Source organism: Lonchura striata, chromosome 8 (assembly GCF_050655825.1).
Source record: "Lonchura striata isolate lonStrDom1 chromosome 8, ASM5065582v1, whole genome shotgun sequence".
In the NCBI taxonomy this organism is placed as follows: Eukaryota; Metazoa; Chordata; class Aves; order Passeriformes; family Estrildidae; genus Lonchura; species Lonchura striata.
In genome coordinates, this window is record NC_140710.1 from 22873946 (window position 1) to 23419916 (window position 545971).

Sequence of the window (545971 nt, forward strand, 5' to 3'; positions counted from 1 at the left end):
GGAGAATTTTATTGCCATCCAGGTAATAGGAGAAGATGTAAGAGTTGAGTTTGTTTGGTTTTTCTCACCTTCACGGGTTGTTACTGCACAACCATGCATGACATGTTGTTCCCCACCGAGGTAAAGGGAACAGATTTCAGAGTCTATATGGAGGAAAAATCCTTTGAATTCAACCTAATAAAAGACCCAGGCGCCTGATTCAGGATGTCCGTGGACCTTGAAAGTTATTATTACACAGATGTTCTGTTCCTACTAAGAAAACATCTGCTGCTTCGACCATTGTCAAAGAAAGTTCCTAGGATGCTCCAGAATGGACTTTCTCTTCTAACACGTGTTTTGTCCCTTGCAGTGTTTCCCCAAAAGAGCATGTGCTCATGTGGCTCAATGTGATGAGATGTGATTATTTCATTGTACACAAAAGGAGAAAATGGGACCTTGTGTGTGTTAAACAGTGAATAAGGAGTTGGTACTATTTCTACTCCCTTTGCATTAAGACAAAACCCTAGGTAAACATCTTCCAAATGTATATATTTAATCATTAAAGAAGCATTTACAGTATTTGCAGCCAGGTCTCCAGAAAAGATGTAGCCAGTTCCTGAACAGAAAGGGTCGTATCTGTTATCTGGCAATTTTTCTGATACGTATAATTTACTGGCTTTATCCCAAAGAGGGCTGTGCCCTGTCATTAAATGGCCTGTGAAATAATTCTGTGTGGGAGAGGCCTGAGGAGGTTTCCAATCAGGTGCATCGTCTTGACAAAATTGCTACTGTCTGCCCTCACAGCAAACCTGTTGTCACTGCAGTGAGAGGCCACCCAGCTCATGCCCATCAGAGTTTTAAGAGTTAAGTTGCTGTGAGTGTCCAGGAAGTCCTGCTGGATAATGCTGTGATACTGCTTGCTTTCTCTCAGCAGAACGTCCCCATTGGCAGCCCTGGTCTCGCTGCCAAGCGTGAGCAGCCGAACGGCGTCAGCGCCCGGATCCGCGGCTTCGCTCCCCCAGCTCTGTCGGATGGCATTGGGCTGAAGTTCAGCTGCTGTTGTGATATCAGCAATACCAAGAAAGGTGTTTGGTCTTCACACTTCTCTTCGTCATTAATAATGAGTGCAAACGACTGTGGCTTTATTTCCATTTCTCATTTTCAGGTGGTAGTTCTCCATTTTCTTTCTCTAAGATTTGTTTGAAATTTGTAAATATTTTTCCAAGTAAACTCTTTTCAATTTCCAGGTGCAGATCATCACTTTTAGGTAGGGCAGCAAGGTGACGAGAAGTATAAAAATAGGTAATCAAAGATATTGCTGTAAAAGAGATGGTGAAAACCTGGAAAAAGACTTCTCTTGTTGCATTCCATAAGAGGGAAGAATCCACTAGAGTAGTTCATGTTGGCAGCTGTGAGAGGATGCACAAGAAGCACAGATACTTTATCAGAAGAGCAGCTAATTTGGAATTGTTTTCCTCTGTGACACAAAGATAAAAGCCGCCTTCAGGCTTCTGATTCTTCAGAATTCCTTTCATTTTCTTATTGTTAAAAGAATCCTATTATTTCATTTTAGAATAAATTGCAAAAATTTTTATCAAAGACAAAAAATTTTAAGAATTTCTATGTTAAATTTTTAGACTTTTCTTCCTAAGAGAAATACAGTAAGAAAAAAATGAAACTAAACAAATACACTATTAATTTCATCAGATAGAGCAGAAATTATTCAGATCTATATTTAAATACTGAAATAGATGTAACATATAAAGACATTTTAACTTCCTGTAGGCTTTACAAAAAGTTATCACATAATTGAATCATCCAAAGTTAATGAAATATTTTGATTGATTATGGATTTGTAGCATTGGAGGCTATTATGATATTTCCTACCCATTAAGCAGCAGAAGGGGGTTGGGGATTAAGGACCCTCCCTATTCCTCCTCTTGTTCAAACAAATCTGCTCCAGTGACAGCTCTCCAGGGGCCACAGTACCTGCAGGGCATGTCCAGCTGCTGGAGGTTGGGAGAAATAGAGCATTAGTATATTCTGTGATAAACTGGTCAGTAGTTTCATGCAGCTCACATGTACCACACATCTATAAAACATTAAGGACACAGCAACTAATAGCTTAGTTCTAACAATCTTCCTTCTTATGTTTTTAGCTCTTTAGAAACTGTATATTTTGGCATCATAACATATTAAACATCCAGGATCCAAAAAAAAAAGTAATGTAAGAAAGAACATGGTCACTATGACATCAGAAGTCAAGAGCCATTTCTGTCTCAATTAACTGTTTTATTGGTATTTGAAATATAAGAATTTCAGCACATGAAATTAAAAGAGCAGAAGGTAATTTTCAGTGTTCTAAGTGTACTTCTGTACTGCAGTTTTCTTGATGAAGCTAAAAATATTTTGTCAAAGTCTTTGACTTCTGTTGGTTTTGACAGTGCAATTCCATTAGCTGAAATCCTAGTTCCACTGTGGAAAGAACAGAAACTTTGAAGAAGACTTCGCTAAGAGGCAGTTAAAGTATTTATTGTTTCAATTTGATTGAGTTATTACAAGATTAGTAGAAAATTCATGCTGGTAAAGAGTACTTGTGTCTTCAAAAATAGTTATAGTTTGTCTTGGTTATGAATTTTTAAAATGCCAAGAAACACTCAAAATACAATACTCCTATTAAACTTCTTCACAGCAAAAAGAACAATACTTTAGAAATAAATGCTTATCCACAATAATTACCCAATTCATTAAACCAAAACAATTGTAATTATGAAAATTATTTTTCTAAAACCAATTGTGTAGCAAAATGCAGTGTATATTAGGTTGCCTTGGGATACACTGATTATTCAGATGCACGCATTTAACTACATTCAGATTTTAAAATTACTTCATATCTGTTAAACTACCCCCTGCCAATTAGGCATTATTAATTAATAAAAAGGAAGATGACTGAAAAGGAGTAGAGAAAAGCAGGAAAGGAATTAGAAAAAAAGGTAAAATTAATATGGTACTGTTTCTTGACACTCCTGTTTATATTATCTTTTACTTATTTATTAGAAAAAGACAGCTCTGAGAACTCTTGAATGAAAATCTACCTTACAGTGTACTAATTCCACCCTATCCCATCACAGATTTTGGGAGGACATAAAACTAAGAAAACTAACCCCTCATATCGTAGCAATGCTTTGATATTTTCCCAAATTCTTGAAGTAATGAGTTTTGAAGTGCAGGCCATTGAAGGTGCTCCCACAAATGACAAATTTCTAAGTAATCTTTTGAGGAAATGCTAGGTGTGTTTGAAGGCTCCAGAAAGCACAAGGTAGGGCTGATTTCATCCCAAACCGCCAGCGGGCAAGCAGATCCCGGCATCTCTGCTACCTGGCCTCGGCTCAGTTTAGCCAGCTTTTAGGCAGATTGATGAAATGGTCATAAAAGGCTGAGCTGGGGAGTGGGGGAAGAGCAGGAGGTGCCCCCACCTGGGCTGAAGGCAGCGTCTCCTGCAGAGGAGCTCTGACAGCACAGGACAGCACAGGACAGGACAGGGCTCTGCCGTGCCCTGCCGCCCTTCTGGCTCTTGGGAGCAGCAGCTGTGCAAAGTCCCTGCCCCACCTCCTGCGGCTCTCTGGGGGCTCCCAGGGACAGCCCTGGGGTCTGTGAGATGAACCTGTAACTGCTCCACCCCTCTCGCTTGAACCTCTGTTGAATTTCAGTCCCACGTCCCGCAGGATTTGGAGGATGACCTTGGGCATGGCAGTGACACTTGCTCTCGGTGGTTGGAAAGAGAAGCAGAGATGTTGCAGTTTGTCTGTACGAGTTTCTTATTGGGTTATGGGTGAAAAAAAGCTGTCTTGAAACCACCCAAGCAGCAGAGAGCTGCTTGTGCTCCCTCTTTCCTGCACCATTTGGCTTCCCAAGAAGCCAGGCAAGCCTTCTGTGGTTACACATAGGAACTCACCTAAACATGTGCTGCTGAGGTGTGACACGGATCGGTGCTGGAGAGAAGAGTGAGGAAATCGAATTATCTTGATATGTATTGTTGGAAAGATCTACATTCAGTTTTTCAAAATATAAAATAAGATTTCTAGGAGTAAAAGAGATGGTCTGTGATCCTTAAAACCACTGCCTGTTACAATGATTACAGCAATTTGAACAGCAAAGGGCTTAATTAAGTGTGAAGAGAATCAAGCACTTTGCATAAAGCACTAAAGAAGTAGATTAATAACAATTGCACGTATTTAAGGACTATATGGAATTAATTTAAGAAATGTATAAAGTATTTATCTGCTAGTGTGGTGTGAAATCTTTGTATATGTCCTTTTCTGATTTAAATTATGCCTAGACTGAACTAATCTCATCAAAATCCTAATTCTACACAAGAATAGCACTCTTTTTTCTCCCACTGGAATATTAATAATTTTTTTCCTAAAAAAACCAAATGTGTGAAAAATTGAAGACTTATTTTAGGTTCTTTTTTTTTTTTGTTTTTTACATAAGTGCACTTTGGATTTAAAAATAGTCTCCAAAGGGAAGTGAACAGCAACAGCTATCCTAGAATTTGCTTGTCTCTAGTTATCTGCTATATATTTTTTTTCTTAAAGTATATACAGAAATATGGCTGCCATATAATTAATCACATATAAACAGTACTGCTTTTATGGAAGTGCATTAAAGCTTGTCATGGGACAAAAAGGGAGCACACTGTCTGTGAGAAGCCAAGAATTTCTTGTTAGTCTAACAAAAGTGTCCTGTCAGAAGACAGCTACTAGTTTAATTTGTTATCAGCAAAGTGGGGAGTGAAGAAGGGAAAATAGTTCTACATGCAGCCCCTGGTATCTCCTTCTCTCATGTCACATTCACCTTCTTTAATGCCCCTCTGGGGGGTCCTATGAGTTGGTCCTATGGCACCAACTTTACTCAAGGAGATGGACAGGGAGAGGAGTTTGTGGCAAACTGCCAGCGCCCCACAGTCTCCACCAGAAGCATCCCGACATTGGTGGCAGTGCCTTTGCTACCCAGGAGTGCCAATTCCACGGGTTTTGCAAGACAACACTTTCCTTTTTCTCTCTTGGTTCTCAGTTGCATGTGAAGCCTGATTTTATTACATTTGCTTTGTTGACCTTGGGTAATTCCTCCTTGTGTTCTATGACTAAATGACTATGACTGAATCCAGCTTTATGCAGCTGCCAACAGTGCAGCTATTCTCATAGCAATAAGTAATTAGCTATTGGTCACACTTCTCCTCGGTTATCATCCCACACCTACATTTCTCTATACTTCTATATCAGGGCCATAAAAACATACTCAAAACAGAATAGCTATTTGCTGCACAAATACAGACAGATAACTAGCAGGTATTGGGCCACATGACTGTGGAAAACTAAAATAATTGAGTAACAGGAGGTAATTCACTACACAATTTGCTGTTCCAGCTTTAAACAGCTAGAACAAAGGTCCAGCCCCTATCCTGTTGACTGACCTGGTCACACAGTATCTGTGTGCTTGGGAGCATAGTGCAGAGAGTAATCTAATAATGCTACAGCAATTTGTTACCCATTTATCTGGGCTTGTGTTTGTTTTGGTTTGTATCTAGGGGTTCACAAGGGAAGTTATGAAAGGTGCCGGGTGATCAGTTTCCCTTAGAAAATGCCATTCTAGTGGCACAAGAACAACACTTTTTTACCAGTAAAGATGCTGAGAATTGTGAGCCAGTAATTCTGAGGGAAGATGTCCTTCACAGTTTTTAGGTTCTTTGGCAGATGTATATACAGAATATAAGTGTTCATCTAGATAAAAAAAGTGTGAGGTTGAGAATGAAAGTTTTTTTAACTGTTGGACAGTCTACAGATGTCTATAGAGAACTAAATAGATACCTTAGCATGGTTTTTAGACCAGAAGTCACCCCAAAATGGTACCAGTTTTAACCATGTAATTTCTGACTAATGTCTGCATGTACCTTTCTAATCTGTATTTAAGTAATTTAAGCCCTATAACCTTCCAAATAAAATAAAAGGTAGCTTAGACAGAGGTTGGAAACTTGAGATACAATATTTGTTTGCTGCAGTTAAGAATCTGGATTCTTAACTAAATTTATTGTGGGGACAAGAACCAGAACTGCATCACTATTCTTTACTAACTTCAGTACTTGGCTAGGTTTTTATTGGAATTGGAATAAATTAGAATAGCTATTTGTATTAGAGATGTTTAGCTAATTTATATTTTATAATTAAAAGTTCTGACAATAAGGAGTTACTTCGATCAGTTACAAGAACAATTAACATAAACTTAATTATGGATGTTTATGTGTGGGTTGTTCATAAACAACTTGTCTGCAGGATTAGTGTCTCCTAATGCCTTATGTGCAGCCCTATAAAAGCTGCAGGATGCTGAAGTCTTTCTTGCCTCATCTCTTGGTTAATCATGAACTTCTGTAATTCAGCTAAAAATGACATTTATAAAGCTCCATTATTTGCTAGCACATGAGCTCCTGGTTTTGTCTGCACAAGGGGATATGCACATGGGAAGTCCTGAGTGTTTCTGTTCATCTGCTGCAGGCAGTAATTCAGGGGGCTCGTTCACTGCAGGGACCGGGACCATTCCTGCACCCCTGGAGCCGAGTGTGCCTCATGTTCCTCGGTGCAGGGACTGGCCACAGGATGGCAGAACACAGGACCAGGAAAACCAGAAGCCCCTGGGCTGGGAAAGGCCCTGAAGCAGCTCTCTCCTCTCCTGGATAGAGTGCTGCCTTCATCTCCCTGCGGGTGCTGCCAAATGTCACCCCTACACATCAGGCATGAGCAATAACTGCTCCTCAGATCTGCTGAAGATGAAGTCAAAATGTCACCTCATTTGTGTGCTCTGCCTCAGAGGTGAGTTCAGGGGAGATGGGCAGGAGCTGGCAGCCTTTCCCACACAGCTGCTGCTGGGAGCACGTGCAGAGCACTACACAGAGACCCTGAGAATCCCCCAGTGAAAACACAGGCACCAGTGGGTTTTTGAGTGCTGTGAGGATAAACTGGAGATTAGTTGAGACTTTCAGTTTTAACTCTATACATCTGAATTCCAGTCCATGTGCTGTTGAATTTGGTAAATAATTTCACTATCTAAAGCTACACTGTATTTTATGAGACACAAGGTGATGCTGACCACTGGAGCTCCTAGAGTTGTTGAGAGCTACCTGATCCAGGCACTGGTTTTACCATCTGTATTTTTAGGTTTCTAAACCTTTAAAGGTAAGCTGCCATAAATGAGGGAAGAAATCATCTTCATTCAGGGCTTGTAAGGAAAAATATGCAGAGAATTATATCTTACTGCAGAAATTATGCCGTGGATTCCACACAGATTAAATCCTAATTTTTAGACAATTTCAAAGAAATGCCAGCATAGTGATCTACTTACCTCTCATCATCTAACTTGGCCAAAGACATCTGCAAATCCAGATGCAAAGGTGTATGGTCCTCTGGAATAATTGTTTCAAAACCACATCATCATGTTTCATTTCTAAAATGAGAAGATGCAAAGAGCAGGGTTAAATAAAATTTAAAAATGCCTTTACTTTCCTGAGTGAGAATATCTAAAATATACTCTTCCTGACAAACCCTTCACCTTTCTGCTGGATCCCCAGGGATTTACTCTCAGTCCTGACAGTCAAGAAGGATTAATTTAGGAGGTATTTAGCAAGTTGTCATATATTTGCCACTGTCAGGCAGTTGCACTGTCTTGTTTGGACAGGTTTCAGCAAAATGGGTTATTAAAAGGAAAAATTTTGGCATGCAAAAGGTACTTCAAAACAGGTACTTCTTACAAGTATTCTTAACCCCAAAATACCTTCTGAGCTGATTTTTAAAAGAAATTCTGGGTAGGAAGATTTTTCTCATATTATGACTTTGCATTACAAGGGGAAATAAGGTTTAGTACTGTGTCTTAAATCCTCCATAAGGCTAAAAATAAGCATGCACTGAAATGATCCTATTAATCATACTGAACTGATGGATGACTATAAACAGGATTCACTTTTCTGGCACTCACACAAATGTTACACAGTAGAAAGAAGAGTTTTCACTGGGATGAAATGCTCTACAAGCTGTACTTTGGTTATACATAACTAGTTTAAAGTATTTGTATGTATAGTTCAAAGAGGAACTAGTAATTCTGTGGGTGTAACTGGTGTTCCTTTATCGTACCTTAGTCTTAGCTGGCCCTGTAGATGGTGCTGTAATATCACTGATAGCAGTAGGATTATGAGGCTATTCACTTTTGTCACTGGCCAATACCCAGCTCACGCTACAGAGTAGTCATAAAATCCATGTTATCAGTCTCCATAAAACCAGCTGGTAGTACCAGTTCAGATTTTATTGGAAGACTGTCTGGTTTACAGCATCTGAGTTGGCCTTCTTATTGTCCACAACAGCCAAATCATTATTTCCTACAATAGATTCCTCTGAAAATACTCCACTGTAATAAAATAAGAGATTTTTTTTATATTCCTGTAGAAAAAAAAAACCCTAAAACGTCATTTTAGTCTGGTACCCAAACAAGCATTACTTTTATGTCAGCAAGATTTAAAAAAGTAGCCTTGTGGTCTTAGAATGTATCATGCAGTCTTTACAGTACATTTTTGAGTACTTTAAACATCAAATGCAGAACAAGAAAGCAAATTTGGAGTATTTACCACTAAACTTCATCCGTTCAGAATGAATTTCTGCATAAACCATGCCAAGAAAAAAATGCATGTGTCTCCTATATTAAACAATGGTTGTGATGACTGAGCTGATTGCACTGAAATGATTTCATGGGTATTTTTTGGTTCAAAAGAAGTTTCACTTTCTGTGGACAGAGTTCCTGAGTTAGAGAACTCAATTTTCAAAATCCCTTCTAGAAAGCTCAAAGAAAGTGTACTTTCCTGGTCATTAAGGAGAGCACAGGCATAGAGTGAACCTTTATCAGGACACTGTACTCAGTCCATTGTACTTAACACAAGGAGGTACTTTTTAGTTCTTCGATCACCTCTCAGACTGGATTCTGAAATGAAGAATAAGGTGCCCTTTTCCTTATGTCATGGTGTTTACAGTGGAGTAGGTTCCTAGCACAGTTTTGTGGATCCTCTTGACTGGATTGGAGTTCACATCACAGGAGTTGTGTGAACGTGTTTATACAAGCATAGTTAGTTCACATAATTTGTGAGCAATGGAGCAGGTTTAATCTCTAGTTTTCTTAGACACTGTAAAAAAAGATAAGATCAGCCATTAAAAATATTAGCTTTCAAACATGAAGTTAAACTGTTACTTCCTTTTCAAAAACTCAGAACATTTTCATCACAGTTCTGGATTATACTGCTATGTTTTAAAGACAAAATTATGATGGCTACTGGGAAGTTATGTGAGCAACAGAATTGAAAGTTATGAAAAATTTATTACAGCACATTTGAAGCATATGGCTGACCTAGGAAAGCGATGATGTCTGCAGTGTTCTAAAATTAGTATACCAAGTGGTAAAAACCTATGACTTTTTTTGATGACTTGCATTATTCTTCAGTTATGCTCTCCCTATTTGTCTTAGTGGTTTCTGCTACACCAAATAATGTAGTAGCTGAAAAAAATGTAGCTAAAATTGCCTCAAGGCAAGTACAGAAAGAATTATTTAGACATGCATATTTTTTTTCACTGAGTTCTAATGTTCTTCCATTTTCTACCACATCTTGTGCTCCTATATTTTGTTTACATGGTCTGTAAATCAGTTTTGTACTGCAGATCACTGTCACATATAACAAGAGCCATAGTTTTGAAATGTAGGAGTTATTTGTCATAACATGGAAGTAGCAGAAAAAGGGAAGCTACACTCAGCAGAGAAAGCAGTAAGTAGAAAGCAAAATTAGTGATGCTGCACAGACTTTCCCAGTTCTCAGAATTAGCACTTGGTTGGGTATTTCTCTCACAAAGTTCCCAAAGGAAGAAAGAGCAACTATTCCCTGCTATCCTCAGAGGATCAAGTAATCTAAAAAGCAAAGGCTCCAACTCTGGAACTCCGTGACCACTCACAGATTTCCTCCTTACTGTGCAAGCAGTGAGGTGTTTTCAGCCTTTGCATGACTATCTGAAATGCAACAGTGTGGCACTAGGGAGGGGAGCAGAGCATTGAGAGCTGTAACAACATTAACGTGTGCTAAACTTAGAGATTAGCAGGTCATTATAAACAAAGGAGCAAGATCTTTGGAAAATCTGACAGTATTTTAATATAAACTTGCTTGTTCTTTATGATTAAAATTGAGGTAAAGAAAGTTTATGGAAGTAATAAAGCATTCTATTGTTTTTACCTATGGCCAAAATAATCAATTAGGAGCTTCTAGCTAAATGTTGATGAAAAAAGCATGTCCTTTTTACAAGCTGTCTGTTCACTTTACCTGTGCATGTAGCAGAGTCCCTTAATTCACCTCTTTTGGTGCCATCTCCATGGTCTTAGAAAAGAACTTTTCCCTTCAAACCACACTGAGCAGTGAAATGAACCTGGGTTTCACACGTCCCAGGATATTGCTTCACTTACTGAACCCATACACACACACTCCTACTTTTTTTTTTTCCTTTATATCTTATATTTAAGGGCTGCAGAGGGGAAAACCATCAATTTTCAAAAAAAATATTAAAATATTTTGATTGTTTATTAATACAGTTGATACATTCTCAGTATAGGAAAATTTTCCAGGAAACTCTCAGCATTAGTAAAAATACTTGAGACGTGTTCATGAAAAACTAAATTTCCTTCTCCTAAGAGCATGGTGTGACAGAATGCAGCTTTTGTCCTTCCTTTCTTTTATATCTTGCTCCTGAAGTGTGGGAAATAATCAAATTCTTAAGAGCACCCCCCTAATTTCTTATGCACAACTATGCCAATACCACAATTTAGAATTGCTTATGATTTCCTTCCCTATAGGAGCTGCCATAGTCACTTTATTTCATTGTAGAAACAGTTTTGTAAATAATAGTAAATGGTTCTTCTGCTAGACAATTCACATTATTGCTCACAAGGGCCATCAAGTTATGGATGCACTAAAGTGCAGCAGGAAGAAAATATCCACCACCTTTGAACTTATGACATGTCCAAAAATCTTGGAAATTTTAATAGGCTGTGATGTATTTTGCCACTGCAAATGACTTTCCTAACTCACTGTGCAACACATGATTTAACCATTGCCAATCTGTTCTTGGGATCAAAGGAATTAGTTTAAAATGCACTTTCTTGATATTTACAATGCCATCCTCCCATAAGTAGAAATGCATGGAGAAGAGATCCCTTTTCAGTGTGAACTTCAGCAAGCAGGGTGAGAACCAGTTTGAGAAGCTTTTGAAATAGCCCTAACAAAATGTCACAGAAGCATTACTTCAGCTTTAAGGTAGTGCCTGTGTGTGTCTGAAGATATAAGGTAGGCTGTAGAACTATGTGAAGCTGTTATTTAAATCAACTACCATTTTATTTTTTGCTTCTGTTTCCAGCTTTCCTCTTCTTCATCCAGTTTTAATTTAACCTTTATGACTTCTGTAAGAATATTTATGTGAAACTGAAACCCTACCCTCTCTTAAGAGGACACATCCTGATCCAAACCCAATGTTCTTAGCAGTTTTAAATTTGGTACAGAACAAAAACAATCCTAAAGGATTTCTTCTGTGCACATACAATAAAATGTGCAAACCACTCTATGAAATAATACATAAACTTTATTTCCTACCTGTCTAACTGCACTGCGACATGATATACTTTACATTAGCTATTATATCTGCAAATTCTCATTTTCTCTGTCAAATGATGCATGAAAGTGAGAATCACTGTAGCTTAATGGAATAAGCCTCTTATCAGTGCTATATATCAAAGGCATCCCTCTCTGAACACCTAAGGACAGAGGGATCATATGTTCTGAAACAATTGCACTTGAATTCACAGTAGGTTGCTGGGTTTGAGGTTTTGCTGCTCCTGTTTATTTTTCCCTTGCTGTGGGGACAGTGGTCATTGTTATGCTGTTATTTGTTCTGTACAGGCTTAAGTGTGCTGGGGGTCAGCAGGGGATTACAGATAAGGAATGATGTCAAGAGGGACTCCTCTGTCTTAAAGAAGACTAGATTTGTCTCTATTACTCAAGTTTGGAAAAGCAAAAATGTTTGAAATAGTTTATATAATAATATCAATGACTGGTGTAACAGCATTGACATAATATGAATAACATAATAATTAATGATTGATGAAGCGGCCAAAAGGAGGCTGAAAACAGTGTTTTATATCCAAGGCTGTTGTCACATTGGTTATGCCCAAAGAACAGCAACACAGGTTTGGGGTAAGCCACAAGGAGTAAAGAGGCAGGAGAGGGAAGAGAAAGAATTCAAGTCCATGACTACCTTGACCTGGGCTGATCTCCTCTGCATCTCTTCTGAGCCTGTGCTAACAGGATTTTGTAGCTGCAAGGCAGACAGCATGATTCAAGCACCATCCTGGAAGAGAGACAAACAGGTATATGTGGGGTTGTGTCTTTCATTAATTAAAATAATATTCCAAATTTACTTTTGAAAGGGCAGAGGGAAGTCCAGGGCTGTGTAAAAGGTTTCAAACAGCACAGTAGGAATTAATTCAGAAAACTTCATACATGTCCTCTTTTTGCACATTGTTGTGCAAAACAAACTTCAGCTGTTATTTCCTTTAATCATACCAAGTTTTGATGTGGGAGAAAGTGAGTCTGACTGAAGGTGTTCAGCTGGCTGCCTACTATTACTTCCTTTTCCAAAGTCCCACTTTCATTATAAATCTGCATCTTAGCATCTTCTAGCTCTATGGAGATTTAGCTTATGCAAACTCTGCTTCATCTTAGTTGCACCATCTTTTGGATTCAGTCAAGTGGTACTTGATTCTTTTTTCATGGGAAAATGATTGTTATTATCCTGACTTTAATATTATTCATACTTTAGAGGATGTGTTTCTTGTCTTGAGAAAAGGGCTGTGTCCACAACATAGTCTATACTCCAGAACTTTTGACCTCAGTCTAATTGTTTTTTGTAATTTCCTGGTTATTCTCTGACATTGCATTTATCTGGGATGATTATCTTGTCAAATTCAAGCAGTATCCAGATGAATCAAATAAAGAGTGAATTATTTAAGTGAAATTTGACAAAGTTTGAAAAAAGTAATAAATATTTGAATATTTATAAGAAGCTGGACAAACAAATTTGAAAAAGTTTCTGCCTTTGCAGCAGAGTAATCCTGTAACACTGTGCTCATGAGTATTCAGTTCACAGGTGAAGCAGCGTGAGCAAGAATGGGACACAGATGGAAAAGTGCTGACAGAGGTATGAAGGGACAGTACAGCTGGAGGCACAGAACTGATATTAATTCTTTTTTTTCTTTGTGAGGCCATGAAGGTTTTATTTTTCTAACCCTTTATTCTCAGTTCAAAGAACATTTGACAAGGGCTGACTTGGTGAACCAATCTTTTTAATGTGATTTATAGAATCAAGTCATGAATCTTTAAACCTGGTGATATAAATTGTCTCTTCAAAGTATCATGAATTGCTGAATATTATATTATTTTCCAGTTTTAAAAGTTCTGAAGCAGAGTGCAAAACCAGCACTGTATGGTGAATGCTGTCAATTACACAACACAAAATCAGAACTGGTCCTGTAGTTTACATGTGACTTGGGACCCTAAGTAAAGAGGATCTGTAAACTGCAAATCCAAGAATAACACAACCAGATTAATAAAAAGGGCTGAGTGTGATGATAGAAATTAGTAATAAATACTGAAATATTTCCATCATGTTTAATGATCATACATTTTCTATTTCAAACACTTCTGAACTATGCTATTGCTTTGAAAATGATGAGCTATTTTCTCTCCTATACACATCTACTTATGTTAAGAAATGGCTGACAATCAACTCTCCTTTCAAAAGCCACATTATCTCTCCAGGACCTGCTTCCTCTGCAGGTGAAGTTGCCTTACCAGTTCAAGTATAACAAGTGAGAATGCTGGAATGAATAAAAGAACTAGTGCACTTAGCAGAAACCATGGGAAACTGGTCAAAAATAAGCAAGGAAAAAATAGATATATTTGGGAAAAGGTGAAAAACTACTTCATCCTCATCAGTATCATAGCAAAATCCATGCTTGTCTCAATACCTCATTACAATGACATCATAGAAGAGAGAGCATAACCCTATAATCAAACCAATTGTTCAAAGCCAATAATCACTGCTCACACCCCATTTCCTTACTTGTGCAACCCTAACTCCAAGGATTTCACACTGATAATGAGATCAGAATCTCACTTCCCAAAAAAATAACCAAAAAACAACAAGTGATGAAAGCCATAAAATGCAATTTAAGGGGAACCAAATTGCAGCCACAAATCTGTGGAATTAGAAAAGAGTGCAGAAAATGAAGCCCATGTTTCATGGAGGATGTTTAGCTGCCTTTCACTGCCAACAGATAACTGACTCTGTTTTATTCTGGTTCATCTGTCTTTTCAGGAACCACACACCTGGATGAGCTTATCAATGCAAGTTATCAATTTTAGCTGGCAAATAGAATAACAAACATATTTTAAAAAGACAAAGAGCCTCTTAGTTTAGGTCCCAATGCCATGTTTTTCATCACTGTTAATAAGAGGAGTCAAGAGAACAACTCTGGATGTGAACAAATGTATCTGTGATATTTTCTGAAATAGATCCCATTCCTTCCCAGCCCTGTCTGCACTGATTACTTACTCATGCTCCTTCCTCTTGTTTATGGTCAGCATTCTTCTCCATTGTGATCACATAATTAACACTTCTTATTTGTACTGTAAAGAAATTCTGCAGTTAAGTATAAACATAAATGCTCTAAAATGTTAAAATATATTTTACACCTTTTATTTAATGTCAAATAACACTATAATTCCATATAGTGGAACATAGCGAGACCCAGAAATAAACAAGAATGTCCACAGAGATGTTAATTTGCATTAATGAAACTGAATTATCTGTTTCATTGCTGTATGTAAGACACAGGTCTGACCTTAACTGAAAATAGATAACTTATAAAGGAGCTTTGTTATGTTTTGTTTATCAATATGATAATTTGTGGGGGGAGGGGGAGACCATAAGGAAGAGCTGCACATACATTTTGCATAAGAAACATATGGGATCAGAAAAATTTTTTGGAATTCAAGTAACAAATGAGTCATCAAAAACCCTACAGGAGGATAAGCCTGAGTCCATATTTTTTTCCTTTTATTATTAGTTATTTCTTGAATTGTAGGTGACAAAAGGATTCTACGTATTAAACAAAATTTTTATTTGAAAATGCATCACAAGTCCTTGGTATTTTCAGCTAGCTATTCAGCTAGATTTTCAGTTGGCTAGACATCCCCCAGTCCACCAAAAGCCCCTGTGCTAACAGGACTCCAGATGCCCCAGCAAGCCTAATCCTGGTTGTTGGTTTGACTTCCATCTCTGCCAGCTGAATCATTATGAGGCAGTGGCCACATATGCCCTGTAGGATAATGTAACCCCCTATTTTCACTTCTTTACTTTTCAATTTACTTCCCCATCCCTACTATCAGCTCCCTTTTTGCCCCCTTTCCATGTTTTTTATCCACTCTGTCTCCTAATTTCTAATCAGCTTCTGCCTCTGGAAAAGGCCACTAGAAACTCTTGATTCTCCACCAGATTACAAATCTCTCCAAGCTTTCAGTAAGATACCCCAGGCTTGTGTCTCCTCCTGCCTGACTTGAAGTGCACCTGAGGGAAAGTCTGTATTGCTCTCCCAGGGGGGCTGCCACATTTCACTTGCAACTCCAACAGAAAAACACCAAAATGAATAGTTTCAAGGAGATGTAAATCTTTCTGTCAGGAGCTTCTCCTCAGCTGTGCCCAGGTCTCTGCCTGGTTCTAACCAAAGCCTTTTATCCTCCTGCCTTGCTCTGGGCATGCAGAGAGTGAACCTATCTAAAATCCAGAATTAAGGAGTACAGATATAAAGCTGCTGTTCCTTCCCCTGACTCACTGCAGGGACTAAACACTGATGATAAAATTTTTAAAACTATAGAGATTTTTTTTTCTTTATCCCTCTGATTTCAATAGGTATTTATCAGGGGTTAGAGGATGCTCAATCAAGCATTAGCATAAATTAACCAGGTTGAAGTAGGAAAACCAGTTACAGGCTGGTCACCTAAGCTGATCCCAATCTTACTGTAAATCCAAACAAACAAACAAACAAACAATAAATAAATACAGATGAAGACAGAGGTTTTCCATTGCTTCACACTGGTGGATTTGGTCTCAAGCACTCAGTGGCTCACTGCTATCACAGTGTGTGATCACTTCATGCCTGTGCATGGAGATTAGCAAGCACAGGGATTTGTTTCACCCGACAGAAACACAGATTGGCATTTGGGCTGGGGGCAATGGGCAGTCAGGCTGCAGGGGCAGCAGGGTGGGGAGAGCACCAGAGGAACTGGTGGCAGCAGGAAGAAGAGAAAGGGGCTCACTGCAGTCAGGGCTGTTCCTCACTCGTGCCCCTCTGCTGACCCTTTTATCATCCCACAGACTGCCTCCTGCTAGCTCCAGTATTTGCATCTGTCACTAGGACTACCTCTCTCTTACCCCAAAATAATTTCTGCATTATCTGAATATGAGGAAGATCTACTTTTCTCCTAATGAGTCACCTGAGTTAGTGGGGGTCACCCCTGGCTGGATTAGAAAGGGGAATAATGTTAGTTCTGGCAGGGAAGAGCTTTCTGTGGTCAGAAACAGCACAAACACTCTATTAAATAAAGTATGATATGACTTAATTTTTATCCCTAAGTGTACCAATATGAATGTCTGGCAAGCCAGGACAGTAATTAATAGTATCTGTAAACAATATTATTTGTTTTGATTACATTCATAATTCTGAACCATAATGATGGAATTGCCAAAATAAACAAGTTTTTTTTTTTTTTTACTCTTCCTCCATGTTCATATAGCCCTGATTTCTCCAGCTGCTGACATTTTATAAATGTCATAGTTTATGAGGAAATAATAAAACCCCAGGTAACACCACACAACACCATGACCTTTAGCTGAGGGATTGCTCTAAGTTCTTTAGTAAGCTCAGTAAAGAAATTCAGAGGTGAAAATTCAGGTTCTAGGAAGTAATTGAAGACTTCAAAGGTCACAGATTTTCTCTCTGTGAGTCAGACTCAGAAGTATCATTTTTTTTTCTAACCTGATGCTTGGGATTTGATTTTGCTAATGACCTCCTTTAGCAACAAATGATAAACAGCTTTAACTGGGAATGTGAAAATTTTCATTATTATTTGGAACTGAATTTGTTTATCGTGACCAGTCTTATCAAACCTAAAGGCATTCCCACTATTAGGATTTTTGCCTAGGAAGATTTTGTGAATATTCCCACAACAGTATTTCTGGTAGATCCTCTTAAAAGATACACATTGGCATTTAATGAACCATTCCCAAAACACTGCTAGAGAAAAATGGATTTTGCTGATATTTAAAAAAGATCAGAATCACTTTGAAGACGTTTGAATTCTGCCATAACTTCAATAGATGTTTTGACATTTGAAGGTGTTATCATAACTTACCTGTCATGCAATTTGAGGTAGAATCCTCCTCTAGAAAGAATATGTGTTCTTCCCATGAGCCTAGGCATGTAGATCCCAGCAGAATTACACAGATTTTTAATCCCCAGACTTCAAGAACTGAGGAGAGTGCACCAGTTTAGTTTATACTGCCTAGAAAATGGAATTGGACACAGAATGTCAGCTCTTTAGATTTTCTCTTAGGACAGACATTAAACCACTTCTCACCACCAAGACAGTTTATGCAAAGCTGCATGAAATGTAAAGCTACAATAACCAGAAGCAGTAGAACTAAAAACCAGCTAAACAACTAATACTTAGCCAACAAATCACTATGGGTAGGGAAAAGAGAAATAGAAATTAGCATATTGTATATAGGTATTGATGAAGTAAATCAGGGCAGTGCAGACTTAAAATAACTGCTGTAACAGTGCCACAAAGGCAAGAACAGTCACAGGTTTTCTGTGTGCTGCATTTGAAATAAAAGCAGGAGTAACAAGCCATCCCCTAGGAAGTTATGGAACTGGAAACTTTATTATAGATAGCACAAGAGACAATGGACAACTTCTTCCAGAATGAAGCATTGCTAACCCCAGAACAGGCAGAGAAGTGATTTAGTGTAAATGAGACACGTATGTTGCAATGACATAAAATTTCATAGAGATTGGTGACACTGGAAAAAGTGAGTGTCAGGTCACTGCTACAGGACAGTTTTCATTTTGTTCAAATGGTCTTAAACCCACAACTTGTGCTTTAATACTTCTTGGAAGGGAAAACAAAAATTATGGCTTAGGGATAGAATAGGAAGTTTGAAATACATTCAGAACTTGTCCTGGACAATCACTTCAGCGTGAGCTCACCTGAGAGTTGTGGTTTAAGTCATGGACTTTCTGCATACACATATAAAAAGAGATATCTTCTTACCTGGATGCACTGGCATCCTCCTTCCTGCCCCAATCACGACTTCCAAAAGATTAATTCCTCACTTTCAGAAAAAAGTGGCAATTCATAGAACAAGAGAGTAATTCACACTTACCTTAGCCTAAGGTTTAAATGACTTCACTCAGCTCCTAAAGCATCTTGATCACGATTCCAAAAATCCCAACAATTGACAAGTGATGAAATGAGTTGGTTGATCAAAGCCTGAAGTCAGCACTTTGTTGCAGAGTCTGCCATCTGTTCATTACTGTCATGCAAGGAACACACCAGCTTGCTGCTGGAATGGAGTGAATTGTGCCACTGCTGGCACACACACTTAGGAGCACTGCTATAATACTGATAATTTTGTAAGAGGAAAGGAAGCATTTGAGCAGTTTGACATTTATAGCTCCAATGAGCTATCCCTGTTAATGGTGGTGTGAGCACTGGGGGCCTCTGAACCCTCCAAGCCATGCTGCTTTTAGATAAGAACAGAGAAGTCAGTTCTAAAATAAATACTAAAAGAATTCACAAGTATTTTTAGCACATGGAAAAACATCTCAGTAGTAGGTCACTTGGTAATTCCATAGAGAAATTTTAGTGTTTTGGTGAAGTAAAGCATCCTGTAAATATTGCAGAAAAAGGTAACCACTGCCTCACTATAACTGTCTCTGAATTGTAGTGGTGTAATTTTTAAACATTTATTTTAAAATATCAGAATGCCATCAAAGAAGCTTCTTTACCAGCTTCTTGTGTCTATAATCTCCAAATGCCTGAATTGTAGGAAGAAATTTCTGTAAAATTTCTCACTATGCTAAAAATTCCTCTTCCAAGTCCTTCTCCATTCACATTTAATGAATGTCACTTTTTTGCAGCTCACACTTTCAAATTTATTAAGTCTGCTTGCATTTCTTTTTTGTCTAAAGCCACAGTTTGTGCTTAGAAGCCTTTTGCATGGCATTGTTGCTTGGACCTCAGGAAAATGAGCTATCACTACATCTCAGCCCTTCACTACCCACATATATAATGGATTTTAGAATGAAAGAGTCATCAGAAAAAGAGTAGGTGAAATCATAGATTTGCCTGTTAATAAGGGAACTCTTGCACTCACACAGAATAATTTTAGGGAAAAGCCTATTTTATACACAGATATAACTATCTCTTCCTTAAATCTTGAAAAAGAAATTTGCTATTCCAGTTACCTACTTTTAGATGTAAAATCCACATAAAATTATGATTACCATTGTACAACAAACAACACTACTACTGATAAATAATAAAGGCTTTGCCAATGTAAAAAATGCATTTCTTTAAACTCAACATGCAATGATTATGAAAGACAGCATGAGATTTATCTCTACAGATTTTGCAGCGTGACTCATTCATAATAACCTTTAATACTCTCCAACAAAAATCTGCTAAAAAATTTTCTGTCATAAAAAAAGAATATTTTAAATATACTTTACACATCTAACGCAAATTTATAAATTAATTTTTTCTAGAGTCGTATTTTGCACTTGTATTGCACATCTTAAAAAAAATAAATTTGGTATGGCCTCACAGACACCACCAGTGTTAGGTCATGTCACAGTTGTGGCTGAATACAATAATTGCTGGGCATTGGAAAGGAGGAAGACAGCAGCTTTCCTATGTAGAGCAGCATGTGGAAAGCATTAATTAGAAGTTATTAGGAACCTAATCTGAAGGACATTTAAGGAAGGTCAGGTGAAACCTTTTCAAAGAGGAAATGGAATATGAATGCCTCTCTGTTGCCCCTTCCATCATTAAGCACTCATTAGGAGGTATGATCAAGGGAGGTGCTGGAAATCCTGACGAGTTCCCTCAGCCTGTGCAGCAGCTGGTTAAAGATCTTTCTGCAGTAGATTGAGCCATCTAATGAGATGGTCTGATAAAGATTTCAAGCAGAAGGAATTGTGTTCTTCAAAAATCCTCAGAGACTGAATTTTCTTCTGTGTTCGAATATTTTTTTTGTGACAAGAGAAAATGAATTCCTATATAAACCCATTTGTCCCTGAAGGAAATTAGCTTTGTAAGGGGCAGGGGTCAGGAAACTGGAATTCTCTATTCAAGATTCTCTAGTAAGAGAATCTGTTCAAGGTATTTTATTATAGCTTTGGCAAGAACGAGAGGGAAAATATACCCTGTTCTCATTCTTGAGGATATCTTGCAAAGATTTGCTGCAACAGCAAAGCAGTGCTCTGAAGCAGCATCAGGGAGACCTGAATTTTTCCTGTGAGCTGTTGAGAGGTCTTAAGGTGGGCAGATGGAGGTCTGATAACACAGTTCCTATGAGGGCTCCTGTTTCAGGAGGCTGTGGATGAAGTGGAAATCTCTGCTTATCCCCTCACTGATCCATTAAATCCTTCACTGGTTCACTGATCATCTTTGAGGGTAACTTCAAAAAGTTCCTGTGGTTTGTAGGAGTTAATGGCTTTGATTCCCCAGTGCATCAGGGGTTTGGGGTTTTATTGCAAAGGAGACAGAAGCCAGCTGCTCTGGGATCCAGCAGGGAACATCCCTGCAAGTCACTTCAGGCACCTCTGGCTGCAGCAGCGCCGGGCTGTGGCTGTATGAAACAGCCAAGGAACCAAGGATGCTCTTTGGGCTCCTGTCCCAAGAAACCCTTTCAGAAAAGGATGTCCTGTGGGACCTGCAGGATTATAAAATAGACTTCAGCCTCCTTGGCTGATAAATGGTTCCCATTTAGCAAACCTGTGGACAGGGATCTCTCCACAAATGCCACGTTCTTGATGGCTCCAGTCACAATTCTGACACCTCCTCAGAGCTGGTGCTGCCTTTCCTCTCCACACCTGCTCTGCCCCTGCACCAAATCACAGATTTGAATCAGCTCCTCCAATCCCATGGTGGAGATGTGATAAGGTTACTTCTCTTGGAAGTTACTGATTTCTGCACAAGATATGTCAATATCTAGAAGGAAAGAATAATCCTAAGAAGGGAAATGGGTGCTGCTGTCCAATCCAGGTGCAAGGGAATGTTTTTAACCAAGTTATTTTTTATTTTCTAATTTATTTTTGATTTTTGCTACATTAAACAATCAAAAGCAGTTCAGATTGGCTTTCACATGGTACCATGTACTTGTTCAGATATAAAATTGAAGGAAACTAAAAAAAACAACACTTAAACTATCTGCTCAAAATAAAGTTTATTTTTGTATTATTGTAAGGTTTTCAAACCACTTTACTATAAAAATATCATAAGTAACTGGCATGTAAAATTTTGTTTAAAAAAAAAAATAAATTCAAAAATTTCAAAATATGAAGAAAGGTATTTTGCATTGCTTCCCATTTTCCTTCAACTAGGACAAAAATACCTGTGCATTCAGCTCTATAAACTCATCAATACAAACCCATGGAAAAAAGGTATTCAAGGAGCAGACATTCTCCTGGCACATACCTTCATTGTCAGCTTAGTCATAATTTATGAAGAAAAGAGCTTTCACTGTCTCCCAAATGCAGCAGCCACTTCAGTGCACATCATTTTATCTGAAACAGTGAAATTACTCAGTCTCGATTGCACCACTGAAACAGCCATTTCTGCTAAACATTTGCAACAATTATTTTTTGAATGACATTCAGAGATAAACCAAAAAAATATAAAAGTCCCAGATCGATATAAAGATTTTTAAAAAGCCTCAGTCTTTTGGTTAAGAGTTTTCAATTGCTGGCAGCAGCAAACTTTTTTTTTTTTTTTTTTTTTCCTGGAGAAGCACCTTTGTCTTTTTCATGATTGCCTTAAGACCTGTATCCCATCTTCCTCTCCAAATGATATTCACATTTTCAGATTTTTCCTCAGAGCTAGTGGCAGAACAAGAATTCCAGTTGACTAAGATTCTGAGAATCTAAAATATTATTTTGCTCTGATTCTAAAAGAAAACATTATAATTCATTAAGGCAATACATTTAGCTAAAGACAATTTGTTTTGCCCCAAGCAGATGATTTTTTAAACTTTATATTTGGTATTATAACACCAAATACATCCTATATAACATTATACTATATATATATAAATATATATAATATATAGGAAATATATAATATTATAAGTTAAAAATAAAAAAATAAAATTTGTTCTAAAAAAAGTTATACTGGTTGTAATAGAATAATGAATGTTTCTAGGCACTTTTCCTATTTTCAGGTTTTTTTTTTTTAAACACATTTCTAAGACAAAAACCTCTGTTTTTAATTGAGGATTTTGATTTGATTTGGGCCTCACAGGAAGAGCTGTGGTGCATTTCCTGCCTGCCTCAGTGAGGAACTCTTGCCACTGTGGGGTTGGGGCACTGAAGTGTCCAGTTTAGGGTGTCCTGTACAGACATGGCCACACCAGAGGTGCAGTTGTCCCCTGCCAGATCGGGCTGATTTCCAGATTTCCTATGGGAAACCTGGGTGTACCCTTAAAAAATATCCCATTCTCTGGTGGCTCAACTCTGGCTGGACTCAGATGTCCTGCAAGAGTTCCCAGGTATGGGATCCCTGAGAGGATTTCATTTAGAGCCAGCCTGAGAAGCTTCATGTGGACAAAGCTGCTGTTAGTTCTTGCCAGTGATTCTTAAATATTCTGCACATACCACTGTGTGAGTGTCAAAGCAAAGTGCAACAAGAAAAATGTTTGTCTATTCCACACAATGCTGTTATTACATTGATTTTTTTTCCCCAATTTCCTGTTTTGGAAATCACTTAAAGTCCTTCATGTTTCAAACATCACAATCCATGCTCTTCTGAGTGACAAGTCCATCTCCCTTGCAAAGTTCCTTGTTTGACTTAATACAAAAGCATAACCAGCACCAAGATATTGATAGCAGGAATGGCTTTTCAGTAAGATATCTTAATGCATTTAAAGTATTTTTAATGGTTTGTTTAGTGGAACTTATCAATATTTATGTATAAACTAGAAATTCTAAAAATATCTATACTCAACCTTTCAAAATCCACTTGGATTTTTTGAGGAGCATCAGGGATTGATACATACACTTAGATTTACTGTGCTCCATCACCATTGTGTTCAGGTAGGCAACATTTTTATTTATTTGCAAACCTTGTGCAAACAAAGTCCAGAATGTATGAAACAGAGCTTGGTTCTGTGCAAAAGCACCAACTTGAGCCCTTACCCAACAACACAGGGAAATAAAATGCATGTTCTGTGCAATAACACATTCATCTGTTTGCCTTAGAATTATACATGAGAAGGGAATTATGAAAAGTTATACATCTGGAACAAAACAACAACCCTTTTTTTTTTCAAATGATGATTAAGCATCCTCCTTCTTCCAGGAACTGCTCACTAACTATATGCAACCTGCCCGTGGGAATATCCCAAAGACTACAGTTCCCTCAGTGCCATACACCAAATATTCCATATTGCAGCAGTAACCTAGGTGCCCTCCTCCAGGTCTATCTAAAGCTGGCCATGCAAGGAATACCAACAGGAAATCCAGCTTAATTATTTTATTGCTTTGGCTCTTCTTAAGTCATTGGAACTTTGCTAGTATCAGCTTTTTTTGCCTCTCAGGGCAAAATCTTTACACCAAGAGAGGATAAGATCCATCCTTGAAACATTAAATACTTGTAGTTTCTACCATAAATCAGGAAAATCTTTCCTTCCTTCACTACCCTTCACATAAAATAAAGATTTATAATGGGCCACTAAAGAGAGTGTGAACAGAGTCTATAAATGTACAGCTCCTCACAGCAGATTTTAAATGTTTATTCACAACAACCTGGAGATTGAGGATGCTGTTTCTATGTTCAGGCTTCTGACAAAGATGAACATTTTAGTCCCAGGGTCACATTCTCTACTTCCACCATTCTTCCAAGACAAAGGTTTGGTTTTTTTTTTTGTTTGTTTGGTTTTTTTAATTAATTTATTTATTTAAATCCCTAATTCTACCTAGTGCCCTTTCATCTGTCCATGTAATTTTCTTCACATGCCCATCTACCCCTTTTCCAGAAATACAAGCTGCTTTTTCATTTGGCCGCTGTACTGCACTTTGGGAATGTTCTCCATTCTGCCTGAAATGTCTTGGATTTGTGCAAAGTGCTCTGTTATGTAGCACTGTCCCAAAGTGAATGATTAGGACCCTTTGGTCTCTCTGTGTGGCCCCCTCGTGTCTGTCACAAAACTGAGGCCATTTGCTGGGTAGAAGATGTACCCAAGTGTACCAGGAATGATTTGTTCCACAAGATGCCACGATGTGACAAGTCCTGTCAAAGTGAAGATCATTTTCAGTTATCAAGTTAACACCTGTAATCTAAATAGTGATTAGGCACACCAAAGAGAATGGCTCATCAGTTACACCCTTGGAGTTGGGAAGCAAATTCAGAATGGTTTTAAAAAGGTCCAGTTTTCCACTACTTGGGAAGAGATTTTCCCTCTACTTCAGAAGGACAATGAGTGCACTCCATGACCACTCATTTTAATTATGAGAGGCACTCATTGCTTCAAAACCCCAATAATCTTATTTCTCCACAGAAGAAAAGGCAAGTGTTCTATTAACTTCAAGAATTATAATCCTGTCATTAATGTTTTTTTTATCTACAGAGTTTAGGCTGCTTTATTTTATTACACATAAACCAACACATCACAGGTTTGACAGTGGGTTGTATTGAGCAGACAGACACACATCTTCTTTTAGACAGATTAATGAAAGGTTTTATGAAGGAGAGAGCTCATTTAGGAATTATGTCTGAGGCTGCATTGCAAAGTCTTGTCTGCACGAGTACATTAAAGGTGATAAAATATTTAGAACTACTTTAATGAGTCTATTCTTATCTCTAAAAAAAAGAGAGGGGGGAGATTCATGCAGTTAGTACTTAATGGAAGAGGTTTATGTGCTGATGTGTACTGTTTTGTTAACCTCCCTCTAGTTAATTCATTATCTATTACTGAAAAGGCCTCTCACTATGCTAAGAGATTTTCTCCTGTAAGCTGGGGCCAATAATTAAGAGAGTGAACTGCCCTGGGTTGACACTACCACCAGTATCAGCCATGCCTCTCTGTGTCATCTACTGCTTACAGGTGCAGCCATTTGTCAACCCTTTCTTTTACAGAAAAAAGAATAAACCAAGTGAGAAAACCACAGATAAAGTAGTGCAAACACTGTGCAAAACCTGCAGATAATATAAAAGAGTACATGGACTTAAGTAAAAGAGTTTTTCATTAGCTCTGGTAAAAATATGAGGGTTTTTTCATTAGCTTCAGTGCTTTTATTCTAAAGCAGATTTTACTGGAAGAACTTCTGCCAAATTAACTTCTGTTTTAACTGAGAAAGTCTGGAAAATCAGATCCTTTTCCTTTCATTTGGCTCATTCTCTTCCAACAATGTGTTTTCTGGTGTTTAAAAGTCATACTTTTTAAAATTTACATTTATTCCCTATTTCTATTAACTTTCACCAATGAAGCATGGTACACTGGATTTTCTATCAAAATATTGCTGGATTCTCTTCTATGAAGAGAATGCTGGTTTCTTTTCTATGTGACAGAAATGTCTTAATGGCAATGAAAAATGTATTTTTTTCACATTAAGGCAAAGCATGCTGTATCATTAAAGCAAGGGACTGAGAATTAAATGATTGGGGGTCATCGAGCAGCTGTGGGCAAATCATTTAGAGCAGCCTTCCCCAGGTCATTGAATCAGACAGCCAATTTAGAGTTCACATATGCAACATCCATGAAAATCAGGTCAGTCATCTGCAGTGCCCCTATCCCAGTTTATCACTCATGCTTTGTGAGATAATGGTAATCTCTGTGACAGTATTTCTCCCTATCTGAGATTCAAAATGTTTTGGGTCTTTCACAAAAGTATCTAATGTGGGTTAATTAATTATTTAATGCACAACTACTACTAAGTAATTAAACCACTTAAAGATCCACAGATGAAACTCTGCTGCTAATGAAACTCTGTCCATAAGAAGCTGGTGCTAAGGAACGTGCAGTTGTTGGAAGCAGTTCTAATGAGGTCCCAGCATACATCCCTCACTTCTCACTGGGGATAATAATCCATTTGGATTGGGGAAAGAATGGTAACACGTATTTATGTCTTCTTTCATGATTACAAGCAAAAAGGGTGAAAATATACTGCTCGTCCTGTTGCTGCAAATTGTGACACTGAAGGGCTGACAATTGCATTTCTATGTGAAAGAAGACATTAAAGGTTTAGAAATATTAGAGAAGAAGCTGATTTAGAGTGTAACATTATCCCCTGACCTACTACATATAATGAGTAATGTGTTCTAAAATTAGAGAGCATGTCCAGGCAGGATGTGGAAAGGTTATGTCGAAATGATGCAGCATTATTAATTGCTGACTATTCGAGGCAGGTTCCAACAGAAGGACACTTCCTGCATCTTTTAAGCTCTTTGTCTCCCATTTCCTACAAATATGCAGTTTTAGAGAAAAACATTTCTACCGCTTTGTTGAAGAGTCATGCGACTTACCTAGTGACTTTAAAAATAAGCTACAACTAGCTGCTGTCATAAAAATTCTGGGTTTTGCAAGTTTTAAATTCAAAGTTGAATACTGTAGGTCCCCTTTTACATGCAGCACTCCTCATTCAGCAAGCAGAGACCTTATCTGTGCCCTACAGATCAATTTGGCCTCAAGAAGGCTGTGCTCATGAGTTATCAGTGTAATCATGTCTAATTATTTTACAAGTGCCTACAAAGCTGAAGAATATCCAGGTTAAATCATATCAAAGATAATGACCTCGACCAGAACTTTAGAACTATACCTCACACTGGAAAGCCTTTGATGCACAGGCTGAAGGAGACTCCAGCTCCCTTTTTTCCACAGCTGAACTGTCTTTGCTGAGAAGCCATTCCTCACTTCTATTATCAAACAAGAACTTGAAAAATGTTAGAAAGGTTTGCAAAACAAATGCAGAAGTTGCAGCAGCATCTTAGAAGTACTTTTTGAACAGTAACCAGTGCCTAACATCATAGCACATTAAACACTCTTTCTGCTCCCTATTTCCTCTTATACCAGATACTTGCAAGAGCAGCACTTTAGAAATTTTGTACACTCTCTTTTCACTTTGAAATCAAGCCCCAAAACTTTCTGTCAAACCAGCTCATTAGTATAAAAAGACTCTCCACAGCTAAAAGCTGTGTGATATACTTAGCACATCATGAGGGCACAGTGTTAATTGTTTATAGCAGTGGAGATGATTTTGCTGTTTCCTTTCCTGATCACCACTTCCACAGAAAAATTCATGATGGCTATTGCGTTATGTAAAATTGTATTCAATAAAGCCTTTCTTTAGCATTTTTTTCCTCCTAATGTACATTGGACATAGTTAATGTGAAATCTGAAAACTAGTGTCACATCCCTAGTTCTGTTTCCATGTAATTGATTCAAATATCATATATAATTAGAAACTATAGAAATTAAAAATTTTTATTCTTCCTGATTGAGGTAGGTTAGCTCTGTCCCAGCTGAGCCATCTTAAATCTTCTGAGATGCAAATAATATTTGAGGATCCTTCCATGAGAAATGTTATAACATATAAGGATTTTTTTCCCCATAGTGGATCATGCAGTATTTAGTTATTTCCGTAATTTAACACATTATATAATGCAGTATTGGAAACCATCAATGAAACAAACACTGTTTCATGATCCTTTAGCTGACATGGTAGACTGGGTTCTCTGATATTTAACTGTGTGATTTTGTTTTAAAAGACAGTTGAATGGAAACAGTATGCTGAAAAAAAGCAGCTGAGAAGGAAAAAGGAAACACCATAAAGTAGCAACTTACATCTACAAGTCAAAGGCAGCAATAAGACTGCAGCATCTGAACAGGCAAGAGCTTCAGAACCTGCAATCATCTTCAAATCCCAACAAGCAGGAGGAGACTGAAGTACTTCTGCACATTAGAACAGAGATAGCTTTTAAAATGAACACACAAGTGTGCAATGCAGAGAAGGGCCTACAAACCTTGGGAAGCACAGAGGATAAATTCAGGCAGCATGTTGACCTTGTTATTTAGTAATGTAATTTGGTACATAGGAGCATTTCAGTTAGGCTTAGATTTTCTTTCTTCTTCTGAACTGAGAGTGGGTTGCCCTGTGGCATCATTCACAACCAGAAGTACAGGAAAACATAGCAACATATTTAGTCAGCTTAACACCAAAATATAGCGTGACAATTCCACAAGTGCTGTGTCCCTCAGCATCCAAACACTGGTTAATTGTCACATCTGGCAACCCTGAGAGGAAAGTACTGGTTCCACACAATCACAATTGCATCTTTGGATTGCTTTAAAAACAAACAAACAACAAAAAACCCACCCAAAACACAAAAAACCCAGAGAGGGGAAAAAAACCAAACCAAACCAAAACCCCCAACCCAACCAAACAGAAACCCAAACTCACAAACACCCCAAACAGCTCCAGAAACAAACTGGTCAGAAAGAAAAAAAGACTGATGGTAATATGAAAATTGCTTTGATAAGGGAGTACCATAAAGTAGAAATTGCTATTTTCATTCTCAAGTGCAAGCAAACTTTAGATGGAATGTCACTGAATATTGGGGTTTTAGATCCATGGCCACAGCTGCCCAGTTGTGCACTTGCAGACTGTTACATAACCTTAATGAAATAAAACAAATGCAGTTTCTTAAGATCCTTCACAATCCACTGAGGATTCTTCATGCTGTGCCACAAAATTTAAGGTTGAAAACATGAGATCCATGCAAAAGGAAATTTATTAGTATTAAACAATGAGAACCTTAATTTTCATATCTTAATCTAAAAATGTTTTAAAATGGTGATAGAAAACCCAAAGTCTGTAAATCTGGATGCAGAACAATAAATCTCCCAGCAATGATCTACAAATAATTGAAAAAAAATCTCATCGGTTTCAACAAACTGTAAATCAGACTTGAGTATACTTGTGGATAATAAACTCCTTTATATGTATTTCATATATATGCATCTTTTTAATCTGTACTTTTATACATTCAGAAGATGAAAAGGGTGGGAAGTGCTACTTGCTGGATTTTTTTCCAATTCATTTTCTCTCTCTTGCTAATCAGTTCTCAGTGATCTGACTGTGAAAATATCACCTTATTTTTCACCAATGAGATTTTATTTCTGAATACAGCATCACAGATCTGGAATAGGTTCAGCTAGGGAAAACTAAATCACCAGGTCTGAATGCAAAAGAAATCTTAGACACGCCAGGTCCTAATAAAGACCCTCAGCCTTAACAGGAATGGAGGATTCTTTTGCCTTTCACAAATTCTTCCATTAATTAAACACACAACCTTATAGGTCACACAACTCTAGAGATGATTTTTTTTCCAGCCTACTGCCTGTTTTACATTCAAAGAACATAGAAAATAGCATTTTTGCTTATGAGTTTGCAAAGCTCCTGGCATAATGGGAATATAAAAGCAAAATGTATGCTCTTCCCCTGAGCACTGGGGTTTGCAGAATGTGTTTTACATGTTAAGCAATACTGACAAAGTGATATTTTTAATCTCCCCACAAAACACAGGCTGGTGCTCCCAGTTGCCCCATGAGCAGCCTTTCTCTAAGCAGTTCCAGTAGCATTATTGGAATTCTACATGCATAGGTGGCTGTAATTCAGATCAGCTGATTAGAGTCTGCTTTTCTAGGCAAGAAATCCTCCCAATAAAAAATAAAAAAATCCTACATTGAAAGCCTGAAAGATTAGGTCCAGCTAGCCAAAAAAACTCTAGCTGAGCAAGAATTCAGAGAGAAAGATAAAGGATACCATGAAAATCAGTTTGCATCTTGTTTTTAATGTAGAAATTCAGCTGTACTTTGATTAGGCATTCAGACAGCTCTGATGGCCTTCTGACATTTCTAAACTAACTGGAAAAATAGAGAAGATGGGAGCAATATGATTGTATTTTAAAGCATAGCTTACTAAAATGCACCTCATGCAGTTTTTTTTTTTTTGTTTGTTGTTTTAGCTTGGGTCTTTGTTTTGTTTTTTGCTGTAAGAAATATTTTATGAATAGAATTGATTTCTTTACAAATATGCCACTAATGGCATTTTAATTACATTTATAATACAGAACAAGGCTAATTAAAGATGGCAAAAAATTGATTTTTACCAGTGCTATCTTTATACAGCAATAGATAACTGCAACTTCACTAATATGTGATTTTAATTTACTACTGTCCATTTTATCAAACACAGTTGATTAACTGGAAAACTGAATGGATTTCTAAATTTAGGTCTCAGTTGCCAGTTGGCAAAAATTTTGTGAGATGTGATTTCCATTGCAGTTTCTGCTGTGTACAACAAAGCTGTTATCACTCAGAAGGTAAACTACATACAGGCTCACAATTTAGAAGACACTTAAATCTTTGCATTTTGCCAAATTTATTTTGTAACTTTATTAGTAGCAGGCAGCGTAATTCTGCCTGTGTCACTGCATCCAACACAACCAAATCCACAGTGTGAACACAGCATTTTCTAAGAATGCTTTCTCTTCTAATGCTTGCTATGAGCTTGATCTTGTCTAGTTTGGAAACAGGGAGGACTTTTCAGCAGTCCACTCGAAATTGGAGGGGTGTGGAAATCAGATATCAGCAGGAAATCAAGGGGTTTCTGGATTTTCTCTGTGTACAATAAGATGAAGGAGCACATCTTTTATGTTCAAAACAAGTAAGGCAAAGCTCCAACTCATCAGCACATGCAGCAGCCTTGCTGTAATAGGGGGTGAGGCTGTTATTGGTGAAGCAATTTATTTCTAAGGACACGTGTAAGTTTGCATTACATAGATAGCAGGATTTAATAACAACTGTATCTCCCCACAGGTAATTGACCATAATTCTGTCATTTTTATCAACAGGGGTGTAATGTTGTCATGTTCCAGTTCCAAAGAATACACCATTAACTTATTATTACCAAATAGTCTCCATCAAGTTAATTAGACCTAATAGCTGAGTTAAGTGATAGCACTTAGTATTTATGGCATCATGCACTTACACTCGAAATCTGCAGGCTCTTAATTTGTCTGTAAATGCTTTGTTTGGGATACTCTGGGATTTTCTACTTTACTGCTAAGAGGTGAATCACAGTTTCCTTAGGCCTCAATGAGTTCTGTCAGTTTTAAGGAAGCTTTTTGCCCTCCCTCACATGGCCTACTATTGTTAAAGGACAGGGTCTGTAAAATGACAGCATTTGCCATTTCAGAGCTCTTTAACCCTCTCCAGCACACTGTTTAATCCATCACTTTCCAAGGGATCATGCGAGCTCTCCAGCCAGACATTCCCAGCAGCACAGCTTAAATACCCCTGTAGGAAATCAGGTTTTTCTGCATAGTACAAAGGACACAGAATGAAAGCAGCAACTTTCCTTTAGCATTTGTGACTGCTAAGAATTTAAGCTAATGCTGGGGCTGGACACGGTTTAGGAAAGTTGTCCTCAGAACCCAGGCAGAATTCAGGAGAAATGGAATAAAGAAATGTAGCTAATCAAGGCTGGTACTGCCCGTCCTCTATGCAGAATTAATATTTTTAGAAAAGGCAAGAAAAGAAAGCTCAATCCAGTAAGAGGACAGAGAATGGGAGAATGGCTGAGGCTGGAAGAACGCCCTGCTCAAGCAGGGTCACCTGCAGCAGGGCTCATGCTCATGTTCAGGGTTTATGTGCTCTACAGATGATAAAGCACCAACCCTGCAAGCCTCTACACTTGTAAGCCTGCTGAAGACTGTGGGATCTTTGCAGCAGATTTCACCTGAGCTCATCTCACCCAACTGTTTCCTGAATGAGATATTTTTATAACTCAGGCCATTACTAGAAGCAATTCTGAGAACAACATGCTAAAAGCAACCCCATACCAGGTTGCTTTACCAGGATGAGCAAGAGCCAGTTAATTACACAGCTCCCAAATGTCATCCTTCTGGTATTTTAGCTTGTTTGGTAAGAATGTTGGTTTTGTCTAATTGACTAGAGGTGAAGGGTCAGACTTTGATACGCTCCATATACTGATCAAAAAATAAAATGTTAAAGTACAAACACATTTCTGATCATCACCTGGGGACTACAGAAGATGTGTTTAAAGCATTACTGGCTGCTGTGAGGGAGAAGTGAACCCTCCTAAAATCAGGAGCTCTGGGGACCTGAAATTTAGCATTAAAACCTTTTGCACCTAACTGCAACCAAGGACTGGCCTAAGGACAGTGTTATGCACTTAGCCTAAGGACTTCCACACTGTGGATGTCAGAACCTCAGAGAAGCAGTAGCCAAAGGCTCAGGTCTTGTAGAAAAACTCCTCTTAACATCACAATTCCAAAATGTGAAATTGTTTCTTGCAAACTATGGAGAGGTAAACTGGATTTTTTGATCTAAGGGGACAGCAACATTTTGCATTTATTATGTAGACATAGGGCTATGAAAAATAAGTGTCATCGTTGACATTTGCTACAGTGCATATTCCCACAGGCCTGTGTAAGGAAAAATCCTTAGGATAATGAGACCATTCAAAAATTCCATTTCATTGCAGACATCCTCTATTTCCAAGGCTAGGTTCTTATCACATGTTGTTTCAGAAATCCTCATCTGCATATCTATGAAATACCCAAGTCAGAACTATATACAACAATTAAGCAACATAAAGACAAAATTAAATTTTTAAGTTTTAATAAATAACCAGATGTATTTAGAACATGCACTTAATTTTTTTTTGTCACGTGGTCTCCAAAAACTGCAACAATAAGAACAGAACCAGAACAAAGCCTGAAATGCCAGATTGATTTAATCTGGAAAAGTGAGGATTTCTGCCTTTGAACTTCGATGCAATCTCCCAGCTATACCTGACATTTACTTTCACAGAATAAAAATTTACCTCAGTGATGTGTCTATGGAAATTTCTGACACAAGGTGCTCATTTAGGACAGCAAACATTCTAAAACCTGTAAAGCAACAAGAAACTGAGTAACCCTCTGTTTAAAGGTTCAGATTAAAACTCAGGAATAAACCTTATTATAAAAATGGCGAGGAAACTTGTTTTTGAAATAAGTGTGGATTTAATGTTTAAAAAATACGTTATGTTTATATCAAAATACTTTTGGCACGGCTCTCTGAATTTCAACAGTGATGTACATACATCAAAACAGAAATCCACATCTTTCTTAACAGCTTGCCACTCACCCACTTGGTGCTGCAGATGGTACCAGAATGTTTTCCTAAATATCTAAGATTCTCTAAGACAGAAGAGATGAAACAGCCTTTCTTCACCAGGAATCAACCTAAGTTTAGCTTTCAATTGTGACCTTTTGTATTTTCAACAACTGAGGAATAGGGAAAATTTGTGTTTCATCTCTGTGCTTTTTCATCTCCTTTTTCCTTTTGAAGTATAAAGACAATTTCCAGCCAGTGTAGTATGCTAATGGCTCATTACATCTCCAGGCTAGGAAATGCTGCAGCTGCACAGTATTACATGGGTCTGCTGGTTCCCAAATTAATGGGAAGATTTTGATGTGGAATCCTGTAAGGTTGACTTTGCTGTTCACTGAGTGAAAGCTGTGTTGTCTCTAGTGTGACAGTCAGACTACCACAGAAATACAGAAACAATTGGGTCAGAAAAGAACTTTAAGATCATTGAGGCTGATCATTATCCCAGCACTGGGTTGGTGGTGAACAGGGGTTCACCACCAAACCATGGCCCTCAGCTGCACCTCATTCATTCAAAATCCTCCAGGATGGGGACTCCAGCACTTCCCTGGGCAGCCAGCTCCAGTGCTGACATCCCTTTTGGTGCAGAAATCTGGGAGAAGAGACAAACCCATGGGTGGGTGAGCGGCTCAGGTGCAGGACCTGGCACTTGGCTTTGTTGAGCTTGGCAGAGCTGACCTTGGCCCATCCTTGCAGCAGCCTGACCTCGTGCAAAGCAGCCCCTCGGATAAAACAGCTGCTGTTTGACACCTGCTCCTACACACCTGGAGAATATTTTATAACTCCAGAGCACTTTAGGAGCATTAGAAAAATTCACTACATGAGCCAATCAAATGGGAAGGAGGGGATTTTGCTGTGATATCTGCCAATATCAGAAAATAAGTAAATTCCTTCAACATTTCCTTTTCCACCTGAAGGAGTAAGAAAACTGACCAGCTTCGGAAGTTTGTCAGCTGACACTCAAACACAGGTAACAAAACACAGGATGACACTAAAACTCGTTTTGTATAAGGAAGCTGGGACTGGCAAAGGTATTTTGAATGTAAAATGATCCGTTCACTGCTTAAAATTCACAGTGAAAAACATTATAATCATGCAGGGGCTCTTTGATGGACTGCGTGAAATGAATAGGTGTTAGCTATTGATTTATGATGGAAAACAGACAGTTCTCCCTACTAAATATCACAACCTGGTTACCACTTGTCCTGTTCTGAATTTTAATAGAATTGACACAGGTTTAAAGACATTTAAACTTGAAAAAAAAAATCATCACCAGGTGCAATAGTTCCATTTATAAGACTTGAAAATGCAACAGGAATTGTAAAATAGGAACTCCTAGCTTCTATTTCCAATACTGGAACAAAACCTACTGCACAGCATTCACCAGGGGAAAAAAAATCTGTTAACAATTGTGATTATCAACCATTACCCTTAAGTTGTAGAAAAAGAATGATTCTGTAATGAAAGTTAAAAAAAGTGATCTACTTGGCTTCCTGCCTAGTCACAGTGATCTGTTGCTGCCGAGGCAGGACGGGAATGAATAGACTCTGATTTAGAAGGCTGTGAGAGTAAAAATTCCTATTTGTTTAAAATACACCGCTCTTTTATACAGAGCTTTGCAGGGATCAAATCCATTGGTTCTGAAGTGAAAACAACTTACACCATTGGTGCAGAGTGCTTGACACACAGTGATAGAACTTAACTATAAACAATGAGAAAAATAAGAGAGATAAAGAATTATTTACATTCTTTCCCAGCACTTTCCCAGGCCTCTGCCTGGCTAGAAACTCTCAGTTTCTTTCTTTGACTGAATCTGAAACCCACAGTGGTCCATCAAAAGTAGAAATGCCATGAAATAATGAATCTCTGACTTAATAGCTCTTAGATACTGTATCTTCCATCTCTCTAAAAAAAATGAAAAACAAATAATGTTATTACAGAAATGATGTTACCAAGTACTGCAGTAGAACAGCCCCTACTCATCAGGCATTAAGGACAAACAGCACCACAGGGAGTCAGACTTTGGGCTGATCCTAACTTTGGGCACAGTTTAATCACGTGTCATCTGGGATGAGAATTGCTTCAGCATGGCCACTCTTGTGTGGCAGCAGAGGGCAAGTAACAACCAAGACAGAAAGCACAAATAGGATAACCTATGCAATGAGTAAAACCTGGATACTCAATGGAGAAAATGACAAAACGATACCAAGGTAGTCTGCCAGTCCAGAAGGTTCAGAGAGCCACATACAAGAAATGTATGAAATGTCTGCTTTCTGGCAGAACAGCCAGTCATAGCTGAAGTTGCAATCCTCAAAATATCTAAACACCTTCTATCTAATACTAGAATTGAGTAAAGGTACCTAAATAACCATCAAATTACTTCCTCTCAACAAGCATCAAAACTTTTCCTCGTAGGCTTGAACAGATATGTACTATGTTGATATAGATGAGCAGCTTCAAGGAAAATCAGGATTCAAAAGAAAACTTATGCAAATTTAAGTAATTCGAGTTTTTTAAATAGCTGAATTAGTCCCAGATATTTTAAAGATATTAGGAATCTTTCCAAATTAGAGGGGACAATAATATTTTGACACAAATAGCCCTAAGATGTATGCTTCCTCAAAATGTTTTAGAAGAAAGACAAATTGCTTATGTCTTTAATTGCATGAAGTGTGTGGGGAAATCATTAAAGTATATACAGGTAATTACCTGGAGTATGGATGAGAAGACATTTAAATGTCAGCAATTTCATTAACTTTATAACAGAAAACTGAGAGCTGGCAGAGCAGAGGGTAACAAAGCTGAGTGGCTGTCATTAGGGGCTAATAGAGTGTTAGGGTGGTTCTGGTTCTGTGAAATTCTGTAAAACTGGTTTTGAGGTACAGGCAGAAACACAGCAATGTGTGTGTACAAGTTACCAACATCCTGAAATCATCCCAGTCAGGCCCACTGTAGAAAATTATTCATGATATTGTGATTATTGGCTTTGCTGCCTGAACTCTGGTTTATGGACAAGACACAAAGATTTATCATGACAATGCAAGTGACTCGTGCTTTTAGCAGGGCTTTAATCCAAAATCTACTTTAGAAAATAAGAATGCTCAGTTTGTGCAAACCCTACTAGGAAAGCATGGGGTACACTTCAAGGCATTAAAAGGACGAGTTAAAAATTCACAGTGGTACTATGGTTAAGCAGAACATGCTTCAGCAATGGAAAAATTAGGGTCAGCTTGGAAGACTATAAATGACAAACAAATTCATTAATTTTAGAGATGAATAATTCAGATACAAAATTCCTATCAGTAGTCCAAATTTTCCATCTTTCCTCAACCCCACTTTTTCCATGTGGGGGAGTCAGTCTGCCTACACAAAGTGGTGTCAGAAAAAGCGACATGCACTTGTTCAGAATTTTCTTCCTTAAGATGGGTATTTCAGTCCTTGTTTTCAGAGGACAACATGGGATTCCAGTTGGAATCTCCAGTCTATGGAGATCAGTCTTAAAGGATACAGAAGTCACAATCATCCCTCCCACAAGAAAATATTCCCAACCCAACACAATGGAGCAGATTCAAGTGATCAAGGGACAATTCACTGCTCCCTCTTGCTGGAGCAGAAATAGCAAGACTGGCAACCATAATTCTGTGGCACAAATTACAGTACCACATTCTGTGACATCAAAATTTAGTTCATGTTCTGTCATAGTAGTGCTTATATACCAATTAGTTACTACAAATGTGATTAATATACTTTATACAGATTAGCAGGTCTAGTTGTTTTAAAAGCATTTTAGTTTTTGTGTTTTGATTTAATGGAGTAATATATGGAAAGAATGTGTCTTGGATTTCTTGAAGGAAAGACACTGCATATACCCACATAGACAAGAAGTGTTTTTGGGGAAACAATACTGCAGATGCTGTAAACACAAAATCATTTAGATTTTGATCAACATCCTGAACATTTTGTCAAGAAGCATTAAGACAAATCAGTAATCCAGTGACAATGACAATACCCCAAGTATTTTATCTACCCTATTGATAAGAATAAACAATTACAATACAAGCAAAACATGAATTTTTTTCAAGAGCACAATCCTCGAGACAAAATCAGACCCCAGAAAGGTGTTGTTTGTTATTTTTTTTTTCCCTGAAAAGATAATAAAAAATTAATTCAACATATTATTTATTTGTCCCTGTTATTCAGGTCCTGAATAATTAGAACAGAGTTTTCATCCCTTGTCAGGCAAAATAATGTGTGGAAAGCTAATGATGCCACCCCCAAAATATCATTAGGTTCTAGATGGAGAACATGATTTATGTATGTTATGGAAGCATTTACTCCAGGGATCTTTTTCAAGTCAGCAAGAGCAAAATTTTGTTCTCTGATAAACAGAAATGTAATGACAGGCTATTACTTTTGGGTGGCTGAAGTTTGATTTCCTGCAGTTACAAGGAGAGTCTGCTTTTGTTCTAATAGCATAATATGTTTCTGTGGTGGAAATAATTAATGACTGCAAACTTTGGCCAGCACTGCACTGGCAACTGTTCAGTTGTATTCTTACACATAGGTAAGTTTTGAGTAAGTCAAATTCAACCTACATTTTCAGAAAGCAGCAAAGAAAACTTACCTCCAATTCCTGCATATTCAAAGACTTTATACCTGGGCAGAAAAAAAAAAAAAAGTTTTACTTTTCAGATCTGTTTAAAAATTAGGTTCAGTTACTTCTTTAGTCATAAAGAAATAGCCAGAGTAGTATTTAATTCCTGAGAAAAGATGAAGGTCGAGAAGTGCCTTCACTCACAGCTATTACTACAGTACTGTGCCATCACCTACTGAGCTGAGCAGCACCCTGTGAAGGAGGTTAACTGGATGAAGCTGTTCTTAAGTCCCAAAAGAAAGAGAAAACCCAATGATCAAAGGTTTGGAGGTTTTTCTCCCCTTCTCCCATCCCCACCAGTAGCAGCATAATTTGCTCCACTAAAGCCTTAAATCTAAGGGAAGCATGAATCCAGGCATCTAACTTTTCCAACGACTTTACAAGTGAAATGCTTCAATTAATAATCACAGAAAAAATCCCAAACTACTTGCAGATAAAAAAGCTTGGGACTTGCACACAAACTCACTTGGGACACACGGAGTGAAAGGCTAGGCAGCTCTAAGGTGCAGTTTACAAATTAATACACCATGCGACAACAGCCTCTTTAATTTGGGTCAGGGTAACCAAAAGTTTGGTTGTTAACAGAAGATAAATGAAAATTTTATACCCCAAAGATGCAAAAAACATCCACAGAGTCCTTACCAATTATGAGCTGAATACAGGTTAAATACAGTTGTTCCTTATCTCCCTACTATGGAGTGCTGATATATGGAAGAGAACATATGTGAACTTTCAATGTGCTATTTTCTTCTACCAGAATGTAAGCAGTGCTAGAACTGCCTGCTTCACCACATCAGCTATCAACCACCCTTCTCATTTCATATGACCCTGGAGGTTTCTCCCTTTCCCTTGTGAGGCTGCCACACATTTGGCAGTCTGAGTGATGTGAGGAGTTTCTAGCACAGAAAGTGTCACTGTCAGCACTGAAGGCTATGTTGCTATGACAAACAGAGGAATATTATCCACAGTAAAATATCCAAGAAATGTCAAGTTCAGCAAAAAGGCCAAAGTGTTTAAAGTTATCTCATATTCTCTTTCTCTTCTGACCACAATGTATTAAAATTATTTGGTTAAAATTCTCAGTGAAATGTGACTTGATAGACAATAACAACTGAGCGCTTGCAGAAGGCATCTGCAGAATTAGTTTTGAAAAAAGAAATTTAAACAATACTGGGCATAAACGTTTTCTTTACTAATAAGCATTGAATCTGTATATTTGTATACCAAATCAGTTATATTTGCATTTGCTCATTTCACACCTTCATCAGACTGATGTTAATACAAGTAACCTTAGGGTATGAAGGAAATTAAATTACTGAAAGTATCCAAAAGCATTTTGCTAACCTCAAGCTACTTGGCAAATAAGGTACAGCTCTGCAGACTTTTATTGTGAAGTAATTATTATAATTTACATTCTCGGCTCTTACAGGTACATGTAGCCAAATGCTTCTAATCCCTTGGGTCCAGTTATCTCATGATAATCATCATGCCAGTTGGTGCTATATTGAGTTTTACTCAAAATACAATGCTTAAAGTTAAAACCAACACTTTCTGAATCTAGAGAAACCTGCAAACTTTTTTTTTTTTCCTTCTGGGTTACTATGTGAGATGTGAAGTCCTTCATAAACAGCCTGTCAGATGTGAATTTCTTTCCAGAGGTCAAAAACTGAGTGTAGTTTAAACTGTTTTTAAGGAAAAAAAACCAAATTTATTCCTCCAAAAGAAAAATCATTCCAGAGCTGGTAACTACAAGTGGTCACAAGACAGGTTACAAGTAACTTGATAGCATCAACCTTTATAAATGATAAGGAATCACTCCTGACCACTAGAATATTTTCTTATTACATGTGAAAGGATAGAGTAAGGTATGTTCAAACCTGAGTGCAAGGTGAAACCACTGAGGGATGCACAGGATTTTTCAGATCAGTGAAACAGCAGAACCTTCTTCTGCAAAGTTTGGACTTCCCTCCTGGCACTCTGAATTTCCAGCTGACTTGCCATGCCTGCAATGGCAAAGGAAAACTTTTGTGAACCACAGGAAACTGGCATTGTACATCTGCTTTGATCAATAGTGAGATGTGGCAATACATTAGGGAGAACCATTTCCACACAGAAGTAAAGTAAGTTTACTGAGAAGTGAAATAAATTTGCAGAACCCATTATACAAAGTCCCAGATGCCTAAAGAAGTACTGGTGTAAAGAATGCTGATATGGAACCTGAATGAAAAATATCATCACACACACTACAGAAATCCACAGCTCCTGAGGGGATATCTGTCTGAAAACTTCATGCAGAATCCCAAAAACTGCTTACATATGCATTTCCCAGCAAATAGCAAGTTATACTATTGTCACCTTTTATTTTGAATTTCAAAGGCTTTTGTAGTGTGCCACATTACTGAGTACAGGGCAGATACATTTCCTTGGAGGGCAGATGTTTAGGTATCTGGATTGCCAAAAGTGGAATACAGAGATTTGAATCTGGAAATCTCATCTGTAACAAATACTTTGAAACTCTTCAAAACAAAACAAAACCAAAAAACAACCCAAACCCCAACATCCTCAGTCTACATTAAATGATATTATAATATTATCCCATTTTAGCCACTGAAATGAAGAAGGATTTCTGCTTTAGAAGTGACAGAGTTTTCCATAACTTGTTGATCTGTCACGTGATAATTTGCTTTGCAAACTTCAGATATTGTAGCACTCACACTGTAACAAGTGTGAATGTGGTACCTGTGTGCTAAATAACTTGGAATACTTGCTCTTTTGGTTTTTTTTAAATTTATTTTGTTTTACCTGGATTTATAGCACAGGACCAACTAAGACCCTTGAAAGATACAGCAGAATAACAAAGAATTTTACCAAATAGTCACAGATTGAGTGTGCATGCCTAGATCTGGTTCATCGCCAGATGAGCAATACATTAAAATACATTAAAAATATAGTCAGAACTAAGACTTCTTGAAACTTGGACTGACTTGCCATAAAAATATGAAAAACTTGCAGAAAAGAATATTTTAGGGCACAAAAATAGTATATTTGTGCTATCAATTTTACTTTGTGTTTTCACTGTAAACATCAGCCACTGCAATAATTCACATTTTAGAGAAAATGTGTAGGCTAAAATATCTTTTTCTAGAAGTGACCAGATTCCTGCTGTCTTTTGAGGAAACATTGCATATAGAACAAGAAAACCTGTCGTCATTAATGTTCGAGACAGTCCAGCACAGAGAATGAAAAAATAAAAGCGTTATTTTTTCCCCCCCATATTCCGTTCCAAATCTCACTGAAACAAATAGAAATATATCAAGGTGTGAGAATTTGCAAGAACAGCCTGTAAATCCAGGAAATATCCCAAACTCATGCTCTTAGGAAGCAACCCAACTGCATGGCATTCCTGTAGAGCTCCTGTATCTCACACAACAAATAGAGTTAGCACTGCCTGTCTCGAGCAGGAAGCTCAGCAACTTTCAAACTCATTGTAATTGTGTTGCATCTGGCACTTTTTAACACTACTCTTTAAGTTGAAATTAAATTTTAGCCTTGACAAAGCTTAGTCTCTCCCAGTTCTGGGAGAGAGACCCCATCTGAATCTCCTCTGGCACCTCAGCCTTACCACTGCTCAAAGCATTGGAGCAGGCAGCTGCTTAAACACCATCAACTGAATCCTGCTTTCATTTTTTACAGTCCTTTACTCTTAAAACATCAAAATTGTTTTATTAGATTTAACTTTGCCCCTTAATCCTGGAATCTCAGACCTTTACTGATGTCTCACATCTCAATATGGTGTTCCTCATGATCCTCACAAAGAAATTCCTTCTTGCACCTTGTAAATGCTGCATATCCTAATTATTACCTCAGATCTGGATTGAACTGTTAAAATCCCCGTACTGAACTGGTGCAGAATCTCAGACATGACATGAGAAACCAGTTACTGAAGATTTTTAGTATCTCATCAACCAATGTGGTAGGATTTGGCCTAGAAACTAGCCTGAAACCCACCCCTCACTTGCTGAGACAGACTAAGAATAGTTTAAGAGAGCACACAGTTCTTACCATCTCCAACATTATTTATTGTGAACTAATTCACATGGTAGCAAGCAGAGCCTTTCTATTATTTAGAAAAATGAGAGTCCTTGTGGTGCACAGTTCTAATATATAAAAATGTTAAATTAGGAAATTAGCATTCTAATATATACACTTTTTCAAATCAGTATTTTAGGTAGCAGGACTTCATTGTAAATGCAAACTCTACTTCAAAGTCAGTGGAGAAGTAATAAAATTCATATTTTTTCCTGTGCCCCAAGAATTTATGGTGGTTTACTACTGCATCAAAATAGCATAATTATATTTTACAAATATTTTAGAAATTTCTATTGAAGCTGAAAATTAAGCACTTTTATTGAATACTCCTATGCTAAAACACTATGCAAAACACATTGGTTGTTTAATTCCCATTACAAACTGAGAGGCAATCCTGGAGCTAAAGTATGCCAAATATTGAACCTGAGTTCAGCCACTTTGGGTAAAGCAAGAGTTTATTTTCATGGAATGATGGAAAGAAAATTGAGGCTTTTGAGAAGCCTGGCACTTTTCTGCTTTCAACTAATACGTAAAAAGAATAAATATAAATTAAAAAAACCTGCCCACCACATTTCAGTCAGCTTTAAGTAAACTCTGAATCTTTCTAGTTAAACACCTCAGAAACTCTCCAATGTACCTAAAGCATTTTATTTACTGAGACCTATGGCAATAGAGAACACATGTCCAAGGTTTATAGTTTGGAGCTTTGAAAACACAGCTGAGCAGTATTCAGAATAATCTTTTCATTTAAAAATTGGCTTAGATCACAATGCTGTGATGAAAAGAAAATCTTTTTTAATAGAAAACAATTAAATTTTTGTTCATCTGATGCAGTACAATCATGGTTACTCTGGATAAGAGGACAAACGGCCAACAGCCATTTGCTCACTGACAATTTGGGATCAGAATGGAACACCTTTACATCACTATGAAGAAGCTGCCAGAATCAAATATAACAGACACACTGTACAGGTAGAAAGCCACCAAGATGAAATTTCACTTTGGGGAGGTAGCTGCAGTGACAGGCATCTTAAACTTCTTGGAAAGATGAAAATAAAGGTGATGAAATCTGAAATCAGGAACCTTCCCTTATAATTACTCTTTAAAATAAATTGTTTTGTTTAGGTCACAACAGCTGAAAAATTCATTCTTCTAAATGGCTGTAGTGATCAGTAGCACATAGGTATTTTTAACAGAAAAAGTTAAATATCGTGGTGTGCCCAGCAGAAGATCAAAATTTCACCTGGTATAAATTTGTTTAGTTCTACTGACTGTCAAGAATTTCATTTATATCAGTGTACCTAAATCTAAACAAGTTTGGGTCCATCAAGACATGTCAAAACCCCAAAGTATCTATAATTAGAAAAAATATTCTCATTTTATTACAGATCAACATTTGTGTAGGAACTATAACTGTTACTTCACGTCCATTTCTATCCTTTGGACTACTCAACATGAACTATCAAACAAGACCAAGCTAGAGGTTTTGGGGCATCTGAGGAGAACTTTGTTCGCATAATTAATCTTTTTTGATAATTTTTTGCTATTCACCATACAGTGATCAACCACCATTTGCACTACTGTAAATACTTTCATTTCATGCCACTAACAGAAGGATTTATTTTCCGAATTTGAAAGACATCATTAAAAGGTTGTCTTTTGGTATGAATAGAAATTTTAAAAGACAAACAAAAGAAAATACGATGCATTTAAGAAAGAGTGGGCAGTTAGAGGGACAGACAACAAACCATGGGCCAACTTGCACACTACTCTAGTATTTCTCTCAAATTTGAAAGGTAAAGTATAGAAGGCCCTGCTTGAAGAGAGTCAGATGGGTGATTTCCTCAGAGCATAGAGAAAGATCGCTTCTCTTTATATGTATTTTTGGTGAAAAACACTTTCAACTGTGTGAAAATGCGATACCTTTTTCTCATGATCTTAATTCAATCTGCCTACCCCACCATCAGTGTGGCTTTATGCCAGATGCTTTTCAGTCATTACTTCATGAACAAAGAGCAACATGAAGAAAGTATTGAAGAGTGTAAGAAGGATTTAGGTAGCAATTTATCCAAGGTGTCTTTCCAACAGTGAAGTCAGTTATCTCAGCATGGCCAATTATCTTGATCATGTTCCCTCACTCAGCTGTGCTTTAAGCTCACCACTGTGTTCAGGTGACACAGGAGGGTCTGTGGTGAAGAGCAAGACAGAAATTGTCATTCAGAGAGCTCTTAGGCAGCTAAAAACCCCCAAAACCACATTTACAACAACAAAAGACAACCCATTTTAGCAAATCTCTTTGTAGATAGCAAAAAATTCCATGTAGTTGAGGAGGGGAAAGTGTAACTTTCATTGGATATATGTCTTATGTTTTCACCTGATCTATTAACTGCATTAACAGTGATCCACATCCATTAACAACTGTACACATAGATTGATAACAAATTTTGTTTTACAAAAGTCAAACAGATAAAGAAAATATTCACATAGGGCAGAAAAGGACAGAATCTGTTCCTCAAATTATAAAGAGTTTCCATATACTAGGGAATGGAGAAGGAGAAGAAAAAATTTTCATTACGTAAATTTGGAGAGTGACTCAAGTCCAGGGATATAACTGTTTTAAAAATAATATTCTATAAAATTAAAATATTTTTCGTAATTACAATAATGTCTTTCTCAATTTGAGTTGCACAAATTGAAACTGTGTAAATGCAAAGGCTTTGAGATAAGGCAATGGACTCTCATTCAGTAGAATTTAATTTGATGTAGCTCTAGTAATTTAGCTTGTAGCCTGCACTGAACTACAAAGTGAATTTGTCTAAACATGATTTAAATGTATTTTGTGTATTTTTTTATTCTGAATTTTAAAGGGAGGAAAAGAGATGGATTTAATTTTTTTCTTGCATCAAGAGATAATTTCAAAGTGGAGCACAGAGATTTGCAGACAAAATGCTTTTTCAACCTTCAAATCCAATGCTTTTGTACTGGTTATTTTAATTATTAGCAATCAAATCCAATGCTTTTGTATTGGTTATTTTAATTATTAATAATTTTAATGAGGTTGAAATTAAATATGGCAGTTGACACACATTCCAATCAGTGTGTGTAATTGGTTTTAAGTAACGTTTTAGCCCAAACAGGAATTTGAGGTAGTTTGTCATATTACATGAAAACACATATTTTCATAAAAAACTATAGGAAATGCAACAAGATTTTCTAAGTTCTAGATAATAGTTTCATTTGTCTCTGAGAATAGTTATGCTATGAACAGAAAAGCAGAGATGACTGTCAAACACAGGTAATTATTGCAGAAATACGCACTAAATTGAAGATTTCCGCTTGCTAGTATCAACTTTGGGATAAACAAACTCAGTTCCTTGGCTTTTGCAAGCAAAGCAGAGAAAAAAAAAAATCCTGAAATTCAATTTAATTATTCCCACTTAATGACTGGCATTTTCATCAATGACTACAAACACTATAAAGGAAAAAAATCTGGGCTTCTGTAAACTTTTCATAGAATTTTATTCAAGGAATGGTTAAATAGTAATCCCCCTGTGGACCATGTATAGGACAAAATCTTCACCCCTGCAAGTTGGGAGCCATTTCAAAGGCAGAGTATTTCATTTCTTTTGTCACCATTTTCTTCTCTCACTCATGACTGGTCAAGTGACACGGTTTGACTCATGTCCAGGAGGAGAGAGCAGAACCCCAGCTGTGGGAGGGTTTGTGCACCCCCTGTGCAGCACGGGCCCGGGCTCTAAACGTGCTGTGCACATTGCAAAGGGCTGTTTGCTGGTGGAGCACCGTGACCCCGCGGCCCTGCACAGGAGACAGAACACTCAGGAGATGTGGGGTGCTCATGCTGCTGTCAAACAGCCTGGGAACAAACTTCCATGGAACTCTGGGGTCACTAGGGAAGAGTACAGCATGGCTGCCTGTGCCTGAATAAAGCATACCAGGACCACAGAGCTAATGCTCCAGACCTTCACGGATCTTATTACATTCTCTTCAAACTTTGAGTATTTCTGCACAGAAGGTTTGACCCATTTGCTTCAAGTTCCTACTCATACTGCACTGCTGCCTGAGGCACCAAAACACCCTCTTTATTTGAGCTGACCAGATACAAAGAAAACATTTCTCCTTTTGTCAAGGTCAAGAGGTGCTCATCACCATTCCTAACCACTCAGGCCATTGCCTGTGACTATTTGCTCTCAAAGTCTCTTACGAGCTACAACTAAACTCCTAAATGTGGTTTTCCTCATGAACTCCTCAGAGCTGACCAGTTTGTACAGCATCAGCTCTGCAGGAGCAGGTCAGGAGGTGCAGGGAATAGTGACCCTCCTCACAGCAGCAGCACTCGCTGCTGTCACACCTCCTCTGAGAGAGAACAAAGCAACTAAAGACCTTTCTGTTTATTCTCTGTTTTAATCCCAGATTTAAGCAACCTTCCTCCCACAGCTTGCCATCTTTTCACTTTCTTTGCCCCTTTCCTACAAACTTTGCTTTAAAGTTGAGTTTCAAGGCAGTGGAAGAAGGAGCTCCAGCACTGCTGCAGAAAACACCCAGAGTGGCAGCAATTCAGTTCTTCCACTGAAGTAAACCATGGCTTAGGTAACAGCAGCCAGACAGGAATGTTCATGTCAGAAATCTATTAGCAGAATCCAACTTTATTTTATGCAATGAACTACCACAGAGATTGCTAGCATTGCTCTGGAAATACTGCTCGTTCTCAGCCAGAATCTAAATTTCTAAGTGTAAATATTAGAAAAAACAGCTGGGCCGAGTCATTTTCCAGCACCTCACCTCTTTATGAGGCAACAAGTGTGATTTAACAGCAGGTGAACAAAGAGAAATCATTGTTATGATGATGCCAACCCACCATCAAAATCTGAGTTTCTGGTTCTTGCCTGTTGGTTTGAATGTGCCTCCCAAGGACAGTACATCTCCTACAAGATATCAATGCAGGTGCCAATTACAATCAGATGGGCCAGTCAGAGGAGAAGTGCCCAAGAAGCTTGAAGAAAATGTGTTAATTTGTACAGATAAAAGCAGTATCACCCACAATTCCTGTAAGTAGCTTGTATGTGGATGGTATTGCTTGTGTTTTCACTTTTTCATGGTGGCCCATAAAATCCAAAAATCACATAATGTTTTCATTTACATTTATATTCTTTAACAGAACTTTAAAAATAGAAATCTTACTATGAACTGAGCGTTTCAACTGTAACAGTCCTTCCTCATCCCCCTAATGGGTTTGGCTTGCTGGGACACAGAGCTGTGCTCCAGCTGTGAAACTGCAGCCTGGAATGCCAGAGTTGGCCTGAAAGGGTGGCTGAATCCAGGTGCAGAACATTAAAGACAAATGCAGATTTCCCTCTGCTCTTTTTTCCTTGTAGCTCCCCAGAACAGGTGAATGCTCCCCCTCTCCCTCTGTGTGTATGGACTTTCAAAAATTCATAATTTCCAGTGTCTGAAAAGACATAAAATGAGGGCAGTCATCCTTTTAATAACAGCAACTTTGACAGGCAGGACTTGGACCCAGGGCCCTCAGAGCATCACAGAGAGAGGGGCAGGCAGTCACTGCTGCCATCCTCCAGGCAGGGACACACTCCCATTAAAATCACAAGCAGCTGCACTTTAAGAGACATTTGTGCATTACTAAGCAACATACTGTAATAAAGAAAAATATATTGTGCTGCAGCAAGGATTATGAAATACCTAAGAGAGCACTAAAACATAATTAATAGGATATTGCAGATTTATAAAGCTGTAATGACATAAATTTGCTGTTCATCATTTAAATTAAACTAAACAGTTGTATGTGCTCTTCACAGGCACTGTAAAGGCAGGTGAGCTCTTTCAATACCAATATTTTTCTGAATATGGCTTTTGCCTACAATTAACGTGAGGGTGACTCAGAAGCAATCCTTTATATTTGTGTTTTATGGAACCATCTTATCTGTGCAGAGATGGGCAACAAAAATTCATAAATATGGTTGGTAAAGAACATTGTTTATCACAAAATGTTTAGCAATAGAGTTCAGAATTTTGACTTTTCAAACTGGTGAAAGGTCTTTAAAGAAAAAGTAAAAATTGTGACTTATCCATAGCAAGACAGCACATGACAAGCCAGGCTGTGGATTAGGAACACACTGACTAATTTCACTCGTGCAGACAGCTGCAGCACAGGAATGCACTCCTGGTGAAAACTCAAAATATTTGCTAGGGACCACTGAGGAGCACGCAGTGAATGCTAAATTCACAGCTGGCTCTGTGCAGTCAAATGTACAGCTCATAACCACTTGATCTAGAGTTCCAGAGTTGCTCTAATTGCTCAGAAAATTTCTCTCTGAATTTGTGCATCAGAATGAAAACAAAAGCGTTACCTCATGACATGTCATAATTTGAAAAACATAAGGAAAAGTATATTCAAAATTAAGATGCTTTTTTCATTGCAACTGAGTATATCCATCTAGCATTTTCCTGCCTGTCACCAATTCACTCCAGGGACTTTCCACAAATTTGGGTAATGAGACACCTACAGTCAGTTTGTGCTGACTCTACATGGACCTGTGCCAATTCACACAGGGGAAGAATCTCCCTTGTCACCTCTTTATTTGTTACCATCAACTCTCAGCTATATGAAGACCATTTTAATGCCTTCGGTCTAGTAAATATTTTACCTGTTTTAAGGCAGGGTTTGCAGTGTTAAACATGTTTAAGATGAACTATTCAACTGAAATTAACCATTTGATTAGATTCAGTGTGAAAGGTTTTTAATTTTGTCAGGATTTGAGAACAGATTGCTCTCACTGAGAGAGCTTTTCACACCTCTTAAACCAAAGATAATTTAATTTATAAATGACACAAAGGGAAAGGAAGTGCTAAAGCCTAACTTTAATCTTTCTTGTATGGTATAAGATGATTGGTCAATAATTTTTCAGTATTTTTATTTTAAGAATTTTAGAAAGATAAGTATAAGTTATCCTGGTAGTTTAATTTTCCAAAATCCCTTTCTTTCTTGCCAGATATTCAGGGTCTTCTGCCATTTTCCATTGTGAGCTTCTCCAGAAGCTCAGCAAAACCAATGAATGTTCTTGACAGGCCCTCCATTATAATTTATAATTTTTAGTAGCTGAAGTGGTTTTGCCTCACTAAAACTGACTGTCAGATAATTCCAAATGACCAAAAAGTAAAAAGACAGGTGGCCAAATTCTGAAGCAACAGAAGATGAAAATCAAGTATCCCCATGATACATCCCATGATCTAGCTCCCTAGAACAGGAGCATTCACCTGTTCTAGGGAGCTACAAGGAAAAAAGAGCAGAGGGAAATCTGCATGTATCCACATGATACAGACATTGATTCAGTTTGAAATTATGGTTTTTTTCAGAGAGCACTAACAGAACAGAACAGCAAAACACTCCTGGGAGCTATGGCTGTGGAATAACCTCAAGTCAGAATCAGCTTGGGTGGGAAAAAGGGGCACTACTCCCACCAGGTAAGAAAAATAGCTTGGGAAGGAAACAAAGAAAGCTCGAGACAAAGAAACAAACAAAACCCAACCAAATAACCTATTTCCCCCCTAAATCCCCTAATACCAGTTTCTGAGAAAAAGAGTCAATCACCTCAAATCTCTCATTCTGGAATTACCAGGAATGCCATATGAAGGCTAGAAATGAACTTCAGCTACTCTAAATTTACAGGGAATTATTAAAATTGCATCACTGGAATGATGCCAGTTATGTACATATTGTAAGTGTTAAGGAGCAGATTAACTAAAATGAGAAAAATACTTAAAAAACAAATCTAGAAAAGTTTTAGTGAAGTAATCTAAATGGAGGTATTTGGTCATAGAACAAATTTGAGTATTTATTATTACCAGTATTAAAGAAATCCATATTTGCGATCTGTCAGTTTTCAAGATGTTATTTTTTGCTCAGCTTATCTTCAGAAACATTTCGGATCCTGTGATACAATCCAGAGAAACTTCTGTGGGAATTTTAAGATTTGTGCCAGATTAAATAAAATAATTTGTGTGCAGCTTTGGAACAACAAGGTTGTATTTGAAACGTGTCCTTTATCTTTACTTCTGCTGTGACCCAAATGAAAGAAAATGCCAGTTCTGGGCTCCCAGAGGATGACAACTAAAGCACAGATTCCCAGTCCCTGTGGCTGAACAAATGGGGATACATCTCAGGGAAAAGATTCCTAAGCGTTATGGAAAAATGAAACAATATCTGCATGTATAATCAAGGCATTTACAATCTAAAATCTTGGGAAAAAGCTGAAAATCATCTAGCTGTGAAGCAGAAAGCAACGCATAAACAAACAGGTTGCAGAGCAATTTAGATTCAAGAAGTGATGTAATTCTCATTATCATTCATGTATCACAGGCAACTAATAATGGTATCATGAGGCATGACTTTTTTATTAGCATAATTTTCTTCTTGATGCTACCATTATGGCTGTCTTATGTTGACAAATGACTGCTGCCCATTCCTACATCTGCTCCCATCTCCCTTAGACAAATTATTTTATGTTTCTGTCCTACCTGAAACAAAAACACCCCCCCCCAACCAATCATTTTTGTTTCATTTCTGTTTAATTACTTTGTTTTCTATATGCATTTATGCCATGTTTTTTTATGGTTACAGCTAGTTGAATTACACTGTTGTATGTTGAGGATCACAAAAAATTTAATGAGCGTTACCTTTGAGAAATATTAATTCTGCTTCTTACTAATAATTATGGATATATATTCTACTGTGTTTTGGTTGGGATGTACTCTGAGTGTATGCTGATTTTTATATGGGGAAAACCACCTGGAAACAATCTTTAGATTAAACAATTACAATAAAACGTTATTGTATTGTATTGCTCAAAGTTCCATGCAGTTGTTAAATTAATGCAATTTATCTGCTCTACAGCAGAGTTACAATATCCAGAAGCTGTGAAGATGGTGTTTAAAACACAGCTATCATTCTAGGTCAGATAGATTTTCTAGGAGTGTGGGCCCTACAAAATGAATTTTAATACAACAAATCCCATCACATCCTGAGCCAGGAGTTTGAACCAAAGTTTCCTCCAGTCCTTGAAGTGCTCCATTGGTTTCCAGTAATGCCACCTACTGAGGTACTCTCCATGGAAATTAAAGTTCTTTTCATTAGAGGCTTTTCAGCAGAGTGCTAACAAACCCTTAAGTCTGTAACATTGTGTTCTTTCTGAGGAAAATCTATAATTTCTGACAACAGATCATTAAAAATATATGATATAGCATAATGCTTGCATATTCTCAGTATTTATTAAAAATATTTCTACTGAATTCATTAACTGGCTTTTTAAGGATTCACTAATTTTTTATTACCTAAAGATTTTTAGCTGGTGAGTAAAAACTCCATACAACTATTAATAGTAGTGGCAAAAATATTATGTTGAAAATTTATTTTTCCACTTTTACTCATAAGAAGAAAGCAAATTCACAAAAAATAAAGACAAGAAAATGAAAAATAGTTTACCCTTTGTCCTCCCAAATCAATAGGTTAATCAAAAAATCTTAAATTACATGACATTGGAATGCCCTGCAGAAACAAGCCACTCCAAGATCTATACTATCTTTACCAAGGACAAGATAACCTTAGATTGGGCATGTTGTGTACAAAATTGATTGGTTTGTTTAAATAAAATGTTCTTAGGTTAAATGAATATAAAACCTATCACTAAATAGAAAGTATACTATGATTTTGCTCTACCAAAAAAAATTGTTTAAGCATTGAAGTTAATGCACATAAATTTGATGTAACTTTCTTAAAATATTTAATAATGTCATCATGCTAACTTAGAAACCAAATGAAACAAGAAACAAGAGACAGTTCCCTTAAATCTCAAAAATAAGCTCTCCCTCCAAAAAGAGGGAGATCAAGCCATCAACAGTTTTGCTGTTCTGTGGTAGGAAATAAGGAATTAATGAATGCTGGAAACTCCTCTGGAGCTGACATTTGTGCACCTCGCTGCTGCCAGACAGTATCAGGGCACAACCAAGTAGACAGATTTTCTGAAAGTGTGTTTCTGTACTGTACAGCAGAAGAGTTACCTAAAGAATTTCAAACCATCTTGCACGGTTGAGAGTCACTGGTTGCTGGCTCAGGTGCAGTAGGTGCATGTGTTTATCTCTTATTTTCATGGCAAAGCTCATGTCATGCCCATGCATTCTGCTCCACCATGAATTTCCCAGGCTGTTCAGATCCTCAGCTGGGAATGCAGAGCTGGTTTTGGTCATTGAGACACGAGTCAAAAGACATCTGAAGCAGGCTCAGAGGTTTGCCAGCTAAATTCTGCTGCTGCAGCCTGAGCACGGGGGCTGCCTGGGGCTCAGAGGTGGCCGAGTGCTGCTCAGGGGCAGGACAGGAACCCAGCACTTCTGACATGGCTCTGGGTGCTTCTGACAGGCAGCTGCAGCCTGCCCAGAGCACATAACAGCTTTTGCAGGTAAGAATTGAAGAGTTTCAAAGCAGCTTGGGTCTTGCTGCCAACGCAGAGCAGCAGGAGCAGGAAGGGGATTAGCTAACATACACTTAACCCATGAGACAGGGGCTAAATCAGCAGCACACAAGAGCAGCAGGTTGAAGGCCCATGCAAAGTCAGACCTTGATATCTACCCAAAAGTCCATTTTCTGCTGTTTCAGCAGCAAAAATAGAGATTTGCCATCATATCAGCCTGCCCATGTAGCTGCCCCTCGCAGGGCACAGCTCTACAAGGCACCCATCAGAGAGACAGCAAAGAGAGCCGAGCTGGGTGAATCCAGCTTCTCACACCCATCAGCACTTGCTGCTCAAGACTGAGCAATAGCCATGTTCAAAAACAAAGAGGAATTTCTGGCAGAAATCCACACAGTGCAGTACTGGAGAGCAATGCACTTATCAGGAACTAGGAGACTCTCACAGCCAGGAATTTCTTCTTACACACAGCTTCTCCATAAAATGAAACATTATCGAAACATTTCACTATTGAAACATTGCACCACAGAATGTACAACTGTTGAAGGCATTTAAAACTGGTCAGCCCAATCACTGTTTATTTAGCTTTTTCATTTTGTTCCCTGTAGATTTCTTCTGATGGTGTACAAGCAAGCATGTTGCTATACCAGAGATATGAAATAATGAGCTAATCACAAATATTAATTTAGTACTATAAAACAGCAGCACAATTACTGTTGTTACTTTATATTCATTATAATAACATTATGCTACAAATCCTAAAAAGCAATGTATAGATATTGATACTTGATTAATGGCAATTTTTCCTTGCTATTTAGTTTGAATTCATATACTTTTCATAAAGTTCAATACTTCAAATTACTTTCTAAGTTTTCTAGCATCAGGCACTAAGATGAGAGCACAACATTTTTCTGAAGGGATTAAAACACTGAAAAACTTTAATTATTTGTGTGTGTGTGTGTATGCATTCAGGGAGACTGTCAAAGATGGTGACTAATAGCAAAATCAGTATCTGACCATAATTCTGTATCTCACCCTAAACGGCAAAAGCAAAACTGAGATTCTAGGTTATGAGCAGCATGGAAGCAATAGTCACTCAGCTAAAAATAGATTTAGGTTGAACTTTGAGGGTTTTGAGACGTCTAAAGATGGTAACATTTTTGTTTCAGTGTGATGCACCTTCCTTGGGTTCTAAGAATTGCACATATTGTGTCTAACTTTAACTGTCTCAGGGAGAAAAAAATCGACTTGCAGCTTCAAATCTCAGATCTAATAGGCTATAGATTCTGGCACATCTGTCATTCTAACAATGATAAAACTGGCTGCTCTGAGAGCAGATCTCATTTTCCTAGGAACTCCAACAGCTGTTATCTTAAAAGAAACAAAAATTGAGATCTTAGCTGCCTTTTAGCTAAAGGACTCGTTACTCTGATGACTGCTCATCATTCCGTCCTCTTCTATTTTTAAAACTAAATTATACATTTAACAAATTTTAAAAATCAATCAAACAAACAGCCTGTGTGAAGAGGCTGGGGGACCCAGCACTTTCTTCCCTTGTCAGTAGCTTCATAAAGAGCTTAACAGACTTTTCCTGTCTTCCTGCAGGGAAATGGAAGGATCAAAGCATGTAGGATTTTCAAGACTACGGAAATGAAGACCCACAGCATCCCACACCATATAAAGTGAAAGGGTTTAAAAACATGATTTCTTGAAAATGCTTTCTCATGTAAACAGCATGTGAAGGTGTTTGCAAACACCAAAACTCAGAAAGAGAAAATTAATAACTGAAAACAACAAGTAAAAAACCCTTACAGTTAAAATTTGCTTCCAAAATCAGTTAAGTTCATGGGATCCAAAAGTGAACAGGCAAAAGTCAAAATGCACTGCTTTTTTTTTTACAGAACTGGACCTCAAAGGCTTAGCATTTGTACACAAGGGATGCATTGCTCACTCTTACCTCTATTGTCACATTGCCAAAACCAGGAATTAAAAATAAGGTATGATGTTATTCAATTTTCTGTTTAAAGCTCTGCAGACATAGAAATCACAACCAAACCACATTCTTTTTCCAAAATTATCACCTCAGTGTCTTCCCAATAGCAACTAGCAGCAGTATTTGAAATCACAAGCACCTACATCCTAGTAGAAATGTTATAGCCAGTCAGAACACACTCCAAAAAGCCTGTTACTGCATGAAAACCAAAACACCAGCACCCACAAGAAAAGGAGAGAACTTCAGGGAGACTCTCCAACAAAATTATACAGCTGCTCAGTGGTCCTGCTTCCCCCAGTGCTGCAGGTGAATCCCCTCCTGTGGAAATATTTCTTGGCCACACACACCACGATCTGCCTGGCTGGAAATTCTTGCCTGTGAAACAGGGAGAGCTGGCATGAGCAGAACAGTGGAACACTCAAAATTGCCTTCTGTTTTTCCTATTGGATTTCTCAAATAAATTACATATCTGGGAGCTGTAAGTCTCTGGGTAAGTGGTTTATTACAGTGTTTCTACCTTTCACCACCAGCTTGTGTCAACCTGCAATCTAAGTGCTAGGTGAAGAACTTGTCCAACACTGTTGCTGCAATAAATAAGAATTTAGTTAAGTGTTTATATTTGAAGAAATCAGTTTCTAATGATATTCAAAGTCTAGTTTTCCAGTTGAACAGCTGTTCAGTTGAAATGAGTGAAAGAGTTCAGTTTCTGGATTCCCAGCATCTCTTACAAACCTGAAAACAGTCTGACTCCTGTGCATGGCACATGGAAAGCTCCAGGCGTTTTTCACTGCAGTTTAAATTTCTCTTGATCCACTTATAAAGAAGATGGAATAGTGGAAAATGCATCTTGTCAGATTTTCTTTATTGCATTCTTGTAAACAGGCCAAAATCCCACTTACTTCTTACAGAGACTAAACATTTAGTTCCTTGGCAAAGATCAAAACATGAAGTGAAAGGAAAGCCTCAACGCGTCCCTTGGAACAGCAGGCAGCATTACAGAGAGACCGACTCCATTCCACGAAATGAGAGGGCAAGAGACTGCAAAAGTCCTCTCAAAATAAACAAGTTTTTAAACTGGGAGAATCCCCCCTAGAATTTCACAATCTTCACAGGCTCAGACACAGCAAAAGAATGAAAGGCAAGAAGTTTGCTTGACAATCTGTAAAGACTGAGAATGTACAGGTTTAGAGAATCTGGACCATGCTAGCAAGCAACAAGGATTTGCAGCTGTAGTCTCTATCTTATAGCCTTCTCTTTCAAAAGGCATGTTAAACGGAATTTTCTTTTTATGTTTGTTTCTTTCTTCATTGCACTCACAACAAGGCCTGTCAAGATGTCCTCAAGATGTATCTTGAGGATTATGCAAATATTATCATTTTCTACTGTGAAGATGAGCTTCCACTGCACATCTTAAGGACCAATTCACACTTATTTCAGGTGGTGAAACTTTTCTAAATTCTTCATTGCAAGTGGAGAATTGGACTCTATTTTCATATACAAGACATCTTTATAGGCACTGCAGTTATAATAAAGTTTTCTGACTCATAAACTGCACTGATTTGTTCTGGAATCAAACAATTCCTAACATCAGGAAGAAAATCCTCATGGTTTGCAAGTTAGTTACTGGGTAAATCCACAAGCATGTTAAAGATGACTTTCAAAGCCTACATTAAAACAACCATCAAATACTGCAACCTTCCAATAAAAATCAAATATTCTAGGCTATTATCTAAAGCAAAGAAAACCATTTCACAAGTGCACTGCCAAATGAGATTGAGCATGATAATATTTTAAATTAAATTGCGGTGTCTAAAGTTATTGGTAATTCTCACCATTGAGAAGATGTACAAAGCATTCATAGAGATCAAAGTTCCATGAAAAGAAGGAAAAATATCTAAAAATTATTTCACATGTGTGAAAGACGATGTATAAAGGTAATGACTACACTTATAAAAATTACCTCAGAAGCCTGAGCAGTTTCAAAACTCCAGGACTTCTGTAACACCTTTTATTCTTCCTCCCTTCTCTCTGTGACAGGTTAATAAGAATTTTAATACTAGCTTTTAGATGAAAATACTAGCTTTAGATGAAACCCATATTGCTCCAACTTTTTGAAAACTACAGTAAATGGAGAGTATTCAAAGATAGGCATATTAGATATACTTTCACTGTATCCTGAATATTGCCTATCTCATACAATATTGTTTTGAAGATAATGAATTGGGTGCTATGACTATTCATGCTTCTATGGCACTTTATGACATGAATTAGTTAATTTTCTTCCTTAAATGAGTCTGATAGGTACAAGAGGATAAGAAGTTAAAAGAAACCTTAATACAGGTAGGTTCTTTATCCCTGTTCTTATTGCTAAAGACAAACACTAGAAGAGCCAGTTATGCCTGCAGATTATTCAATTTTTTCCATTTTTATTCTATTTTTCTGCTTTTAAATTAATAAAATTAATTTCATTAGTTTAAGCTTTTCAAGTCCTGAATAATACAGAACTGGACATGACTGAATGAGCACAAAAATTTTACTCCTTTTTCAAAAGGACACTTTTCATAAATTAGCAGCATAAGCTCTGCTGGGAACGGTTCAGCCTAAAGAGGAGTTTTGCTGGTAGGCTGAGGTTAAATGAATGGCTTTTGTTGCATTAATGGCATCCCAGGTTATAACTTTAATTGCAGTGATAGTGTAATGTGTTTGAACAATTTATAAAACCAAATTCCAATCCTGAGGTTTGAACTAACCTTTCCACCTCTTCAACACATGCAAACAGAAAGTGTGAAAGGTCAAGGCTGTAAGTTGTTTATATGAAATGATAATGAAAATAACCTCAGGAAAAAAGCCACCAGCAAGATCTAGAATAGAAATTAATCATCTGCTTCTACAAAGAAGCAGCTTGCTGCATCTGATCCAGTAAAGCATTAAACTTTAACTATACTGGGACAGGGACTGTTATCCAACAGAGCCCTCAGCAGTCAATTGATGTAAATGCTTCAGGTCATAAATGATGGTAAAAACAGCTACTGAGGCCTATGGTCTTTATAACTGAGCATGCACGTGCACATACTGCATGCAATGAAAGCCAGCTATGAGTTCAATAGTGCTACTGATTTAATGAAAACAAAATTGCAGTTAAGCACAAAAATACAGTCGTATGCACTTTCAAAAGAAAGGATATGACAATTTCTTAGTGCTTTATTGCCCACATATTTTTTATTTTGGTGGTGGTGATAATGCACAGTTATGTACAGTTTATGTACTCAGTGAATCCACAGAGATGAACCAAGAGAAGCTTCTCTGACTGAAAAAACACTCAGCCAAGCAGGAACTTCAAAAGCCCATCACCACTATGAACAGAGTGTTTCTAGTTCCAAAGCTAGAGAGGGGACAAGGGCATCTAAATTCAGTGAGAGCTCATAATCACTTCACATGGTTGAAGCTGGAATCTCTTGCACACCACCAGAGAGTCACAGTACACATAATAACCAGCACAATACAGAAATGCCTGCCAAAATATGAACCTCTGACATTGGGCAGGGTGAGAAAGGTGAGAAAAAGCACTGTTCCAGGGGGGTTTAGCTGCAGAAGCTCTAGACTGAAACCCAGCAGTTATAAAGAAAAAAAAAGAAAAACTCCCTAGGTTCCAGATAACTATTTTGTATGCACCTGATAATGTGTGTCCATTTGTTACTTTTACCCTTTATTCTTCTCCTGTAGGTGACGTTACTAAGCCTGGTACAAGTATTCATGGGAATAGCATTTAAATCATTGTTCCCTCACAATTTTCTATGCTTGACTCTCACTGTAAGCCCTTAAAGCTTAAAAGCCCATAACTCTAAACAGCTGCCTTGTTAAACAGATATTTTAACATCTTATTGTTTATTCCTCCACATACAATGTAGTTTTCTTTCAAAATTATACTTTTCTGGTATCTTCAATTTTACATCTTTATTCCTGGTCTCACCTTGCTAATAACTAAAATTCGGGTGCATTCTAAACTCTCACCCTCAGCATCATGACACAACAGAAACTGCAGCTGTGGCAGCCAGTGCTGCAAGACTCAGCTGCAGAGCCTGCTTTTATTGGTGTGACTCTTGCTTGTGTTTGACTGGTGGTAAAACTGGGAATAATCCAAAGGGCATATGCTAGTTCTGTTTGTTTTACACTCCTGCAATGCACTGACTCTGGTGTCACAGCTACTCCTGATTTACACTGCTACGAATCAAACTGCAATCACAGCCTGGGAGTACCTCAGCCAGCCAAAACCTGGCATTTCCACATTATTAATGTTCCAAATAGTTAATGTCCTACTTATTTTTCAGAATTCTTTGCATTGTAGTTTTCATCTCCGCTGATTTAGCTGTGTAATTACTTTTCAGTGGTGGCAACAGAGAACATGCTTTCTCCTTGCTAGCAAGAAAGCATTCGTTTTGCCACTGAGGCAGAGTAACCAGAAGTGCCAAAAAACCAGAGGGGGTAAGAAACAGGCCAAATGATAAATAATTCAGTTCAAGAAGCTCATTTTTTGTAATTTTTTTGTCCTCCCAAAAATGCTATTATAGGAGTAAAAAAAAAAAATCATGTATCAACTATCAAAAATCAAGTGAAAGAAATGGTAAAAAGAATTAAAGGAACTGTTTCATAATCATAATTATTTAATGAAGTTTGGGTGTGGAGAGAGCAGAAGAGGAAGTCAGGGTATTCTAACCACAACTATTTGCCATAGCCATTTATGAGCTAGCTACTGAAAGGACACTGTTGAGCCTCAAAACTCCCAGAGATGGCCCAGAATTGAGCACTGCACACTCAAAGCATTTTGGGGGAGAGTATTTTAAAATGTATTTTTCAAAAAAATCAACTTAGTCTGTGCTAGATATTGTCAGTGGGACTGAGGCAAACCACAGAGAAGCTTTAACTGAAGCACATTTTCAATTATTTACTTCAGCCACCAACAATAAACTGGTCACGGCAACATGAAACTCATTATGAGCTAATTTATACTGCTGAGCTCTGTGCTGCTGCAGTTAGCCTGATACAGTGCAATGTACAAGTTCTCAGCTGAGGGTGACTATGTCTCCTAACAGGCAGTTTATGTTTTAGGATTACCAGTCTAATCCTATCAAACTCAATGCTGCCAATATGCAATCCTGATTAATGTTAGTGTTTTCTAAGAGCGGCGCCAGATCAAAAGTCATCAGCAGAAGTCAAATGAAAACCCCTCCTTGGATTTTAAATCATACATATTGAATATAAATTTCTGTATTATCAAGATTTCTGCTTCCACAAATGGAACACAGTTTGGTGGAAAAAATAAAAAGGCCATAAAAATGAAGCAAATTATTTTTTTACTAGAGCAAGAAACCAATAGTTTCCAGCTCAAGGACAAATCACCCAACCAGTAGAAAGGGATGCAGTCATTACTGCTTTACTACTTTTACAGTTAATGCATAAATGTAGGAACTAGACATTATGGAAGCCCTTATCTAGATATTCTGCCAAAAGCAATAATAGGATTTTTGCACTTAAAAAGGGAATTTAAACTCTTAAATACAAAATTGCAATTTCCTGTTTAAGCCATAGAGATACCTAAATTAGTTGGTTGAGAAATGTGCCTTAAAGATCTGCTGGCACCTAAAATTCTTCTCAGTATTTTTTTGCAAACCTTTAAATGTTGACATGGGCAAATAACTCAGTGCTTAAGACCAGTCCAGATTTTATCAACCTGCCATAGTGAACTGCTCTAGAACCACTTAATTGTGCAAACATTTTGTGATCAAATCTTTCTCAGAATTACACCGTGTGGGGATAGGAAGGAAAGGTAAAAAACAAGGGAAAAACTGTTTGTTTTGCACATCTGCTCTACAAAATGAATAAGACTCAGAGTATCTTTAATTTTAATACAAATGTATCTGTTTCGTATCTTTAATTTTAAATGTGAAAGTGTAGAAAAACACATACCTCCAAGACTGAGTGCATCCTAAACATTCTCCATTTTCTGTCAGCTTCAACAGCAGGAGTGACAGTAGGTGAGTATGAACCATGACTCTTGTGCATCAGCAGGTTGAGCTGCCACCTTTGGAAGAGGACATTGTGATTTGGTTCCTCTGGTGGCATTTTTTCAAACCTATTTTCCATCAGACAATCACTAAATAAATTATCCCATAAGGTGGGGTAGGGACAGAGCCCTGCAACTCCTCAGGGGACAGTTTTAAACACGAGCTCTAAATTTAAATGTGCGACTGTACATTTCCTTCCTCTCCATCTCAAAGAAGGGGTTTTTTCCCCTTTTCAAAGATGTGCAGCCATATGAGATGAAAAGTGCAGTTCAATCGATCTCCAACACTTCATAGAGAAGTTTCAAACACATTGCTTAAGAGAGAACTTTTCCACAGTCCCTTCAAAGAAAAAACTTGCTTTTAGGTGTCAGCTTCAGGTGACACTGCATGCCTCTGAAAATTTGGCTGGAGACAGATGCCATCCTGCTGGGTTTAGAGTGCATTTCAGAATGAAAGAACAAAATGATGAAGACTTCCTCAGTGGTTTTCTGATCAGCACAAAGACTGGGTTTTATTCCAGTTTCACTCTAAGGGGACAAACTTTCAAAGCATTGCTTAAAAGCAAATACCTAACACCAAAACTCTACATGATTCTAGACTATGGTTTTAGGGAAGAATTCAGCTTTGGGGAGATGAAATAAAGGATTTTAAAATTATGCCTATTATTTGGAAAACTCATACTTTCAACCCCTTTCAAGACAAACTTTTCACATCACAATATTTCATCTTCCAAACATTTAATCATATACCTGATTACACATTAGAAATTAAAAGCTCAATCTTCAAAGCCCCACTGATTTTAATAAGAACATTTATATAAAGTCATGATTAATCTCAATTTTTGAAGTAGGAAAACTACAGAACAATTAAATTGAGAGTGCTAAACAATAATACAAAAATATTTTGAGAAGGCCTTTAAAATCAGAAAACTCTTTTTGCTTGCAGAGGACATCTGTCACAGACTAATGTGACTGAGATGCACTTCTGAACACAAACACACAAAATGATGCACAAAGCATTGTACATATCCAACAACTCTTTGTGAAGACTGTATTGAATCACCTCACTGAAATGGGGAGAAGTATTTGGAGAGAAGAATATAGATCCTTTAAAATTATTGTGCCTGTGCTTTTTTTCCTCCATCAATGTGTTAAAGGCATTGAATAATGATTACATGAATAGTTTATGGTGCATTTTAGTGTTGGTGTATGTAGGGGGAGGAGTGCAACTATAATCAATTTCATTTCAAGGAAAGACATACTTTTAAGAGACACCTTTCACACATGGCATGAAAACAAGAATCTGAAAGTTTCATACACTGTGTAATTTAAAGCTTTTAAGTCCTGAAAATTCAATGCAGCTGCCAATTAAAAGGTTAAACTGAAAATTATTGCATCAGTATGAGAAAAACCCAAATGAAAATTAGAAAATCCAGTTAAAGGACAAATCAAGCACAATCATATGATTGCATATGAACTGATCAACACATCATCTGTCTTCAAAGAGGTCTTCTTGCTGAAGAAGAACACTTTATTTATTGCTATGGCTTATTAAGCCCTGTCACTGCTATTTCCAGGCTGCAGACACCTCTCCCCTGAGAACTGCACTGAGACCAGCCTGGAGAATTTTGACAAAGCAATTAAAGCTCCAGATGTTCAAAGGGCTAATGCATGAATGAATGAATGAACCCTGGCTAATAATTCCTCCCAGGATCATCCTCAACATGGAACTTCATCGTTATGGGGTGACTGTGGTGCAGAGAGGTGGGAGTGAGGTGAACTCACTTGGAACTGCTCCTCTCAAGTGTGATGACCAGTCTTTTGGTTGGTCAGGAAAATGTACACGTTATTTTCCTCCACAGAAGTTGTTGTAAATTCTAGAAATATTAATATTAGCTCACCATCCTGAAGAAACTTTCAGATTTGCACAGATACTAATCCAGTTTTAAGTGGTTTTTCTATCCTGAAAACAAAAGCTTACAGCTTTAACTTTTTTGATTTTCAATTTTATTAATAGAGATAAATACAGAATCTCTTCAGCATAGAAGTGATTTAAATTTTTCTTCATTTCTTTTCAAGAGCTAAGCAAGTATTACAGCATCAGTTTTTCTAATCAGCCTAAATCCTCCCTGTCTCACAGGAACACCCACAGATACTGATAAGGGCCAGCAAAGAAAGAAGGTGATCAGCATAGAATATACACTTCTCCATCATGAAAAAAAAAATGCATCACTGTTTAAAATCTCAGGTCTTAACTGGCATGAAAAGAGCTTCTGAGGGAAAAGAGAGCAAAAACTGATACAGATTCTTCCCTGCAGTGGAAAAAAATAAGATAAGGTTTACTGCCATAAGCAACAAGAAAAATAAGACTGTTATTTGTGAGGGTAAGAGTTTATAAGAATTCACTGGGGAGGACTGCAGCTTAGTGGGCATATATAAATTTGTTCTAAAAAATAAGATGAACTAAACTACCAAGACAGACTGAGGAACATGGTGTTAAAGAGATAAGTATTGCTCTACAACAGCATTAGCAATAACTACCACAAAAAAGCCCCAACCATCCAAAAAAACAACCCAAAACAAAAAAACCAAAACCACCCAATGAGAGTAAAAGCTTGGGAGTTTGCCCTAAAGAAGAGCTGACTCTACCCTGAACTCCTCCTTGTCTCCATGGCTGATGCAGCACGTGAACAGCAGCTCCACATAAGGCTGCTCCTGTTTGCTTTAGTCAGTTCTAGAACATTTTGCTTTTGCTCTGTGCTGTTGTCCTGCAAGGATGGATAACTCGTGCATGAGACCTTTCAGACTGCAGGGTTCCAGCACAAAGCCTGTCTCAGTGGGGAGTGGCAGTACCCCAGGGTGGGATGGCAAATTGAAAAGACCCCATCACATCCTCCCAGCTAGTGGGGCTCCATCACTGGGGGCTGCAATAAAGCAGGGACCCACAGCAGGCCAACAAGGCTCTCTGCTCAGATTTCCCCACAGCCTCACCTGCCTCTGCCAAAGATCTTGGGAATTCATACATGGAACACTACAAACCCCTATGGACACCTGAGTGCAAGAACTTGAGGTTCAGATATGCTCAACAGCAAAGCTCCTATTCATATATGCCACAGAAAATCAAGCTATGTTTATTTAGCTGTTCATGGTGACTTTTAATGCTGCTTTAAGGAGTTAAAAATTTATTCCAACAGCCTTATTCAAACCTGGCTGTTTGTGGAAAAAAATACAGAAAAACTGCAATAGGAAATACCTACAACTGTAACACCTTCAAACCTTAGCCCAAACCATCCCAAACCTTAAATGATTTCCTGGACTATCATTCAAGAATCATTGCTCTCTTCAAGGGAGTATTCCTAGGTTTTTGCAGGATACACTGTATGCTTTACAGGATAACGTTGTATTATTTAGCATCTACTTTAATTATAACATTTCTTACTTTGTCAGTTTAATCTTATCACTAGGACCATTCACATTTCTTGTCCTATTTTTTTACAGCAGAATTTAATTATTTTTGACACAATAAAATATAATGCACATAGTAAATTCCCCTTTTATTCCTAAAAAAGGCACTGAGTGAAGCCACCGGAATATGACCTGTGCATCTTAAGCATATATCACAAACCAGAGCAAGGAAATCAAAGTTCATAACTACCAAAATGAAAAGCCCCAAATGCTCAAAGCAGTTTTAGGCTCTTTCCAACCCATGCTGATATTTTCCCACCCATGTCCAGGTTAAAGGGAACAAGACCCCCAGCAGTTCATTTTTGCACCTCAGTGTGTCTGTCAGCAGCCTCCTTCCCACCGTCATTACTGCAAGAGTCCCATAGCAGCCAGTGTGCACAAAAAAACCCACTTGTCTATGGGAAAGCACAGAAATGGATAATTCTATAAACCCCATTTTTCCAAGCAGAATATTATTTAACAGATCATTAAACCTTTTAACATTGTAATGTTGGGACATCACTGAGTCTATACTACAATGGAGCTTCTGATGATTGTTGTTGCTTTATAGAAAACAGTAACATGCTAAACATATTTTTAGTATTTTTTAATTTCAATACTACTAAGCTGAGAGCATGTAGAAGACATTTTCATGGCTGAATAAATATCTAAAAGAAAATGTTTTGTAATGAAAACATTAACACAAACTTGAATTATCACACCGTTATGAAAACTGTTATCCTCCTTTTCACTGTGATAGATGCTATGGTGTTTTAGGATTTTCTTACTGAAAGGAAGAGTCCAAAACCCCCAGAGAGCTGTCTAGCTTGTTCTTCCCCACCCTGTGTCTGTGAAGGTGATGAATCCCATTCAAATATGTTGCCCTTCCTTTGTCACTACTGAATTTCTTATAAGTTTTCCATATTGATCTGGGATCTTGTTTGCTTTTATTGGTGTTGTTTTTGGGTTTTTTGCCATTCTTAAATGATCCATCAGGGGATAAAATATCTTCTAATAAAATGAAGAAGGTTTATGAGGTTCATTAAGACAATACAAGTTTTTAAGCCAGGCACTGTAAAAAAATCCATATTTATTTAGTCATAATGACCAATACTCTGAGAAATCACATCTGAAAGAAAAAAAACTGTGAAGTTGATTTAAAAGGAAGAGAATAGTATACATCAAATATTCACTGGCCCCCTAATTGGTATTCATGTCTGTTTTCTCTTACAGTGACAAAGGAACATGGCAAATGGGGAAAAAGCTACAAAACCAGCAATATTTAAAATACAGATGTTGCTTAGCTCACCAAACTCATTATTTTCTTCTTTTTTCCCAGGCTATAAACAGCATGCCAAGGAAAACAGTTCTGTGTGTGGGCATTACTATGCATTAATATATTTTACAATTTTCTGAGGAACCATTTCAATTCAGTGCAAAAAATGCTGGAGGCAACTTTGGACTATTTGATTTTTTTCCAACTGAATGGCTTTATAACGTGATCCCAATAACTGTCAGTTTTATCAAATAGCAGAACTTTTCCATTTACTAAATTCTGCTTATTTGATTAATTTATGTTCTAGATCACTTGTTAGTGTTTCAGTTTGTCTCTACTCCACAGATCATTCCAAGACATCCAGCAGGAAACAGTAAATCAAAATTACTCCACTCTTCACTAAGTGTGCAACCATCTGAATCCATTAATTATATCATGGAGGCATTTCAAATGGTTCACATTTCATTTAAATCAGGCTACTAAGACCTACTTGGAGTAATTTTACAGAGATTTATTCAGGAGTGACATCCTATCTCACATTACCCTCTGTCAACAGGCCTTTGCACCCCAAGAAGCCTCTTCCCCTCAATATCACAGCAGTTTTCTCTGGGATAAACACACCACCAAAGAGAATGCAGCTCAGAAATACGACAGAAATCAATGCTAAAATGTACTGGCAGCTCGCACATAACCCACCAAAAGTGCCACCATTTGGAAAAATTTGATCTATATGTTCTGGCATCACAGAATTAAATTAGGTTTTCAGTAAGTCACTGCTTCAGTCAATTGCAAGTGTCTGTTGCCACAAATTCAGTTGGTGTCAGAGCTGTCCAGTGAAGAATCAGGACCCATTTTAGGGGAATGTTTACCCCATGAATACAGTCCTGCTATCTCTGCTGCCTACCTTGCCTGTGTTCTTGGCTTCAAGCCATGTTTACATCCCTAGATGCTGGTCACAAGGTGCCACAGTGCGTGTCCCTCACCTAGAGGAACAGTGACACGAGGAATTGACAACTCAGTCGCTGCATTCTTTAAAGAAAAGTCATATTGCTGATACAAAATAAACCCATAAGGGGTTCAGAATGTACTTATTAGCAAAAGGAGTACAGTAGTTGCATCCTTGCTGAGAATAATTTCCAAATCTGGTGCATCTGCAACATACCAAGCTTGATTTCTTTTGCCTGTTTGGATTTCTGTTTCTGCAGAAATGTGAGCATAGAAAATTAAAATCTAATAAGAATAAAGGAGGTGTAGATGTGTTCAGAAGTAAGAATTATCTGCTTCACAGGAGAGCTTTATACAAATGGTGAGAAAGAAGAAAACAAAATGGTATACACCCATTAGTTTAAAATATTTAGCTACTAGTTAGGATTATTAGTTAAGTGCAAGGTGAAGTACAGATAATGACATCATCACTGACAGAGATTTGAATAGTTAATCAAAAGAGTTGAAAATTAGACCTGTTAATAATTAAGTATAGATTTGACGAAGGAATTATCTAACTCTGAATATGAAAGAAAATCTGAAGGGTGAGGCCATCCCTGAGTGCAGCTGTACAGTGGATGTGATGCTCCTTGGCTGGGATAATTTTCAGTCCTGAACTTACGCAAGGCCTAGCCAGGAGGAGAGTTCCTGAGAGGGAAAGGAGGAACACAAGAGCACAGAAACAAAAAAAATGGAGACCTTGCACTCATTCATATATATAATGTATGTGTGTGTGTGTGTCTGTGTGTGTACACATGCACATCACAGCCCATCCCTGTCTGCCACATAACAAACCATTGGCTTCTCTGCTGACAGGCTCCCTCCCTGCTCCTGATTCCTGTTTGCAGCAATGCATGGCACTGTGCAGCTCCTCACTCACAGGCTTAAGCCTGTACAACACATGCCATTAGGTGGAGAGAAACCTTTACCAGTGATTCTAAGAGCACTTTCTATTTTGAAAGACTTTGACAGGTCTTTTCACATTAAAGGCAAAGGGGAACTAGTGTAAAAAAATCATTCAAAGCAGGGGATGTCTCAGGCTGGCTGTCAAATGGTTTGGAGCAAGCATAAAGGCAGCCAGTTTTAATTGGAAAAGCAAGGTTATCCACACAGGTTTGGACAATGCCTCTCTCTTCAGAGAGGAAGAAAGCTTGCCTGTAAAACTATCTATTACACAAGTCTGGGATGGCAGAAATACAAGAATATTTCCAGAGACTTTGTTCAATCTGGCTTTGATTTGGCTAATCTCCTCAGAGACCTGCAAGGCCAACTACACAAGCTACAAAAATGACTAAATAGTTTAAACCTCACATAAGGCTGACACTCTCAATCAGTATCTGTTTTGTCCAGTTAACCAACAATCTCAATTTTAGCTGTCAGAACTAACGGGATCACATCTGATAATATTTAATTCTACTTCAACCTTTAAATGCTACAGCATTTCAGGCTTTCATAAAGGAAACTTGAATTTTCACTGTAGTGTGGCATACTTCAGAGTATGTGTACACATATTTACAGCCTAGTACATAATGAGAGGCTCTCATTCACCCTCAATGTTTCATGGTCTTACATATTTTTAAATGATGGTCACAGATACAGGAGATGGAATAAACATTTACCAACTTCAGACATTAGTTACTTCTGAAAACTAACAACTTCTTAAAAACTATTGATTTGTAGATTATTACAGCAGCTGAAAGGTGCCCTTTGATGTTTCAAATTCAGGGTATTCACTTAGTAGAAGGATTGGTGGCTAAGGAATTACTTTATTTAAACTGGTAATCCATAATTCTGTGCGTGATAAGAAAGGTTTCAGTTGCAACATGCATAAACAAGAAATCAGCAAAGACCAACATAATCCCACATATATAAATACTGTGCAATAATGGTCTGTATATGACAAATTCCCGTGTGTGCATAGCAGCCAAAATGCCTCACAAACAGATCACAAATAGTCCTCAAAGAAAAATCAGGGAAAGTTAAAAAGACTCCCCAAATAATTATTTGGTGGCTTACTCAGGTCATCTCAGAACAAAATTCTCCATGCAATATAAATAAAATGCTTTCAGAAATTCATTTTTAGGAAGTCTTTAAATGTGAACTGAGTCTGGGACAGTCCTTGAACCTAAGTCCTCACACTAATTTCTACCTGTGGTTCCAATTGACTCAATTTCTCTGCACACTCTGGTCCATTTTCTAGGGAACTTTAAACATTTTCTAGGGAACTTTTAAACAAAACCATGGATGCAGAAGTCAAGGGCCTCATGTCTCAGATCTATTTTATGCTGTTACACAAAGTGCAAGAGGACATTTCCACTGGTAAAGATGCCACTTTTTCCTCCTCCACCTGCTCTTGCACATTCCCCACCTGCTCAGGGTGGCACTCACCCTGCTTGCATTGCTTTTGTTGCTGAGAGACCAATTTTACTCTGCCACCAGCCAAGGAAAACCTGTCAGAATCCATCACACTCTGCAGGCAGTGCTCTCTCATTTACAAGCTCTCCCCTTCTCCTGGAGACTCAGAGAGATCCCTGCAACTGAACTAAGTGAACATAACACAGTGCATCATAAGCCAGCACCAGAATCCTCATGGCTCATTTCCACAACTTCCAACAAGAGATTAATACATTTCCCAGCTATTTCCTCAGATTTTCAATACTTTTTGGAACACCTTAGAAAAACCTAGTGTCGCAAATGGAAATGTTAACAGTGCATGGAAGAGACGCAGCCTCACAATTTTGCTGTGAGCAAGCAGCATTATCTACAATCTTCCTCACCAAAACGAAATCTTAAATAACCAGGTGACTGGTCAGCTTTAACACTGACTGAAAAAGGTGCATAAATGAGAAAAACACACTCTGGGAAGCATGTAAGAGAACTCAGAAAATATCATAACCATTAGCTGTCCAGATGGTGCACTTACTGTTACTTAGCTTTGAATCATGAATTAAGCAGTACAGAAAATTCTTAATCTGCATTTTCAACAAGAGTGAGTCTTTTCCATATGATTCCAATATTAACTACAAAATAATAAAAAAAAGATAAGTTTATATTCTTTTCAGCTTTTTTTTTTTTTCCCTAGTGAACCTTTGCTTCTTCAGACTTTAATCCATGTTTTCAGGCTGTCCTACTTGCAGAAATTATGATCTGTCTATACAGCTGGTGTGCTGATGGTTTTTAAGAAAAGAAAAAGTTGCTGAATTTCTCTCCCTAGCTCTTCTGAGCTCTTCAGTGCTTCAGACCACGCAGCCATATCATATCTGTGTGATATCCACAGATATCACAAACAAGCAAGACAGGAGAACAAAACCAAACCACTTGTGGTCAGACAGGCTGCAGCTTGTACCAACAGCAGTATCCACAGTTTAGACAAAACTGCAGGACTTTATGTTTTTAAATATAATATATTTTGAGAGAACTCACAGAAGGCTAGCATTCAAATGGAACAGAAAGCTACTAGAAAACAGGGATAGATTTGCCCTTTGACAAAATCAGTCTGTCAGAAAAGGAAAAAAAGGAATAAACCTATTTTTAAGCTACTAAAGTACTGAATATATCACTCACAATCCTCTAAAGAATTCCACAGATAACAGTCCAAGAAGCAGTTCAGTCCCATAGAGGACACTCTACAGCCATATCTGGCTTTATATGAATTTGAGTCCTTTTTTCTAGAATCATGTACAACTAAATCTCACAATTATTTTAATGTTCCACCTATTTAGGCACACTCAGTACTATTCTGCCTGATTATGCTGACACACAGATAGTGCAGCCAGCAAAATCTAGAGACTCATCATAAAACACTACTATGTTTCATGAATAAAAGAGCAGCAAATTGAATAATGATGAAGACAGGTTTGCTTTAGAGTGAAAAAGAATCCTGCTCTGATGGAATCCAAGATATTTTGTCATTGTTTCCTAGCCAGATGTCTGTCTTTATACTACGGATTTAAATCCCAAATATATACAAATTTATTCAAATTTCACCTCTAAAAAATTCCCTTTTATTTAAGAGAAGCCTACTGGAAACTTCTTTTCCATTCCCAGCTTCATGCAAGGTACTCTGTTTTGAGTGTACTTGTTACAATGCAAAATATTCTATTTTCAGAAAGACATCCTGCAAGTCCAACCTTGCTCCTGCCTCTGGCTTGAAAATTTAGAAGAAAATTGGACTATCCACCATTATCCACTGCAGAGGGAACAGCACCGGTGTGATTGTGAAACAGCACTCATAGACAATTGCATAAAAAACTTGGCAACAGAAGGCAATGAAGAACCTTTTAACCTTACTCAGCTGATAGCAGAGATTGGTTGCAGGACTTTTAAACTTTTGATTTTGTTAGTGAAAAGTAGCAGAAAAATGTACCTGTATCTTCAGTAGACATATCTGCATAACAATGTGGGAGCAGTGTTCAAAATATTGTCTTGTTTAGTAGCTGAAAATGTTTTCCTATCTTAAATATTTTCAGTTATCCAAATGAATGACATAATCTGTAAATTCCCTGCTAAATGTAGCCTCTGGGCTTTTTTATTTTTTTTCCCTAAAAAGTGCAATCAGCCCTTTATTTAGTTTATATGAAAAACATCCCTGGATTCAGCTGTGCTGTGCATCACAGGTGAGGAAAATGAAAACAGGTGCATTTTAAACTGATGTTTGCCCAATTTACCTCATGAATTAAGGAATATATTAATAGAAACCAGATGTAACATACTAAATACTCACAGATTAAGAAAATATTAGTAAAATATTCACTGTACAATGAATAATTTAAAGCAAGATTATTTTGGAGATTCTTTGCTATCCTCATTTCTGGGTCACAGATTCTCTTTGTTTATTAAGACCTTGTCATTTGCTTCTTAGGAATATCCTGGAATTTTAAAATCATGAAGAATGTAAAGAATTTACAACGTAGGAAAATCAAATCAAAGCTTTCCATTACTGTACCAGATCTACATAGAAACTATTTGAGAAATCAGTATTTTTCAGCATTAGTTATTATTCTTTTCTAAGGGAAAAAAACCCTCCAAACCCCTAATTACAACTCTTTTTTTTTGTTCCTAGTCATTTGAAGAATATTTCTCTGTCAGAGATTAATGAACCAAACCTAAGTACAGGACCCTTCTTCTTTTTCTGAAAGTTGCCTTTCTAAAATCCTGAAACATTAAATAAGGCCAAAAGAATCCCAAGAATATTAAATGGGTAAATTACAATCTTGGTTTTCAGATATTAAAAGCAAATATACCCTTCTCATTTTTTTTTCTTGTAGTTAAACTGCCACTTTTCTCATAAATATATCCTTTTATTTGCCTTCCTCTCTTCCTCCTGAGGCATTCAGTTGAAATACTCTGTGGCACATCAACTGATTTAAACTTAGCTACAAAATGGGTGTACCTGTCAGGAGTATATTTACTTTGAATATTACACAATTAGAAACCACGAGAAAAATGAAATTTTAGCAGTCTCTTTTTGGAATAGAGTGACTGAACATGTCTGAAGACAGATTAAATAAGGAATTACATTAAATTGTTGCCTAAGATACAAGGATTTACACAACTGAACAACACAAATTTTTTTTCAGTTTTAAATTTCAAAGCCAACCAACTAAAATTGCCATCACCTGCTGATTATCCAAAGCCCCCAAATCATAATTTTCCTGTATTGACTCCAAAAAGACTCTAGGCTCCAAAAATGCTCGTTTTTCTGCTTTATCCTGACAAAGAATCTCTCACCCTATTTCCATCACCATCTTCTATGCATCTCCTGTTCCTGCTCTAGTTTTTACTGCAAGTTCAAATATAAAGCATTCATTCTCTATTTAATCCTTTGCTTCTCACATCCTAGTTTTCTCTTTCAGTGCTTTTTAGCATTCAAATCAATTTTTTTCATTGCCCTCTTGCCTGGGCCACCCTCCTTAGCAGGTTCCCAGCATCAACAGACCCTCTGAAGTTTCCCTTCACACATGTGTAGTGACCTTGATGTAAATAAAATCTTTATGACTCTATGGTTCTTCTTTAAGAACTGCACTGAGAGTGCTTCAAAAATAATGATACTTCTGTGTTTTGCATTTCACATAATGTATTTCCCACCACAGCAAACACTGTAGATCACAAATGCACTTCAACCACTGGCTCACAAAACTAAAATGCAAGAAAAGGAAGCACTTTTTCTCCTTTCATATTTGTTAAGGTTTGCTTCTATTAAAAAAAAAAAAGAACTTATTCAAACCACATCTACAAACAAAATATAAAAGCTGATTAGGTATAACTTTCCTGAGCTTTATGCTGTTAAAAGTTGATAAAAGTTTTCAAGATACAGTATTATCACATATTTCCTCAATATAGATATATATATTTGTTTTCATAGCAAAAATATCCTCAATATATCAAAAGTACTTTTGAAGTTAATAGTAATACTAATTTTGAAAAAAATCCAAACACAAAGTAGCCAGTTCCCTTTGAAAGATATCTTCTTCGTGCTGCTGCAAGTACATCTTTGAAATGACATTTGCTGTTATCAAATTAGTATATGCCATTTCAAAGGTATGTGTATTTCCCTCCTGCTTTTTTTCATTTAGATCTCATTGTACTCTAGCTCGATTCAGGGTCCATGGGTCTTTAAATCTACTCCTGCAAGGTATGAACAATCCCCGAGTTTTGGGCTTTGGAATCACAGTTCTCTTTTTGAAGAAAATTAACTCTTTAAAAGACCAAAAGATACAACCCCCAAGTTGAGCAGTAGAAGCAGCAACAGGAAGTTGATCTAATTAGCCACAAAAATCGGGCAGGTTGGAAAGACAGGGTGAATCAGTGCTGGTTGTATGCAAATTGATCTGAGGCATACTAAATTTAATATAAAGATGTTTTGGAAGACCTTTTCGTCAATGACCACAGAAAGTTCCATCTAAGCCAGCCCTGCAGATAAGAGAGATAAGGTATTATGGTCTGTGCAGCAATAAGGATTTTTCTTAGAGGAACAAGGATTTTCTGATTAAAAGGAGGATTTTTTTCTCATTACTTCAATAATCCCTAGTGTTTTTCCAATACTCATAAGTCTTGCTTTCCCTTGCAAAAGAGAAATGAATTTTCTTCAGTGAATAAAAAATGAGTTATCAATCTAATGGTTCTGATCATATACTGGAGTTTCAGTATGCTTACATGTTTACAGTATTTACATGTTTCCCCACACCCTGATGTTAAAGGCAGCAACTTTTTTCAATGACTTCATGACATTGCTGACAGCCTTGCCCTTACTCTAGAAATACCACAAAGCACTTTTGTCCTTCAATTTTTATCTGTTGATGCCCCTCACTTACTCATCTTTTCACCATTTAAAAGCATGAATCGGTGTAAGCTAGAGAAAGATGCATCTTTACCTTGGTTTCTAGATTGCTTTCTTGCACCTCACTAAGTCACAGTGAAAAACACACAGGATACTGCAAGTAGGAAAGAGAACCCTCCTTTCCTAGAGTCCCTTGCCTAAATGACCCCTAAATGGACAACTCCCTTCCAAGGGTCTTTCTCAGCAGGCAGGAATCCCCAGGGCTCCCAGAGCAGCAGCCACGTCCCGGGGGCAGGCAGGAGCATCCCTCACCTGCCAACGGTGCCTCCCTGGGCTGAAGTGATCTGGAACCTCTCGCGTGGATTCATCCTTGGATTACAAACCAGCACCTCCCATTTGCGAAGCACAGCTCTGAACTTCTGCTGCTTTTCTTCATTCTAGCCTGGCTCAGACCTTCCTGGGGTAGGGACTGCAATATTTAATCAGCAGTCAAGCTCTGTCAGGGGCAAAGGCACAGCATTTTTAACTCTCTGCATCTTTATTAAATCTAATTCAGTTTTGCAGTTGCTACCTTCAAACTGGATGCTGCTTAATTCAGGCATCAGATAGCTAGAACAGCTATCCCCTCATTAATCTGTTGTTTGATTAGGGTGGAAACTGCTATGGCAGAAGAAGGAAGACAGCAGGCTGATGTATTTGGTGACCTAAATGGTAAAGCCCAAAGGAAAATTGAGAAGCTAAGAACATTAGGAGCATCAAACTTCAAACACCTTGCACAGGTGACTGTGGAACCTTATATTAGTTTGTCATTTTCTGTGCAGAGATATTAAGAAAATTGAGGTTGAGCATTTCAACAGGAGTTAAGAAAGTGAAAACTACCCTCTTGGTTGCAACCATATTTTCCAGGGAAACATGTCCTAACCTTGACAAAAGCTATAAAGAGAAAACTATTTGCTAAACATAGAATATTGTGAATGCTGGGCTAAATCTGAGAATATTAATTTCATCTCCCCCACTGATTCCAGAGCTTCAGAGGACTTATTTCTCCAACCAAACCAGTTCACCTGTTTTTGCCTTCCTGTTTTGCTGAGTATTCTCAGGCAAAACCAACAGTCTTAATAGAACATATTTCATGACTCCCTAGAATCTAGTTCTGAGTTACAATTAAAACTGAGAGAAACAGCTGATCTCATTTGATCACTGCTGCTATTTCTCTTCATATTTATGCCTTTTTCATAGTCCTACTTTCCAGTATCTATTGTCAATACCTATCCTTGTTACTTCAGTCTGAAGAAAACATCAATTTGACTAGAATTACAAAAATGAGACCATTAGTTACTGTGAAAATATTTTCCCCCTCCTGAGCACAATCAAGGAAAATCCATACACTGAATATAGGTAAATATTAAATGAAATGCCTCAACAGCATGGGAAAATACTATATATCATAATTCTCACTTGTTGAAATGGATGCTTGCAGTGCAGCATCAGCTTCACATAAAATGTTGAGTTAACTTTGTCTGTCACACAGGAACTCTGAGGGGGTGAATGTTTTCCATCACATTTTAAGCACATGAACAGCAATATTGTACCAAATATTTACTTGATAAGTTGCTTAGATAAGTTTGCCTGAGGCACCAAGTAAATGATGTTTTATCTCCTCTCAATGTCAAGTACACAGCAATGCAGGGAATGAAACTACTGTACAATTTGACAAAATTGGTGCTCTGTTATGGCCATACCTAACCATTGAATATCTGCTTATATTTTCTTCCTCCTTCAGGGTTCATTACATGTGTATTTGAGGAAAGCATGTGCTCTACCAGGCTGCCTTCTCTCTGAACTCTGGGGAAGGGATGACTGCTCATCACAGCAGTCACCTCTTAAACCCAACTGTGCCCAAGGCTGAGCGGGCAATGGCTTGTGCGTGGTTTATTTTGTGAAATAACTGCCCCCAGAATGTTCTGTATATTGTTTCAGAGTGAAAAGGAAGAACCTGAAGGCCCACAGAAGTCAAGAAAAGCTCCTTTCATTTCCCCAGGTTTTGTTTCAAGTTTTATATGCAGGGGACATTGGCTTTTTCTGTACATAGTCAGTCATTCAATTGCATAGGAAATTATTATTTACCAATCTTAAAAAAATAATGTTTCTATATCTTAGCTCTAATACAGCCTATCATGTAAATCTGTAACTCTATTTAGGCATTCAATAAATCACATCTGTATCAGCTCCAAGGAGTATGCAGGGATTTGAAGATCTGATTGGAACAATCCAGGGTAACAGCCAAGGTTATTATGGTCTGTTTGGTCAATCAGGCTGTAATGTGTGAGAATTTGGTGTTCAACTCAGGGAATCTCCATGAGATTTTAACTAATCCTTGAAAAAGTCTAATGTCATTGTGTCACTATCTTCTGTGTCTCAGTAGTTTCACATATGAGAGAGGAAAACACTCAGTGATTTCTTTCTGATTATAGCAGGGGAGAGAAGAGAAGCTACTGTTCTCTCCCCTCACTGTATCCTAATTTTTAGTTGGGAAATTACAAAAGTTGCTTTCCTAGAACCTGTATCTAGGACAGAGAAGGGTAGTGTAATAAAGAGGGTTATTGATACCTGGTATTTACATTTATTTATGGATTTACATTTATTAATGAAAGGCAAAAAAATCTACTTCACTACTCCTCTTTATACAAACATGGTACAGGACATTTCTCCTAAAAACTGCACATTTTGATGAGCACTTTCTGTCCAATCATCTTGAATAAATCTTTTACAAGTAAGTACAATGATGGTCTTAAAATCATATCTCATTTTACTTTCCATTGATCTAAAGAAACCCTGCAAATGAACATTTCCCCTTTCTCCAGCAAATATATGTGCATTAAAAAAAAAAATCTATTTATAATTGTTATCTTTTGTTTCATCTGTTACTGGCATTCAAGCAGCCAAGTTAAGTGTAATTTGGTTTTATCTGAAGACACATTTCCTGACCAAAAGAGCCTCCTTTCTCCCTAGATACTAATCCATATATAAGAATACTATGATGTTCCAGCCTCAAGCAATTTAAAAGAACATGGCCATCTGTTAAGTATTACTTGAAATTATGCACTGGCATCTTTACTTGTTGACACACACACACAAAAAATAATTTAAAAACCCCCACAAACTAAAAGAATCCAGCCCCAAACTATCACATATTAACAAATTTGGGATTGAGAACAACTCAGATTAGTCTTCACTGTTCTCCTTCCCTTTTAGGGTCCAGAAGCACATTCCACAGGCTCTACACAGACACCTGGAGATGCTTCCAAACTTTAGAGAACTGTGTTTTGTTTTGCAATAAGTGCATAATATCTTGTATTACTGAACATGACTGCTTTAGCACTGTCAAATGTAAACTGATGAATTTACTTAAAATATGGTTCTCCAGTAGAAACTATTTAAACCTTTCACCAATAAGTGTTACTCAGGATATTTCTCCCATTCAAATAACAAAACAATTTATAATCGGGTAGGAAACAAAATAGGCATTGCAGGAAAGGCAGATTGTTTTGTTTACTAAGATGGCCATTTGTGCTGCAGGAGTCGTGTTCCAGATGAAAGGCACTTTCAGCTGCTGTCAGGGGAATAGAACGTGGAGAGCCACATTATGATGTGGTACTCTAAGATGACAAGGTGACACGCAAGGGAGTCAGCGTGGCCCAGCAAGGCTTCCTGTCGAGTGAAGCATTACAGATGAAATTGTCACAAGCACACAATGGCTCCTGAGCTGACACCAAGTGACAGAGCAGTGTACTCCCAGGAGAGCAAATGTTGGGATTTCTTAGAGCATTCTGTCAACAGGGGCAGCCTGCATGCATTGCACAGAAACATAGAGGAATGCTTTCATAAATGAGATAGCAAAAAACCTCATTCATCGCATCACACTGCCTTGCATAAGCTGATGGGAGCCTCAGAACATACCACTGGCTTCTCCAGCAGAGCCCATGCCTTTGGGAATGTCAAAACCAGCAAACAAAAGGAAGTTTTATGCCTGCAACTCAGCAACTGAAAACCAGCAGGTTTCTCTGGTACAGGGCTTTTCTTAGGTCTCAGAGGCTGCCATGCTTTGTATTTCTTCAACCGTTAAACAAGATGATCATTGACTCCTTTTGTCCTGTGCAAAATCAAATGCATGGATGATTCTTAACAAATAATGGCCTCTCAAAGGGAAGAGAGGAATGCTGGACTCCAAGAAATGCCTTCAATGGTTTTAACTTTTAAAACAACAGGAAGGAATGTTAGAACCAATGGCCTAATAAGGACTGAGAAAAAATACCCGAAGAAAGTTTGGGGTGTCGCCATTGTTCATGACAACAGTGTTGGGACAAGGACAGGGTTGCAGCTTGACTCGGGGCCACACTGTCACAAAAAGTGGGACACTGGCTACAGCAAGAACTGGCAAAGGGCTGAGACAGAAGCCTGGTACAAAGGAACAGATCAATGTTTAGTGAGAATGTTCAAAACAAAGCTCTGCATCTAAAGGAAAAATTGTTCTCTGGAATACAAAGTCAACAGCTTGGAATGAAAGGTCCAAGTGCAGAGAATGCTCAAAGAGACAGGACAGAGCCTGGCCTGTAATCCTGTATTTGAAAGAGACAAATCCCATAGCACAGGCTGGGAGATAAATAATAAACAAATAAATAAACTGGAATAAAGGAGCCAGGGAGAAAGCTGTGGGCATTAAGTCTGCTTAAAGGACTTAATAGCAAGGGTGTTTTTTTATTTTCTTTCTCCTACTTACCAAACTCATCCACACTATGTTTCTGGACTACATCAGTCCTTATAATTTGTAAGGTTCCCTGATATCAACTTTAACATAGCAATAAAGCACACCCCAAAATCAATTTCCCTACTACGACTTTTTGTTAAATTAACTTCTGCTTATTCAAGACCCATAATATTTACGTGCTTCTGACTCAGACTTAAACCCTACACCACACCATATCAATTATTTCCAATTGCATGCTTTAGACAACTATTCATTGCCACTGAAGTCTCAAAATGTACTTACACAGTTAAAATTAAGTACATTACTCTACTTTTGGACTGAGGTCACAGTTTAACACCCTGAGATTGATTCTGTAAATCTACACATTGAAAACAGTACCAAATAAAGCCTTCTTGAAGGGAAGGCAGGAAAAACCAACTCTGGGTAATTTTGCAAGAAGATTAATCCAGTTATAAAATAATAATTAAAGGTAGGAGCAAGCAGATCGCTAATTAGGAGAACACTTAATCACCTGAAAATATTCTTTAAACATAATGGTAAAGCAACTGGCAAGTGACAAGGACTGTTCTGGAATCATAATAAAGGCTATTGGGACTACATCAAAAGAAAGTTTATTTAGCATAGCAACTGATAAGACCTTTCATATGCACTAAATACAACTGAAATTCTTATTCATTGCATAATCAAAAACATGTGTTCCTCCTCTATGCTACTAGTCACCCTAATACAAGTCTTACGAGTATTCCAGGAAAATAGTTCTGGTTGAAGGAGGGGTGAAAATGGCGATTTACAAATGGCCCTTCTTCCCAGTTAAAATTGAACAGTGAATTCTCCATCTTTTCTGACACTCTGAAAATGTTGCTGTAGAAGAACTAGAGATTTCCCCATGAAATGGTAGAAGTTGCAAAGTGGGGAAAAACAGTGTCCTTCATTCTAACCACAACTTTCCTCCACAGACTGTACCAGCATGCTGTAACACAGGACCTGCCTGGTGACAGAACAGGAGTTGCTGAAAACACTGTTAAGCTCCCTGAGTGGTGACTCATTTTGGAGTAGGCAGGCACAACTAATAGAATAATAGTTGATTTTACAATGTGATCTAACTTAAACAGTTTGACAAGATAAAAGTTTGTGTGACATTACCTAGTAACTTTGCTTTGGCATTAACACAAGAAAAATGTAGCAGGAAACTGAGCAACTTTAAAAAACAATTGTTGCTTCGTTATTGTCTTGCAAACAGCTTATTCTGAATCAGTCATAGTGACATTTATTTCCTTCTCAGTTATCACCAGAATGTTTGACAGCAAAAGTACATTTTAATCTGTTGTGCAAATGCTTCAAATTCATTTATATCCTAAAACTTATTTAGTCAATTTACCTTAGTACTCACACAAACTTTTAAAAATAGCTGTAGACCTATTTTCCTTCTCACAGATGGACAAAGTTATTTTGCAGCTCATTTAATTTGTCACAGATACTGAAAGGAATGGCAGAAGTCATTTACTTGTCTGTCACATGGACAAAATTTGACTACAGTTCAGTTCCTGTTCAGGACTCCAGATTATTTTCTGCAGTTATAGCTCTATAAAGAATTGGAATCTGGGCTTGATACTAAGCAAATATTCCAGAAAGACTGAACCTCAATTACTGAATAAAGCTACTGGAAGTTTTAAGTGAATTCAAATATTTTCCATGGGGACACAATCAATTTTCAAACATTTCAGTTAGCTGATATGCAGAGCTATGCAAAGAGAGCTTCCAGTCCAACCTATCTGCCAGATTGTCACACAGACTACTTCAGATGTGGGAAAAAAGTCTCTCTGATGCACCCTTCAGCAACCCTCAGCCTTGATGAAGGTTTACTTTGCTTTTACTTTTTTCCTTACAGACATCAGACCCACCAAAGCTGGAAATCCAAAGCTTAAGTACCATCATGACAGACTAGAGGCATGAACCACAAACTGGAGAAAATGAAACAAAAGTGGGAAGGGGAAGACTTACCCTGAACATGTTGCAAGCACAAAACAAGACCTTCCCTTCAGATTTGCTGACCCTGGCAGGGCAGAACCTGCAGTGTGTCCAAGGGCCCAGCATGGTCCTCGTTCAGCCACAGCTGAGAGGTGTCAGGGTTTCTCTGCTCTTTTGCTGCCCCTCACACTGAGAGCTCCCTTCTCCCTGCCTTCACTCACCCATCCCACTGAGCCTTCCAGCAGCCCCACGGTGTCCAGGGTCACCCAGGGAGGACAATCCCAAGCCACCTCCCTGCAAGCCAGCCAGCCACGGTCTTTGAGAAAAACCCCCGGAAACAAATAAAAATCACGAATTCTCCATTACAATTGACATGAAAATTAACAAGCTAGAGCTGTTTTTGGGAAGGTGCTGATGACAACAGGTCAGAGCAGAGCACACTGTACACACTTCCATTTATTGTTCCCATCAGCTTCTCCCATTTACTTCAAAAGCTCCTGTCTCAGGAACTGCCACCAACAGTCCTGCACTATCTGCCTTACCCTAAAGCTTTACTTGGAGCCTGTAAAATACCCGAGTTTAACTTGTTCACAGACTTCTTCAAACCTAGACTGCACACTGGAGATTATTTGGTACCTTTGTGGACAACAGCAGGAAAATAGATTTGAGACTTGGGACAGGTAAGGACCATCAGGGAAAACCAGATCAACACCAAAAGTTTAGAAAAAACCCAACCCTCAAAATATTAATTTTTACTCTGGGTATATATTCAACATTGAGTTTTCAAAGGAGCCTTAAAACACAATGAGATATGCTCCCTATTTCCAAAGGTCTTTAAAATTCTAATCTTACCTAGTGGACAGAAAACCACTAAGTTCTGCAGCAACTTTGTCTTTAGAGGGTTTTAAGATGATAACACATCAAGCATTTGTCATAATGTCAACCCAAATTGATTTACAAAACTAAGATTTAAAATATGTTCCCTCCTTTAAGATCAAAAAAGTTGGCTATTTCCTACAGATAAAGTAAATCCTTTCTTGTTCTCTTTCTTCTGTATTTATTTACATATGTTGGTTTAATACTCTGCTGATCAGTCATTACAAGTCTAATTAATAGATGCTTATCTAATCTCCAAATCCAAGGACACGCAACAAACAAAAAAAACACCAAAAGCCAAAACTCCACTAAAAACCCAAACCTATAAAATCTAATAAAATGCCATAGAATTTGAAAAAATTCTAAACAAAAAATCACTTTAAAAATCAGTAAAAGCTGTTCAGTAGTTTTAGATAACACAATTTACAAAATATGTATGCTTAAAACCAAGGAGATGAGAAATTACTGACATCTTAAATCCTTCACAGTCCACATGAAAAACATAAACCTGATACTCTAACATTTAAATGCATAATTCTTACAGCACCAATGGATTTTAGCCATACAATAAAGTATTGCTCTTTCATTATTCATCATAGGCTATACTAACAGTACAAAACTCATCCAAAAAATAATCGAAAAATCTACATAAGCACACAGTGACATGGTGTTCAGCATAAAATGGAATTTTCAGGACATTATTTCTCCCCTGCTTAAAATTAGACACTGATAACTGCATATATAATTTCTTGAAAAAAGTTATAAACTATTTTTTCTCTACAAAAACCCATGTGAATGGAATTTTTGACTTCTCCTAACCAGTACATTTACCAAAAAAAAAAAAAAAAAACCACACAAATACCACATATTTATATTAAAATGATATAAACTATGGCAAAATGCAAGCTGAAGTTAAGATCACTGTGCTTTAAGTATCCACCCAGACACCCGATAAAAAAAAATGTCTCGTGTGGCAGATTATCTTGCTTTTAAGTGCTTATGTAATGCAGAAGCATTACTGGTCTCACTTTGGAAATTTTAACTGTCTTTCAGCTTAATTTTTACCAATAATAGGTTCTTTATGAAGGAAATATAAGAAATATAAAAGTTTGAATTCTGCAGGAGCACATTTCAAAGTTTAATTTCAATAATGTGAACCTATATAGAAATGCAACTAAAGCACAGCTCCTAAGCATATACATGTTTAATGCTCAAAAACATTTTTACTGAAATCAGAACAGGAAGAACTTTAGGTTACTTACGATATAATGGATATAATTACAATGGATATAATTTCACAATCAAAATTAACATTTGCTAAATTCAACAATAAAATATACCCTCCTCAAATACAGCACACATGCCTACAGCAATATGTGCGTGAATAAATGGATATTGTCAGTTTTGCTGAGAAAGCAAAAAGAAAAAGTGAAACAGATGAAATGAAGGAAGTAATCAGAATATACTAAGTGAATATACTGGCATAACATTATCATATAGATATTTTTCCAATTAAGTTTTGGGGTTGCTATATTAGGACTTTTGTAAAGTCCTAATTAGCTGATCCAATGCCCTTTAGTTCTCATAACAATGGTAATTCATGAGACTTACTGCACACCAATTATATCTCCCAGTAGAAATGACTTGCAGAACTCTTGTTTTCCTGTATTAAAATGACAGACACTACTTTGTCCTTCACTATTCCCTTGGCCATAAAAAATAGATCTCCTTGGATTTTAATGAGGTTAAAAAAGGTACAAATTATAATATACATATAAAATATTGTTTCTGAAAATAAATCATTTGATAGATCATTTATAGCTCCTAACTTACAGAGATGTAAAGACTGTTAATATGAAATGTTCTATGTGATAAAGAAGTTACCCTCCTGCCTTTCTAGCTCTTCTGGCTTGCTCATATGAACTGAACTTTGAGAAATTTTCTTCTTTTTAACCTTCCCCCCCACCCCGGGAAAACAAAACTTACATGTTTAGACAAAGAAGATCATGTATAACCTTCTCTTTCCAGTTGTACTGGGAAGTACCTCACACCTCCTTCTTGAATCACAAATGTCATATTCACACAGATTGCAAGCCAAGTGCAGGTTGTTCTCCAGAAGACAAATTACAAGTAATACAAATTCTGGGCTGACTCAGCGAGTGTGACCCGACAGAAGGAAATCCAGACTCACTTGGCTTGTAAAACCCCTCAAGATCATGGAGTTCAACCTCCAGCTGCTAAGCCAGCACAGTGTGGCAGGATATGTATCCTCACCTGTCTCTAGCACAGACAGGTGCATAAAGAGATAACCTGGGCTGAAAGGACCAGCAAGGGGCCATCTCTGGTGCCAAAAGGGCTCAGAATCAACATCTTAGTCTGGGGAGAGGATGTGGGAAGAGATAAATGAAATATTCTTGGCTGAGAGACACTGTTGTACAAACTATAAAAGACACGTGAGTTATCACAGAGGCAGAAGCCTTTTACACCCTAACAAGAGTCTGAGACTTCTCCCAGAGTTTGGACAGAGATTTTGTGTTACTTCCCTGGGGACTGAGGGAAAGGATCTCGATGTGTGCCCCACCGACCATTGGATGGCATGGTACATTGAATGCTAAGTTACATTATTGCTTTGCTAGCTTGAACATTAGCAGGTATTAACTTTAACCCAGTGCTGCATTTATTTACTAGTAGGTTCTTTTTGTCCTTATTCCTGTGTAGTATTAGTTTAAGACTTATGTCTGTTAGTTTTTTGTCTATTACCTAAAAAATTCATTCTGTAACAGACCAAATCAGGCATTATTAAAGAACTTGGGAATTAGGGTGGGCTTTGGGATGCTTCAATAAAGCTCCTGCCTGCTGCCAGAGGCCTGGGCAAAAGGCAAGGGCTTATCCATTACACCCATTCATTACACATAGCCAAGCTACCACTGAACCTCTTGGAAAAACCCCCAGGAGTGGGGACTAAACCTCTTTGTGGGAAGATCTGTTCCAGTGCTACATCACCCTTCAGGTGAAGGTATTTCTCCTAATACCCAATATAAAACTGACAAATAATACTTTTATGTCCAGGGACATCATGACACTACTTCCCAAAATAATCTTTGCACATAAATATTATCCTTCACACCCATTATCCCTCCATAAGATTTACAAGAATGCTGTGGGCTTTAGACTGCCCAAGTTTTCTTTAACCCCATTCCTTTGGTGATATTTTCTAGAGAAGCAGATGCATAACCATAGCAAACACATAGCATACAATCATCTTAATCGCTCACAAACCTACCATATTCAAGCCAAGAGTAGCTGTAGTCCTTTATTACAAAACTGGAAAAAAATATAAAATAAAAATATTTGTAATGAAATTATCTTTTGGTTATTATAATTTCATTTCATATCAGAAATTTCCCAGAGCAATTATTAGCCACAATACTCTAGGGAGAAAAGTAAGAGTGTTGCCTCTTGTGGGAGTCCACTTCTGTTCCTTTTCCTGAGGTTTTCTGCTGTACTTCAATTCACTAAAGAAAGATCCTTTAATGATCTCTTAATTTCCTTATTAATTAAATGTCCTGTAATATTTTGTATAGCCTTTATTGATCCCATTTGTCTTATTCAAGAACGTTAATCCAGTACCCTTTAGTTTAAAAATTACTTCACTGGTATCCCCAGAGAGCTGATTCTTGCACTTCTGTGTGCCTTTATGCCAGAACTGCAATTACATAACTGTGAGATTTAACAAATCTCCCATTATCTAGATATTTTCATTGAGGAACCCAATTTTTCTTTACTGATTTCTTTTTTTTTTTAGACAAACTAAACCTAATGGAAAGTTGCTTAAGCAGGTGCAGACCACCAAACAGCTTTTAGCATATGTGCAGTTGATCATTACTGTACTTTATTCACACAAAAGCAGCAATGGATTAACTCAACTTTCAGATCTGGAGGTCGCTGAGAAAGTAAAGTTCTCCCTAGGCAGTATGAGCCGTCTTCAGCCCACCACACCAATCAGTAACAAAGCATTAAATTCTTCCTAGAATCCAGACCACCATTACCTCCCACAGCTGCACATCCCTGACAGAGACATTTGGCTTTCTTATGGGCTAAAGCCAGGTCTTCGTTCACTCTCCTGGTTTAATATTACCATTAAGCATTATGGAAAAGCGGGGACTGCAAACAACTCTGGCTCAGGCTTGCAACAGAAACATAACAATTTGCAAAACAATAAATATTAACTGGCTCAGTGCCCAGTTTTACCAGTGTGAGAGGTTAAAGATTTTGGACAGCAAAGAACAGTTTATCAGGTACCCCAAATGCTCTGCAAATTCAGAGCAGGGAAGGTAGGCAGCAATGACTGCGTCAGCTGAACGTTAGTTCAGGGCTCTGATTTCTTGATGTGTTGTGCTCTGAAATGGCTCTTCTAAACATATGGCTTACCTAATTGAGGGTTTGGACTAGCACCAAAATTACAAATTGCGTATGCAGGCTGAAAATACAATGATATATGCATTACGGGAAACCAAAAATAGAGGATGAGACTGAGGGATCATAAAAGCAAAAGAAAGAATTAATTATGAGGAAAAGAGAAGTAGTTAATTAAAATCACGAGCTTACAATCAGAGCTGGAAAAACTAAAACTGAAATCCCAGCAACTCGGCATGCTCTGATTCACATCCAAACAACTCCAAACACAGCTGTGAGAAGGAAATATGTTCCATTTGCCTGCTCTTGCAGGCATCCTCCCCATGCAGAGAAAATGCACGAGCAAGCAGTTCCAAAGTGACTGTGCAGCACTCTGCGGGGCGTGGAACAGCCGGAGCAGCACACTGCATCCTGCCTGCGAGCTCTGCTGGAAGGGCTGCGTTGCACAGCTCAAATGCTTGCCACAGCATCCTGATAAATGTCTACTAATGAAATGCACTTAACCAGAAACACTGACTGGGAACAGTTTAGAATCAACCATTACGTCACGCTTCCTTACTGATATTGATATAAGTGTGACAGCTGTTTACCTAAACAGCCTGTTCTGAAACACCTCTCGTGCTGATAGAGTCCTGAATTCATCTGAATTTTTTTGTTTTGACTACAAGCAAAGTTTCATTTTCTATTCACATTATTCAGCATTAAACCTTAAGGCAATTGCAAATAAAAAATATTCTCAGAAATCTAAGTCACAATGACTTGGGTTTTTTTCTATCTCCTTATTGGGTTTGCTTTGAAGGTTTTTCTGCTAGTGCAATTTCTTTCAGCTCACTTTTGTTTGATTTTTCTGAAACTTTCAATGCATTATTAAAAACAATTTTTACCTGGAATACATAATTGCCTGTTTTTTTTTTAATCATATTAGATGAAAAACTCAGATTATGGAATATAAAATATCTGTTTTCACATTAAGCAAATCCAAATCCTATAGGCAAGCAAACTTAAAAATTTGTCTCCTATACCATCTTTTTCTCATTTAGAACAGCTAGGCAGAAATGAATAGAGTAGCACATTATTAAATATTACTACTTTTTCCTGCATTTTTGTGGACTAAGGAATGCAAAGCTTTAGAGGACAACACCCCTTAAAATACAGTGACAGATGGCAACTGCATATATGTGTGAGAAGAATCGGGTCTGAGCACAGAGAAACACAGCATCCCAAATGCAGTAAACAATTACCCTTTATGCCTTTCTGTGTTTGTTTTTGAAAGCTCCAGAATGTACTAGGTAATACTAGAGCTAGCACTAGAAAATGCTGTCAGCAAACACACTGGAATTAAGGAGAATGCCTAGGAAGTTTAGCAGCTCACTTCCATGGAAAGAAATAGAGCAGCTTGAGAGGAGGGATTGCTGAAACTCTGACTTCCCAGCACAGCTCATGGCTGTTACAGGAATTCTCTGGGTGAGACTTTCAGCCAGTCCCAGATTCCCTTGGCAGCCTGTGCCAAGCATTTACCACCTGACAGGTGCTCCTGAATCCTTCAGTGGTTCCATAACATTGGAAGAGGGACAGGGATGTCTTAGCAGCTTCCTCAGGTAGCCCCTGGTTTAGAAGCAAATTCTACCCTTTTTCAGTAGAGAAGAAGACACTTTGTCAGAAGAGACCTCCTGCAGATGAAAGAATTGTCCCATATGGCTCTCTCCTGGTGAAACAGTGTGATGTTTTGCACAGAACTTCAAATAATTGAAGGAAACATCACACACAAATTGGAGTCATCAGGCAGAACCACAGGCCAGCTGGATAGACAAATTCAGCAGAACAACAAAACTGTCCAGGGAGTCTTAGCTCAATCCATCAAGTCACCATGCCAGGATCATAAGATTATCTAAATAAGCTTCTTATTTTAATGAGCTCCCAACTCTGAGTTCAATACAATGAGCCCTTGAGAAGTTTCAGGTTCTCCTGAGAATCTTCAAACTTGTTTGTATTGTTATGGCCAAAGGTAGTTGTAAACATCATGTGACTTATTCCTCACTAAATGATTCAATTCACTGATGGAGAATTGGATAATATACACAATACAAATACATAATTTGTTATTATGGGCAAAAATCTAGGTATGTCAACGTATATGGGAGTCTAAAAACTAGTTATTCACAGTGGAACAAAATGAGTTGGGAGAACTTTCTGAACTACAGAATATAGTTTTTATTGGTTTTACTAAAAAAGCAGAGTTATTTAAAGCTGATGCTACATGAACCTGAAGGGTGGAAGGATGAAGGTGAGAAAAACAAAGTGCACAAGAGCATTACACCATGCCATGGAAACAAACACTTGAGAAGCAGAAAATGGTTGGTTTTTAGCCCAAAGTCAATGCCATCCTCTCTAATAAAACTAAAAACTGTTAAGGAGCAAGTTAAGTTGAGACATTGTGATATGGGCATGAGTCTACAAAAGCTGGTGACAGGTCTAGAAAAAGGAAGTAAAACAAAAAACTATTTATTTCAAGGTGAATTGCAAAAGCAGAAACTATTATCAACTAAGGTGAGAGGATTCTGTTTTCAAAGTAATATTCTCTGTGATGCTTGAAAGGTTCCTGGAAGTATTTTACACTGCAGAAGTTTTGAGATATAGTGGTTTGGAGAAGAGGAAGAGGATAAGTGGAGGACAGTTTACAGATCATTTTTCATTTCACAAGAGTTTAGACTTCAAAGCTATGTTATAATAATGCCTGCTTATTGGGAGGGAAGGGTGTGTTCTTTAATTGAAGTTATGTAAGCACCAAATACTTAGGAGTGGGGTTTTTTATAAACATTCATCAAGTTCAATTAATAAAGGTGGGAAAAAAATGTAAAACCTGACTGTCAGAAATAAGACAAACTAGAAAAATTGCATTTTCTTTCACTGCTCAAAATTCAGTACCTTCTTGTTTTCTCTAGTGCATCCATCCAACTTCAAAGATCGGAATTTTAAATGGTGATTATCAGTATATTCGAGAGCACTCCCTTAATGACACCAATTAAAATAATTTGGTATAATTGGAGGGGGAGACTTAAGAGAGTTCTATAGTTTTAGACTACCTGAAAAATCTCAATTGTCCGATTAAACTCACACTCAAAACAAAAAACAAACACAACCAAAAAACCCCAAAACAAAATTTAAAAAATCCAAAAAAAAGCATATTCCTACTTGCAAAACCCAAACACATATTTCAAATTTTTTGCTTGAAGCTCTCGAGGCTTCAGAGTTCTGTTCCTTTTCCACTGCTTACAGTTATTTCATGAGCAAGCCATGCACTGCACACAGCACTTGGCCAGCTGAGCATTTTGTCTGCCACTTCCAAAATACACATGGCCTAATTGTCATTCAGGTATTCCACTTTGGAGATAGTAAAAGCTGTGGCTTTTTATAATTTCTGTATAAAAAATACTTCACAGTCTCCCAAAAGTCAAAACACAGAAATGGAAAAGTGGAGTTCTCCATGTTTTCTTTGGTGTTGAACTTACTGACATAAACAAGATTCATGATCTAACTTCATTCTCAACCAGCTCAACTCTTTGTAGCACCCACCCAACCTTTGTACTCCAGGCATAAAAAGGTAAGAACATATAAATACTATTTAACTTGCATTATTATAAGGATCAAAGAAATGCATTTCAATGTATTGCATTTTTACTGTTCCAAAATTGAAGTTGTAAGTACAAATTAATTTTTTAAAATATTAATATTTAATTTTCTTCAATTCAAATAAAATATCTGCCTCACTGCAGAAGCATGTCAGGAAAAGAAAGAGTAACTGTTAAGTGAATCAGAACCTGAGCACACTTATTGAACGCTAGACTTTGTTATTCTAGTGTCTAAGGAAGAAAAGCAGCTCATTTGAGCCTCCTACTAAGAAGTAAATAGGAAGAGTTAGTAAGACAGAAGCAGTTAGAATAGTAGAATGGAGAAAAAAGTAACTCCTTTACTGTGAGGGGGGTTAACCTAGCAAATTCAGGATTATTCCTGAAAGAGTTAAACAAAAACAACTTGGACTGCATAATTTCAGTGTGTTGCAAGACACAATCCAAAAACAAAAAAAGGTATTTGGTAAGAGCATTATGAGTTGGACACCAGGGGAAGAACCTCTGTCTGCCCCCCAGCATTCTAAAAACACTGATTGTGGTTTTGAAAAGATCCATTACTGCAATAGATAAACAAGGCTTTCATAAATTTATGCACTAGATAAGCATCACTTATCTATACTTTTGGTCTTTTGCTATTTCAAATCTGTTATTTGATACCTGGTAGTTTGCTTTGTGACTTTATCAATGAAAGCCACAGTTTATAAATGACACACAGAGGAAAAACATCCTTTTAATGGAACACAGCTAAGCTTTTTCTCTTTTTTTTCCTGAAGACAAATTGACAAAAGACAAGTGAAGCACACTCAGCTGACAATGATGCAAGAAGTATAGGAAACAGACTATGAAACAGGTATTTAACTGCTTTTCTCTTTAGACAACAAGGATCATCATTAAAGAGAAGGATAGTAAATCATTGCAAAGAAGGCATGTGCTGTAAATCTTCACATCCTATCCTATGATTTAGAAAAGATGTAGGAAGAGATTTAAAAATGAGAGGAAGTCAACAATCTGTACCAAATGGCTTGGAAAGAACTGGTTATCCTTCAGGGAGGGATAATTATCTCTGGCTATATCCATACTGTCTTCTGCTGGCACCAATGTGTTCCACAGTGTGAAACAGATGGTGCACACTCTCAAAGCTTCGTGGTCTTACTGGGATAAACAAAGCCATGAAACACAGGAATAGATTGTGGGGACAGAGAATTTTGTATCCTGAGAAGCTGGGCTAAAGAGAGCTCTCATTATAATCCCTGTGCAAGTCCCATTACTAGAAGAACATAATCTTTGTTCTCACATAAGAATGGGGCTGTTTATCTCGCCTCTCCCACTGCAGCCATCTGCTGCATCAGAACTCAGCAGGTGACCAAGCATCCTGGAGAACCACTGGGCTGCTCCTTCCTCCAGGGTGGCTGATGGAGAGGTAACCCCAAGAAATTGTCCCAAAGCCTCTTTAGCTACTCTCCTCCACTCTGGTGAGAGCCCACCTGGAGTCCCACTCTGGAGCCCTTGGAGTGGGACAGAAATGGATCTGTCAGAGGGCTGCAGAACCATAAATGTGCTGAAAGGGCTGGAGCCCCTCTCCTAGGAGGGCAGGCTGAAAGGGCTGGGCTTGCTCAGCCTGGAGAGGAGAAAGCTCTGGGGAGACCTTAACACTTTCAATGCTCAAAGGGGGCTTGCAACAGAGATGGAGACAGACTATTTAGTAGGGCCTGTGGCAATAGGACACCGGGTAGTGGTAGATTCAGACTAGGTGGAAAAAAGATATTTTATACATGTAGAGTGGTGAAACACTGAAAGATTTCCCAGAGAAGTGGTAGATGTGTCAGCCCTGAAAACATTAAAGGTCAGGTCAGACACCAAACTCTGAGCAACCTGATTTAGTTGAAGATGTCCCTGTTGACTGCATGGGGCTTGAACTTTATGATCTTTAAAGGTCCCTTCCAAGCCAAACGATTATAAGCTATAGAAAACCACAAAATCAGAAGAGCCGAAGTTGGAAGGGGCCTTTAAAGGTCATCCTGTTGAAACCTCATCCTCAAGCAGAGGCTTCATCATCTCTCCCTCCATATAAAAGGATCCTAGAGAGGGTTGAGCAGGACTAAATATTTCCTCTTTGTGTGAGCAGGAGCTCATTGGACTTAACAAACTGCTTCTTTTTGATGCACTATTCATAGAAAACCAAAAGAGATGAAAATTAGAAAAAACTAACACTGTCTTTAACACCTAGTTATTTAACCTATTTACCACAGTTATTTAACACCTAGGAGTGACCATAGAAACCACCAAATGCAGACAAGGCATTTCTTCAGCTGGGGTTTCCCTTGAGAAGCTGTAAAGACAATCAGAAAGTTTTTACTAAAATGGAAAGAGAAATAAGTTAATATTTCCTCAGAGGTGTTTGAAAGGATCTCAGAAGCTAAGCTGATGGCATAAGAAAAATCTTAAAAGATGCTGATTTATTCAGCATTTATTTTTTGTCTGTAAGATACAAAATATCTTTGAAAGGTTAGAAATAGTTCTCAAAAATAAACTTGAAGAGACCATTCCATCTAATTAAATAGTGCTATAAATCCTTATTTATGGGTCATGATATAACACGATTCTGTAAAACTGATTGAAACAGTTCTCAAACTTTGAATCATGACATCAGCATTTGGGCAATGTATTACTTAAAAATTTTCCATACTTCTTAGTCAGAATATTACATGAGTGTTTATGTAAACTTTAGAATATCACATTGATTACAGAATTATTTTATGCATTGAAAAACCTATCAAATTTTCTGAAGGGAAAAGACCTGCAACACAAAACAAAAATATAAATATTTGAAAAAATTAATAACTGGGTGATCAATTGTAAGTCTTGCAGAGTAGCATGGAATTCAGCAGTCAGATAAGAGAAAATTTTGAATTGTACCACAGAGGATGTTGCAAGGTGACCAGATGGAAATAACACTGCCATGAGATACTGTTTTTGCAATCACCTTTATCCTCTGGTTTTTGAATGAAATAATAAATGTCTGCTAACCTCTACAATTAGCAATTAACAATATTTAATGAATGCATAATAGCTTACATAAGTATGTAGTAAATTTATAATATAAATTATTATTTAAAAATTTATTTGTATTTAAATTTAATATAATAATTTGTGTTTTTTATTCAAATTTATTATATAAATTATATTTAATTCCTTAGTTTTGTTACACCAGAGTTATTTTAGCTGGAATGTTACTGAAAATAGTTACCTACTAGTTATTGGTAACAATAACTAGTACAATGAGACACTGGCATTCTCCAGAACTGAAAAAGAAGATAAAGAAGAAAAAGATGACATCTTCAAGAAGAGAAGATACTATTCTAGGTAAAAAAGGAAAAAATTCACATCATAGATAATTGGTCATTCTTGTTCCAGATAATGCCTTCAGGCTTTTCTTTCTCTGTGGTTTACATTAACAATAATTCAAGAATGAAGTGTTTTCCTGGAGCTTAAATTTCAACTCGGCTCCATTCTGTTGGCTCTTCTATGGCTTCCCTGCTACCAGAAGTCAGTGACTTGGCCAGCGTGGGTGGAGAGGAGGCAATGACAAGCGCAGGGTGCTCGGGGCTCCTCTGGGCAGCGCGGTGGCAGCGGGCCCAGCGGGGAGCGAGCACTCACACCCGAGCACGCCTGCCCTGGGATGGGCAAATAATGCCTGCTTGGAAACTCCTCACAGCTGATTCTGTCCTTGCAGTGCCAAAACCCTCAGCTCCTCTCAAGGACAAAGCTCACAGTGCCAAGCTGTCTAAAAGGTGACTTCCCGTAGATAGAGGCTTCCCCCCTTTACGTTTAGAGCCTTAAGGTAATCAAAAAGACATACGTGGATTAGAGAATACAAAACAAGCGTGAAAGTGTGCAAAAAGCTGAGTTAATGCTCAATCCTTTCCCAAGGGATTCAAACCTAGAGTGCTCCACAGTGCAAGGAGGTTTTTATGAACTCATGCACCTAAAACTGACATAATGGAGACAGCATTTATTGCTACAGAAGGTTGGACCTGCTGACACATTCAGTCTCCCTTGCAGAGCTGCTACAACATAAGCAGCAGGTCAGGCCATGGCAAACTGCTGGTGATGTTCCTGGCACAGAGGAATACCCACTTTGCACGAGAACAGCAAATGGCTCCAGCCCCAGCTGCAGACCAAAGGCTGGAGCTCAGACTAAAGGCACAGAACACCTCCTGCTGTTTGCTGGGCACTGCCACACACAGCTACAGCTTAGAGGAGCTGCAAAACCTGCAGGACATCTCATTTGTCTGAACCAGACCTGTGGGCATGAGGAAATGGGATAAAATTATCAACATTCCTGTTCTCAACACTGGGAGGTACTCATTTAATACAGGATTGATATTCAATGGTATTGCTCATTTTTCCAGACCAAAAAGTTCATCTTGTTAAAGTTATTTTCCCTCTAAACTTTAGAAATTACTTTACATCTTGGCAGCTTAAACACCACCTCATCTCTCCCTCCATATAAAATGATCCTAGTCTTTCCTTACCGTTCATTTTAATTATTCAAGAACTCAACACCTTAATTACATGAGCAGAAATCAGTCAATTTACACTGGATTTGCCATCTACAAAGCTAAGGATAAAATTATGAGATGTACTCTATAAGCTATAGGAGTAGAGGTTTTTCCATTTCCAGTTTTCCTGTGGATGAATACAGAGGAATGCTATCTTGTACATTTTGGCCCATAATAACCCAAAGGGGCTCTGTGCAGAGAAGCCTTCATATATTATCTACTTGCAATTTTGCCAAATCTATTTGTTTTGAAGAATCTCTCTGTTCCTGCTCATTCCTCCTACTTCCTTAGATAAGTTGTTCTGGAGGAGGCATTCCTCTAGGCCTAGGTAACCACATTTCCATTGACCCCTGAATTTCCATCACTGATGTGATGTCAGCTGAACCCAATAAATAAATTAATTGAAATGCTGATTTGAAACCCAAGCCATCAATGGAAAAACACATTAAAGCCATTTTTGAGAGGACTGAATCACATAAAACGATAACAAACTTATAACTCAGGAAATAATTAAAAAGAGCAGAAATTAATTAATGCTTTTAGTTTAATGGAACACAGTTCCACTACATCAGGGTTAATAATAGCCTTTTTTCACATAAATAATACTAATACAGTCAAACAAACCAATTGCTTAAAGAGCTACGCATGTGTTTAAAATTCTGCTGGAAAGCCAAATTTTTAGATGACATCTGTGTTTTCAGACCCTTTAAAGGCTGTAGGATAACCAATAGATTTTAGCTCTCCTCAAATGAAAGTATCAAGAGCAAGCTAAAGGACAGGCTGCTGGCTCTGAAGCACATCATGCAATGAACTTATTCTTGTGCTTAATGAAATGCTAAACCACAATGAAGCCTAGAGTCTTAAATAATTTCTGTTAGAACTAATGAGGAAGAATAAACTCAAACTATGGCTTTTTATTTACTTGTGTTCATAGAAATTAGAGGCCTTGGGGCATTTTCACTTATAAGTTCAGAATATTGTTTTACTGTTGCTGAAAATTTCCTTTTAAAATGGTATTTCAATACTGAAATTACATTTTCAGATGTCAAAGTCACAATATTTCTTATTTTTTAGGACTAATGCCCTTCCTGCCCTAATATCTTAATATATCAGCACAATATGCAAGTCAAATGTAATTGCTATAGATTTGCTATGTAACTTTCACAGTTCCATCAACCACATGTTCCAAGTGTCACTTCATGTGTACTCATGTGATGTACCACAACAGTCCTGCAAAGGGCAATGTGGATTTCTTACAAACACTGAGGATCTTCTCATTATTTTGTAGCCAATAAATATAAATATACAGCCCAGGCTTTTTTAAAGAAAAGAAATACAGTGTATATCATTATGATACTCTTTGCATAAATGTCATGAATTGAAACCCTTTGCAGGACAGCACTTTTTTGTTGATTGGAAATCTATGGAACAGTAGCACATTTTTATGGGTTTCAAACTCAAGAACTTGCTCAAAGTCACAGCTTTATAATAAATGTATTTCTTTTATGAAGGCAGGGTTGCAGGTGTTGGCATTTATCTCTCTCTTTATCATTACCTATATTATAAGTGAAAAAACCATTCATATTCTTGTTTCAAAGCGCAGAAAAAGGTTCTGCCCTGGGTGACCCAACATTTAGTAAGGCTCATGAATCTCACAAGCAGAAAAGAAAAACGGAAAATTTCTTCCCATCAGATAACAAAAGGGAATATTAAAAGCTTGAAAATAGATGATAAAAAGGTTTACCTAAATCTTTCCTATTCAAAGATAGGGGTCTTTTCATGGCATTCTTATTATAAAAACTGTAAAAGTGCATTTCATCAGATTTTCATAATTAAATCTCTCATTGTAAGGCGCCCAATCATACATTAGAAGCTCTCTACAATGTGAAGAAAATTATCCTGCAAGCTCTTTGAGTGTAGTTTTTTCAGTCACAAATAGAACGTAAATGACATGCCTTGATAATTAAGAAACCTAGACTCAGATTTCTAATATCATTATTATAATTCAAATTCTGGGAAGGCTATTCAATGTCTTACACCTCAATGAAGAATTTCAAAGGATCAGCCATTAAGCTGACAAATACACTGATAAGTACTTTAAAATCTAAGCACCATTAAAAATACCATCTGACAAATCAGCATTAAGAATGCTAAAATTTAACATTTTTCAAAAAAGTAAATAGAATTCCAACTTAGGCAAAAAATAAACAATAGACAGTTAACTTATGGTAATGAATGGCCCCAATGTATGGGGTACTTTGCATTCCACCCAGAAAAATTACAAGTTTTAAACTATAGACAATAATCTGTATATATTTCAAGTATAAACTATAGTTTGTATTGTTTAAACATAGGTTTAATTGCATCACATTGAGCAATGACCTCTTTTTAATCAAAATAAACCTTCAGTGGGACTGTTTAGATATTGCAAAGTTTTGCTGAGGGACTCTGTACTGTACTGAGTGATGTGGGCACACCCTGGCCACCCCCTGAGAACAAGGGGCTGATGCTCCAGCGCACTGCTCCTGTTTTTCTGCCACTGCCCAAAGCAGCATCATCCCTGCACTTCCTGTGTTTCATGCAGCATTCAAAACCACTCAGCCATGTACAAAGAAATCCCTGTGTTGCTGCTGCTGCTGGGAATTCTAACACAAAGTACAGAAGCACCTGTTCTATCACAGCCTCCAATATTCAAACCCTCTTCTATTCAGCTGTATCCAACATTTCCATAGGGGGCAAACTTGATGCACATTAAGCATACCTGGTCACAAATTTCTTCCGTTTGCTCTGTCTTCTTCAATGTTGCTTTTATTTTTTTTTTTTTTTTTTTTTGCTAAATATCACCAAGTATGCATGTACAAATAGAAAGCGTTCTCATACAATCAAATTATCTACTGCCTTTATAAGAAGTACCATGTCAAGCATTAACTAGCAGAATTTTTATTAAGGAGATTTAGTCCTTCCTTTGGCTTTTAGTCCTTCCTTTGCCTGTAAAACTGTACTGATAAGGAAAGCCTGAATTTTCAGTCTTTTTTTTTTTTTTATTCTAAGTGAAATAGATTAAGTTTTGAACAGATAATGGTTCATGCAGAAAGCACTGAATTGTTGAAAAAATTATTCTGCCAAAATATTAGACACAATATTGCCCTGTGAAAAAAGACCATTAATAAAAACTAATACTCAGAATGACGCAAAGGGTCAGACTTGGAGATATTTTCTAAAATTAAGACCTATGGCATTCAAAGCTGTATTATTATGTAGCTAATTGGATCTATACTGGATGTTGATGGTAAAGTACTCCATAATGACTTTTTTTTCCCTCCACAAAAGCCTTGGTTTGGTGTTGTTTACTACATTTGAATAAAACTTTTCTTTTTTCTTTTCTGTTCACATTAGCTGGGTAGGCTTTTGGCAAGGGTGTTCCTTCTCTCAGGGCAAGAGGGAAAAACCTCTTTTGATGACATTTCAGTGTCTCCATGCTATCACAACTCCAGCAGGGATTGTGCTCCAAGGATACCCTCTGTCTTTCCTCAGGAGGAGAGTATAGCTGACTACCTTGGACTTAACACCAGCTACTCTGAATGAAACAACTTCACTTGTCTGCATTTACTGGTGTTGCACTCAGGAACAGCAGAAGCTGCAGAGCATAAACTGCTCCTGCTCGGGCTGACAGATCCTTCAGGATCTTTCCAGACACACGCTGGTCTTCACCTTCTTGTCTGGAGAATGCCAGCTGTGACAAAGTATGCAAATTTAATTTAATGCTTTAATGGTTTGTTTCATATTCATTAGGGAGCATTATTTTTTTTTTTTAATTAACTTTGCAAAAGATGACTTCTGACCACTTTGAAGTTGAACACGTGTTTGCAATTCATAAACATGCCAAAGTCAATACCCTGCTCTTTCTGCTGACAGTTTTTAGACATTACTGTCCTACAGCAGATGGCTGAAGAACCTAATAAAGTGATGTTGTACAAAAATAATCCTGGCCCTGGAGTTATCACAAAAAAACCCAAAACAAAACAAACAAACAAAACCCCCCAGAAAACAAAAACCCCACCAAACAAAACAACTGAATAAAGAACTCCCTATCTAATACACTGATATAATTCCTGCAAAGAATTTAATGAGTTTGTAACATACTATCAAGAAGTCCTTCACTGGATCAACAACCTCTCTGGGCAAGAAAACCTGTAACTACAGTAAACTCAGATGGCTTTTACTGAGCCCTGTCCCTTTGTGACCCGGGCACTGATAGAAAATTCCATCTCTTCTTTTTCTCAATTATTTCCTTTCAGGCTCCTCCTGTTGAACACTTCCTCCATTCCTTCCTTGAATCACTCCATGTGCCCTCATTCTGACTGCTTCCTTCCACTTCCCTGCACTTCAGCTAGGGACAAAAGACAAGCACAGAGCTTACTCAAGAACTCTGGGTAGGTTAAAGATGAACTGATGGCTTCATAGAAATCTAAAGGAAACTCCAACTGAATCAGGTTCCTCAAGTTTGGCTTTACTGAAAATCTCTGGTATTTTGGGGGTTTCTGTTTGGTGGGTTTGGATTATTTTTGATCTGTTATTCATCATTTAATTACTTGAAAATTGGAATCATAATCCTAAACTTAAAACATCACTAAAAATGCAATTAAGCAGGCACTGTGGGCGATTTCCTCTTTGTTTTACACCAAAAAACTGCATATCCATGTTTTGACAATATGATTCTTGGGTGTTATTTTCCAGTTTTACTTAATCTCACAGTGCAATTACTGTGGCAAATTGCTGCTTTTGTTTGCTAAGTCAGACCAAACAGTTGTCCTCTTTCCTGAAATTCTTAATTACAATGTAGGCAGAAATCCTAAATTTGTTTTAGATTTAATTATTTAATTATTGAGATGCTTTTTTTTGGTTTTGCTTTTTAAGTATTATTATTCTGAACTTCAGATCTGAGTAAATGTACCAATACTGTATGTTAGTTCAGCCTGCCATTCTACAAAAAGCACCACTAAGAAACAAAGACAAGAAGACTGAAAATTTAGAAAGGGACAGGATGCCATGGTGACACCACCACAGCTTTAATGCAGAACTCACTGAGGACAATATTTGTGGCTGGACAAGCCACACTTCATACACAGAATGACATTAGGCTTCACAGTAAATATTCACAGATTATTTCTGAGCACTCTGTGTGTGCATAATGAAAACACTCTTAACCTCTGAGAAGGAGGATTATTAAAATCACTTCTGCATGAATAACAATTATTTAAAAACCTGACCAAATCTTTACATTTTCCTTGCATGTGTGATTTGAATTGACTCTGCTGTGAGCCAATCAAATTTCAGCTTTTAGCTTAAACCAAAAATCTAGTCAAGTGATAGCTGACATTTTTCTTCTTGCTGCAGTTTGCCTGACTGCATGTTTGTTTATTGGAAGTAGTAGTGTTTAACTCACATGTCAAATACAGAAACCTGCAGAAATATACCAAAATATAGCAATAAAACTCACAATCCTCTTTGGAATAATATACACATATTAACTAAGGAAATTTGGGAATGCATTACCTAAGACAAATGAGTAGTTACTTCAATTTTTTTATGTTCCCATTGATATCTGGGGTCCCAGGGAAGCCTAAATGATGCTTGTATGCCCAAACTGTATGAAAATAAATGGTAATGTATATGCAGTGAAGTAAGACAGCACCTAAATATTTAAGATCGGGTAAAAAAGTGTTTCATAGCCCTTGTTCTCACAATATAGCAAGTTTGTTTTAGTCAGGAGTTTGTCTCCTACTTCTAAATCAGTGCATTTATCTACATAAAAAGAACACATGCTCATGCCATTGCCCTTCCCAAACACATTTTCCAAAACACTCTGTATTCCTATTTACTGGAATACTTGTGTAAGCACATAAACATAAATATTAACTGAAGAAAGGAGATAATAGAAAAATACCATATTTTCTATTTAGTTTTTATTTCATATGGGATAATACCATCTTATGAATTTCCAGTTTAGGGGGGGTGCAAGCAGCAGCTTCATTTTTTGCTTCGTTTTGAAAACACAAAGCATTACAGTGGAGGACTTGGGTCAAAGACATCAGACAGAGAGAAATCCTAGAAATTAGTCTTCATTAGCTTCATACCCTTAGACAGGCAGGAGCACTGGCTACAGGAAGGAAGAAATGGGTACAGGCTGGGCTTAAACAAGAGCCTAAATGACCTCCCTGAGATGTCCCCAGCCTCAGCCAAAGAAAACATCATGGTAAGACTTCTAACACTGCAGATAGTTCTAAGAGAGATAAATGAAGACAGCAGTTTGTGAATTCACCGAGTAGACTGAGCCTTGAATTTGCCTGTGCAAAATGGTTTCTTTAATCTTAGATTAATAAGTAACTAACATGAAGTCAAGGCTGGTAATCAATTACGGCAGCTTCCTAGCAGTTACAAACAGATTAGGCTTAATGGCCTCATTTCTGCTGTCAGGCATTCGACTTCTTTAAGAGACACAAGAACATTACTAGATTTGAAAGAGAACAAAGGAAAAGAAAAAAAAATAGTAGAGGAACCACTCAGTTGCCATTTTGATAAATTCCAGGTGTTTCATGCTAAATACCAAAAAGGTAATAGAAATATAATGTAAATCAAGAGTCAGCAAAAATGAAATCAATAATGCCAAAGATGTCTCAAAAAGACTGAAGTAGAAGTAATGGTGAAATAAAACATAGAAATATGATTAAAAGAAACACCCCAAAGAACCAAAAACAATATTAATGTTTTTATATTTGTTTAGGTTTTGTCTTGAGGGCAAATGAAAAATTTGGACAATATTCTGCACAAAAATAAACTAAGAGGAATTAACACACTCTAGTGCTTTACAGAGAATTGTGGAATTATTTCCATTTCTTTAAACTTAATTCTCCATGTGTAATGAATATAGGCAAAGTATTTTTTCTCTATTTCTTAGAGCATTCTTCAGTACTTCAGTCTTCACATTACAGCAATACAATGAATAAACATTTTAGTTAGTATTTTAAAGCTGAAAAAAAAAGAGAAGTAAAACTATCTTAGCTGTACCACTGCCAAGAAATACAAGCCATCTTCCATTTCTTCTCCTTTCAGGAGAAGAAACAGGTAACCCAGTCCTAACTGTTTTCTTATTTCTTGTTTCCATAACATCCCTTCAGCAGAAGAAATTTTCCAGGAACAAGCTTTGTTCTTTACAGCATCAAACAAAACTAAACCTTGTTGCTAACAGGGATCAAATATAACAAAACCTTTTCACATGTCAGGCAAAGCACTTTTACTATAGTAGCAATATTCCTATTAACCACTCTGAAAGAGCACAACAAGAAACTTTGAGGACTAGAGGCTCTTTCAGGGTAGTTTGTATGAGACGTAATTTTAATTTTGTTTCTGAAATATGCATGAATCACAGTAAAAAAAAAAAAAAAAAAAAAGAGCTTTGTCCAGAACTTGGCCTGGACATTCCCTCCTGTTCTCAGAGCTGTGATTTCAAGGGTGAGGGAAAAAAAAAAAAAAAAGGATGCAAACAAACTATTTGGCATAATTTGTGCCAGCTTTTTCACCCAAAACATTCACTGTGGGTTTTGTGTCTCTCACAAAGCTCTTGGAAAGAGACTATGTCTCAGTTATTAGAATTAACACCTGATTTTTTTCTACAACCTGGGAATCTACAAACTCCTGGGACTAAGAGCTCACTCTCAGTTGGGAAAACTGAGCACAGCACCAACCTTACACACAAACAGCTACCTCAGCCAACAGGCTCTTTCAGGAAATATTTTATTGCTGCAAGCATGCATCAAAATGGCATTAAAATTCAGTAGAAGTTAGATGACTAATTCCTATCAGAACTCTGGAAAATTCCAATTAATGAGCTTGGGAACATTGAGGCTAATAAGTGAAAATGTAGTTATTTTTAATTAAAAGGCACAGTGCTAATAAGGACCACGAGCATCACAAAGTGCATGCAAAGCAGACATCAGCAAAGCAGAACTGGCCCACAAAACTCCTGTGGAGTGGCACAGTGGCCATTTCCTTGAATCCTTTTCATCAGCACTTGACTGCTTGTTTGTTCCAGCAAATTACATTTTGTTAGAAAATATCAGTTTCACTCGGTGGGAATGACAAAAGATCAATAAAGTCACAAACACAGGGAATGTATAATGAGCTCCTTCAGAGCTGGGAACATGGACAGTGTGTATGACAGATTGTTTCTGTGCTGCTGCACACATTGTGACATGCTCAACAGTGCAGCTTTTGCACTTCCCAGCTTTCTTTAAAGAAGAAAATTAGACCACTTCTGAAAAAGGTTTGTAAAAACTTCCATATTGAGGTTTGCAGATTGAATAGAAAGGCAATGTTCACAAAATTCTCTGCTTTTTTCTGGTTTTTCTGATGTGAAACAGACCCATTGAATCATGTCCAACAAATTGAAAGCAAAATCAGACTGAGATGAGCAAATGAAAGAGCCCTGCTTGAACTGTAGGGAGTGTATTTTTGAAAACATCAAAAGTCACATTTGTGTATCTTAAAATGAAATATTGTGACAGTCTCCTGCAATGATTTTGGCAAGTAAAGCAGAGGGCTGGCTATAAAATATAGCATAAAGGCACAATAGTCAAGACATATAATCTATAATTCTTGGCCCTCTTTGATTCATCTCCTTAGTACATTGTATAGTTACATGCCTCTCAGCTGTTTTAGCTAAACAGTCTCATTTAAGAATAATTTATCCAAATTAGAGCTTGCATTGTATTTATCTCTAATATTTATCCTTGCAGTTCCAGCCATCTTCCACACATGAAAATTCTCAGATGCTTTTGAATTTACCAAGCTTTTAACTACATCCACATTTAGATTTGTAAGTAGAACAAAGAACACAACTTGATTTCTCTAGCTCATGGGAGATCTATTAAAATAAAATATCCAATGAGTCTGCCTGTGGTTTGAGGAAAAAAATTGTGAATTGTAAATAAACTTTAATTTTATAAAAGTGACATATTTTAATGCTTCTATAAATATAGCTCTAATCCATTAATGTGCAACATTTTGGGCATGTCAGGCAACAAGCTGTGTATTTAATGACATTTATTTTACCAATTTAATAAGGCTCTCTTCCAAGTATTCAAATGTTCCTCTGAAAACAGCATGTAAATCACTATAAAATTATATTTCATAGTAGGAAAAAATACTAGAAACTACAATAAAGGCTTAAATAACTTGCCTGAGAAGCCATCCTTTAATAAACAAATGCACATGTAGATTTAAAGCAGCCAAGCCAAATTTGAATTGATTGAATCTCCTCAACATTTCACTTTCCTGACAATGCATTCCTGCCCATAAACCAAAAATAAAATTTGTTTTATTATTTTTAACCAACCATACTATACACTCCCATGAATTATTTATGTTAAGGGTTTTTGTTCCCTTTTAGAGTTTTTCCCAAAAACTGGAAAAAAGTACACTAAAATCCTGGGGGTCAAACAGAAGCCAGAAGTAAGGTAAAGGAAAAGCATAAGTATTTTTAAAATGTTTTCCTAGTCCTCTATGATGTTTCTGCACACACAAAGTGCTTGGCAAGTCTTTTTTAGAGGAGAGTCCCACCCCTTCAGAATAGAGTCAGCACGGTGGTAGAACACTCTAATTAAAGGGATTACTGCCAATATTATAATTATTATTACTTTCTGTGCATCGCTATAAAACACTCGGGTATTCTCCAATTAGTACACGAGCAAAATAACAGTGGAGTCTTTGTGCATGGATAAAAGCATATATGCAGCAATGAGGTGAATTACAGAGTGACTTCAGCACAACCACCCCGCAGGTCAGCCCTGAGCCCCCTGCAGACAAAGCCCACGGGCTCCATGGGTGGCACTGGTCACTCGCAGGTGTCCCCTGGAACCTGCTGCAAGGGACGATTGCTTGTCCAGGGAGAGAGAGAAGTACCATAATCCTGCAGCTATGTATGGTGCAACTACAACAACTGTAGAAAAGGCTGTTTTATTGAAAATATAACGAAAATACATGGCAATAACTAGAGCTGATGATAGTTTTGGGAGACTTGCATGTCCAGGAAGAACAATTTCCTAAATTAAGTCCTGAGTGCCTTGTAAAAGAGGAGGAAAATTGAGGGGTTTGTACTTTTTTCTTTCTTTAAGCCATAGGAATTCATATGCTGGTGATTGCTCCTAAAGGGATCAGAGCATGCTATAGAATAGGAATTATCAAATTATAGATTTCAACTTTCCAGAGGCAGAGTCAATCTCTAAGGTGTCAACATACTTTACAACCTCCTGGGCTCTTTAGATAGCAGCACAGCATATTAACAATCTGCTTGTGTGTTTTCCTCGTAGGCAACAAATCTGCTTTCACTTTCCTGAAACAGGGTTAAGACTAAAGCAATTACAAGAGCTGCATCACTTAATTTTGATGAGCTCTTCCATCAGGCTGCACAGGACTTCATGTGCTTGGGAGATGGGATTCCTGAAGGTATAGGGCAGGAGGTTTGCTAACAAAACAACAGCTGCATCTCACTACTTGGGTTAAACACCTGAGCATCACAGATGCTAAAGATGATTTGGGGCAAGCCAGTGATTCTGGAGGCTCTGTAGGATTGTGTTGAAGCAAATCTACTGAGAAGGAATGCACTATGGCTGTCCTGGATAATTTTGAAATTCATAACAAAGTTCTGAATGGGAAAAAAAAATTCTAGCATTTTTAAACCCAAATTCTTATACTCAGTCTACACAACTAGGAAGTGCCTTTCAAAAACACATTTGGGTAAACTTGTAATTATGAATGGAAAAGTGCTCTTAAACCTTGGTGAAGAAAGCACCAGAGAGAACAACACCCCTAACAGCTGCTGGCTTTCACACGTAGAACTTGTTAAGTACAACTGACACATGGTTTCATGCCACTGCCTGTGTTCCTTTCCTGGCTCATTTTTTCACAGGAGGATGCTGATGGAGAGGAGGAAGAATAAGCTGCTGGTTTTACAGCTCCTTGCAGAGAAATTGAATCGGTAATAAGAGTCTGCACTGGGAACAGAACAGGTTTCTCCTACTGCCACCTTCCCAAAGAACCCAACCTTTTCCAGCCACTGGGAGATGTGGCAGGGAAGATGGGGGCAAAGGGCATGACAAGTTCAGTTCTTGTTTGGGAACTGCCAGGTTGCTTCAAACACAGCTTTCAAAAACTAATCTGGAAGGAATTTTCCTGCAATAGTGACTCATGCTTTTATGAAAATATTTTTACAAATCTGACTTCTCAGATGGTCTTAAAAGTAACTATAGTCTTAGTGTCATTTGGTGCTGCAGGAACAAGCATAGAAGATAGCATGGAAAAAATGAAATTGAATAAATTAATGCAAAAGCAATTATCAAGATGCAATGAAGCCACCCTTCCTTCTCCCACTAGCACTACTGTGCATAAGCAGGTGAGTATTTAATGTGCTGAAACTCTGGAAAGTTTACCTTGCACTGCTGTATTTCCTGACTGACTTATACCTTCTGATATACAGACTTCTTCAGTGCCTTTATTTCCAAAGGAAGGCTCAGATGTGTTATTTCTGGTATTTACTCAGTCCTGTTCAAGTCACATCTGTGTCACTGCTGAGGCACCTTTTACACACAACACTCAATGTCTCTGCACTGCTATGTTCCTGAGGCACATGGGGATAGAGAGGACATCTATCAGTAAGAGAAGTCCCAAGGTGAGAATACAGTTCTGTTCTTGCTGTTCAACTCACACCAGAACTGGAGTCTTCCACTGCATTTCAGTCCTTGTGTGCAATCTTACAGCTCACTGAACAGCAATTAGTTATGAAAGGGGAGAAGCATTTTGGCTGGAAAAGACTAAGATTATCCATTCATTTTTTGCTCATCTTCCAGAAATTAAATATATACAGTCCTAGGTATGTAAAACTGCTGAGAGAAAACATTATTGCCCTCTCAACTGAACATGAAAGAAACTTGACCATAATTAAACAGTTTCTCCAAGCAATCATGGGTATCTTCTGCCATGTGCTAATGATGGCAGACTTTACATCAAAGCGCTTTTCCTACAGAAAGATAGAGATATTAGTCCTTATTCTTCCCTAGAACTCCTAAATCTGTGTCAGAAAATACAAAGAGGGGAGAAAAGGGAAGTGTGTCCTCCTTACACCCTCCTTGTTTTTTTTTTTGCCTACAAACATGTCCTTCCCTCTCACAGCAGAGCAGTTCAGGTGAGCAACTCCATCCTTCTCAGCCTCCTCCTTTAAACAGGAACTTACAAACTACTGCTCTACCCCACCAGTCTGCTTTGCTCAATCCAGTTAGCAAATGCAGATAAATTCTAAGCTCTGTTCCTTCTGAATCACTCCATGCATGCCGAGTTCGGGGAGGAAGATGAGCGTGGGCAGCATTGCACACAACTACCCCCAACCGACACCTATTTCTACACCTGAACTTTTTTACAGCAAGGGAAATTCATATTTACTCCCTTCTCACTTCTTGCCTGAATCCAAGATTCAATGCCTTTCATGTCACAGATACATGGGAACATTTCATAAACAAAGTTCAAGCCTGTGAAAATCAGACAAAGCATGGCATAAACAAATAAATGTGCCATAAATTTAGCTTCTTATCTCTTAATTTTCTGCATTACCTTTTGCATCCTAATCCTGAAGAGCAGGTTTGTTTTCAAACTCTAAGTCTCTCCAAACTTGTTTGGCACCAAAACATGAGGTAAAAAGAGCTCCTGGCTACTGATAACATGTCTGTGTTCATGCCTCCATTGCAAACTGCCTGTTTTACCTATCCCCTAATTTGTCCTCTCTTCAGTATATAAAAAAACCCAAGGTGGGTCAGAACAACTCATTCCATAGCCCCTGGCTAGGGTGCAATCTCATGTCCCCATCTCATGTGAGGCTCTCAAATTTTGGCATCTTTAAATTTCCTTCAGTTGCTTTGTTTTTTTTTTTTCTTAGCTTCTGTTTTTTTTTTAATGAAAAATTTGATGAAACTAGAAGGTAATCTCTTATGAAAGTGTCATGGGATAACAGAATAAATTCTTACCTTATTTTAATTAGAACGTGAATCCTACTGAGTTTAATTATGTCTTATTATAAATTTGACAATAAGGACAACCTGCCAAAAAAGACATTTTTTTGTTTGTTTTCCAGGAAAAGCTGTCACGGTCCATTTGCATCTCAGATTCACACGACAATGTACTTTGTGATTTAAACTTTGTTTCATGAACTCATAAATACGACAAACAAACCTGACACACCGGGGCTCAACCCTCTGTGGGCCAGACAGGTCTAACACGTGAATTTCCTTATTCACCATTCCAGTCTTGAGCAACAGCTGCACCAGCTCCGGGTTTTCTGGGGCTACAATATTTACTAGAATTGGACAACATTTACTGGAATAGAATATTCACATTTACTAGAATAGTCGTACATATTTTATTAGAAAAATCAACAATTATCTGCTCATATTTAATTCCTACTACTTAGTAATTTCCATGTTAAAATGTATGATTTTGTTTTTTTCCCCCACAGCACTAATAAAATTCTCCTGTTTCTAAACATAATTAAATGTCATAGATGTAGCCAATTCAGAAATATTCTAAATGTAAGAACCTTTATAACACTATATATTACATCCTTATTGAGATTTCATGATTCATAGCAGTAATAATTTACCTGCATTTTTTTCAATATGTTGATTAACAGAGAGCTAAATTTGTAGCTTCATAAACAGCACTACAGTAATGTGTATACTAGACATGAAAAATAATTGTTATATTAATCTTTTTACCTTACAAATATGGTAAACATGAGAAGTTATATTTATGCTTTCCCAACTCAACTCTTAAATAAAAAATATTGTTTTAATTTCAACTGCATTTAAAAAGAAACAATCCTGCCATTCCTCTCAATTAGTACCCTCACTAATGGATTTAGCAGTCCCTTAAAAGCAATTAAGTGGGAAAGTGTTACAAAACAACTGTTTTCATTTGCAAGGCATTAGAATGGATCTGAAATTTTCCTATAAACAATATTTGGCAAAAATAATCCTCTTAAGTATAAAAGAACCTGAACAAGAAACGTGTGCAAGAATACAGCACTAACCTTATTACTGTCTCAAATAGAAAGAAATGTTAAGGAGTAATAGAGGTGGAAAGTAATAAAAAATTCTTTTGGAAAGAAGTTTCTAATAAGAAATGCTGAATATTCTAATTCAACTTCTATGAGTATTTAAGTCTATTAATAATGTGCTTCCTATTCTTGCTTAGTTGATCTAGAGAAAGAAATTACATAAAATAGTTAACATTTGGGGAGGGGGGTCAGAATACTTATTTGATTTATATGGCATAGCAATATAAATTAAAACAGCAAACCTCCCAACAAATTTAGATGCAAATTTATTGAGTCATAGCTAAATATTTTATGTACCTTACACATGATTTTCCTACGCCTTTTTTCTCTGTTGATGACCTTGTTTGGTAGATTATGAAAAACATATATAGGGAAAATTAGGGAAAGAAAGCATGAAAAGTTACTACTTTTTTTTCCTTTTAAAAACAAAGATCAGTGCAAACCAACAAATACAATTTGAAAACCCAAAACAAACCACAAAGCAAAGCAAAAACAGAAGTAATGTTCTCGTTTCAGCAGAGGCAGGAATACCAGACCAATCTTCAGCTGAATCAGACTTAGGGGCTGCCATGGATTGAAAACTGACCCCTTGTAGCGAGATGCTGAAGGAAGGTTTCTCTGCAGGATGCACCCAGTGCCAACATGCTGGCTCCAGCTCCAGCACCTCCCCCAAGCAACCCCAGGGGCAGTGGCCCATCCTCCAAAGCAGCCTGATAACAACACACTTCTGATCTAATCCTTCTGAAATGAAATTTCTAAGCAGAAAGAAATTATTTCCATACATGTTTTAAGCAGCTCACATTAAACCCAGCATTATGGCACATAACAGTTGAATGGATGGGCAGAGTCTAACAGGATGAAGTTTAACAAGTCCAAGTGCCAGGTCCTGTGCTTAGGGCACAGCAGCCCCTGCAGCACTACAGGCTGGGGACAGTGTGGCTGGACAGTGCCCAGGCTTCAATCACCGGCTGAACGTGAGCCAGCAGTGTGCCCTGGTGGCCAGTGGCTCCTGGCCTGGATCAGGAACAGCGTGGCCAGCAGGACCAGAAAATCATTATTCCCCTGCACTCAGCACTGGTGGGGGCACACCTGAGTGCTGTGTCCAGCTCTGGGCCCTCAGTTTGGGAAGGATGTTGAGATGCTTGAGCACATCCAGAGGAGGCAACGAGGCTGATGAGGAGCTTGGAACACAAATCCTGTGAGGAACAACTGAGGGAGCTGGGGTGTTCAACCTGGAGAAAAGGAGGCTCAGGGGAGACCTTATCACTCTCTACAACTCCTTGAAAGGTGGCTGTGGGCAAGTGGGGTTGGTCTCTTTCTCCAGGCAGCACTGACAGAATGAGAGGACACAGTCTCAAGCTGTGCCAAGAGAAATACAGGTTGGATATTAGGAAGAAGTTCTGTATAGAAAGGGCGATAAAAGTCTTGGCATGGTCTGCCCAGGGAGGTAGTGGAGTCCCCATCCCTGGATGTGTTTAAAAAAAGCCTGGATGTGCCACGGTTTAGTTGAGCTGGGGCATGGGCTGGACTCAATGATCTTTAAGGTCTCTTCCAACCCATCGTTCTGTGAATTCTGTGAATAAATCCTCATATTGCACATATCCTGCACAACCATTTCCTTGGTATCAGACATTTTTGTAGCCTCACATCTCCATGTATCCAAACATCCAAGCCATCCCTATTTCTGCCAGGGTTCCTTCTCCTGTGCTGCGGGGCAGCAATGCAGTTGTTTCTGCTGGAGCAGCTGCACGGCTCCAGCCCAAGCCCCGATTGCAGCTCCCTGACCAAGTCACTGTAGGATCAGCCCTGCTGCTCTGTTTTTGTGCAGTGACTCAGACACTGCATAGCTGCACAAACAGCTGCACCCACTGCTATGTGCTCCTCATTCTCCCCCATGCCAGCGTGAAATGAAGATATCATGGAAAGCCTACTAAGCTGCTCTGTATTTTATACATATATATGCAGATATAATGTGATTTATTGTTAATGTAGGGAATCTGAAGACCAGAGCATTATCTTCCACCTTCAGATAAAGCTGTGCTGCCAAACCACAGAGCATTTTCTAATTTGCTGTGCAGTTAGGTCTTGTTTACATACACAATATGTTTAATAAACACCAGGAGACATCATAATGCACAGAATTAAGGCAAGGGATATTCCAAATAAACGTGATTTTAAAAGGAGAAAATTATGAGGATACTTTAGGAAATTATATGCTAAATTTCAAATATAACATATGGAGACTTGGTGTTTAAACCCCCTAATGAGCTCCTAACAGCGTTCAGACTCAGAAGACCTTGCTAATCTAAGAACCAGTGATGACAGAGACCACTTGGACCGAGTTCCCAGAAAAGAATATTTCCCTGCCTCATAATAATGTATTTATTATTTTTAAGGAGCAAAACTCCCTCTTGCAAACATACTTTTTCATAATCCTAATTAAAAAAAATATTAAGTTCGGGACATTTACAAGTATTTCAGAAACACGAAGTGTGAATTCCTCTCCAAAAAGTAATAAAGACAGATGAGCTGCTGAGGAGAACAAAGGTAAATAGACCTAAGAGTAGTAAACCTAAGTGAAAAGGGGAAAATATTCATCCAGGGAAGTGAAGTGATGGCATTGAAATACATGGAACTAAACCTGTGGAACACAGGGAGAACTAAGGAAAAAAGTACATAAATCAAGATCAGAGCATGTAAATCAGGTAGAAGGAAATAAGGTGGAAATGAGGAAAAATACTCTAATAATACAAATTCATTTTGGAACACATGACAGCTAATGGGAGAAAAAAGCCATTTAGCTATTTTAGTTTGTGAAAAGGACAACACACTGCAAAGTTTGCTGATAGATGGACAGAGCCCATGGAAGAACTGTGCCAGCTGTCATTGCCTGACTGCTGTTCCCAACAGGGAGAGCATTGTCCTCTGCAAAGATCCCCAAGTATTGATTTCTGAGAGAAAGAAAAGGCATTTTCTCAGTTAAGCACCTCATAATTCAGCATAAAACAGAAAACTGCACTCTGAAAACATCTCCACTCTTTACTCAGAATTACGAATTCTGTGCTGGTTTAAAGTGGTTTGGATTTAGGCAAACGTGTAGAACAAGGCAGGAAATAAGGAAACGACCCTATGGGAGCAAGAAATCATCCAGACAGATCAACTCACTTATGCTGCCTCGGTTTTGGGGTTTTAGTGGCTGGTTTGACAGTTTTTTTTTTCTAGCAGAGATGTCTCACCTAACCAATCAACATTATCACCGTCTTCATCAGTGAGGTCTCGGCTCTCCAAGCCAAAGTTTTTGGGGAGTTTCAGAATGAACAAGTCAGAATACAGTATCTTCTACCTAATCCTATAATAAGTGTGGTCAGGAGTAACTTTGGGACAGACCCATAAGAGACCCTGAGTACCTGAGCAGAAGCAGAATGAGCCCCACAGCCCTGGAGCATCTGTCTTTGTGCAGCACAGCTGGAAGCACTGTGCTGAGCCACTGGACCTTCCTCCCAAAGCACACCACCTTGCTCACAGAGCAGGAAAGCAGCCATTTGTTGTGCCTGACATTATAAAGTGCTCTGACATCAGCTCCATTCAGCCTCCATGCTCAAAGCTTGGTCTCCAGACAAGCACAGCTTAAAAGTACACCTCTATTAGAAAGCACCAAGGTTTTTTGTTACTACAGTGCTTGTTATGATTTAGGACACATGGAATCCTTCCTCCTCCACAGATTTTTCACTTTTACAACTGGTCTCCTGGGTAACTTGAAGGAGGCAACTGGATGGTTTCCAGGGTTACCTTTCAACTCCAGGGTTTTGAATGGATATAGTAAATTAGTTATAGAGAAACATAATAATTATTAAAACATAAAACCAACTTCATTAATCCTTTGGAAAAAAAAATTCTCTAGATGCTAGTTATCCTATAATTCACCTACAAAAATCTCTTCAACAAACAAAACCAAGCTGAGATTCCGGCCTGAGGCGCAACACGGTTCTCATTTAAGAAATCATTACTCTTAATTTTGAAAACCCTAAAGGCTATTAGGAAATATCAGTGCATGTGAATTGAAATATCATAAATTTCTGATATACACACTATGGTTTATAAAACACTGAAAAATTTCAGAGCAGTTCTTTATACAATATGTGGTCTGCACTCATCCTCCTTATTCAACCTCTGTGCTAGCATGATTTGGAGTTCAGCTCAGTCACAACATAAGCCTGATGGAATGTAATGACAACTCAGATTATATCTGGCAAATATAATTTTTATTCAAATCAGAAAAATGGATTCATTCTAATTTAGGAATCTGGCAACATAAGGAAAGTGGCATTTGCAGTACTGCCAATTTTTGAAAGACTTTCTGACTGATTAACCACATAAGAACAATAGGATTCTGTATTCTTAGAAATTATGAACTAAATTACATTTTGTTTCCTTGTTGATAGGTTAGTTGAATTCACCTTTCCCTACAGAAGTATTCTCCCTCTATAAGATAACTACTTATTTATAATAGAACTATTAGCCATGTATTAGAAAAGTATTTTCATGCATATAACATCCAGCTGATAAACAATTTGGGTTTTTTTCTCCAGAATCTCCAGAAGTTTTCAAAATAACATTTACCTTTAAAAAGGCACCCCACAAATACACAGCAGGCCAGATAATTGTTTTCCTACTCCTTTTTTAATCCAGAGCAATTCTAACACACTCGCTACAATTTTTATAAGTTCACATCACAGTAATTGAAATTTGAATCTGGATCGTTTTTTCAAATACAACAGTTGTTTGTTCAGCTGGTCACACTTTTGGAAGTAATTTCTAGTTTTTTAAAATCATGTCAAATGGATCCATCTCCCTCTCCTGCCTCTCACAGAATGAAATTTAATTTTCTGTAGCTCAGAAAATGTCCAATCCTGCAACGTCCTGTGCCATTTTCAGAGAACTTATCCATGTCAATCTTGTAACAGTTGAATAGATTTTTCGCTACACTGACATCAGCTAACTGATATACTTGTAGCAGCTACCCTGCTTTGAAATTAGAACAGGACAAGAGCCATAATTTTATTTAGCTCACTCATTACAAGATTAGTTTCTGGCATTACCCCCCAGAATAAAACATGTCTGGAGAAAGAAGTTAAGAAATTCCCATGCATCTATTTAACAAATTTGTAAAAAAATTCCATACAGATTTTACATCTAGCCTGAAACTGTGTTGACAAAACACCCTGTGTGACTTATACTGCTGAAAGTGCACCAGGGAAACATCAGTGGAAACCAAGATTTGAAAGGAAATGCTTGCCCAGGAGGAAGTTAAACAGAAATGTGTGGCATACACCAGCAAAGGCTCACAGCCATCCCTGACCACTGCCCTCCCAACTCCTTCCATAAGGGATTTTCTCCTGTAAGTGGGATTAAGAGATCATTTGCACTATTCTACTCTTAAATCAGCCCCAGAGAGGAGCTCAACATCAGAGAGGGCATCATGGCTTATTTGTCTGAAAGGTGCTTGGCAGTGGTTTCATAGTTACCTAAGTTAAAGGTCTGTATGCAACTGTGGGGCCAGCACGCTGCTTTTAAGACCTGTTACAGTTTCACTGGAAGTCTTCTGGAAACAGCAGCAGGTTCTAAAACTGCCTTAGAGGTTTACATTAACATGAACAAACTGAAATACCATCCAATAGCCAAGAATCATAATCTATAAAGTATGCAAAGGTAAACTGAGGAACTATGAAATTAAACATTAAGTTACTCATTGTAACTTAGCTAGAGTTTGTAGAACAGCATGTCCCCAGAACCTCTCACAATCACATAGAAACTCAGCCCTGCCCCAGGCACCTCAAGAGCCCCAGTTTAGACAGGAGCCTGCAGCTGCCATCACACCAAGGTTGCTGGTGTCCATCACCAGCCACACCTGCTCCTCAGGGTTGAGTGATGATGGATTTTGTGTCCACTGGATGGCCACAGTACACAGAGTATCATCATAAAACAGCAGAAAGCTTCATACCTCTTCAGAAGGCTGCAAGCATCCACCCTTCCTGTCCTTTAGCCCAGCCTTTTATCCCCTCATGTTCACACATTGCACTGTGTGCCTCTGCTCCCTTTGGTGGCTGCTCAGTGCCCCTGGACACTCCCTGGCTCATTGCTGTCAGTGCTGCTCACCTGCTGCTCACAGCTGAGCCCACTGGGGATGAGGCTCCCACAGCCCCATCCCAATCACCACACACTGTGTGCCTACAACTGGGAGCCCCTAAGGGCTGACCTACCCCCCAAAATATCAAGTCAGGTTTGTTTAGCTGGGTTTGATGGTCCATGAGGAACGTTGGAATCACTGCTCATGAGCCAGTCCTCCTTGCAAGGCCCTCAGCCAGCACTCACATGGCTGGTTATGTCTGCCATGGCTGTGCTATCCCAGCATCTGGAACCCAGGGCCAATAGCCAGTGCCTGCCCTTCCAGTAGGATACAGCAGATGTTTTACATTCATTCATACAGGTAAAGCTTAACAGGTTCAGTGTTATTTGTTCAACACTGCTGCTCACAAGGTATTTAGAGAGCTTGTATCCTTTCATAGCTGCATAATTCTCAAATATTTATTTTCTTGCCTATTTTACCCCCTTGCACAGCATAATCAACATTTACACCTGAGGAAACAATGCTTCATCACATTTTTTTATTTCAGGCCATTTTCAACCATCCCTTTTACTGTTTTCATGGAATCACTGCAATGATTCAATAGCATAAAAGGTCTAATTCTGTAGAAAGTTCTGTTCCACCTATTGTAAGAGCTAGAAAATTCCCTATTTCCCACTTTGTGTATTTGGTGTAACAGACATAAATTAAAGACATAAAATTATAATGAAGTAACATTACAGACAGTACCCACACATAAGAGAAAACAAAAGCCAAAAGCCTGTGTTATTCACAATTGGTGGTCACTTAAAAAAGAGTATGTGACAGCTCTGGCTGAAAACAGTATAGAAGCTGAAAACCTCAGTGATTCAAGGCTTTGAAGTCAATGAAGTGCAGAGTCAGGATCTTATTCAGCAAGATACAGGAATACATGCCTAACTTCAAACATCTAAGTAGGCCAGCTCAATTTATCTGCATTATGGCACCTTTATATAAAAATGCAAATGAGAATCAGATACATCTACTTCAAAGAGCATCTCCTGAAAGTACTCTGAAACCAGATGGGTTCAGAACTGAATTACACACACTTTATGGCCATGTGAAATCCTAGGAAGGTGCTGCCTTATACTTCAGTTCCAGGCGAGGTTATTCTGTGCTATTTCTCAGAACCACTTCATTTGCACATTTCTGGGCCTCTCAGAAGATCATAGGCTTCCACCTGAGTAACGAGGCAGCCTGAGTTAGAGGTGGTGTAATATAACATTACATTCCCACAAAGATCTTCGCATGCGAAAAAGCCTCCAAACTAGTTAAATGCAAAAATGATATATGAATATGAATTGTCAGATGCTCCTGGTCTGGAAGGATGCCGATTTTAACAAAGCAGAATCTTTGCATTGTTCAAAAATTTAGAAAACAATAGCAACATGTAAAATATTATGAAGCAGAGCTTCAACTGGCAAAAACTCAATTTGCAGATCTGTGCAAGTACTGTCAGCTACAAACATGTGTCTGTGTCAAACTGCAATGAAAAGGAAGATATTACTTCATTTACTAGAGGTTATGAATATTTGATAGAGACTTCTCTATTACCTTAATGAAATCCCTCAGGGACATAAAAAAACAAAGTTAGCTCAGGGTAGTATCTCAGCAACACAGTCAACTTAAACCTAAGGTGGTATTTGTTCCTCAGTGCAGAACATAAAATGAATTGCTTGGTACAAATAGTTTTATAAGTCAATGAAATTAGCTTGTAGACTGTTTTAAAAGGTTTTGGCAGTAAGATGAGTTTACTAATGCCAGTAACTTTGGGAGAGTGCAGCACTATATGGGTGCTGATGGCATTATATTTGCCTCCTTTGTGCCACTGGTGAGGTTCTAATGGGATTGTCTAACAAAGACATAAAATAACCTGATCTAAGAGTCTAGTCTGTATTTCACAGGGTTTAGTAATTTCTCAAAAGTGTTGCAAGGACAGGCTAGATAATGGGAAAGTTAGAATAAATTAAGAGACAAAAAAAATTTGTGCAGCATGTAGACTGTGCACAAAAGTTTGAGGGGAAGTCTGTTACCTTGAAAACTGCAACACTGCATGAATTCTCTTACTCTGCATCCTGGTCTGCTATTTTTTTTTTTTTTTTTTTACAAACTGTATAATTTAAAAATTTTGTTCAGATTATAGGGGTTTATACTTGAGTTTAAAACAAATAATTTAAAACTACAACTACCTTTTTCTACCTTTCTATGCATTTTCAGTCTATACATGAACTGATGTTTTAATTTCTTTGCTGTATCACTGTTTCCTATATGTATTTGTAAAAGACACACTAAACAGTACAGATTTTTTAAACCACCTTTTTCAACTGGCCATTTCTCATACTGTACATCAGGTTTGCCTCTTAGTGCTCTACTCATCTACTTTCTTATTCAGTCACAGTTTCCACTTATGAACCTCACTGGCACAATGTAAGGATGAGCCTCAGTCCTGCAGACACTGAAATTACACCTTTCAAAAGACAAGTGCTATTATTTGCATTACTTTTCTGGGGGTGCGAAACATAGTTCAAGCTAGCATATATTTTCACTGAATCAACATATTAAGAAGGTAAAAAGAGAATCATGTATTCATTACCCTCTCCACCCAGAGAAGAAAACACAAAAATATATGCAAACCCAAACAAATACTCCCAGAAGCTTTTGGGGTGTTGGCATTTCAAATAAATTTACTGTGCATTCCAAAGACATAATACTGTATTTAGCACGCTACTGGCTGAAAAAGTACTTCAAGGCATTTTACTTCCATAAGATGTTCACAGCTTCAGTAGTTTCATCACCTTTCAAACCCTCCCAAAAAATGGTATTGCCTCCCAGCCTTCAAATTTTTTTGATTGTATTCTGGAAGAGACAAGAACTTGAGTTTTTAAGGAAAATGGGCAAATAACTGTTTTGCTAGTTAAGGCACTGAATTTCTATTGTGCATTTATGAAATATGACATCTTTAGAAATTTGTTTTGATCCTTAAAATGAAAGTTTAAATCATTGTAAATGTCACTACTTGTCTGTGTACTGAGAAATTATAACCATTCACTTCAGCAGGGTCTTCATGTAATGATTTACCAGTCCCTCTTCCTCTAATTTGAACTATTTTTTGCCCCCAGTCTCAAACTTTTTCATGCTGTACTGTTCCTCCAGTATTCATCTTCGCTTTTCTTGCAATGATGTTTAGACATCTATCAAATTCTGGGGTTTTTTGCAACTTTGTTTTGTATAGCAACAAAACTTCTGCAGCCTATCTTGTATTCACAGACATAAAAATACCGTGTAAGGTATTCTCAATCCCTCATTATTGTATTACCCAATCTTCACTCTATGAATTTTTTTCTTATTCTGCAGCTGTAGATGACATTATATTTCCCTATGTGTGCTACCAATGACAGTGAGTTCAGGGAAGCTCAGATGCAGAAATCATACTTGGCTGTGTTGTCACAACAATAATCCTATGGGAGCAGCATAGGCCTCTGAATGATCCCATTTTTAATGTTCACTGCAACCCAGGGTCTCTATCTTAGCACCACATTCTCCAGTTCCAAGTAGACAGTGAGCAATAGAGCTATTTCTAAGCTCTAGACCTGTCATTTCATGCCACCTCATTAAAGGTTGTTTTTAAATACCCCACGGACTGTACAAAACATCCACAGAGCACAACTGAAAACTGAATTTCCTCCATTGTCAGCAAGAAGGCTCTACTGCAGTGCAGTCCCCCTGCAACAAGAGGATTGGCAATGGACTGAAGCAAAATCTTCCTCTTTAACAATCTGTACTGCCTAAGTACTGTAAATGCAGTCCTGGGACTTGAGTGGTGCTGCTGTGAACAGTCTCAGGTTCATTAAGGCTCGCAAAGCGCTGCATTGCTAATTCAGGGCTGGCAATGGTACTTCTGTCACATAATGGACAGCTGCAGAGAAAAGGGACCATTCAGGCTTCTGATGAAATGGCCCCATTCAGTGGTTTCACTTGCCATTAACTGAGGAGATGCTTCTCTCAGAGATTAATTGAGAGAATGTTTGTTCTGCAGGCATTTATGACCTCAGCTACCCCTGCACACATAAATGTTCAACCAAAACTTTGAGCGCTACTAAAATACCAATCCAAAGACTATAACAATCAAAATAAACAAGAACTAGAGACAAGAGAACTCAGAATAATGCATAAGGTGATTCTGGAAGGATTGCATTGCAGCAGCATAAAATCAATTCCAGTCATTCAAGTCTAAAGGTTATTCTCAGGATCATTCAGTGAGTGTTTGTCAAAACACTCATTTGTTGACACATCAGAATGGCACTGTTTATCAAATATTGATAACCTGTATCATCATCATCCCCTTATATTCAAAACAGAACTATATTAGTGGACAATTGATCTCACTCATATCAGATTGGTATTTCAAAAATCCGAACCTTAAGGAAGAAGTGAAGGCTAAGGAATACAGAGAGCAACAGAATACAGAAGGTCTTTGAAAAACAGAAGTGAGCCACAGATGTCACAGGCTATAACTAAAGTACCATTTTTGGCACAAAATAAACAGAAAGTAGTGGCTCTAATGTAGAATGTATGCATTGACACTGCAACTGACTTTTTCTCTGCACATTTGATTTCAACATGTAAGCTGAAGACAAATCTTGCAGGGTTAACTGTGGCAATTGCCACATCCTAAACTTTCTCCAAGGCATAAACTAACACTTTAGCTACCTGCATTGTAAAGAAATATTAGTGTTATTAAATATTGTTCATTGCTGATTCTACTTACAAGCATATTTTGAAACAAAAAAAATCAGCAGGGTCATGAGGACTGTTTACAAAAGAAGCTTGAAAGTCCTAATGCTGTTCTGAACAGTCTATGTCCACCCAAATACTTTTATAATATCACTGAAATAACACAAGACAAACAAGCATTGCCAAGAGCTGTCTGAGACACTCTTTGATCCCTTTGGGAATTACCTCCACAACAAAACAGCGTTTGGGTTCCACCACCCAACTTTATTTTTGCTCTCCCTGGAAGGCACTGTCACACTCTGGCTCAGCAATGAGCTTACCTGGGTTAGTCTGTTGTGACCCAGAGAGATTCTTTCAATACTTGGTAAGACTAGTCAAGGTTTAAAAGCAAAGTACATTGCTGTAAACCAATAATAGTTTATTTCATATGCAACTCTCCTACACAAACTCCATCACTGTTGTGCTAAATTGTTTCAAGAGTTGCAGCTGCTAAAAGATCAAGTGATTGTACATATCAGTCCTTCATAAACAACACAAATAGAATCCCAGCAAAGCTTTGATTGAGCTCAGAATCCCAAGTTTACCTCCTAAATCCTATTTAATAAGCAGTGTCTGAATAGGATCAGTCACAGCATTTGCCCCAGTCATTGTCAGGGATACTTTGACCTCAAACAAGAAGTTTACTGAGCTGCTTGGTAAGTAACATACCCATAATGATAAATAGATTTGTTCTGTTTAAAGACACCTGGCCTGAGTGTGCTATAAATACATACACATCAACTTTTAAATCTTATGGCTCTTCCCTTGGTTCCACTTCAAATTATTATTGTTTCAGAAAATAGTTCTATTAATTTATTTTTTTTTTAATTTAAAAAATTTCAGCCTGATCTGTTTCTGGATTTCTAATCTGAGATGCAGATAGGAATGGGAAGGATCTTTAAAACCCAATTCTCTTATACAATCAAACACCTGTGCTTATCTCTTTCTAAAATATTTCAGTGCAATTTATTCTCTACAGCACACACCAACAAATAATTCTTTTTCTCTCTCCCTGTCAAAGGGCAAGGCATGCACCAACAAATGCAGATCATCAATTTTCATATGATGTTTTCGTCCTTCTCAACATTCATAAGTAATGCTTGGTAATAGAACATTTTTTGCCCAAGCAACAGGACAAAAGACAACAAAAACATATAAATCATACTATCACTCGATCTGCTGCTGGATTTTTGCAGCCCCGACTCATGAAGGCAAGGCAAAAGCACTGACAAGAGTCCAGAAGATTTCCATGAACCTTTACAAGAATGTCAGTGACTGACATCAGTTGAGCATTTATTCGACTCTTCAAGAAGAGATTAACCAGGGCAAGAGCAAATATATCTGCCCATTTTCAATTGATTCAGCCTTAATTAAGAAGAATGAGAAAAAGACAAGTGCATCTGATAGCACCCTGTATTACCCTTTCATATGAATTTTGGTCTTAATTCAGTTTTGAATGCTGGAATAACCTATCTGATCCCTGTGAGGGCTCCTCTTGTCATTTGCCAAGTTCAGTGTTTGTCTGACAAAACCCTGCAGAAAATATTGAATAAACAATCATGAAAATGAGGAACAGATAGAGATTTATGAACACAATCTGCAGAAAAGGAGATCTTCCAGGTATGCCATTCATTAGAGCTCTGCATATAAATTCCACTGAACTTCAAGGAACAATTCTGATAACTCTAAATTGCATGGAAGCAAGGGCCTTCACTCTTTGTGGTGCATCACTGGAGCAAAAAGGCTCCTTACACACTTACAAGATACTGAAGGATAACTTGACCCAGCCACAAAGAGACCTCACTTTGATTAGTCACTGATGAGAAAAAAAAGCCAAGTTGATGTGATTAAAAGGAAAATTCAGTACAGCTACATTTATAATTGTGTGCATGGACACATTTTTGGAAAACACTACACTACTGACAAACTGAGAACCAATTTCAGATTGAGTTAACAAATGCTACAATAGGAATAAATTTTCATAACATTTATCTATTAAATAAATACGTAAACCACTAAACATGTAGAAAGGAGAAATTGAAAAGAACAATAGAAGTGAGTTATCTATACTTGAACTCGATATTAAGATATCACAAGCAGCTCCAGTATAGTTTATTTCATTAGCGAATAAGAATCATTCCAACTCTGTATTGTTTGAATCCTTAAACCCAGTTGGCTCAGCTCAATTTCAAGAAAGATGACACACCCATAGAATTATCTAACCTCCAGAGTTTGATACAAAATAATAACCTTTTTTTTCTTAGCACATGAGTGATATTCATGAATTTAAACAAGGATTAGAACTTGAGCTGGGATCCAGATTTACAACCGTACACAGATTTAATTCTTGCTTGTTTTCAATACTGCAGGCATTTGTGTAGCAGCAGGCAAGAGCCGTGCCAGCTGCATTGTTTACTCAGAAGGCAGAGAAGGAGCTTCCTCCACCCCTTTGCCTCTCAGCCCCTGTTAGCCTTCATTTCTCTTCCTAGAAATAGTATCATGTCCTTCAAAATTGAGGGCCAGGGGTGTGCTGGGGAAGAAGGGGCTGAGGAACAGAGAGGTTCCTCAATTTAACTGTATATTGTAAAAAAAAAAAAAAAAAGCACCATATTTTCAATTAATTATAACGTTTGTTATATTTCATAAAAGCCCTCTGATTTATAGGATTAGACTGCACATACATCTGTATTTCACTGAGCAAATAATTCCAAGACAGAGACAGTGCCTTGCATAAATCTCCTGACAGTCAAACATGTAACATTAACAAAGGGGTAGCTTCGATTAAGCCTCACTGGAATATCCTTCACCCCATACAGAGCAACTTCCAGGTTATGAAGCATTCTTAAAGGACCTTTGGGAGAAAATCAGGTAATATTGTGCCCTGCTACTATCAAAGTGCAAGGATGTGTAGCACCTATAAAAGTGGGTTGTACCTAAATGGAAAGCATTTATTTTCTAGCAAGTAGGTAGTCAACAAATTTCAGCATCTGGTAGCATGACAGAACTTGGATGCAATGATTTTTGAGCAAGAATCTAGTAGAGTTTTTCCTCATTTTAGCTGTTGGGGTTTTTTATGTGTATGTGTTTGTGATAGAGACAGCTTCCTCATGCTATTTTTCCTCTTCCCCTGCTGAGGAGGTGAACCTCATCTTCCTCTATACAGCACAAAGACATTTATTCTTAAGATAGCGCTTGTGGATTTGTTTTGGAAAACTTGGACACTTTAGGGAATAAACCCTTACAAACAGAGCAGTTATATGTAGGAAAGAGGCCTCAGCTCAGAAAGAAAAGCTTCTAACATGCATAAATACAGCACTGCTAGGCTCAGGGCTCAGGCTATTTCAAACAGCTGTAATTTGGCAGCTCATCCCTCAGCAAACACTCAGAGCCAGCAGCCCCAGTCTTCCAGCAAAACACTTCATTGTCACTGATTCAGCCATCACCTGAAGGTGCATACATATGTCCAGCTTTTGCAATCTGCAGCTTCACAGGGCAGAAAAAGGCTGTCAACTTACTCTGATTCACATCTTTTTTCCTATTCTAAATCCAGGTTAAATTGCAGCTGGCATTTGTAGGTGATGCTTTTCCAACACTTCTTCCTCTACACTGTATCTACCAAAGAAAAATTGCTCTGACTGCTCACTCCTGTGGAGAGCCTTGCCATGCCAACAAAGCAGTACAGACGCAATGGACATTGTTCTCAGGTGTAGAAGTCAATATTCCAAGGGAAAAAAATGCCAATCAAAGGAAAAAAAGCCCATAAAAACCTAAGTCTCAAAACCAAAGATAGAAGAAGGCATTTTATCCCTGTACCTTTTTCTCTACAGAAAGAAGACACAGCACACAAAAATGTCAAGGAAAAAAAAACCAAAAAACTTGGTAATAGAAACTGCTCAAGACTGAAACTGAAGGAATAGCTGCAAGATGAAAAGCCAACACTTCAGAACAGCTACACCAATTTGTATAAAGTAAGAATTAAAATTAATTTTTCACGTTTTTGATGATTCTTAACAGTTGTAAGAAATAATACCCTGCACAGCCACTAGAAAGCCTTGGTACAATATTAATTTCATCAGGATTTTTCCAAAAAACTGTATTTACCTAAAACTTTAAGGAGAAAGCATAGAGAAAAGCAGCAAAAGTACTACAGAATTAAACAGAGACAGGACTGCCTTTTCCTAATAAAACTGACCCTTGAAACTTTATTTAGTTTTTAAATTGATTTGCTTCTTTGCTTTAAAACTGTTAATTTAGTGGTTTGTTCAAAACAGAATAGATTTGCTGCTCAGAGAGTTGAACAGAGTTTGGATAAAACTACTAACCTAGCAGTAGATGATAAATACAATGTAGACCACAAATAGAAGTTTCTAGAATTCTATCCCTGTTTCCACAATTCAAAATTAGAAAGCTGGATTTTAGCCCTCTATATACTGCCCAAACCTTTGGTTTACAGACCAAACAAGGAAAACTCAATGCCTGAGCTAAATGCCAAAACACTCCTGCAGCTTCTGTTCACTCCTTACCCTCCACATGACCTAGAGAGGTAATTTGAATTATTCCATAGACTCCATAGGAGACACCATCAGCTTTATGTCAGTCTCCTCCATGTCTGGAATCAGGGAGCTCTTTCCCACAGTGATAAGTGGACTCTACAGGACTTGGCCTGCCTTTCCCATATTTTTCCTTGCTAATGTGCAGGAAAAGACACAGGCCTGCCAAGGGTATTTAATGAAGTCTCCATAAAAGACCCCCCAGCATGCAATTCCATGATGGTTTGCATTGCCACCTAACAACATTTTGTTATGCACTGCTTTCAGCTCAGTAAAATGGGTATACAGAGATTTGTAACACGCCTTTAAGGAGCAACAAATATAGCTAAAAATTAGTCTGAAACTGTGCATGGCTATACATTAAGGCCATATTAAATCCTATTCCTGAGAGACAGCTCAAAGTACTGTTTCTGCCAGCTTCTTGTCTTCTGTCATTTCTGATTACTGATGCAATATGTGTCAATGTTCAATAATGACTACTGAAGTCTTCATGCTTGATTGCTTAGGATGTCATAATCAAAGTACAAGCTTTATTAATCCTCTCATCAATAGAAGCCACAGGGTGTCTGTCACATTTCATTTGTGTGTGCCAAGAGTAAATAAACTGCAGCAAATGAAGAGTGTGTTTATAAATATGTACAGATGTCAAGTGCTTTACACAGTTACCCATGCTGCTGTTTCCTATTATAAATTTCCAGACTTTACACAATACTGATTGAGCCATACTTGAAGATATCTCTGTTTGCATGGATATTTTACACCAATTCTGAATAAAATAAAAAGAGAAACTATTAAACTAATGGCCGAGTGGGAAGAATATCATATCTCAGTCTGTCTCACAACATTTATTCAGCTAGCAACTGGTTATTAGGGCAAACCACAACATCTGAGAATCTGATTTGCAATGACAGGCCAATGTACAATGTGTTAAACATTATACTTTCTGGATTTTAGGCATTCAGGTAAGAGATGGAAGGTACTGTGCTCAGAAGTGCACCATGCAATCATTGCACTTGGCAAGCTGGAGTTACTACAGCTTTATCAGGACTGAGGGAAGCTCACTGAGATACAGAGCAGATTATAGTGGAAGACAAAGCACGACTAGCTCACTTCACACAGGGAAAGTTCAAGGCAAGAGGAGATAATGTTATTTGCTCATATCCCTGTGTTTTCTTCCTGGCTCAGTTTCTTGATTTGGAACATAATGGACTTGCAAAAATTTGTAGCAATCCACCAGGGTCTTCACAATAACAAATTATTTGGCGATAAAAACAGTAATCAAAATTATCTGTAATTGACCATTTTAAGGTGATGCATGCAAGATAAAGATAGCTGCAATTTATGCCTGAACACAATGATTCCTGAACATTAACATTCAAAAATGAGACTCAGGAGTTGAAATACATAGTTCTAGTGGGGAAAAAAGAGTGATCTCAGTAATGTTCAGAGAGCAAACCAAACACTATTGACTCACACTGCGTGCAGAGAAGCAGAGCCAGGAGATGAGATGCAATAATATCATCATGCAAAACCATGGAGCACTTGGATTCTGCCTGCTGTGGCAGCTCTGATTCTCACATAGAAAACAGTGAAATGAAGATCTAAAGAACAAAGGCATGGAGGATCAGTGGCAGGAGATCAGTGCCATATGCAAGGAAAAATGAAATAAAATAGGACATTTTAGCTTGAGAAAAAATGACTGACAGAAGAGAACAACACAGCTTAAAGAAATATAATCACAAACGTCTCTGAGAAAGGTTGTAAAGCTTATTTGGTCCTTCCCACTCAGGTGAGAGAACAAAACTAGAAGGTTGTGAATGCTGAAAGCTTAGATGGCTTCAAAGAGTTTTTCAAACAAATACTGAAGCATAACCCATCCAGACTAACATAAGAATAGGAAAAGTCAGCAATTTAATGTCTCTAGGAACACAGCTGGAAAGAAGAATGCATCTATCCATTGCCTTAGTTTTTTCACTGGGAAATCATTGGGAGTACTTGCCTGAGAAAGATCACCAGGCTAAGGGATGTTTAGTTTAAGAAACTAAGATTAATTTTCATTTTTTACATGCATTAAAATTACTTATGTAGAGTTTTTTAATATTAAGAAAAAGAAACAGATTATTATAACCCTATTTACACAAATATTTCCAAACACTTGGATTCCAAAATATCCAACCAAAAAAAACCTGGTATTCTAATGCTCAGAATCAAAATGAAGAGCTTTAATGCATATTAGAGGTCTCTGCATTACTGACTTATTTTCACTGGCTCAGGTTGAAAAGGGGGCAGACATGGCTGCCAAAGGAAAGGATAATGGAGAAAAACAGGAGAAGTGGAATGACGAAGAAAATACAGAAGATGGAAAGCAGCTTTGTGGTAGAATGGATCAGTGTACCCTCCATGCTGCATCGAAGTCTGAGTGCTCAGTTTAGAGCTCAAAAGAGGAAACAGGACAGAGTGAAAAGGCACCTTCCCGCCCAAAGAGGGAGGCAATTCTGTGTGTGACAGGGAATAAACTCCACCACAAGGCAGTCCTGGAGGCTTGTGGTGCTTGTGTCTGCCCAAGATCCCCACTAGTGACCGTGTGCCAAGAGCTCCTGGGGGAGCAAGGCAGGCTGTGACAGAAACAGGCCTGGGGGATCAGAGCACATGGCCTGGACATGGCTGGACTCCTCTGCAGAGATCACATGTATTCCTAGCCAAAAGAAGGAGAACAGACATTGACAGCAAAATCCCACTGATGCACCTCCAGGGACACTAAAACTGTATGTGAAGCAAATGAAAAAAAAAAAAATACAACCAACCACAACACTAAAAACCCAAACAAAACCCCACCCCCCAAAAAAACCACACTGTTAATTTAAATTAATAAATTTATGCAAAAATACCTAAATTAATTCACTTTCTATTAAACTCGTGAATGCAATACCAAATCATGGCTCAAATCCTAGCTCTGCTCATGGGCACTACAACACTGTTTTGTTGATGTGACCCACTTGGTGCTCCTGCTCCGTGTCTCCAGTGAAGCCTGAGGTGTTGCCAGGTGCAGGTCCTGGATTCTGTAAGCTCAGTGTGGAGCCTTGCAAGGCCTCCTAAGAGATGCTCCTCAGGTGTGCCTTGCCTGAGCTTCATTTGGTGCAGCTGTAACAACAGTTTTTCCAGTTGAGTGTTTATCACCAATTTTGCTCACACCTATCTTTCTATATATATTATATCATATATAATGTATGTTTCCCTTGGCCTCTCAACTGGATTTTGAGTCTAACATTTTGCATGCAGTCAATAGTTTAGGGAATCATAAACAAATGGAAGCAAAGATAGGCTCTGTTCACAATTTTGATTATCTGCTCAGAGCAACAGTTGTAAACACCTCTCATGGTATCTCATATTTCAGAACCATTTAGGTCCCAATTATCCTCAGTAGCATCTAATTAACGCCTGCTGTTCTCTACTAGAAGTCAACAGTTATTTCTAAATTTATATCCCTTTTATAGCCTGACACCTGAAAGTTAGGAAAATAAAAACACATTTTTTACTGGAATTAACTCAAAATTACCAGTTAATTCAGGTACACAATACATGAACTTCTTACATCATCATTCAGAGAAATCAGACTTTGCTAATATACCAAGGGATAGCTCCTTCTACAAACACACTGAAGTAAAGCTTTCACAGTACTGTATGAAGTTTTGTTTACTAAATGGTATTCTGTGGGTATAAATAATTAAGTCAAATACAAAGATGGTAGCTTGTTAAGAATGGAGAAAGCCACAATTAAACAGTTTTTAACCATATGATACAGTAATGATACATAAAAGAATAAGAAAAGCCAATAAAAACATATGCAGTCAAGCTACCATTTTATCAGTTTCTCTGGCTCTCCTTTCCTGCAGTCACACACATCCTGTGGTGTATCTGAGAGATTACAACCTGCATTTCTTTTGTCTTTAGGGGGAATGGAAGAAACCCAACAAAACAGCAACCAAACCAAAACACTAAAACTCATTAAAGAGCACTCTCTTTGAGAAGGAAAAAAAAAAGCAACAAAAAAGTTGATTTGTGATGATTTAACAGGAGCTGATGTTGTGAAAGTCAGAAAGTCAGTTCTTTTGTAGATCTTTGTAGCCAATGGAAATTTAAAAGCTCTTGGTATCCTGTTTACCCAGCATATTACACAACAGATTGGTGTTCCCCTGCCTTCCAGCCATACTCTTTTAGTTAATAAAAGTTTAAATTAGACATGTCTGTAATTTCAAAGGCAAGCTACATTTCAAGACACAGTCTTTTCAGGTTAACTGATACAAGGACAGTATTTTTTTGCTAATAAATTTGAAACCCATTTTCAATTTTCTGGCCTGTACCCAATCAGGTACATGACCCCACAAGAACAGCAATATTTTTTGTATCTTACTTAATCATATGTCTGCAAGGAAAATAAAATCTCCTTAAATCTTAGAACAAAGAGTTAATAGATAATTATGTCATGAAGCTTTCAAATGCCTTATCCAGGATGGAAGATCAGGCTAGATTTCCTGCTTTCAGCCAGAAGCTAGCTAGCCTGTTGTGAGGATTGACTGACAGACTGCTATGCCAGCAAGGCAAAGCCAGTTTACTACACCAGTTTAGCAGTACTTATAAGTCACTATGCTTGTGCAAAATTTTCCACTCTGACCCCTTTAGAAACACAAAGGGGCTCTGATTATTCTCCTTACATTCTGGTAATGTCCTTGTTAGCTCTCCCCTCCTCAGAGGGTCAGAGTGACCTGACCTGGTGTCTTCACTTCTGCCCTTGAGTTCATTCTCCCAGGGCCAAAAGCTCAGCTCCTGTGGCTGTCTGCTCCCCAACAGCCTGTCTATGCAATTCCACTGAACCAGAAGCAAACCATAGACATAGGAAAGTCATAGAGATGGATTACTGCAGTATTAATTAGGTAGGATATCTCACTGGGTCAATTCAACACAGTTGTACGAATGTTCTCATTTGTAATACAAACATTTCTGAATTTTGTGGGTTTTATAAACAGAGATTCAGGGATCATTCCCCATCACATGCTGCACCCCTGTGCCAAGTATGTCCATTGATTTCAGTAGGATATTCAATGTGTAAAGTGCTAGGATTGATGAAAATATATGGAAAATGCACAATTTCCATACTATTATTTATTTACGTATAATTTCAGTCTAAATTTATGTATGATACCAGCATTAATAGCAAGGATTCTTATCTACATCATATCCTACTGGAGAATGCAGTTTGGTCTATAAGACTAACAGGTGTGGATCAGGAATTTTCATTTGCAGACCAAATAGAGGGTATGGAGGCCATTCTTAATTTTTATTCCTACACAAACAGGCAAGAATGATGCATCTTTTCTACCAGTTAACAGCCAGCAGATTTGAGACAACACATTCTATCAGAAAAATACAGTGTTAGATCCATTCCAATGCATTTTCCATCCCTGTCTAACAACAGTGGAGCAAAGGCAGTGCAGGCCCATGTCCCAGTGCATCCATAAAACAAGAATTTAACCCCTCAGAGAGGAGGTAAAACTCCAAAGAGTAATTGTGTCTGTGGCACATATAAGGACCAAAACAACATCTGCAGTCCCACTGCACTTTCTCCAAGCTGCTTGTGGAATTTAGTGTAATCAACTTATTTGTATAAGAGCTATAACTGTATCATATTTTTTCCCTAAAGGAAAGCAAAGGAATTCACCAGAGCTCTTCATATCAATAATCCCATGGCATTTTACATGTATGCATTTCAAAGTACTGACTCCTCTATAATTTAAAAAATCTAGATGAGTAAATGCTTAATTCAGTTTAGAGGATTCTTAAATAGCAATATTTAATTTAGTCCAATGGGAATATTTTCAAAAACTTCAAAGGAAAGAGAAAAGGAGCTCCCAAGCAGATAGGGGAAGGGGAGGTCACAGGGCCACAGAATAAATAGAGCTGTTGTTCCAAAATAGACAAGTATATTAATATACTTTTCTGTTATATTTACTATTTTTAGTTTCCACTCATAAATTAGGTTATGTTGTAATTCTATTTTTAGATGAATCAATATTTACTAAAATAAATCTGCACACATTCTTCTACTACCCCCATCACATTTCCCTATAAACTATATCTGTATGAATTATAGAAAGCAAGCCACTGAATTACTATTTCTTGGCAAGTATTACTAAAATTAAACACATATACTGATACTGGGGAGGTTCCTTTTACTTTTGTGTCTTCTGCATTTACCCAGCTCAATGCTACTCATTCTGAACTATTAAATAAAATCCTGAAAAATGAGGCAGTCTGTTTCATATGTTCTATTGGTGTTTTGTTCCTGTCTTGCTGTTTCAGCCAACTGATATAGCTGCCAAAACCAGATGCTTAATATTTGGTAGCATATAATAATATTTGTAGTATTATTTATTCAAGTGTAGTGGATATTGAGTTCTATCACACTGAAGGTTTCACAAGTATATCATCTCACAATTTTCAGTATATGTAAAAAACCAAAACACACAAACAGGATCCCTTGAGTTATAAAAAATGCTTAACTTTATGCACGTGAATATATACGGACATATTTCCTTCTGGAGTTGACTATATTAGAAAACTGCCATTTCAAATTTTTTTCCCAGCTAGGTTGTTGCAACATAAAAATCTTGTGGGGTTTATTCCTTTCTTTAAGGAGATCTTAAGTCAGAAATTATTCTATATCCATGTTCCTAACAGATCTCCTGGGAATTCCTTTCTAAATTCAGCAACACTGGTTCCAGCAAATGCCATTCAAAGATCAAAGAGAGACACCCTGAGCCAGCACTACACCAAGCAGATGTTTACTCCCAGCACCATTTGCAGCAATGAAAGTTGGCACATATCAAAAAATCAGTGCTCTTACATGATGATGCTAATTTTTTTCTCCATCTTGAATACAATCTGCACAAGAGAATAACCCAGAAGAACTACCTCTAAGTTGGACTAAATGGATGTGAACAAACAGAAATATAAGCACCTTGTAAAATATTTGAACAGATAAAACACCTTGAACTAAGCAACCAACCGTGTCTGGTTTTCTCTCAAATTCAAGTTAAGTTCTCTGTAACAGACAATCAGAAGTCATATACTCTAGCAGCCACTTCTCTTTGTCATTTGTGAATTCTAGTCCACTAACAACTAAAAAGATTCAAAAATAATTAATCTGTTTCTATTATTTATTTCTCAATTTCAGTTCTTTTGGTCTTTACTCATTCACAGAATATCTCCTAGACTATCCTGAAACCCATCTTCCAATATGTAAGCTTTTAATATAATCATCCAAATTCTGAAAATGTTCATCTGTTGTTATTCTGCTTGGTTTTGAAGTTAAAGAACTCAATCATATTTATTATAGCTGATTTTAGCAATGTATTTATTTAAAAAATTATTTTATGTTCTTCCACATAATAAAGGTATCTCAAACAGCTCAGATGGTGATATATTTGCCACAGCATCCTAATGGCAGCTTCAGAAACAAAACTGTCAGACATTTCACAGTGTTGGCCAGGGATGTTTCGTGTATTCCAGCCTGGCAGTCAGTTTATTGGTTTAGATGACTTTGTGCTGATAATAATTGCTCTGCAATATTTGTTCAGCTTTGCTTGGGTAAAGGACAAGTCTGGTCTGAGGAAATTCAGAGCAGGTCAGAAGGAAGATGCTTTTAGTACTTAAAGCATCAACATTTCTAAAACAAGCAAAATGGCAAAGATTGAGAAGCATGGCATTAATACATGCTTCACACCACTACAGAGATTAAAAATGGTCAGTCATATTCATTTTGAGGTCAGCAGGACTTTATTCAGTATTATCCTGCATTAAGATCTAAACTTTATCCTACCTTGCAAAGCCAGGAAAAGTTTGTTCATGTTCATCAAGAAAAGACAACACTGTAAGATTACAACAGTGGATATGGCTGACAAGGTTATTCTTAACAAAATCTCATCTAAAAATCAAATAGTGAATCCTATTATGTCTCTGAATGGTTAATAATTTATTCTAGAACTGAAGAAATATGAATATGAACTGACCTTGGAATCCTGAGGCTGCTGACAGGGACACTCCCTGAAAAATAAAACAGCATTTAGATGTGTTATTAGTTATATCAAAATTCACCCATATATTGCAAAGAGTAGCTAAGCTATTATGTAGACAAAACATTTGAATAACAGCTTCAGTACATTCTAGAATTACATTTGACTTTAAGCACTTACTTATCTGAAAATTATTCCTTGTGCTATCAAGGGGGAACTTAAATGCACCCCTAGAAAAAATTGAAAAAGTTCTACCACATATTTGTTCTTTCTCTTGCAATTTCATTTTCTAATCAATAAATTCAGCCTTTTTCTTTGACAGTAAAGCACGATTAATTTGAAATAATTTTCTTATTCAATCTGATAACTGTGTAAAGCTGTAAAAAAAACAAAACCAGAGGAACATATTTTAAACTAATGGCAGAATTATAACATTAAAATATAAGTAGACTTAGAGATATCTATAATAAAGTCCCCACTTGTGCTTAGATTTTTGATAAATGGACACAAACTCTATGGAAACTTTATTTAATAAAATACATTTTTTATTGAAAATGAGGACCATTTGCAAGAATAAGTTCTGTCTTTAATTTTAGTTCTGCATGTAATCATATTTCTGCCAAGTTTCCCTGAAATTTTCAGCTATACAGGTTTTTCTTTATCTCTTAATCTAAATTAATTAATTGCGTACTTGTTATACTATTTAAACAAACCTGCATGAGCAAGATATTCCTGAACCTACCCTTGTTGCAGATAAAAGTGAGAACAAAATATAAATTAATAGGTTTCTGGGCAGCAAACATCTGATGTCATTTATTTTTTAACAAATTTATTACCTATGCCATGAAATCCAAAGTTACCAAAATTATACTGGAAAAATGTTATTTTTAGAACTCTGCTGAGTTTTGTTATCCAAAGCAGCTTTGTCTTAGCCAAATGTCACAAAAGGACACTTGACCCAATGAGACAGTGAAGGTCTATAAAAGAATCCTGCACTCTGATGCAGTGCCAGTGCTCCAGAGTGAAGAAATATATCTGATTTTAAAGCACTTAGGGCACCTGTAGTGGAAATTAATTTGGAATAATATATAAATAAAGTCTATTAGATTCCACACAAGTTCTAATGAGATTTAGCATTAATAGATTGAAATTGATTTACTTATGCAGGCTTTAATATGAGTTTGAGGACAAGAGAGATCTGCCCTGTCTTACTGCACAGCACTGCAGGAGAACAAATGTAGGTTGTTTGTCCACAGACACAGTAAAAGCATCAGCAGATTTCTAATTTATTAGATTTTTTTATTTATTTGCAATTGTCTGACACATTCAAACTTCCAAAACAAATATATAATCTATCAGTGAAATTGTATTTATTGTATAATACCAACACAGAGTTGGCATCATAAAGTTAATTTATTTCAAATGTGGGCAATATCTGTATTAGCACGATTGCTTTCTGTACCATTTTCCTTCACTCACATTGCTTTTTGGAGAGTGTGTAGATAACAGGTTTCTTGTTCTAAAATCATGCAACTTTATGAACACTGCAAAATATTTTAGCACCTTTAATACAACTTCCAACCAGTAGTAGCCAGTTACAGACTGTGCTACTTAATTTTCAAATGTATTTGGCACTGTTTTAACAGGAAGCTCCTTGTTCTAACATAAACAGAAGTTTTCTGTGCATTCTTATTATGATTTATTTTACTTTTTCTCAGGCACCTGCAAAATATACATGTCTCAGGATCAAAAGCAACCTTTTATAAAACCAAGAACTGCTATCTCGTCTTTTCCCTAACCTGATCCTGAGAAGGAAAATCTTTGTAAATTCTGCTATTTTCTGCTTCAGTACAAGAGTTTGCTGTTTCTGGGATACAAATACTGTGTCCATCTTTAAGTGCAAGGAAGCTAGATGGAAAACTACCCAATCTTCATCAGTGTGAGAATGTGACAACTCATCCAACTGAAGATCAGCTCTCTGGAGAAGAATTTGAAGATTATTAAAGCTAATTAGAGAGTGGCAGACAAGTTGGTTAAGAGGACATTGTAGAGATGTGTATACAGGAAAGGATTTTTGACAGCACAGTCTTTGAGCAACATCTGAACAGCTTGTAAAATGAATTAAATATTATTAACATTTTAATAACAGGGTTGGCTTGTGGGTGGCAATGGGGAACCAATGTCTGAAAGCTGCAGGGAAGCTGTTGTCAGACAACTCGATCTTACTGCCCCAAGGTAAAACATTAACAATTCAGTGGGCATTTTTGTTATGCCACAAATGACATGAATAAAGGTGGCCAAAGCCAAAGCACAGGCAAGGTCTGTCTTTTAAAAGGTTTCTTTGGGCAGCAGAGAAATATTTTTCTTTTAAAAGGTTTCTCTGGGGGGTGGGAGGGGAAGGGGGGAGGTGTTGCTCACAAAAGAAGCTTGAAAATGTAGAAATTGTAAATTAGTGTAGGGGCAGTTCATCCTGTTTATCCTCTACCTGTGCCACTGCTGCTTGGCCACTGGTAGAAATGCCCATTATCTGTTTCATTTCTACAATCACAAAGACTCAGAGCTCTGAACACTCAAAATCCAGTTCTCCAATATAGGTTTGCTAATAAAAATAATCATCATGAACCCTTTGCTTTGGGACAATAGCACTGGTCAGGTTCAGGTTACCTCCTCACCAGATGCACATTCACAACCTTACTGCTGCAGCTGATAAAAGAATATTGTCCAGTTACAGAAATCAATTAGGATCTTCAAGTCCTTTTCAAGTATGAATAGATCAATTTAAAAAGCATAGACTGATAGAATTTCTCTAAAACCATTCTTAAGAAATACTACTAAATCTTAAAAGTCAATGGCCAGTGCAATAATGCATTAGGAACTAAGTATTTAAAAGTTTTAAGTATATTACATATTAATGTCTACAAATAAGCACATAGGCCTGGAAACTCTTCTTACATTAAATTTAGAGTGCTGTAGTATCATAGATTTCTGAGACAGTCCCGATTCACAAGCATGCAAATGAGAGGAGAGGCCAGTCCAGAAAACATCATCAAGAAAGATTAGGAAAAATAACCAAAAGGCAGATTTCTTTCTTCTGTGTCAGATAACAATTTTGATGTACTGCCTTTTTCTTTTTTTAAGATGAATTAATCCAGTGGGATTTGTTGAGGAAAAAATGCCTTTTCAAAGTAGCAAACATCAGTGCCTCAGTAGAAAAAGAAAACTCTCTAGTTGTAATATGCAATAGAAAAGGTTGGCCTTTCAGTACACTTTGCATTCCTGACATGCAGATACACATTAATGTACCAGCTCGGTGCTCTAGTAAAAACATCTTTTCTAATTCCTAATCCAGCCTCCCAGAAATGAGTGTCTGACACTAAACCCCTTTAAACTGTTTAGGCTCTCAAGTGGGATTTGTGTTTTATATGTACTTGTCATTGTAATGGAAAACACACTGTCCTAATGCCAGGTTCTTAAAGCAAGGAGGGTCCTTTACAACAAAAAGCAATTCCAGGATTTACAAAGCAATGGCAGAGAGGTTTCTCTTAAGGATGGATTTTAGCTAATCATGTAAAAGCATTCTATGTATCCTTTTCTAATGCAAAATAAGGATGACATTGAGGGTGCTTGGGCTGGGGTTCTGAGCAACCCTGTCTACTGGAAGCTGCTCCTGCCAATGAAGGGAGGTTGGAATGCAATTATCTTTAAGGTCCCCTCCAACTGAAACCATTCTATGACATTTCTCTGAAATGCAATGTATTTATAAAAGCTTTGGTTGATTATGGAAATAGGCATAATTACGCAATGGAGACGTGAGGCTATCTGTGGAATTACAGTCACAAACCATTCAAATTCATGAACTCTGTGTATATATGCAAAGCTGAAAACATCATTGGAACTTCAGCAGAAAGCTGGTCATTGCTTCCTTTAGTCTGTCTTGAACTTCAGTTCCTAAGGGTGCCTGTCATAGGGTGATACTCCCTAGTCACTGACTTAAAGCAGTTTCACTGAACATGTAGCTATTCTAAAATGCAAGCACTGAGATTGAGGCCTCATTGTCAGGTCACTGGCAATAAAGTCACCTGTAAAATGTATGTGATAGTTGATGGAAGCTCTTCAGCAAGGAAAGCCTTTATAGCCTTCTTCAACAGCTCAAACAAATGGTCATCTACATGTACCCAAACCTTAAGGGGAAAACCCTATCTCCATGAATCCCAGGAAATTACTGTGTAATCTCATAAAGGGGGAAAGAACACTGTGGGAGGTAAGGAAGTCCATTCAGAACATTCATTGAGATGCAACTTCTTCTATTCTAATCCCTAAAATAAATTGTAAAGTTTAAATGCTCCACACAATCATTTTGGGCTTTTTTCAGGCTGTTTGTACATTGAAACTAAAGTCATAAACATGAATGAGGATTAAATAGCTAAACTGATGTATTAATCCCTGCCCTTTAAAAGATATAACCCCAATGTCTCATATTCCCTCTCCTAGCACCTTTAGTTTGTTCTTGGAGTTTTGCTTTCCACTTGCCATTCAAATGCACTCATTTGGCTCAGCAGACTAAGGAAGTGGAAGGAAGGAGTATGTGGCCAAGAGTGAAGAAAGACTTTAAGAGAGTTGGACCTCTCTTCAGGGACCATCTAACCCCTACCCTGTTATAACCAGCTCTCCCTCAACAGCAGAGGGTTTCCTTTGAGTTGACAAACCAGATACATCAGTTCAGTGCAAACACCCTCCTGAAGTGACTACATGGCCTGTAATACTCCAAATCCCTTATTTGGAGGTACCTAAGGTGTGCTGAATGGGATGGGACTGTTAGATCTTGTTCTGTGTTTGCTCATTCTGCTGCAGGCAAGTAGCACAGAAGGATTCTCAGCTTCTGTGAGAGGTTTCAGTACACATTTACCTGACAGTGGAAGTCTGACAGAGCACAATTAGACTAAAATATAGCTCTCAGAACAGGCTGCTCTACAGACAAGCTTGTCTCTGAATCAAACCTAGAAGCTTTTCCTGTGTATAATGGCAGTGTGTGTACTCAGTATAATATTTGCCACACAAATGATATCTGGAGACATGTCAGATGCTTGACCAGATCCAATTAGAAACCAAGGGAAAACCACAAGGATCCAACCATCAGAACTAACACACACTTCTTTGGTTTTAAAATACATCTTACAGAACCTTTAGCAGTGTCATTAGAGCAAGACTAGCAGCCATAAGTTACTGTTTCATGTAAGATTAAATGACATCTTTCTATTAACGAGGAAACTGCAACCACTGTAATGTACATGGTCCACTCACAGCAGGGAATTCTTCACTGATCAGTGCAAACCCAAGAGGATTTCATGTCCTCCTTGCAGAGGTACAGAAGGGGAAAGACAGCACTCAGCTCTCCTCACTGCTGAGCCACAGCCAGTGGCAGCAAGGCTTTGATAACAGTGTATTGTAAATGCAGGTGAACCCAGTGGGAAGAAATGATGATATCTGACTCCAGTTCACAATGCTGAATTATTTCTTTGTTATAACTATACTAAAATACATTAATATATTATTTAATAGAGACATTAAAACTACAAACCTACTTTTATGTCTACCATATCTAACTTAACAACTCATGACCCTGTTCTGGAGAGTCCAGCCCCAGGTGGATTGGGTTTGCCATCAGGCTCAAACAATCCTCACCAGAATCCAATCAAGCAACCAACCCAGGCAAACAATTCTCCAAACACATTCCACATGAGGAAAACAAGGAGCAGAAATAGAAATTGTTTTCTTTCTTCTCTCTGTGCTCCTCTCTGAAGAAATCCGAGAGAGAAGAATGAACCTGCCGTGCACGGGGAGATGCTGAAAGAGCCCCGGGGGTTAAAGCCGAGTGTGACACAGGACAGGTCACGGCCCCGGTGCCACACATGCAGCCCTGCAATGCCCCAAACTGTGTCAACACTTTGTGCTGCACACAGACCAATTACTAATCATCTTTCCCTTCTTTCCTGCTGCTAACAGGCCTACAAATAATGCTTTAAAACCACTCTCTGAGACCTACCCACATAACTTTCAGAGCAGAAACCAAAGTAACATAAATGATGAAAAATCATTTATATTTCAAGGTGAAATGTCTTTGAAATGCACAGAAAAGAAAAATCCTGGTTAAAATTAATCCAGAAATACCACTGGATTGAGGTCACTGCAAGGATCCTATCTGGATTTGAATCATGCAAAATAATCAATTAAGAATCAAATTTAAAATAAATTCAAAAACAAGAATTTATCAGTATATATTCAAAAGCATTCATACAAATGTATTTAGGTGTTGCAGAACACTTACCATCACTCTAGCACTACTAAACAACTATAAATCTATTTAACTAACCTGTTAAGGGGATTTTGGATCTGCTCTGTGCTGCTAGGGAATCAAAACAGCTGGAGCACAATGACAACTCTGCTTGTGTGAAGACTGGGGATGATTAGGGTCTTTAATAGGCAGCTCTTCCTGATATTGCTATGTGAAAAACACCCCCCAAACATCTACATAAAACTAATAGTGCAGACCTAATAAATGTATTATAAGAAGCATGAAGTTTGCTCTTAAGGCTTGCTTCTCCCTCCAAAGTGTATTTGAATGCTGGTCCTGAAATAGATCTGCTCTGCACTTATGGCATACAACACTTGGTAATGAAACAAAGTTTAGCCAAATATTTAAATATTTTCTCAACTTTAGGAGAAGGGGTCACTCATAAACCTCTTATATACCATGTTGGAGTGAAATTTAAGCCTAGATATATGCAACACTGCTAAACCTTCCAGCCTTGTCCAGTATCAGATTGAAAGAAGGAAAAATCCCCCCTGGTTACATAAAATACAAAAAAAAAAAAAAACACCCAAACAAAAAAAAAACAACCCAAAAAACCCCACAAACAACAACAAAAAACACACACACAACACACACACACAAAAACCCCACAAAAAACACCAAATCAAAGAAGGCAAAAAAAAACCCCAAAAACTTTAACAATAACTTTAGCAATACAACAAATACTGTTGAGTTCTCAATTCAAAATTATCTTTCTATGCACTCCTGTTGTATGTCACTATTTTAATTTCACTCACACATAAAACACCTTTACAGCTACCTGCTGATCAGAATCTGACACAAAGTTGTGCTAAAAGAGTTTTGGCTTCAATAATACATATGGTTTTAAAAAATACTATATATATATCTATATAAATATATATCTTGTGTGCATCTTATCTCTTTGAAAAAAAGTGATTTTTTTTTTTCTTTTTAATGTAGGTTTTCATTACTTGCCAAGTGCTTTTGGTCAGCTGTTTATAGAAATCCATTTCTAATACAATTTTAAATATTGTGAAACAGGCAAAATTTTTTCATCTGTGCTCTTTCATTGGACAGAGAAAAATAATCAATAGTCCCTTATTACATGAAGACACAATGGCAGAGGTTAATAAATGTGAAATGAGTTCACCCAAGGGTACCTAAGAACAGGTAAGAATGTGATACACCAACAAGTGGCATAGCTTTCTACTACAGCTCTGCAGAAGCTTTATGTTTGCTATTTCACCTAGAGAAGAACATGAATGATGACTCTGGATTGTTACAAAATGTAGGTAACAGGTAGGTTACCTACCTAGGCAGGTTCCTAGGATGGAAGAAAGCCAGGGAGGGTCTAATACAGAGCACCTTCAGACACACTGATTACTTATTTCACATCATCATGTATATAATTACATGTAATTTATTCCAGTATGCATAGTTACATGTGCATGGAAGCTGTTAAGGCAAAGAAATGTCTGAAAGAAAAGTACAAACTACTTGTAGTACCATGCTTCATTTCAAGCTGGTAACTGAAGCTACATCAGTGAATTTCTGTCAGCAAACTCCAACTGCATCAAATGCTTCTGGACCTTCAGCTTATACAGAATTATGATGGCTTCAATTCCAAATGCAAAACTTGTAGAGGTCACGAAGAGCCATTTGTCAAGAGAATTAAGCATATAACAATTTGAATCATTCCAGAAGCTAATGAGGAACTCTAGCTCATGCTGCAAACTATAGGAATTAATACAAATGCACTCAGATCCACCTCATCCAGCCAGCTCTGACAATGAAATGCAGCACTATGGGCTGTGAGGTTACCCTGCCAGCACTGGCTTATCTTTGTGTTTCAGCTCAAGGGTCTAAGAAATCACACAGTTTTATACTGTAAACTCTGTACAGGACCATGCAAAAATAGATTAATACTGGTTTGTTTCTGCAATACAGCCACTGCATGGCTATAGCTCAGTGAAATCAGCAGCATTTACAATAAAATCAGGTTTTAAAAGACTTCTAGAATGCATATTGTAATTTCTTCCCCACAACATTTTACTATCACACTGAGTAACAACCAGTTGGAATTTACACTCATCTCTTACTTCAAAATGATGAAAGGTCAGGCTTGATCACAAGTTCTCTACAAAAACTGCAGAGCAAAGGACAATGACTAATACATCAAACTAAACATTTGAGCGAAGTGAGACTCATGGAAGCAAACCCCTTCCTTTGAGAACCTGGAGACACTACAGTATAACAGGACAGTTAAAAATCAGTAATTAATTCCTCATTTATTTCCACAACAAATTACAGACATTTGGAAAACAGTAATAAATTTAAAATGGCTAAGACATGAAGATGAATGCACATAATCCCAACTTGATTACTTGGAAAGTGATTCAGAGGTACACTACAGTTGTTTTAGACTAAGAAATATTTTATTTGATTGTAGTAAGACATGCGGAAACACAAGGTGAGGACAAATATCTTCAGCAGACTTTTAGTAAGACCAAGCAAGTAATGTGGCAAGTAGTTTTTAATAAAGATATTTAATATATGCTTTAAAGTCTAACCAGAACTTAAGATAAAATGCTTTATATAAGGCAAACTATTTTTGTAAGAAGTAGGAGAGAAATCAAAACTATGAAAAGTGTCTAGAGAGGAGGAAGGGAAAGAAGCCTAAAAATCTTAATGATTAAATGACAAGTAAGGTCCAGATTAGACTACATCAGATCTGAAAGATATGGAAATCTTGAGAATTAATGACTCATTATGTGACCAATAACACTTGGAAAATGAGTTCATAGGAGAATAGAGTGTAGGGAGTATCACATCAGAAGGAAATAATCTCCTACCAGGGAACATACAGAAACCCATGAGTGACATATGAAGGGATTTCTGACCTATTCAGAAATCAGGCTTTTGAAATTTTCTCATTAAAGAACAACTGTTTTGATAGTCAAACAATCCAATTTATTCACCAGCTTCACTGAAGTTAATTACTCCACCTTACCCTGAGCAACAAAATTAAGGGGAGAAGAACAGCCCAGCCTCTATTAATGGTGCTGTAATATTGGAACTACAACCAAGCATTTTCCTAAAAGAGAGGAGGACTCCATACTCATTAATTTTCTTTCATGTGCTGCAAGCATTGCAACTGCAATGTCACATTCTCTGGTTTATACTCTCTCCCTGTTCTAAAGAAGTAGAGCTCCAGCAGTTTCACTGTAATCAGACTTTGCTACTCATACATACTTTTCACTAAATTTCTAGGAAAAATAAAAATAAAAACAAAGCTGGCATGAAATTAGGTTACACAGTATGAAATTATTTACAGCAACCCTCCAAGCCCTGCACCAGGGAAAGTCAGAGAGTCTGGGACAGCAGAATTTACACACCTTGACTGTACTACATCTGGAGGTCGACAGCTGGTTATTATGTACACCTAATTTACCCATGCTGTAAATACCACAAGTAGAGAAATCTATCCACCTAAGGCTTGTGGTTCAGTTGGTTTAGTATTTTATGTTTATAACAAAATGTAGAATAAATTATGAGCAACTCTTCCCCACACTTCGTCAGCAGTGCACAATGCTCCACAGTTTAAACACACTAAATAAAGCATCTTTGATCTAATTACAAATTTGGCAATAAACCTGACACCCAATTGTTTTTGAAAACAATTGCAATGATAACTTTACATTCCAACAGTTCTTCGGTAAATGACAAAAGGTATTGAAACAATTTGACTACAACTGACAACAAAGGACTACTTACAGTAGGAAAAAACTCCCAGCAGGCTAATTTTCCTCAAGCAATGATGGTGGAGGTATAACTGACACTGATGAAGGCTTCCAGGATCAGGATTTATTGGCCTTCAGTGCAGCCTGTTATACCCTTCATCTTAAATGCACTGCACCTGTGTGCCCTCTGTGCCCTCTGTGATTGGTCAGTGCCCCTGGGCACTCATTACCTTTAATATCGCTCACCTGTCCTGCACAGCTGCAGCCAATTGGGGATGAGGCTCAGCTGCAGCCCCACTCCCAATTACCCACACTGTGTGCCTAAAGGGATACTGAAATTATTGACTACATACTAACTCAAATCCCAAGAAGAATACTGGAAAGTATTCTTAACAATAATAATTGGCTATAACAATAGCCAATAATAATAATAACAATAATAATATTTTGCATACCCATGCTAATTCTCATTCCGCATATGCAAACTGTGACTTCAACTTTACAATGGCCTTATGAGGATGTGCCTAAGCATAATTAAATGAAAGTAAATTGACTACAGACAAAAGCATTTGAGGAGAAAGACTTTCTAGATAATAGTTCTCAATCTCACTGAAAAATGGCAGGTAAATATTCCAAATAAACTTTCATGTTCCATTTTGATTTTAATCATCCCCATGTATATACAGAAATGCTGAACAAGTTTCTCTTCATGTTACTTCTAGGATTAAAGTCAATTTTTCATTTTCTCACAATTCTCAGTGCACAAATCATAGAAAGGCCTGTGTTGGAAGGGACCTTAAGGATCATCTCATTCCAACAGACCCTTCCTCCATGGACAGACACACCTTCCATCATCCAAGGCAGCTCAGAGCCCCATCCAGCCTGGCCTTGAACACTTCCAGGGATGGCTTATCCACAGCTTCTCTGGGCAACCTGTGCCATAGCCTCACCACACTCTAAGAACTTCTTCCCAACCTCTAATCTAAATTTCTCAGCTTTTGATTTGAAACCATTCTGCCTGGTCACATCAGAAGTCACTTTCCCCTTTAAGTGCCGGAAGAAAAGAAGTAATTGAGGTCTCCCCAGAGCCTTCTCTTCCTCAGGCTGAACAGCCCCAGCCTGTCTCTGCAGGAGAGGAGCTCCAGCCCTCTGAACATCTTTGTCTTCTCTGGACCTGCTCTAAAAGATTCAGATTTAATTTTTTTTTAATCAAATGGTTTAGTATTTTTTGGGCTTATCAGGCTTATGCAAGAAACAGGGTATAAAAATCAACTGGTATTATACTTTTTGAAGAAGCCAAGTTGAGCTGTTATCACTGTCTCCTGTGGCCATCCATCTTCACTCTAAAGGAATATGATCCAGAAATTTTACAGATATTTCCAAAAATTAAAACTGACATCTTAAAATGAAATATTAATATTTTCAAATTCTTCAAACTTATTTTTAGTGAGCCAATTATTTTTAAAACTACTTTCTTCATAGGGAAGAATATATAACAAGTTGGGAGTTTTTAACATCTGGGAAGAAATATAGCAGTAAAAATTGAAAAATCCCCAAGGTTCTGGAACTACTTAGAGAACTCATTCTAAACTCAGCTGCCAACAAAAGCAGGTCATTACTCTGCCAACTTCAACTCACTGAGATGGCTAAATCAAGCCATCATTTTTTATTCAGCAAAGAGGTGTGCAAAGAAATACAATAAGAGCCAGACTAAAATTCCACTACCTGCCATCAGTCTATTATGCCATTACATTTTTTGTGAATATATTTCATCTTATCCAAGTGTTCACCCTTGCCCTCAGCTTGTTTCTCTTTCTCAGACATCACTTATTCAGATTGCATGTATTTATCTTCCTAATGTTACCTCACAAATCATTTTCTGAGATAAAAATTCTTATTTTTCTTCATTCTCTCTTCATTCTCTCTCCTCCAGCTCATCTCTTTTCAAACAATTGCATTGGTTGTCATTGAATGCAAAATCTTAATAATACATTAAAAAAAGGCTGATTTTGGTGGTGTTGAAGACAAACAAAACTACACAGCAATAGTTGGGTTTTTTAAAAAATAATGATTAATGACTGTAGCAGTTTCTGGAGAAGTTCTAAGCAATCTCTCCCATGGTTGTAAATATTATCTTCCCATTACTGTACATTCCTCTTCCTCTGAGTTTTATTTGCACCCCATATGTAAATATAGCACACAGAGAATAGAAAGATGCCTATAAAGCAAACATGGGGTGATATACTGGCATTGAATAGGATCTTCTTTAGCTTAAGGTATAAAATTCTATGACAAAATGAAAAAAATCCAGGTTATCTCTAGAAATGGAATCTCTCAATTTCCTTATAAAGCATCTGATTCTCCACTCACATAAGTAAAAAGTTACTAATATAAAAAAGGTATTAGATGAGATTCGAAGCTGAAAAGCCCTTGATGGGTCAGAAGAACTCAATTAAGACTAAGCACAGACACTGTGTGCACTTGCCACAGGCTTTTATCATTAACATTGTAAGAGATCATTTAGAATCTATAATACAGAATTATATGCAGTGGATCTGTTAGATATATTATTTATATGCTTCATATAGCTGTAACATGCTATATATAGTTATATTTATAGCATAATTGCAATATATTATGTATCTAACATATAACGTAATATATTACATCTCTCATGTAACATAGGCTACTACATTACATATGCTATACATTTAACTTGTGAGTGTATGTTTGTGTGCACCACAAATCTCAAGCAGAGCTCCTGCTGTTTACAACACTTGCTGTTATAAAATGTTATGACTTTAACATCTTCAACCTCAAAATTTGTGCTCAATTAATCTATTGGGACTGTTTTGAACCTGATGGACTTTTTTCTGTTCTTATTTTCCACAAATGATTTTCACTCTCTAAGCTTGGCCTTAAAATCCTCCTTAAGCTGCTGGATGAATTTTGCTGGCCTGTCACCCCTGTAGCACTTTTTGCTAAATTGTGGTACACATTAACTCCAATATAATGTCAAATACATTACTCTAAAATAGCTCTTTGACATATAGAATCACCAACCCAGTTAACCAGGTTAACCTTTTATCTCTTTCTTCCCATTTTCCTTTAAGCAGTTTCTTCTCTTAAAAAATACCTTACGAATGAAATTTCCTGGATGCCATTCTTACATAGAGAAGTTAAATGTAAGTCCATTATGATCTCTAGTACATCTTGAGTCAGATCTAAATAATTGAGTGCTACATGTACTTTTGAAGATTTCCTGACTTATTTCTCTGAAAAAGACTGACTCAAATTCTAGATATGTCACAAAGAAGCATTCTGTCCTGATATGACATTTATTCAAGATTTATGAAGTTAGTTGAAGCTTGTCGTTATTACTGTACTTTGCAGTCTCCTTAATCTTTTGTGCTTCAAGTTCTTTCTCCCTTACCATCATTGCATGGAAAGAGTACAGACCTGATGTGATTCTCTCTGGAATTGGATATTACACTTAAATCCACAGAGGCTCTGTGGTACTGCTGAAAGAATCATCTTAACTCTCTGATCTGACTCTCTCTTTTGATATATCATGCCCATCATGAACTGTAAAATCCAGTATAAAGGTACAACAAAACATCTATTTTGGAACTATTTGATCAAGCATTCCTATCAAGATGATGATTTTATCACTGTGCTTGTTTCAATGCACAGTTAAATTCAGTCATTTGAGAACAGCCTGTAGGAACAGAGCATTTATGCAGAAGTACACGTGATGAGGTCTATTCATATGTACCTTAACTGAAATTTTGTAAAAATATTCTTTTCTCTTTCCTACTCCCTTACTTGCTTAGTATCTGTGTGCTTCACCTTTTTCTTGGAATAAGCAGGATTTAGAACTTAATCCTGAAATTAAAGACCCTCCTGTACCATGTGCTATTTGTCTTAAGTGCCTGCATCCAGAAAATGCTTTAAAAATAACACAACAAAGCATATATTATGTTAGAGACACCTAGGAATATTTAAGAGATAAAATAAACCTGTTCTGGTCCCTAATTTATCTTTCTTCTTTTCTCTTCACTCAGTTATACAGGTTTTGCCTTCTCTCACCATGATTATACAGCCAGGTACTGTAATACAATAATTTATTTCTCCTTGAGAAGAGAACTTATAATCTACAGATATGTATTTCACATTTAAATTTTATAAAAATGAATACTTTCCTTGAAAATGTGAAGACAGTAGGTGAAATAAAGTCTGTGTTAATACACAGTTCTAGTTCATGCGACCTGAATGAGAAAGAGTAATATCAAACATGTGAGTATTGTAAATTCTGAAGAATATTCACTTGGGTTACAAACTGCAGACTGATGACTGAGCTCATAAGTAAAAGGCAAAGAATCTGTCACAGTGTAAAGCCAGAATTAGGGTATGCCAATAGTTTTTCCAATTCACTGATATTAATGACATTAGGATCAGAAAACTAATGGCCATATTGATTGAAGTTTTGTTTGATTTAAGTGCATTCATAGGCTAAGAACAATCTATTTGTCTACTTATTTCTACTAATCACAAACACTTGAGATGGTTATTTAAACACCTTTATAACTGCCCTGCAGGCCCTCAGTGTTCTTTTCCTGACATAATGTGTTTTTCTGACTTTCCCATTATGTTTGTAAAGACAGCAACAAAAAGAATAAAAAGACAGAAATTCCAAATAGCAGCTGCCTGTAGTTTGTTTTCCATTACCCAAATTGATTTATAATGCCTGTAAGATGCATTTCACTGCAGAACTCTCTATTGTATAAGCACTCAGCAGGCTCATTCCATTCTGGTTATAAAGCTTGAGTTTCATCTCAGGAACTCTGTATCCTTCAGACACGGAGAGTTTACAATTCCAAATCCTACGGCATTGATCACAATCATTAGGGACTGAGAGCACTGAGCTGAGAGGTGATTTGCACCTCAGAGAACAGAGAGATTCAGCCCCACTCAGTTAGTTCCCAGTGCTCTCAGAGCAGAGTGGCACAGAGCTCTCAGAATGGCACAGAGCCACCAGCAGGGTTTGTTCTGGAACCTGCAAATCCTCCTGATCCGAGGAAAGCCACTGCACCGTGCCAAGAGCAGAGCCAGCTGGCTCCTGAACACTGAGCACCAAATCCTGAGCTCTGAATGCCCAGCATCTTCATGAACGCCACTCAAGTCATCTAATTCTACTAACAAGGAGTGTAACTTCATTCAAAGTTTCTGCTAAGGAAGTTTTGTCTTCGTATTACAGCTTGTAATAAATGGCAAACATCCCCAGATCTAAAAGTGTATGTCACTGCCAAAGCTTTTCTGAAGACAGCTTCCAGAAATCCCCCAAGTGCAGAGCATGGCAATTTGAATAATGTTTAAAAAAGTATAATGCCTCTGCCACTTAGTTATACAATCATATCTCTGTTGGCACTCAGTTTTCCTATGAAATCCATTCAAATGCCCATTGTTACCTAAGAGGATTCACTTTTTTCTTGCTCTACAGCATTTTCAGGAGGAAACAAGTTTTATACAAACATTTCTATAACAGATTAATAAGTTGTAAGGTTTTCTAAGCATGTACATTTGGACAATGCTGCAATAAATGTATGAAATTCATCCAACTTGCTCTAATCCTTTATAGAAAACAGAGTTGAAATATATATTAAGAGGAAATAATATATATTTCAGAAATTTAGCAACTCTCTGGTTGATTCTGTAGAACTATGTTCTAATTTCTCAATAGACAGCGATAAAGTAAAAATCTGTGCATTTAGCACAGCGAAATGAAGTGCTTTTTTCTCTCAGTATTATTCTGGATGGAATGGCAAGTCAATAAAAAAAGGGCATCAATGCCATGTCAGAATAAGTCATGAGCCCAGTATTCAGTGTTGTTTCATAATTCAGGCTTGAAGATGATTTGTACATCAAACCAGAGTTTGATCATAGATCCTGCAGACCCATAAATCATACAAATCAATTTACCAAACTGAATCCATGGGAATTTAAAGAAAAGTAATAAAAGATTAAAAAGTAAAATAAAATAAAATAAAATAATTATATTAACACAATATAACATAACATAACATAAATAACATCCAAAATAGTATTTTGAAATGTTCACTTTCAGTAATTTGATGGTGCATTGACTGTCATATATACAACATCACTATACACTTCTGGGTGTTTTAGCTCATTCCTTTAACCCTAGATTTATTATATATTTATTTATAAACATGTCAGCTTTTTAACATATCCATTTAATGAGAACAACTTTTACCACATGCTTTTTTTCCATGATAAGATTTGGTAGGAATAGATAAATCCTTAAGTAAGTGAGACTGCAGGCATTGCAGCTTCTTGAGATACAGTGAAAGAATAAAAAGACCAGAGTCAGATAAAACCATCTACTATTCTTTTTTTATTACAACAGACTCTTTGGAGAAAATATTCTCTTTCTTTGCCCAAAGCTATATCCAGCCCTGCCTAAGGCAGTTTCTAAACTATTGATAACTATTTTTTAGTCCTAACATTTAGGAATTAATAGGATTCCTAACTTAACACTAGAAATGAACCTGCATTCCTAGTTTTCAAACATTTAGCAATTATACTTAGGGTCATTAAGCAATTCAACTGTAACTTATTTGTTGATATTCCAACTTATTTGCATCAGTCAGAACTATTGATCTCAGTTCTGACTCTGACAATTTGCTTATTCTTGGGAATGAAGAGTGAAAGATCCCAGATTAACCAGTCTATGGGTCAGATAGACAAATCTACATATGAGAGAGAGAGAGAGAAAATTATAATCTTTTCTCTGTAAAAAAAAATTGGAAAAATATTTCACTGCTTAATGATGAAAATTGCCCTTAACTGAGTTAACAAAGATAATATCTCCTGATCTTAATAGTAAAAATTATAGCTGTGGTTGAACTGCTAGTCAAAAACAGGGCTAAAAAGGGCTAAACAGTCAGGAGTCACAAAGTTATGAAGTCACCCATTTGATTTCATTAAATCAAGAGAGCAAAAAATTGCTGTCATTTGTCTCAAATCACAGTAACTCCAAACTTTTGGAAATAAAGACTGGATGTGTAATTGTACAACTACTCTCCTGAAATAGTAGATCCTAAAAGTCAGGACTATTTCCAGAACTGGAGACTTGAAGTAGAGCTTAACACTTCTTCTTGGCAACTGTATGGTGTTTTAACAGTTGTCATCCCCATTATTTTTGGCTTCAGGGATCTTTTTAATTAGGCTCATTAGTAAATAAGGCAAACAGTCCATGAATTCCAGAATCACAAAGTGTTTATAATTGGATTACATAACTTTTATGATTGGATCTTCTCTTTCTAATGCAAATTTCCATTTGGGAACTCTCTGGAGCAGCTAATGATTAGCTCTCTGAGCAGCTCAGACTTACTTATTCTTTGATATTATCCACGTAATGCTTTAGGAAAATACTTACTGAGATGGAACAAAATACTGCATTTCAGACTCAGTGTAGTAAAGATGAGGAAAAAAATAACTAAGCAACCAGCCAAGAAACCCCAGAAGTAGTACACTGAGTTCAGTGCTGAGCTGATTTTCAATAACCCACATAGAGGAAACAGGTAACCCTGGGAAACGGTCCTGGCTCACTGTCATCAGCAGTTTTCAGAGAGAAAGGGGGTTTGTTCAGGAACTGGGACAATGAATTCTCTTACATAATCTTCATTTTCTTCACCAGTTCTTTCCGTCACCTTCCATGACAGAACTTTTGTATGCTGGTTAACACAAAAATGCAAAAGCTTTTAGTCCCAGTTTCTCATTGGTTGTTGATGTTCTGCTGACTCTTGTTCATGTTAAAGAAAATCAAAGCAGAGTGACACAACTCTCCTGCAGTTGGTTTGTTTGTAAAAGGCTGAAGTATTGTCAGCTATGCCAGAATCCATGGCCAGGAATACATTCCTGAGAGGTGCACTTTCCCACTGGAATTAGCTGGACCACACAGATTTGGTAGATATTCCCAATCTACTTCCCAAAAAGGTTACATGCACTTCCTTAATGCCACTTCTCAGAACAATCTCTAAGGAAAGCAGCAGATAACTTAGTATTTTATTTAAGAAATGAGCATAACCCAAATTCATTTTATGATTTGTTTTGATCCCCACTTGCCATTACAGTACAAGACTGCAGAGAGATTTCCAGGTTTCACTTATAGGAGATTATTTTTAAAGGGTATTTAGAGATATTGCTACTTCAACCACAGAATGGTTGAGGTAACAATAAACAGCAATACCTTATTCATACACAAAAATAAGTCTATTGATATCTGAGAGAAGTGTGTTTTTTTCTTGAAGAATTGACAAAAAGAAATTCCAAGCACAATTTCTTTTTTTTTTTAAATCTGCATTTTTTTTTTCCTTCAGAGCATCCTAAAAACTGAGACAACTGAAAGTCCATCTACTAAGAACAGTCAAAAAAGTGTTATTCATCAGTTTCAGTGCCTCCCATCCTGACTTCACCAAGTTTCTTTCACCTTTTTTCCCCAATACCAACTCGAGAGTACAAAGAAAATTGCTGTATAAAAGTGTGCTGGCATTTAGATGGATTTCTGCATATAGATTAATATGTTAATTACACTCATGAGCTGCATATAATAAGATTTGCAGAGAACACTTAATGCTAGCCTTGACTAGTGGATGTATCCAAACACATCAAGCTCTTTTTTAAACTTGTCATTTATATAAACTTACAAATCATTTAAAAGGTGAATTTTCACTTGTTGATTTTATTTTTTGCCTGAATTTATTTTTACCTCTCTTTTTTTTTTTTTTTTTTTTTTTAAGAGAGTGTTTTTTAAATATGACAACCTAAGCACTAGGAATTGCCAGGTCTGATAAAGCAGATTAAGTGTAAAACCAGACAAGAGGAGAATCATCAATACATCTTCATGATTAAGAACATTCCTACTTTATCTGGTGTTCTAGGTTGCTGCTACTTTGTTATGGTCAGGTATACAATAGTAAGGCACAAAATACCTCCATACATTTGGGTCAAGATTTTCAAAAAAAGTTAGACAAAAATTCGTAAATTTTCAGAGGATAAAACATTCTGAAAAGTTTTGTCCTTTTAAAATCATGGAGAAACAAAAACTCCCAAAACTCTGGAAAATCCTAAATATATACTGCATATATGCTATACAGTTACCCTCCTTCCACCAATAAATAGGTTATCTATGTCAAACAGTCTGTAAATTTAAATGCCTATGGAGCTATAACAATTATGAGTTTCTGTAGGTATTTTTAAACTGAATTATGTTTAACTGAATATTACAAAACACAGCAATATGTTAATTACGCATTTTTATCTATGCAGTAGAAGAAGTGCACAACACTTGCTCATGTTAACAGTGCACGTTTATCCCGATAAATCCAGTGCTGAAGTTATTTCAATATTGAACAGTTAAGTCCTCAATAGGAATAATTAAAAATCTTTCAACTGTAATAAAGAAAGCTGAAATTTTGACTGTTGGGGAGACATGGGAAGTTCTCTTACTGGGTGATTCAAAGATTTCAGATATATGTTTGTGTTGCTGAAATTTCACATCTTTCAACCAGATCTGAGGCAAGCATTCAAAAGAAACTTTTCTTCAAAAAGAATTAAAAAAAAAATAAATAAGAGGTTAGTGTTGGATGTTAAGTTTCTTTGTTGTCCATAGGGAAAACATTAAGAGAATTTATAGATTAAGGAGAAAATATTCTAACAACAAGATAATATTTTGACAGTTTCACTGACATTTTTTTTTCAGTGAAAATCTTTTTACTGTTTTTTTGGTCACATTGCTTGAGGAAGGACAAGGTGTCAGCAGAGTGGGGCTTCAGCTACTGAGAAGCCTCCTACTGCCCAGTCTTCTCAGGGAGCTTTGGTTTATGAAACAAACACCAAGAATGGAATAAATTAATAGGAAATCTCCAAGCTTTTCAGCACAGCTGAAATTCCACCCCCTTGGTACCACATAATGCTGACTAACACTTTATTTCCTCTGCTCCACCTAGTGCCCTGACTTGCTCCCCAAGAAGCTGCCATTCTTTTCCCCCACAAATGTCCTGAAAAAATATCTACTAGCAACAGAATTTAAAAACCAGGAAAGATTAATTGTTCTTTTTCTCATTTGATTCTATGTACCCTGCAGTAATACTGTATTTGCAATGTTCAAATAAATTATAAGACGAGCTCTCTGGTCTTGAAAATTTTTAGGGATGGCATTTTTACATTTTAACATGATATTCCATAACTCATTCTATTACCTACAGACACACACACAATATACCAGTGGCATGCCTGCATTTTTTCATTCCCCCCAGCTGCCTCTTAGATCTGTCTCCTTCCTTACGGGTGCTGCTTTGTGATTTTACAAGTTCTCCTACTGTTTCTATCAAGGAAAGCCTGCTTTTCTACTCAAACAGCTGCCCTGACCACAGAGATGGAATATACTTATATTTGTCTTAATAATTTAATCAGTATTCAGTATAACCTGCAGATTACTAAGAATTCATGTGGTGTTCACATGAATGTCACAGGTTCTTCCACAAGGGTTCCACTGTAATCCAGCACATTTGAAATCCAGTTGGCACCATGGCCTGATATACCTGAAAACATCTGAGAAAGCAAAGATAAAATGTCTGTTTTGAGACAGCACCATAAATTGTCATATGACATGAAAAAAGAGTAACTTACAAATCAGCACTGCCCATTAATAGTCTAGTCAGGAAGCATTAGAATGAGAAAGACTACTCTGCATTTTCCATCCATCCATGTACCCAGACTCCATTTTCATGATGAAAGAGGGGAGGAAAGACCCATTTGAAACTGTTTTGATCACTTATAATTTCTGAACAGGAAGACTGATCTGTACTCCTTCCATATATTAACGGATGAAAAGGTTCTAACAATACAACAGTCAATCTGAGTTTCATTAAAATAGATTAGATTAGTAATAATAAACCTTAATCCCTTCCAGACTTCATCACTAACACTTTTCAGCTGTCAGCAGAGCTGTGCTTAAATCACTGCAAACGATCCAAGATATTCAATCCCCACACATATCCATAGGGATGGAATGGAACTGCTGTATCCATTATTGTAAGTGTAGTGTAAGCTCTCACAGATATTCCCCTTAATGAGAGGCTGCTCTGGTTGCAGACACCACTCACAGTGACAGCTACAGTATGAACAATTTATTACTCTTTGGTTTTGAAACTAAAGCTGTTTCTGTGTTCAGTGAATATTAATACAAGCTTGGCAGCTGGGCTGAGCCCCAACTGCAATTCACTGTGGCTGTGGAACATCAACATTTCATAAGTTTCATGATCTGTGCATATGCCCCCAAGAGTTCCCTTTTCTCTGATGAAATACTGAAACTGCTGCCATAGAATATTGTTCTCGATGGTATAACACTAAGTAGTAAATTTATTCTATGCAGCTTTTTTCTCATTAGGCAAAAAAACAAGTATCACCTTACAAATTGGGGAGCTTTCTCATCCAGTCATCACAGGTGCTTTCAGTTTTAATCATCCACTTTGAAAAATATGAACAATAAACAAGCCATTAAAGTATCATTAAAAAAACAAACAACCTGTCCAGACTAAGTTCTTATATAGTGAATTTTCTTTAGAAGTTTATTTTCTGGTAAAATAATATTTATATTAGTCATGCCACTGATATGCATGAGTAGGATACCCAAATCATAAAATAACAAAGGGATTATTTAGTTTGATCATAGGATTTATGTTTGTTGCAGCTGAAGAAATATGCACAATCCAAGGATAAGTTAAATTAAACAGATTAGGATATTTGGTGATAAGTTTAAATAGCTTTAACATGCTTGTTTGCTCTTAAATTCTATTAACAGTAAAGTCAGACCACATTAATACTGAGGAAAATGTCAAGCCAGTAGCAGTGTTTTAGCAGCGAAAAGTAGTTTTTTCTTGTATTTTAAAAACTGTAGAGAATGAATTTATTACAGCATGGAAATACAGAGAATGTACTATCTTTTGACATGCACTATATAACTAAAATGGAATTACATTATGTAACAAAAGTGAAAATTGTTAATCAACCCTTTATCAAATCACATGTCATAAGAAGGCCACTTCAGAAATGCTCTTTCTATTACCTGCTGTCATGGAGCAGCACCACAACAGTAGCCTGACATTCAGTGTCTGTAGAAAATGATGAAGTACCTGATGTAAATTCCATGCACTCCCAATATGAAATTCACTGAGAAGGAAAAAAAACTCTTGGTGCCTTTATGATGAACCTCTCAAGCTGATTTGATAATCTTAAGGCACAATTTCAATATATTTCCTTATATTTTTGCCTGACTTAGTGGATGCCTAATTTCCATAAGGATTCTGAGAACCACTTGAATTACCCTTTATTCTTTTGGTGATAATCTGTAATGCTCATGCTCAAAAAAATTAAAGGGTACCCATTCAGCTGGCAGGGAGCTCAGGTGATGATATTTCAGTTAGATTCATTGGGTTTTTGACCAGAGAGGAACTTGTAACAGTACTCCCTGGTAATATCTGGGCCAGGACACATTGCACCTCACACTTCTGGAACCCCAAGCTGACAGAAGCCCCTCATCTTATACTGGAGTGTTCTGGTCCAGCACAAATCCAGGGGATCACTGTTTCTGTTGACAATGCCACACCTAGCAAGAGAGAAAGTATCTGTGCTCTGTACAGAGTTTTGCTTTTTTTGTTATAAAAAGGACAAATTCACAGCACCCTGACAGCTCCAGTCAAGTTCTCAAGGAGAATTTTTAGTGCCCAGTACCTGCAGTTATATCTCTCTGTTAGTGTCCACCAGGGACTTTCAAACATGGGGCTTGTCTAAGGTCACTGACCCCTAATTCACATAACACACATAACACACAAGAAAACCCAACCAAAAAATAATCAACCAAACAAAACTGCATGACAGAAAAAACCATGAGTGCTGATATTAGAGAGGCATAGAGTAAAGCCAGTTTCTCTCTCTGCAGATTCATTTTTAAAGCGCCTGAAATATTATCCATGCAATAGGAACAGACTGATAACTGAAGGACATGAAAAGGTCACACTCATTCTCAAAACTTAGCCTTTGAGCCAAACTATTTCACATCCGTGGAGACTTACACCCCATATATTCTGAGCAGTCTGCATTGACAGCAAATTGTGTTATATTTTGAATAATTACTCTTTCTTGGCTAAGATAATTGTGGTTCAACACTGGCAGCACATAAAATCCTAATCCTTTATCGCTTTGGCACCATGATTTGCTTTTGAAAGTCATCTTGATGTGTAATAGGCCTCCATACCATTACATGATTTGTTTCTTCAAGTGTTTATAACTCAGTAGAGCACAGCACCTGTAATTTGAGAACTGGAAAAATTTCAAGAGCCTGTTTCAGAACAGCACTGAGGTAGATGAGGCTACATCCTCAACTGTACAAAATGAGTCTCCATTAAACAATTTCTTTACCAAGAATCGAATCGTTTGCTATGTCAGAGAAAAAAATTAAATACAACTGTTTATACTTCACCTATTATTTATAATTTCTGTCTTAAGTAATTATTATAATATCTATTCTATCTTCAGTCATTTTTGTAACTCTCATACTTCTCCTCCTAGGATTAGACTATGTAGAAGTTAGACTGATGACAATTATGACTTTCCAGAAAAACCAAGTCAAATAAGTGGTCTGAGTTTCTTTAGAATTTCTTTTAATTTCTTTAGAATTACTTTTTTCCCTCTCCCACACAGTAGGTACCCCACAATATCTTTGGTATTTCTTTTCAAGGTACTTCTGCATTGTTTCAAAAGTCTTTTTGTAATTCCCTGGCTGCTCCTCAGTCTGGATGATGGTCAGCATCATCAGCACCACCTCCAGCAGCACTGCAGTTTCTGCAGATGCTCTCAGACAGTTTTGCCTGTTCCAGTCACACAGAGTTAATCTCACACCAGCTCTTGTTCTCCAGATCAGCCTTTCGCCCCTGCCCCCAACGAACATCTCAGTGTTTAGCTCAAAAATGGAAGCACAATACGAGGAAAAACTTTGGGAAATAAAGTCAAGGCAGTAGGTCAAACCCACAAAAGCAGATGTGAACATAAGCCTCACCTGCATTGAAACATTTGGTCCTGAAATCCATAGCAACTTCTTGGAATAAAATTAAACAAATATAAATTATTTATAATTTAATACAGTGTTTCAGATTATAAGAGCATAAAAATAAATGCATTTTGTAAATAACTATCTTTGGTTTTATTTCAATTATTACACTCCCTCATGCTTCTTAATGAGAACCAAGTTCATCAGTCCTGATGCTGTGTCATCTCCAGTGTTGGAAGAAAGCTTTTTCAATAATAAAAAGATTCTCACAGGATATAAGTGGGTCATATTTAAGTGTACATTATATGAAGTATAGAGCATAAATGAATATACAAATAATTTTTATTACGGACATTGGCAGAGTTGGATTGAAAGGTCTTTTGGTTCCTTCAGTCTGCGTATTTTGATTGGATTTTGTGAAAAAAAGGTATCTGAACACAGGAAGAACTTTAATTGGTCATCAACCTGAGTATGTCATACATTAATCACCAGATTAGAAAAAACAGAGAGAAAGAAAAATGTAAACATTTAGTGGAACAATTACCATTACTAAACAATTGTATAATTACAAAAAAAAAAAAAAAATTAGCCAGTATTTGCATCTGTTTAGTTAGAAAACTCTATTATGACTCTCCTCCACTTGTTACACAAAGCAGAAGGAAAATAAGATTCATTGTTCTCAGGTTCTCCCCAGATGTACTAATCATAATATATGTTTCCCCGTTTGGAAGAAAATGTGATGAAAACAATCTTAGTGACTTGTACCTTATGGTCCTGATTTTGGACCATATTTTCTAAGCATTTTAAAATATGGAGCAAGCTGGAATGTAACAAAGTTTACTGTTGCTAATTGGTCATGCAGAAAAGGTCTGACATCAAGAAAAATAAATAAGGCCTTTTTAAGCAGAGTAATAACTGCACAATTAAGCACCCTGTTCTACTGGTGACATAATGATGACGCTATTGCCACCATAATTAACAGCCTATGGATCTAGGAAAACTAATTAAGTCAGCTGAAAGACTTCTGCAGCCTTTCCAAATAGTCTATTCCAAACTTAACCAAATTACTTTTCTGTACTGACACACAATACTTTCTTCATCATCATCAATTGGTTTTACTTTTTTTCTAAAATCAGATTATGATAAAAGAAAAAAAAACCTGTGTATTTGCTCCAAAATGCAGTATTTTTATAATTAGCCTTTAATTATTTATGACTTACGAAGGGAAAATGAAATAATTGATAAGCAAGTATTTTGATAATTGTAATTAAATATTGGGCACTTCTGATTACATATGCTGACAATGCTGTCAGGGAAGGCTTGCTCAGAATGTCTATGATGTGCTTTTGTTTCAGTATTCAATCATAATCAACAATTCCTGCAGTAGCAATAGTTCAAAATGGCCCCAAGGCCCAATAAAAAAGAACTGCTGAGTTTGTGACCTTGATCTTTAGAAAAGGTAAAACGTTTTTAGACTGGATCTGAATAAGAATGTTGTCAATATGCTATTTAAGAGTTTTAGGATTTTCAAATACAACATGTAATAACTTTGATAAAAGACACTTCACTTTATTGCAGAACTTAGTCTCCCTAATTAGGTGTAATTTGCTCTAGTTTTCAGTACACAGCCACTAAAAAAACAAGATAAATGCTGCAGGAAATGTGCCATGACCTTTTCATTATTGCTTTGTCAGGACATCTGTCAAGGGACTTTTGCTCCTTTCCAAGGCAGACACTGCAACGAACTGGAGTAGGGAATAGCTTGCTCTTGGTAAGGTGCCAGACTGTGCTACCAAGTAAGATTCATAATGTACTGCAGTCAATAAGATATCAAGGTACAAGGTACAAAATAACCCCAAATTTATCTTCTGAAGCAGGAAACATCAACAATTCACTGTGCATTAAAAAGGAAGATACAAAAGGACAAAAAAAGATCGCATGTGCCACAGCCTTGCTAATATTATCTATGATTATATACTCTACAATTTTTATTATGCAAATCCATTTCTGAGATGTTTTAATAAGAAATTTCATAATAGCAACAGTGTGAAATGGTGGCTCAAGATACACAGAAGAAAGGGTACACACAGCCTGACACAGTTTTCTCACAAAAGGAAAAAAAAATTGGTTGGATTTATCGAATTCTGGCAAGCATAATGGTTATTGAAAGATTTTAGGAAGCTGCTCAAACCAGTCTGTCTTCTGAGGTTAAAATGAATTGTTTCAGGGACAAAAGAACTGTGCCAACAAAATTAATAACATTTTTCTAATGCCTGTTCTATAGTAAAGAAAAGAGTGACAAGCAGAGCCTATTTCAATATGTTTACATTTTCTGTCCTCTTCATCTTACCCCTAAAAGAATTGCAGAGTAATAGAAGTACAAGATACACATCACAAGTGGTACTGACAGCCCTCTCTGCTGGGAATGTTTTAGAAACTTGTTTATCAAACCCATCACAGGCATGGAACAAGCTGAAACTTTACAGTAATTACCTGCTACAGCAATATATTTGCAGTCAAATATTTGCCACTTTTTATTTTGTAGAGTCATATCTTTACTCAACAAAAATTTACATTTGAAATACCTACAGTGCTCTTAAACTTTTTACTGGTAATTAAATGCATTTCCAGTATAGCTGTCTTTTCTCCTGATGTTTCACTTAACCTGTTATATCTCTTGTTTAATTAAGCTGCATTCTTAGGAAATTAAATAATCTCTTGCAAGTTTATGGATTCTTTCTTCAATAAAAATTATTTTAAAACTTCCTATTTTAGTTAATACCTTCAATTTCCAGAGCACACAGGAGTCAGGACATTTATAGCAGAAGGCAGCCAGTTACTGAAACACTGAGTTCAGTCCCACATTATCAATGCTATCAATGCTATTGTCATACTGTTTTCAACTGCAGAGCCCCCAAAGCTATATAAATAAGTATAAATGAATAATATAAAAAAACAATTCCAGAAATTTTCTCTTGTTTCTTAGTATACTGGGGAAGAATGCAGGAAGGCTGCTTCCCAGAGTGACACTGACTGCCATTGAGGAATGACACTATGATTTAGTAAATAATTCCATTCTTATTTAATTCCAGGCAAAGTTTCTAATGCTTTCTTGTTCCCCAGTCAGCCCACCCCCATCCTCCTCTGCCCTCTAACAAGGAAACACCCAGGCAGTCAGGCTTAGTTACAGCTCAGCAGACTGGTTTATTGTCATTTTCTAACATGCTTTGACATGTCTAGTTCCTATTATTTTCTTAAACTTCACACACAGTGAATAAAGCTGAACTTGAGTAGAAAAACAGAGTTGAAATAATGAAAATTTGAAAAATCAGGGGGCATATTAGAGTGAGAAGAGGACAAGAGAGCAGAAGGTTGCACTGACAGAAGTCACCTCATCAGTGCTGTCAGCCAGAGGAGCACTGGGGAGCCAGCCCTGGGTGTGTGCAGTGGTGTCTTTTTCCCCAGCTGGTTTAGTGGATTTACAGGTTTTAGGTGGGGAAATGGTGCATAAAGACACAGGCTCTACCAAGAGCTGTGTGAAAAGAAGCTGCTCCCCCAGGAGCTGATGGGGTGCCTGCAGCTGCCATGGCCTGCAGGAGAGGAGTGTGCTCCTGGTCTAGAACACTCGAGGAGTGGTTGTAAAGCATTTATGGAATTGTAGGTCTTGGTTAACATTTTGTGCAGGCTGCTATAGCTACCAGGAATGACTGGCTCACTAACTGACAGTTAATAACATGCAATTAATAAATCATGAAGCTGCTCCAAACCTTACTTCTACCAAGCCGAGTTAAGCATTTTTCCCTGTGACAGCCTAGCCCCGATTTTCATTTTATACAAAGCTCTGCTCTGTGTGCTTGCCCAGAAAAGCTGGATGACACAGCAGGGTGTAAATGAGAGATACCTATACTGCATCTCCATACTACAGATATTGATCCTGGCTTGAAAATTGTGCAGGTGGAGCTCTGTACCTGTCTCCAAACACAGCAGCACACTCCAGCTGTGCGCTGCTGTGTGAGCAAAGGGCACAGAGAGGAGCTGTTCAAGGCACCACTGTCTCTTACAGCACCCTGCCAGGTTTTCAAGAGCTCCTCAGAGCACTCAGGCTCTAAGCAAAGCAGCTTCTGACTGGATTTGTAGTTACAGTAAATACATGACTAACTCCAGAGGACAAACCAGGGATCTGAGTTCACCTACAGTGAGGAAGTAAGAGAGATTTATTTCTGTAAAATTTATTCAGTCTATCAAAAAAGATCATTACACTGATATAAACTGTTAGTGTGGAAGTTACACAGATACATAAAAGGTGGCACTTGGAATATCCTGACAAAATGAGGTGCGATAAGTGCTGGCTCCACATTTGTGGTCTATTGTTCAGCACTGGTGCTCTTTCAGTGAAGACTTTACAGTTAACTGGCAGGAATCCTCAAATCTAACAAAAAAGGAACAGAGCTGAGCTGAAATCTTCTTGATGTAAATAATATAGGTCAGTTATAATCATCTTTTTGATCTTGGAATATAACCACCTGCCGAATAACTCCCATTCCTCCTACCACTGCTAACCTTTCTCTTTACTATCCAGAAGAGGATTTTTTTCTTCAAACTTACTCATACTTTAAATAAAAAACTATAAATATGCAACGTTATAATCACACTTTCACAAAACTTTGGAAATAGGATAGGTTCAAGAGAAATTAAGTAAGAAAATTTAATTTCAATAAATAAATTATATTAAATATTTTTTGTAACAATGTAGAAGCCACTAAATTTGAATTTGCAAAATATTTTATAAGCTGGTATTTTATCAGTTCATATGTAGTAAGCTGCATTGATTTATTTTTTTTAACCTTTTACCCCTAAAGTTATTAAAGTGTTCCATTAAGTCTGGACAGCTTTTGATCACCTTCTACAGAGAAATGAGTAAATTACAGCAGCCAGTGGCTACAAAATCCTTCTGAAAGAACCATGTACAGATAAAACCTAACACAAGATATAAATGTTTAAATTTAAGAGGGACTCAATCGTGAAATGAACTTGGAATAGAGAGCAGCTGCACAGTCTTTGGTAGTTGTTTTTTACATTATACCACAAGAACTTTCTCAATGACACCTGTATCACCATCATCACATCCTGTAAACACAAATCTCTTGGCATGGAGTCTCAATATACAACAAACCAGTGGAGACAAAAGAGATCTCAAACTAAACATTTGCTTTAGGATATCACAAGTCTCTCAAGGACCCTACAGACTGATATTACTTTTAATTAGGTGTCACTTAAGAAGTTTTTCCCAGTTTAGATATTATAACCAGACTAATACTCTGATGAGTGACTTTCTCACTAGAAATAAATTAAATTATTGTCATAGTTGCAGATACATAAAGATTGAGACAAAGAGTAATGCAGTGGAATAATCATGATGAGAAGCCATTTTTACTAGATGGTAAACCAGGCACAAATAGAAAACAATAATCTTTGGTTTTGACTAAATATAGAGTTTTATATAGAATAAAGAAAAAAGTGGTTCATGTTCCTTAGGGACAGGAAAGGATACTGGGAAGTAATGCCAAAGAGAGCTCCGGGAATCCCAAGCCCAAGCTGACAATGACAGTGCAGAAAAAGGTGTTAAGCAGAAGTTTTGCTGCACATTGAAGAGACAGAACATCTACTTTGTGTCCTTGTTTGCCAGGACAATATTTCTATTGGACTAGTGGCCAAGGTCCTCAGTGAAAAAAGTGTTGCAGAAACTGGGAGGGTTCTACTGCAAATGTCACTGAAAAGCTGCAGGACTGAAGCATTTGGCTCTGTTTACTTGAGAAAGATGAAAGACTAACCTAATAATAACAATAATAATGTATAAATAACAATACGGGGAAAAAAAGGGTGAAGAAGTTCAGCCTCCAGGGGTTCTTACGTTATGCTCTTTAAACTTAACATGAAACATTTTGGCTTTTTCCTTTTTTATAGGACAAGAGGGAGCGATTGATTAACACCAATATTGCAGTTATCCCTTGACCTTTTGCCATAACTTTGCTGATCCTGTCAGCAATCATACACATATTAATGCAGTTTGTCTTTATCATGGGGATTGCAATTGTTCTCCCACAGCAAATGCAAGCAAAACAGTGCATTTTTATAACGTGCTTATTTCTATAAGCCAAATTGAATTTATTATATTCAGCATAGCACTCATTGCATACAGATGAGTTCTCCAATTATGTATTTATGTATAAATAGCTATATTACATATTTCTGCCTGATTTTGAGGATGAATAGGCTTTATTTAGATTTAGGGAGATTGTGATTCTGCTGCACACAAGGTAAAACAGCCATCATGGAAGCATGGTCTAAGATGACTTGGAATAGTGAAAAATTATTAATTTGAGCCCATCCTAATTATCATGAGCAAAACTGGTGTGAGCAAAGTGGTCTCAACAGTAAGCAGACTCATTGAAAAGTATCAGCACAAGTAAACTACTGGACTTTCAAACACCTGTTGTGTTATTTAGGAAAACATTTTGGTCAAACAATGAAAAACCAAACAGAATCCCCTTTCCCCCCAAAAATTCCCAACAAATAGAACCCCCCCACCCCAAAATGCTGATCAAAAAATAATTTTATCACAAATATCATTGAACTGTTTGAATTGCTTTTTAAAAGCTGATAAATAGCTCAGAGAGTTTTTGATATTCTTTTTTGGATATATTCTCTACAATTGAGAAGTACATCAACAAATAAATCAAACAAAATGCTTCATAATTCGTTTTCACAGGAATTGATAAGACTATGTAAGAAAGAAGCGTCATAAAAATAACATCACTGTAAATTACCTGAGAATTGAGTATTACAGCACTTGCTTCTGCCAAACTGGGTGTACTTGGCCAGACTGCCTTATTGCAAAGTGTCAAAGCAGAGCTGCTGGGAAAAAGGTCCAGTTCAGCACGACTTCAAATAATTGTTTGATACTCAGATAATGATTATTAAATATGTTTTACTATCCTGAAAATAAAAAGCAATCAAAAACAAGGAGGAAAACACATTGAACCAATATTTCACCTCCAGTTAATTGAAATCTTATCTTTTCTCTACACTAACATTTCTAGAGATAAGAGCTGATATTTTTAAATGCTTTTGTTAAATTAACACAATCCAAACCTCTACTACTTTCAGTTCTCAGCCTGAGGGTACAGGTACCAGGAAATGTCTCAGAGCACTGAGAAACCTCTTATTATTGATGATTGTACAATTTTTTGCCCATGATAGCACCTTGACTTCTTTCTCTTTTTGTTGTGACAGATAAGCCTAAAATATTTCAGAGTTTGAAATGGAAGATAAGCAGTAAGCAGCAAAATGATTGATGATTATTCAAAGCTTATCTGAATTGCCCATACTTCCTGAGACCAGTGTGTGTCATAATATCTACAGTCCTTCCAAATTCCAGACAGTTCAGAAGTACCTGGAAAATTGTTTTTAATCTCTGTATGTTGGCACTTTTATCTTTGCAGACTTCAAGTAAGACCTGCAAATGTAAAGCTCTGCACAAGTTTTTTAAAAAATAAAATACTTAATATAAATCTCTATCTTAAACAGTTTTAATTTTGAGGACTATAATCATTTTTGTCTGGGACTCCTCAACTGCCATGCTATCCTCAGTCACAGTCCTGCCATATGACTGGCCAGATGATAAATGCTATTGGTCACATCACATGTTTTTGCATCTTTTCAGATTATTTTTCTATATTTTAAATGCTTTCTTTACTGTAGCAGCAAATCATATATTAAAAAAAAAAATCAAGCTCTGTCATGGGAGAAAATGCACACAAAAAAAGAAGTTGCTCTCAATATTGAGGAAGTAAAAAAGCCAAAACTGCTATAAGTTTCTTCAGAATAATTAATTCTAGTTTTATCCTTTGCATTACAGAAAAACTGGAAAGCATTTTCAAGATAGGAGAGTTAAACACTCCAAGTTACTCTGCATTTTCAGCTGTGCTCCTGACTAAAAACAGAATGAAATCCTTAATTTAGAATGTCAACCATTGCAGGCACCCACCCTCAGCTCAGCCTCACATGTCCTGGAGAAAATTACTGTTCTTAGCAAAACCAGAGGGATCCATTCCTGCCAACCTGCACAGGGCATCTTGAATTCTGAATTGAGGAAGAAAGGAAATGGATTTATTTGCCCGTGGTGTTTGTGTTGCACTTGTAACACTTTTCAGCATTTAGTGCTCATGCTGAATGTCCAGGAGTCATGTTTAGAGGTTTTTCAAGGTACATGATTATTTCTTTCCCTTTACATAAAACTTTCTCTCATTTGGACACTGTATGCTTTTCTCAGGGATTTAAATGTATTCTATGGTAGAGTCTGTACTGCCTCATTTGAAAAGTCAAGCACTTTATCTTCTAGTCACAGAGTAAAATCCTTTGAATTTCAGAAAATGTTCCAGGCACAGTCCTCAACTGTACACATGCTATTTTGGCTTTAATCACTGCACTAGGATCTAAGAATGTCCTGGAAATTGGAACAGAAGCCAGTGCATAGAACTTTTTCATAATCATCTGTTGTCAAAAAACATCTTTCCCCTTCATTTCCCCACCCTTGATTTTCCCAAGATCAAGAATTTATATCTAAAATTTGTATTCAACACTTTGATAATTTATTTACCAACGCGGTTAGCAGAAATCAACTGTCCTTCCACTTGCACATTTATTTTAACATTTGAAGTGCTTTGTATTTACTCAGGACTGGATTACCCAATGAATTAAAACAAAATAGATCCATGTGGCAATATCCTTGTTCTTTGAAACATGTTTTCTTTTAGACCAATGGACTCACAATACTGAAGCTTCAAGCTGCCCCCATGTCTGAGTATTCCAGTTCCTGCCAAGCCATATGGCACATCTTTGAGTGTTAATGATTTTCATGTTCAGTGTGAACTCTTTGAAGTAATGCTGCATTTGTCTTTGATATAAAGTAGCCTGATATAAAATAGCTTAATTAAAATAGTTTGATATGAAATAGCTTAATTAAAAGTTAATTGAGTAAGTTTTCAGTGTGCTGTAACTATAGTTCTTCAGCACCAAACTTTCCAATCAGGACATATTTTTAATTGATAGAAGTGCTACAGTGCTTTTAGGAAATATTTTTCAATTAATTTGGAAGTGTGGTTGCAGTTAATAGAATCAATGCCTGTTGCTATTTATCTTCAGGGGAATGCTTTGTTTCTAAGCAAATTAAATCCCAAAGGACAGAAAGATGTATTTTACCAGGCTCTCAATATGTTTTCTGTTTGAAACAATTGCAAATGTGCTGGTTGCTTTGAAAGCATATAATATGACTTCAACTTCTGTGCAAAAGGCTGTGAAAGACATTTTGAATATACCATTTCCCAGGGGAAGAAAATCCATTGGAACAGAAATAACATCAAGATTTCCATGAAAAAGCTAATATACACTGCAGTCCTGATGTTAGTGTGACAGTGCCTTCCCTCTCCTGTCATGGAATTTGCTCATCCTCATCAAAGCTGGACCTGTCTGCGTAGGTGACAGTCTCTAAACAGGCTGCCAGCACGTGGGCACGTTGGGAAGAGCTCCCACAAACCTCCCCAGGCACGAGGAACAGCAGTAGCCCTGCAGCCAGGAAGGATCCCACCCTGGGGTCACCCAGCCTTCGGGCAGGGCTGCAAAGGGCTGGTGTTTGTGGCAGCAGCGCTCCCCGCAGAACAGGCGATCCTCTCGGGAAGCCAGCCCAGAGCACCCCTGAACAAGTCACCTGAAGGCAGGACTGTCCAAGTGACTGCTTGGCTTTGGTCAAGCACTTGTCCTGCAAACCAACAAAACAGAATTGAAATCCCATCCCACTGGATCCAAACCTCATTTGGTTTCTTGACTGACAAGAAAATGTGCATCTTTCTAGTGTTTTGCAAGATGTTTATGAATTGACTTTCAACTGAAGAGGATTTACCCTGTCAAGCCAGAGGAAGGTGTGTTTTGTGCATGTCGTCCAACAGCTTACTTATCCCTGGTCAAAAAATATTTTATTAATAACAAAATAACCTGTGCCCACACCTCCCACATCTCTGAGGCCATTTCTTCTCTATAGCACATTTCTTCTCTCCCTTTTTCCTTTGGGAGTCAAGCCATTCTTTCATCTGCCCCAAATTATGTTTCATTCCTGTTGGTGTAAGAAGTTAGCTATGCCTTTTTAACTCCCAAACCAGAAAAATCAAGATAAAAGCAGGTTCACATACAAAAAGGGCACAGCTTTAAAAGTTGATGTTCAGTGGCACCCAACAGCAGAAATTCACCACTCACGTGTCTAATACTTTCTCAAACATTGCCCATCCAATTTCCCCTCCCCAGACTTTTCCTAACGTCACAATTTTCCTGCTCATATTCTTCTAGGCCTTCCCTTATCTCTCAGATCCTGATGCTCTGATCATTGCAAACCACAGAGCACTCCCTAAGTTTTTCCTCCCTGGAGGCCGAACTGTTAGTCCCTGCATGAAGTATGTGTGACATTGTGATGGATTCTTGGATTTAATCAATCCAAGATCTTTGGATTTAAGCAAATTTTAACCTTACAGATGTGATGATTGCATTAAAGCTAGCAAACAGTCATGCTTCACTTTCCTTAGTTAAATATTAATAGTAGAAACACAAGAAAATCTATCACTTAAAGGATGCTTATTAAGAAAATTATCTCCTTTCTCTCAAATGTCATGGTGAGATGGCACAGATGCCGTAAGGTGCTTAAGCAAACGCTGTTAAGTGTGAAGGATTTACTGTGCAACAATTATTTACTATGATATGCCAGCATCTCCTTCAAGAAAAGGTGAAATGAGCTGGTGGAATACAAAACACTGTACCATGATTAATGAACAAAAGTAAAAAAAATTGGTCACTTATCAGGTAATATAAATTCCTTAGAGCCAAAGAAAGGATGACCATAATAATTCATGAATAATTTATATAAAGATAAACCATTTGCAACCATAATCAACCAGAAATGAGTAGCTATTCTGAGCTAATTGATGTCCCCATTGAAGCACTGATTGACAGCCTTGCACTACTGGGCACTGAGTAAGAGACAGTCCACAGAGGGCAGTTAAGCAGAATTAGGTTGCCTCCTATTTGAAAGCTGTGTGGCTTTTCTCATTTGGAGATTTTGATATTCCTGTGACAGATGGATTATCTGAGAACAGTTTATGGACAGCTGTAGTGTTTCTACTTACAGCACAGCCAAAAGCACACATAAAGTTACTGTAAAAGCTTTTTCAGGAGAAGTTTGATACAGGGTTGAGGTCTATAATACAACACACGCAGTTATAACCATATTTGTCTTTCAAAGAAGAAGTGACACTTTTCCCCTCTAGCTTTTCAAGTTTGACATATTTCAACAAACTCTGTATCGTCTTAGTGTTTCCTCCCCATAACCATTAAGCTACTTGGAAAAAATATTATCTGTATTGAAATCACTACATACCAAACCAGAAAACAGCACCCTGAATTCAAGTATACCTAAGGTGCAATCTATGTCAGTTACTCTTGTGGTGCAGTTCATTATTCAGAACATATTAGATTAGAATATAATGAGCTATAAAACAAAATATAAGAACAGTATTTTGTTACTAGCATGTTAACAATAATTACTAAGTGTCATTACTACTTTTGTTGTTGTTTTAAAGGGAAATCATTGCATTATTCATTTTTATCACTCAGTTATCTGCCTCTTCCTACTGTTTTTCTTCCTCTCCTTTACATCAGAGAAGATTCAGTGCAGCAGCACAGAAGCACAACAACTTGGCGATGTGCTGCTCATCACAAATTACAACTAATATTTCACTGCTTTGCTAAATGCAAATAGCAAGGACTTGAGGAAATCATTAAAAATATCTTATTCTGAATTTTGGATGGTAATTGAGCATATAGAGACAGCTAAGTCGTTACTCATTTTTCTAGGAATTAAATAATTCTTGGTTTGAATTAAGCCATTTGAAATCACTTCACTAGCTAGTTCATGGAATGCTGTGTTTAATCACTATCCATTCAGATAGGGTAGCCAGCTTTCATTAAAACAGAAGGGAACACATCCTACTTCAGATCATCCAACAAGACTTGGTTCCTACATCGGGGTTTAGGACTGAAGCTAAGTTTGGGGCAGCTGTGTGTCATCTGAGTCAGGGCAGGTGACAAATTCCTGCCTTCCATGCCTAGGTCAGAACAAGCCTGGGCTGCAAAGTGAGCAATGAGCCAAAGAGCTCCTCCAATTGTCTGTGTGAGAGGTACAGAGACACCAGAAACATCTGCCAAGGCCTGAAGCTCACAAGTGTCTCCAGAAGACCTTTTTTGTTTCTCTACCAGGAGAGCAATATGTGCACTGTTAATGCTGCATGTTACACACTCATAAGCTAGGATTTTGGCCCCAGTATGACCAGTATGGAGGGTCCCAAATCCAACTGGATGGAAAGCCGTGGCCCCAGTGTGCCTCTGCAGCAGTTGGATTTGCTGTGTGTAAGGACTGTGGTGTGAGAGGCCACAGCATTTCTCAGAATGTGATCAGTTTTGAAATAATACCTGTGTAGTTAGAGCCTTAAGGTTTTTCCCACGAATAAACGTTTTAGAACCACAAGCTAACAGCAGTTAGAAATGGAAAAGGCTTGGCTAATCACGTTTATACAGAGATAAGAAAATAAAATCTTACAAATTCACACTCTGAATTATATGTTGAATTCACTAATAGCGCTCTTCCCAGGAAGATGGCAATTTGGACAAATATTGTGAAAGATAAAATTGTACTTGTTTCATGGCAAGAACACCAAAATTGAAGTTGTAGTAAGTAGTAGGCAAAACCAGCTTCCTGGGTGGTAGTGTGGTCCATAATTAGTGTCACCTCCCACAAAGTGAACAATTTCCTGTCTGCAATCTGCACTTACTATAAATGTGAAGAGATGGAAAATCAATGTATCTTAATGGGCGTGTTGACTCATTTATGGCTGGGTTAGGTTTACAAACTGTCTGTGGTTTTTATTTTCTTCTGTTTACGTTTGGAAGGCTGACTCAATCAGCAAAGTGAGCAAACTACTGATCTCTTCAGGAGATTACTTTCCAGCTGGCTGAATAACTTCAGAAGAAAAACACCCTAACACAAGTCCTAATGATTTGTTTAGAGACTCTCAAAACTGGTAATTCTGCAAATGCAGGGACACTTCCATCTACTCTGCAATCCTAGGTGCCATTTAATGATTGTTTTTAAATTCCTAGGTGCTATTTAATGATTTGAGTGGATTACTGTTTGGTTTGTGTGTTTAGGTTTTTTTTAGTCTACCAAGTGTCTCCCTTCACTGAAGATATTTGTCAGGCATTAAAAGAAAGGGGGATTGGGAAATACCAGATATTGTTTGCAACTGTCTATTTTGTAATTTTTATTCTGAGTAGACCTATGGTTAAGAGAAATGTGAAAACAGTTGATCATTAAAGATTAATACTGTGGGAGATTACACTATCAGATAGAACTGCATTATTTATAGAAAAATACATTAATTTTCAAACCTTTTTTCAGACAACCACTCTACTTATGGATTTGAAAATTAAATTGCACTTGAATTAAGGAATTGGCTCCTACCCTGTTATTCACTGTCAAAGGTGCAATCCAGAAGATTTATAGCAACATAAAGAATTAGATGAGCACAAAATTGAAACATTCAGCAGTGAAAGATATCAATTAAAAAATGATAAAAAACCCCACACCTGTGATGTTTTATTCAGTTGCACAGTGGCTCTGGCTGTGGCAAATTCTGCTTAATAGAGATGGTACAAATTAAAAAAGTAAAGCAACTGTATTTCACATTATTCATATTTTTTTCCAGAAAGACCTATTTTTCACAATCTCAGAATTTGTTATCATGCCTCTATCTCACAGATACAATTATTTTAGGAAAAGAAACTAAAAACATATGTGATAATTTCTGGCAGTAGACACAGAATCTAACTCTTCAAAGACAAAACAATATAGATTTCTAGCATCCTAGTACTCAGATTTTGGGATGATGTCAATATGGCCTTTTATAAATTAAGATTCTTCTGTATATTTTTATAATTTAATGGCATAGAACTCATTCTGGCAAGCTACAGGGTGGCAGGCAACATTCTTCTTTTCTCTGACTCTAAGGAGTCATTCAATTTAACAGAAAAATCCCCTCAACTCCACATTAGGATCCTACAGAGATTTTGGTAATAGGCTGTCAACATTTTCAGTTTCAGCAATTACCCAAGAGATGAATTCTTAATGAATTAAGAAGGCTGCTAATTTACTGGAATTGTCTCATTGTCCATACATTCAGTACTTTTTCTACATGCAGAAATATTTCTTGCTCTTTTTTACCCTTCCCCTGATAACTGTTAATCAAATTCCATTCAGATCTAATTTTACTTACATACATTTCTGCTTGAGGAGATTTGTTTTACTGAAATAATTTTCAATAGGAAATTAGCATTTTTGGAATGTCTATTTTTTGGGGGGGGGGGGAAAACTCCATGACATATTAAAAAAAAAAAAAAATAAAGAAAGGACAATGCAAACCCCTTGCTTCCATTTATAATAGAGCAAAATTAAGTCTTCACTCAGATCAATTATGTTTCTATAAATATGTAATCACGGTATAAGGCAGCATCTTCATCCAGGAGCTCTAACTGATCTTTAAACAGACTCTGTTGGCTCCAGCCTCTTGCCTCCAGAGCAGCAGGTTTGTGCAAGAAGAGATCAGTTCAGTCCCTTCAAGGCAGCTCCTGATTTAGGAGAGCAAAGTTTCTTCTGCCACCACCTGAAATCCCAGGCTGGCATCACCTGGGTGACCAAGGCATTGAGATCAGAATGGAAAGGAGGAACCCATTCTGACTGGGATTTTTATTGGGAAGCAGTCTCCCAATAAAGCATGGAGCAGATCCCTAAAACTGACTAAATAAGTAATGAAAAAGGTGTGCTCAGATATTCAAGAATACTTGAGAAATGTTTTCTTTTGTCTTGCCTCATACAATTGCATGGCAAACTGTAAGTGTCAATGTTCTTAAAATGAATATAAAGACTGCTTTCTGCATAGCCCAACTACAAACATAAAATAGGTGCCAAGGCAGTGAGACAGATAGATCTTTCTAGTAGTTTTTATTTTTGTTTTTTTAGGTTTTGTTTAATAATTTAGAGATATATTTGTAAGATTCCTTCTGTGTACTGCCAGACTTCCCAAAATTCTCCATGGATTTCAGAAGCATCAGCTCTGCTCACTTCCACTTACTGGGGTATGTACAGAGCTCCCAGCTTTACAACAGTTCTGAAGCTCTGAACTGCATTGTCATAGAGAAGTAAAAAGGAACAAAGATGCATGCCTGCATTTTGTTGTGCTTTACAAAAGTCAGTAGCAGAAGTGAAACATTATCTGGAGTGTACCAATAACCCATATCTAGCAAACATTATAAAACACCCAAATGCCCAAGGATCTAAGTAAAAAACCGTAGCAATTTTTCCCTCTAACTTCAGATAGAGTAGAACCAAAATTAAACATTTTTCTACTGCTGGGATGAAAAGGGCAACCCTTTGACCTCTATAATATCTGCAATTATGAAGTCATTAAGGGAGTCTAAGAAATCAAAGAACTAAGTGAATTGATAAATTTGCTGAAGTGCTTCATGAAGGAAATTATGTCCACCTATCACAAGAAATACTTAATAACACAGTATAAAAATGATTCAGTACAACTCTGTCAGTGACTTTACAGATGTGTCATGCTACAACTGCCTCAGTCCAGGCAATATGACTTGTCTTACCCTTTCTAAAATACTTGAAATAAACATTTCTTTACTTGTTTCTAAAGTTAAAAGACATTTGAAGAAAGCATCTTTGATTTTTTTATTACAGTATAACAGCCAACAGCAGACCACTCTGCAGCTGTACTGCACAAAGACAAGCTCTGTCCAAAGCACCTCACAACAACAAAACAAACAAACAAACAAAAAAAAACCCAAAAACAAAAACAAAAAAAAATCACAGACAACGCATTGTACCCTTTTTAGAGATGAGGGCCTGGGGCCCAAACACAGCAAGACCCTTAGAAATAGAATTTTCATCAAAGACCTCAACTGAATACAAACCTCTTTAGGTCATATTGCCACTGCTCAGGCTTGCTTTTACAGCCAACTGTGGGGCTTTTATTTGTTATTTACTTTTAAAGCAAAACAAACAAAGGCTGTAATACCTATTGTTACTCTACAAATAAAAAAGAAATCAAACTCAACTTTGTTAAAGATATTGACTTAGGAAGAGACTGTTCAGTACACAATACTTTGTTGCAATTAATAATTGCCAGTACAAATCTAGTTTCTTTATCTTTACTGCAATAAAACATTCACTGCCATTAAAAACATTATCTCCATATTAGTTACAAAATCATCAGTTCTAATAATTTGCTAGCTGCCTGGGAAATAGAGGCTGTTAATATTCATATTGAATTATAAGCTTTTCATATAGCCTAAACAATTATTGTAATGAATGTTTCAATAGGTGTGTGATATTGGTTTTCAGATATATTAAATTATTCAAATTGATTGTAGCCAATATGACCTTAATTTATTATATTGCATTATTACAATGTAATTGCTTTCCCCATATTTGGGAAATTATTAAGTGCTGCGAGTTCCCCACAGCACATGGCATCCAGCTCAGGCAGCAAATGCAGGTATCACTGCAGTGTTCCACAAGTGCAGACGTCTGGGAGTGGGGGATGAAGGATAAAGACCAAATAACATCTTATTTCTAGGGCTGAGGACATCATAGAGGTGTTTCTCTCCCTCCCACCGTGTCCCTTTTCCACTGTAGGACCCGAGTTTAGGCCCAGGTACAACTTTTCTTTGCTTGGGATTATGGCAACATCCTGGACAATATTTCACAGCTCCATAAAGCAGAAGGACCACAGATGACCTTCAGGTGTCAGGCACTCAATAAAAACCTCCCATCCTGTCATTTGTTAGAAATCTGACACCATGACTTACTCTGAACTGAATCTAAATGAAATTATTTAGGGCTTGGATAATCAGACTCATCCCCAGCGGTGTGATTGAACTTTATCTCATAGCAGTGTGTGTCACATAATTATGACAAAACTCTCCTCCTTCCAATGCTCTCTCTTCTGCTGGTGGAAAAGCAGAATTGAATGGACTTATATATTAGACCAGATATCATATTTTTCTGCAAACAAATGCTATTCTGAATCCTCCTAAGTTTGATTTAATAAATAGACTCACTGATAGTTATGTGAGCAAAAGCCTTTTGCTACATTACATGTTTTCTGAAACGTCTCTAAAGATCAGACTTGCACCCTTGTGGCCATATTTTGGATCTACAAAAATCAAGTCAGACAGTAAACTCATTTTTCATTGAAGCAACAGAGCTGTTCTGTTTCATTTTTCTTGAGAACTTAATCATTATGATCATATAAACTCATTTTCTTACATCCCTTACCTAAAAACTACCCAGGCAGTAAGTATGTTGGTATTTTACCAGCATTTATCCCTTGCCACATTGTATAACTTAAAGCTGAGGCCATTCTTTCCTAGGACCCCACAAAGAAATTGAAGAAATGGGGCTGTTTCAGACTTGGTTTCCCTGAAGATTTGCTTGCTTTGCTATTTATGAGTTCTAATAGGTGTCAGTCCCTTTAATTGAAAAGATGCTGCTTTTTCCAAAGCACCCCCAATTCCTGTGCATAATTTTATAAATGTCTTTTTATTAGTTCCTAAATTCCCTTTCCACTGTGGGTCTGCTTTAGGGACTTTGGTAATTATCTAATTTACCTCCAATTCTGACCCCTGGGTTACTGGCAGGAAACTGATTGCCCTTTACCTCTTTTTCTATTAACTGCATCCTTAGAACTGAAAGAATAAGCCATCATGAAATGAAATTACACAAAGGTTGGCTGTGGGGATGGCTTTTTTCTTCCCATGGTATTAGTTCCATGTTAACTTTGATTAAACCAGAAGGTGGATCCAAAGACACTGGTGGACTTTGCCAGTGTTTACAGGCCCAGAGGGCTCCATATCATCCATAATCTTGATACCATGGACTTCAACAATGTTGAAAGCAACAATAGCTATCCAAAACACTATGGAGTTTTTTGGTGTTGTTTTCAATTATTCATTTAATAATTTTATGAAAAATTTATCAGAGCTTAACCGTTTTTCTACTATGGAAAAAGAACCTGAGTAAACCACTCCTAAATCAAAATCAGTATCCCATGATCCCAGCAATGAATATGACAAGTTATTTGTTAAAGCAAACAATTTAAAAATAAGAAAGAAAATATAATTGTAAAAATTAATCTTCAGAGGGAGGGAGGCGAGTACTTCTGAGTAAACTAAGGAGGCTCACATACAAGATTTGCAAATAGAAAATGCCATAAAAGATCTGACAAGTTCTAAATTAATGGCATTTCCAGTCTCAGTGAATGCACATGACTCAAAGTGCATGCTAACCTATTGAAAAAAATAGAAAAAAAAGGAAAAGATCCTGATGTTTACTTGTTTTTCACATGGAAGGCAGCATTTGAAAGCTCATTGAAATCCTTTCCAATACTCTGAAACAGTTCCCTCTGAATTCAGTGGACCTCAGATGAGCCCTCTGGGGAAGAAAAGGTGGGTAGATAAGGTTTACAAAGCATAGTTTTGATTAAAAATGGATTTTTAAGAGGAAATTAAAACAAAAAGAATTGACTGCATTTACATCAATTTTGGCACAGGTTCATATGAAATGCTTTAACCTGCACTGACAGAAATTAAATGAGTAATGGTAAGAGATTTCAAAATAGAATAGTTTAAAGAACCTGGTTAAGAAATGTCATTGAGGCACCTCCTGTGATGAACACCTGCCAGAGACTGTGACAGGGCCCTTCTGAACACTGGAGTTTGGAAGCACTGCCTTTGTGCTGATTAGCAAACTCAGGTCTGGGGGAGCAAGTGTGAAATTGTTGCCATTTGAGATTTCCAGCTGGGTTTTGTTGAACAAATAACAGTGAATTCAGTTTACAAAGCTCCAATCTTACCAGTGGTGTTGTAAGGGATAGAGGATGGCCACATAATCATTGAGTTTTATTTTGCCATTTTATTTCTGTTTCATACACAAAGGTGAGGCTCACAGGACATACCTGGCTGTGCCAAAGCTACTGGCTGGGAGTACTACCCTTTGAGTCCCCTCTTGAGCACACAGGCCTCCTTAGGGCTGAGCAAAACCTGCACATTTACATTTCAAGGTTTCTAATGCCTTGAGGGCATAATTAATGGCCAGGCACAAGTACATTGAGTTTAAAGGAACCACCCTGCAGGATTGCTGGGGAAAGAGGAGACAGAGTACAAATGTATATCAGCAAAAGTCTGTGTTCTTGTGCAGCCAGAAGACAAATGCAAGCTTATCTCAATGGCAGGTACTTAAGACAGTTTTCTCCTAATAGTGGCTTTTCTCTTTTTAGAATTCCAAGGGCTTGAGGAGAAAAGATTGGGTGCATTTATTTTATAGGAAAGACACTAAAACACATGGCCCAGCAGGATAAAAATGCTTTTCCTTCCTACATTACAATGCCAGTTTTCTGAGTAGATGTGAATACAGAAAACTTGAACTAGACAGATATTGCTTGAGTTCTCAGTACCATCTCTAAAATCAACACTAACAGCTTTTAATTGCATTTTAATTGCCTTTTTTCTCATAGGAGGCCACTTTAGACACTGAGCACATGTGCAACAAGGGGATTAAGCTTTGAATTTCTGCCCTGAGCCACATGGCTCTTTCATGATCCTGAGCTGGTCACTTAACCTTATGTATTCAAAATTACCCAAAGGATTGCAAAGTAAAGAAACTGCTGCAGTTACCTTGCTGTAGAATGTTTCTTCCACTTCTCTGGATCAAAATGGTGACTGTGCAGGTTCTCTAGCATTTCTGAGATTTCTGTAAAGAAATACAAAATATTGTAAAAAAACCCTCTGAAGGAGCACCCGAAGCAGCTCCATGAAGGAGGATGAGCATGAAGGAGGTGAGTGCAGCACGGGCTGTGCCCCCACCAGCTGGCACCACCCCACAGAGCCTGAGCAGGGAGAGCAGGCATGGGATGGATACAAGAGGCAGCCTGGCACACCTATGGCACAGCCCAGGGAGGCGGCCAAGCTCCAGTGGAAAACCAGCATGGAAAAGGGGAGGCAGGGCATTTAAAGGCTACAGCTGCCCTTGGGGCCATGACAATACCCAGGTGCATGAGTTTCAGAAGTGAGATGAATTAAATAGCTGCAATCTATCTAATTTGCTCTTTATCAACACAAAAGAAAGCTGGCCCAATTGCCAGGCTGTCCAGGAGACAGCCAGTAATGAGATGACAAGAGCTTGGCTGGAGTGGAGAGAGCTCTGCTGGCAGAGCTTGGGGAAAAGCTCGTGGAGCACCTGCTCCCAGCATGGCTGGCTCCAGCTGCCACCTCCACATTCACAGCAGTTTTATATGCAGCAGTTTTTCTCCTGAAAGGAATGAAACAATCACATACAATCTTTCCAAGGCACGATGTTTCTTTTAAACATTTAAAAACAGCAGAAAGGACCCATCAGAAAATCAAGAAAATGAAACATAGCTACCAAGATACAACTGTGACTTTATACACTGAAGATGCAAATTTTCTCTGTGGATATGATCAAATAGTTTGCTGGGTTTTAAGAAATAACTTCCTTCTGACTGCACACAAGAGCACTTTGATAAGACTGTGCTACCAGAAAATTCATTACTTCAAAAATATTCAGGTGTGGTAGGTTTGGTGCATGTAAATAAGGATAAAGACACATCAATACAACCTTTATTGCTACATGCTAACCCAACAAGATGTTGGGTAGATCATGCTTTTACCTGCATTACCAATACTTTCTGTGAATACACCACAGAGAAAAAAATATCAAAAACACTTAATTGTTATATATAGGTAAAATGTTATCAAAGAAAGCCATTGTAAAATCAGGCCTTGCTGTCTTGGCTAAGATAACAGCTAGCCTGTTAAATTCTCATAAGAATTATAAGAAAGAGAACCAGTTTGCATAACAATCTAGTGAGAAAACAGTTTACACCTGCAAAAATAAGAAGTCTATCCCATGAGAATCCGTAAAGAAAAATTGTAAACTGTCTAGAAAAGGAAGGTTTTGATGGACATGTACACTAGCCATCACCAACCAATGAACTGAGTTTCAGTGCATTGTTAACCAATTAGATTTAACACAGAGCCTTCTGATATCTCTATAAATATAAGTTGATTGAATAAAGATTGGGGTATTCTGCATGAAGAATTAAGTGTCTTGTCTGTCCCTACTGAGACACTTCATATCTCCCCAGTTCCATCTCTGTATACTGGTATCTACTACAGATCTTGTACAGTCAAAATCTCATGTTTTACAGAAAAAAATAATTATTTTTCAATGTGAAAGGCAGAAGCAAATGGAATTTTAAAGCCCTTTTTGCTGTAATAATAGCTCTAATTATTTGTCCCCATTAAAATTTTCCACTGACAAACTTAAGACCAGTTTTTATAAGCTATTCATATAATATTATTTGTCCTTTCCAATATTCACAAAGAATTGTCACAAGCTCAACTTTTGGATACATGACAGAGGCAGAGTAATATTACCATTAATTACTGTAATTAATGCAAATTATACAAACCAGTAAAACTCCATTACCAAAGAAATAATAACCTTTAAACTGAAAATATAACAGCAAACTATGAAGCTCAGCTCATAATGGCTTAATTGTGACAGAAAGAATGCTGAGCAGTGTTTAGATTTTGGTTCTACATGCTAGAGCAGCTAATAATAAGTGGCATAGATTTATAGATAACTAATATATGCATACAATATCAGAAGTGGTATTCTGTGAAGCTGCTCATAGACCATTTGTTTTATAGGATTTGATTTTATTATTTACACCAGCTATTTTAAAAAGCAGTGCACAGTATATTTCTCACAGAGGAAAATATGCTAGCTTAATCCCTGTTTGAATGGATAAACTCCATTCTCCCCTGTTTTAAATCACTAGAGTAGGCTATTCTTACAAAATTACTAGAGTTTCATAAAGCCCTAACTTCACACAGCATGCCCAGCACGTCAGTAATTTTGAGGGGTTTTGGTGGGGAAACCTGCTTACAATTTTAATCTAGATTCATTAGTTAAAGGGTCAGGAGTTTGGGGTTTTTACGGCTTGTATTATTTGTTATATAAACACTATGATAAAGATATAAGAATTGAAATGGCCTGCAAAATTATGAACCAAATCACAGTTCATGACAATCACCTACTCCTACTGAAGTAAAAGAATTCAGTATTTTGTGTCAAAGAATCAGAATTTCACCAGTGCTGTATTCAGATCCAAGATGAGAATTTTTAGCTTCACAGCTTTTGTTTTCAAGGCCACCCCTCCATCTTAGTCCATATTCATCTGAACTTATAAATTGGGTGAATACTAGGGATTATTGTGCTAGGTTATATCATTTAAACAATTACTTTAGGACATCTAGAAAGTCACCTCTTGAAGACAAACCATATTTTACTTTTGAACTATCAGCTCTGAAACACCAGCTTAGCGGAAAGTTGTTCTGAATTTCAAGCAGTTCATGGCCTTGAGTGTGCAGGTTTATGCAAATGTTATATATCTAATGGAATTGTGGAAGTTCTCAAGCATTTCTTTTATAAATCCTCCAGAGCTCTTCAATTCAATTCTTGTTCAGTAATCTGTCTCAAATATGAATTATGTGTGGTATTAAAAAAGGAAGCAATTCATATGTTTTGCTTTACTTTGCTCTGCTAAGACAGCTTTCTTTGGAATAAATAGCAGGAATGCTATTAATGCTGAACTTTTTGTAAATTTACATTTTGAAATTAAGACTTGCTCTGGTGCCAGAAATCTTTCATTATTATATTGTGTCAAATGTGTGAGGTAAAAGGCATTTCTTTGCAGAGGGCACATTCAAATTCCCTTTGCAATCTATTTTCCCATGTAATGTGCTATGAGCAACATGGTCCAGTGGAAGGAGTCCCTGTCCATGGCAGCAGAGTTGGTGTCAGATGGTCTTTGAGATTCCTTCCAAACCTAACCATTCTGTGATCCTTTAAAAATACAGGTGCTTATCCCCTGCAATATCAGGAGATAATGGCTTATATCACTCGAAAATACAATTTTCTGTTTAACTGAGAGCAAACACTGTTGTCTTCAAGGATGTGTTAAGTGGTGATCACATATTGTATAATACCAGATAACCTGAAAAACCTGACAGCTGTGAATATTACAAAATTCTGTGGAGAATGAGCAGAGGCCAGATAGAAGAATGCTGATGGTAAAATGTAGCTACTCTCTCATGAGTATAAATGTTTAGGGAATGTATATTTTTCAGGAAAAATATGGTACACATAGGTATATGCATAAATAGGAATTACAGGTGAAAAAAATATTCCCTATTAGATATGTGCCTGTTGAGGACTGAGTTCTCTACCAGATCTCAGTAATTCAGGGATGATATTGACTGTAGACCTGGCTGGGAGGTTTGGTTTGTCAGTTGCTGCCTGGAAGAAAAATCCATCAACTTTACAATTTATTTTTATATATTAACAAAAAGCACGGGAAAATTAAAGGCTTGATTCTGTGCCTTCTCTGGTAGTTGGATTGCCCCTTCTTGGCCATATTTTCCTTATATTGAGTTCAAAACACCTTATATCAAGCTCCCTAGGTACAGTTTCATGACACTTGGAAATCAGTTAGATTATTCATTTCCCTAAATCCAAAAATGCCTATAAAGTGTTCACAAGATTATTGCCTACATCTTCTACTCAATATTTTGTGTCATATTGTTTTATTCTAGCTGACTCTAAGTGTGATCACAAGGCTGAATTTTTTTGAACACAAGCTCAAGAATGCTCACTTTACAATATGAACATTTTTTACAAAGAGTCTTTAAAAGATTTTTGTTTAAGACTATATTTTGGCTATTTTATTTGGTTGGTTGAGATTTTTTTTTTTTCCTTGATAAGAGAAGTTTAAAGGTATAAGAAGAAAATTTACAATTGGCTCACTTCAGAAAATGAAGCAGAAAGACAGCCTTGGCACACTGAGCCCAGACATTGCCAGTATAGTAAGCGAAAGTGAAACCAGAATAAATGCCAAATGAACAGGTGGAATAAAGCTAAAATAAAATGTTTGTTGGTCTGTAATGACAGGAATTACTCCTTGCACCTAACCTGCTAAATTGCTGCCATTTATCTTTACTCTTTGCAGGATTCAATTTTCTTCTTTTATGTTACTGCATGTTTGAGTTTTGCATTTCTAGAAACATAAAAAAGTTTTTTTAACTGAGCTGTAACTGCAGAAGAAAAATGGGGTGAGCAGTCACACTCATGCCAGCATTCCTTTAGCCAGTGGCAAAGGCAACTCCACCCTATACAATCTATAAGCAAAACCCAGCACCCCAAGCCACCAGCCTGAGGCTGGATTGGTTAAACATTTTCTGCTGTTTTTCACCAAGCTGCTACCTGCACTTTAATATACTCATGCCAGTGACACTGCACTCCCATTCCTTAACTGAGCTTCCTTCCAACAACTCGGCTCAGCCACCCTTGTGTGCTCCCATGTGACAATAATAATGACTTCAGCTCCCAAAATCATCAGGTTGTCTTCGAAATCGCTAATACATGCATGCTTTTTGAAATGATGTGATCCAAAGAACACAGAATGTTATAGGATGGCTTTAAAAAGGCATTGTTGAGAGTACTCATATACTAACGTCATCCTCTTTTATTCACTTTGTGCCAACACAGTGTCAGCAGTTCTTGGACACTGTGTGACTGCTATGGCAGGAAGATGCTTTTGGAACAGAAAAGTCAGGCAGGAAAACTCTCTCGATAAAGAGAGCTCTGGCCCTGTTCCTCTGTGGTTCTGTCAGTGCCCAGCTGCAGCTGCCCTGCTCTGCCCAGCCTGGCACACAGCTGGAGCTGGCCCAGGGTGTGAGGAGCCATGGCATCAGTGCTGCACTTGCAGCTCTCACAGTATCACCCTCCTGTGATGTCTGCTGGGATCATTTCTTACCCTGCTGAGAGCTCTAAAACTTCCCTTGGCAATATTTTTAGGGCCCTGTTACAAATCCAGACCAAGTAAATAACAAATAAATGACTGAAAGTAAAGGCCAGCCAACAGCAGTTTCCTCCTGATGCAGAGCTCCACTCCTGAGATAATGTCCACATCACACAAAAACATTGCTTTCCTTGTAATGGAAAATGGGAATTTTAGCAGCATTAAAATGACTGCACAAGCTCAAAGAGTGCACTGCCTCCCACTCAAAGATGGTACTTGCATGCTCAGAGCCCCCACCCAGCAAAATAACATTCAGATGGTTTAGATTAACAAGCATTTCAGTGTTTACAAAATGACTGAGATATTCTGCAATAAAGATTGGTCATAAAACAAGTGGTTCATATCTGGAGGAAAAAATATATTTTATTCTCAGTTGCAGCAATCCCTATTTCATCACTTCAGACAATTAAATAAAGTCATTCTCAACATAAGCATAGAATTTCAGTCTCATCTGATCTATGCTTTAAATGACAATATATAAAACTCAATTTTTGCACCAGTTTTTTTGTTAATAAAATTCTATCTTGTTTTTCTTCTCTGATTCTGATGAAAATATGACCTTAACAAAAATCAAAATTTAAGAAAAAACAGAAAGAAACCCACAAGACCCCCAAAACATTCAAATCCACAAACAAAACAAAATTTTCCCCCAGTTTCATTCAGCCTTTTGAGGTTTGATAATCCATTACTCCTCACTGTTTTGGAAAATATTTTATCTCTTCTTTCTCCTTCCTTGGGGGAAAAAGGAATGAGACAAATAAAAATGATAATGGACTTTTTTTTTTTTTGAAAACTGCAGAAAGTCAAAGGTGAAATTTTAGCTGAAAGCACTGGAAACTCTGCTATTTACTTCAGAAGCCAAGATTCACCTAAAATGTTTCCAAAACTCACTTTTTCCTACTATGATGGATTACAGATTGCTTTCCTCATGCACTGTTCATGAAATTTAAACATTTGGCATTATCTTTGATGTCAGGAGAGCCAGACAGCAAAGTCCTCAGAGACATTATTGCAGAGTGACCTGATTATTAAGACATATACAGAAATGTTACTCCCCAGAAGAGTTACAGTCTCCAAAAGATGTATTCTCAGTTCTGCAAATCCAAGTGGATCCCTGAACAATTTTATACACACCCATTTTCATTACTAGTTCTCACACTCTTTCTTGTATTTCTTATTTCCTTATCTACTCTTTCCCCCAGTTTTATCACCATTGCTTTAGTCTGTGGTAAACTTTACTGTACTAGTTCCTTAGAATTTTAGAAATCACAGGAATATTTCTTTTTTATATCTCTAAGCTTGTTTAGAAGATTCAGTTTGGCAAAAGTTATTTGCCTTGTTCATTATAAGAGTACTTGAATTGATCTGAACTCTTTAAAACATTGAGAAAAATCAGAGGAATGGTATCCTTTAGAATTTTTCAAACCCCTTCCAACTTTGACTTTATCCAACTGTATTAGATAATGCAGCAACATTCTGATTATATTTTAAAAGTCCTATGGAAAATATTTTATTAATATCAATTTTACCAACCAAATTTGTTTCCTAAGTAATAAAGGTGTGTGTTCACCCTGTCAGCTCTGTGGTTCACCATCTGGTGAATTATACCTCTAATCTGAAAATACCCAACTGCCTTGATTCACCCTGGGCAGCCCCAGGCCTGAGGATGTTCATGTCTGCAGAGCTCCATGTACAGATTTTGCAGAATCGACAGCTGAGTAACTTTGTTTCTGTCATTTAATAGTAACATTTTGGTTAAGATTTTTAATTCAGCTTTCAATATTTTTTCCCTGAAGCTGCTCTGAGTTATCAACAATCACAGTAGTTTATTCTGCTGTGGTATGTTTCCAAAGACAGCACTATTTAATAAAAATCTAGTTATTTTTCTTTACATCTGAGTTTCTGTTTCTAGAAGAGACAGCTGCCAGCATTTCTTTAATAGAAGATCAACAATTTGGGGAGGAAGACATTTTTTTACTTAAGCAATATCTGATTAATTAATTCCAAACTCTCCCCATGAAAACAAAGAATTCTGTACTGGCCTGTCCATTGCTCTTTGTTTTACTAACAATAAGTGAAGCCAATATGGAGACAGGCTGAGGCTGGACGCCAAGGGAAGGAAGCTGCTCTACCCCTCTTTGGGATGAGCATCTCCCAGCCCTGGACACTGCTCCCAGCCAGCAGTGAATGCTCTGTCTGCAGCAATGTCACTGCTCTGCTTCCCTTGAGGGCTGCTTGAGGTGCCTGTGCAGTTAGGGAAGGTAGGACTGGGCTGCAGAGTGAAAGCTTTGTGTAGAAATTTGGGCCTCTGATTCTATAAATTTCTGATTAATCTGAAGGACTGTTACATTTCAAAGATCCACAGCCTGAATTATTTAAATCCAGCTTCTTGACATTACATAGATTTTTATGGAAATTCTTGGTAAGACACATTTATTCATATTTCCAGAAGGAAAACAGAGCTATTTGGCCATTCTATGCCAAGTCATCTTTACCTAAGTCCATGAGCTTGCTTCTATTTTTATTTTTTATTCAGTTGTCATTTTTCAGCAGTGCAGACAGAGCCCTGAATGAGCTAGCCTTTAAAAACACGGAGATGCTGTTTGGGACTAGGCCAGAGATTTAGTATTTCATTTCTGTCACTGTCCATATTTATTGTCTTAACAAAATGTCATTTCTTTGTCTCTGATTCTATAAAGCAGGGTGAATTATAGACTGAATTAGGTACACTCCAAATTTGCCATTGTTAAAACTAGCTTTTCTCAGTTGACTAAGAGACTGAAAATGGACACCCACATCCTTACTCCACAAACACTTATTTGCACACTTCACCAACTTAACTGCAGGCATAATTTGATCAAAGCAGGTCAACAAAAGCATTGTTGAGTGGCTGCATTTAAGGAAATGAACATACACAACACCACCAATGAAACCCTTGATGATTGGAACAGCCTCCATACCAGACCACAACCCTACAGCCTTCTTGGGATAGTCGTAAAGCAAACTTTGGTTCATTTTACTTGCCCAGGTCATTTTACTTGCACAAGTGTCAGAATTACCTATTTAGAGCTAGGCCTTTAATCTACTTTATAATATAAAGTGCTCTTCATTCAGAACCAGATCTGCTAAAATGGTATCAGAAATTGCCAGCATTTTCCAATCATTCCATTTTCATTTTACCAAAATTAGGTGCAGTTTGTAATGATTTGGTGTGATGCAGACTGATCAAGATAATCTAGCAAAAATATAGCTCAGTTTGGAGAGGCAAGCAAAACTAAAAGCTAAATATCAATACTCTTCTGTTCCTGGGAAGGGAGCTTGGCTTTAGGCTTAGCACAATTAGGAAAAATTTGCTGCTTTGCAGGTCCTATACCCTGGGAACACTCAGCTGCAAACCCAATAAAGTTTTCTCATTTTTCACCCACTGTGGATCCGATTCTCTCTCTGCACGTGTCATGTAAGAGAATATTATTACTACTAGACCCCAAAAATGCACAAATAAATGGAGCTGTACCTTTTAGACAAATATGTGGTACTGGGAAGAAGTGTATGACTATTATTATATGGGATATTGATTGTCTGTTAGTTAAAACCAGTTGCAGTTTTCCTATGCATAAAGTATCTGAGCTGAGCCTCATCAATTTTTTATCTTCCTTGTTGTTGATACAGAAATGGGCAAGAAGCTACAAAGCAGCATGTTTAAAACCAAAGACTAAAACAATGGTCCAAGAGCTCACCTGGCAGAAATTGCTGATATCCTCCCTTGTTAAAACAAAAATATTTAATAAAGTCACTATCGACTTCAAAGAATCTCCAGTCTACAACTACACCATACTCAGGTTGTCATGGAAACAAGGAGAGGTTCAGGATCATTTGACATTTTATGAAGACAATTTAAGCTATTTTATACAGGGGAAAAATGAGAACTCTAAGCTACTTTTGCAATTTTCCAATTAAAGGAGTCAATGCCAGAAACTCAAGCAGCTCTTGCTCCTTTGTCTCTGTGATAGCCAAAGGATGAGCAGGATCATCAGCACATGGTGCTGTTCTTGACTCTGATTGAAATTCACCTGTATAACATATATAACACAATAAAAGGAATGCCTGGTTGTATACAAAATTGCATATAAGGGTCTCAAGAAATGTGAGACACAAAAGGGAGCAGGAGCCACTCCCTGAGCACTTCATTCTTAGTAGGGAAGCAGACCTTCAATATTTATAAAATGACATTGGGAGAACACTGTTGAACTTTCTTGGCACAAATAAATAGAAAAATTATTTATGAAGGTAAAAAAAGACTGATATGGATTACTAACCTCAGAGAGGTAGAATCCTACAGAGATTTTAAACCTGATCTTTGAACAAAATGTTTAGTCATATTAAAGAGAACCTTTCTTATCTTGTTATGAATAAAATTACCTACATTATAAAAAGTTCCAACACTGTAACAAGCCATTTTTTGTAGTCCACCTGAATGGATGTGTGTGTGAGCAGAAGAAATTAAATACCACAGAAAGAAGCAATCTCAGACCCAAATGAAGGATTTTATTTTTCCAGTAAGAAGAAAAGCTCTTTTCTATTACTGCATAAGTAGATGCAGCATCACTGACAACCTAAAATAATAGTAAATAAATAGCAGAAGTGTAAATCTGGAAAAAACCCCAAGAGATATTCAAGCTAGAAAGTTGATTAAAGGATAAAAAATGGGTTTATGTTGCTTTAAATATTAAACATTTCAAAAGCAGGCAGATTAATAGTGCTCAAAAAGACATTCTTTCTTGTTCCTTTTCATAGCAGCAACACAGTCATACTGGGTCAGAATAATGCCATGCAATATTTACAGCATTACTTTACAATGTACTTTTTCTTAAATGGCACACTCTCTACCCTGTTGTTTACAAAATGAAAAATGCCTCTATTACATTCTGCCAACTATTCTTTGTGTATACAGTATAAAGGACAGAAATTGTCCCAAGAGCAGTTTTAGATTCCCAACAAGTCATTTACACTCTTTATATTGTATTAAGGGCTATATCTACATCATCATCTCTTATTAATTTTAAAATTAACTTGTTCAGCAAAGTCATATTTACTGCAGGAAAATCATGTCATCTGTGTGGAAGATTGAGCTTATTCCCAAATTCTCTTACAGTTGCTATCTCTGCTGGAGTTTGAAAAGGCAAGATAATTTCTGGACTGCAACTAGAATGTATCAATTTCTGTTATAAAGCTCCTGAAACTTCTGCTGCTTTGCCCTTTGATAGCTCTCTCTTTGCTGCTGTAAATACACAGTTACATCCTGGTAATTTTCAAGGTAGACTTGCACCATGTTATTTATCTTATTGAATAAAGCAAATCTCTGAAAGCCTCAGGATACACAGGAGCTCAAACAGGATCTGTGGTGGTGCAGGAATTCAGCTGAGGAACTTTGCTGATACATTTGGATAGAGTTGGGTATCCAAACCAGGCTTTTCTAACATTTTCGCCAGGTTTTCATACATCTGACTACAATTCCCTTGAGTTTTCTCCTTTTCCTTAGTTTGTTACATTCATATTTGTCAGATGTAAACCTTTACTGCAGCTTTCCAATCACTTCTAATTGCACTGGTCACACTTCACTGCTCTGCTCTGAAGGATGGAATCTACATGGGCTCTCTGTGTCTTTAATGTGATCTCATTCACTAATTGCAGTGTAATTATAACCCCACTCTGCAGATGGAAAATGAAATCAGATGAAATGGAAAGGTATGATTCTTCTTTGTCTCACATTTTTTTAGAAATTTTCTTTTCTCCTGTAAAATTTGCTTCAACATTCCAAGGATTCACTAGTGCACTCTGAATTCCCTGAGTGTGTTCTTGACATCAAAACCGAAGGAATCATTAAGATTTATGGAATGGGTTACTGTAGATGTTGGAAATTATTACCTTGGCTCTTCCTGTAACTCAGTGCTCTGAGAGCTTTGTTGAGCTGATTTGGAAATTGTGAAGTTTGGTTGTTGGGGGCTGTGCTGTCAAATGATGTGCCCAGCTCAATTTTACCTGGCAACCCCTGGTAAGAAATTTCATGAGGTTTTTTTCTCATTGACAAATTTCTCATCTGATTGTTTTTTTTTTTTTCTTTTATCACACTTGGCTTTCTGTGGCACTGTCCCTTGCAGCTGTGTGCACCGAGATTTTAGAAGCAAACTGGCTTCCATAAGCAAGACTTGTGTTATCAAGTGAGGCATTTTTTATACAAACAATAAATACTACCCTAAAGATTATACTTGGGAAGAAAGCTTGTGATTTTGTTCCAATCTCCTTTCCCAATATTTATTTCAAAGGTCAACTCCAAATAACCTCTTTGTAATGATTCCTTTGTTTTTTATTTTTCCATTAGACTGATTTTACTTCTTACAGAAATAGAAGAATATGGAATTGTTTCACTATTCTGAGTTCACATGTCAAATGACATCCTTATCACATTCACAGAGAAATTGTAGATTGCACCCAAGAGCCATTCTGTTGATACTAATTTGATCACAAATCAAAGGTCTTGAAGAGTATCAAAGGAACACCAATATAGTTGAACAATATTTTCTATTACAGTTTTTATTTCTTGGTTTTGACTGTCATGCCTGCAGCTACAGCTTGCCACGTGGTTTGTGGAGATATTTATTTTGCAAGTATGAATGATAATAAATGCTGAGATGGGAGTGGAAAACTTCTGCTTTTACCTTTAGTATTCAGAATATGTGAAGCATTTCCACATCTAAGAGAATTTCAAAAGCTACACTAACTTCTGTAGATGATAATCCATGCAATGGACAGCATATTATATTATATAATATTCTATTTAAGAGAGGGAGGATGATTTTCAGTCTTTCAAGTGCCTGGTAGGAAAGTTATAGGAAGATAATATAAGGTGTGGGGGGAGATACAAAAGAAACAGGAATAAAAGAATAGGGCAGAAAGACAGATTATTCACACACTTTGCATAATGCACAGATCTAAACCTCTGAAATTCCAGCTGTCCTACAGGACAGGTTATTAAAGTATCAGCAGTTGTTTTCCTTTTCACTGTACCTCATTATAACTCACCAAAGAGTTAGAGCTATGAACAAGCATCAAGAAAAATCTTTGTACTCCCTGTTACCACATTGCTTGCCAGCTCTTCAAAGCACCTGAGGAAATCAGGAGTTTCATTGTTACCCTAATAAATATGCTCACTTTCCTCTGGTTTCAAAGTACTTACTGCAATGAATCATGCACCTAAGAGAGTACTTTTTCTTTCAAGAGCAGTTAAGGATCCCAAGATTTTTTTTTTCCTAAATGACCCTTGTGATGCTGTTAAAAAACCTCTACTATCTCAAAGTGCTCAAATATAAACAAACCTCTTTTTTTTTCCCCATTTTTTGTGTTTGTCCTATACACTTCAATTACATTTTATTATACCTCTTTTATGCTTGAAGATCTTTTGTTACAAATGGCATTCCATGAAAACTGGAGGGTGGCATATATGAGGAATAAAACATCTTCTTAGGAGGGCATGGGAGAGTGGAACAGAAGTCTTAAGGGTGTCATTCTGATTTCAGCCTTTTACAGAGAGCTGCACTTGGTGACTGAGAACAGACTCAGTCAAGAGCAGAGTGCTGCTTGGTGCTTTTGTCATTGTTCTGTCACAATGACCCCACTTATGCAGTTATGAATGTAACTGTGTAAAGTTTAAGAAAAGCCAGTAAAATGCCATTATATTATCCATAGTATGGATCAGTATTTCACACAGTGTGCACTGAGTAAAAGCTGAAGAGCTCAGAAAGAAATGCTTGTAAACTGGGCCAAAAAGTAATTTAGAATCATATCGCTCTCAAAGATACAACCTAGGCAAAACAAAACAAGAATGTGACATCCTGGAAAAAATGAGGAAGCAAATCACAAAGCTCTATGTATACTTAAATTAATTCACCCAGGAATAAATTGGAGTACAAGAACAGTACATGCAGAAACACTTGGCCAGATCTACTACAGATCTGGCTAGAAAGACTAAGAAATTCCTGCCAATATAAAAAAAAAACCAAAATTAAAATTTGTATATTGCTCTTGGATCAGATTGTATACATGGCAGTCATACCTTTCAAAGTGGCTGTTACATCTGGCATCCAACCACCAAACACTGAAAATTTAATATATATTTAACTCAAGGAGGAGTAGAGTGGTCCAGAAAAATCCTACAAGATACTGACAATAAAACAAGCTATAATGGAAAGAGACTTCTAAAACCATTAAGAACACAAAAAAAATTTAAAACTTGCTGCAAACAGATTTCCTTCTCTAGAGTTCTTCACTCTGCTTACAAGATCTGATTACCTTTGGAATGACCCCATGGCCTGCTCCATGTCCCACATGCACAGGACCATTTCTTAGCTCACATTTTGCAATCAGGAGCCATGAACATCCTGACAATTTGTTGGCGTCTGTTCTCTACAAGGAGGCTCTCAATCTACTTACACCACTGACTGCTATTCTCAGCCTTTCCTTTCTTCCAGTCTCTGGGCTCTTCTGAAGATTTTGAAGTGATGGAAGTCCTGCAATATCTAAACTGCCCTATTCTTTCTTGTGAACTCCCTCACAGATTTTCTGCCTCCAGAGGAGCTCAGGAAGCCTCAGTCACTGCTTTTCAAATAAAGCTATTTTCCCCGTGACAGATTTCTCAAGGGTCTCAGACTACCTGCTTGCCAAGTGAGCAGGGTCTGATCTGGATCTCGGCCCTTAAACTGTGTGATTTTATTCAAATCTATGATGCAAAGCCATTCAGAGAGGAACAGAGAGGGGAAAGTATTCCATCTGAGAGTCTGGGAAGGAGAGACAGTCATGTTAACGCACATACTGACACATAAGGGCAGAACTGGTGCTGTAACATCCAGAAACCCTCAAAACTTAGAACTGGACCTGCTAATTTTCTTTTCAGCCTGGCTGAGGTATTGCTTGCAGCTGCTTTTCCACCTTTACAGTCAGAACTGGAATGGATTTTTGCTGCTCTGTTGAGAGTGACATTGTTATTAATGCCGTGTCCTACACAAAGCAGCTTGTAGGAACAAGCAGCCCCTGATGAGCTGTCTCTGCACCTACTGCAGATTGAGATGATAAAGGGTACTTTGGCTGCAGCAATTTCTAATATGCATGCCAATGCCTTAATCCTAATTATTAACTATAATCTTCCATGGGAGAATAGAGACTCTGTCTTCCATCAATATGTCTAGACATGAAGATATTTGGGTGTCTAATTCTAATTGTGATGGATAAGAGGGCTAAATAACGAGTTTGAAATCTCAGTCTAGGCATATCCCAAATGTGTCTGCAGTGAGTTTCAACTTAGGTTTTACAACACCTTTTGGAAGAGAAAAGGAAAAACTATGCTTGAAATAAAGTTTGATTTCGTAGAGTTTTCAACACTTTCATTTTCATGAGTTTTAAGAGGAAAACAGCACAGGAGGCAGTGAAGGATGTTATATGCAACATTGGAATACAGAGGAATTTGGCTTGACTGACTGTTATTAGAACTGGTGTCTGGGCAGCATATTGGGGTTAGTGATCCTATTTACAAAAGGTACCATGGGATCACAGCTGATGCAGACCTCTGGAATTGATATAGACTAGCTGATCCAAAAGGCAGCATAAACAGAGGCTCAGAGCTCCCTGAAGTCATGCTGAGACAGGAGATGAATACCTCAGGGTGCAATCATTTGCAATTCCTGCAATATTGATGCATCCTAAACACGGTTAGTCTGGGTGTGTTCCCTCTGTTTGGGTGCTGTGGGCAGCTCAGCACTATCAAAGCTGCACAAGTGCAGGTAGATGAATACAGATGTACATGTCAGAGATGGCAGCTGCAGTAGACACAGCTGTTCTGCTGTGCTAAGGAGCCCTCTGAGAAGTTAAATCTATTTTATTAGCTATGACTTGCTGCCCCATAAGAATAAAGCAATAGGAATGCAGACCTTTGATTTTTCTTGATCTATCTTATGCCTGTAACTTCCAACAATGATAGCATCCTGCTTGCACACACATACTGTGACCAGAATATCATTCTGCATTTTGCAATGCTGTCCATCATGTAATAAAACAATCATTATTGGGGCAGCAGGCCGACTTTGAAGTCAGCCAATTTCTGTAGATACTGCTCACCATTGTACCCAACCCCTCTTAATCCTCCTGTCTGAATAATCAGGTGCCAGCTGTGTGGTCCAGGCTTAACACACAGCTAACACATCCTGACTAAAGTGTCAAACCTAGAACCTGAAATTCTAGGGAAAAGAGTTTGCCTGAGCAGCTGGGGAGAATGATATTTCCTATTGAAAATATTTCATTTGGCCTAATTTGTTTTACACGTGCAGGATCAAAACTCAGGCATGGAAATGTCAATCCCATGCCCCACACTGAATAACTATACACAAGCCATAAATAAAAGTTGTGCCTCCACATCAATCATGAATGAGGTTTTCTAACATAAAATAGGCAACTTTTAAATTCTGAGAGTAGTATTCAATGGTGGATTTCTACAAAATAATTCATTCCCAAATAGCAATTTACTGATCCATAAGGACGAGAGAGATGAGGTTATCTACTTTTCATTTATTTTTTCATTTCAGAACAAATGACAAATTCCATTAGGAATAATGTGTCAATACAGATTAGCCCAGGGTTAGGATTCATTTTCAAAGTGCCACAAGCTAATTGGACTTCTTAAGAAGCAGTTTTCAGCTAATTCAATTTTTCACAAAATTCTAAGGCTGCTGTATTAAGAATAACAAACCTGAGTATTTGTTCCCCAGTATCAATTAACTGCCACTTAATAGCATAACTTGCTATTCTTCCTCTGGTTTTGAGAGCTGTACATGTTTTCTGATATCAGCTATGAATTGAAGAAAGAATAAATTCCATGTCCCCTAATGTATATAAAATACGTATGGGTATAGATAAGAAAAATCACTGACTTATAAAATGCAAAACACATCAAAGAACAAATGTATTGACAGGAATAGAGGCAGGGGAAAGGAAGGAATAAGAAAATTTTTAATGTCTAGTAACAGAAAAAAAAATTCAGTGATCATAAAATGACATAGTTAGTACTTTCTATTCTACTAAACTCCCCAGATTTTAGCATGCTCCACAGAGTCAAAAAAATACTTCATTACCCTTTTAGGGCAAGCTTTTACCTCTGCATTCAATGATGGAAATATTTATCAGATTTCCCTTTCAGTATGCCCTTTACCTTTTTCATACATGAAGCCCAAGACAGTTTTGGTTTAAAATTTGATTTAGAAGTTAAATTAAACAGGCCTTGTGGAGGTGTCTTTTTTGTTTTAAAAGTGTTTATTTCCCATTATAATAGAAGCAATAATTAATGTTTTTTCATGCCACATCATTGCTTTCTCCAGAATTCAGTCAGAATGCTGCCATATGAATTTCCATACCAGCAGCTGCATTGATTCCCTACTTGGCCATCACTTGTTGATTAATAACTCTATGCTGCCACACCTCCAGCTGTACTTTTGACTCTGTCACAGACTCCTCAAATTAAATGAAAACTCCTAAAAATTTCAATCTGCTGCCTTTTTATCATGTTTCTCTGTTTTAAATAGATGAATAAACAACCCCCTTCTCTAACAGAGGAAAATAATGCTTTTTTTTCTCCAAAGGATATGGAGTGTACTCTCCCTTGGCCTTAAGAAAAGGAAAAAAAGGAAATGCTTTTCACAAATTTATGTATAAAGAGTAAGTAAACTTTCTCCTTTAATATAATTATTAATTTTATTTGGATTTTTTCTCATATATTTTACCTTTATGAATTATGCAAGAAGTTTTTTCTCTCTCATAACTGTTAAAGAGCCTTCCCAATTAATAATGAATAGTTTATTTATTCTTTTGTCATCTTTTCATTAAAAAGAAGCCTGTCTGCTAAACTCTAAATGATAAGAAAAAGAAATGTTTCCAGCTATGCATCTTTTGGTTTGCAGAAAAAAATGGCAAACTTCTCTTTTCCCAGAGAGCTTAGATGGCCTTTTGAAATATTGATCCCGTATATAATAATATATGACTACATTTCACATATTGCCATTCTCAGCCCCAGGTACTTGATAGCTTGCTTAAGGAGAGTAAAAGCTCTTTCAAATTGCCAAGCCACAGAGCAGCTGTTAAAAAATTATTTTTTCCCAACTAAACCTACATTGAAATAGAAATAATTCTATCCAAATTCTGTGCACTACATAACACATTTGCACATTTAATTTATAAGGAAGGTTAATTACATTGCTCTGCTGGCACCACCCGCTTCTGTGCTGCAGCCAGAAAGCATTAATGATTTTAAAGAATTCATCAAGGGAGAGGAATTTTTTCCTCTAGGGTTGCTTCCGAGTCTTCTGTGCTCAGCCAAGCAATAAGAGATGCACATGTATCTGCTGTGATTATATTCAGAATCCCAAGAAGTTTGAACTTCAAGGACTGTCAAACAAAACTCAATAATAAATGAAATTTTGACTCTAGACAAAACAACACAGGCAACACCATTTCTCTGTAAGCCTTAAATGATGCATATTTCAGGAAAATGTAACTATGAACACTGTATCTTTTACCATTCATAGATAACAAGCTTGTGTGTTATCCAGGTAAATTATTTTCTAATGATTTCAGTTTCAAAGGGTAGGATAGATAATTTTTAACACATAATGTTGATGGAGAAAAAGTGACACAAGGAGATTCACTGCTTGTAAAATGTAGCACATTCATACAGCACCCATGGATTATTATAATACATATAATCCATAACTGGATAGTTACTGCTTGCACATTATGATCACTGCTGTATTCTGTAATCCTGATATTTATGAGACACAGAATAATAATTCCAGCTGACATCAGTGGAACTGTTGAGTCATCAGGCAAGGATTGGTTCAGACCTCTTAAACAAAGGGCAAGAGGCAAGCAGTAGATTTTGTTCTTGCTTTAATATGAAGGCAGTGTTGTCCCCAGCATCCACATCAGCTTCCTGCACAATTCCAGAAATGGAAAACCTGACACACACAGCAGCTGGCACAACTGTGGGGTGAGCAGCGCTTGGTGACACTGCTGCTACCTTCTCAGCACACCTACATCACACCTACATCACACCTCTGAGAGAGCCTCGTGGTGAACACTTCCCCTGAATCAGATGCCTGACTACAAAAGAGCAATTTTTATACATAAGACCTTCAACAGTGATTTTTTACTAAATTACTGTAGAAGGAAAAGATCCACTCTGTTCCAAAGCATTTTGTCTTTCTGCAGTTACACAGAAAGTGGATCCAAACCACCTGATTTCTCTCATGCCCTGTACCTAAGAGCAGTGAGCATAAGAGGAGTCCAGAGAGTTTGAACAAAGGCCTCAAATCTGCCAAAGAACCCACATTTCATGGGAAAACCTGTTAAATACCTCGCTCAGATTTGAGAGACACAAGTAGCCTGTCTGACTGGGGTATTTTCAAGACCCAGACTTGAATGAGATTCCAGAATTTTGAAGACTAACTCCAAATATGGATAATACACCTGGCATTTATAGGGCTTTTGACATAGCCACGTAAATACCTACTGTAAGTAAGCAAGCTTGCTCAATAAAATTTCCATTTATGAAACACTCAGTAAGCTGGGTTTTTAAAACAAATGCATGAAAAAACCTTCATTGATTTAGCTCTTTCCAGCTGAAGCCATTATTTACTGAGTTGGAACTATTTATTAATGAATAATAACTGTATGGCTGATTAATGCCAATAGCACACTGGGCTTTGGATATGGGGCAGCAGAGGAGAGAACTCCAGTGCCTGATCAAATTAGATGAGCTTTACACTGCATTCTGTCATGCAATATCTATTTGAAATTTAAAAATGGTGTCTGATACCAAAAAAAAAATAAACTGCTCAAGTAAATGTTTTAGCCAGCCTCAACAAGTGCAAGTCCACAAAAACAAAATCAGAAAAGTGCTGTTGTTATTATGCTTTCCTCCATGCATATGGGTAAATTTATTCAAAGTAATGGTAAATGAACCCACAGGAACATACAAGATGATATTTTAAAAAGGTACTGAAAAAAAAACCAAACCAAACCAAAAAAGCCCACACCCATAAAAAAACCCCAAAAAACTACATGATGAAAAAGACATGATGTTTTTCTATGTACCAGGTGTTGATTGGTTGACTATGATTTTTCTTTCAATGTTTTTTTTTCCACTAGGAGGCACATACTACTCACTAATGAAAAAAAAAATTAAATTGTGTGGTATGTTCAAAACCACTTCCATTAAGGAAAAGTGCCTAGTGACTCAAGTTAGAAGAATATAACACTTAAAAGAAAAATGTCATTATATGAAACATCCTCCTGCCATGTCACAGCTCCTCTCTTAATCCAGTCCCCTCAAAGCCTAGTGCAGTGTCAGACAGGTGTTACAAACAGGTTTTTAAATACTCCAAGCACACTTTTCTAAATTCCTTCTCAAAAACATATGAACAAACATAAGCAATAGAAAAGCAGAGGCAAACATTCAACACACTTCTCATCATGAGAGAAAACAAGTATTTTTCTTGAAGGTTTTCCAGGCACTGATACCTTACCAGTTATTGAAATGTTATTTATAATGAACAAGGTACCAAATTGCCAAATGCTCTTATTACTTTTTGTTCCACAGGCCTTCCCTGCACTGTCATCAGGGCTAACAAAAATAATAGTATTTAGTTTAACTATAGGCTACTTTGAAAATTAAAATGCTTCCTTATTTGGATTTTCAGATTCAAGTCAAAACAGCAAAGAAATTATAATGTAAATGCTAGGCCCTAGTTTACTGCAGATTTGTCAAAAACCCCCAAAGCTAATAAAAATCCATTAATTACTATTTTCTTGTACCTTATTATCCTTCAATATTAGTCAACTATGTGCATAATTATAATTTAAAAGAAAAAACCAACCACTCAGGTAAAGGAGGATTATCAAGTATGTGGATAAGAAAATTTATCTTGGTCAGTACTGGGGGGTGTGAGTAGATGATGTATATTATTAAGCTTAAAATCTATTAAGCATAACTTCTCCTGTAAGTTACTCCTCTAACTTCTTTTTTTAAAAAAACCCCAAGTATTCACTCTTATGGCCCTGTGTTGACACATTTTATCATAATTTATTTGCACTGTACACAGTAAGATTTCTACATTTTATTCTTATATGGCCTATCTTCATTGCCTCTAAAACACAGCATGTTTTAGAAACATAAAGAATTCTTCAGGGTGCTTGTAAATTAAAGTTTCCATCAAAACAATACTGGTTTGAATGCAAGTAGGATTCTAAGGTAATTCTCAAAATTGATTTTTACTGTAGGCTCTAAATTATTTTAAATCCTGACGTCTGGGGAAATTAAGATTACATTGACACATAGATTTCTGTGCCACCAGGAGTTTGAATATTTATACTGCTATTGGTTTGGAAATACACTGGGTCCCCTTCCTAATTAAATGGTCATTCTGACCATTTCACACTTATTCAGAGAGGGTTCACAGCACCTCGAAACAGCTTTGCCAGCAGAAGCAGCCCATTACACTCTTAGAGGTTTGATTCTGAAAGATTTCAGAAGCATAAATAAATAATTTCTAGCATCTCAACCTGCAGAAACTTTTGATGTAAATATAAGTAGAACCCTTTTGGAATAAAATGAATTCTACTGAAATATGTGAAAAGACTGTCTGAAAATGACACTGGCAGTGAGCTCTTATTAAAAAAAAATGCTGCATCACCTAATGAATGGAGTTTTCCCTGCCACTACACCTTTGCACACTTTTAACACCTAAAATATATTCTTTATAGCAAAAACTTACATCCAGTTCTCTGGACAGGCATCAAATAGTTAAATGAAAAAGATGTGAAAGATTCTAGAAGTCCTGTTGTAATTATTGTTTTCTTAGGAGGAATTCAGAATGTTTTAATTTGCAATCTGCGTTTAATGAGTTTGTTTAATGTCACATTGGTGTTAAACAAATGTAAAGTGCTATTTACAAGAAGTTGCTCCACAGCTTTTGATTTAAGATGCAGGACAGAGGTGAATCAAGACCAAAGAATACCACGGGATACAGTGAGGGGCTATCATGAAATCAACACCCCATGCCTGCTTTTCCCAGCTAACAAAAAACCCCACAGAAGTATGTGCTGCTTTCTCAGCTCTTGCCCTTCATTTGTATGGGTTTTGAAGAGATATTGCTACTGAAGGCATGGAAAAATTTAAAATGCTCTTTGAGCAGACAGTTTTACCATTTCTATTCACGGAAACCAGATAACAGCCAGAAAATTCAACTAATGCTGTACTTTTTTCCCTAATTAAATTTCTCTAATTGCATTGCAAAGTTTGAACTATCTGTTACTGGAGATGTAAGTACCAGGAAATGTTGGACTTCTCATTAATCTAAACATACATGAGTGATTATGAATCAGAATTCCCTCATTAATTTCAGCAGAAACTCATATTTACTCTCTGGCAACTACCTTACATGTTAAAATGTATAAATAACTTTCCTTATCTTGGTAAGCATAAGTGGAGCTGCAGATGAGTGCATTTGTTACATCTTTGGAGTGCCATGCACGGTTTGTTTGGTTAATTGATTTTATGCATTCTTACTGGTTTATGTTTATTTATCAGATTCACAGAATGCAAATGCTGACCAACACTTCCACACACACTGTTTAGACTTTGCACAGGTTTTCTGATTTGAAGACAAAGTTGAGGATTGTTGATTACACTTCAGAGAAAGAAAATTTATTTCCAGTCACATATGTTAAAAACTCAAATCACCTGTCAGTGACCTGGAAATTCATCACTTGCTTGCTCCAAATAGTTATGCATCCAAAACTTCTGAAATGTTACCAGATAAAACTGGGCATGAAAAGTAACAAAACAAGCTCTTTAAAAAGAACACCTGCTTTTATTTTAGTTGTCTTTCATTCTCCTGTTAGAAGAGCAAAAAGTGACATTTCCTATTGCCTTACTAACTCATTCCTACACAGAGATCGAAAACCTTATGTCATGTTTGTTGGTGGATTAGGTTGTCCCAGTTTCATTGGGAGAGTGACCATATAAATTTTTTCTGCTAATTCAGCTGTCAAATCAGCAATTTTGAACAGAGGAACAATATCAAGGAGCTGGAGGACATCGGGATCTTGATCTTGTACAGTAATTTGTAAGAGTATTTTGCCTTTCCCTAACCCACTGTGAGTCCACACTTCTGACACTCCCCTCTAAGCAAACACATTTACAAAGGCAGTGATTTATGTGCTAGAAGGTTCTAGATCCAGCAGAAGAAAAAAATAATTCCACCCTTCACAACCATACACCTCCTGATAAGCATGTCAAATGAACAGAAATTTAATTTACCACGGAAGGAACAGGAATAACAAGTATTCAGTAACAGATACCCTGCAAGTAGAAAACACACCAGTAACTCTGCCACAGAATACACATTGATTCAACTAGGAATATTTCTGCAAATACTTTTTTAAAATAACAATCTTCTTTCATTATTAAACAAAGATTTTTTTTTCAAGATTTCTATTATGCCAAATCTTCCATTTATTAAGAAATATTTCAGTTTTCCTGTGAGGCTAAACAAAAGTGTCTTGTGCTAGGAAAAGCAAATTCACCATCTGTTTAGTGGAAAATCCATGACACTGACTGCATATCAGACATCTGATTTTAATTACATTTCTAGATGAGAAATGTTCTTCTCAGAACACTTCTTTTTCTACTTTACTTTTTATGTTATTTCCAAAAGGCTCCTAGCAAAAGGTGCTTTGCTTGAGCTTCAGATCTATGTAGCACAAGACAGCAGTTAAGGTTTGCCAAGAGGGATTTCTGCACATCCTGTGCAGAAAGTGCAAGAAAGGTGGGACAATAAAAGAAGGGTTATTGTTTATTAATTGCAAGAACAATCTGCAAAAAATTTTCTGGTTAAACAGAATTTCTGTTCCTATTTCCCAGTTTATAAGTCCTCAGACTGGAGCTGTAAGAAGCAATAATGATTACTGCCCAAGTAAAAAATATTTCAGATTAGTTTTTTTTTTTTTTTCACCTGCAACTGCAGGGTTGTGATCTCTAAGCCAACCTTAGGAGGAAGTCAGGCAAGATCCCCTTATGTCCATGAAGGCTGCTGTTCTCATATGAATGACCCATTCATAAATTTTCAGTTGAATTCTTCATGGCCACTTTAAATACACCAGGAATTAAGTAAAATAGATCCATTTTCCATTTTTTTTTTTTTTTCCCTGAAGCAAGAATAAAAGGCTTCGGGAATTGAGAGGAAGGAAGATGAGGAAACCAAGAATTATATACATTTGGCCTCCTAATAATTTCACTTCTTGAAGTGGGAGACTGAAAAATAGAAGGATATTACTCTTCTATGGCTAAACACAGAAAAGCCAAATTGCATGTGATTTTTACAGTGGATCTACATTCAGAAGGAGCTCTCCCTGCCTGTTCCCACGTTGCAAGGATTTCCCCATCTCCAGGAGCAGCACAGGGGCAGCAGACAGGAGCCTGTGGCTCTTCAGTGCAGCACAGGCCCTTGTGGTGCCCTGTCAAAATGCAGCAGAATTATCACCCAGCCTGGAGAATGCTGTGCAAGGCAACATAGCATTTAGCATTTTCAACTAAATAATATACATTAATATTCTTCAGATTTTGATGTGGGAAATGGGACAATACAGAGTGACAAAAAATTCAATCCTGATGGCAGTCTTGCTTGAAATGCTGATGAGAGCAGGGCATATTTTCTGTCTGATTTTTTTATCACTTTGAGCTGTCACAGTAGCCAAGCAGGAAAGCTTTTAATTTGTGTATTTTGCCAGGGCTGATAGATAGAATAATACCATTAGGCTTCTGTTTTGCAGGATTGCAAGAAACTCAAGATCTTTCTAAGGTCTGTAGGAATAAAATGTTCCTATACTAAAAAATTTGAAATTGAATATGGACAAATACACATCTTGTTAATTGAAATTACTGGGTAAATATTACCCATTAATATGACAAATTCTTACCTCTCCATTTTATTAGCCTGTTTAATGATAAGGTAGTCTACATATAACAAGAAAAATGAAAAAAAACAAGCAACAACAAAAACAAAACAAAAATCCACAAAACAACACAAACCAAACAACAACAAAAAAAAAAAAAACCACAAAAAAAAAACCACACACAAAAAAAATCCCCAAACCAATCACCAAAACTTTGGGCTCACAGAGTGTGCAAAAATCCTTTTTAGCATTTTTTGAGCCCAGGAAAATGCCATGCCTTCCTGGGAAATAGTCCTCCTCTGGGCAGAGCTCTTTTGCAGAAAGGAGTTTGCATTTGTTCTGCTTTCCTAGCAAACATGGCTGAGATATTTTCAAATGTTTTTTGGTAGAAATATGAGTTGCTCTGGAAGTAAAGGGCACCTAAATCCCCAAGCACACCTCCAAATAAAAGAAGGCCAGTAAAAATCCCGGGTCTGTGCCTCTTATCAGTGGCACTGCTAAACTGCTGGCACTGCACATCTGAGCATACTCCAGTGGGAGCAAAGGGAAATATTCAGGAGAAGCTGACTGAGGCCAGATGGATGTGGGGATGTCCCTGTTCCTAAAGCCAGGCGCTGCTTCCCAGCTCATTTTATTGGCCAGCACAGCCACAACTTCATTTACAGAAGAACTGCTAAAATGCAAAACCACAATAAATGCAGTAGAAGGAGAATTTTGAGAATGCCTGTAGGTTTTGTTGCAGGAAATAATCTTATCAGCTTCAGGAGCAGTCAGGACTCCTGGGGGTTTCATCTTTTGTAACACTATGGACATTTTTAACCAACACTTCATTCACTACTTCACTTCTTTGCTTCTCTCAGATCTCAAAAAAGCATTGTAAATACTCAAGATCTTGGTGGGCTTCTTCAGTTTGAAACTCATGTCAAACAAGTAAAATGTTTTGGCAATGTTAAATTGTCAAAAATAATGTTACAATAAATATTATGCTAAATTCTCAGGTTATCAGTCACTGTTCTGTGCTTTCCTCCTCCTCAAAACCTTGTTCTCCAAATCTTTCTTCAGAAATCATGTTTTCAATGACAGTTCCCATTATTCTCCTTGGATTAATTCCACATATTCAGTATAAAATGTGGTACTCAAAATTCACAATGTTAAAGAGTCCTTACTAAGCAGAAATAAAAAGTGCAAAGCCTCAGTTTCATCAAAATGCAGGAAAGTATTAGTGATAAGCCCTCAAACTTCCTGGGAAAAATCAAAATTTGTTTGAGCTCAACTGTAAACTGCAGTGCTCAGTAAATTAGCTCATTGTAGCTATATTAAAACACCAAGGTTTTAATCTGTTTCTAATCTGTTCTAAAGAGAAGCATGGCTCACAGTAATTGTTTACTAACAAGAGAGAGAGTGAAAACAATCCATTCATCACAGGTATCCAATGAATGAAACAAGTAACTGGAATCTTCCTTCTGCTGTAGACAATCTTTCCCCTTAAAATGCATTCACAGATATATCTTTGAAATAAAGATTTTTGCAAATTATAATTCTACTAGATTTGCCTCTCAGCTTTAAACTTTACAGAGAAGTAATTACAGCTGAGGATCTGGGAGAGGGCTTGGGCTGGTGGTTTGGTATTTTTTCATTTGTGAACATTTGTTTTTTCTCTTTAGTTGGCTACCATTAAACCATTTTTTAAAGTATATGGGCATTCACATTAAATGTGTATATGAGGTTTTAAGAGGCTTACTATAACTTGTTGCAGGAGAAAAACTGCTTGTTTTGATGAGAAGTTGTCAAAGTTAGCACCTATTTTTCAGAGTATCAGCACCAAGTGCCATCAAGGCTGCAGAAATAGTGCACATGTGCTAAGGATGCTCCCCAGTGAGACATTGCAACAAAAGGGCTTATAATTCTATTTATTCTTTATGTTGCATAATTACCTAGCAGAAAGTAAAGTCTTGAAACCTCTCCAAGTAAAACTCTACTCTTATCATGTCTTGACAGATATAAATTGTTTTGCACTTTTACTTTTGCTCTGTCTTGCCATCTGATTTTGGTGGGGGACCAGGCCCCAGGGATCTCTCCTGGTTCGAGTGGGGCTGTCCAGAGGAGCTCCTGCTGTGCCAGCTGAGAAGAGAAATGTCCCTCAGGAGCAGGGACGTCCTTCCTGCTGGCATTGCTCCCTCCCCCTGCACCCTCCCAGGCTTGCCCCAGGCACAGGCTGATCCTACCTAAGCATTTCTATTCTTAGATCCCTGCTTCCCAATGTCATCATCTTTGAGATGTGATTTTCAGAAGAGCCATCTTCTTCTGCTTGTATCAGATATATTAGGCACTAAGAAAATATTAGTGCTGCTGTGACAACAAATATCTTTTATTATTAATTACTAATATTTATTTGAACCCTGACACATTTCCAATTTCAAGAGTCTACTCAAAGTGACAAACAAATGAGAACTGTCACAGGTCACTGTAATTAGAAACATTTTTCAAAATGCTGTGTAAGGCAACAGCAGCTATTATATCATTCATAATTCATTAAAACTTAAAACATTCAAGTGAATACAAAAATGCTATATGTGCAAATTTGCCTGAAAGGCTGCATGCAAGAAGAGATATGAATGTGTTCTAGTTGTATGATAATTTCCCTTTTATTCAAATGACCTAAATTTTTGTCTTTCTTATGATGTGATTACTTTCACAGCAACAGTTTCAAAGCTGTGATCAATTTGAATGAAAAATTATTATGACTGGATGTTTCAATTCAATGTTTCCACAAGATAATAAAATGAAGGTAAGAGGGATTTTAACACATCCTATCAGCAGTAGGAGTCTGAAGAGCTGAAAATATGTGGGTTTGTAGAAAATAATATAATGCCTCATTTCCATCCCTGAAATGCAGTTAACAAAATAGCCTTATTAATTTAAAATAATTTCATTTCTGAAAGCTCCAAGTGCATGCTTAAAGATAGCTGATCAAGTACTATTTTAAATAATAACATTTCACATCAAAACAGCTTTGTCATTACCTGCTATTGGTAATTTTTCTCATTTCTTTTGCCTAATTTGCCAGGTATTTTGTGTTCTTTATTCAGGTAATTTAAAATCACTCATTTAAAAAATAAATGATTTTAAATTAATGAATTATTTTAAAAGAAAGGAAAATATGCTATATAAGAACCAAGCTGTAACTGCTAATGCAGCATGAACTTCAATATTGTTTTGATTACCAGTGAATGGATACACCAGCAAGTAGAAATAGAAATATAGATGCATACCTTTGCTATGATCTGTCTTACAAACACAATGCAATTGGAAATTTTTTTACCTGTAACTGCACCTAACTCTGCTACTGTTTTGCTCTTAATCACAAATTTTCTCTATTAGGTATTTAAGAACACAGTAAAAATTATTCTGTAATTTATCATTAAGATTTTCTAAAATTAAGCTTATATTTAAAATTAACTTTATATTAACCTCATATATATATCCTTTAAAACGGGCAAAAATTGAGGTCACACTATCATACCAATGCAGTGACTGGATAGTGGGATACATAATGCTCCCCAGATAAATAGATTAATATTTCCATTCAGGTTTAATATAATGGCCTGCATGTACTATGTAGTCTTGCAATAGTTAATTTTGAAAACCATCATTACTGGCTGATTCAAGCTATAAGCTACATTTCACTGAATAAAGCTTGGAGTCTATTACAAACACAATTTACACGAAAACAGCCACAAGTAAAGGAACTCATCGACTTTATGTTCAGGACCTGTCTGGGATATTTGGCTGTTGCATAGAGGTAAAAACCATAGAAAAGAAGGGCCTTATAAAATCAGGCCTTTCTCAGCTGAATTAACAGCCAGCCTGTTAACTTCCCATGAGAAAGAGTTATGAGAATGAGAATCAGTTTGCATAAAAATCTATTCTTGTAAGAAAAATAGGTTGCGCTTGCATAAATAAGAAATCTATCCCATGAGAATCAGTGAACAAAAATATGTAAAGGAATAGAAATAGAGAGGTTTGATGTATATGCATCCTGGTCATTTACCAACCAAAAAACTGAGTTTCGGTGTATTGTTAGCTAATCGGATTTAACACAGTGCCTTCTGATATTCCTATAAAAATATGAGCTATGCAATAAAGATTTGGCTTTCCTGAATGAAGAAACTAGAGTCCCTCTGTTTATGGCTGCTTAGTTAACATCTGAATTAGACTTAAGCACAAGTGACCAAGCAGCTGGACTCTTCAGTGAAAAGCTTAGTTCCTTGTAAAAAACTCTTGAATAAATGCCTGTGATATTAATGGGGTTTTTTCTTTTTTATTAGACATGCTGCACTGAGCTGTAAATAAAGAGTTTCATGGTTGTATTGGTGGGCTGTGCTAAGCATTCACGGCAAGGAAAGTCACAGACTGCACTCTGAGGTTTGCGAGATGGAAGAGACAAAAGTGACAGACAGTTTCCTTCAAGCTTTCCAAAGCTGCAAATACATTTATCATGAGATTGGTTTTTAAAATAGCACTGGTATGATTTCTTTGTCATTTTTCTTCAGATCTACGATTATATCACCAATCTTTACTTTGCAAGCAAGAAAAGTTAAACTATACAATGAAGTGTTTCTTAACACATTAAGCTGAAATGGTTTTTTGTCATAGAAGATTTTGGAGGCATTAAGGAGATCTGTGGTGATTTTGACGGTGAGCAGAATGGAAAGGGTTACATGGAATAATACACCAAAGAAAATCTCTAAACACAATGAAAACATGCTCTGCTTGTCTCCTGCTGCAAGAGGCTGTCCTGACAAACCTTGTTTACCTAGACTGGCATTCTGGGCACCAAAGCTGAAATCTCAGAACACAAAAGCATTAAATGACAAGAAAAGGATCCTTAATTTGGAAAGTGAATTATATTTCAACTGTTTCTGTTCCCAAGTTACAAAGAGCCAGTAAAGAAGGTGTTTGAGCATGAAAAAGCAATCTGCTCTCTGTGTGGGATGACAGGAATAAATATCTTCACAAATTAAAAAAAAAAAATGTAAGGGCTCATCACACTTTGTTTTTCTCTTGAGTCTTGATTATTTTGAAGTGGAGCAATATTTCCCCTTTGATTTACCTAATCTCACAAAAGCCAAGAGCAGTTACTTCTGGAGAGAGAGGTTTCTCCTGGACAGGGAATTACCTCTTATTTTGTGAAATAACCACTGGGCCATATAAATCATATCTGGCCTGCAGACATTTACCTGATAAGGGTTCATGGGCAGTGCCAGATTTTCTGCTTTGATAAGCCACTGCCCCTCAGGCAGAAGGCAGGAATGATGCTGGGCTTTTAGCCTGCTGCACTGAAATTCCCAAGTTTCCATGTGCCTTATTGGATTTTTCTATATTGGATTTTTTTACCACATTGAACAACTTCCGGGTTAAGTGAGGAAGTCACCAGATAAAAGTGAAGTTAGACAAATGGGCTTTTAATTATTTTTGTCCAGATTTTAAAGCTGTCCCACTGTTTTTCATGTTGTGTAATTACTATGTTTATCATTAGAATTAGGTTTTGGTGCTGAGTAGTAGAAGTTGTCTCACAGAATTGCATAAATTTTAGAAGAGCCAAGCCCCAGCTTCTTCCATCATCTCAGACTATGTGCTTTCAAGGTACCTTTCTTACCAAAAGATGAAAAGTCCAGCAGCCATAAAAGTTTTGGGTTTCACTTCAGCACAGCACTATGCAGAAAAGCTTTAAGGCATTTTCTGGAATTAGACTTTACAGCTATTGGCATCATGTATCAACTTCATAGCAAAGCAAGGAATAAAGTACAGGAGTCATAATTTGCAGGCTTCACAATTAGGTTTTCAGAGCATGTAGGAATGAATAGCTCTACTTCATATTTTATTATTCTCGTTTGTCTAAAGTATCTTATAATTCTTGTTTAATATACAGGAAATTTAATTCATTCCCACTGTTCTGAAGGGCCAGATAGATGGACAATAATTTTGAGAATAACACATCTTTGGTAAAAAATATGATCATGAAAATAATTGTAATTCACATTCATATATAAAAGTGGTTCCTGGAATTATTATAGTGATAGAGGAATTTGTTACATGTAGGCTATGAAACACTCTGCAGGCTTTTCCATTTCAAGACTTCAATTTGCCATTGAGAAAAATAAAGTGGGTGAATCTAAAAGAATTCTAGTTCTAGGAGGTGCATTATTTTCTGCAGGTAAAAGACCATCCTCCAGGTTCAGAACTACCTCAAAATGTGAAGATTTACTTTTCAGTTGCCCATAACAACTTTGTTCCCAAGCCAAAAATAAGAATTATTACAAATATTTCAAAATTAATTTTTTCTAAATCTGACTTCCCACTGCACATGTATTAGGATCCACTATTTTACAGAACTGCTCGTTTCAGGAATTCCTGGGTAACTGATGCTGCAGAAGACTTAACATTTTTTTTCATCTATTTGCATGTTTACCAATTGATTTTTTGCTGTCAGATTTTTATAGACCAACATTTTGTAATTTAGTACTTTGAAATCTTTGCTTCACTTCTAATGCTGTGCTTCCTAAGTTTAAGAGTGGAGTAACTGCATATTTGTGCTAATGAATACAGCCAAACTCCTCACTAGTTATTGCCATTAAGGAATCTGAAAAAGAGGGCATGCTTTTGAAAAACTTGAGCAGAACATAATCATGTACATTCTTGAAGGACAGAGAATTTATCCCATTGATTTGACTGCATTTGGCTCAGTGATCAAACATCATTCAGTAAAATGGGATGGCTTTAACTGTACTCAGCAGGATGCTGATAAACACGTGGTGCTGGTATGATGAGTATGGAGTTTTTTCCATGTTTTACTGTAATCCTTAATTGCTTCCCTGTGACTAACAATGACAAATTCCCAGTGGTTACTTTTTTAAGGAGAATTTAACAAGGGAAGTCAGAGATTAGGGCCAGTAGTAGGCAGTGACTATGGGGACTTTTAAAGATTTCTTGAACAGCATTTGAAAAGAGAAGGGCAATGTCAAACCTCAATCTCATTGGGACGAAACTCAGGACTGCAGCTCCATCTGTGCATCCCTCCTTCCAGACTGCAGAGCCCTGACAGAGCAGCTGAATTACTGCAGCAAAAACAAGCATAAAAAGCATTTTATGGAAGAGAATTCTTGTCTAATCAGAAACCATCTACTTCAGTTTCCATAAATCTTAAAGACTATACATTAGCACATAATGCCTTTAAACACTATTTTAAATTACATTAAATTTGCAGAAAGTAAATGCATTTGGGTTCTTCTGAATTGGAGATTAGACATTCTGTAATGTAAGTGAAATTGCTTAATAGCTGTCTTCAAATCATACATTCCAGATTATTTTTTTCCACAAATAAAATTACTTCATTTAATATCAGTTCCTGCCCTGATAAAAATTTTTCAATTTGCAGTGTGACACTTTCTCTTACAGAATTTTCATCTCCAACAAATGAAGCTATAAAACACTTAGTTTCTCCCTTTAGGAATGTCATTGTTCATATCATTTGTTACTCCCATTGACAGCAAAGTTTTTCCAAAGAGGCTGGATGCAGCAGTGAATGTTTTTGTTTTAGCAAACTTTCCTATTTGCTTTTTTATGTTTTCTGAAAATTCCAATCCCCTGCCCTCCCTTCTCACTGATTCTCATAACAGACACCTTCACACACCACTTGGGAATAAACACCACAAATCCTCAATTTTGTCTTACAATGCAGAAAAGTCCCATATTTTGACTAAGCAGTTGTACACTGGAAAAAAATGTTTTGTTTGGGTTTGCTTGGGTTTCATAACTGTAGGTTATGAACAATGAACAGCTACATTTTCACCTCTCTACTGCTCAGAGACAGGATTCATGCACATTTTATTGACTTGCAGGAACAATTACAGGTATTTCCAACTTTTGTGGATAATTATTCAAAAATACAATAGATATTGCCACAATATATGGGGCTACAGCTTTTATCAAATGCTTCAAAAACCTGACAATATTGCATTTAATGCTGCAACTGGGTGAGCAAGCTAACTGTATCCACTGGATAGACCATCAGCCACTATAACCAAAACTGAACCCTAAACCACACTGCTCGACAGTAATGATCTGAACTGGTGCAAAAACACTGCAATGGATCTTCCCAGGGTGATTTGAACTTACAGAAACGTAACATAAAGGGGTTTTTTAAGACTCCCAGATGACAAATTCTGCCCATGATGCAGTTATGGCCAGAGCAGTGTCCCGGTGGTTGCTGCTGCACCCTTGGAGACCCTGGGAGGAAGCTCAGAGTGCCCAGTGTGTGCTGCATGGTTGGGTAGCCCCAGCCTGGGTGTCCCCCCGGTGCTGTCCAGCACTGAACAGGAACTTGTTCCACCTCAGCTGCCAGAAAAATAAACATCCACTTCAATCACCTTTTGTCTTTTCTTATTTCACAGGAATTATCCATTTAGAGACGGGGGGTGGGGGCTTCTTTCTGTCTAGTGGTGTTGATAGCAGTCTATATATAGCCACACTTGAACAAAATTAGATTTTAGAACTCAAGTGCCCTATTACATAATAAATTCCGTAATAATGGGCATTATACCTGTTATGATGATGATGCATGCTAACAAAACCCATCAGTAACAGGGGGCCATGTTACTGCAACAGGGTTACCTTAGGTAGGGTAGTTACACCTACACTTGGAAAAAAAATCCCTCTGCACTACACAGAAAAATCTTCATTGTACAGGGGCCTGTGAGCAGCCACCACTTTTGCTGTACACTTAAATGTTTACTGAACATTTTCTTCCAAGACAGTGATAAAATTTGCTTCTCTTTCTATCATAAAAATTCTATATGTCAGGAAAAAATACAGCATGCTGATTCACTGAAGGCTGGAAAGATAAATACAGTTTAAACTGAGCAAATACCAGAAAATTATTGTCAGAGTAATTTCATTTTCAAAATTAATATGAAAATACACATAACCCTACAAAACTCCTTTCTAATGATTCTGGTTTTCTCAAGTCAACTGAAGCTTTACATTGATTTTGTGCATAATGCAGTAAAAGAAAGTTAACTTTTTGTTTGTTTTAGCCATTAAAGAAATAGAAATTTGTGAAAAGTCTTAGCCACTTATTTACTTAATTTTAATTTTGAGAAAATACACAATCTACTAAATTTATTACAACAGACTGTTAATTTCCTTGAAATTCAATTACAAAAACTGATTTGAACAATTTAATATTTGACGAGCTACAAATAATTTCAGTTAACGAGGCAGTTTTACAAATTAGCCCCATGCCACATTTTGCTTTTGTGAGATGACATTCACTCAAAGCATTTTTATTAAGCTGATTATTACTGTGGTATTTTAGACAGCTTTTCTTACAGGCAATGTAATTTTGCTCAATTGCTCAGAACGATAAGAATATGGACTTTTAAAATAGGAGTGATTATAATATGTTTCCAAACTAGCAGAGCACAGCAGCTCAGGCACTAATCTAAAGCCATATTCTCCACATTCACTTGTGGGAACTTCATGTTTGCACCAATTTCAAAGCTGTGGATTGCTGAACTTTAACCAGAGTTGCCTGGATCCAGCCATGGGAACCACTGCATTTGGAACAACTGCAGACGCATTTTATTTTTATTTTGGAAGAAACAAAGGGGCATTACAGAGGCCAAGCACTTGAGAGTCTCAGAATGTCAAAACTCACCTAATTATTCCCATTACAAAATTAACTATTGACTTGTATGAATATACAGCTAAACTAGTGGTAAGTAATTTTGCATTTGCCTTTTCAGAAAAAAATAAGAATTTATTGTTTGACTCGCTCAAGAGACAGGCAGAGAGTGTTGGGTTAAATTTTAACATCCCTTCTAAACTTACTTTTTATGTCTATAAGTGGAAACTATACCTGAATATAATCAATTAAATTATTAAGGATTGGGGAATTTAACCCCCTGACTGAAGAAAAAAGAAGAAAAGGAACTTATTTGCTGTTTAGAAGCCTTCAGTTTCAGGAACATAATTTCCTGTATGCCTAGGACTAGGGAAATCTTAGTTTGTTTCACTAAGTGTCCAAAGAAATGCCAAGATAGTTTAAAAAATATTCATATTTGCATTTAAGATTTGAACATAATCAGGCCTAAAATATCTGATTTGTTAGGCACACCCTCCCTCCTCAAGGATAAAATACCCAGTGGCAGGCAGAATTATTGTAACTGAAAAATAACTAATAAAACATATTGATGGGAATTCCTCAGAGAGAGCTTTTCACAGGTCCAGATGTTGGGATCTCCAAAATTAGGTGTAAAAATAGATGCTCTTCCAGTGCTATAACTAGACTAATTTTTTTTCCTTGGAACTGCCAGATATACATATGGAAGAGTGCAAATGTCCAGGAAACTGTAATTAAACAGGACATTTGACAAGTCAAAACCATTAGGCCCTGGCAACACTTTTTTCTTTCTTGACAGAAATTCCTGGGCACAGAGTCTGAACAAGGCAGCCAAAGAGGTTAAAATGTGGATGGAGAAAGCAGAATCACTAAAATACCATGAACTCCACAAGTCAAGCACACTGCAGCTATGAAGGCCCTGTATAGGTTAAAGGAAAATACACTCTAGATTATAATTAGCTGGCTTTCTGTTTAATGTATTTATAGTTTCAGCTGGTTGGGCATGAGCACAGCATTAGCTCTTCTGCACATGGAAGGGAGTGAACATACTGATTTCAACAGCTGAGCTATTACACATAATTTCATGATTTTACTAACTTGCTGATTCTAAATTTATGGCTGTGAAATACTTCAAGTGTTGAGGTTTTGCACTGGGATTTTTTGTAGTTGGGGTTCTTTTGGGTTGTGGTTTGCTTAGGGGTTTGTGTGAAAAAGCTGCTGTATGTGAAGGTACCATGAATGAGCACTAAGAAATACTTAAAAATTGCACACACATTGAATATAAAAGGCAGATAAATGCCCTCTTTGTTCTCACAGGCAGTATAAGGCACTAGAGAGTGATGACAAAAGTAAAACAAAAATAGTTCTCAACATTTGGATGAATTACCTGGCACAAATTATTTTCCTATTTTGTTCTGGGTGCTGGGGGGAGGTGTTTGTTCATTTTGGTTTTTAGGGGTTTTGTCATCACTTAAATTATTCAGACAGACTGATGCTGTTTGAAGCAGAATTTGTTTTCCAGAGCTGCAGACAAATATGCACTACAATATATGTCTCTTATGAGCAGTGGTTTCGGGGACTGCCTATTGATTTCATAGCTGTACATATAGATCAGAACCTTCTATTTTAATCTAAGGTTTCCTTATTAGAGGCTGCTCAGATATTTTGTTTTTTTTAGGGACAGTAATGTATGCATGATACCTGCAGTCAGGTGCTCTTCAGAAATTTCCCTGCTCATTTATCATCACATGACTTTTTTTTGGATCAATGGCAAAACATAAAGAACCATCAAATATAAAATGACTGATGGTATAGTTCACAGCACAAAAGGATCCCAATGGTTCTCTTGCCACCTCTGTGGAGGTCTAAACTTCATTGCAACCCATGTTCTGCTATTTTTTATTTCTGCTTGGGAGAGGAAGAGTAGCAATACCAGCCCTCAAATGAAGGAACAGTACAAAGCTGCCTTTCAGCAGAACTGAAAGGTCAGCACTAACTGGGAAAACTGTTGGTTTCAGCTGCTGAGAGCACACACATCCTGCCTGTCAAGGGTGCTGATTTGGCTCGTTCTGCAGCAAATTAATCTTGCTATGCAGGGAAGTGGGCTAGCAGCCGTCAGTCAGTGACCCATGACACTCCTGCACCCTGCATGGGAAATAACTCACTCAACAAAACCTGTGGAGCACAACGTGCAGCAGTCACAGCCTGCTCAGCAGAATACCAAGCTTTCTGCCAGACCTCTAGGAGTACATGACTCCCTCAAGTTTCCTGAGGGAAAGCAACACATGGCTCCAAGATGCTTGATCTTGTGAGAATACAGCCACGATGTGCTGCCTTAACTGAGAACCTCAAGAGATCACTATTTTTTTAAGAGAGGACTTGTACTAGGGAGATAGGTGGTGCTTCAAATCGAGGCAGTCTTCAACTACACTGTCATATTATGCATCAGATCATGAAAGGACCCAGTTATACCTTTAATTAAGTGAGACTGTCCTACAGCTGTGAACTTGCTGTGTTTGCACATATCAGTAGATCACTATTGTTTCAGTGAAGTGCCACTCTACTGTAAGCAACTTTTTAGTTGTATGGCATGGCACCTACATAATGTAACTGTATAATAATCTCTTTATTCCCTTAAATAGGAAAAAAGGAAAGAGTTCATCCACTCAATAGACTCTAAGTGCAAAGGGAGTAATACCAGAGGGTGGAAGAGGTGATCAGGGAAAATTAGACAAAATCCCTAATTTTAGAATGTTTTAAGTTATGGGAGCTTCATCTTTAATATAATATTTTATGTGAAGCACTAGATAATATGGTATTTTAATATTAAAAGTACCATGTAATTCGGAATAATATCAATAAAATAAAATGCACACAACATATGTGTGTCCCTGAATCAGTTGTCTCTGACAACACACAATTTAAATCTTGGCTGTCCATAGAGCACTCTAAGCAGCAAGCAGGAAAAATGTAAATGAGATAATTAGTCTGGAGATGAGACAATTGGTACAGACGTACATCTATGCATGAAGATTCTGGGGATAAGGAAAAGGCCAAGTACTTTTCCTTAAGCCTCATAGAGCTGTGCTACAGATTTCCTAAGAAGGAAGATTTCAGAACAACTGCTTCATCACAAGCCAATTAAAATTTGAATTATACTGTCTTAAGTTTTGAAAAGCTGTCAAATCTACAGATAATTCCTCAGACCTTAATGCTGCAATGCATGCCCAGTCTAATTTTATGTCTGCATGAAATAACACCCACCACAATGTGCAGTGGGATAAAAACACAGCACATGCATAATGAAATACATTTAACACAGACAAATTTTATCTTTAAATCTAGTTTTATCTAATGTGCTCAGACACAGTCTATTCTTCATGTGTGCTTATACGTGCACTGTTAAGTGGATTGATTTGTCCTGTAAAAGTAATAAATTGAAACCACAGCAACAAGGAGATATTAAGAGTTCCTTGTGGAAGAATGGGACAATTATTACTATTAACATGGGGTTTGCACTTCTCCTAAGTGCTTCAAATCAACTTAATTATGTTTCCGCTGATTTTGGTTAGGGTGCAGCCTTTGGCAGCCACCCTAGGCTTGTGCTAGAGATCTTTTAGGGCACATACATCCCCACTGCTAGAGGTCTGCAAAGACAGCACAAATTATTTGGATTCTACAAAATTAAAATTTAGTTTTGCTCCACAAACTATTCTTTGCCTCAGACCCACACTTCAGGGCAGCGTTTGCCATAAAATGAGGAAGCTTTCATTCTTCCAAGTCTTTTACCAGCATTCAGAACACTCCATGAAAGCCTGTGTCCCACTGTGACTCAAGATCAGTGAGAGATTAGCACTTTTTGAGTTTAAAGGCTTTTAGTTTTCCCTGTTGTTGATCCTCAGCAAGAGAGATTTAAGAGTTTCTTTGAATTATAGTCACTGCAATATATACACATCTTTAGAGGCTGGCCACAATCTGCTCCCTTATCTTGATACACCTATTTTGTACATTTTAAATATTAGTCCAAAATTTCAGCTGGCATCAACAAATATAATACATAATAATTGACAGAAGGAACTATGTGCTTGTGCAATTCGTATTTTTGTTGAATTATTGTAAATACAGAGATTGCAGAGTGAGTAGAGTACAGAAGAATAAAATGAAGAGTATAAATGGCACCACTGATCTTTCAAAGAGTGAAAAAGAAAATAAGAGAGACAAGATTGTGAGGGCAGAGCTCAACCACTACACATGTTCGAGAGGCCACCATAAACTCACACAATGGCCCACAGCAAATGCTGCAAGGCCCCAGGTAAGAGTGGGGTGCAGGAAACAGGTCAGGAAGCAGCAGTTCATTGTTCCATTGGGACTGACCCTTACCCAGGGCTGCTTCATTTCCTACAGCAGTGTAGTGCACTCTCAGGAATGCATCATTGTCTTCTGCAGGTGTCTCTGGAAAGGCATGGCAGAATTGCTTTGCAAGAAATATAGACAATTAGTTTCAATTACTTTAGATCAAATGGTGTCAGTTCATATCTATAGTTCCTCTATAAGACAAATTAAAACTACTGCACTGGTAGGCTGTCATTACAAGTATGCTACCTTTTTGACATAATTTGGAATTTGAAATACAGTCACAAAATAAGAATAAGGCCTAAGAAAAAATATGAATCTGAAAAATTAGAAACACTGAATTAGAAACTTGCAGTTTTCAGAATTGCCTGATCACAGTAAGATGAAGATTGTGTAGGTCACAACTGCTCCTAGTTGTGATAAATGGCAGGGATTTGAACAGTCAGTTCTACTGCAGCAAAGCTCAGGTCAAACAAGGAAACTTCACTGAGGAACTTGTCCCATTTAATTAAACAAAAGCTTGTTTTTCAAGTTCTTGGAAATCATCACTGCCTACTGTTCTTATTCTTGGAAAGGTTTGGTCAGCAATATTCAGCAGCACCAGCTATGGCCCCAAATGCCCCGTATCTTAGTTCAGTCCTTCTAATCACAGATGTATTTCTGCAATATTCTTTGGTTCAGAAAGCATCACAAAGCCAAGATTGGGGAATTATCTCTTCTTATTTTTCTCTTATCTTTTCCTATCCCTCAGCAAGTGCTACTCCCCATCATTGGCAATTTCCATTTGCTTATAATTTCCTATTCCCTTTCTCTGCTTTCTTTCTCAAGGGATACTGGTCCTTCTACTCAATTGGAGACTGCTCACTTGAAAAGTGAGGTCTGAGATGGGAGAAGAATATAAGTCAATATAAGTTAATTTTGGCTTTCCTCAAAATAAATGTGTGTGGAGAACTCTGACAGTTGGTAAGGTTGCAGAAATTTAGTTCTGGGTTCAAACCTATTCTCTTACTTTCATAGGTACTCCATGCTTGTATTTAAGGCATTGGTAAAATGGCACTGAGTTAGCACCACCTGAATACCTGGCTAGTCAAAATGTCTGTGTTCCTCATAATTAATGAAAATGGATAAGGAATATGAATTCAGTGAACAGTCTGTGATTTTAAGCTATTTTAACCTGGCACAGAAATCTGAGAGCTGATGAAGCCTCCTTGCTTCCTCCAGGCCCAGATTTCATCATGATATATGTATTTTGCCTGTGTGGAAAACAGATTAGTTGCACAATGATCCCATTCTTTCTGGTGCCTGCTTTGTACATGGCTCATGTTCCCTTTGCACAGAGGTTAACAGCTATGCTGAATAAAATGGGGCACATAATGAGGAATTTCCTGATTTGAATTTATGTTACAGTGCAACTCTGTGTTCCAAAGCCTACCTTCAGCTGCAGACCCCATACTCTGAGGGTGTAGTTTTGATCTAGGTTGTTCTCAGACAACAAGATATTGATAACTTTAACATTCCTACTAGAATAATGCAACATAATATTCCCATTCCAATTTCCAAGTCTGAGTTTCTGAATTCTGCAGGTCTGGATCAAACCTCTCAACTCCACACTAATCTAAACACTGAGCTGTAGCTGTTCAGCTTGGAACAGGTTCCACTTATATTGCAAGTACTCTGCAGGCCTTTTTCCACTGCAGATCTACAATTACAATGAGGTCTCATGTCTGATTAAGGAATGCATTTCACTCAGTACTGAGAGCCTGGGGGTGAACAGCATAGAAAATCTATTGTGAATGCAAAGAAATGACCATATTACTTTTTCATCTAGCTACAGGCAAGAGTTCCTTCAATGCTGCTGAAAAGTTTTAATGATACTACAATATATGTCAGAGAATTTTGAAAAAATATAATGATATATATGGTAAGAACCCAGTATTTGCCTGGTAAAATAACAGACAAACATATTTAAATAATTTATGATACTGAATATACAGACTGTCTGAAAGCCCTTTTATCATTTCCCACTGCCAAAAAGGAATGCTACCTTTACACAATGCAGAGAAAATATTAATGCTGTTAACTCCTTATGGGAGATAGAGAGGATTCTGGAAATCCTAATGACAATGAAACCCTACAAAATCATCAGGGATATGAAAATCAACACAGCAAATTGTCCAGCAGACATGCACGAGAGCAGAAAAGAGCAGCAGCTGTTCGGAAAGAAACAAGAGATGTTTCCAGCTGTAATTTCCATGAGTAGATCAGGCATAGATCTTAAGCTTCAACTGACAGGAGCCTGTCCATGCAGCGTCTCCAGGAAGCACCCAGAGGAAAGGATGGTGGGAAGTAGGAAAGGCCTTAAGGGCCTTTTTCGGCTTTGCAAAATCCAGTTATCTCCTGCTCACTCCTGCTCAGCAGTGAGCGCTCTGGGGGGGGCTCAGCTGTGGGTCAGACGGACGCAGAGCGGGTTGAGGCGGCGATGGGCTGGCGAGGCACACAGGGACTGTGTGATCGTTGAGGCGGTGATGGGCTGGCGAGGCACACAGGGACTGTGTGATCATTGAGGCGATGATGGGCTGGCGAGGCACACAGGGACTGTGTGATCATTGAGGCGGTGATGGGCTGGCGAGGCACACGGGGAATGCGCAATCAAGAAGGTAGTGATGGGCTGGCGAGGCACACGGGGACTGTGCGATCAAGGAGGCGGCGATGGGCTGGCGAGGCACGCGGGGACTGCGCGATCAAGGAGGCGGCGATGGGCTGGCGAGGCACACGGGGACTGTGTGATCATTGAGGCGGCGATGGGCTGGCGAGGCACGCGGGGACTGCGCGATCAAGGAGGCGGCGATGGGCTGGCGAGGCACACAGGGACTGCGGGATCAAGAAGGTGGCGATGGGCTGGCGAGGCATGCGGGGAATGCGCGATCAAGGAGGCGGCGATGGGCTGGCGAGGCACACGGGGACTGTGTGATCATTGAGGCGGCGATGGGCTGGCGAGGCACGCGGGGAATGCGCGATCAAGGAGGCGGCGATGGGCTGGCGAGGCACACGGGGACTGTGTGATCATTGAGGCGGCGATGGGCTGGCGAGGCATACGGGGACTGCGGGATCAAGGAGGCGGCGATGGGCTGGCGAGGCACACGGGGACTGCGCGATCATTGAGGCGGCGATGGGCTGGCGAGGCACGCGGGGACTGCGCGATCGTTGAGGCGGCTGGAGGAGGGACATGGGAGCGACGACATGGCTCTGACAGCAGCCAACGCCTGCTTGCTTTGGGCGAAATTTAGAACATAAAAGGGCTCTGTTTGCTGCAATAAATGATCTTCCTCGGAACAATCAAGGAGGGTCTTTGTGCCCCATTGCTATGAAGGACCATACCTGCATTAGCCCATCTGGTGCCATACCCAGCAGAAGCAGGAAATGCACAAAAACCACTCAGTGTGACGTCACTGGATGGACTTCACATTCTTTGAGTCAAGTGTGGTTAAAGCACATACAAAAACTGTAAATATATCACTTAGCATCAAAAAACATGGACTCAATAGACAAGTATAATTCTAATCTTGAGGAGTTCACCAATCCAATAGGAATGAGAGTGGTGCTGAAACTTATGTTTGCACCTTTTTAATTCTGCTTAATCATAGCATACACTTTACAATTAGTGAACTGGTTAAAATTCTTTATAATTAATATGTCACTGTATGCATAGACAAACTCAAACCAGGCAATTTTAAGAGCAATTACTGTACCCTGTGAGATACTTAATGATAACAATTTTGTAGTAGTTTTTTAAAATATAAAAAGATATTAAATACCTTGTACAGTTGGTCTTTGTATTTGAGGCACTCATAACATAAATACAGTACCTCCCAATTTCTCACTTAAGATTGAACAAACAAAAATGTACCACTTAATCCTGGGGGTAGGTGGCCCCCACAGACTTAGAAAATAAAACCAAAATAAGCATTTTTTTACAACTTTTTAAATACTTCTGAGAGAAACAGTAACCAAATGGATGGGAACAAAATCGCAGGATTTCTTCTTGATGGATCAAGACCAACATGACTCAAGTTGTGTTGTATAACATAAATATCTATATAAATATATGTGCACACTAAGTGCATTCATATCAATTAGAGAAAGAGCAATCAGCAAAGACTGTTTCTCCTCCTGTGGCTCTGCTCCCCTGAAGAGAAACAGCTGCATGGCATCCCAGCAGCAGGAAGGAAGCTCAGAGCCCATTTCAATGCTATTTAATTCCTGTTTCCTCAGTTTAGATGCAAAAGCTCCCATCCCATCCCACCTCATTGTGAAAATGCATCTCTCAAGCATATGCATGGAGCGATTTTGCTCAGCAGCAATGAAAGAGATGAGACAGCACATGCTGAGAGAGGCAAAGTCTGTCAGTGCTTCATAAAGGACACAGAACCTGCCAACACTGCCTAACCTCCCCTGCACTTCATGTTAGGCTTAACTTCAGGAATGACTGGGAATTGCTTTCTCACATATATGGAAGATACAAAAAGTCAACACAAAACCTCTGGCATGATTTTCATGTGCAGGACTCGCTTTATCTTTTACTTTTCCTATTAACAATATTTTCCTTCATGGAATTCAGTTTGAATTACACAATCTGACTTTCTGCAGACTAAGTCATACCACATTTTTTTTTTTTTCATAAGTTTTCCAGTTTTCTCTTTAATCACAGCAAGCACACTATATCATTGGGGTTTTTTTTAATGGCATAAATTTCCATCGTTTTTTATAAAAATGCTTTCCCTGTCTTTTGTCCCACTGCCTATTTCCCTGCCTCTTTTTAAACCTTAGTGTGTAATGTGCTGCCTGTTACAGGAGGTGAGTTTCTTTCCATGTCTAGTCTATTTGTTCAGTGGCCAACCCCCAGTGCTGGGCAGCTTTCCAGCAGGAGAATCTGAACTTCAGAGCCTGACCTTTAAGTACTCTGCAGTCAGTGTGAAAGTTTCCATTGATTTCAATGGTATTTGCAGCAGGGCCTTGGCCCTCAGTGTGACTTTATTTTCTGCATAAAACATCAATTGCTGACAACATTGGCAAAGGTAATCAGTTTTATTCCAGCTGTAGATTTTGTCTAGTGTAGCCCTACAGATCTGTGAGAAGAATATTCTAAGCCCTACAGTAAAAACCTGACCTTACAAACTTAAAATTAATGCAGAAAAATCTTCAAAACCACACCCACCCACAATATTCCCATCAATATTTTAGAGGTAGTTTATAGGATTATGTACAGCTAGAGATTTGAAGATTGGTACACTCCTCCAAACAATGCTGTCTAGTAAGTCAAGGGGTTTCTTCCATGAAATGGAGTTCTCATTAGGTGGGGACCTGGCCATTGCATTGGTTATGGTGTAAGAAGACGTTTCTTGGCATGCAGTTACAGAAATGGATGTATAATCCTACCAAACTATTTTCTTAGCTGATAGACAGGAATTCCTGCCTGAGCAGCATTGAAATGGTGTGCTAACACACCATGCAATCAGAGAGCAAGGTCCAGCAGCAGCTCTACCGCTTGTGGTCTCATTCAAACAGCTCAGACTCAGGAGTTGCATTTCTGTTCAGTGTAAAAGCTTTCTCTCTGTGATATGAAAGCCTGACCTTTGTGCCCCGTACAGCTGGTGGTTCAGAGCCAGAGATAGCATTTATTCAACTTGAGCTGTCAGATAGAAAGGGCAAATGTACCAGCAGGTAAGTGAATTAAGAACTGTTCAGTGGTTAATAATATCTAATTACTCATGACACATCTATCATATGCTGTTAAGAGGACATTAAAAATGCTAATGCCTGAGCATTCTATTCAGTAACACATCTGCTAAGAAACACAGAGTGTGTGTGTTTCAGGTACTGCTGATTACTTTCTTCTCCTCCCAGAAAATATATTTCATAATTTTATTTACTTTCAAGTGGGCTGCAGCTTCCATACAATAAAAGCAAAATAAACAGAGCTTGAAAAATCCCTGGTTGCTGCAAAGGGCAGTGTAACAATGTGCTGTAATGCCTGCTGTTCATAATCCAGTCAGACCTACACAGCACAGCTCTGTATCTTTGCAGCACAGCACAGAGCAGGTATTTTCCTTTGGTGTTATTTATGGCTATTGAATTTGCATTTTGGATACTACACCAGGGCTTTGCTAGTTTCCTATAAAGCAAACAGTCGTGAACTCTATTACCATAAATGAGATGAATGTTTGACCCAGCTCTCTATCAAGTCAAGCAGTAGGAGAATGACGATATACCAAAGATTTGCAGAATTCAGTAATGGAATGTCTAGTTTACCCTAAAAAGAGCTTAAAATATCCCCAATATAATCAGGTCCTTAATTTCTAGAAATGAACAAGTTTAAATAACTTCTGCTGATCCTTACAGTTCAGTGGGAGCAAAAGCATTTTCAAAGCTATGCTATCTTGCTCTGAAGTAAAAACGTAAATATTTCTATTGAGTCTACTTCTTGCATCCTTAATGAAAGGACTAAAATTTCTGAAGATAGCTGAACTAGTGCCAGTCTATATAGCTACTCTTTCACAGCTACAGATGGAGTTTATGTTCATCACTCATGTCATTTTTACTGTTATTGGCACTAATGTAAATATATTTTATAAACATCCTCTGTGTAAGAATTGTTTTGGTAGTTCTAATAGTATTGATATTTGCTTGTCAAGTATAATATGCCCTCATCAGACACAGAAAAAAATCATCTCTTCCTCCTGGCAGCTTAAGTGCCAAACCCAATCAATTTAACCACTTGACGCTTTGCTAAATTGCACGATGCTCACCACTGAAGAACCCAAGCACATGCTAATTGACTTGAACTTCAGGGGGAAGAGAGAGGTCTAATTGCTCTCATTTCAGCACTGCCACATCCCTGGTCATTAGCAGAGAGGACCCAGCTAAGTGGCCAGTGATTCACATTGCCCACATCACTGGTGGCACCCTGGGAGATAAGGGAGATCATCCACTCTCCAACAGATCTTCCCCAAGAGTCTTCCAGGGTGCAGCTCCAAGGACATAGCTCCTCTGAGGAGTCTGGAACAGTCAGAGCATCTGTTTATCAAACTAAAGTTCCTGTCATGGGGACAGTTCTATGTACACTGTCACCACGACCGTTCTTGGAAATGTTATAAATGTGTCTGGATAAGTTCCCAGAAACACGAGACTGAGCTCAAAGCTGACACTGCTTTGAGCAAGGGCTTGGACAAGAGACCTCCAAATGTCCTTTCTGACCTGAATGATCTTCTGACTTTTCAGTATTGGAGAGTAATAAGAAAACATTAAAAATATAATTCCTGAAAAAATAGAAAAAGCATGGATAAACTGATTCTTCCATTTATTTTAAGTTTAGATAATATCTCAGGGAATGAAACTAACAGGGGTCCTATAAAAATGACTGTCTTTTATTTATTCAACCTTTTCTTATAACTTTCCTTTTCTAAGTAATGTCTAATTGATATCCAACATTATTTGCTAAAGTCAAGCTATAATTCTGAATAATCCTGATATTAAACCCTTTGCAAGAAGAATGACTCTGAATACAGTAATTATGTACTACAGGATACAGGAGTCCTCAGTTCCTGCACACACAATTTAATATGAACAAAAATTACATGCCTAGATTAAGTGAGAGATAGCTATAATCTCAGCATTTTATTAAATTATTTTATCTAAAAAGAAATCTCTGGAGTATTTGTGAGCATAATTTTCCCCAAAGAATTACTTTAGTTAAAAGGAGTTCAAAATGCACTATAAAGTTATCACCCTACAAGTCCTGAGATGTTATTCTGTAGCAGGCCTGTATTCTTCTGAGTTTATTTACATGGACTACAAAAATGGAGAACGAGATTTCCTTCAAAATGTTGTAATTCAATTTTAGAGCTGTTTGACCTGAGTAAGTGTGTCCTGAAATGGTCTGCGTAAATTTGATTTTTTTTCTACATGCAAAATACAGAGAGAAAAAATGTGGGGAAAGATCATGTGGTGTGAAAACAAAAATCCCACAGAACTAAAAGCTGAAGTTGACTCAAAGAATGAGGTAACGAGTATGAAAAAGAAATCCCAAGGACAACAATCCACAAATCCAACACAGAATCTCCATATTTGGCAAGTAGGAGGCAATGGGGAAAACCCCCCAGCCAACCTAGCATTGGTGGTGTGCATGGTAGGAAAAACTATTTAAAGGGAAGTCATTCAGGCCCACAAGTAATTTGGAGCCAGCTCAGCTGTGTTTGTAAGATCTAATGTACTCCACTGCATTGGGAGTCATTTCCATTCATCATCAGCCATCCTTTAGCTGCCACAGGGCAAAGGCTTCCTCTGTCCTTGTGCTGTCCATCAGGCTGAGGGCTCTGGCCAGACCCCCAGCGAGGCAGCAAGAATCACTTGGCAAGTTCATGACACTGTCATTTCACACCCTCTCCTCCTGCCCTGACCACCAGCTCAGCACTGACAGTGAGAGCTCTCCCCGATGAGCTCAGACTGTCCTTTGAGCTGTCTCTTGTCAAAATAGAGCACAGACCGAGATGATTTTCAAACCCGTCATCTGGCAAAAAGCTCTTAAAATACTCTGAGCTGTTCAGTGATTTCCATGCAGGCACAGATGCAGCCACAGTGTGAATAGCAGGAATGGAGGCAGAGGAGAAGGAGCTTGTGCAGGTACATGGTGTGATGGGGAACAGATGTGCCCACCTGGGCGAGAGGGAGAGGAGCTTGGCTTTGGCCTCTATGAAACCGTCCCTGAGCAGATCTCCCCCTTAACTCACAGGAAAATATAGCTTATACTGAGACCTACCCCGTGCTTCAAAGGTAATTTCAGATAAATTCACTTTTGTGTGGTTATAATAAACTAAACCAGATGACTCTCTCACCTGCAATGTTCTAAAATTGATTACCAGCTTTTTCCTTTTACTGCTGAGTCATGCAAGTCATAAGCAATTCCAAAATACAAGAATAAAAATCACAAGTAAAAGCCAAAATAAGAAGACTAAAAACTAATGAAAATGCTCCCTGAAAATAGAATAAAACCTCACATATTAAATTGTACCTCTGAAATATTATTACATAATTTCTTATCATTCACATTGTGAGGCCTACTTTCTCTTTTTGAGAAGTCTAATTTTCTCAGCTCTACTAGATTCACTCAAGCAAATTCACCATTTACAAAGCCTAAAGTTGTTTGATTAAAATTTCCTCACACTTTGCATGCATGTTTGGACAGAGCATTAATTTCTCTTATATACTCTATTAATAGGATCTTTTTGTAAGGCCACGGTACTGGACACTACACGAGCAAATAGTAAGAACCAATCATTGCTGTCATTCTATTTAATTAAACAGTACCAATTGTAAGACACATCAAAATATTTGTTGTATGTCTAATAGAACTGGATCCATAACAAATCAGTGGTAGAGAAGCCAGCTGAGTATTGAAAACTTGATTGTTAGTTGAGGAATTCATTCCTATAGGACACCAAAACTCCATTGTTCTCAATATGAATAATTTTTCCTCATTTATTTTAGTCTCTGTGATAACTTTGAACAGCAATGCCATGAACTTCCCCAGGCCAGAGAAAAAGCAGGAACACAAACTCTTCAGAGCCTTGAAAGAAACAATTTATCTGACACTTGCCCATTACATTATTCTCACCTCAGCTTCCTCTTTACTCAGAATTTCAAATTCTTGAGAACTTTCTGATCTGGCTGAGAGGACAAAGGGAAGAAAAGCACCCCTTCTCCCCTAGGCCAAGGGCTGAGCTTCAAGTAGAAGGGCAGCTTTTGTGACTGCAGCCAGAAAGGCTCTGGTACCTCAGCACACACAGGGTTCACACAGCTGCAATAGCCCCCAGCAGTGTGCCAAGGCAACAGCACAAGCCTTAGGACTTCTCAGTATATTTCAAAACTAAAAACTAAATGCTTCTTTCATTGTGATATACAAAGGATTGGTTTTGTACCAAAAAAACCAAAACAAAACAAAAACAACAACAACAACAAAAAAACAAAAAAAAACAAAAAAAAACAAAAAAAAAAACACTAAATGAAAACAAACAAATGAACAGAACAAAACTGACTGCTGTTTTCTGATAATGTATTGTTAGTGAGATTGTCTGGTTAATGGCTTGAAAAAAAAAAGTTCCAGTGCTCCATTTGATGCTTCATGAAATGAAGCAACTTTGTCATACTTCACTGCATTCAGACCTAACAACATGTCAAATTTTTCTGAAATAAACTGTGGGTCATTGACTGAGAAAATTTCCTCTGGCAAACCATATGCAGTGAAAAATTCCCTTATGATTCAATTTGTTTGCTTCAAAGTAGTGTATCTGTAGTGCCACTACTCCAGATGCTGTGAAGCTGCCCATCTTTGAAAGGTGAAAAGCAAGGTAAAATAGCAGTACTAGACACATAACTTTTAACCTTTTCCTTTATCATCTGGAGTGAGTGCCCAGTGAAATCTTATCTCCCATGTCCCACTTGGTGACTGAATTCCTGAACTGCTAAATCAGTGTATGTCCTTCACTGGAAGTGGTGATAATATTTCATAGGAAACATTTCCCTTTCTGCTCCTTTAGAGCCAATAGCATTACCTGTTGAACCCCTAGGGGTGTGTCTGTCTGCCTTCTATTTCATTCCTTATGGCCTTTCTTAGCAGGACATCAAGAAAAACATTTCTAAATAAACACCTAGGCACTCACAAGTTATTATATGTTTTATGGGATTTAGTACTGATAGAAGAGATTAAATGTCCTCCAGCAGTGATTTGTAATTGTGAATAAATTTTGAGGAAATCTAAGTTCAGGACATATATAGTTTAGTTTAAAGTTGTTTAAATGTATGTCTGTTCTCATGAATTCTCAGTTATCCTCTTTGAATCTTTTCTAATCTAATCATGTCTAATCATGCTTAGACAATAAATTTACTTTAAGGTAAATTATCATGAAGCAAAGTACTTTGCAAATATAGGGTAACTTATTACATGTAAGTATAATTTTCAGGGCACTTGATCTCCTGTGAGCCTAATTTTCTTTTCAGACAAGCAGGATTTGGGCATTTAAGTTCTCAGGCTAGAAACCTGAGACATCAATTTCTAAATCCTTGATTTTAGATTCACTAAGAGATATGTGTGCTTTAGATTCACTAAGAGAGATGTGAGAGATCACTTGGTGTGCAAGCCAGAGTTTGGATCCTCTGCAGCCCTGTATTTTTCACCTTCCCCATTTGGGTGCTATAGGAACATACTTGTCTGAAAACACACACACACAAATATCCCAAAATTAAAGGTAGTAAATTTACTCCTGGGGATTCTGTTCCACTTTGCATAAACATTCACTGGCAAAAGAATGAAAGTCCAGTTTCCCCTTGCTCACAGAAGCAATTTAACCACTGTAGTTTGTATTTTAGTCTCCGTGATAACCTGGTTTTACCTTGGCAAAAAGATTTCTCCCAACCCATAGAATTTCCTATAACTCAACAATTGCTCAGCCAGATCACCCTAAAGCAGATAATTGACCAATACATGTTTTACTTCATGTTTCAGTTGCAATCTCTATAAGATGTTATTACAATTATGCACCTGTCTAAGACTCTCTAAACTTCACTGAAGTAATCTGAAAAGTACTTTGGAGAAAATGTGGATGTATAAATTAACTTTTCTAATGGAAGAAGTTTAAAAGTGGTTCTATACCTCCAGGAATTAGAAGAATAATAAGAGGAAATGTTTAAGGTTGGATTTTTTACATTAAAAGCATTCTGTGCTATACAAAGAAATGATATTTCAAAAAAAATAAACCACAGGTTTGAAACTTATATTTTGCTAGTCTTTCTATAAGATTTCTTTGGTTTGTGTCCTTTCTGTGAAGCTTTTGATGTTTCCTCATTGTGTGGATACCAAAAAGCAAACATCAAACACTTCCCATTATTTAAGAATTTCATTATGGAACATGGAGCTTCTCAGAACTCCCACCAATAAGATTAGTAAAAAACTGGAATCTAAGAAGCTGCCACATCCTTATTGCAAATGCCTTTTCCTTTTACTGGGAAGTATTTGATGATATTTCACTGATAATTCAAGAAAATATTGGCTGATTCAAGGACTGGGAAGGGGGAGAGCAAAGGCTTTGCATTTGGTCCATCAGTGATTAGAAGATCTAAAGGGACCAGAATTAAATACTTGCTCAGCAGCCTCCATCAAAAGATGCTGAATGTGTTGCTGCTTATCAACGTATCAAATAAAAAATCCACCATTTAATGCTGTGCTTGGTCACTAAAAGGAAATCTGTAAAATTTTAAGAGTAAAGCTTACAAAGACAAGCAGCAAACTGCTGAGCAGTGGTGTTGCTTTATCACTTTACAGCTGCTGGGTAATGGGATTTTTCCAGCTGGCCCTGTCAGAGCTCCTACAACTGCCTTGTTTGGAGGTATCTCTCTGGGAAATGCTCTGAGGATCACTACATATTTCCCTCCCTTCTGTTGGCATATTTATCTTGCAGACCCAAACAACATCTCAGTCCAGTCCTATTCTGCCTCATATCCACTGCATGGGCAACTACTGCAATACAGAACCAGGAATCAGATTAATTCTGCTTTTCCAAGTAGCTCTTAACAGCAGCTTTTCTGTCTAATCCAACAGAGAGCTGCACTCTTTATAGAAGTTCTGGGCTCCATTCTGTAAATCATTATTTTTAATTGCTCAGGTACTCCACAATGGCCTTTACTGCAATCTTCAGCTTTACTGATTGCTTTGTTCTGTTCATTGTATCTTCATGTCAAGACTGCAATATGCTTGGTTCCCTCAGGAACAAACCAGACAAATTTATTTTTTAGGCGTAAGAACATTTAACTTCTCTGGTTTTAACATGGATAACTGCTCCCTTCCTTTATGTCTTAGCAAACCAGCTGGGAAGGTGATCTCAGCAAATATGGCAGAACTTGCTTTTGCTCTGCTTAAGAAATCCATGTTTCCATGAATAAAAAGGAGGCCTTTAACACACACTTAGCAGGCTGCAGCTGCTGAAGCATCTGTGTGCACCTTGTCTTTCAATTCTCACTAGTAGAACCCTTCCTGCTGTACAGTAACCAAGAACTGGAATTGCCTTCATTAACTCCAAAATATAATTCCTTTTCACAGTTAAGCAGTTTAGTTGGATGTAATAGAACCAAATTTTGAACTGAACAAAGTGCACAGTCACAGGTTCCTATTTTCTCCATGTGCCTTGGGATCTTTGCCTCGCTGATTACTACAGTCAGCTTTTTAGAAAAATGTAGCCCTATTTCCACTAAAATCTGGCTTTCCTCTTTGTGAACTACAGCTTTCTCATTGAAGTTGGCAGAAATTCAAGACAAAGAGGACTCCAGCACTGCTTGCAGCATCAAGCTCTGTACATGGACTTGGCTTTTTAAAACCCGATTTTATGTTTCATCATAAACAGTCAGTGTTCTTATGTCAAGATACTGCTGTCTTCATCTTGGGTGTGTAATGGGACCCTAACTATTGCTAGATTATATGAACTATTTTTAAAATAACAAAATTTTCATTGACACAGCTTATCAAAGGCTGCTTGCTGAATTTTTCTAAGGTGCACTGAGACTTCTGAGGCAGTGAGGGTGCTGTTTCAGCTCCCTTTTTATCAGGATTGTTTGTATGTTGAATAATTGTTTAGCTGCAGTCCAACAACTCACCAGGTTTGCACCAACAAGTCTACTGGGCATGACCAAACTCTATTCAATCTATCCAGTATGGAAACCATGTTTCCCAAAGTAAAATTTCATTCCTTCAGGAGAACAGAAACTTTCCACTACTTCTACATGCAAAGTTTTATCTGCTAAGTTAGATGAAATGAAGCAGATTCCAAAAGCTGTTCCCTGGAAATGCTGCATTATCTGCCAGCATATCTGCCCAAAAATATTTTATATAGATAGTTGAAAGGCTTGGTTTAATGGTTTAGACCTACTCTGTTAAATTGCACTTTCATACTGTTCTCTCAGGGCACTTTGTGCCAGTTTCATTCATTTTTTTAATTAAAATCCCCACTATATGATAAGAGTTTTATTGGTTTGGTGCAAATATATCATAAAATGTTCAGCCTCATTGCCCATGATAAAGTTATTATTACTACAAAGAACCATGTTTGTTCTTAATTTGGCAGCAGTTTAAAAGTCTGAGGAGACTCTTGCTTATCTCAGTCAAAACATAACTGAATGGGGCAGGTTAGAATACCTGTACTACAAAAGAGTAATTAATCTAATAATATTTTAAGAGATTTGGGGTTAATTGAAGTTCACTAGAAACCTGCCTGCACACCCCAGAGTGGGTGTGGTTACTTCAGTTCTACCCTGCTGTGGTGTCCTCTGATGGCCTCCAGGCTCCACCATGGTGCTGAGCCATGGTGCTGCCTTCCCTGGCAGCTCCATTCCCCCAGCAGCCTCTTCCACAGTGCCACTTAGGGCAGTCCCTCCCTTCTCCAGAACTACACAAATGATTTGCAGGTGAAAGGAAACCTTTATCAGATGACAACAGTAATTATTATAAATTACTGTTTCCATCCAGCGTGAGAATGCTAATTAAGCCCAGTCAAGCACAAAAGAAATATTGTCTATGGTTGAAAACATGGGCATTTTCTGAAGCTGCTGTTTCAACTGTTTGTAACCATGCAATACATGAACTCCAACTCTACATATTCCAATTCTGCCTCTGAAATCAGCAGGTAAGCAAATAGCTGAAAATTACTGGGATGAAGATGTTTAGAATATGGTTTTTCAACATTAAAGCTGCTCTGCTGCCAACACAGTGTAAGCAAACCTGTGTAATGTTTGTTCCTTCCCTGAGCACAGGGCTCAGCTGCTCCCTGGAGTAGTTCCAGGAAGTCAATGGCAGTGCCCAAGGGATGAACTTAGTGCTGCTCAGATGACCGCAGATGATCAAATTACTGCACTTCATGATATTAAGCTCTCACCAGAGATATTCTAACAGATTGTGTGTGTTTCTAACTCAATTGAAAGGAACCAGCTGACTAAATTGAAAGGTACAAGTTTCAATTTCCAGCCGGCACCCATGCTGCCATTTTTCCTACCAGCAGGCAGGCTTACCAACTCCTCCCTCTCCCATTCCCCATCCCTCTCCATTCCCAGCCAGTGACCTCAGTGACCCTTGGTAGCTGTCATTTGCAGGCACTGCCTCCTTTACCAGCCAGCTGGTGCACTTACAGTAGTGTGGATGCACATCAGGCAGAATAATTGCTTTGTACTTCACCACTTGGCACAATTCCACTTAGGAGAATAATCCCACAAAATATTTTTTAGCTTTTTTGTCTTGTTTTATATTCCAGTACCACAGTTCTGCAGCTAAGAACATTTCACATTTTCTTGTTCAATTGTTCATTATAGATTGAGACATGGTATTTTTGTCATACGCATGCTGAAACAAATACCAGTTTTATGCCTTTATGTTGCTTTGCTGTTGGGTTTAGAAAGTATTTCACAGGAGTATATTAGGAAGATGAAACCTAAATTACCTTCATTTCAATGTCTATTTTTTCCCAATGGAATGACTGAACAGAATATTCCAGCTGATGGTTTGTACATGTAGTTACTGTTGCAAGTCCATGAAATTTTAACTACAGCCACCCATCACTTCCATAAAGTTTCCTTTAGGAACTGGGGATACATTTCAGGTGTGTCTTAAAAAGACGTAAAACAGGTTGCAAAGTTTTCTATTTTAATTCTTATTCTGGGATCAGAGATTTCTGACAGTGGACTTTCCTATATTTTGTGCTCTTTTTCACAAAAAATTCTGTATTTATGTGGGATAACATTTTAAGTAGGAGCAGAGAGTTGAGAAGAATGCAAATCTACCTTCCTAATTGCAATGGAACAATGAATGGCATAAAGCCAATTTGTATATTTGGGAATATGATCAGATTGATTAGTGGGGGGACAACCTGAGTCATTTTACAAAATCACATAGATTAATATAATTTACGGAACAAGACATTATAATTTGAAAGAATTATTTCCTTAGTATCCACATGCACTACTTCTCTGCTTTCTTTACTGTTGAGATTTACCCAGTTCTCTGCAGACAGCAATGTCTATTAAAGACCATTCAGCTAATTTATTGTTCTTTCAATACACTCCTCTCTAATGTATTTTCTCCTGTGGATTAATAAAATAAGGGTCAGGCTTCAGAGAGTGATAAAGCATGAGCCAGTGAGGATGATTTATAGTTCAGCTGAGAGTGCCAACAACACCTTTTGATAAATACTCCAATCAGTTTAAAGTTGTCTCCTAACGATGACAATGAATGTTAGTGATAACTTCTCCAGCAAGAGCTGCCAGGATGCAGGAGTTCATAATGGCAGGAACACAGGTAAAGACCTAACTCCTGAGGAGCCCCTGGAGATTTTTTTAAAATTGCATCTAACAGAACAGGACTAGAAAACAGAAAGAAAAAATGTAAAATCTTGTTTTTCCATTCAGAAAACCGGTTTCTCCATTCAGAAAAGCATTAATCAGACAACTTTTTAATATTCTAGGTTGTTCTGTATTTTAGCATGGAACTCTTTTCAAACAGAAATTCAAAGAAGAACTTGTTTATTTAAAATGTATGAATGGTGTTCGAATGAAAAAGGCCTTTAGAAACCTTGAGGGAATTTAGCTACAAATAGAAAACTACAGTCAAGATCTAGAACACTGAGCAAAGTGACTCACAAGAGATTACTGCAGTATCAACAAACACTTTCAAGGAGCCACACTGACCAGAAAATGGAATTGTCTTCTGGGTGCTGCAGGCTCTGAGGAGCAAAGTTTATCTGCAGAGATATGTGGCTCCAGGAGGAAGCCTTGGACAAGGAGAAGTGGGGGAATTCTGCTGAGGAGAGCACTGCAGCTGCCCTGAGAGAAAACCATTTAGTGCTGCCATGTTCAGGGGCTCCAGGAAGAAAGTGGTGTTCCAGAATTAGACCATTTACAATACTAAATTACACCGTTTGGGATAATTACTAAGAGGATTACAACATTTTTGTATTGATCTTAAGACTGTTTCACACCCCTGAAGTAATTACAGGTCCAGGGAGTGCCCGTAGCACTCTCTGTGGTGGGGATTAAGTGGATCATGTGGACACGATTACCATTTAGATTTTAAAACTCAGAGAGTTTTATCACAAAGTCTGTTTGGAGTTCTAAAATCAGCTCCTATGTTACTTTAAGAATATGGATTTATATGCAAATCCCATCAGCTTCAAAGATATTCAAATGAGACCTGTAAGAGTTCTTGTAACACAACTGATTTTACAAATAATACTAACTTTTAAGGACTTTACAGAGTTTTCAGTTCATCTGGCCTTGAAGCTCATCTTATTGCCCAATTAAAAACCAGCACTGCATCAAGGATTTCAGAGCATAGACAGTTTCTCCAATAAGCTATGAAGCTTGACATTTAAATTTCTAAGCAAAAAAAATAAGTTTTATCCATTTGCTCTGATGGGACATCTCTAACCTGTTAGCCTTGAATGCATGATGGTACAATTTGAAATTTCTATGTCAAAACACACCCTTTTTAAAACTGATAAATAAATCAAACAAGTGCAAGTGCCTCCAAGACTGGTATGGTAATGATGCCTTGTTGGGAGTACCTAAAAACAGAGGCCAGACAAAATTTAGGGAATAAAACCAGGTACATTTTAGGCAGACAAAGACTCCCCAAAGGGTACACCCAAAAATGGACAATGTGTCATGGGTTTCATACTTTTCTAAGTTTGGTCCATTTGCATATTGGAGATTAACCTCCCAATTGCACTTTCAGGTAATGAAGTGATTCACCCTCAGTTTGCTCCCCCCACCTCACTTTTGTTTCCTTCTCTTGGGGCCTGAGACAGGGAGGTCTCCTTGACTGCCAGGCCTGGAGAGGAATTGTCTCTGACCAAAATGGGAAAGCAGCAGCTCACACTCTGTATAGAGTTATACGCTAAAGAATTGCAGGATAACCACTATATGAAAAATATAAAAGCTAAAATCATAAGGCATCAGTAAAGAAAGTGTGACTTTAACAGGCAGCAGCATTTGAACAGCCACACCACTGATTACCCAACCACTTTGGTCCCTCATGCTCCTACACAGAGACAGAAATGAGCTCCTGTGGTCCTGACAAAAAAATAAATATACAGAATTTGAGTTGGGGAAAGCATTTCTCCAGAGATCCATGGCACAAAATATCTCCCCTTCCTGTCCCAACCTTTAGCTGATGGACCTTCAAAACTTCAAAACTGCTGCCTGGAAGCCCTGGAAACTTTACTTAAGGATTTAGAGATGAAAAGCATGGAGAGAATTCCTACCACTCAGCAGCCCTGCTGGGCAGGTGTGAACTCATTAGCTCCCAGGGTCTCATCTGTTCCAAGGATTCACAGGATTTGCTCCTGGCTTTACAGAATTGCATCTGAGAATCTTCCCAAGCTATTAATCTTTCTGTCCAGCTATGACTATAAAATCTTGCTGGCTTTATCAGACTGCAAGATCTGAGAGCTAGTCTTTATGGCTGAGCCAGGAACCTTACAAACTCCTAAAACCTGACAAACTCCAGGAACCTTTTGGACTCCTAAATTCAGTTACTTTTGAGAATTTCAAAACCCTTAAAATTTATTTCCTTCAAAAGTGAAATTTTGGAGAAAAGAGAATTGGTTGTTCTGAAAAGAAAACACTTCAAAATGTTGGTTTTTCAGGGAACAAATGTAACAACCAAGGCTTTCTTAAGGCTGCAGAAAGCCTAAAATAAGGTACTGGATGCATTTTTTATTCTAGTGACCATTCACTAATTACATCTGGCAGGTTTATCTGAGATATTTCCAGCCTAACTCTTTTTTTTTTCTTTTTAAATACTACTTTACTAATGGCAGAGGAGAAAATGATTTACCAAGCTGAGCTTTGCCCACAAGAGGAAGAGAAGGCAGAGAAAGGAACCTCGAGTGACTGCCCCCAGGCACTGGGGAGAGCAGCATCCCCCCAGGCATGGGCTTCTTCTTGGGCATGTCCTGAATATCTGCAGTACCTGATACCTCTGAAAGAGACCCAGTTTCGCTCTGAAGCAGAAAAGGGCTCTTGTCTTGCTTCACTTATCCCCAGCTATAGGGTACAACCTTCCAATGTCTAATGTAAATTCAGATTATAGCTTTTAACCAAAGATGTGGCATGATTATATAAAACATCTGCTTGATCTGGCTAATCAAGTTCCTTAATGTTTCCCTGCTAACACATGGAATGATAGCAGCTAGAAATAATGTCAGCTTTAATTAAATTTCATCTTGTGACAACATCCACTCATTTTAAAGCCAGACTCATTTAAGTTCTTACTAATATGCCTTCTTTTGTTAACCAGATTGCTCTCTTTCACACAAAGGTCTGCATTTAAATATAGAAAGAGCAACGACAAATAGCTGGGATTACAGAAGTATTTTTTTTTCTCTTTCCTCAGCTTTTGATTAAAAAGCATGATATTTCCTGTGATCAGTATGAGCTTGAAAGTGAATACTTTATTAGTTCCACCAAAAATAACCCCACCTTAGACCTGGGAAAAATGTACGTCTTTATGACATAAAATGTCATGCTGGGTTTTTTTGTAGGTTGTTTTCTTTTAACAGCACTAAACAGAAACAGCTCAAAGTTTAAAGCTAAATTTTGCCATTGCAATAGTTTTCACCTGGAAATAGTTGGGGTTTTCTTTCTGATGGATATTGCTCTCAAACAGACTGTGTTACAGATATAAGTCTTTGCCACACAGGTGCTCTCTCCCAAACTCCTACAACATGCAGTTCCACCACCTTCAGATGACCTTCCAGTAACATTTGCAGTGATTTATTGTGCATGTGCTTGGGTCTGAGGTGCATAGCAATTAGCAAGAAAACAAAAATTGCTCAGGCTGCCTGGCCCATAAGGACTTGAACAAGAGGAAATTTTAAGATGAAAAGAGTCTGCAATATGACCCTTGTAACTTTGCTCCCATGTGCTAAGTGACTGAGCTGCATAGCACAGAGAAATTATTCCTTGGCTGGGACATCATAGGCATATCTTTGGAACACAACAATTATCTTCCCAGAACAAAACAACACACTGTGTTTTGCCTCCAATGCTAACACTTTGGTGGAAAAAAACCCTGTGCCAACAAATGGTTTTTATCTTAAAATCCAAGGATGAATATCCCACCTTAAACCAAACAAAACCAAACCCATTTGTGAATGGCTTCATCATTGCAGGCTTTTTCATGCCAGCCTATGCACAGAACACTGTAAGTGTATAACAATCCTAAAATCAACTATTCTTAGACTTTTTTAAAAAAAGAACAAGGATTTGCATTTATCATTTTAAGCATGTCCCTTTCTAAAGTTCATTAAATCTTTCTTCTGCTCTGGCAATACAGATCACTGGTACATAACAAAAGTAATTACTTCTTCTGCAGCATTACTTTTTTATTTATATATTTCTTTATTCTGTGCATTTTTTCTCCAAGTAAGCACTTTCAATCTTTTAAATCCCTTTCCTATGGAATATTTTCCTCATCCTTAATCATTTAATCATCTGAATATGCATCTCCTCTATTCATGTTTAGGAAGGGTATTACTGTGAATCCTTGGACTTTGTGATGCTGTAAACTATGCTGGCTGTCACTTCTTAAGGAGCCTGCAAAACTGAATTTTCTATCATTTCATATTTTAGTATTTTATGAAGGAAGGGAAATCTTTAGGGCCCTATAATTTCTAGTGGGCATGTTGCAGAGGGAAAATCAATTAGAAGAAAGGAGTTAGGCAGTGTTCTCTTTAAAAATCAGGGTGTTCAGAGATTTTAAAGGATTATTGCATGAATAAGTAAGAAATTTTATCAAGGTGTACACAAATTAATCAGAGACAATTATAAAAATTGTTCCTAGAGATAAAGCTGAGCTGGCTATTGGAGATTACTCCTAGCAGCATTTGTCCAGGTGAAGGCCAAGCTGTGTTTGGTGCACTAAGGAGAGTACACAAAATATCTGTACCTTTCATGACGCCCATGAGGTCAGGTTGAAGGCCAGCACTAAGAGTTTTATTGCAGGTGCTATCACAGCAAAATCTGACACTAGCGTCGTGCTGAAGATGAGGACAGATCAAGATGTTTTACCACTGTGGCCCTGCCCCAAGCTGGGATGCAGCATCCTGCTCCTTCCCACAGTGCAGATAATCAGTGGTTGGGTTTGGGAGTAGAAATCTATTTGTAACAGCCCAGCTTTGAGGGAAGATGATTTACCATCGTGCCACAGCTGGACTATTTCTCATTAGAAAGTCATTTAACACTAGCTTAGTTTTTTCTCCAGTACATTACAGTGCAATCACCCTCAGATGTTTTATCAGAGAGCTTCATTTTGGGAGATGATCTGCCCTGGTACATTCTTGTATCTACACAGCTTAGATAACAAAACCAGGACTTACTCTTGTATCTTTGCAAGCTCCATTTCTGTCCATTATGTTCAAATAAACAGCAGCAATGAGAGGGGAACCTAACAAGGTCATTGTATCTTATCCTGCAGGGTAATAAAGACATCCCTGATAGAAAGTTAGTGCAAACCCTTGGAGTGATTTTCTGCCACTGCTTTTTACACCATCCTCTTGGCTATCAGGGCTATCAGAGAACCTGACAAGAGAGGGCCTGGTGTGATTTTTATCTTTACTTTTGGAGTATTACTCTAAAATCTGTTAGATCCTTTGGTCAGTATAATCCTCAATGCTGAAAAACAATGCAAAATGTGTGTTAATTGAAAATAATGCCTTAATATTCTACCCCTTTACAAAACCAGTCTGGGAACAAGAAGCAGAAATTGGTCTGGCTTTTCTGCAGCACACAGGATTCATGCCACTTCAGAGTCTGGATCTTTATTTTCCAGAAGAATTCTATTGTGTTTTGATAGCTTGATCAACACAAAATGCCATATTGTTGGTTTTACAGCAAAACTGAATTTTGCTGTTTACAAATACAGGGCTTTCAAAAGTCCTGACTACTCTAATCATTGCAGTCAGTCTTTTAAACAACGCTTTGTATTACTATACTTGCATATGTTGACTGAGACATCAGCAACACAGAAGGAAGTTTTCTTATAAGGCATCTAAAATGGCAAGAAATAACTTTTTTTTCACTGTTTACCACATTTCTTAGTAAAACTTTCAAAACAGATCAGACAAGCTGCACAATATACAGTTGCAGACATGAACAGTCATATACTCCTGAATATTAAAAGGTATAGCCACAAGCATTTGCTTTGGCAAAATTGGCCCTACAAGTTCAAAAATATTAATATGCTTTCACAAAACGGCATATAAATGACAAATTGGAAGCTAAGATTTAAAAAAAAAAGTGGGGGAAAAGGAAAACTACAAGACAAAAAGACTCCATCTTGGAAAGATTTTGTTCAATTATTCAGAGATTATGCCTTGTGTTTGGAAATTATATCACAATTTCTTTTCTAACTGGAACAGAGATTGTTGAACAAAATATCTCTTAAATAATGCTTATACAACCACCAGTATGTGGTTTCTGCTGCTGCTACTTGACCAATTATTTTTCATAAATCCAAAAGTTTGGCTTGCTTTCATCTTAAAAATAAAATACACATCAAACCTTAGGTTGATGCTGATACTTGGACCCTTCAGCAATAATTTGCTGGATATCTGTGCATCTTTGCAGCAAATGTTTGTTGCAGGGCTTAGTTTACATTCCTGATGTCAAATTTTCTTCCTTTCCTAATAAATTATAGATGATAGTTTTAGAAACACTGTTATTGAAGCAGATAGTATTTTATTCAATACATTAAACTCCAATTATATTCCTACATCATAAGTGGGTAATAATTGCTTTATTATTAAAACATGGTTTTCATTCTGACAGTGTTTAATGCCTTTCCTGAAATCAGTGCAGCACAATAATATTGACAGAAAAGCTAAAGGTTATATGGACAGCAAAATGTCATGTGTTATCATTACACAACACAAAAAAGGTTTCCATTTATAGATTTCATTATCAACTGCATTTTATGCTCAAAATATTTAATCTGTCTTTTTTATCTCAGAATCCCATGTTGACCTTCATTTTAAGGAGGATTTAAACTGCGCACAATGCTGCTGTTCAATCATCTTTATTTTAGTTTTCATTAAAATAGTCTATTAAAAAACAAAATCAAAATGTCACATGTATTAATTTTCTTCCTTTTCTATCACAATGCCTATTTTTTTAAAAAAAGATCATGACCCTTGCTGGTAGAGACACCCAGTGCTTACACTGCCTTTGCACACAGACTGAGAGCACACCTGCAGCCATCTAGAAAGTGGGGACTTCAGCCTTTCTATGTGTTCCAAACATATTCGGGATAAACTGCATCAACTTTCCCTGTACATTCAGTGTGATCCAGGTGATGGATTCTCCCACCAACTGGATCTTTAGATAAAAAAGCATTTTAAGGATCACTTTCACAGTGCAATTATTACACCTGTGGTGACATTCTAAAGAAAGCTGTTTTCCTGCTTGGTGAGTCCTGGTTTCTTCTCTTCCCTTCTTGGCTGGTGAGCAGTAAAATGTAAAAGAGCTTGCAAGGTTTGAATGTCTATGCTTCCATAAACTCATGTCTCCAGAAGGCAGTTCTTTAGAGATTGAACTAGGATTTTGTTGGAAACAAAGATGATAAAAGAAGCTAGATTACTTCTAGTGGATTTTTTGAGAAATGCTATTATATAATCATAGAAAATATCAATATCTTCAGCCAAAAAACTCCAACAACAACAAAGCAAATGAAAAGATAAGAGGATTAAGGGGACAATCAACAGGGAGAGTTCACTAACCTTGCTTTGCCCTGCTATTCCCCTCGTGGAAGCTGACAAAGAGCCACTGACTTTCATGGAGATGTGTCAATCAGACAGATTGATCTATCATATGTACATTTTATCTTAGTTTGTATTGATCCTATGATATATACAAAATAAACTTAGAAAAAAATTGGTATATTAGGAAGTTCTAGTGATACAAACACACACTACAACTCAGCTAAGAGACACCAAGGCATGTTATTTTCTAAACAGTGTGCAGAAATTGGGTTAATAACATTACCAAATGTTTGCGCAAACCACAAAACTAAGCCCACTTTAAAAACTGCTCGTGTGCTAACCTTAATTCCACTGACTGCCAGTGTGCCTAAGGGCCTTCATTACCAAACTGGGTTGCAGTACTTAAGAGCTCTACACAAAACAGAGGAAAGTTTGTGCAAAGCCAATTTCAGAAGGTCTCTTGCTACATCCCTATGCTCAGGACAATGTAGAGGAAATCAGATCCCTGCAAACTGGGCTTGCAAAGAAATACTGTGCACAGAACATAGTGTCCAGCCACAGTGATGAGCTGGAAAGCCTTGTGGCACAGCTCTTGTTATTCTCTCCACAGCAGGTAATAACCCGCTCTGAAATCATGGGAAGATTCATACGAGATTGTATAACACTGGAACAGACCATGACTCAATACCTGTGGCTGCAACACTCTCTTGTTTGTGTTTTTCAAAAGTTTCAGGACACAGGATATCTAGAGAGCCAGTAAACAAAGCACATTTCAGTGCAAGGCCTGAAAGAGCTGGTGAATCTGAAATACTCAGGACCCTAAACCTTGGGCCACCAGGCTGCCTTTGACCACGCTCTGTCTGAACGGGCTCAGCCAGTGCCCAGCTCTGGAGAGACAGGGAGATGTGAATGCTGATTGCTGCAGGTGCTGCAGTGACTCATGGAGTGAGTCCCAAAGGTGCTCTTCCTCACAGTTAGGACTAGATACAAAATACATTGAAAGCTGAATTATTTGGCTTAGAAACCATGAAAAAAGGTCTTAAGCCATGATCTTCACTGCAGACACCTTTCCCCCTCCCATTTGTGACCAATACATATCTATGATTTGACAGGTCAGGCACTCATAAAAAATGACCGTAGGTCAGGTGAATCCAGAGTAAATCTGGATTATGGGTGAAGGAGGTTAAGTTCAATGTAGGGTCTGAAGGTATTTGCTCCCTCAGTTCAAGACTTCAAATTCCTATTAACGTTCTGGACTCATGTTATTCACAGACCTAAGAAGATCAGATCAGTCCATTGATGTGATTTACACCCACCAGCAGTAATGTTCTGTTCTTAATTCAGCATTAAGCAGAACAAGACAAGTATTTCAATTGTGTTTTGATGGGTTTGATGCTGTGAGCTCTAGGATTTTTGTCTTCCTTTTCTGCTGTTCTAAACAGTCTGTTTAGAAATACAGTGACCAGCTGGCATGCACTTTATAAGAGGAAAAATAAATGCACTTAATGCAACTGTTTGTTACTACTTTGGCTTTTCTCCAAAAAGATCAGAATAAAAACATATATTCACAGCCACAGAGAAGACAATATGAAGAACTTTCTAAACAAAGCTGATCAATCAATACATTTTCCAATAAACAGCAGGAAACTATATCACCCTACAAAATAATGATGGAAACCATGTTACAATAAAGCCCTCTCAGAAGCACTCTTGATAAGCTTTCAAGGTTTTATTTGATAAGAAAATTAATAAACAACTTCTGATGCATAGTGGGCATCCCTGTTTTGCTCTATTTGGCACATGACCCAGAGCAAGTCAGAAATTCAGAACAGAAACCTCACAATGAGGGATGCATCTTCTGAAGCAAACACATCCTGTGCACTCTTTCTCTACAAGAATTTCTTCCTACTTTACAATATAGACAGATTAAAACAAAGTGCTGCAATTTTAATAAGTGTATTTGCTAGGTTGCTTCCTGGAGAAAATCAAATCTGGAGTTATTACAAACATCCTGCATTATTGCTTTGATATTATTGTAAATTTTGTGCCTTAATATATTTGTCATCCTGATAAGACCTAAAACTTGTAGTAAGTAAATAAAATTAATCTTAGGATTAATATTCAATGCTAATTACAATTTATTAATATCATTAAGAATACTTATCAATTTACATGAAATTGATTTCAAGATGAATGTGCCCCCTTGGACAGAAGTCAGCATGATTTCAATGGCCCAGACATCACTGTTTTCAGACACAAACAGGAACAGGCTGACTTTGAGGGCAGGAGTGAGAGCAGTGGTATTTTGGTTTTAACGTGACCAAGAACAACACCTCAAAACACCTCTTCAGTCACCTGGTGTCCACAAAACGAAAAAGCCAGCCGGTGAAAGGATGCTCGCACCCCCGCAGCGCGGGCTGCGACCGTCAGAGGGCGGCGGCGGCGGGCAGGGTCGGGAAACACCCGCGGCACGGCGGCTCCGGGGCTGCAGGGAGCCCGTGGCAGGGTCGGGAAACACCCGCGGCACGGCGGCTCCCGGGAGCCCGTGGCAGGGTCGGGAAACACCCGCGGCACGGCGGCTCCCGGGGCTGCAGGGAGCCCGTGGCAGGGCCGGGAAACACCCGCGGCACGGCGGCTCCCGGGGCTGCAGGGAGCCCGTGGCAGGGCCGGGGAGGCGGCGGGCACGGCGGCTCCCGGGGCTGCAGGGAGCCCGGAGCCCGTGGCAGGGTCGGGAAACACCCGCGGCACGGCGGCTCCCGGGGCTGCAGGGAGCCCGGAGCCCGTGGCAGGGTCGGGGAGCCGGCGGGCGCGGCGCTGCGGCAGCAGCGGGAGCGGGCGCTGGCAGGAGCCCGCCGGCGATGCAGTCGCGGCGCTGCGCTGCGCCCGGCGGCGAGCACGGGAGCGCTCCGGCTTTCGAATCACCGAGTGCGAGACCAGCTCTGGCCGCAGCACTGCCTTATGATCTGCATATCATTTGTCCTTCTAATTAGCAGGAGGTTGTAATTTCTGTTGAAGTAAGTTGCTCTAAGCATGCTCAGCTGCTGAGTTTGCAGTCTCCTAATTCTTGCAGTAACAGATAGAGCTCTGTAAAATCCCTACCGTGCACTTCTCAGAGATAGATTGCCTTAGCTGATCACTTACAAAGCAGAAACCTTTCTATTATCTTACTTACAAATAATTAATTCACCTCAGGAACAGCTAACCTCCCAAAAAATGCCAGTGGCAGGGTAACTAGTTAAAAGTACGCTAAGCCTAAATATTTTTGGTAAACTCTCATAAAAGTCCATGAAAACACTGTTTTCGGTGTAATTTGCAAATACCCTAAGAGCCCCCACTCCAACTCAGATGACTACAGAGTATGAGATACATCCATACTTAATGTACTGATATAAATGCAATTTCATAGATTTGTTTTGTCACACATTAAGAAAACCTTAAAGGGCAGGTACAGATTTTCCAAGATATCTGAAGTAATATATTCAAACAATTTTCATTGCTGGTTATCAGCCAAGAAGTTGAAGTTTTCTGAGGAAAAATATTATCTTCTTTGTCCTGACCATTGAGGATAAGTGCTTTTCAAGCTTTAATTATGGCCTGATTTTTCACTGAAGAGGCAAAGTTAGAAACTTGGAAAAATTAACTTTTGTTCAGATGTATTTTACTCTTTGTTAAAATACAAGTTGGTACAACTTAATGGATAATTTACAATATTTAGCCTAGCTGTACATTGATATATTGATTTCTTGATCTTGCATCATTGATGCATGTGATTCCCTTGAAAAGATATTAAAAATGCCTAGAAATGGACAGGCCTCACAAAGGCAAGAAAAGAGACTGAAAAAATGTGTTTTCAGGAGTAGATCAAAGCAGCCGACTGGAGTGAATAGTGCACAGTGGTATTTAATTGATCTTGCTGCACCTGAAGAGAACAGGGCTCACAGGAGCTCACCATTTAAGAACTCTTATTAAACCCACAAGAATTGTGCCTCAGTTTTGTCCAGGATTCCGTGCCTGCTGCACTGACAAGCTCATTAGAAGCCTCGGGGGGTAAGGAACCAAAATGAAGAAACATTCTGCAAGTGTCAGGCACCACAGAACCACTCTGTTAGCTGGTGACAGGAAATATCTACTACACTGCATTGCAAAATTGAAAGTCCAATAGTTTCCCAGTTTACTCCTTCAGTTTCTTTAAAAGTTCTTATTTATAACAGATTTTCACATGCAGTGCCTGCATTAGATTGAACTTAAGGTGTGTTTTAGCAACCCAGAATATTTCAGTGGATTCTAGACAGCAAAGGGTGGACTAGAGAAAAGGAATCTTTGAAGGCTGTAACTAGATGATTTTTTTGAGGAAAACCAGCAAATACTGGAAAGCAAATTTTCAGAGTATTTGAAGACAGACGACTAAAGAACAGACAATTACTCAGTTACCTTCTAACAGACAGCTTTGGGGTTTTTTTCTATATATCTACAACTTTTTTCATCTATTCCTTTCTTCACCTCTTTTTTGGGGTTTCAAATTACATGCAAACACCTATAAAGTTGCACAGATCAACTGGAGCTCAAAGGAGAAGAGTCCATTCATTACAGGACAGTGACAAGACTGGGAAAAGGGAACAGGGCTGACTCTCTGGGAATGATCATCAAAACTCTTTTATCTTAAATTCAGGATCAAAGCACAGAGAGGCTTCAAGAAACTACCAGGTAATTAATACATTGTCCTGAATCTAGGGTCAATTATAAATTGTGCCATTAACTTCCTTATTTTCCTGAATGTGTGAATCAAATCACTTGTTCTAGACAGAAATCCAGATAGATGAATTTCCGCTATCAATCAGCCTGTTTAAAGCTGCCATATTTAGTCCCAGTTTCACAGAAACATTAATTTACACTTCCAAAAGTGACTGCTGTCATAAAATCAGGGTTGTATTTTGCTGCCATTGAATACCTCAAGCCTAATTTTAAATCATTATTTTCAAAGACCCTCTATTAATTACAAAAGAAATTAAATACATAGATCACATAAGCAAAGTACCTCTGATCATTCTTTTCTGCTTACAAAAATACAGATTTTCAAGTCAATTAAAGCCTGTTCATTCTTCTGAGAGAAAATATCTTGTTGGCTATTTCACATAAGTCTATTGAGAGTAATTGACTGCATTTTATTTGAAAACATGTTGTAGAGCATTAATGAACACACCAATGCAATGAGCTGCAGCTGCTTCTTGACAGCAGTGTGCAGAAAACTATTAATTTCTTACATCTCTAATTAGCAAAGTCCTGTTTCATACCTTGGCTTACTAAGAAAGCTTACACTTGCCAGAGAGACTGGGTTTTTTAGTCTAGAACCCACAAACCTTAGTGACTGTCAAAAAAAACATTTTGACTCTTCAGCTCAATTCAAGACCAACTTTAGTTGAGCCAAATTCTCCTTCCACTATTCAAAAAAAAAAAAAAAAAGATAACTCAGAAGAATTGATAAGGCCAATGGAGAACTTGCTTGAGAGAAGTCAGATGATGATTTTAAAGAGCATTGTGTGGTAGTCATTTGACATTTTGCCAATGATCAAGAAATGGAGCTTCATCCACAGAATCATAAAGGTTGGAAAAGACCTTCAGGATCAAGTTCAACCTTCAACCAAACAGCCACATTGTCACCCAAAGCATGGCACTGACTGCCACCTCCAGTCATCACCTGAGCACCTCCAGGGACAGTGGCTCCAACACTTCCCTTCCAATGTGTGCCTGCTCCATCTCACTCTTTAACCTAATGCCAGTGGCCATCTAGGACTGATTTCAAAACACTCTTAGCATCAGCTATTTCTCTGCAGAAAAGTGCTTTCCTAACAATTAATGGAAAAAAATAATTGTCTGCCGCGTCAAATCTCATCTTTCAAAATGGACAGCTCTATTCTGTTGGTCCCCTTATAGGAAAAAAAAATCCCCACATAACAGTGACAACCAGAAAACCACACACAACTTGGAAATCACCCAAACACCTGCCAAAAACTTTTCTGGGAGGAAATAATCTCCTCACCCATTCTCATTTAGTTTTGTCATTAACGTGAACATATCTACTCATGCTCCAAAAGAAAACAGTGTTTTCCTTGTCACAAGAAAATAACATCCAATGGCTTAGACTGCATGGCTGTTTATGTACCTAAGGCAATTGTTAGCAAACAATTTTGATTTTCAGTAGTTGCTGTGCAGGTTACATTCTTGGCCTCCACTGGAAAGAGTAATGAGTTATGCAATAAAAATACACTTTGGCATAAATTACGCCAGTCTGCCACATGCTGCTTTCAAATTACAGCTGTAAAATACACTATATTTGTCCAACAGTTATTGCTTTGAATTGCTGCAAATCTCCCTGATTTGGGGCCAGAAGCCTGCGTCTTGCCAAGGTCTGTGCTTAACATTTCATAATTCTTTAATCAATTTTCTCTTTCTACAGAGAGTCCACCATTGTTATCATCATATGATTTTTACTGAAAATTTTTACAAACCAGTAGTATTATTTCTAGAGCTGATAGGTCATGAAACCCCTGAAGCTGTCATTAAAATTCAAAAACATTCTCTCATGAACTATTTCATTCTATATATACATTGCTGCAGGGTGGCTCAAAATATGACAGGTGCAAGCCCAAAAATACGCCTGACCTGCATTTTAATTTTGTCTTTCTCATAATTATATTTCAAACGAGTTTCCTTTCTACCAAGTAATTTCTAATAAAAACATGACAAACACTTTCAGATCCCTAATTGCTACTCCTTTTCCAGCTCATAATGGACTTACTTTCTTTTAAGAGACAGCTGTGTGTAAAGGGCTTTTTCCAATTTAAAATTGCACTTTCTTCTTAATACCTTATACTTAATGCTTTTTGGAGAAAGGGGGCTTAGGATTTTATTCAAAGCATATTCCTGAAATCCTTGTCTACACATGATGTGCACTCATTAAACTAGAAAGAGGCTGGCTCTAAGGCTCACTGGAGATGGAAAGAACCTGTCTTTGATTATTATGGTCCTTGCTTCTCAATAAGTATCTCCTTTTTTGTTATTTTTAATAACAAAATCCTACCTTTGATTATCCTTGACCTTGTTTTTAACTTTTCTTTACCCCAAAGGTAAACACCTAGAGACTGGATTTTATGCCTCACGATTGTGGTTTACTCCAGTATTACAGATAAAAACCCAGAAAAACTCTAGAAGAATGTTAATAGAGAATTCCAACATATTGTAATGAGGCCAAAACCTCATCCTGCACATTTTTGTTTTTCTTGCCATTTAAAGCACTGAGACCTTTAATATAAGCAATTACACTAACAGACATACGATTCTCAATTTAAATATTACACAGCCAAAAATCTGCTCTTGGAGCCTTGAACTCCATGGCATTGGATTCTTGGTAAAGAAAATACCAGCTGGGAAAATCAGCAGTTAGTAGGGGATCTTTAGGACTGTGGAGTTAGATCCTGATACAGATCTATCCAGCCATGCCAGTATGAAGTGTCAGGAATGAAACACCCTCATGTGACCTGGTTCAAAATGCCCCTCTCAGATGCACAAGGTGTTCTAGGTCATGGTTTTGCAGGCAGCTTGTAGGATCAGGTAGATGGGCACATCTACATAAAACTAGGGAGTCACACTCACACTGATCTCACTCAATTCCCATAAATATTTTCCCAGAGACAAGTGGCCTTGGAGACACTCAGAACATGGAAAAGCAGAGCCCTGCTAACCTGATTCAGTTTTGATGTTAGACAAGATGAATGTCACAGAGACTTTCCAACCTTATTTATTCCCTGTGGAAAATCCCCATAAAGTATTAATCCATAACTCAGCAATATTCAATTTACCCATTTTGTTTGGAATTCTAATTTTAGGATCCTAATTTTTAAAATAGTCGTGGGCATTTAATAATTGAGGGGAAAATTAAACTCCGAACCTATCAGTTCCTTCAGGAAAAACAGAAACAATAATTAGCTATGCTGCAGTTTAGTCACTAGACCATAATTTTCCAGACATAAGAGAGTCTTATTAAATAGTTCAGTCAGGGTTGTTAAGTTTTGCAATTTTAGTGCCATTCTGGTAATATATGAAGTTTGATTTTATACTGTCAGATACAGCTCCTAATATCTGCCTTTCAGTTTGTGCAATATGTTATGTATGGGTTAGCAGCAGAAAAAGAAAGACCCTTCCAAAACTATACCATGGTTGATATTTGGAATATATTTATATATGTTCATATGATTTGAAGTTGGCTGTTAGTGCCATAGCACAGTAAATCCATAAGGCCATTGCTCACTTAATGTTTGCCAGAGACACCATTTATTAAACTACCATTAACATCTGTCTTTCAGAGACCACATCCTCACCAAGCTTTATCACCTGCATAGTATTTGAAGTGTGTAACTTGGCTAAAGGGAGAATAATTTATTTTCCTGTTTTAAATGCATTCCAAATTAAGAACTAGTACTTTAAATTATTATTTTGCAAATTCTTACATGAAAATATGATAGAGATCAATTGATCCAGAAATACTATATCTAAAGAAGAATTGCTTCCAAGTTATCTGCTGTAGCCATCACCATACAAACCTCTTATGAGTTTCCATACGAAATGCAGATTAATGCTGTCAAAAACTGGTAAAAGACTGTCATGCCACAAAACACAAGACAGTACAATGTCTATTTCAGAAGAATTATGTTTCTTGAACATTGATTTAGAAAACTGGATTATTTCTGAAGAAGTTATTCCAAGTAGCTTCAAATTATAGGTGAAATAAAAATTCATTTCTTATTGCTATATAGTGCCATGGAAACCTGCAAGAACAGAATGCTAAGAACATATTTCATATTTTCCCTGGAAGCCTATCTGCATTTGGGAAAAATGAGACTCACGGGAAACACAGAAGGGTCTCATTTCAAATCACAGCTACCAGCACCTGTCATTCAACCCTGCCCAGGCTGAGGAGAAGGAGAGTGAATTCTGAAATGCTGAACCTCAGACTGGAGCTCTGGCAGCTTTCTCTGACTGATCAGTCTTGTGGCCAATCTTGCTTTTATTACCTACTTTGCAGTGAGGAATTATGCTTAGTTATGATTATGGTTGCCCAATAATAAATACAGCAGATAAAATAATCAAGCAATACGAGGACTGAATAACTTAGAGACATTTTGAATTTCAAAATTATTGAAAATTACTCATGAAGAAAGAAAATGCATTGCCATTCAGAAGTGCCTGTGATTATAGGCATTTAAATTATTTAATTGACTTTCAGAGTTGCCAGCGTAAGTTGAATGCCCAGATTTGGAGAATCTTAATGGGACTTCCTTGTCTAGCTAACTGCCTAAAAAGAACAGAGACTTTAAATGCTTATAACAAGAAAAGCAAAATGAGGAATTATTCACCACTCCAATTATCAATGATCTTCCTCCCAGCCAGTTTGCAAGCTGCAGTTCATTACATGTTTACTACTAAAACAAAGTTAAATTGTCATAGCACCTAGGAGAAGGCCATGGACAAACTACTAAATTGGTGATCCTTAACCAGATGATTTAAGCACTTCTTACACCTTCATGTTTAACACCAGCTGCAGATTGCAGTGACATCTTCTGACTGGTCCCCATATTCAGATTAGCCAAACTACACTGAAAGGGAGAGCTCATTCTGTCACAGAACTGCATCAGAATGGTCAAATATCCAAAACACAATTTTTGCCTTTGCTCTTTGTAAATGTAACAGGAAATTATATGTGAGATTTTTTATTTTAATGCTCACACTACAATCAACTGATTGGAAAGAAGTAAAACTCTGTATACAACTGGGAGCAGAAGAAACTGCAGGGCACAAAGAGTTTCACCCAGTGGCAGCTTGCCACTGAAATGGCAGGCAATTCTATAAAATGGACACTTCATGCAAAACTTTGTTGCCAGTTTGCCAGCTCAAAAGGGCTGGCAAATAGCTTTGGCAGCTTTTACAGATACGTGTTCCTGCCTGCATAGAGTTCCTGGACTGGGAAATAAACCTGGGAAAAAGATGGCAGCACACTGCAGTTTGGAATCATCCATATTCATTTTGCTGTGCCTCCATGCAGATGCAGGATGCTTCCAATGCACATGCTGGCAAGACTGAGAGTTTTTTTTTAAAGGCTTTAAAGAAGTGGCACATTAAAGCAGTGGAAAATATTCCAGAGTTTGCTAGGGGCCTGACTCCTAAATAACAGGGAAAATACCTGAAATCAGAACCATATTCTCCTGCTGTTCAATGTGTTTCCCAGCAGGTTATACATGAGGAAATAGGCTTCAAACTCTGCTGCTGGCTTAAACTATAGGAGGGTGATAAAAGAGATCAACTCAATGGCAAAATACTTCAGGATGAAATCTGAAGAGAAGCCAACCTCACTCTAAAATTACACTTTAACTGCAAAACATAGGAGAGTATTACCCATGAAACTTCACATCATTTTAAGACCACTCCATCCCCAGATGAAGAACACAGGCTTCTAAACAACCAAATGGGAATTAAGTATCAAACCCTGCCCTAGTACAGATAATTTCCCTACCCTTTATTTCATGACTTAATATTGACAGAACTGTTTCCAGGTCTTTATGGAAAATACTAATAAAAATTACTTTATTGAGCATCTTTAATACCCCGCACTAAGGTAACAGACACCAGACAATTCAGGAAAATTCTTAGCCAATGACTTAAGCAAAAAGCAATTTGGAGTAGTAGTGCACGTGGAATAAAATACCAAACAGCCCTTTACTTTTAGCCCTGAAAATGTTGCTGAGCTTTTGTTTGAGGGGTTTTTTTTCTGTAATATTTTGTGTGATGTGATTGCTGAGATCTCTTTGAAAATCCAGTCTATTTAGTACAGGGAAGACAAAAAGGGCCAAGGTGAAAGAGTTTTAATTTACAAATTTCTACAGGTATTAACAGAATCAGTAATTTAACTGTTTGATTTATCCTTAGGGATTAGAGCAAAACTATTGCAATATTTCACTTCTCAAAAGTCAGCTGTCAGTATCATAATGATTATATGAAGTCACAACTGAACAATATGAACAATATTTCAAGGACTTGCTATTAGTATGCAAAACCCCATTATGTTACTGACACTAAGTGATAGCTGTCTGATAGTAAACAGTTTTCAAGAGACTCCCCTAAATTTCTAGCAATACCTCCTTCATTTTCATGTCGATTTGATGGATCTTTGTGCACAAAATATTAAATATATTCAAATACAATTTAAAAAGACATTTTAAAGACAGCCAGCCTAAGCAGCCTAATGGAGGAGTAAATAGAGATCAAGGTAGCAATAGTGACTACTAAATCTGACAGAAAAGTGTCCATGTTATCAGCAGCATCAAACCCAGTATTTTTATCATACACAAGTGAGAGCTCTCCTCAAATGAGTTTACTAAAGCAAAAGCAAGCAGACATGAGGATTTGCTAACAGGTCAAGCCAAACAAAAAATATCTCCTTGGTTCTTGTGAGTCCTGCTCCTGTTTCCTCAGTTGTGCTTCTTTTCACAGACAAGTTTGTTTATAGCATTAAACAAACGAGGTACAGCCACCATAATACATACCACCCTATTTTTTAGCTGGACTCTAGTGCTACTTTTGGCTGAGATAGAATTCATTTTTTCATAGTGGTTTGGTGCTGTGTTTTGGATAATTTGGAGGCGTTTCAGTTATTGCTGAGCAGCACTTACAGAGGCAAGGCCTTTCCTGTTTCTCACATGGCCGCAGCAGTGAGAAGCTGGCGGGGCACAACAAGCTGGGAGGGGACACAGCAGACCCCAGCTGACCCAAGGGATACTCCACAGCACATGGCATCAGGTTCACTGCACAGAGGTGGAGGAAGGAGGAAGAGCACTCAGAGCAATGGCACCTATCTTCCCAAGCCACCATTACGTGTGGTGGTGCCCTGCTTCTCTCAGGATGGCGGAACGCCCACCTGACCACAGCGAGTGGTGAATGGATTCCTCCATCTGCTTCATTTCTGGGGGCAGCTTTTGCTTTATTTCCTGTCTTTACCTCAGCCCACAAGGTCTCCCTTTTGCTCCTCTGACCCTCTCCACCACCCCACCAAGTATGGAATGAGTGAGAGGCTCTGTGGGGCCAAGTTTCCTGCTGGGCTTAAACCAGGACAGCTCAAGATTGGCAGTGCCTGCTATTAATGCTATTTAATAGATAATCCTATTTATTTAATAGATATCCAGATAACCCACTAGTATGGAATAGATATCCAGATAATCCACTAGGAAACACTAATATGTTTCCTTTTGTTCCACCAATTCCACTCCATCACACAGTTCTCCAGGGTCCCTTGGTGCTGAAGCACCTCCTGTCTTCAAAAGGTCTTCTCCGTGAAACTAAGCTCTGGTTTAAGTTCTCTTGGGTATCTGTGGCAGGGATTGAATTTGCCAGAGAAAGCTGCCACTCCCTTCTTATTGTTGTGAGAGAAATATATATTGGCCTGAAGCGATCCCATGGTCAATATATGATATTTCAAGTACAGGGGATAGATGGTGCTCTGGAAACTGAGCCAGCAATGCACAATACTCTGGGCACCTACATGCAGATAACAAATTCTGATCGCTCACTGCCAAGCCTTCTTCAAAGACATGGTTCCTGTTTACAGCTCTACACCTTAGAGACTGACTGCAAAGCCAACTGCACAGATTAATATCACAGATCCCAGCAAAGTAAACTTCTGTGTAAACCCTAGAATTTGAATGATGTTTCCCAAAGATCTTCTTCTTACATATGGTAAGAAAGATGTATGTAATAAGAGAAATGAAAGGAGAGTAAAATCATTTGTGCTGCCAAAAGAGCAACATTAACCTGAACACTGTATAGGCTATAAAACTATTTTATAAGCACTAACAGAAATCCCGTATTGTCTATTAAAAATTTATCACTGACCGTAAAATTTTATTTCTTCTAGAGCATAAAGCATAATTGAAAGGAATAAACAAAGAAGAGTTAGGTTAATAGTGCACAGTAACAGAACAAACTTCAGCATAAAGAACTGAGAAAAGCAAGATAATGAATACATTTTAAATCATGCTGCACAATAGAACTTTACTCAAAAGTGATATTGAAGAAGTGTTGCAAGGTTCATTTTCCAGGTGTTTTTATAGATAACTCTGCTTTTTACTGCATGTGCTGTATATTTTCTGGACTGAGTTTAACTCACTTTTTTTGCTTAGAAAATGGTGGGGTGGGAAAGGGGGTAAATTGATTCTACTGAATTATTTATTATTTTAAACACATCAAGGAACTCTCCTCTTAAGCTTAAGCTTAGGAGTGAAGGTGTTGAACAAGAATGATACAAGGTTATACAATTTTATTTCAAAGACTGAATGAATTTGATGCAGAGTTTGAGGGCAGAAGCTGCCCTCAAATCCACATACCAATTGTCTTCCAGGCCAGTGCATACAGTCTTGAAATGATGAGGAAAGAGAAGTGATATTTGCAGATATAATATCATCTGGGAAATAATTTGTCTGGTTGTTTAAGATTCTAGTTGTGCAAAATATTTCACAAAAGATATTCTGTGGATTAACAGAACTTCCTGGTGCAGTGGGCAGTACAAAAGATTTACAGGACCTTTTTTAGGATAATGAACAAGTCATTCAAATTCAGGTAATTCATGCTTTTTGTGCCACATCTCAGTGCCAAATATTCATATACAACACCATGTAAAAGTCACATCCTTCTCCTTTCTAAAACAAACCATGGCTGTGGAGAAGAGGGAAAACACTGATGTGACATGAATTATTCAACTACAAGGAGAGTAAATTCACTTTATTCAAATGAAATCACTATTCAAGGACAGAGACCAGTCCTGCTCCTCAAGACACCAACAGTTTTCTGGTTAGAGAGAGTGCACTGAAATCTAATGACTCTTCCAAAAACTAGCTGTGGGGAAAATGGGATTGTTCCCATTGACTTCAAAGCACCTTGGACCAGGCCCTAAAGAAGATTAGAAAGCCTCAAGGATGACAGAAGCCTTGGATGAAAAAAAATTCACCATTCTGGCATTTTTAAGGGGTGATAACAAGAAGAGAAATTTCAAAATCAGCACAAGAATGTCACAACAGTTGAGCGGCACAAGGGAGGTTTTCGCAGTTTAAAAAATGTCCTTGTGGAAAGATCCATACAGATAAAGGATAAGGTACAGAGAAACACAAACCTATTTCTAGTAAGAGGGAGCTGAATTCAGTAATTTGTAGTAGTCCTGATTAGGATTTAGCATGACTTTTATCCTGAACTAGAAGGAAAAGGAATGGGAAACATGAATTATCCATGTGATCTGAATCAAATTTTCATGTTGAATTCCCTAGCTTTTGCTGGCTTGTCCTACCTATTTCAGTAATTTAAATGTGTTGCACTAAATTAATTTAATTTAAAGTAATCTAAGCTGGTTTAGTATTTTTTATTTGCAGAATCACACAAACTAAGTCTCACTGTCACATCTCTCATGGTACAATGCAATCCTTTCAGAAAAAGACCAAAGCAAATCATACAGAGGGCTAAATGCCTATTACCTGAAACAGCCTGTGTTTCCTACAGATCCTATTTCAAGGTAAATAAAGGTCCATTTAGCAGGACTGGCTTTTAGTTAGATGTACAATTTACCTTGCTGCAGGTCAGAGCTTTCAAGTTGTCACAGAATGATAGCTTGCATGGGCTGTTTACTTCTTAATACAAGATATTACACTGAACAAAGACAAAGCTACTTCTTCCTCAAGGTGTCTAGCAATTGCAAAAATATCATTAACACATGATGCCACATGGCTTTCAAGGCAGAACAGTCCCATGGGTGCACCCCAGAGCTCTGCTGCTGCACAGGCTGAAAAAAAGTCTGGCTATTGAGAAATTTTTATGTAACAGTTTTATAATAGAAGGTATAGAGCACTGCAGGCAAAGTCTGCATGGAATAGCTATTGATTGAGGCTGCAACCAAAAATGGGAGTCTTGAATTTATTTCTTCCTTTTGCTACTGGCTGGTTTTGAAATGTCACGAAAATCCCTTTTGCATCTCCCTGGCTGGGAGGAGTGATTCCGCCAGTGCTTGTGCAGTACCTGACAGCAGGGCTGAGAACAGCGAGTAATTTACTCCTTGAGTAGCAGCAATGATGTCCCTGTGGAGCAAACTCATGGGATGCACGTAACTGCAAAGAGCTGGATTCCTTCCCCAGCCACTGTATGCCAGTACTTACAATTCTGTGATACATTTTTGGCATGCAGCAGTTCAACCATCAAGTTTGTCACCAGCAGTACCTGGTGGAGCACAGCCACCTCTGCTAAATAGCACTGAGAGAAAAAGCGTGAGCTCTTGGTAGAAGGGCAAAGCATAAGGGTGCTGTCACCAACTCAGCCACTCCTCAGTTGGTCCCAGTGAAAATGCCAGCACACAGCTGGGTGCTGGGCTAACAGCACAACATCACCAGCTGGAGTATGCAGCTTGTGCCCTTCTTAGGGAGTTGGGGGAGCACTGCAGACTCAGTGTCCTACACACAGGAGATAGAAGATTCCCCGAATGTCTCCACATGACACGTTCAGCTTTCAGGGCTCTCTGGGCGCATGCAATTGGATTCCTCCTGAAGGGGTTAAAGCAGCAGCTTTGCTTTAAAGCACCACTGCACTGGGGAGGATTGTCAGCCACTGTGTACCTAATACCTTTCCATTCAGAAACCCTCAAGTCATGTGTTCACATGGTGAGAGTGGGACAGGCGTGACAGCAATCAGAATAAGCACTTTTATCACATAAAATAAAGACATGCATAGTCCTAGCAATAACTGCCTCGATGTAAACTAAGCCACATTTCCCCTAACTTCAAACTGTACTACATGGCCAATTCTGGGTCTCTGTGACCATTTCAAAATTTGCCATCATTGGAGCAGTAACAAAAGATTTAAAAGTAATTAATAAGAGCACTTTTTCCCCTAAATTGTTCTGATTATTTTGGAGGAGTACTAGGTAACAAATGTAAAAAAAAAAGTATTTTTCATAGATGAGTGGAAAACTCCCATTTGAGTCAAATACTGGGATCCTGCTTATGTGGAACATGTTTTGTTTAAGATAGTGACATTTTCTACTCAGGAGAACCAGTTTCAAACTGAAGTCTCACTGCTAACTTCTGGGTTTAAATCAAGTTATGAGTGACAGCCATCCCTTACGCACCTTTCTCTTCTGAATATTTTTTCAATGCCTAATCTTTAAAAATTTCACAAAGACTGTTTTCTTTTTTATACTCTTTTTTGCTCTTCATTGTTCTTCATAAAACTTCTTTTTGTCCAGAGACATTGTTTGGTCTATAAATTCCAGATTGCTGTAATTTGCCTTGCTGGGACATTCTAATTTTCTACTCCTTCCTCAGACATCCAGGACCTGACTCCCATTTAATTCCCATGAATTGATACTGTGGTTAACCAGTTCTAAAATACTCTTGTCGTAGTTTATGGAGTAGAATTCTGCTCCACTGCTTCCAATTCTGAACTCACTGTAATTGCACCCAAGCTGTTGGCTGGAATTTTGGGAGTGCAGTTAGAGGGGTATCCCTCTAAGAGCAGAGAGAGGCAGTGCCCAGGACATGCTGAATCACCGCTTATCCAATGCCTGAATAACACTGACAAAAACAAAGGCTTCAAATTGACAGGCTAGGAAAAACTAAACAGTAATAGGGACCTTCAGACGGAGATCAGAGAGGGATTGCTATGACTCAATTTTATGAAAGATGTGAAATATTCCTACAGAGAACACTTGAAACGAACAGGAAATTTCTACTTCTTTGAAACGTGAGTCCCTTTGCCATCATCCTCCCTTTCGGATAATTTAGCCTCATATTTCCTGTTATTTCAAGCAGCCATCAATGTAATAATGGAAAGCAATTTCTACTTCATAAATTAGGACCTTACCTGTGGGTCTGTATTTTAAACAAGGACTATGTGAGCTTGCATATTACTTTCTTCATCCCTACCCTTTGAATCACTGAGAAGTAAATTTCCAGGGGAATTTATCTATACCATAAGTCATTCCTTGGACAAGCAGTGAACAGTCTAAAGGTAAAAACTGCATAAAAAATTCATTGAATAGCAAACAGCCTCCAAAGCAGCAGCATGTTCACAGGATATTCTTAGTAAAAAAAAAACAGTAGGTTCACAACTAGGACACAGACAACTGGACACCACAGCTTGCTTAAGCAGCTGTGCAACAAAGGGCCTGTGTGGAGACCGTTTTCACTATTTAACCAATAAATAAAATATTTCCTGTACTGACATAAACCCACGGTCAATGTCTCAGGTCCAAATGCAGTGGCCTGTACTTGCTTTATCACAAAACAAAATGCAAATTGAAAATAATAAGCCCAGAATTGGCATAATGTAAGGAAATTAGAATTACATTCTCTGCAGTTAAGACCACATCAGTACTACGTCCAATTTGGTTTTGCAAAGTCATTGTGAATTCCACTGCTTGAAGATGCACAATCACAGTTTACTTCTAAAAAAATATTCCTGAATTAAGTTAGTGTGAATTTACATGTTTTAGACATTTTAGTCTATAATACAAAAAAAGTTAAATGGTTAAAGAGTTTGAGGTTGATAGAGCACATCTTTTCCTCTATCACTTTTCTGTTATCTACATTAATGCAAGTCCCCAGCTGGCTACTTTTCAATTGAACAAGACTACAGAAACATTTTCTTCAAGAATAAAAATCTTTATACAGAATTACTAAGCTTAGTGGCAGTAACAAGACAGAATGACTGGCTGTGTACTTATGCTTACGTGTTTGGTGAATACTGAATTTTTGAAGGATCTTAGGAAAGGATCACACATTTGTTTTCATTCAAGTTTCTTTCAAGGAAGAGAAGACACTCTCACCTGCTTTCCAGCACACCAATGGACCATGGAGGAACCCATCCATTTGTCATTCAAAGCAGAGTATGACAGAGAGGAACTTCCATCAGCTTTCCAACAAGAACCAGTGTTCCCAAAGTCCCATCTAGATATGCCAACTAAATTGTGTGAAAGGAAAATCCTAGCAATTCCCAATGTTGATGTAGTAGCACTGAAATGCTAATCTGGACATTAATTAATGCTAAATTAGTTACAGTGGAATGAAATTACATCAATATGAAAATCAAAGGAGCTAAGTATAATTTGCCACATAAGATAAATATTTCTACTTTACAAGGGAATAGTAACAAATGATTTTTATGTCAAATTAGTTGATGCCAAATAACAGTGAAAGTCCCTTGGAAGTGAATATTACATTCACATTATTTTCAATAAAAACCCTAATTGCACTGTATGGTGTTAACATAAGGAAAAGATTCCTATAGCCTGTACATGGAAACTCAAAATATCATATCATACATTGAGGGTAATGCCATATACCACCACTGTCCAGAAAAAGGGTGAAATAGGAATTTTAAAAGCTCTGCCTATATTTTATTTGTCAAAGTACCTATCATCCTAAGTGGAGGCTTTCATCATGCTGAACAATTTACATTAGCTTAAAGCACCTAGAAATATTCTTGGCAGTTCATACTTGCTTTGATTTAAGAATCTATTGAAATGGGTATTGGGGTAAAACAGTCTCTCACTGCTACAATTATTTTGACTTCTTCAAGTGGTGATTATTAAAAACATATTCTAGCTAATATCAAAATGAAGAACTGTATTCAAGGGAGACAAGCATTTTGAAATAGTCTATATCCTTAACAGCCTATATATAACCTGCCTCAGAGACAATATCTAGGCCTTATGCACTATTTCCTGTTACTATATAAAGAATCCACAACCAGAAATTCTACAGCTGTGCACGCCCTTGCCTGAATACAAGCAGCATGTTTCCAAAGGGGCTTCCCTTGTTAGTATTTGTGCAGCAATTATGCATGAAATTCATTAATGGATTTGATACAACTCTAGGCTAGAATAGGTATCCAAGAAACATGGGATAAACCATCATCTTCAGTTTTCAATTGGCTGCAATGGGAACGCAGTCAGAATTAGAGGAGTCAGAGTCCACTAATAGCAAGATGTTCCAAGCCCAGTTTTACCAGGGTACATAATTCCTCACTCCTCTTTCAAAAATCTGACTTATATTCTCATTGACTTCAGTGAGCATGAGTGATTAATGAGTCTTAAGGTTTCAGTGAGGAAAAACAGAATTACCTGACAGTGAGGCAATCCATCCATCATCACCATGGATTTTGACTGCTCCAAAGAGTTTAAGGTTTGTTGAGAGGAACTGCACACACTTGAGAACGCAACACACTGCCTACAAAAACATCTTCATCCAGTTCAAGAGATCTCATTTATTTTGCCATTATACGTTCAAGAAGGAAAACCTGATCTCCCCAAGCCTCTCAAAAATAACTTCCAATTTAGTGATTATGGTTTCTGCTATTTTAATGGAAATTAGAATTACTGAATGCATAGCTCAAAAAGCACCACAATATTCTGAATAAGACATACAATTCTAACTTGGTTTTTCCCTTTAGCTTTATTCCACTTAGTAAATTTCTCCTTTCTAGAATTTCCTCTTACCTGGAAATATGAAAGAACTTAAAAACAGATGTGATTAGTGAATTCTGTTGAAAGTTCTATCATAATGAACTGAAAAAGCTGAAAATTCTTGAGTCAGATAAAGTTTTTTATCAACCTAGCATATAACTAAATTACATTTGAATGGTACAATTTTTTAGAATAAACCTCACTGGAGGATGTTTTAAAGTCACTATAGACACTTTTCTTACATCCCTTTCTCATAAATGAGATACATTTTTTAAAAGTGAAACCACTATTTTAGACATGCAAACATATACTTCTCTTTAATCAGCAGGCTTCCTTTGCTCAAACATTTAGACTAGACAGTATTACAGGAAGTACAAAATAGGTACAGTTTTCAACCGTTTATGGCACTAAAATGGACCTCTGCAGCTGTCTATAAGAGGAGAGTGGATTGGGCACCTGCAGAATATTTTCAAAGGGAAGTGCAAGCAGTGTTTGCTGTATAATTTTACTATGCAAGCATGAAGATTGCCACATAAATCAGAGATTATTTTTCAATCTCTACATAATTGTTCTTTGAAAATCGACCACCTTCCTTTTACAAACAAAACAAAAGGCCATATTTTTTTCCTTTATTCCCACTACTTCACGTCATTCTAGACCTGCAGAAGAGCTATAAACTGGGATTAACAGGTTGGTTGGACAGGTTTATAGCTGCTTTATATCCTTGCAATAGTAGATATCAAGCAAAACATAGTCAAATTTGAGCCTGAGGCTCCAAACATTATTCCAGATACAGAGCTAACCTTTTAAAAGTGGCACGTATAGCATGTCTGCCTAAGGCTGCAGACAGCTTGAAACAGTCATGTGGCAAGGTATATATTATTTCTTTCATCTCAATGCAGTATTAATTCATAAAACTCATCTGGCTGGATGTCAGCCCAGTTAACTACTTAAATGCTGATGGTTTCCTTTTCTGGATTATTTATCTACAAAAAACATAAAAGTAATGAGGAAAACCTTTGTATTTTCTAACTGATTTGAACAATTAAGCATATGAGTAGGTGCATAAAGTCCTAAAATTCAAGATAAAGTGACAATAAAACAAGACTATCAAACAAAAAATTTCAGAGACAGAATAATTTGTTAAACTCCAATCACACCAGTCTTCAGAGCACCAGAAGTGCCACACGAGAACAACACCCTTAACACCTACAGAGATGCATAGGTATCCACTTGGAGAAAACAGAAAATCCCTGAAATTTCTATAAATTCTGTTTGAGTTAATTCCTTGCTGGTGAGGCTGAGTTCAGGCATATTTGGTGAACAAAGTTCTAACAGACCTTCCTGTCAGAGCAACAGCTCTACACATGGAGCATTTACAGTTAAGCAGTTGTATACATCATGATCTTTCTGACTTGTATCAGTGTATTTGCTCTGAATGGCAAATAATCCATTGGGAAATACTGGGAGAAAAATCAGCAAAGATCTTAGTGTATATGTTCAGGTTTACAATTCATAGAAGAGTAAATCATCTCTTTCTTCACACTCTGCAGTTATTCACTGAACACGAGTGCAGAGCTAACGGAGAGTGAGATGAGGCTTGGTGGCCCCTACCTTGGAAAAAGCACATCCATAAATAATGATGGAAACTGCCATCCTTGGCTGGTCTGTTTGTTATCCAACTAAAGCTGCTATATTAAAAAGACTGAGAACTAAAAGTGGAAAGGACTAGAAGCATATTTTCTCTCTTCACCTACCCAAACAACATTCACCAATGTCTGTTTCAGCTCCATTCCTAACCTGAAGTAAAACTGAATTAACAATAGTATTACTAATATTTTTTATAAATATGCATTTCCATTACAGTTCTTGTAGATTGCTCAGTTAGTATTGTCTGGGACCAAGCTAAAAGACATTAGTGTCAGTAGTTTAAAAAATATTTTTGACCATTTAGAATGTTTGATATTTCCATAAAAATCTTGCTTCAATCAAACACAGATATTGACTCTGATCTAAAGTCACTGGATGCAATGGGAGAGTTTACAAATATCTCCACGCACTTTTGCTTAGGTCCTAAATGCACAAATCAAAACAAAGCCCCAGATAGCACACTTAGAACATAAACAAGTTTAACCTAATACATACATCCTGCACACACACCTGAAAGTTTTAATCAGTAATAAACCAGAAATTAGCTGCTATTGGCCTGTCATGATAATTTTTAAAAACTCAAGATGTGTAAACAAGTCTAATAACATTTTTTTTTTTCTGCTTATATGTATTTGAGACCCAGAGTAGGTATTCATTAAATTTACCAACAGAAGGTAAAGCCAACCACCACTCCCTCCCATTTGAGTTCATGTTTTCTGAATAAAAGGTACTTTCAGTCATTTTACGAGAAAAAGTGATAGGAATTTATTACTATAAGAGCATACAAAAATGTAAGGACGAATTTTATTTGCTCTTAATGCTTTTCCAAGGCAGAGAATTAATAACTGCCTGTGAATATGTCATGCAGGTTACTTTTATATGCACAAGAACATTTTGAAAATACATATCTTCAAGCAAAACAACTTGGGAGGCTGTATCAGATTTGTCCCAACATTTCCATCTTCTATAAATGAAATCTTGAATTTTTTGCATCTTCTATTCCTTTGCTATTGCTCAAGCTAGAAAGTCATAAAACATTTCAGGCAGTACATCCAGGCAAATTAGCAACCACCATGTTTTCAAGCCATGAGCTTGAAAGCACTCGTGGCTCCTCTGTATTCATGGCATATGTTCCAATTCCAAACTCTTAGTTCTCTCAGGTGGCCTAAATATGTGGATGACATAAATTTTTCCTATTGTCAAGTCAAAACCTGTAATCTGAAAAAATACATGCCTGAATTATTGTTAGTGTCATTCAAGTCCCCTGCTTTCCTTCTGCACAGAAAAGCACTTGAGAGGATCTTTCTTTCCATCACAGCTGACCTAATAACTACAATATTCACTGTATTACCTTTTTTATCTGCCTTGTTCAAAACCAAATAAATAATTTATGATAACTGATCCTACAAGTAAGACTGCTAAGTATAGATAGATTATTTAAACCTACCTTATTTTAGTACCATCTTTCTCAGTTATTTACATGTCAAAGTTGAAGTCCATGAAAATGGTTTTGGAAATCCTGTGGACTACCCCACATGGATTTAAAAATCCCATTCAACATACAGCTGAGACAGTATTGGTTTGAAAATCAGATTTGTTTGAAATCTTTCATGAGTGCCTTCTTACTGCTTTCTTCCAATTCAAAGATTTTTCCAACAAAGTACTTCTAATTTTAAGCTATTTTTTCATCCATCAAATACAACAGAAGTGTAACCAAATAAATAAAATTAAACAAATGTTAAGAGAAGGTCTTAGAAACTTGACCTTAAACTGTGCTAAGTTGATGGCTGTACGCTTACCATAACGCACTGAGAGATCTTAAAAGGTGCAAGAGATAGAAAGTTACAGAACAGGTGAATATGAAGGTTGTGTTTCTCTAAAACCAAACACAACTCACCTGTGAAGGAATCTGGGTCTACTGTTTTTCAGGGCGTGCCAAACCAGCCCTGTTAAAAGCTCCATGCTTGCAGTGCCTTTGTCAGATTAAATGAGAAGATTCTCATACCACCCTGAGACTGACCTGCACTTTGCAGAAAAGGGTTCTAAATGGTATCTGATTCAGCACTCATCCACATTGAGCAAGGGATTTGGGCACTGCAGAAAGCCAGCTGTGATTAAATCTGGGTTGTGCATCACTGATCACATTTAAACAAGGCTTTTACGCACATTTACACAATGCAGAGCTTCTGATATCGTTCCAAAAGAAAAATCGCTAAAACTTTGCAGCTGTAGGACTCATTTAATAAAATATAGCTCCAAGAATGGTTGCCAAATTTCCAGCTAGACTTTCAGGGCAGAATTTTATTGGGTGTTTAAGGAACAAAAATGGTCATGCAGCATCTGTGAGAAAGCATTAGTGCCTCTGAAAATAACTATGCTTGTGCTTTAGCAAAGTACTGAGGATGGGACTCAAAACATGGATCTTTAGATAGCCTAACATATGTTTTAAGAAGATTTTAGATGTCCTAAATCTAAAAGTAAGTCGCAAAATCTGAGGACTAACTTCTGTACACACATAAATTTTGGCAGATATCCAACTCAGAGATCCAAAGTCTTGTTCTCCCGTACACAAAATTTTTTTGGTGATTTAAAACAAACTTCTAGGCACACCTTAAAAATAGAGAAAGTGAACCCCTGCCATTTTGTCCCCAGTAAAATGTTGTCTACCCTTGTCATACCTAAAATACATGCATACTGATTTTTTTTACAGTCTTTAAGTTTTTAATATCCCTCCAGATCTGAAAATTTAATTTTGGAAATGCACAGAGAAACTCAATTCTGGCAAGCTTCATGCAGGATTTCAGTGCCCAGTTTCTCCTTAAGCTGATAAACATTCACCGACTACTCCCATTCAGAGTGTAAATAAGTCATGCCTACACAGTTACACAAATGCAACCTTCTTTAAAATGGATTAAAAACACCAAACAACCAAAGACCAAACTTCTTGTGTAATAGTCTGGGTTCTGCAGTAAACTTTGGAAAGACTAATCAAAGTGCCTACCTACATTTTGCCCAAGGGTGCTCAGATTCCTGTCTCTCTGGTGAGGACTTTGACCAAATATCTTGGGGCTAATTTAACATAGGAGGCAAAGAAAGGCTTTCTCTGGCCCTTATTACAGCAGGTACAGAAATATATAAAAACTAAAAACAAGAGTGAAAAGGGAGAGTGGATGAAAGCAGTTGGGGAACATTTCTGTCAACTTATCCAGCTGCAGCCTAATTAAATTTTAAAAGTGACCTTACTTTAAATTCTCTGACTGAATAACACCAAAAGGATTGCCAAGTAGTGCAACAGGATGTCCATGAAAGGACATTGATGAGCCATTGTCCCTGGTGGAATTTAAAAGTAGGTGTGGTACTTAGCAACATGGTTTAGGGGCAGACTTGGCAGTGGCAGGGACTGTCTCAAAGGTCTTTTCCAACATAAACAATTCTATGATCCTGGTAGAGAGGACAATTCAGGCTAAACAGAATTGCTATTTTAAGGTCTGTGTTACATTGAGACATGATCATAACATCTCTTTAAGGCCAGAGCAACAAGGGCTCAGCATTAGACTGATGAGGTGATTTTTAAATTCAGGGCATAAAACTTGTCACAATAAATACTTTGGGAGGCTTCTGGAACTCACTGCAAATGCCAAGTCATGTCTCATGGTTGGTTCTGTATTTAATGCAAGGTAGAAAAATGCTGAACACTCAGACAGTGCTCTGAAGTAGTTCATATTTAATAGGAAAACAAAATTCTACCACAAAAAACTAATACTAGTCACAGTGATAAATAATGTGAAAAATCTCAGCAGCACTAATATCACTTACATGAAATGATCCCCAGCTACAGTTCCCAAAGCAATTACCTCCCAGGGCCATAATTAGGTGTGCTATGAGCACAGCATGCTTCTCTCTCTGGAGTGCCCAGCACTGCCTCGTGGCAAGAGACAGGATGCCAGTCATGACCATCTCTTATTCTGTAGCATAATTCTTATGAAATGGATATGGAATCCTCCAGATATGATGCGGGAGGTACCCAGAAATATATAGGCATGAAATAACCCATAATACCATTTAGTAAATATCATGTGCAATACATTTCACATGATGCAAACAAAACCAAACTAAAAAACAATATAACAAGCAGCAAATACTCTTTCAGTAAACAAGATCCTTCAAAAGGCAGCACATGCTGTCCTCAGAAAGAGCACACCAATTTGAAGCAGATAAGTAAGGACCATTATCAAAGGGATAATAACCATCTCATACTTATGCATGCAGCATAGTGAACAGAAAAGCACAATAATGCAGATAAGTTAGATTAGCATAATTTTATTCCACTATTCAAATGTCTAAGTTGGAAATGGGTTTTGTTTCAATTACGGCTTTCCTCCATGGGTTTTAAACATTTTATTGAAAACCCAGACTGTTTTATTTTGGTTTTAGCCCATTATCTGCTATTACCATCTACCTTGCCTCTCTTTTAGCAATGAATACAGCTTTCCAACTATCCCAAAAATCTTAGGAGTATAATAGACCATTAGTTACATTGTCTAATAATATCTTCATGACATTTCAGATAGATTTTGTAAAATGTTTCTCCCATTTCTTTATTTAGTTATATATTTACCTTCTTCCTATGACTAAACATTCCCTCTGTCAGAAATACAGTATTTAAAACCTTGAATTTTTTTCAGAATATTTTACACCTGTTAGATCTGTGTTCCTTAACAATTTATATCCATTGAATTAGGCAATTGCATTTAACTTAAAAGTAAGAATCAATAAGTAATTACTGCACATGAAAGTCTAACCTACTGTATACTAAAAACTACCTTATTTAATTCATTTACTTGTATTCAGATTATCAAGTTGCTCCTAAAGGAAAGCAATCATCCAAAGATGAGTAGTTAAATTTTAACTAAAAGAGCAGATAGCAATGCCCTCAGAGAATTTTTCCAAAGGCTATTCACCAACACCATTACAGACAACAATAACACAGAACCCTTGTATGGCTTTTTGTTTCACTTCAAGTACTGACAACTGTGGCATTTTCTTGCAGACAGAGTTACAGGGTATTTTTCCTACCTCTTACTCTGCTGCTGCAAGAAAGGAAAATATAGTGTCTGAAGGGCAAGTCTTACATGGGGCACTCTAGAAAACAATTCGAGAAGCAGCTTTTTTGGGCTGTTCAACTTTTTCTGTACCTTTTCTCAAGCACACCAGAACACACATGGCTTAGTTAAAAGGCTAACTGCTGTCATCTAGAGAAATAAAATTACTTCTGCAGACTCTCACACTCATCTGCTTTCACAGTTAAGGTTGAGTCAATCTCTTTTGGCCATGATGCAACTCTGAGAATTTACTGGTTTAGAAAATCAGTGTTTAATTCTGCTAGATCTTCTTGCACCCCAACATTAGCACACAAAGCAGATTTTAATTTTTAGCTTGTTCTGACCCCAAACATAAGGACAACCTTAAACACTTTTCTAGTTAGTGGTGTTGGGCTCCAAGGAAGGCACTGAGGCACTGGAATCAGTTGAGAAAAGGGCAACGGAGGTGGGGACGATTTGGGCCGTGACTCTGATGAGGAGTGGCTGAGGGATGTGAGGGTGTTTGGCCTTCAGAAAAGGAGGCTCAGAAGAGACCTGTAAGGTCTCCACAGCTCCTTAAAATCAGGTTGTGGAAAGAGGAGGAGGGGTCAGTCTCTTCTCCCAGGTAATGACAGGATGAGAGGAAATGGCCTCAAGTTGCAGTGGGGGCAAGACCTGTAGATGTGCTTGGGAACATGACTTAAATTTAGATTTAATGGTGGAGCTGGCAGTGCTGGGTTACGACTTGGACTCATTGGTCTTGGAGGTCTTTTCCAGCCTAAACAATTCTATGATTCTAATTACTGATCATTCAAGCAATTACAAAACCCTGAAAAAAAACCCACTGTGCTTTTGCTTTAAAGAGAAAATGAAAGAGCAGCTATCTGGAAGCAATTTGACTGATTAAACATCTTCTATATCAGAACAACAAAATTGTACTGACTGAATTTAACAGATAGGTGACACACGCTTTATTAGAGCTCAAACAAAACCTGTTTATTGCAGAGCTGCAATTAGGAGACCAGGAGAAACAGGAGTATTGTAAACACATGTCTGATAAGATAGGGTGCTCAAAACTAACAGGACATAAGGAGAAACAAGGTTCTTTTCTCTACCCTTGGGACAGGAATTGGTGCAACCATGTGTGTGTGTACCCTTCCAGAGCAAATGGAAAGCTACTACAGTACATGGAGACTATGCATAACAGAGGCACAAATAAAGAAAAAGTTCCTGAAATACATTAAATAATAGTCTTTCTACTGAAAGGAAACAGGCTATCTGAATAAGATGTTCAAAGTTGCTAATATAATGCCTTATTAAAATCACTTCCAGTAACACAAAATAGCTTGTCAGCCAGGGAGTAATAAAACAATTAAACTAATAAACTGAAAAAAACCCTACAATTATTCTGATCATATGGTAACATATTTTCCCCATTTTATTATCTTGACTTGCTTCTATAGTAATTCACTCAAAACAGTTTCCTCACAGACAGCAAGAGATAATCATGTCTGTACTAGTTCTCAAGGCAGTGAGAAAGTAATGGTAATAAGAACAGAAATAGTCATTTAATTACCATGCTAAACAAGATTTTCTGTGCTTCTAGTTTTGATCTCACAACATGCAGTGGCATGGTTTTGTGACTGATCAGTTAGTGACTGGGGATGTTTGGTTTGGCACAGCTTGCAGCTGTTGAGATTTCTACAAAGGCCAAGTCCTTTTCCGTTGTCTATATTTGCTTTTGCTCCATTTCACAGCTTGATTTGCTGTTAGATAGCATTTTTTACCTGGTATCAATGAATTTATTTCCTTTAGCACAAAACCAGTCCTTCCCTAGAAGGTCTGATATGGTATATAAGAACACTGAAATACAGAAAAGATACACCACTGCTCAATGTGGTATTGACTTGTTACTATATTGTGACTTGCTTAATGAAGCTTTTATTTTATTAAACCAAGGAATTGGGATTGCCCAAGATTAATCAGTTGAAACTCAAAATGTCAAACAGTCTCCTATTTGTATGTTTATATGTATATAAATTTATTGGTTCAATACTCTGATTTCTAGGAATTACATGCAATTAAATAATCCACAACAATGTGGAATACAATTTAGTAACACTTAATCAAAATACTTAAGGATTTTATCAAGGATAAACAAATCCAAGGAACTGACTGTATTTTTACTTATCATGTTATAGATTTCTTACTATTTGAAGATGGTTTGCAATGCAGCTCTGCAGCAAAAAGCTGAAGCCACAAGGGAACATCTTATTTCTCCACCACTTTTAATCAGTGCTTGGTTATATACAATGAATTCCTGGACTCTGTCAAAACAATTAGCAATTCTGCAATTTAACAGCATAGAATTTCATTAATTGGACACACTCCTCCCAAGCACCAACACTTTTACTTTCTTGGCAAACCTCAAAGTCAGAGGAATTGAGAAACTAAACCTATCCCTAACAATAAGTATTACTAGTATTAATACTCATACTGAAGTCAGTTGACTTACACATGAATTCATAAACATTGGCTTTCACGTGGAAAAGATGTTGATAAAAACCTGTTTTGGTTAAAAAAAATGAAGATCTAAATAAGTAATATTTTTTCCCTGGAGTATTTAATTCAGTTGGTTAGAGTCACGTTCAATAATTCACCCTTCTAAAAGCAAATTTTGAAAACCTTTTCCTACTCTGACAAGTCATCCTATAGGAATGCATGGCTGTACTTTGTCTCAGCAAGTAGGAAAACTTCCGAGTCTGGATCTGAGGCCCGATATTACTGAAGACTTTGGAAAAAGCCCCTTGGCCTGTCTTTCCACTCTGAACCAACTCCAGTCAGTACCTCAACAGTGTCAAAATCATTTAGCAAAAATACACCCATGCTACAAGTCAGAATCTAACCAGATATGCTATGGCTACAGGTATTGGAATAGACAGCAAGGGAGAAATAATCCTCTGTCTAATGTCATTTACTCATTCTATCATCCAGCACTCACTCAGACTTGTAAAAGCACTTCTAAATTACCTTTGACAGAAAATATATTCTTCCAAAGCTCTGTTTACTTTTATGACTCTACATTAATAATCAGCAAGGAAAACAAGAGCACAAGATTAAAATGCTTTTGCAGTGATTAAATATACACCACTATACTGGATACAGGTGTTCAGTATCCAATATACTGAGATGAGCAAAGTGTGCATCTTTTACATATGTGGGAAAATAGATGACCCACAGTTTGCATAAAAACCACTTGTCATTTGGCATAGCATGGATATCTGGCTGTTTAACTCGAAGGGAATCCCAGAAATAGTTGTTATAAGTATTACCATAGCTCCATTATGCTCAGTGGTTCCAAATTAATTAAATTAGGCTGTGATTATGACACGGGGTATTTTATTATATTTATGAAGTTCAGAGAAGTAAAATAGAAGATCAAATTTTGCTTGGAAAGCAAGAAAAATCATTATTTAAGTGCTTTGAAAAATAATTTGCTCAATCTCTAATCTCAGATCAAAATCTTTCCTAACAGACATATGGTTGTGTGACATGAAATGCTTTAAACCCAGTGACACATCACATACCCTAAACTCCTCCTCAGAAATGTGCAAGAGATACTTGGTTGTCATTCATCTGCTTCACATGATCTTTGGATGGCCATGGCACACCTGGCTTAATTATCATCACTTTTCACTGCAGAAGATTAATTCAGTCTCTTGCAAATATAATATTCACTGTAAATTCTTTGCTCCTGCAAATCTAATATACATTAATAAAATGTTTGTAGATGTCTCTGCTTCTGCTGCTTTAATGATGCAAATGTACGTATTCACATGATAATATTCTTTTCATATTAAAATGACATCTTTGTTGACCAGATCAGGCTGAGTTCAGAGATCTTCTAATTTTTCAGTTCATCCCAGTGATCCCTATAAGATATTCCCATTAACAGTTTGTTTCCCAGCTAAATTAACATACTTTATTCTTATGTTTCCACAAATAACTAAGTTTTCGTCATCAAAATTTTCTTGAAAGTTTTATGTTGTTTTATTTTTTCTCTGCAACTATTTAACCGCTTATTTGCAAAGCTGGACAATTCTTTATCTTTAGATTAACTGACAGTTTAGTTGCAACATAGAAGACTCATATGAAAATAGTGTCCCTATTCTAGTTCCCAATATATTTTTATTTTAAACTAGGAGCATTCATTCTTGTTTCATCAGATCTTGGGACAGTTTGTACAAGGCCATGTTTAATTATGCCTGACCTCCTTAATTTTAAAGTTCTGATGCAGCCAACTCCTGAACGAAAGGCCAATGTTAAGTGACCTGGATAACTAACTAGAAGTAATGTTTTCCTTTGAACAGCAAAAATTCTTTGGGCACTATGGTCCTAATTTAGTACTTTACTTAGGTATTTTGAGATAGATTGCAATGGTCTTGGGCAAAAAAAATGCATGTATATTGTGCTCACATATATTTGTTTTCACAGTACTATCTTCTGCTGTGCTTATCACTACCATGAAAATACCTAATCATTACCAGAGGGAGTTGCAGTGAAGTAAAAATGTATCTTGCCACAGAAATTATTATGAGATTTTAAGGAGCTGGAGGAAATATATATGCCTGCACAAACCAGTGAAAAGTCAGTATTTCTTTCTGTAATACAGAGATACTACAAATGCTTCCTAAAGAAGAAATATCCCACTTGTGTAGAATGGTACTTCCCTTCTGAGACAGAAATTCTTTCAGCCTTAAAATGCTCTTTTCCTTATCTACTTCTGACTAATTAATATTGAGAGCTTTGGCTTTGTAGGGTATTTGCCTTGCATGTTGTTAAATTGGTCAAGTAATAAGATATGACAATGCAAGTCAGGTAGTTATGAGGCAATCATTTAACCTCTCCAAGAAAATGGCTGAGAAGGAGAAAAAGCCAAGTGTCCTTCATGCTAATGGGTGTAATTACTTGCTAATACCTATTTCCTGAGAAATTTTATATTATTTTAAGGAAGCCTGTGTTGCATGGGAGACCCACTGATGTCACAATAACTGCTGAGGTGCACGCACACGTGGGCTCTGTGTGTGCACACACGTTTTTCATTGCCCATTTACACCTGATTATATTACTGATCCTTACAAAAGAGCCTGGGTGCTCTTGGGTAAAGCACAGAAACAAAAGGCTCCATATAAAAGTAACTTTCTGAAAAACCGAACATCTCAAAAAACTGTTCAACAGAATCAATAAAAAATCCTCAGACTTGTTTGCCTCATTTCCTAATTCATGTTGAAATCACAAACTGATATACAGATCTGCAGAATATGCGTGAACTGCTGGCTTCTGAAAATAACTAAATGCAAAGGAAAAAAACTCTGAAAACATCATGAAACTTAAGTGTCTTTAACTCTTGGAGTCAATTATTAAAATATTGAGGTTTCAGATTTAAATGAGAAAATTCTAATTAATGAAGAAAACAAATATTGTTAATGATTTATTTACAGATGGATCTCAGAAACCACTGGGTTCAAAAATAAATTTAAAAAGTATTTTATGCAGATTTTGTTCAGAGTATTCCTTGAAACCTTCTGAGTAGCCCTTTGAAAAAGTTTTTTCACAAAATTGGTGCAAAGATCAAGATTAAAGAAAAGGAGTTTAGGGCTAGGCACTAAAATAATCTCTGAAAACAGTTAAGAGCTCAGAATTCTTAACTGTGGAACAAAACCACCCCCCTCTAAGTTTCACCCAGGGAACTGTCCTAATAGCTCAAGTTTTCTATTTTGAAATGACCAGGCTGATGGGTTTTTTAGACATCAGTAGTTTGACCAAAAATATTTTCTCAGACTATATTGTGATTTACTTGCTCCTGGGATTAAATACCTTGTCCTTCTATCCTTCTACTGAAATTCTCTTCCCTATAAGATTCAATTCAGCCATTCTTGTTATTAGTTATTATGGAATACCTTTATTTTCAGAAATTAACATCAATGAACTTCTGATTTTCTGGGCAATGACCTCTTGTTGAATCATCTCTTGCAAAACTGAACCCAAATTCGGCTCAGGTTTTAGGTGAGGGTAGAAGAAGTAATTTATGACCAAATACGTATCATAAATACCATAGTCAACACTTGAACTGAAGTAACAAAGTATAAATAATCCCCTGCTTCAAATTCAGCATAAGAATCTATTTCTTTCATATTTTTAAAGTTCTGCTTAAAATTAATCATCCATTAGGATCATGTACTCCTTCATGGGCTACACCCATGTTTTTGTGAATTGAGAGGAAGAAATTTCCAAAGGAATGAACAGCTGCAGCTCCAAAGCTTTATTTGCTTTGCATTTGCAGAAAAGAATCATGGCTCATGCTGAACTCCTATTCTAAATTACAGTTCTGTGGGGCTTTAAAAGCCTTCAAGAGCTCTATACTCTCTCTTGGTCCACATGTCTAAAACAAAATAGTATAAACAGAATGGAGTTATGATTTCAATATTTCCATTTTCTCCAGACTTGAAACAGTTTGTTTTGTAGTTGTTTGCTTTTTTCTGCTAACTGGTTTGTATCCAGAGGAAGATAAATACTGAAAGCTAGAGAAATGAGGAAGACAATGCAAGTGTACAAAATAAGTTGTTTTAAAACAATATAGAGTGAGATTTGATTATAAAACATGCATATAATTTTTCATATCTATTTCTAATGTTTTTAGGATTCAGTTTACTTTTTATATTAAGGACATTTTCTTTAGTAATAACCGAGTGCTTATTTTGATTAATGTAGGGTTTTAGGCACATGCATCACCAGTATGTTTAAACATTAATCTGCAACAGATAAATCTTGTTATGTTTGCTTAGTTATAATACTGTGCCAAAATAGTGCATGTAACTTGACTAATGAAAATGAGGAGATTCTGCAGAATATATGAATTTTACCCTAATAAAACATTTTTTAACACTTATCTACATTTATTTACAGCAGTTTTCTTTTAAAAGGATAATTCAATGTAACTAAAACACCAGTGATCATATCATATTATGGCTCTGACAGTCTGACCTATCAGTTACACAAAAGGCAATATAAGACTACAGAAATAGACTTCCAACACCAGGAAGTTCCAAACTTTATTTCCCTCATCCTTTTTCCTAAACATATTTTGTTTTATAGCAACAAAATTGTCTTGGGCAGTTGAGAAAAGAAATGCAGCAGATTTACTACAAGCTCTGCACTCCAACATTTCAACCCCATGCCTTTTACCCTAAGGTGGGTAACTACCATGCATAATCCTAAAGTATTCATTCCTCTACTGCTCTATTCTGGGAACCCCATCTTTATGAATAGTACAGATACTGCAGATATGTAAAGCACCCCACTCTGACTCACATATTCACTGTTTTCAGAATGTTAACCTATTTATTCCTTTAATTAAGTGAACTTGTAAAGGGGCTTTGTATTTAGATTTTTTCAGGGGTAAGGGGTTTTGTGTTATTGTTTTATTGGTTTTAATATGTTAAAGGTTTCTACATTTTGAACTTTACAACCACTTGTATTTAATACTCTAACTCTTTAATTATTAAACTTTCAATATCCACCATACTGTTAGATACATGTATCTATAAATATATCTCTATTGTGCCAATAAGCCTACATCAGTGATTTATATCAAGCCAGTATTTCCTTACTGAAACGGTGTACCACAAGCCCTATGGTACAAGTCCTTGTACCATATCCACTGTCAGGAGAAAAGCTGTACAGTTGCTCCCACATAACAGTTCCCTGAATTTTGGCATAAGTTTAGTATCTCACACACATAATCATAGAGTAGCAATAGGTTGAGAAAACAGAGCTTACATATTCCTCATCAGCTGCAGTTTTACCTAGTCAAATATTTGGTGAAAGAATTTGGCAGGAATAAAACTGCAGTAAGACAGAGTTTAGCACTAAACTGCAAGCTCAGATTACTGGATTTAGACAAAAAATTAAGTTGTGTAGGACAGAGGATAAGTGAAAGCAGGAAAGGACTTATCCCTACCACTTCCCATAGCCCACTCAGGATGCACTGTGCCATCACATTCATTTTTTCCCCCTCTCAGTCCAGGCATCTGACCCATCTCTGCTTTCTTTGCCTTTAGATTTTTATGCACAACCCATTAGAATGAGCCAAGACTCACTGTACCACCAGGTATGAGTCCTCCACATACAGCACCACTTTGGGGCTCATGGGAGGTTAAATTCTTTCAGTGGCATACAATTAACTGCAAATAATTGAGTCTCTTTGCCTTGCATAAGAGTTATATGGAAAAAGCACAAGTTCAATAAGTTAGCAGGAGCCTCAATTTACTTTTGATTTATTTTCAGTGTTTATGCCGTGCTTAATAGATTGTTGTTGGGGAGAGAGACAGTAAAAATTCCTTCTGGTAAACAATTTCGTTTAAGAATTAAAATTAGAGATAAATAATGATCCAATTTTATTGAGACTGAATGCAACTGAGAAGAATGCAAATTGAAGCGTCTTGATGGCAAATTAAGTTGTTTCATTATCTTTCATAAATTGCTTTGGGAGGATTCACTCTTGGCTAATGAGTATAAAACTGAAGACCAAATTACTTTTTTTTCTTCCCTGGGAGTTTCTGTCTTTGAGGTCAAAGGGAGTCTCTCAAAGTAACTCTAACAGAGCTTGGGCTCTTGATAGTTACTAGAAGCAGCCATTGTTCTCATGCTAGCGGCACAAAAAATATGTCAAAACCCAGCAAAAATCGATCCAATTCTAATCCATTTCATGGTCATTTCAATTAGTGTCCTTTCTCTCAGAGGTCTTCACAAAGCATGAGGTCTATTGCTTGCTAAACAATATACGCTCACCATGCTATTGAAAGTTCAAACAAATATATACACAAAGAAAAACTGTACCAAAAAACAATCAGAATCAGTCAAGTTGAAAGAGACTTTTGAAGGTCATCTGGCCCATTATCCTGCTCTTCTCATCACTTTTCTTAGGAAAAATCCAAACAGCATATGATTATATCAAAAATGTATCTTAAGAAATATATACAACAGCAAATTCAGAGTCAAATCGAGTATTTGTGCAACAGTGCTGTACTGATGCCATTACTGTATTATCATTGTCATTATTAACCATGATCACGCGCAAGCAGCCAGTGATTTCTGTTCTATCAAAAGCTCACAAACTATAGTCCTACCAATGAAAGTTCCTCCCCTCCAGCCCAGTTTAACCCAGAATACCACTGACCCACAGCAATAAGGGCCAGCTACTCCTGACCCAGCTGAATCCCTGGGTCTTGGCTGGTGCCCAGGGCTGCACATGGCATTTCCATTTCTATTACTGGCTCAGATGTGTCAGGAGCATGGGTTTGGATGGTGTGGCTTAGGTAGGGGGCATCCATGGCCTTGTCAGTCACATCAGCTCCTGGACAGTTTCATATTTTATGCCTTTCTACAGGCATGTCACAAAGGATGAGAAGTTGTTACAAGTTCACCTGTGCTTCTTTGCCTCAATAACTTAAAATATTTCAGCAGGATTTCTGTAGGCCACTCCTTTCACATAAGCGTCCACTATAACCATGACCTGTGCTTTGCTTGTCTTCCCAGCTCAGTAACGAGCTGGAGAGGTGCAGACTCTCCTTCCAGAGGGGGCAGGGAGCACCTCATAACTGTACCCTAAAAGATGGGCTCCTCTCCTCCTGCTTTTAGAAATATGGTTTTGTCAAATGAAGGTCTACATGTGAGTTTGTTCTGAATGTTATGGACCTTAAGATCCTCCCTGGTGTATGGATTTGGGGGAAGCACCAGTATTTTCTCTGAGTGCCTGCCACAGTTGTACACAACTGTGTAGCCAATGATGGTAACAGGAGCTGCAGCTGTTGGGAAGAATAGGGCTGCCCACAGGCAGCCTGTACGCAGCACCCATCTGAACAAGGTGGGATGGACTGACAGCCACCATTTAATGCTCAGCTGGAAGAGCCAAAATTGACTCTTCTGGGACTGAAGACAAAACTGGTTTTGGCCGACAAAAAAGCCTACATGAACTCCAGAATGCACCATGAGGATGAGATCCTCATTTCACTGCTTGCTTCCCTTGTCATGGAGGTCTCAGCCCCTCTCTCCCTCAGATATTAACCTGACAGTCCCACTGTCAGACACTGGTTTCACCAGAGTCACAGTGCAGCATCAGACGCCTGACACCTTACTTCTTTGGGACTGTTCAGAAGGTCAAGACAACTTTCCAACTTAATGTGAAGTAGCAGAACAAAAACTTCAGGTGTAGCATCTCCACTTGCTTTGGTCCAGTGCCTCCATATGTAAAATATTTTTTTTCAGCTTAAAAGAGCCTGTTTTTAAATAAGACACAGAATAATGAAGTATTTCCAGAGTACATTTTTCTAAACCATTCCATGGATACTGGGGAGTCACAGTAGCTTATTTCTGATCTCACAGTTTACTAGCTTCCATAATTGCAATCTCACAGGCTTAGATTTTCATCTTAGCAGTTCCACTCAAGTGGTCCTCATTACAATTTGTATCCTAACCCCACGATGCTGCCAAGATTTTGTATGTTTGGAACAGTGACATAACCTGTTCTGGAATCCACACTACTTTCATTTTACGGTGCCAAATTCCATACTGGATTCCATTTTATAGCTTTCTGTAGAGGTATTCTTAGGAAAGAGTGCAACACTGGGCTTACAAGGCTGTATAAGATAACATATGAAGTACTAATCGCAGAACCCCATATCTCTCTCAGATTTTCTATTTTTCTACTTTGGTTAAAGAAGCAGCAATTCCTAACAATCAACAAGTTGATACACTTTGAACAGCCACCAGTGGATAATAACCTGACTCACAATGTATAAATTTGATGTGGAAAAAACAATTGAGCAACTATCCTGCTTGTTTTGAAACACATTTGTTAGTTTATTATTATTTGATTCAGCCCCCCCCCCCAAAAAAAACAAAAAACAAAAAAAAAAACAACAAAAAAACAAACAAAAAAAAAAACCACAAACCAAAACCAAACAGAAGCTGCTGCTGGAAGTTGTGTTATGCAAAGAAAACAAAACAAGACAAGCTATCCATATTGCTTATAAGAAATTCTAATGAGACAAAATTTGTCATTCTTGAAATACCCACGTGGTAGAAAAAGTAAATGGAACCTACACCAGCCTTAACAACATAAGAGTTTAAAAAATCCATACAGTAAACACTCTTTAACATTTCTGACATATTCAGTGATCTATCAAAACCTGTTACACACAAAGTGTACTTTGGACTCAACATTCCACACAGAAGCCTGGCTAAATAGACTGATTTGCACAATGAAGACAACAGATTAAGTAAAATACCATTTTATAAGCTCATATATGGGGGCCAGTAAATTTTTATGCCTCATCTTCAAGTGCAGCCAGCACTGCCTTAGATGTCACATTGATAAATGGATGGTTTACATGACTGGTCTGCACAATTCTCTCTGTGAATGCCAGGAACAGCTCCTTGTGCAATTCATGCAGGACCCATTCCGAAGCTCACACACACACCCTGCAGAGGCTACCACAGCAAGCACCTCAGCCTGGGACTGGGTGAGAAACAGCCTGGACTTGCTCACCTCCACACTCTCACTTGCTGCAGGAGCAGATCCTTCCAGCCCACCCCACACAGTGCAAGGGGTAGGGTCTGTTTCTTACTTGTACTAAAGCAGATTAAATGACAAAAAAGATTAAATGACAAAAAACCACCAGCCCAATACTGAGCATTTCCTTGACTCATTTTGCTTTCCTGTGACCTCATTGGCTCAATAGGAAAAGCACATTTGCACCCAAAAGATATCATCGTGCTAAAGCTCATATATGTTTAAATCTTTAGAAGGAGCAGGAAATTCATTATCATTAGAGCCAAGTTGAATTGCCACACCTTAAACCTCTAGTTTTTTGATTCAAATCAAGCCTTACAAAATAATATGTTCCTATAATTTCTGACTTTTGAATCCTCACTGTAGACTGCTTTAAAATAGTAATAGGAAATGTGAGTTACAAGCAAATAATTTCTCTACCAGAGATCAATCATTCTGCATGGATTTTGATTATTATATTATTTAATAATTAAATATAATTCAATACTATTTGACTGGCATTTTTCAAATCTGAAGAGCTCAAGGAACAAGACAGTCTATTTATACCATAGCACAACTACACAGTAATTAATCAAAAGCTCTTTCAAATGATTCTCACTCATCCTTCACATCCAGAATAGAAATCAACAACAGGAAATACTTACATTGAAGTAATTTTGAAATCAAGATAATTACAGAAATTTCTGACATTTTCAGAAAATAAGAAAGAGCAGAGTTTACCAGATAAAAGCTCTGTCATGTAAGGCTCATTATCAATAAGCTGAAGTTTTGCCTCCTCCAAGCATTCAACAAAAATCCTTCTAAATAATCACTGAAATAAAGTTAATAGGTGTCATAGGGCTTTATAAAATGTACAGGTTTTTTACACTATGCTGCATATAAAAACATCTTCCTTAATTGTTTTTCCCTGCATTCTTCATTCGTGACTTTTATTTGAATGGAACATCAGAAGTTTAAAAGTGCTCCACTATAACTTGAAAGAGGATGTAATTCTGCATGGCAGTATTAAAATTCAGATCTGCATTACTTCTCATTCTCCTCAGTTAAGATTTTTCCCAAAATACTCCCTCTCTGCAAATGCCAGAGGAAAATAATCAATCTTTAATACAGAAAGATACAAACTTTCTATTGATTTGTTGAAGTCTAATCTGATATCTAAATGTAAATTATTCACTTCGGTAGCTTTGTTTTTAAGCCATTAATTAAAAGTGTGACATATAATAAGCTATTAGCTTTGTTTCTTACTGGTTTCTGCTGTTCCTATATTTGATGTGCTATAAAGAACTACTCAAACCATACAGTTTTAGGAGCCCATAGTTGCTAATTTTCTGTATTGATCAAAAACTGCCAAAAGCTACTAACAGATGATAAAAAGATAAGGATATTGCTCTAAAAAGATGAACAAGACCCTGCATTAACAAGATTCTACCATCAAGTAATTGTGGGGGAGGGAGGTGAGGGAATGGGACTTTCAGTCGGAAGAAGTTCACTCGAGTGAAAGGAAAACCAGCCAGGTGTCTGCTGAGGGGGTGTGTCCTTCATCTTCCAGGATCAACTGCCTGCTTGTGCTGCTGGGCCCAAAGGGACACAAGGAACTGAGCAACACTGATGGCAGCACTCAAAAATGTGCAGGAGGAGGGCGTGATGCAAATAATGCTTTCATTCCCAGGTCATTGATCCAGATGGGCCAAGGATCACCAGAATCTACAGCTACCCAAAAGTCAGCTCCAGCAGTGAATCTGTGCAGAGAGCACAGGTTATCCAGCACTGCTTTTGACAAGGAGCTCCTATGAATTTTGTATGTGATTGCTTCAACCAGCACAAATGGTGAAGTCCTGGTAGAGCACTGAAGAACCCTTTCAAGGCTGCTATGAAAGCTGCTTTTCGGATACATTTACAGACTGAGTGTGTCTGGCCAGGGACACGTCGTGCACTGAACCTGAGCCCTTCACTGAAGGAATGCCCCTCACAGGTCTGCTTAGAACCATGCCATGGATTCAGTGGAAGCTGTCTCTAACACAAACCCCAGCAATTTCTCCAAGGGTAAAAGTGGGACTTCCAGCTCAGGGAACCAATATTGCAATCTTTGTAACACCCAAGGGCTTATGAAGATATACGACAGGAAGCCTGAGGGATTCAATTTAGTGGAGGAAAGTTTCAAAGGTACTGGTCTAGATAGATGACTTACAGTATGAACTCCTCATCTAGTGCCAAGCAGTAAATCCAGTTAAATACTTTCATAGTCTAAGCAGAAAAAAACCACAGAAAACAGCAAGCTTCCACCATAAATGTGGGAGTAAAAATCAACTCAGTGAACTCTCATTCAGTCATCTGGTGAACAATGCCCAAATTCACAAAAAATTAAAAAGCACCCGGTCTCTTGCAGGAAGCATGATAGCTATGGCATAGAAACATTTATAAAACATTAACTAAGAATTTTTGTTCAAAAACCCATTTATTGCAATTTATATGTACATAACTTTGTAATCCCCTGATCTCCTATGGCATTTTCATACATCAAAGAAGAAATAATTAAAATAATCCTTTAATAATAATTTTCTCCTCCTGGGTTGCAGTCCCAGCTGCTGGGAATCATAACATGGCAGGATCCATATTAGTTTATTATTCCATCCTCTGGCAGAAAATATAGCTTTCTGCAGAGAAGTTGCACAAGGTCAGGGTGTGATTTCCATTTGTCCAAATGTTTTGTTTGCACTGTAACTCTGCAAGCACTAGGGTTACTCTGCCAACGGTGTGACACTGACAGTTTTAACGACTGCACAGAAGACTTGCATGCAAGAACAAAGGCAAGCCAGCAAAACGTCAAAGGATGAGGAAAGGAACAAGTTGGGCAGCTTGGAAAGCTCTCATTATGAATTTGAGCTGTGCTTGGCTCAAACACATTTGGCACCAGCATCAGCACTCTGTTAGTCTTTATGCTTCTGAAATATTCACAAGTGCTACAAGGACCAAAGTAGTTTATTTCCAATTTTCCAGTTTTCCTAAGCTAATTAAATATCTATGAAAGCAATTTGTGCTTACTGGAATCCAGCTTTTCATTTCTATAAGGATAAAATGACTAGGATTTAAATGGTAATTCATATTGCTTTGTTCATCTATATACATCAAATAAACACCTTTTTTCTCCACCTAAATAATCTCTAAAAACAAACAATTAAATTAACTTGGTTATGAAATCTGTGCAGTGACATCCCAAGAGCTGAAATGCAAGGTCACTGATACACAATAGTCTCATGAGAATTTAAAAAAAATATAAATATTTACATCTGTAGTGTCTCACCACAGAGGAGGATATAACCCAAGCATCATATATTAGACAGGAATAGAGATGCAAACCAGAGGATATCCATGAGGCAACAGACCATGTTCTGTCTAAGCAGAACACAAATTATTTCAAACAGCAGCTGGCTTTCATGTTGCTGCTCAAGGACTAGACTAGAGTTGAGTATTAGTGAGCCCAGAACTCAGGCTGATCTCATTTTTATTGTTTAGCTGGAGTGTTCAAGTTTCACCTTTATTATAATGAGCAATATCTTATTTCCCATGCAGAACCACTGAACTGGGAGTCAAGCCCTTGGAGTAAAGAAAGCATTCAAGTGCTGGTGAGGTGACAAATATGTGATTTCAGAGCACAGCTGCACACAACATCAGCTGTCTCCCTTCTTAGTACTGATGACATTATGGAAGGTACAAACCTTAGTCTCATGAATATGCAGGAAGGCAGGTGCAGCACTCAGATCAGCTTCTTGGTCAAAGAACAGTTTCAGCCTTTTTTCCACCTAAAAAGTCACTGAAAACTACAGTTTTCATCATACATTTTTTTTCCCCTCCAAACACAGTCATGGGACTTCCAAAACCAAAAAAACAAACCACAAACAACCTGTGCTGCAGTTCAGAAGGTATAGTTTCAATGGCTAATGCAAAAGCTATGAAGTCTTTCAAACTCCCTAATCTTAGTCCTTCTCAGTAAAATCATAATCAGCTCTTCTAACTTACAGCCTCTTCCCTTGTTATTAAATAGAATCCAGGGTGGTAGTTCTTAGGACTTTGGAAGAAAAGTCTTCTAAATTAAATGAGAATTGAGTCAAAGTGATGAATATATAAAAATTTTGCTCTGTTCTTCATATCTGCCACAGCCACCTCTGATTCCCTCCACAGCCACTTCTAGCATTTTTTCTCAAGTTTCCACAAAACATACAGATCTCCACAAATGATAAATAAGGAAAACAACTGCTAAAGAAGCTAATATGAGCCAAGAATTCTGCAGTCCAGAGAGTCAGACAGATGAGATGATTTTCAGCTTCCTAATGGAGCCTTACTCCAGCTGACACCAAAAAGGTGTGACATAGGCTTGCCAGAAATCCAGAAGAGATCTAAGCAGAAGATATAATCCCAGAGAAGCAGGATCCTGAGTGAGATGTTCTTTGACATGAGTCAATTTGCAGTTCAGTATTCAAATGAGACAAGGGACAGAAAGAATTACACAGAGCCTTTGCTAAGGCATGAGAGTTGGTAAGCTGCACAAAGCTCATCATGATGGTCTATTATCAGTCCAATAAAATTATTTATTACTAGGACCTATGAACTCAAAGGTTTTTTATAGGAATGTTCATTTGCCCTCCACAGACAGCACAAGAAACTGAAGTCAAAAGTGCCACACATATAAATCAATAGCAGACAAATTGATTCTCAGGTAGGGACATGTCCAGCTTTTTACTTTATCCATGTCATTGGCATTTTAAATAGGCTTTTTCTGTAGGAGTGCTGCAAAGTTAAAGCCTAGGCATCACTGCTTCCCTAGGTGATGCCACTAAGGAGCATGCAGTGAGGAGTTTCCCTGGTCCTCCATGCTTCTCCTTGAAACCCTTGATGAGGGTTTCCCACCTTGTCCCTCCATTCCAGTCTAAACAAAAAATATCATTAACTTGGGTATTGAGAGCATCTCAGCAGCCTCTGAGCTCAGAAAAGCTTTCAGAACACAGTGCTGCCTGTAGGACACAAAGCTCCTTTTGTATTGTCAAAGTAAAAGGTTATCTGCAATGAGCCAGAGATAACTCCTTAGAAAAGAATGCTTTCCTTCCAATAACCCCTCCCCATGAGAGCTATTTCTCTTCACTTCCTTTAACACATTGCACAGTTTTATCTATTTGTTTCCCCTTATTACAATATTACAGTCATTGCTGAAACTGTGCTGGCCCCATATTGCAGCAGTGATGCAAAAGAGAATTTACACTAAAGCTTTTGAAAATGAAAAAATAAAAATATGTTTTTTCTGGAAGAAAAATGACATTATAAATAAAGAAAAGAATAATGCATGCTAAAGGTCTCAGCTCAAATAAAACTTTACTGAGGCTGTGCATCATGAAAGCTTGGACTTCACCACTATATGACTTGCAGAAAACCTGACTAAATTTTGTCATTTCCATCCCCTTCTACATCCTAACTGCCAAGTTTTGCAATAAAACCCCTAGAGAAACCTCACTTTTCTCTCTGCCATTCCTCATCAGATGTATGTTATAACCAATGCACTTGAGGCTTTGAAAAAAATTAAATATGTCTCACCTTTAGTAAACTTCAGTCCTGGACTACTCTGGCAGGCTCCTGTTCTGCTGTTTGTGTCCACTTCCTTCATAAAGTCTTCACTGCTTAAATCTGTGCCCAGCACACACCTCAAGTGAGTTTCTGTTTCCTGGAGAAAGCATCGACCCGAGCCATACTTCTCCACACCTGTTAAAATTAATGGTGCTCTTATAAAAAGGGAAACTCAAACAAACAGAAACACCACCCCACAAAAAACCTGCACACACAGTGGAACTGTTAATTTAATTCCCAAAAAACCCCAAACCAATAAATGTGCTTTGGGGTTTTTTGTTAATCAAGGAGAAATCTGCATGTACTGTCTATGTCCTTTAAGCTGGGTAAGTGGATATTGCCTAAATGGGTGGCTTGATTGGATAAAAATTTGATCTTTAACTGGCATACATTGTAGTTTTTCATAGGTTATAATTAAAATGTAAAAGCAACATGACACAACACAAGAAAGGAGCATTATATTTTAGTCCCCCAGTTCTCAAAATACTTTGGTTCTTCAATGCTCTCAATCTACTTTTATTTTGCTTCAGTTTCTTGTTACAAGCAGCAAGACCAGCATTAAATAATAAATTGGTATATTTTAACAACCGGGTTCAAGTTTTTCTATAGCCTGCATGTAGATTTGCAATCAGATATTTGAGAAACATTTTGCAGCATGTGGTACATGAAAATTGCTAACAATATTCCCAGTATAACTGTACTAGAAATCTACCTTCTGTGTAGGTCTGTTACAATAAAACCTCTGAGTGTCCTGATTTTTATAATAAAAAGTCACAAATGCATACACACTCAGTTTTTACCCCCAAGAAAGCAGGACCATCACCTAAGCAGTCAAAGAGAAAAATATGAAGAAAAAGCTTTGCAGAGTTTCTGTTACAAATGTAATTATTTTATGTACAACACTTAAGCACAGATACGGCAGCAAAATGAAATTTGAATCCTGCCTGGCAGTGTGTGTTCATTACTCAGAACTTATTGCCTGCTAACAAAGATGTCTTTATATCAGATTATAAATTACAGGGATGTTTTTTTTAAGTCTCTAAATACCTTGAACTGGACATTTTATAAAAATGCTGAGGTTAGAAAGACCAAAAATATACCTGGAAATTTGACTTTGTTATTACAGAAACAAGGGTTTTAAAAGTCAACACTAACATTCCACACTACTGATAATTAGTGACTATTAAGGATTAAAGACGTTTACTGGCACAGCACATGTTACAGCTGAGACAGCCACCAGCACACAGAGTATCATCATATAATTTCAGAAAGCTCCAACCTATACGTAGTAACACCATACCAGTTCAGAAGACAAGTATTCACCCTTCTTGTCCTTTAGCCCAGCCTTTTATCCCCTCAAGTTCCTGCATTGCACCTGTGTGCCCTTTGTTCTCTTTGGGATTGCTCAGTGCCCCTGGGCACTCCCTGGCTCATTGCTGTCAGTGCTGCTCACCTGCTCCTCACAGCTGAGCCCACTGGGGATGAGGCTCCCACAGCCCCATCCCAATCACCACACACTGTGTGCCTACAATTTATTACTTTGCAGTCTTATCAAAAAGGAAAAACTTTGAATGCCAAATCCTAATGGTTTTGAGGACAGAGGTGTTTGGTCTAGGTGAGAGTAGTACCACTATAAATGAATGAATTTCTCCCAAGTCATTTAATTCTCCTCTGAAGAGCCCCTCCCTTCCTAGCGACTGCTGAGATTTCCATTTACTTCATGTTTACTCTACAATCCAGAAAATTGCCAACTCACCTCTGAGCCATCCCATTACAACCTTGGGCTTTTCACCTCATGTTTTTATCTTTTCCTTCAGTAATTCTGGCTTGAGAATAAATGTGAAGCACAAAACAGAAATAAAAACTGCTTTTACCTCTTCATATTATTAACTAGATATAGGAAAGTATGCAAGATTCTAAACATAAGATTTTAGTAGAAGGACAAAGCCCTCAGGATAGGCCTGATCTTCTGCCCCTTTTTTAAATTAATCCACCAATAATAAAAACCCCTATACAGAGTAAAGAAAAAACCCTTAGAATATCCCCTACATTCACATCAAAACCATTGTGTTAAAATTCACAATACTTGGTGAACACAGTACAAATATAAATAATAATTTCAAAATAACCTGTGTTGGAAATCTAAAATGTCAAATCTATAGCTTGGATTTTAAGTTTTCCTAAAAGGCTTGAATCTCTCTTTGAAAATGCTCTCTATTTCAAATGTAAAAGTAGGCATTTAGAGACACATGCAAGGAAATTGCACTGTACTAAAATCATATAAAAACACACTTTTCTGATCAGCCAGAAATCACACAGAGCATAGCATGGACTAAGATGATATATGAATACGCCAATAACTGGCAAAAAAAAACCCCAGAAATGTTTAGTGAGTGGATAAAACCAACAATACTTGAAAAAAGTAAGTAAATAGTTTCTTTTAAATCAGAGATGCATGTGAATACTTACTTTCATAAGATTAAACAATCATTTAGTGGAAAATCATTTAGTTCCCTGTACTTACAATTAGAAATTAGCCACGTTTCTCTGAATTGCTGAAAAAAAAAAAAGTTTGCAAGTTATTTTTCACTCAGATATAGGCATAGTTCCTCATTATAGATTTTATTTTGCAATTAGTGGACTTCAACTCTGACTTGTGTAAAATTCACCCACCACTTAAGGCTTATTTTAATTTACTGGGGTTTTTTTAATTGCCAAGCTTCAAAACTTCTTAAAAAGACAGCACATCTAAATGCAGGAAGGCTGAGTGTATTCCCTCTCACCTTTTCATCAGTTTCTCTCTGGATATTTACAAATGTGTATTAAAACACTTGGGCTGAGCTTATATCACAGAAAACATTCAGGCGGTTGTGGATTTTGTGGGTGACAAAAAAATCTGCTTAGCTCAAGAAGGCATTTATGTTGCTCAGCTCTTTTCTGAGCTGGTGGAAAAGAGGAATAAGGGGCAGTAGGAGATGGAGAGATGGATAAAGCAGAGATAAGGCGTGTGGCTGCTGAGCTGCAGTTGCTGTCTGAGCATTTCTGCAGAGTTGAGGAAGTTTTCCACTTTAGCTACGCTGTAGCAGTAGGTAGCTTCAGCACATCCAGCTCCATTAGAAAGTCAAATAAGAAAGGATGAATGGCAGGAGATGAAAGACCCAGTTTAATTCAGAACACTTCTTTCCTCATTCTGAAGTATTTGTATAAGTTTAATACATGGAGTTATAGAATCCAACAAATACTGACAATCAGCATAAGAAGTAGATGATTAATAGCTTAAATGCATGAAAATGTAGTTTTCAATGGCACAAACATGCCCACCACCCAGTGAATAGCAGCAATGTCTCCCAGTTCACTATCAGCTACCTCTGTAGCAGACACCCACCCCATACTTCCCCAGCAATTCATGCATTTCATACAAGTAATTCATACAAGGGTAGCTTTCATGACAGAAAGGTACACCTAAATAGGAAAGAGGATTTTATTCACATCACACCAAGAAAGTTATTCCATTTTTCCTGTATCTTAGCTTAGTTTGAAGTCAGTGCTCTCAAGTCTTTTCCTCCTGCAAGAAAACAGGCCAACACTGGGGACAAGTAAGTCCAGCCTTCTACAGGCTCTTCCTGCAAACACTGCTACTGATAATGAGGCTATTTCATGTGCCAGCATCTGGAATGACAACACCACAATTTGAGTGTACACAGGCAACAGATATTTTCTTAGGTGTATATTAACTCAAGCACAGAAGTACTTAATTTTCTTTTGGATCTGATTGTATTGAAAGGTTTTATGAGCTTTTGGACATCTGCTAAGGAGTTTTCTCCTAATGTTTATTTGTCTGATTCATATACAAATGAAGCAACATTTGTTGCTCACCATCCTGCAGCGAAGAGGCCCCTGGGATCAATTCTAAATGAGGTGATTTGTTTCACAATCACTGGGCAAATTTCCTTCTTTCACGTGATTCAAATATGTTAAGAACAAAATAAATATTAGATTTTACGGATTGCATTTGCAATTTTACCCTATCTAAAAGGTATGCAGATGAATGATGGGCTGCTGAGAATGATATTCACCAAATTACTCCTTATTTTGCCAAATCACATGCATTCTCTTCATTGTAAAACCATGTTCCCTCGCAAATTAATGCACCAAAGAAACAGGCTGAGAGAAGCCCAAGCATGAGTTAAAGTAATTACTAGAAATTTAGCATAACACACAAGGACCTCTTGGAGTTTCCTGGCCCAGGAACAAATGTTTGCTCTGCTGTTAACCCCCACAAACAGTACTAGATCATGACCTCACTGACACACTCATGCATGTCTGCATTTGGAACAGGGTTCTTGAACAGTAACTTCAGAGCACTGAGACTTTACACAAGTCATTTAAAATACAGTACTTATTGCTTAGACATTACGACTTAAAAGTACATTGACCCTGGTGTGCACAGCAACATTGTTTTCTGGCTTAGTTACCTATGAATATTCACAATATTATTTGATAACAAACTGCATCGAAAAGGGGATCTAATCACAAAACTAATTCAGAGATGTGCAGCTGCTGGTTTTCAACGAAATGTGCTACAACACTTTATTTCTCATGCAAAACAACTCTGAAGAGACTGAGCTGACAGCACTGACCACAACACCATGTGGAATCACAAGATCAGCCTGTGAAACTGCGCTGAATTTTTAGCTAGTAATCCCTCAATACCAAAACAAGGGGTGACTCTATTCCTCTAGAACACAGAGCAATATGTTCACTTCTGGCTTCCATTGTTCTCCAGCTACTACTTTGTTTGGAACTTACTTTTAGTACCGTGGATGCAGAGAAGTTGCAACTTCCATAGCAACTACTTTTCCACAGAACAAATTCTGCTACACTTTTGCTTTTGCACAGAGGAGAACACACATGTCAAGCCTGACACTCATTATTAGCCTAATTTGGAAGAATGCATGTAGAGCATTCCCTTCATCCAGTCTGCAGCTGAGAGCCCAAGCCTGTCTTCTGATTGCTGTCAAAGCACTGAGGTTCCTGAATTCATTCACTTCAGTAGGTGTGTCGAGAAGATGGCGCTAAAGCTGAGAGCAAAATCTTTGATACAAATCAACTTTTGCTGTATGTACCAACTCCTGCACGTCAGTTTGGTGTCAGCTTGCCAGGGGAGCCCAGTGGAGTGCTGGTAAGGGACCCGTCCCCTGGCCGTGTGCGTGCCCCCGTACCCAGCTGCTTTCACTGGCAGGGAAGCTCTGCTTCCCTCGAGAGGGGAAAGCTGCTTGGACTCATGGATTCGTTTCTTGCCTTCAGCACAGCTGTCACAGACATGCTGTAATTCTGTCTTGTCTGTTTATATGCACCTGAGAATCTGCCCCACACTTAGAGCTCTTATTACGCTGTCTCCTAATGTTTAAAGGGATCCACTGTGGATGTCCATTCCATGTGTATAAGGAGGAAGCCAGCCAATCCCTTTTTTTTTTTAAGTATATAGAGGCAGGTTATTTCATACCCTTTTACAGTATATTCTGATGGGCAAATCTTGAATCATGATGGTTTTACACTAACAGCTAGTGCAGCACAGGCCTCAACACGTTAGATCAGCTTAACATGTTCTCTGAAAAAAAAGCCACTGCCATATTTCATTGTCAGGACACAGCAAAGACTTTAAGAAGAAATAAACTCAGAAAAATGCTCTTAACAAAACTGATCTAGACTGCACTTACAGTCACAGTCAGACTACCACAAGAGTTTTACCTCATTCATCTGTCAACCAGATAAATAATGTGCAGGTATAACTACAGTTAAAATATATGGAATTTAGAAAATATATTTTTTTTTCCTTCATCAAAAACTCCCATCTTCTTTGGAACTAGTTTGCTAGTAAGCCCATGAAGAGACTGTGGTTAGCTAAAAACAATTTTAAATTTATTTAGTGGGAAAAAACAATAAAATTAATGATCCTTAAGATCATTTAAAAATTGTATATTATAAATTTTAAATATCATTACCTTCCAGAGGACATAATATTCAGATGCTTTTACTAAAGCTCTGTTTACTAAATACAGATATCTGAATTTTATTCTCTTGTCTTAATATTCGCTTCAGACATATTTACTTTATTTTTTTCTACTTCTTCTGGGTGATACACCTTTAAACAATGCCTCCTAGAGACATGAGGCATTATTTCAAAACTAAACATATCATGTGTGAAAGCCATCAGAAAACACCCCATCCCCACAAACCAATCCTGTCCTTCCCAGACTCGCTGGTAGCACAGCTCTGCTCACTTTAGCAGAGGCATCTCCCAGGGAGGTATCATCGAGTCTGACAGCAAAGCCACCACTGCTGAGTCCACCACTGCGCCACGCCCCTGAGTGCCACATCTGCACGTATCTAACAAATCTCCAGGGATGGTGACTCAAACACTGCCAGGCACAGCCTGTTCCAATGTTTGACAACCCACTCAGAGAAGAAGTTTGCCCTAAAATCCAGTCTAAATCTCCCCCTGAAGCAACTTAAGACAATTTCCTCTCAACCAGGCTTCTTACCTGAGGGAAGAGGCCAAGCCCCACCTGACTACACCCTCCTTTCTGTAGAGGGTGGCTGTAGAGTGCTAAAGTCGCCCCTGAGCCTCCTTTTCTCCAGGCTCATCCCCCAGCTCCCTCAGCGCCTCCTCACAGGACCTGTGCTCCAGACCATTCCCCAGTTCTGTTCCCTCCTCTGGACAGGCTCCAGCACCTCGCTGTCCTTGCAAGGGGAGCAATTCCACACTACAGACACATTTAGCATCCTCCGAATCTTAACTTCCTGTTAAGAAACACAGCTCTATTAATCTGATTCTATTCGTGAGTGAAACAATTTCTTTGAAAGAATAAGTATGGGAGAGCAGCATGTTTTGTCTTTTTGCTCTGGGAATTTGCAGTTTTTGTAGCCTGACCTTGTTCACAATTTGACTCTGTCCACATAGATTCAAATCTCTTAACTGTAATTCACAAACTCTATCTATATGTTGCATTTGTTTTCCCCCATTGGAAATATAAACTCCTTTGAGCAGGGATTGAATCCTCACGACACGTGAATATTGTCTGACACACACAGCTGTGGATAGAAATACTGGTTATTGGCTATACTCAAATACTCAGTAAATATATTAATAATTATTTTTGACTATGCTCAATGCTATTTAAAAAGTATCTCCAAGTTTTCAATTTAGTGAAATTACTTAAGTAACCAAGTACATACTGCAAAATAATTAATAAAATGTGAGAAAATCAAAGAGCTCGTGATCAAATGAATAGATTAAACATGATTTATTCAAAACATTATCAAATATATGGGAGTATAAAAGTATTCTCAAAAGCTGAAGTCACTTCACAGGTTCATGAGCAGAAAATCTCATGTGAATAATAATAATAAATTCTGGCTTAAGTTTTTAAATCTAGGAAATTCATTTCCATAGTCATAATATTCCAAACACAACATACTGTGTGGGTATCATGGAACAGTGTTGTTCTTTTCTTTTAGAAAAGACTCCCACTTTTAATTTTCAATGAGAGGCACAATACAATTTACACTTCATTGATGTTTCAAAACCCTAAGCCACTCTCCCTCTGACAGTTCCCATTCCCCCATCCTCCCTGTGGTATATTCCCTTTTAACCTCAAAGGAATAGTGCTTTACACTCCATCTTTTTGAATTCACTTTGCTTGATCTTCAGCAACCAGAGACAGACACAGTATCCCAAGACAAATTCTCACCAATTCTTTATGCAACTGTGCTTCTTTCCTGGTGAAATCCCCTGCTGAATAGGTAATAAATTTGTTTTTCTCAGTCACCCTATGATCCACTAATGCACTTTCTTGTTCCTCTCTCATTTTCTATGAAAACATTGCCACCACTGGTAGGAGCCTTGTTGTTAATTTCAAGAACATAAACTTGTATCTGGATATTAAATGTATTCAGTATTCACAGTATTTTGACTGTGATGCAGCTCAAGGACATCCAATTTAAAGCAAGCAAACAGAACAGTGAGCCTCCTCCTCTCTGACAGCGCCACTCAATTCACAGCAATGAAGCAAAAAGGCACTAAGGACCCAGCACATCAGACTGTTTTCTTACTATTCCAGTTAAATGGTAATATGGAATGGGAAAACAAAGCCAAAGGAAGAGTTGAAGCCCACTTAAACCAGGGAAAGGTCATGCCGTGTGTCCCAGCATCAATACCCATTACAAAAAACAGTATCACTTGAGAAATAGAAATGGTTTTAATACAATTACTAGCAGCACAAATTCCACACACCATCATAAATAATGCTTCCCAGCAGCCTCCTACATCTGTTTCTGGGGAAGTCATTATTGCAGCATTGCTGTTAGAGACAATGTGGGCTGACATATCTGTGACAAGAGGCTGCAGCACCCGGGACATGAGTGACAAGGCACAGGCTCACCAGGACTGAAATAGAACGGTGCTGGGCACAAATTGCTTCAGATCATAGCCCTTGTCTCCCTCCAAGAGTCTGCTGCTCTACCCAGGGCACCTAAACCACTTTCTTATTCATTTTCCTGCCAAAATTATTCAGACACAACTGTACTCTCCCAGTAAAGGTCACATATTTAAAGAAGTTAAAAACTTAGACCATTTTTTTATATGTCTTGAACCATCTTTCATAAAACCTTGAACCAAAAAGGCACAATACAGATACCACCATGAACATGGAACAGCAAAGATAAAATTAAGAAGTCATTTGAATAAGAAAAAAAAAAAGTAAGCCCTAGCTTTTCATCTCTCAACAGAAAATCAGGATTTTGGTTCTGTGGCCAAATTTAAAATTCAGAATATACAAATTTGAATCGAAATAGCAACATCTTTTTACTGTCCAAATAACTGATGTGGTTCCTCCCTCAAGTCTAAACAGTTACTCTTGTAAAGTCTTTTTATGTTGCTCATTCATTTGGATTAGACTTTTCCTATTTATTCAGTAATAAATTATTCAAGCATTAAACCATCTTGCTGTTTTTCCACGGCAGTTGTTGGGTTGTATTTAACTTCACATGTCCTAAAGTCACTATGACACCAAATTCACCATTTTTTAAAATAACTGTCACTGAAATGAGTTAAATAAGGAAATATATACAAGACACATCCTTTACATTACTAAAATCAGTCATGCTTTCACCCCTTCTAGTTTATATTATATGAAAGGGATTAACTTAATGCAAGACAAGAACATGTTAAAGTTTAGTGACTGATTTGTTGACTCCCTTGAGATAATGTTCTATGGAGACAATTGTGTATTGCTTCTTTACTTTCAGATCAGATGCACCTAGAATACACTTATGAATTCTAAATATCTGTAGTTAAATATTAACATTAGGTAATAAAATGCTGTGTCATTAGAGCAGACTAGAGGAAATGCTGGTATTCAGGTTTCAGATAAGCATACTCCTTTTACAAATTCCAGAACACTGGAAGTAAAGGGGCCATTTTTTCATAACAGAACTTTTCAGCCCCAAATTATTTACTTGCAAGTGAATACAGCTACAAGTTCCAACTCAGCAATCATTCTGCCTTTTAAGTACTAACAGGTCATTCCAGCTGAGATGCATATATTTATTTTTTGTTCTCAAATACATCTTTATTAATAAATATCCATACAGACTTTCTACCTCAAACTGCTCTTCTGGAAGGACAGAGGAACTATGTCCACAAAAACATTGTTTATATAATGCAGTAATATTGGAATGAAGAGTTCTTTGCTGGATCTGCATTCCATCAGTATGATGTCAAAAAAACTTTCAGGTACAGCCGATGTCAAAAAAACTTTCAGGTACAGCCCTGGTAACTGCATTTTTGGCAAAAAAATGAGTGTATTTTATCTGTCCAGAAAACACACCAAAAAATTCTACCAATCCACTATGATTTTTTTCCATCTATACATTCTTTCCCTCAGACTGGCTTTTTCTCAGGCCTATTTCATGAAACAATTTGAAGTATTAGTCATACTGGTCAAAAGAAATCTGACTCCTTTTTTTGTTTTTTGGGTGGGATGTCCTTGGCATTATCAAAAATATTTTTAAAAAGCCACTGGGGGACAGTTTGTCCTTGGATAGAGTGTGCAGAGTGTGCAGCTGCAGAGCAAGAGCAAAAGAAAACAATCAATGCTAGCTGCTACGAATAGAAATCCCCATTAACAGCACTTTCATGGCAAGATGTTTGTGACATGGTCATCATTTATTTCCTTGGAGAACAGACTTCAGGATGATGAAGCTGGACAGGGGGTCAGGAACCAAAGAGAACCACAGCTCCACACAAACTTCCTTCCCAGCACAAGCAATTATAATGCAATCTGGTGAGGCAGAGCCCTGGCTAGAGTGTGGCAGCTGAAACCAGATAAAAACACTTTACTGTCTTTAAAAGATGTGTATGAACCTTGCTTAATATATTCACCTTGAACTGTTGATATTTAAGATGTTGTTCCATACCCCAAAAATTCTCAGATGACATTTCCTATTGCCTGCAAGCCTGTTCATATTTCTGATCCCCCAATGTCCAGTGCAGCTGCTGAAAAAATTTCATACCCCAGCCCCCATTAAAATTAGGAAATTTAAAATTACTTTTAACCTTTTCTACAGCAGTATTCCCATAGAATTATAAAAGCCAAATGTTAACTCCCCTGCAAGATTTTAAAATTCTGTCTTTGGTTAGCAGTGATTTTCCTTTATCCCTGCTTTTTCCTAGGACCACATGAGCTAATGCCCCATTTCAGGGCAGGCCAGTGCTGCTGCAGCAGCACAATAAGTGCTGTACCATGGCACCTCTGGGGAAAGGGTTTGTAATTAACTGCAACTGCCACAGCTGAGAGGGCACAAAGAAAGCTTTTGTGAGGATTTCAGGAACTCTCCAGCAATCTCACAGTAAAACCCACTTTTGCTTTCATTTTATGCCAAGTATGTACATCCAGAAAAACGTCCCACTCCATTTTCTGCACTAGAAAATTGTATTAGTGCAAACAGTGGGACAGAATATGAACTCAGGAGGCCATCACAGCTTCCACCATGGTTACAAAACAGTGTTAAGGTGGCTGTTATTGCTGAGATATTCAGGCTTGTATTGAACTTTCTAACATCCAATGTCTATTCAAAAAACAACAAGAATCTGTCTGTAAACCTTTTGTCTGTGGAAGACATTGTCTCTCTGTGGCCAAACTACTCATTTGATACTGAATTCTAGTGCATCCACAGCTGATAGCAGAATTTACTCTCATCCTCTGCTCATGATTTTTTTTTTTTTTCTGATTTATATGATTACATTTTCTTTTCATGAAAGGGAGGACAGTAAGTAAATAGAACTGAAAGCAGGAATCCAAATCTTCATCCCTGCTGTGTCTTCTAATAAGTATTACACATGTACACATTATGTATCTTTTCTACTGATTAGTCAAGTACAACACCCGGCAAAGAAACAGCATGACCTTCACAAAAACAGCTTTCAGGGTTTTTGCTGTTTCCTTACATCAATCCTGTTGTTACAGGAAAGTTACACCTATCTGAGCTGTGATCAGGTTTCTAAAAGTAAATGAAGCCAAGGAGGGAAACGGCATTGGAATGTTTAGGATTAGTCCCATCATTAATTTGACCCAAACATTCTATAAATCAAATATCTGTCTCATTCCATTTGCTGATAGGAGGTTCCAGATCACTCAGGCATGTTTGCAAATGTACATGGACCCAATTCTAAAGGTTTCTCAAGACTGGTTTACAGAGTTTCCCTGCACCTCAGAGAACTATTAAAGCATAAATATTCATGCTTCTCATTATATTTTAAGTGAAGAAGTTAATAATCAGCTTTCCTGTATGGGAATCTATAGGACACTGTAACCAAAGAGCTTTTTATTACCAATAAAATTAATAATAAGAGACAAATTGAAGCACAGATCAAATGAATACTCATCTTTATGAGCGGATGACAGTGGTGAATTTTGAAAAATATAATTTTAAAGCCAGAATTTAGTGTTGTTACGTTTTATTTAAAAGGTGAACTGACACAGGAAAAAAACCCAAAATCTAGGTGTTAGAAGACTCATCCTTTTTATGTCTACTATTAAATTCAGGAAAACTCAAGAAATTATTTTCCCTGCAGGTAACATTTTAAAGTATTAGAGGATTTTGTACTGTTTACCCAAATCATTTGGTAATGCACTTTTCAGTACCTGTAGGTACCCATATAAATCTTATGTACCCATGTTCTCTGTTTTAATCCCAGCACTCAAGTTAAATGTCAAGATTAAAGGCAGATCTTAAGCATAGAAGTAATCTCCTTTACAATGTGGGTATGGAGCTACTAATCTCAAATTTGTAATCAGACATATTTCTAAATCTTATTAGAAATCAGGTTTAAATACCTCAATTCAAATCTTGAGCAAAGGCTGAAAACCAGAGTATAGGCTCATAACTGTTTATAGGCTCCAAATTAACCAGAACCTGAGTGACCATATGAGCCTCACATCAAATATGAACTAACATCACTGGTTTATTCTGTGGCCATATACCATCACATCACTCAGGTTCTCACATGAAATTTAAAATAACAAAGGCTTCTGCAGCTTTTGCTGCATCCACAGTACTTGGAAACAGTCTGAAGAGGCCTGGGTGTTACTTTGGTCACTGTAAGCCTCTGGAGTTCCTGTTTGGCTTCATGGAAAAACTCTGTCTAGTTCAGATATCTCTAGAAATTGCCTGAAAGACAGAATTTATCTCATTGTCATTTTACATGGAAAAAACTACAAACTTGCTATTAGATCCATTGTTACTAACTAGATCACTGCAAGCTGTAAAACATCCTCACAAAGAAGAGTTCCTAAGGTTACAGCCAAGGTTAGAGTGAAATCAATTCCAAGTAATATGACAAGATACTCAGATTCCTATGAAACATTAAAACTGGAGCAACACTCAAAAATAAAATATTTAAAATAAATATAACATAAAGACAGAGCATGTTTTAAGTGCTTAAACAGATAAACTTCAAAGGTAAAAGCATTTCTGTTTATTTTCATAAAACCATAGAAAGAGATCATTGAAAAAATTATAAATAAATTATTGCAGTGTAAGTCAAAGTCCTTGGTCACATTTGGAGGGAAAACATGCTTAATGCAATTCAAATTAAAACCTAACTTCTCAAAAATAGTACTGGAAATATCTTCCTTGCATTACCAAATAAATCACAAGGGTTTTCATAGATAAGAAAAACAGTATTAGGATTTATTTCACTGTATTGCAAAACAAAAGTAAAGATCTAAACTCTTTTGCTATTTACTGACAATTTTCACTCTAAGGGTAACTAAGCCCTGAATTCTGGAATAAACAAGAGCAATATCCCCAGGCCAAGTTAAGCTCCCTGAGCAGGTTTTCAAAGAGAAGCATTTCAATCTCACATGAAGGCACTGCTCTGCACTGGCAACAGAACTGCAGTTAATGCAATTAACTTCTTGTGTCACTAGACCTGTTCTCCACATCTTTTTCCACAGAGAAGATCCTCTCTTGATGTTTGTTCAACGACCTGTCACCCTTCAGATCTGTGACACAAACAACATTGTTCTTCAGCAGGCTACAAGTTTATCTAAAGAGGGTTTTTTAGGTTTTATTTTTTCCAAGTCAGTTCATAAATAATTTATTTTTACATCTTACACCCCAATTATCAAAGCAATATGCAATCTTGACAGATTCCAATAAACAACTCTAACTGCACTACAAGTAGAGCCCCTGCATTTACTATCAATTCTTTAAATGGGGCTCCTGTCTATCCTTCATCAGCAGGAGTTTCTCTGTCCTGCTCAAAGCTTCTCCTTCAGCTCCCCTTGATCCAAGGCTGCTGCTGTAGTCTCTCCTCTGGACTGATCTCTGCAACTTCCCCTTCTCTCTTCTGCAGTGCTCAGCCAAAAGGCAAAAAATAGTTTCTCAAGCCTTTTGAGGTTACCACAATACATCTGATATCACATTTTTTGTAATATATTAAATTCTTTTGTAGCTGCACAACAAAGAAATTCTAACTGCAAATAATGTCATTGGACATAAAATTCTGGCAATCTTATTTACTTTCTGCAGTCCAATAGGCATGACAAGCTCCTTGACTTACACTGGAGGGAGAGCACGCACATGACAGCAAGTGAACAGTTGTTTTTCTTGACCTTCAATTCCAATAATAGTTCCTAACACCAAGGACTTCCTGAGAACAGCTGTTGTTCTTCCACTGCTTTGCCTCTTCAGGTTTAATGGGTTTTTCATAGAATCCTTGGAAGTAAGGCTTTACTCAAAAAAACCCTTCACAAGTTCTCTCTGAAACAAGGGAACTTCTCATCAAAGTCATAGGCTATGCTCATAGCAACTAGGACTTCCTCCCTCATGTAAAGAAAGCCAGCTGCCTGTTTTGTAGATGAATTCCAACAAAAGCAGGAGAGGTTAAAACAGAAAACCTTGTAGTAAGCAGCAGTATTTCACAGATCTTTGATAAGCTAATGTCTCAACTACAGACAGTAAACACAGTTTTCCTGCATGACTTATTTCTTTAAACAAAAGGAGAATGTGACCCAAATGAATTCTGAAACACCAGGAGTCCAAAGCACCTTAGACTTGGAACAAAGGCCTGAGAGTCTGTTTCTCTAGTGAGCGTTCTTTTTCAGGGTTTGGAGGCTGGGAATATTTTCTCTGTTCTTGAAAGCTTTTATCTTAGGCTGTGAGAAAAATCTGTCCTGTTTGCTTCACCAACTGCAGCTAAGGTAGTTATATTATCAGCCTATTTTCCTTTCATATAAGCTTTTAATAAATATCTCTTGATATTGATATCTCTTGAGCTCAGTAAAATACTGTTTTATAAGCATGCATAATAATGTGTGATAAAAATTTGAGCAGAAGATATGATAGACTAAATCATGCATGAAGTATGGAATGTAAGATAAAAGCATATTCCTGATTAGCACAAATATTTATTTCATTTGGTCAAGTTTAAAAATTCCAATTAAATGCCTTGAGTTACACCAAAAATTTGCAGGAAACGATTTTCTATATAGTTCAAATGAAAACAGCTGCACATTTCTGGTCTAAAGCATCTCTGAATAGCTAAAACAAAATATAGAAGTCCTACAATGCTTTGTATCCAAGGTGAAAAGTCAAATCTAAATCTGTTGATTTCCCAGCTTTGTTCAATACCTGGATTGCATTAAAATCCTTCCAGGAAATGCATAATAAAATGCTGCCATTTTCTATTCACATATTTAGTTCCAACTACACTCTGAAGGTAGATTATGCTTATGAAAATGTTATTTCAATTTCTGTTATCTACCACAGGTAAACCTAAGCTGTAACAAATTTATAAGCACTATACTTTAAAATCCCCATAGTTTTCCTATCCACTGTTCATGTTTCACAGGATATTCTCTCTAGTTCTTGCAAATTAATTTTGCACATGAATGTGCAACAGTACCAACAATTTCTACAAAATTGAACTGGAATTTAGCAAATTGCTATTTTTGTTTCACAAAGGCAGACAACATTCCCTCAGCCCCCAGCATCTTATAATCAAGTAGAGAACTGCTCAAGCTTGCCTCCTCACTCCTTTGTCTTTAGTGTTGCCTTCACATTTAAATTTTGTGCAAAACAAGCACTGCATTTGTTTTGGTGATGAAGTTGAGAGAGCATACTCTATTAAAAACTCTGAGTAGCTCCAGGAACCACCACTGAACAGGCAGTGCAGCCCTGTGAGATGTACCTACCCATGATAGGAAATAAAATTTGTAACTCATTAACAGAAATTATTAAGATTAATGTGCATATTTTGGCATATTTGTGAATATAATTACAGAAAGAAGCTATAAAAATCAAACTAGAAATTAGAATGGATTATTCAACTAAAATGCAGGGGTTTAACAAGTTGCCTGAAATTGGGATTTTGTTAGAATGAACTCATACATAGTAAAAACTAATCTGTGATTAACATAAAGCTTCCATGGTTACAATACCACCCAACAGTACTCACAACACAATGAATACCTTTACATCACTCAAATATTTTGGCACAAAACACATCAGGAAGAGTTCCTAAGGCTTTCCTGATTTTTAGTCTGGAACTACTGAGGATTTACAAAAATCAAACATAATGAAACAAAGCTAGAAAGTGATTGTAGCTTGCAAAACATAGGTTGCAGTTGAATTTATCATTTCTGGGAGAGGTTTTTCATGGCAGGTTAGAGAAGCAGTGAAATGGTTTCTTACTGTTTACATGGTAAGGGAAACATAATATGCATAATATGCATGAGGGCAGAATCTTTGAGAAAAAACAGATTTGGTAGCAGGACTGAAAAATAGAAGTCTGAGGAATTATTATAAGTTTCTGCTGCTGCTGGAGGATGAGTATATAAAGAAGACTGTTGTCATACTCAAACCTAAGATGAATCTTACATCACTAGAGCATTAAAAAATATTTACACGAAATAAATACTTGTTGATATGAGAATGACAGGTCACAGTTCCAGAGCCACCTCCTTTTTAGAAAAAAGGCTCCCTGCCAGAACAGCACTTTACAGAAACGACTCCTTCTGTAGATGGGTGCTTTGTCTGCAACAGCCATTTCCAGATGCACACAGTTCACATCTGCATAGCCTCAGAAGGTGCTATTCATTTATTGCTTACAGGCATTTTGTGAAAAGCTACTCTGGTTTTCTTCTGAAGGAGATGGGATCAGAATAAAGAGAAGAAACTGGCTTCTAAGCTGGGTAAGCAAGAGCCAACACCTTATGCAAAGAACATGGCTACTGTGTGATGTGAAAGGAAATTACCCCGAGTCAGGGCTGTTCCCCCTTCTGCAGGTTCCAAGGTGTATGAAGAGATTCAAATCAGTGGATCTGGATATAGATAGGAGTGAACAAGAAATACAGGATGGACAGAGCCAGAATAGTTAGGTACTGTCTGCCAAAAGTAGCTATTGCAAAGGGAGAAGTGGTAATTAGGGACAGCCATAACCATCTCTCCTACTTGGAGAAGCCATCAGGCACCCTGGTGCAGTGTAGGCACTAATTACAGTAATGAGGCTGCAGCACATCCCCATCACCACTCAGTGGCAGGATGTGTCTGCTTTGCTGCCCTCGGCTGTGCTCCGAGCCGGCGCTGCCTGAGCCAGGGCAGGCACAGCCTGGCTGCACCTCGAGAGGCTTTCAGAGAAACTCTGCTCAGGGCTGCTCCAACAGAACGGACAAATGTTTCACCCAATTAACTGGTGGGTCACCCTCGTGTAAAATTTGAACTGATCAGACCTGTCAAATATTCAAGCTGATCCACCCAGCTCATAATGACTAGCAAGTTCTGCTCATTCATTTTGTGCTAGTCTAGATGGAAGCATAAGTGTCAAACTGATGTGTTGATACATTAGGATAGGGGAATGACAGAATCTACTCTTCATCAGTGACCTTGCTGGCTTCCCTGAAGCAGAATCCCCTTTTAAGAAACTAACAGCTGGTTCAGACCTCAACAACTACTATGCCACTCATCTGCAAACATCCTTCATCTTCAAGAGTGGACAGCTTTATTAAGCTGTTCTAGCAGAACAGATGCTACTGATTAACTTTACCCAATTATTAGTCACATAACACTAGAATGCTTTTCAGATACTCATATATCCCTCCTCAAAAATCAAGTAATGACAGCTTTATTATTGACCAGCACAAGATTCAAAATTTTCAAGAAAAAACGAATTGTTTTCATATGAGGTGAAGATCATTATACACATCATTGCCTGACATTTTAGGAACTGTTTGTCACTTCAGGAGCTGCAGTGTAGATCTTCATTTCTTTCAGAACACACTGGGAAAACTCCAGCTGATACAGAATGCCTGCAGCAAAATTAATCACCAACAGAGAAAAGCTGCTGTCGTGCTGCCCCTTCTTTAGAATCCATGCTGACTTCTCAAATTTTTCTTTAAATTCAAGTTTCATGAAAATGTTTATTCTTGTGCAGAACATTCTCCAGGGCCATGACCTTATTTATCTGAGGAAACATGGGTCCCTTATACTCTCCAATCACATGTTCTTGATAGCTTAGTCTATTAATTATGCAAAATGGAAATAGAATTTGGCAGATACCAGTTTCTCACTCAATGCTTTAAACAAGAATTTCTATGTTACTTTTCCTCTTGTTCTTTGTTTTATGGTACATCCTTGTTTTGATTGCTCCTACCCTGCTTCCTCCTTTTCCCTGCTTTTTTCAATCTCCTCGCAGCTCTTTTCCAAGACTCAGCAATCACATCTCCAGGGAAGACTGTTTTTAAACATGCTGAAATGACTCAACATACAGCAGTATCGTTCTTTTTTCTTCCATTGGTTAATTGTTCTTCTAAATACAAGGCTCTTTTATAGCTATAATGACTAAAAAGTACTGACCAAATCCAAGAGGCACCTCAAAGAAACAATTTTACTAAATTACCTCAGAACAGCCAGCACTAATCTCCTAGAAATTCACATTACAGCTCCTGCCACATATCTGCAGTTACAAGTAAGTAGAGCTGCAAATACTTGGAACACCTACTATTTAATCAGAGTGGGAAATTTGGGATTTAAATGGCCTCTATGAAATTGATAATATGTATATAAAAGGACTGCAAAACTTTAATGTATAAAATTAATAGAGCAATATTACAAAGATTTTAAAGCTTGCAGAATACAACAGACAGAAGGTCAGGTGCAGCACAAGACAACAAAGGCTAAACTGCACTAGCTAAAAGCCAGAGTCACTCAAGCAGAATTAAAATATGGATTCAGTGTAACTTTGAGATCTCAGAAACTTTTCCTTCAAGTCTCAAACAGATTAAACTCTACTCCATCCTCGAACCTGGGGCTGGCTACTCTGATCATGTATTCATGGAGGCTTCTGGCCTAAATACCTTTACTGAATCAAGCTGATCTGAAGGCATCATCCAGTGAGTTCTGAATCATTAACTTTCAACCACACTACCAGAATTTGATTTTTTACTAGAACTAATCAGCAAGCACCTGTAATAGATTCTACATCTGATGTCTGACTACATGCCAATTATGGGTTTTAACATTTATAACTTAGAGTTCTCCTGAACTTTTAAAACAAAAGCAATACTTAGCATCAGTCCAAGAACATATTCAGTTTTAATAACACCTTTAAAGAGTTACAGAACTTTATTCAAATAGAAAGGAAAATAAACAGCCTTACAAGCCAAGGCTGTTTTCAGAAAGTTCAGGTAAGTTTTAAAAAATCAGATAAAGGATGACAAGCATCTTAAAGGACACCAGCTTTTCTGCAGTTTCTGAATACCAAACATTGCACATGATCATATCTGAAAGTGAAAAGAACAGTTTTCTATCCATTTCCATACCCTTAATTTCATTTCTAAACAATCCGTCTGAGAAACATGAAAGCTTGCAGATTTTCCAACATCTTGACTTAGTGCACTTCAGATAAGAGATCTGACTACTGACAGGAAAGAAGTTTTACATGAAGAAACTCCACATGCTCCAGTACCTCTTCCAAGGATCCAAACCTCTAGTCTGAGATTTTCTCTGAGACATCCACAGAAACCCTTGTGCTGTCAGAAAGCTGTGTGGGAGCCTGAGGGGCAGAGCCACACACACAGAAAAAAAAGGTAAAATCCACTTTACAGGCAGAACTGCTGGACATTGATAACTGCTCTGGAGTTCAACAGGGAAAAAGCCACAGCAACATGGGTGAGGTATAAAACCCTAATGAATTAAGAGACAAGGGTAGAAGGTGGTAAGCCAACAACATCACAAATCTATTTCAGAAAGAGGAGAGCCAACTCCTCCTCTTCTGAGTGATGCCTGCCAGCAAAGCCTCTTTGGGCATCATATCCAAAGCAGGGAGCATACTAATGCTCAGCTTAGGAGATCATTAAATCCCAGTTCTAGCACATCCAAACGGCAAGTGTTTTATATCCAAATTATGCCTTTTCTGTTCACAGATTCTCTTTTTCCAGATGCATTCAGCTCTGCCAAAAATTACCCAAAGAGGGAGGGTAACAAGATCAAATTTCCTAAAGAATTAAGGAGATTAAAGCATGCAAATTTTTTAAAATACATTAAATCCTCATTGAACTAGCAACTATTAGGAAATTACTTTTTTAGTATCCATGAGGTCCCTAGTATAATTCTTACACATCTAACATGGAAAATTTGTCCATAAAGCCACTCTTTTTCAGAAACCAACAATAAGGTCACCACAGGATTGTAAAATAAATACGTGACCAGCTCTAGCCATTAATAAGGTCACAATGTTGCTGAATCTCACAGACACTGAGAATTTGCCTTTTATCCCTGCTCTCAGAGGGAGTAAAACACACAAATTAAATACAGGGACACGAAGGGGTACCGGGTCTAGAATCACTATGAATTTGTATTACAGCATTGCTTTGATAATTAAATAGTACAGGAAAAAATTTCTTGTTTTCTTTCTCCTTCCTGAGGGAAGAGCTGAGTTTGAGGGATCTGGTCCTACCTGGATGAGAGCAATATTACAAGAAGTAGAAAATTTTCAAGAAAGTTTTTACATTTCACAATTAAGTTACAACCAGCTGTTGCCATCTGGCAAAACTATGCACAGCACTCATATGAAAGTTTTAGATGAGGTCTGAGAACAAGTTTGAAAAACATTAAGGTGATTTTTTCCTTCTTCAGTCTAAAATACTGCATTATGCATTAATTTAGGGCTGGAAATTTATCAGTTTGCTAAAGGTTTTCAGTTATTTTTCTGAAAGCTTTTTATTCTTTAGATTGAAAGAATTGTAGATAGAAACATGTGTTATGGCCCAACATTTAGAAAAGACCCTGCCTTGAAGCAAACATGGATTAAACATAATGAAACTTTGGCAGAAACTCCAACCCTTAAGCTGTCCTAAGGACCTCACTTATATTCACATTTCTATTCATTTGGAGAGCCAGTGTTTTCTCAAGTCACAAATATGTAAGGCCAGTTTTCCCCAGGTTCTTTTACACCTAACCAGCTCACTGCAGGTGAATGTGCTACCATACTTTTGCTAAGAGTTTGCTCTGCACACTTTTTTACCCTGTAGAATTATTTCTTCTTTATGCCTTTTTTTATCCCCAGTCAGTGATGTATAGGATTTCTTCACTGATAAGCTGAAACAAATCAACTGCTGCCATACAGCAAATCAATGTGCAGCAAGGCTTTGTGTGTATTATCCACTTTGTGGCTTACACAAGTGTGCAAGTGGTCATGAAGTGGTCTGAGGACTAGAACAGGGGTCAGGAGAGATACATGAGACAGGTTATTTCCACACTAGAAGCCAGAAAGCAATAAAGATACAGAAATATCACGGTAAATAAAGATACAGAAATATCACTGAAGTACCTTGCAGTGATGTTACAGTGAGAACTGTGAGGTCACCAATCTGTCACTAAAACCAGCCCTCACAACTGCATCAACTTCTATAATACACAGAATTACTGATCCTACTACTCTGTGTACCAATTACCCAATACCAGCCCCAGTTTTTTCATTTGGGCAGAGGAAAGCAGCCCCTTACCAGGCATGGCAGAAACAGCAGGTCCCTGAAGGGGAGTTCAGCACTGCAGGATGTACATGGAGAAATAAGACAAGGCTTTCTGCTTCAGCTGCACTCTACCCCTCATTTTACTATTCTGTTCAGGCTGGATATCTCCTGGCTTTTACTGAGACAAGATTTAACATACTATCATTAGTTTGGTGCTCTTCTTGAGGATCTTGAAGCACCAGTGTGAGTTTACTGGAAAAGGTTTAGAAGTACAGGCATTATTTAGTTCAGTTCCTTATTATATTTAAAAGCACACCATTAGAGCAGCTGAATAGCAAAGATCCTGCTTTTAAGAAGAAATTGTGCTTGCTTTTTTGGAAGTTATTTCCATATTAAATTCCTTTTCCACTTTTTTGGGTTAGTTTTAGCTTTCATTATATATTTTCACTTCTTAAGAACATGTAATTATACTCTCAGCCATTTTTTAAACCTCATCTTGATTAACCTAAAAGAGCAAAACACTGTGTAACAGCCTTGGCAGGAAGGAAGAGGGAAGGCTGAACTTCAGAGTTTTCTTCTATTCCTTATATATGAAGTACTCAGTCCTGCTCAACATGCTAAGTCTGAAGTCTTTTATAATTTTAAAATTTATTTTCTCATTTACATTTAAAATATGAAAAGGCAAAAACCATTGTAATAGCAAAGGAAGAGAAGTTAGGAGCCACTTTGCTGTTGAGCAAGCAACAACAACCATTGACATGCAAAGTATCACATGATATCACGTGAAGGACAGAAAATGCCTTCTAGAACCCTAAACCAATATATTCTTTTCCATTTAAGAAGAGAAAAAAACACTTCAGTGCAAATCCAAACCACTTTTCTTTCCCTGCAGCAGCAACCCAGTTACAGCAGTATCTTTTATGTGCCAACAACAGATATTTTACTTCATTTTTTCAGTTTAGCCATTACTCTAACAGAAAAGATGGTTACCCAGTTTTTAGCCATGATATATGTTTGAGTAATTTTTCTTCTGATATTTTCACAGCTCAGAGTGGAGAATGTGAGCTTAGCCAATAGATAAGTAGAAATACCTTCTACATTTGTATCAGTAAAAGACACTGACAAAATTTCCATGGGTAAATGGTCCTTCCCAAACAGTTTATCAAGAAAAAGGAACTTCAAAATACAGCCTTGTCATATTTGGAAAACTTTCTTAAATAAACTCTGAGGTTTCCATTAGCATCTAGCACTGCTTCTAGTGAAGTGTTTTCCCAATATTTTCCTGTCTTACTGCTCCTAAGTGAGCTAAGATTCTCAAAATTATTTCCTCAGTTTAGCCTCTAAATTAGAGCCTGTTGTTGCAGGCTGTCTTACTGTGACATGAATTTCAAATTTTATGTTTCATATTATTTCCCTGTCTCACACTGTTAGAAAGTATCATGCAGCTGTAGGTAGCATCAGCTGAGATTAACCAGGAAGGGAGGCAGCAAACTGGATTATCAATATATTCAATCTTTCCTGCTTCACTGTGTACCAAGAGTAAAAGCCCTGAAGAGCCTGCAAGTATCTCAGCTTCCAAGAAAAACTGCCTTATTTCCTCAATCCACTATTAATTCATTTTCAGGAATCTTTTCTCCTGCCAAATACTGCAGAGTGGACACATTTTAACTCTAGAAAATGCTGCTTTTCCTTTGTAGTTCCCCACGTGTGAAGGACAAATGGCTGTCCCACAAGGATTCCGACAGGAAAGCTTTACATAATCTTGGACATTATTCACCTGATAAAAAGGGGAAGATACAGCAGAGCTTGGCACCTAAATCTGAATGCTATAAATCCTAGTCCCTCAATAACATTGGACAAAAAGTCTAAAAGAAAGCTTTCCTAACTACTCCACAGGAGATTGACTTCTGTTTGGCACTGAATTTTGGTAAGACTTCCTATGAAATTCTGAGCTTTTCACTTAAAAGTTTGAGAATTCTGAATGAAAATAAATCCTGAGTAGGTTACCTAAAATGCTATGTATGTCCTCCACTCAGTACTATCTCATTTAACACAAATGGTCTGTTTAAAATCTTATGCATCTCATGCTATACGCGCCTCATGAGAGCCCAATAAGATGTGGAGGAAAAGTCTAAATTTATGTTTAAGGTATTTACTGATTAATATATTTTTCACTCATACTACTACTATTATACATACACTGGTTCTCATTTCTGATTTCTGAAGAAAATTTAAACCAGTGTAAAAGTAATTATTTAAGTTATGGCTATAAAGCAACATTAAATTTTCTTGAATTTATATTCCTGCTCTAAGACCTAAAATACGCCCTGGAATAAAGCTTGCAGATCTATTGGTTAATGAGTTTAATAAACTGTGTCTCTAAAGACCGTGGGCATTATGATGGCAACAAAAGTTATGCTCTGGCTGGGAAGCTGGAAGGAGATAATACTAAAAAGTCCCTTCCCAACCAAACCATTCTGTGATTCTGGAAAATGAAAAGACCATCAAACCATTAGAGTTTTGCTTGCAGTAATCAGAATTATTTAGAAATTGAAAAGCAATGTAAAAGTCCACCAAAAGGACTCCATAAATGATGACAAACATGGTTTCCATCATCTCTAATTAAGCATAACATGGATGGCAAAAGATGATGCAAGCAAAATAACATCTTAAATATTTTCCATTTGAGAAAGTTCCTGACAAGGCAAAAATGTTCGTCTAAGAAGTCAAGTACTTGAGAATACAGGAACTGATTTCAGAAATGAAAATACAACACTGATTTAGTCACAAGAGGTGGTTGGTATCTAGAACATCTGGTATAGCCCAATAGAAATAGAGACTAAACAAGACAGCTGAATAAAACTTCAGCTATTCCATTGAGAATCAAAAAACTTACACAGATGCTTTTTAGTAAGAAAGAATGGAAGAAAGCACAGCAGTATTGCTGGGGAATTTCTCCAACTGTTTCTTTAATTTATACATTTGACAAGTTAGTAAGAGATGCAAGATTATGCCTATATGTGTTATATGTCTGTGATACAAAATTACTGTGTTACTGGAAGTTACACAAAACTCAAAGTAATTTCTTGTCTTTCTCCCCTCAAATAAAAAATTTGCATCCTGTATGCATTATTTAGTCTTTTAAGCCTTCAAGCCACTGCTTAGTGCCAGCAAGCTCATAAATCATCTCTTCCCCATCACCCAGCTATCCTTAGAAAAGCATAAAAAAGACCTTTGTACACAATATCTCTATGTGACAATAATTATTTTACCATATAAATATGTTTCATCTGCAGACTAATATAAGTTGAATTTTATATAGTAGTAGACTAGATCATCAGCAAATAAATGTTTGTGTCTGAACTCAAGAGAGCTATTTCCTGATGAAAATTTATTCATGAGACAAGGCAAACAAAACCAGACTGTCCCAAAGCACGTGGTACCATTTTGGCAAAGTCATGATTTTCATTTTCTAGTCTCCTAAGAATAAATAGATTTTAAAAGGGTCAGGACCAGCCTTGGGTTCAGCCTGTCACAGACAATTACAACACACCCTGCATAATCTCAAGAAAATTCTTGCTATCCTTCTTTATTTCACCTGTTGTTATCATTGATAAAAGATGACAACATTTGTTATGGTTAACTTTTCCAGTCTGAAGCAATTACATTTTCTTTTGTCTGCAATGTATTCTAGGAAATAGTAATCACTTTCATTCACATCAGGCTTTCTGGAGGAGGGCTGATCTTTCTGATGGCAGAGCACCACCAAACATAGCAGTTTGTGACTGAAAGTACCAATGGAAAAATAATTACATGGTGCTGAGGAGAAAAAGTTCAGTAAACAATTTACCTCCCAATAGCCCTCAGCTCTGTGTTTTAAAAGGACACTGAAGATTACACAGCAAATTGCATTTCATCACAGAAACACAGAATGGTTTGGGCTGATGGGCATCATCTAATCATTATTATTTATAGAGGTGTCCAAATCCAGCTATCAGAAGGGGTGGCACAAGTGGCATATTATTGATGAAAATGGCTTTCTTCACCTCAAAGGCCACAAAGGCTTTACTCTCACTCAACTGCTCTTCAAAGAATATCAGACCTGTTCCTATGTATACCATTAATTATCATGTACTGGGCATTTTTCCTTTAGAACTGCATGCAGCTGGGCATGTGGTATAAAATCCATATGAGCACCAGCAAGTACTAGTTCCTAGGCATTAACTGTTCACTGTGACACCTACATGTACAAATGAAATGTGTGAGGAAAACCAGACATGGGGATGGAGACTGAAGAACAGCCTAACTCTGCTAGTGCCACTAATGCTGAAGAGAAGGGGCAACTGGTGCAATAAACCTCTGCTCATGAAAATGTCAGACACCAGAATGCACTGCTGAACTCCAATTCACAGTGAAAAAGAACCTTGGGAAAGGTAAAAGCTTGTTAAAGGAATGCAGAAAGCATATATTGATCTAAGGCAGGGCACAGGTGTTAAGAAAAATATTATTAAATCTACAGAATGCTTAGAGAAAGGTATTTGCCATTTTATGGTAGAAAATGAAAAAAAGACTATTATTCAAAAGTCTTACTGCAAGTTTCAGTCCCTAAACATTGTTGGTACAAATGCAAAATGACAAGGGAAAAGTAATAACACAAGGCTCACTTTTGCTTTTCAATAAACAGAGAATTACCATCAACTATTTAGAGACTATCATAGAACCAGAGCAGTGCTACAATACTAAAGACTATAGGAAAATAAACAAAGTGCCTTTGCCACTGCATTTATATTCATATTTCAAAATAAGGATTTTGACATGGATATCAAATACTGTTATCTACCGTGGCACATGACAGAGCTTATCATTTAGGCTGATTTGTTTGAGTTTGATGTGTTTTTAAAACTTCCCTTGCCTAATTTTATCTGAGTTGAATAAATATAGATGAACTTTAATACAAAGACAGAGGACACATGTTATCTGGTGTGACAAGCTGAACCCCCTCCAGGGTGTCCATCCACTGAGGAAGTCATAGTCTATCTTTTCCAATCCAATTCTGAGAAGTGACAACACTCCCCAGAAGACACTCATGCACTTGAGCAGACTGTTGGTCTTGCCATGGCAAAATCTGGTCAAATGACTTTTCCTCCTGGCTTACATGAGCCAGGACAATGTAAGCAGGTCCTGAAACTCCACTTTCACAGGGTGAGAGTCTGCCTGCTGTGCTAAGAGATTACTTGACTGTTTACTATATTTATATGCATCTTAATATCTCCAAATAGAAGTAAACACGCTCATGCAGGAGTGTGATCATCCAACACAGTGAACCAACCTACTGTAGTTTCAGAATGAATATTTATATGATTTCTCTCATCCTTCAAGGTCAGCCATCAGATGTTAATGTTGGATTTCTTTTTTCTGAGTAGCAGCAGCTTGCAAAATAACCAAGTTTCCTGTCTTCATGACCTCCAGAAAAAGATGTCAAAATAAAGGCCATTGTGAAGCCTTTTTGGCACTACATAGATGTAAAAAACCTGTCCAACAAATAAAACACAAACAAACAAAGAACTAGAAATAAAACCAACAATGCGAAAAAAACCAGCCAACAAATGGTTAGGAGCACTTCTGTTTCATTTTGTGATGTGTGTTTGTAGACACAGAGCCATGCGATGCCCAGATCCATTCCCACGGGCAGGAATAAGTTTGCTGGCAGTGGTGGGACAAGCTCTCCTGCTGTGACTGCAGGAAGGCACTGCCCACCCAGCTGCAAAGCCAGCCAAGGTGCTCCCCTGGTGATCAGGGCAGGCCACGTGTTTGGTGGCCTGAACTGCTTTCTATCTATCCATGACACCTGTAGAATCTCTTGGGCTTGATCAAGTTCCATTTTACTCATCTCTCAGAAAAGGTGAGCATCCTACAGGTCATCTTTCTGCACAAACCTCTTCTGCTACCTATATTGCTGCATGCATGTAACTACACATACATTAAATGTGATGTTTCATTTTTCACAGTGCTCCTCTTAATGGAGCCTGAGACAATAGACAATATTTCCTATATCTTTTTGCTTCATCCTTAGTGTATTCTGTCATTCTCAGCTCCACATTTCTTCACCATGACTAGAACTGTCAGATGCTGCTGAAGAACTTAGCACAAGTACATTGCCTCATGTGGGTCTGTAAAAGCTTCCTTCCTTTCAGAAAGATGCTTCCTATAGATGCTATAGAACAAACTTACATTTAACATTGTAGTGACACTGAAATATGTTATTACAAAACGACAAACTGAAATTTAAGCATCATTTCTACTTAAAGATCAAGTCAGCAGGAAAAAATCAGAATTATTTATACACTCTATAGTATTTTTTAATCTTCTTCCTTGATTAAATATATTGTTTTATCTAGGCTTTAACTTTTGGAAACAAAAGGAACATATCCTTCTTTGCTAGACTGGAGACTGTCTTGTTAAATAGCATAACTATATTACCAGAATGCCTGCTGATACATGATTCAGATTATACATTTCGGAATCACCAGCCTTGCTTTCATTTATTATCCTGTCAGCTTTGCTGCTAACAAAAGACAAGTATGCAAGCTTAAAACCAGACTGCTCCCCTGCATTAAGACAGCTAAAGAGCAGCTCTCATTGGTAAACTGCCTATACAAGCGCTCACTGCCCAGTCACACAGCACGTGTGTGACTAATTAAAGCAGTGCTTTCTTCTCTTTTTGCAAAGGTAGGGGGACAATGAGGCAAGTAGAATGAGCTTTATTCTAAAAATGACCCCACAGTGGTATTGCTCCTAACAGACCACTATTTGCATTATTGATTTTTCCAAAAGTTACCAGCTGGTGGTCACCTTGACTAAATGTCAGACTCTTTAAAATGTCATTTATAAAGGGGCCTGGTTTTCAATTATGTGTGCAGAAGAACAAAAGTTTCATGGAATCATCTGAAGTAAATTATGACCATAACTTATCTCTGACTGGTGTGATTATATCAGTCCAGTGGGTTTTAGTGTCAGGACAATAGACAGGAGTTCATATTGCCTTACATGTCTAATGTAAAGATTCCTCATGGGTGAAGCAGAGATTTAGAGCTCAGAGAGAGCCAGAACTCAGTGGAGAAGCAGCAAGGCTCAGGTTCTGTCCCAGTTCTAGCACAGGCCACCACAAGTATCCCTTAGTATCCAGGAGGAGCCAGTCTCTGTCCTTCCCACCTGACCCAGCTGGACTCCCATCTTCCCTTCAGTCAAATAAATTTCTGTCTCCTGCTGTTCCCCGAAACCTGTGCGTGGGAGCCCTTCCGTTCTTTGGAACAGCACAACTCTGCTGGAGGATGGTCAGATTAGCATTTCTGTAATGTCTCCAAAACTTTAGAAATCCTAAAAAAATAGTAATTGTCTTGCTTCATTACTTGATTAGTATTAGTAAGGCAAATCTCTCTCACAAGTTTGCATAACTGCTTAGAAAATTCAGCTGTCTGCAACCTAATTTTCTGGGAGAGTGGGAATCCTATAAATACATATTCTTTTCAGTAAAACAAAGAACAAATCATTATTTATTCTAAAGCACTGAACATTGACAATTATCTCAGCTACATTTGGTTCAGCACATCGCAGACAGCTTGTAAGACTCAAGTTAGAAAGATCTGGGGCCAGAGTATGATCACTTCAGAGGTGTAAAGGGGTGTGCCATGATCCTGCATGGCAGGTGGGAGTCCTCCAGCCAGACACTGTGGGAGCAGACAGCACCCAGCACCCAGCACAGGGGTGATTCACCAGAATGCCAGCTCTGGGAAAGCCATGAGCTGAGGGCAGCACAGCCACCCCCACCCTGCACAACCTGGCACAGTCCTAGGACTGCTCAAAATAATGACAGAACACTAAAACTTTGGGTGAAGAACTTTGACCACAAAGCCTAGAACAGGCTTACCGTCTAAAATATTCACTTTCACTGTGCTTTTTGGTAACTGGGCTATTAACAGATTACTGCTATCAGACACATTTTAATTCCTACATTATGTGTCCAAATATTTGACTCTTATGAACTCTTTCCAAAGCTAACAATTTACAAAAATTAGCCTGAAAACCAAAGAATAACCTGCTATACTTCTGCTACACAGTCACCTGCTGCTGCACGATCACCTTCTGATCTAAGTCCTTGCTGGCATGCCCGTCCTGGTGCAGGAAGAAGAGTATTCCTGATTTACCCTTGAAAGGTTGACCTTGGTATGTTCTGGAATTTCCAATGTCATATTAAAAACAGCTTGAATAATGCTCATTAAATTTTTGCAGTATTCTTAGCCACTATGGAACCTACAGTTCATGTACACCTTGTTTATTATCTAATTTATTACCATATAAATTTAAAATAGTTCAATGACCAAAAACTGAAGTTTCCAAAGTTTAAGATTTGGATTCAGGATTTTGACCAACACACCCACACATTGTTGTTTACTATTAGTATATTATTAGTATTAGTATACTATTAGTATTACTATTACTATAGTAAACAACAATATCTCTCTTTGAATAAAAAATTTGCTGCCTTTTTTGATGTAAGCACTAAGTTTTTGAACAAAACACTATATCAGAAATGTGTAAAGCAAGGTTCTGCCACAGTAATAGCATGGGTTTTATGACATTGCTGCATTTTTTCCATTCTAATTTGAGTGCAAAATGATACATACATAGTAGATTTCTTTGCATTAACTGTTCTTTACATTAATTACAGTATTCAGAGTCTGTTACAATAAAAACCTGAGATTTCATGTCGCATAATCACGTTTTTCTGTGATAAAAATAAAACTCTGTGCATACAGATTGATGCTAATTTGCAATTATGAACCTTGAATGTCAAATTCCAAACACAATTAAATTAATGCTTAGGATCACTTTAAGGCATGATGAGTGGAATGGCAGCTGGGACAACAATCACAAGATGCAACAAACACACACCCCTCACTTTTTCTCACCTCAAACCCGTCTTCCCCAGGCATTTTTAAGGAGAATAGTCCATTTCAAAAATATTTTTTCTCCAGAATTCCATATGTATCCAAGTGTTTGTGTCAACACTGCTGCTTGCTAGATTCTAACGAAACTATCTATAGCTGAAAACAGTTGAGCAGAGGTCAACTGCAGAAGGTCTGACTTTGCATTTCATCCCCCAGAATCTACTGCTAAACTAATTTCTAAAATTAGTTTAAATTCTAAATTAATTTTTAAAATTAAACTTCACAGTTGCCTTAAACTAACCTTTTGACTGAAATCTCCAATACTTCTTAGGGTATGCATCACAAGGCTCAGCCCTCATTCTTAAACCACTTTGCTTTCTCATCTTTCCCAGGCCATTAGTGCAGGAAAAGGAGCTATTTCCCTATTCTTTATGATTGGTAAAACATGCCAGCAAAAATCCAAGCTGTTTCTTTGCTCTCAGGCTACCAGAGTTCATATGGTGGGGAGGTGCTGGCACGTGGCTTCATCACCCTCAGGGGACAGCAGCACCCTCAGAGGAACACCTACACCCTTCTCCCATTGCAGGATTTTGGCCTCCCAGCATTAAAATAGTGAATTCAAGGTGCATTATGGACACCTAAAACTTTTTTAAAGCCTCACTAACTTTCTCCAAGTGAAACTCAACCTCACAAGAAGAATAAATTAATCAAATATCTTCCAGAACCCATAATTAAGACAATCTTTCAAACTATGATGAAAAGTACACCTTCTAAAGAACACTAATTATTCCATTTAATGACAATATGTCTATTAGCTCCTAGTACCATAAATCCTGATCACAAATATATCCTATCGTACATATTATTTTTTATTTTATGGAAAAGATTTTAAGAAAATTAATTAGCATCAGGAATGTAAGGAATTTAAATTTAAAAGGACACACATCCCCCATCACCATATCCATATTCCAAAGCTGAAAAGAGTAAAACAAGGCTCTAAAGGACTCAGTTATTACTATCCCACTAGTTTTCTAATTTTTTTTACAACTACAAGTTTCAATTCATATATTCCACTATAGAGTACAGACGTGTGCAGTTTTTATAGGTTCCTTTCACCTGGTAAAGTTACAAGGAGGAAGATCAAAGGATGTTTTCTCACTATATAGTTTCAGATTAATCTCCAATTTTCTAGGAAAATCCCAGTGAAAATAGAGTGAAAGCATAGGCAATGCTTTGTACTGGAACTTTTTTCATCCACTGGCCCATTATTACTTTATTTCAACTATAATTTATCAATTGACTGGAGGCAAAAAGCCTGCTATATGTTTCTTTGTATCCAGATAAATATACTCAGAAGAGGGTTCAGTATTAAAAACCAAGGCATCAAAGGAACTACCAGCAGAAGATGAGAAACATGGACTATATGGCAGCTATAGATACCAAGAACAGTAAACACAGAAAACCTAAAAAACATGTACAACATGGAGAAGCAAGTAACAGAAGGAATAGGCTTGAATAAAAGAGGTCATGCATAAGGGGAAAAATATTTCTGAAGTTAAATTAAATAATGGAGGACATCTAGTATGAAGGAAGGAACAGAAAGAAAAGGAGGAGGATACGCTTTTGCAGAGTGCTCCTGGATAAATCTCTTGAGTGTAAGGTTTTTAAAGGGGAAATAAAAACCATCTCTTGCTTGAAGCACCATCACTGCACTGCCTGGAACTTTTACAGAAGCCTGCAACACTGCCCAATATAAAGAGGAAACGTCTAAACCATTGCAAAGCCACTGCTCCAGAGGGGAAAAAGCTTTCAAGTCTTACCACAGAACTTGGAAGAACCACCTTGCCCTTGGATGATTAAGCCCCTGTGTTTTTTCTTCCATTTACCTGAACACAGCATTCCAGTAATTACAATGTACCTGTGGCAGCAAAAGGGATCTTTCCCTCCATTCCCAACAAAATTTTAGCTAATGTGCAGTACTAACAAAGAGTCAAATGTTCCTGTGTCTTCCAGAAGCAGTTAAAGCTATAATTTAAGGACTTAAACGCAGCAGAGCAGCACATCCTTGAGTGTTTGTTTTTCTTGAGCAAATGTGCCTCTTGTGAAATACTCTCCAGTATCTCCTTGAGTGAGAGAAAGCACAAACTTATGTCATGTCAGAAGGAATCCAAACTTCTCAGATTTCTTCAGTTGACACAGATTTCAAATAAAAGTGGTGTCCCCTCAGCTCCTGCCTTGCCCCTTGAAGCTCTTCCCTTTTCGTTTTGTTTTTATTATTCTTTGTTTTATGTAAATAAAACGTTATTTCCCTTTATTTGAGGGTGGCTCAGATAACCATCCAAAGTAACAAATGTAGCATTACAGGGCTTTTTGTCTGGGGCTTTTTTTGTGGTTTGAGAGTTTCTGCAGCTGTGTCACATTCAAAACTCAGTTGTTTGTTCTGCCCCAATGAAAGACAATTTAAAATAGATGACTCTCAAATTTGGATTCATTTAAATTCTATACAGAATGTAGTTTGACAAGATTGCAGTTCTTTTTTGGCACACTCTTCAAATCTATTCTAGTAACAGAGTTTACTCAAGAAGAAGAAATAACTTTACGCAATTATTAGGCAAAACAAATATCAGATAAAACTCGCTTTTTCCTAATTCATCTAATTAGGAAATAAATTCAAAATTCTTTCTATGTATACAAATAATTTTGAATTGTGACATCATGTAGTTAGAAGAACCACTGTCAAACAGGGAAAAGACCCTAGCAGAAGACATTCCTGAAAGAAAAAATATTTTTTAGTTCTTAAAAATTTAAAAAAATATATTTTTCAGAAAAGACTGATAAAAAGATCCAAGTACAGAAAGGTCAACTGTCCATGAATACATTCTTTTACCAGTTCTAAAGCTTTGTTAGTCCAACACAATCCTAACAGTGAAGTTTATTAGTTGATTACAGACATTCTCTGAAAATAGCTCAGGTCCAAACAGCTTTTATTCACCATCCAAACCAATACTAAATCTAATTCAAGTAACCTCAAGGCAAGACTTTCTTATTTAATTTGTGCAGATATATTGGAAATTATTAGAAGCCACAGCTTCTGATATATAGAGATATGCCTGAAACAGTTCACTTTACTCAGGTTCTTGCCCTTAAAGCACTCCTCTTACCAAAATAATCCCCAAACAACATTATAATCTGAGAAAAGAAAAAAAAAAAGAAAAAAAAAAACAACAAAATCACACACTTTTTTTTTTAAATAGATAGGAACCATTTTTCAGCTTGCTTTTGCTGCAGGGCTCTTTGGTGAAGACCTTCTGACAATGTATTAGAACTCAAAGCAATGGTGCCACTCTCTGGAGAGCCTGTCTTTGACATCACACCTATCATGGCTATGAGGATATAATTCCATGCAATTGTGCTGCCACAATGTTACTGGGGTTTGTGTTTCAGAAAGGATTTTGGACTTCTAGAGAACACAGCGGGCACACAAATGACCTGTTTGCTATCTGGAGACTGCAGAGGGGTTAGCTGGCCAGGAAACTCTGGTGAGAAACATTTCCAGGAGGCTAACCTGCTCTGTCTTACCAGTCAGAGGCTTATAGTGGAGAAAACCATTAGAAAGCTTATTTTCTTCCCTAGCTCCTTACAAATACTTTTATGTTTAATAAAATTCATGTTTAACAATTCATGTTCCAGCACCAGTTCGTCAATTGGAAAATAACCACAAGCTACAGGATGTTATGGTATGGCTGAAAAAGTCCTGGAAAACAGATTGTAAATGAGTTCATGAGCTGTAAACATCCCAGGGGCTCCAAGACACCCTGAACCTGAAACTTTCTAAAGACATTAAAAACCATAAAGCTGTCTGCTCTCTTTTCCCCATCCACCACCCTTCACACAGACTTGAAAATCAAATCATGTACTTGCCATTAGTGATAAAAAAATACCACAGAATATTTGATCAGATCCCAACTCAAAACTCACTGCAGTAATTGGAAATTTTCCTGCTGCCTTCTGTAGGTACAAAATTAAGAGACAATGCCAAATGCTGAGTTTCAGCATGACAGGAACTTCCAGCCAGCAATACATACAGAAAAACCACATTCTGAAAGGCTAAACCCATCCAGGAAATTACTTCTTGGGTAATTATCTTTACTTTTATGCAGAAGGGGACTGTCAGCATCTGATCACTGTAGTCAGTTCAAGCTCATTTACAGGTGCTAATCAGAGCAGATTCAATCTCACCTTTTATAGCTTATTAAATCTTTGAAGGCTTCTTTATAAAAAGTGCTTCATTGCAAAGAACTCAGTACATTCAATTCCAGTTCATTCAGTAGAAACTGAATGGGTTTAGCAACCTTCAGGAGTCAGTAGTTTCTTAGATTTTAAAGCCAGAATAGACCCTTGTGACCACTTAGTCAGGCCTTCTGCATGCTATTTCACTGCAGTCCTGAGAGAAGCACCTAGAATGCAGGCAATTACTGACAAAATGAGAACCAGCTGCCCAAGGCAAGCAGCTGGGAGGGTTTTTTGTTATATTTTTTCCCTAAGTTTGCTACCTAGAAAATAATTTCAATAATGCTGTAGGGGAGTAGGGGGTGTGTGGGTGTGTGTGAGGTTTATTGGTGTTTTTTTTAGCACTAATTGTTTATGACAGAAGTATAAAAAAAATGCAATAATACTTAGCTGATTTATGGACAGCAACCACTTAACTGAATGCTTATGATGAAGATCTGAAATTTACTTTGCATTCCATGGGGGTCACTAATGAAGCTGGGGTTTTTTTAGCTGTGATGTAAAACCAGTTAGGAGCAGCCACACAGAATAATAGTAGAGAAGCATCAGCAAACTGGTTTAACTGCGTTTAAACTGCTGCTGAATTACTCCTAAAATTTTTGAATGTACTAATCAATATTAAGTACCTTGTCTGGAGGAAAGCTACTCAATTCAAAACCTACCAATCAATTCACTATCAAAGCAGTTTGATTTATTAGCAGCACAATCAGCAGCACAGGCAGGAAATGGCCAGAATCAATATCAGCAATCACACACATAAACCTCAACTTTACAAGGCATTAACACACACCTACTAATTTTCTAAGCACTCTTCAAGAACTAATCCCCAAAAGCTGCAATCCTCTCAAGTTATAAGTAGTTATGGGGCATTCCCCAACTCTTGCAGAGGTGCAGGCTCCCTATTCCCACACTTTCCTGGGATGTGTGGTTGCTGCAGCTTTCCTACTGCTCCCTACAACCCCTAATCCACAGGCTGGTGAGAAAGCAAAAAAAGAAAGTATTAAAGACTCCCAGTAAGAATCTCTTAGAAAGTCTTTACACACACACCAAGGACAGCAATCTGCCACTGATTTTGCATTCCAGCAAATACACCAGGTAAGAAATTCCAGGAATAGTTTGAGATTATTATTATTACTGGAACATCACTATAAGTATAAAGCATTCAGATAATAACATAAGACAATATTTCATTAATCATGTGGCATTTTCAAATTAAACTGGGTATTTTTGAAAATAGAAGAGTTGCTGTAAGGTATCAGGCTAAGTTAGATTCTGTCAATGTAGAGAGAGCACTGAAGAAAAAGAAACTAAATAATAAATATTATAATAACATGAGCTCTGTATTTGTTGAAATGGCAGTGAATCAAACTAATCAGATTTTTCCAATGACCTTTCCAAAGAGATGTGTAAAAATTCTGAGGCACAAAAATTGGAATTGTTCATCACATCCTCTTACAATATTATATATTATATATGGCAGTACTATAAACTGGCAAGCACTAATAATAATTAAGTTTTAGAGTCTTTTACCCTGTTCGTATTCTCAGTGGAATGACCACCAGTTTCTGATATAAGCACAATCTTAAATACCAGTACAAACAGAGGAAGAATTTCTCAATGTCTACAAATTTGGCATAATTCCTTCATCATCATCCTCCTAAACTACTGAAGCTCTCTTTGTTATTGTGAGATAAAGTGAAAACTATTGTCATTTTTAGGTAGTAGAGAATAGTTTTAATATTTAAACTTAAAAGAGCTGTGTAATTATCAATACCGGTGAGTCCTGCTCTATCACAGCAAGACATTTTCATTCTTTTTATAGAAGAAAATTTGCAGAGGCACCACAACTGAATTTTATGCAATTTCTGACAATAAAATGTGTTTGGGTTATTGCTGTATGAATAAACCATTTCCCAGAGAAAGCAATATAGTTTCTAAAACATATTGCACAAACTCACCAGCTAACACCCCAAAGGAAAACCATCATTAAAAAAGCAATTTGGTAAGTCTGATTCCAAGAATTCTACCAGAAGTGCATCATCTAAACAGAATTACTAAAGTCAGTTCTATGATGCAAAGATTGAAATAAAAGCAAAAATCAATACAAAAATAAACACAGGAAAAAAGAAAAGAGTACTGACGAAATAAATCTGGCAACACTAATACTTCACAGAGAGCATGCTGTATTTCCATGTATTTGTATTTTACATTGCATGCATTAAAAGCTAGGTGTTTTTATTAGTCTGAAAAGGCGGCTGAGTGTTTCACTGCCACCAATGCTTTCAGATCAATGTGCATAAGTAGAGAGAACAGATCTGGATATGGCAGAACTCTTAGCCCCAGGGGACACTGGCTGCCCACCCATTTCTGAAAGAGGGAATCTGTGCTTCTTTCATACATTGACAGCCACCCCCAAAGTTTCACTGCTTTTTCACATGATGGGGAACCTCTTTTTCCCAAAACACTCAATTGACTGGGAGAACCTTTCTTTGTGGTGGCAAATTTTATACCTTACAGTAAATCACAGCCATCTCTTTTCAAGATCCATGGAATTTTCTGGATATTCTTTGGAGGTCTGGCTCATATTCAAATTCTTACAAGATAAAATACATCAAGTCAGATTTTAAATCCCTTCTACCTTCTAATCGTGTGTGCATCTAATGTTAGTAATATAATTTAAAAGAATGACTTTGGGAATGATAGAAAACTAATGATTAAGATCACAAATAGAGACTAGTATATCCAATAATTATATTTTTATTAAGTACATAACAAATACAGCCTTTTAAGGCTTCACAGGAGGAGCCCTAGTTTAGACAATGTTACTGGTTCCAGAATTCAATTAAAGACTTAAAACTCATTCTATTCTGTAAGAAAGACTGATGTGAAGACTGTAGAAATACATCTGGAAGTGTTCTGAGTGCCTTAAGGAGTTTTATGCTCAAAAATCCAAATGAAAATAAACCACAGGTTTAAAAAGCAACTGTTCCTTTCCGTTTCTTATGGCACCACAAAAGAAATTTGAGCCAACGCAAATACCCAGACAAGTCCCATAGTGGCTGAAAGAACAGTTTAAACAATTCCTGCACTCTTCATACTCATACTTTTCACAAATACATGATGCCTGAAATTCACATTTTCAAACTAACTTTTATACTACTGCAAGGTTAAAAACCTGTTTAAAGTTACTGCTACTGTTTGCATCTTCCCTAGGTAGGAAATCCCCTGGCTCTGGAGTGCAAAGGCACAATTATCTTTTCATATTCCCCACCTTCAAAGCTATGCAACCAGACACCTGAGCACCATGTCTGAAATCTTTATTTGCTTGAAAGGAGAATTTCTGATTAATTCTCTAAGTATCATTTTTTCACTTCCTTGAGATAACTACTTAAAAATTAATTCTAGGAATAGAACTGAATTAGAAATTAAACCTACACTGGCTATTATTTCTCTTGACTGGCTCAACTACATCTTGTTTTATTCCTCAACAGCCTATGTTGTGTATAAGACACACAAGCACTTCCTTTACCCTTAATTTTCCAGAAAAGCAAGTAAGGTATCAAGGCACAAACCAAATATGTAACATACATGCATAACTTTTGGAGATTACGAGTCTGGAGATTCCACAGGAATTTTAATTTATTACAGATTTTCATGCATAAAAAGAAGAAAGAAGAATTAGCCATCTGAGCGCTGGAGATCCTTTTGATCATTTTATTTCTGCTCCACATGCCTGTGCTCAAGAGGCATTTTGTACTCATTTACACAGGAAATGAAAGGAACTCCAAAAGCACAGATACAAGCTCTTTCAATTGAGTATATTTTACCTGCATTTTGTTTGAAAGTCCAAAAAATAGATAGTTTTATCTGTATGGTCTAATAAGTTCAGGTTTCAGGGGTGCCTTATTCTTTAAGAATTGCCAAAAGCCTCCATTTCTCATGAAATAGTGTTTAAAACAGACTGGAAAACCATACTGTGCCTTTCAGGTCTTTTTGCCACAAAAAGGGATCAACTCAGAAGTCCAGGTCCCTAACTAGGATTCAGAAAAAGACAGCTTCAAAGAGAATTCTACATTTAAATTTGAAATCTACTCCCAATAGTGATGATGGTGAACTCCATGAAGGGAGGAAGGGGGAAAGAAAGAAAGAATAATCCCTAAGACAAGCCTAACACAGAAGTTATTGCTGAGCCATGGGATACTCCAATTTCCACCTCAAGGCTTCCTATGCTGCTTTGCCTTTAAAAGAGCAAAATACTTCATGCAAATCAAGACTGATTAGTCCTTAGATAAGATCTTAAACATGGGTCAAGTCTGTGGGTGATATATTTTTCCTGCCCCTCATAAATGAGGTTTGAACTCTGAAGTGTAATTAGCTTCAACCATTAATTCCGAAGTTTGGATAAATCACAAATGAGAAGTGGTGAAATTATGATTTTCGGAGAACTGGTGACTGAACCATGGGCATTGCATCACAGGAATCTCACAGACAATATATTATGCAAATATTTGAGCTCAGCAGGAATGTTGAACTGCTATTTCTCCCCTCCAGAAATATTAAATACGTTTCATCTTCTGTTTTAGTTAACATATGTATGATTGAAGAGACATAATTATTTTTCTAACAAAAAAGTTTATTACTGGTTATAAAGCTTGCCTACTGAAGGAAAACACAGGAGGGAAGATACATACCTGATACTCCCCAAAACATAGAAAACCAAAACAACCCAAGGAGATAATATAGATTTTCTGTACATTTTTTCCCAGAACAACATTATATCATTCCCAAATACTTAACTTGGCCATCTCTTGTTATGTTTTGTATCAGGCTATTTCCAAATAACACATAACAAATCAGCCTCTCAGAAGTTGCTAGTTCAAGTTGCAGGTTATTCATTAAGTAGAGGGTACACTATCACAAACATATCTACTTTGATAGGCTTACACACTAGATTTAAATAAAAGCACATTACAATCAGAAGATAACTTAGAATCTAGTGGCACTTCACAGGTTTTGGGTTTTTTTTTACTTTTTCTTGAAATTACAGGGATACAATAAAGGCCAGCCCCCTCCTTTATAAGAGGCAAGGTCACCATTTTATCTCACAGAACGCTGATGGGATCACTGCCTCTATCAGTCTAGAAGTAGTACTGAAGCTCAGGATTTTTGCTGGCACCTTAAAAGCTGGAAATATAACATCTGCAGCATTTAATTCCCTGATTTCAGCTTCTGCCCAGCTTTCCATCTCCCTCTATTCCATTTCTTTAAACAGAAATTATATGTTAGAAATAGTTTAATGGTTCTATTCTCTCAAGTTAAGATCTAATAATAGTGAAGAGAAAAGATGAGGCAATGTACACTCCATTTACAGACTCTAAATGAGTGTGCTTGCTAAAGCAAATACAAGAGGATGTAAAACCACCAAGTCATATAAGAATAGAAGCAGTCAGTGGAAAATTACTTGAAAACTGAAGTTCATGAAACAAGTCAAAACCACATAAAACCTGTAACACTTCAAATAAAGTTGGGTAATGAGTGTTTAATTACTTTTGTAGTTAACTGCAGTGTCTCAACAGCATGATCAACTTTCAGACCAGGTGTGGATGAAATCTTGGCATTAAAGTTATGCTGCTTGAATTAAACAAAGTTCAGAATTGATTAGTTTAGCTGGTTTTACTTAAACAAGCTTTTCTTGCATGCAGTAAGGGCATCCGGCTTCTCTATTCATCAGTCTCTCTTCTTCCAGTGGATGTTTTTATGCAGATTTTGGGAATCTTGCATCAATAATAATTTGTTTCTATTGTAATAATAAAAATTATGCATATACACATATGCCAAAAATCACTATTATTACAGAGTCATAACAAGACCTAACACTGAATCTAAGAAAAAATCAATTTTCTTCCTGAAAGGATGTCAAAATTGCCCACATTTTTCCTAGCAGTGGTAAACCTCATCAAATTAGTTATCTTGTCACAAAAAAAGGTAATTTCTGTTCTGATTGTTGTGCCCTGATTGCTGTGGATGTGCTACATACACAGCACATCTTTCAAAGTAGTATTGGGCTTTTCTGCTGAAAAGATTTTCACCAAATACTGAAATAAATACTTTAAAAAATCAAGTAAGCTTAAATTAGATCTGCAAGTTCACTTACAGCAGAAGCAAAGAAAACTCAGTCCCTTAAGCTGCAGATAACAGGAATCTTGTGAGGAATTTTTCTGAATGTCTATGCAGATGAGCATTCCCAAGAAGACAGGCAAGTCCCATATTAGGGCACATATTTCAAAACTTGAATTTAGGAAACCTCTTCTTTGGAATGTTTCTTTTATGGCAAGTAAATATGCACAGTAAGAGGAGAACACTCTATCCCTTGCAATGTAAAAGATGTCTATACTGGACCTTCTCTGAGCCAAAGGCAGTTTTGACAGTAATATTTGAATAAAGAAAATTTCAAAGATACTAATCAGCTCTAAATTATTAAAATCTGCCAATTAGAAGTACATTGACTATTGTATGAAACCAATGTAAAAGGCATTTCTTGGAATTTTATCTGAAGGACTAATCAAGGTTTGTGGTGACAATATGGAAGTGCTCATTACTTTTTTCTCTCCTGCAAAGGATAATAATTAGTGCTTCCCAAAGAGCTCTAATTGGAACAGTAAACCTTTCTTCTTTGCTTCGAAAAAAGGATTCTGAAATTGTCCATGTTTCACCAAAAGCAAGCAATCAGAATAAAGACAATTTTCATTTACTTGACAAATTGGGCTTTTAACTCAACTCCCTCCTTTTTCACAATAATTAATGACTTTCCTGCTCAGTTCATCTGGAATACATCACATTAGGATAGGCAGATTACAGTGAAATACAGTGAAAAGGAAGTGAACGGGGCAATTCATACCAGTATCTCCTTCCTGTGTGTGCTGCCATTAGCAAGAATAGCCAGGCAACAGCCACGAGTTACTGTCCCAATAAATAAGAAGTTGCAGACCAGTCAGAGCTTTTTTTCTCATCTGTTTAGTTGTGGGGTATTTTTCTTGATGCCTGTGTAATCTTTACCATATGAAAGCATGTCAATGGCAGTTGCCACTGATTGTGTTCACACTCAAGCTGGGTAGTTGTGCACTTCTGCAGCCTCCCCAGCTTGTGGAAAAGGCAGGATTGCCTCTTAGCTCCAAAAATCTCTTAGTGACAGCATCTATATGAATGCCAAGTTCATTCAGTCATGTACACACTGTGCCTCAGTGCCTGGAGGAAAAAGGCAAGAGGAGTTCATGCCTTACCTTTTTCCTCATCACAAGGAGCTTATCCATCTCTTAGTCCTGATAGCTTCTTGCCAAGCAGCCTCACTTCCAGATAGTTTTAGCAGAGGTTTAAAGGAGATTTTTACTTTTCTGTATATTACTTTCAGATCAGGTTTACTGAACACTAAGTACCTCCCAGTCACTACATGGTGCAAATGTTAGAATCTCTTTCAAGAAAACAAGATTTTTTCTCCCCATGTTTAATTTCTTGAAATATACACATTTATTTTTTTTCCTGAAAGAGATGAATAAAAGATCCATTTCATCTCAAACAGTTATTCACTTATGGGTAACTGAAGACCACATCAGTGTTATGTATCATTATGTATACCATATGGCTCTCCTACAGAAATGAGCTTTAGGAGTGTAATTATCAACAATGCTTAGTGGCAATATGTTCCACATAGTTAACAAAAGAATATCATCAGTGATGTGAGAGAAGGATCAAGACTATTTTAGAATATTATGCAGTATAAGCAAGACCATAAAATCATATATACATACAACACACACACATATACACACACACACAAACAACCTTGGGTGAAGCACTGACGGCACTTCAAGCACAGTATTTCCTGTTAAATAAAACATAACTTCCAATCTAGGATATGAGCTGGAAGCTAGGAGGATACTACAGAAGCTGAAGAAACCAAAGATCTGATAAATGAGTAACACATACCCACGAGTAGTTTGGTAAAATCAGCCTCCCTCCTATCCCAGGACAAACATTTAAGAGCATCTAGGGAAATATTGTTGGATGAATTTTTAGCAGCAAATGTGAAGGTGTGGAAAATGAATGAAAGTCACCTCATGCAATGTGTTCTGTTCAAGGACCTGAGGACCACACATCCAGGGCCGTGTGTGCACAGCCAGCTGCATCCCAGCATCTTGTCCCATGGTGTAATACATGGAGGACAGGGCTCAGACACAGGAAATAAAACACTTTCAGAGTTCTGGGATGAAGAACAGTAAAGTGTACTAAATACGTACACACAAAAGTAATGAAATGCTACACAGTACAATTCCTCCAAAAGAAGAGATCTCCAGAGGAAAGTAAGCCACACACACGTGTCACAAGGGAGTTCATGTTACCTTTACCCCAAGGTACCTGCATTCTCAGTCTTCCAGACCATTTTCTAAAAATATGGTTTGGATTCAGTTATTGAAGCTTACTTAGTGAAAAGGCTTTCCAGGTGAAGTAACTGAGCAAAATACCATGCTTATCCTGACCTTCTTATAAATGAATTACAGATTTAAATCAAGCACCCTTAATACAAAATAAAAGTTAGTAAATGAAGTGAGTTTTGTTTCACTTTGTAATTCAGAACACTAACAGGGCAACTACCACAAAGAACAAATTCAATCCTCTCACTAACTGGATGTAAATATTCACTTCCATTCTCTAATTACTTTTCAGAAAAAATACCAGTAAAAAATTTCAGAGCATACACAGACATTAAGTGGTTTTTAGATACTGTTCTCTAATTTCACTTGCCAGATTGCAGCATAAAATACCCAGCTACTAAAAAAGGACAGCAAAGTTTTTTGGCCTATTATTAATAGTAAACAGCAAGCAGCATTTTGCATAATAGAGCCTGAATTGCCCAGAACTGCTCTTCTGCATAAAAAATGATAGTCACTGAAAATGCAAAAGGTTCCACCAATCAAGTAGCAAATGAAAAAATTAAATAGAGGGGCAAACTTTTAACAGCTGTGTTTTAAACAAAGCTTGTCCTGTCATTTAAAAACATCAAATGCAGTCCAAAGAGCTACATCAAAAGCGACTTCACAGCAATTTCATTCAAGTTTCCACAAATGTCCATGTTGTGCTTCCCTCACCCTCTATCACCCCCCTAAAAGGCAGAGTACAAAGAAGTATTTCAGGAAGCTGGAAATTGCAGTGTGACAAGGATCCCTTATCACAGCTCAGCCCGTGGTACAGTGTGTTAAAGTGATGGATGAGAATTCACTCTCTGCATTTCCTCCACTCGCATTCACAGCATTTCCTATCAGAGCAGAAACAGGCACAGCTGTGCTCACTTTGATGGAAACAGGACTGCATTAAAGACAATCCCATGGTAATGGCACACTTTGCTTTAAATGCATACATATGCATTATTGCACTCACTCTCCTTAAGCTTCTTCAGAGTATTTAAGATAATAGATGAGTTAACTATGCAATACTCTGACATTTTTCCCATACTGTACCTACTTTTAATCTCTTTTTTAAATGCAATCTAGTTTTCCTTGAGGTAACTACCACAGTGAGCAGGCTTCCTCCTCCCAGTGGCAGCAGGATACTTGAAGACTGTTAAATTAGTTGATTTTACATTTATTCTAGACAATTTATGGACCTAGTTCAAAGGTCTTATCACTGATGAGTTAACTATTTGCAAAATCAATTTTTTTTTTTGCAAAACAAGTACCCAATTAGCTGTTCCTTTTCATGCACAAGACCTGCTTTCAATTGAACCATTTCCAACCTCACTTCTTTCCCCATTGTCATTTACCATTTAACAATTTTGAATTTTGAATTCTTGATATATTCCCCCAATATTTTCTACTCTAGAAGTTTCTTTCAGCTTGGCTTTGAATGAAGAGTGTATATACCATCACATATGTACTGAAACATGAGGGCATCTCCACGCACTTTCATTAAAATATTAAGAGCTTCTCCTTACAGCTTCCTGACCAGTTCTGTACTATGTCATATTACTTCATTTAGATGATTTTTCCCACATTTATTAAGGCCAGGCTTCTCCATCATTTATAGCAAGATGACCTTGTGTGCACTCCCTGTAAAGTGTGACACCCACAAGCTATACCTGGTATCCACACACTTGTCATGACAGAATTGCACATAATTACTGAATTAACAATGAGCTGCTGTAAAGAGACCATAGAAACCCCAGGAACTCTGACCAAGTTCAGTTCTCCAAGTCTGCTCAGTGTCTGCCCAAAGCACCAGAAGCAGTTTGAGGCAAGGAGTCCAGTGTGGGAACAAGACCCAACCACTCTTTGGCTGCAGGCTGCTTTTCAGCCACTCAGTATAGACCTTCAACTTTACCAACTGACTTCACATGGGTCCTACTTTTCCCTTCATAATGGGAAATGCATTTTTACCTCTGATATAATTAATTGGAGAGACTGCAATTTGCTTTAGTGTCTCTGAGAAGCCTCTTGAAGGATTTTACTGACCAATTCTAGGAGTTTAAGAGAGTCTGTCATACTGAAATATATTGTTTTTATTTTGCTATTTTTCCTCCTTCCTATCTCAGAGATCACCACTTGCACTGCTGACAGCTGGTCTCACTATTCCTTCACCCTGACATTTTTAACACTTTCTTTTCCTTGCCAGTCACAATTAAATCTTCAAAAGTCTATTCCTAAAGTGCTTTTTCCTTTGTAGGAAATATCTGCTGAACATATTTAAGGAATTGTGTTCTGCTTCAACTCATCATCAACAAATTTCTGGGCAGTTAAAAATCTCCTACACCCATCAAGTCCTGCAAATCAAATGCTAATTCAAAAAAAAAAAATCGATCTCTTATGAAGAGAAGTGTTATGTAACAATTGCTAAGCCTATTTTGAACTGATGGTGCTTTCCAGTGCATAAGAAAATTCATAAATACAAAAAAATTCTTGCCACTCTGTTGCCATCCCACCTACCCAAAATATATAGTTTTATTCACCTTGAATCTGACTTTTGGCAAACATGCTGGCCCCTAAACCTATTGTAGCTTAATTGATTGTGCCAACTGCTATGGAAAACTTGAAAGAAGTCAGCAATATAAACTACCTGAATAACAGTCTCCAAAGGAAATATCAGGAAAATAAAGCAATTGCTTTAACATTGAAAATAATTTGGGTTTGTGCCTTGGAATTAGTGAAACCATGGATATCTACTAATTCTGTCATTACTTGGAAACTGGTAGGGTGCAACTCCTGAAACATAACTCCCCCTCCCCAAAAACCGCTAAGGTTATTGTTTTATATTTTGATACCTTCCTTATGTGAAGGAAATTACGTAGTAGACATTCAAGAGTTTAATATTTCGTTAGACTTCGTTAGAGAAGGACAGAAATCAGACCATTATCCTAATGGGCATTTACACAGGGCTGAATTAACTAACCCTTAAATATATATGTATATATTCACTTTGTCCAAACTCATTGGACAAAGACACTTTCTTAGGCAAGGTTTTGCTTCATACAATGCCAAAGACCTATGGGTAAACTTGTAAAAGGACTAAACTAGAACTGCATAAAAATAAACTACCAGTACTTTTTAATTTTCAAAATCCTAAACAGCACAAGATTATCCCTTTTCTTGCAGAGACAGTATGTCAGGCAGAACAGTTGTCCCATTGTGTTCCAGTTTTCCTGGCTGGTCTATCAGAACACTGAGGTCTATTCACACTTCCGGCAAGGAAGACTTACTTATTTATGAATATTCTCACAAGATGGTGAGGCTCTTCAAGAAGAAACTGCATCTGTTCCAGGGATCTTTTTATAGAACCACAGAAATACAGTCAAGGAATGGTAATGACAAACAGGGCTAGTTGTTTTCCCTGTTGAATTTCCTTGTATGCTTAACCCACAAGCAAATGGGTAGAGGACAACAGAATCACATCTTGCCTCTTGAATAATACAAAGAGGCAGGAAAAACAACTCTATGGTAGTTGGATGGAATAAAAAACTACTTAGAAAATGAACCTCATGCCTTAAGAAATGGGGTAAGACTCTGCTCATATAAAAATACAGGATACAGCCCTCTATGCAGCAAATAAACAGGAGATTCCAGATTGGGTTTTTTTTAATCTCATTTGTAATTGCAAAATTAATTTTACATTTCAATACTTACTTTTTTTAAGACACTTCATGTCATGACTTAAAAAATTTTTAACATACTTGCAGCAGAAATTCTACATAGTCAGCAGTTTACTCAAGACACTTTCCCCTCTTGTTCTTTTCTGCTATCCTAAAGGATTTTTTTCATACCATTACTTAGTAATGTTTGGTGTAAATTTGTATTTGAGCTGTGTAAGTTGCATTTTAAGACAGTGGGCTTGCACAATAACCATAGCCCTTTATGTTTCTTAAGTTGAAGCACCACTGCAGTATCTTAGGGTTTATTCGTGTGACAGAAAATATACTGTCTGGTGCAAGAACATGTTAGGAGTGATACGAGTATGTGACTCATATGGACATGAGCACAGACAAGTGTACTCATGATCTAGCAAGAAAACTAGAAACATTGCTGATTTGCTTATAGCAGGAGACTTAATTGTAGGAGAAGAAAGCACAAAGGAAAAGCTGAGGGAGTAACAGCAAATAATGATCTGTCCAGCTTTACAGGTGTCAGCACAGTTTTCAAACAGTTCCATAATGGGACTTTCCAGTTTGAGAAGTATAATCTGTCTGACTTGAAAGTGTGGCAGCAAATGAAAATTTGTTAGCGCCAGGAGGGAAAGTGTGGGAATTGAAAGTCATTCATCATTGTAACATTTCACCACAAACTAAACACAGATAAAAGGTTCTGTATAGGCCACAGTTTGCAGTATGCCGGCCTTTTTGTTAACTTGTCATACGGGAATGTACAAGGTGCTTACACAGAAGTGACAACTTCCAGAGAATAATCTACAACTTTTCCCAAGTTATTTTTACCATTAAGAGATTCTCTACTCATGCTCCCAAGAATATCAGTTCCTACAATCCTTCACCAGCATAAAATGCTTTTGATACGTAACTCGGTGATTTTTTAAAAAGCTTTAGCACTCTCACTGGAAAAATGTTATTGAATTAGTTTGCATAGAGAAAAAACTTCTCAACCAAAATAATATATCAAAAGGCTTGAATTTCCTGATCATTGCTAACAAAGTGCCCATCTTTCCATCAGTTCTACACTCCAGATGTTTTGTGTTGAAAGGAAATAGAATTTCATTGAGAAAGAGCTAATTCTGAGTGAAGTGTCACTTCAGACAGTCATGGTACCTTTTTACTGCTGAAGGTGGAAACATTTGTCACTGCTGGATAACCATCAGGAATGAATGGAGCAGTATCAATCATGTGTCTCTGGGTGCTGGTATGAATATGTAATAAGCACACAGAGCAATCTCCTGGGAGGTCCAGCGTTACACTACACAAATTAACATCCACTTACTGATTAGGCTTTATATCAGCTAATAACAAAGATGAATTTAAGACACAAGAATCATTTAATGACCCTCATCAAAATATATTTTAAAAATTCAACAAGTATTACTCCTGATATTAGGATTTCTTACAAAAAGTTCTTATTCCAATTTTTGGGCCAAGAAAGCATCTAAAAATAACACAGCTATATTTTTTTATACTATGAATACAGAAGCTTTCTGAAATCCATCATATTTGAAAGTGGAGCATTTAAGAAACAATTTTTCTAGACAAGTCAAGCTATGACTCCTCATTCATTCAAGGTAAAGTCAGAAGATAGGATTAAATTGTAGAGAAATAGCACAATTTAGAATCAGTATCACATACGTAGCCTGTTTATGTTCTTGGCAAGATTATACAATTACAGGTATTTCATACAACTCATACAGAGGGGACAACTTGATGACATTCAGTAACAGTCCTCCTTTTAGAAATTAATCGCATAATGATACTCTGCAATATTAAGAGCTTCCTTATTATCCAAAATTGACCCCGTGTCAGGCTAGGGGTAAAGATCAGTGAGTAATCTTAATACTTTAAAAATAGACACACCATACCCTAAAATGTCTACCTGCAAGCTTTATTTTGCACACTGGCATGTTAGGAGCTTTTAGCATTTTGTTTCACCACATAGCATGAGAAATGTTGAATTTTAAACCTGAATTTGTCTGTTCACATTAAATGCTGTGAATAACTATCTACAGCAAAACAGTTTTGCAATGAAGACTCAGGTGACTCAACTCTTTCCATAGAAATGAGGCATTCTTTGAACCAAAAAAAGCCTAAGTTCATCTTTTTACTTCCCTCAAGTATTTCAGAATATAATTCAGCCTTATTTTTGTGCTGCCACTCATTAGGTTCTTGTGTAGATTATAACAATAGCAGGAGCAAATTCAATGTTCAACCCCTTTGAAGACTTATTTTTTGACATTTCATATCAACAATTCAAATATTCCTATCCCACACACAGCATAACAATTATAGCCCTTTAGGGAAATTTAGGAATCTACAGCGTGCTCTATTTGAAGCAAAGGTCATCATGTGGGGGAGAAGAGATAATTAAAAGTTGCAGTAATAAGAAAGAAGGAAGGCCATTTCCTGTATTGATCCACATTTTATGTGGGAAAAAGTCAATGTTTTCAAAGATAATAAAGTCTGATGTGTTTGATTTTCTTATTTATTATTATGAAAAGTACAGATGCCTTAGGAACACTAAGTTTTGTCAGAGCTGCTTTCTTTTGAAGACACGATTATAGGTCCTAATTCACATAAAAAATTAATTGGTTCACTGCCATAACTCAAGTTGGCTGCCATCAAATAACAACAGAAGCTGCACCACCTCAGTTGTATTAATTTCCCCAAAACAAATGGCCATAAACTTTAGGCTCTGATTCACCAAAGTCTGCATAAAGCACACACTTAAAACCTGCAACTCAGTGGAAATTCAGCAAGATTTCTGCAGCTCCTCTTCTCTCTTTCACCACGTTCCTTACACACCTTTTGTTCCCAAAAAGGGTGCCACCCACAGGTTTCAACATTGATTCATCATACCTGAATAGCTAACTATCTGAGGGCCTTTCTTTGCCTGCTCCCAGTAGTTGCAAATCATCATGTAGCAATACCTAATTTAAAAATTCCTTTTCTATTTAGCAAATATTTAGAAAGAACTATGAGCACTACATACTATTATTTATATAAAATAAAAATGCTCATATATCACACAATTAGAAATGTTTCCTGCCAAATGGATCTCAACTACTCAATTTAGAATAATGTTGACTATATAAAGATTATTTTTAGTCCTCCTATTAAAATATTAATTTCAATTCCTTTACAACTGCTAGCTGTACTATACTTTTGACTGCATACTAAATCATACAGCTCTAAAACCTGAGGATCTTGCTTTTCCCCCAGTCAATTGCTAACACAGAAATAGAGACTTCATCAGTGAATTTCTCACCTTGTACTGATGGATAAAGAATGATTGAAAAAAGAACAGCATCTTGTCCCTACCAAGTTCTTGGTTTGTTAATGGATTTAGCTAGTGTGTGAATAACTTGAGTTTTGGATGTATTTTGAACTACAGAGTATTCAGATTCTGTTTTACACTCTACCAACTAGGAGACCTTCTTTTACAGAGAGAAAAGAGACAATATTTTGATCTAGAAATTAAGTTTTTAACAAACCAAACACCTGCTACATGTAGAAATACAGCAATAAACATATATATTAGAAAATAACAGTTACACATCAGAGCTACAAAAATGGCATAGGTTTGATGTCTGATATTTGCCTAGCACCTTTAACTCCAGAGAATCATGCTGGCCTTCTGAGCTGTACACAGGAGTCAACTTATTCTGCACTGAATGGACACAGTCCTGCTAAGAAGATATGGTGTAAAACGTGGGTGTTGCCAGGAACAGGGCAGCACAGTCTTACCCTAATTGACACGAGGCAGGCATGGATACCATAAAACAGACAATTGTACCATGGACTAGAAATGCTTTTGAGGAGAAGTGACAGGAATTACATTCTGATTCATTTTACAGGGTTCTGAAAGAAAGTCTGAATTCCTAAAGCCACTCAAAAGCAATCACTGCAGAGCAGTGTTCACACCATTTCTGTAATATAAGCAACTGAATCACCCTCATCAGGTTCCTTTTGTACCTGGTCATTCCTGGAGATCCTTCATCAGTGAGTAAGAAATCCCAACATTGTTCCGCAGATGTAAAATTCTGCTGCTTCTCAATCTCTTTTCCCCTCCTCCTCACACCAATCCACACCTTCTCACAACTACGGAATTTCTATCCCAGAATTAGAGGTATTTTTAAACCTCACTGAGAAGCAGATCAAAGTGAGAGACAATATGAGTGAACAGGTACAAAAGCAACTGCATCTTCTATGGCTTTTCCTGACAGCCAGGTAACATTCTCTCCCAGGAATGCTCTTTCCAATAAGCAGGCAAAACCTTTGTTCTAGTCAAAGTGGAAGTGTTTTATCCAGGGGTGGATACTAAACTGAATAGCTGGTTTCTAAGACAAAAATCTTTATCCATATCCAAAGGCAAAGTGGAGTATTTGGGCTCCTTTCAATGCCAACGTTGCTGCTATGACAAGGCCCCTGTTCCATTTTTCTTCTTGCTAGCTGTTCTCCAGTTTTATATTCCCCTTCAGCCCTCCCAGCATTTACATCCCAGTTTGGAATATGCAAGCAGAAAAGCTCAGCCTAGAGACCCTTAAGAAGGCAAAGTGTACAAGTGGCTTACAAATGCAAAGTAAATTATTTCACATCTCCTTACAGCAAAAAGACAGCAAATAGTGCATTGGGTAGCATGATGAAAAATTTTTCTTGGTCACAGTCTACACACACAGCTGTGGGAATTAGTCTGACAGCAACACCTCTCATCTTAATACACTGGATGAAAGAGAACTGTCTCATAGCCCAAGTGAAATAGATATTACTACTTAAAAATCAATCAATATTTATGGTCACTGGTATTGTGCACACTAAGTACAACTACATTACTCAATAGCTTCAAAGATGCTTTTGTCATGACATTGTTTTGAAACAAGCAAAACCCCAAATTTTGTTCTCCATAACTACACAGTCTTTAATCAGAGGAGCTCCCTTCCCTTTCTGCAGAGGTACACCAAACATTAGAAAAAAGAAAACTAAGAATTGTCTGTATCACCTACTCATATTTGTATTCCTTTATGCTTCTTTCCTCATCACTTGGGCTGAGACATAGGCCACAGAAGTGAGCAAAGCTGCTTCTTTCATGCATTTAAAAAAGATTATTGGTTGAAGATTTCCTGCATGCATTAAGGAATTAAATACATTCTGTCCCAGCAAATGTAATGTTACTGGAACACCTTCAAAGTGTTCAAATTTTGAACACCTTGTTCAAAATTTAAAATTCTGCATATAACTAAAGAAATTACAGAGAGATTTTTAAGTGACCTGTCATTTCAATATGAAAAAGGTATTACCATTTACTAAAAGGTATTACCATAATACTAAAAGGTATTACCATTTAGTAATTCTTAAACCAAGAGGAAATTTTCACTATTACTGTATTTTTTCTTAACTACCACCAACAATTACATTAAAAAGAAAAATCATCTCAAGAAATAAACCATCATAACTGCAAACAAACAGTTTCCTTATTATTTCCTTTTATTCAAACCATTATAACTCCAGAATGAGAATGTCTTGATTAAAAGTTTCCAGCAGACAGTATATTTTTTCAAGAGCAACTAATTCAATATCCAGGTAGTGTGATTAATATTTAAATGTATGCTAGGCACTTTTACAGGAGTCCTCACCACTGTTCCAGTATGTTGTACTCTAGATGGTTGTGCTGCAGCTGATACATACCAACAACTGGCAATAGGATCAATGGCAGTGATTAACTCATGTCAGGAGGGTAGTACTTAGGTTCCATGATCCATGAATTAGTGAAGCTGAATAAAGTTTAGAAACTGCTAAAGTTTTCCAACCCTAGACTTCTGGTTTTAACTCTACAACACTTTTGAGATATATTAAAAAATAAACACACACATATTTTTAAAATACCTCCAAGGCAAGAATCACTTAGCAATCTAAACTTGCACTCTGAAGTTCCTAGTTATTAGTTTGCTTTGTGAATGGATGAAAATACTGACAGACTCACTTCTTTATCATTAGAGATTAAGTACTTCCAAAAATTAGCAGCCTATCAGCCAAATAAAGCTGGCTCTGAAAGAATGTTGAGTGATTACAATACAATGGTCTGGACTTAATCAGACTACACGAAACCTGCACAAAGTTTCATGTTTGATTGTTTTTTGTCTTTAAGGCCTACAGTCCAATTTCCTCAGCTGCCTGATGAAAAGATAACTAGAGGGAGAAGTTTCACAATACAAGGGTTTTGGCAGCTTTGCCAGTGTAAGAAATTGTCTTTTCTTATCTGCAGTTACAGATTCTGCAGCACTCTGCCACCTCATCTTGTGCCAATAAAATTGTTTGTAAGACTGAATTTAGAAACACATCAGGGTCTGGGCAAAATAAAAAGAAAAGAGCCTATTCTTTATCCACATAGGTACCCTGACTCAGTCCCTGCCAGATCTGCAGAAAACATTTGTTTCAGTACACCTGTAAAACATTGTACAGCAGAGACAGCAACAAAGAGGCAAGAACAAGAACTCTGTAAGCCAGAACTGTTCTGTGACAAAACAGCTACCCTTGCCAGGGCCAACCAGTGGGGAGCTGTTCAAGAAACAATGAGAAGGGGTTTTGCTAAATTCTTCTTCTTTAATTAGAATAGAATGAAGAGAAACAAATGATCAGTGTTTGGAGGTTCCACAAGCCTGCAACGAATTCCTGTTAATGGTTGGTCCTTACCAGGGTTAAAATTAATCTTTAAAACATAATACTTTCATGATCAGTTCTCACAGAACTGTTTCCTTACCCAACAGAAAACCATAAACTTTACTTCCTAAACAGTGACACACATGAAGCACAGACAGACAGCAATTACTGCACCACAGGAAAGGTTTTGGGCTGACCTAGGACTGGAAATGGAAGCACGTACAACACATTATCAATGAAAGGATGATCAAAGGACATCCTGCTGCTAATTTCAAGCTGCTGGGCAGCCAGGGACGGAGTGGCACATTTTTTTGCCACCTGTGGAAAAGAAAAAATAATTTTTTATAGCCCAATATATATGTCCAGATTTTTCCCTGATGTCTTCACCATTCCCTATCATCAGTGATCAGATTTTTTTTAAAACTATGTCAGAAAACAATAGCAGAAGCAGTGAAGCAAGAGAGTGCACAGAAAGAGACAGCGGCTGATCCAGCCAAAAGAGCAAGCTGCATTTTTAAACAGAACTTCCTGCTGCCAATTCCTTTCCTCTGCATCAAAACATATTTCTGAGGGAGCTTTAAAGTTTTGTCAGCTAGAGCATGTTGTTATTCACAAGCAGAATTTTTCATTTCTAGAAGTGGAGGGAGTTGAGCACAGATAATGAATCTACTGTATTGAATGACTCTGAGGAAGTCTAGTGCCTCTTAACGAGTCTGACTTAACACATACAAGGCTGAGGGCACCGGGCTGCATTAACCGTGGTGTGTGAGGGGATAGCTCAGTCCAAAGCAAATCACTGCTGTGCTGGGCTGGTTTTAGGTTGTGCACAACAAGAAAAGTGGTAATAACCTCCATCTGTTCATGCAAAGCGAGAAAGCAGATAATAAACCAAGTGAGCAGCACTGGGGACTTGCTGAGCAGCCTGAGGAGTCAGAGAAGGTTAACTGGGCTTCGAAGGAGCGGGAGGGTTCAACCACAGCGGAGGAAAGGCAGCACAGTGACTCACAGGACACAGCAAAACGAGGGAGAGCACAAGATTCATTCTCACTGAAGTGGTCATGTCAGTAGGGGGAATAGAGGAGGGTGTGCTCATCTCCTCAGAAACATCTCGGACAAAGAAACAACCAACTACCTCCAAAACCAGACAGGCAGATTAGGGGCAGAATGGGAAAGACCAAAGAATTAGCTAAGAACTATCCCAAGACATACTACATGGAAAGGGGTCCAACTTCTCCAATCTCTCATTTTGGCTCCCAGACTTTCAAAATTCAGTGAGTTTAGTCTCTTTTTCTGGGGGATAAAAAGCTGCAGACCAAGTTAAATTATGAAGATAGCAGCCCACAGCAGCTATTCCATGACACTGAAATTATGTCCATATTGGATGAATGAATAAAGGTGGAGGAAAATTCACAGAAGCAGATTGAAGAGAGAGCCTTCAAGCACAAGCTGCTACTAAAAAAAAAAAAAAGTTATACTAATGGCTGCATAGAGCATTTTTTGCAATGGAACTGCACATGTCTGTCTGGAAGCAATCATACAGAGCTCAGCTAGCAGGAGAAAATGAAATGCTGCTCCCTCATGCATTGATTATAGCATTCATATCTGCAGAGACAAAAATCTGACATGAAAGAGAATCCCCAGCTCTATCGTGGCTCCACAGATAGAATAACAACAGCCTTTCAGAAGGCTCAGTTTTCTTTGCAGATTTTGAAATAAACTCCCTCTGCCTTGGAACAAGCCTCTGTTGAATACATGTTCCAAATCTGTAGTTTACTGTCAGAGTTTTTAGGCCTCCTGTAAAACAATACTGAATCTCACAGCTACAGGACCACTCCTGGCATTAACAACAGACTCAATAGAAAAAACAAAAACCCCAAACAAAACAAAACTTTCCCTGGAATTTGAAAATATTTAGCAGGGCAAAGAAAACTGAAGTTGGCATAAATGCATTACTTACACTAAAAACAAAGTATAATGCTATTTATGTGCCACCAGCTATTCCTAATGTATATGTCTAATTTTCTACACTTTTTGCTGGATAACATTGCTACACATACTGCACAACATAAAACTAGGATAGTCTCCATAAGAGCACCACAGACACAGCTAGAGCAGCTAACAAATCAACCAGGAAATAAGCTCTGAAACCTACTAAAATCCTGGAAGTCAAACCATCAATACTTTCCCTGTAAATAACAAGTTTAAATTCAACCCAAAACTAGGAGGTGAAATATTAGAGGCCCCAGAACTGTTCCACAATTTACTTCAGTATTTTCACCTCCTCTCTTTCATAAAAAGCAAAAGTAGTTCTCATGATGCCTCAGTCACCAGACATGGGCAGTGCCCTCCTACAGGAGCAGCTTTTTCTTAAACTGGAAGGCTGCTGGGAAGGAAAGGAGATGCCAGCATCTGGACAATCAGTCAGACAGAAAATCATTTGATTACTACATATTACTCAAACCAGATGATCTAATGATAACTTCTGGTCTTAAAAACAAAGTCTTTGAAAGATATTTGACTATTTTAATTGATATTTTGGTGGAGTGTCAAAACAGGAAGCTTTAACTTAAAAATTAATTTTCCAGATGTAAAACTGGTAAAGAATCTTATCTTCTTTTTTCGGAGTCCTTGAATTTATGCAGAGGCAGAATATTAAAAGGGAAACTTTTGATAGGAAAAGACAAAAGCAGCTGCAGTTTTTATGGAAAAGCAGCTTTTTCAAGTAATATCTTGGACAAATGAAAATATTTTTCCTTCATAATTAAAGACACGTGAAAATACAAATGCAGGAGTGTAAAGGACAGATTTTTACTACTAGCAGTCCAATACCTAGTTACAACTGCTCAATCCCTCAAGGAGGTGACAAAAGAAGCTTTTTAATTAAAATTAAACAGACAATAGAGCTGCAAATATTCAAAAATTTTATTTTATTACATAGGTTAAGGCATATTAACTGTTGAGAAAATATATTTTGGTTTTAATTGCCAGAAGAGGATGTGTGTTATTACATAATGAAAGGGACACTAAAATCAAGATGCATCACCTTGTGCTGAATTTTTCACTCTTCTCCTCCTCCAAAATTCGACTTAACAGGCATTTAGCAATTAAAGGCCAGTACTTTGTAGATTTTACCTAACGGTCAAATAAAAGTGGTCTTTTTTCCTCTGGACATGAGCTAGAAGGTGATTCCTCAAAACAGCTTTTCAGTTTTTCCTTCAAAATTTACAAACATTAGCATTTTTGTGAATGCATTCTGTTACTTAGAGCAGCATAAATTTACACAGTTCTACTCACATGCTGTGCTGTTTGCTAAAATTTATATTAGATCTAAAAATTAAATTCTCTGTGCATCCCTTCCCATGCATTCACAATATACCCAAGCAGCACTTAGCAGCTTGGCCATGGCAGTGATTAAACACCAGAGATGGCACTGGAACTATAAATAGCCAGCTGTGCTTGTTGTGGAATTGGCCTCCTCCATCTCCTTGGTTAATTACAGTTAATTACATTTGGGGGCATAGTCCTGGGTACCTTGGCAGCACCTATCTCCCAGCCAAGCGTAGACATCAGGAATAGTTATTAACTACAGCACTGCATTAATCTTTTTTGATTCATAAGCACTGTGTGTTCCCTCACAGATTCACATTAAAAAGACATATGTACAAAATTACCCTCAGAAAAGATCCATTATTTAATAGCACAACACCACCCTTTTATATTATTTGTCTGAAGTCTGTGACTACAACACCCAGGCATCAAACTCTCTGTAAGACTCTGAGTACATACCAAAAAAAGATCCCTGCTACACATCAGATGAGTAAGTGATAAACATTTGTCCTCATAAGGTTTTGCCTGTATCACTACAAGCTTTCATTGTCACAGCCTCCCAAAGGTCTCTTTTACAGAGACAGAATCCATCTGGTCCACTGTTTGGAGACTGCTATGAAACAGAGGGAGCAGCTGTCCAAACAGCCCATCCCAGAGTCTGAATGTCATGATGGTTCTTGAAGCAAAAATAAAACAGAGAGGCCTGGCCCCCCCAGCCTACACTTGAGGGGAGCTGTGAGAGGCTTATGCCAGTTTTTATGCCATCATAACAAGCTAGATTCCTAAACCTGACGATTTCTTGTTTAAATGTTCATTTGGAAAAACACAAACAATGATGTGTGCACAAAATAATCACTAAGTGACAACTGACACTTCAGGGCACTGCCCTGTGCTGGGACTGCAATCTCATGTTGTTGTTCACTCTGGGCTTTAAACTAGGCATTAATACACATTCCATCTTTACAGTCAGCATTTAACACAGGCAGGCTCTGCACCATGCCTTGGCATTGGCCCTAGCAGGAGCAGCTAAAGACCTTCCATGAGCCCTCTCAATTTCTTAGAGATGACATTCCCCTGGGAAGCATCCCTCAATCATCTCCAACATTCCAATTCTGCAGGAAGAACCAATGTTTTATTGTATTAACTAAGATTAACAGCAGTTTTAGCTGAGAGCTCACTAGATCTGTTCAGATGTCAGATTAAACAGAGCTTTCAGGCAAAGCTTTAGGTCCTTCTTTACTACAACATCAAATTAAAACTTTTAACATAACTATAAAAGCTGTTTGGCTTATTTGTTTTCCTGTGTCAGTATATTAAATTCATGGGCCCAATTCTTGTAAACTAAAAGGAGAAGTATGACAGGAAACTATCAAGTGCTAACATGTAACACAAAATGTTACCACAGAAACCTTTAATCTTTTTAAACATACTTTGCCTCTATGCTCCAACCCACATAAGCAAGCAGATTCCAATTCATTTTCATCCAACAAAGATACTTTTAACTTCCTAAATTCTACCAAAATGCCTCCATACTGAAAAAAACCCAATACTAAAATACGTTTTCAACATTTATAAGTGCTTATATAAACTGGTCCATCTCGTTGATTTCTTGCTTTTTTCTGGATGGTAGAATATTGAAAAGACACTGACATCAGCTGTGAACATCTATGTCCAAATCCAGTTTATGTGCATTTATTAAGTTTAAATCCTGAAATACAAGCATCTAAAAGGAACATACTGATGACTGCATAACCACAGTAGCCAGAATAGTGTGGTCATGGCTTCCTTTTTTTTTTTTTTCTTTTTCTTTGGAAGGGATTTTTGGTTGGTTGGTGTGTTTACAAGGAATTGTTTTCATGCATCCTTCACGATGCACATCTTTGTCCTAACATTTTTTCCATAAATGCTGAGCAGCCATATTTTTAGTAGCACATAAAGTTATTATTGCTTTATTTCAATTAAAGTGTGCATATGTTTGCTTTGGCAAATTGAAGTTGATAAAAACGCATCCCATATTTTGAAATTAAGCAGCAGAACATCAGTGAAAAATCCATCAACTCTTAACTAGTGAGTACTCCCAGTTCCACCAGAAACAGATATTAAGCACAATAAAAGTGCTGCAACTCACTATATCCACAGTAGAATTTTCTCTATAAACATTATTTCCAACATGCAGAGCTATGACCCAATTAATTGCACATAATTAAACAGAATTACAAATATAGTGCAGCTGCTGACTACAAATACTAAGAGCCCTCAGGGGATGAAAAAGTTTAAAAAGAACCTTAATTTGTTCAGACAACGCAAACTTTATGCCAATGAAAATACCATTAGAAGTAGCTGTTCTAATCTATGGGTTGGACAGTGATAATACACACTGAAGGATTTCCTCCAGAATCCCCACGTGTAGGATGGGACTGCAGGGGTGTGTGACATTCACATTCTCTGGACAGAGAGACATAATTCTGTCTCTCAGGAGAAGCACAAAGAGAAGAAGAGAAAACAATCTTTATCTCTGCTCCTTTGTTTTTCCCATGTGGAATATGGTATGGAGATTGCTTACCTGCAGTGATTGCTGGGTTGGATTCTGGTGAAGGTTGCTTGGGTTCAGTGACCAATGGGATCCAGCTGAGGCTCGGGCTCTCCGCAGAGTCATGAGTTGGTGAGTTGATAGGTAAGTAAGAAGTAACTAGGTAGAATAGTATAGCATCTCTTTAAATAGTATATTCATGTGACATAGTATAATTTTAATAAAGCTATCCTTCAGCCCTCTGATCTGGAGCCAGACATCGTCATTTCTTCCCACATCTGGGGTTCTCCACATTTTTTACTGTAGGGGTGTTCCCATTGCAGCACTTAACAGCCAAGGCCTTCTCTGCTTCTCACACCAGTGCCCAGCCGTGAGGAGCTGGGCGTGCACAGCAAACCGGGAGGGGACACAGCTGGGACAGGTGACCCAGCGGGATATTCCACACCACACAGCACCATCCCAGCATGGAAAGCTGGGAAAGAAGAACAGGGATGTTCAGAGTGATGGGTGTTTGTCTTCTCAAGTCACTGTTGGGAGTGCTGGACCCCTGCTTCCCCAGGGATGTGCTGAATGCATTCCTGATTTTGCTGTGCTTTTGGGCTCAGTTTTTCTTTTACCTACTAAACTGTTTTTATCTACACCTGCAACTTGTCTCGCCTTTCCAGTTCTGTCCCACATCCCACAGGGGTTTAGGGTGGGCTGGGGATGGTGCAGGAGTGAGGGGCTCTGTGGGGCTCAGTTGCCAGCTGGGGTGGAACCACAGCAGCCTTTAAACGTTTTGCTATAACCCATCAGTCAGACAGACTGTGACAGGCAGAAAGCAGTTTAACTTGTCTCTGGCAGACAGGAGTCTGAATTCCTACAAACTGTTCTTACAAACAGCACTCACAGATGTCTCAGCTGGCAACACAACAGACAAGATACCTTGGAAAGGACCGCCTACAGAATTATGCTGGAATTTTGACTAGGCCTGCATGCAGAAGCCATTTTTACAATCAGTTCAATGAGCATCCTGAAAAAACATAAGGCTTTAAAAAAGGCAATAAAAACAAAGATCATTTAATGTCTGCCAGTATAAACTTAACACAAACATTAAAACTTCAGCTGAGCTAATTAGAAAATTTCCTGTGTATTTAAGAATTTTTAACTCTCCTGCAGATCAGGAAAGAAAGCTCACATAGTGTATTTCTCAGTAGCGCACTTGTGCCATAAAAAGGAAATCACACATGGTAGTAACTTTAATCAGGCATTCAATTTCCTGAAGTCTTCAGAAAATAAACAACCATTTTTGCTCAGAAATTAAGCACTAGAAAATAGAATAAAACCAATGAAACCTGACACCACAGTGACTACTTATGCAAACATAAGCAGGAATAGTCCAGAAAATGAATAGTCTAATATAGACACAATAACAAAAATTACAATTTATTCCCACCCACCCAACAGGAAAAAAAAAAAAAAAAAAAAAGAAGTGACAACCGCTGGCAAAGCTGAATTACAATTTAGATTAATGTTGCAGGTAGGCATAAAAGTTAACAGTTTCATTAATATCATTTTGTACATTAATGACTGGAATAAAAGAAAAATAATGCAAGTGAGAATATTTTTCCCAAGACAGAAAAGCAAAATAACTTCTGCCTCTGATTGGTTTTGCTTCTTGGAAAAAAAAAAAATCAGTAGTTCTTGTATTAATCAGTGCTATTTGTTTTAAGTTAAGAAATTTCAAGGAACTGATCAGAGTTCTTTAAGAAAATACTGTACTACCCCCAAATAAACACACTGGAACAGATGGACAAAACAACTAAACAGAGGAAAAAAAGCAAGCAACAAAAAAGGCCTAAAGGAAAGTTTGAGGTGAGAGACACATCTATTTCCTCATGTGTCTTGTGATTCTCTGAATGAAATGAGATTTTTAAAAAATAGCCTACCAATTCCAAGCACAAATATTTTTCATAGTTTTTCAGCTTCAGAAACACAAATCTTAATACAAGACAGGTACAGATAGTGAAAACACAACCTTGGTTTAAGAAAATAATCAGTGTAATTTGGCAGAAGTCACTACTAATCTCTCAAGTGAGAATTAATCATTGATATCATTTACAGATTTGGCTAGCATATAGCCCAGGTACAATCAGTCTTAAATGCCTTAATTTCCATATGTTCATGTATCTTTTGTGTACTGGAAAAGCACAGATAATTCCTGGTAAATAAGTACAATTAACACTCTCACAGTTTAAAGTATTTTAAATATATACCAAAAAAAAAATTAAAAGGCAATACAAAATCATCCAAGACATTTATTTTCTGCTTTACTTGCATTAAGTGGTCAACTGGAACCTTCATAGGAGCCAAATTCACTTCACAGTATCAACAATTCTTTTGCAATCGACTTCAAAGTCATTGTATTGTATAAAACAGAAAGCGGAGATCAAATGCTCATGATCAGAGACAGCCTTTAAGCTTCATTGTGAATCATTAGAAAAATGCTTTCTCATTACCTTGAATTTCCCCACTTCGCACACATTAAAGAAACATTTTAATAAAGTAGAAAATACCTTTTCCCCCATCATATTTAAATGCATCTATGCTTATATTTCTATATAACAATATTGCATATACATGGGTGGAGTGGGATGGAGGATTCCCCCAAAAAGGAAAACAAAGACCTTTGGAAAAATGTTGGAATCATTAGTACACCAAACATGACACATATAAATGGTAGCAAATGTTAAAGCTCAGAGTCTGGGAGACTCAGCTGAGCTGATGACCCTTCTTCTGTCTCAATTCATTTTACATACAAATGCAAACAGCACATCTTAAAACTTGATGTACATTTAATATTTTAGAAATTAGCAAGGTGCAGAACACAAAGGAAGACACATCAACACAGACCATAGGTCAACAGAAATCTGATACCCATTTTTAAAAAGTTACAAACCTGAAATAAAAAATAGGAGAAGCTATTTTTTTCTAAAATATCCGTTAGCAACAAGATTTACACAACCACATTATTTCTCTCAGCTTAGACAGCATTCAGGTGAAAGCAGTAAAGGCTGTCTAGGAGTCAATGGCTTTAATGCCTCGATTCTGACTGGAAATTCCAGCCTTACGGTCCCAACGTTTGCATGAGGCATTTGGAGGGGGGAAAGAAGTGTTTTGGTGATACGCTATTTTTATTTGTCTTTCAAAACAATAATCCGTTTCTTAACGTCAACTAGATAAATAGAAGGCTAAAAAACTCCAAACAAAATCACCACATTTGATTTTAAAAGATACTAAGTTACAACCACTCATGCTAACAAAGTCTGCTCTACAGAACAGAAAGGAACAAAAACCCTTGCGATATGAAACAAGTTTGAAAGGAGACACCAGGTAAAACAAAGAAAATAAGAACATTCAGACAAGAGTGTATTGACAAAAAGCATAGGTTTCTCCAGGAATAAACACAAGCAAGTTCCAAGGAGGACGCCCCTTGCACCCCCTGATCCCTCAGAGGGAGCTCCCGCACCCTCGGTGTCACAGCCGAGGAAATACTCACGAGGCACCATCCATTCCTTTTGCTTTTCTTGCAAAAAGGAAGAATTGCAACATTTCCTACTTGCTTATGCTTATTTTGAAAGAGGGAGCATTAAACGCGCACTATTTCAAGTATTACGTACGAAATTTGGGGATCCGCTTTCTTTTTGTAAGTGCGTCTCAGGTGAGGGCGGCGCGGGGATCCCCGCACCTGCTGCGCGCCCGTGAGGGCTCGATCCCCTCCGGGCGCGCCGCACGCCAAAACTTGCAAACCTTCCCAAAAAATCTCCGACACACCTAGAAATGGGAATTTACACCCTGTTTACCGCCAGGAGCGACACTGGCGGCCACCTGAGGTTCCGCAGGGTGCGAGGGCTGCAGCGGGCACTGCTGAGCTGGGCTGAGCTGGGCTGGGCTGAGCCGAGCTGAGCTGAGCCACCCCAGAGCTGCTGGCCCCGCGCTGCCACAAACCACGGACCCAGCCACAGCATCTTGTAAGCATCTTAGATAAAGCTCTCACCATGACACTTGGAAAAGCTCCTGTTAAACACCTTGATAGAACCTTCATGAAAAGGAGAATGCACACGTGGAAAACCTGGTCCAACTTCAACAGCTCTGGAACTGGACTATAAAAACAAATTTTGTTTGGTTCTCAGAGGTAGAAGAAAGCTGCACAGATAATTTGACGTAGTGCCATACTAGGAAGCCTTATAATGACTTTAATCATCCCAGACAGATAATACAAATTTTAATTATTACTTAGTAAGATCATAAAATTGTTATTACGATGCTGTGGCAACAGTTTGAAAAAGTGTAACTGATATTCTCTGAGCAGTTGGGAGTTTTGCTTTTTTTTTCCAATGTCTTCATTACATTTAAGTGGATCTCCTCAGCATGATTTTTTGGCACAAAGACAGCATGGATAATTATGAATTGCTGTCATAACACACCTGAAATCTACAAAAAGCATCTGTTGTGGAAGTGCTCCTAATTTAACGGGACGCATATTTACTCAGGAAAGATTGGTTGTAGTTAGTTTCCAAGATTCCTAATTAAGCAATGAAACCTTTTTTGAACCCACTGGAGTTTTGTCTTTGCATTCCATGGAAAATGGATTTCACTGATAGTATTGGAAATAACTGTGAACTCTGAGCAGTGACACTGTGGTTGGGCACCTGGAAAAGCACCTACAACCTGTACCCCTTCTTCAGAGCTGCTGTTTCATTTGGGCAGGAAAAAGGCAATTTTTAAAAATCCATTTGGCAACAAGAAGTAACAAAATACTACCTGCCTCTTAATTAAACAGATGCTCAGTTTTGAGGAGTTTTCTAATTTTGCCCAACCAGGGAATGTACCCAAAGTGTTACATGAACTTTCAGCACTGGGGCTGTTTCTGTGTAGCTTTACCGTCACAAGGCAAGAGGGGACTGACGCTCTCACCCCCAGAATGTTTGTCAGTTTTTCATTGCCCTCAAAGGAACTTTTCTGCAGAAGTTTCCTGAGCCGGCAGTAGTTGTGCTGGAGGCACTGGAATTGTCCAAGTTCCCATGAAGAGCAGGGAGCTTCGCAGGGAAGCCTGACTGTTGAAACACCCAATATTTGCCCAGCACCAAGCACTAAACACAGGCATCATGTGCTGTGTCAATTTTACCTGCACTGCAGAGTCTTCTACAATTCACCAGTGTCCCCATCCTCACCTCATGTCTTCCTCTTCTATGTGAATAACATAAATGTTTCCCTTTTCAGTGTGTTTTAATAGCTTGTTAAAAACTTTCTATAAAAAGAAATAATTGATGTTCCATTCTTAAAATAAATTGTGATGGATGGAAATGAGATGAGCAATTATATCTGACATTAACAAATAAATCTGCATGATACTCACTTGGAGCTTATATAATTTTTACAATGTTACATCAAATTATTCAGCAAAATTTCAGACTTAAATGAGTGTTAATGGAAGTATAGCTATAAAACTCTTAGACCTAGCACTTAGGGAATGGATTACACTCCAACATAAATTCTTATTCCTATATAAAACTGCAATACATCAAAGAAATTGAAGTATCAGTGGTTTGGGTTTTTTTTTTCCTTTTATCCTTCCTTAAATAATATAATGTAGTATTTATGAAAATCCTTGTTTAATAATACCCACAGAGTGATGCTCCCAAGAAATGGCAAAACTATCACAAGAAGAAATCAGCAAAGTCACACCTCCAAACCAATATGCTTTAATAAAGGCTTTAGATGAATCTGCCATTTCCTGAGTGAAGCAGCTAAAAGGAAGAGTTAACAAAGCTGAGGGAAACTTGGAATTTTTATTCTGTGAACAATTCCAAGTTAGGACCAAGAAAGAAAATTATTCCAAAGACAGAAAAATAATAGATGATAACTAATAGAAGTGGGGATTTTTTTTCCCCCAAAAGGCTAAAACTTTCAATACTGATAAACCCAACTTTTCCTCTTACAGGGGTTGGTATCTTTGAAATTATTTGTAAAGAAAACAAAATCACATAAGCACATTCAAAGTCCTCTGAGAATCAAAAGAAGGAACCTCCAGATTAATTATTAAATTCAGTCCTGAAGCCCAAAACCACACACTTTGAGATAACATTAAAACACCATATCTTGTTTATCCTACCAACTGTGGAAATCTGTTTTATTTCACAAAATGTAGGTGAGAATTTTAAAGTCTTTATTTAAGAATAAAACTGTGTATAAGATCTGATTTATCAGTAGGTCTTATAAACAAAAGGACAAACAATAGCAGATGGTGTCCAATACTTCAGAGAAAAAACAAAGAGGCTGCTAAGCCTCTAAAACTGGGGCAGAAATTTATTTCAGATACTTCTACAGAAGCATTTTAATGCTTTTATAACTTCTGTGGGCTTTGTTCCATATATTCCTTGTGCAACTCTCCTCTTCAAAATGTACTTCAAAGTCAGCTGGTGTCAGTACACTGAGATGCTTTTTTTTTAATAAGTCTTTTTTTCCCCTTGCGCTTTAGCTCATTTCCTGCCTTCCTTGTCATCTTCTGTCACACTACTTGCTCTCCTAAACACTTCAGCTGACAGTTTATCATTATCTTTGTTTATCTGTTCTACCTAACTGGCATTCCAGCAGCTGTGAATAAAGGCATCTCTGTTATCAATATCTGCACAGCTAATTGCTGTGTTCTTTGTGCTCATCAGGTTGCACACAAACATCATCTCCACAGCTCCATTTTTTTAGCATGGGCATCTTTCTTTATTGAGATGAGTACAGAGGTAAGTATTACATATGGTTCATATATGCTGTTAAACACTGTGGGAGGCTCTCGGCCCATTGCTGCTTTAATCACTTGTCACTCTGAAATTATAATAGTAGCAAGAGAGTAAAAAGCTCTTTCATCTTTCTGGAGAGCTAAAATAGCTTTTCAATGCTACTTTTGGATCACTCAGATGGAACTTTCCAGATCTCTCTAGCCTTGCTGAGAGACAGATTTCCTGTACAACATGAGAACGCACTACTTTCCATTACTCAAAATGTATGCTCAGAAATTAACATTCTCCTAAAATTCTGTTAGGAACCCTTTAATCATTAAAGGATGATAGGGTAAATGGAAAGAAAGACATCTAAGACACCTTTTTTTACCACATAAAGGTAAGACATATATAAAATTGTGACTCTGCAAAAGGTCTTTTTGATATGGTTTCAGAGTCAAGAATTTTTCACGGTCTTTTTACAGCATGTGAATAAAATTTATACAAGTCAGAGGTATCACTTATACCACAGTAGCAAAACCAAAGTATTTTGATAATCTCCATTTGCATTACACATACTGTACTTGAAAGTAGTCCAGAAGTAAACTAAAAATAGTACACTGAGCAAGTAGCAAAAGACCTTACAGAGAAAATTAATAAGCAATTACAAAGTTACACTTCCCAACAACACACTTCTGTTTTGTAACTGGATCAGGTACTCAAAAACTCCAGGTTCTATTTTATGTTTTGTATTTGAATGATGGGATTTTGCTGAAATGGAGAAGTGAATCACTCCAAAATGAATGGAGAGAGCCATTTGACATGGCACATTTTCTTCTTGCTCATGAGGAAGTTTGCTTCAGTTAAAAGAAGTTTATTAAAAAGTAGTTTATTAAAAGTACCTTATTGAACTTTTTCTACAAAAGCTCTCCTAATCCACTGCTCACCACTGAAAGAAGCTGGGTAACAAGTCATCTCCACAGAAAAAGGAAAAAATATAATTGATCAGAATTACATTTACTTAGATTGCCAGATTTGTAGTCCTCTCTGCTGTTTCTTTATCCCAGTGTGCCATGATTATTTGTCAGTGTGACATTGTTACTAAATTCTTGCCTTTTTCCCATAATGCACATTCTCCCAACTCAGTCATTATTTCAAGATCGCTCATTGACAACATCTCATTGTGTTCATTTATTTACTTAATTGGCATTCACATAACTTTCAGTACCATGATCTATTCATGTTATTAATTTTGGCTAGGCTGCATTGCTGTATCTGTTGTAAGCATTGATTTGAACACAACCTTGAAAGTTTTCAGTTTATAAACTACCAACTCATTCCTGCATTTTCTTCCCACTAATTGAAAAATTTGCATTTTAGTTTAATAAAAAGACAACTGTCACAAACCACAGGCCTTTACTGCTTCAATCACACTCCTAGCATTCCAATACCCATAAATATGGGTCTTCTAATGCACATTCTGTAAAACTTCAATTTGTTACCTTCTCACATGACTTTATTTTTCTACTCCAATTCACATCAAGCAACACCTCACTCCTTGAAGAAAGCCAATGAATTTGCCAGCTATCTGTCTTTTGGGTCTACCATCATCAAAATAACAGGAAAACTAGAGAGCATGAGGAGTTTAGTGATTAATTTTTTCCTCTCCAGACCTGACTGAATAGATATTGATATTTTTCCATCAATTCTGTCTCCATAAAAAAAATGATACATAGCTGCTACAGGTTTGTGACAGATCAAGACACCCATAGAAGGTTATCAGCTAATATCTAGGGGTAATTCTAATTCTGAAAACTGATATAAGCAATAACTTCAAGCTCTTATGTAACAGAACTATTTGTCTGCATCTGTCAAATTGCATAAGGACAGCATTTTCCGTTTTATTTATTCACTAATTTTCTTAGATCAGGTTAGAATCATGAATTAAGACAGGATCATGATTAAATGTAAACAACCTGAAAGGCCCAGGGAATTAGTGCTGCCAACAGTGATGCAATTTTACCAAGTTAACCAGATCAGAAGAATCTTCTTTATCCAGAGAGCTCATATAAAGGAAAAGTTTCATGTTACACTAAACTCTGTAAAACACAGTAAATACAAAATCCCCCAATGCTATTTCTGTGCCTTAGAAAAGAGAATTTGAAATTATATGGCAAGGCTCTAAGAAAAAAAAAAAAAATCCCTGTCTCTTACAAGCACTGAAAACCACTATTGCTTACCACAACGTGTCTGCTCAAACAACACAGCTTGTGCTAAAATGAACAGCACAACCTGCCGTAACACCAGGGCATTCTTTTCCCCACTCTGATAGAGCATAAACAGAGCAAGTAACACTTAGGAAGAGAAACCCTTGCAAGCTCACATAAATCTTTATTAGAGTATCCTTTGTATCTGCCTCTTGTGACCCCACAACATAACTGTTCACAGCCTTCCATAATTTCAGTCAGGAAATCCTTTAGGAACTGTTTTGGTTTTCTGTTTTTCTTTTTTTCAAGAGGGACAAAAACCCAGCAGGAATGTGGGTGCACTTTGTAAGGATAAGAAAAAGACAGACTTCCCTATAGCACATGGAAACCTGCTAGAATGAAATAACGAAACCAGACAAAAAGAACAGGTGAGAATATTGGGCTGTGCAAAGCAAACAGGAAGAAGTTCAGCTTTGTCTCTGAATAAAAGTGTGTGTTTTCAGCAGGTTAACAAATCCACAGAAAAGGCTTGGAAGGGCTACAATATCACTGTCTCATCAATCCTTGCAAACCTGAAAGGGCAATAGCAGGGAGATGGATGAAAGAGCCTGTGCTGTTTGCAGGTCCTGTGTCTGCTCCACACAGCACAGAGTAATAAGTATGGTTTTGAAACAAAACATTTTAAGAAAGCTATTTCATTTCTTTCTGCAGCCACTCTCAGTATTGCCTCAGGGACATGTTATCTGAAGATTATTTTCTAGTTGTCTTTGCTGTTGTTGCCAAAAGACCTCAAAGAATGAAAAGATGCTTTTCAATGATAGGAAAGATATTCTGTAAGGGCATCACAGGCTCACTGGCCATTCATTGTCATTCTTTACTTTAGGTTTTACAGCTCTTCTCAGGAAGTTGCATTTGAAAGCATTTTTAGAGATACTAAATGTGCTTATGAGAGTTTTACTTTATATAAGTGAAGCCAAGAAGAAAGCAGAGTTTTGGGGATTGCATACAACAGTAGGATTGTGACCTTACCTAAATCTGGAAATTCTTACATCATTTGCATTGGATTTTGAATTAAACCCTAAGAAAACACTGATTTCATTAGTGAGCTAAAAATAGACATACACTTCGAAAGATTCACTGGTTCCTTTTACACAGCTCACATTCTCACATTCTACTACCTGTATCTGTTGCTCTGTGACAGCTTGACTTTGGCGTGGATTCCAAGGAGTCTCATTAGGTTATTAATTCATTCTCACTCTCTAACTCAACTAATGTAGAAAGCAATTAATTATTGAAACAATCCATTAGCTCACAATATATGAAGTGAAATAGTGGAAGCTTTGCAGTGATTGAGGGAGGGTTAGAAACTTTGTCTACCAAAATTTGTCTACTATAAGCCTCAAGTTCTAGTAAATATCAGTGAATTCTCTTTGGTAAAAATAACTGCAGTCACGCACACAAAAAAGCATTCTATTTTAAAGGCCATGCTATAAAATATATTAAGCAGAACTCATGTTGTGACTGAGAGACCTAGAACACAAAACAGAAGAGAAAAACTCACCAACACTTGCCCACAAGTGGCTGAGTTATCTGTGACCAAACTAGTTAAACCCAGCTCTATTTGCTGTGTCACTGCCCTGAGATAGATTCTAGTGCAGCAATTCCTATCACGCTGCTGAAGGAGTGGAGAATAAAAATCAAAGTGTGTATTACCAACTCTGTTTTAACTATGCTGGCCTCATTAATTCCCACTTTATTAAATAAAAATAGAATCAGATCACTGATCTTATACAGAACAAAGAAAAATTTCTATACATTTGTTTCACTGGGATTAATTTAGATCTTTAAAACATGATATTTTTCAGTAGAGTGATTCATGGAAGACTTGGAAATAAAGTTAGGTGGAGGGTGAATGAAACCTTGAGATGCCAATTAAGTTCTCTGAACTCCACTGAGGTCACTGGGAATTCAGTGGAGGCTTAATCTTAACTCAGCCTGGCTCAACCATTATTTTTTATAGTTACCTATTCTCATCTTTTACATCTCTAGAAGAGGGTTGCCAGCTGCTGCATATACAGCTATTGTACTACATAAGCTGGTATAGGACAGAGGACAATTATTCATTTAAATAGGTCCATTAATCCTTATAGTTTGTCATTTGGCACATAAAACGGGCTTGTATTCATTTTTTTCTGTGTGAAGTAGGCATTTAAAAATCTTTCACTGTCAAACAAGCCTGTTACACAGCCAGTGCAATCTTTAATGCTGTTTATTTATCAAACTTAATGTAATAGGATTCCTTGACACAGTACACTGATGAAGAAGTGAGGTGCATTTTCAGAACGCTGAAATAAAGCAAAGATTTGGTAAGTGATATTCTTCACACTTTCTGTAATGCACAAATATATGTGCTGCCTCCACCTGAAAAAATTTCTACAGCAGCCCACAGATTTTGTAAAATGCAATGGAAAAGCTTGCTGTAAGACCTGTTAATCACTGAAAAGTGATCTTGCAAGCCACAGCTGTGGTCCAGTGATTCACAGATGTGACTATAAACCACATGACAGATGAGCTGTAAAAGAAGTATTAGCAACTCCTGGATTTAGGTAAAATGCTGTATTATATATCATAGCTAAGAGACTGGTATGTGAAAACAATTCCCTCATGCAATGATATGCAACTGCTCTCAGTTTCCAGAGAAAACAAGATATTTTTCAGCTCATACTGCAATAAAAAACAAACCAACTATAATTTGCAAGTTCATGGTTTGGGGTATTTTTGGGAGAGAATAAAAAGTATCACAAATCACTGTTACCAGTACAGCAAAACTTTAAATGTTCTGTGTGATAAATATTTACTGTAGGCTGTATGTCTATGAGACCTAAAACTGCACTCCTTCTATTTGCCAGATGCAATTACTCACTATGTATTAAAGCACACAAACAAAGGCACAAAACCCATTTACCCACTGTTAAGTACATTACTTTTGACAAACAAAAATAAGATACCTCTCCAACCTCTTTCTTTCTATAGCCCAGCATCCTCTCTCTTACAACCTGAGAGTGTTATTAGAGAGATGCAAACCTTCAGGTGAAATTCCAGAGCACAGTCAATCAACAGATACATTAAAATAAAAAAAGAACATTATATTACCTCAGCATACACACTCACACAAGGATTCTGAATATTTCTCAAGTGCTGTTGTTAAAAAAAAAAAAACAGAATTGCAGTGTTTTTCATGGATATAGTGACTCTTGTAAGAACACACACATTGTTTTATAGTGTTCCCATCAATAGAGCTTTCCACTTGTAATACAACTCATTAGGGAATGTGCAGGTTCGTAAACCAGAATTTTACAGAAGGCAAGTGAAAAGCCACAAAGTATAGAGGTGGTTCTTATATTCCTGCAGCATTTCTAGTGAATCCCAGTAATGCAAAGTAAAAAAGGTCATGACAGGAGCAAGTTCTTCAAATATTGGACAAAGCATGAGCAGATCCATCCACCCTCCCCGCTTTCTGCAAGGTATAAGCATGGATCAATGGTGATCTAACCAACTGCAGACAAAAAAAAACCTCCAGACTTTTTTTTGAAGAAGCATCCTCATGGGAGAAAAAGAGAAAGCAGTTTTTCCCCAGAGCAGCCTCGTTGATACAGCATTAGGCTGGGTCTTAAACAGGCACAGGTGGAATCTGAATGTGCCCATCTCACCTGCCAGGCAAAAACCAAACACTAACAACCAGTACAGACAGGCAAACACTGGCTCTCTGAAATAACCCTGCAAATCTAACTCACCCCTCATCACTCTTCTAGACATGGCTGTTGAAACACAGAAGGAATTATTGGAGGAATTACTTTTTCCTCGAACCCCAGACTTTTTACAGCAAGAGAGTGTTTTTCCCCCAGTCGGCCCTCTTTGAGAATATATGAAGCATGTTAGATATAAGGGAGAGTGCAATATGTCTTGAGAAAATTCACAGTTTTCTAACCTAGATAATGTCAGCAGGGATTTCTTTATTTGTGCTGTGTATTTTCAAAGCCAAGAGAAAAAAGTAATTTAAAAAAAACAACAAAAAATGTGGTTTTGCAGAACATACCAGACTAAAAATTTGGGAAGTAAAAATTTGGAGAAGAACCAAATGCCATTTCTAAATGTTTAAATTTTAATTGAGTCCAAGATGTCGAAGTAAGCCTTAAGATACATGTCCCTAATGGATAAAACTTAAGAAGTCAGGGAAGAGGCTAGTTTTTTGTCAATCCTAGCTCTAAAACATACATGCAGAAAAGCACATGCATACTTAAAACAAAGTAAGGATAAATAAATAAAAGACTGTTCAGAATGCCTACAGTATAGTTAATACATCAAATTTATCTTAATTGTGTTTCTGTGAGACTGAAGGAGAAAAATATAAACAGAATCACCTGTGGGTGTGAGCTATAATATCTGGTTCTTCTCTTACCTCCGTCTTTTCTTCTTTTCTCTTTCTGTAGCTGGGAAAAATGCACCGTAGCATTATCCTGCTCTTTCTGAAATCAACAGAAAATTTTATGTTAGACCTACCAAAACATCATGACTGGAATATATCACATGTCAGTGAATGGGATTTCTCCTTTTGGCATGCATGACAAAAGAATCCAGAAGAAAAAAGAATTTCAAATGTGTGGCATCCCTCCCTTGAAAATGTCTTTTGGTGGCACTGGTGACCACAGAGCAACAAGGTGCCATTTATCATCCCTTCACCAAAAAATACAGCCAACAAGTCTAACAAAGAAATGGGGCTTCAAAGTCCTAAGAAAAACATAAAGAAAGAGTTAATGAGAATATAATGTCCTTCAGGATGCTGAGAAAACAGAAACAGAAGCTTTTAAATCCTCTAGTCTAAAGTCTTTGCATTGTCCCTTTATTTATCTCTGTATTTTCACACAAAATGAAACAACTTGATGCTGGGAGATAGGTACATGGAGTCCTGTGTTCATAGTCAGGGTGTTCTGCAAAAAAAAGGCCCATCAAAACAAAGAAACAAAATTAACAAACAAAATAAAGAAACAAAAGGTTTTCCTATAAACTGATATTTTATTTTTTTAATTATCACAACAAAATAAAAAAGAAACCTTTTGAAGTTCTGGTCTCTTTTAAAAAACTCCCATCTCAATGCATACTACTAGTACTAATAGAGATGTAACATTTTCACTTAAATATGGACTAAAATGGAGTTGTCAATTCATTGCCCTTTATTTTATAGCAAAAATTATTTAGAATTATTTCTGTCATAAGAGATTCTTGGTCTGCCACAATTCTAACCAAAGACAGAATTAAATAATATTGTAAAGTATTTTTCAATTTCTCTCCCAATTTTGGATAAAACTATGAGGAAAAGAAGGACTTTTTTTTTAACAACCAGGAATTTTCAAATTAAGTAAAATTAGTATTATGTGAACTCTGTGAAAGTTCATACTGGTCCAAATTAAAATTATTAGTTAGCCTATACAAAAAGAAAAAAACATCAGAACTTCACAGCAGATATAGAAACAAGGTGTTATCTTCTAGTTTCAATATCCATAAAACTAAGCCATCAATACCTCAGGTCCCAGAAGTAGCTCATAATTACATTTTCTAAATTTGTTGTTTTGTCCTGCAGTAGTTCCATAGCAACCCAGCTGAACACAAAGCAGAATTTATAAGGCAAGGCTTGTGAAGGAAGGCTGGTGGCGCAAAGGCTGACAGCACTCATTTATTTGGCACATACACTCTGTAAAGACAATCAGATTTCCCTTGTTCAAATTGCCCAGAAGACATTTGGTGCCTTGGGTTAGAAATATGTTCTTCACCTGAAGGTGGTTTTAGCACAGCAGGTTTCTTTCCTGGAATTAGCAGAGCAGAGCTGAACTCCTGGGTTTGCTTGGAGCACTGATTGCTGCTGCTCTGGAGCCATTTCAGAAAAAGTGCACCTGCTTTACCAGAAATGGAGCTGCTTTGATTTTGGGACATACTTGGGTTTCCCTATTTCATCTGGGTTTGAAGTGTTTACTCACTTAAATCTGAAGCATCTAGCATGTTTTCCCTCTAAACTGCTTATTTCTCTTGTAATTGATTTTCTTACCGAAATTAACAACAGCCTTTATATTATTTCCCTTAAAATTGTCCTACAACAGTGTCTCAGTTTTGGAGACAAATTTCAGGAGAAAACACCCTGGAATACCCAGAAACTTATCCTCCACTCACATACACTCACCCACACAGCAGCACAAAAAGAAACTCAAAAATTGCAAAAAAATATCAACAGCTTTTAAGAATACAGAGAAACTCCTCTGAAGCTGGACTCAGTTATTGTTTAGAGGCCTGGATTTGAAATCATAGCACAATACAAACAATAAATGAACTGCTCATTACCATCTGCAGCACTCAGATATCAGATTCTATTTAAACACAATAAAATGTAGTATCACAAGCTCAAGAAAAAAATATACATGTATATGAATATATAAAATTAATTAAAAACAGCAGTCACTATATATGAGCACTTCCTAGCAAACAATTATATAACTATATTATATTATTGGATTGTAGTAAAGTTACAAAATAAAATATATTTAATCCTAAATCCCAATCAAGTTATCATAAGCCCCAGAACATTATGGGTACATCAATATTCTCTCCTTGACTCTTTTTCTTAATTAGAGTCCTTTTTCGCTACAATTCCAGAAAAGCACTCAAAATAATCATGATATTTTGAGATGCCACACAGGGGACAGGGAAATTCTACAAATAATTCCTTGAGATGAAAAGCAAAATGTGTTTCTGTCAAAATTCTGTGTTTTCTCATGCAGTGTGGGTTTCCAAAGATGAGCTATACCCAGGAAGCATTAATGCGGAATCTGAAATGAAGAAACTCCAGTAACTGTGGACAGCTCCCAGGTGGCCTCTTGCCAAAATATCTTGATGAGTTTACAGAGTGCATCCAATTTGGATTTGTACTTTAGCCCTTGGAAAAGTCATTATGTATGTAAGGGAAAAACAATTCTCAACTTTAACAAGCAGGAACACACTTGCAAAAAACCCTGCTAAATTTGCCCATGTGTTTGTGTTCTCGGTGACTAATAGAGGGAAATGAGCTCATACAGGGAGAGAGATTGTGTCTGCCAGCCTTATCTCCAACATCAAGTGGGAACAATGTCTGCTCCTCTCTTCTTTTCCAGGGTAACTCTTGAGAGAGCTCTGATTCAGACCTTGATAAAGTCTGCTAAAACCAGTCCTTATGGACTGCTTGTTTTCCTAAACATCACTGATTACATGTGTTTGCCTGCTCCTGAGCATCTCTCTCAGCACTGCCACCCCAAATCCACTCCTGACTTACTCTGTTCTCTGGACCAGTTCCTTTGTACCAGCACCTTTCTGCCCCCAGCTTTGGCAAAACGCCTCCTCAATCTTATGATGTCTGTCATCACCCAAGGGAAGAAAGACACCTCAACTTTAACATAAATGCACTTTCAAGTATGAGTTTTGCAGAAAAGGGTTTATGGATAATTTTAGTTCTCAATCCATTAGGAACTGTGTCTAGTGTCATGGAACATATGCCTTTCCTGCCTGTCTATTCAGTTTCTTTATTATTTTCTGCAAAATCTTTGACTCAGAGAATGTATCATGAAAAACTGAAAAGCATTTTCCTCTGTGAAAACATTGCTGTAGTTTCAACCTTAGCTGCTCTCCTAGGTCAGTGGTTAATTTCCCCTCTTCAAGCAAGGTACTTTTAATAGTGCATCTCTGGTAATTTTCTATTCCACCCTGTTATGATCTATCCACATTTTGAGTCTTTCTCCAAAAGTTTTTTTTGGCTGCTAATGGAATTATTCATTAGAAGAAAAACATTTTCCAAATAACTATCTAATAATGTGCGACCAAATCCATATTTAATCATACACATTGTTGACCTGATTTTTTTTTTCCCAATAGCTACACAATAAGGGAAAATGCTTTATCAAAAAAAAAAAAAAAGAGAGAATCCAGCTCATTAAAAAACTTAGCAATTATTTTCACTGCATTCTCTTCAATGTTCATGCAAGGACAAATATTTGATAAAAGCATGGTAGCCTCAATAAAAAGTATGATTTTGATAGATGATGCACACTTTTCTACAATTTAGTCAGTAAAATCATAAAAGCACTTGAAATAAGTTAGTTCTTCTGAAATACCAGAGCAGATAATAAGATACATGGAATAGCTGTGAACAAAATCTCAGTTGTTTCTAACCTGTTCTTTTTCACTAGTAATTCATGTGGAAATCTATGTTGAATGAATTATATTGCCTATAACGTCTTGTTTTCGTGGGGATAAATAAATTTAAATGATATTTCAGAAATATCTGAAATTATATTCCAGAAATTTATCTTCTTATTTGCGACAGAGGCTTGATCCTGTTGTAATGGGATTCTAAAGCCAAGTAGAAATGAGTGGAATGGATGGGCCTGTTCCAGGTACACACCTGCTGGACACTGTTGGTAAAGACTGACAAAAATGTACATATTAAAAAAACCCTGAAAGAACAAGTAACTGGAAAAATCAATTTGACATTCTATTTTCCCTCTTCTTATCACCCAAGAAAATATTTGCATAATTTTAGCTTAGCTATTTAGCTTTAGATATTTGGCTTGCTGTGGACTTTCAGGGTGAACAGTGGAAGAATGGCAAGTGGCAGGTATTAAAACTTCCAGAAACAGCATGTAAAGAGTTTAGGGAAATTCTAAGGTTCTAAACCCCTTGATTTTCTGTTCTGTAGACTACCTAGTTTATTCCAGATTTGAAGAAAGCATGTTGCTGAAGCACAAAGCCAAATGAAGTCCCACCTTATGCAGGAATTTTACAAAGCAAACAGGTCTGAGTAGATCATAAAGTCTGAGTAGATAATAAATATGAAAAATTTGCAATATTTTGTTTGCTTTTGAGAAATGCCCTGTATCAGAAGCCCATTTGATTGAATTGAAGATCTTGGGTATAGGGCTCAATGGAAGTGTGGGCTGGTAAAGGAAATATTTTTCATTTCAGAATGACAGACTGTAAGTCAAGGTGCCAGTCATTAGAGGATAACAGATGTCTTCAGTTTTCTGCTGGTTCTTTATTTGGAATTTACTGTATTCCAGAGGTGGCCAGGAATACAAAAAGATAACACTTCTTTATCGTGATGAACAGTACAGGTTTCCCTAGTGAGCAGTTAGAGAACAAGAATGGCCCAAGAAATAAGATTAGCAGAAGGGAAAAGGACACATCATGTTCTCAGCAGTACAAATCCAACAGCAGGAGCCACTCTGCTTGCTAGCCTATTATCTGCCTTGACAGGGGCAGCTGCAGTCTGGGTAAACAAAATGCTCTGGTAAAGTTAAAAGCAAAAGTTAAAAGACTAAAAGAAACCAAAACCCAAAACCCAGGAACTTAATTGCACCTGTCTTAGACCATCTAATGAATATGGACTAAAATCAGAATACTGAAAACTAGGCTTAGATGGAGAAAGCAATGACAGAATGTAGTATTTTCCTTATGAGATGACTTCTCCTTAAAACCAGTAATTTTTATAAGGAATTTATATAACATGAAATACATGAGAATACACTGAAACAAGTACTGAAGCACAGCTTTCACTCTCTTTAGCTTCCTGATCACAGAAGACATTTTGGATATATCAATAAACTAATCCTGGCCAGTGTCTGTCAGGATTTTATATGAAAACGTTTCGTGTGTTAATTTTGCATTGTAAAAGCTAACTTCTCATTATATACACAATTATACAGCAGACTAGGAATATTACCTATAAAATTCTTCCAACTATATGTGGATGTGGTCAAGAAGAAAATCCTTATTAGAAAGTTAGCACAAAATTCTCTCCAACACCCAGGATGTCACAGGAAAATTAATGCTTCAAAAAGCATTTATCATTATGCTTGTAATTCATGAAGTAATGAACAAAAACCTGTTCTGTGCCTGGTTCCCAGCTGCCAGCATGCAAATGCCAGTCAATACCAGAGAAAGAGATTTCCTCTGAGATGCATCATTTCCATGACAAACTTGTACTGACTTAATTGCAAGGCTGTCAATTAGTGATATTGATAACAGTAGTAGGCTTTCTCAACTAATTTCTGAAGCATTTTAATACATTTAAGCATTAAATACATTTTAAATTGACACATAACTTAAAAATCATTCCCAAAATGCTGTATAGGCCAACAAAAAGAGTCTAAGGAACAAAGTAAAATTAAACTTTCAAAAAATGTTCTACCTTCCAGATACTATTATAAGAAAGATTATCCAACTAAGAACAGATTTTTAAATTTTAAAAAACCTAACTTTAAAAAACAATCAAAAGTACATCTTGATGCTAATTTCATATAAAACATTGGCAGCCAAGATTTGGTGTGTAAGTCAAAATCTTTTGAATCTGAAAAGATCTTCTGAGTCTGAACCTTTTCAGCTGAAGACTTACTAAGTGAGAGATCAAAATTAACAAACTTGATCCTATGGGCACATCGATTCCATCGAATTTGTTAAAACAGCCAAAAAATCTGGTTTTGCTACTCATCAGGCTTGCCCCTTCTCTGTGAATATGGCTCAGTCCAGCTCCCCAGTACAGCCACTGCAAAAGCTCTGAGATGGTTCTGGAAGTTTCAAATGCCCAAACACAAAAACTAAAGTGGCTTTGGCCCCCTGAGCCTCTAGCACAGTCAAGGATCTGAAACTCACATTGCAAATATTAAATGCCCAACTATCACATCGTTCTTTAACTCAAAATATCTTCCTTCACGCTGGGTTAAAATTGATGATGCCTTTTGTTTGATCTAGGAAAGAACTCCACTTGGATCAAAAATCTACTTATCTGATGAAATTGGAATAAAAATTCTGTGTCATTGGCAAACCAAATGCATCCGAGTTGATGTTTTATGTCAATAAAAATTTACAACACAAATGATGGCACAAGTTTCAGTAGTTTTGAGGCTGGAGTACTCACTGATATTAACTCCAAGTCATTATAACGCCTGTGGGCAAAGGACAGGAAACAACATTCTCTGCCATGCTGCGTTTGCTCCATCAGCTGCATCAGATTTGAATAATTTCTTATATGTGATAAATCACACTAAATAACCTCCAGTGAGCTATTCTGTCTCCTGTGGAGAGCAGGTATCCTGGTCCCCCTGTATTTATCATTTCTCATGGCAGATTTTGCATCTTTGATAGAAACAGTTGTTAGAAAATTTTATTGATGAGTTTCTGTTTACTGTTGTGATCATACCTCAAGTAAAACAATCACATTTTCAGCAAACTAAGCATTGTAGACAATAATATATATATATTTGTGTAAATGTTTGCATCATCCGATCTATTACTAGAGCAGCTAATTTTTTTAAATTTTCAGGTCATTAGAAAACATTTTTTTCTCCATTCATATTCTCAGGAAACTGTTCCAAATGACTGTTTTATGCAGATATCAGGAAGAAATTACATCCAAATAAAAGCTACAAGACATAAAAATTACAAACAATTCCTCCATCACAAACTCCAAAAGCTACTCCAGTCAGTACTGAAATAAGAATTCTATTTTTCTCTGACTTTTTATTTCCATCCCTACAGACATTAGCAACAATTGCTACATAATCAAAATCAAAAGTCCCATCATGCTAAAATCTTTGAGTCTTAAGTATATGTAATTATATCAGAATATATGAAATATTTATTTGCTGTCAAGCTGCTGAACAAAATCATAATATTAAAACCTTCTGCAGAGCACTGGAAAAACAGTACTTAATTCACTGAAGCTTAATTATTTTTTGTCAGAATGGTTTAACTGAATCAGGGATGACTAAAATCCCACAAGAATTGCTAAATACTCTGTATCTTTACTAAAGGCAGAGGCTGCAATATTAAACCACACAACTATTTTCAACTTGATTTTCTTGCTGCTGTTCACTGTTTTGTACCACTTAATGGAACTCCTGGGCTTCATGACATCACTAAGAAATGCTTTTATCATAAGTTTATTTCTGCTTAGGTATTGACTCAGGATCAGCAGAATTATTTAGAATTCAGATCTGAATATAGATTAGAATAGGCCCAACTGTGAGCCAGGGAAATTTTTGCCAGGTTTATATTATTTCTATAAAGAGGAACATTTACTGGAAATAACTAGAAAAATGGAGAGTAAAATTGACAAATTTAAAAAAAAAAAAGGGGGTGACTGAATGGTGAACAGGACCACAATTTATAAAAAATCCATAGTAGATAAATTCAGGAAGCAGATGAATTTAAGGGAGAGATGTTCTGCTAGGAGGCCTAGGGCAACAAGCTTCCAATAACAGAATTATCAACAGGGCAAATTGTGCTAACAAGTGTGTTGGACTGTACAAATACATTTTCTTCTTGCCCCTGAACCTACAATCTCCTGAAAAGGATAACAGTGCTTAAAATGGAGCTATAATGCAAAACATAAATGTGTTCCATAAAAGATTCCAAATTCTAAATTTCCTGACTCATAATATCTCTGATAACATATTTCCCCAGATTCTAATACTACGGTTCATACTAACACAGTTGATTTAAACAAGCAGAAAACCTCACCATGGCATTAATTATGGAAAATCTCTCTACTCAAGAGTGTGCAAGCCAATATATCTACTGATATATTAAATTAATTATTTTAATATATTAATTAAATGGGTGTTTAAAGTGTAATATTTTCAATAAATTTACAGAAAAGTATATCAGAATATTTTGACAACAGAACTACTAGTAGTTCATCACAACTAGAAGTGTCAAAAGATGTGATTAATATTTCTTTTCCTGAGGACAAATTTGGCTTCTAATTCCACACAGTCCTTGTATTCCCTGGAGTTTCAGAGAATCCAAACTCCTTCAGAAAAACCCAAACCAAATAGCCATAATAACTGTTCCTACAAGTGCCATCCAAGAGGACATTCTATCCCAATGTTCTTACAGCTAATTATTAAAATTTTAATTTATTTTTATCTATTATTAGGATTTTATTTTAATTATATTTTTAAATACCCAGTTTTACAACAGCAAAAGAAGTTTGCCCTTGAATTCAAACATGTTTCTTTCAAAGAAAAGAGAACAAATGGAACACTTTTATTTCACAAGAAAAGCTGGGTTTTTTGTTAAATTTGTTTTTTTAAAGTTGCTGTGGTTAAAAGGGAAGAGGAATTTTAATTATATCCCAGGCCCTATTGAGCAAATGAAAATACATTATGCACTAAAGTTTTCTTAGCCTTTCCTTGCACTGCTAATTGCTTTTGCTGCTTGCAAATCTGCTCTGTCAAGACTTGTCAGTGAAGTGCAGCCTGTGGATGCCTGTGCTGCAGCCACTCCTAGCCAGGGCCATGCAGGATTCTCTCAGCCACATTATTCATATGCAAATGTAGAGTCCAGTTCACCAGCATAATCTGTTTGCTTTGATTGGCTCCTACGTTCAAAATTTTCAAAATCTGTCCAGCAACAAAGACATAGCTTCTCATTTCTTGTTAAATGAACAATAAACTTCAAGGTCAAACCCAGAGTGGTGTAATTACCTCATTAACTGCAAGTACTCTCAAGTTATCATTTCAATAGTATTAAGGAGAAGAAAGGCTGTGACCCATAAGAGTGAATGGCTCTGGTTCACATTTTGGCTTTAGCTAAATAAATAACATAGCCTGAAAGTTCTAAATGCTTAATCTCAGTCACAAACCAGCAGTATATTTCTAACAATAAATCTATTCTGTGGCTTGATCAGACTGCATTCAAGTTATCCATAAAAGCTGATTGACTTGAATGATTTAGGAAAAATTTCCTCAAATAATATCCACTGTAGAGACTTGACACTCTCTTATATGGTATTTAATCCTCATGATGCAGCAGCACAGCTCACCATTGATACGTACTAATGACTGTTTCATTCAGTGCAATTTTTTTGAAGTTAGGCTTTTTAAAAAAATTAATAACACATTGATTTTTCATCCCTCTATTATGATTCTGGTCCTGCAGGCAGTACAGTCGTTTGTGAGCTGATCCTTTCAGAGCACCTTGGCTGTCTGAGGGCCCAAAGCCAGCACCACAGGGAAAGTCTGAGGCTCTCCCAGCTGCCATGATACTCAGGAGAAGGTTGCAAACATTTCAGTTATTGTAAACATGATAACAAGAATACAAATCAGTCACTTCAGCATTCACAGAACAAATCACAGCCCCCAGTGACCCCTCTCCAGGGTCCTCTAAGGGCCCTGCAGTGCAGCATCCTCTCTTTGGGCTGTGCTGGGCACTCCTGGCACAGGGTGCCCCTCACATGGTGTTGCAGTGCTTGTGCTCGAGGAGGAGCATGGAGAGAAAGGCTCCAGCACCAGAAACAGGGTCCTGTGATAAATATTCTTAGATTGCTCAGGTACTGCTATGTGCTAATTTAGCCAGACAAATACACTTTGATTCAACAGTGTTTAGTGCAGCAAAGGACTCCTGTTAGTGCACGAATGCAATATTTCAGATGAGATGACAGAGCATGTACTTTCCCCATTTAGCGTAGTTATTCCCTCTTTGTTTCACAAATCACTGTGCATTATTTTAATTTTTGTATTCATGATAACCTCAGTTATCAAAACATCTGAAATAATCACACCATTCAAATAACAGAAAAGTTGAAATCTCTGTTTTTCTAACTATTTGCATATTGTAAAACATGTATTTATTACTGTGCTTATCTCTTTTGATGACATATGGGAAAAGCCAATAACAACACTGTAACATCTGAAATCATTTGAGCCCGGCACTTTAATTTGATTTTAACATCTACAAATCTTGAACAGTTAACATTAAAGACACATAAATCCCATAAAACCTCATTTAGATGTGAAGCTACTGAGTTCACAAAACCCATTATGAACCTTAATAGTGATGCACTGTTCAGTTACACCAGACTGACTAATCCAGGCTGGGGTGTGTTTTCATCACTGTGGCTTGCTGGGTTTAAATAAACCATGTTAGAGATGTTCTCATGTGCACAGCTCTGCTCATAAAACCCCAGGCTGCAATAGAAAATAGTTCCTATAAAGATTGTAAAGAGCAATTTATCAACTCAGAGTACTGAACTATTAGTCTCTATTGCTGTCTGGGATTTATTTCATAATTAAGAAGAGCTTATACATTGGCTTTATGATGATCAGAGAGTAAAATACTGGAAGATCTTCCAAACAGAAATAGAATCAACAATTGCATCTAAAATCCAGAGAAAACCTCTGGGTTCTACAACAAAAAGGAAATGCATACCTAAGCAATTACCTATGGAAAATCATGGAAGAAATTATTTTTACTACAGCAGACTTACAAAAGGAAGAAATGCCTCTAGTCCTCTGTATGCCCCACTTCAGACTGGGGTCAGGTTTTCCCCTACAATATATGTAGGGACAGTTCAGTGCCAAGAGACAGGAACACAAGCTGGCCACTATCTTCCTCAGCCTTCTAACAGTTCATTTTACTCCATTGCATTAAATCAGTTAATGCCTTCTCCAAATACAAGCAAGAAAATATGAAGCAATCAAAGAGAACTCTCACAGGCAATGTTTTGCATACTTCTGATGCTCCTCACGTAAGTCCTTGTGAAAAAGGCACTGTGACACTGTCTGACCCTTTGCCTGTCCCAGGAAACCACGTTCTGCTCCCTGTACAGAGGAAAGGCATCACAGCTGCTGCAACAAGAGAGCCAGTTTAAGCCTTGTGACTGCAAATAAGCACGATTTGCTCCTTATTGACTGCTTCATAAAATTCAGTGATTGCTCTGTATATGTCAATTACTGTAAATTAATGGCGTTCTACAGCGTGTTGCCACTCTTCGTTTCCCACGCCTTTCATCTGGGGATTCTTAACAATCCCAAATAATAATTAAACATTTATCTGTGGAGAAGTAGTTTCTATGGGAGTCAGTCACAGTCCAGCCTCTGAAGAGGGAGAGGCAATCACAAGGCATTACTCACTAGGCAATTGTCATGATGTGGCAAACCACAGCAAACTGGTATTTCAAATAGGTCTGTTTCCCCTACTTGAACCAGAACTATGATGTCTTTAACAGACATACATAAACTCCTCAATGAAACCATGGAATCTGAAGAAATGAAGCCAATTCAGACTTATCAGACATATGGAATAAAGTAACCTACAATTAATTTCACATTCCTTCAGCTTTGCATTGCTCTTTCAATGATCTATTAAAATTCTCTCTCTTCTCGTGGACAGTCTGCCTTGTCAATACTTTCCAATACTTCAATGCCTTCTCACTCTTAAATTTCTATTTCAACATATTATCCTCCAACTTTCTATTTCAACATATTATCTTCCCATCTTTCTAAAATTATATCCCAGGCTTTTTTTTTTTTTTTTTTTTTTGGCAAAACAACATTACAGACATTTCTTTTAATTCAAGCCTGAACAGTCAAATGTAAAATGAAGTTTTAATAATCAAAGATTAAGCTTGAGATGGTAATTTCACAAAATAGAATTTCCTACATTGATTCTGAGCTAGAATTTTTTGCATGGGCATTCTGGACATAAGATATGTAGAGATATCTGCATATGATGAGAGTGGTGACAGCCCACCTCAAATAGTCAGGAACCTTTGTGTTTGCTTTAGCATTAAAATACATAATGTTCAAGTATGGAAGTTTGTAATTTACAGATGCTTGAAGATATGTTCATCATTATCATCCATTAATAACTCAATCTGATTTTTGTTCATAAACAAAGACAATATTAGAGTGCTGAGCATTCATTCATGCTGAAGCTCAGTGCAGTCCTCAACTCCTACACTCACATTACAAATAGGTAGTTACTAATAAAGGCTCAGATGTTCCCTAATAGAAGCTTACCCAGAAGCCAGGAGTGACCTCACCACAGGCCATGGCCACTCCAGTGGCTTGGGCAGCACAAGCAGAAGCCAATGGATCCACCACCAGGTCTCCTTCCCCCTCCTCAGCAGGCACTGGGGGTAGGCAACATCCCACAGGAGTCCTGGTCTAATGGCAGTGTCAGAGATCGAGTTTCTGCAGATGACCAAAGAGCAAAGGAAGGAAGAATTCAGTACCAGCAAGATGATTTGGGCTGAGTAAGCAGAGTGATATTTTTATTTTCCTGTAAAATTTATGTGTTTCAAAATGTCACTCAGTAAAGTAGTGAAGTACCGACACTTTCCACGTAATTTATATAAAGTTGTGTTCTTACCCTAGCACAGCTCCTACTGATTCACTGCCAGATGAAAGATAAGCACTGACACTAGAGCACAAAATAACACAGAATGTTATTTTCAACACCAGAAGCAGCATAGTGATCTACAAATATGCATTGATTCAAAAACATGAACTGATTTGGGAAAAAAAAAAAAAAGAAAAAACAAAATTACAACTACAGTCAGTACCAAGTGGAAGTGAAGTTCCTTTTTACAGGAGAACCAGAAGTTAATTTTTCCTTTCTCACGGTGGCCAATGATTCAAGAGAAAACTAAATTTATAACTATCACAGAACCTCTGCAATGACCTTCAGAATAACCTGCAATCCCAAAGTGCATTAATGTGTAACATGGTAAACTACCTTCTGTGTTCAACAAATTGGTATTTGTCATTGAAAATTAAGAGTAATTATTTTAAAAGAAAAGTCTCAGCTGGTCTTGTTGTAAGGAACTTCTGAAACATAAGAAAAATAAAATGAAAATCCAATAATATAAACTGCAAAACAATATATAGGTGCAATTTTAATATGTGGAATATTTTCATTTCTATCAGACTGTTCAGCACCCACAGGGATAATTTCCTTAAATCACTGAAGGGACTGCAGTTTTCCTTCCTTGCATGGAGCCCTGGTGGAGAATCCTTGTCACTACTTATAGTACCACAAATACACATTTTAGCTGGGCTTTGTTTTCCTCCTTGGCACAGTTATGATCAGCAGCTGCTGTAGGGAGCAGCTGATTAGGGATCCTCTATCAAAGGCTGACAGGCTGATAACAGAAATTACAAATCAGACCTGCAGGAGGGCTCAACACCCAATGCTTTACTCAGAACACCATAAAGGCAGTTTTATTAGGAGAAAATACAAACTTAGTAAGAAGTCATTTTAATTATAATTAGGCAATAAGAAATGCCAACAAACCCAAGGAACTCTTGTCAGATGACCTCACCCAGAAGGAAATGGGGCATACCTGGGTTGAGCTATTTGAATTTCCTTTTACCTGATCTCAAACAGCCTAAGGAGAGCCTGTCAGGTGCCCTTTCCACTTGGATCAGAGCAAGCCACCAGCAAAGCCCTTCCCTGGGAGGCAGCAGCCCAGTGGGGGATTGTCCCTGCTGGAATGTGGCTCTCCTGCTGCCCAGCCTCCTTCCTGCACCTCCTGGCCAACGTTTGCTCTCATTCAGGGCTCCCAAGCCAACAGTTGTGACCTCAAGGGAGATCTCAGCAGTTAAAATAGGGTCATACCCCAAATAATGCCATAGTTCACATTCAGGAGTGTAGAACTGCTGTAGTTCTGTGGAGTTCTGCACATTCGGGAGTGCAGAACTGTGTAGTTCACATTCAGGAGAATAGAACTGCTGCTCCACTTCTTTTTATTGAGGACTGAACTCACATTCAGGGACCAGGACATCACAGCATTTCTTCAGGCTCATTAGCAATGGACTGTTTCCAATCCATCATCAATAAACTGACAAGAAATTCCTTCCCCAATAGATCATTTGCTAAAGCAAACCATCAAAGGACCTCAGAGGATTTGTTCTGAAGATTATTTAATTTGCAAGAGGAAAAACTAAAAAACTATTGACATTATTGTTGGATATATATACCTTATGCTTTCAAAATGAAGCCATTCAAATAATAATTTTTGTTTACATTTATGTCTCTAATGCTTACCAAAAATTTAATTAGGAGCACATCTTACACACTTAGGATTATGAAGCTTAAGTTTTCCTCAACTTGGAAATGAAAATGTAGGGGGGAAAAAATGAGAATTTGAAATAGTGATGTAATTCAAGTTGGGTTTTTTAATCAATTGTGCTGGTAAAGAAAGGCATCAATTATTGGTATACCTCTTTTTCTTACCTACATTAACTCTTCTCCTCTCCTTTGTATTTAATTTAATCTAAGACAGCCAACATAAAACCTTGGTGAATTCTTTCAGCAAAAATCATGCTCACTCTGTTAGAAAGTGCATGTCTGCAGTGGAAACAACCTGGGTCTGCACTTTGCTGCACATCTGCCTCTTCCTTCTCTCTTTGCTCTCTTGTTCTGATTCTGCATTACCAAGCCACCTACTCCACTTAAACTCTGAAGTGTTCTCATTAATTCCACAGCATTAAATGTATACATGACATTCATGCACCCAAATTCATACACTTGAAAATACAATGAAGTGACTTCCTGGGGACTGAGGATGTGTACAGATCTGGGCCCATTTTTCAGCACTTATTACTCATTCTCCTTCAGGCAGGGATGCTTAACCCTTTCATAGCATAAAACAACTTCCATTGTTTAGAAAATGACTCCCAGCTGCAGAGGGCGTAGCACTGATTTTTGACTGCAGTTCTGTTCTGATGGTTAATTCTATTCACAATGGTGCCTCAGGAGTATCAGACATGCAAATGAGAATTTCCCAAATTGTGTCCATAGGGCCTCGTGCCTTTTCCCCCGAGGTCATGACAAAACCACCACTGGCTTCAGAGATTCAGGATGAAGCTTTTCATTTAGGGTTCAATTAACTTAAGCTCTCTAAAGGAAAGACATCAGAAAAATGTCAGCCTCTCAGTCACTGAAGGAAACCAGTGCAGCAATTACTCATTACTGGCTTAATGGATACATATTAAGCAATCAGATATGTTTAATCCTGGACTGCTGAGAACTGATGAGGAAAAGAGAGTCCCTGCAGAAACATCCATAGCCCAGGCTCACAGACAGTGATGAAAAGCCTGCTGCAAAGCAACAGGGCATGAACAGCTGAAGACACTTGCAACCCCTGTTTATAGCTATTTTGAAAACATTTTTCTTCCTGGTGCTGAAGAGTCTCAAGAGTCTTTTTTCCCTTGATTATGAAAAGAATTTGTTCACAGCTATGAATATTTGCTCACAGAGAAATAAATGACTTCCATGCTCAAAAAATAAGAGCTAAAGATGGGCTTTTAAAATGTCAATTTGTGCTGCTCAGTGTACAGCAGATATGACACAAACCCAGTCATATGAAAGAAACATTTCTGAGACCAACCACCTGGTGACCTGCTCTTGGAACCGTGAACGCCAAGCTGAAGCCTGGTGTGTCTTGGAAAAGAGACTCCACTCCTGTCTCTCCTGCTGTAGCTCTCTGTGGTTAATAAGCATTTTTTCTGAATCTCAGTACTGTCAAACTTTCAGAATGACTGTAAATAATTCTTGATCAATCTCAACCTTTGTCTCTTCATTTTTCTTTTCCCACCAGAATGATGCTAGCAGTTAATAGCTCATTCCAGATTTCAAAGATGCAAATGGAAGTGCACAGAGAGAGATGGAGCTCCTGAAATCTGAAATGAGAAGGAGATTTCACCAGAGATTTCTCAGTTCTGAAGAACTGGCATTTTGACCTTCATAATCCAGCAAAAGTCACCACCATGCCTGTGGACTTCATTATTAAATAATCTGAGCCTTGAATGGGGATTCATTTCTGTATTTGAAAGAGAAAATAATCTGATGTGATTAAGAGTGATTTGGTTTTGAAATACAATGGTGCAGGATTTTTAAAAAGTTATTTCAGTTCTATTAAGTAATGAGTTCCTGAATTCTAGCAAGAATGAGAGGCGTAAAAATACCAACTGCATGGGAAAAAGGTAGATTGTCAGAGCATTCTTCAGGAAGCATATTTATTCACTGCTACAAAGGAAAATCTATCTTTGTTGTGGAAGTTAGCAGCAATAAGCTATGACAAGATTAATGAAAATATTCAAGTCCCTATTCCCAAACATGCCTGGCAGAAACATGTTCTGTCTTTCCCAGTGATGCTGCATCTATCAACTCTCACAACAATTTGTCTTCGTGGATTTCATTTGTTATGCTCTTCAAGGACAGAGCCAGCCTGTTCCAAAAAAGTCCAACATTTATTCCAGAAAACTTTTATTTATTTTTATTCTTTTTCCTCTGTGCTGGTATGACTGATCTTTCTTCCAAAAATTTTCCATGAGACCAAGTTACACAAATTACTATTCAAATCATAACAAATGTAAGAAGTGGGCCTGAATTTTAAACATCATTGGATCTTACAGACATCATTTAAAAACTGGAAAGATTAAAGAAATGAACAGAAAATTGCTATGTATTTTCTGAGGACTGCGTCATTACTTATTTTTGCATTTTACATGCTTATTTTGCCCTTTTCTGATTTATCAGTGCAGCTCTCCTAAGAGAGAAAAGCTACATGGCCTGTTGCAGTTTTGCTTTAATGACCAAACTTTCTAAGGCTTTATTCCAGTAACAAGAATCTCTGGAAGAATCACCAAGGGTAAAGTAAACGCCAAGAATTGCACATATGAAAAATCAAAACAGCAGAAAGATACAGCACCTGAGGAAAGAAATATGCTTATTTTTGCCTACTTTCTTAGTTTTGGAGGGTCCTAGAGATCTTTAAATCAATTTTCCCGTCTTTCTTCTGCTTTAGTCAATTTGTATTTGTCCTTCACACCATAGTTCCACTACCCCAAAATTTTCCAGCTGACACTGAAACATAGTAAATCTCTTTTACCAGCACAGGTCTCTGAATTCAAATACATACATTGTGCAGATGACAAAAGGGGCATAAAGGGATCCATCCTACCACAGAACTATTGAACATTACAGGTTTCTCCTTATTTAGGCATTATGTGCATAATGGGATTGACTGATAAAGATGGAAAGCAGAGACTTCGTTTGCATATAATTTGTGTTTCTTTCCAGGCTGGTACAAATTTAATCACATCAATTCTTGGAAAGTATTTTTCATGCTCAAATGTGCTGAGAAATTAAGGGCTAGGAAAATCATACAGCACAAACTTTACAAGGCAAGTGGTTATCCTCCCAAATTAAACCTGGGTTGTTTGCTTAAGGGACAGAAGTAGCATTTCAGCTAAAGCCTTTATTTGAAACATAAATTAAACAAATAAATTCACAGAACCTTTCCAGGTTAACATTGAAGAAAAAGCTGTATCCTTAGCCACTTATAAAGCCACTATTTGTTTTTACCTTACATGCTGCTAAGGCTACAGATAAAGTATAGAATTTTGTACGTCAACATGAGAGATGGTTTCTGCTTTTAAAAACAACAAACAAGATCTTGGCTTCTAGTTTTAAATAAAATCCACATTTATAGAAATATGAGTCATTTATGCTACTTTTTCTAGCTGTCCATCTCAAACCATACCTTCATTCTATTCCAAAGGAAACCATGGTCACACCACATAGATGATCTGCCCAATGTGTTGATAAAATTTTATACAACTATACACTTAATTTTCACCCTATACTATTACCCTGAAACATAAAATCTATTGAAGTTTTGCCTCTACTGCATAATATTCTTTAAAAAATCAAAAGCATCTTCTTCCCAGCAAAGTGTTCCTCTTATATGGCATCAGTGTACTGCCTGGATGAGCATAAAAATCAAAATGGAGGGGGAGAAAAAGGAAAAGGTTTTATTTTTAAGTATTTTTAGTCCTCTGTTCAATTATTTCATATTGCAACGTGGACTGCAATTTGAGAAATAGATATCTTCCTGCAAAATTACTGAACTTGTATTTTTATGTATCTAACATTAAGCCTATTTTGAACACCTTCAGTGATTTTAGTTAAGACTGCATTACCCCATTCATAAAATAAGACAATTTTATTAATTAGTTTGTAAGAAATGGAAAAACTGCTGTTCAAGCACCTGATAAAGGCCACTCTGATCTAAACTCTCTTTTCTGAAGTAAATAAAATTCAATGCCCCTGCTTTTTAATTCCATAGATCAATGAAGTATTTCTTTTTAGCCAGAAAAAATGGTTATTGAGATAACTAAGTGTAAAAATACACCAGCAGTGAGATTATATTACTGACATGAAATTCTTCCATGGTGGCTGAGTTAAAAGTGCTTCAGAATTGTGTCCTTGAGACAATGAAGGTCACCTGCACACTGGGTTGCATTAATAATGCTGCTGAACAAAGCAGTAGGCTGAGCAAAAAGTTCCTTTGGCTCTTCTGCACTCACAGAACCTCGTGTGTAGCAATAAGCCACCCTAGGGCCTCCTGGAACAAGACAGACACATTGAAATGCTGCAGGAAACCCACAGCCAGGCCACAAGGCAGGGGACTGAGAGGAGTGGCAGCAGGCAGAAACTGGATTTCTGCAGCCTCTGAAATGGCTGTGTTTGGAGATCCTTAAAGACTCACTTAAAGGTGAGGGGCTGAGAAATCTGCCAAGTTTGAAGTGTGCCCTGTGTTGAGCAGGGTTAGAAGAGATGATGAATAAATCATTGTGCAGTGATTCATCCTCTTTTAAAATAGTTACTTAGGAAGTTACCTAAATCACACTGACTTAGAAGCCGGGCAGAACTCTAAGTTTCTACTATTTAAAAGGCAGTTCACTACCACATACAAAATTCATCACTTGACTGAGGGAGTAGCCTGGATTTTGCACCTTTGTAGGCAGAGTTTTATTATCAACAAACTGCTTGCCTACCTTCACCCAGCACAGAATCCTTCATCAGGCAATGGCCACTTGAATGTTGGGGTAATCACTGGGGAGTGGAAGGATTTCAGCTAATCCTAATTCAGCACGTCTCATTTCTAATTAGAGCATTGCTCTTAAATAATATTTTAGACCAAAATCCTAAATGTCAGTTGTCTGTCAGTAACAATGTCCCTTTGAAACTGTAGTTTTTATGAATCTTTCTACAGCTTCTTATTTACCGTCATTTTTATGGATCTTTCTATAGCTTCTTATTTACTAACACTAAGCTTGTCAAAATGGTATTTGACACTACATGAGCCTAACAGGAATTAGTTTATTTATTGTGAATGTGATCCAGTTGAAAATCCAGTCATATCTGTTTATCAAGACCTAATCCAACCCACTTGAATAAATTCTCCTGGGGGTGCAGCATCATAACCAAACTGATTGCCTTGCTTTAATGAGAAAAGTTTAGCAGACTCCTGCTCTCCCCAGTGAAGGATTGCCATAACAAGATCCCATCCTTCAGTACAAAAGACTGAAAAGAAATTCATCACTTCTTCCTTTGTTCACCCTGGGGAAAATTACTATGAAAGACAGCCAGCTCTCAGAGATGCTGTTGGAAAGAATTGTCTAAAAACTTTAACAGAACTTGGGCTAAAGAACCACTGTGACAACTGACATATTTATCATGCACTGCTGCTTCCAAATTTAACCTCCAAGCCTCGGGGACACGAGGTGTCATACCAAACAATCCATGTCATTTACGTGAGCTAAAGGAACATGCTCCTAAGTGAAGGCAGGAATCTGTTCCTAGGCTAATTAAAGTCTTATTAGTTGAACTGATGATTGTTATTAGTCACACAACTTGTTTCCAACAAAGACAGTTAAGCTTGACTTTTACAAACTTTCTAATATATATCTATTTTTCACTGATATTTCTCTGCTCACTCTAGGTTTCTACAATCCCCTTTGCTTTCCTTTCTGTACTCTCCTAAGTTCACATCTTGTGGGGCTGGCTTACTGCAAGGAGAATGGGGACAATCATTTATCAGCGTCCCATGTCCTTTGTCAGGAGAATGATGTTCATCATCTATTCCACCTTGCTCCTGGGTCTACATGGGGTCAGTTTTAACATTATTTTTAACACAGCACCTACTGCCTCCCTTGCCATGGGTTCACAATTCCATGTTATGTGTGAATTTTCTGTATAGAGTTCTGTATTTTAATGTTGTCTCTGCTATTTGTAAAGCTGATTTTAACATCTCACAAGGTCACACTAATTTAATGACCATTGATAAGTTATTTGTGCCTCTAATACCTGCAGTATCATGCTGTGTTTGTACTTTCAAGACCTGTGCTTTCATTCTCTATTTGTGCATTTCAGTGACCTCTGCTTCGTCCTTCAAGCTGTGGGATTGTAATAAGTAAGGTTGTATTAGCACAGGCTAATCATACATATATTTTTGCTCAAGGGCAGTAATAATTCAGTCTTCAAAGTATGATATATTTGAATAAAGACACATAGAAACACAGCACTCTGGTAACAACTTCCTGCACCAGTTGCTGCCAGCTGCTGCAATATCTCCAGTATAATATTGAAATTGTCTGACAATAACATACCCGCTGCTGACAAAGAGCACTAATTAAGTTCTCTGCAAGGTGAGGATTTTCTAATTGTAATGCACATTTTTGTGCTCCATTAATATGAATTCATTGAATCAGGGGACTGTCTCCGTGAACAAGTGCCAAAAACACCAACAAGCACTACTCCAGAGAGATTCTTTCTAAAACTCAATATATTGAGGGATTCAGATGTGAATAGTGTGCAGAAAAATATTGAGATACAAGCCACTTTAAACAAATAAAACATTCATAGAATAATTTGAGTTTAGATGAAGTCTGTACCTCTTTGCAGATACATCACCTGAGCCACAGCCAAAAGCACACTACTGTACATATGAAATAGCGACAGAGCAGCTGGAGGGTTGGCTATAAAACACCCCTTTGGGATTACTTGTCTGGTTATGGCCAAGTGTCAGAAGACATTTGGCATTGTTGGCTGGAGGAGATGCTGCCAAAAAGGCCATGGGACTCTTGGTTGCAAGACCCTGAGGAGGAAGGAGGGCAAATAGCAAGATCACCACCCAGGCTTGTAGATCTGCTGGTGCAGTCTCTTCTCAAAGCAGGGTCACCTTCAAAGCTGATAAGAGGCTAAGCTGCTGGTGGTGAAAATGCTCAGATTCACTACCACAGCCTTTTCCTGATACTTTCAGAAAATTAAATTTATTTTGTCTTGGCACTGAGCAGGTAGTATGCGTATGGGGTAGATTAAAATGCCTCAGCTGACAACCTGTAATTTGTCTGAGAACATATGAGCATACCAGAAGTTTCATCTCTGCTCCAGAAAAGTTCCATCAATCTCTGGCAGAAGCAAAGCTGCAAATTGAACAAATATTTGCCAGAGTTCAATCACAATGGACAGAAGTGACATTTGGCAAATTGAAGTTTATCTGCTATGTAACTTCCAAAAAAAGGCTAGCAACAAATAATGTCATGAAAATATTAAACATAAGGACAGGTTTACTTTAAATTTTTTGCCTTAGATTCCAAACAAAACTCAGAAGGCCTTTTTGGATCCCAAGCAATCAGCAACTGATTGCTGAGATCAGCAGCAACAACAGTGATTGAGTTCAGCAAGTGCATTACATGTAGAGGCACAAAGAAGGAGCTGCAGGACTGTGCTGAGGGATAACAGTGGATGAAAACCTGGCATGAAGGAACTAACCTCAAAGAGGAACCTACAGAGAGAGACAAAGAAACATACAGAAAGATTAATTTGTATTTATCATTTGCAGAATCTAAAACCTGATTATCAGAGATGTGGTTGCAGGTTAAAAAGAAAGTAAACCATGACTTACACAGAAATATTTAGCAGTGCAGGTAAAAACTAATATTTCATTTTGAAAGGCTGTGAACAATAGGGCAGGATCTGAATGCAGATGGTATCTTTACAATGTAGATATGTAAATACAGGCAGATTGCAGGAAACAAAGTGAGGAGTGAAGGAGTAGCAAAGTAACATTGTGGATGATGGGAGATGGCAGGAGAACGCAACAAATAGTTGGAGTTTTATTGTATTCAAATTCTCCTGCCTTAGAAAATATATCAGTAAACCACAAAAGGTTTATTGTTAGAGTCAAAAATGAGAAAACAAGACTAGAAAAGGTATTATGTTTTTTTTTTTTAAATAGATCTCATAAAAACAATACAAAAAGGATCAGAAGACAAGAATAAAAATAGTAACGTGAAAGGAAGACCATGACCAAAGTTGACATAATTCTATTCAGTATTGCTATAAACTTTCTTGAAGAATGGGAGCCTGGGAGAGAACTGAGTATTGCTGAGAAACAGTGCAAGACTCAGTCACAGCAGATAAGCAGCCAACCCCAAGGGAACAGGGCAGAAAATATGTAGGAAACAATAATACAAAGGGAAATGAACCACTCTGGCAGTGAATTAAGAGGTGGCCTGACACAGAAATTACTTAAGAAATGCTCAACAAACCAATCACAAAAGGCTTATTTGTCAGAAAAAATGTGCTAATGCAAACAAGATTCACTTTGAACTGAAAGGCACTTGTATAGAGCAGCAAGGCTGTAAACATTGTCACAGATATTATCCATCTTTGAGGAAATGGAGCACCCAATGTAACTTCTAGGTGACAGAATTCTCTAGGAGTTCAGAATTAAGTAGGCTCTGCCATTCTTAACTGTTAATTTGTATATATTTTGTAAAGTAATGATTCCAGGCTAAACATGAGGTTTGCTATAGGTTGGTTTGTTTTGTTTTGGGGGTTTTTTTGTGGGGTGTTTGTTGTTGTTGTTTTTTTTTTTGTTTTGTGTGTTTTTTTTTTTTTTTTTTTTTTTGTTTTTCTTTTGGTGACAATTCAACTTTTTGCAAAGGCAAGAAGTCAGAGAAAGCAAAATGGAGGAAAACACTATTTCATGTCCTATCCCACAGCTCTGTTGTGTGAAGTTTTCTGCATGGAATTTGTAAGAGAAATTTGTCACGATTAAAATCCTTAGAGATTAAAAATGAGGAGAGTTGTCAGTATTTTATGTTTTTGATAACACCTACCTAGGCTATTTCAAAATGAGCTGTTCCCTTCAAACAGAAATTCAGATACATGAACTGACCTTGTACATAATGCCATATTAGGAAGGTTGTATTCCCAGAACAATGAGCTTCTTGTACCAAATTATTTTGCTTCGGGGTTTTTCTAAGCAAATCTGTGTATTCCAAGTAGTGACACACTCTTCCGTGTGTGATCAATCACACATTTTTGGGAGAAGCACCTATAGAAAAGGCCAGTAGGGTCCATGTTCAGCACCTACATCCTTCCTGACCTTTAAAGAGAGGGAGGGGAATAGTTCACCTGGAAGGGACATACAACAACCACCCAGCTCCAACTTCCTGACCCTTCATGGCTTCAGATCTAAGGAGAAAATAACGTTTTGTATTCATTTTATTGGTATGAACTTACTCAAGTGAATTAACTAAGGAATCTTCAGCAAGAAGTGTGGATTGGCAACAGATAAAAACAAATTCCTTTCCAACTGAACCAAACTGAAGAAATGGAGAAAATGTCATAATTCATTCTAAACCAGCCCAAACTTCTAGCTTCCAGTTCCATTATATTCTCTTTTGAAGCCCATTAATGTTTTGCTGAAATTAACCATTCTTGTGACCACAAGGAAGAAATAGCAATACCAAAATATATGTTTTCCCAAGGATTCCCTCTTGTGTTAATTAAAGAGCTGTGAGAACACAGTATTATGGTGATAATATTTTGTAGTTCTGTGTGTGCACATTTCCTGTTCCCTCTCTGACAGTTTTTCTTCAGTATTTCCTCTATGTAAGTACTACCTTTGCCATCCCATTCCTGAAAATTCTGCATACAGAAAGCCAATATGCAAGGAAGATAAAGTAGTTAGCTTTCAAATAGTTTCCTGTAGGCTGAAGGGACTTCTGTTGATTCTGTATAGTCATTCCTGCTCTTCCAGAGTATAATCAAAATTCACCGAAAGGTGGGGAAAAGTATGATAAATCTCTTTAAAGTTCCTCTGCAGTGAGTGCATGGTCAGTAAGCTGAGTGTGTGTGCACTCTGATTCTGTTCTGCTGCTATTCACAAACCCCACCTGTTAACAATGCAATGATGTCAATGAGCTGGTTCTTGGGAAACCACATATGTTTTATTTAAGCTGCCTTGGAATGATGGAAGGTTGAAACAACCCAGTCTGGATGTGACCCTCATGTTCTTTCTGGACTTTAATCTAAACAGCTGAATAGTAAATAAAAGCTTTGATTTTTCAGTTGATTTAAATGCATAATCCACTAATATTCACAGAACTCAGTCAACTAAATCCATGAAGGGCAGCTAAAAAATATTAGCATTAAACAAAGCTGAATATTATATATGCAGTAGAATATAAAACCAACTACATTATTTTTCCCCTCATTTTTCATAAAGCTACACAGTCCTTCAGCTTCAGAGCTGTCTTTGACATCTCCAGACCAACAACCAGTAGGGTCTGTGCTTTCAAAGGCTTTGTTCCAATATTGTCTAACAAGTATGCAAATATCTTTCTTAACTACACTTGCTTTATGCAGCCATAAGAGAGGTTTGCCATGTTTGACTCCATTAAGTGCCACAGGATGTCTCTAGGCATTTAGCAAGGTCAATTAATGAAATAACTGGCATATGCTAATAACAGCAAAGTGGACTCAACCTACCACAGCAGGACAGAATTAAATAGCTCAAGGCAACATTACATCATTTTGTCTGTCTGCCTGAGATTCTTCTTCTCATCCAAAATTAAACATATACACCCTCAGTAGCCTTTAGACTTCTCTGCTACTTGTTTACTACTTTATTTTACTAAATATCTCCTTCCAACTTACACAGAACCTGTGATTCTAAGAAAGGTCCATGACATTGAATAGGTTTTGTGTTTAATTTCCTTTCTTGCTTATAAACTTTATCAGGAAACTGATTATTTCCATGGCATTCAGCTCTGTACAAAAGGTGCCAGCTTTTCATCCCTAATATCTCTTGCTCTGCCAATGATACCTGCATTTATTTTGCATCTCCTTTTGCAGCATTTTGAAGGGTAATACAGTCAGTTCAATTTATGCCTTGGTTCTCAAGACACAGGATAAGAATAAAATAAACATAACTTAGACTCAAGTGAAAACAAAGCAGGATGGAACAGATGCATCTCCTACATTTCATCATTCCTTATTCAATGCAGGTTCGTAAGCAGAAATCATCTTACTGAAAAAAAGAGCATATCTTTTTAAATCATGAGTATTGTGCACAAAAGGATCTCTCTAACCCTTTTAAAGTACCTGCTACCATTCCTGCCTCATTTGGATAATCAGTGTTACAAAGGTATCAAACCTCTGAAAAAGATTACTGGAAGTTTTTTTCCCATAAAATCATGCCATATCTAATCCACAGGAGCTGGAAAGAATCTCCACAGTTTCTCATCACCTGTGCCTCTGAACACTTCCATTCTGCTTCAGACTATCCAACAATGGTTCTTTTTTTGTCTAATTGTTTACTTTCATTTTCACGTTTTGAGCTACCCCATCAGCCCCCTGTGCTCATGCATTCCTTTATGACAGCCTTGTACAACCCAAAAAACACTTCTAAAATATCTTTAGCACAAGTTTTAAGCCTATCTAGCACAGCACCAGCACAATTGTTAGAAAATATGGAAATCAACCCATGGAATATATACTTTCAACTGAATAACAAATTATCTGTGGGCTGGAATCAGCAAATCCTGTTTTTCTGTGTTGAACTAATGCCAAATGAGCAAGTCGTTATTTTAGCAGGCATATCTTTTCCATAGACCAAACAATAATTTCACTCTCATCAAAGGATTATTCCAAGCTCTGAAAAGGAAAAGCCTGAAGACATCAAAGAAGTTCCAAACAAATATCTAAAAATGCAAGGCAAAAAAACAAAGCCAAAGTTGGTACATTATATTAAAAGATGAAGTTGTACAATTTTTATTTGGCAGCAAGTCTATCATAATTTTTTGATTGGTCAGACTGGGTAAATAAAGATAATGTATAAAACAAGTCCAAGCCCTTTTTTCCATTAAACATAAAATATGCTATAACTGACCTTAGTAGAAACTTATAACAAATACACATTAACTTGATTTTTCATCAGGCTTCAAGAAACCCTTATTCTTTCTTATGCAGTTTGTGCTGACAAAGTGCTGCTTTACTGGAGAATAAGTCACAGACAAAAATGGTAAATATATGAGAAGTAAAGCACAACAGGAAAGGCCCCAGTACCTCACCTGTGAGAGAAGACAAGGTGGGTTCGGAGTTTCTGATCAGCGATTTTGACAAAGAGCAGACAAGCAGATGGTGAAGCACCTCCAGAGCTGCCTCACTGCTCTCTTCCCTGCTGTAGCAACAAGCATGTGAAAAGTGAGACTACGAACTTGTGAGGGAAAAAAAAAAATCCTGCAGAAAAACAGTTAAAGGGAAAAAATACCTATTTGTTTTACCACTGCACTGGACTTAGCCTCCTGCAATGCCACTCCACTGCTGAAGCATCCTTCTTAGAGCAGATCTTGTACTATTTTCTCCTCTGATCACAAGCAAAGGTACTAAAAACATGCTCATTTAGGACTGACATACCAGTTTGAAAAATACCTCTATTTCAGACAGACAAGGGCCCATCCCTTTTGGATGTGCATTTGCTCACTCTTAAACTGCCAATAAGTGCCAAGTCCAGAATTTTCCGTGCTCTTCAGAGTTTGGCTTTTTTTCTAGTTTTAATTACTGCCTATGAATATTTTGGTTTATAACCAAAATATTTTCTAGACTTATGTAATAGTTTATCTCACAGCTGACCAATACATGGTTTTTCAGGGAAATAATTTTCTAATGCAATACAATCATAAAAACAAACACAGAAGCAGTTGTATTTTCACCTGCTACATACAGGTAAAGATATTATAAAAGAAAGGCCTTGCTCTGCTGAATTACCACCTAAGCCTATAAGTTCTCAGAAGAAAGATTCAAAATAATGAGAAACAGTACAACTAGCTATTCTCATAGAGAAAAACAGTCTGCACCTGTAAAAAACAAGAAATCTGTCCCATGAGAATCAGTGAACAAAATAAGTAAATAACCCAAGACTAGAGAGATTTGGTAGACAAGTAAAATGCCATTTTAATAACCAAGGTATTGAGTGGCAAGAACACCCCTAGCCAACTGGAGTTAAACATGGGGTCTGTAATAACTCTATAAAATGAGCCATGTGAATAAAAATGGGCTTTTCCTGCATGAAGAAACTGAGTCCTGTCTGCTTTACTGCACCATTCACCAGCTCCATCTGCTAAAGCAGCAGGTCATAACTTTTTAAAAAGTACAGGAAAGATAGAATATACCAAACTGATTCCAGATAATCAATACAATATTTTTAAAAGTGCTTTCTTTCTTTGCTTGCCTTTGGGGTTCCACTAGCTGGTACTACACATCAGTTCTGCACAGAACACTGAACACAGAGCTCAGTTTTCCATACATGAGATATTTTTTCTCATATCTCAATATTGTCCCAGCAAAGGTCAGTGCTGTGACAATTTGACAGCATCAAGTTCCCTGGGAAGGCTTTGGGTTTACTCCAACAAGCTAAATGCATCCAAATTCAGTTAAACTTGGATCTAACACCTGAATCCTGAATAATGACCATAATTTTTACCAGGAGATCAGACACTGTAAGCTTTATTTATTGCATCACCAAGCAAATTAATCTCTTCCTTGAGGCTGAATACATTGCTGTAACACAGACCAAGAGTGATCCTTCCTACCAAATTTAATCCAGTATAATTGCAGACAGTCCTTAATGGGCAGCTGTAACCCCCTCCAGATGCCAGTCAGATTGGGAATGATTTAATGACCCTGTGCCCACATGAATTCCCAAGGGGAAGGGCAATCTGTGGAAGGGGGATCTGTGGTTGGAGATCAAGCTGTCACTGGCACAGCCATTAGAGGCCAGAGCCATGACAAAGCATGACACATTTTTGGTTTATCAGTCAATTCAAGGTGCCAAGTTTTTTTGTTGTGCATGCATTTAATGTTTAAATTATCTAAAGCCCAAAGACATCTCACATCTTAATATTCTGAGAGAGGCAGAGGAAATTTTACAGTGTTGTCTTTGGAAATAACCAGCAAGGTTACTGCACAAATTTGATTGAGAAATACTCTGGTGATACTGAGATTTATTTTTCCTGAAGCAGTTTTCAGATCCACAAAATACACTTCTGTCCACTGCTGAATGCCATTTACACATGAACAAAAGGCTTTTACTTTATACTTAAGAGTACAACTATATTTTTCTACAGTAAAGTCGTCTTTCTAAATCACTTGGCTTTCTCTTTCAGACAATAGTGTGGGATCAGTTATACCCACACTGTACAAACTGGTGCTTCCCTCTGACACTGGAATATCTGCCAGCCTGCTCTCCAAGAGCTCTAAGAGAGTCAGGAAAGCAGAGGAGCTGAGAGGGTAACCTGAATGTGGATTTTGTCCTGTTGCTGTTAAGAGCCTGTCATGTCACAAGGGGCAGGAAATCAGGGGTGGTGCAGCCCTGGCAGCTGAGGTGTGCCTGGGGTGAGCATCACATCAGTGAGGAGTGCCCTGAAACCTCTGAGAAGAGACTTCTCCAAGCCCCTTTGGGCAGCAGGGCTGGGTGTAGTGCTGCTGCTGGAGCAGGAACCACTCCACACCAAGCAGGGCTGCTGCAGTGCCAGCAGCTCACACACAGCTCCAGCTTCCAGGAGCTCCCCTGCCCAGTAAAAGGTGTGTTCCAGCCTGGGAGCTGCAAGGGCTTATCTGGAAATTAATCTTTCCTGCAGAGGCAGCAAGCAGCCACTTGTTCATCTCTCAAGATGAAGTCAGAGACTTGACATTACTTTTGTATTTAGGAAAGCAGGGTTAGTTTTCCTATGTTATCCTTATTTTCTTTCTTTTCTTTCCTTTAAATAACACATTTATCAGTAATCATCATTCACTGAACACGTACACATAAATTATTTTATCAAGCTATCAAGTATGTATCAAGTAGGATACATAGACCAGTGTTCATCAGTGACCTCTAGAAACTGATCCCACTCTTGGCTGAAGGATTCCCAAATAAACCCACACTTGATGTGGAAAGTAAGTCCAGGAAAATCTTCTTGAAGCAATTTAATTATTCTAACAAAACCGGTTTGCATGAATAACACTATTTCACCTCAATTTAATTAAATATTTGGTATGACAAATCCCCATGAAAAAGGTTTGCCATACAAATGCTAATTATGCTGCTCTTTAAATGTTTACATTCTCCCTATGAAAAAGTGATTTTTTTCCTCAGAATATCCAAAGTAAATGTATATTATAACACACAATCAGAAGTTCAACATTTACTGAAATATAATGAAAGTCACACCTGATAGGATCATATTCTCAGCAGGATCAAAGCATCAAATCTTTGCTCACTTAAACCCTGGGAGCTCACATGGCCTATACATGTATTCTGATTTGAGTAGCCCCTGCTCATAAGAGAAATGTTTAACCTGGGTGATAAACTGGCCTGAAAAGCCAACTGTAACAGAGCAGTGTAACAGGCCTTGGACTTCACAGCAGTCAGTAGCCAGGAAATTATTCAGACAAACCAGTGACATCTTCTAGTAGGCATGAAACTAGCTCATGATAAACTGCACTATTTCATATTCTTTTCCTGCAATGAATCAGATGAGTGGTTTGAGATGGGGATTTAGAAGATAGGGGGATTCCAGAATGATCTGCAAGTGACCCCTTGGTTCTGAGTGATTGACATTGAATGGAATGGACTCTGCTGTAGCTTGGGACCCTCAGAGTGACCCCAGTTTGGCATAAGTGTGAGAATACAAAAGGAAAAAGGAAAGAAAATAAACAGCAAACCCCAAACTCCCAGAAACAAAAAGATAATTAGCTCAGCAAAGTCAGAAAATAATCAACACATTTTTTTTTCTTTGCTTATTATTCTTCCAAAATAAAACAGAAGCTTCAACTAGCAAAGAAGAGGGTACAGTTGAAGTGTTTGTGTGCTTTGCTGAGTGCTGTTAAATTAGGAGGGAAACAGAGATTAGCCTTGTGATAACCCTGCAGTATCAGAGACAGCATGCTGATAACACACCCTCCCATGTAGTCCCACTAAAGTGCCACCATGACTTCTCCAAGATCCCTGTGCTTGGCAGTAGAGGCCAGCACACCTCCCTGATGCAGGAATACAATTAAAGGCCCTGTTTTATGGATAAACGAGAGAGCATCACACAGAAATGAGCCCTAGATGTTTTCTATTTTCTGTAAAACCTCTCCTGCCTATTGGACAAGGCACAGGCAGCTTTTCAATGGATGTATCTCATTACCAGAAAACAGCACACATCCTTGAAAGATCATCAATTAGAAGGGTATCTTAGAGTTCATAGTTTGGTTATAAACAGTGCTAATCCATTTCCCAAAAATAATTCCAACTCTTGAGCATTTACTCTCAGAGCACCCAGCCTGGGCCAAAGTTGACACCAAATTAGCCACTAGTGAAGCCCCAGTGCAGAGGATTCAGGAACACCTGCAAGCTTATCCAATTAACAAAGATTGATGTGGCTGCTCCTTGAGTGACATCACAGCAGAGCACAAATCCCTACTGATTCTAGATCTGTTCAGGAATGATTTACCCTGAATTATTATGCTTTCTATATTGTTCTATTTTGAATTTATTTTCCAAAGAGGCAAATACTTATTTCAGAGCTCATTAAGTAACAATACAAACCCATAACAGCTTTGCAGTAAACAACTTTTAGCTTGTCTTACAGAGAGAGCTGTGTTACTAATTGTATTTGCTAGACTCCATTCAAGTTGTACATAAAATTTCCACTCTAAGCTACATGCTTCCTTTCAATAAAAACATTCTTTGTATGACCTTATAAAACTTAAATAATCACATTTCAATAACCACTTTGCTCAGCAAAGACACAGGAATAGACTCCTGTACCACTGACTGGTGTAAGAGGTTAAATTTTAGCTGAATGTCACTATTGGTTTAGAGACTGATGGTGGAGATAGGGTTTTGTCAGATCACAAATTCAATTAATAGTGATTAATTCTCAGGGTAAGGAATCCAAGAGTTCAGTTTGTAATACCCTGATACACATCAGAAATAGTTATTGCAACATTTTCTTATATTTCTCAGTCTGAGAAATACTAGGTTGTCCTTAATGTTGCTGTTCTGCTCATTTTAATGAGTATGCACCTGCTGATAAACAGAAAATGCCTTGTCATTACTCAGAACAAGTAAACTAAATTATACTTTATATAAGCCTTGGCTGTAACACTGGTTCTTAAACCATGAAGGGGTACTGATTGATACTTTCACTGTAACAGCAATTTTCATTTGAAATATGCTTTTGAAGTTGATAACATAAGTATCAGTTATGAAATTACTTGAAACATCTCTTATCTAAGAAGTATGAGCTAAATTTCAGTACCAACAATGCAGTTCCATAATTGCATGCATCTGAGGGCAAGAGATTTGTATCTGTAAAGACACTCTTATTTCTCAACCACAAATTATTAATTTTAATCCCAGAATCTAAATATTTTTTAATCACCTGAGTGGAGGATTGTGTCTATGCACACATTGCTGTTTGTGTGTATATATACACAAACAGATAAGATGCATCAAGGATTTAAGAATTTGCTTTGAAAAAGTCATTTCTCTCCTTTTCCTGCAGAAAAGGGCTTCAATATGAACATATTTAGGGTGATAGACAGCCATTTACGATTTGCATCCTAATCAAAATAAGGGAGGCTTGTCTGCCTGCAAAATTCAGTTCTTCTTCAGGGCTGCTCTCTGGGTGGGATTGCCCCAGCCCAGGAGCAGCACCTTGCGCTTGGGCCTGTGGAACCTCATTTAGGTTCACCTGGGCCCATTTCTCAAGCTTTTGACTCAAAGTGCCTAATTTCAGGCAATTATCTCACCACAAAGTCTGTCAAAGCAGCATTATCATGTATTTTAATCCATCTGATCAATCAAGATTTTGTGTGCCACTGTAAAGTCTAAGAGGAGGAAAGCATAGTCCAAATCCTTTTTATGCTTCATGCTCAATTCCCTGTTTTTATAGGGTACCACATGTGTAGGACTGAAAGTAAATTATTTTTTTCCCTCATTTGCTAGAAGTACAGGCACTATCTTTTCATAGGTAAAATAGCAAGAGAAATATATGGTTGCCATAACAACCATATTAAATAATATTGAGGTAAAAAAGTCCTTCACAAATGTTTTCAAGTGATAAGCTAATTTAAAAATTTTCACAGAGAGCATTTGAAAAATAAGATATACTGGGATATGAGCATAAAACTACAGAAGGGTTACTATAGTAACCCATGGTGTAAAGTACTATTCATGCAGTGATTATCCTGAGCAGATAAATCACCCTCATTAACAGTGAGGTGCATCTCTGCAATAAGTTGGGAGAGTAAATAATGTAACAGACTCTCTAGACATACTTATTTCATTACTGTCTGGAACAACATTTTAAAAAATGAAAAATAACAAGATCCTGAATATACCAGGATAAAGATTTGGATTAACTCTGCAGCACAAAGATTTGGATTAACTCTGTGATTAAGAAACAAAACCTCAGAAACTCAGAAAAGGAGCTCTCCACATTTCTCCACTTTTATAATAGGTTAAACTGAACCTAGATAGGACATCATGCTTTTTATGAAACTGATTTTCTTCCCAAAAATTATTTAATTCAATCATTAATTGCAATGACTTATCAGTCCCAGATTTGTATTTTGCCTTTGATTCCTTAATGAAAATGTATTTCAAGAGTTTCTTGTGTGGGATGACAACACCAGAACCCAGCTGTTTGCATAGGAGAGAATCCTGGGTTGGAAGGCAACTCAAAGCTGGTCTAATTCCAACCCCCTGCCATGGACAGAGATGCCACTCAATGGGTCAGGCCCCATCCACCCTGACCTCTTTGGTTGTCTTCATTTTCCTTAGACATGAACAGCTTCATTTCTAATTGAAATATTTCTCCTCAAGAAAAATCACAGGAAATGTCTTAACTCTATAGGATGATATAGATTTCTGCATTATCCTCATAAATTAAATATGAAACTGGTGGATGCTCTGGATATTCTTGGAATGTAACAGCTGCTGGAGATCAGGCTCACACTCATTTTAGACAGACACATAAGCAGCTTTTGAGAATGCTCCTCAGCAGTCCATCCTCAAATGTTAGCAATGGCTCCTGGGTTCACAGTACAAAGTAATGTCACATGAAATAAAAGGTTGCATGAATCACTGCCTCCCTCTGTCTAATTAATGCTATGAATTTTAGATAAGCTAGACAAAGAGAAAAATACTCTTGCTTTAAACCTGCCTTTGCATGTTGAGATATCATATATATAAATAATGTTAGAATATAATGATTAGAAGACCACACATAAAACTGCCCCAAATTCTACCTGTTCCAAACACATTTTGAGTTAATCCTTAGTAACTAAAGATATAAGCAATATGTTAATAATATCTTCATATTATATGGATAATATGACTCCTGCAGCAGTCCCTGCTCATCTCTCTGGGACCATATATCATGGCTTAACCTGGTTATCCCACACTCCCCAAAGCACAGCCCAAGTGCAAGCCCTCAGGCTACAGCAAATTCAAGTCAGTACAACTCAGATTATCTCCTTACTTTCCATGGTTAGATGTATTAACACTAAAGTGTGAGATACATCAAGGAATTTTCCACTAAAAAAAAATAATGCTTGGAATAACCAAATTCACAAGAAGCATGGAAATGCTAAGGGGGTTGTGTCAAGTTTCTCTAGTCCCCAAAAATAAGACTAGGATGGATCTTAAAGACCTTAATACAAAATATTAAAGAGTGGTTGATTTACCTCATGCAGTACTTATCAATGCTCTATTTTATAAGCTAAATTTTTGTTCAAGGCCTATTAAAGGAGCAATGAAATACATTTGAAAACTGACCATTTATAACATACATACTACTAGTGGAAAAACAACCATTCCACACAACTCTGTGACTTTGGGATTAGCCCACAGTAGTAGCACAATTCCAGAATAACACTGAAATTGTAATTCAGGTAGGCAGCAGGAAGAGTGTGATCCAACAGTAGCAGCAATATGGAAATTTGTGTATTCAAATATAGAAAGTTATCACACAGCCAACAGACGGTTTTAAGTCTCAACAGCTATTACAGGTGATTTTCTCTGATACCTAAAACAATATTTTTGACTTGGCCTTAAAAAACTTCATTATTGCCTAAAATATCAGTTTTATAATAAGAAAACACAGTGAGGCATCATCAGTTTGGAACAACACTCTCATCGAGCCCAGCACTGCTCTCACTCCAATCAGAGTCTGTGCATTTATCACAGTTTGCTGGATTTCTATTTATTGAATGCATGTGGCACACTATATATAGGCATCTTGATCTGGAGTGGGAACACCTGGATGTGTTCCAGTGACTGCTGTGCCACTTTCCTTCAACAATGCCCAAGTATATCCTTGGGCCCACAGAACTGAGTAAAAAATTAGAGCTTGATGTTTATGATGATAAAAGAACCCCAAAAAAAATTAATTCTTACAAACTCTGTTATTGTTCGAATTTAGAGCACTCAATAAATTATGTCCTTGTAAAAATTTCTGTGTTTGCATAGGATAGATAAGAAAATCAGAAAAATAATTACAAACAAGTTTCTTGTTCTCTCCTCGTGCTCTTTCTGCACTACAAAGTGCACAGGCATTTAGAGAGCTGCACAACTGATACAAACTGGCAAAACCCAGACAATGCAATTTTGATAAGGTGAAAACAAAACACTTCAAATAGACTGTGGGAAAAAAAAGAAACAAGGGCAAAAGAAGAGGGGAAAATTTTAAAAAATCTTTCCTGCTGACCAAACTTAACTACATCAAATTCCCCTTGTATTAAAATGATGGTGTACAAGCCCACCCCCAAAACATCAACCAGAAGCTCAAAAAGTTTCTGATTGATAAGCCAACTGCTTTTTATACATGAAGAACACATGACCAAATGATACAGTATCAGTGGAAATATTGAAAGCAAAAAAGTGGATAAAAACTGCAATATATTAACTGTGTGCTAAAATAATTATTTAACCTTTCTGTAATAGTATTTTCTTTTCTCTATAAAATCACTCATACCACTTTCAAAAATGGATAGAATTTTTCAGTTCAATTTTAAAGTTCCTCTGTAGTAAGAATAAAACTAGTTTATTTCCACAGAAAACAAAAAGAAACATAAGGCACTACAAGAGAGGGCCTATGAAATGTACATGATCAACTCACTCTTTTCTGATTTTTCCTAACTTTTTTTAACACTTGAAGCTTTTGAGAAGACACCTCTTTATTTTTAAGATTCAGGAAGCAATATGATTAAACTTCAGAACAGGAAATTTATCACTTATTACAGCTTTCAATTTATATTTTATCCACCCCACGTGTATGCTCAGTACTTTCATTTTGTAAATACACTGCTGAGATTTAACATGCAACAATTCAGAACCAGGAGTAGCCAGATAAGAAATCAATGAAGTGCAAAACTCAGTTTGGAGGCCCCCTTAAAGCTCACCTTGCCTTCCCAAATTGTAGTTTGATGCTTTTACAACTCAGTGCTCGGAATTTCTCCAAGAGAGGAAGCAGGGATAGAACTTCTCCTGTGTAAGTGACATTCATAGAGCAACAGCTTAAGGATAATCTTGCTATCATTACAGATAACTACTTAGGTGACTCAGAGAGAGAAATGGAAACTGAATTAATTTATGTTTGTTCTTTTCAACCAATCAGATTTTAAATGTTAGTAATCCTTTAGGAGAAGTGAGTACAGATTTCATATCCAGGCTATTTGCACTGAGTGCAGAGAGATTTGTTCCACGTGCAGACCTGCATTCAGCTTAGGTGGATGGAGGTTTATTACAATTTGAATTGCATTTCAGTCCCCCAGAGCCACAGGACATCACATCACACCCACTACCATGCCAGCATAAAGGGGGAAAATTCCCTGCCTTAGTTGTTTTCCTAACAGATCAGGCTGTAAGAATATGAAAATATAAATGATGGCTGAATAAGTGAAATTATTTGCCCAAGGTACAAAAGGCCTTTTTAAAACTTGTCCCACAGAAAACCAGTATAATGCTAGCCTTTTGCATGGGAAAGTATTTTCATCTTAGTGCTTTGTTACATTAAAAAAAAAATTATTGGGAAGTGATGCTACTAGTTCTGTAGTGCCCTTAGGTGAGCCACATGATGCTTTGATAATAAAGATAGTAACTCTCTAAAGAGTGAAGAAAACGACATGCAGCCCAGGGCCCTGCTTTCTTTCCCTAAACTCGAATTAGCAGGTGCTGCCTGCTTCTATTTAATGGTATCCTCAATGTTCTTAAGTGTTACTGCTTGGTGCTGTACTATTCTGGGTTAAGTTTCCACTGTTAGCAGCAGTGTTCCACACATCTACAGTTTTGAGCTACTTGCATTTAATAAATGATTGTAAACAATCTTTCAACAGGAAAAGAGAATGAGAAATCTAGTCAGTGAAATTGCCTAAATGTGTAACAGAAAGATTTGACTATTTTTTGTTTCAGAAACAGCTATATTTCATAAAAGGAAGTGTTAATGTAGCTGCTGCTTGGGTCCAAATTCAGTCTTTCACTGAAGTTTTCACAATGATCTTTTAATGGCTGATTCATGCTTGTGGACTGGACACAGATTGTATAAAATTAATTTGTAGAAATTGGAAGAAATTCCATAGAGATTGTCTGTACTTTTAGTCACTAAGAATTCAGAAGTTTAGCTGCTACAACAGGATGCTGTAAGTAGAACTGTCAAATAAGTAACAATGATTTTTCTTGCAATAACAAGAAAAATGTGCTCTTTGAAAGTATATTGTTTCCACTAGCTGAAAGGTCATTTTACTCACCCAAGAGATTTCAAATCAAATTTACCACTGATAATTCCTTTATAACATTCCCATATGCTGCATCAGGTATTCCAAGGAAAAGGTGATAAATAACTCTTTATCATCCTCAGAAATATTCTTTTCAAGAAAGAGCATGCAGAGAGTGAACAGTGGCAAGTGTCTGTCACTGTAAATATCCTGTGATGTTTATAACTTGCTATTAAAATACAGTGATTCCACGTGGACCACAGGTATTTTGTTGATATCTGTGTGATTGTATCCTCAATAACCATAAGTCACCATAGTCTATTTTTATGGTAATAAATGTTATACATGAGACTGAGCAGGATGAGCATAAATTTCTGTGAAATCTTACCCTTTGTTTTGGAACCACAGAAACAGCTTTATTCTTCCTAGCACTTTGCTGGTGATTTTGAGAATATAAATTATGTAATAGTCTTGTAACTTACTGACAGCAATAGAAGTTGTTACCACTGAATTCAGCTGCTGGGATACAACATTACACCCCTGTTAACTCTAATGATTTTTAATAGCTGCTTGAAAATATTTTCACTTACAAGTTATTCTAAGAATCTTAAAAGAAAATTATACTTTCAACAGCATAATTATTTTTTCTGAGAAACTATTTACTTCTTGAGAGAAATATCACCAATTCATAAAAAACAATAATTTCCTAAAGTATAATTAGAAACTCACTGCTGCAATTCTACATGTGAATTCTCTCTTTTCCAGCCAGAGGCTCCAGTGAGGTGTGATTTACATCCCAGGGCTTGTCTCAATGGCTGGGGATTCCTGCCTTGCCCTGACTGAAAAGAAAGGATATGAAATGTGCTCTTGCAGTAGAGGAACCCTGGCAGCCACAAAGCTGTGGGGACAGGACTGTGTCTAAGCCATCACCATGATTTTAGGTACATTGGCATTTTCTTATATTAGTGCTGAATTTTGAGCAAAACCACATCTTCACAAAAAATCAAAAATGGAGGGGTGGAGAGGAACATAACACTCTGACAAACTAAAGACTGTAAGCAGATTAGTTAAAGGCAATGTACAGATATTAGAGAGCTGGAGATGTGCATAATTAAAGCTATTGTTACAAGAAAACACAAATTGTAGGAAAGACTTTATCCACTACCCAGGACAAAGACTCTCCTTGGTAGTTTACACAGTACAAGTCACCTTATCAGTGAAATGATAATTGATTATACACAAGACATTTTAAGCTGATGTTGCATGTTCACTAAACTTCCATTTAAGGAGGAATAATTGTGGTTCTTGAGCTACAAGAATTTTCTCAAGTGCTGCTCTCTTTCTTACTAACTATGAGTTCAGATTGCATGCTGAACTCTTCAAAATATTAATACCTTAAATTGATCAGATCTCAAAACCCCTGATATTTATACAGCAAATCTCAGTTTACCGAGCCTTTCATGAAAGACAAGGCTAAGAAGTTTTCATCAAAAACTCATATTGGAATCCATGGGTATTTTATGGTAGAAACATTTGTTGGGTTTGTCTAACTTCACTGCAGTTTATTCAAGACTGGGCTCAAAATCCCTTCATTTGCAGACACTGTAGAATATTAATCTGCAAGAACCTGCATTTAACAGATCTGTAAATAAAAAAAAAGTCTCCTAAATAGAGTATTAGTGTACAAAAAGTGACCCTACAAAACAAACTTGAAAACATTCCATGTAGACAAGTCTCTCATAGAAAGAGGCACGATTCTGCCAAATCCCACCATGTGCATAGCTGCTCCTTCTTGCCTGTTATCCTTCTAAACGACAACTTTCAGTATTATTTGATGGTCTAAAATGATAGTGGAATAAAAGAGAGTTTGAACAGCATCCTCAAAAATGCATTTTTAAATTTTTGTGAACATGAGCACTGATAACTAAAGGTGATTTAAACCTTCAACCTGAATAATCATGACAGAATTACCTTTACTCTATACCCTGATGCTGAGAGAATAAATTAATAAAATACACTAATAGTGAAATAAAATACAAAACTTTATAGCACAATATACTGTTTCTCTTCTGTGGCTGTACACATAAATGAGCAGGATCAGTATTATAACATTTAGTCTCCAAAATCTCTTTCTCCATACTGGGGAAATTTGCTTCCTTTTACAAAGGGCTCAGTCTCTGTCCCTGCTCCTTCCAAACAGAGTTAACTGCTTGTTCTCCACCAACTGGGGCAAAGATTTTTACTTCTCAAGCCTTTTTGTTTGAAAAAGAAAATAATCTTCTTTTCAGTTAAGGAGCTGAACTGTATGAATTGCTTCCCCTGTTTTTCCCAGCAAACACAAATCACAAAGCACAGAACCAAAATCTACTTATATTTTGCTTAAGTGTTTTGCCTGCAACCCACAAAAACTGGCTGCAAAGTCAAAGAGGATTTTGTAGGTTTGGAACTGGAGAAACAAATTGGTTTTTGTCCAACACTGTGCATGTGTGCATCCTCATTTATTCTTCCTTTGCATTAGTCTTGCAAATGATTTCCAGTAGGTTATAAAATGATTTTTTTTTTTGTGTAGAGATTAACTTACTTACAGTGGAAGATATCTAAGACTTATAAGTGAAGGATAAAATAAACACATCAATACAATTATTAAAGGAAGGGATGTCAGAACAAGGACTAAATTAATGTGAGAAGAGAGGGAAATAAATGGCTGTATCTGCACCACAACTGCCACCCAGGATGGTTCAGGTCACACTCCCACCAAGCTCAGGCTCTCCCCCAGTTACCACCACTGTACATTCTGCAGATGCTAAAACACCAATTAACATCTCACCCATCACTCTTTACCCTTGACATTCTCCTGTGCCCTTGGTTGGTACAGCTTTCTAGGTAGTTGCCCTTTAGCAGATAATTTACAAGGTGGTAGAACAGATGCTTCTCTTTCCCTTTCTAGGACATAAGCAAATATTTCCCATTAAAGACAGAATGCTGACCTGAATATTTTGCTGCATTTAAAAAACAGAAGCAGTAAGGACATAATAAATAAAATCCTCATTATAGCATAAACTTTCTTTGAGAGATTTCTCCTCATTTGAAAAACAGCTAATTGACTACATCACTGTAGCAGCTGTTTGAGCTGATGATTTGCAGAATGCAGATGGGTTATTTAGCAACTGGGAAAAAATTGAAATTAGAGAGGCAGCATTACCAACTCTGGTAGAGCAACTACACATGTATTTCTGACACATAGCTAGCACTAAGAGTAGGTGTGTTTCACCTAAATGTGAGCAAAGACACAAGGCAAAGTAATGGCTTAGTTTAGGAGTGAATAAAAAATGAGGGTAAATGTGCAGTTCACAGGAAGAATACCTTCACTGCAAGGAATGAAGTTCATGTGTGACATTGATTATTGCTTCTGACAATCTTCTCTGCCATTTCATCTTCTATGCCATTTCCATATGCAAGAATAAACATTGTTAAGCAAAATATTTAACTAGGTATTACTGAAATCCCATTACTCTCCAGATATTTATTTTCTTTTAAATATATTACTGGCAAAAAATGAAGAAAAGCACTGATCTATGCTGGGTAAAAGTGTGTCTCAGCCATACTCACTGAAGCCTGCTAGGGTAAATAGGTGTAATTTTATTGGGATAAATGGAGCTGAACCAATTTTAAGCTTCACTGAAGCTTCTGAAGCTGAGGAAAGAATATATCCCTTGTTTTGTAAAAGGATAGAAAAATTTAGTAAAGAGGAATAACGATAAATTTAACTGCATCAAGAATTCAAAGATGCAGTAGAAGCATTTCTTTCCCAAGCATTATGTGAAGAGCTTTCAGTGTAAGACTAAGTACAAAGCTCCTTTTACTTACAAATGCTGCTTGATTGTTCCCTTCAGTTGATTTTGTTTTAGAAGAGCGAGGCTACAGATTTAAATTCTTTGCAGGAATTCTTTGGCATTTCTGCAAAAACTATCAATACTCCCAGCTGAAAGATCATCCTTGTGAAACATCAAGAGGTTCCCAAAGTATGTGACTGACTTTAAAAAAAATTAATTGCTTTGTTGCCTTGCACTCTTATAAGAGGGAATCATCAGCTCAACTCTTGGTTTTGTGGCTACTGTAAAACACCCTTCTCTCAGTCCTGGGTAGAAGATATGTTTAGTGGTAAAGCAAAGGGGAAATTAGACACACAGTTAATTCAAATTATTCACCAAACAAATAACGAAACTTGAGGTAATATCAGTAATAGACCAGTAATATCACAGTTCTCATGTCTCTGCTGGAGCAGTAGATCTGTAAAAATCTTGTTTACATTGGAATGGTTATGAAAATGAAACTGCTGTGAAATTGGCTTCTTTTACTCTAAATAATGAATATTGCTTTATATCTATTCAGAAGCCTTTAATCAAGATATACTCTCCAGTAGTGTATTCTGGGTTTGTTTATTTCTTTTCATTGTCTTTTGCTGTCCTACTTACTGCAATCAGAATTTTAAATTCACAGGGGAGAAAAAAATTCCATTTGAAAACATAAATCCAGTCATCAAGAGCAGAGACCGTGTATGTCCCAGACACAGTGATGGTGCACAAGTCAGCCCTCTACTGTTGTTACAGTTTGGAGGGGTGACAGAATATCAAGGTACTCCATTCTTAGAGCCACCAAATCTGTGCAATAGTGGTTGAAGCAGAAACACAGAGGAAATGGGAATAAGGAAAGTGGAATAGATGTGCTGTCCCATACAGCAATGCACTATGGAAAGGCAGAAAAGGAAAAAGCTGAGCCCTGGCTGGAAAGTGCAGAGGATTTCTGTGAGCAGGCCATGCAAGAGCCGTGTTACTGGTTTGGATTCAGCTGGACCCTTGGCCAGACCCTTATTGAAACACTGCCAAATTCGTCCAGGAGAATCCTGGAAGCATGGAATGTCACTTTTCACTCTTTGCTAATTTGATACTTGGGAATTTTCACTGCTAAACAATGCATCCTCATCCAGACACAAAATACCAGGAGCTATTTATGGCAGAATTGAATCTGGACCTGTGTCTCTAGAGTTGACTCAACTAAATTTTTGTATGTGACAGGGCCATCTATTTAAAACTCAAAATCTGGATGCAAGAGCAAGAGCTCCAACTCATTTTGACCACCATTAATCATATTTACCAAAGCAAAGTAATATTTGTTGATACACAAGCTAGACTGGATTTCTTTGCCATACTGTTACTTCCTCCACAAGTACACAAATTTTTAAAAGTCTTTAAGAATAGCCCTTTTTGTCTACTTTGCAAATTCTGACATATCAGTCACACTGAAATCAGCATGAAATCAGCATGATTCCCCTAAAGATGCACATGTTGAAGTTGAACACTTTTATTGCAAAGCATTCCATTTTCTGATGTCATCTTCAGATGGGAAGAGGAAGTTTCAGGCACTCGTCCTTTCTCAGTTTCTTTTAGGTCTAGAAACATTAAAGAAGAGTTTAGGAATATTTCCAACAGCTCCCTAGAGAGCAAATGCTAAAGACTAGTGGAATCTTCCTTTCCACTGAATTATAGAATTTAGCTAGAAGAGCTTTTGAAGGAACTCTTTAAGCACTTAATACCAAAGTTTTCGGGCAATTCTGGGGAGTATAGATATAGCTGTTAAGTCTGTGTAACTCCTACTTCATTTTAATTTAGAAACAGATATTCCTTAACAAAAGAAGTAAAATGGCTTTTTTAGATAGAATTTTCTTCACTTAAAATTCTTACACACATTAGAAGAGCCCTATCAGAAAAAAGGTTGGTTTAGGATAATATTCTTATTTAACTCAATTCTAAAAAGGACAGATAATCTCCCTCTCCTTATAAATACAGAATTTAAAGGGCAATGTTGTAGTTATTCAAGCTGTTTCAGTGAGGCATGTTATGCTGATTACAAAGAGTGTAATAATTTATTTTAACAAATTTGTAATTCTAATCAGCACTGGCTTTCTCTCAAGCTGTCAATGTCCATCCTATTGTTCTCCTTGATAATGAAATTATTTAAACATCAATCAAGCAAAAATGTTCTATTTTTCCTTGGAGAACAGCACATTAACATGGAGAGAGTAGTTATACCCCTCGTAGTGCTTAATAAATGGATCTCATCAGCCACAATTATCTACCTAAATACCTGCCCACAGATGTTCATGATTAACAGTTCAGAGAGATACATATGGCCATCTTTAGGAGACTTAAAGGTTTCTGGTTAGTCACTGAGGTACAGAAAACCTAGAAATGGGAGACAAATCCTTGAAGCAAATCCTGAGCCTACAGAGGGACTCAAGTGAGAGCAAACACCTGCCAAAGGACCACGAATGAAGGACAAATCTCACAGAGTTCTCTGTACTTCTCATTACCTTTCTGAGGCTAACTGAAAGCAGAAGAAAGACATCAGCTTATTCCATCATTTGCCACATAGAAAGTATCCTGAAAAAACATATGTGAGATTGGTTCTGCTCCCACCTCTCAGGGTGGCACACACGGCTGGAGCAGCAGGGCTGGAGCAGGAGGGGAAGGTTCCAGCCCTGCTGCTTTTCTGTCCTGCTCTGGCATCTGGTGCTGTGCTGAAAGCTGTCCCTGCAATGCTGCATAAAGCAGAGTAAGGAGGTTTATCAGATTGTGTTACCAAAGCATATGTGGATATATTCTTTAGCAGTTGGGTAAATAGGACTCCTAATGGAAAACACAGAAAACAAAAGCAGAGGTAGGAAAATTCTGGCTTGCTCTGCTCAGGAACTTTGGTTTATCCTCTGGAACAGGGCTGTGGAAATGCAGCCTGGAAAAATGTCATGCGCATTCAGGGCTTGGATCCTTTGCTAATATCATTTTCAAGTACATTTGGCTCTGGATAAATGGGATACACAGCGCTCTAATTTAGTCTTTATGTATGTACTGAATACACTACTTGAGTTACCACCCACATTATTTTCAGCTAATTCAATACCTTACAAACAATCTTTCCTCTTTTAATAAATTCTAAAGTACATTTAAGTATCTTAAAAATACAAATCAAATCTCTTCAGCGTGCAGTAACGGCACAATAAAGAAGGTCTAACACATAATCAACCATAATAACCACATATTTAAAGGTGGAAAATTAACTCCTATAACACTTGCAAAATCAGTGACCAACATTCCAGAACAAGAAAAAAGCTGCAGTCTGAATTCATCCAAGTTATCCATATTATACTTCCAACTCTGCAGCTCCTTTTTTGTAAAATATACAAAGATTAAAAGGAATGAGACAAACCTTACAATATCAAGAAACTAGCAATTCTTTTCAGCCTACCATAACCATGTACACTCATGAGTTCATTCATCATCATTTAGAAATATAGACATCTATGGAGTAGATGGGATGTGCCTGTGTAAGAAACATCTAATTCTTAAAATAGATAAAAGGGAAAGACAGGTCTGTAAACCACTCAAAAATTCAGGAACAGATTTAACTTAGCTTTTTTTATCACACACTTCTCATAAAAAATTACTTCAATAGAGAATAAAAATACAATTTTTTCAGAAATATACTCCAAAATTTATGTCCTCTTGGTTTAGATGTTAAAATACCATACTGTATTCGCAGAAATTCCTAATAAATAGATTAAGGTGCTTTCACTTAGGTAGTATATTCTAATGGCAGATGTAAGGTAACAAATTCTGCTATTGAGTGAATACACTGACATTTTGTGGTGGCTTTGCATAACATAAAAGCACATTCTTCACAAGGCATCCTCCTCTGGATTTCTACAAATATTCCCAGACAACTAGGATACACACATTAAATTGGGGCCTTTTAAAGAAAATCACTACCTTCAGCGTGCAAATGACAGGAAGGATGCAAAATGACAGAATTTAAAGAATAAAAATATAACTCCAATTTCTAAATTTAACTGTAAGAGCTAAAACTCAGACACTATGTCCCACTTAAATTCCTCATGCATTTGTATAAATAGCAACAGAATTCCCAGCAGGCAACCTGCTGCAAGAACAGGTCCTTAAAGGAGCCAGCTGGGGATTCCAGGGGAGGTCAATACTGAAAAGGCTTTTGGGGCCTAATCCAGACATACCTGAGCCCAAACTTCCCTTTTTTCAAATGTTCTAGTTGCCTAACCTGACCAGTAGAACAAGACAACATCACCAATATTTCCAATCACTTGAACAGAAAGTGCAGTAACTGTTCTGAAAAAGAAAAATACTTGCAGAGGTTTTAGAAATCTTTGCCAGGTTGCCTGTGACAGACGTTTTTTCCCCCTGGTATTTCCATAAGGAGTTCTGATTTTCACTCCTTCCACAAGAATTAAGAAAAATGGGTTTTAACTAGGAATTGCAACTCTTATAGCAAAACTTATTGGGCAATTACTTAATTTTTGAAGGAGTTATGGAAATATTACACATATAGAACAAAATGGACTTTACTTATCTACTGGAGCACTTCTTAGGAAGCACATTTAATTCTCCCTATCTGTCCCCCCAGAGTAACTTCAGGAGTGGCTGTTGCAGGAATGGGAGAATCATTCAAAGGCCACAACTTGACTCCAGAACTGGTGGTTGCTTGGAAAAGCACTGCTCTGGAAAGCAGTAAGTCCACCAAAAACGCTTTCAGAAAATATAAAATGCAATAAAAATAAATAATTATGCATAGGAAAAGATTTTTTTTTGCTTTGACTGTTTGCTGCATGCTGGCATTTCTACATTTAACATGTATAAAGTCTGTGAACAAAAGGCTCTTTGATAAGATTAAACTATTTTTGCCCACAGCTGGTACACAAGTCTCATTTTTCTTCCACGTGACCTTAGGTTACAAACTTCCCTCTTGTCAATACACTATGGGAAATCTCAAAACAAACTGACAAATGCCATTTCATTTAATTCTTTTTCTCCAGTTCTCTCAGGCTGATATTTAGGATTAAGTATGCTCCTGAAAGAGACTCCAAATTTTAGTCCATTTGATAAGCAGGTGAATGACTTGGCATGTCTCTAAACTGGAGGAAATGTTGTAACTGGAAACTTGCCATCATTTTTCTGAGCAGCACGTGGTTCCTGGGTACCAGGTGAGAACCTTTTCCTGGTGCTGAAGGATTTTGTTAAAAAGTCACTGAGCAACACCAAGGAATGACCACAGGTAGCAAAGAGTTCCTGTCACACTGAGGTGATTAAGGCAGAGATCCAAAGTTCACCAAATACCCCACACACTAATTATGAACTCCAGTTTAGAAACACAGCAATGACTCCTCCATTTTTCATGTGTATGATATTCTGAGAAACATCACAGTGTAGCAATTGCCATTCCACCTGTACATATTTCTGATGATTGGAACCCCAGAAATGGCATTTTTGGTGCCAGGAAATGTCACTGTCAGTACTGCAGCAGAGATAAAGTAAAATGTGGGAAAAGCTGCCCTCCTGGAGTGTGCCCACAGCTCTTCCTATCTCCCCCATGGGACAAAGGAAGAGAACATGAAACACCCTCGTGTGTCCTTAGCAGAGGACACCAAAAACATTGTCAGGAGCTGCTCAGGGGGAAAAACTGCCATGGGAGGGAACTGGCTTTAGATCATCTTTCACCCAAACTGGCATCACCAAAACAGGCATCTCAGCTAACTCCAGAATGCTGGGTGCAGATACACTTTTGTTTTAAAGTTATATTTTAAGTTCATAATGTTCTGCTACCTCAAAACACAGACAAAACAGGAAAAAAAAGTTCAATTCTCTAAAATGAATGAGTCAATAAACAAAAATCACTGTCCATCCACATACAGCATATGGATTTTAGTTGCCTCAACCGAAATGGCAAAGCAATAAAATAAGGCTATTCCATTGTATACTACTGAAGCCAATTGAATTATTATCAGAAAATCTACCTTTCAAATCATGTTCATAAAGGATTGTCGTAGCATCAGTTTTGCATAATATTTTATGTATGAGCTTATAAAGTACAACAATAAAATTCTTAATCAGATAAGACATTTCTGGTGTTTGAAGGAAAACACTGCCATAAAAGCATATCCCAAGGTTAAATCAGCAATCCACCCCTGAAACCATTGCCATCCTTACTGTGTCAACTCATCAATAGTTATAATGCTGTTGGGAATAAAGCATTTCCAGTACTACTAATATCACCACTTCAGCAGCTCATTTAGAGGCAAAAAAAGCCTTATTATTTTATCACTGCTTGAATAAGTTCTTCACATCTGAGAATTTATTACTTTAATTACAAAGAGTCTTCCATGTTATTCCAGGAGTATCGAAAAACTATTTCTCTACAAATGCACAGAGATACTTTAATATTTATGTATATCACAAAAAAAAAAATGAATAATTTTAGATGGTATAAGTTTGAAAAACACAGATTATCAGACTCATTTTTCAGTTTCTTGCAATTCAACTGCTGTCACTGGCCTGATTTCAGAAAGTCCCTCAAACAAGGAGTCCAATTTAAAAGGTTGCCTTCTGGGAAGTAAAAGAAGGTAATTATTGAAAAGAATGAGGATACTTACGGGGCCTCCTTTTTAGATAGCAAAGAGGCATACAGTTTCATATTTTCAGGCAAAAAATACATCAGTGAAAGCAGCACTTCTGCAAAGATATATCTGACATAAAGAAAAAGGTGTAGGAATAAACCCTGTATGTACCAAAACAAAACCCAAACTGCCACCCACACTAAATATACTATTAAAAACAAAAGAGACAGGGAAAGCAAGAGAACTAGAGGTGTCAAGCAAAAACAAAGGCAGCAATAAAGCACAATCACTGCTCTGTTTCAAAGGTCTAGGCATCATCACATCACTGATTATTCATACTCCCATTAATCCGTAAAGTAATTGGAAGACTGGCAGGGAAAATTTCAAGAGCAATGACAGCTAGGATTCACTGAAGTATTTGTTAAAAGCCACTAGAAAGTAGAGCAACATAAGTAAAACATCAATATACTTTTTAAAGAAGAGAAAATAGAAATAAATCTGGAACCTTGGAAAGCACCTGGGAAATGCAAGAAGCTTGTCCTTTATTGCTCTCAGGAAAGAGAAGCCCTTGAGCTGCAGATACTACAGCCACACATCACAGCAGTGTGGGGCTTTCCCTTAAACCCTTAGGAAGGATGTCAAGAGCCTTCTAACTCTGTGCCTCCAAGTTTCATTTGATTTCTAAGCCGTATTAGATACAATTAAAATGTCAAATGGACTGAGTTTAAAAGAGAAAAATAGCAGTTTGGATATACTGAGAGTGGCATATCCTAAGGAAGTAATTAAACCTCAACACTATCATATCTTGAATCATTTTCTCCATTGTTGGGTTCCTCATGGAATAATTCAATCATATCTAGTTCCTCACAGTATTTCACAGACTGGCATCTTCCCACACAGAGAATACTGTTCCAAATTGTTTTACTAGCAAAAGTTAGCGAGAGATTTTGCATTCATTTGCATGTGTCTGGAACTTCTTGCATGACTGATGACACACTGAAGAGCTTTATTTCTGCAAAGAAGTTACCCTCTGTAATGTTGGGTAAATATCACTGCCAGCGATTTTTGCTTATTCCTGAGTGAACATTAACTGAATGACAGTGAACATTGGTCCCCTGGGATAACCAGAGATGAGTCTGGGGTCAATGGAAAGCAGATGAAAACAATTCAGTAGCTGGATACTGCATGAAGGTCCTCACCACTTGAAGATTAAGTATTCTGTCCCAACAGAACCAAACAGCTGAACAACTAGTCACTAGTAAAATAATATGTAACCAGACTTTTTTTTTCAAACAAAAGCTGAATTTCAGAATAGGTTTTGAAGCATAACATTCTCTAAAATCAACTCAACCAAGTGTTCCTGGGCTGCTCATTCAAATGATTATAACGAAGTTCAGCAGTTTATGTGGGCCTCTGTAGAAAACTCAATAATCTGACATAAATAGACAAAAGCTGATATGCAGCTGATGAACCCTTTTTTTTCCCCAAGAGCCTTAAATTTCCAAAATCCATTGAGACTTTTAAAACCCCAAGATCTATCCTAGCCTAATTATCCAAGGGAGTGAGTCATTTGACAAAACATCTCTCTGATTCATAAGCTACTTGCATAATTTAAAAGCTGCTACTGCTTATCCAGCCCCCACCACTGCTGGTGAAACTAATACATGTGATGGTTGTGTTGGCACACTTGAGTAATACATGAGAGGATTATTTTCTCCTGTCTTTACATCAGAATTGATGAAGATATGTGCATGTATACAGAGAGAGATCAAAACTGTCTCACCATATGGTGCTTTTAGCATAAGGTACCTTATCAGTTCCTTATCAAGTTAAAAATGAAGAAAAAATCCCAAACACTTGACAATATTAGAATACTGGCATGCATATTATCAGTCTTTTCCTTCTTGGACACCCCCAAAGAATTAATAAGCAAGAGATGTTTATTTTGGTAAACTGTATGATCTCAAAAATTCATTTCTCTTTTCAAGTTTAAAAATGCTTGTACTGAACAGTGTTACCTTCTACTACTTATTCCTTGTGAAAATTATCAAGAATAAGATTCTCAATGACTAATCATTCTCTGGACTCATATTACAAGACAATCTTAGATAGTATTAATCGGTTTATCATTTTAAAAATGGTCCAAAATAATAAATTAATTTTAAAAAAGGAAGTCCTAAAATAAGGAGATGAAAAAATAAGAAAACCAGTGAGTAAACCCTCAGAATTCCAGCACAGGATATAATACTCTAATGGTACATAAATGTCTTGGCTATATAACTAGATTACCCACTAAATTGTAAATGTTTACTCTGCTATTACCACAAAGTATTTTTCCCTCCAGCTTGAGCTCAGTGGGATAATCAGTGCCCAGAGCAGTATGTAGGCTTTCCAATCTGTGGCAGCCTCAGTCTCCTGTGGCTCTCTATCCCCACAGTGGAACAGAACTCCTTGAAGGCAAGTTCTCTCCACCTCACATGCTCCAGCAGGTAATTCAGAATAACCTCAGACCCTCCACTGCCTGACTGAGGTGGCCTAGGAGACTGCAATCTCTTAGATTCCAATTGCATGTTTAAATATACATACAGCAACTGTTTTCTTGCACCCCCAAAATGCTCAAAAAAACCTCCTAGGAGAGAGAACATGGGAAAGAAGCAATGAAGATTCTATCTCTAGTACCTTCTTTAAATTACTGCTCCCAAGAAGAAGATAAAATGGATCTACAAGTGTCCAGTGAAAGGAAAGCATGAGAAATCGTTTTGGGCTAGCACAGTTCAGAAAGCATATTGGGCTTAAAATTATGATTTTCTTTCCATACATAAATCCTTTCCTGTGTGCTTTGTACTTAAACCCATTAAATCTTTATCATTTTTATAGATAATAAACATTTAGCCATTTAAGAGCCCTAATATTCCAAATCACTGGGAAATAGTCTCTTTTTGAGTATATTCTATCACAAGATCTGAGTGTATTCTACCTGTCTAACCTGTGTATACCTGTGTATTCTCCTTTGTTACACAACTTTTCTGTTTGCTTTACGCCTTCCATTTGTACACTGTCAGTATAATAAAAAGTTTAAGTGAATAATGGACTTGGAAAAGGTATCCATGACTTCTAAAATTTCCCAGGAACTGCCTTACTTTACAAGAGTCAGCTCATTTTTAATTTCAAGAGAATGAAACAGGTAAAAATACATCTTTCTAAGCAAAGTATACCATCCTTTATTCCAAATTAAACCCCAAATGACACAACTTACACAGCAGTGATCTCTCGTTTGTCACGTGATTTTATTTTCATGACCCAAACACTTCCAGTAGGTATCTACACTTCAGACACCTCTCTGTCCTAACTGCCTTCCTCAGCTATTTTCTGTCAACCAGTCCCACAGAGCAGGGAGCCCAGCAGCTGCTGAAGTGCAGTGTGCTGGTGAAACTGGGTAAAACTGGGTAATTCCTGCTGCACATTGTGAGCATCCCTGTGGGACACCAAACACAACTGCATTTACGTCTGTCTAGAGAGTTGTTCAAAGTCAGGTGAGAGATTTGTGGAGAAAAAGACCTCTCCTCATCTTTTGTCACCTGTCAGCAGTTGACTCAGAGAGATGATGATCTGTTTGGTTGTGATCTGCCTCCAGGTTATACCACAGAGGGAAATCTGAATGCTGAGCTGCTGGGCAAACAGCACACAGCCCTCCTGAGCAAACAGATCTACAGATACAGGAAAGTGCTCCAGTCTGGTCTGCAAGTGGATTTGGCCTTCTCAGGGGACTGCAGAGAAGCAGAACAGTCTTTGCAAACAGATCAGAGCCTTATATCTCCCAGTGGGTCTGAAGGTATTCCCCATTTAAAAAGTCAGCAAGTTTTACCTGAAAATTTACTTGAGTCCTCAGTCAGGGATTAAACTAATGGTAGATGGAGAAATATTGTCTTACAGCTACCACACATCAGAGACCATCACCATGGCCTCAGGAAGGATTTATGCCTAAGACTGTGCCCAAATTCACAGTCCATACCTTCAACACAAAATTAATTTTGGAATGATGGTCCTTGAAGGAATGGATAATGAAAGATAACTCATGTAGCTCACCATTTCATACTTTTGTTTTGCATGAAAGAAATTTTAATAGCAGTCAAAAAATCAATAACATGGAAAGAAAAATTATTTTCTACTCCTGACATCCAGTTTAGGTAGGCTAAACTTGTACCTGTCAGTAGCATGCAGTATCATACTTAATAAACTTTTAAGATAAAAGTATTTATCCAAATTTTGACAGTCTGAAAAGTGAAAAAAAAATAAATAATAGTTCTTGATTGTTAAATTGTAAAATCATGTGAGATATTAAGTCCTGCATATAAGTAGTTCGTCAGATGAAATTTCTGGTTTATGTATTTGATTGATATAAACTCCAAAATTTTAAGTACCATTACTCCTTGCTTTATTCAAGACAACCCAGCTCCAACTTTTTCCCTCATGCAAAATCAATTCACATGGTACATACGAAATATTTCAAATCCCTTTATTCTTACTAATATACAAAACAATTCTATTAATGAGATTACCATGGGCAATGTAGCTATTAAATCATATAGATTAGCCTGGTAATATTAATTAAACTTCAAGAAAGTCTCAGAAGACAACTTCCAAATACATATCCCCATTAAAAAATGGCAACTTCTAAAAAAAATTTCCAGAAAAAAATATTTTTTATATACATGTGAATGTATATGTTATTAAGGTGAAGGTGTGGAGTTCCACATCTCATTTGCAGAGAATGGTTTGGCTTGGAAGGGACCTTAAAGCTAATTCAGCTCCAAAGCCTGCCTTGGGCAGGGAAACTCCCACTATCCCAAGGTGCCCAGAGCCCCATCCAGCCTGGGCACTGCCAGGGATCCAGGGGCAGCCACGGCTGCTCTGGCACCCTGTGCCAGGGCCTGCCCACCCTCACAGGGAACAATTAATCTATAATATCTGCTCTAAACCTCTTTTACGTCAATGGAAAGCCTTTCCACTCCAAGCTCTTGTTAGAGGACCCTTTTCAGCTCTAATCCAGCTCATTTCAGCACTGGAAGGTGTTTCAGTTCTCACCTTTTTTTCTCCAGGTTGAACAAACCCAGCTTATAAACTTTTTTGTGGGGGAGGTTTCCATGCAATACAAATTGGTTTTCCAAGCTCTCTGTACAAAGCCTCATGCAGCAGAAAGGATTTCCTTGCTCTTGCTGCAGGGGAGAAGTGCAATCAGGCTAAAATCAGAATTAGGACAGGTGAAAGACACAGAGTCACAAATGCTCTCCTGTGTTTGCCACAGGGTAGGAGACTTGACAGCTGTGAAAAGCACAAATCTTTGAAGCTGATCACTGTGTGTGGATGTGGGTTGTGCTGGATTCGTTTAACAAACTTAAAGGCAAAGCTTTTTGTGAAATTATGCTTAGCATGTCAAGCATTGCCTAATCTGAAACTTTCATACTATTTTCTTTAAAGGAATCCTTTACATTTGAATTTCTACTTGAATGAGATTCATTTAATCTTGGAAAGGAAAATCAGTTTTTGCCAGGTGACAAGAAAATCAACAAGTTTAAAAATCAAAGAGAAAACTTTTATTGCCTACCTTTCTCTCTTTGGAAGTTATGAATATGCTGAGGAGCAGCACATGAAAGAGAAGCAAATTAAAAATATGCTAATATAGTGTATTTCTTTCATGATATGGCAGGAAGTGTGCAGTTTGGATAAATCAAACTACACAACATAATTAAAACCCGAATGTAACATTCAAATGATGACTAATAGAAAACGATAAAGAGGTCATAAATAGTAAGTATTAAGCACAGTAATTAGTACATCAGAAACTGCAAGGGAGCTGAGTATCTTAAAAGTAAATGTCTGTTCCTCCTCTTCAGTGAGAAAACACTCAAACTAATCAACATAAGCTTATATATGTTGAGAAATAGCTTCTGTTCCATTAATTGCTAATTATATAGTTAAACTTAAAAGCTTGAGAAAATTATTAATAATCTACCATAAGCAAGTTAACAATATTTTTTTGGTTGGTGAGCTGCTGTCAGGAGCCACATTTAAGGTATGTGTTTAGATTATTTCTGTATCGAGCCCCTCATACATCTTGAATTGTGTTCAGCCATGGGGTTGTCAGGACAATCTCCCCAGAGTCACAAAGCAGTTTGGATTTAGCTGTTTTATTCTTATAAAGGGTTTCCAAATGAGTACATGGATGAGGTTTTGGTTATGGCAACAAAACACTTCAGGGTAAAGGGGAGTACTCTCAAAGAAAATGATAACTTTGGTTAATAGTCTTAGAATACTGACAAATTCTTATTATATACATGTTATCTCAAAGTGCAGAAACAAATTATTATCCAATTGATTCATGTATTTATTCTACAGCTGTTTTGTAGAACTTGCAGAACATCAAAACAGAAGTGAAAGCAAGAATCTATTAAAGCACTTTGATGCCAAAGTGCTTAGTGATTAGAAGCCAAAACAAACAAAAATTTTTCTGAAGGACAAAAAAGAACCTGAAATAATAATTAGAAGCCCCAAAATCTGAGCATATATAAAACATCTCAGATAGAAGCTGAACTAGAAAAAGAGCCCCAAAACTAACTAAAGAGAAGCATAGTTTTCATTAATTAAACCAAAAATCAGCTGAAGTTCTAAAATCCCTGATCTTTCTACACTGTTTTAAATGCAGCCCACCCCCCATCCCATAGGTTGTACTTATGCACAATGCACACACACACAGAGTGGTTATGGAATTGTTTCTGGAAGCCAGCAGCTCTGCATTTCAGGCTGCAGTCCCACCAAGGGAGATATCCAACACTCAGAGTTTGTGAGTGCAAGCAAGCCCTGCTCACCTGTGCCTCAGCAGCACTTTCTTACCACAGCCAGGACATTCAAAAACCAAGCACTGAAAAATCACCATACAGAAATATATGGTACAGAGGACTGGAGGAATCAAACAAGAACATATGATAACATTAGGAAGGATCCCTAATTAATGCTGATGAAGTCTACTTAAAATGGACAATTTGAGGCCTTTAATATGATGTTTCTAGTGTAAACTTCTTTTTTCTGGGATAATTCTTGCAGTTGTTTGAAGACCAGCACACAGAGCCAAGTAACTTTTTGAACAATGACTCTGTAGTAAAGCACAAGTGTCATCAGTATCCTAAGCACTCTTCCTGGTTTAAATCTTTCTGACAATCCTTTTGGAGGCAGGATATGCACTCGCCTAAATCCATTTAACTCTTCTAAAAACATTCTTCTTTATTCTCCTGGGGTAAAACCTGTAAGGTGATCATAAATACACAGGGGGTTTTTTAACTACTGGGTTTTTTTCATGGTTATATCAGCTTTATCCAAAAGCAGGAGAGATAATGAAAGTCCTGACAAAGTACAAGCTAAATTGGATTAATGTCATGGACTAGTGCAGTAAGAAATTATGCAATCAAAAAGCAAATGTCTCCTTGATACTGCATTGACACTCTTTCAAGACAAAGGGCTCTTAAACTACAATTTTAAAAGCTGTCAAGGACACTGAGCTATAAAATTGTTACCAAAAAGGAACTGTACAACCATGTTCATCATTAACACTAAAATCTCAACCTTTCTCAAGAATATCAGGGAAGGTGCTCACTCTCCTGATGAGTAATGTGCTGACAGTTATCAACAGAAATTGCTTGTTCAAAAACACCCACTGCTCTACCTGCCCCACAGAAATAAACCTGGGGTAAAACAGCTCTACAAAGGGAACACCTGACAGCTTTGGTCACAGCAGCATGACTTGATGTGTCTTTAAATGTTTCCATTGAAAGAGATTCCCTTTCTGTTTTGCTCTGCAGCTTGCTTGGGCAGATGTGCTTGCTCAAACCCTAGAAGACAAAGTTCTGTTTCCTCACCTCACCCTGTACAGAGCAGCTGGGCAGCCATAAGGCACAGGAGCCTCAACTGGTACCAATTAATTGCCACATGTGTTCAAGTTAACACAAAACATTCAGCTACTGGTTCATCAGAAATTAAATTCCCCTTGAAAAATCACTTGCCAACAAAAGGAAAACCGTCACAACTCTCCATGGCCTCATTATGGTACATCAAAATATTCTGGGTTTGGAAGAATTAACCACATAAATGAAAAGGCATTATTAAACCAAGTTCCTTCCAATACAAAAATGGAACAATTCCTTTCTAATGTAGTAACATGAAAGTCATTCAAACTTGTTTTGGTTGGGATAAAGCAATAAAAACCAGCAATGCGAGAGCTGGCATTCATATTAGCTGCCTGCCAGTTCTCTGGTTTGAATTGCTCTATGAACACACATGTTTGACCACAGAGAAATATTTCAGTACTAAACTCCAGCAGCCTAATTTATCCACTTTGGATGCCTGAAAACAAGAGCAAACATCCTGGAATGTTAAAAATCTAGTGTCATCTTATTAACATTAATGTCCGAGTCTGCATCCAGAACATGCATACAATTATAATTTCCACTCTGGGAAAGATACCAAGGGTCATCCTGCCTGAATCTTATCTTTAGCAATATGAAGCCAGGCAAACCCCCCATGAGTGACACATGGCAGGCAGGAAATTAAACTGATTTTCACACAGGTTATACCTTAGGAATTGGACCAAATTCACTATGAAAAAAAGTAATTATGAATTAAATTAGCAGCATTAAAACTCTCTTTGTAATTATTTCTGAGGAAAGGAAAGATGAGGGGAAAAATACCTCACAAAAGATTTTACTAAGCACTAACTTATTGAGGATCACTTTAAAATAACACTGAGTACTCAGGGTGTGTGCCCCTCATGGTGATCTCACAGAATCCTGCACAACACCTGCCTATTTCTGTGCTTTAAAGACAATGTAATTAACTCAGGTATTGACTGCCTGCCCACCATGGTTGATTCATTTCTAATTAACACTGCTGCAACAATGAAGCACACACAGAGAAAAAAAAAAAATTTAAAAAAAGGCAACAAGTTAGTTTAAAAGAGCAAGGTCAGGGCCTTAACATTGACAATGAGTTTTGCTCCCACTTCTTAAATTTCAAGTGTTACTTCTGTGAAAGTTTATATTACTGTAACAGTCCCTGTTAATCTCCTGCTTATGGACATTCACACAACTATCCAAAGAACACTGTAAGAATCTGTTAACTTTGAAATGGTGCTATTTCTATTAAAAATTCAAAGGAAACCTTGACCATTTTGTCAGTTGAAACAACTTTCTTCCGCAGTTTGTGTGTGCAAATTTTTGTTTAGGTTCCTGAGAATCAGAAGCATAGAAAAACCTGTCAAGTGTTTTCAGTGTTGGGTTTTTAGAGCATGGGGCTGGCAACAGCAAGGTCACAGATTCAATCTCTGTATGGGCCATTCACTTAAGAGCTGGACTTGATGGTCCTTGTGGGTCCCTTCCAACTCAGAATAGTCCGTGATTCTCTGAAAATGTCCAATATTGAAACAATCATACAAAAATCTGTCATTTGAGTTTACCAGAATTATAAAATTTCAGTTCTGCTTGAATTAAAAATGTAAAAAAAAAAATAATAAAAATAATCGCATGAATTTTAGACACAGGACACAAACCCCCAATTTATAAGCTAAAAAATATCTCAATTCTTCCTGAGACAATTAGAATATTTAATTTTTTTCAAAACTACTATTTTTATTTGTTCTCCCTGCTACTGAATGATATATTCACCTGAAGGGTAATGCTGAGAAGACAAAGATGAAATGCAGAATTACTATGGCAGGTTACAAATCACAAAACCTATTTTTGTGGAAAGTCATGTGAGAAAATGCAAAATTTCAAGAGGAAATTAAGTCAGAAAAAGTTTTCACTACCAACATGTTTAGTCCAAAATTTGTCTCAAAATGGGGGCATGTCCACAAAGCCCATTTAAAAGAAAAAAATACTGAATCATTAATTAGTTTTGAAACATTTTGCTGAGAACCAGAAAGTATGGAATCCCCTAAAATCAAGTTCAAAAGATCTTTAGATTAATATGAGAAAAATTAATGAAATTGGCTCAATTTGTAAAATGTGAACAGTTACTTTGATTGATGGTAGAAGAAAAGACTTCTCTTAGAAAAAGTACAAGTACTTTCAGACCAAAGTATCTACTTAAAGAATAATTCTCCTTTCAATTCTTGTGGCCATTGGTGTCTGCTATTCTAACAAAAACGCCCAGAATGATAACACCAGATCATCTCAATTTGCTCATAATGCAGTCAGAATGCCAGTAAGACCAGCAAAAATGCCAATGACAAGATAAAATTCTCCCCTTCAGATCACACTACAGATGTCTTAGAGATTATCTGTTCTTTCTCTACAACTGACTGTCATCTCAAGTTGGTTTCCTTGTTTTTACACAAATAATCTGTTGCTGGACAACAAATATCTGCATCATTCTGTGTTTACATTCCAGATATATATGCATTAAAGCCTACAGGAGAAGTTTGATGTCAGCTTTCTGTCATCCTTCACTTTTGGCTGCACAAACTTTAAAGTATTGCAGCTCCTTCAGAATGTGGCAGGGATTTCCAAGGCCTCTCTCACCTTCTTCTCCTGAGCCTTCCTGCAGAATGCAGCCTAACAGACAATAGATTTTAATGGGTCTTTGGAGATACCATGGCACTGCTAAAATAACACAATTCAACAGGCAGGGGAGCTGCAGAACATGGCTTCACAGCAGGTGCAGATCCTTCTTCAATGAAGGAACTGTAAAGTTAACAGAGGCAAGAAAAATGTTATTAGGAGACAGATTTCTTCATACAGGTACTTGATTTCACAGCAGTTGGTCTCAGAGGTGCTGAGTAAAACTATACTTGAAATAATATAATCCCTAAAGATCCATACTGAGCTGCAGGCAGAATGGCTTGAAAGAATGGAAATTGTAGCTCTGTTAAATTTGTTTCTCATACACAGAGCGAGCATTCTTGGAGTTTAAATCTTTATTATCTTGGCAGGATGCGTGACAAAGGGAGGTATTTGTTAAGCCACTGACATTATAAAACAGCAGCTCAGATTTATACTTTTGACTAACCACCAGTTAGACAAAGGCAGGACTGAAGCTGCCTTTTCCTCACTTTGTTCTAAAACTTTCATACTAGGTTTTGCAACTCAGTCTTCCAACATTGTACTCTAAGCACAATAAAATTTTGTTCAATGGTGTAATAATGCTTCCAAAAAGTGGCTCCAAGGCCACTGTTTAATACAGGCTTTGGTAGGAAAATGAGATATTGTTTCAGTGCAACTGAAGTTACTTGACAACACAATTGTCAGTAGACTGGTAAGTCAATGCTATTTTACAGGAATTCTTTGATTTTATTAAAAATGTGGTGGCTTTCTCTGTAGCACAACCTCTTTGGAGCTCAGCGAGGCTGTCTATTGCTGCAGTATTAGAACAGATACAGGGGGCTGGACAAAGCCCCATAGAAGGAGTTACACAGATTTTTTGACTGTAAAACAGCACAAGCTCAGGCAGGGCAGAAAACACAATCATTTTTAGTTAATTGTATGGCAGGTCTGGAGAAAGTGTGAGACTGGAGATCAGAAGTTTCTGATTCTTCTCCTATCTCTGTCTGCCCAGCTAATTTGAGCTCAGAAGTTCTGATATCACTCAGGGGGAAAAAAACCACCCTCATTTTATGTATTTGTGGAAAGCAGTTTAAAATTAGCAGATTGGAAGCATTACTATGAAATCTAGACGCTCTTCATTCTTAAATGATACATATGTGAGGTTTGAAGACTCTTTGCAGAGAGAAGCCTTTCAGTTGTGCTGATGCATTCTTTTTCTCCAGCACACACACTTATCAAAAATGAAAAGTTTTGATAAATCTTGAACCACATGTGTGTGAGCTTCATGCTTATTGTAAATTTTCTCCAGTAACATTAAAAAAATAGCCCAACTAAAGTATTAGATTTGTGCCTATTAACACAAAGCAGAAGCCACAAGTTTTAAGTGGTCCTGATCTATCCTGTGACCATCACTTGATAACTGCATTAGTCTGTAAAAAATGGAAATAAAGATGAGATCTTCTAGGGAACTTTAGTTTTCTCTACAAATCAATCAACCCTAGCTGGTTTTTCAGAAACTGCATCAGTAACTAACATGATTAGGGGCACACAGTAACACTGACAGGAATCACTCTGCAAATCCATTCTGCAAACCCCTGACAGGGTTTCACAGGGGAAGAAGAGCTTTGCCCACTGAAGCCACTTCAGTGATGTCCTTTCCTGGCAGCTTTCCACTGTTTATTTTATCCTTCAGGGACATCACTCAAGCATCAACAGACTGGCATTCCTGTTCATCACATTCAGTCTCAAAAGTTTCTTTTTTTTTTTTTCTTTCATAAGAATGATTACAATCAATACATATTCTCCCTTGCAAGTACACTTACATAGCAGTGGCAGAATCTCCACTGCCACCTACGCTGCCTTGCAGGATCTTTACTTAAAAGATCTCATACTCTTTGCAAGGTGTATGTGACATTTCTAAATTACATACACTGAAAATTTTTTTTTAGATTATCATTTGTTAGTTCCTCCTCACTCACCCCCTTCCTCCACAGAGTGAGAAATCATCAAGGAGACATATGACGAAGTGCACAGGAAACGACTGCCAGAATGTTTCACTGTAGATCTGACAGTTCAGAAAGTGGAAAATCCTTTATACATTTCTCATGTAGGAAAACTAGTGCATGCATATTAGAGTGCCCCAGTTTCTTTGCAGAGGAAGCTGCCTTCAACCACCTTTTCTTTTTTCTATATTAGATGCTGCTTTTCTCACTAACACAGAATCCAAAATTCAAACAAGATTTTAAAAGGATTTTGTTTAGCAACTGAACATAAAATTACTATGCTCGTCTGATACTACAAAATCATGCACTCCCTTTTCACTCCAACCTCTGTTTCCATACTGCTTCCATGACATAGGGAGCATAAACCACAGGCACACAAACGAAATCTGTCTGGTCTGGTTTAATGATCTCTTGATCAACAATTACATTCCTCAATGCTGTTAAATTAACAGGACCAAAAAATGATTGAGAAATAAACCATTTGTAGATCTTTAAAATCTAAGTCTGTTTTTTTAGTCTGTTTAAAAGCTTTCCAGGCTGGCAGTGAAGCGACAGACACAGAGTCTACCTCAAAGAAAAAGCAGAGGAAGCAAAACAATGCAAGAAGGCAAAAACAAAGATAACTGAAATTTAGAATCCTCTGCATCACAATGAAAGGTAATAACTAAATGGAGAGAAAAACATGCTTTGCAGTACAAGCATTTGATGTGGTCTCCAACAGGGTTTTGGTTTGCTGGTTTTGCACCTTAAGTACAGACACGTACAAAAAGGAAGACAATCTCAAGGAGCAGTAAAGGCTGGCTGGTTTGTAAGGGAAACTGAGGCAGGAGCCAGAGTCACAACAAAGCAGGAGGGTTTGTGAGCTCAGCAGCAAAGGGGTGATCCTGCAGGACCCCAGCAGGACAGACAGGGCACCAGGTTCTGCCACTGCCCAGGCTGTCAGGCACAGCTGGTCTCTTCTCCCAGGCAAGCAGCTGCAGGACAAGAGGACACAACCTCGAGCTGCACCAGGGAAAGTTTAGGCTGGACATTAGGAAAAAATTCTTTACAGAAAGAGTGGGTGGGCATTGGAATGGGCAGCCCAGGGAGGTGGGGGAATCACCATGCCTGGAAGTGTTTAAAAAAAGACTGGATGTGGCCCTCAGCGCTATGGTTTAATTGATAAGGTGGTTGTGGGTTGTAGATTGGACTTGATGATCTCCAAGGTTTTTTCCAACCTAGTTGATTCTATAATTTTTTGGGTAAAGAGTGAGTTGGAGGCATGAGGGATAAAACAAATGGCTATTTTTTTTTTTTTAATCACCTTCAGTGATAAACATGTTCAGTGTAGTTCTCCACCAAGTCTTTTGACTTTTTTGCTTCTTGTTACATTCCTCCTCTACCTCATGCTGTCCCCCTTCCCTACCTGTCTACTGACTATTACAGTGGGGTAGGGTACCACAGGCAATAATACCATTCCAATCTCTCTGCTGTAAACCTGGAGCTAAGGGCTCATATTCAAAATACAACTCAAAAAGTAAAGCTACAATTCCATCATATGTTCAGAAGAGTCCTTATGAATTTAATTGCTTCAAAAACAACTTCACACACCTGGAATATTCTAATAGGCAGAGAATAAAGTTCATGACCAGTTGTAATTAAGGTTTCCTGATTATCAGAGTACAAAAACAAGGGTCAGGTCTGCTGTAGCCAAAACTTTTCTCCTCAGGGACAGCACAGTAAATAAAAATAAATATAAACCCAATTTTATTTCCACCCTGAATGTTTACAGAATGAAATTCCATCTGAAAAGTAAATTTTTTATAAAACACAAGGCACCAAACTCAAAAACTAAAGTAAAACTTACCTGTAACTACAACACTGCTAACAAGATACTCTAACACAGATTACTATTAAACATGGTAAAATTCCAAAAATTCAATTCACAGAAAAAGCAAATGAAAATTGTTAGTAAAAATTCCACTAAAGTGTTTGGGGGAAGCAAAGAATGAACAGAGCCTAGTGCCTATTTCTCTCAGAGTATTTAACTTTTAGTACTTTTCCATCTATTCTGAAAGCCAGCAAGCACTTGGGAGAGCAATGTATTGATGAAATACACAAAATCAGATATTTAAACATTTGACTGCCTGATGGAAGAGAAAAATGATTAAGAAAAATCTCAAGAGGACAAGGTCACAGATGTGAAGGAGCAATCCTGATAGCTTCGGAGAAGTAGCTTTGGCACTTAAAATATCTCTTTAGAACAAGGAGCACAGATTTAAAACTAATTATGAAAAAGATAAAACATTTTGATGATCAAGTAAAAATGTCATGTGGTTGATACATCATATTTCAGTTCATATATAATTAGAGAAAAGTGAATAAAAAGACTTTCATTTGAGTCTCTTCTAATGTTGCTATCAACTGTTTTGATGTAGACAACTGAAGACACCTATTCAACAGAAACATATAAAGTACTCTTTCTGAATGTATTTTTTTCCAAAGTGTTCTTGTATCATTTCAGTCTAACAAGACAAAAAGAGCTGGGCTGACTTTGATTGTGTATTTCAAAGCCATCAGCACTTACCAAATTTGAAACAAGTGTTGCTTTAGCAATCTCAGCTCCACGCTGGTTGGGGGTCAGCCCCCTTTCAGCTCCAAAAGCTTTTAGTTACCCTCAAGTTTTCTTTACATCATTTAAACATATATTACTTATGAACAAACAGCTATCAAATTTTACCACAGATTGCCACAAATGCAAATTTCCTAAGGGAAAGGCTCTCATTCCTACTCTGGTATGTGGTGAAGTTACCTGAGTGACATCAAGACACCACAGAAGAGTTACTTGTGTGTTAAGGTAATGTTCAGGAACAGGAGTGGGGTGGATGACATCAGCTGGGCTCTCAGAACCATAGAACCATTTAGGTTGGAAAGGACATGAAGACAACCCAGTCCAAACACAGACCTAACACCAAACCTGAGCTCCCCCTGCAGCTGATTAATGCAGGGACAATATCAGCCTAAGGACCAGCACAGGAGCACTGCCAGGGAGCACAGCTGGGCATTGCCACGCTGCCTCGCATGCACACAGCAGTCCCCCAGCACAACTGTGACAAAACCCTGATTTCTGTTCATTGATTTACTTCCCATTCTGCAGAGACACAAAAGCATTCCTTGCAGTTGTTCACATCTTGATTACTTTTCAAAACAGACCACCATCATCAGAAACTGAGGGACAAAACTTGGGTTTAGTAGAACTAAGTTTGGGGAGCATGTGTGAAAAGTCATATGGTGCTTCTAAAATCTCACTGAGGATGCACTTTCTTTTAATCTTACTGTCCCACCAAGCGATTGTGCAGCCTTGAGTAGCTCGTGTAGCAAGCATTCTATGTGCAAACACTGGGCCTTCTGTGCCTGTCTCATTCTCACCAGAACAATAGTCTCTCTAATTACAGCTATGTAGATCAGGAGTTCTGCATGTCAGACTAGCAGCATTAGCCTAAAGGAGGATTTCAGATGGGTTATTTTTTTTAAGACTAGCAATTGTCTAGCAATGCTTTGTTCTGTCTGCTTAGACAATATAATCAAATGCTGTTTGCTCAACATGCAACAAAACATCACAGGCAAAACATTCATATTTGGCCTGAAAAGGAAGCAATATTTTTCCACTAGAAAATTTCTTTCAATGTCTTTTTTTCATGAATCAGCCTATCACCATTGCAAGATGTGAGATACAATTTCAGTCTCACTAAAATGGCAAGAATTACCGCTGTAACTACAGTGATTTTTGAAAGTTCTCCTGGTTCAATTTTGGGGTGGTGTCATGGAGGGGTGAGGGGAATTTTCTGGGTTCTTACAGGTGGCACCCCCAGTAACCATTTCCAGAGAGAGTCCTCAGCTACTCCGTAGCACTCAGACTTCCAGCCATGAGAGGACAATCAGTCATGTGAATAGCAGGACTACACAAACCAGACAAATGACTTTGAGGACTCTGGGACTGACCCTGATTCTTTCTATAACTTGGTAAAGTTTCATGGAATGTGATCCCATCATGTTTCCAGAGTCAGGCAATAAAAGCTAGGCACTACATACCATAATCCAGGTTTCTCAGGTACTGAGCAGCTGCATTTTTATCAGCATCAATAACACTGGCTGTAAATGTCTCCAGCCTAATCCAAGTTTTAACAACTCATGATAAATACCTGTTTCAATTTTTGCTATTAGAAAATCAACAACTGAAATGGTATAGTTAATTGTGAACAATAATTCCTGTGGAAAAAGGGAGGTTTCTAAGGGCCAGACCTGAACTTCTCAGGCATCTCAGGAGCTTACCTACCAGCTTCCACAGGGCTGAAGCAAGGCCAGCAACTGCTCAGTAAGTCCCATGTACAGCCATTCTACAAGGTGGATAGGTAAAAGGGTTTTTGGGTTGTTTGGTTCTATAAACCAGGATTGCACCAAAACATTTGTTCAATACTGCTAGCACCATGAAAAGCCATGAGAATCATACAGAATATCCATATATGTGGCAGGAAAACAACCAAAACATCTGGAGAACCATGTGGGGATGGCAAGCCCATAGAGGTGGGCTGTATGTGCTGATGGAAGCAGAGGCTTCTACTGCTTCACACTGTCCTTGGAACTGGGCAGTTGGCAGCATGAACACAGGAATTCTGCCAAATTTCAAGTCCTTCTGACTAAAGACATTCAGAGTCAGGCAGTGGCAGAACACAGAAATCTGCCTGGAAAGTAGATGCATATATTTTTAGACCTGTTCAGTAATCCCACAGATGATGTGTCAGCCCCTCCTTAGGAGAGGCCCAACTGAAAAGTTACAACTTCAATTGCAGCTCTCCAAGAAGATAGGAATAGGCAGCATAGCAGTGCTAAAATAGCAAAGAATTGCCTAAAAGAGTAATTCCTGGCATGGTTATCTTCAGGAACTAGATTTGCTAAATAAAAGGGAGAAGGGGCTGTTGTAACCTTTGATAAATGCTCACTGCGCTGATACTAAATGAGGAAAGGGAAATACTTCTAGAACTGGAAAACATGGAGTCTAACCAGGTTAATTTGAATCTAGTTAGAATATAACTCAGTAGTCAGAGAGGATGAGAATGTGGAAGTACTTGCCGAGTACAAACTCACATATGGAAGTTATCAATGTGGAAATTGCCAGGTTGATCAAATACAAAGCTCTGGCTGGTTGGAAAGGCAAGAGGCTGGGGAAGCTGCACATAACAGTGTGTCCAACCCTGGAACATCTCTGCTCCAGAGGAAGAGAAGAGATAGCACCCCTCTGCACTGTACAGAAAGAGGACAGACAACTCCAGGCTCATATGCATGATTTATATTCCATCCCAGCCACAGTGAGATGGAAAACCAATATTTATGAATCCAAGAGAAAATACCTATTTTAACAAGTGTTCACAGAAAGATCACGATCATTTTAGCAGCCTTTGCCAAGCTCAGTACATGTCCTTTGCCTACTTAACATAAAATGTTAATTTTTGTGGGTGTGCCTTATTTTGGAAAATATAAGAATTCAAAGAGGAGAAAAATTCTTCTTTTGGTGATCCTGCAGAGAGCACAGGACCTTATAGAGAGCTACATCAGTCACTGCCTGCCTTTATTTAGGCCAGGTTTTGGTGACACTGTTGTGGTTAAGGCTAAAACAATGAGGTATGAAGGTCTATTTGTAATGGACCTACACTTGGATGCAATGTAAGTTTGCTTAAATTTGGCAGGAAGTGCAACAATAATTCATATACCTGGTTAATGGAGTTTTTAAAAAAAAAAGAAAAGGCAAAACTGTTCTGCAGTTACTTGACAGAATCACATTGCTATTAGAGATAATGTGTTAGAATCGCAGAACTTGCAAACAAGCAAGAGAATCCAAACCACATATTTCAAACTGTTAAAAATTCCCAAACTTCTCCTTCTCCAGCCTTGTTCTAAGATGAACAGTAATTAAATAATCTGTTTTTATGAACACTGTGTAGACATCAGTATTGCATTGGTAATTTCCAATTCATTCTTTTCATATATAGAACAAATCTCATTGTTCTAAAAGCAAAAAAACCCTCAGGTCACTTGGGCTTATTACCTCACAGACTTTCATATTGACTGTATGACTAATAATAACAGTCCTTTCTCTAAAAGAAACCAAATAAAAAAAAATCCAAACACCAAACAACAAAAATAATTTCCCTAAATATATTATTTCCCCTGTCCATCCCTACTGCACACTTTCTTTTGTATTCTACTTTGATATTTCACCCATGCTCTGAAACATTCTGATATACTTCATATTTACACATAATTTTTTTAAAGGTGTGACTGCAATATTTTCAAGTGGAAAGAACTACACTCATCTTTTATGAGAGAACAAATTTTGTATCCAGTGAAACAGACACAAATAACTCAAAACCATGACAAATACTCTGTAGGTGTCATTCAGGAGCATTTCCATCCACCTGTTTCAAATCACAGCCATCTCCAAGCTATCTGTATCTCCCCATTCAGACCTGGGTCTGGAAATTATTAACATCAGCCTAGTAGAGCCGTCTGTCAACTGCTCCAAATTCCAACCCAGAACATGATCCAGTACTTCAGGGAAGTATTAACAGCCCAGAAAGTCATCCAGACACCGGGTTAGTCTTAATTTAAACTTAACAGCAGCTGAGAGTCACCCTGCATCAAAAGCCTATTCTCGAATCTATCCAAAAACCATGCTTATTATTACACTTCCAGTTCTCTGGACATGTATGTGTACATCATACAAATACATACTCTCACAGGTGGTACATTTTTTATCCCTTTGGACAGAGGCCACAGATCCTGAATAAACAGGATTTCCTATTAGTCACAGTTAAAGAACATAATGAGTTATGCTGTAAATTCAGTTTTAGCAGAAAGTAACAGCCAAATGGCTGGAAACACAGTACATGGATGTATTCTTCTTCCTTTTATACCAATGGTCATCAAAATAGTTTTTAATAACTGATTTTTTTTCTAGATCAAAATTTTAATCCAGCACTACAGAGAAAATTCCTTCCTCTTCTTGTAATGCCTTGTGTTGTTCGTCAGAGCAGCTGTTAGAACACACACATCATGCCTGTGCCCTGGGCAAAGTAAAGACTGTTCTTACAACAGGCTGGAAGGGTCACTCGTGCTGAAGGGAGTCACAATTGGATTTTCAACTGCACAACTTCATTCTTACCATGAGGACAAGCTTTTATAAACCTGAGCTCTATATCTTGCCCGCTCTACTTTCTATAGTTCATACAGTCATTTGTCATGAGCCAACCTAAAAATCACGTGGTGCGTGGACTCAAACAGCAAAGAAACCAAATGGCATACTTAGTACAGGGTTTCATACATTGGTAAAATATATAGATTTTTTTTTTCTGCCAAGAAGACTGAGGACACTCTTCAGTTGTACAGCTACAGATTCTGTTAGAAAGTGGCCTTAAACAACCCAGGTAAGACCAGCGTGTAACTCATTTACTCACTCTGCAGCTATCTCCCTCCACAAGCCATTCACTCTGCTGGCTGTCAGTGGAACTGAGGCACAACTGCACAGCTCAGTGTTGATCTCCATAAGACCTTGACAGAAGTTACACTTCTCAGCTCCCGTTTTCCCTTCTGGCAATTAGTAAAAGTGATTTTAACATCTACCGAAGACCTGCTGAAATTAACTGAGAGACTTTGATCGGCTCCGGATCAGATGTGGCGTATGAGAGAGAGGGATACATGAAAGCTCCCTCCCCTTTAAGCATTAGAAAAGCTCAAAACAGAAAATGACATGAAAATCTCATTTCTCTTTGAAGTAAGTCTGATTCATCAACCCTGGTGGGAAGACACTCATAAAATTTTAATTTCTTACGCCTTTAAACTTATTCCCTTGTTCTATGCAAAAGTCCATTTGACCTATACAAAACAGAAGATAATGAAATCCAGATCTCATATCTCAAAAGTTTGAAGAGCTCAGCTAATTATTTATGTTTACTGAGTACAGAATTCTGTCACTACACAGAGAGAAGATTATATACTTTTTAAAAATAGTGTACTAGAGAAATTGTATCAAAATCTTGCTATCTTTTAAGAATACTCTGAAGTTATTAATTACTTCTTGAAGTATCTTTCAAATTAAAAAAAGTCATCTGTGAAGATGACTGATTAATGCAATAGTCAGAAGACAGAACTTAACCTTTTCCTGTCCATCTGTTGGCCTTGTGTTCCTCTGTGAGCTGGTAGTCCATAAAGCTAAAAGCTGGGACACACATGGATATTATTTACCATAAAAAATAGTCTCCAGGAGCATGTTGACCTGTGTATCAGAACCACCCTTGGTTACAGGACAGAAGCACAATTCTAGCCTTGTATTCATAATAAACCCTTGCTTTTGGAATACCATTTTCATCCAAACTATTTTGTAAACAAATGAGACATCAGGGAATAAGTGGTGCTTAAACAGACCACACAAAAGGTTCTGTTTGAAACTTAGTGTTGATTACTTTCATTTTTCTCTTCAATAGAACATTTGAGCACCTTTTAAAAATAAGGCTCAAATAGAAGGTAATGGTTGGCTCTACAAAAACTTTGTTTCTCAGCTGCTGCTTCAAAATAAAAGACAAATTAGAGAGCACTAAATGTAACTCTTGAACTGTACTGAGATGTCTTAAAATTTGTTTGATAGAGCAAACTAAACCCTGTTAGGGTGCATTGCTGGTAAAACTGCAGAAACTGAGGGCCTGCCCTTAGGGGAAGGCATCTCCTCCCCAGGTCAGACAAGGTGTTCCCTCAATTCCTCACCACAGGCTCACAGCTCCCACCCTGAAAATTTTAGTGGCTCTCTGCTGAACTGAACTCACTTTATTTCTCCTTGATTTTGCTGTATTGGGGAACTAAAATTGCCACTGGACACCAAAACAAACAGCCCCAGTCCATCTTCTTTCGCTCTCACTTCAAGTATCCAATTACATTGATAAGAAGATCACTCCCCTCTTTTCTTACTGCAGAATCAATTAGATTCTAATCAATGAGATTAGATTACCAGCACCATACAACATCATTTCCCTGAGATTAAACAAATGCAACAGTTGCACAAAGTGCTAAGCAACCATGTGTAACTTCGTGCTTTTACACGGAAGTGTTCCTTTCTTTTTGCCAAAATTTTAAACACCAAGAAATTAAGAATTCTATAGATTTTTTTTTTTTGCACTGAACAGCTACTAAATAAAATCAACTCTGTTTTATACATGGCAAAAATATTTGAAAATATCCAGTCAGGATGTTGCTAAGATCAGTGAAACAAACTGTTTAATGTTATAAAGAACATGATATAAAGAACATCATGTAAAGCTCAACTGGTTGATGCAAAATTAAAACCATTATGACTACTTGTGGCACAAAAAGGAAAATTAATCAGCCTGAAAAACTAATAGAAAGTCATATAATACATAGAAATAAAGCTTGACCCCACTTTATGGCATAAAACTTTCAAAATATTTGACCTGGTCGTGAATAATGTACTCAGATTTGAAACAGATTTAACATTGAATCTCCAAGAACATCATAAGATCACTCCAGAGAACAAAAAACCTGCTTGCAAAGCTTCAACGTTAAAACGTAGAGATTTCCAAAGATACCTGAGGCCTGTTTGTCAATTGGCTCATTCTCAGAAATGAGAAATTCTCATAATTATTAGATGTTATTTCAACATCTACATGTTCAAAGGCTTAACCTGAACAGGAAACAATGTAAGAATTTAATCAAATATCTCTTTACCTCCATTTGGGACAATAATTAGTGTTGCAGGGACAATAATTTTGACTACCTGGTGCTCCACCTCTGGATCAGCCTCTGGTCAGCCTTCCTGTGCTACATTCTTGTGGCTACCAACACCAGCTTCCAAGTCAAGTACTTCACCCTCTTGACCAAAGAAGGATTTTCCTCCCTGATCAGCTTCTTCTTCGTTTATGATGCTTTCACGATGATCAAGCTGGCAGATCATTATCCCATCAACTCCCAGTTCAAGGTGGACTATGCCATGAATTTCTCTTGTGCCTGCAAACCACTGGATCCAGGTAAGGGAGTGCTCATTACCTCTCCAGGTGATAGGTAGGAGGTGGCCTTTGCTCTCCTCCCTCCTGCTGCAGCCCAGATAACAGGTAGATTATTCCTCCTTTATCAGCTGCCCTCAGATACCCTATCTTAGTCTCAGTGCTGCAGCAGACCTCTTGTTAGAGGTAGAAAAGAGCCAAGATGCAGAGTCTCATTTAATACTGTGAAAAGGGTCCTGGTTTATTCTCCTTTACAGCTTAGCCATCCTGCCTCTGACTGCAGCAAACTCCTGCTGTTGGCTTCTCTGGCAGAATCTTTCTGCTGGCTATTCTGGCAGGAACATTACTGCAAGTATTTCCTTGCTGCCCCTGACCACAGGCCTTTACCTGGCTCCACAATGACTGCAGGCTCCACCTCCATCAGACCCAGACTGACCCCACAGCAGATCTTCCAACTCTCTTCCTTGTTTCATACTTCTGTGGGTCTCTCTAGATAGTTCCTTCTTCCTCAGGGCTCCTCTACCTCCTCAAGGTTTCCTTCCTCTAGGTCCTCTCCCTCAGAGCTCTCCCTGACCAGCCAACCTACTCCTTTTATCACACTTTATTAGTCACAGCTGTGACCCATTAAAGGCAAGGCTGTTCTTTGGTAATTAGTACAACTGTGACTTATCAGGGTGAGGTCATCTGTAATCCTTTCCTCTACACCTACAAATTAGAGCTTTCTCTGTACTATGTGACACTGCCTTCTGCTTCTGGCTGAGTTAACACCCTCCCACCCCATTATCTCAGATACAATAAGGGAAATCTATACATTTTCCTCCAGCAGCTCTCCTGGACTTCTAAAGGAAGGACAGCAAATGTAGGTGAGAACAGTATAAAACTACCTTTGTTCGTAACCTCAACCAGGTAATATGGTCTGCAGAAATTGCATTGCTTTAACAGGATATTGCTAAATATTCCCCTGCAAACTATCCCCAATGTCAATGGCTCAACAAACCCCAAAACTGGACTAAGATTCCCTTTTGCAGTGCTCTGCATGTTGGATGGAATCATCGCCTACCACCATCCTCGATTTTTACAGTCAGTGATATAAAGACAGCAAGTCCTAAATCTGAATCCCTGCTGCAATGAGCAGTATGAAATTTCTCCAAAGATCACTAGGGTGAATATTGAAGCAAATCCCTTTTAAATGGCAGTAATGGCAGTAAGCACTTTGACCTAGTTTTCAAAAGAAGTATAAAAGCTAGAAATGGAAGATAGAGTCCTGATCTCTTGGAATCCTTTGGAAATCTGAGTCTTTCCTCTATAAAGCAGCCAATACATGAAGCAGTTTCTATTCATCTCAAAGGCACACCACTCAAACATTTAATTTCTCTTGAATAACATTCCCCTTGAGACCACTCTTCTATACAGCTTGTACTGAGTTTTTCTCTTTTTGATAAGGGGAGAAGTTTTTAATGGTTCTTTCAATGTGATATAAACTGGTGTGAATGTTTTTCCAAACCAAATTACTTCCTTCATTTAATACAACACAATAACCATAACTACATGAATGTTGCTAATGAAGACAAAGAGATGGAGATTTTAGGTTAAATATGCTCAGAGGAAGATCAGCTTCTACTGCTCATGCCACCAGTGCAACTGCTATGAGCAGACAGACACTGAATGCTGCAGGGAACCTCAGCAGGGCACGTCTGGTATCACCTAACTTAGAAAGAGCAGCAAGGGTCAACACATCATAACAGACAGAATGGGAATTTTCAGTGGCATTGGAATATTCAGCCCTGACTGTAAGAGATTCCCCAAAGCACTCTTTTCACAAACACTCTGACTATGCACTTAATACATGATAACCAGATTAAAGCTGGCTGTTTCAGTTTAATTTAGCTGCTGCTACCCAAAGTCATGAAGTATGGAAATCCATACAAGATAATCTCCCCCTCACTTTTGTGACTGCAATGAATTCTTTGTCTTTAAGCCACAAAACCAGTAAGGATCAATTCACTTTCTTTACTTCCCAAAATTAGTCTTTTTTTTCAGCTCATTAAAAGCCTACAAAGAAACCCAGTCCTACTTTCTGAAAAAAAAAAAAAAAAAAGGAAGAAAAAACAGGTGTGTTCATGAAACTTAAAGTGAATTTCAAAAAAGGCAAACTAGGGTAAGTGCTAAGTTTTAATGCACCGTAATTATTATAGTTCTTCACTAGGAACACAAGTGGTAAAAAATAAAATTATATCTGGTTTGCAATGAGTGTACCAGATTAAATTTTATCACTCATCTTTCACAAACACAAAGTTCCTTGTGTATTTCACTCCTTCAGCTTCACTTTCAGGTGTGTTATACAGTCTTAATCCTCATTAAGAAGCACTTGAGGGATGGTAAGATTTCTATAGGGTACACTGCTGTAAACACAAGCCAGCTGGAGCTGCTCAAATGTGGGATTAGACCAATGCCATAATTGCATTCACATAAAGATAGGCACAGAAATAGCCCAACACTGAGGGTCCCTGCAACTCAACATGCCCTGAAGAGAAGTTCATCCAGGTGCCTACAGGAATGCTGTTTCATTTCTCAGGAGAAATATTATAGCGGGAGGATTAAGGCAAAAAAATGATCAACAAAATCAATCATGCTTGTAAAAACTGACAAAACCAGCCAATTATATTTTTCCTCACATGCTGTATCATTATATCTTCATAAACAGGATGTGCACTGCTTTATTCTTTTTGAGTAACACCACACAATACAAAGAAATATTTCACTGAGGTCTTTCCACCTCACTCATGATGCATGTATTGGTCACCACCACTTGTTGTTTCAATTTGTTTGTGTCTCCAGTACTTCACCAAACTGAGGTTTTGTTCCAATCTCCCCTGGTTTCAGGGATCTCACTTGCATCACTTAGGATAATAATCCACAACTATTTTACAGAACAATTGTAAATGATAAATTAGATTCTTCTTTAAAAGTGCAATAAAAACTTTAATAGTATTCTCCCCATCAAAAGTATTTTAATACTTGCACTCATTATATCAGTGTAAAAACAGAGCACTATTATGAAAAAAATAAAGATCTCACCAGCTCTTCTTTTATTATAGTGCTTCAGTTTGAAGATTATAATCTCTGTTCTCACATTTTTTTCATTGATTATATAGACAAAGTGTTTTAATTCAATTTTGCTCTATTATTAGGAAAAGTAATTAAACCAGAAAATAGGTGGCAATAAATGACAGAAAGGGCCCATAATTTTTAGTGTGAACACAGATACTAACCGAAGATGTAATTTTATCTAAGCAATATCTCTGAAATTAAAACTTAAATGAAAGCAATAACTGAAGCATAAGCAAAACAACATGAAAGCCCCACTATAATTTATCATTATATTAAAGGTTTAAAACTGTTTTCCTTTCCTAGTCCTGCAGTGCACTCAAAGGAAGTTATTAGTTTTTAATATTATTATTCAGTTGTACATACTTGGAGAAGAATCTACACATATAATGTCACTGGGGAGTAATGCAAGCAACAAACTGTAAAAACTAAAAAATTATCAGTACAGAATGTGCAAGGTATTTTTATAACTGGAAGGAGACTTTTTGTTATTAATGAGATGCATCAAAAGCAATGCTGCTGATTCCCACAATTAGAACTTTAAGATTAATTTCAGGACTGCTAGGAAGCCTGCAGTTTTTCAAATTAAAAACTCTTAATTTTTGTAATGAACAGTAGGACCTATCAATGACTTCAGTTTTTCAAAGACTAATATCAAGATGTTCAAGATTCAGTTCTGACAAAGACATAACCCTGTAATAAATTGGTTATAAAAGAAGAAACAGAATACACATTACAATTAACCTTTTTATTTCCCTTTGATAAAATTCATCATTTCAATTTGTGAAAATATTAGGCTGAGTCCCAAGACCTGAGTTGGAGAATTTCACAAGGTAAATTGATGTTTTCTTTAATTTGTAGCAAACCTACTCTGAGATTCTTTCTCAAGACAGAATGGTTATTCAGAGCTCTTCCAATCCCCCTAAAAGAAATAACTAAGCATGTTTTAAATTTGTATAAAATCAGCAGTAAATTAACAGGTTTAATATGTCAATTTACTTCCATATAAAATTTTCATTTAATTTTTGTGCCTTGGAAAAGCAAAATATACTTGAGTTCTCTGTATGGGGGAATCTTAATTTTCTACAGAACATTCTATAAAGTCTATTTTTCTTTTAATTTAAGCATTTGGGGAAATTAAAATGCATGCTTAAAACAGTAGATAAAAATCAGTTCCATCATTTTAACAAATTTCAAGTTATAAAGAAAATAAGGCTAAACCAAATATCATAAACTCATGTGAATTACAAATTATCAGTGTACCTTCTGTCCACAAATCAGCAGCAGAAAGTGGCAGTCAGCAGAGAACAGAGGAGAATTTAGTGGGAATTACAGGTGACTGATAGCGAGATAAAAATGGTATCAATAACGAATGTACAAAAATTTAAAATAATCATTATAAACCAAAAATATGAAATGAGAGCTCAGCAAGAAGAACAATGAAAAACAACCCCTTAAATTTCTCACAGGGCTGAAATCTCTCTCCCCTTTCTCTAAATCACCTCACTGATTGATGTGGCTTAAGGGACTTGCTTCAGTTCATGTGGATCAATGAGGGATGCATGGTTCTTACCAGTCAATTTATTTTGATTCCCCCACACAAACTGTGCATAGCACGTTGTACATGTGCACCTGTGGCACTGAGAGAGGATATTCTGCTTTGGAAAATGACTTTTCCTGCTTGGCTCTCTGTAGATGCTGCTAGGGCTGCTCCAGCCTTGCTAAGGCTGTCATTGATCTTGACAGGGTTTCTATAATTCCTGGTTACATTTGATTTCTGAGGAAGGTGTGTCAGGATTAATGATACAGTTTAACAGTATAAGGTGATTTTTATATGACCAACATAACAGGCTTAGATTACCTGATGGGCTTCCCTCTACTCAGAGGAGAGTCTGCTATCACACTAGTTAAGATATACTCTCAAAATCTGAGTTAACTCTGTAATCTTTACATAGACACTCTGAATCTCAAGTATTTGCTTCCCTCAGCAAAATTTTATTATTAAAAAACTTAAATGAAGAGCTTAGGATCTCCTGTTGTTGAAATTTTGTCAGCAATTAACACTTGTCACCTATTGTGTAAGTCTCTCCACAAGCCTTTGTAAGTCTGTAAAAACTAACAGGGCATTTGTTCAACCATATGAATTTGACTTTTTTGATTGTAAAAGGATATAGAGTGAAACCATTAAGGACTAACTGAAAATTATGCAAAATACATTCTAATCACCATTGCTCATTGCAAAGGAAAGACCGTAGGCCATTCAGAATATATCATACTACAAATGAAATTGTTAAATGCAATCCCTCTAAGAGTTTTTGTTGATAATATGCTCTACCGCACAAGATGTGCTGCTACATGGTAAATTTAGTGCAAAAAGTCTCAAATTCCATTCTCAAAATCACTCATTATGTAATCTCACTTACTGAATATGTCCTAAAGGATTTCACTGTGTTTTAAGGGCAGCTACATTATCTTATCTTTCATTATCAATTATCCAGTTCCCTAGCTGTGCTAAATGATAAAGGCAAAGGAAAAATAATTATTCATTTAAGAATCAGATTATCATGCAGGAAAATGAAACATTATTTATATTCTCATGTAAATTCATTGGATGTCATTTTGCTTAATGAATTCTGCTATCCCTATTTTGGATCAAAGGAACACATGATATTTTCAAACTATTCAAAAGGAAATTCTGACTGTGTTTTCAAATGTGGTGCTAATTTAGAGAGATGATAATTTAAACAATAGTATGAACCAAAGCACCAGTTTTACCTTGTAGCAGGTCTGAGAGAGCAGTGGTTTTTCATGTTTTCAAGCAGAATGAATTTTATTTTCTTCTAGGACATGTAATGAGATTTGCTGTCTGCCTACAGGTGGCCCAAACAATGCCCTGCATTTGCTGGAGGTGTTAATTTAACTTGGAGGTTGTTATCTCAATGCTATGCACAGTTCCATGTCTGGACAATGGGATCTATAAACCAAATGCACTCTCTTAGCAAAGGTCTGTCAGGTCCACAATACAGATCTGCTTAGAGGAGGACATTGAGGTGCAGGGAATATTTCCAAAACATATGAAGAGCTTATATTAAAATGGTAATATTACTGTATTACCTTCCACAAAGTTGTTTTCCACTGTGACAACTACATTTTTCATGTCTTTGAAGCAAACAGCCTCAATTTTTGCAATAAGATTCCAAATTTGCTGTCTCCATCAGTAATAGGAAACTGTGTCTCATAACATTTCAAAACCCATTGGTCATTTCAAGCCTCTAGCCCCAAGTTTTGTGGAGGTTTGGGCTGCTCTTTGAGCTCTTTCAGTAGCTTTTCTGCCATAAGTTAATATTCTAGGCTGCATTAAGCTTTAATTGAAAGCAGTCATCTCTGCACATTATTTGATTTTAACTTTACTAGCTTTTCTATTTTTTTAATAGTATATATTCCTCTTGGCTACTACCAAAAGAAACCATCTCCATGCATGATTTCCTAATACTTTTATATCTGCTTTGAGAGCCAACTATCAGCTTAACTCTTGGTCTTGAGTCCAAATCAAATTTTCAGTGGTTGCAAGTAATTCAGGTATTCTCACATATCTCTACAGACCCTGAAAACATTAATTTGCACCACTGCTAGGAAATTCAGTGAGATGGAGAAATGGTGAATAAATGCCAGCATTTTTCTATTCTCACATGCACTGCATGTGCCCTAACTAGATGGGTAAGTAGACAAAAAACAACCCCAATTTTATGTTCCTTGAACAAAAATCTAAATACTAACAGTCATACTTAATTGGTGCTTCCAAACAATTATTGTTAATGTTTAAGTTCTAGAGTTTTGCAGAACAGAATCTGCATATGGGGAGATCATCAGAATAAAAGAGAGGGACAAAGCTTGCTGGTCTGAAAATAGCTTCAGTAAAGCTGCATGGATTTGCTGATGTTGTGGTCTCTGGCAAAGTCTTTTGCATTTGTTTGGTCAAGTCATATTTCTTCCTTCCCACCTGATTCTGAGATTATTGGGGGTTGTAAACCCTGAGTTACAGGCATTTAAACTCTATTTAATGGGAACTTTAAAAGCTGTTGAGTGACAGTTAAGTTTTAATCAATCAGGGAAAGAGAAAGGCAGGTTAAAAGGTTTGAATGGCCCTGAAGGAATCCTAGGAGCTTCAAAAACCCACTGGGAAATGTGTGGGGTATTCTGCAACCCCATTTGGAAAATGCAAAGAGAGCAGTGGTATCATTTCCTAGTTTAAATGGTCCTGCAAATGCAAACTCCAACTTCCCAACAGCACAGCCTCACTGCTCTTTCACTGCAAGATGTTCATGCTGTTGATTTGCAGAGTAGATGATTCCCTTTGCTGTACAGATCTGGTGGAAAAAACTTTTTGGTTAAAACAAAACTCATTAAGGAAATACATGTCCTTTTCCTTCAAGTAAGAAATCACAAAATTTGTATTCTAAAAAATGCAGATCAGAGAAAGCAGCACTATTAATTTTGCAAGAACTCACTTTTATTCTGTTAGCTTCTGTAAAAGCTAGACAATATTACATTGTAAAATATCTCAAAAGTGTAGTGGGAGTAAATTTCATAACCCAAAATATAATAATCACATATGAAGGCTTTATGCTCACTCCATCTACCATTACATGAACTATGAAGAGGAAAATTTGAGCAAAAGTAAAACTCACAGATGTCACTGGACAAAGCATTCACAAAACAGATATTTTACACTAAACACCTATATTTTACACTAAATTCTATAGTTCTGCTGCTGCCAAATCTTTCATTGTGATGTAAAGTTTATGCAAAATAAACCAAACCTTTCTACTGTATCACAACAGCAATAACTTCTCTGAAGCCAGAGGGACTACTCAGAATAAAAAAGGGCTCCTGGCTGAAGAAGCAGTAATTGAATTGAGATTCAGCCCTCACCTGCCTCAAGGGGATAATTGAAAAGAGCCTGTTTGCAGTTTCAGTCTCATCTGAAGGCATCAGCCTTTTAAAAAAGGCATCATAGCAATGAGTTCCCAGCAAGAGGATAAATCCACTCTTCACCCAGCACATTCAATTCACACAGCCTTCCACACTCCCTGCAGAAGGGAGCAGAGCTGGGAGGACAAATCCCATCTCTGCACACCCACATTTTCCAGCCTTCAGTTATCTTCATGCAGAGAGGCTATTTTCCTCTTTCAGCTCCTGCCAGCTCTGTACACACTGGCCGAGGAATCACACACAGTTCATGAGCACTTCCATCTCCAGTAGCTTTGGAAACCATCTTTTAAATACATCTTTCAAGGAGGCAAGCAGATAAAGCTCTTGTGTATATGGAACAACCTCCTGGAGCAGGAAATGCCTCCTAATGTTAGAAAAGCACCTGGCACTGCTGATGTGGCTGAACTCTAACCAGTAACGAACATTATTTACCTTGTACACTCCTAAGGAAATACATGGAAAAACATAGGGAATTAGGCAGACTGCACTTAATTAAGGTGCAAACCCAATAGCTATATTAGTTCCATGTCTCATAACTGTTTTGGTTTTGTGTTTGATATTACTGGTGATTCAATGCATTTGAGCTTGGTTTGCTTGGTAGACATTTCTATAACAATGTTCCTCTTAATTTTTTTTTCTGACACATTCTGCAATTGCTTTCTCTGAAAATACAATTAGTTTAAAGATTAGGAAAAGAAATTACTGCAGCACACAAATCTTGCAGGAGAAAATATGTCACAGAAAATCAGTTTGTAAATAGATTGAAAACTCAGAGGATGTAGTGTCTGACTATCCTAAGATACAATACACATAATTAAAATCATGATGGTATCTTTAAAAACAACCTGTCAGTCCTACCACTAAATGTTTACACAAGAAGAAAATTATGGTTTTTCAGTAGATTGCAATGATTTGTGAATTGCTCGGGGTGCTGTGGAAGGTGGAAGAGCTTGCTAGGAACAGTATAGCTGTCGGCCTTGATGTAATTCTGTTTCTCCATAGCTCTCTCCATAACCTTTCTGGGATCAGCTACAAAGGTACCAGGAATCCTAGGCCAGCCAGCTCTGGCTCACACTCCTGGCAAAACTGTTCAACTGTGGAACACACCTAGAACAACATCCAACATTGCTGCAGCTCTGTCTTACACTGAGAGAGTTTTGTTTGGTGTTTGGTTTACAAGCTGTATGCACACACCTTACTACAGCCAAGAAACTGATTCCTGACTTGTGGGAACAGTGCAAACACCACCAATGGAAAAAAAAAAAAAAAAAAAAAAAAAAAAAAAAGAGAGAGAAAGAGAGAGAAATTTAAAATTATGAAATTCTGGATTCACTTTTGTGTAAATACTAAAACCAGCACCAGCCAGGAGAGACCAAATCAATGTGCATAGGAGTGGTACACTGAGGCTGAACATTTGTAGTGTAATTACTTAAACATATCCATACAATGAAGAAAAATCATGAAAGAGCAAAATGCTGTAAAAAAAATAGAACTGAGAGATCCTGGTCATTTTCAGATTAAAGCAGTGAGTTTTGTGTCCTAAATGAAAGTGCTGCAAAGGAACATCCCATCCCATAACCTGGACTGCATTTACAGTTTAGGATGAAAACAGAATTTCTTAAGTCAGTGTCACAGGTTTTTTCACGTCTTGCAGAATTCTAACAATTAAGATTTTTGTATTAACCATCCTCATGCCTTCCTCAGCTGTGATTCAGTAACAGAACATTCTGTCTTATGAGTGTGTTTGACTCATCACATGAAACTCAATATGTTTATTTAAGGATGGTTGTGCCTCAGAACAAGCTGTTTAACACAGGATGATGGCACCTAACCAGAAAAGACATCAAGAGACCTTCAAGCAGGTTGTATCCAGAAATTTGAGGAATGTAAGGGTTTGAAATAATCATCTACATGAAACCTGACTTATTAAAAAGCCTTTTACAACTTTAATACTCTATAAAATAGTTCCATCATGATTTTAACAGTTTAGCCCAGAAAGTGCATATTGTCTAATGGTGATTAACACAGAGCTGGAAGATTTTAGTTTCAAATTTGACATGTCTTTCTCCAGACTAGTGGCTTGACTCACTTGAAATTCCAGAGAAGAATTTTATTATGTTTTTCCCAAAAACCTGGTTAGGATCACCTACTTTTTTTCTATTATCATATATTTTATGTCAGGCAATGTAATGCAAGGAGGTTTCACTTTCTCTTAGATCACTACACTGCTTTACCAACAAACAAGCCCAGTTACAAATAGGATATGCTGCTGGTTTGGGCAACAGCATAATTTGGCTTTATTTCGCTTACAGAAGAGTCCTTTCACCACAAAACTTCATCAAGATGTCTCCAGAGATGCCATGGAGAAAGTGTTTCTTAATATGCAGCATTTACTCTTACTGCTTGGCTGGTTTTCATTTACCCCCACCCTACCTCCTGCTTTCCTTGACAGTTATAGATAATAATGGGATTATTAAGGCCAACAAATACCAATTCTTATTACTCTGGAAAAAGGATGATAGAAATTTCTGGGATGGGATTGTTAAAATTTTCATTCTGTTCAAAATGCCAAGTGATTCTTCTTTTTCCACAAATTTCCATCTCAAATTCCACCTGGCATTGAAAAATGGCTGTCACTGCAGTCAATCAGTCAAACCAGCAGGGTCTACACTGCATTTTATATATTTCTATATTTTTCTTTGCATAAGTCCCAGGTGTTTAAAACAGTCACCTATAGAGTGGTTCCCCAGGCTCAGCCTGCAAGCCTGGCTACAGCCATCTCTACTTCACTGTCATCTCTCATTCATGCCCCTGGGGAGTTACAGAATTTTTGATTTATTTATACTCAAATCCCAACTCTTAGATATTGCTGTAGAAGGCTCCTGTGTCTGGCCTCATCTGCCAAACTGTCTTCATTCCAAATTGTCAGACTCCTCCAATGACCAGTCCTCTCACACACAGCAGAGCAGTTGGCAGGGATCAGCACACGGTGCAGAAATGCAACTTCCTCAACAGATGTATGCATTTATTCTTAGCCCTTATTTCAAAATAGCACTTTGAGAAGACACAGAGAGATACATCAAGTGTTCATTCTGTGATAGGTCATGCATACAATCCTGCTAAAAATTACAGTAGATGTAAATTATGGAAAGCTGCAGTCTAGGATCTCATAACTGGGTGGCCTAGATATTAATAAGAATATACATACTAATGATGATGAAGCAGTTGTCCGTGGAAAAGCTGATTTAGAGAATATTCAGTTTTATCTGACAGCTCACATGGGAGCACATACAGTATTCATTTCTTTTCATTGCACTAGAGTCAAATTGGAATATTGTTTAAAGATAAGGGGCAGTATCATCTCACTTGTGTGACCTACTTATTTTATTTAATGGTCTTCAATCTTTAGCAAGAATTGTTCAGAGACAAGGTAAAATTCAACTCACAGCAATACCGAATTTCAGTAATTCCATTTGTACACACAAGATTTATTCCAGTTTTACACCAAAATAACTGAGATCAGATTGTGACCTTTAGCAAATGTCTTTCTATCTTTCTCTCTTATCCAAACATGAGAAGAATATGAAAGACAAAGCATTGAATTTGCTGCCCAAGTAGCATTCTAGCTGAATAATATTTGTATACTAGGATGCATTAAAGAATTGTAACTTTACTGTAATTTGACAATTCATGCCTGAGAGAGTTTTGGCAACAGAAGCCAGAGTTCAACACACAATCCTCACAAAAGCATTATCATGACATACCGTGGCTTTACCTTGAAATGTTTCAGACCACAATATCTTGTGCCCCCACCAGCCACACAAATATTCCTTACAGACAATATTCCTATAACAGAAATTTATTTTTTAAGAAATAAAAGCATTAATTAATTTTGCACAAATTACTGAGTAGAAGTTCAAGACATTAAAAATCAGAAGCATTTAAGCCCTAGAATTCTCTTCCTGAATTTTTTCACCACCACTGACATATTTGGGCTGATTTCTGATAAGATCAGGTCAAAAAATATTACTGCATCATGTTGCACTGAAAACTCAGGAAGAATTTTTTGAAAAGCAGATCTTAAGGCTCATTGGTCTAAGAAGAGTTGAAATAAAGTTATTTGCCACTGGAAATATGGAGTGTAAGGTTGTAGCTTTTCTGCAACAGATATATAGGGCTTCAGACTATCACAAAGTGCTGTTTGTGAGAGCACAAATAACTGCATAGATTACTGTGCTGAACTGGATCCTCTACTGGTGTGCTCCTACAGCCTAAGGCTCACTCCTCCTAAGGACACCAAGATAATAAAGCTAAAAAAAAAGAACCTGTGCTCTTATTTACATCACACTGCATCAGTAGAACCAGAGCAGCTTCCAGGATGAGATGTTAAACCCATTTGTTTATTTTTAGAGTTTGTCACTTTCCCCATCGTTATCTCAAGCCACAAACTAAACGTGTGGATGTAGAAAATGAGATACTTGAAATAAAAAATGCTGAGACATCCTTCAGCTCCTCAGAAACTGATTCACAGCTTGACCAACATGCCACAAATGAATGCTAAGAACATGTCTCAGTCCGTTTGTCATCCCCTTGATACAGAGCTTGAACTTCAGTCAGCAACAAGAAATTGATTGCATTTTGAATACCAGAAGGAAGCTTTTTGTAAGCAAACACACTGATATGTAAAAGCCTTTTAACTCAGATTTGCATAAATTCATTAAAACTGCTGAGAAATAAATTAAACCTTCTCCAGATTACCTTTTAAAGACCTTGGTTCAATCATGGACTAAAAATATTTCAGTGAGAATTCAGCTACAGCAATACAAGTTAAGAAAATACACATATCAGAAACAGGATACAGAAGCAATTCACTTTTCTCATTAAAAGTATTTGCTTCTGAAAAGTCTAACAAATCCATTGCTTGAGGAACAGCTACTGCAGAGACTGACACCTTCCTCTGAGATCAGGATATTACATGAAAGTTATTTGCCAGACTAATGAACAAAGGCAAAGCACAGCAGAATGAATAAATACAAAAGTATTGTATGTTTTATAATGAATGCCTTGCCAAATAAAAGCACCTGCTTGCTTTTCCCATAGGTAAAAGTAATGGAGAGAGAATTTCCAATCACCTTCAAGATTATCATATATTACACAGTGTATTTAAAACAGCATCATTTTATGAAAGAGATGATAAAAAGATTGCACCAAGACATCTTTTTTAATATTCCCTTATTAACACCAAAACATCAATACGTCTACTTGTTGATATGTTTCACTTTCAGTTACTGAGGACTGAGTTACCTGAGATTTGGGAACGATTTATGAAAGTCAACCCAGAGAACTGTTAACAAGTTTGATTTCTGTCCTCCTGGCCCACAGGCAGTGTGATGACTGGGAACTGGAATGGACCTGAAAAGGGTAAGTCATGCCTGACCAATCTGGTTTTCTTTTATGATGAAATGACTGAATTTTTGTTGCTGCAGAGAGCAGTGAACAGCATTTATCCCAAATTTAGTGAGGCTTTCAGTGCCTTTGCCCCAGCACCCCTGTCTTTAAATTAGGCTGCCATGGCAGCCTGGCTGGGCAGCCAGACAGGTACAAAGCTGGCAGGAGGATTGGGTTTAGAGGGGAGGGAGAGTTAGTGGCTCCTGCTCCACCTGGATGGTGGTAACGAGAGCAGGACCACAGGGCTCAGGGTTTTCCCATTTTATGTCTTTATTTCTTCCCCTGTCAACTGGAGAAAGGCATGGCTACAAAATGGCACCCCTGAAGCTTGCAGGTGACACCTATGGAACAAAACAAGTGAGAGAAGCTGCTTAAATATATTCTGCAAATCTGGGAAGCTCTGTTTGCCCTCTCATTCCTCTGTATCCTGACACAAAACCGAGGCTGATGGAAGAACCAAAATTCTAGTATGTGTCCTTTGCTCATGTTACTTGGAAAGTGTTTTCCTAGAATCAATCTTTCTTGTTGTTTATGCTCTTCTCTGGTATATATTTCATTTTCTGAATTCCAGTTAGGAAACTAGGCAGTATTTCAATTAAGATTCTTTACAGAAAAGACTCCAACTGGTGAATAAATTACTGGAAACAACCAAACTAATTAAACTCCCTACAGAGTTTAAAATTCTGTTATTATGACTTATTTTCTTGGGTTTAAAAAAAAATTAACTAAAAGCTTAATTGAATAAAAAAAATTATGAACAATTTATATGTTGGTCATAATCAACCCAAAATTAAAAAACAAAATTAAAATCAGAGAATACCAACACTAATTGTCTATGTTTTAAAAAATAAGAAAATCACACTGAACAAGCCTATTGCTCTAGTCAGAGTTAGGAGCCAAAAAGCAAAACATAGGAATAAATCAGCAACATATTTTTATCCAGAGCTATTTTTCACATTAAAAATGAGAGTCTTTATAAAGATTTGGCATAAAACTTCTTATGAGAGAAAATGACATCTCCTCATATGTATTGAAAAAACCCCATAGGGGTAAATGTATGAGAAAAGTCTCAGAACTGAGAGCCCACAATGAAAATGAAAATTATATTCAACAGACCCAGTTGAAGAAAAGCCTTTATTTGGACAGACTAAACTGATTTATCCAAGTGCTTAAAAAAAATAACAGCCACAACATCAGGTTCCTCTGAAACCTATATATGCCATACATGATCTGCTCACAGCTATATGGCATCTACTCAATATATATAAAAACCCTTTTATTTACATCCTCACACTTGGGTTACACACAAAGACAACAGCTCCCAAATAACAGTGCAAAGCTGCACACAATGTTTAACAGTGGCACTCTTTCCTGATGAGCCAGAAGCTCTCAGCCTCTCTGGCCACATGATAACACCCTGCCAGCAATCACAGCCCGATTGCACCAAAGTTCTGCTTAACATGCCTGCACCTCAGAATTCTGCCCATTTGCCAGGCAAAATACAACCCAGTGCTGCTTTGTCAGAGCTGGTAATTGTCCAAACAGTGGACTTTCCTACATACTTTTTGCTGAAATCATTTGGTGTCACTAAAAACTGGGATCCAGTTTTCTTCTTCAAAGAACAAAGATTCTGAGAGATCATACAGAGGTGAGAAAAATACTATTGGTAGAAGGGAATACCAATGTGATCATTTCTTTCCCAGTGCCTTTTCCTTAAAGCTAGCAAAGTTTCTATGGAAATTATCCTTTATGGAAAAAAAAAAAAAAATACATGCATATGCATATGGGGAAGTGTCCCTCATTCTCCCCTTTTATTGAGTGCTATTCAGAATCATCAGAAAAATAAACTGCAGAAGGAGGTCCACTGTATTGATGCTGCCAGAGAAGTGTATCCAAAATAAGAAGCTTTTACTGGACTATAGGATAAATCCAGTTATATTGTACAGTTTATATTTTTATGGTTATAGTGGATACACACCTTTTAAAATGTAAGATAGGAGCAGAAGAACCAAATTCATACACAGAATTTAATCTTCTTCTTTTGTATAGTGTTGAAGGTGACAGTGGCAGCACAAACTTTGAATAATTTATGCCAGTTCAGGTTTTTCTTAACCCAATCAAATCAATTTCCCAGTCAAATCAATTCTGTTAAAGCCCTTCAGTGGACTGAGTCAAGTCCCCCATTTCAGTTTTTAAACCCTAAGCAGTGAGGTGCATTCTGCCTACAGGAACAGCTCATTTCTCAGGATCTGCCCTGGATGTGTGGTCCCTGCTCCCTCAGGGTGCCCATCAGGGTGTGAGCAGTGCTAAGGGCTGTGATGGGTTACTGGGAGGTGTAAAGGTGCTCACACAGCAGTCCCAAACCCACAGGTTGCCTGGTTTGCACAGAGTCCAGGGGTGTCTGCCCGGGATGGCTGCACAGGGGCAGCCTGCAAGGATGTGATTTCCTGCCTCTCCTGGAGGCAGAGCTGTGTCACACGCAGGGCACACTTGCCTTGTGTGCTTGCATCTCATGGCAGGGTCTACAGAGCTCAGCAGAGTACAACCAGCAGCTAATATTACAAAAGGCTGTGCACAAGCTTCACTTAAGGAACTGCCTAATACAATAATGGGGTTGAAGTTCTGCTCAATGTGCCACACAAAGTGAGTTCTCAAAGCAGTTCATGATGAGGGAAAACAAACACACCAGTATTTACCTGGCTGTGAGCACCAGTGCAGACACACATTGGTTCAGTACTTCTGCTACAACTGCTGGGGGTAGTTTGACCTAAGCAAAGCAAACAAGAAAACAATTATCTTTTTGGGTTTTTTTTTGGTTTTCTTTTTTGGTTTTTTTTTTATAAATACTTTTGAGGATATTTGAGCAACAATGGATAAAAGTTTCTACTGCTGTTTCTGAGTAAATAATTCCTTTTCTTTCTCTAGAAAATGGCCAGAGTGGCTCCTCTTACTGCAGCTCCTTTGGAGGAGACTGTTGGGGAGCAATGCTGCAGGTTGTGTCCATTGCATGTCAAGAAACACCAGCTTTTTAAACATAAAATTATGGCCAGTATTTAACAGCAAAATGTATCAAAAAATCAGGATCAGAACAAAAGGAAAGGAATTCTGCCTACATATATGCAGCAGCAATCCTTCTTACTGAGATATCACTGAAAAAATCTGGTATGACAAAAGCTTAACATATTTATAGCAACTTGGATATAACTAACTAATAAAATCCAAATTTCATTTTATTCAATGATTCAGTATCCCACTACTTCACATCAAGACAACCATTATCCTTATAATTGCTGTGTTGGATCAGATGGCTTGTGTTTCAATTTCCTATTTATCAACTTATTTATGGAAGCTGTTGGCATACACTGTAAAATAACTTTAGTAATAAGATGTTGGGGTTGCCAGAAGAATGTTTACTCTAACATCTAGAATTTGGGAAAGGATGTGCATACTAAAAAAACTTAGAGGAAAAAAAAAGGCAAAAAAAACCCCACCATACATTAAAAATAAGGAAAAACTTACTACAGAGAAACAGACACGGAGCACCACCCAACCTTTGATCAGTTATATTTTTCCTAAACAAAATCCTGATAACTGTATGCATACACTCATGTGCACACACAGCATATGCTGAAGCATTTAGAGCTGCGTGTTCTTTTAATAGATATAAATACTAGAGTTGATCATTCTGTAGCTCCTTATAGTACAGTTACATTTTTCAGTGAGCATCACTTATATTTTCCCTTCAGCTGATATTGGCTTAAAGTAATAAATACAAGTGTCATGAATGCTGAGGAGTTGGGATATTTCTCTAAATGTCTATTTTGCCTTTGTAGGCTGATGGATTAAAATTCTTGGGGTTAGCTCTAATTTGCTTTGCCATAAAACAGAACACTTGGAAATTAACTGTAGGCTGGTATTGCACTAAAATCATGCTAAAGACATTGGATTATTATTACAGAAGCAGAAGGGCTGATGCTAAATCTCAGTGTCATGATTTCCTATTTTTGGGGTTTTTTTCTTTTTGCCATTTTTTTACTTCTGTACTGGGGTGGAGGGGACAGGAATAAGACAGAGAAATAACTTTCAAATAAAGCCATGAATTTGTATCAAAACAGAAAATATAGTGTGGGTAGGATTTTCCATATGTTTAAAGATATAGATTTTACACAACTTCACTGGACTGGAGGGATTCCACCAGTGCAGCTGTAATTCCAATGAAAAAATCCCAACAAAATTGGAACTCCACTGTAATATCTAAGCATACTAACAAAAACCAAGGGTTTTGACATAAACTTTTAAAACACATTCTAGTTAAAAAGACTGCTGATCCTTGCAAGCAGTTTTCTGCATTCTACTAAAAAGAGATATGATTAACTGTCCATTTAAGCTGCTGTAAGCAAAATGTGCTTCCTTAATTAAGAAGCAAACAAAAATTGCAGTCACATCCTTTTACATCACCTCAAAATATTATCAGTATCTCAGAAAAAGGCTCAAGAGGTGCTCATCCTCATTCTTTGAGTTCTCCACTTATAGAACAGCATATTATTCATGCTTAACATTTCCAGCTACAGAATGGGGTTTTTTAGTGACATACTCTTCTTCACCTCCCCAAAACAAATTCAGAGCTGCTTCCCTGACTGCCTCTATTTGTACTCCATCAGCTCTTGAGCTTGTCTGACCTGTTCATTCCCCACCACAAAAATGTGTCACAATCTCATTTTTCTGTATGTTTAAGGAGGAACAAATTTAACACCTCCATGAACAGGCAGAAAATGAGGTCTCAGGAGCTGAGGGCAGAGGGAACCATGTGTGGCCTAAGGACTGCCATGCTGCTGACACAACAGGCATTTTTATCCTTTAGTGTGCCACTGCTAAGGATTTTCTGCTGTCAAATTATCAGTAACAATGAAGGAGGGAAGCTAATGGACTGCAGTGCATAAACACATACAGGATCACATCTCACATCAAAACTAGAATGAATGCATCAAAGAAAATCTGCTCAGATTTTGACCTGAAATAGACTTTAAATTGGTTCTACAGTAGGATTCTCCTGGTACTCAGATTTTATTACAGAATGCATTCTAGTGTAACAAAAAAGGCTTTGATAAAGGAAAAGAAGCATTTCCTAATTCATCATATTTTGGAGGTGTGGTAAGGGTGAGAATTAAAAAAAACCCTAACTGCTTCAGGCTGGATTTAGCATGAGTATCTTCAACAGGCATATCAAAAATATTCATTTACAAGGAAAAAAGATTTCCACACAAAACAGGAAAATTTTCTTCAGTGCAAGAATTAACTATTACACAATTAGTGCAGTACCTCTATTTAAGGTTTTTAGGTAGACCAAAATATTTCCATGTTTGGAATTGTAGGCATGAATTGGCAACTACAAAATTCTTATTTAATAACTTCTGAATAACTCTCATCATATTAACTGTACACAGCTCTAATTTCTGCTTTGCCCTGGAAGATGAAGGCAGGACAGAAGTGTAACATAATTCTGCCCTCTACCCTTCACTAACAGGAATAGGTTAGATACACTTCATTAAAGATTCCACTGCAAGAAACATTTGTCCATGGCTCAAATAATAGAGGGGTGATGGTAGGGAGTAGGGGTATATGTGGATGCCATTTATTTATATTTTAAAAGACTCCTAGGAGAGAAGATAACTGCTTCACAGGCAAATGTTCACAAAAGACACAAAAAATATAGAAGGAAAATGTCCAAAATTAGATTTTGGAGTAAAAAACAAAAGGTATTCACCAATGTTGTCTCAGAGGTAAGGACAAGGTACATCAAGCTTGAAAAAAATATCAACTTTATTTTGGAATGCTAATTATTTTTAAGTGTTTAAAATCCAGAATTATGAAACTTGCAAGAATTTCTCCCCTGTGTTACTTGTGATTTCTATCATCTGAGCAAGGCTGAACAACTTCTGTTCAGTGGAAAATTAGTTTGAGAGCCAGAGGGGAAAAAAAAATTCACCAAGAATTAAAAGAACAGGGTTTACTGCTGAAGCCTAAGGCTGTGACATGAAATATATCACAAAACTGTTTACCTGTAAAATTCTGATTTCGATTTACATTTTCCTCTTACATTCACTAGATTCTTTGAATCACTAATTATTTTACCCACACTCCCTTGTCTTTACCCTATGCCTCTGTCTTTCTTCAGAAAGTGAACAAAAAAGAAACAACCGGAAAAGAACATAATGATGTTAAAGATGAAATAACATTAAGATGACAATTTATGGCAGTACTTTGGAATAACTGCTTTATTCATAAATACAATTTCCCACGTTGTTTTTTCCCTGGAGGGATAACTGGACAAATAAAACAGGTGCTCAAGAGCACCGTGGTCCACTAAAGCACAATGAGCTTGCAGGCAGGAAATCTCATTTCAGGTATTCCTGTAACACTGTCTTCTAATTCTGGCCATGACCTTTACCTGCAGCAAATCGATGCAGCTGCTTTCCCCAGTCTATCCTGCAAGATTTTATTTTAAACCTGTACTGGAACAGCCTCATGTTGTTTGTTCACAAAGGACCAAGCTCAACAAGTCTTGATCTCGTGTGGGACTGTCAAGGGGCTGCAGTACTACAGAGCAGTACAGTAACATTTATTGGTGGGGGTTATTTTATACTCATTTGATTTGGGAAGGAAGCAAAAAACCACATCTCTGAGGGTGCCATTTTTTAGCTTAAGAAATCTATGAATGTCTGGAGAAAACCACAACTCAACTACAGTATTTAAAAATAACTTGGGTCAACTCCCTTATTTTGATAAAATCTTTGTAACAATCACATATAATCTTAATTTCCTTGTTCTTAACAATAAGAAGATTTGTTATTACATGTGATATGGAGGAAAAGCTCTGTTTCCAGAGAGGAAAAACTTCCAAGCTCACTCATTCATCTCTGCCCACATGACAAAAATAAAAGCAGCAGTCCATTACTGTGCAACTGTATGCTTTCCACAAACTATTTGCACAGCTTCATTTTCTGTTACCTCCCCTCTTTCAAAGTCAAAAAGTTTAAAATTGAAAATGAAGATAATAAAACGAGTTTGTTATTCTATTTTGAGAATATTACTAAAATTTGTCTTGAATTTATTGCTCTGTTTGAGTACACAGCATCACAGAATTATTTCAGCTGCCTAAAATTAATGACCCAACATCAGAATTGAAGGAGACAGTAAAATAATGCTAATGTTCTGAATCAAGGTTTTGAGTTTTGCTTGTGGGAAGAAATACAAACACTGGGTTTGAACTAAGTTGTCTATCTCTGGTGGCATATGATTTATTAGTGCCAGCCTCTACCAATTTGAAATAGATATATCCTTAGTTCTTTTAAAGGGTCTTTTAGCTTAATAAGCAGCATTTAACACAAGCCCATCCTCTATGTGAAATTTCCCATCTGAAGCTGGAAAATCCTCACTAGCAGCGTTCAGCCAAGCAGAGTGAGGGGTTTATCCTGCAGCCCCCTGACATCCCGGGGCACCTCCCCAGCACTGACAGAATTATCTTCCCAAACTGCCCCAGGCAGCCCTTTGCAGGGGCTGGTGCCCTGCTGGAACATCGAATTATTTAGCACCCATTGCTCCTCAGCAAGTACAAGGAGGTAGCAGCCCTTGGCCTCTGGCTGAAGGGTGTCTTGCTTTCCAGATTTTGCCCCACTTTTCCTTGGTCAGTGCTGGTGTGAACAGAAGAACACAAGGCAAACCCTTCCCTGTGTTGTTCCACACTGGCACGGCCTCGGTCTCAGCCCTCTCTTGTTGGCTTTTACAATATTTCCTATAGGGGTGCTGCCTCCCCATACACTCAGAGCATTGACTATAAGTCAAAAAGAACTTAAACAGCCAAATAATGGAAGAAGAACAGCAGCTGTAGGTCACTGGAAAACCACAAATTACAATATCGAAGTGGAAAAGCAAAGTTATTGCAAAGAAAGTTGTAAAAGACTGAGAAAAAAATAATATAAATGTACCTTTGTAGAGGAGATATTTCATGTATGTTACTGAACCTCAAGTAAGATTTTAACTTCCTATATTTTTGTAATTCTTGAAATTACTCAGGACTGCAAAACCACAACTTTTATAAATCCAAAGCCATAAATTAATAATACACAGCCTTAAGCAAGAAAAAAAAAAAAGGTCTGGAAATATAATTCCTAATATCACAATCTTCCATATGAAGAAATACATTTTTACAATAACATAAAACTTTATGACTATTTAGGCTGCCATAATTATTACCAGCTGACATCTGTCACTTTTCAATATCCATTTGTCCTCCAGTGACAGCAGCATACTGAGAGACATAGCTCAGAATTTTGAGCTGTCATGTCATTTTACAGAAGAAAATATACTGCACATGAGAAAGCAGAGTTCTATTACAAATTTTGTCTCTATTAATACTGCATGAAATTTCTCCTAACTTGTCTATGTTGGGTCAGTACCTGCCCAAGTTACTTTCATACCTTTTTAATAGCTGCTTAAGTGAAAAGCACAAATAAAAGTAGTTCAGAAAGGATTTTAGGTTTCATGTTAAGTATTGTAACTTTAATATTGCTTATGCAATATCAATATTAGATCTTAGTCTTCAATTTCAACAGCATTTCTAATATGAAGTAACGTAACTATTTATTAGCTATATAGTAAATAATAACCTACCTTCCTTTTCAATCAGAGACTCTCACAAGTTCAATGGCAATTTATTTCCTCTATAAAACTTTCTCTTACAGACACAATATTTTTTTTCCTGCATTTTAGCTGCACTTACCTGTATTTCTGTTATCCAGGCTCTCTGACTGAAATAAAACATTGTTTATTTTGTGTCCCAACTCTTTCACTAACATGAAAACAGGATATACCAAGTGTTGGGCATATATTCCATTAATACATAGAAATCCCATTAATACATAATCGAGAAAGTTTTTTGTGTTTTTTTTTTTTTTAATTTCCTCTGAAGGTCCCTCTTTTCTATAAAAGTCAAAGCAAACTGAAAAACCTCAGCACTACTTAGGACAGAATGTCATATTTATTATCAAACTAAACAGAGGTTTACTGGCCGGGCTGCCAGCTTACCAACACAATTGGTAATAACTAGAGTTTTTCCTTTACTCACAATGATGGTCAATGGAATAAAGGGACCAAAGGAGTCCCAAAAATGCAAAAGCTTTAAAAAGCATGACTAGTACAAGACAGGAACTATGAACATGTGAATGTTCCTGTTCTGGGTACTAGTCCAGTAAAATGTCCAGCAGCAATTTTACTGTGACAATTAAATCCTTACAACATGATTATCTGTATTTTTCATTCAGCAAAGAGGAACCTCCAAGCTTTGGAGACAGAACATTATTTTTCCCCCTATTGTTCATAGACAAGAAAAATAAAGCAGGACAAAATCAGTCTAAGCAGTGCAGAGAAGTCAGGAATGGAAGGAGAGAAGGTGACTCAGCTTGGTGAATTAGTAACTTAGCACAGAGATGGCTCATGACCTACATGCTAAAATCTGCCTGCAAGGCACCTTTCCCTCACTCTCACAGAAGCCTCAAGTCCTGCTTTCACCTTAGCTGAAGGGTCTTGAGTCTCTTCTTCATGTGAGACCCAGAAATCTTTTTCCCTTCATAGGAAAGTGAACCCTGCTGCCTTCTGCTCCCAGCTCCAGCCCTTGTTCAGCAGACAGCCTTTGTTCCACCCCCACGCTCTGGCCACAGCTTGGGCCCAGCTGGGACTAAACCTCAGTTTACTGGGACAAAGCAGGAAAGCAGAGGGTGACCCATGCCACCTCCACCAGCCCTGGGCAAGCCTGCAGAGGTGGCTCCTGATCCTGCTGGTGGAAGCTGCTGCCAGGGCAGCACAAGGCTTGGCCCAAATGCCTTGAATTGTTAAAGAAGGAATTCCCTTCCCTGACCTGTCCAGTAGATAAAAGAATTGGTTCTATGTTAGTATAAAACAATTAAGAGATAAAGAGACTAACCAATATTTATTTTGCCCTCTGCAAAGTTAAATCATGTTCTCAGAGGGGGACAGAACAGTATGTATTTAAAAAATAGCATTCCAAAATGATAAGAAACTAATACATGATTAACCACATTTTTTTCCCTCCAGTCAGTAACCTGAAAATTTGACAATACGAAACCCTCAAAACTCACTTCTTTTACAATCTGTCTAAACCAGCAGCACACACAATTTCAGTGAGAAATACTGAGAAAGCAGCATGTGAAACATGCAACTTTGATGTCTTCCCTTTCTCCACTCTTGAATATTGTAGCCTGCTGAAGTAAACATCATTTCTCTTCTGGCACAGCAGCAGGTGTTTCTGCTGGAAAACAGAGTTGACAAGGTTTCTTGGATTTCTCTCTTAGATTTTCTTTATTTCTGGGCTTTAAACCTGATGAAGGAGGAAACTCTGCAGGCTTCCCCTTTGTGGCAGAGAGAATCCTGCACTCATCTGATTAAGGTGACACCTATTCTGCTGTGGATGAGTAAAACTGCCAAACAAACCCAGCAGCTGTGGCACTGAGCACATTCCAGTAGCCCACATGACTATGTTTTTCTGTTGACAACTTATTTAATACCAAAAGCAGATTCCTCCATAGCTGCCTACCCACTGCCTGTTTCATGCATATCCCAGTGCAGAATTTGGAAACCAGCTCTGAGGTCTTACCCTGCAAAATGGCCTCTTTCGGAGCAGCAGTAAAAAAATATTCATTGAAGCCATCAAAAGTCACAGTCAATGTCTGTTTGGAAAAAAATATGGAGTTTACTCCTGCTTTTGATGCAATCTTCCTCAAGTCATAGCCTCAGAATAAGTAATGTACAAAACTGGAGACAATTTAAGTTTTTGAGGGAGAGTTCAAGGTGAAAATCTTTCCCATTTCTAGAAGCATTTGGGGCTTTACAGAATAGTAACATTCTTCAGATGCATAGGTCTATATAGTTTAAGTCCCAATATAAATCTGAAATAATTTGCAGTGGTTTTGCTTCCTTTAATAAAGACTTTCAAAACTGAATGCCTGAATTTGTTTTGGGTTTCAAGCTCAATCATATTTTGGAGGCAGAATTAAACTGACAGAACAACATCATCTGGGGTTAGAAGCAGCAGAATACACAGCAGGAGGCTGTGGACAGATATGTGAAGCCCACAGGTCAGAACCAGCTTAAATTAGGGTGTGATGGATAATTTATATAACCTCAGTGGGTTACTTCAGTTAACACCAAGCAGCTCAGGAGGAAGTCTACAAAAATAATGTACTTATCAGAAGTAATGCTTCTGGTTTACTTCTTCATCTGTGTAAAGACAGAACTTTTATTAAAAAAAAACCTTAAGAGTTTTTTTAATTATTTTATTAACATTTTTAACAAAACAAACAAAAAAAAATGAAAGCAAAAATAAATCATACCAAACTAGTGCTTTATGGCTAAGAATTACTATTACTGATAGAAAAGAGTATTGAAAAATTTGGCCCACAGTCAAACCAACTGAACACTGTGAGCATCTTTAAATCCACCTCTGTCCTTTAGATGCTGAGAGAATGTCTGTACCCTTATTTTTGAAAGAAAAAGAGGCCACTAATCAATTGAGCAATGAAAATTTACAATAAAAGTGTGGACAGAACCTCAGCCACAAAGAGAGATTTCAAATATGAAAAATAAACTGATTACAATTAGTAACTACTCACCACACAGCTTTGCCTTCATCAAGCAGAATTTCTAAGATGAGTAGCAGAGACTTCCTCAATGTGCAGGAAGTGCATTCATTGACCTCTATTTTTTAATAATGTTTACTTCTATTTCCAGATAGTTGTTTTAACACCATCTAGTTGACATTATCCCCAGGAGAGCACGAAAAAAGAGCAAGCCTACTCTTTTTCAACCACAAGCTTCCATTGCTAAATTATTTGAGAAGTTTTCGGGGGGGTTCTGAAAGATTGTGCTGAAAATTTCAGCCACCTTATTAAGACAGAACCATATTTGTTTCCATATTGAGAATATACAACTGTCCAAGCAGCTCCAGCACCAATATCTATCAGGCTGACAAGCAACATGTCCTGTAATTCCAGTCAAGTGCATGGGACGGAATATTTTCCTTACATCAAAGAACTTGTCTTTTATGTGCCTTGACTCACAGAGCAAGGTCATCCTGCAGCACTTCAGCATGAAAGACAAGAAAAACAGCACAAAAGCACACTGAGGCACTGAGAAGGAAAACAATCAAATTCAAAAACACCACTTAAAGCAGTAGTAAGTGCTCATGAAAACAAGTGAGGTAGCAGAACACAGCAGAAGGAAGAAAAAGGATGATTTTTAATTAAAGTACTTTTAAAGACAGCAGCTCTTAGGGTGTTCTGAAACAGGCAGGTTTGTTGACATTAAGTAGACACAGGGGCAGAGCTGCACAACACAACTGGAGAGTGTCTGTGACTAGAGAATATGAAGGGAAAGGAAATACACATCTTTATTTAAAATGTTTTCTTCCCTTGAAAATCTCTGAAGAAGGATCTGGCACAGGTAGTGAAAAACTAAAAGCAGGGTGATGTGCCAATGCACTGCAGACCATGACACAGGAGAGCTGGACTGTGCACCTTTTTTTTTTTCACTTAGGAAGTGGTAGTTGATTTGGAGTGCCTGTCTTGTACCAGGTGAGATGAAGCATGGTTGTGTATATTCAGTTTTCACCTGGAAATACTTTGTGTCATGCCTGGAAAGACAGTGTTGTAAACACTTGAATATTTTAGGTTCAGAGGCTCCTTGATGGAATATCTCGTGTCAGAGAAGCACTCTGGGAATTCCTACACTAGGCAGAAGCAAAGACAGCAGAAAATATTGGCCTGCTATGAAAAAGAAGTGTTTGGGCAGAGAGGGAGAGAAATGGTAATAAAGAATGGTCAAAAGAAGTAGAACAATCTGTGTACAGGAAGAAGACAGGAGAGAAGAACAGAATCCAGTTGCTGAACAGAAAACAACAGACTTCATAGATGGCAATCACTGTGTCCAGATGCTGCTAAAGTTTGGCAAAAATCTTCCCCAAATGTTTGCTGAAGGTTTCTTTAGCACAATCAAAAGTAAGTCTTCCATGAAAACAGCTACTGGACTGGAAAGAACCAAAATACTGTCTCATCTGACCCAATCATAACATGAATTCAGAACTCAGTCAGAATCATTGAATTAAATAAGGTCAGAAAAGACCTTGTTGTGCATAGAGTCCAAGGATATGCCTAACACTGCCAAATCCATCACTGAACCATGTGCTTAAACATCACATCTACATGTCTTGAAATACCTCCAGGGGTGGCAAACCACCTACTTCACTGGGCAGCTTGTTTCAATGCTCAGCAACCCCTTCAATGAAAGAATTTTCCTAACATCCATGGTAAATCTTCCCTGGCACAACCCGAGACTGTGATTCCTCTCACCTTGACATTTTGTACTTGGGCTAAGATGCTGACCCCCACCTGGCTACACCTTCATCGTCCTTCCTGCCCACTGGCTCTTGTTCAGCTGCTGCTGACCAGCACTGCCAGCTCCTTTTCCACTGGGCAGCTTTCCAGCCACCCTGTCCCAGCCTGGAGCATTACATGGGGTGGTTGGTTGTGACCAAAGTGCAGAATCAATACTGCTGCCTTCAGGAAAGGCTGTTGTGTTAAACAAAGCCAAAATGTTTTGTGTAGGTCTAGCTACAGCTCAAGCAGAAGATTTTGAAACTTTGCTCTGAGAAAAATTTATGGGCTACTGCGCAGTGTGGGCTTCCAAACCTTGTGCCAAGGGCTTGCCCCAGCAGCAGGATACTGCTCCCAGAGCTTAGCACCAGCCCTGCATTGACTGCATTTCTCCCTTTCATGCTCAGTCCCTAATCATGGAACGAAACAGAGAAAAGGATCTTGACTGGCAGCTGGACTCTTTCTAAACCACTGCCTTTCCCTGTGATTTTCCAGATAACTGAGAGACTAAGAGGATGTAACAGGCTGTGCAATGGGAGTTAGATTTAGTTGCACTCCTCAGCAAAGTAGCACCTCCATGAACAAGGACAAAATGTCAGAGGTTTCTCCTTTAACTTGGATCAGTTTCTTTAAGAAGGTGCTCTTGATGTGCTGGGAATCACCTTCTCAACCCCCCTTCCTTCCTGTCCGAGTGCAAGGCTGGGGCTGCTGCTGCAGTTAAACACCTCCCAAAGGTAATTGCTCAGTGTGCAGCTGTGAGCAGGACCGAAACAAAAGGATGCAAATCACATCATTCTCCACTGACATAGTAAGGAGAACTGAAAATGCTAGCAATGCTTCAAAACTCTTGCTAAAAATCTGAGCAAGGGGCAGACTCTTGCTTCCAGAAAATGCTTTTAATTAGGTTTACTGAGTTTGTATCCCATGTCACCAGAAATTCTGAAGGTCCCTTAGGCACTTTCCTTGGCTACTGCTTTCTTGGCTTACCTCAAGTTGAAAGAGCAGTGACCATTTTGTCAATCACTCTGTTATCAAACAGGACGTTCATAGTTACTCATCCAAGCATATCAATTATACATCTGGGCTTTTGAAAGATGATTTCAGTTTCCCAGAGAGAAATCTTAAAAGTATCACAGCTCTTTTAACAAAAAAGAACAAGAAGGAGCAGGGCTGCTTTGGAACAAACATTTCCTCCAGGGATTATATAAACAAATATTCTAAATGTTTTCATTTGTTGGGGAACAATTATTTTCAAAATGTTGTGCTGTTCAAAAGCCTTGGCAGAATAAAATGCTGGAGGAGCTGTATACGTATCAGAAAACAACAACAATATTGTTGCTTGTCACAGGAGACAACAATCTTTCTGCTCTTCACATTGCAATATTTCATACTCTAGTAATCCAAAAAGACAGTTTTAGGCGTAGCCAAATTTATGACAAAAAGCAACAAGTCTGTGTTCTTGAAGTACTGTCAATTGCATTTTAAGACATCTGATAACACTAAATTAGTTTATTAAAAAAGAAAAGTCAGGGAGAGCAAAACAACTGGCTCTCACTGAAATAAGTTCCTGAGCTGGATGGCGCCAAGTTTAAGGAAAAATTCTCCCACATTCTCCTGCAAGAAAAGACACCAATTCTATCTATAACACACTTAGAGTCAAAATACACTGAACATGCAGAGATACACATTTGTAAAAAACAACATTATTCCCATGGAGGGAAAAACCAATGTTGTGTTATTTCTTCTGGTATTTTACAATTTATTCCTGAAATTTCATCTCATTCTGACAATCTGTAGATCCAATTTAAAAAAAAAAAAAGTAGTACTCATTTGTTGTGAAATACATTCACGACAATTTGACATTTTCTGAAAAATTAGTTACTTCCACCTCTGAGAGATGTTAATGGCTTTAATGATGCTCTTTGCACAAGAGGCCTGTAAGAGTCCCAGGTCTGCCCAACACCAGGAAGCGATTTAAATAACAGCACACAACGTCTTCTTGTACATGGCACCTTTTATCTTGTAGGCTGCTGCTGACCAAATACCATTAGTGTCAGTGGAAGTTAGCTTTAGCCTTAGGGCAGGCGTATCAGGAGCGCTTAACGAGCATTGCAAATCTGCGCTCGCTGCTCCTCTCCCTGCCAAGGCTTCAAACACTCCTTCCCCTGCTCGCTCCTCGCCAAGGTTTTTCTGTAGAGCTTGAGATAAGCACATATCAGGAGAGAGACTGAAATCATTTATCATCCTGTACCCACCAGAATTTTCCATCAAAAGAATTTTTTTCTTCAAAACCAGCTCACATATGCTGGGTTTTTTTTTTTTTTTTGTTCTCTCTCCAGCAACAGAACTGACTGCTTCCAAAGGCATATTAAGTTGTGTTATTACCACAGTAGTGCCACTTTTCTAGACAAATCATGCTACGTTTTCTTAATGCATTTTAAAGTCATCTGGGACGTTTGAATTTTCATGTCTAAGTATTTTTAAATTAGTGAATTTTGAGACTGAAATGTTAGAATGAAGCAGTTTGACAAACTCTACAAGGAAGGTCTAATAAGTCAGGTGTGTCATAAGTGGCTGCTAACGTGTTTATAAAACTCCATAAGCTACATTTGAATTGGATGCAGAAATAAATACAATAGTAAAAATGTTTATGTTTAAAACTTACTTTTAGAAGGATTATTCTCAAAAGCTACATTTTCCCACCAATTTTTTGTAATTTTACTTCCTCACATATTACATGAAAAAAATGCACATAGCAATATGAAAACCTTGCTTAAAACCCAAGTATTTCTGCCCTTAAGGAAATTCTAGCAATTCAAACTTGATTTCTGGAAGGTAGGAAGTTGGCATCCTCAGTCTTGTTGCAATAGAAAAATTTCTAGAAGTGATATAGATGATGTACATACATAAAGTGAAAGCTCAATTTAGCACAAGACCTAATTTTAAAGGTGGATTTAAGTAATGTTATTTGTATGTGAATAGTTTTTAAATAATCACAAATTGGGTAGGTTTTGTTAAAGACACTATGACAAAGTAATTCCTAAAAACTCCTGATTTTTTTTACATTTTTACCTGTCCAAGTTGTATAAGTTAGGAAATTTTTTTTAAAGCCTGATGATTTTTTTTACTTGACAATTTTTAATTTTGCTTGACCGTCTTGACCAGAAACTACTTACTATTAGACAACATGTGCAATCTAATTTATTTACAAAAAAATTAAATATTTATTGTATTGTACCTCCTGTACAAGGTTCCCTTTCTCTTATAAGTGCTGGGAAAATCTACTACTGCTTCTGTCCATACTTGGTACTACTAGTTCCAAAATAACTGAACACCAAAACTCAAGAGTTTGCCTCCTGTTCTTCAGACATGTAGCCAGAAAACATTCATCTTCTTTGCCACATCAGGCAGAGAGAACCACACAAGGAAATTAGTAGTACAATACATAAAAGTGTGCTTAAAGTAAGCAGAACATTGTAAAATTACAGGTAAAGATGTTTTTTTTCCTTCTGCACTTCCCTTACAATCTCAGGTTTATATTCTCTCCTAGAGAATTTTACAAAGTCAGCATTTTGAGCAGCATAAGGGGCTGTAATCATATTTCCCATGCTATTTCTTATTTCAGGAACAATAGTTCCTCATTCACAGTAACACAGAAATGAAGGTAAACTCTGAGAAATCAGAAAAGCTGGACTGCACATCCTTGTTTAGCAGAGCAGGAGGTTGATGTACAGATCAAGGACATCAAGAGTTATTTTTTCACATAAATCAGAAACCACTAACACAGTTGTGAAATATAGGAATATCTCTGTAGGGGGTAATCTCCATAGTATGGCTTTAGGTCAGTAAGAGATGCAAAAGCTCACAACAGTTGGACATAAATATTCTCACTGAAAACCAGGGAAATTTTATCTGCTAATTATTCTTAAAAGTATAATCAGTTGCAATAGATAAATTACATCCCTCGCTGAAAGCATTTCACTGATAAATGTGTGAAGACTTGACAGCAAGTATATCATTGTCACAAAAATAGCTCTTGCTGTCTCAAAGTCACAGATCAGGGGACACTCTAGTGCCCTGACTTCAACTATTTTAACAGACATCACCACCAATTAAAGGTTTTTAGAGGGTACCTGTGAAATGATTCAGTCTCTTTTTGACAAAGTAACATAAATGAAATCTACAGTGACAATAGGATGAGGTACCAGTAACACTCCTCCATGCTTGATCTCATATAAAAATAACAGCTGAGGTTGGAAATTGAACAGTTACATACAGATTAAAGGAACTGAGCACCTAAATTAATGGAACAAGTAAAAAGATTAACTGAAAGAAGCAGATTTCTGATTCAATAAAAGCAAAATCTACTATTCATATAGATGTTAGAAATCCTGACCTCACTGACAAGCAACAACACCCATGAGAGACTGCAAACTCACTTTGAATCCACAAAGGGGATAATACCCAGACTGAAAAAACATGCAACTATGTATTACGTGACATTTTAAGGAACTGCCCAAGCAGCTCAGCTGCTTTTATTTAGCTATTGTAGGGCACAACTTAGCTTTTTCTTCATGTTCTTTGCTAACACAGTGCAAACCCTTGCACAAAATCTACTGCTAAGGATCTTTAATGCAACCAACACTATTTATTTACCTTCCTGCCCAGAACTAGAAGGGAAAAATCTGCCTAGAAGGGAAAAATCATCAATAATTTCTCTACACATACAGGGAGAGGGGTTGTTGTATTAGCTTGGATAGTGCTAGCAAAAATATTTCTTGTTAAAATTTGTGATGGTTGACTCAAGAAAGAGAGATAAAGACATCTCCAAACAAACAACATTAGAAAAAACTTTTAATGATCAGCAGAAAAGGCAGGAGCAATTTCACTTTCTGACTTTAGACTATGCAACCTTTCTGATGTCTGCTGAAATGTGGTAAATATTGTAAAGTACAACAGAATATACAGGAGAAATTGAAAGCCTGACCACGGGCTACATTCTGAAATATTCTCCTCTAGTATATTTATCTGCTAAATTAAAAGCAGTTAGAGATTGACTCACTGAAAAAAAAAAACCAACATAGCTGAACTTCAGGCATTTTTAATAGCGATTTATTGGCTGATATCTTTTTGTTATAGCTTCCTTTTGTGCTGTCACTTATTTCAGAATCAAAAGCATTTTGTATCCTCAGCTAGATATCCTGTAATGCCTTCAGTATGCAATATTTGTGGGCAGCAACCTCTCAGGACTCAATTCCTTCAATAACTTTTACTGTAGAAATCCCATAATATTCAACAGAACAAAATAAATTATTTATTACACTACAGGATTAACTATCTTGAGAAACAAAACAAAAACCACTGCCAAGTTAAGTTCTCATGAAGGCAAGACGTGATCATAATTTGGGAGGTTGTTACAGTCACACAGCAGCCAGTCTTTGGGTTTCTGTAGCTGCAGAAGTATTTTTGGTGCACAGTTAATTAGATTATGAGGACCTGAGCATATAATTCCTTGTAAAAGAAAAAAAGCCAAACAACCTTCAAAAGAACTTCTGAACTTGACTTCATGTGATGGTCATGAAACTCAATATAATATCTGGGGGAAGATCTAACTTCCATGTTTGATAATTCCAGCATCAATGGAGCAGTGAGGGGAAGGAAGGGAAAGAAGAAAGTATGGAAGCACATACAGTACTTCTTTGTGCCTCTTTTCGGAGCAAAACGCCAAACTGATAAATTGGATACCTTGTATTGAAATTGAAAACCAGATGGAGAATAGGGTTATAGATGTAGTTTATGCTAAAAAGTCACCAGTTTTTTCCCAGAATGGTGACCTTGACAGCAATAATGCATGAAGCAGCTCTTTGTTCTTTATTGTAGACTCAACATTACTGACTCTGAGATCAATCATGTGGCATAACTGGAATTCTATCTCCAGTGCAGACAGTTCACTTCTGGCTTCTTCAGGAAACGATCCTCCACGGAAATATCCACAACTACAGCAGCAACTTAACTTTGCAAAAAAAATCCTTTTGGTCTGTAGAGAAGGGCCTCTGTCATCTACTTAGGAAAATCAGGCTACAGATAGGAACATTTCCAACAAAATAAGCAATTGACCAAGAAAGCAATGATGCCAGGGAAGAATTCTTCAAAAAGTATTTGAACGAGGAGGTAAATCAATAGAATTTTATAGAAATTATTGTGGGAAGCCAATTTAGGTAGAAAATATGTCTAAAAATATTTTTTTAAATTATAAAACATCTTCCAAAGTAATCAGGTTTCCACCTGACAAAGACAGACTCGTATAGACCTTCTACACTAGACACATTACTCCCATTAATTTTTGTGGCAACACATAATGTAGGAGTTGCTTTCAGGAACCAAGTCCCTCACAAAGCCAAGACTTTTACATCAGGAATTAACTGAGAAAAGAATCTTTCTAGCAAAGGTTAGATTCTGACCTCTTTATAAATCAGTACTTTTTTCTGTAACTCAATAATAGTCATCTCACTGGGACTGTCACTAAGAATTCTGTTTGCCATCATGATAAAGAATGTCCTGATGTAGAGCTTTTACCAGGAATCTGATGTCAGCCATATCCACTGTACTAAATCTGCACCACAGATGATAAAAAAAAATAATACTGGGAAGATGCATGGAAAAAAAATATCCCTTAAGCTCTTTATTTTTTAGTGAGCTAATGTAAACCTTAATTCAAGTGTGTAAGAATATGGAAGGCAACATTTTTACCATTTTGCTGATATTTACATAGGAGCTACATAAACAAGAAACATATGGCTTTCCTCTAAAAGAGAAAAATCCCTGGCGTGGCAGTAAACAAATATATGCAAAGCATGATGAATATTCTTTAAGAATCAAGGAAAGAAAATAGTTCTTTATAGCCATGGGGCAGGCTTCTAAAAGAGAAAAACTTGAAGAAAATTACTAAGAAGGTTTAGACCCAGAGGCAACACAGATCTTAAGACTCTTGCTTTTTATAAATGCCTGTGTTTTTGATAAGCAAGTCATATTGTGTAAACATTTTATCTGTACTATAGAATCTGTCACTGTTTTTCAAGAAGAAAAGCTCCACAGAGTCTTGCTTTTTCATGTGGAAGAAGAGAGAAGCTGGCATGGATAAAAAAATTAGGCTGTTTTTCCTTCTACCACTACAATAGCTATTAAAATGTTATATATTTCAATACTTTTTATCATGGAATCATAAAAATGTTTGGGTTGGGAAGGACCTCTAAGATCATTGAGTCCAACTATAAAGTTGACACATTCAGGTCACTACAGCACAGTTCTTCCAGGAGCAGACTTTTTACTGAAATAAAGTGGACTCTAGAGCAAGGAAAAGACTTGAACGTCACTGCACACCTATGTGGTACAGGTGAAGGACAATGATAAAAAATCTAGACCATCTTTAGAGATAAAAAACCCTTAGCCTCACTGTTACATAAAATTTCAGAATAGATTTAATAGAATTTTACCACAAGTAGTGATTTTTTTTTTTTTACATAAAACTGATTTGTATGGATTTGCTGGGTATTTTTTTCTAATGTTGTACTAGGGAAATTAACTGCCAAATTTGATCTGCACAGGATTAAGCTAATATTTCATTATTAGATCTGAATATGTGTCTGCACAGCAAATGGTTATATACACTTGAACTCTTTCCTAATTCATTTGAGGTTTCAGAGGGACTCAAGGTTTTTAGAGTTACATGTAATTTCTTTCTAAAACACAAATCTTTGAAATGGAACCATTAGTCGATGAAATGCAAGTACAAACTCAGCTTTCAAACTCTACATAGATGAGCTGTGTCCTCTATAAAGAAACAAATTCTTAGTTGTTTTGTAGGAATATGTTTCTACCTGGGAGTTTTGTTGAAAATGCAGTAGAAAGATGGCAGGACTGACTGGATATAGATGTCATTGCCCTGCTAAAGACATTCCAGGGCAAGTTACCTCAGAAGAGGCAATAAACAGGAGCCTAAAACTCACTGAGTGGACAGGAAAATAGGTGTTAAATGTCTGAATATTTTAAAGGTAAAGCCTCAGTCCTCCTTCAGAACACATAGATGATCTCCACATTATTTGAAGACTTGCTATACAGACTAAATTATGCAGATTAAGTAACAGAAAAAGCTTTTAAAAATATAAAAATTAAGAATAATATTAAAAATTAAGTATCATATTTATCTCTGTTCATGATCCTTGTCACAGTTTCAGTCATGATAACATTTAACCCACCAAGCTGATATAGGGGGACTTCATATGTGAGAGATTGGTACCTCCATTTCTTAAAAAAAACAAAATCACCCCTATGAACCATATAAATCTGCTTCTCAGTGATTACTCCAGCTTTTATTATTATATTGAGACGAACAAATTGTGATTTCCAATGCACTGGAAGAGTCCCAGTCATTTCAGTGCACAGGCAAAAATTTTCCTCATATGTCCCATAGTCATAGAAAAATTGCCAAGACAACTGCCCTATATTCAGCCATTTACTTGTGAAAGGTCTGCTTTTATTTTACCATAATATTCTACAATTTAGTAATCTAATATTTAATCCTCCTTAATAGTCAAAGGATTCATTGAGAAGTCTCTTGCCACAAGTCAGTCATTAGCCAGTGCTACTGGCTGAGGGTGGAAGCGACCAGCAGCAGCTGGAAGTTGGCTTGCTGTGCACACTGTCACTGAACGCCAGAACTGCAGTCACGTTTTCAGAAAAATTCACTGCTCATTTAGACACACAAGTGAAGGTTTGTCATCAAAAAGGATTCAGTATGCAGCGTCATCACAGACAGGGACAGTTTAGACCAATATTTCCTTCTTTTCTATCACAGCAGGAAAAATCCAGGGATTACTGGAAGGTAGTGTGCCAGCACATGGGACCAGTCACACACACTTGGCTCCAGGTTACACAATCAAGCCCAAAGAGACTGGTTTGAAAACTCAGCCCTGTATTGCAGTGACCGAGTCCCAGCTGAACTTTCAGCAATTCCTTTGTCTCTTGACCTGTGTTAAGGTGGCCAGTCAGGGATGGCCTGGCTCCCTCCCAGGGGAGCAGCACTGCCTGGGCAGCGCACTTCAGGGGGCTGAAGGAGCAGCCAGGTCATCACTTGAACATGGATGAGCAAGTGCTGCTTTAGGAGAGGAACTGCTACTCCAGACACATGCAGGAGCTGAGTGACAGGATAAAGTTTACAGTCTGAGATCTCATTTGCTTTACCAAAGTATCCGTGCACAAAAGAACTGTCATTTAGCAACTAAATCTACACAACAGAAGAAATTGAGTGGTCCTGAAAAATAACATTCTTGGGGATGCCCAAAACAGTGAAGCTGATTGGTTTCAGGCCATTTTCATAGCTGACTTGATGAATTTCAGCAAACAAGAAACCACTTTCTGTGAGCTTTACACTTGTATTAGGTGCAATTTTTGCTATAAAAATTAATTGTTTCTTTGAACAGATGTCAGAAAACTGGATGTTTATAAGTCCATTCCAATTATAAATGTTTAAAAAATTGCTAAACAATATCTTTCACCTGAGTAATAATAGGACTAACATCTGAATATTCATAAAATACTATCCTTATTGCTTTGCTGTCTTCAAAAGTTTGTGAGTAATATTTTTGACCCACCATATCTAAATTAATCAGGAACTTTACAAACACAAAACTTCCAGAGCACCTATAATGAGCATGATGCTATTAAAAGGTTCATCCACTACTTTGACACATTGCAGAAAAGACATGATTTCTACACAAAATATCAATTCTCTGTATTGTCAAGGTCCCCCTGCAGGGCATCCTTGACAGCAACAAACCTCCAAGGAGTGGGATTCTAAGGAGTGGGATTCAGTTGTGGCAACTTTGGTCGAACTAAATTAATTTACATTGGTTAAGAAAATAAAAAAAGGAATCTTAAAATGTACATATGGCAGCACAAAGAAACCTGATACAAGGGAATAATATCTCTCACATTATTTTACTGTAGAACCAAATTAGCTTTCAAAGCATGATGCACATTCCAGCACATTATTGAGCTGGCTGCATAGTAAATACAGTCAGTCTACTAATCCAACCACTAAAACCACTAATGGTGTACATTCTCTTTGGCATAACGTGTATTGTGAGAAGTCTATCCCCAGGCACTATTTGAATTAGAGAACTGGCTTTTTTTAGACTAAAACACCTATTCTCACAACCCAAACCACATTATTGACCTCCTTTGGCTTTAAATAGTCTTTCAAGAGGACAAGCAAGCTTACATTGACTGCAAATTTAAAAACCCCACAGGATTAGATTGAGAGACTAAAATCACTCCCTTAAAAAAAAAAAAAAAAGGCAGCAAATCTTGCTCGCAAATTTTTCACTAGCAAAGAGGAAGTACTCACTTCCATTCCTGCCAATATAATATGCCAGAATGGGGTTTCCCAAGGATGCTTATGACCTGACTGTTCAGGAAATTCTTTCAGCTGTTCAGCCCCTCAGACATACAGGCCAGCATGACCATAGCACAGTTCAAGATGTGGGGGAACAGAAAAATGTATTGCAGCTGAGCTTCCAGCAGAAAACACTACATCAGCAGCTCAAGATCTTTGCATAACCACAAGAATAACATTAAAATAATTAGTTAAGGATCAGGACAGGTTTCTCCTTCCTGAAAGAAAAAATTAGCAAATATTAAGCATAAGAATTGTCAGTACAACAAATATATCCAGTACAAAGGAAAAATATATCAGGTTATGTAAAACAAACCCAAGCTTGGTAGACACAAAAACCACAGGAACGGGGGGAGTGGAGAGGTGCATGTGCAAAAGAATCCTTCAAAATGATAGAGCAAACAAGCACACCCTTCCAAGGTCCTCATGGATGGTAGCCTTTGACATTTCCCCTCCCACGTTGGAGTGCTACAGACATTATCTCAGATGAGAGGTAAAACAACATCAGAGTCTAGCCCAAGCCTGCACAACCATAGACAAGGCCCCAGATGAAAGTTCTTCAAATGGCATTCCCCTCTTTGTTCTTTGGAATAAAAACAGGCAAAGAACCCCAATGGACCATTCCCTCACTTAATTTAAGCTGGACTAGAATAGAGCGTAACATTTTCAAGAGAGAAAATTAGCAGTGGTGAGCATAATAAAACTGTCAATAAGCAAACCTGGTCACTTTATACTCATAAAGCTGTTTCTCTAAAAACCTGGCTGTTGGGGAGGGAGAAAGCCTTGGCTTCCACAGGGCAGGCTGAGCACCATCTCCAGTGCTGGAGCTGGCTCAGGCATCTCCTCAAGGCAATTAACCCTGCAGGTAAATTAAAGCTGCTTTTGACTCTGTCATGGATGTTTCAAACCAAGCAGCCTCAGGATTACAGAGCAACCTGCAGAAACCTGCCCAGAGATTTTCCTGAGCATTCATTATATTCATATAATCATAACAAATAACACAAGAATTTGGACTTCATGAATTAAAATATAAAGTGTTAAATACAATCAATATTTTAATAATTCTTAGTTTGTGTAAAGTCCAAATATTTATGATAAATGAAACCTACTTTAAACATGAAACTAAAGCTACTTTAAACCCTTCTTTGTAGGTTACAACAATGTTTTTGATGATCACAAATTTCAGCATTTTCTGAGGAATGCAAGTATCCAGCTTCCTCGGGAAGTTTGCTAAAGAGATTAAAAGGACAGATGGGAGCAGCAATAACAGAAAATGCTAAATTATCCTCACAACAACTCAGACAAAAAATTAAACTCGTTATGGGAAGGGGAAGTATCTTATACATTTTGTTTTGTTTTCCATGAGAAGTTCTCAAAACATAACTCGCATTTAAAAAAAAAAAAAAAAAAAAAGGAGGTCAAAATTACAACAGAGGCAGGTGGCACTTGGGGCTGTGCTTTAGGAAAGGCACAGACCTGCAGGAGCCATAGGGCTGGCCCATGCCCAGCACAGAGGTGTTCTCCACCTTCCCCTGCCACTGCACAGCACTCCAGGCCCACAGCCTCACTTGTCTGCTTCCCCTGCCTTTAACCAGCAATAACACTGCTCTAACCTCCTTGATGCCCTCTTTCAGCTGACCTAGCCCCTCTTTGACCACCCTCAATAATAATAAAGAGGAAGTTCAGCACACCCTTTTGTTCTCCTGCCTCAGGTAATGAAGGCCAATCTCCAAGGGAGTCATCTAAGAGACAGGCAGCTGCAGCCACCTCTGCCTGGTAAATGGTGCAATAAAACTGCACAGCAGAGTCCACAACAGCTTATTTAAACACTCCAAGGGGTCATTTCTCACCCTCACAGTGAAAAGGGCAGCCAAAGAGCACACCACAAATGCCATCTCTTCAACAGGACACACATCTTTTAAAGAAAGAAAACCTGAAGGACTTCTTTTCCTGAAATACTTGTTGTGTCATTTGTGGTCTCTCAGTTTCAAATGTACACGACCGAGGGATGTAGGCACTGCTGGCAGTAAAAAAAGAATGTTTTCAGTTTTACAGCAATTTCAGAACGTTATTTTTAATTAGGAATAATGCTCTTCTACATGGGAAAACAGAAGCATGATCAGTAGCTACACAGCACAGCAGTGCTCAAGTTGGATGCCTAAACAGCAGCAAGGAATGATAATTGAAGAACAGGTATAATGGCAAAGCAATAAAACTGTAATGAAAATTTATAATACACTACAATAGCTCTGAATATGAAAACAGATTAAAGTAATGTTGTTTTCATGGAGTTCTCCTCTTCTTAATTAACAGCAATTTTTTGCTGGTCTGCCATAAAAGTCATTGCTGTTCAGCTCTGGAATTTCTTTCTAGTACTACTTCATCTTTAACCTTATGCTAAGTACATTGCTTAAGAAAATCCCTTCCCTCATTTTTCTAGTCCCAGATCCCATAGCTTTGATTAGTTTGAAAATTCATTTTGCTCTTACCAAAACCAAGAAATAAATGGTTCTCTGCATAGGCTTAATTTTAGTGTGTTCTTTAATTTCTTCACTGTACTCACTGGATCACCTGAACAGCATGTAATAAAAGAATAAATATAGAAATCCCCCAAATCACTTAGAAATAGGCAGGCTTTAATATTGGCAGTTAAAATATTTTAAATAAGAGTTGTAAGCATGACTTTTATTGAGAAGAGGGTGACAGCATCTGCATTTCAGCTTTAAAAATGTGGCAGTCTTCACAAAGAAGAAATCAGTATAGATTTTTTTTTCTCAAGTCAAAAGCAGGTCATAAGGAAATTGAAGTGAAACAAGACCACTGAATTTGTGTTAGCCAAAAGTAACATCTCTATTCAATCTGTTGCAGGAAATATATTCATTTTTGCCTGGGCTATGGCTTTGGAAAAGAAGTTGGGTTGGCTGACCTAAGTCATGTAGCTCTTTCAACTGTCTGCATGAAATTAGAGTTCTTATGGTATGAACATTTTTCTAATTTTGAAATATGAATCAACTTCAAGGCACAAAATATTTCCTAATCTCTGAATGGAAAGGCAATAAATTTTGATTGGTCTTATATGCAGAAAAGCCATATTTATCTTGGTCATGGTTTCCAGTACATAGGGAAATCCTGTTTGCCCGTGGGTGGGACCCCATGGCATAGCAAAAACAAATACTCTTTTCCCCAAAGGAACAGAAGGAAATCTCAAGTGACAAATGGCCCAAAACTCGCACACCGCATCTCCCTGCACCATCAGTGAGAAACAAAGAAGGGCTGGGGAGAAAAAGGTGTTTCAGAAACTTATTTTACTTTTCATTATCGTCCTCTGACTCTGGTAAGAAAAAATTACTTTATACCTTTCAATTTGAACCTGTTTTGTCTGTAGAATGTTTTCTACCAATTCTTAGCTCACAAGCCCTTTGTTAGTTTTTTCCCCTCTCCTCTGCTCAACTTTAGCAGAAGAAAAGCAAATGACTTTCATGAGGACCTGGCATTTGAGCAGCATCAAACCACCAATTTCAAAAGAATCAAATACTTCTTAAAGTTTCCTTTTCTATTTAAAACCCTTACAACAATGCTACAGTATTTTAATAAAGTGAGCTAAAGGCTACCCCTCTATGTGGTCAAACTCAAATAGGAAAAACAATAGTGGATTCAAAATTAATAATATAATTAATTCATTATTAAAAAGCCTGACATTACAACCATTGCACGAGTAGGCTCTAGAACAGCAAGGCACCTGTTAAAATACTAAGCTGTAGTCAAGCTTGTGCACAAGTTCACTAACAGAAGTCAAAGTGTTTAAGACCTCTTGACACAGGACTCTTAAATTGTAACTATGACAAATATGCAGACACCTTCTGGAAGTTTTTCCTTTGGTAAGGGGATCTGCAGGAGAGAAACCATAGCAGAATGAGAGGAACTGATTAAAAATAACAGAAAGATTGTTTGATTAAGCTTTGAAATTGAAAAGTAGAATCATAGGAATCTCAAACAGCAGCAGTCATGATTCCCCTCCCACATTACCACATGGCAAGATTTAATATTTTCCAATACTGCTGCTGGCTTAGTATTATTCATTCACAGTTTAACCTCCCCTATAGAAGTTTCTGAAAGAAATACATTTTAACAATCATAAAGTAAGAGAAATTCAGTATTTCCTGTAGAAATCACCCAACAAAGTTAGGGATGACTTAACTGAGGGCTGAGGTCACTACAACAGTGAATGTCCTTTGCTTATCATGGCTAAGAAAAAAGGTAGAGCAGGGCGAGAGTAAAGAAATAATTGAAAACTTCTCAGTGGGTTATGCAGTGTTGTATCAATTCAGAAATAAAACCAAATTTAGAGACATCAGGTGGTCTTCAGGTATCCCTATTTGCATGCATCAGATTGGATTAATTACAATAATATAGTGCTGCCTGCAAACCTGACCCCCCATGCAGTTCCATGAGCCAGAAGAAAGCTGAGAAAGATCAGGCACTCCTTTGTTGACCAGTGCTGAAGCAGAGGTAAACTGAGATTAACAGGGAATTTGAAATCTTTTTTTTTTCTTTACCGTTTCTATCTTTATTTAAATTTACTTTACATTACACCTATGTGAGATTTTACCTATATCAGACTCTAAACTGCCTGTGCAAAGTTCATTCCCTGTTCTCACCACCCCTGGCACAGTGGCAAACTGTTCTTGGATGGACTCGAGGTGTCATCTTCTGTCTAACTGCTAATGACTACTCCACACAGGCTGGGAAACAAAGTCTTACTTCAATTTTGGGCCACATCCTGTAGACTTGCTTTTCAGCATGATGTTTATGAATAACATCTATTAAATTTTGGCTCTAAATCCTAGATTTATTTGGGTACTTGAAACTAAGTTAGCAACATTAGTTTTGACTGTAATTAACAAATTAGCTGCATGCAATTTAAAAAATAGTGTGCATCCCTGTCACACTTCATTTGTTATTCCTAAAACTGCATAATCCTTCCTATTTAGCTTTTAAGTTTCTTAACTTAGAGCCTCTGTACCAATTGAAGTGTTAAAATTTGCATATGAGAAAACATAAGAAAGGCACAGTAGCAACTCAGCCTTCAAACCATCCCAATTGACAAAAGCATGGAAAATGCACACTGTTGTCTCTAATTCCTCAAAATTTCATTTTTCCACCTCAAAGACTCATGAGCATGCTGAGGTTCTGTTTGGCAGTCCTGAGAGGATGAACTCACTGACATGTGCAAGCAGCACAGATGCATCAACACCTGAATAAAGATAGAGTTTTGAAACAGGTGTAGCTTCAATTGTGGCTGCTGACAATAAACCAGCAGGCTGGTTTTGTACCAACAGCAGAGAAAACACCCCAAAATCCAGGAGTGCTTAAATAAAGTGCTCTATCTTCAGTCACCTAAAATGTGGAAACTTATCCCATTGAAGGATCCCATTGAGATGGATTAAAAAATGAATTACAAATTTTTTTTAATTATTATCGCTCTTTCATCAGAGCAGATTCAAGCTGAGCTCAAGAAAGTTGGGGTAAGGACAGGAACTATCAATTCCCATGAAATTCATAGACTCCCTGAAGTTCATTTCTGGTGTCACTGTCATTTTTCTTCAGGATAGGAAAATTTTAGAATAATTCTGGGAAAGTTGAAGAAATAAGCACCAAAAATGTCCTTTCTTTGTTTCAAAAAGAACTGTTTAACTTCTAAATAAAAATTCTAAATTACTATGTCAAATAAATATGGTTTTTATTATTGTTGTTATAATGATGATGATTAGTAGTAAAACACATGGATACAGATGGCATTAGAGAAATAATATCAAAGCTGGGGCACTGCAAAAAAGCAGCCAGCTCTTTCTTTCAAAGGTCAAAACCCTATCTGCTTCACTAGGAATTTAATTCCTTAAGTTAAAATTATTTGTCTTTTTAGAATTTAAGCCATAGCCTTGTAGATCCTTATTCCTAAATAGAAATGCATTTACATTAAAAGAAAACTAATGTGTTTCAGACTCTTGGCAGGAATAGTGGGAAGGAATAGCTGTTATGTCTTCTAATTTGAAGATCTGAGAGCTCAAATTAAGGGTATCTGTAAAACCTCAGCTCCCATCTTCACTTAGTTTTGACCTCACAACATGAAATTACTGGAGTTTATTAATAGTTTGGAAAACTATTTTCCTGCACTGCATGAGATTTCCATCATGCCTTCCCTTGATTTTTATCCCCTGTAGATCTTCCCCAACAAAACACTCAGCAGTGATCCACATCAGACTTTGAAGTAACGCCATATAAACAGGATTATGAGAGCCAAGGCTGAATTTCTCTTGCAGCTGTTTTTAGATTTGCAATACCTTGCAGATGAGCTTGTTTAGAATTGATGTCAACTCCTGAATTGCAAGAGAAGTTGTCACAGGAGAAAAGAAGAAATTCATGCTGCCAGAATGTTTCGAGGGAGGCTACAGCCTCTATTTAGGAAACAAACAAAAGGCTACTAATTGATTGCCGTTGGTTTATGGAAAATTAGTCTGATGGTGGAATATGTGGGCAAATCATCATGCTGCTTCCTTACTTTTTCTACTTTCCCTTTTACAGCTGCTTCTTGGCTGCAGCCAGATGTGGGATATTTGGCTAGATGGAGCTGGCTTACTATGGATACCCTATTGATCTTTACATTCTTAAGAGCATCTCTTTTGCAATTAATGCACTTCACTTTTTTTGGTATTTCCCAATGTTCAGCAGCCTGCAATGAGCAATGGCACAGCAGAAGTTCAATTAAACTTTATGCAAGCAAACCAGATCCAGGGGCAGTGTGACTCCAGGTCACACACACCTGCCTGGTGCACAAACACACTCCTGACCTGAATTAGGCAACCTCATGTTGCCACACCTTCGGAAAGGCTCATCATCTGCTATCTTATTGTTCCCTCTTTACCATGCCGTGTATGTAATTATAACAACTTGTATTAGCTATTTCTATTTACATGAAATACAACAAAACAACACAGTCAAACACTGAGAGGGCAAGTAAAACCTATTAAATTCATTGGACTTGAAAAAAAAAATATCAGCTGTAAAAAAACAATATTAAGCTTATGAGACTAGTTGTAGTGAATAATATTTCTATACATCATTTCCTTCTGTTCTACCTAATGAAATAAATAACTGCTCTTGCAGACTAATCAATACACTGCACAGCATCTAAAAAACAAACATTTATTAGTGTTGGAGGAATATGAAATTTTAATAAACTGGCTGAAAAGCTCAGAAATATACTTTCTGTAAATACGACCACAGAGAGTAGATTATAATCATTTAGGTTAGAAGAAACCTCTACGATAGAGTCCAGTTGTTTACCTGACACTGTCAGGTCCACTATTTAAAACCAGGTCCCCAGGTGCCACAACTACACATCTCTGAAATACCTCCAAGGATGATGATTCCATCACTTCCCTCAGCCACCTGTTCCAGGTGAAGACATTTTTCCTAATATGTAATACAAACCTCCCCTGATACAAACATTAGGCCGTTTTTATCCTATTCTATAATTTGTTACCTGGGAGAAGAGACTGACCCCACCTGTCCACAACCTCCCATTCTCCAGGTTAAACACCCCCAGGTCCCCCATCTGTTGGGGAACAGATCAGATCAGACTTATAATTCAGACCCTTCCCCATCTATGTTGCCCTCTCTGGATATGCTCTAATGCCTTAAAACCCTTGTGGTGAGGAGTCCAGAAGTGAGCACAGCATTTGAGATGTGGCCTCAGCAGTGTCAAATTCAGGGTGAAGATCCCTTCCCTGTTCCTGCTGCCACAGGCCAGGATGCCCATGTCCTTCTTGGCCACCTGGACACACTCTTGCTCCAGGATGTAGCATTGCATGGGGTTGTTGTGACTCAGGTGCAGGACGCAGCACTTGGCCTTGTTGAAACTCAAAACCAGCCTTTGCTCATGGATGCAGCCTGTCCAGATCCCTCTGCAGAGCCTTTCTGCCCTCCAGCACACCAACATTCCCACCTGCAAACTTCCTGAGGGTGCACTCAAGAGCCTCATGCAGATCCCAATCGAGATCCCAGACAGGGCTGGCACTGAGCCCTGGGGAGCCCCACTTGTCACTGGCCACCAGCTGGATTTAACTCCCTTCACCACCACTCTGGGCCTGGCCAGCTTCCTAGCCAGCAAACAGAGCCCCTGTCCAAGCCATGGGCTCCCAGCTTCTCCAGGGGAATGCTGTGAGAAACAGTGTCCCTGAAGTCCAGACAGACCACATCCACAGCCCTTTCCTTACCCACCAAGCCATTGGTGTGCATGTGGAGCAGGTTTCTCAGCTCTGGAGGAGCACCAGATCACTCAGAGTTTCAGCTGTTTGAGGACAAATCTCAGACTCGTGATCCCTGCCACCTGCAGTTCCATACTTCTGTTGTAATTCACCTTACCTTATCTTCTTATCCCACCAGATATTAATACAAAATTTCTGAAGCAAATTCTCTTTCATTGATGCTACTGTTTTACACTGAAACACAGACTTAAAGTAGATATCAAGTTCTAGTAAAATTCTGAAGTGGTTTAGGTTTAATTTGACATCGGTCACCTAGCACAATGCATGAAGCTAAGCACATACTCTGCCAACAATATTGAGATTTCTGGTTAAAGGGACAAGAGAAAAGAGATTGAACTGAAAGGTCAACTGCTCAGCCTGAAGAACTATTGTTGAGCAGGTTATTCAGGGGTCATTGTGAATACAATTTTGCTTAAAATGGGCACTAATAATGCCCCAAAGACAAGGGTGCTAATAAAAATGGTTTCGATGATGTGCTATCAATACAGAGGATCTGAAAATCAAGAAGAATTGAAATTTTTATCTAATACATAGAAAATGGACTAAAATAGCATAAATATACACTATTATGCTATTTCAGGACTGAGAAGTTTCCTGTAAAAAAAAAAAAAAAAAAAAAAAAAGCCAGTTCCCATCTGCAGCAAATCACTGATACTTCTTTGTCCATGTGACTATGAATCATCAGTCTAAGTCTGCTTTAGAAAAGGATCTTGAGTTTATCAGACAAAATATTTCCAGAAGAGGTAAAGATCAATACTCTTGTATTCAGAGGTGAGATATCACTCAAACAGCACATCTGGCCTAACAGCACAAAATGGCCTAATGTTTGTATCAGCTTGGGTTTCCTGTGCTCAAAAATATGGCTTCAAGTTGGAATACATACCAAGAAAAGCAATTGCTCCGAGCATAGGAGTGCATAATCTACTTCACAAACTATATCAAAGTAGAGTGGCTTGCAGAACCTGGCAAAACCAAGATTAATGCTGTGACAATATAAAATTTTCCATAAAAATAAGTAAGCAAGAAGGATAAATATAGGGAGGGAATAACAGCTAGAACAAGTAAATGCCAGTGTCCACCACCAAAGGGTAAGAAACCAGCCATTGAAACACTGATATAGTAAACACAAAATTTTGGAAATCTTTCCTAACAGTAATAGTAGTTTAAGTAAAAGCTGTTTAAATTTCTGAAAAGGTTTGTATGAACAATTACCAGAAACACCATCAGCATTCTTCCGCAAAGACAAGCTTTTCAAGTTATTAGAAAAACTGAGAATGAACATTTTTTAACTTTATTTTCTTTCTAGGTAGGTTGTTTTCTACCAAATCCATACAAAGGGCTTTTCCTTGCTTTCACATCATACTATGAGCACAAACATGAAGGTACAGCATAACAGATTCCCCTCACATTTCCCTAGTCAGAACTGCCAGTAATTTATCCATTATGCACTCCCTCTTATTGCATTTCTAAAGGCACAAGCTGTTAGTTTTACAAAGCCCATGAAATCTCAAATAACAAAGTTGGTTTGAACATAATAGTTACATGGTGCATTTCTGCTGACAGAGGCAAACATTTTAGAACTGTATTTCCATTGATTAAGTAATGTAAACTATTTTCCAACAGAGCCATAGCAAATTATTTTGACCCTTCTTATTCTGTATTCAGGAGCCTTTCCTGCTCTACAGTTTTTTCAGCCTCTCTCATGGATCCATTACCCTTATCTAGACATGGATGGCTCCCACTGCCTTCCTTTATATCTCCCCCCACCTTTCATTGTTCCAATTTCTGGTGGGGGTTTCTACCCCCTTCCCTGATATTTCCCCAAACATTCCAACATTACTTCCAATAAACTCACATCTTTTATATCTCAGGAAGACAGCTACAAATTCAAATTAATTACATTAGTTTTAAAACAGGACCAAATAATCTCCAACAACAATTTTGTGCTATTTATTCTCACTGTCACATCAGTCTAAGTTTCAGTCATGTAAATCCTTGGGAAGGGGACTCTTGCCTAGGCCAGAAGACACAGTAAATAAAACACCTACTGAGAAACAGATGCTCTGGTAAAGGAGAGATAAAAAGTAACTGACATGCTTATCTAGAAATTCTGCCTAGAATCTGATGGATTAAAAAAAAAATCAAAAAGTCAAAAAGTTATTTGCTGGAAAATAAAACCCCAATTTTTTCCTTACTCATTCCTCAATAGAAGTTTAAACAAAGATGCAAAATTAGTATCTGTGCTAGTTCATTAGTCTCTCCTAAGCAGTGATGAAATAACATTTCCTTTGCAACAGAAAAGGAAGAAGGCTGGCAGGTAACCTTGTGCTGACTCTGCTATTAATTTAAGTCTTCCTCTAGCAATGAGGGTTCCCAACAAAATTCCAATGATGAATTAAAAAACTGTTATGGCTTGAATTTTATTCAAGAAAAATAGAATATGCTACTAAATATTTAGAATTGCGGTTCAGCATTTGTCAATTATTTCTAAATTCTATCACAGAAGAGATTTTTACAAATGCAGACACTTTCAAAAATAGTATTGACTATTACTGGTCATTACTACAGTAGCACAGAGTATCTATTTTGAAATACACAGATTATGATTAATTATAAGAAGATAAAAAGTGTGAGAACTCCTTTACTCACTTGGGCTTCTGCTTTAGGACTCCAGGAATTAGAATCTGGAGTCAATGGAAGGCAACCCAGCAAAACAAGTCTGATGGAGGTATGGAGCAAAATAGGAGCCAAAGTATTTGAAACTAAGCACATACAGAACATTATTTTGCTGGTCAAACCTTTAAAAAAAGAGAGAATCTTATTAGTTCTCTTTTAGCAGCACAGATGTGAGGAAAACACAAACTAGGCCCTACTTCTTTCCACAAACCATGCATCTCTCCTTCATTTCCAAGATACAAAAATGATAATAAATTACTCCCTGTCAACCTGCATGTAATGTCTGAGAGCTTATGGAGAATGTTTAAAACTCTACTTTTCCTTACAATGGAAAAATGAGAATGTAGGTAAATTACTAAAGAAAAAAATCATTAGGAATCTTTTTGTAAATATTTTTTACTCTTATTGTATCAATTTATCTTTTTATCTTCTCCCTTCTGATAAATTGGGCTGAAGAAATAAAATAATTCAAACTATATGACAGGATGCTTTAAGTATGTTTATGCACTTTCAACAAACCTACGATGTTCAACATCAGAAAATGAAGGAACTATTATGTTGATCTTTCCCATTAGCATAATATGACTAAACTCACAGTGAATGTCTTAATCTGAGATCTTTATGAAATATAATCTTTCCTGTATTAGAAGAAAGCCTTTGGTTAGGAAGACAATTATGCTGAGCTTATTTTTCCCTGGCCTATAAAGAGGGTAATCCCTGTTATTAATGGTTCAAATATCAAATACAGGAGACAAGTTTAATGGAATTATTTTTTAATCTTTTCACTGTCACCACAAGTGCCACCTGACATTAATACCCTGGCACCAGTAATAAGATTAAATGAGAAATTTTACCTTTGGCATTGTATGATAGACTAAAGCACAGGAAGAAACCTCATCAATGGTTTAGAAAAGATTTAGTGTCAGTTGTATGACAGTCTAGATGATGTTCCCTATGGGAAAACAGCTACAAACACTAAGCAAAAAAATCATTGCTATATTTTTCTATATCACTAGAGAGAAAAAGCAAAGTATTCTTTCAACCATGGGATCTAGCAATGGATACTTTTGAGGCCTGGAAACACTAAACAAACAGGAAAGTGAGACCTAGGTGAATGAACAGCATAAACAGAAATAATAAAAGCTTCAACAGAATATTTGCCAACAAAAAAAAAAAAAAAACATTCTTAAGTCCAGAGAAAGGGATAAATTGTTGCAGTTTTCAATCTAGATGAGTCACATCCTGTAAAAAAAAAAAATAAAAAAAAAAAAAAGAAGAAATAAAGAAAATGAAAACTGGTAAAGCTGCAGGTTGCTGCTAAGAAAAGATGGTGTACTGGAGAAGAAAGATAATCTAGGTTTGATATAGAAGCAAATCATATGAGTCTGTTTTTCTGTTTTCAGCAGAAGGGATTGGTTAAGTGTAAGACAACAACAACAACAAAAAAAAATTTGCAGCCAAGGCTGACAAAGTAGAGGTAAAGTGGAAACTACAGTAAAATAATGTTGTGTACCTAGATACACACTGAGTGAGAATTGCTTCAAGCTCTACCAAATTTGTAAAGTCAATAGCAATACCATATTGGTGAAAAACAGCCACAACACTAAGAATGGGATCTTTAGGTCCAATAGACTCTCAATAACAAGTAAAAATAAAATTTTGAAGGGTAATTAGTCATATTAGCTGAATTAATAGTTTAATCAATGGGAAATCATTTACCAATGATAGCCAATTAATTTAGCAGGGCAGACTTATGCTGAGCCCAGGTGTAAAGGCAAATGCAATCCAGTCTATTTTGGCTTTATAAACCAGCATAAATAATATACTGGAGAAGACCTCATTAAGGAATTGGCTAAAGGGGCATGGCAATGTGATAAACTAGAGGGACTTTCCCAATTTTACTCAGTTTCTTAAATCTTTATTCAGTCATTAAAGCAACAAAAAAAAAATGTGGAAGATTTCTTGATGACTCAGATTTGGGAGGGATTAATGAAGAGAAGGATCACAAGATGCTGACAGACAATCCTGATGACTTCAAGGAAAGCAGCATTAGAAATGGAACTAAATTAAAGTGCAAGGTCATACCGTTGAGGATCAATAACTAGAATGTTTGCAGTGAACAACTTAGGAGGAATTGCTGAGGAAGAGTCAGACAAAAATATATTAGCCAGACTAGAGAAAAGAGTCCCCAAAAAATGGAGTAGAGAAAAAATAATTGGAATCTTTACCCTTTTGCAGCCTTTCCAGCAAGCAGCACAGAGATGAATAAATAAAAATTCTTCTTTTCAAAACACAGGTGAGACCTCATCTGGACTATCACACCTCAAAGACTATGAATTCAAACTGGAACCTGGACCAGGTCAGAGAAATAGTTATCTCATAAGAAGAGCTAGAGGGCTTTGCTTATTTAGGCCAGCAAAGTAAACACTGAGGAGGAAAAGCTGTTTATCAGGTGGGTTAACATTAGATGAAAATGCTATATAAAACAAAGGTCAACTCTGGATCACTAAAGATACCCACTTATGAGATTTAGATCCTAAAGTCAGCCTTAAAAGCATTGTCTGACATTTTAATCAAAACTGAGAGTAACAAGATATGCAGTGTCTGCCCCTGAATGTCAGGCATTTACTGTTCAGTATTAAACAAGACTTTCAGTTTATTGTATATGAACTAGATAATTTGGGAAAGCTTGTACAATTTGTTTGAAAACAGACCTACATTGGACTAGGAATATTAGTTCATTTCAGCTAATCCCAAATTATTTGCAGAATTTTACCCTAGCAGTACTTAAGATCCAACTGTGTAAAATATGATAGGAAAACCTGCTCATTTTAAAACTGATCTTTCATCCTCTGCAAGTTACTTGTGTTCTGATCAGTTAACAGATTCTTTCAAAAGAATCCATTTTCTCTCATCTTCAGACCAGAGCAGCTGCCCCAGCTGATGTGATGCTTGTACTGAAGGCAACCCAAAGGCTATGGAGTCATTTGAACAACTCGCTCTACCAACATGGAAGGAGCACTCAGCACCAACCAGCAGGTAAAGGTCCAACCCAGAGCATCATTCTCCATCATTTATTTGAAGATACAATGTGTTTGCAGTACTACCAGCTCCTAAAAGGATATTCATATTTTCTACCAGCTTTTGATAGAAGAGTGTAGCTGAATTATTTCAAGAGTGGCCCTGCCAGTCACCTGCACTTGCTGGAACTGGAAAACAGGTACTCTAAAACTAATTTTCACAAACCAATTTAATTTTAATACAAGGAACTAATATCAAGACTACTTTCCAGCAGCATAAGAACTCTGAGAAACATCAAGTGACCTGTAAAATAAATCATCATCATGCAGTTATGATTCACATGCCATCTTAGTTTGTGTTCTGTGCCAGAACAACATGGGCTCCTGGAGGCCTCAGGAGAGAATTACCCATGGAGACTCTCAGCCAAACAGGAGAGAAGGGCTGCTAGATGAGGCTGCAGGCAGGGCTCCTCTTGCCCTGGGTAGAACAGCCACAGCAGTATAAAGCGAGTAGAATCTCTGGGTAGAACAGCCACAGCAGTATAAAGCAAGTAGAATCTCTGGGTAGAACAGCCACAGCAGTATAAAGCAAGTAGAATCTCTGGGTAGAACAGCCACAGCAGTATAAAGCAAGTAGAATCTCTGGCACAGTTGTAGGTACAGAAGTCAAGAGCTGAAAAGCAATGCAGTAGAAGCAATAAAGGAAAATTGCCAGTGTGGATGACAGTGTCAAAAGCTGGTGCTGGCTGGCTGGGAGACATGACAGATGCATTCACTTTTCCCCAAAGCTGGCAGGCCAGGGAAAAACACTGTATTTGCCATAGATTTACATATAAAACCTCTAGAAGTGAATTAGGTAAACAAATGACAACTGCTGTCTAAAATGGCCTATGAAATAGCTGCTAGAATTTAGAAACAAAACAAGACCTGTAGGAGAGGAAAAACAATTTAGAAGCTTAGAAACAGGATTTAATGGATTTCTTCTGATTCAAAGAAGACCTTCGATATTGAGCCCAACAAAAATAGACACCCAAAGGTTAATTAATTAAAATACCAGAAAGTGGACATTAGGAAAATGAATAATTAAATGGATACACATTCTCTTATATGTTCTGCTTGTGGTATCACACAGTTAACATGTAGGATGTGTTAAAAACATCCACTCTTTCAAATTCAAAAATACAGATCAAAGCTGCTAAAGGTTTTTCTTTGTTTCTAATCTTCATTTTGCAAGTAGTAGAACTTAATTAATTATTTAGACCATCAGCTAATTCAATCTTTCTTGAGAAATATTTCCAGATTTTTGTTGTTGCACACTCACCATGCTGATTTTCCAGGAAAGATGATCATGCCACTGAGACCATTAGGAAAATGTACAAATTCCTTGTACTATTACAACCCTCAGAAATATGAAAACAGAGCTGATTTGCTTTGCAAAAGATTCAGATTTAGCTGAGAATTGAAAACAATTTGTTCCAACAGCATAGCCCTTTGAAAGCAGTAACTGCTGCATAAATAAACTCAGAAATCTATGGCATAACTTGTATTAAATCTAGTGTCCAGCAAACATTCACAAACATGCTTCTGAATGTCTGTTGAGAGGGTTTTGTCAAGGCAATATTTTCAAGCAAAAGGATTTAAACCAATGCCCTCCTTCACATCATCAGCTTTGATTTAGAACAGTAATTTCTGCACTGTAATTTCAAGGTGATTTCCATTTTATCTGTTATAAACCTTACAAAAGCCCAGATTTGTTCAGCATAAAAAACTAATATGCACATTCTCTGCTACTAATCAAAAAACAACACTTTCAGTGCAATTTTGTGACAAGATCCCAATTTGGGTGCATTTTTTATTAGGAAAGGACACATTGGCTTGATGTATCAGTGTTATTTCAGTGATCATCAACTGACCACACCAAATTTAGAGGGAGCTCAATGCAAGATTGCCCTCAAGATGGCTGAAACCTAAACACACATTCACTGAGATCTGTTTATTTTTTTTCCCCTGTAGCAGCTAGCTCTCTGAATTTAACAGGTTTTAAGTAGTCAGAAATTGTCACTGCACAAGGTACTTCAACTGCATTTATTCCCTAGAGCTAAGTAAATCTTCACTTCCTACCTCAAACCTTACCTAAGCTATATTCAACAATATTTCCTGCCTTTGTTTTACAATATTTCCCTACAAAATAACACATCAATTCAATTCCTCCCACGACTGTTGTCTGTTGTTCCGTTTATTCGATAGTGTTATGAAATATGGAAAGTACTTTAGCATACACTAAACAAAGAAAAATAAAAATATTTTTGTTCATCTCAATAGTCTGTACTTTTGTTGTTGTATGACAAACTAGCAGCATGAAGCTACTGTATGCTTAGAACTCTCTTCCTGACATCTTTTTTGTTTTCTGGGTAAAAGTTGATCATTCAATGCAAGAGAGCTATTTCTTATTCTTGTCACTATTTCTATATGACAGCTTTTCTTCAGTACTTTCTGCTTCATCTGAGTAGCCAGCCAAACTCACTTAAAACAGCCGCCAGCACTGAAACGTTCCATTTTAAACAAACCCTTTGTTTGAAGCCCTTCATTCAACATTTCAGTCCCTTTGGGAAATTTCACATTCATGCCATTTTGGATTAGTTTCTTTCAGTGATTACATGACAGGTCATAGCTGGATCTATCACAAAAGTGTCCTGATAAGTGCATTTTCACAACTTTACAAATTTCTTTATAACTCTCTGCTTTAGTACAGCAAGTAGAAAATCCATACAGTAATCGTGACTAAATCTTGCTTAAATTCAAGCGAGATCCAAGCTTGGGTCTTTTAATTGTTTTTAATAAGAGCTATGCTTCTAGAAACCTACACTAGATTTTAATGAACAATATAGCTCATTATTTTCTGTATGACAAGTGTGGCAAGCATATTATTTTCCCTTCAATAAATGCATGCACATGAAGCATAAATGAATGTCTTCCTAGTGACAGGTTCACCATATAAAATATTTCTGCATTAGCTTTTTTAGCAGTTCACCATTTTCATAACTTTTAATAGAAAATATTTCTTGCAGAACTTAGTAAATATAAACAGTTTTGCTATTAGTTACAGTGTAGAGATTGGTCTGCCAGGTTTGGAGGGCTGTGTGTTCCATTTCCTGCCCCAGATCACCAGGGGGAATTTTTGGACACTGTGCAGTGGGGAACAGATCTCACTCTAGCCAGCCAGAGTCCCCCAATTTGTGCATCAAGAGGCCCTGACACAAAGGTTAAAATGTGATCTTCAGCCTTAATACGACCTTTGGACATATAAGCTCTTTTGGGCTTAGGATGTTTTTCCTTTGGTCCCAACACTGGGTAGCTGAAGCTCAAGCTAATAACAGTATCTGTCAATCCACAGCAAAGGCAAAAAAATTAGTTACCTGAGATAAAAAGCAAAATTTACCAAATCAAATCTACCATAGATAATAACTGATCATGTTATTCAAGAGTGGAACCTCACATGCTTAATTCCTATTGCTTATCATCTTTTAATAAGGCATTGTCAAACAAGATAAGCCTAAGTAGCATCACAGCTATCCATGGTCAATATCCATTAAAAACACTACACCTCCAGGTTTAAAAGTAACCCTTTGCACCACAATTCACAAACCTAAACCTCACCAACTCTAAAAAGCTGACATCAGTAGTGGGCAATTACCTTCAGATTCATAAAATAGAGAACATGCTTACATCTAACAAATCTCACATACACACAATATCCTATATTAAAAGTTGAATGCAAGTTTTACAAAAACTTTAAAAATACAACTTTTATACTGATCTTCGATTTTTAAATTCTTTTTTAAGTATTTGAACAGTTTGCTCTCTACATTAAACACTGCTATTGGTTCTCATTTCTGAAAACACTCATAATTATTGCTAACAAGTTGCCACTTGTGACTATGTAAAGTTACATCTGCCAGTTGGAATGTGACACCAACAAGCTGTGTGGTTTGCAGTTAACAAAATAAACATATATTTGTTCAACATTAAATATCAGAAGATAGTATGAATTCCCCCACTGATCTTCTGTGTGTCCTTATAACAATTCCTTGTAGGAAATACATGAAATGTCCTTAATTTAGAAGTGGCTTTCTTCAACATAACATTAATTCAAGCATGTCATTGCTACAGGTTTAACCTTTAGCTCTACAATCAATAATCTCATGTTTGAGTCCAAACTGATATTTTCATTCCAAGTGCAAAGTCTCCAGCAAACCTCCAGCCTTTGTTTTTACCCTTTCTCGCATGAAAATGAAAAATCAGATCTGTAAAAGCACATTACAGCTGCAGTTATTACATTTCCAGTGAGGCTGTTATGAACCTGTGTGCACTCCGTGCCGGGAGGCTGCATACAGGGAGTTAGAGAGGCTGGGGCTTGCTGTTAGCAAACTGCAGGCCTCTCATATCTGATATATTCCTGCATGTATCACTATCTCCTTCACTGAAGTCAAATTTATGAAGTGCTCTCCAATTTTAAAGAATCTTGGTATCTGGATTTCAGAGAAACATATTGCAATTGGTAAAACTTCAGGGTTTTTAAAGAGATAAGCATAGCTGTAATTGTGGTTCTGCCAGTGTCTGAAAAGGAGGCAGTGATAACATGGTCCTGAACACATGCACCTATCTGTTTTCTCACGTAAAACAATCACCCTGCTTTTTGTGGATAGGCATGGATGAAAAGATTTAGAGTGCTATTACATCTCAGTGCATTGGTTGAGATTGCTGTTCAGTACTGCAGCTTACCCAATTTTACATGAGCCCGTTACTTGCAAAAATCTCTCCTCCAGGGGTGGGTATTTCCAAGCCTGATCTCCACTCAAAGGTTAATTTGTTTGGAAAGCTGATGTGAAATATTATTTAGTACTTTTTCAGAAACAAGGCTTTTGATGCACTTCAGGAAAGAAAGAATAATAATGGAAGTTTGCTTGCAATTTGAACATCATCCCTGCATGCTAAGGAAGTACCTGCTAAGAATGAAACCTGCCCTTTTCTTAGGATATTTCAATGATGTGTTCCAGCTTGTCTTGAAAACCCATGGGACAAAATGCAGTTTAAATAAATAAAATTAATTTAAAATATGGGTTTAAAATAAATTTCTAAACCACACACACCTTATCAAAATAAATTGAAAAATTAAATCAGTCTTTCAAAAATGTTGATTAAAGTCTAAACAGTGCACACTAACACTCATTACAAAGGTTTTGCTAGAATTGGAAGTGGGTGTCTGTGGTTGGAGATAGGCCAGAATCCAGCCTGTAGTGCTTACAGCTGGGAGTAGCCACATCGATTTCCATTGCTTCACAGCAATCAATTGGGTTACTCCCAGCTGTAAGTGCTGCTCTTCACTGTAAGCACTTACAGGCTCACTCCCTAGGAGTCTCTTAACCCTGTCTCAGCTGAAAGCAGCACAGTGTGTTCTGTAATATTTTTGTGCCATTTTCTCACAAAGGTTCATCCAGGTAAACAGCAGAAGCAGCAGCAATGTATAAAACCCTCACTGATGCTGTACCATCCACCTGAAGGGATTCTCATTCTCCTGAAAGACTAATTACGTGATGCCAACTTCAAACCAATTCATAATCACAGAAATTATTTTGACTGAGCAACCATGACCACTGTCATTCCAGCATACCAGACTACATGAGGAAAACGAGTGCTGCTTTAAAATTCATTTGTTTATGCTGATCATGGCCTGGAACAAGTTACATCACATTGTTTTTCATGCAAGTACTGCCAAAAAGTTAAAGCAGGATTTTCAAGACCTGAAAAGCATCTGCCTTATGGACATGAAAATGAAACTGTAGCACACAGAAGGAATACATTTTTAGCCCTAACTGAAGTCTTCATGAGGGACCGATACTTTCAAGACTGCCTTATTGCCGGGTGCTGTTAAATCTAAAAGTACTACTATTTGTACTTGTAATATCCAATATCTACCACAAAGTCACCATGGACATGCCAGCTTGAGTTTACACATACACTTTGATACACTTTCATTTTCAACAAACACATCCTGTGATCAAGAGGTCACAGGGAAGCTCAGGATAAAAGAGACCTCGGAAGGTTCCTGTGGCCAGTAGGTCAAGGGAAGTGATTATCTGTCTTTCTAGTCCTGGAGTGCACAAGGCAATTCAATGCAGCATGCTGGATAACCATTTTTTGCAATAACGCAATTCAGACTGCATAAGTACAGCCCACACACTGTGAGAAAGCAGACCAAGAAAGCCACCTCTGTACAGAGGTACTCATGTAAAACACACATTCCATTAAGTCTGCTGTCCTGTGGGTTCAAGCTGCTTCCATTGGGGTTTTCATTGCTCTCAGTGAAATCCACCACCTCCCAGGAGGGAGCCATGGCAAGGTCTATACATGAGTCAATGCCTTGGAGAATAGGAGCATGCCTACCTGGCTTCATTTGGTTCTGTATTTAAGGTGCTTGGCAGAGTTTCCCATGTGACCTGAAACACCAGTGTGGCACAGGGGAGTATTCTGTGTGCTCTAACTATGGTTAATAGGTCAGGTCTTGGGAGCAGACACCAGCTCTGGCTAGTCTGGAGCTCTCTGCACCTCTTCATATTATGGGGACATACATTATACTCTGAAGCTGATATATTAGCTATAGAAATCAGGAGAAGACTGAATCCTAGCAGATTCTTCATACGAAATAGCAGACCACACCAACCAGAACTATTTATCTGCTTTAGGTAACACTGTGCAAACTGGTGAAAAAACTGACTGTGGCAAACAAGACAAACTTCAGGTCAAAAACTATTTTCATTGATGTCCCTGCCAATGTCTTAACAATTACTCCTCTGTGACTATAATAAAAGAACAGAGGAAAAAGTCCTCTGTGGTTAGTTGAGCTGGTCCCACTTTAGGAAGCATGGTTTAATTTCCCATTTTTTAATTCTAGCTAAGTGCAATTTTAATGCAGGTCATTTAATCTTATCCCAGCCTTTAACTGCTTTGTTTCTGACTCTTCAGGCTCAAGATCTTCATTCAGGATCTTACAAGTTGTTTTACATAATGCAATTACTCAAGGATTGGTAAAGCATAAAATTGTAATATGCATTTGAGAGAGTTCTAGAATAGTACACAACTTATAGCTAGAAAATGGGAAAATGTATTCCTCTTTTCCCTTACTTAAACCTAAACATCAGACACTTCATTCTGGGGAACTTAACATTCCCTGCTACACATAAATCAATGAATAGACACAGGGTCTAGCAAATGAATCAAAATAAGAACCTTCCTCATGACTCAGTCAGAAAGAGCTGTGATAAACTTGTCTAGTGTGGGTCATTTCTTGTAATTTTTACATCCACACACTGTCAGGATAGATTGAGAGCTCTGGTTTAGTCAAGGGAACAAGAAAAAGATAAATGAGAGAACTGTGCAGATGAAATGTAGTGGCACAGAACACGGGCAGAAATGGCATACACACAGAACGATATATTCAAAGAAACTGCCAGAGTTATGCAGCTAAACAAGTTCCAATGGATATAAGCAAAATGTTTTACTGTGTGACTTTTATGCTGTACTTCTTCCATTTATAGTCAAAATAAGCTTACTGCTATTCCTAGCCCGCAGACAAGAGTAAATCAAGCTGTCTCCCAGCTTTAAATCAGCAACTTGAACACCACAGTAGCATTTGCATCATTTCCACCATTCCAAATTAAAGCAGCCATTCTGTGTTCTTTTACGATTTCTCACTGAAACCATACCTGGATAAGCAAGGGCTATTTATAGCTTACATTTGGCCACAAATAATATTTTTAACAGGTAGAAGAACCTATGTGTCTTCATTCCCTGAAGACACACCTCCACTGCTCTTGGGGGCTCAACCCTTTTGCCACAACACATACTTGTTCCATTCTTAACCAAACAATCCACCCTTAAATAACAAGAACCCTGTGGGGGCTCCAGCTATCAACCAGAAACGAGTTTTGTAGTGTTACCTGGACAACAAATCACGTAAGACTCTCCTTTCTTCCTCTACAGACACTGTAGAAATATATAGCCTTGAAGCTTTTAATTTCACTCTATATGACAAGAAGGAGGGAGGTTTCCCTAGGAGACAAATAAAAGCTGTGTATTATTCAGTGAAACTCAGGGCCACAGGGCCATGTCCATCAGGGCAGTGTCCTGCACAGCTCAGGGCCAAAATGCCCACACATCAGGAGCAGGGGGGGACAGGCAGCACTTGGGAAGAGGAGGAGCCCTCACACCCGAGTTTGACTGGAGCTGCACTCTGGGCCAGCACCTGGGGGCCAGGGGGCCATCAGTGCTCTCGTGGCTGAGCCCTTCCTGTGGCCAAGAAAGAGCATCAAAGTGTCAGACCAGGGGATTGCATTTATCCTACTGCTGAATATCAACAAGCTTCTAAAATTCCTATTTGGAAATAAAATAAAGGAAAGAGTTATTGCATGATGAAAGAACCACTGAATGACAGTTATCTGTTCTCCATCAAGAGAGGTGAAACTTGTTAATTTGTCTTATTTTAATCAGGATCAAGTACATCTGACAAACTGTTTCAAATCATTGCTACTCAGGGGGTTGATGACAGTCTCCAAGATACATCTGTTCTGCAGTAAGCTTCCAAAAAAAAAAATTAAAATAGATCCTCCTCCATTTTCTTATAAGAATGAGTTCCTCTATCAAGATAGAGATAAAAATATAGATAGAAACATATGCAAAAATGACCCTATCATTTCTTTGTTTGATCCTCAATTTCTGCAAGGGTAATATTCTGCATGGATAATCACCCTGCAAAGAGCAGATTATGCCTGGCCCTGTCCATGAGTTAAGATGCAGCATGTAAAATCAAAGATGTGTAAACAGCATTAGAAAAATCTTCATGATACCAAAATATAGAATTCAGATCTTTTGTGAACTACACAGATATAAATCTTACAACTTTCTGTGGACCAGTCTGAGCAGCCTGATAGACATCACCTTCTGCTTTTATTGAAGCATCTTCTCTTTCTTATTACCACTTCCCTTGATCTTCATTCTTTCCATCTGCTCTGAAGTCTCAGCTTAACTTGACTAAATTCACAATCATTTTTTCTTACCCTTTTGTCACTTCTCCTATTTTCTGGTATAATTCAACATATGCCCAACTTCACTGCATGAACATCTGTGGAGTTGTGTTATTACATGTTTTTTATCATTTCACGATGTAATGGTTTGTTCCTATGTACCCCCATATTCAACTCGGTTTGTCCCTGTTTTCCCGCCTTATCCTGGGTGTCAATCCTCTCCCGAGTGTCAGTCATTCCCTTGGCCCCTCCGAGGCACCCTGTCCATCACTCTGTATCCCCTCCCATACATCCAGAACCTTCCGTCCTGGGTGCCCGGTGATTGGACAGGGGGCTGGGGCCCCGCCCATATCCATCCCTCATTGGTTCCCTTATGTGTCTGTCTATACAAGAGCCACTCCCCTTGTGCTCCCATTGGCTGATCAATTCCCTCCTCTCAGTATATAAGGTGTTGCAAGCACCCTGCTGGGCTCTTGTTAGCTGGCGTTGTTCAGGTGTGGTTGGGCCCTGCTGGGCTACAATAAACTTTGGATTCAGCCCCTAACAAGAGACTCTCTTCTTTGCCACGCCGTGGGATTCAGCTGTGCCTGTCAGACCCACAAAGCGCTCTCCAAAGCCCTGCTGGGCTCAGTGGAGGGTGCTTCTACCTGCCCTTCTCGCCCCATTGGGGAGCTAGCTGGGGCAGAAAGGGACTGAGAACTGAGACTGGGGGTGAGAGCGCAGCAAACATCTCTGCACATTTCCTCAGAGTCCTGGCTTCTGAAACAGAAGCTGAAATAAGAGGCAGGAGACTTTGTACCTCAGCTGATGTGTGTGAATGTAAGAAGGGTTGCTGTTATAACTCACATGGAATTAAGGAAACAAACCATGGAATATTTCCTGCAAAATATTTCTGTTTAACATATCAGGATTAGAACCCAGGAGACCTGCAGTTTCTTGGGTTATGAAACTACCCATCTCAAAACAGGATTTCTTTTAATACTCCCTCCAGTCTCTCACTTTTCTGACACCACATTTTTTGCTCTGAATTTACAAAAGTGATTACTATGGGATGGATGTCAGGGCAATTTTAAAATAAAATAATGGGGTGGGTTTTTTAAATTACTGGTTGTAAATTGACTGATAAATTACCTCAGAGAAATACGAAACTTCTGGTCAAAGCAAAAAGCTGGATCCCAGAAAGTAGTTAAATTTCTCTGTGCATTTAGGGGTTTTCCAGGGCATTTTAAAATAGTCTGCCATTCTTCCTATTACAGAATTACTTATTTTCTCCTGTCTTTAGTTGCTTTTTATTAGCTACGCTCTTCAAGGCAAGGACAGTTCATGCAATGTCTAGTACAAAAGGCTGCTGATTTCCCTCCTGGCTTCTGAGGTACTTTGTAATACAAATAATGATGCTAATCATATTGGGTGAGTCTCTGGAAATGGGGCATTTTAGAAGTCTGATATAAATCAAATGAGGGGGAAAAAACCCCAACCTTATAAATATGTTCATCTTAAATAAAAAGGCTTCTATTCCTTTTTAGGTGCCCTCTTCAGCTGGTACTGACTGGCAAATGAATTGATTTCTTTTAAAGGAAGTCATCACATCACACAGTTCTTTGTAAGTCTCTAGGCAGACTAGAGGATTTTTGCCTTTTTTTCTTTTCCTTAAAATGTTATAAATACTTCCTTTTCCATTTTGCTCTCCCACTGCTTTAGACATTGAGATAGCTATATCACAACCATAGATAAATTAAAATGACTGGTGTGGGGTTATAGATATACACAAGAACAAAAGGACTGATGACTGAAGAGAGAACTGCTTTAAATTATTCAGAGAGATTCTTTTTCTTTGCTTGGATTTCGGGAACAATTGAAAAAAGCAGTGAATGAATATGAACACTGCATGAGCAATCTGACACTGTCAGACCCAGCACTAGTGCCATGTGCATTTCTTTCTTTTGATCACTCAGTTCAAAACTTGTTCAGTCCTTTTTAAAGAGTTTACCTCTTTCTGTTTAAATGCAGAACTTAAAGATTGTCCTCTAATTCCTCTTCAGAAATTATTGCAGATGTACTTTAGAGTACCTATGTGGTATATACCCACAAGAATCCATTTTTTTCAAAACTTTAACCTTGATATTATCATAAAGGAGAATCTAGGAACTTCAAAGTGCTGAAAAACCCAGGAGTAAATCCAGAGGTTTTCAGTTCCTCCATTCTACCTCTTGAATTAAAGACAGGGAAGCTATTTTTTCCTTAGATGTACTATCAAAGCAATACAGCAACCAAAAAGATGCCCAGAAAAAGTTAGTAATGCCCTTAAAGATGTCATGTCACCCAGAATCCTTGATATTTTGAACATGTAAAAAAAGTTTATGAATAAAGATATGTGGAGTGTCTGCTTACTCAGATCACCCATAGTGTAAATCAGCTAATTTGTGTAAGCAGCACAGCTAATGATCTCTAATTCTTTCTATGTGCTCACTTACACAAAAACAGCATGCTTATTCCTCCTCCTTTTTATTGTTGAAGGCAGAAAAATGGTTGTTTTGTCACCGTATTTTTCCCATAAATTGTAGGACCTGCACAACTGGAAAATGCTTTTTTTTGTACCTGACTGGAACTGTGAACAGCCCATGGATAAACAAGAGCAACAGGTGAAGCTGGCAGAAATTAGGCAATTAGAAAACAAATGCACTTCAGAGGATGTTTTCTAGAGGTTAAATCTTGCTGAGGCACTTCATTCTCCCTGGTTTTGTGAATCAGCTGTTCAGAAATTGCTCTAAATTATTTCAAACAGAACAGTAGAAAAACGCCCGTTTTAAAAGCAGGATTATAAAATAAAGTTCCTGCCAGCCATACAAAAATGCCACTTCCTATATTACAAGAAAACCACCCCAAAAACCTGTTATCAGTAGGTTACAGAGTGAGTAGAGGGCAAACAATGAAAAATGAAAGAAAAAAAGGTTATAGATATGACTGTATACCTAAACACACATAACAAAAAAAAAAAAAAGGCAATAAAATGCTACTTATTTACTGATGTTGCTGAGGTTGCACCAGCTTAGAGGAGATGGCTTGATTTATATTCCAGGTGTTTCTCCTTGCAGGCTGAAGGTTTCAGCTTTATTCACAGCATTGCTACAACTTAAAAATGGGGGACAGCAGCGAAGTTTGCTATGTCTTTCCATGTTTTTTATAAGATTGAGAGCAGAAAGGGTTCAGTTTTCTTTTTAGATCAGCACACAAGTTGACAAAGAATATGATGAAATTTCTTTAACTATCCAATTGTTCAATAAGTTTAATTAATTTATTTGGTGGAATTGTTTCCTTTTTTTTAATGTTGTATTGATGCTGTTGGTTTTGACTTTCCCTTTATGCTCTTTAATTTTTTGACATGAAAGTTTGTAAGTCAGACAGCTCCTAATATCAATTTTCTACCTAGTTTGCACAAACAAATTTATCCACTTAAGTTGCAAATATGTGCAAAGTCAGCCCTTCAGTGACCCTTGAGATTCCTCCAGATTTGTACATTGATCCGCATTCCTCAGCTCCTTAAGAAGTTTGAACTCTTCTGTCTTTCTACTCTGCCCTGCAGTTTCCTCTCTCCTGTAAGTGTAATTGTGCTGTGAAGCAGAGCAGTGTAGTGACCCCAGCCTAGGAAAAGCTCTGTCAGCACTGGAGCCTGGGTTCGAATCCCCAGGGGAGCTTCCCTCCATTGCCAGCGTGCAGCACTAAAGTTTACGAGATGAGAGCACAATGCAAAGGATCTCATGCATATAAAACAGCCTCAGGGCTGCATGTTGGAAAGGATATTCTATGGAGAGAAACAGTGGCCACAAAGAAATTGTTGGCCTCTGTCTTCTCCTTGTCACACAAGGACCTTACAGTTGCCTGGTTTTCCCATTATCAGTTCCCGGTAGTCATCACTAACAGGAACCTTCTATTCATCTTATTTAATGTGACTTGGGATCCAGTGTGCAGTGAAAACAAAGAAAAGAATTATCTATACTTACATGGGTTTGGCAAAGACCTCTCAGCTGGAAAATAAGATATATCTCATAACACAGGAAGTACCAGAAGCTTATCCTGCAGCGATACCCTGCCTGTATTTGTTGAACTGGTTTATTTTGGGCCCTGGTTTAATTCTGATGCTATTATTCTGTTGCTTCTGGAAAAAAATGAGAACCAAATCCCACTACAATGAATGAATGAAAACACTACTGGCTAAAATAACTATCATTTTATAGCATTTCTCCTTGATAAATCAGTGTAATTACCTTTATTTTCCAGGGCAAAAAAAAAAAGACATAGTGAAAAGAGGCAATTTATCCAAAAGGCTGACAGCAAAGGTAAAGAATTCCAGAGTTTAAATCCAGGGCTTGACAGATTGTTTCCACCATTAGGGATAATCTGTCAATCATATGAGCCAGTATTCTGTTTTATGTTTTACATGCTGTGTCTTCTAGCATAGATTTCATTCAGGTTTATTCAGTAAACTATATGCTATTGGAGTATAAATTAACAGAATACTTGTGACTTTTTCCCTGTTCTCCTGAAAAATTCTGTCAGAAGATTGATTTTCCACAAAGAATATCAAATACTACCTCCTGAGGCAGCTGTGAAGACAAAGCTACTCTGAAGCCCAGCTTGAGAGCATTCAGTCCTAACTGGCAGAGTACAAATGTTTCTATTCACACTTTTTTCCTCTTGCTGTTGTGGATTGTTTTTACTTCCCAATGTGTACTTTTGATTAGTAAAGGAGTTAAAAAAGGAACACTACTCATTTTCCTCCTGCGTGTAGGACACAGACATCTTTCCCTGGGCACATCACTCACAGATAATGTCTGACACAGGGGTTTGGATAGGCTATATGTACACAGAAACATGTATAGGATAGGCTATATGTGCATAGAAACAGCTCACTGTGTACATTTCTCAAGATATAAGACACAATTACAACAGGGCTTGTGGGACTCTGATTCAGTCAAAGAAAGAAACTGGGAATTTCTAGCCAGGCAGACGCCTGTGAAAGAGCTGGAGAAGAATGTAAATAATTCTTTATCTTTCTTGTTTTTGACATTGTTTATAGTTAAGTTCTATCACTGTGTGTCAAGCACTCTGCACCAATGCTGTGGGTTGTTTTCACTTCAGAACCAATGGAGTTGGTCCTCATGAAGCTCTGTATAAAAGAGTGGTGTATTTTGAATAAATCAGAGTCTTAGTCTCACAGCCTTCTGAGTCAAGTCTATTCATTCCCTTCCTGCCTCGACAGCAACAGGGGCTCTCCACACAACTATTTAATCATAAAGTAATTGTACTGAGTAGTGGAATGAAGTTTGCTCATCCCAGCAGCCAGGGATTCCCATCACTGTCACTCATTTCACAAATATGATTTGTCTGTTTCACAGAGCACGATTTGAGTTCCATGGATACCTAAGTGTAATGATCCCAGTTTCTGTCCTTTCAGAAATTTGCTTTTTTTAGGTAGTGCATTAATCTTTTCCATTTAATGCTTATATTTAGCATATATCATTATCCTTTATGCAACAACACAAAATAATGCTTGATTTACCTTTCTCCTGGCTTCTTAAAATATTGCCTGGTGCATCCATATCAGGTTGAGGGTGCTGAGAAGGTCAAAGCAAGGACAGCCTTCAGGGCTGTGTCAGTGAATGCTAAATTGCCTACTCAGCTCAGCACTAACACAGGCTCATCCACAAAAACAGCCAGACTGTGATGGAAGCAGTGCTTGAATAAGCCTCAGACCTTCTTTTCCTGACTCAAAGCTCTCTAAATTTTACATTTAAGGCCTGATTTTCTCAGCAGTAAGCATCCTTACCTTGACTTCCAGAGAAATTGCCATTTGATAGTACAGCTCCTGTAATTCCTACTTCTCCCCCCATAGCAGAAAACAAAGTCTGCAGGTATTGTGAAGGGGTGCCATTCCTTTCAATAGTTTTGTTTCCTTTCTTATGAAAACAAGGAACAGCTTGTTCTTTAGCTGTGTTCATTACATGAAATAAACTGCTCCATTGACAAGTTTTACTTTCCTGTGTTGGAAGTGCCCAAAAAGAACGTTATAACATGTGCAGCATGTTATAGCAGCACAGATAAATTACTTTAACAGGACCTTCGTGTCCATTTAGATTTGTGCTTACACTCTAACTGTAGTCTGTTGGGAAGAAGTACACTTGAGATGACACATGTACTGCATTTCTCTGGTTTCTATCGCTTCCTTCCACTTTGGGCCACCTTCTAACACTTTATTTCATTGAGCAGTACCTCACCTCACTCAGGTAAGAAAAATACTGCCCAGGTTGGGTGTACATTTCAGAATCTGGCTATTTATAAGCAATGTTTTCATTCAGGTTTGAGTACCACAAAAGTAACCAGACTCTGACAACTGAGATGGGCCCTTATCATCTAATTACCAGTTTCAAAAACAGTGTCATGCAACTTTCATTCAACAGTGCAGCAGAGAAATCCTATTCACTACAGCTGCTGCTCCTGGAGACAGTGACTGTGGCAATCAAAGGCTAATGGAATTGCACAGGTGTCACTACAGATACCATCTGTACTAAGTGAAGTTGTGCAGCTGTAGCTGATCCTGTAATTTAGTACTTGTTTGGGGTGAGCTGCATGTGATGGACAGAACCCAGTATGACAGCAAGGATCTAAGTTGAGTTTGAAGTTCTGATACTCGGGGAAAAAACTATTTCCAAGAGAATTTTCTGACATAAGGTGTGGAAATTTATGAGACTCAGTGATCCACATCTTTCTATGCCAATATGTCATGGCCTTTTGGGCCCATTTTCATGGTTGAATTGTTTTTCAAACAACTGAAAAGGAGATTTGAAATGTCAAACATGAAAATTCCACCAAACCCATAAAAATTTCTTAAATTAGGAACCAATCAACAATATTCTTAATCTGTTCATATTTCAAACAGAGTACTACTTCCATAATGGCCTGTTATCAACTTTCACCACATTTTTGGACACTTGTTGAAATCTGTCTCCCCTTGAATATACATTTACTAAGACACAAGCATTTCTCTTAATTTTTAAAGAAGTTTTTGTTCTGGTCACTCGTTCAGGCTCTGTTCTGCTATCAGTTAACATCCTTAATTACAATATCATTATAAGTTGTTATAATTATTTCATCACTTATGAATATCACACAGGTCAGATGAAAGTATTACAAGTTTTTAAGTGTGAAACATATCACTGGAAGAATATAAAGGACTTAATTTAATTCCATTAAAAGAACCAAATGGTTGAGGTTTATTCTTTTATGTCAGTACTACAAAATCATGTTAGTGTTTAATGTTGAGGAAAACTGACACAGGACAAGGTCAGCTCCTAAGCTGCAAAAAGCAGGAACAGTTAGAAGAAAAGAATCATATCAATCTTCTCTCACTGATACTGCTTTTCACAAACTCTAGCTCTGCTTTCATCTCCACCTCCATTAGGTAGCCAAGAGCCATAAATAGGCAAAGCAGAGAAAACCTGAACTGCAAACCCAAACCTCCATGGTTTCCTCAGACACAGAACCATGGACTGAATCTAGAGAACAGCACAAACACAGGCCACACTCCCTTCACGCCGCAGCTCATCCTGCTGGAGTGCTGGGCTGATCCTGGCAGACCTGCTGCTCGCTGCCCCTCTGCCTCCTTCCCTCCACCCCAGCATTTAACTGTTGGCTCTGCACTGCAACACATTGGCCACCAAACTAAAGCTCCTTTACAAGTAACTTTCCTTTGCAGAAAATAAATATTCTGCAATAGCATCCCCTGTATAATTGACATCACAGGAAACAGCACATACTTAACATATGAAAGAGAAGTCACAGAAGTTTTCTTTGGAAAGGAATAGGGCAACTCCTCCTCCCTTACAAACTAATAAAACCATCATCAAAATAAGCGGGGGTTTAAGCTCTTTGTCTCACTGTATCAATTAATTAGCACTAAATTGTCACAGTATTTGCCACAGCACATTTTGCAGTTAAGACAGCCACAGTACACAGAGTATCACCGCACCATTTCAGAAAGTTTCAGCCCATACACAGTAACACCCTACCTCCTCAGAAGGCTTCAGGTGTCTGCCCACACAAAGTACCACCCTGCCACTCCAGAAGGCTGCAAGTCTCTGCCCTTCTTGCTCTTTGGCCCAACCTTTTATCTCCTCATGTTGATGCATTGCACCTGTGTGCCCTTTGTTCTCTTTGGGATTGCTCAGGGCACCTCATTGCTGTCAGTGCTGCTCACCTGCTCCTCACACCTGTAGCTCATTCCCAATTATCAATTACCACTCCCAATTACCACACACTGTATACCTATACTATATCTCATTGATATTTCACTGAATGTTCAAAATTGTAATTTTTGGTTGGGGGAAGGGTTGTCTCTTCAATAAAGATTTTTTTTCAAAATGAAGGTTCAAAGCCACTGCATACACTGAATGTTTTAATGCAGCCATTGCACTGTAGCAAGTTGAAAGGAAATCTCATTAGAAGAGGATTCCAGGAAAAAAAAAAAAATAAAAAGCACTGTTAATGCCAATTAGCAGCTTTTTCTGCTATTTCAAATGAAGATCCAAAAACTGAAAGAGCAGAGAGATTATTTTACCCCAGATGTATTGCTTCAGGTCGAGGGTGTTATTCTGTGTTCTGATCCAGCAGCTAAAAAAACTGCCAATTTCTTAATCCAGCAAGAGGCAAAAATTCAGGTCTGTAATAACAATATCACAAAACAAAAAGAATTGTAATTTCTGTCAGAAATTATGGCATCCTTTATTTCAAAGTTAACTGAACAATAATTCAAATTGTGCAAAGTTGGCAGTACTTTAAAAACATTCCATGTGAAATCCTAGGGCATTAATCCATTTTAAGCATACTACTAACAATTACCATGGCAGGTACACAGGCAGAACCTACATCTTGTAGTCATGGAACAACCAAAAAAATATTTCTGCACATTGGATTCAGAAGACACAAGGAATGAAGGAACCGGTGAGTCAGTGCAAAGGAAAATCTCATATGAGTTAAAAAAAAAATTAATAATATTTCTGCAGCAGGCTATAACTTTAAAACGTCATCAACTCTTCCTCTGATTTAATTCAGCTTGAGTTAGAGAAAGGCACAGACAAGTAATGAAATTCACAGCATCTACAAAACCACCCACAAAAATCAGAAAGTACCTAATCCCTCCAATTTATGAAGGTATGTAATCACCTGAACCCTGAGAGTACATTAAGAATTTATTCACCTCATCTGTTGACACCAATTTGTGTTTTCTTTAGCCATGCACAAGAAAGCCTAAAATAAACCACAGCGCCTGATTTCAAAATAATTCACTAACAGAATCTCAGAAGTTAGGATCTTCCTAGACTCAGCACATTTAAGAAGCACACCCCAGTGTGTCTAGATGATCATTCTACACACAATCTGTAGATTTCCAAATGAAAAAGTTCTATTTTCTGCAAGAAAACCTGTAGTACTTTGAGAGGTAAAACCAGTGTAGCAATGAATCATGGTATTTAATCATGGGTGTTTGTTTAAAGGAAATTATGTACTTAGAACTCTTGTGGTTCTTGAGTCAAAGAAATAAAAAAGGATGCAGGAAACAGAAAATATTTTAAGTTCTAGTTAATTCCTTTAGATGTCCTTCCTGTGAAAGCAAGTCCTTTTCTTGACCATAACTCTGCATTTCTTAGGTGCTATTGGTTTTTTTTTGCTATCAGGTTATCCAGCTGAAAAGTTCCTGAAAACATGTCTAATGGGAGATGAGAAAGTAAAGTGGTTTTTATGGTTGCTGTATTTTGTTGCCAAGCCCCTGAAAAGCTTATGTTGCTATATGGGAAAAAAAGTGAACACCCATTCAAAACAGGCAGCCCAATTTTACTGAAAATCTTTACTAGTGGTATCTAAATGCTCCAGTAACTTCTTGGCTATTTTTCTCCTGGACAGTAATGTACTCAAGCTGTCAGAGGCCTTTCAAAGGCAGCCATTCTAAATTAATTTTGCTAGAACTTATTTAGTGTCAATGTTTATTTAAAAGAAAACAAAATCAAATGATCAGGAGCAAAGGAATATTCTAAGTTTTACTTAGAAAGTTTCACTTAAAAAGTGAAACTTAGAGTAAATTGATAGAAAACCTTCAACTGGATTGAAGAAAGAGTGGACAATGAGATCCCCCTGGAAGCTGAAGGGTAAAAACATGTTTTCTTCTGAACAGTTCTCATTTTTTAAATGCTCTAAGCTGTTTTTAATGGGATTCATCTCTACCAAGTTCTCTAAACTCTGTCTTTGTCACGTGTTTCACAAAATGCAACACATTTGCTGGCATATGTGGTTCTGAATAATGAATTAATTTAATTCTGCAGTTCATTACTGCCTTTTGTCTGCCCCAGTAACTGGCACAGTGACACTCACTCCTGAGTGCTGGAGAGAAGACAGGATAGGTGTAAACATTTGAAAAACTCAAGACCTGAGTGCATTGGCTTTAACAGAGACATAATCAGTGGGGGCAATGGAATGCCACTTGGGATTAGGATCTTGAAAGCCAAATAAAAGCCTGCTGAGGCAAGCTGGGTATTTCTACCACTCATGCTGCAGTACAGCACTTGTGCTTGCTGGGAGCTGAGTAGAGAGGATTAGCATGACCTTTGCTTAATGATCAGGACTATAAACCTTTAGGGACTAAACAAAGCAAAGAGCTGGAAGAAAAGAGGAGTCACACAAGTTTTATTAAAGATTGTTTTGTTTAGTTTCAATTTTTAAATTTGTAAGATATTTTATCACTAACTTCTGGTATCAGTTGTGTATCCCAAAGTAAATTTATCATGGGACCTCATTCAAACTGTTAAGGCTGAACTTGTTTCACTTTTATCTACTGAAAAAGTAAAAGCAGAAAACTCAATGCACATTGTCACCACAGGGTATGAAAATACCTTAGTTGATTCTACCTGTGTAATTTGACTCCTTACATTACCTTGATGGGTCTCGTGGTCTTTGTAAGAACTAAAACTTAGAAAATCAAAGTGATGTCTTGGTGTCATCTCTCTAAGATTTTGATTCTTCCATGTTTCCTCCTCCTCTGCTGTCACAGGCAGCCCAGCATCTGAGCCACTGCACTGGAGCATGTAGCAATCTTTTGCACTTCCAAGGGAAAATTGGTTTCAGGGGTATTTAATAACAATATCCTCCATGGCTCAAATTTTCTGTAGCCCTCCTTCCTGAGCAAAGAAAAATTTGTTTCCTGTCTCTCTACTCCACATTTAACCCAGCCACTGATGACACTCAAGGGGAGTATTCGCTCTTCCCAGAACTGTGCTCTTTGGGCAGAGATGACCAATATTACTAAAGTTATTGCAGAATGTTGTTGGAAAATTATCTGGTGGAGATATTATTGCAGTGCTTTTTGGCATAGTAGCAGTTTATTTGTCATGGTCATGACTAACTAAAGAAAAAATTGTAAAAGATGCTTCATTTTGACTTAATCATCCCATCTTTTATATATTTAATAAATATACAATGTAACAAGCAGTTCCATGACCATTGGAACAAATGGAGAAAGATTTTTTCAGAGCATAAGACTAATTTTCTGATTCCTAAGGAGACTGTAACTAAGGAAAGCCTTATGAAGATATCTCTCATTAACCAAAATGAGATTCTAACAGGAGACAAAAATTAACAGGGGGATGGGTTTAATATTGCAGAATCAATAGATTCTGCAATCTATTTGGGCATTCCTCAATTTTTCTTTAATGTGAATTCTGTGGTGCATGTCATACAGTGAATTTTAATGCCATATGTTCCTTTAAAGAGATTGTTTACCAGGGTATTTTGCAAAATCAATGAGAATTTATTATTACTAACCCATTGCAAAATATAGTTTAAAGTTAGCTGTAAGTCCAAAATTAGTTTACAGTATGATGATTAACATATTTCCTTAGGAAATCAGACCAAATTCAAGTGATACTATTAAAATCACCACAGAACAATCAGTACCTGCAGTAATATTGCAACAGGACTAGTGAGGTCCAAGTTAAATGTCTTTCTTTTTTAAAAATCCAATTTTTTTTAAATTTGTTTTCAAATACATTCATAATTTTGACTGTTATTTTTAATTTACTTTGGAATAAAAGAAAATCAAACTTTTGGGCAGGGAGACTATTCAAGTATTTTGGTATTAGTTTTGAGGGATCTAGTTATTGATCATGCTTTTTGTTTATTCCATCATTTTCTGTCTTAATGGTGTTGAGAATGCACCTCTTAAATAAAAATTTTTATATATAAAATAAGCACTTTTCTGTTTCAGCAGCACCCATTATTTACAGAATGATAAAAATGCACTCATTAAATAGTAAAATAAATAACAAAGATAAGCTTGCTTTTCTAGAGACCCCAGACAAATTCATAGATAAATGATTGAGTGTCAAGAAATCATGAAGAAAGCAGAGGATGAGAGAATTATTTATCAACAGTTTGGACAGCAAGGGACTACAGAGTTCAAATGCAGGTTTTGTAATTCCTCAGCTCTTGCTTTAGGTACTAGACTAGAGAATCACAGGGAAAAAGCCCTGGAAGTAAATTTCCCCCACTGGCTTTGAAATGAATGGCACAGTTGTGGATCACAGCATCCAGGTAAGCATTCATTGCATTGTAAATTAATGGTTTTCAGTCAAATAAAAAAAGTCTCGGCAGAAAAAGCAATCAGGAGGTAGTGTTCATTCCCATCATGGAGCTGCCATTAAGTAATTATTATGCCCAGAGGATGGTGCATGCCCCTATTAGAGTGATGTTGCTGTACTATGTCTAACAATGGATGCATGTCAAGCCAACAATGCTCCTGAAAAACTGCAGAGGATCCAGGGCAGGAAAGTTCCTTAGCTTCAAAGTCACAGATAAAGTTCAGTGCAAGTAAGTGACGATGATACAGACAGGAGAAAAATTATCCCAACATTATGATAGAATTACAGTCTTTCAACTGACAGTCGCACAGGAATAAGATTTTCATATTACAACAAATATCTCTGTGAAAACATCAGCACAGTGCTCAGTAATGGTTAGAAAGCAAACTTAAAGTTAGAAATAATTGAAAAATAATGAAGACTAGAACAGGCAATGCTGTTATGTCAGTGCATAAATCAAGAAGCACACTGTGGAGATGGAAAAGGCACAGAGAAAGACCATAAGGGAAAGGTGCATGAATCAGATGCATGGGACTGCTTCTGTAAAAGGAGCAGCTGAGCAGATTGGTATTTCTCTGTTTGAAAAAGAGATAACTGAGGGCTGAATAGAGGGTGTCCTGTAGTCTTACGACTGGAAAGGAGGCAGCAAATAGACATTAATTGGTCACTGCTGCTTCCAATACAAAGAGGAAAGGAAGAGAGAGGGGAAGAAAGCAAATAAATTTGCTGCAGGGCTGGGATCAGATCAAACATCTTTGCACAGTGTAGAATGGTGAGGTATTTCTTCATATAATATGTATTTAAACTATGTAGTAATTAAGTTACAAATTTCTTTCCAAAGAAGTCAGCAGAAGATAAAGCACAACATGAATTGAAAAACAATGGACAAAATAAATTCCATGAGTCCCATTAAGAGCAAGACCTCTGCTTCAGGACGTAGCTAACACAGTTTCTTTTTAGCTTTGAGAAATCACTCAAAAATAGAAGAATATTCAGAAGACACACTGCTGTGTGCAGGCTTCTAGTCTACCCTGTGTTCCTGAAGAGGTTGGTCACCACCATCACAACCACAAGGTGCTGGACCAGACTGACCTTGCTCTGACTCTATCCTTGTTTCTAGACAGAAACTCTTCCAAGAGCCACAGGTTGCTCAGTTAGGAGCTATATAGTTCTGTTTTTCTCACACCCCAGATTTCTGACAATTCTCTTAATCTTTTAGAGTAAATCAGTTGAATAGAAAAATGTTCAGTAGAACAGCCTGTTTTATCATTGTTTGTGTATATGTAAGAGAGAGCAAAATGGAGAGAAGGAAAGAGAAGGACACAAGCTGTAGACATTTTTGATAGAATAAAGGGGTCTGTGATCCCTTTACCAAGAAAAACTGCAAGTCAGATCATCAGTGGGTGAACTGGAATAGTCCCATTGTAGCAAATGGAACTGCACTATTTAGCCTAGCAGAGGATTTAACCCAAGTTTTTTAGAAATTAAAAAAAAATGCCCTTAGATTTGCAAAAGGAGGTTGCTGACACACAGAGCTCTGCAAATTTCTTCAATTTGTTCAGCTGGTTATACATTTCACTGTAAGTCAGAACTCAGATCCACCTCCTCTCTCACCCATTAATTCTGCTCTAAACTTGACCTTCTTTGTTCTTTGACCCTGTTTTGCCACAGTTCATAGTAATCCTTTTATTTCTGCAGCTCCATCTATCTTACAATCTCTGCTTCCTTTCTTACTTGGGTCCTGTGTACTATAAAATATCCACTGAATTTTCATGTGCTGCATAGTGTGCCAAATTGCCTCATGAAGGACACTCCATAAAATGCTCTTCTGAAGACACTATCAAATATACTACACAGTTTCTATAGAACTAATTTTGTGCTTGAACATGTGAGCATCAATTCTTACAAACAAGATTATTCTAATTAAAATTCCAGCTCAATTAGAAAAAAAATAAACACACAAAAAACCCACCACTGACAAGAACAACAACAAAAAAAGATGGTCAGTATTGGTGCTGTACAGCTGGGAATAATCAAGTGAACATTGCATTAATGGCTTTGCAAAAAAGTAGTTCACAGCAGGAGGCACTAAAGCAGTTTTCATTCAGTGTCAGTTTACAGCTTAAGCTTTCCTGTGCTTCCAATTTTCTTTATTTGTCAGCATGTTTTCTACACCTATTTATCGCATTTTGTTCTGAGGGAAGGTGGCAGTTGGAAAGTTTTGTTGGAAAGGCGGTAGTCAGAAAGATTTGAAAGATTTACTTTGCATCTTTCCTAACATAAAAAATACCACTACAAACAGCCTAAGACTTTCCACCTGCTACATGAAGTTCTGTAAGGTGAATAAAGCAAACCAAACTGCTGTCAAATCCACCTTAATGATCCTTGTTCTAATTACACCTTTTAGAAAGTACTTCAAATTAACTGTAAAGTTAATTTATATTTGGTATGTAGGTATGTAAAAAAATGTTTGAGCAGCGGTCTTAGTGGGATTAACAAATTTCATTTTAGTTTCATTGATGTTTCCATCTTGGATAGTAGATACCATTAGCTTTGGTGGTTCAGAAGTTTCTGGTAAGACATAGGATTCACTGTTCTTGTAGGCACCAAGAGTGTAACATGGCTGGTGCAGGAGCGAGGGAATAGGGTGGGCAAGAGGAGAGGAGTGAGAGAGAAACTGCATGTATGCACAGCTCCAAAAAATGCAATCCCTGGTCTAAGAGAGCCTCGTGTCTGGGGCTGTGAGAAAATGCCCAGGGGCTTACCAAGACATTGGCATCTCTGTCTTTTCCAAAGCCCTGCAGTGCATGCCCACATCAGGTCTCAAATCCCCCCTCTTTCCTCTGCTGTGAAAATTCAGTTATTCACTCTCTTGTGAATTCATTTTCTACCAAGTATAACCCTGCCACATGCCCAGCTGTGTCCTACAGGGAAGCACACAAACACCTAGGAGGACAGCACCAGGAGTACTTCAGATATCAGTAACAGTGCCCCTGCTTCAGCAGCAAGAAATGCCTGAGCTAATTAACCCTGTTGATTCTCAGTAGGATGAAGGAGGCTTTGCAGAGCTCTGGCAACTCTCCTGCCCCTCATTCCTGGATAGCTGGGGCATGTAAAGCCTGATCAGCAGGTCCTACAGAGGCTAGGCCCTGGAACTGATTCATTGTGATTTCAAGTGATGTGAGCCAGCCTATGTGAAACACAAAGATTCATGTCTTTAAAACCTGGTATAAAAAACAGACCTAACTTCTTATTCTTCTAAGGGTTCACCAACTCATCACAGTGCTAAGGCATGCTGATTGCAGACATTGTCAGTTCTGAGGGCTAGGTGAGCCATCCTACCTAATCTTTGTTATCCTAGAAAGTCAGAATTTGCTTTCCCATCTACGTTGCTGTTTCCCCCTTTTCTTTTAAATTCTGTAACTGTGTTTTATAAGCTCCTTTTCATTCAAATGCACACTACAGCACAGGTTGTATTACATGTCAGCTGACAATTTGTTACATTTCCAGATACCATCCAGACACTCAATATCCTGGACAAATTGGCAGTGGTCACTTCTTCCAAAATCTGGTTGGAATAGTCAGTCATGTTCACAGAAATGCAATCATATGGCAGCCACCTAGCACTATTATCCTTTTTGTACTCACTGGAAACACTTCCATTAGTAAAAAAACCCCAAACATTGGTCTCTCAGAGGCAGGTTGTGACTAGCTGATGAGGAAGAGCAGCAAACCAGCAAAGAAAATCAAGCATGTAGCTAACCATGTAGCACTTGCATATCAGAATAATTCTAAAGAATATCAAAGGTGCAAATTTAAACTTAGACTTTTGTGGCTGCCTGCCCTTGTGAGTCTTTAGAAGATCACATTACTGAACACTTTATGTGATTTAGCACATTGCAAAACAACTCCTGCAAATTGCAGCAATGTGGCAGCTGGGCTAACTCCCAGGTAGCTGTGTTAATGACCCCTGGTGTGTTTACCATATGTTATCACTCCCCCTGAAATTAAATTACAGTTTTACCAGAGTTTCTGCAGATTGGCCGTCTTTAGCAGTTACTAAATGCAATGGATGCTTGGAACCATTATTTATTCCTTAACAATTTATTATTCCTTAATAATGGAATTAAATTTACATCTCAGAAAGAGCTGTGTTTTATAAACCCTTGATTATTATAGCTGAACAACGTTTAAGAATAATAGCAGATTTCAGTAAACACAACTGTGTGTTGATTCTATAGGATTTTGTTAACCTATGTTATCCTGGGTTTACAGAAGAAAAAAAAAATACAGTAGTGTGGGGATTTTAGTTAGATTTTCCAGTGTTAACCTGGCAGAGATTTGTTTCTGTACCAGGCCTCCCTGACAGAGGAGGAGCTGGAAGGGCAGGAAAACCTCCCATAATCTATCCCACTTAGGCTGGATTGCAAATTCGGCTCAAGACATGTGTTGTGATTTTAGCAAATCCTGTGTGAAGCATAAATTTGATCACAGAATTGGATCATGACATAAAATCAGATTTAGCTTTGGTTTTTTTAATCAACTGATGAAAATATCTGGAGCCAGGTAAATTTTAAAGCCATTTTGGCAAGCAGTAAGAAGCTTCATAGTCATTCAGACAGTGCCCCAGAGATTTGTCTCACACCTGTATTGTTTCGTGTAAGTTGTCAGGAAGAAAAAGGGAAAAAAATACTGTACTCGAGAGTTTAACCCCTGGGTCAGATTATAGAAGAGAAGGAGAAAAAAAATTGACATCAACAGGTTTAAATAGTACAATAAATCTGTTCTGATAGATGTTTGACAGCCATATTTTTACTGCCCTCTTTCTGAGTAGATGGAAAGGAAAGCAATCCTTATTGAAGGTCATTCTGGAACAAATAAGCAATCAAAACAATCATAAAATTGATATGATTTTGTTGGAGCAGCTAAGGGCCTGTCTGTGTGAGTTTAATAGAATAGGAATGTAGATCACTATTTGCCTTTAAAACCTGGCAAACTGTTTACCTACACTTATTACAAATCAAGACACTAAAATATATATTTTCAAGAATTCTCTCGCCGCTAATTAATAGGAATATTAATATACTCCTGGAAATACAGTGCCTGGAAAGAACTCTAGGATGCCTTTTGTATGTAAGGCAGTTACCAACAGAAGTTAATTTTAAGACAAAGTAATTCTTATTGAGTACCATTCATGAACATTTCAACAGGATGGAAACAGCAACGGCATTCACAGCAGAAGCTGTACATCCCATTAAAGTAACATGAACAGGATGTCCCTGTCTGTTGGTCCCTATCTGTTGAAGACTATGGAAATGTAAGAATTTACATCAGCTGATGCAAATCCAGATCCTGATCCAGACCCCTAACAGTTTATTATTAAGTTTTGCTAGCTGCATAGTTTTAGGTGGAGGAAAAACAAAATATTGCCCCAAAAAAAGAAATATTAATATCTAATATTAATATTAAATAATTACAGGAGAGGGAAAATTTGAAAGTCATGGCGAAGTTCTTCTTTTACTTATTGAGGTAACACTCTGGTCCTACAGTATCTGGTGTAAGGATGGTGGATTAAACAGCCAGGAAGAACTGTTCTTTTTAAAAATTACTAGTTTTAGTAGACTCAAGAAGAACCAAAAGGAGGAAGATGATAACAATCCTGCTGGGTCAAAACAAAAGTTCAGTTAACATCAAAACCCATCTTTTTACAGTTACAAGAAAAATTCCCAGAACACAAAACAATGGAAGAATTATATTTGATACATAGGTGCTCTACAACTTCCAACAATTCTCATCTCAAGGACTTCCTGATTTGAATATTGTAGAAGACCTGGGCTCTTCTAAAAGCTTTACAAGTTTCCCAATGTATTCATAGAAAGAAGAAAAATTTGTAAATGTTTCAGGAGTTTATAGCTAGCCAGCCTTAAAGAACAGTACAGGTTTTTAAAAAAGGCAATCCTAACAGTGCTGCAACACTGACTTTTTCTTTATAACAGCAGGAAATAAGAAATAGGTATGTAAGATACTGTATATAAAGTGATTTAAAAGCTTTACAGGAGTCCAGGAAAATTAGATGTCTAGATCACTTTGGATTTCAGAGAGATTTAGGACACTCACCTGCTTTGAATATTTTAATAGTATTCCTGACACTTCTGATAGCTTTTCAAGACAAGAACATGCACATCAGACTCTGCTGAAAATTTCCCAACCATTTTGCTAGTGCAATGGAAGTTGCTGCAGACATGCCTAAGCTAAGTGGATGTGGAGAAGGGAGCAACCTATTTTTCTTGGTAGTGGTCCTTCCTGCTTCAGTTTGGAGCTTGTCAGTGGAATAGTGTAGCCAGGTTTCCACTACAAGTGACCATTTGAGAATTTTTAAGTAAAAATGCAGTTTCTGATGTTACCATGCCATCACTTATACACATATTTATGTTCCCAGGAGACCACGGAATCTACAGAACAGCACACAGAGCAAAACATTCAGAAACGTTCTCTAAGGTGAGAGTCTATTGTCAGTATTGTTCCTAAACTGTGATCACAGAATTGTTTAGGTTGGAGAAATAGAGTTCCAAGGTCATTGAGTCCAATAATCAACCCAGCCCTGCCACATCCTCCACTAAACCATGTCTGGATAATAAGAGCTGGTTTTGTCTCTTAATTAAATATGAACTTATATTACCATTTCTTTTAATCTTAACACTGCTCCATTAATATTTGTATCTGAAATTCATCTACAGCCTATCACTTTTGAGTCCAGAAAATTGGAAGAAAGAATTAAGAATAGCAAATTATGTTGTAATTTGTATTGCTTGTTTTAAGGAGAAAAAAGAATTTGTTTATATAGAGTTAGAAAACTGATATCTAAAACTTATTCATCAGACTTGGATAAAGAGAAGACATTAATTCACATTTCTAAAATTCTATATTTTGAATCATTTTGTCAATATCACAATGATGTGTAGGATGCCAATCAATCATTTAACAGAAATAATTCTTGATTTTTCAAAATTATGTTTCCAAACTCACTGTGTATGTTTCCTCAAAGACTCAGTAGGGGATTTGTGATGGAGACAATTTCATTTTACTGTACTCCAAAGGCTGAAAATTTGATACAAGTGTTCTTTATGCCATATTTCAAAGAAAGATGGAACACTTCAGGGGGCTACTCTGGATCAGTCTGAAGTTCATTATATAATTGTAGCTTGTTAACTTTGTCATTATGTCCAGTATTTAATTTTAAGCTTACACATTTCCTTATGAACACCTTCCTAACCTTAATAACTCTATTCACTTTCTGTTGATAGCTCTTGAGCAGCTTACAGCATAACTAAATCCAAATTAATATTTTATAATGATATCTACTGCCGCCTATTTAACATTCATAAAGTTCTGTGAATACATCTTAAAATGCATATTAACATTTTACAAGTGTTATGCTACTTGTAACATATATTTATATACATTTTTAATCCTTCTTAAGTCATAGAGCATTGTACCAGTATTACAGAAACACATGCAGAAAGTTGGTGCATGTTCAAAAGATCACATCACAAAGCCATTTGTCGTTTGAACCTCCCATGCATATCACATTTTGGTTGATAACTAAGTCACAGCACAAGGGAATGGTAAATTTATACAATGAGACTGACTGATTCTATTTTATACTATCCTGGCTAACAGATTCCATGGAGCTCTGTAAGGCTGGGAACTGCTGTGAGCCTGTGAAAAACAAGACCTAAATCAAATGATCAGCCATGGATGATTTTCATTGTTCTTTTTCTCCTGTTAAAGAAAATTTTTGTAAGTTTTTGATTTAGTTCAGATTCAAAACTTTGTTTTAAGTCAACCATACAGTTAAATTTGAAATGTCCATAACAGGCATAACTGGAGAAAAAAGCCCCAAAAATTAAATGATATGCAGAAATTTGGGAAATGAGCAGTCAGGGTAGAAAGGCTTAATATTGTTAAGAATAAAAAAGAGTAAAAAACACACTTATAGGAAGAATGAAGAAAGAACAATACCAAAGTATATTTTTACTATATGATCTTGCCTTTTTTGTCCAAATGATGAGATCATTTTCACATCTAATATATGCAATTAGGACAAAGATATGAAAAAGTTAATCCTTGAGAAGATTTTTATCAAAAAACTTTTGACCACTATTCACCTCTCAACTCAAAGTCATGGGATCTAAAGTTGCATGAATAATTGATGCTTCAGTTCAGAGCTCTTACTTTCTCTATTTTTCTTGTCCAATGAATAATTCATTATTTTTTGCAAAGTGGAGCACTTTAAATAGGAAAGATTAAGATAAAGCCATTTTCAAATACTCCATATCACTTGATTTGGAAAAACAATATATCTAAGTTCATGTCCCCCATCTGAGCGTGGCAGGCAGCAGAGCTGAAGCCTTGTCAGATGCTCAGAGGGTGTGTGAGTAGGAGGAACATCAGCACCTCTGCTGTACTCATCATTGTGCCCGAGCCTCTTGGACTAACACCTGTCAGACATTTCATTTGGATTATTTTCTAGCTCTATTGTCTTCTTTCACCAATTTTTTTTTTTTTCCTTGCAGCTGGGTCAAGATGACAACAAGTTTGTACTGCACTTAACTTCTTAATGTTGTAATCTTCAGCAGTAATTAATAAACAGTGGTTTTACACATGTTAATATTTAATCTATCCAATTTTTAATATTTGTTATGAGATGTTGTTGTCAGAGTGACTAAATATTTTCAGTCTTTAGACTTTGAGTATTCATTATTATTTGAAATGTCAATAAATTCATTAGATGCATGAATTTATAGGCCATTCAGAAAGATAAGACAGAAGATATTGCCACTTAGATCAGACCCTACATTGACTGCATTCTTCTCAAGCTCTTCAAAAATAGTTTGTTTTAATTTTGAGTCTATTTTTAAAATACTTGGATCTTCCATGCCTCAAACCTATATCATCTTTATGTATTTTCCTTTTGATAGTAAAGCTGAAATCCCCAGATAACTGAAACTTGAGTCACTTAACATAAGTTATAATTATGTGCTCTATTTATATGCAGAGAAATGGTTTGAACAGGAAAAAAATGAAAGATCCATCCCAGATTACTTAGAGGGCACACTCTGTACATTATTTTTAATGAACAAGCAACAGTAGGTTCAATTAAGTATCTATATCAATTTAATGGTGGTTTAAAATACTCATTGCATTCATTAGCTGATAGGCAATCAGCCTCAATTCTATAAAATTGTCAGCATATTCCTTCTTTATGGTGACAGAGAGCATCCTTATTATCATCAGCTTTTCATTCTAGTCATACTGAGGTTTAAGTGACTGTATTGTCACAATACAACAGCTGATAATGGTTTTTATCACTACTTTAAACCTTCCTCGATCTTATCTAAATGGGTAGCAAGGGAACCTTTTTCCTCTTCTTTTTTTCCTATTTACTACACCGCAAAGATTTGCAAATCTTCAAATTTTTTTTTAGTAAATGCACAACTAAAATCTTCCATCTCCTGAAGCAAACTTTTAATTTGGCTCAAAGTTTCACAGTCCACAATGAGCACTGGAGTAGCAATGGCAGGCAGCTATATCCAGAGAGTCCAGGAAGAGAATTTGAGAGAAGAAGGCCAGTAGCCTCTGTGACACCAGGCTTTACTGCTCAGGTGTTCAAAATAATGAGCATTGCACTCGAATTAGCTTGTCCAGTTAACACACACTTTTAATTATTCACCCAACAGCTCCACTCCTGTCTGCCCCTGAGACAAATCACTGCAATGTTGCTGATGGGTTGCAGCTTGGCATTAATATTCATTTCCTGGATGGCTCTTTCTGAAGATTCCCAGCAGCCAACCTGCACAAGGAACTCCCCCGAGCTCTCAAGTACCATTTTATTGAAAAAAATTTACTCTTCATTCATACTGTGAAACTCTGATGGGAGGGGAAAATTAGCAGGAAATTTACAGGTTTCTGAAATGTGACTGCTTGTTGAGGGCTAAATGAAAATTCACTTGAAACCCTTTGTATTAAGTTCAACAGACTGATTATAAAATTATAAAATGCCCTTAAAATCTACACATTCGTGCCTTTCCTTATGTAACTCTTTCATCCTCCTTTACAGCAGATTCCTGTTAAACACAAGACATCTGTAACTTGAAAGAATGGGAGAGCATATGAAGAAAATAAAAAGCATTAGTTTTCTCCTTTCCTCTCTCTTCCTTCTTTGAAGAATTCACTGACTAAGAAAGCATTGAATAAGAAAGTGAATTTAATTTTCTTTCCTTTATTCCATTGCATTACACAGTGCTTTACCATTATAGTATGTACAGATGTGTCTCCATTAACAGGAAACTCTTCCAAGGCATGAAAAATGGAGCTACATTTGTTTAGGATATCCCTAAGGTCACCTAAACTGCCCTAAATATTGGAGTGTCTCAGAATCTGTAATACATTTTTTTTTAACATGCTGTGTTCTAGAGTTACTCTTTTCTCCCGCTTACACAGAGCAACTGTTGTAAATTCAAATCCTTGTAGCATAAAGGAAATCTGGGACAGAACAGACTTCTGTTCTCAAACCTGTTCTATAAGGTTATAGCAGACTCCAGCCATAGCAGACTTTGTAACTAACAGCCATTTATTGTAAAGATTTTATTATGAAATCAGAGCTTCAGGTTACTTACTTCTTTATTTAGTTTACATATTGCTGTCTGTTATTATCTAAAAATTATTAAATAAACAGGGCACCTGAAAACCCATAAAAATCTGAAATTTTTATTCTCCTTATGTCCCCAAGAGGAAATGTGAACAATATAACAAATGCTACTCTTTAAAAAATTTAAGAAAACCACCAACAACAACAAAAAATCAAACCACCTTAATTCACCTGACCCAGGCTATGAAAGATTCAGAGGAGGAGGACACATCCTTTGTTTTAAAATTAACCTAGTGATGATAAATGTGCATTCAAAATACACCTATGCATAAGCTTCAGAACAGTTATGTTCTCCATGTCTCCCTAGTTTTCTTTCTGGGTATTAAATGGGAATTTGAGTCCTTTTCTTTCTCTATGGAATCTCCTAAGGATCCTACCTATGAGTGTGTCGATTCCATCAATTTACCTGGGAGTTCTCTGTGGGGAAAGCCACTCTCTGCACCAATTCCCATTTTCTCACACACAATTAATCCCTGGATCCTTTCTGCCCCCTCTGCATACTCCATTGCAGGTGGGGCTTTTTCCATTCTACTGTAACATAAATTTTTGGGAAGAGTAATGAATGTGATGAGTTTCACAGTGCTGCTCTGTCAGATTGTACATCTCCAAATTCTCCACACTCATTTATAAAGGATGAAAATCCTGTTACTATAGCAACTGCAGTTTTACATGCCCTGACTGCTCTGTCTTTAAGAGCTTTGCCACAATGCTGTTACAAGATTCTTTTCTATTTCTTTAATATTATAAACCATTAGATCTTCCTCAAGCAGTCACATACAAACATTTTCAAACACTCCTCTCTTAAAAAACCCTGCTTTTTATTCCTGTCTGTCCTGAAAGACCCAAAACAGTAGGGGAGTGAATTGAATAAGTGATTTTAAATTGCTTGATTTAAAATTGTTAGGTCTGAGCTTTATAAAAATAAAGTGGGGGAAAAATTGCTACCACAACTTGAAATTTTAATTTATAATGTAAAAAAATACAATTTTTAACATAACACAATTGATACCTTATTTAAAACTTTTTAAACTGCCATAGGCAAGACCCACTGTATGAAAAAATAAGACCCAAATCCTTCACAACCTTAAGCTGGAATCATTGCATGTTGTCTTATCTAAAGAAAAAGTTCTCCATAAACCTTAGGAACAAACTTCTTTTTACTAGTAAGTTTTTGAAGGCTAAAATGGTTGCCACTTGAAAAAAAAAAATTCCTTGAGTGTTAAGATTGCTTAAATTGTTGACCTTTTTCCCCTTTTTGGTTTATGTATATTATACTACGGGTAAGGAGCAGGACTCTGCTCTGTGCCAGGAGCTCCATAATCACCATTAGAGTTGCAAGGTATGAGCATAGGTGACATTTGCCTGGGAATGCTCCAGGAATCCTCTGGCTTCCTGACCCCACTCTGTAAAGAGTATTGACAAATCCTGTGCCATGGTCTCTGCTGCTGCTGCTGTTCAGCAATGAACAAGTGGAGACAATGCTTCACATACAGAAAGGGATAAAATTACTAAAATCAAAAGAATTACCTCAGAAAAGAACTCCAGGTTCTCAGCCATCTGATTTTCATCTCCTTGCTCTTCTTCAACAATTTCTTTCTCCACTGATCTGTCATTTAGTCAATCTGTGTATCTGGCATTGAACAAACATTTCAAGCTCTGGATGCCCTCCTGGTTTTTTGCCTTTTCCGTCAGTTGTTAGATTCTCAGTGCCAGTAAGACCCTTTTTACATTTCCTTTTCCAGTATTCCACAGAAGCCAGGCAGCAGCAAAACACTTCATTATCTGAACACAGAAACTCAATAATGGCAACCTAAAATGTAAAGTGAAACCCTCACTTCCATATCTCATTTATGATTCATGAGAAAGTTTAGCAGGACTTAAAAGTTCCTGATATTTAAAGGGGAGCTGCAGAGGAAAAATTTTTTCCCATTACCAACCACTGTACCCAAATTCCTCTGACTAATGCCTGCTCTCAGACACTTGTATCCAACTTACAAATACAGTCCCCATTTCATTGCAGAGAACTCTGCCCCCTGATGTGAGGCATGCATTTACTTCACGATTTCTGCTGAGGTTACTGCCTGGTCTACATTAAAGAAATCCTCATTTCTCACAAATCAATTTAGTGCCAGCTTCACCACACACTGTTAGTAGGGGGTTTGTCTGTTTGCCTGGAGCACAGAGTGGAGCACCTGGAGTGGCTCCTCAGATATCCAGAACTAATTCATAGATCCTACTTTCTCTCTGGAAAGTGGAAGTTGGTCATTTTTTCCTTTGGCATGTGATTTTCCTCTCGTCACAATACAATGCCCCCCAAAGCCACAATGTGGCCAGTTCGATTTACTCAGCAGAGGAATCTTCAAGAAGCATCCTGCTAACTTGGGATGAGGCTGCATAGCCACCATGTCCCCAAAAAGCTCAATTTGTCCCACTCCAAAGAGCATGACGAGGCACAATTTCTCCTCTCAGCCCAGCTGCATTTGGTATCTCTCAGGGCCTTACTTGAAAAATGCCAAGTTTGTGTCAGTGTTGCTTCCAGGCTGTCTCCTTAGGCACTGCTCTACTATCAGTCAAAAACTCTGTGAGTTTTAAATACTTTGTGACTGATAATTTGTGTACTACTATTTCTTCACTCCTAGAATATTAGTCTTTGGTTCTGTGTATTTGAATACTGTCTCTGGGGTCTCTCATGTATGAGTGCAGAATTCATAGAGTTGACCGCCATTTAAAGTTTCTGATCTGCTTTCATAACTGTAGCTTAGAATAATCACTATTTTGAGGCTCTTGGCATATATCTGAAGTCCCTCCAGAATATCAAATAAAGGATACCTGTTCAATATTCCAGATGCTGCTCTTATCACCAGGATCTAATCACTGACCGACCAGCTGTGACAGATTTTTGATACTGCCAGGTAGTTTCGGATCAGAGACTACTTCTGTGCTGCCTGAAAATTCTTTTCCTACCACAAAGTAATTGATCTAACTTGCAGGTGTGACCAAAGGTAAAATGAAGACATTTTTCTCCAGAAATACTCTATCTTTATTTTCTCTGGCATATAGTTAAATCCTGTGGTTTTAGGATAATTTAGGACCCCTGTCTTATTTTATTATGGCCTACAGAAATCTATCTCTTCTTCAAACAACCTTATACCTTGCCAAAACTTTAGAAAAGCCCAACAGGGATTCCTCATCTTCCCTCCCTGCTGACATTATTCTGGAGCCATAGCGTGATCAAATGCACTGTTTTGCACTGTCCAGTTGCACAGGAATGGTTGACTCTTGTGTCTGTATCAACAACTGCAAATTCTCAGTGCAAATGCCTTGTAGTTTTTTTGGGCTGTCTCCTCAGTTTCACAAAATAAACGAATTTACTGTGAAACAGATCTAGGCCAGATGGCACTTTTTGCATGGCACTGGATTTGCAAACAGAGGGTCTAATTTTGAAGTTCTGCTCTAAAGCTGAACAGATGCTATGGCTAACGGGAGTTTTGCTTGCTCGCTTGCACTGCTTAGCAATGACGAGAGATAAATACACAATAGTCCATAAATTCCATCTATGATATCATCATTGCTGTGGCAACTTTTCTTGGCTAGAAGGCTATAATATCTTATTCCTGAGCCAGCTTTCCCTGCCTCCCAGGCAGGCAGCACAGCCACCTCCATTTAGTGCTTCTGGTCTCGCAGAGAAGTTTCTGGGGACACAAATGGAATAAAGTTGAGTAGATGAAGGCCCTGGTGCTGTCCCAAGTTTTTTGCCTAGTAATTTAAATAAATGAAAGATGTGAAAAAAATATAAGCACTCCTGAAAGATGAAAGTCTGTTCACTATCCAAATTGTGAGAGATAGTGCACTCTAACTTTATGAATTCTACCTTGATTTTCCACTGCAATTTTTTTACATAACTATGAGTTTTTTTAGAGTTTAGGAGAAGAAAAGAGGCCTTCAGTCAAAAAAGAAAAAAAAAAAATGCAGATAATGGCATAGATAGGAGCAGAACAATTAACCCAACATACAGTTTGCAGACACTGTACCTCTGTGCAGGATCCAGTGGCACATAGTGTAGATAATTTCCAGATATCACCAACTTCCTATAAAGCTCATATATGAATGTTTACTGCAAATAAAATGTTCACAAAGTCTCGAGTGGTGAAAGACTTTTCTTTCACCAAGTTTAGAAACATGAACATGAAACTTGAGTGAAGAAAGAACAAGATGAATTAGTTATAAACACCTCCATTTCTTCTCTCATTTCCTCAGAAAAATCTTAAATGTTGAAGCTTGTTTTAGGAATAGAATTCTTATTTTTCTTCTCATAACCCTTCCCACATGTCAATTAAGGACAATTGAGTGCACACAGGACTATCAACTTAGTAACTTTTCCATGTAGGACAAAACTAACTAAGGGTAAAAAAGAAAGTTTGTTTAGGTTAATGATTCTTTCTAAGATCCTTTCATCCAAGTTTCTATGCAGAGTGTCCAATTAACTGGGGATGAGAAAATCATGTGAGATAAAAGAAGCTACAGCACTCTTCACTAATTCTTCACAATGAATCCAAACCAACTCATTTAAGAAGGTCAAAAATATAGTTTCTTTTTTGAGTATCTATGCTGTATTTTTACTTTTTGTTTTTAGAAAATCACTTGCAAAAGTTACTTCTTTTTGCAGTAATAATGAAAACCAAGTATTAATAAAAATATGAGCATGAGTTGTTCAGGTAAGGCATCTCCACAACAACTTAGACCTCTATGTAATTCAGGTGCAGAAAAATGTGTGTGCCAAATTTCTACATGTAACTTTCTTATCATTTTATAAATGAAGGTATAATTAAATGCAAGGTAACATTTGGTTTATAACTGCCTCCCAAAAGAAGTTATAATTTCTATTTAGAAAGGTAAATCAAAACCTGGAACTGAAGACAAAACAAGTATGTTTGACTTGATAATGGGAAAGCTTGTGGAAAAAATATTTTTATGTTTTCTTTAATGAAATTTCTTCCAACTGGCATGTGTGAAAATTTATCTGATACTTATGCATACTTGCCCAAATGCAATACTAGTAATTCATAAGATTTTAGGGGATTGAAATTTTAAACTTTTCCAGTTTTACCTAATCAGTGCATACATCTGGTTGTTTCTCAATTCAGAGTAGTGATTCCACAACATCAGCTCTCCCTAGAGCAGTTTAGAGTTTTCAGGATGTGTATTCTAGGACTCGCAATATAATTTTCACCTCAGTTTGTCTGCTTTGCAAACTGTTCTTCCAGTACTTCATAAAAGGGCACAAAGATCACTCTCCAGTACAAAAATTCTTTATACCCACTTTAATCATTCTTTGAAAGCTCTGGAGTCTTGCTCTTGAATCGAGCTAAATAGAAAACCTCCACTTCAGCAGTTCATTCAGAGAGATGACATTCTGCCTACTACATCATGGAGCACATTCCCCATCAAAAAGTAGCAATCACTGAATACATCAGTGAACAATGACACTGGGGAGGGCACCGTTCTTCATTCTGTCCAATAGACCATGGCAGAACACCTCTTTTATGTCAGAGATTGCCACTGAATGAGTCAGCCTCAGAAAAGCATCTTGCATTCTTTTTTTCCTACATTTGAAAAAAATCATTGAAAAAAACCAAACCAGCAAGGTTCTGCCTTAAAAGTAGGAAATTTACTTACAATCCCACTACATTTTACATGGCACTAGTGTTCTTTAAATAATGACAATTATTATTCTGTAGCCATACCATTAGAGGTCTCTTCAAGTTTATCCACGGGGAAGTTTAGCATGACACCCTAAATCAGCTTCTCTCACATATATTTAGAGCCAGAAAATTTATAAATAGATAAATAAATAATTTTAAGTTTGTGTTGACCTTTTATATACATCCTCATGACTGTTCTTTGCTAAAAAACATTGTCACACAAGTTACGTGTTTACAGATCCAGGGGGTTGAAAAAGCCAAACTCTGACATTTGGTTTCTGCAGATGAAAGGATATGAGCAACACAAAGTTCTTACCTTGATATGGTCCTAGCTTTGAGATATGGCACATGCTGAGGTGGTCAGGAGCTGGAATATGAAAGGCTGAGAGAACTGGGTTTGCTCAGCCTTAATGCCAGAAAACCTTAAGGGGACTCTTAAGGGTACAGAGAAGATGGTGCCAAACTCTTCTCAGATGTTCACAGTGATGCTCCACAGAGTGAAAAGACAAGAGAAAACAAACATAAGCTGATAAACATTGGAAATCTAACTCAACACAAGAAGAGTTTTCGATTTGTGTGTGTTCAAAATTGGAACAGGTTACCCAGAGAAGTAAACCTTGGAGATACTCAAAATTTGATCAGACAAGGCCCTGAACAGCCCTGCTCTTTTTAGCCCTGGTCTAAGTGAAAGGCTGGAAGAGACTGTAAGAGGTGACCTTTGGAGGTCTCTTCCCAGCTGGTGATTCTGTGCCTAGCTTTCAGATTTGCTGCATTTCACTCACTGATCATGCCACAAATAAAGACTGACAATATTAAAGTTACTGACAGAGAATAATTTATACAAAAAGAATGAAAATGTTGCATTTGTCTGGATTTTCCACATTTCAGATAAATTATAGGAACTGCATCTCACTTTGGAATCTTGGCAAGGATATAGGCAAATACTTGAAACTCAAACCTTTTCTGACCAGTTTGTATTCAGTAACTTTCTGCTGCGGTGTGTCCCACTGTGCAGAAGGCCAGAATAATAATGTGTCTTTTCCATTCCTCAGATGTCATTTCCTGCCACTAAAGGACCCTTAACAGAGTTCCACCACTGTTTCTCTTAGCATTCAAGACAGACAATTAACTTAAATTTGCAAAAGTTATCTTGAATATCGCAGGTTTCTGCAACCACAAGTTAATAATTCAAAGGCACAGGGAAACATGATATATCAACATTACAGTATTAGAAGTATTTAGCAATGGTTCAAAACATAATGGAAATGTTAAACTGGCTACTAAAATCTATTACTTTCATTGTCATTTTCCAGTCTGCTAAATTGGAAATGGAGATAGTTTAACTCAAATGCAATAATATCAAATTACAAAATAAAAAAATTTTAAATAATTTTTTAACTCAAGTCAAAGAAGTGACAGGTGACATGGCTACAGAAACCTCAGCTATAGCAAAAGGGCAGTGTCTGACCCACTGGCAAATTAGCTTGTGTTTATTGCTTTCCCTGACATTCAAAAGCTGATTTTAGTGAAAACATTAACTGACTTATTAAATTAATATACACACTCCTGATGCATATATCCCGTTTATATATGACAGCTATTAAATATATATGTACCGATATTACCCCAATGTTTTCTTAGGAGATGCTGTAATTGATCAAGTGGGAATACACTTAGTCATTTTCATGGCTTTACTGGACATCTTAATCCTCATAGGTATAAATTAGAGTGGCAGATATGCTGATGAGAAGTAAACCTTACATGGCTCATCTTTTGAATTTCCCTGAAATGCATCCATGCTATGTACACCAGCTTCTGCACTGGGCACTGGCAGGCAAAAAGGTACTACTCAGAAATAATTATGAGGCAACTAACTTGCAATTCTCTATTAGGTATAGAAAATTTGGAATCTGACATCAGTCACTCATGTATGCTTGTGCTGAAATTATAATTCCCAAAGAGTTTACAAAACTTCTACAAGGGCATGGGATATCAACCAATATTTTTAAAGGATATCAAAGAGAAATATCACTGCTTAGAAGCAGATGGACAAAGACATAGTCCTTTCTTATTAGAAGAGAAAGGACATGATAAAACCTTTTGAAATGCCAGTGCATCTTACCCATCACACATGGATGAGAAATTGCTGATGAAACAACTTGCAAAATGTTTTCTTTATGGTTGCAAGTGGCTTTAACTGACAGATTTTAAACTGATATTTAGGGATGAAATGCTCAGAAAAGCTGAAACAGAATTCTGTTGAAACAGCAGAGCCAAAATGAAGCACAGTTAGTTCTCATTCATGTGGCTAAATTTCAGCTTCTCAGGTTCAGGATGAACTGCCAGCCACATGAGGAAATATTGGCATATGAAATGTTTAAAATAGAGTGCTGCTTCTCCTTTATGCCCATCCCTACAACTGCAGAAAAGCTTTCCAATGTAAACACATGCTCCACACATCCACTCAACAAGGCACTATGGGTACTGCTGGTATTTAGTCTGGCTTGAGCTCCCAAGGATTACACACACCTAAAGGGAAGCTCTAACAGCATTTTAATGCAGCACAAATGAGGCATGTTTGTGTATATAAATCTCAAATTCCCATCCAGCTCCACACTCTGCTCCACAGAACTGAATTAGTCACCGAGTGCAGATGAAGTTCAGAGCAGTGTCCTTTCACAGGGACAGGACAGCTCTGCTCAAAGGCCTGTGCACCACAGAGCAACAATTTCTACACTCCAACACTCCTCCTATTTGTAGGTTAAGTCAAGTCAAGGCAGAAGTCTGGCTAGTTTGACTGGTAAAAAAGTAATTTGCCCCAGATTTCCTGATATTTCAGTAAATATCTGAGAAGTAATGTGTGCTTCGTTAGTTAGGTTTGATTGCTAAAAATCCTTGCATAAGTGAGCAAAAAGCATCCTTCAGAATAAAGAGTGTGCAGTTTAGATGTTGTGTTTCCTCTGGGCCCCAGCCCACAGCAGACCCAGCCCAGAGAGCTGACCTGGGGCTGAGAACTGCTGACAAAACAGCTGCCCTTGGTGCTGATCCCGAGGACATAAAACCTCCTCCCTGTGGCGAATAACAATGCAAGTCAGGAACCATGACAAGAATTCATTTATGGTCTTTGTTTAGGTTCAACCCCTATACACACATTTCTTAATTAATTTAGCATTAAAGGACATTTATTTGCAAAAGAAAAATGCTGCAAAGGTCTCAAAAATAACAGTAGGCAGATCTGCATTTTAACATGTGGTAGAAATGTTTTTCTGATGAGAACTAACTTAAGAGTAATTAATTTATATTTTGAGGGGTTGTGGAGAGTAACTGCTGGTTTTGCAGTTCCTGCGTGTAACCCAACTTTGAAGAAATATCTAAAGCAAGGATTTCGCCTCAATTACTGAGAGTGTTTGGTTTAGTTACTGCTAAAGTGTTACCATCAGAGCCAGATAAGGTTGCTGGTTTTCGTTTTCTAGTGAAGCTTTTCAAATCATCATATTAAATAGAGATTATAATGCCTCCAACTGTGTTAATTTAATGGTAAATTTAATCCTAAATATGCAGAGCAGTGCAGTTTCACCAGAAAAAAAAAAATCCCTAGAGCCTTACCTCAGGTGTTTCTTTGAAAATATTATTATTTATCATTTTAAAGTTGCTAGAAAATTAACCTAAATGGACCCAGAGATAAACAAATAAAGACACAAATGCAAGCCTGTATCAATAGAGTGCCCCAAACCCATATATATTAGATGTTCTGGTGAATACAAATAGATGATTGTATTGAACAGTGTCAGTTTGCACAATATTATACACTTCAGGAGCTGGCTTTATGACACACTGTTATTTTACATGCTGCTCCTACCATAATATGAGAATCACCCTGAATACAAATAAAGAATAAACCATGCAATCTCATTAAACATCTCACCCATGAAATTGTAATGATAATTAGTCTTGTAAAACTAAGCAAATAAATTTTTTGTTAATTTTGCATCCATTTTTGTATACTCAAGTACTTCTTAACCAAAACAGGCCCATGAGCATAGGACCAAGATGTAAAATACCAATATCTGTTTCTTCATCAACTTGTGTTCCTAGGAGCCAAAAATTCCCCCTGAGCTGGTTTGGTCAAGGCTTTGGTCAAGAGAAGTTTCTGAGATTGTAAAAAAGGCCCAGAGTGGGAGTGGTGGGAGGGATCTACCACTGCAGGCTGGAGAAATCTGGAAGCATCAGGGTAGAAGTGGGACAGCTTTCCACACACATATTTAGTACTGCTACTTTTGACAATATAAAAATCCTAAAACTGTACAAACCATAAAATATTTAGTTATTTATTCCAGGAAATAATATGTTGATGTGGGAGACAATAATTCCTGTTCACTCTAGCTCAACAGAAAGCACTCTGGGAAAGGTTCATCTAACAGCAAGATAAAAAGCAGGTCCTGTAAGCAGAGATTGGGCTGTATGGCTGGTATAAGCTTGGTTTATTTGTTTAGAACTGTGTGTACAAATCCCACAGCAACAAATGCTTCTGAAAAATTTGGTTGAAAATTCCTTTTTCAGAAAAACAGCAAATTATAATAATAAAAAATGCATCTTTTTAGTAAGAAAAATACTTAAAATGGTTAAATTCAATGCAAAATTCAAAATCACTAAATTTCATAGCCCCAGCAATTTCTTCCAGGTTGAACACTGGATTTAAAAACCCAGTCTACTTCATAATTATGTATGCAGCAGCAGTATCAGAAGTATTTATTGCAGAGCATGGATTTCCAGGAAAGCAAACATTGCCATGAAAACTGCATCATGCATTCCCAAAATAGTTCTATCAGTTGGTGGGATGAAAGGTGCAGAGTAGTTTAGAATGATATATAGTCCAGAAGACTTTGGTAAATCAAAGAATATGTCAAATAGCCTCCCTTAAAAGAAATCATTCAAACTGATTTTTTTCTTGAGCACAGACTGAAAACTAAGGAACTATAAACAAAGAGAGAATGACAAACAACAGAGCATCAGTATTTAGGTATCCAGGCAGTTTTAGACTGGTTTTATTGCTGGACTTCTTTTATCTCCTTAAGCCAAGAGAGAAAACTGGATGAAAAAAATATTATTATATAGAGAAGAGTCAGGGGATTTTATCCTGCTTACCTGGAGAGCCCTGTAACACAGAGCATGGCAAACAGTTCCTTTATAAACCATAGAAAGTCATGGGATGCATTTGTGAAGACGGTTAAAAAAAAGAGGCAGTGTTTCTGTAACGACATGTGACAACTTCCTCTGCTTCACACCACTCCAGCTCTGCAGGACAGCCTGACAGGAGACCCAGGTGGATTTGGAGGAGCTAAAGGCTGGGCTAAATCCCCACATGCAATCAAACCAGCACCTGTGGTTGTTTGGACTTCAAAGCAGAAAGCAGATATGCTACAGCATAGTCCCACATACAAGATCCACATCAGTACCTGTGGTAATGAAGACCAGCACTTTCATTTAAATTAAAAGGCCATCTGTATATATTCAGATAATTCATTGGATCTACCCAGTATCATCACCTTGAAAATTTCACTATGACCTTCACAATTTTTGGGGAAAGTCTAATTCCCATGTTGGCATCTGTAATTGCAATGCAGAGACACAGTTTTTAGAGTATTTATAATAATAATATAGTGGGGTTCTCACCAGTAACTCTAACTTAAGTGAAAGTAAACATCTTTGCACCGACTCAAGATGTAAATCTTAGAGTGTTGTGCAACAACAGAGAAGTAATTTTTCTGAGGTTTTTTTTTTTCCAAATGACCCATTGATAATTTTGGTTTCTTTGTTTCCATCCATAGTCTTTAAATATTAATGTATTTGGTACTAAAACATTGCATTTTAAATGTGAGGTCAAACCCACTAACCATTTTTGTTGTACTTTAGATTAATCTTTTCATTTCAGTTTGCAATTAACAAAGTGAACAGCAGTTTGAAAATGCAAAATAAACATGATAGTTCATAGATTATGGGATGCAGAGATGCTTAATTTTATTCCCAGTTGAAACTAATGAAGTGCTGTTAATCTTTTTCTTGAAAACTTCAGTTTTGAAGATGCATCAGAAAGAAAATCTTGTGTCTCCAGTTGCTGCAATGTTGCATTACACTTCAAAAAGCCACCATTTTGCCTCAGCTGAGTATAATCAGTGAAATGCAAACTGATGTGTAAAAATTGCCTACACTGTTTGATGTAAATTAAAATTACTCCTATAAACTCGATGTTCAGATTATCTGACAACTACTGTTGTATTAATTTTTCTGCTGAATAGACTAATTGACTGCATATTCATTTCCTTACAATTATTTTGGATGCTGGTCAGGAAAAGCTACCAAATACACTAATTATTACATAATATTTAAAGCTTGTTTTATAGTAGGTTTGCCTAAAATCAATGATCCTTCTTGTGTTGGTAAATCTCTTGCAAATTTTAAAAATGCTTAGTGACAAAACCTGTCAAGTGAACAAGTTTTGTTTCTTTTCTTGAAAACTACTCTCACCAGAATAAACTTTAGGTGTTCTCTTCGAGAGAGCCAGAATCTTTCCAAACAGCAAGCAGTGGTCTCATTGAGATATACCTGTACATGTATATTAAAACTGGTGCATGAACACGTTGTATAGAGGCACAAAATGAGCTCCAGATTGCAGCAGAGGCCAGGAACAGAACTGAGCTTCAAGTCAACTCCTACATGAGTACCCAGGCCTCTAGATCAACCACTTTTTCAAGACAGGTGCTAGCACTCCTGCAAATAAAATTTAAATCTCTTCACCCTTTCTCTCCTCTTTTACTCTGAAACTTTGAGGAGGTTACCAAGAATGCACAGAAAGTGTCTCATGATTTTGATTTTGAGTGTTTACCCTGATTTAGCACTAGTTCAGTCATGCTGCTGAAAAGTGACATCCTTGAAACATTTCTTGCTTTGTACGTGTGGAATCTCATTTGCAAAGGTGTTTCTGCAGCTCAAGCCTTTCTCCATCTCTGAGCAGATATGCAAGTGAGAAAAGTGGGGTATGATACAGAAAGGAAGAGGAAATGAAGTTCTAGAGTTGGCTTAAATAAAACCTAATCCAGTCTAAAGGCTGTAAATGGCAAAGCAATCATGGTTGTTGTTATATCTATTTACATGTATATAAACACTCAGGAATAGTGAATGATCTTCTGAAAAGATGGAAAATTAGGAAAATTAAATTTATATGAAAAATGTCTGTAAAATATTTTCTTATTGACAGAAATGTTTCATTTATACAGTTTTGATGAAAAGTTAATACATTTCTACTGCCAGTTGTTTATCATATACCTGTGGCTAAAAGAAAAATAATGTTATCTGGCCTCCAGCTTTTCTGTGAGTGTATGAGAGATTTGCTAGAATCCTAACATTAAGCCTAATTTAAGAGCCAGAAGGTGCGATGCTGATGGGATGCAGGGTCAGACACAAAGGCTGTAGCTGCAACAACACCTTTGCAACTGAGACTCCATAGAATGTTGAATCATTTCACAGAAGCATTGAATTTGCCAGTTTCTCTTGTGTTCAACAGGTGCGAAATTGCAAATGGCTTTTTATGTTTAATATATCATTGTAACTTTAAGATATAGGTCAGGCCTTCACTTCACTGATTTCCCCAAATATGAACACTTTGCTTATGCATCTCTCTAGCTAAATATGAGAGAAAGCAGTTGCTGGAGGAATTTCACATCTACAGTCATGCATGTCCTTCATGGCTTGACTGAAAAAATCTTGCCTATAATTAAAGAATTCATCCAACTCACAAAATATTTCAACACAAATTCTTCAGTCTTGACAGATTTCAGAAGTTTTTTGAAGCTGCAAGAAAATTACCAAGTCAAGCCACATACTCAATTCACATTTTCCACCTTACTTCATTATAATGCCCCAACTTGTTTACAGCAATACAATCCTGTTTTAAGTGGGAAAATATTTCTATATTTACTGTAGGAAGTCAGTGATAAGAAAAAAATAGGTATTAAATGCTCTTTTGCCCAACTTTTAGCACTGAAAATTGCTTTTACTTTTCCTTCTAAAAAGTACATACCTTTCCAAACCACAAGTCCTTTCCTCAAAGTTTGGTAAATATTTTTAGGTGGAATTGATTACATTTTCCTCTACTCCCTTACCAGTTTCTTATGTCACCTGTCAAATGCCAGGGGATTAAAAAAAAATCTTTCTGCCCTTGTTAACACTTTTATCCCTTGTTATTTCCCAATAACCAGCTTCAAGGTACATTTGTTATAACTTCCAGTATTGAGTTTTCCTCCCTTATTCGTCACTGTTACCACATACACCTCAAATAATTTAGAAGGTAAATATAGAAACCAGGAGGCACTTTTATCTTCACCAGCCTAAAGCTCCAGCTGCAATGGTAGCTCACAAAGTCAGCCTCTGCTTGCCCATCACAACCGGATAACCGTGGCAGTATTTTTTGGTTCCAGCATTCAATTGCTGTGTCCTATGAAATAGGAAAATCTTTTTAAACATTTATGCTATTTATTAATTGCAACAGGAAGGCATAAGTGTTTCTTTCTCATTCAGCCACCCACAAGATGGATTATGGCCTGTGTGGAGCCTGAAAGAGACTGAATACAAATAGACTCATTTAATTTTTTTTTTTAAATTACAGGTTTGCTAGAAGATTTTTCTCCATCCATCCTCCCTTTGGTAGTAGGTCCTCATCAGAAAAAATGTGGCTTGGTAATGTGTAATAGGAAAACACCTAGTTCTTGATTTATGCTAAGCTATTTAGGCTTCAGATCATTAAAGAAACTACTTTGTATTAGAAAATATTAGTAGCCAATTAGATTAGTTAGGGTAAAATAAGTGAATATTATAACTGTAGTAATATGAACTGAGTAAATGAACATAATGAAAATGAAGTTGCTGTTACTTTGTTCCCCAAGCAGTTTTGTCTAAGGTATCTTATTTTTAGATATTGTCACACATCTCGTACTGGATGAGAAAAAGCAATTTCTGAAGATCAGAAGATGAGAAAGCAGCCTGTAAAATGCTTGAGTGTTAAATATACTCAGTCTGATGGCTGCCTAGCTCTGCAAGAGGTTACTTATTTCCTGTGCTAAATTTGGATGGCTGTCTTAAAAGACTATTCTCAAAGAAAACCATGGGAAGACTTATTGTGCAAGCTCAGACAGGAGAAGGAAAATATCTAAGGACTTTTCAAAGCATTTCTTCACCAGTCCAAGTTACTGCAAACTGAAAAAATTCAGGTCCCAATAGTTTGTTATAATTAGCTTTTATGATCCATTGACCTTTCTAGCTTTCTCTCCATGATCTGAACGCGCTGTCAGTAAGTGTAAAATCCGTCTTTTTGCTGTTTTGGTATCCTAGGGATCCTATTTCTAATAGAACTTGATTTTCTCTAAGGCCAGTAAAAATTCTTCCTGATCCCAACAGTTCCGTTCATGTACAAGAGAGCTTATTTGAATGGGGAAACCTGTAACAATCTCAACTCCTTAAGCAAATCAATGTTGGGATGCTTTCAATTAAAAGCACTGTAGGGTTTGGGTTTTTTACTAGAAAAAAGATTGCTCTGGCAAGTATTAATCCTCCATATTTACCTCTTATGGCTGCATGTGCACTAAAATGTATTTGGAATAATGACTTAAGGTGTGGTTGATGAGCTTAATCTAAAAGCAGCATTGTGAAGTAACATTAATTAAATTTAGTGGCTGAAGGGGGATAATATTTCTTCATTGAAGTCTGGAAATTTTGAAGCTGAAAATGCTTAATGCCCTGTAAGGAGAGGGAGTAGAAAAGCTACTTGTTTATTTCAATATTAAGCAGTTGCATTTTCTAGCAGCTAAATTTAAGTTGATACAGTTAATCTCTTACTCCATCTCTGTGTGTAACCACTTCACTCTTGGGACAATATTTACCAACTTTTCAGAATGAATCACATTTGAGTAACAGCAAATCTATTGCAAAGGTAAGTTGCAAAGCCTCTCACCACAGCCTCAGGAATCACTCAGCATTTTCCGGACCACAATGTGGCAATCAGCAGTCTAGGCATTTCAGAAAAAAATTCCCTGTGTGCTTTGTTGAATCATATTCAAGAAGTGCTGTAAGCTGTTTATTCCTGACTTGTATTTCAGCACAAAATCTGAACCTCTGTAGTGTGAAAATGGGACTAACCTTCCCCTATCTTCACAAACTTCTCATTCAATTTTCTTTGGCTGTGCATGTGCACTTTCACATTTAAAGATGTACTCTCTCTCTGTTGTTAATATTTGTGCCATTAGACATCTCCTAAATTCAAAATCTGTCTCTCTGGGTAGGTCCTGAGGTGTAGGCACACAGTGTGTGGTGATTGGGATGGGGCTGTGGGAGCCTCATCCCCAGTGGGCTCAGCTGTGAGGAGCAGGTGAGCAGCACTGACAGCAATGAGCCAGGGAGTGCCCAGGGGCACTGAGCAGCCACCAAAGGGAGCAGAGGCACACAGTGCAATGTGTGAACATGAGGGGATAAAAGGCTGGGCTAAAGAACAAGAAGGGCAGAAGTGAAGCTTTCTGAACTGATGTTACTCCGGGCAGACACCTGAAGCCTTCTGAAGTGGTGTGGTGTTAGTCTGTATGGACTGGAGCTTTCTGAAATGGTGTGGTGATACTCTGTGTGTTGTGGCTGTCTCTGCTGTGGCATGTGCTGTGACACTAAGAGGTCCCAGAGATGACAGGCAGGTATCAGCCTCAATTCCAAACACAGGGAGGAGCAGCTCTTGAGTCAAGCATGGGCAGCACAGCTCTGAGCGGACAGGAGCAGCAGTGACTCCTGTATCAAAAAGCAAAGTAACCAGCTGTGACCCACTGTGCTGCTCTGACTCTGAGCCCTGCAGGCTCCCTGTTTTACCTTGCAACTCTTTTTTCTACTATTGTGAATTTTGGTTTTCACTTACAGATCAATTACACAGTTTTAGATTTGAAAGATTTGGGTTTTCTTTTATCCATAACTGTGTAAATCATAATGGCATCTAATTTAATCTTAATCTTTCCTTGAAAGGACTAAAAGAAATAACTAGTAAGATTTCATATGTTTATATTTAGGAGTTTTTTAGTGACATATGAATTAGACAAACATATGTTTCTATGTGTAGGAAAGAAATTTGGGCCAATGAGTTGTTTAATTACAATCACCATCCTATTTCTGAGTAACTGAATAATAAGATTTTGTTTGCCTTGTAGCCATCTACAACCCCAGGATGATCTTTTTTTTTAACGTAGATAGAAATAAAATTTTAAGATATAGTTTCTCTTGGGTGGCATTTGTAATGCACTCTGATCTCCCTTCCCTGCACATGTCAATTCATATTTTATGGAGTCTTATAAAACTAGAGCCGGTGTTACTCTGAAGTGACCATCACACTCTTTTCAGCTATGGATAATTAAATCAGTTCAAAATTTTCCTTTTTTTCCCCTGCATTAGTAATTTAGGGGTTTTAATTATTTGTGTGATAGTTCTAATACCAAGCCCTGATATTATTAAACCCTTGCATTAAGATGTTAAACAAAACCCAGCAAATTCCATAAGAAACCTGAGCTTCAACAAGGAATCTCATTAGTAGTACAAAGCAGAATTGCTGTTTACTCACTGATAGACACCTCTCTTTAACAGATTTATTGTGAAAATTTAACTCTTCTGTAGCATCCAGGACTTGAATTGATTTTGTAGACATTTTTTTCCTAAGTCTTTTCTATTGCTTTGCAAGGCTTTGTAGTACTGGAAAGAAATAGGAGAGATTTAAAAGCCATATATATGACACTTTTAGATTGAATTACATCTGAGCTTCTTAGAGTGGAAAAGGCAAATGGAAAAGGAATAGACTTTTTCTTTCCATATTTCTTTCTCTCTGCAACCTAACAGCTCACATTAGCCAGGTCTCTTTAGTACAAATGCACTTTTAAGAAACTGATCTGTGACAGGATGTTAGTCAGGCAATGGCAGTGCAAGACACATGGCTGAATTATAAAGCTGGCTTTCAGGAGGGAAACTTTTAGTGTTATTTGGGGATCTTAGCAGGGTCTCAGTGTGAGCAGGACTTGAGGGGGTCCAGGAGAGCTGACTAATCAAGAACAGTTTCCTTGGAGGGCAGGAATGATCCATTACAAGGGAGGTTGATGAACAAACAGGGCATTCCTGAATCAGCTCAAATGTAAAAAAAAGGGACACAGGAGGAGGAAGCAGTGACAGGCTTCTTGGAAGAGCTTGGACACATTCCCTGAGAGTACAGAGATGGAGTCTCCAAAGATAAAGCTGACCTTGAGCTAAAACTATCAAGGGTTATGAAGACCCATAAGAAAATTTCATTTCACATTTGTTGAAGACAAGAAAATTCTGGGTTCCTCAGCAGGAGACCTAGAGCCAAAACTCATGCTCAGAGTGGCAGATGCAACAAAATTTGGTAAAAGTTTTTAAAAACTTTTTTTTGTTGTTTTCAAGATTAATTTTGTTCATTGTCAAGATAATAAAGGAATATTTAATTCCATATTGTCTTAACCCAGAATTTTTTAACTGACTCAAAACATTCAGGTCCACTCAAAATGGCACTATTGTTCTTTGGGTTGGCTTGCTCTCCTTGTTGCCCACTTATTCAAACCCTTCCCTGCCCCCTCTGAATTGTTGACATTGTTTTAGCAAAACCACTTCCACCTATGTGCATCAGCAGATAACAAGGAATGCTGTCATACTAAAATTCTAAAAGTCTTCTTTTTTTTTTTTCATGTTTAAGTCTACATGCGTTGCATCTGTGAATGTACCTGCACAGATCCAGCTCCCATAACCAGTAATGGCATTCCAATGCCAGCAATGGCTCCTACAAAAAATTAATTCCCTACATTTATTTTTTAACTCTCCCTGTGTGTTTAAAAGCCCACAGAGTTCTGAAAAATTGCTGTTCTTCAAGAAGTTGCTGCATTGATAAATTTATGATGTTATTGCCCGGTAGTATCATTGTTGAACTGCAAACCAACAGCTTATCTGCATTTTATCAGAAAGTGTCCATTGTGAGCTGTGATGCTCTCTAGATGAATGATTTCTCCACTTTTCTCTTTAGGGAATCTCACAGCAGAGCAAGGACTCTTGCCTTCTATTTGCAGTGAAATCAAGTCTCATTACGTTCCTTTGGGTCATGCAAGGACCTGCTGTGTCAAACCTTTTAAGACAACACTGGGAAATAATACAGTAGGATGACCTGACTAAAAATGGTTGTTTTCACTAAGTGCTTCCAGCACTTACCAAAGGTATTCTCTGCTCTCATTTGATAACATGGGTGAGCTTCTCTGTTTAATTCATGCCCTACCAAAAGCAGCTGTTTTGCTTTGATGGGCCAGGCTCTGTAAGGCTATAAAAGGCAGGGAATTTCACCTCAGCAAGTGCAGATGTGTTCCAGTGGAGCAGGTGCTCAAACTTTAGAGAAACGTTTTTTTTCCAGCTGATCTCTCTACCTGATATAAGTGATGCAAAAAGACTGCATCGGGTGTGCTGTGCAACACAGTTTCAGTCAAATACTTTCTAGCTGCACCCCAAGGCTGAAGGTTTAGGGTACTGTTCAATGTCCCAAAAGCATGCCTATTGCAGAGCTGGAGCACAGCTTGGTGTGAATGGCCAGATCCTGTATGTCCAGTTTAACACCTTTGTCTGTCCGTGTAACACTGCAGAATTGGACAAAGCATCTAAGGGGAAAGCTTTACCTCATACAACAGCTCCTCTGCCTTACCTCTGTAATTTAGAGCAGGCTTCAGGGAGTTTTTTTAAATTATGAAAGTACCTTTATGGTGTTTGGCTGTCTAGGCTGGAGGGGGTTGAATTATGGCATAGGCTCCCTTTCTCACTTACTCGACAGGTGTAGTATGGATACTCATGGGTGGGATTCTGATCCTGAAATAAGGTTTTTCATCAAGTTACTGTAAATTCAAAGTTAGTCTCCAATGTGTATTTCTATGGCATAAGGTTAAGGAATAGAGTGGTAATTTTGCATGGTAACAACTTCAAAATCATCTTTGAAGTAGAATGGGAGACATGCTGAGTCTCACAGCTTTGCATATGGAAGGGATAAGAACAGTTTTTATCACTTTTTACCTAAAATTTTAAAGATAGATTAGAATTCAAATGTGTTAGCACAAAACCTGTAGGTTGTTCTGTGGCAAAAAGGTTAATCTACATAGTTTTAAAAAAAGGTTCCTTTTCTTTAACAAGCTATCTCCAAATGCAAGCACAGTGAAATAGCAGGTAGGAGCTTAGTACAGAGAAAATGGTAAGGGAAAAAAAAGTCCTCTTGAGTTCCATCCACTTATCACTCCTCCCAGCTGTTGCTGTGATTTCCTATAGTCAAGTGACACTTTAAAAATATCCTTTGTCTTCATAATTGCTAACAAATTAGAAAATTCATTAAATACTGCAGAAAAATAGAGATATTTTCTGAGCCACAAATCTGCCACTCTGTTTCCCAGTGAGATAGTGCCAGTCTGAAATGTCTAAAAGCTGCTTAGGGAGGGATATTTACTGGGCTGTGAGGCAATGGGACAGATTGTCCAGAGAAGCTGTGGATGCTCCATCCCTGGAAATGTTTGGCCAGTCTGGATGGGGGGTCTGAACAAGATGGGATAGCCAAAGTTTCCCTGCCATGGCAGGGGGGTGCAATGAGATGAGGTTTAAGGTCCCTTCCAACCCAAATGATTCTGTCATTCCCTGTTATTCCTACTTCACTGCCACAGTCCTCTGATGGAAAGTATTGAGGGAGGAGATTGGGAATGATGAGCTGCACCCCTCCTAGAATAGGAGATGGGTTATCTGTAGGCACACAGTTTGTGGTAATTGTGAGTGGGGCTGTGGGAGCCTCATCCCCAGTGGGCTCAGCTGTGAGGAGCAGGTGAGCAGCACTGACAGCAATGAGCCAGGGAGTGCCCAGGGGCACTGAGCAGCCACCAAAGGGAGCAGAGGCACACAGTGCAAACGTTTGGGTAAAAATTTGCAACCTTCTGATGAGGTGTGGTGCCTTACAGGAATGTCATTGCAGTGAGTGAAGCTGTGGGCATGAGACTCGCACAGGGAGAGAGGATCTCACTCTAGCTAAACACTCCTGTAAATGGCTGGAAAGAGACACAGAGATAGAAAGCCCAGGGCAGAAAGCCTCATTCTTTGTTCCACTCAAAGATCTTTATATTTTGCAGCATCCTGGCTAGAAATACAGCCAGGAAGCTTTTCGTGATAAAGAGGTATTAGAAGTATGGTGTGGAACAATATGCACTGTGAGGTGTTTCTGAAAAGGGCAAAAATTCCTATCATGGTAAATCAGTGGCAGCTGTGCTCCATGTTATTAACTCATAGCACTGCCCTAACATCAAATTGCTGTGTTTCATTTGGGAGTGTATGAGCTCTGTCAATTCCTCCTCATGCATTAATATAAACAGAAGATTTGAAATAAAGAAGAGGATGATAAATGCAATGAAGCTTTACAATATCAAGTTCCTGGGTCAAGGCAAAGTCCTTGCTGAAAGCCATTGGTATTTATCCTTTCTAGTTAGAGGCACAATCTTCAAGCTCAATTGCCTGGAGAGAGTGCCCATCTTCTTTCTCCAGGATATTCATACTGCTCAGAATACAAGCTGCTTTCTACTGCTCTTATTGCATTCTACCCAATCTCTTCTAGATGTGCACCATGCTGGGTAGCTGCCCTTCACATATTTATACCACTGGATGTTGGGAGGAGTTGGTAGTTTTATAGGGAAGAAGGATTTTATACAGCACAGATGGAAGAGCTGTAAATTTAACACTATTTCAGTATCATGGAATTTAAAAAACCATATTTTTATGCTTTAAGGTAAGATACAATAAACTTTGAAGTGCTAGACCTAAGATGTATGTGTTAAAGGGTTTTTTTATTAGTAGGGAACAATACAGGACCATAATTATTCCAGAGAAAGTTGGGCATATATTGTTCTGGAAACTGGGATTTATGGTGATTATCTAAGTACTGATTACTTGGAGATTGAAATACCAAGTTTTTTTAGAGAACGTTTCTTTTCTCTAAAGCAATTTTATGGTAGACCATCAATACAATCAGACTTGGGTACAGAAATACATTGGCTTTGAATTAAGAAAAAACATGTTAAAATATACCTTGGAGTCTGAATAGTATTTTATATATACTATGTAAAAGGTCTTCACATTTCAAATGCTTTATCCTTGTCTTTCTCCAGTATTTCCACTACTCTTAGACATAAATTTGTAGCCTATAGTAATCTTACCAAGTCATGCATGCAATTATGAACAGATGTGTTGTTTGAATTGGAGCATAAAATACCAAGCAATGAAGTTGTTTGTGTGATGAATACACTTAAGGTCTGATTTTTCTATCATGAACTTTTCAATTTCCTCATGTTACAGATTTAAAATTCGGTGAAGAATAAAAAACAATAAAGGCAATAAGTTAGAAGTTTAGAAGGAACACGTATCAAGTCTCAGAAATGTTGCTGTAATGGAAATACCTTATCTACACCAGGGATCTGCCTTATCTCCCACCTCATAACAAATTCTCACAGCAGGCAGAGAATTTGCTTTCCTGGAGAGGATTCCAAGTTCAGTGATAAGTCACTGTCCATATCTGCATGTATGAACACAGGTGACATCCTCCCTGTGCAGTGTGGGAGATAAGATGTGTTTGGGATTCACAGAGGTGAAAATTGGGACGTGAACTTGGGGAAATTACATTGTGGAGTGAATGCCTTACAAGGATGCAGTGCTAAAGATAAAATGCAAGCAAACACACATATACTGGAGTCCAATACGGATTAGCAAAATACTTTGGATATAAGCTCAAATCCTCTTTTTCTTCAGTGAGACCTCATGCTTTGCAAACCAAACAAATCAAGGCCCACAATAATTGAGATACTAAGTTCTTCCTGAGCTGCTGGAAGAGGGAGGTCATTAAATACAGGCAGTTTTGCCTCTTTAGTGGAAAGGGTGAGGTGAGAGGCAGAATGGGATTGATCCTGGTTACTCACCATTACCATTATATGGTAATGACTCAAAGCAATGGTCCTTGCAAAGAAAGGGGCTCTGCGAGAGTAGTTAGCAGTGAACACATACTTTACCACTGCCATGAGAACAATGCTATTATTTTTGGGCATCAATTGGTAAATTCTATGAGATTCTGCCACTTTCATATGTTTATTCATTTTATTTACTGTTTAGTTATAGGCAGGAACTAGCAAGGGATGATGAACTGTTGTTTACAATGCTCATTAATTTGATTCTATAGAGATTTATCCCAGTCTAAAGGAAGGTTGTTGCTCCTTGTACTGAGGAAGTTTGGCAGAGTGATATAGAAAGAGGGAAAATGAGTTAAGCATTACCTCTTTAAACTGCAACTAATAGGTATTTCTGCCTTGGTCCTTTTAAATATGAGTCATGGCCTATTGAAAAACTAACTGAAATTACAGCATATTTCATTAGGAAAGATAAGTACCAATTTATTAATCTCTTAAAAATTAAGTTTAGATTAAAACATGTTTAAAACCTACTTTGATATTTGGAATATAAATATGGCTTGTGTGCCGTTGACAAAAAAGGAAAAAAACCCAAAACACCCAAACCCCAAACCAAACAAAAAATAGAATGTGTATTATATTTTTCAAAATTTCACTATTGAAACAGAAGGCTGGTGTCAAGGGCAAATTTACTTTCTATTATCATAATAGTATATGCAAAAAACTTCAAGTTTAAAAATAATAAAAACTGAGAGAAGTCACCAGTGGTACCTATGTGATGCGACTTCACTTTCTTCTGAAGGTCCATGTTGATTTACAGTAACTAATGACTAATTGCTTGTTTTGTTTTGCTTGCATTGTTACAGTAGTCTGAAAAATTAAATCCTAGAAATAGAAAAGACTAGTACACTTTTTTTAAGGCACAAGGCATACAATTGCAATGATAGACATTCATTCTTAAGTTTAAACTTGACAGGAGTGTAAACTCTTCTTTGTGGAAAATAACTCAATATTTGTTTGAACTGTCACACTGTCATTTCCATCATGACAAGTAAGGAAACAACCTTGAACTGTTAAACTTAGAATATTTGACACCATCAGCTTTTGCCAGGCCAGCAGTGCTTCTGCTGCCTCGGGTGCAGATTCTTTCATCACATAACATCAAATTTCCCTGGATTATGTTCAGCTATGAAACCCTGACTTTAGGCTTTTAAAATATTTTCAGTAATGGACAAAGTCATAGAGAGGGCAAATTTGCTGCTCAGCCAGATCCAGAGAAATCAAGGGAATTGTGCCAGCAAAGAGCCTGGCCTGTGGCAAGGGAGAAGCCTTGCAGCCATGAGCTGCAGAGGGCTTAGAAAGCTGAGCAGAAGTTAAAGGACTGAGAACCAAATTTGCCGAGTTTTATGGGAATACACTTGAATAACAAAGTTGTTTCTTCCTCCAAACAGTTAGGAAACAAGTTGTCCTGTGGACTTCTTATCTCTAGTTTAAATATTATCTTTTGTGGAAAAAAGCAGTTTCTCTCCATTCTTGTCATATGCAAAGTTTAAAAAACATTTTTCTCTATGTAGCCACTATGATGGCTAGAAGGCTGCTGGGTAGTTAGTTGCTATAAAGGACACATTAATTTCTGTGAGAATGTTAAATAAGATTGTCTTAAAATTTTAGCTATTAAATTTGTCAGGAAAAATAGAGCAGAAAGAGCAAACTGTGCAGAGATTTGTGTCCAAGCAATGATTTTTCTGCACCCAGTTCCATGGTCATGATTGACAGACAGCACATTCTGCCTGTGTCCTACATCCCTATTACAAGGATTTTCACTTTTTTAAAAGCTACCATAAGAACCAATATTATTCAATATCCAGGCTTTCTGATTAATTCTCTTTCAAACCTAGACCAGCCCATTCTAATTAAAAAAATATTTCTGATTCTGATTGTATCCAGCAGGGATAACCTTTATAATTTTTCAAATTGTAATTACATTTTCATGGAGTACACCTATATAGAGAGGTTGTGGAGATATTCGAAAGCTGCCTAAACACAATCTTGAATAATCCACTCCAGGGGATCCTGCTTGGAGCAGGGAGTTGGACTGCACTGCCTCCAGTGGTCCCTTCCACCTTATCCATTCTGTGATATTATAAGCCACATATACGAGAAATAATTTTCTTTTTGTGATGAAGTTTCATTACTTTCTTGCTGTTTTCAGTGCAATTAACATTCACTAAACAGCCATAAAAGAAAACATGAATGGTATTACCAAAGCAAATTTGGACAAAAAGACAAAAATGTTACCACCTGCTCTACAGTGATTAAGACTTTGTATTATTCCTAGTGATATATACAAAACCTTCACAGAACATATAAAAACACTGGCAGGATAATTAGGACCAACTGACTTCAAACAGAGATCAGACAGACAATAATCTAAATTGGCTCCATAAGGCAGAGGTTCAAATAAATTATAGTCAGATGCAACGTGTAGCTTTTTTCCAAAATGAAAAGAAATATTGCATGCTCCATGTTACAGGCTAGCCAGATGGTCACTCGATAGATGCCTTTACTAGAGGAACTACACTGTCCCGTTCATATGATGAAAAGAGAATTTGTGTTTCTTTTGGATTCCAATCAATTTTAATTCATTTTTACCAGACAATACATGCTACTAATGATTACTCAATTAACCTCAGAGCTCCACAGTAACCAGTGAATCTCTAAGAAACTTAATGACATAAATGCATTCTGAACCAAATAACACAGATCAAACTGCATTCAAATAAAATGAAATTAATAGCAGCAAATTCCCAAAGCTTTGTATGTTCCCAGCTTCTTTTAACAGTAATTAGCAAAGAAACTAGAAGTACAAAGAGTATTATTTCATGCTGGTGTCTCCCTAGCAACAAAGAATGCAACTCTTAAAGAGCTGTAACTTTTCCCATTGTGTAAGAATGCATATAATGAAGATTTAAGATGTTTCTACCTGTATGTAAACTATTAAACTAAAGGAAGTAAAACCCAATTACATTAGCAAACTGTCTGCTGGGAAGATTGGCAGTAGGTGTGGAACACAACAGACCACAAGAGGAAGTACCCTCAGGAGAAGGCTGGAGTGACATATATCCAGTGCTAATAATAAATTAGATAAATGGCAGTGATAACCTGGGAGAACTGAAGCCTCTCTAATCAGGGCACATGGTTTGCTGAGCTGGTTGTTAAGACAGAAAGCAGCAACAACAGAAACTTCCTGGTTTTCCATTGCTTAGGAAAACATGCTAAGGGACAGTGGGAAAATCATCAGGTAGCACAGAACACATCATAAACAAAATATCTTTTAAGTCAATATATGGGCTTGTTCTGTCCACTAACATATGGAAGCTTCTGAAAAGCTTGCCCATCAGGCTGTCATGCACTATACAAGTTCTATAGTAAATTTTTAAATTTATAATCATATGGTAAAACTGTTGCTTAACCAACATTACTCCCCTCATCCTTACTCTTCAAAACTTCCTCTAATGGTAAGAGTCACAAGGCAAAGGATTTCACAAGGCTAAATTTCAAATTATCTGTAGAAGATTTCACACCAGAGCAGCAACTGCAAAGCAGCCAAAGGTATGGCCAATGTATTTACCAACTGGAGTACAAAACGTTCTTGTCTGCATTATGTGAGGCAGTACAAAATTTACACGTCTGTTCTAATGGCATAATTCAAATCAGTATGACTAAACCAATAAAAATCAGCCATGAAAAACCCTGTTTGAGTGTTTTAAAGCAATTGACTGGGCATGACATAAAGGGTTTATTTCCACGTAGAATGCAGCTGAGACCACGTGAAAGCAAGTGAGAACAGACTCAGTCATAGGAAGTTAAAGTATTGCAAGGAGCTCAACTCAGGTGAGGGGACTGAGGAAGCCAACAAACTTGCTTGTGGAGTACAGGACTTAAAAAAGCTCCATGGACTTGAAAGGAGGGCTGTGGTTTATTCATTATGTGGACAAGGGACTACAGATTCTGTTGGGATTAGAGCCTGGAGATGTACAAGTTCACACTCAGGCTAAAATCAGAGAGGGGAATGTTTTCTCAAAATATGATAATATTTCCCAAAACATCTTCAAATACAGTGGTTATGAAGATATCATAAAAAGTGAGAAGACACACATGTACCTTACAAAGTTTGTTCCCCTACTTATTCCTATCAGCATTAGGGCTTCAGAACTTAACCAGATTCACAAAAATAACTTAGCTATTTTCCCAGATGATGAGAGCTTAAATTTCACTCTTCATCAATATTTCTTGATTCAGAGATGAATCACAATCACCACTCCTTAAAGAGCATGCTCTTTTTCCTCATCCTCTTCCCCAATTTTCATGTGACAACTTTCCAGAATGCATCTTTCATCAGCTGTACAGCACTACTCCAGTAAGTGTATTTTTCAAATATATTTAATAAAAAGACAGCACACATTAAAATGTTCTTACATCACAAGGAGTTTTCACAATGACCCTCTTCAGAGCAGTATTGTCTAAAGGCTTAGGAAAATTAAACAGTACACAGACAATTCCTTACCTTTTGAAGCCTTCCAGACTGAGCAGACACCGCTGCAATTTCTTCTGTTTCAGCAATTATCAGATTCAACTCCCTTGGAAAAAAAAGTATTCTTTTAAAAACCTGCATATCTAGTAATAAACATAAAAGTCTTTCCAAGCTTTAAAAGAAATTTCTGTCTGAGTTACAGAGCAGCATTCAACAAAAACAAGTATATTTTCCCATATTCACAAACATTGGTAAAATTCTTTATTTAAGCTCCTCTAGTATTACCAGAATAATTATATCTAGATCTCAAAAAAGCTATTAAATATTCACATTTTCTTCAGTTCAGGCAATCAATCTCCAATCATCTGTTGGCTGTCCCATGCCATATGACTGATCTGTACCATCCATAATGGGAAAGAATTGTACAACCACTGATAGCAATTGGTGGTACAATTGGACAGATACCTGTCACAGCTGAGACAGCCACAGTACACAGAGCATCATCATACAATATCAGAAAGCTTCAACCCATACAGAATCTTGACATTCTTGTAAAGACCTGAAAATATGTATCCATTACACTTCCTGATGACTATTCCACTTCTAATCAACTTAACTTGTTATAATGAACCTGCAGATATCCAAACACCTCTTTCCAGTTTTACAGGACCAATCAAATTTGCTGAGCTAAAGAGAGATTTCTACCATGACCTAGCATTACACTGACTGACAGTACACACCCACATGAAGTAACACATACGATATCCTGACACTCCTGGGACAAGAATTATTTCCCTGATTCCTCTTCCCAGCAGGTGAGTAGGAAACCAAACCAACTGAAAACAGTCCTGCCAAATCTAAGCTAAAAAAGAAAAATTATCTTGGAAAAAAGTGAGAAATGTTTTAGAAAAAGGAAAGCTCTTATTAAATTTCCAGAGCATCTGTTAGTGAATCAGAGTAATGACACTTGCAAAAGGATTTTTCACTGCTTTCTGAACAATTCTGTTCAGCCCTGTAAGGGCAGCTCAAGGTATAAGGCTGAATCACTCAAAGAGATATTAAAACCTCATTGCTTGTATTCTGTCCATACCTTATTCTATTTCCTCAGAAAAGAATGGGGCCACTGAATATTAAAGCTAAAAAGTAGCTAAAGAATCCTGCAGTGATAAGAGATTTTTTTTTTTTAAAGGAAGCTAAGGCTAGAATTCAAAAATCTGCAGACAACTTGAGAAGTTTTGCAGCCTAATAAAAAGCTTCCATGCAGGACCAAAGTTTTTATGTTCTTGAAAATCCTTTTCTAATGAGATAGACAGCTTTTCCATTTGAGTAACAGTACCTGCCTTTTCACTTAGCCTTGTCAAGAATTTTTTTTTATTCCCAAACAGTGGGTAAATCAATAGTTATTCAATCATAGACATGATTAGTGCAGTATGGACAACAGTGTTTGGTGCCTTTTAATGTATTAGACAGCAAACATAGAGATTTGTTAACCCCTGTAGGCACTATTACATAAATAAAACTTTTTAAGCCTTCTAATCTATTCTGTAGACTTTTATTTTTTAAGCTCAAATATATAAACATGCAAATGACATTATTCTGATTTCATAAATATCAGAAAAAATATATTGCTGACTTGCTGAAGATATCAAGCAGCCATTAATAAATTTTAAAAATATTATCTCTGTACAATATAAGAAATCATGGTTTTTATGTAGATAAAAAGCATTTCAGAATTATATGAGAATAATTTCCATAGCTAATAATAGTAATGGTTCTCAGGAATTCAACTGCCTGATTCCGCAACTTGAAGAGAGCAGAATTCTTACTAAAATCTTGCCTTAGCTTCATAACTCTCTGAGATCATCAATACTACACCTTTTATAGCAAAATGCTTGAATATTTGCATTCCCAGGCTTAAAGTCGTCCATTTTCTAGGCCTGATTTTGATCCATTATCTGCATTTTAGCAAGTGCAAGCCAGAACACACAAAAGATAAACAGTGTTTATAAAGCCAATCTGTGTCAAAGCAAGAAGCTGAATTCGAGATGTCTAATTTCAGGATTCCTTCTCTAAGTCCTTCACTTCTAGTTATCCTGGGTGCAGAGTCTAGAAAAGACTAAATACAACATATCCAAAGGGTTTGTTTCAAATTATGCTAAAATCTTCACATAATCTTGTACAACTTCAGTCTAAAGGTTTAAGTTTCAATAACATCCAAGATACCTGGCAATACAATTGGGTACTATCTAGAAGTCAATGAAGCTGCTGAACTGAAAGGGCAACCTTCAGAGTGGCATCAATGTTTCATGCTGTGTTATAAACATGACTGTTGTTGCATTTCTGTCTGAGATAGGCCTATATTAATCAGAAACAGGAAAACAAACAAGCAAGTATTTAGCCACACAAGAAAAAAATCCACTTTTGCTTAAACACCTGTTTTCATGCAGCAGTAATGGACTTACAAAACAACTCTTTCAAAGGGTTTATCTGTTCTTCAACAAATTATTAATATAAGACATCCAGAGAGGTAGAGGCTGAGTTATGAAAATAAAGCACTAATTGGCAATACTTTCTGCTCTTAATGTGGTGTAAAGCATCTCTGGCATGCTGTGCATCCAAGGCTACATACCATGAAGCTAAATTAATCCCTGTCAGAGCCAATGAGCCCACTTTTTCCACTGTGGATGAACTTTGGGTTAGGCCATGTTTTCAACGAAGAGTGTGAGAATGGATAAAACTACAAGAGCTGATTCAGACATCCAGTGTCTGTTCCCACTTTTGTCAGGACTGTATTGTACGGCCTTAGGCAACTCCTACCCTCGCTATGCTTTAGTTTCTCCAACGTGTAAACATTGCTCTGACTAGAGAATGTAAGGCACAGCAAAACCAGAAATGAGTGCAGATGCTTGTAATAATTTCCCTTTGAAATGAGTTATTTACAAAAACTAATACAATATATAGTAGTCAAAGGATGAGTATCTCAAATTTTCAATGCTGAATAAGATCAAGCTTACTAATAATATTCCTATTATCCATTAAGAATCTCTTGCAGACTCAAGTTATGATTTTCTGTGGCTAACTTCCACTCCAATAACTCCTTCTCAGACTCAAAATAAATTTGGCTCTTGGTCATGCCATAAATAACCCACAAAACCACATTCATAACATAGGTAACATAGTAAATTAATTGAATAGAACACAACCAGTGGTAAGGATGTAGGTAATGAAACAGGACTCCTCAGATCACAGTTGTCTTGCTGTCTGGAAATTCATATCCATATGTAAATGTCTTTCATCTTGGTACATGGCATGTGAGCAGGTGAGAAACTGACATTTTACCCATTCATGTTTTAGTGGTGTTCTTAGTAACACCTACAAAAACCTCAACAACAAACACATTGTTTTCATCATTGCTGAATGATGAGCACTGTCAAAAAAACCCAACTTTTGCTAATGGAGATAGGCAAATTTATCCTATGCAGGGGAGCTGGGGCACTAGCTATTCCAGCTACAGTCAGCTGAACTAGGGATACACCTCCTGACTAGGGATACACCTCCTGCTTCCTGCTGGGACTCCCTCCCTTTCTCACTGTCCTTGCAAAATGCACAGAAATGCAGAAAGAAAAAAAAAATCAGTGGAAGTTTGAATGGATACATTGATATGTGCAAATTGACAACTTTTAAAATGTGATTGATCTTTCTTATATGTCCATGTGCCCTCCCAGGACCAGCACTAATGCACTGTTAGCAAGTGTTCCATCATCTGATTTTAAGTTCATTGAGAAACCAGATTAAAGGTTTGTGCAAAAGTTCTGACTCTGTACATCTTTCTATGCAAAAATGGAACAAAATTGTTCAGGATTTAAACATTATAGATAGCTAATTTCCTTAAATTATTTGTTTCATCATAAACATAGAAGCTTTTCTTTTTGCTGCAGGGTGATTTCCTGACCTTCTGTTACTAGCCTTTAAAAGTAGAAAGATCTCTCCATCTTAGGGGAGGTTCTGCTTGCATCCACAAAATGAATCAATGATTATGAATCAATGAGAACTTTTGTATTTATTATTATTATTATTATTATTCTATAAATAGCAATTAAAAGCCCTGCAAATGACAAGAGCTGAAAATAGCAGTAAGGATTGAAACAAAACAGCAGGTGGTCGCTAAAAGCTCTGTTCTGTTCAGCTGCTGTTCATAAGTGCACATAGGCAGCACCATTCGCAGGCTTTGACATTAAAGAACTGAGGAGACAAAACACACAACAGATGCCAGCAGAAATTTTACTGTCAAAGCAACACTTCACAAACAGCATTAGGGTCTATTCTGAAGATGTTCAAATTTATAATTGCCAGTATCAAATGAACTCACAATTACCATCCAGTTAATCAATTATAGAAATCAGTTTTTTCACTTCTAGTGTCAATCTAGTCAAAAAATATCTGTTAGCAGTGAAGCACGTCTACTGCCACAGAACATGTTTTACACGAACAGGTTTCAGTGTGGAAAAATCTACTAAGCAACACAGAACACAAGCTCCAAACCTGGGGGTCATATGTTAACACAAAGAGCTGAACAATTCTCAAAGCTTTAACTTTGCAGGTGCTAAAAGGAAATGGATCATTTCTTGGGGTTGTGACGCACAATCCTTCTGACTAAGAAGCTTTTGGCAGATTTCCTTTGGAAGAACATCACTGCTGTGTTTCTAATCTCTCTGTACACGTAAGCCCAATTATGCATAGCCCTTTGTGAGCAAGCCTCTTCTGCTGCAAGAAAAGCTCTCTTGTGGCTGCCAATTTCCTCTTACCTTCCCTACCCACTCAGCACAGCACAAGATGGCAGCTCTAAGCAGCCAGATCCCTCTCTTTTGTTGTCTTCAAGAGAAAGCAGATCCTCTCCTGCAGACGCTTTACTGGCCTCCAGCATTTCTCAGAGCCGTCTAATGGCTTCAGCCTGAAAAACAAAGGTCTTACACAGAGCAACAAACATTTCACAGCGAGAGGAAGCTGCTGGAGAACAACCGTGGCAGTATTTGAGAGGGTGCCATTTTATGCAGCAGAGGAAAAAAGACAAAGAATCATCAAAGGAAAAGATGTGAGAATAAAGGACATAGTGCAGAAAAGGTGCCCTGAGCAGGAGGAAAGTGAGAACCAGAACTGGAATGCGAGAAAGCAACATGGTGTGGGGTTGGTTATTTGTGCCAATGCAAAGAGCACAGGAAACAAAGGAAACTAAGCCCAGAGGGTTCTCCTCAAAACACAGTTTACTGGACTAGTGCTGCTTAGAAGCTGACAGCTAGCTTTGCAGTAGTGGTTCATTCTGAATAGAGCAACTGTTTCCCTAAATAAAAGTACTGGTCTATTACAAGGCGCTGCTCACAAATATTTTCTACTTTGAAACCTCTTTTGATGTATATGTTTCCTGATGACAAATTCAGTCCATGCAAGGTTTGAATGTCTATACTGTTCTAGAATCAGAAATACTATTTAGAAATTAATTCTTACAAGGTCATGGCAGAAATAAGAATACACCTCCACGAATTTCCCAGAGTCAATACCACAGGCTAAAAAAATGTACTTAGAGTACAGACTACAGCACCTGCTCTTTCTTGTGTCAGAATATATTTGTTCCATGTAAAGAAAGCTCAGAAATTCTTGATTCTCCTCTGGCACTTAATATATTCTTGCACTAATTAAATCAGCCTATGTATCAATGACTTAATCACATAGCCACATGGCCCCTGTGTGCTGATGATGCTTTCTTATTCATGCCTCTTTAATCTCACTTAATCTCTTCTAATCATAGTCTCTTTGATCATATAATTAACAGACTACGAGTGTTGATGCTGCTTTCAAGAAGACTTGAACTGGCCAAAGTAGCATGATTTTGGTCTTTGACAGTCAAGTTGCTCAATATCATAATTGTTGATATCACAAAAAGTCATAATGGGTGGAAGGCTTGGAGAAAGAACCAACTCAGTGAAAGTCTCTTTACCACCCTGATGATGCCAGCATTAGGATATGGTATTCTTGCAGCATCTAAATATTTTTTAAAATATATATTAAAACCTTCAATCAAAGTTGGATGGCTTTAGGTATACCTTAAAAATCAAACCTGACAGTTTGTGATAACTTACATTTACTTAAGGATAACTTACATTTCACACACACACCCACACCTGATAGCCAAACCAGACAATCAAGACTCTAACCTTATTTATATATGGAAAAAAGCATTATATGGTCAAGAAATTCTTTTGGTAGAATGAGTCCAAACTACTGTACAGTTTCAAAGTATGTTGGCTTGGTTTATTGTCACCTATACAGAGTGTTCTATGCACCCTGAATAACTAATGTAGATTTTTGTGTGTGTCAAAATATATAAAAATATGAGAAATAATGGTCTCGCTTTTTCTTTACCGTATGTTTCTTATATACACACACAAAAATAAAATCACAAAAATATATATATCATCATTTTTAAGGGTATAATTTTCTGTATTTTTCTATGCTTATCTTTATCCCCCACTAGCAATGTTTTGTGCAGCATTTCTCCTGCACTGACACTGTGGTGTGTCAGATCACATCAAGATCATGGGTCTGCACAATTGTCTCCTCCCTTAATCTAGGGCACAGATTTATTTGGCCCAGGCAGTAGGAGCCAGGGAGTTATGTTTGAGAAGTTCTACTTCATTATATTTTCTGTTAATGAATGTCTTCCTCTCTCTCGTTTAGAAATTTCTACCCAGACATGTTTCTAAATCCAATATAACTAACAGACATCTCTGCAACATACAGAAGCTTATTTATTACATGAAGTGGTAACAAAATCTATGTTGCTTTTTGAGAGGTTGACTGCGTTGATTTGACACAGCCTGGTTTTTGGTAGTGGGGGCATCACCACAGGGGTAGTTCTGTGAGAAGCTGCTAGAACCTTCTACCACGTCAAATAGAGAGCCAATCTCTGATGGCTCTGGAGATGGACATGCTGCTGGCCAAATTAGAGCAGCTGGTAATGCCTCTGTGATGACATTTTTAAGAAAAAAATAATCAGAATCACACCCCCACAAGCTTTTTCCAGGCTTGGCGAGACGCTGTCGCCAGGGGCAGTTCCCAATGTGGTGCACAGTGATGCGCCACGGCCACCGCCATCTCAGGGTGCCTGCAGCGAGCCCTGCCTGCCTGGCCGCCCCGCCAGCCGTGCTGCCGGCAGAAGGGCAGCAGGGCTGGCAGCTTCTCCTGCCGGCGCCCCACACGAACAGAGGCCTCAAACAGCACCAGCGCCACGGCGGCCGCTGCCCCTGCAATGGCAGTGGGGACATGTGGTCGGCAGTGAAAACACGGCAGGCATCTCCCCAAAGTGGAACCTAGACAAGATCGACCCCTCGGCACTGCAGGATCTCACAAGAATCTTTGAATCAGTGGAACTTGTTGGCAATGACACCTACAAGCAGCAGTCTTTGTTCTACTCAGAGAAGAGGAAGAAATGAGGATGTGTGAGGGAAAACAACATGGTGGCACTTAGGTTGGTGGAAAAGAAAGAGAAGAGGCCACGAGCATCAGAGCTGAGATTCCTCTGCAGGCCATGGTGAGGACTGTGGTGAAACAAACTGTCCCCTTGGAATGCCTGAAGTCCACAGGGGATGCAGAGATCCATTTGCAGCCCATGGGAAAAGTGGAGCGGGTGGGTGCTAGAGAAAGCTGTGTTCCAGTGGGAGACCAGACTAGAGAAAGAGAGGGCCCCACTTCCAGAGACAGAGAGAGAGCCCTTGCTTCCAAACTAGAGCAGCCTTCCCTTAAAAGCCTGTGCCCCGTGGATGAGTGACCCCTGCCACAACAGTTTTGGGATCACTGTTTGCCCATAGGAGGGAGCCCATGGCATAGCAGAGAAAAGACTCCTCTCCCTGAGATAACAGAAGGAAGTCTTGCATGAGGAACTGACCAAAACACCCGTGCAGTGTCTGCCTGAGCTGGCAGTGGAAAGGAAGAAGCTGGTGGGGAAAAGGTGTTGTAAATGTTTAGTTTACTTCTCATGATCCTCCTCTGACTCTATTAAAGATAAATCTACTTTATACCTTTAAATTTGAACTCATTTTGCCCTTAGAATATTTTCTCCCAATCCTTATCTCACCTCATGAGCCCTTCATTAATTTTTTTTCCCCTCTCCTCTGCTCAGCTGAGAGCAAGAGAGGATGAGCAGACGACTTTAGTGAGTGCCTGGCATTTGGCCAGTGCCAAACCACAACACTGACCTATAGAAATCTAAGTTGTACTCTTAATGTTTTTATTAAATGTAAGTTCCCTGTAGAATTCTTTTCTGTTGCATGAATAAATATGTCTGCCTTTCATTGTGAAGCCAGAGCAACTTAACTAAAAGCTGTGCAACAAAGTTTTTAATCACTGTTGGAAACAAATGGGAAGACTAGAAAATGCGTATTCATTTGTATTGTCTCCACTTCCTTCATCCTTATTTTCTTCTCCCTGGCTCTAATACAGGGCAGCAAGGTGGCTGGCAAACTCTGAACATCTACAAATATCACATGGTTAAACACTTGTTGCTAATTTCCTGAGCCAGAAGCACTACAGAGAATGCTGCAAGACTTTCTTAAATCTTTTTAGCCCTGTGCACAAGCATACAGAGAGAAGAAAGATGTAAATGTATTTTTTAGAAGGTAGTACAGAGGATGAACTTATCAAATCAAAGGAGGGTCACCCAAGCATCACAAAAAACCCGGAGTCCTCCCATTCCCAAGGACATCCACACCTGCTGCTCTTAGACACAAATTAACATGGACACTGATATCAAAACTAAATGGATTAAAAGAAAAGAAAAAGAACCTTGTCAAATTTGCACAGCCAATATTAATGCAAAGGATTAGAGATAGAAATGTATCTGTCATCTCAGTCTGTGCCTGGGAAAATCAGAATTAATTATAAAGCATGTCTCCAGTTCTGGGCCCCTCAGTTTAGGAAGAATGTTGGGATGCTCGAACATGTCCAAAGGAGGGCAACAAGGTTGGTGAGGGCTTGGAACACAAGCCCTGTGAGGAATGACTGAGGGAGCTGGGGGTGTTTAGCCTGGAAAAAAAGGAGACTGGGGGTGACCTTATCACTCTCTACAACCTCCTGAGAGGTGGCTGTGGTCAAGTGGGGGTCATTCTCTTCTCCTAGGAAACCACTGACAGAATGAGGGGACACAGTCTTAAGCTATGCCAGGGGAAGTTTAGGCTAGGTGTTAGAAAGAAATCCTTCACTGAAAGAGTGATTGGGCAATAGAATTGTCTTCCCAGGGAGGTGGAGGAGTCACTGTCACTGGTGGTTTTTAAAAAAAAGACAGAACATGGCACTCAGTGCAATGGTTTGGTTGATGAGGAGGTGTTAGGTCATAGGTTGGACTAGATGGTCTTAATATTCTTTTCCAGCCTAGATCATTCTGTGTAATTCTGTGTGTGACAAGCCTGACCAACACACCCTTATTGCAGCTTGTCTGTACACTGGATGGATTCCTAAGGGAGCAGAAGCACTTTGGGCCATATTTATCTTCCTCTCTTCCTTTAACAAAATACCCCAAACTCACACTGGGAATATCTTACTCAGAGTATAAAATTATCATTTCCAATGGGTCTGCTTCCCACTCCATGAGAGAAACTAACAAGGCAGGAAGAGACATACAACAGTTAAATCTCACAGGAGCGGTTTCCACCTGATGTGAAATGTCACAGCTTCATTGACTTCAAATACAGCTATGCCACTGTATCCTGGCTGAGGATG

General features: G+C 37.5%; 1 protein-coding gene across 1 annotated transcript; it reads right to left on the reverse strand.

Moving 5' to 3' along the window:
- Positions 1-96975: 96975 nt before the first annotated feature.
- LOC146766776 (uncharacterized) lies at positions 96976-469247 on the reverse strand. The gene is made up of 9 exons (XM_085586012.1): positions 450230-469247; positions 441242-441312; positions 354594-354660; positions 341206-341331; positions 281665-281829; positions 175984-176059; positions 131880-131913; positions 126810-126954; positions 96976-126508 (listed from the first exon to the last, which is right to left on the reverse strand). Exons 1-9 carry the CDS (start codon positions 450246-450248, stop codon positions 126387-126389), a joined length of 825 nt encoding a protein of 274 aa, XP_085442138.1. The 5' UTR covers positions 450249-469247; the 3' UTR covers positions 96976-126386.
- Between the last annotated feature and the right edge of the window lie 76724 nt (positions 469248-545971).

Coding starts and splice junctions, on each gene's coding strand:
- LOC146766776 (XM_085586012.1), bottom strand. Junction 354,661..441,241: donor GCACTGGTGCTCACAGCCAG/GTAAATACTGGT, acceptor TGTTGATTTCAG/AAAGAGCAGGATAATGCTAC. Junction 131,914..175,983: donor AAGAAACATTCTACAGCAAG/GTAACTGCAGCA, acceptor TTTATTTTTCAG/GGAGTGTCCCTGTCAGCAGC.